The sequence below is a fragment of the Cetorhinus maximus genome, chromosome 3, assembly GCF_964194155.1.
Source record: "Cetorhinus maximus chromosome 3, sCetMax3.hap1.1, whole genome shotgun sequence".
NCBI lineage: Eukaryota > Metazoa > Chordata > Chondrichthyes > Lamniformes > Cetorhinidae > Cetorhinus > Cetorhinus maximus.
Genome location: NC_135881.1, coordinates 31,671,897 through 32,248,612, shown reverse-complemented (window position 1 = coordinate 32,248,612; position 576,716 = coordinate 31,671,897). Strand labels below are relative to the sequence as shown.

At 44.5% G+C, this 576,716-nt stretch overlaps 1 protein-coding gene across 1 annotated transcript; it reads left to right on the top strand.

The window, feature by feature from the left end:
* The first annotated feature begins 166,829 nt into the window (after positions 1-166,829).
* adarb2 (adenosine deaminase RNA specific B2 (inactive)) lies at positions 166,830-553,824 on the top strand. The gene is made up of 12 exons (XM_078535348.1): positions 166,830-166,929; positions 167,798-167,884; positions 206,482-207,434; positions 356,823-356,937; positions 392,362-392,530; positions 436,889-437,040; positions 445,070-445,238; positions 511,779-511,960; positions 519,120-519,298; positions 536,381-536,572; positions 536,830-536,846; positions 553,635-553,824. The coding sequence occupies exons 1-12, from the start codon at positions 166,830-166,832 to the stop codon at positions 553,822-553,824; spliced, it is 2,505 nt and encodes an 834-aa protein (XP_078391474.1).
* The last annotated feature ends 22,892 nt before the right edge of the window (positions 553,825-576,716 follow it).

Genomic DNA, 576,716 nt, shown 5'->3' with positions numbered 1-576,716 from the left:
GGCCGAATGGCCTCTTTCTGTGCTGTAACTTTTCTATGGTTCTAAGGGAATAGATAGTTCTGGTGATAAATTTAGATGAGAAAAGATTGGAAGAGGCTTGAGTGGAGCATTTACACTGGCATGGACTGGTTGGGCCAAATGGCCTGTTTCTGTGCTGAGTACCCTATGAAATGCTATGGAAGCATTGAGAAGATGCTGCACTGTTGAAGGTGCTATCTTTCAGATGAGGCATTAAACCAAAGCTCCACCTGCCCTCTCAGATGCTCATTAAAGATCCCGTGGCACTATTTTGAAGGGGAATACGGGAGTTATCCGTGGTGTCTTGGTCAATAGTTACACCTCAGTCAACATCACTAAAAACAGATTACCTAGTCTTTATCATATTGCTGTTTATGAGATCTTGCAGTGTACAAATTAGCTGCTGTGTTTCCTGTATTTACAACAATGATCACACTTCAAAGTGACTACATTAGCGGTAATGCCCTTGGGGCCACCATGTGCAGACCCTACCTCTAAACTATGCTCCAAAGTTTGTACAGTGTCAGTATCTGAGCTGCGGGCTGTGAGTGGAAGACCAAGTAACAATGCCTCTGCCCCTCCACTGTAGTTCCGCTCTTCCAACACTTTATCCTGAACCACTACCTGGCCAGGTTTCAGTTCTTGTGTTTCTGGAAGGAAGAAACTACAAGGGTAGCGCTGTAATGAGGGGAAGGTGGAAACCACAAAAGGTACAAGTTTACACCATCTGAATCTTGCAATTCAGAAGTGGTTGTGAGATGAGGGGAATGCAGGATGTGAGAAGGAGGATGAGGTCTGAGCACACTGTCAACTTCAATGGTTTTAGCCATGCCAGTGGCCACAGCCTTAGTCATGGCTGCTCCAATAATGGTGAGAACCATCTCCCCCATTAGGATAAGGACATGCAGTGTGTTAGGTGCACATGTCTCTGGTTGTACACCACCTTGTCCTGCAGGACAGAGGGAGGGAAGTATGTCAGTGAGTGTGGTGCAATCTGTTTAGGTAATGTGGTTGTTGTGATTGAATAGCTGACAGTGAGTAGAAGCTGAGGGATGTGGATGTGAGACTTGCAGCAATGCTAAGTGTGTGAGGGTTAAGCTATGAAGTTAGGTGTGAGCCTTGATTAATAGATATAAAAACAAAAAGCTACTGCGGATGCTTGAAATCCAAAACAAAAACAGAATTACCTGGAAAAACTAAGCAGGTCTGGCAGCATCGGTGGAGAAGAAAAGAGTTGACGTTTCGAGTCCAACATGACCCTTCAACAGAACTGAAGTATAGTTAGGAGAGGGGTGAAATATAAACTGGTTTAAGGTGGGGGGAGAGAAGTTGAGGGTTGGGTGGTTGTAGGGACAAGCAAGCAGTGATAGGAGCAGATAATCAAAAGATATCACAGACAAAAGGATCAAAGATGTGTTGAAGGTGGTGATATTATCTAAGAAAAGTGCTAATTCATTCATTAAATTGATGGCATTGAATGCCATCCATTCTTAATTAGCACTTTTCTTAGATAATATCACCACCTTCAACATCTCTTTGATCCTTTTGTCTGTGACATCTTTTGATTATCTGCTCCTATCACTACTTGCTTGTCCCTACAACCACCCAACCCTCAACTTCTCTCCCCCCGCCCCCCACCTTAAACCAGCTTATATTTCACCCCTCTCCTAACTATACTTCAGTTCTGTTGAAGGGTCATGTTGGACTCGAAACATCAACTCTTTTCTTCTCCACCGATGCTGCCAGACCTGCTGAGTTTTTCTTGATTAATAGAGATTGTTTGTCGGTGAGTAGCAGGGTTGTGGTGCAATGAGCAATGTGTGAGGCTAGTGGTTCAGTTGGGAGGATCTGGCATTTGAAGATGTATTCACTGACCTTGGCCACTCAGACATCACTCCATCCATATCCTCAGGATTTGACCTCTGGCATTGACCATTTGACCATGACAGCTATCTGCTCTCATTGCCTTTGCAGTGTCTGTCTGGGGTCCTCCTGGCCGCCTGTAGATGGAGGACATATCTCCTCCCCTCTACCTCCTGCAGCAAGGCCTCCACTGCTGTGTATGAGAACCTTGGAGCACACTCTTTCCCCTGTTGTGTCATTATCTTGCAGGTCAGACACTCTTTCTCAGCCATTCCCAGGGCCTATCCCAGCCAAGATGCTCCTCCCCTTCAAGAGGCTGGCTTTAAGTAGTGCAGACTAGCTTTAAATGACACTAGAGTCACACAAACCTGGGCCCCCTGCTGAGGCATGCACTCAACAGCGCATTTAGAGCTGTGCTCCAAACTACAATTGTTTGCATACTGTCTGCACTGGAAGCTACAGGCTTTGTGTATCCCAATCCCTGGGCCCATTTTCAGCAGAGGAGGTGGGAGGGGGCCTATCCAATATTGCTCCTTTGTCCTTTTCAAGGTAGAAGCTGCATCCCTTTCCTGACATTACAATATCTTTTCACCCGTTAGGACTCACACAGTCCTAGATTGCCAGTACCTGTTGCATTTTATTCCTCAATAAGCTACTCAAGAAGGTATGCTACACTGAAGCCAGACTAAGATACCAAATTTATTAATCAAATTAATTCAGATTTTTACTTGCAGATTAAATAATAGCACAATATTTAGTGTAATGAATGTAGAGACAATCAATATTAAACCTACTATCTACCCCATGTAGAGTAAATGGCATAGTGGTATTGTCGCTGGACTTGTAATTCAGAGACTCGGTAATGCTGCAGAGATAAAAGCAAAATACTGTGGATGCTGGAAATCTAGAACAAAAACAAAACTACCTGGAAAAACTCAGGTCTGACAGCATCTGCGGAGAGGGATACAGTTGACGTTTCGAGTCCGCATGACCCCTCATCAGAACTAAGACATATAGAAATGAGATGAAATATAAGCTGGTAGAGGGGGATGGTGGGACAGGTAGAGCTCAATAGGGGGCCAATGATAGGTGGAGGCCAAGAAGAGACTGCCAAAGATGTCATAGACAAAAGGACAAAGGGGTGTTGATGGTGGTGATATTATCTAAAGGATGTGCTAATCGGGACATTAAGGGTAGAAAGCAGGACGGGCAAGTGGCAGATGGCCCTAGTGCGGGCGGGGTAGGGGGGAAGGGATTGAAATGGGCTAAAAGGTGGAGATGAAACAATAGATCGAAATAAATTTAAAAATAGGAGGGAAAAGAAAAATATATTTGTAAAAAATGTTTTTAAATTATTGGAAAAGGGGGGATCGGCAAGGGGGTGGGGACGGAGGAGAGAGTTCATGATCTGAAATTGTTGAACTCAATATTAAGTCCGGACGGCTGTAAAGTGCCTGGTCGGAAGATGAGGTGCTGTTCCTCCAGTTTGTGTTCAAAGGATCATCCTCCGCCATTTCCGCCAACTCCAGCATGATGCCACCACCAAACACATCTTCTCTTCACCCCCCCTGGCAGCTTTCCACAGGGATCGTTCCCTCTGGTACACCCTGGTTCAATGCTCCATCACCCCCTACACCTCAACCCCTTCCCATGGCACATTCGGATGCAACTGCAGAAGGTGCAACACCTGCCCCTTTACTTCCCCCTTCATCACCGTCCAAGGGCACAAACATTCCTTTCAAGTGAAGCAGCGCTTCACTTGCACTTCCCTCAATTTAGTCTACTGCATTAGCTGTTCCCAATGCGGTTTCCTCTACACTGGAGAGACCAAACGCAGACTGGGTGACTGCTTTGCGAAACACCTTCGGTCTGTCCGCGGTCATGACCCAGACCTCCCTGTCGCTTGCCATTTCAACACACCATCCTGCTCTCATGCCCACATGTCCATCCTTGGCCTGCTGCAATGTTCCAGTGAAGCTCAACGCAAACTGGAGGAACAGCACCTCATCTTCCGACTAGGCACTTTACAGCCTTCCGGACTTAATATTGAGTTCAACAATTTCAGATCATGAACTCTCTCCTCCGTCCCCACCCCCTTTCCAATCCCCCTTTTTCCAATAATTTTAAAAATGTTTTACAAATATTTTTCTTTTCCCTCCTATTTTTTAATTTATTTCGATCTGTTGTTTCATCTCCACCTTTTAGCCCATTTCGATCCCTTCCCCCCCGCCCCACCCCCACTAGGGCCATCTGCCACTTGCTCGTCCTGCTTTCTACCCTTAATGTCCCAATTAGCACATCCGTTAGATAATATCACCACCTTCAACACCCCTTTGTCCTTTTGTCTATGACATTTTTGGCAGTCTCTTCTTGGCCTCCACCTATCACTGGCCCCCTATTGAGGTCTACCTGTCCCACCCACCCCCCTCTACCAGCTTATATTTCACCTCATTTGTATATGTCTTAGTTCTGATGAAGGGTCATGCGGACTCGAAACGTCAACTGTATCCCTCTCCACAGATGCTGTCAGACCTGCTGAGTTTTTCCAGGTAATTTTGTTTTGTTCTAATGCTCCAGAGACCCAGGTTTGAATCCTGCCAAGGCAGGTGGTGGAACTTGAATTCAATGAAAGCCTGGAATTAAGAGTCTGATAGTGACCATGAAACCATTGTTGACTGCAGTTTAAAAACCCATCTGGCTCACGAAGGGGAAGGGCTACAAGTGACTCAAGACTCACAGCAATGTGGTTGACTCAATGCGGTAGCCACTCAGTTGTAACAAAACCTTCACAAAAAAGAAATGAAATCAGATAGACCACCTGGCATCGACCTAGGCACTGGAAACGACAATGGCAATCACCCTGCAGACCCTACAAAGTCCTCCTCATTAATATATGGGGGCTAGTGCCAAAATTGGGAGAGCTGTCGTCAAGCAACACCTTACAGAATCAAGACCTTACAGATCATGTCCCTGACACCACCGTCCACCATATGTGGGTATGTGGTGGACCCACTGGCAGGACAGGCCCAGCAGAGGGGGCAGCACAGTGATATATAGTTGGGAGGGAGTTGCCCTGGGAGTCCTCAACATCGGCTCTGGACCCCATGAGACTGGGCAAGGAAACCTCCTGCTGATTACCACGTACCACCCTCCCTCAGCTGATGAACATCATTTGGAGGAAGCACTGAGGGTGCAGAATGTACTCTGGGTGGGGGACTTCAATGTCCATCGCCAAGAGAGGCTCGGTGACCGAGCTGGCCGAGTCCTAAATGACATAGCTGCTAGACTGGGTCTGTGGCAGGTGTTGAGGGAACCAACAACAGGGAAAAACATACTTGACTTCATCCTCACCAACCTGCCTGCCGCAGATGCATCTGTCCATGACAGTATCAGTAGGTGTGACCGCCACAGTCATTGTGGAGATGAAGTCCTGCCTTCGCATTGGGGATGCCCTCCATCGTGATGTGTGGCACTACCACTGTGCTAAATGGGATAGATTTTGAACAGATCTAGCAACTCAAGGCTGGACATGAGGCACATCATGAGGGCCATCAGCAGCAGCAGAATTGTACTCGAACACAATCTGTAACCTCATGGCCCAGAATATCCCCCACTCTACCATTACCATCAAGCCAGGGGATCGTGATTCAATGAAGAGTGCAGGAGGGCATGCCAGAAAAAGCACCAGGCATACCGAAAAATGAGGTGTAAACCTGGTGAAGCTATAACACAGGACTACTTGCGTGCCAAACAGCATAAGCAGCAAGTGATAGACAGAGCTAAGCGATCCCACAACCAACGGATCAGATCTAAGCTCTGCAGTCCTGCCACATCTAGTCATGAATGGTGGTGGACAATTAAACAACTCATTGGAGGCACAGGCTCCACAAATAACCCCATCCTCAATGATGGAGTAGCTCAGCACATCAGTGCAAAAAATAAGGCTGAAGCATTTGCTACAATCTTCGGCCAGAAGTGCCGAGTGGATGATCCATTTCAGCCTCCTCCAGAGGTCCCCAGCATCACAGATGCCAGTCTTCAGCCAATTCGATTCACTCCACGTGAAGCTGAAGGTACTGGATACTGAAAAGGTTATCGGTCCTGACAATATTCTGGCAATAGTACTGAAGACTTGTGCTCCAGAACTTGCTGCGCTCCTAGTCAAGCTGTTCCAGTACAGCCACAACACTGGCATCTACCCAGCTGTGTGGAAAATTGCCCAGGTATGTCCTGTACACAAAAAGCAGGACAAATCCAACCCGGCCAATTACTGCCCCATCAGTCTACTTTCGATCAGCAGTAAAGTAATGGAAGGGGTCATCAACAGTGCTACCAAGTGGTGGTACTTGCTTAGCAATAACCTGCCCACTGATGCCCAGTTTGGGTTCTGCCAGGGCCACTCAGCTCCTGACCTCATTACAGCCTTGGTTCAAACATGGACAAAAGAGCTAACTCCCGAGGTGAGGTGATAGTGAGTGCCCTTGACATCAAGGCAACATTTGACCAAGTGTGGCATAAAGGAGCCCTAGCAATACTGGAGTAAATGAGAATCGGGGGAAAACTCTCCGCTGGTTGGAGTCATACCGAGCACAAAGGAAGATAGTTGTGGTTTTTGGAGGTCGGTCACCTCAGGTCCAGGACATCACTGCAGGAGTTCTTCAGGGTCGAGTCCGAGGCCCCACCATCTTCAGCTGCTTCATCAGTGACCTCCCTTCCATCATAAGGTCAGAAGTGGGGATGTTCACTGCTGACTGCACAATGTTCAGCACCATTTGCGAAAACTCAGATACTGAAGCAGTCCATGTCTAAATGCAGAAAGATGTGGACAATATCCAGGCTTGGACTGACAAGTGGCAGGTAACATTCATGCCACACAAGTGCCAGGCAATGATCATCGCGAACAACAGGGAATCCAACCATCGCCCCTTGATGTTCAGTGGCATTAACATCATTGAATCCCCCACTTTCAACATCCTAGGGGTTACCATTGACCGAAAACTGAACTGGACTAGCCATATAAATACTGTGGCTACAAGAGCAGGTCAGAGGCTAGGAATCGTGCAACGAGTAACCCACTTCCGGACTCCCCAAAGCCTGTCCACCATCTACAAGGCACAAGTCAGGAGTGTGATGGACTACTTCCCACTTGCCTGGATGAGCGCAGCTCCCACAGCACTCAAGAAGCTTGTCATTGTCCAGGAGAAAGCAGCCCATTTGATTGGTACCACATCCACAAACATTCACTCTCTCCACCACCAACGCACAGTAGCAGCAGTGTATACCATCTACAAGATGCACTGCAGAAATTCACCAAGACTCCTTCAACAGCACCTTCCAAACCCAAGATCACTAACATCTAGAAGAACAAGGACAACAAGAACAAGTTCCCCTCCAAGTCACTCACCACCCTGACTTGGAAATATATCGCCGTTCCTTCACTGTCGCTGGGTCAAAATCCTGGAACTCCCTCCCTAACAGCACTTTGTGTGTACCTACACCACATGAACTGCAGCGGTTCAAGAAGGCAGCTCACGGCCACCTTATCAAGGGCAATTAAGGATGGGCAACAAATGCTGGCCCAGTCAGCGAAGCCCACATCCCATGAAACGAATTAAAAAATAAATAAGGAATGTCCCCTACCGAGGCTTTCTGGGGCTACACGTGGTGCAGGGCTAAGCATGGAACCAGAGAGCTATAGCAAAGCTCTAGTCATTGTTTATTAAAGCATTATTATTTTCCCTGCATTGCTGCCAGATCCTCATCACATTTCTCTATGCACACTCACCTGCTCAGTCCATGCATTGGCCCCTTTGCCCATCAGTCAGAAGTAGGACTTCCTTCATTTTTCCTCTTTCTAACCTCCTCCAGAAAGTCCTTCATGACACCTTCTGAAAATGTATGGGCCCTCGCAGTACTCGCTGTGACTGTATTCTCCAAGTTCAAACTTGCAAACATACAGCCCCGTTAAAGAGTTGAGGCTTGCCTTTAAATGGCATCACTCCCTGTTGAATTCCCTCCCCAGTAGGTGAGTTGCCAATAACTACGCCATGTTGGCAGGTCACCCATCGTATTGAAATGAGACACAAACCATCATTGGAAATTTGCCACAGCTGCCCCATTCACTTTGCGTTCATTTTGTGCAAGAGTTGAAAATCACCCCTGATGTGTCTTTCTTATGATTTGAGAGCAATGCAGGAAATATAATGGTGAATTGGACAGTTTAGTGCTGACCAATGCAGTGACGGTGTTCGATGTATGAGTGCAGTGTGTTATAAGGAGATGGATTCATCATTCCAGTTTTGCCCATTGCTGGGGTCAGTTTGACTTTGCCTTCAATAGAAATAAAAATCAGCAAAGATGTTAAACAGGCTGCAGATAGATGTGTCATCTTCCTTATCATAAATTAGGTTTGACCCATCTTATACTATTGCACAGGATGAAAAGGACCCCATGTGAGTCTAAAGCATTAGTTGGGCTACTTGGAAATTGTGCCAGGTACAAGTAAGTGAGTCAGGATTTTGTGGGTTCCGGTCCCAGTTCAGAGACTCGAACACAGGCTGACAATTCCGCACAGTGCTAAGGGAGTGCTACACTGTTGGCAGTGCTGTCTTTCTGAGGTGACAACAAACTGAGGTCGCATCTCAGCCGAAAGGAAAAGATATCATGGCACTATTTCTTAAGTGAGTAGGGGAATTCTCACCAGTGTTTTGGCCATCATTTACCCATTTCAAAATCGCTTGGATCTGACTGATACTTACAACTCCCCACACGGTTGGTTGTTCCGGTGCGAGCTGTAGGTCCGTGAATCAGGTTGACCGTTCCTCATCCTCCTTGGCGACTGCAGTGCCAGGCCCTACGGCCTTGGCCTTTTATCACAAACTTTATCGACAATATCAAAGCGTAATTCCAGGAGACATCCTGTTTGGATGGTCGGTGCTTAGCATCCTTTTAATCTCTTTAGTCCGGTTCCTGCCTTGGTCCAGACAAACCCATTCATCACGATGTTGTTTCCACGAAACAATGGACCCCATCCAGGTGTGATATCTCTGGCTCCCAAGTTTATATGCGTGTGATAAAGTCCAAGTTGACATGCATGTGATAAAGCTGTTGTTGGTGTTTGTTTGTGTGATGGCTGTTGTCTGGGACCATCTGCTGTGATGTCTCCCAGTTTCTTTAATTGGATTGTCTGATGGCACCTGCTTTGTCTCTTTGAGATGATAATGTCCCAGTGTCTTTACATAGTATCGACTTGGTTTCAGTATTGACACACTTTGAAGATTAACCCCAGGCAGTACAGTCTGTCTCTGTGTGTTGAGGTTTGGCCTGTTTGTTTTGCAGTATTTATGTCCATGAAGCAAAGTTTTTTTGGGGGGTTGGGGGTGTTTATATATAATCAAAAAGTCCAGTTGGAGGGGATTCTGATCCTCCACCATCAATAAAGATCATTTAAACAGATTATCCGGTCATTATGACGTTATGGTTTGTGAGAGCTTACTATGTGGAAACTGGCTGTCACCTTCCTACATTACAACAATGACTACACTTCAAAAGTACTCCATTGACTGTAAAGCATTTTGGGGCATCCCAAAATCGTGAAAGGTGTGACATAAAAGTAAGTCTTTCTTTTTGCCTCTGAGGGTTGGACCTAAATAAAGAGAAAAAACTGCAATTCCTGCTGAATTGCAAAGAAAACTCAACTGTAGTCTCAAACAGAGGGGAAAAATTGAAATGTCTTACATCAAAACAAAAATTTGGATTTGCTTTCACGATCATCGGCGAAGCAATGGCCCCCAATGCTCACCTCAAAGAAAACTACCACAAAAATCCAGCGATCTCTGTGGCATGGATATCCATTTTCTTGACATCAGTTTGAATCTGATGCCAAGTCAAGGGGATCTCCAGGCATCCAGCAACACTGATGTCATCAAGCAGGGTAAGCAACCAATCACATTGAAGTATTCTCACAGCGAGCAAACCAGGGTTTAAAAATCACTGAATCCTTTCAATTTTAATTTCAAATTTTCCAGATAGTGAAACGAATGATTGGGATCAAGGTATGAGCTAAAATATAATTAAAAACACTTAAAAATATATTTTAAAATATGTGGAATTTTTTTATCATGGAGAAATTTGACATTCAACAAATATAAAGTTACTCTTTTCAGACAAGTGAGGTTGTTCAGCAGTAATTATGAACTGAGTACACTGTTAAAACCCAGTTACACCTCATTTAACAATGTGTAATTTCTTCAAGGGCTTTATCACTGAGACAGAGCACAAAAGTAAAACTTCTCAGTTCAATTATTTCGAATTGATTGTAGTCTGGGAGGACCACAATAGCACACCTTCTGGAGAAGCAAAGAATCACTGACAGCAACTTCTAAATTTCCTCGTTTAACAGCACATAAGTGGTCTCCAGAAGTTGTCAGTCAGAGGATTAACAACGATGCATGCTGACAGTTTTGCCATTGCTACCACACAATCCAGGCCAATCTCATAAGATAATAGTAACAATGGAGTTGAGGAAAATCTCCCCTTTCAACAGGTTCAAATATTTCTTTTCTAAATACTTGTTTGATTACAGCACCATTCCCAATATAACAATGTAACGAGCACTGTTATGATTAAAAATTGAAGTACCTACAGAAAGGCCTCAACACCCGTAATAATAATGATAGTCTAGGCTGTGCTCAGCTGCATTAAAAATCTTAGCTTAGATTTGCTCTGGGCACTACTGAGCTGAGGACTGCCTGCTGTACAAATGCTGATCGTCGGTTTTACTGTAAATAATGGAGAACTGACACAAGAGGAACAGAATGGGATTCATCTGGTGTGGAGGAGTGGGGGAGGATCATAAGCAGTTTGCAGTAAAAAAAAAAGACACCATTAAATGTTATGTGCAGTTCACAAAAAAGCGATGTAATTTACTGAGGAAACATTAATCAGCTGTACAATGAAGCTGGCTGAGTTGTTTCAATCTCCACAGTGTTCCGTTACCATCAACTCCTTCTGTGAGCGTCAGATAGTGAGGGATGGATTGCATTTAACATTTTCATGATGTTGGGAAAAGAGATCTATAAGGTGCATTGCATATGTCGGCCAATCAAATGCAAATTGCAAGGGCCCTTCCATGTTTGAAACATTTTGCAAAAGGTCACCTTATCGCTTTCCCAGAAACAGCATTCCTTCAAATGAGACCATCCTTCATTTTATAGGCATTTTCTTCAGCCAATATTTGAATTGCAGGTGCCTGAGCATTGCAAGTGACAATGCTCTGGCAATGAAGTATTTCTTTTCTGCACACAAGTGGCAGCACTCCCCGGTTGGCATAACACAAGCTGAGTGCAGCATGAAGGTCTCATTGCATTATCCTGGCAAAGGACCTAAATCCCAACCTCAGAACAGAATTCCCAGCTTGTGTTACACATTCACTGGCCAATTAGCAACAGCTGCAGGCAACTTTTTAATGGTGGACTGTCTTTGCTGGGAGCTATTTCGAGACTGCCCCAATGCTGCTCAAGGTACAATGACTGATTATATTACTGGTCCAGTAGGCCAAAGGCCTGGATAAAAAGCATGGCTCGGATTTTCGTGCAGGTTCTGGAAAATGTGACTTGCACACATACGGCTTCCGAACTGCACACCTGAACCCATGTGTGACTTTGCCCAAGGCTTTTTTTCTCTCGCACACGGTTCGGGTTGGCAGTGCAGTTTATGAGCTGCGATGGAGCAGGAGGAGTGTGGGCGTAGAGGCAGTCTGGTTCGAAGGCCTGCCTCAGCTTTGGACCCAGCAGCCCCACTCTCAACATATTTTCCACTGCTGCTGCTGCTTCTAGTTACTCCAGCCAAGAGATCTACTGTCATGTTATGTCACACTCGTCTGTCATGCGCCATCCTCACATACCTCGTAGCTCATCTGCAATTGCTGAGTGATGTCTGTCATCCAACTACGGCTAGGTCAACCCCTTTTTCTGCTACCCAGCCTTCTTTATGCTACCCAGTTCTTTACCCTCTAAAAGAGATCTCTAGCTTTTCAGCTCTGATCAAATGGCCAAACTGCTGACATTTTATTTTCTGGATGTCACTTTTAAGAGTTCTTTTCATTTTTTGCTATTTCAAGTATCTCCTCATTTGTCTTATGTCTATGGAATTTTTAGCATACACCTTAGCATCAACATTTCACAGGCTCTATTTTCTTCCACAGATCTTTACTAATTGTCTATTGTCCAGGTTTCTGAGGCATACAGGCAAGTGGATAGAATGTAGCATCTTGTGAGATTTTTCCCTTGTTACAAGCTTGAGTTTTGTTTTTGTTAACACGTCTTTCATCTTCACAAAATTACTTCTGGTTATTTCTATTCTTCTAACTTCTGCATCACATCTGCCATCTTCTGTTATCATTTATCCTAAAGAGATAAACTTATCTACTTCTTCCAGTGTGACACCATCCACTTGACTCTTCACTCTAGTTTCTTCTAATGTATTCCTTTTAACTACCATTGTTTTATCTTTTTAATGTTCATACTCAATCCATATTCTAAACTTCTAGATATTACTTGATCAATGCTATCTAAGGCCCCTAAATCCCACCCCTACTCCCTCATTCTCAACCCACCCCCCTCTACCATTCCCCCTCAGATCCTGCATGCCACCTCATACCCTCTCAGATTGGCCATGCCACCTCCATGCCCACTTGTGTCCCCCCCTAGCCACACACGCAGTATGTACAGTTCCGAGGACCCATGCTTAGAATTAACTTACCTTTCAAAAGCAGGGGATTTTTTTTTCAGTCAGACCTGTCTGTGCATTTAAATCTCAGTGCCAAACGTAACAAGGAGAGTTTACCATCACGTTTTCTTTATATTTTAGAATTCATTGTGGCATTTTCTCCAATGGAAGAAGGACTGTAATGCATGTTAACATTTACACAATGGTGGTCAATATAATGGTTAATGTACCTTTTCAGGACAGAGCCCTATGATCAGTCACCGCATTAAAAACACATCCACATTACAACATCCAATAGCGACACTTGAAGGTGTCAAAACGTTTTACACTTACCTTTCAGAATGTTCTCGACTGCTCAGTAGGCTTCTCCCAATAGTCAGAAATTCTCCAAGGAAGTGAAATTTTTTTTTGGGCTTTCAACATGTGCACCAGCAAAGGAAAATGGTGTGCGGGAGGAAATACAATTTTCTTGTGGTCCTCACAATGGGGACCCCCCTCCAGCCTCGGAAGAGGTGCATGTGTGTTTTGCACCCAAGGCCTTTCCAAACCCACAACATAGGCCACATAAAAATGGCGTGGCATCAGTTAGGCACAGGGAAATTGTTTCTCCAACAAAAAAAATGAAGTTTAGCATTTTGCAACGCAAATCCCATTTGCAGTGGGAGATGAAAATTCGGCCCCATGAGTTCAACACCCAGCATGGCAACAGGGGAACTTAAATTAGTCAATTAAATAAATTTGGAATTTTTAAAAAATGCTAGTATGAATAATGGTGACCATGAAGCTACCAGGTTGTAGTAAAAACCCACCGGCATCACCAATGTCCTTTAGGGAAGAAAATCTGCTACCTTCCTCATTCTGGATTTTATATGACTCCTGATGTTTGTTGACTCTTAACTCCCCTTTGAAGCGGCCTAGCAATTTGTATTCGAGAAGGTGTCTCACCACCACCCTCTCGGGGTAATTAGAGATGGGCAATAAATGCTGGCCTTGCCAGCGATGCCCACACCCTATGACTGAATTAAATAAGGCTTGTCACAGACAAGGAACCCTCATATTACCAGTCCAGACTGGACCTATACTAAGGACTCAAGAGGCCTGATAAAATTCAGAGGGACAACCCAAACACCTTTTAAATTATTATTAGTTTACGCGTTTGGACAAATTCTCTTTGGCTGACCGGAAACAGAACATTTGGTTTGTGAGCTTCAATAGGTCTCAAAACAATAACATATTCTGTACAGCATTTCAGTAATTCCGTGTAATGCAAACGCTGAAGGTCATACACTCATACAGCCATAATTAAGGTTGTTCGCCTGCAGAAGGTGTATCAGGAGTAATATATCACACTTTAGTTGGCCAGATACAGATCATTGGATGCCCTGATCTTGTCATGTGCTTTCAGTAAAGCATTAGCTTTTTGACTGCACCGTTTTAATTGCAGGACCTTCAATTCTACTTCTGTTACTTTCTTACGAGTCAATAGACTTTTTTACTTTAATCTTATTTATTTCTGACAAATATTAAGAGAATGCATTTTGATAGTAAATTACTGTTCAGGTCTTCACCTGATTATTTTGCCCATTTTTCAGCCAATTCACCTGGTTGCATTTCCTATCATATTCTTGCCATTCTCACAATAGACTAGGAGTGATCCAGTACCTCAAACAGATGACTAATTGGATTCTAGTCAGACAATGATGGTGTTCCATTGCTGCACCTTAACTGGATGAGTCATATTAGCTAGCAGCGTCTGATAGGAATACGTAGCCAACATGCATACAAACCTGTCAACCCTGGCAATTCATGGGCAATCCTAGTCAACCCCCACCATTCGCAACCCCCTCTGTTCGTGGTCCAGAACTTTGTTCATCCATGATTGAGAATGTTAAATGTCTCATCGTTCCCACGTATGAAGCGTGAACTGCACATGTTCCTTCTCTACGCATGAGCATGTTCGCCATTCGCAATTTCCCCCTTTCGCAAGATTTCACGGGAACCGAATCCCCACGAACGGCGTGCCCTCTGGGGATAATGCCATCAGCCTGGCACAGTGGGAGGATATCGCATTTACATAGGGCTGGGAGGTTCCCACATGACAATGGGCACATCTTTGGGACCAGCCCACGATTGAAAACTCCAGCACCGTTTGACCACCATTAGGGGAGAGTCCAGGTGTCCACTTCCCCAAAGCCATGCAGTACTCTCCACATCCTGAGATATAGTGTTTGGGGGCAATACAATGGCCCAAATCTTGCAGTCACTGTCGAAGCCCATGAATCCAATATTGATCAGACAGAAAACTTCCCACTTACCTGCATGTGACTTGTTTGTCCAAACATCCAATGAAGGATCCTGCAGAATTCCCTCAGTGCAGGAATCCAGAGAGAGAGCAGCAAAGAGAATCTGTGCAGAAGCCATACCCCCATTTTACTGCATAAACTGCCATATTCTGGTAAGCGTTTAAAGATTCCCTAGCTTCTCAGTGTGTTAGTGAGTGAATGTGTGAGTGAATGGATGAGTGTGTAGGTGTGTGAGTGAGTAGGTGGGTGAGGTAAGTTTGTAAGTGGGTAAGGTGGCAGGTATGTAGGGTGATAGGTGTGTAGGGTGGCAGATGGGTAGGTGGGTCAGTGGAGATGGGGTCAAAGGGGGTAGTAGGGAGGTTGAGGGGGTAGTCAGGGAGGTCAGTGTGAGTGATTGGGGAGGGGGTGGTCAGTGGTATAGTTATCCAGGAGTTAGACCAGGAATTTCCTAACGTTCCGTTGGTAACTATGCAGGTAAGTAAGTCAGAACTGTCCGAAGCCTCTCACTCTAACTCAGAGTCAGAGACTTTTTCAGAGAATCCCGGGGAGTAGGGAAATTTTCCCATCAGAAGTACTACCTCCCAGGCATTCCCAGAGAGTCAGATGATCCATAGACTGGAAGATCTGGGCCTATGTTTTTTAAATGTACCTGTTTTTCAGAGATCCAGACTGTTTCCACAGTTCACCCCCCACCCCTCCACCCCCCCGCCCCGGCAATCTCCTACTTCTTCACAAACCCTGGTAGGACCCATTTCTACCCATTCAACATTTTGGGGGCCAATGCGTTTTTGCAATCAGCATGTCATCACTAGAAGAGAAATGTGTCATGTGATCCAGTCTTAGTTTCACTTTTGCTTTGAGCAGAGCACACACGCACAGCTCTGATCCCTCTGATAACTGTTGTCATGTGCCTAGTCTTAATAAATGAACCCTCAATTTTTTTACCAAATCCCTTATGAGCAATTGCTGCCTTTTGTCTTATACAGTAAATAAGCACAAATTGTCCTGTTATTATAATGATATAATACCTTTGGCTCCCAAAGTGATTCGCCATCATCTATTTTGTGTTACCCAAAATCATTTTAACCCCCAGGTATGTTTTTGTATTTCGTTGGGGCTTACTAGGCCACAAATACAACAATGTTGGGTCTGTGCATTGGCATTGGTTAAAATGGTTTGATGTTAGCATGAATTTGGGATGGTGGGTAAAAATGCACTATCGCCCCATTACTGCGAAAGTAGCAAAATATTGGCAATAATTTTTAAAGCGCAAGGCAATTTCACTCCTGAGTTGTTGAGGAGACTGGTTTCTGGTGATTGAATGCTGTTTTTACTGCAATGAATTAAGAAATAATAGAGGTGGATGAGAGGGAATCATTGGAAAATCCATTGATGATTTGACCGTGCATATTATAAGACTAATACCTATCACAAAGAAAGAAGGTTGTGGTTGTTGTAGATTAATCATCTCAGCCCCAGTACATCACTACAGGAGTTCCTCAGATTAGTATTCTCAACCCAACTGTTAGTATCTAATAGGCTAATAGCTTCTGTTGATGGATGTGAAATACCTAGTAGTTTAAGGTAATAAGGTTAACAGGTGTTGGGGATTGATTAATTAATCATACTCAAATGTGTATTAAAATAGAAGTCAGCCAGCACTGGGGGTGAGGGTGTTGGAGTAGAGAGGTAAGCTCCACAATAAACAGTCTCTACCAAAAGCATCCTAGACTCAGTGTCTTCTTCACAACCAGCTTGGGTCTTTCTCTAACATCAACCAACTTCAGCTGCTTCAATGACTGTCCCTCCGTCATAAGGTCATGGGTTGTGGTCGTAGAATGTTCAGTACCATTTGTGACTCCTCAGATAATGAACCAGTCCATATCTACATGTACCAAGACCTGGACAACATTCGGGTTTGGGCTGATAAGTGGCAAGTGACATTTGTAGCACACAAGTTTCAGCAATGACTGTCTCCAACAAGAGAGTGTCTAACCTCCTTTCTTTGGCATTCAATGGCATTAACATCATCAAATTCTTCACCATCAACATCAGGGAGGTCACTATTGACCAGAACCTTAACTTAGCCAACCACATAGGGCTGAATCTTACGGGGTGCAGTGGTCCCTGCCTAAAATGTTGGGGGTGGGGAGGAGCCAACCCACGGTCCCGATGGTTGCCAGGCTGAAATTTAATGCTGAGAACAGCATTAATTGCTTTAAGACAAGACTTCCATCCGTATCTCAGGATGATAGACCCAGAAGTGCCAAATGGGCATAGTGGGCACTGCTAGGACTTGCCAATGATGGCAAGGTATTCCCAAAATGCCAAAGAGTTCAAGTGAACCCAGGCCAGGGGTTTCAGTGAGGGAGGTGGAGGGCCAGGCTCAAGAGGCCAGTGGGTAGGGTTAAAGGGGGGAGGGGGAGGGGGAAGTCCATGCAGTTAAACCTATCGAGCTTCTCACATAGCTTGGGCCTCCCCTCACAGTGAGTAAAACACCATTAGGTGATAGGGAGGGTGGACCGTCCGATGCTTCCCTGACCTCATAAAATTTCAGGCAGGTAGGAAGCGGCAGGCTCCCTGTCGGATTTTATGAGCTCCTCTGTCTTCAAATGCACCAGCAGGGGAGTGTAAAATCCAGCTCATAAATACTGTATGGCTGTTAAGAGACTGTGTATTCTCCGGCAAGTGATGCCTCTGCAAAGACATTCCACCATCCACAAAGCACAAGTAAAGAGTGTGATAGAATACTGTGTACTTGGCTGGAAGATTACAGCTCTAACAATCAAGAAGCTTGACACCATCCAGTACAAAGCAGTATGCTTGATTTTTGTTTTAATTCATTCTTGGGATGTGGGCATCATTGGCAAGGCAAGCATTTGTTGCCCATTCCTATTTACCCTTCAGAAGGTGGTGGTGAGCCTCCTTCTTGAACTGCTGCAGTTCAACTGGCACAGGTATGTCCATAGTGCCGTTAGGAAGGGAGTTCCAGGATTTTGACCCAGTGGCAGTGAAGGAACGGTGACATAGTTCCAAAGTCAGGATGGTGAGTGGCTTGATGGAGAATGTGCAGGTGGTGGTGTTCCCATGCATCTGCTGCCCTTGTCCTTCTAGGTGACTGAGGTCACGGGTTCCGAAGGTGCTGCTCACAAAGCCTTGGTGAATTTTTGCAGTCCTGATGAAGTAAGGTGGGAGGTGACTTGTGTGGAACAACAGTGGATACCCTGCAAAGTATAATTTAGGCTGGAACAGTGTTTTGGGACATTCTGAGGTTGTGAAATTAAGTATATAAATGCGAGTCTTTCTTTCCTATAAACAGCAGCACAGATTTGCTGGACTAAATGGCCTGCTGCTATGCTGTCAATACTGTGTAATACTTTATAATTTAACCTAAACCCAGAGTGAAGCAAAGTAAGACTCTGTCTAGCTGGATGCCACTTCACACCAACACCACACTTGTAACATAAACCTGCCGCCTTTCTGGTCTGTATGACTGCTGCTGCTTATTAAGGAATACAAGGTACCATCCAGGGAGCAGCATGGAGCACCGCTGAGCAGTAGCGAATAGATTTCAGCACACTCAGATGATATGCACTAACTGAGCTAAACTTTTAAAAGAAACTGAAATAGATTCCCCAAATGGACCAAGTTTTCAGGCAGTTTCGTAATAAATAATTCATTATCTATAATGCAAAAAAATTCTCCTAATTTTCCTGTATCCAAATATTTTAAGAATTAGAGGAGCTTTGAAGAGGAAATAACATTTCCAGGTCTCCCTCAATGCAAACTGCTGTGTTGATAATAAGAAGTGCAACATTGTCTCGACTTGATTTGACAAAACCAAAAGCAAGTTCTCTCTTCTCTGGTCACATGCGAATGAAGACTGAAGATTCCATTGAGCTACACATGCTGTGTGCTTAATATGTAGAGACACATACAACTCTAATCAGATGCTGACAAAGGGACTACTCAAGGGCAAATCTTTTGCGCTTTGCAGTTAAATGAACCGTGTCTACTAACATACCCCCAGAACACATCTTTTAAGGTTATAGCATTATAGAACCATAATGAGATATTAAATGGCATTGAGAAAAATGATGAGCTCAAGAATAATGCTCCGAAGACAGATTTTTTTCATGATTTCTAGCTTACTGAAATTTCAGGAATAAAATGTTAAGAATATCTGAAGGCTTTCTCTTAAGGCTTCTTAGCCTTAAGGTAACACCATTTGACACAATTCTGCTGTTTGTCCTGGTGGTAAAATTAAACAGCAATGTTTTTTTTTTCTTGAATGCAGGCTAAAAGAATGTTGTTCAGGTTGCACATTCCACAGCTTTCAATGTCAACTTTCTCAAATTAATTCAATCTTCCTCCGGGTTTGATGTCCTTGCTTTGGTGGCAACAGCTCCCACAAACAGCAGTGAGATAAATGACCAAATAATTGATTTCAGTAATGTTGGTTGGGGGAGGAATGTTGGCCAGGGCATTAGGAGAACTCCATATTCTTCTTCAAAATAGTTAGCATTGGATTTTTACGTGCAACCCAAGCAGCCATCCAGGGTTTTGCTTTAATATCTCATCTCGAGGCCACACTTCTGGCAATGCAGCACTCCCTCACAATGACATAGAAGGAGCGGTGAAGATTACACATGAAAATCCTGGAGCGAGCAGCTGATTCAAAAATTATTTCACTCCTAGGCAATAGCGAGGCCAACTGAGTAAAAGGACACTGATTACATGACATGTTAGTTGCTTCAGATGCTTTGAAGGATCATTACCGTAGGTGTGTCATGCCGGGCTACTGGCCAGGACATTTCAGGTGGCGGGTTTTCCCATCCCACCAGCTGAAGAGTCAGTGGGGAATACATCCTTGCTGACCTTCAAATAAGCATTAATTAGCTGTAGGCTGGACTTCTGCCCCATCATTCAGGAGGAAGTCCTGCCATAGAGATTGGCCAGCAGCTCTCTAGTCCCTGCAGCGTCATTAGCTGCAGTGGGCAGAAGAGGAACTTCCTGAAGACTGGATGGAAAAGTAAGTTTTTGGAGTCTCGGGGTGGGGAGGATAAGGAAGGCCTTGGGGGCGGGGGGCGGTGGATATTGGGCAATTGGGGTGTCGGGGGAGAGGATGGGGATGGAGGGAGGTCCAGCAGTTACCAGACTTTAAAGGGTGACCAGGGGTGGTGGGGAGGGGGGGAGGTTCCTGAAGTTATAAAGGAGCTTCTGACGGAGGCGCCCTGCCCCACCAACCCACCGCCCCCCACCCCCCCTACCCCTCACCCTTCCCGCCCAAGGCCTGAACCTGATCATTTTCAGGCTTCCCCCACACCCGGGAAATTCTCCCGTCAGCCTAAATATTAAGGCTGGGTGGGAAACAGCCCTCAGGTGGTCAATAATTGGTCACTCAAGAGCCTCAATTGGGGCAAGTGCGGGCGGCCCGTCCAAGGCCTCGTCCCCCCACCCCCACCCCCACCCAGCATAAAATCGCTGAGAGGTTGGGGTGGGTGGGAAACCGACGGGAAACCTATTTGTTCTATTTCATGCTGTTCACCACCCCCCACCACCTAAAAACCCACCTGTAGGGGAGTGTGAAATTCAGGCCGTTGCTTTTTTTTTCATCTTTGCTAATGAAATGATGTTTTCTGACCTTGTGCGCATCAAAAAGATGCAATCCCCTAATTCCATTCGGGTTCTTTAAACTCAAACAGGCAATTTTTAATCAAGAACTTTTCAGCCCCCAACGTAAGATGAACTTACCCAAAATAGCAAGGTCGCAATCTGAGTTCATGGTGAGAAGAAGGGGTTGGACAGAGATAAAGTGTTCCTGCACAGAGAGGCTGAGAACATCAAAGGGTAAGATAGCCAGCTTGCTCAACGCATCTCTTGGAAGCTACATAAGCAACTTCAGATGTTTTCCTACATTAAAGATGCTATATAATTACATGTTCCTGTTGCTGATGTATATCAGAAACTCAGCCTCTATTTTCATTCAGACATCATTCGCCTCACTGAACAAGTTTCGCTGGGCCACAGGGAAACCTTTTCGACAGCAGAAGGCTCCATTTCAGAGATGACAAAGGCAACGGCGTGATCTACCCAAACTGTTGGCGATGGTCGGGTTTTCTTGTCCCGTCATGGCGGGTTCATCCCCGGCGGATTCGGCAAGCCTTTCAGATCCCCGCTGACTTCGGCGGGACTGGAAGATCCCGCCGGCGGGAGGGGCTGGGAAATCCTGCCCAATGCCTCAGATTTTATGAAAGAGAAATCCTGTTTGACAAATATATTAGAGTTCTTTGAGAATAAATCTAACAGGGTAGATAAAGGAGAACTACTATATGTAGTATACTAGGATTTCCAAAAAGCACTCAATAAGATGGCACACAAAAGGTTAATACACAAGATAAGGGTCTTTGGAGTTGAGAGTAATACATTAACATGGATAGAGGATTGGTTAATTTTCAGGAAGCAGAGAGTAGTGATAAATTGAATATTTTCAAGCTGACAGGCTGTGATTAATGGAGTGCCACAAGAATCAGTGCTGGGGCCTCAACTATTTACAGTCTATATTAAATTTATATTAATGACTTAGATGAAGAGTCAGAGAATAATGTATCTAAGTTTGCTGATGATACAAAGCTAGGTGGGAATGCAAGCTATGTGGAGGACACAAAGAGGCGGCAAGAGATATCAACAGGTTAAGTGAGTGAGCAACAAGATAGCTGATGAAGCATAATGTGGGGAAATGTGAGGTTTTTTTCACTTTAGATTGTAAGAATAGAAAAGCAGATTATTTTTTAAAAGGAGTGAAACTTGTAAATGTTGATGTTCAGAGAGGCTTGGGTGTGCTTGTGCAAGGAACACAGAAAGTTAGCATGCAGGTACAGCAAGCAATTAAGAAAGTACATGGCATGTTGGCTTTATTGCAAGGGGATTGGAGTACAAGAATAAAAAGAAGTCTTGCTACAATTGTACTGAGCTTTGGTGAGACAACACCTGGAATACTGTGTGCAGTTTTGGTCTCCATATTTAAGGAAGGACATACTTGCATTGGAGGCAATACAGTGAAGGTTTGCTAGATTGGTCCCTGCGAGAGTTGTCCTATGGCTAGAGACTGAGTAAATTATGCCTGTATTCTCTGGAGTTTAGAAGAGATGAGAATTGATCTCACTGAAACATTCAAGAATACGAAGGAGCTTGACAGCGTAAATATTAAGAGGTTGTTTCCCCTGGCTGGGGAATCAAGAACATGGGGCACAGTCTCAGGATAAGGGGTTGATTATTTAGGACTGAGATGAGGAGAAATTACTTCACTCAAAGGGTTGTGAATGTTTGGAATTCTCTACCCCCAAGGGTTGTGGATGCTCCATCATCGAATACATTTAAGGTTGGGATTTTTGGCCTCTCAGGGAATCAAGGGATATGGGGAACATATGGGAAAGTGAAGTTGAAGCCTAGCACCAGCCATGGTCATATTGAATGATGGAGCAGGCAGTATGGTCTACTCCTGCTCCAATTTCTTACGTTCTTTTGTTCTTATGTTGATTGCCACCCCTTCCCTATCTGCCAAATGTAGGTGTTAGTGTGAGGCAAGGCCTGGATCCCTGGTGGATTTTCTTCCTGTCTGTCTCACTAATTGCTGCCTGCTAGGTTACCAGAGGAAACCACAATAGGTCTTGGGCAGCAAGTTAACGAGCTTCACTTCCCCTCTGGCTGCATTGTAATCTAGTCAACAATAGAATGAGATTTCTGCCACCCGAGTCAATCTTTATCCCTCAACCAACATCACCAAAATACATTATCTAGGCACCTTGTTGCTGACCATAGGATTATTCTGCGCAGATTGGATACTTTATTTCCCCATCATCACACCCCAGCAACACACATACACACACACACACACACGAAGACACAGAAGAATTGAAAAGGAAGAAATACTTTGCATTTATCATTGAATCATCCAGCACAGAGTGGTGGGGGAGGGGAGTGTGTATCCATGCTGGCTCTTTGAAGAGCAGTCCTCATTTCTCTTTGACTGACATAACAATGACAACAACTTAAAAAAGCAATTGGTTGGATGTGGAAGGTTCAAAAACAAGATAGATTTGCTAAACCTTTATGAATCGCTGGTTAGGCCTCAGACAGAGTGATGAGTCCACCACACTTTAGGAAGGATGTCAAGGGGACAGGGGAGATTTACTAGTCGGAGAGCCAGCAACCAGAGGTCGCAATTCCATTAACTAAGGTAAGAATCAAAGGAGGTTGGGGGAAGGAGCAGGTGACTAGCAGGAAAAGCAAAGTGTAGAAAGACTAATATTTTAATAAAGGACAATTGATTACTGCAAACCGGCTTCATAAATCAGACAAGGCTTATTTTTAATAGTAGGTAGATGTATCATGAAATAACTCAGCAGTTTAGCCAGCTAGAACTTAATATTAAACACAAAGTATACTTCATAGTACAGCTCTGAGGAACCTCCTCTGGAAAGGTATGGGAACATATACAACACTGCATGCTTATATAGTTTCACTTTGATTTACAGAGCAGAAGAATTATTGCAATGTGCTGTGGTGTATCAGTGTTACTAGCATGCTGATGCCACGATCAAGGCAGCACAACTTGCCAAAGGAACCATTAAAAAAAAGGTAATTAAGTTTAATCTGAATTTAAGTTGCAGTCAATCTGGCCAGTGTAATGTAATTATATTTTGTGTTATCTTAATCTATAATTAATCTTGAAACAATTTGGCAAATGATCAGAGTTAGGTTACTTCTCGAAGGAATGGTGTCTCTTTATTCAGGATTTTATTTATTGCGTTATACAGAATGTTTTTAAACTTAAAGTATGCAAAATTCAGATCCTTGTTGCACTGGAGACAGTGTGACAAAGGCTAAAATACCTCCTGGGGTGTGCACTGTGCCATCAGCTGCTACTGGCATGGCACATATAGCGTGCCACCTTGAAAAGGGCACCAGTGTGAGCATCCCCTGCATGCACCTGATGCCCATTTTCCAAATTTGGACCATGCATGTCCATTCACCATATTCACAAGCCACTCGCCAAAAAATCAAGCATTCAGCTGGAACAGCTGTGCAGTTGATGTAGTTTATATGGATTTCAGCAAAGCCTTTGACAAGGTCCCACATGGGAGACTTATAAAGAAGGCAAATGCACATGGGATACAGGGTAATTTGATAAGGTGGATTCAAAATTGGCTTAGTTGTAAGAGACAGAGGGTGTTGACAGAAGGATGCTTTAGTGACCGGAAGCCAGTGTCCAGTGGTGTACCACAGGGATCTGTGCTGGGTCCCCTAATATTTGTCGTTTATATAAACGACATAGATGACTATGTGGGGGGTAGGATTAGTATGTTTGTGGATGACACAAAGATTGGCCGGGTGGTTAACAGTGAGGTTGAGTGTCTCGGGCTACAGGAAGATATAGACGGGATGGTCAAATGGGCAGATAAGTGGAAGATGGAATTTAACCCTGAAAAGTGTGAGGTGATACACTTTGGAAGGAGTAATTTGACAAGGAAGTATTCAGTGAACGGCATGACACTAGGAAGTTCTGAGGAACAAAGGGACCTTGGTGTGTGTGTCCATAGATCTCTGAAGGCGGAGGGGCATGTTAGTGGGGTGGTGGACACTGGCCTTTATCAATCGAGGCATAGATTACAAAAGTAGGGAGGTCATGCTGGAGTTGCATAGAACCTTGGTGAGGCCACAGCTGGAGTACTGTGTGCAGTTCTGGTTGCCACATTATAGGAAGGATGTGATTGCACTGGAGGGGGTGCAGAGCAGATTCACCAGGATGTTGCCTGGGATGAAACATTTAAGTCATGAAAAGAGGTTGGATAGACTTGGGTTGTTTTCGTTGGAGCAGAGAAGACTGAGGGGTAACCTGATCGAGGTGTACAAGATTATGAGGGGCATGGACAGTGTGGATAGGGAGCAGCTGTTCCCCTTAGTTGAAGGGTCAGTCACAAGGGGGCATAAGTTCAAGGTGAGGGGCAGGAGGTTTAGGGGGGATGTGAGGAAAAACCTTTTTACCCAGAGGGTGGTGATGGTCTGGAATGCACTGCCTGGGAGGGTGGTGGAGGCGGGTTGCCTCACATCCTTTAAACAGTACCTGGATGAGCACTTGGCACATCACAACATTCATGGCTATGGGCCAAGTGCTGGTAAATGGGATTAGGTAGGTAGGTCAGGTGTTTCTCACATGTCGGTGCAGACTCGATGGGCTGAAGGGCCTCTTCTGCACTGTGATTCTGTGATTCTGATTCTGTGAGGGGCCGAGCACTACTGCTAGTTAAAGGGACAGGTAAGGTGAGGTGATTTTGAATAACTTCTGCTATCGTAAAGTTTCTGGAAGTGATGAGTTCCTGGATTTGGTAGGAAGTGTTGCTGCATCCTCACAGGGAGGGAAGAGGATTTGATGATCTGTTCACACATAGGCTGCAACAAGTATGGAATCTGTAGTTGTAGTGCCTCTGGGCCTGCAGACAACAGCGAGAAAGGCAAAGGCGGCGGCGAGGGGAAGCTGTGCCCTCTGCCGACTCGGAGCCGGACTCCTCCATGCTCCTCAACATTGACAGGAGTCGCTCTGGCAGTGAAGTCATCATCTGAATCCTTTCTAGCAGAACATATCCATGACCTTCCCTCCAGTGAGCTGGAAAATGAATCATCCTTTACTCCTGAGCTGGTTACAGCCCATTCGTATCTGGTGACGTACCACATGCTGATCCCATCCCTATACAAACCTTCAAGTGCAGTGCCAGTATCTGAGCTGGTGCCTGTGAGGGTCAGACCAAGTGACGGGGCCTCTTCATCAGCACTGTGCTGTTGCTCTCTCTCCTCCTCCTGGGTGTTCCTGTGGCCAGCCGGCTGGAAACCTTTGTTTGAAATCAGGAAATCAGCAGGGGCAGGTTTGGGGTGAAGGAAGTGGGAGGTGTGGACGGTGGGATGAGAAGCAAGAGGCCCACGATCACACCATCTGCAGTTTGTTCATCATGCCAGATAGCAGGATGAGCGTCAACTGGGAGTTGAGAAGGGGAATAAAGTAGGAACGTGCCATCATCCTCAATATTCTCAGTGCCACTGGATACCACAGGCTGTGTTGCAGCTGAGCCCATGATACTGAGGGCCATCACCTCTGTAAGGCTCAGGAGATGCAGGCATCCTTATCCCCCACACTGCTGTCTCCTGTTATGGGCCATCTGGTACTGCAAGAGCGAGAGAAGAACGTCAGTGACTGTGTCCCACTGTGTGTGAGTGATGTGCATGCACAGCTATACGTATGCGGAAGCGGCAAGCGGTGGGTGGGAGGCCATCAGCACTGGTCTATATGTGAGGATAAGGTTGAGTATCTGAATGTTAGACATGAGTTCTGGGTGACTAATGGTTGTGTGGTGCATTGAGAGGCTGATGGAGTGATGGATAGGAGATATATCAAGTGAAATGCATTTCTTGATCTTGACCAGCCATGTGACATCATTAAGCCTCTTGTGGCACTTCTGTCAGGTCCTCGGGTTCACACGCCGAGAATTGACCTTCTTGGCCACTTGCTCCTAATTTTTCCTGAGGGGGCACATGAAGGCCTCCTGGCCCTCCCATGGACACTAAAGCCTCCAGTGCCACTTTCTCTGGAGCCCTCTTTCTGCTCTGGTGTTCCATTTCCTTTTTCAGAATTGCAGTAATGGTATTCAGAAGCCTTTTCTAATTCTTTACAGCTTTACTTTGAGAAGGACAGACTCCCTTTAAGAGCAGAAAGCTGGCTAAACCATGTTCTACTAGCATACACAGCTTGGCTCTTTGATAAGCACAGAGGCAGCCAGTTTCACGACAATCGCCCAGACCTACACTACAACTGGGCAAATGAAGTTGGAGCACAGAACTTATGCACTGCCCACATCTACCTCAAAGGGCACAGGCAGGTCATGAATTGTGGCTCCCACATTTAAAAAATGGGTGAACCAAATTTTAGCCCAAATGCTTTTGCATAAGAAAGTCCCCAACAGTTGTTAAAATAAAGAAAGTTTAAAATGCATGAAAGAATCCCACCAGAAATTTTTTTTCACACCGTGGGGTGGGGGAAGAGGTGGCCGATGATCTGCCCTATTTGCCTAAAACAAAAGAAAAGACAAGAGACACTGTGGTCTAGGTTTTCACGGAGTTGTGCAGATCCTACTGCATATCCAAAATGGTGCTAGGAACCTGGATCCGGAAGTCCCACCCCCCCCACCCCCCGCCATTTTCAACAGATCCTATTTTTGCCAACAGGGGAAATGGGACAGGACATGACTTACGCATGTGGGAACCCTGAACTCAGCAGGGCCATTTGAACTCAATGGCGAATTCAAATAGGCTCCATTTTCACTGGAGTAAGTGCCTTATCCCACAGTGTGTGAGTTACGACTTCTTAGAATGAATATAAATGCTCATAAAGGGTGGATAAGGCCTGTGGAACTGTCAAGCTGTCAAGTTATTTCAATCCCCTGCCCTTTAAATTTTGAAAAAAAAACCTGCCTGTGCCTGTGAGCTAAAAAAAACTGTGCCTGCAGCCTCAATAGACATTTGTTAACATAAGCCTAAATGCTATCATTATAGCATTATTACTGCTTGATCTTGATTCCATAACCCCTCACTATCACAGTGGGGCTGTAAGTTCACAGTTTGATTGGCAGCTCCAAGAGGCTGTTAAAGGATTAGCTGTTTTGTTCTGCTGTTATGAATACAAATATACAAATATTTGCTTTTATAAGGGGTTCCATACTTGTTGGATTTAAATGTATTGAGGGGGTTTTATGAATGAGAGGCTTTTTTTGATATAGTGAAGTCTGTAATAGAAAGTTGGAATTTTATTTTGTCTCAGCATGGCTCCTGTGGTTTGAACATGGTGGATACTGGGTGAGTTGGCATGGAGAGTGAATGGAGGGCACAAGTTGGCATTAGGTTGATGCTAAGTTGGCATAGTGGCTAAAAGGGGTGAAGAGGATGAGTGGTGGCCATAGGTTGGCATGGAGAGAACGAGGAGCCATTGCAGGTGGGTGAAGGACATGGGCTGGCATGGGTTGGCATGGATTAGGCAAGGTGAGGATTGAGGGGGTTTGAGGAGGGAGAGCTGTATTATTAGGGTGACCAGGGTTGAAAGCGTTAATGTGAAGGACTGCCGAAACATGATGATGTTACAGACGCATGACCAAGAGCTGAGAGGGAGAATGCTGCTGGCTTAGGCTGAGCAACACTTAGTCGTGCATATTTGTATATAGTTATGTTTATCCAACATACAACATGATGACCGCAGCCATGAAGGACCCCAAAACCTCCAAAAGTCAATTTAAGAGGCGTTTGCAAGTCTGGCCGAAAAAAGGGCGCCTAAAATTGAAGAATTCAGTAAGACATTTGAAGATCTGCAAAAAAGCTCCAGAGAAGACACAGAAGCAGGGAGAGGCAAGGACTTAACTGTTCACTTCAGTAAGGGCTGCACCACAGCACATGGTAGTCCGTGAAGAAAAAATCCCAATCCAGCAATAGCAGAGTTGGAGAACCTTGTGATGATCGAGAAGCCCTCAAAAAAGGGGGAAAATCTTCAATTTAGCAGTGCAATTAGCAGGCAGCACTGGGCAAACTCCATCATGAGTGCAGGTTTCATACACTCCGCAGTCCAGGTCCAAGGTCGGTGCCATTACACGTGCCAACCGTGAGGCATCGATTGAAAAAAAAAATTAGCTGCATATACACCATTCCTCAGCAGAAGGGAAGCAGCGAACAGAGCATAATAGTAACTTCAAGCAAATAGCTTTCAAAAACAACTCTGTGAAATTAAGAAGCAAATCCAAAGAAGGCTCAGGGGCCGCAGCGGGTATCAGTGAAAGGCTGATCTGTGCAGGAAGCTGCATTACAGCAAGAGAAGTTTAAAAATTAAGACGAACCTCCTGGAAGCCTAGAGCAGCTATGGATTCCAAATTCACATTGCCTGAGAGATTTAGATACCTGGAAGGACCAGATAAAACTTAGAACTGGGCACTTTGGGGGAAAAGATTGTAAAGATTCCAAATTGCTTCAGGATTGGACAATAAGTCTGAAGCTGAGAAAGTCAATACATTACTGTACTCTATTGGAACAATTGCAGATGAGACATCAGACAATTTTGAAGAAGCCTTTGATAATTATTGCAACTTAATGACCAACAAGATTCTATTAAGGGCCAAATTCAATAAAAGGGTCCAGAAATCAGGTGAACTAGTAAATGCCTTTATTAATGGCCTTTACGAACAGGCTGCAGGTCACAAATATAAACCTTAAAATATAGACCTTAAAACAGAATTAACATGAGACTGCATTGTAATCAGTGTTACCAATGACAACCTATCAGACCTACAACAATCCAAGGAAGACTTAGCCTTGGAGGAAACAATAGAGCTGGTGAGACAGACAGAGGTCCGTGAACAGAATAGGGTAATACTGAGAGGTGAAGAAAAGCCTTGGCTCAGAAAACCACCAGTGGCCATGCAATTTATTGAACAAAAGAATGCCAAAGAGACTCCAGGGAAGAAGACATCATATGGAACAAAAGTTCAAGACGCCATCAATCTATGCCAGTGCTGTGGGAGGTGGTGGCATAATGGTATTGTCACTGGACTGGTAATCCAGTGACGCAGGGTAATGTTCTGGGGACCTGGGTTTGCATTCAGTCAAAAAAAAATCTGGAATTAAAAGTCTGATGATGACCATGAAACCATTGCTGATTGTTGTAAAAACCCACCTGGTTCACTAATGCCCTTTAGGGAAGGAAATCTGCTGTCCTTACCTGTTCTGGCCTACATGTGAGTCCTGCAATGTAAACAGCCCAATTAGGGATGGGGCAATAAATGCCGGCCTGGTCAACGGCACCCACATCCAATGAATGAATAAAAAAACAAGGTCCACAGGCACAAAGTCCTGCAAGCACTACAGAATGCTTTCACTGCGAAAGGTTTGGACCCTTTGGGAAGAGGTACAGATCAAAAACCTAAATACACAGAAGATAACAAGAAAATCTTCACACACAAGGCGATCAGTGAAATTGAGGAATCTCAACAAGAGGAAGAACAAAAATGTTTCCTGGGTAAGATCAAAGACCCCATTCCAGATATTTGACATATATAAACAATATAACCAAGAGCAAGTAGTCTTATTAGACAATGAGCCATGTCCAGGAATGCAGTTACATGGCCCAGAAGGGATCAAATTACAAGTCAAGGGCACGTTGCAGTACAAGTGACAACAATTACTGGAAACATTATATATTCTTTGCAGTCTCTCTTCTAAGCCAAAATGCCCCATGTCAATCTCAATCTCATCAAAACAGCAGAGGATGTCAATCAACAGACATACAAAGGCCTCATCAAAACTGAGCCCCTTAAATTGTCCAATTACACTGAAGATCTGGATTGAGACTTCAGCGCTGATTTTTTTTGGCACTCTTTACAGATCATCCAGCCCTTTTCCAAGAAGATGCCCAGGAAGAAGGTGTAGTGAATCAATTAGACCAACAAGTACTTGAGTAGAACCATGATCCTTCATCACTTGTGGTTCTGCTGAGAAGGTGGAAGACATAACTCAAGTGATAGACTATGCTGCTGCAATACCACACTCATCCAACAGTGATGACCTCTTTGTAAGTGCATCCACATCTATCCATCCACCAGAAGTAGTAGTCAAGGATGCTAGCATTCAAACAACTCCATAACTAGAGACAGAACCAAACCATGTAATGTCCATCTCTTCCACATTGGAAGACACTGACTTTATTGCTACACCAGGGCTATGGGATTTTGGGGGAAGGCATGCAATAGATCAAGTGGCTTCTTCACAGCTTCACGTCCTACCTAAACAATTATTTCCAGACATAGAAGACCAGGACTATCAAAACATTCACGAATGAGAGGTTACAAGGAGTCATCACTCCAGAAGTAAAGACAGACAGACAAAACAATTAAAAGGAATCAAGGTGAACACAACAGACAAGGATAGGGAACATATGAAACGCAAAGAGAGGGATAAACCCACAAAATCCAATCAAGAGTGAGAGACAAGTGATCGAGAAAAGTATAACAGTGAAGAGAGAAAGAAAAGAATCAAGCCTAGGTCCAGCTAAGAGACCAAGGTAGAGAAGGAGTAATTCCCCAGAGAGTTACAACCAGCAGAGACCTTATTTAGTACATATCTCAATATCTCAGAAGGTACCAGAAGAAGGAACATGAGAAATCTTACTTTCATTCCTCAAAGACAGCATCAATCCTACATTTGGAAGAACCAGATGTTGAGTCACAACCTAATAAAGCACCAGGTATGGCAACTCTCACTGAAGACCGACTAAGTCAAGAAAAAGAAGCTCAAAGAAAGACTGCTGATCTTCCAAGTCCAACAAGAACAAGATCAGGGAGAGCTATGAAACCTCCTGACAGATTGAATCTATGAAGTCAGAGACTGAGGTGGAGATGGGGTAATACGTAAATCTAAATGTAAAAATATATATGGACAAAGGCTTGGGGGGAGATGTAGTATTAGGGTGATCAGGGTTGAAAGGGTTAAGGTGAGGATCTGTGGAAACTGTACCACCCACATGATGATGTAAGAGACACATGACAAAGAGTCAAGAGGAAGAATGCTTCTCGCTTGGACTGAGTAACACCTAGTCATGTGTATCTGTATGTAGTTATGTTTATCCAATAAACCAGTTATAGTTCAGACTTATCTATGTCTCAGCAATCATTCCTTAGCCAGTCACAACCAAGGGCTAGAGGGCTAAATGTTTAACAGCACAACTGGGACAAGGTTCCAGAAAGCCATGGCTGGCTTTTCAACCATCCTGCCTCGGCACTTGGGCACTCAGTAGCCCCTGTGGCTACCTCCAATCAGCATCTGTGGACAGTGGGCCTGACTCTAGCAAGCACCCATCCCTCCCTCCCCCACCGCCCGGAATAAGGATCCTGCCATTCGGAGCACTTTTTAACCAAAATGGGTGCGGTGAGCACTATATAAATACAAGACGCTGTTGTAATGCTAATGGTAAATGCTACCTTTTTATATGCCCTGTCTGTTATTAACTTAGTCAAGTGAGTGGTTGGGGGGAAGGAGGGGGGAAGGAGGGGTGAAGGTGGGAAGAGGGGTGCTGAGAGCAATAGAAATAATTTCAGGATATTTGTGGCATTCATTTTTCCCTGGGGACCTGGGGGAATCACAATCCTCTATGGTGTCACAGCAGAATACGTATCATTGCCCCAGCCAACACTGGCAGGCTGGTTACTCCTGGCCTGCACACATCTTCTGAACAGTGAAATAGGGAAAAGTCCTTCATGCTTAATAGACTTAAGTGCAATGTGTCTTTGTTTTGCATGCTATCTGTCATAGCTGCCCTTAGACAGAATATTCAAACAAGGTCCCTGTGGCAACATGCATCGAGCAGCACAAATGAGCAAACATTGTCTGGATATTCAGTTTAGTTCAATGCAAACCTGACCCAAGGCCTCCAAACTTGGACCTGATCCAGAAGACTAAAATTGTTATCAGAGTCAATAACATGAGTGAAAATATGGCTCGGCTCCAAGTTCTTTTGCCTGTTAAAATAACAGTGGCCAGGATTTTACAACCCCTTCTGCCCGGCGGGATATTACGGTCCCGCCGAACTGAATAGAGATTTAAATGGCTCGCCGCTTCCACTAGGGGGCAGACACGCTGCGGCGGGGGCTGTAAAATCCTGGGCCCGCGGAGAGTACAGGTGTAATGGGGGTGATCTACGGATCGGTTGTGCTCAGAGCGTTTTGCTATTTTATGTATTTGAAACTTTCTTCCTAAAAGATTCTGCGCAGGATCAGTTTGTGGGCCTCATTCCTATACATGCCTATACGATTTATATCTTCATAAAGCGTGTCTTTATTAAAGTAGAATGGGCAAAGCTATTTTTGCCATCATTTTCTTTAAATGTTACTTATCCCCACAGGGTATTTTAAACCCTAACCCGACCTGACTGCAACAACCAGACTTCATAAGGCCATGAATTTGGTCTTATCTAGGTACTCTACCAATCCTGGAGACCCTAAGGGGCAGGAGGCACTTGTAACCTGCTGGATGGGTTCCAGGCTGTTAAATCCAGGTTGGTTAAAATTCAGTTGACTTCCTCCTCTGACAAGCTTGTCTCACAAGTGTCTGTGGGGTGAAGTTGCTTGTGTTCATTGAGATTTGGAACGCGAAGCCATAAATGTATTAGATCACCTCTAACATCCAACCATACAATAGGTTTCCACCCTGTGCTCTTATTAAAGGGACTGTGTTGTATTGAGAAGGAAATTTAAAAGGCCAAACCTTCACCAACCCTAATCAGAGGTATTCAGTGTGGTGTTCAGAAACGCAAGAGGAAGAATAACAATGACCTTTCCTGACACCAGTAAATCCCTGACAACTTAATTCAAATGACACAGCAAAGGTTTGATGTCTCCACCAATGATGGAAAGTTAGTTGTAAGACATGCAAACAAGAGTTGTGATTCATCAAAAAAAAACAAAGTCGTGCCAAATTTATTGGACCAAATTAAATTTGACCAACTTTTTCCAATAGGTGTGAATCTAATGACTTCACTGTTAGTTCAATTTGCCCTTGCATGGTTAAATGTTAACATTTTTTGTGTGGCAAATTGCTAAAGGTGCAATCTGATAATGGAGCAGCGAGAGAAACTGAGCATCTGATACCAAGTGAATGTGTCTCTCCTCAGCCAATCAGATTGTAGGATTGTGAAGTTAACAGCACAAACACTGAGAAGGACGCGTCAATTCAAGTGGGTGAATTCAATGTCAAATCAGGTACAGAAAGAAATATTGGATTAAGAGAGAGAGAAAAGAGACAAAGGGAAGTTTTAATTTAAAATTTTACACGATTGAAATTTTCAACAACAATTTAAAGCCTGAAAGAATGAGACTCCATGCGTGTAATAATTAATGTTCAGCTCCAGACAGGTTGACTGGCAGTGCTTAACAAGTGTCATGTCATTAAAAGGGTACTGGGGGACTAGAATTTAATCAGGAAAAATTTACAGGGCTATGGGGTAGAACAGCACTGTGGGACTAATTGGATAGTTCTTTCAAAGAGCGGACATAGGCACAATGGACTACATAGCATTCTCTGAATGACTAATTCCCAGTAGTTTTAATTGAAGCAGGGATTTAAATACATAGAATGCAGTAATGTATCCATTGTGCTGACAAATCTCTCCAAAAAGGGCCTTAACAGAGGTCATTGATGTTTCATCTTAAGGACCATCCACTGCACATGCTTGGATTTCCTGATTTATTCCTAATACTAAGCACTTCCATGACCTTGCAAAGTGTTTTATTGATACCGTAAATATGAGAACCTCTGCTCCTTTGGTTTGCATATTGCTCGTCGTTAAGACAAAGGTTGTAGATTTTGATTCAGGAGGGCGGAGGAGGGAGGAGGGAGATGCTTGACTTCAGACTATTCAAAATCAAATCTGAACCAAAGTCTGAATTAATATTGGTCTTTCCAGCTGGATTGTGTGACCAGTTTTGCAAATTGTAGCCAGTTTTCCCTCTCCTGAAATACCCGTTAATAGTGATGAATTAAAAAGAATGACAGAGAACCATCAATTTTGATTTCTTCTGTGGGATGGCTATGACAGTTATTGCAGAATGTGTTTACCTGACTCATTTCTATAAAGTTTATGGGGTAGTGTTTCTGTTCGAAGTTCCATTGGCAATCTAGGTGCAAATTGTACTAGGTGAGCTGCTCATTTGGAGAGCTGGTACAGGCAAGATGGGCCAAATGGCCTCCTTTTGCACCATAACAATTCTGTGATTCTGTGAATTGCAGCCAAAGTGATGCCTCTTCCGGAAATGTCTTATTTCTGTCAGGTTTCTTTCTGCTTGAATTAATTTGCAGATCACTAATCACAAAATATGCTACGACCCAGTGCATTCCAGCAGCATTTTTAAAATGCAACTTCTTGAAAAATTGCTTTAAAATTTATTCCTTGATATGTTTAAGGGGCCACCTCGGTAAAGTTTGATTAATATAGCTGAAAATGTTTTTTTATCACACAAAAATAAGCCAATTATGGCAAAAAGACTAACATAACCCAGTGGGAACTCTAGTGCTCTGTATTTTTATTTTTCTAAGAGCTTCAGTAAGCAGACATTTATGTAGCAAAGTGCCTGCTTATTGCAGTTTGCCTCTCTCTTCATTATTTTCACTTAAAAATCCACATTAAGGTGCCCATGGCATCTTCCACAGAGAGTTCAACAGTTCAGACTCCCATGTTACACCAATGACGATTTCCTTTTTTCTTCTCATTTGTGGGGCATTTTCCTTCAGTAAAAGATTTACAAAGTATCACAATCTCCAGCCTGAAATAAAAGCACATGAATAGCAGATAAAAAGAGAGAAGACATTGAAGTGGATCTGTGTGTTGATTTCAATTTAAATTCAAATTGCAATGTTGGTCCAGGAGGCATATTTTAAAGAGTATTGAGCACATGTGAGAGTAGATATAAATCTCAGAGTATTCCTGATCAGAGACGCTTTTGCTATTACATGTCGAGGCTTTCTATCAGTTCTATGGCTGACCTGTGGCATGGAAGGAGATGAATATCCTCCTGCCATTTGGCTCACTAAGTAATGTGGGGGTTGATGAATCACTTCTCCCTATGACAGCAAAATTGGAATCATCAGGTTCAGGGGCCATAACTTAGAAGAACAAAATATGCATGGGCATTGTCTCGTAACTTGCTATTGAACTAGTGATTCTTGCTCCAAACACAGATGAATTTGCCATGAATCTAAATCAAGTCCGATTAGCCTACAGGATTTCTGGCATTTTTGCTGTCTCTGTTATGCACACAGAGAAATGTTTTAATAGCCAGCAACATAAATGATACCAACAAATTCAGTTTAATTCAAAAACAACATTTAAATGTACATTTCGTAAGTAGATATGATTATGCATGTTCAAATTGTTGTTTCATGGATAGACTTTGAGTGTGTAAGCTGGCTGCTTTCCAAACATCCCCTGAAAAATATTCGTAACGAAAAGCTCGAGTATTATTACTTTGATGTTGCAATAATAGGCATTAATAGTTTTTACAACAGTGCTTTAAAGAAAAATACTTATATACCACCTAATACACCAAAATACTTCAAAACACTTTGAATAATGGTGTACTTGAAGCACAGTGACTGGTATAATGTAGGTTTTCAGTATATCTGATATGGCTCCTTATCTAGAAAGCCTGAAGTCCCTCTCAGTGTACAATATCTGAGATTAGGCGTAGAACCTTGTTGAGGCATCAGGGGTCTCGCCTGCCTGTTGGAGAGCAGGTGAGGGGCCCGCACTGCCTCTTTTCTGGAAGGCCTGCCAAGCTGCATGCCAATTGGGTATTGGCAAGGCCAACAGTGGGCCTTCCTCTGGAATCAGGACCCCGGGGGTGGAAGTCTCACCTAGCGAGATCTGTCCGCCAACCAGAGGCTGGCAGCTTTTGTGCTCAACACAGTGGAGGCTGTGGCTTTTGCCAGAAAAACACTGCCTGGAGTCTCAGGACCCTGAAAGACCCAGGACAAAGGTAAGTGATGTGAGAAGGTTTGGGGCTCAAGTGGGGTGGGGTGGGGTGGTGGGGGGGGTCGCAGGGAAAGGGGTGCAGGGGGCTCAGAAGCAAGGGCAGGATGGTGGCTCTCAGCAGGCCCCTACCTTCCTGGTGTCCAGTCCTTCGATCAGGTTAATCCCAGTGACAGCGGGATGAAGCCCATAAGCGGTCATTAATTGTCTACTTAAGGGCCTCAATTGGTGGCGGGGCAGGAAGAACGAACATGGGCCTTCTCGCCCAGAGCTTAATTCAGGCAGAGGCAGGAAAGTGATGGGTTATGCATCCGCCACCACTCTGCCTACATACATGCCCTTCCCGCCTCCAAGCTCGCTACCAGCAAGCGCATGCGATGCTGCCATAATAATTGCAATAAATCAAGAGTTTACTGAAACCAAAAGAATTTTTACAAAACTTGCTCAAAAAACATCTGACAAACTTTCACGTTTTAAAAATTCATTCTCAGGAGGTGGGCATCATTGACAAGGATAACATTTTTTGACCATCTCCAGTTGCCACAACTGGCGATGGCCAAAAGAACCAACATATAGGCTCAACTGGGCAAGGACAGCAGGTCTCCTTTTGTGAAGGGCACTGGTGAAACATTTAGGCTGCTACAACAACGTTTACAGATGCTAGTGTTTATTCCCAGATGCCCATGTTTTTCAAACTGAATTGAAATTTCACGTCTCTTCTATTTTTACTTAGTTCTGTTGAAGAGTCATATGGACTCGAAACGTCAACTGTGTTCCTCTCCGCAGATGCTGCCAGACCTGCTGAGTTTTTCCAGGTATTTTTACTTTTATTTTTGTTTTGAAATTCCCCCAACCTGACATGGAATTCAGATTCCTGTGGATTATTTGCCCAGGCTAGGAGAATTGCTTGTCCAGGAACATAACCACTACACTATTGCTGAAAAAAGAGACATTTTCCATTGAAGCTTTTGGTCTTGCACTCATCAGGACAATTCGCAAGAAAATGCCAATGTCGGGGAAACAACATAGTTATACTGTATGAGAAGAGAGTGCTGATTGGTTGACAAGTGGACTCTGATTGGTAGAGGGGCTGCCATGGAAAATACACCAGCTGATGGTGATTGACAGCATAAATATGTTGTTTCCCCGACATTGGTATTTTCTTGCCTTGATGAGTGCAAGATGAAAGCTTCAACAAAAAATGCCTCCTTTTTCAGCAATACCCAAGCTCTGTACTACCAAATCACTACACTATTATAAAGTACTCATAATCTAGCAAAGTTCAACATATATTAATTATATATAGTAACGTCAGCTGAAAGGCAAGGGTTTTGAAGAATATAAATCAGCCAATGACACTGAGGAAACCCAAATAACATTTCCTTTCTGAGATATGTTTGCAGTGGAAGTACACTTTGAGTGCATTTGCATCTTATTAAATAATCCATTCCATGCTTCAGGATTTTTATAGTTTGCTGGTTCATTGATGCACCTCACTAATTCTTAACATACAATATTGACATTTAGTGCTGCTGTGTAAACAGGTTGATTGAAGGACGACTGGCTAGTGGTTTAAGCTGTGCAACATGTAATTTCACTGCAATGTTTGTCAGTCACATGGATTAACTGCTTGAACAGTATCAGGTAGGGTGAAGATACAAACCAGTCACAACCCAACAGCTAATTAATTATAGGTCATGAAAAATGGAGGTCATAATAAACTGGCCCTTAGTACTCTCAATAAACGCTGAGGATAGAGTTGGAGGTAGGTAATCTGCTACACCTCTGCTACAAAGCACTTGATTTTGCTTTTGATTGAGCGAAACATCCTTACTTCATAAAGTACACATTTGGGGCTAGGCTGCTGGAGTACTGACAGAATGTCACTTCAGTGTTTATTGATCTACATTAATCTTGGCAGTCAACAGTGTTTATCCTCAAATGAAAATAGTAGCACAAAGATGTTATTAAGCAATTTAGTTCCCTTGCTGACTTTCTATGTCTATGGTTCTTCACCCTCCATGAATCTGAAAGTAAATGCTCAGAGTTTCATGTTATATTTACGCTCTCTGCATCTGATGCTTGGCAATAGCACAACTCTTCCTACTCATTGCACCACTAACATCAGTTTCCATGCAAATCTAAAGCTGTATGGTTAAATTATTTAGTGTACTCTTTGTAAGCTGCTTCATTGGGTTCTATATAGTCCACTTTTTTGTTAAATGCACCAAGCCCCTGAACTATTAAGCAAATAAGTTGTACAAAGTCAAGTAAATGTCTAACAGGAGCTAATAAATAGTATGATGCAACCCAAGGGAATGGTCCCTAAAGACAGAAATCAATACAACATTGGAGAAACCACACAGTGCAAAACCATCTACTGCAGTACTAAGAACAGAGAAGACATTGGAGTATCTCAAACTACCAACAAAGCCTGACTTTGTGCAACAAGGCAGATCAATACCATTACAAAAGGGAACCTGCACAGGCAAGCGGCCTTCAGTATAAATCCTGATCTCTGAAGAGCCAAGCAAAAAGAAACATTTGTAAGATGGAAGTCGTGCAAGTAAAAGTCTACTGATCTCTTTTAGCACAGAGGCAACATGTTGTTAATGACAGATCAATAGAATTGACTTGTCAATGGATTTATTCCAATGTCATTCAGGAAGGCAATACAGAATTAGCGACTACAAATTAAAAGACATTTTAATAGGACTGTATAATACAGAACACTAGAATTTCTGAGAAACATGGCATTTTACTCATTGGAGATAAAAAGCTATTAAACCCAAAGCTGGAGCTGGGTGTGTGACATTGTATTACTTGTGATTTTCTGTATTACTGTATTTAATGACAGCAGGACATTTCAAATGCTAGATTTTACTTTGTCCACTAAATAGAGACAAAAGGAAAAATATTAGAGTCGCACACCCTCGTATTGACATTCTTGCAATCATTACAACTTCTCACACCTGACACTGACACTATTACGAGCACTAGGCCAAGATCACACAGCTCACACAGACATCATTACAATTAGGAGAGCAGAGCCACGCTCTGACTCCACTACAGATGGAGCAGCAGCACATCCATCACATCAGCAACTACAAGATCACAGCGATGCGTAGTGAATACCATTTGTACTTCCATCATTATCCTTTAAAATCAACTGTCTGTTGCATATGGAAATCCATCTCTACATTAAGAATCTCTGCCACAAACTACTCATTAATCCATATACTTTTTTTTGTTTAAAAGATAAAAGCAAAACACTGTGATTGCTGGAACTCTGAAATAAAAACAGAAAATGCTGAAACTACTCAGGCAGAATCAGTGGAGAGAAACAAAGTTAATAGCTGGATTTTCACCGAGTCAGGATGACTCAGGAGCCCTTTAAAAATGCCTGGTCCTATTCTCGAGCTTTCTGCTTCTCAGGAGTGCCTTTAAAGAGAGTGGGCTGGTCCCTGTCAAAAGCCCACATCTGGCACTTCCGATCTGGCTGGCTCCATTGCAGCAATAGGCATGTCCTACACCCCTACAATTTTCATGGATTCGGGCTAGGTTTTTAAAGAGTTGTGGTCCAAGGCCCCTCAGAGGAGTTTGAAAGGTCCTCCTCATGCTTGCTATGCCAAACTCTGCCCTTCCACCCACCCCTCACAGCCCCTTGTGCCTATGCCAAGATATGGCACTTCCATGTCCATTGACCCACTATGATAGTAGGATGTGTAAAAAAAGCTTTGAAAAAAGTAATTCATTCATAACTTTGTCCTAGAGAAAAAGTCATTTCACTACAAGGTAACAAGTGTCAGTCACCCAGCCACTTTAAATCATCAATAGCAAAAGCCACAAATCCTTGAAACCACTTAACTTTGTGTAAACAAACATTGTGAAATTAACAGCAGAGATCAGAAAGCCTGAGCTGTCAATCAAACAATGTTTTCCCTGGGGTGCAGGTGTTTCAACAAGAGTAATACTTGTCTGGGCTCTCAACCAAGCATACATAATGAGATTTCTGTTCTTAATTCATTGACCAAACAAACCTAATGTTAATAAGCCTAATAGTAATGAGACTATCTCACCTTCTCCTCACCTCAAATAGACTTTGTCTCACGAAGCTGAGCCTAGCATCCTTAAGGAGGAACCTTAATATTTTACAGATATCAAATGTTTTCAGTTTTAGTCCAATAACATGCATCAAATAAACTGTGGAGATACTTTTGCATTTTTAAATGCGGCACAGTACATCTATTCTGCACTTAATTTTCTTCCATTTTCACAAGTAACCTTATTCAAGTTGGAGTTCAATGTGGGGTGTTTGAGACCAACTCAAGGCTGGTAGATGATGTCAGCTCTCTGAGTCCTCATCATCATTTCTAAATGTCATTTATTACACTTCTATCAAAAAGAGGCACTTGTTTTAAAGGTTAATTTTACTGGGAAATTACCAATAAGAATTAATATGTGCCAGGCAGCATCTTCATCTGAAAGCCCGTTTAGTCTGTATCTCCGTTTCTTTGAGCTCAACACTACTCTTGATTAAGAAACGCTGGTTAATGAACAATGCAGATAGTGTGCAAGAGCTGAAGCAAGGGGGCAGGATGCTGTAGGTGCCAGGTGGTCAGGGGTCAACATCATGCACCAGCTCTGCCACAAAGGATTCAGGGGCTGACTTTAAGGGCCCAGGCTACGAGTAAGGGTGATTCATCAGGAAATGTTAGGTGCATTGGGCAACCTGCCAGCCAGCCTGCTATCCAGCTTCACCTGCTCCACCTCCCTTAAACAGTATAAATTTCATCACATTTTAACTTCTCCTTAGCTCTGAAGCAGAATCATACGGACTCGAAACGTTTACTCTGTTTTTCTATCCACAGATACTGCTAGGCCTACTGAGTTTTTCCAGCATTTTCTGTTTTTGTTTCAGATTTCCAGCATCCGCAGTAGTGAATACCATTTGTAGTTCCATCATTATCCTTTAAAATCAACTGTCTGTTGCATATGGAAATCCATCTCTACATTAAGAATCTCTGCCACAAGCTACTCATTAATCCATGTACTTATTTTGTTTAAAAGATAAAAGCAAAACACTTTCATCTTAGTGTTTAATTCACTGCCACTTCTCTCCCAGGAATGCCTACCTTCAAGAAACACTACTCTTCTCTCCGACCGGATTTCGATTTGTCTCTTCTGCCCTGTTCACCTTCATTGCTTTCCATTTTCCTTCTGGGGTTTGACAAGGTGTTTACCAAAACTCGCTTTCCCAGCCATATTTCCTTCCTCAACGACTGTCCCCATCTTCGACTTAGCCTACCTGGATTCCAACTGAAGTCCCTGCCCTCATGTTTCGAATCCACCCAGGATTATAGTTATCTCCAGGACATACAATGCTCCTCGGACTGCTGTTCTCACCACATCCTGAGGTCCACACTCAGTGCCATACGCCGCCATATGAACACACTCGACCTCTCCCCCCAGCAGCACCGACTCACCCTATCTCAAAGCTGTCCTTGTCCCCGGTTTCATTTTATCCTTCGTCTCATCCGACACCTTAACAAGAAACTTTGTCTCTTCCTTTCAGGTGCTAAGGAACGCAAGCTCCAACAATTCATTTATACCAACGCCCATCCAGGACTCTCCACCCCTTCCCATCCCTCTGACCCCATCCTGTCTTTTAACCCCAGGCCTTGCCGTGAATTCACCATACCCTCTGACCTTTCCCTCTCTAATGCTGAATGTTCTGTACTCAACAAAGGATTCAGTTTCATACCCTTACGCCCTCACTTCAATGAATTTCACGCTTGGCCCGATGCTGAACACTTCTTCCGCTGCCTTCGCCTCCGTGCTCACTTCTTTGGGCATGAGTCCGCTCCCCGTTCAATGGATCCTTTCATCCGCCTCCAGTACTCTCCCTCCACCTGGATCCCTCCCTCTGGCCTCTTACCCGTCCTTGGTCTTATCAACTGTCGGCGTGACATCGGCCATCTCAATTTTTCTGTTCCTCTCACCCACTCTAACCTGTCTCCTTCTGAACTTGCCGCACTCCGTTCCCTCAGGTTCAACCCTGACTTTGTTATCAAACCTACCGACAAGGGTGGTTGCTGTTGTTGTCTGGTGTACTGACCTCTACCTCGCAGAGGCTGAGCGCCTACTGTCAGGCACTTCCTCCTACCTCCCTCTGGGTCATGACCCCACCACCGAACATCAAGCCATTGTTTCCAGGACTGTCACTGACCTCATCTCCTCAGGAGATCTTCCCTCCACAGCTTCCAACCTCATAGTCTCTCAGCCCAAGACAGCCCGCTTCTACTTCCTCCCCAAAATCCACAAACAGGACTGTCCCGGTGGACCGATCGTGTCAGCCTGTTCCTGCCCCACGGAACTCATTTCTTCTTATCTTGACTCCATTCTCTCTCCCATTGTCCAGCCTCTTCCCACCTACATCCACGATTCCCCTGATGCCCTATGTCATATCAACAATTTCTTGTTCCCTGGCCTTAACTGCCTCCTCTTCACCATGGATGTCCAATCCCTACACACCTCCATCCCCCACTGGGATGGTCTGAGGGCTCTCCACTTCTTCCTTGAACAGAGGCCCGAACAATCCCCATCCACCACTACTCTCCTCCGTCTGGCTGAACTTGTTCTCACACTGAACAATTTCTCCTTAAGCTTGTCTCACTTCTCCAAATAAAAGGTGTGGCTATAGGTAACCGCATGGGCCCCAGCTATACCTGTCTCTTTATGGGGTATGTGGAACATTCCTTGTTCCAATCCTACTCAGGCCCCCTCCCACAACTCTTTTTGGTAAATCGATGACTGTTTCGGTGCTGCTTCATGCTCTCGTCTGGACCTGGAAAATGTATCAATTTTGCTTCCAAATTCCACCCCTCCATCACCTTCACATGGTCCATCTCCGACACTTCCCTTCCCTTCCTTGACCCCTCTGCCTCCATTTCTGGTAATAAACTGTCCACCAATATTCATTACAGGGACTCCCACAACTACCTCAACTACAGCTCCTCACACCCTGCTTCCTGTAAGGACTCCATCCCATTCTCTCAGCTCCTTCACCTCTTTTGCATCTGTTCCAATGATGCGCTTTCCAAAACAGTGCTTCTGACATGTCTTCCTTCTTTCTTAACTGAATTTTCCCACCCACAGGGGTTGACAGGGCCCTCAACTGTGTCTGACCCATCTCCTGCGCCTCTGCAACCATACCTTCCTCTCCCTCCCAGAACCATGATAGGGTCCCCCTTGTCCTCACTTTTCACTCCGCCCGCCTCTGCATTCGAAGGATCATCCTCCGCCATTTCCACCAACCCCAGCATGATGCCACCACCAAACACATCTTCCCTTCAACTCCCTGTCAGCAATCCATAGGGACTGTTCCCTCTGTGACACCCTGGTCCACTCCTCCATCACCCCCAACACCTCATCCCCGTCCAACGGTACCTTCCCATTCAACCGCAGAAGGTAAAACACCTGCCCCTTTACCTCCTCCCTTCTCACCATCCAAGGGCCCAAACACTCCTTTCAGGTGAGGCAGCACTCCACTTGCATCTCCATCAATTTAGTCTACTGCATTTTCTGCTTCCAATGCGGTTTCCTCTAAATTGGAGAGACTAAATGCAGACTGGGTGACCGCTTTGCGGAACACCTTCGGTCTGTCCGCAAGCATGACCCAGACCTCCCTGTCGCTTCCCATTTCAACACACCACCCTGCTCTCAAGTCCATATGTCCATCCTTGGCCTGCTGCAATGTTCCAGTGAAGCTCAGCGCAAACTGGAGGAACAGCACCTCACCTTCCGATTAGGCACTTTACAGCCTTCCGGACTTAACATTGAGTTCAACAACTTCAGACCATGAACGCTCTCTTCCATCCCCACCCCTTCTTTGTCTCCTTTTTTCATTATTCATTGTTATTTTTAAATTTCTTTTTCATTCACTTGTTTTTATTTTTACTATTTTTATTTTCATTTTTATTCATTGTCTTACCCTCACCTTTTATCCTATTTTCGATCTTTTTTTCCACCACCGGGCCCTCCCCCCATCCCACCCCCTCAAGAGCCACCTGTCACTTGTTCATGCTGTTCTTTCCAGAGTGCTTACTCTTGTCCTGCTATTATCACATTCTGCTCTCTTAACTTCAAGCCACCATCAGCAACCCCTTTAGCCAGTACCATTACCATTAACACCCCTTTGTCCTTTTGTCCATGACATCTTTGTCAATCTCTCCTTAGCCCCCACCTGTCACTGGCCTTCAATCCAGCTTCACCCGCTCCACCCCACTTAAACAGCATAAATTTCATCACACTTTTACTTCTCTTTAGCTCTGAAGAAGAGTCATACGGACTCGAAATGTTAACTCTGTTTTTCTCTCCACAGATACTGTTAGACCTACTGAGTTTTTCCAGCATTTTCCTTTTTATTTCAGATTTCCAGCATCCGCAGTATTTTGCTTTTATCTTAGCTCTTAGTGTAATGGGGAGGCCAAAAGAGAGATGAGTGGCTGGTGAAAGCAGCTACTGCGTGTCATGCAGTGTGTAGGGTAAGATAGGTAAGAAGAGAAAACATAGATAAAGTGTGAAACCCTGCTTTTGCCCATTTGCCATGGCGTGATGATGCCTCTGCCCAGGTTTGGCTAGAATATTTTCTTCCAGAGTGGAACGAGTGCTCAGCGTGTGAGACCATCTTCCACTGTGGCTTCCCATCACATTACCATGCGTGACCTTCTCCTGCTAGAAGGAAGTGACTCTGTTAGGCACAACCTTGTGATGAGCTTTGAGATTATTCATGTGATGCTCAAGTAGTTTGTATGCTGTGTGGTGAAGGCTATCATTAGTCGTGAGAGTAGAAGGTACAGAGTGTTTGAGTATGAAGAGAAGGAGATAGAGAAAAGTGCAGCGCAGTGATGGTAGGAGAATGAAGGATTGGGGAGGAGAGTATTGTGGATAGTGAGGATGGAGGCAGCAGAGGTGTGAGGAGAGAATAATCAACGTGAGAAGTAACTTTCTCACCTTGACAACTCTGGTCAGGTCGTTGAACTTTGAACTGCATTACAACCATGTCCTACGATCTAAGCACCTTGCATTGGTTTTTTCACTGGAGGTTGTTCTGTTCCAGGCTATTGGCAGAAGGAGAGTGATCCTGCCCTCCTTCTGCCAATAGCCTGGAACAAGGTTGGTTCTGAAAACCTCCTCCTGTGTTGTAAAATTCTGTCACTCTACCTATAAAATATCTGCAGGATAGTTTGTCTTTTTCTAAGTTGGAACATAAGCTTTTAAAGTGGGCAGACAGTGTGCTTTTCATCTATTTCAATTGATTACTCATAATAGACATTCAGGAAAGAAAAGCAAGACAGCAGTAACACAATAAAGGAGTTTTAGTGATGATGGAAACCACACGTAAAGGTTAAGTATGTCACTCTAGTCCAAGTTTTTCCTCCTTCCCTTCTGAAGGCCCTGAACTTTGCTGTTGCCTAGTTCCAAAAATATAAGTAACTCTGCAGTATCCCACCCAAGTACCAAGTCTTTGTCCACATAGTGAGTGTCAGCAGGCATTTCAACTTTGGAAAGCCTCCCCAGCCACGCCTAAACCAACTTTTACTGAATGTCCACACAAATAAGTGGTCAGTGGTAGCAATCACAAACAGTGGTTACTTTTATCCTGAGGCTCTGAGGCTCATTTTAGTTATGAGTGCAGCACAACATTAGAGATTGAACTCAGGACTTGCTCAGTTTGTATGGCTAGTTCTACCCTGGCTGGTTTATTTTACTGCTGAGCCATTGAGAAAGTTCAACTCGCGTGCTCCATCTGCATAACCCAGACTGATCAACGGCTTGAATGAACTCTTAGGCCCAGGTTTTCAACATGACAGAGAGGCTCTCCCTTGCGGCAAAAATAGCAGAAATGCTGAAAAATTAGAAGCCCTGCCCCCCAACATTGGCATTTCCCATTTTTGCGGGTCAGGATTGCGATTGGGACACGTTTCATTCATGCACAGTTTAGGGAGCCACCTGGCCATTTAGATCATCAGCTGCCTCCACTAAAGTGGGATTTTGGTAGGCCAAGAGTGTGAAACCTGAAGTGTGCAGTTTAGACCAGGTAAGAGCAGGTCTGAACTTGGTGGATTCATTTAGATAGCCAGGGTACCCCTTTGGATCTGTCCCAGGGCACCTTTGGGGGAATTAGTCCTGCTTGACTGATTTCATAACCATCCATCATTTCACAATTTGATTGACAATGGTTATAGACTCTTTGATGTGGGACTATGAATTCCGATGTTTGTTGTTACAATAGATTGTGCATTTGAATGAAATGTTTATTGTTATAAGGCTGTATTCAGTTGAAGGAATGTGAATGTAGTAAATGGGTTTTTATGACTTTTTTTTCAATGTAGTGAAGTCTGCAATTGACACTTAGAAATTTATTCCATCTCATATTTGCATTGGTCCTGAGGTCTGCCCATGGTAGATAATAGGTGAGTTTGCCTTGTAGGTGTAGGGCAAAGAGTGGTAAGTGGGGGGCATGGGTTGGCCTGAGTTGGCACTAAGTTGATACTAAGTTGGCATAGGAGGTATAAAGGGCCATGGTGGTGGGTGGAGGGGCATAGGTTGGCATAGGGACAATAAAGAGCCATGAGGGGTTGCCGGGGAGCATACCTTGGCATGGGGGTGTGAGGGGCCATAGGGGTTATTTGGGGGGCATACCTTAGCTTGGGAACATCAGAGGCATAAGGGTTGGGTGGGAGGCTTGAGGCAGCATGTGTTGGCATGGATGGGATATAGGGAGTGTATGGTGGATGAGCAGGGTGAGATATAGGGATGTTTCATGTTTTATTCTTTATTTACTTGTATACACGGTGCCGGGGCCCCAGGCTTTCTGCCCAGCCTGCCTCCACACACGGTAGCCTCCTTATTTCTTCCCAGGTTGCCCACCCCGCCTCCTATTGTAGACCACACCCTCCTCCTCCCCCACCGCAACCAAAAATCCAAATTCAGGCAGCCATTGTTAATGCCTGGGAATTCTCACATCTCTGGCACACCCAACTCGGGAGCGGAAATCAGACCTTACTGTATTTTAGCACAAAACTATAGTTTGTAAAATACGTTGTCCTTCCATTTCATCATGTTTATTCACTTTGTTCATATCTGAGCACTATCCCAGGTGAACTCAGCGAAAGGGTGTTACAAAGCTTTATGATGAAATCAGTTGAAATGTGATGTTATTACGAAGCTGCTGACAAGTTTTAATAAGTTTGTTAGGGGTTGCAGAATATTACTGCCTTGCCTTGCACCTCAGTATAAGATTGTTTTTTGGGGACTTTAAGATCTATACAGTTGTTGTTGGTCAAGACTTTAAATCTGATATCTTTATTTGTGTGTGAGTGCTGTGTTGCATCAAAAATGTTGCCGACTATTTTATTTATCATACCATTAAGTGTAAGCAACATGCTGGAAGTCCACAATTCTCAATTCTTTCTGAGGTACATCTTCGAGGTGTCAGCTGTGGCTCAGTTCATAGCACCCTCGCCTTTGAATCAGAGGGTTGTGGGTTCATGTCCCACTCCCGGAAACCAAGAACTGTGATTGTACTCGAAAGAGTTGCAATCTGTGACTGTTGGTAACTCGAAAGAGTTTCCCTTGTTCAGCAGTCCCTGCAGCTGAATGTATAAAACATTGAGTAATGGAGCTTGCAGTAAAGCAGGGCAAGCAAGATGACAGACCTTGGCACTTCAAAATGTGACTACATGCCTTACCTGACATGTTTCATGAACCATCAAAGGTTCAGATACTTACACTCAAATCACTCTTATGCTCCACAGGGCCTGAAATGTCTGCACTACCATAAAAAAAACATTGCCATCCTCTCCCCCTTGCGCTTTATAACTTCATTTTCTTTCAGAAGTAAGGATCGAGGATCTCTGGATCACAACCAAATCCTTGTCAAATTTGAATGTTTCAAATCATTTCAAATTCCTAAACACGTCAACCCGGAAGCAAACAAAAGCTGACAAAGAGCTTCACAAAAACTAATCGCTCAAAAACATCCCTGATTATAAGCTTTATTGTATGTGAAGAGGTGGAGTTCATGGAAAATGGGCTCTTTATGACTTAAATTGCTTGTATGCCCAATATTCTTTGACTTTTATCGTAAGAAAAAGAAACAAATTTTGTAGCTATGGTGAATTTAGGAATTACTTAGGGGACGAAGCTGAGGGCTGGTGTGCTGAAAGCATGAGATTTATTTTCTAGTTCTGGGGACAGTCCCTCCCCTAAAGCTTTCAATATTTTACCTTTTATTTGGTGCATTTTCCAATATTTTAGAGGTTCCTTTATACTGCCTATTAAACTGCAACGAGTTTGTCCTGAAAGAGTCGCAAATTTTAAAATGTGCCTGGGTGAGTGCAGCTCTAACAGCACTCAAGAAGCTCGACACCATCCTGGACAAAGTCGCCCGCTTGATTGGCACCCCATCCACCACCTTCAACGTCTACTCCCTCCACGACTGGCGCACAAGGTGCACTGCAACACCTCACCAAGGCTCCTTTGACAGTACCTTCTAAACCCATGACCTTTGCCATCTAGAAGGACAAGGGCAGCAGATAGATGGGAATGCCACCATCTGGAAGTTCCCCTCCAAGTCGCTCACCATCCTGATTTGGAAATATATCACTGTTCCATCACTGTCGCTGGGTCAAAATCCTGGAAATCCCTTCCTAACAGCACTGTGGGTGCACCTACAACATATGGACTGCAGTGGTTCAAGGAGGCAGCTCACCACCACCACCTCAAGGGCAATCAGGGATGGGCAATAAATGCTGGCCTAGCCAGTGATGCCCACATCCCATGAAAGAGCTAAAAAAAAATGATAAGAGAGCATTCCAACTCAGGGTGGTGAGTGACTTGGAGGGGAACTTGCAGGTGGTGGTGTTCCCATCTATCAGCTGCTCTTGCCCTTCTAGATGGTAGCAGTTGTGGGTTTGGAAAGTGCTGTGTTTATTTTATTTGAATTTTACTTGACGTGTGCAAAACTGACAAGCCCCCAGTTACTGTCCATCTCTGGTTCCCCTTGGGGAAGGTGGTGGGCGGGAGTATTTTGTTGAACCATTGCTATGCTTATGATGATGGCATTACCATAATGGTTTAGGAAGGGAATTCCAGGATGTCAACTCAGTGACCTGAAAAGAATAGTCCGAGTTGGAATGGTGTACGACTTGGAGGTGATAGTGATCCCACAACATTACTTATCTTGCCCTTCTCAGTGGTAGTGGTCACAGGGAGAGAGAGAGAGACGCTGTTGAAATAACCTTGATGAATTGTTCCATTGCGTGGATCATACAAAGTTCCTCCGTGTGGGGAGGTGGAAGAGGTAGATATTAAATAGTTCCAGGGAGGATAATAAAAGAAAGAATGGCACTTATATAGCACATTTCAAAACCACCAGACATCTCAAAGCGGTTTACAGCCAATGAAGAATTTTTGAAGTGCAATCACTGTTGCAATGAAAATGACAGCCAATTTGTGATATTGGTTGAGGGAGAAATATTGTCCAGGACACCAGGGATAACTCGCCTGCTCTTCTGTGAAATGGCACTTTGGGATCTTTTACGCCCACCTTAGAGGGAAAACAGGGCCTCAGTGTAACATCTCATCCATGAGGCCACACTGTAGTGTCAGCATTGATTTTTATGCTCAAGTCCTAGTTGGGACTGGAACCCGGGATCTGGTGATTTGAAGGTTAGAGTGCCAGCAACTGCACCACGATGACACAAGATGAAGTGCTGTCATCAAAATAGAATCTTTGAGACAAGCTCTGATGAAAGATGAGACTCAAATGTTATCTTGTCTTCCCTTCTTATAGAGACTGATGAACTTGTTGTTCACTTCAGATATTTTCTGTTTTTAAAATGAGGTTAAAAATTACTATTGGCAACGCCAGCAGATGAACACTAATCACATTCATTTGACATACCTTGTTTGTTGTGTAGCAGAAGGCTGAAAATAAATGTGTTGACACCTTTCGTGTTAAAGGAATATCATACAAACACGTTATTCATCAGCTAACTATAGTTCCTAACGTGCTCTTATGATCATTTCCAAAAGGTTTTTAATTTGCTGGAGGTAGGATCATCAAACTCTGCAATTATTCAAAAGATTGAAGTGGAAGAAAAGATGATTAGGAGAAAGAGGCAGATGGGAGCCGAATTTTGTACTGTCGGGTAGATGTGATTGACGGCCTCTATGGTGTGCAATGCAGTTCTATTATTGATTATTAATGTTTCCAATTGGATGTTGACTGGCTTGATTTGGATGGTTCAGCCTCTCTTTATGGTTAATGCAATGTATCAATGCACCTCCAGTTTGTGTGCATAAACAAACTGAAAACAACTTTAAGTTTTAGAACATAGTCGGGCTCTGCAATTTGCTACTTGATGGTCTGCAATACACATCACAACATCGCAATACAGTAAAATCCTTTTTTCTTAATTCACTCATGGGATGTGGGCATCACTGGCAAAGCCCATCTCTTATTGCCCTTGAGAAGATGGCGGTGAGCTGCCTTCTTGAACCACTGCAGTCCATCTGGTGTAGGTACACCCACAGTGCTGTTAGGGAGGGAGTTCCAGGATTTTGACCCAGCGACAGTAAAGGAATGGCGAGACATTTGCAAGTCAGGATGGTGAGTTGATAGTGGGGGATTCAGCAATGGCAATGCCATCAAATGTCAAGGGGCGATAGTTAGATTCTCCCTTGTTGCCTGACACTTGTATGGTGCGAATGTTATTTGCCACTTGTCAGCCCAAGCCTGGATATTGTCCAGGTTTTACTGCATTGGGACTGCTTCAGTATTTGAGGAATGGCGAATGGTGCTAAACGTTGTGCAATCATCAGCGAACATCCCCACTTCTGATCTTATGATGGAAGGAAGGTCATTGATGAAGCACCTGAAGATTGTTGGGCCTAGGACACTACCCTGAGGAACTCCTGGAGTGATGTCCTGGAACTGAGATGATTGACCTCCAACAACCACAACTATCTTCCTTTGTGCTAGGTATGACTCCGGCCAGTGGAGAGTTTTCCCCTTGATTCCCATTGACTCTCATTTTGCTAGGGCTTCTTGATGCCACACTAGGTCAAATGTGGCATTGATGTCAAGGGCAGTCACTCTTACCTCACCTCTGGAATTCAGCTCTTTTATCCATGTTTGAACCAAGGCTGTAATGAGGCCAGGAGCTGAGTGGCCTTGGCGGAACCCAAACTGAGTGTCAGTAAGCAGGTTATTGCTAGGCATGTGCTGCTTGATAGCACTGTTGATGATCCCTTCCATTACTTTACTGATGATCAACAGTAGACTAATGGGGCAGTAATTGGCCAGGTTGGATTTGTCCTGCTTTTTGTGGACGGGACATACCTGGGCAATTTTCTACATAGCTGGGTAGATGCCAGTGTTGTAGCTGTACTGGAACAGTTTGGATAGAGGCACGGCATGTTCTGGAGCACAAGTCTTCAGTACTATTGCCAAAATATTGTCATGGGGCCCATAGCCTTTACAATATCCAGTGCCTTCAGCTGTTTCTTGATATCATGTGGAGTGAATTAAATTGGCTGAAAACTGGCATTTGTGATGCTGGGGATCTCCAGAAGTAGCCAAGATGGATCATCTACTCAGCACTTCTGGCTGAAGATTGTTGCGAATGCTTCAGCCTTATCTTTTGCACTGATGTGCTGGGCTCACCCATCATTGAGGATGGGGATATTTGTTGAGCCTCCTCCTCGAGTGAATTGTTTAATTGTCCACCACCATTCACAACTGGATGTAGCAGGACTGCAGATTAGATCTGATCTGTTGGTTTTGGAATCGCTTAGCTCTGCCTATTGCGTGCTGCTTATGCTGTTTGGCATGCAAGTAGTCCTGAGTTGTAGCTTTAGCAGGTTGACACCTCATTTTTAGGTATGCCTGGTATTGCTCGTGGCATGCCCTCCTGTACTCTTCATTGAATCAGGGTTGATCTCCTAGCTTGGTGGTAATGGTAGAGGGGGGATATGCCGGGCCATGAGGTTACAGATTATGTTCGAGTACTATTCTGTTGCTGCTGATCGCCCACAGTGCCTCATGGATTTCCCGTCTTGAGTTGCTATATCTGTTCAAAATCTATCCCATTTAGCATAGCGGTAGTGACATGATGGTATCCTCAATGTGAAGATGGTACTTCATCTTCACAATGACTGTGTGGTGGTCCTTCCTACCAATACTGTCATGGAAAGATGCCTCTGTGGCAGGCAGATTGGTGAGTATTAGGTCAAGTATGTTTTTCCCCCTTGTTGGTTCCTTCACCACCGACTGCAGACCCAGTCTAGCAGTTGTGTCTTTTAGGACTTGGTCAGCTCGGTCAGTAGTGGTGCTACCAAGCCACTCTTGGTGATGGATATTGAAGACCCCCACCCAGAGTACATTTTGCATCCTTGCCACCCTCAGTGCTTCCTCCAAGTGGTGTTCAGCATGGAGAAGTACTGATTCCTCAGCTATGGGAGTGCAGTATGTGGTAACCAGCAGGAGATTACTATATATATTTCCTATATTTGGAAACATAGACAGGTTCATGGAAATGGCCAATAAGTTCCTTGCACCTGTTCCACCATTCAGTTAGACCATGGTTAATCTGTATCTCAACTCCATCTACCTGTCCTGTTACTGTAACCCTTAATACATCACAGTCTTAAATGGCCTGCCCCTATTTTGATACTCTGTCTCTGTGAGTCTAGAACCAGGGGACACAGTCTCAGAATAAGGGGTTGGCCATTTAGGACTGAGACAAGAAGGAATTTCTTCACTCAGAGGGTGGTGAACCTATGGAATTCTCTACCCCAGAGGGCTGTGGAAGCTCAGTCATTGAGCATGTTTAAGACAGAGATTAATGGATCTCTGGATATTAATGACATCAAGGGATATGGGGATAGTGGTGAGAAATGGGGTAGAGGTAGGTGATCAACCATAAGATGTTTGAATGGCAGAGCAGGCTTGATGGACTCAATGGCCTACTCCTGCTCCTATTCCCTATGTTCCTAGCTTAAGAAAAATCTATTAATCATCTTTTTGGAATTGTTGACCTAGCCTCAACAGTTTTATCAGAGAGAGTTCCTGATTTCCACAAAGTTTAATTTTCCTTAATAAACTAACACTCATTGCCATGCACTTTTTAAAATCTGGCAACTTTGCAAGTGCAGAGTCTCAAATATTGAAATAAAGCAAGTCATTGTATGCAAGCTAAGATGCATCCTCTTAACTCAAAAAAAGACCCACAGCTGATTTTCTAGAAGATATATCAGAATGTTACTTTGGAGAAGATGAGAAGTGCTATTATCTGTATTTTCACAGATTCTTTGTTCTATATGACTTCTTTACACATAAACACAAAATGAACATGCCCATAATAGTAACTCTCAGGAGCCATCAGCTCATTCTAAAATGTCTATGTGCAACCTACATTGGGAAAAAGTGCCGTCGACTTACGTCATATAGATCATACTTTAGGCCAGTGGTTAAGAGCCAGAATTTAGCCATTACCAAACTGCAACCAAATGTGTCAGCTGTGATTCAGTTAATGATGTGGGGTGTTGGTTACATCACAGTAGGCCTAAATAAATCTTCGTAGTCATAGTTAGATTAACTGTAAGTCTTTATTTTGTTATGGCACAGCCAGTGGTAAATGCTGAGCTGTTCAAATCCCAAAGGGAAACTTGAAACAACTGCCACAATTGTTTAACAATATGTATATTAATTAGAGATACGTGCCTTGAATTCAGTGGTAATAAGTCCACCGATTCTTAGAGAGTTTTTACAAAATTAAATTCAACATTTATTAATAAAATAAATAATTTTAAGCGCATACATAGGTCTACAAATTACTGCTACGATAACTCCTAGCTGCTCTGATTAATCTAACTCTCAGTTACACCTCTGTTAAGGCAGCAATAAAAACTCATAGATTTTAAAAGATCCAGGCAAAGTAACACAATACACTGAACAGTCGAATTCAAAGTGAGTTTTCTTAACTTCAGTTCTTGCAGACAGCAGTTTGGGCACAGAGGCTGGAGGCTTTGCACACTTGTTAGATCTTAGAATTCCTTCCCTTGTACACAGCCTTCTCTCCTTTATACATATTTTCCCCTTTGAATGCAAACTCCCATTGTTTCACTATGTCTTTAGGCTTTACCTCTCTAATAATAAAAATTATCATAGCACCAATTTTACCAGTAATCTTTGGGAAAAATAAACACACTGTTTCTTAACTTCTCCTGGCTAGATGAAACATTTCACCCCCTCTTTTGAATTCAAGCTAGTCTGGTTTATTTAAAAATGCAAATGTTCCCTTTACACCTCACATTCTAAAACTTCCCCCATGTTTACCTATTTAGCATTTCAAACCCAGCTTGCCTTCTTACATCAAAGCCTTCAGACCAAGTGCCTTTAAATCAATTAAGTCCCACACACACACACACACACACGCAAACACAGACATACGTTATTCCTATCCTTATAATAAATTCCAATAACATTATGAAATTACTATATTTTCCTGACAATTAACTCTTTGAACTATTTATAAAGATAGAGTAAAGGGTACAAGCTAGGAGCTGTCTCCATGCTTGGGTCTGCCCACGCTCTGTTCAACATTACGGTGACCCTGGGTGCAGGTCATGTGCTCTCTTACATCACTGCATGGACGGTAGTGTTCTCAGTCCCACAGTAACCCTATATGTCAGACCCTTATACTCCAGTTAGTTTCCTTTTCATCTTTAAGTCACAAGTTTCTCGGTTCAAAGCCTACTCCAGTGCTACAGTAGAAAAATCAAGGCTTATTATCCAATGTAATACTGATGAAGTGCTGCACTGTCAAAGGTGCCGTCATTTGGATGAAATGTTAAACCAAGGCCCCATATGCCAGTTTGGAAGAGCGTAAAAGATGCCAAGGCACTATTTCAAAGAAGAGTAGGAGAGATAACCCCAGTATCCTGGCCAATATTTACCCTTCAATCAACATCACAAAAACAGATAATTAGGTCATTGTAATGTTGCTATTTGTGGGTGTTTGCTGTGCATAAATTGGTCGCTGCATTTCCTGCATTATAACAGTGACTACTTTTCAAAAGTACTTCATTGGTTGTAAAGCACTTTGAGACATCCAGTGGTCAAGAATATCATTATATCAATGCACAGCTGCCTTTTCCCTTTTAAATATAATCCAGATTAACTCAAAATACTAAGCAGGGATTTTTTAGACAACATAAACTCTACCCTTTTCTTCATAACTCTATCCTTTTTTTGGCAACCACTTTGGCAGAAACTTATTTTTTCACAAGCACTTCATCAACAATTCATCCCATATATGTTACCAAATTCAGTAATAGAGAAGGTATGAAAGCACGGAATGAGAAAAGGTCGCTCACCCATCAAGCTCATTCTCTCCATAGACTGTGTAGAAATAACATAACTGAGGAATCTATCAAACACAATCTCTGGAAGGAAGCATCCAATTGGGAAGTAAAACCTTTAAGAACATAAAAAACTGAGCAATTTTATTCCCCAGACACTCTGAAGAAATATTACTAAAACCATATAGATTTAAAAGTATGACCTTTTGTACACAAGAAGTGATGCTTACCGCCTCCATACAGAATAAAAAACCGTCACATCCTATAGAATATTTTGACCATATTTTTAAATCTTGCACTTGGCTCAAAAGCATTGTTAATCCAGTTCTGTTTTTGGAATAATTAATCAATAAAACATTGATTGCTTTTGCTGTGTGTCTATTGAATATGCCTAGGCTAAGAAAAAAAAACCTTAATGTTTCCATATGATTTGAGACTTGTTAATATTGTCCCCTCAGCCAGTAAACACAGTCTACGTTAAATAGTCTCCCTACATCCATACTATGCGCACCTCTCATTATTTTAAAGAGCTGAATATGAGCCCTATAATTTTTTTTTCCATATTTCAAAGAACTTTAGTTCTACCATCTATCCATAAGTTGTAAACCTAAATTGTAGAATCATCCTCACCACAGTTCTCTGACACATGCTCTTTTGAAAATCAAGGCCAAAAATTGTTCATAGAACTGTATTCTTACCAGTGAGTTATAGAGGGTTAAAATGATCTGTCTCAATTATTAATCACAGACTCTTGAGAGGCATTGCAGTGGTTGATTATTCCTGTTGCTAACAGCTTCACGTTGATTGGCTACTTTCAGTGAATCACACTCAAAAGTCTTTTCCTTATAGCAATCACACTCCAAACCTTTTCCTTTTGCACTTTTCTTAATGGACGCTCATTCATGGCACTGCTGGCAGATTTTTCTTATATGTTTCCCAATTCATGCGCTAACATGGTTTGTGCAGCAGAATTAGCAAATAAGCTCTTTTCATTTGCACTATTGTGTCATATCTGAACCATCAGCCATGCTACGTCAATCACGCGATAATGGTGCATTCATCACAGCCAACTGCATCATCCCAGGTGCTAAATGGAAACTGATATATAGCTGCTTCAGATTAAAACTTGTTTTTTTTTATATCATAAATTAGAGCCAGGCTTTTCAGAAGTGAAATTAGGGAACACTTCTACACGCGAAAGGTGATAGAAGTTTGAAACTTTAATCCTCAAAAGGCAGTTAATATTAGGTCGATTATTAATTTTAAATCTGAGATTAATGCAATATTGTTAACCAATAAGTGGTATGGCGGGTATATAGAATTGGGTCACAAATAAGCCATGATCTTATTGAATAGCAGAACAGACTCAAATGGCTAACTGGACTGCTCCTTTTGATTTCATCTGGTATGAAACATTATGCACACACAATGTCCACACATAACATTTTTCAAGCACAGAATCCCCATACTATATGAGATTATTTAGTTCTATGGTAGTACAGAACTTGAGTATTGCCGAAAAAGAGACATGCTGCTGAAACTTTTCGTCTTGCACTCATCAGGAAAGATTGCAAGATTACCAACAGTAAAGGGAACAACAATTTATACTGCATGAGAAGAGAGAGCTGATTGGTTAGCAAGTGGACTCTAATTGGTAGAGGCATTGCCAACCAACCCGTGCTTGCAAAAATCAAAAAATAGTGTCCAACATTAGATGTGATTCCGCAAATGGACAGCACTTGCTAAACACTCCTGATTGTACACTGAAAACCAATTTAAGATTATCAGTCAGACTCGCAGCCTGGCTCACTTATGCATGCTAGAAGCTACATATATTCATACACAGGGTCCTGTCATTTGCAGACAGAAGGAGCATGTCCACACATTGCAACTTTTTCAACTAAACAAAAACTTTGGGGACAGCCATTCCCTGGGTCATTCCCCATGGCAATGCACTGACAAATCAGAGTCAACCTGCCTGGTTTGAATTTGAACAATAGCTTGGCAGTTAACTGTTCCATGCTGCATTCTCCATGGCAAAGCCTCTATCAATCAGAGTCCACTTGCCAACCAATCATCACTCCCTCCTCATGCAATATAAATGGTTGTTCCCTTTACTGTTGGTAATATTGTGATCTGTTCTGATGAGTGCAAGATGAAAAGCTCAGGCAGCATGCCTTTTTTTTCAGCAATGCTGAAGAGATGATTTGATATATCATATAGAAAAATATGAAAAACATTATTTTATATCAAAAGAAATGCTGTACAAAGCATTCTCTATTTGAGTTTCTGAAACAAAGACTAACCTTTTGGAAATATCCCTTTAACGCCAGAAAAATACAATTGAGATGATTTGCAAACAGAAAGATTTCTGTACTTAACTGATGCAATTCACTTCTAACCTGGAAAGCGCTGAGATTGATGGGTATTTTAATTCTAAGAAGTAAGAAGGAAGGCTTGTCACAGCCACTGGTTTTGAGACCTTATTTAATACCGATTTCCTCCATAAATTAAACAAATTTATCACATGATATATAGGCATATCTCGTGCTGGACTATTTATTGGACGCACCCAAAAAGTGGTTATGATAAATAATCAAAGCAAATTAATGAGGTGATGTGTTAGTAAAGAACATGTAAAGTTAATAATAATACACGGCATGGCACAGTAGTCTGTCAATGATGAATGACGATAATGAAAGTAGTGCTGTAACAAAACAAGAAAGCAAATGTCATTAATACTCAGAAGTCATCGTAAAATGATCTGACTAGGACCTTCTCAAACTCAAAACAACTTTTCCTCTCGCTCTAAACCTGGCATGGCATGGCATCAATGTCTCCTCCGTGTAAATCCTCACAATTTTCTCACCCTCAACATTAAGACTCTCATTTCCTAATCACAGAACGTGACCATAGAGTCATACAGTATATTCAGCCCATCATACCTATGCCAACTCTTTAACCTGTTCTTTCCCCATAGTTTTGTAATTTTCCCTTTTCATGTATATATCCAATTCTCTCCTGGAAGTTACTATTGAATCTGCTTCCATTACCCTTTCAGATATTGTATTCCTCATCATAACATATCACTGACTAAAAAAATTCTTCTCATGTCCCCTCTTGTTCTTTTTCTGATTATGTTAAATTTATATTCTCTGGTCACCGACATTCCTGCCAGTGGAAATCATTTCTCCTTATGTATTATGACAAAACCCTTCAGTAACTTTCCCCTTATCCTTCTGTCTCTGATCTCTCCAATTAGCTGAAGTTCCTCATCCCTGGCACCATTCTAGTCAATCTACTCTGAACTGTTCACATCCTTCCAAAAAAATGGTTCCCCAGTATTGAAGACAGTGCTCCAGCTGAGGCCTAACCAGTGTTTTATGAAGGAATTGCATAATTTCCTTGCTTTTGCCTAAGACTATTTATAAAGCCAAAGGTCCCATGGCCTGAATCTTCGGGTCGGCGAGCGGGGGCGGGGCCCGCTCGCCGACACGTAAAATGGTATGCGGTGACAATGTGTGTGCGTTCCAACGCCACCGCGTGTCATTTGGATCTTGAGTTCAGCTTTGGAGTCGGCTGCGCACACGCCGAACTGTCAAAGTCCTATTAAGGCCGTTTAAATATCAATTAAACTAATAAATGAGCTGCCCGTCCAACCTTAAGGCATTTATCACGAGATCTCATCCACGGGCGAGGTGAGGTTTCATGAATGTTTTTAAAGTTTAATAAAATTTTTCATAAAATCCATTGACATGTCCCAGCTCATGTGACACTGTCACATGGGGGGACATGTCGTAAAATGTTTTCTTTTTCTTTATTAAAATTTTCAAAAATCAAACAAATCGCCCTGAGGCAGCTCTGTGCCTCAGGGAGATTTCTGTGCTCTTTCGCTCGCACATGCGCAAAAGAGTGCAGGCCCTGACTCAGCCTACTCCCCCTACCCACACAAGGAGTGCTCAGCACTTCTGGGTGCATGTCATGTTGGGTGGGCCTTAACTGGCCCACCCACACAAAATGGCGGCGCGCAGCCGATCGCAGGCGTCATTCGGCTACGCGTTCGCCTGCGCCCGTTCCCATCCAACCTCCCCAATGGGGAGAAAATTCTCCTCCATATGTTTCATTATTCCTGAAGAAATTTAACAATAAGTATACCGCATATAAAAATGATACAGTAATGAACTGAAATTCTATTTGGCATTTTAGTCATAAATATTGATATATATTTAAGTGCTCGATCCCTGGGGCAGGATTTTCCCATCGGCAAGTGGCATAAAATGACGCGCGGTGACGTTGGGTGGAACTCCCGATGTCACTGCGCCCCATTTAAATTTTCCAGTAGGCGGGGGTGCAGCAAAATCAGCTGTGTGCCCGTCAACCTGTCATGACCAATTCAGGCCATTGACCAAGTCATTTAGCTAATTAATGGACCTGCCCATCCAACCTTAAGGTTGGCGGGTCGGCCAGGAGCCCTGGCGGGAATTAGAAAAGGCATGAAACCTCATCCACAGGCGGGATGAGGTTTCATGTAGGTTTTTTAAAATTTTATTAAAGTTTTTGTAAAAATTATGGACATGTCCCAACTCATGTGACAGTGTCACACGAGGGGACATGTCAGGAATCTTTTTTTTTCATTTTTAATATTTGTCACAGAACAGCCGATCCCCCTGAGGCAGCACTTAGCCTCAGGGAGATGAGTGCGCTCTTTCATGCCCATACGCGAAAGAGCGCACTCTCGATTTTGGGATTCCACCCCCCCGCCCGCACAGGGAGCGCTTAGCGCTTCCAAGCCGACATCACGGTGGGCGGACCTTAATTGGCCCACCCACGTAAAATGGCGCCGCACCCCCTGATAGGGGGCGCCAATTGGAAGCGCGCCTGTGCGTGCCCGCCATTCAACTTCACCCCCGACTGGGGGAAAATCCTGCCCCTGATCTTTATGAATATGAGAAAGGCATCAGAGGTATGGCTACAAAAGATAAAATAAAAACAAATACAATTAAATGAAAAGACTAAGAAGATACGTTAATGATCAGAGCTTTTGGCTTATTTTAATTCTTTTAAAGGAGACTTCCCTAATGGCTCAATTGCGAAATCTGCTTCCCAGTGGTAGCGCATTTACTACTGAGTCAGTGGCCCTGTTTTCAAGCCCCTCTCCAGAACCTAGTTCTGGCGGAGAAGTCAGAGCAATGCTGAGGACCTGCTGCTTCGTCAGAGGTCCCACCTTTCAGGCAAAACGTTAAACCAAAGTCCCATCTGCCTTTTCAGGAGGATGCGAAAAATCCCGTGGCACATTTTGAAAATGGAACAGGGAGGTTCTCCCCTGGCGTGTGACTAACCTTTGGTTCATGTTTTGATTGAGGAACAATCATTCACCTCACTGCTGTTTGTGAGACTTAGCTGTTGACAAATTGGCTACATAACAATAATGACCGCATTTCAAAATAATTCATTTGCCGTGAAGCATTTTGAAACCTCTTGAGCAAGTGAAAGTCATACCTTTGACATAATTTATTTTTCCACAGCAAGTTGTTATGACCTGGAATGCACTGCCTGAAAGCTTGTCGGAAGCAGGTTTAATAGCAACTTTCAAAAGGGAATTAGGTAGATATTTGAAAAATAAAAATAAAATGCAGGGTGATAGGGGAAGAGCAGTGGAATGGAGCTAATTAGATGGCTCTTTTAAAGAGGCACAGACACAATGGGCCAAATGGCCTCCTGCTCTGTAAGAGCTTCCAATTAATTTTCTTGAAGTAGACCTGAGGCCCATCCAACCTTTACATGGGGTAAAAACAAAAAACTACTGCGGATGCTGGAAATCCAAAACAAAAACAGAATTACCCGGAAAAACTCAACAGGTCTGGCACCGTCGGCGGAGAAGAAAAGAGTTGACGTTTCGAGTCCTCATGACTCTTCAGTAGAACTGAGTATAGTTAGGAGAGGGGTGAAATATAAGCTGGTTTAAGGTGGGGTGGGGGGGGGGTGGGGGGGAGAGAAGTTGGGGCCGGGGGGGTGGTGGTTGTAGGGACACGCAAGCAGTGATAGGAGCAGATAATCAAAAGATGTCACAGACAAAAGGAACAAAGAGGTGTTGAAGGTGGTGATATTATCTAAGAAAATGTGCTAATTAAGAATGGATGGCAGGACACTCAAGGTACAGCTCTAGTGGGGGTGGGGTGGAAAGACTGACAAGGTATTAGTTGTAGATTTAAAAATAATGGAAATAGGTGGGAAAAGAAAAATCTATATGAATTATTGAAAAAAGCAAAAGGGAGGGGGAAGAAACGGGGTGGGGATGGGGGGAGGGAGTTTAAGATCTAAAGTTGTTGAATTCAATATTCAGCTCGGAAGGCTGTAAAGTGCCTAGTCGGAAGATGAGGTGCTGTTCCTCCAGTTTGTGTTGGGCTTCACTGGAACAATGCAGCAAGCCAAGGACAGACATGTGGGCAAGAAAGCAGGGTGGAGTGTTAAAATGGCAAGCGACAGGGAGGTTTGGGTCTTTCTTGTGGACAGGCCGCAGGTGTTCTGCAAAGCGGTCGCCCAGTTTGCGTTTGGTCTCTCCAATGTAGAGGAGACCACATTGGGAGCAACAAATGCTGTAGACTAAGTTAGGGGAAATGCAAGTGAAATGCTGCTTCACTTGAAAGGAGTGTTTGGGCCCTTGGATGGTGAGGAGAGAGGAAGTGAAGGGGCAGGTGTTGCATCTTCTGCGTGGGCATGGGGAGGTGCCATAGGTGGGGGTTGAGGAGTGGGGGGTGATGGAGGAGTGGGCCAGGGTGTCCCGGAGGGAACAATCCCTACGGAATGCCGCCGGGGGGGTGAAGGGAAGATGTGTTTGGTAGTGGCATCATGCTGGAGTTGGCGGAAATGGCGGAGGATGATCCTTTGAATGCGGAGGCTGGTGGGGTGATAAGTGAGGACAAGGCGGACCCTATCATGTTTCTGGGAGGGAGGAGAAGGCGTGAGGGCGGATGCATGGGAGATGGGCCGGACACGGTTGAAGGCCCTGTCAACGACCGTGGGTGGAAAACCTCGGTTAAGGAAGAAGGAGGACATGTCAGAGGAACTGTTTTTGAAGGTAGCGTCATCAGAACAGATGCGACGGAGGCGAAGGAACTGAGAGAATGGGATGGAGTCCTTACAGGAAGCGGGGTGTGAGGAGCTGTAGTCGAGGTAGCTGTTGGAGTCGGTAGGCTTGTAATGGATATTGGTGGACAGTCTATCATCAGAAATTGAGACAGAGAGGTCAAGGAAGGGAAGGGAAGTGTCAGAGACGGACCATATGAAAATGATGGAGGGGTGGAGATTGGAAGCAAAATTAATAAATTTTTCCAGGTCCAGACGAGAGCATGAAGCCGCACCGAAGTAATCATCGATGTACCGGAGAAAGAGTTGTGGGAGGGGGCCGGAGTAGGACTGGAACAAGGAATGTTCCACATACCCCATAAAGAGACAGGCATAGCTGGGGCCCATGCGGGTACCCACAGCCACACCTTTTATTTGGAGGAAGTGAGAGCAGTTAAAGGAGAAATTGTTCAGTGTGAGAACAAGTTCAGCCAGACGGAGGATAGTAGTGGTGGATGGGGATTGTTGGGGCCTCTGTTCAAGGAAGAAGCTAAGGGCCCTCAGACCATCCTGGTGGGAGATGGAGGTGTAGAGGGATTGGTTGTCCATGGTGAAGAGGAAGCGGTTGGGGCCAGGGAACTGGAAATTGTTGATGTGATGTAAGGTGTCAGAGGAATCACGGATGTAGGTGGGAAGGGACTGGACAAGGGGAGAGAGAAGAGAGTCAAGATAACGAGAAATGAGTTCCGTGGGGCAGGAACAGGCTGACACGATCGGTCTGCCTGGACAGTTCTGTTTGTGGATTTTGGGTAGGAGGTAGAAGCGGGCCGTCCGAGGTTGGGCGACTATCAGGTTGGAAGCTGTGGGAGGAAGATCTCCAGAGGAGATGAGGTCAGTGACAGTCCTGGAAACAATGGCTTGATGTTCAGTGGTGGGGTCATGGTCCAGGGAGAGGTAGGAGGAAGTGTCTGCGAGTTGACGCTCAGCCTCTGTGAGGTAGAGGTCAGTGCACCAGACAACAACAGCACCACCCTTGTCAGCGGGTTTGATGACAATGTTGGGGTTGGACCTGAGAGAACGGAGTGCAGTAAGTTCAGAGAGAGAGACAGGTTAGAATGGGTGAGAGGAGCAGAGAAATTGAGACGACTAATGTCACGCCGACAGTTCTCAATGAAAAGATCAAGAGAAGGTAAGAATCCAGGGGGAGGGGTCCAGGTGGAGGGAGAATATTGGAGGTGGGTAAAAGGATCTGTTGAACGGGGAGAGGACTCCTGCCCAAAGAAGTGAGCACGGAGACGAAGACGGCGGAAGAAAAGTTCAGCATCGTGCCGAGCCCGAAATTCATTGAGATGAGGGCGTAAGGGTATGAAACTAAGTCCTTTGCTGAGCACTGAACGTTCAGCATCGGAGTGGGGAAGGTCAGGGGGTATAGTGAATACGCAGCTGGGGCTGGGATTGGAAGATGGGGTGGGGACGGAGGGACAAGCAGGGTTGGAGGGTCCCAGACGGGTGTTGGTGTCGATGAGTTGTTTGAGCTTGCGTTCCTTAGCACTTGAGAGAAAGAGAAAAAGTTTCTTGTTGAGGCGTCGGATGAGACGAAGAAATAGATGGGGTAGCCTGAAAATCATTTGTTGCACAATCCATGTATGTAAATCCTCCTTTAGTGTGATCTATCCATGAGAGAGATTACAGACATTCTCTTGTGGGAGTACGTGATACGTGAAATTGAATCGCAGGTAAACAGGGGTAGTGCTGAAGCGCTTGCTTCTTATCTCTAAATTCCGTTTGTTTTCGGGCGTTGCTGTCCTAAAAATGTGCCCCGCTTCCCACTTCTTGAAGTCCCACAAGAGCTGAGCAAGTGCTTACACCCTAAAGCATATTCCTAAATGGTACTGTGCCACGTTACACAAACTTATGTTGACGTTGCTTTAAGTATTAAGCTATGCCAATATTTGCTCATTATCGGCAGAGTGTAGCGCCGGAACGACGATAAAGCTGTTGCAAAACATTACCGCAATTTTAACTAAAAGGTTTTTAATGCGCAAAGCCTGAAAGACTCATAAATGGAAAATAGACAGTAAAATCCACTCAACGCGCAAATAGGAATCATGGTGCCCTGAGGGAAAAGGCTACTAAATGCCATTTTAGATTCTACACTGGATTTTTTTTAAGACTATATATTTTCTTTTCTTTGAAGTGGTTCAGTCACTACGGTAACCAGGCGTGCTGTGCAGCTCTGAGGACTGCTCAGTCATTTACTGTATTCCCCTATGATGGAAAGGCACTCTGCCCTAATGCTTAGCAATGCATGTTTCTGACTGTAAAATACATTGTTTTCACTTAACAGAATGCAATAATAGAGCACAACAAGGAGACATAATTGGATATTTAATATTAATGAGCAGTGGCAGTTCCCAGCATAAAATAGAGGAGTTTGTGATGGTGTGGCTGTTGAGTGAGGCCAGTGTTTTAAAAGCAGCTGGTATTCTTCACCCTTTCTCTCACTGGCTTGTGCTTCTCCTGTGCTTTATTGGCAAATATTTAAGAAGTCTTTGTAAACTTCTACATCAGACCAGCTCCATGCCCCTTTATAAATGACAGCATTGCAATAAAGATGTTCAACACGCCAGAACAATAGCACAAATTATTCCATTATACCTTGAGTCAGGGCATGTTTGCAGAAATCTAGAACAAAACATAGAGAGTTCCTCCCCAATAGCACAATACTCAGAAACCCAACACTTTAGGAAGTTGCTGTAATTACTGTTCTTGCTTTAGTCTTTATTTTTCAATACATTTTCATTTTCAACATGAGGATTTGATTTTACATCTAAAAGGATGCATTTTTTCAATGAACATTTTAGACAACCATTCCTTGGGGATTCAGACCCAGTGTATAAACTGCATAGCAGCATGGGAGGGACTGACCCAAGCAAATCCTAGCTGCAGTGCAAACAATGGGTTCTTCATCAGCATGTCCGAGCAAACATATTGGATTTCACTAAACTGAAGATATAGAGGGAACATATTGTGTTTGAAGTATAAAGCACTTATTCACAAGCTCTACTAGTTCCAACTTATGTGGGTATATCACAGATGTACTTTCCAAACAAAACTGGTCAAATCAAAACTTAGGACAAAACATGGCATGTTTTGAGCACATGGGTCTTAATATTTAAAAACCTGATCCTCTATTAATTCATGGTGCACACGTACTGTGTTGGGCTTCTTGGTCAATCTTTCTGAAAAAAAAGTTGACGTTTAATCAAGTTAAACTATCGTGATTGGAAATTCTGACCCAAATCCAAAATTATGCAATTGTTTTGGATATCATGTCATCTTTGGTATTAGACATTAAAGGGAATCTACTCCCTTTGTCTTATTTCCTATCTGCTATAGAAAGATGGAGTTAAGACAAACTGAGGGATGAGGTGGTGGGGTGGGGGGGTGGGAGGTGGGTTCATGTTAACCCTCAAAAATGAGTGGGTTTGGGTCAGGTGGGAAGTTAAAATGTCAAAAATCTAAAACAGGAACACATCCTGTCACAAACTAGCCCAGTTTTGATTTCCATAGAGATGGAGAAAGGGCAGGTGACTATCCCACTCTCGGAAGGTGGCTCAATTGATGAAGCCTTTAAAAGAGGTTGTGTGCTTTCATTTTAAGAGGGTTTCTATTCTTAACCTCTGTTAGGTAAAAAGTGGCGAATAAGCTGGATGTAAAAGGAAGGTGCCTTTACAGCACGGCGTGTAGGCCAAGAAGAGCAAAAGTGTTTCCTCCAGGTACAACAAACATAGCTGTAAACCAACAACTTCACAATCTCCCGCTAAAGCAACCCTTCAACAATGATTACTGTCATGATCACTGACAACACCATCACTGACCAAGAACTCACCATCCAATTTTTGCTCTCCCCCAATAGATCTCTGACTCCCTTCTGATCTCTGTCTGACTCCTACATACTCAACCACCCTGTGGTCTTAAACCCCTACTCTGCAATCACCCCCAAACTTCCCAACCATGCCCTATCCATCCCCTTTACCCCCCTCCCCATCCTGAGAATCACTAACCCCATCAACCTACCTGTGGCTGGGCTACAGCCTTGTGCTGCAGGAATTCTGCCCAATAGGGAGCCAATCCTGTTACTCAGGCTGACTTCTGGGTGGGAAATCTGTTTGTAAAAAGAATGCGCACCAAGGAGTTAAAACTCCACAGTGTTTGGAGAAATTCAGACTTGCGGGTTTCCTGGCTAAAACTGAGGAGAGGTATATAGTGAGTGCTCCTGATGGCTCGATGGAAGTGTATGTGGAGCAATATCTCAGCGACACAAGAAGTTATGAAGTCAGAGAGGCAAAGCAAACCATAAACTACAGTGAAGATACATTTTCCACTGTTTGGAGTGTTGGCAACTTTGTTCTACCATGTTTCCTGACCTCAAAACAGCACCCCATTCCCTCAAAACACCTGAGATAATAGCAGGGCCACAGGGTCTAAACCAGGGAGTAGCAAGTGGAATATTTAATTGATATGTACAGGAACATGTACAGAAAGTGAAATAAATAGAGAAAGGAAGATTGAATTAAAAGCTAGAAAGACAAATTTTAAAAAATAGAAATAATTTCAACTTTTAAAAAATCTGTAACAATAATTAACACCTGAAGGAATGAGGTTCCACACTTATAAATTTGAATTTTCAGTGTTCGGGGGGGGGGGGGTTTTAGGTAGTAATTAAGACTTATTAAGCCATTAAAAATTCACTTACCCCTGAATGCACTAGACCTAATGTTTTCTGCAGTGTTTAGTGGGTAGCTAATAGGTGGAGTGCAGCAAATTCACAGCCTTACATGGATTTAAATGCATTCTCGTGGCAAGGTACCAGCGTAGCAAAGTCTGTTTCGCCGCTAGGTATCCCTAGAGAGGGAGCATGCGGTGTCCGCTGGCATGCTGGATGCCTTCTGTGATTGGTGGGCATGGCAGGGGCTGGGATGCATTGTTGAACCACATTTTGATTTAAAGTTTTGTAAGTTTCACTTGTGAATTTGTTTTTAGTTGCAGTGTCCCTTACAGGGACTACCCCCGTTAATTTGTCCATTTGCTAATTTGTTCCTCTTGTTGATTTGTTAATGGGTGATTTTGGTTTTACTTAAAAGAATATAGCAAAGTTTTGGAAGAGCAGGGCAAATCGGACAGCGCTTCTAGATTTGTATGTTTAACTGTGCGTGCGCAGATTCAGAAAGCTGCTGTCCAATTTACTCTGTAAAAACAGTGAGTAGTGTTGGCCTTGTCATTTTTCTATCACTAAATCCAGCCCAATGTTGCAGATCTCAAGGTTGCTGGTGGAATTTAATGGCCTCTCATTCTTCTAAACTCCAATGAGTACAGGTCCAGCCTACTCAACCTCTCCTCCTAAGAAAATCCCTCCATACCCACAATCAACCTTCTTTGGACTGCATCCAATGCCAATATATCTTTCCTTAGATAATGGGACCAAAACTGTTCACAGTATTCTAGGTGTGGTCTAACTAGTGCCTTGTATGATTTTAGCAAGACTTCACTATTTTTATACTCCATTCCCTTTGAAATAAAGACCAACATTTCATTTGCCTTCCCTATTACCTGCTGAACTTGTATGCTACCTTTCAGGGGTTCATGCACGAGGACTCCCAAATCCCTCTGTGCTGCAGATTTCTGCAGTCTTTCTCCATGTAAATAATATTCAGCTCCTCTATTCTTCCTGCCAAAGTGCATAAACTCACATTTTCCCACATTATATTCCATCTGCTGCATTTTTTGCCCACTCACTTAACCTGTCTATATCCCTCTGTGGACTCTTTGTGACATCCACACCATTTGCCTTCCCACCCATTTTTGTGTCATCTGCAAACTTGGAGATAGTACATTCACTTCCCTCATCTAAGTCATCAATATATATTGTAAATAATTGTGGCCCCAGGACTGATCCCTATGGCACTCCACTAATTGTAGGTTGACATCCTGAAAACGCCCCCTCCTTATCCCAACTCTCTGTCTTCTATTAGTTAGCCAATCCTCTATCCACGCTAATATACTAATGCCTAAACTATGGGCTCTTATCTTATTAAGTAGCCTTATGTGTGGTACCTTATCAAACTCCTTTTGGAAAGCCAAATATATTACATCTGCTGGTTCCCCTTTATCTATCCTGCTTGTCACCTCCTCAAAGAATTCTAATAAATTTGTCAGGCATGATTTCCCCTTCATGAAGCCATGTTGACTCTGTTTGATTATGTTATGTATTTCTAAATGCTCTGCTACTACATCCTTTATAATAGACTCCAACATTTTCCTAATGATGGATGTTAAGCTAACTGGCCTATAGTTACCTGTTTTTTGTCTCCCTCCCTTTTTGAATAAATTGGCAGTTTTCAAATCTCCTGGGACTTTTCCAGAATCTAAGGATTTTTGGAAGATTACTACCAGTGCACCCACTATCTGTGTAACTACTTCCTTTAATATCCTAGGCTGCAACCCATCAGGTCCAGGAGACTTATTGGCCTTTAGCCCCATTAGCTTTGCTAGTACTTTTTCTCTCGTGATAGCTATTGTATTTATTCCCCGCCCCCCACATTTTGCCATTGGTTATTTAGTATTTTTCAATGCTGTTTGTGTTTTCTACAGTGAAGACTGATGCAAAGTATTAATTCAACTCCTCTGCCATTTCCTGGTTCCCCATTATTATTTCCCCAGCCTCGTTCCCTAAGGGGCTTATGTTCGCTTTGGCCCCTCTCTTCCTCTTTATTTACTTAAAGAAGCTCTTACAGTCCATTTTTGTATTACTTTTAGTTTACCCTCAAAGTTTATTTTCTCTCTCTTTATTTTTTTTTAGTCATCATTTGTTGATTTTTAAAACTTTTCCAATCCTTTGGCTTATCACTAATCTTTGCCACATTGTATGTATTTTTCTTTAAATTTGATACTATCCTTAACTTCCTTGGTTAACCGTGGTTGGTTTATCTCCTTCCTAGGACCCTTCTTCCTCACCGGGATATATCTTTGTTGTGAGTCATGAACTATTTTCTTAAACATCTGCCATTGTTCATCGGCCGTCTTTTCTGCTAAACTCCTTTCCCAGTCCACTCCAGCCAACTCTGCCCTCATTCCATTGTAATTACCCTTATTTAAGTTTAGCACAGTTGTTTCTGACCCAAGTTTCTCACTCTCAAACTGAATGCTAAATTCAACCATGTTATGGTCACTGTTCCCTAGGGGGTCTTTTACTCTGAGATAATTTATTAAAGCTGCCTCATTACACATTACCAGATCCAAAATGGCCTGACCCCTGGTTGGACCCACAACATATTGTTCCTGGAAACTGTCCCGAATCCACTTTATGAATTCTTCCTCGTCGCTACTTCTGCCAATTTGTTTTTCCCAAACTACATGAAGATTAAAGTCACCCATGATTAATGTACTGCCTATTCTACATGCCCTCATTATCTGCTGATTTATTCTCTGTCCTACAGCATAGCTACTCACAGAGGGCCTATAGAAGACTCCCACCAGTGTCTTCTTCCCCTTGTTATTTCTGACCTCCATCCATATGGATTCTACATCTTCCAATCCAAGATCATTTCTCATTCCATCTTGTACTAACAAAGCTACTCCACTACCTTTTCCTTCCTGCCTGTCCTTTCGAAAAGTCACATACCCCTGAATATTTAGTTCCCAGCTTTGATCTCCTTGTAACCATGGGCAGAATTTTCTGCCTGCCGGGCGGGCGGGTCCAACCCAATATCTGGCGGACGGGGAGCCGATCCCCGCCGGAGAAGTGGGCCCTGCCGCCATTTTACATGGGCGGGCCAATTAAGGCCCGCCCAGCGTGACGTCCAGCAGGAAGCGCTATGCGCATCCTGTGCAGGAGTGGGGGGGGATTCCCCAAAAGCGAGAGTGCGCTCTTTCGCTCACGCGCAGGAAAGAGCGCACATCTCCCTGAGGCTAAGTGCTGCCTCAGGGAGATCGCTGACAGTTTTAAAAATGTTAAAAATAGAAAAAAAAATCCTTAACATGTCCCCCCTCATGAGATGGGACATGTTCATAAATTACAGTAAAACTTTATTAAACTTTTTCAAACCCTGCATGAAACCTCATCCTGCCAGTGGATGAGGTTTCATGTTTTCTCTATTTGCTGCCAGGGCTCTTGGCCTGCCCATCAACCTTAAGGTTGGACGGGCAGGTCCTTTAATTGTTTAATTAATCCTGTCAATGGCCTCAGTTGGCCATTGACAGGTCAGCAGGCCCACAGCTGATTTTGCTGTGCCCCCGCCTTCCTGAAAATGGAAATGACGTGGGGTGATGTCGGGGCTTCTGCCCCACGTCATCCCGCGTCGGCGAGTGGGCCCCGCCCCCCTGCTCACCTACGGCAAAATTCTGCCCCATGTCTCCGTAATGGCTATAAGATCATACCCATTAACCTCTATTTGTGCCGTTAATTCATTTTGTTCCAAATACTATGTGCATTTAAGTAAAGAGCCATTAATTTTGCCTATTTACCATTTTTCCCCCTTTGACCAATTGCTGCTTTTTTTCCTATCTCTTCCTGTCACATTCTGGGTTTCATTGCCTAAATAGCCGCCCTGCGAGGCTACCATGCCCTTTTGCTTTGTAATCATACGTATCCCCTCTCCAGAAACCTCCCTCCCCTCTATTTAGTTTAAAGCCCCCTGCAACCCTAGTTATTCGATTCGCCAGGACACTGGCCCCAGCACGGTTCAAATGAGGCCCATCCCACTGGAACAACTCCCTTCTACCCCAGTACTGGTGCCAGTGCCCCATGAACTGAAACCCATTCCTCCCAAACCACTCTTTGAGCCAGGCATTTAACTCCTTGACTTTATTTACCCTATGCCAGTTTGCCCATGACTCAGGTAGTAATGCTGAGATTATTATGGAGATGAGCTTCTAATGAGATGGCATTCAATGTAAATAATTCCATGCTGATCCCAGCATTGTGCTTTGCTTGGATTGCTTTATTCATGCACTCAATGATATTTTTTAAATTTTTAATTGAAGGAATCAGTCACAAGGGGACATAAGTTCAAGGTGAGGGGAAGGAGGTTTAGGGGGGATGTGAGGAAAAACTTTTTTACTCAGAGGGTGGTGGTGGTCTGGAATGCACTGCCTGGGAGGGTGGTGGAGGCGGGTTGCCTCACATTCTTTGAAAAGTACCTGGATGAGCACTTGGCACGTCATAACATTCAAGGCTATGGGCCAAGTGCTGGTAAATGGGATTAGGTAGGTAGGTCAGGTGTTTCTCACCTGTCAGTGCAGACTCGATGGGCCGAAGGGCCTCTTCTGCGCTGAGATTCTGTGTGAAGGTTGTGGGTTCAAGTTCTATTCCAAAGACCTGAGCACAAACTTTACAATGAAATTTTTATGCAATACTGAGGGAGTGCTGCGTTGTGGAGGCTACTGTCTTGCAGATGAAATATTAAACTGAGGCCTCTGTCTGCCTTCTCAGGCAGATGTAAAATATCCCATGGCAGTATTTTGAAGAAGACCAGGGGTGGGGGGTGATTTCTCCCCAATGTCCTGGCCAATGTTTATCCCTCAAGGGACATCACTAAAGCAGGTTGTCTGGTTATTAATATGTTGCTGTTTATGGATCCTAGCTGCACATGTCTTGATTATTACATTAGAATGGTGACTACACTTCAAAAGAACTTGATTGGTTGTAAAGAGCTTTGGGATGTCATAAGGTCATGAAATCTTATATAACCACTTTTCTTTCCTTACTGTTTATCAAAGTCTTTTTTAATAGAGTAAAAGCAAAATACTACAGATGCTAGAAACCTGAAATAAAAACAGAAAATGCTGGAGACCTGCTGCTGAGCTTTTCCAGCATTTTCTGTTTTTCCTTTTTAATAGGGAAACTTTTGAAGCAAATTATAGGCCAGAATTTCCGCAGAAATGCTCCCTCACTGCTGCCATACCTCACCAAAGGTGTAGCACAAACTCAATTCAACTGCATAAATTTCTGCGTTTTAAGTAAAAATTAGGGACCTCAATTTTGGTTTGCATGTCTGATTTCCATCCCTAGATCTATGCCAGGTGCTAAATTGCTATTCAGCAACTTGCAAGCCTGGACAAGTAAATGTGAATGAGATTCGGTGAGTTCAGTGTCAAATCTGGTACCGAAAGAAGAAAGAAGAGAGTGAAAGAAGTATTAGATAAAGAGTTCCTCAGGGTAATGTTGTCAGCCCAACCATCAGTGACTTTCCTTCCATCATAAGGTCAGAAGTGGGGATGATTGCACAATGTTCAGCACCATTCACGACTTCTCAGATACTGAAGCAGTCCATGTCCAAATGCAACAAGATCTAGGCAATATCCAGGCTTGGGCTGACAAGTGGCAAATAACATTCGCGCCACACAAGTGTCAGGCAATGACCATCTCCAACAAGAGGGAATCCAACCATCGCCCCTTGATGTTCAATAGCATTACCATCACTGAATCCCCCACTATCAACATCCTGGGGTTACCATTGACCAGAAGCTGAACTGGACTAGCCATATAAGTACTGTGGCTACAAGAGCAGGTCAGAGGCTAGGAATCCTGTGGTGAGTAACTCACCTCCTGATTCCCCAAAGCCTGTCCACCATCTACAAGGCACAAGTCAGGAGTGTGATGGAATACTCCCACTTGCCTGGAAGAGTGCAACTCCCACAACATTGAAGAAGCTTAACACCATCCAGGGCAAAGCAGCCCACTTGATTGGCACCACATCCACAAATGTTCACTCCCTCCGCCACCGACACACAATAGCAGCAGAGTGTACCATCTACAAGATGCACTGCAGGAATTCAACAAGGCTCCTTCGACAGCACCTTCCAAACCCATGACCACTACCATCTAGAAGGACAAGGGCAGCAGATTCATGAGAACACCAACACCTGGAAGTTCCCCTCCAAGTCAGTCACCATCCTGACTTGGAAATATATCGTCGTTCCTTCACTGTCGCTGGGACAAAATCCTGGAACTCCCTCCCTAACAGCACTGTGGGTGTACCTACACCACATGGACTGCAGCGGTTCAAGAAGGCAGCTCACCACCACCTTCTCAAGGGCAACTAGGGATGGGCAATAAATGCTGGCCCAGCCAGTGAAGCCAACATCCTGCAAATGAATAATGAGAAAAAGAGAAGAAAAGAGACAGGAAGAAAAATTACAAACTAATGTTAATTATTTTTTTTTCTAAAATAGCCAACAACAATTAAAACCTAAGGAATGAGACTCCACAGACAGAATTTTACATTTTGCATTTTGGGCACTTGGACCCCGACCTCTGGGTAGAATGGTGGCCCAATCCTCTGCTGTGTGAGCAGCAACCCGACATCGAGTCTGCCTGGATTAGGAAAGGGCACATCTCTATCCGAGTAAGGAGGGGGGGGAGCAGACTCTCAAAGCTGAAGGGCCAATAGGAAACCCTTCAGAATGGAAGGAGCTGCCATGGCAGCTAAGTGAGAGAGAGAGAGAGGTCATCCCCATCTTGAGGCACCCTCTCAGCACTTATAAAATTTTGGATAAGAGAATGGCCACAACTGCAGGACCACTATTGTACATGGGAAACCGCTCCATAGGGTGGCCTGTGGCTGCAGCTGTTGCCAGATAGGCAGGGAGGACCTCAAAATCAGCCAACATGTCCCTGGGAAGCCACCTCCAGGCAGCTGCCCTGCATCTGACACTACAAAAATTCCAGTCAGCGTCTGACCATTGACCTTAATTGGCGTTTTATTTATCTTACCAAGCTATCCGGGCAGGTAGCTATTCCACCCCCAATCCAGCTTGCAGGAAAATGACTCAGGAGCGGGATGGCGCCAGCAGCCCAGCACATTGGCCTATGGCCACCCCCCCATTCCCACCCCTATCAGAGCCTCATGTTTGTAATTAGAACACACATACAATGGAATCAGGATAGGTTTGAAATCAAATAACATGCTGGTATTCTTCAATTTGGTCTTAATGGGAATTGTTCCAAGGGCAAGGGAAGTTTGAATCTTTCCCCGATGAGTTGCATTTCCTCAGACGTGATTCGCTCGTAAGCCATCTTTTCGACCTGTTATGTCATCTCATTTCAACCAGAAAGAATGCATGTGTACAAAAACTAATACTGCCATAGGACACACGTAAACCAAACTTGCAGTTTGATAGCACAGACATAGGATTTAAAAGTATGGTGAGAAATTGCCTGTCTTACATAAAAGCTCTATGCTGTGTGGGAATAAATATTTGTCTTCATTGAAGTCAGTTGTATCAAGTGGAGTGTTTCCATTGTGATTTGGACAGTGACAGTACTGCTACATCATTTATTACATAGATTGAATTCAAACCAAAGTTGCCTTAGCTTTGTCTCAGCAACTTACCTTCACCTCAACTTCAGACAAACACATCCAAGTAGCATTTCCATTTCCCTCGCCACCTATCCTTATGCTTCCTCTGAAAGTGTGTAAGAAATTGGGATCTTTAATGTAATGGTATTTTCTGCATAATATAATACTCCCTAAAATGCAATCTAAAAAGGCACCAATTTTTAAACTGTTTTTGGAAACAAGCAAGTTCACTTAGTTCAGGCTGCCATGTTGACATTCCTAAGCCGTTAGGATGTTTTCCTGTGTACCCCGTTATCTATGTAAGTGTTCAGAAAGGACCAGGATATGACCTTCAGCTGGACTCGAGCAGGGTGATGAACAGGGGAGGTGGCAACTACCCTGACATTTGGAGTACCTGCCCTGTATCCATTAGTCAGAATAGTTAGATGATTGACATTGGGTAAGCTAACAGCCCCCAAAAAAGGGCAGATATATTGGTGTTATATTGGTGGTAGGGGGCTGAGGTACTGGTGAGGTGGCAGTGCTCTTCAGATGGAAGATGGGCCTGTGGATGAGGAGGAAAATTGAGGGAAAAGTTTCCTAACACTTCGACTACAGAGCAGAATGCTGTTATCACAAGCTTCTGAGATTAACACACTCTGTCAACCATCCGTTTGTCCTCCGGGATCAGTAAACTGCTCTCAACTGTTATGGGTCGTATACTTTATGTATCATACCTAAACTGTTGTTTCTTAACAAAATTAATAAACCACCTTAAAATTACTTATGGCTCGTCAACCACCTATTTAGATATCTATTTTGGGCCTGAATCCAAAAATCTCACAAGTATGAATTCAATGTGAGTTACTGGCAGTTTCGTGCTATGGGCTATCCCTATAGAGGCTGCCAGGATTTAATTCACTACATTGTCAGACAACAGATCTGTCAAGATCAGGTTAAAGGTGCCACAAGTAAAACATCGTCCCAATTAACCCAACATAACCAAAGATTTAGGGTGTGAAAAGATTGAGGAACTCCAGTGGAAATCATGGTGGCCACAGGTTAAAGGCTGTTTTCTGTCTACCAGTCGAACCTGGAATGGGCATCTGCCTGACACTGGGGGAAGCTTCACTCGAGGCTATCAGGGATGGGTATAGGCACCGCACCATTTTCTTGCTCATGGGCAATTTGAATAATCCTAGCCATTCTCTTTCTTTTAATATTCTTGTACAAACTCTTAGGGCTGAATTTTCTGGCTGACACGCGGGTGGCGGAGCCCGCACGTCAGCGCTTAAAATGGCGTGCGCTGTCGTCGTGTGAGCGTCCCGATGTCAGCACGCTGCATCGCGATATTTAGGTGGGCGGGCGCGCAATGCAGCACGACGCGCACCCGCCATTAATTAAAGGCCTTGTTAAGGCCCTTAACTCAGCAATCGATGCCGATTTTGAGGAGCCTGTGTGCTCTTCAGCTCAGTGCATGAGCCCGACAGGCAGGCGGGTAGGTGATTTTTTTAACAAACCTCATCCACGGGTTTTCATGTCGGCATTTAAAAAGTTTAATAAAGTTTTTGTGCACTTTATTAACATGTCTCTTCTCATGTGACATTGTCACATGAGGGGGACATGCTAAGAATTTTTTTTTTCTATTTTTACTGTTTTTACGACTGTCAGCGATCTCCCTGAGGCAGCACTTAGCCTCAGGGAGATGTGCGTTCTTTCGTACATATGTGTGAAAGAGCGCACTCTCGCTTTTGGGGAATCCCCCCACCCCCGCCCCCACCACTCGCACAGGAAGCGCATAGCACTTCCCGTCGGGCATCACGCTGGGCAGGCTTTAATTGGCCCGCCCACTTAAAATGGCGACAGGGCCCGTTTCAGTAGCGGCGCTCGGCTGCCTGTCCGCTGCCGAGTCGGTCAGACCCGCCCACCCGTCAAGGGCAAAATTCAGCCCTCAGTGTTTCCTTTGGTATCCCTCACACATTTTTCCTCACATTCCCTTTTTACATCCCTTACCACTTTCTTTGTATGCTTCTAATGGGAAGCTTGATAAGTGCATGAGAAAGGAATAGAAAAAATGCAAATAGGATGAGGTGAAGTAAAATGGCAAGTGGCCTGTGTGAGCAGGAATGGTGATCTGGATAGCCAGTTTCTGTCCTGTGCGTTCAATGTAATTCTATATGTTCAGCACATGCAGTGAAATCGGCAGACAGAAAGGCCTTTAAAAGGCCAAAACATGTTACAGGTAAGCATGGTAGGCCTTTTAAAGACCTTTGCTGCAGCCTATTTTCAGCTAGATGCTGTTCTGCTTTATTTATTTCGCCCCTTGGCTACATTGTAGGCACCAGAGAGTTTGCCAGTAGGAAACATTTGAGCAGACACATTCAGAGGAGAAAAGGACGAGCAGACTGCTGACGGGCAGGTTTTTTTTACCTGAAAGGTTCTCTGTGCCTCCTACCTTCACCTACAACCCAAGATCCACAGAGAAAGATGGGAAAACTCACTCAGTCAGACACAGTTGGTGTAGGTGCATCTTCTCATTCGCAGCAGCACACTCCCATGACATCAACAGTGAGATGTGAATACCGATCTATTCCCTCATGCTGGAAGCTTCCTTAGAAACTTTATGTGGTGATGTGTGAAAGAAAGCTTGTCAGGATGATCAGGGGCCAGTGTTTCCTTCTTGGCCACACCTGTCAAGACTCTGTCATTTGGTTCTGTAGGCCCTGGCAATGCCCGTGGTGAGATGCCCTCTCAGTGTCTGGATTAACATGGTGGTGTAGATTTCAAGCTTGTCCATTCACTTCAAAGGCACTAACAACTACCATGCAGTACAGAGCATGAGAGACAGTGAGGGTCCAGTGTGGCATAAAACCTGAGTTGCATCTTCTTTGCACGTGTGCTGCAGTGTTGACTAATGGGGTGACATTGTAGAATGGCATTTCCTGCCATTGCTCCTGCTGAGCCCACATGACAAACCTGGGTTACTGCAAGTCCATCCAATTCTCCACTCCTCAGAGGATGGGAGTGATACTGGCCTCCCCATTACTGGTTGCAGGAGCAGAAGCAGCAGTGGATGCGGTAGATTTAGAGAGTAACAAGGAGTTCAGGGAGGAGCAGGGGTGCTGGTAGGCAGCCTTACAGGCCCAGTCATGAGCTCCCTGAAGCTCAGCAAGGGGCAGTGTAGAAGGAGTTTGCACTTCTCCTGATGCGCCATCACAGAATTCTGCAGAGTGCCACAACAGGACCTTCTGCTCACTACCACAGCTGGTATTGCATTGCCTGTGGCATTTAAGCCCTGACCTGCTGTGCATCATGGTCATTGCAGCTTGCAGCTTCAGACATACGCAATACCAGTTGGGCTGCATATAACAGCTCACAGATATGTTGCCTGCCTGCGTTAATGAATTCATTGCATTACCCAAAGAACAAGCAGGAGAGAGATATATGGTGTGTAGTCATTTCCATATGTGCAGGGTGCCAACAAACCAATAAAACTCTTGGGGCTAAATTGGAAAGCCCCCAAATGCGGGTGTGCGGATCAGGATGCATGATGATCCCGCACCTGATTGAAGTGAAGCAGGCAGGAAGCAAATGTCATGCTGCCTGTTCATTCCCAAGACTGTGGCATGCAACCCAGTGCTGAATGCGTGGCTGAATAACTGTCCACCTCAGAGGGGGGCCCAGGTTTATGTGAGGCTGGCACCGCTTTAATCCAGTCTACATTTCTTTAAGCCAGACTCCGTTACTTAAAGCCAGACTGCATCTCTTAAAGGCAAGGTGCATTCTGGCTGCAGCAGAGATTGCAAGTGGCTGGGTAACACTGCAAGAGCTTCAGGAAGAACCTGGAATGATGCAACAGGCCAAGGAGTGTACCCCTGGGGTTTCTGATGCTGCGCTAGAGTCGCTGGTGCAGGAGGTGGGCCGAAAGAGAGAGGTTCTCTTCCCTCACAGGGCTAGAAGGCCCTCCAGATAAGTGCTCAGAAAGCAGTGGGATCAAATGGCCACAATGGTCAATAGCTTGGCAGAGAGGACATGGATAAAGAGCCACAAGAAGTTCAATGATCTCACACAAGCAATCAAGGTCATGTTACAATCTCAGAAGATGCCAGTAACTTTTTTTTAAAAGCAGAAATCCAAAATCCCATTTATTTACCAAAAGAATTAAGCCACAAGATTCCATGGTTTAAGAACAGAAGTTTTTTGCTATACAAGAGTCAAACTAAATATTATCTTAGATAACCAATGACACCCTACAACCCCAAATCACCATAAGTCAAACATGAATTGACAGGCAACTTGCAGTTGATTATAAATTACACATTCAATGGCAGATACAACTAACACAGACTCAGCTGCCCTCATAAAACATAGGTCATCAAAGCTCAGTCACAAGGGGTGAAATTCTCCCATCTCGCCCGTGGCGGGTTTTGTGGCAGGCGGGAGCAGAGAATCCAGGAATTGGAAACACGTCATCGTAAAAACAGGTCGCGATTCTCCCGACCGTGTTTTCATGGCGGGTCGGTTATCCCACCGACTAGTGGCACCAGCGTCATTTGCATTCATTAGCATGTCATGAATGCTCATTAAAACAGCTGCTCGTTGGAATATTGACACGCTTTCCAATATCCTGTCACGCCAGCGGGAAATTATACCGGCATCAAACCCGTTTGAAAAGGGATGGCGTGCACAAGTCGGACCTCAGTTTGCTGGTAACTTTGAGGTGAGTGGAATGTACCTGCTGGAGGACTACGCTGGTCTTGTGATGAACGTCACTCTGCTGAGGCTGTAGGGTTGGATTGTTCCTTCTCTTTGTTTTTGTTGTCCCAAGGAACATCACTGTGCTGCAGTATCCATGCAGGCCTCCACTTTCAGAGATTAGCACTTCGTCCAGGGGCGGGCTGCGAGAGGCAAAGGGTCGGGCTGACAAACACAAGGGGGGCAAAGGGGAGGGAAGGCTGTGGAATTGTAGTCAGGGTGAAGTGCAAACATGAGTGGGGGCAACAGGAAAGGAAGGCTGTGTCATGGCAGTCCGGGAGAAGAGCGAACATGAGGGGGGCAATGGGGAGTGAAGGCTGTGGAATGGCAGTGAGGGGGAAGGGTGAACATGAGGGGGCAACATGGAAGGAAGGCTGTGGAATGGCAGTGAGGGGGAAGGGCGAACATGAGGGGGGCAACAGGGAGTGAAGGCTGTGGAATGGCAGTGAGGGGGAAGGGCGAACATGAGGGGAGCCTTTCTGGGGTCGCCCTCAAACCTCTTGTTGCTGCAGGAGTGAGCAGGAATCTGCTTAGAAAGAAAGGACGAAGACCTTCTTGCGATGAAAGCCACTGAAAGCCAATGGCTTCATTAACGCTGTTAAGGAACTGCTCAGAACTCAGTGGCTTCACATCACAGTGGCTGCATCTCAAGGGTAACATGTAGGAGTACAGAATTTGGGAATGCAGGCAGTAGTGAAGGAGACACAGCTGTATCATATATGGCATTCCATCAATGAACGCCTGTCACATGTTCACCAGATTTGACACTCCTGATAGGCCAAAGGGCATCCACTCATTGACCATGAGCAACTGATTGGTCATTAATATGTCACATCAGAGCTTGGAGCACAAACACATGAGTGACGTTTGGTCATTCATCTCACTTAAACATTAGCATCCCACACAGGGCTCAAGATGTTACATACCTGCGATGCCATCTTGGTCACCTCGCTGTGTGTGCTAGTGTCTCAGAGACAAGGCGGCATTAGCCACTATGCAAGTAGGGCAGGAAAACTGTGGATTCTTACAGTCGCCAAGCATGTCATCTTCTGAGCTTCGCTTTCTTTTTTTTTATTCATTCACGGGATGTGGGCTTCGCTGGCTGGGCCAGCATTTGTTCTCCATCCCTAATCGCCCCTTGGGAAGGTGGTGGTGAGCTGCCTTCTTGAAGTGCTGCAGTCCATGTGGTGTAGGTACACCCACAGTGCTGTTAGGGAGGGAGTTCCAGGATTTTGACCCAGCGACAGTGAAGGAACGGCGATATATTTCCAAGTCAGGATGGTGAGTGACTTGGAGGGGAACTTCCAGGTGGTGGTGTTCCCATTTATCTGCTGCTATTGCCCTTCTAGATGGTAGTGGTTGTGGGTTTGGAAGGTGCTGTCTAAGGAGCCTTGGTGAATTCCTGCAGTTCATCTTGTAGATGGTACACACTGCTGTTACTTTGCGTCGGCAGTGGAGGGAGTGAATGTTTGTGGATGTGGCACTAATCAAGTGGGCTGCTTTGTCCTAGACTGTATCAAGCTTCTTGAGTGTTGTGGGAGCTGCACTCATCCTGGCAAGTGGAGAGTATTCCATCCCACTCCTGACTTGTGCCTTGTAGATGGTGGGGAGGCTTTGGGGAGTCAGGAGATGAGTTACTCATCGCACGATTCCTAGCATCTGACCTGCTCTTGTAGCCACAGTATTTATATGGCTAGTCCAGTTCAGTTTCTGGTCAATGGTGACCCCCCAGGATGTTGATAGTGGGGGATTCAGTGATGGTAATGCCATTGAACATCAAGGGGCGATGGTTAAATTCTCCCTTGTTGGAGATGGTCATTGCTTGGCACTTGTGTGGCATGAATGTTACTTGCTCCTTGTCAGCTCAAGCCTGGATATTGTCCAGGTCTTGCTGCATTTGGACATTTGCATTTCTTCCCCTTGAATCATGAATGTCTTCAATGTTTCCTTTCATAGAGAAGGCAAAAGCAGATATGGATCCCGGGCTCAATGCTGCCTTTGTCAGGGTCCTAATGCAATGGAGGAGGTGAAGGAAAGAGAGGCAACTTCATGCGTAGCTCCAGCAGGAGATACATGGTCAAGTGGAGCCGGAGCTTGAACAAGAGTGTCAGGAGGGGAGACCCAGACAACAGGGTGACTCGCCAGACCTAGGGTCTATCATAGAAGAGTCTCCTATTTACAAATGAGTGAGAGGCAATGCCATGCACATCTGCACCTATCCTGTTTCTGGTACATCACATATGCCACATTCTCCATGAAGACCTGACGTCACGTGGAGTTGGAGGGTAGAAGATGCGTTTCAGATGCTTGGACCACTCAGGTGGCTCGCTCCAATACACTCCTGACAGGGTTTCCCATATCATCACAGTGTGTTGCGCCCTTTACCATCTGGCGATGCAAAGAGGTGAACCCCTGCCAGAGGGATGGCCTGAAGGAGGATGAGAACACATCGGGAGGAGGAAGACCTGCAGGCCCAGGAACCTCAGGAGACTGCTGTGGGTCAGTATGAGCGCAATCACACCATGGAGGAAGGAAGACGTGGGAGACGTGCCTGTGACACGTTAATCTCTGACAGGTTCCAGAAAGAGTAAAGTCAAGTGAGGGAATATGGCCACATCTCTCCTAGGCCTCAATGCCATTTTCTTTCAACTCAGGGGATGTCCACCCAATTGCAGCGAGAATGAGTCCCGCATTCAGCCTTGCCTCATGAATCAACAGACCATGATCTTTGCTTTGGTCCGTGGGGCCTGTGAGTGAGCTCACTCTGGGAACAAGAGCAATGCGAGAGAAGACTTGAAGCCTTCACCACCACCTAAAGATGCAAACACTGCTGATACTAAGATGTGGACATGCTTAGGGACCTCCTCCTCCTGTGCATGTCTTGTCTTCTGCCACTACCACTGAGGAGACACAAATGTCGCTAGAATATCAATACTGATGAGCTGCCCTCACTCAATGGTGTTCTTTGAGGAAGAAGGGTGAGAAACACTTACTTCACACACTTCCAATAAAGATTTAAACACATCTCCCTGACATCACACAAGGGTGCGGGAACTAGTTCAAGTGAGGTTGGCATCACAGGAATGTGAATCTCACAGTGGGACATGATCACTGAGTGGGAGGAAGGCTAAACCTCGAAATAAGAGGATTCCAAAGTACAAAATCACAACGCCTTCAGTTGACAGGAACATTCACATAACCATAACAAAAGTGTAATTTATTTACATGTATAGCACGCCCGTGACCCAAAAGTGGCATCAATTTTTCTTAACTTTTCTAACTCTAGCGTTACTGTGTGGGTGCAGCCCCGATATCCTCAGCAGAGGTGGAGGCAGCCTGCTGACAGCTATGTCCTGATGTCTGTGATGACCTTGGCAGAGGGCCTCTTATGTCCCATGGCCTGAATGGCCCCGGCCTGATAAGGGTCACCTGCTCAGGGGCAGAAGCGCCCTCGGCGGCCTGAGAAGTTGGAATGGGTGGGGTTAGAGGCAGAGGGGCCTGTGAGTGGCTGCACACCCTTGGAGGGTCCTGAGAGGAGGCTCCCAGGGTGTCCAGCTAACACTCATCCGCCCCATGTGTGCCTAAGAGCCCCGACTTAACTCCTGCAGTAGATGGCGTACCCAGAGGAAGGTCAAGGTGCCTCATCCCCATGTTGCCTACATACTGATGCCTACATACTGATAGTGCCCACCAGGGTATGTGGCCATGGAGTGCAGGGCTGAGCACAAATCCAGCAAGACCTGCCAAACCCAGATCTCCATGGTGGTCGCCAGCCTTCCCATGGTGACTTCAAGGCGCTCGCATGTTGGAGTCACGGCATCAGACAGAACGTGGACAGACGCCTCCATTGTTCACTCTAGACTATTGAATGACTGTCACATCTCTGCCTGATGTTGCATCTCGAGCATTGAGTTGGAAGCCGCTTCCAGAGGCTCATCCACTGTTTCGGACCGAGCTGGTGCAGCTCTCCGAGTGCCGGAGACCTGGGTTGTCCCTGCCTCCGACTGCTGCGGGTCGTGTCAGTGAGGTGTTCCCCAGAAAGTGAGCCTGAGCCTAATCCACATCCGTGCCCCACCGACGTGTGTCTCTGAGCTGGTGGAGGGTGTGTGTCAGCGCCATGACTGTTCTTCTGGAGCTTCTTTTTCGGATGAGGTCCGGGAGCTCACACTGGTGGTGTCGGAATGACTTTGGGGCTCGATGTACTTGTGCCTAGAAATTAGAAAATAGAGTTTCAGTTAATGAGTATGAGCTAGATAAGGCTGCATGTGACTCATTGTGCTTGTCAGGATTTGATGAGGTAATGGAGCTGTGATCCGTACTAGGTTGGTTGGCGAGGCCGATCTCCCCTTCCCCACAGGAGCGATTCCTGTCTTCCCCAGTCAGCTCAGTTGTGGCCTCCTCGAATTCACTGAGGGCGAGGATGTTGGCCGTCCCTCCCCCAGTCTGTGACCTTTCATGCCTGTTGTGTGCCCGCTTGGCCTGAATGAAAAAGAAAGAAAGGCCTGTGATGAGAAGGAATGGAGCAGAGGTTGGGTGAGATGCATGTCCCCCTGTGTGTGATAAGCCCTCCCCAGAAGGGCCAGAGGATGGAGTGTGAGCAACATGATAGATGGGATGGTGGTGATGTGAACGTCTCGGTGAGAGAATGAGTGTTGATATGTCCCCCCCGCTAATGGTTACATGAAGCCCCTGAAGAGTGCAGCTATTTGAGTGCATGATGCCATGATGAGATTTTGATATCGGAGGGTGTTGAAGGATGACTTACCCTGGCGGAGTGGATGAGATCAGTCATCCTCTTCCTGTACTGAGTGGCACTTCAGGCGCAGGTGTCAGCTGCGCTGATCTGCTCCACCACGGTATCCCAGGCCCGACTGGTGAGGATGCTATGCTTCCTGCAGCCATCTGTGGGGGTAGAGCATGTGCCATTGTTCCTGCACCTCTCTGACTATGGCCTGGAGGACCTGGTGGGTGAAGCGGGCTGCAGACCTCGTCCTGAGGCTCTCTGCCTTTCTCATATGGGTTGCAGACATCTCCGGTGAGCTGGAGAGATTGAGGTTGTGTGTTGCACTGGCATTTAAATATGGTGCCCGAACCTTCGAACCCGCCAGCTGACGGTGGGCAGACGAATCTGCTCCCAGCCTGCCAGGTGAACATGCCCCTGCATAGTTAATAAGGCTCAAGCGCAGAATCGGGTGCGAGTTGCTGCCATTGCGGATGGCGGGCTAGGCACTGCCGAAACTGACCGCCGCCGCACTTAGTTTCATTTTGGGTGAATTTCGCCCAAAGCCCTTCAAAACTCTGTCTTCCATACGAAGACTTTCAGCTCCTCTCTTTCTAGGATGTAGCCTTGATCCCCAGCCGACATCTGTGCACAACAAACCTGAGCTCACAGGCAGAGCCTTCACCAAAAGTATCACATGCATACAGAACCTTCCTCAATTCAGCCTGGGTGGCCTAGATCCACCAATGTTATCTTCAAGCAACAGACACAGCTGCAGCAGCTTATTCTCACTTTCTAGATCTGGCCTCTGTGTTCTTCAGTTTGCCGGTACTGCACCACTGAACACAACTTCAACTACTCAGCTTGGATTGATCTGTGTCCTTTTATATGCTCTCAGCCAGGTTCAGTCTGATTGGAAGTTTTGGTTTCCTGCGTGGGTTAGTTTCCTTTGTCTCCTTTTTCTGTTAGGGCCTACCTCAAAAAATACAAGTTTTGAAACCATGGATTCCACCTGGTTAGTAAATGCATCCTCAAATGTCAAGTCCTACCAACCACACAAGTAGCCTCACACACTGCTGCTGGCTTAGGTGCAGGTAAGAGAAATACCCCCTAAAAACATAGGGTGGGTAAGGGCTCCTGCTCAGAACCCTCCTCCTCATCCGCCTGTGAGAAGCTTGTCTTCTCTGCTGTCTCTGCTCCATCTCCCTCTGGCAATGCAGCCCAAGGGGAAGTGCAACCAATAGCCCCCCATGACTGGGAGCAAGTGGTGTACTCAAGAGGCATTTCAGAATTTCAGAGCACCTTCCCAAGGTACAGTATCATTCGCTGCTCCTCCACCTACCCAGTATTTCCACTAACTCTGTAACAGAAAGTAAATAGTCAATGTAACCCATCTGAAAGTTGGATGGTGATACATTTAAATAGTGTTGGCGGGGGTGGAAAGGGTCCCTTGTGCACCTGAATACACGTTCAGCTGCGTGTATTTAAGAGAAAGCATTAACTGGAGCGGTGAGATCCAAAATGGCAGGTTGGGCATCTAGTTAGCTTTGGAGGCTGACTGACGTCACAATCTGCCCATGCTGCTACTTCTGGCACAGGCATAGGACACCCACACTATCACCCTCTGCAAAATTGTGATCAGCTATGGCCCTGGGAGTGAACCACCGCCATTTATTTTACCTCAACCAATTCGCAGACGGCCAAAACAACTGCCACTATAGAGTGGGATTTTGCAGCCCTTGAGTTTAGCTTTTTCAGTCACCATAAGATATTGATCCAGGTTCTGCCATTTGATTGGGGCGATAGTGGTAATGTCACAAGACTAGTAATCTAGAGGTTAATGCTCTGGGGACATGGTTCTTAATCCCACCATGGCAGCTGGTAAAATTTATGTTCAATTTTTTTAAAAAATTCATTAATGGGACGTGGGCGTCACTGGCTAGACCAACATTTATTGCTGATCCCTAATTGCCCTTGTTCAGAGGGCATTTAAGAGCTAACCACATTGTTGTGGGTCTGGAGTCACATGCAGGCCAGACCAGCTAAGGATGGCAGATGGATTTTTACAACAATCGACTATGGTTTTCAAATTCCACCATCTGCCATGGCAGGATTCAAACCTGGATCCCCAGAACATTACCCTGGATCTCTGGTCCAGCAACAAAACCACTATGCCATCGCCTCCCTAGATGGTCTTAGTAATGCCAATCATTAAACTATCATTGATTGTTGTAAAAGCCTACCTCATTCACTAATGTCCTTTAGGGAAGGAAATCTGCCATCCTTACCTGGTCTGGCCTACATGTGACTCCAGACTCCACAGCAATGTGGTTAACTCTTAACTGCCCCAATAAGCCACTCAGTTCAAGGGCAATTAGGGATGGACATGAAATGCTGGCCTTGTCAGTGATGCCCGCATCCCATGGCCGAAATTTTATGGACAGGAGGGGATTTAATCTAAGCAGTCTTGATTTCTCCACTCACTACCCATCCGTAAACAGAAAGGTAGGTTTTTGATTTTTGATTGCCCCCATTTATAAGTGTTGGCATATGTTCCCCAACCCTTCGGTTTGGAGTGATCCAATCCTCTATTAATAACCCCACAGCAAACACGAGATAAGGTAAAATAAGAGGGTTAATTTATTTTACACACAAACAAAACAGGGAAAGGAATTTTGCAATGTCGACCCATTTTTGCATTCATACAATAAAAGCGGGCTAAGGGAAAGAAAGGGGTACAGGGCAGGGACCATGATAAAAATAAGAATTATGATTTCACGTGAGTCCAGAAGCCAGAATCAAAGTCCCATAAGGAACTCTTTTGCAGAATTTGGCTGGCTGAAAACCGGTGGTGTCAGATTCACTTTCTGGTGGTGTTGATGCCCCAAGATGAATTAGGCATGCAGAAATTGAGTCAGTTCTGTAGACAATAGTACAAAATCTTCCCAGCAGAGTCAGGTTGGATGGGTGCCCAATGTCCAACCTGGCCAGAGCTTGCTTCTGTATGGCTTTCCTGTCAGATGTTAAACAGCAGACTGAAGATGGAATCTGAAAGCTGTATAATTAAAGCAATTCAAACAGCTCAAGTCTCGGTCATGTGACAGGGCAGTTTCAGGTCAAGCTATTCAGTTAACAAGGCTTCTTGTTAAAACCCATTGTAAGTTGAAAAGTAACTGTAGGACCATTAGCCCAATGTTAGAGATGAGGAGCCACAAATAGCTCTGCCTTTGTCCATAGTTGGCTGGTGCAAATGTCACATCTACTATCCTTTGTGTTAGCTTGGCTGGAATGTTTATGCAATGCAAGGAGTGTTACTTTCCAGGGGTTTGATCTGTTAGCCTTTGCCCATTTTTAAATTGTTCAGAAAGCTCCAGAGTTACCATCATGTGCTCAGCAGCAACCATTTCATTAGTCTAGCCATTTGCCCATTTTAAAAGAAAGATAATAATTTATAAAATAGCCAGGGTGACATGGATATATATATATATTTTTTTTCTTTCCTGTCTTCTGATTATGACAGAATAAAGAAAAAAAATTGAGCTGTCAGCTGATTGGGCTGCGGCAGTGTTTATTTTGAAGTTGTTTGTTGGCCTTTTATGTGTTTCTAGGTTGGGAAGTGTGCTTAATACATGAATATTAATAACCAAGGGTTTCACTCACTCAGCAGGGGCAGAATTTTACGTCTCGTGGGCACGAAATCGTGCGAGATGGCGGCAGGCGAGCGTCCCGTCACACGCGCAATCTTCAGGTTGGCAGGTGTTAGAGCCGTGCCCTCCATCAATTAAAAGGCCACTTAAGGCCATTAAAAAGGCTATTGATCCCGATTTTATGCTTCCCATGTGATTTTGCACTCGTCACATGGGCAAACCGGGCAGGCAGCCCGCTTTTTGCAAAACCTCATCCAAGGGAGGGACAAAAAGGGTCAGTAAAATTCCCATTGAGAGTAATGAGGAGTTTGGGAGATAGCTTGCTGCTGGTTTCTTATTTGAACCTAACAGCTTCATCTCTATTCTGAGCTTCAGTCTTCACATTTCTAAGCTTCATTTCAGAACTTATTGGTGTCTCCAAGGCCCCTGGAGAATTTTAACCTCGTGGACCCATCCAGGTATCAGACAGCCTTCCGTAACCCTGGTAATGGGGATTGTGGTCTCCACTGGTGGCACCTGCTCTGAGGAGGAAGAGAGAGACAGAAGGGAGAGGAGGCCAGGTGTCCCAATGCAGCTTCCAGGGGAGGAACCTGTGGGAGGAAAGGTGCAGGCACAGTGGGCGCAGGGCTAGCAGGTAGTCCAAGGTGTAAGGCACCACAGAAGATGCCACTATCCTGTTGCTAAGGTTTACAGGCAGTGATGCAGCTACCTCAATATGTCTGATGTGCAATGCCGAAGGAGGGTCCACCTCTCCAGGGAGACTGTGACCTCCATTTGTCATATGATTGGCCTGAGATCACCTCTAACTGTGTGGGATGAAACCCAATGTCAGTGGCTCTGGAAGTCACAGTGGCCCTCAACTTCTATGCCTCTGGCTCTTTCCGGGGCTCAGTTGTGGAATCTCCCAATCAGCTGACCACAGTTGCGTCAAGCTGGTGTCAGAGGCTCTGTTCAGGTGGGTAATGACATTTATTCATTTCCATATGGCTGAGGCCAGCCAGGCTGAGCGAGCCAGAGGGTTTGCAGTGATTGCTGGGTTCCCCCATATCCAGGGTGCAATCGACTGCACACGTGTGGCCATCAAGACACCAGCGGGTCAGCCGGGTACCTTCGTCAACAGGAAGGGATTCCACTCGATGAACGCCCAGATAGTTTGTGACCACAAGACGCAGATTCCGCAAGTCTGTGTAAGGTACCCTTGCAACTCCAATGACGCTTGTATCCTGAGACACTCACAGGTGCCAAGGCTATTCAGTGCTCCAGCCTGACTGGATAGATGGCTGTCCCGGCATCATTGATTGTTGGCACTCAGACTCTAACATCTCTTAGCTCCATGGGGCGACAGACACACTTCTCCACACTGATCCATGCCAACACAGGTCTTGAACCTTTTGCGGCACTGCGCCCATGTGCGCCTCACAACATCGTGGCTGCTGGCATCGGCTGCCACCTGCTCCCAAGTATTTTTGGTCTGATGTGGTGCCTTCCTCCTGCCATCCTTAGGAACGAGGGCATCCCGCCTGATACCCATTTCCTCCACGAGGACCTCGAGGCACGCGTCCGAAAAATGGGGGGTCGAGCCCCCACCCAACCTGCCCTCCCACCTGACATCTCCAGCCGCTGTTGAGGCCGTTACTCCAGTTTCCAGGCTGCAGAATATGATTGTCCCCTGGTAGCCTTCAGGGAGCTGCCTCTGTCGATTTTAAACTGCCCACCGAGTGGCCTTTGGACCCGGCGCCCGATAGGTCCCCGCCCGGCCCTTCGTGCCCATTGGGATGACGGGTTTCACGCTGGGCAAGCCTTAATTGGCCATCCAGCGTGAAATCGCGGTCATGGGACGACCGTGGTCAGGGGCTTGTTTCCCTACTGCTCCCGGACCTGCCAATCGCCCGCACCTGCCAAGGGTAAAATTCAGGCCCAGGAGCTGTCATTATGACATTCCTTTACACTCAGAGCTGTAATACAGACACCATTAATCTTTGGTCACTTCCTAAGATACGTGGAAATAGCAGAATTGAGACCTAAGTCAGCAGCCCTCGTATGATGTTCTCAGTCATTTGTGCCAACCTTCACCTGGCAAGCTGTACCAAGTGGCACAATAACAGGCCCAGCTGTCACAGATTTGCCTTCAGTAGCTCCTGGCAGATCCTGGAAATTCTCTGTGGCTCAGGGCTTGTTCTAGCCATCCTGCTCCAGCAAAGGATAACAAACCCCACATTTAAGCCCCTGCTTACAATGGGCATCTCTGCATTACATGCGAGAAAAAGAGAGAGAGAGAGAGAGAGAGAAAAGGGGAGAGATGGAGAGAAGGAGCTTCTACGTGTGGGAGAAGGGATACTTGGAAATTCATTATAGAATGTGGAGGCTGCCGACATTGACCAATACAGCTGAGCTTTATTATGGCCCCCAACATTCACGGTGGATTACAGTTATCATCACCATGTGCATGCTTGAAACTAGCTTAAATCTGATTATTACACAAAAAAACGGATATATGGCCCACATTTACTCAGCCACTGGGATGTAATCCCTCCCTAATGGCTGGAGACTCTTTTCTACTGGAACGGGATGGGTAGCTCCCTCCAATGGCAGTAGAGCTTGCAGTAGTGTATGGCTTCCAGGTGCCCAAGATACACCCATAGTGACAGGGGTACCCACCAGGGGAATGCGAAATGAGGTGTCCTCCAATTGATGTGACAGGTATGCAGGAATGAGTGCTGGGATCCTAGCCCAGAGCCTTTCAGGCCCACCGTCTCTCTCTAAGCAGAGCTTTGTGTGGTTCAATAAAAGTGGGTGGATAGTAGCAATTTCATGCTTTCAGTTTCTAAAAGGTAATACAATGCTTGTTTTGCTGCAGGACTTTGAGAATTGCTGACTTTGCTTTGTTCTGGCTGGTGTTGCTGAAGTTGCCACATCTGTGCAGCACTTCAAGCTGCGATCTCAATAGTGTAACACACAACCGAGCATTAATACTATCAGTTAGGAGAAACATACTCAAACCTACATTTATCTAGCACCTGATCATGTTTTTAGAACTCCTCAAACACCTTCACAGGATAACGTTACTTTGGTGCATAGGAATCTAGAAACTGGAAGGTTATCTAGCACTGTTAGCTGAGTGATGGTTACTATGTGATTGTAGATGTCAGTCACTTGTGCCTATAATGCTTCACAAGCAGCAATGGGGCAAATGATTCATGTTGATTAAAGGTGAAACGTAGAGCTTGACACCACATGAGAACTCCCTGCTCGCCTTCAAACAGTGCAGTGCGTTCATTGACACCCAGCTGGATAGGCAAGCAGAATTGCAGTTAAGTATCTCAAGTGAAAGATGGCGCCTCCTGCAATGTAACTCTCCCTTAGTATTTCGCTGGCTGTGTCAACCCACAGGTCTTGTGACCTTGGGGGAGGGGCAGTGGGGTGAGTTGGGGGGACAGACGATGCTGCCAAATGAGCCAAGCTGACACATTCTCCCATTCCTTTCTCTTCCTCCAGTTTGTTCTCCTCCTCCTGTTCTGAAGACAGTGACTCATGCTGGGGTATGGTTCCATTGCAGCGCCAAGCCTCCAGTCCCTCACCGAACTGAATACAACTCTTCATGCGTGAGCCGAGACAGTAAGTGTCAATGAGCTTTTCAACTACTGGGGAGGGCATCACAGTCGAACCCAACATCTATACATACATACATACACTAGCCAAGCTCACTGATAGGAGCCAAACCCTGGCTAGCTTTTTCTTTTCCACCCATTCTTATCCCATCTTTCTATTGCATCCTAGAAATTACAGTTTGTGGAAACACCTTCCCAAACTCTAGCCTCGCCAAGTCCCCCTCTTTTCTTTTAAGACACTCATTAGAATCTAGTTCTTTAGCCAAGATTTTAATCACTTGTCTTAAAGTTTCCTCCTTTACTTTGGTGTCAGTACTTTTTGTCTGATTAGGCTCCTGTGAAGTGGCTTGGGATGTTTTACTATGTTAAGGTGCTAAATGAATGTAATTTGTTGTTGTAGTCATGTATTTCAAACATAATCATATGAAATAAATAACTGTCTGTAATTTAAGGGGCCGCATTGATCTGTTTAAAATAAACAGATTAACATCTACTTTAAAATACTGTAGTGGACAAGAGAGTAAGATGATATCACACAAAGTAATTTCTACACCAATACAGTTGCTTTGTCTCCACATCCACCTGTCTGTACATATCTTGTCTGCTGTTAAATTTCTCTTTTTGACCATCTCTTATCAAATCTACTCTTCACTGATTAACCCATTATCGACCCTCTAAACCTTCATATCACTTATCTTTTGAAAGACTGAGCAGTGATGGAGAGATGTCAAGGTGGAGTTGGTAGTGGTGATGGCAAGGGATGTGAGGGCCTCCTGAGTGCTGGTTGTGACCTAGATTCCTGGACAAAGGTCATCAGCCTAAACCATTTATTTCAATTCTCACATTTGAGTCATTAAAAACTCAACTCTCCATAACTTGTGCTCGGTTGTGTGTTACACTATTGAGATCGCAGCTTGAAGTGCTGCACAGACTTTTAAAGCAGGTCTTTTGAGAAAGAACACTACCGATCAAATATGACAAATTATTATTTTTTGTTTGCTTTTGGGATGTGTGTGTCACTGGTAAGGCCAGCATTTTTTGGACATCCCTACTTGTCTTTGAGAAGGTAGTGATAAGCCACTTCTGCAGTTCATGTGGTGTATGGAGGAATACCCAGAGTGTCGTTCGGGAGGGAGTTCCAGGATCTTTACCCAGCAACCGTGAAGGACCAGTGATATATTAAACGTATTTATATAGTGCTTTTCATGACCACTGGATGTCTTAAAGCACTTTACAGCCAAATAAGCACTTTTGAAGTGTGGCCAATATTGAAATGTAGGAAATCCAGGAAATTTAATGTAATGAAGCAAGGATTTTTTTTTAAAAAAAAATCAGAAAGAAGTTCATGTAACTAAACAGAATTACATTACCTTCTTTGTCATTAATTATAGCAAGCAAATAAATGATGGCTTATAATAATAAATAGTTGCTTGGTAGTATAGAACTTGGGAGTATTGCTGAAAAAAGAGACATGCTATCAAATTTCTTCATCTTGCACTCATCAGGACAGAATTGCAAAAATACCAAATCTCAAAGGAACCATAAATTGTTGTTCCCTTTGAGATTTGGTATTCTTGTGATTCTGTCCTGATGAGTACAAGACAAAAAGCTCCTTTTTTTCAGCAATGCTTATAATAACAATTATACTGCTTGGTGGTAACTGCATCCAAAAAGATTTGGACCAGGCTTTCATCAGGTTAAGCATACAGATTGTTTATAAAAACAAAGCAGCAGTGTTTAACAGCATATAAATAAACGATGTCCCAATGATGTAGCTACTGAAACAAAAACAGAATTACCTGGAAAAACTCAGCAGGTCTGGCAGCATCGGTGGAGAAGAAAACAGTTGACGTTTCGAGTCCTCATGACCCTTCGGCAGAACTGATGTAGCTACTGTGTTAGTTTGCATTATTAATGAATGCCCTAAAGGAAACAATAGCCATAGCAGAGCTTGGTGGTGTAGCGTGTATGGTCTTGTCAGCTGCAGAAATAATGCTGACTCATGCTTTCATCTGCCAGCATCTGCAGTGGCCCAGGAGGTGCTGAGCTTTGGAACAGGTGGCACTTTGCACAACAGAGTCCTAAGGGGGCCAACAACTGAAGCTTGTGACTTGCCATGTCTTCGTGGAGCTTGGGACAACAAAAAACATGACAAGATGACAGATAGTAGTTTCAATGTACAGTGACAAACAAATTAGTGCAAAGATGCTTTCTACTGAATACCAGATGTGTTGAATTCTGTGGAATGGAACAAGCAATGAGAAATTGTCAAACACCCATCTGTGCCTTCTGTGCTCGATCAGGATGTCAAGTGCTGGTGGTTTTGATAGTTGTCGACTGCCCTTAATAAGCATTTGGAAAAGCCGGGCCCATTAATGGGTATGTTTAATGGTCATCCACTAATCTTGTACATGTCTTGCATAGTTCTATGCAGGGCATAGAGTCTCCTTTTTGACCAAGGAACAAATTGCTACTAACTTCCAGCCACAAGAGTCGGTTGTACTTTCTGCTGCTGTCAGAAGTTTTCTCTCAGCTGTTTTTGTTGATATTTCTCATCTAAAACCTTGCTTCCCTTTTTTTTAGGATAACCTTTCTTCCCCCACCGCCCCCACCCCCCCACCCCCCCACACCTACCCTCTCCCCAATAACGCCTATGATTATGGGGGGAATTTTCCCATCCCTCCCACGACGGGTTTCGTGGCAGACGGGAGTGGAGAATCTAGCGGGAGCCAAAAAGTCGGAAACCCGCCGGCGTAAAAGGAGTCTGCAATTCCCCTGATGGCGGGTTCACGGCCGGACGGTTATCCTGTCAGCGCCTGGCGTGAACGCCGTTTGCATTCATTGAGACAGCTCATGAATGCTCATTAAAACAGCTGCCCACCGGCATCTCCTCACCTCTTCCAATCCTGTGTTACGCCTGCGGGGGAAACACGTCAGCCTCAAACCCGTTTGAAAATGAGCTGTGATGCACATATCGGGACTTACGTTTAGGGCCTTGCTCAGCTCAGGGAAATCCAGCGAGAGGAAGATGATGGAGGCCCACGCCCACCAGGCCCTGGGGGGAGCACACGCACCGCACGGTGGGTGGAGCCTCATCCACAGACTCCTCCATGAAGCAGCGTTCGGAGGGTCTCCTGGAGGCCAGGTGGACTGCAGAGAATGAGATGTCTGTGTTCGACCGGCATTCAAATATTGCACCCCGACATTCGACCCTGCCAGCTGACAGCGGGGCGGACGAATCAGCTCCTGACCCGTCAGGTCATTCGGCGCAATACTTGCCTGCGCATAATTAATGAGCTTCCAAGCGCTGACTCGGGCACGAGTTCTGCCCATTCCGAGCAGCGAGATGCGCGCCACCGACACCACCCGATGCCACACTTAGTCTCATAAATGCAAAATTCTGCCCTATGGCTTTCAGTTATAAGTTTGTTTCCCACCAGCCACTCTGTTTACTTTTATTTTCCTCTTGCCTCCGGCCCACAGATGCTCGGACAAATTAGTGGCCGCAGGCTGTTTGCAGTGAAATCACTTAGTAATGGTTAAAGTGAAGTAGCAGATACGGAAATAACAAAGGGCTGGATTTTCAAAAAGCCTCAGGGACCCTGTGCGGACGGAATTTGAAAATCGCAATCCTGGACATCGCCTTGGGATCTCAACGCCTCCGGGAGAGTTTGCAATTTTCAAATGGCCAACGTGGGGGAGGACATGGGAAACCTGCCCATCATCAATTAACAACCCCTTAAGGTCCTTAAGGAGTTTGTTAAGGGGCCTGTCAGGGTCAGAATTGAATTTTTAAACTTCATTTTGGCAAACCTGAACAGCCTGATGCATGTCAACACGTATCTGTCAGGTGCGTCACCTGGCCAGGTAAAGTTGATCTGTTTTGGCTTTTTACCTGATACGCCTACAGGTGACTCCAGACCCACAGCAATGTGGTTGACTCTTAAATGCACTCTGAAATGGCCGAGCAAGCCACTCAGTTGTATCAAATTCCTACAAAATTCCTATAAAAAGGAATGAAACTGGACAGACCACCCAGCATCGACCAGAAACAACAACGGCAAACCCAGCCTAATCAACCATGCAAAGTCCTCCTTACTAACATCTGGGGCCTTGTGCCAAATTTGGGAGAGCTGTCCCACAGACTGGTCAAGCAACAGCCTGGCATAGTCATACTCTCAGAATCATGTCCCAGATAATGTCCCAGAAACCGCCATCACCATCCCTGGATATGTCCTGTCCCACCGGCAGGACAGACCCAGCAGAGGTGGCGGCACAGTGGTATACAGTGGGGAGGGAGTTGCCCTGGGAGCCCTCACAATGACTCTGGTCCCCATGAAGTCTCATGGCATCAGGTCAAACACAGGCAAGGAAACCTCCTGCTGATTACTATGTCCCGTACACCCCCCTACACCCCCAGGTGGTGAATCAGTTCTCCTCCATGTTTGAACACTACTTGAAGGAAGCACTGAGTGTGGCAAGGGCACAGAATGTACTCTGGGTGGGGGACTTCATTGTCCATTACCAAAAGTGGCTCAGTAGCACCATCACAGACCAAGCTGGCTGAATCCTAAAAGACATAGCTGCTAGACTGGGTCTGCGGCAGGTGATGAGGGGAAGAAACATACTTGACCTCATCCTCACCAACCTGCCTGCCACAGATGCATCTGTCCATGACAGCATCGGTAGGGGTGACCACCACACATTCCTTGTGGAGACGAAGTCCCGCCTTCACATTGAGGATACCCTCCATCGTGTTGTGTGGCACTACCACCGTGCTAAATGGGATAGATTTTGAACAGATCTAGCAACTCAAGACTGGGCATCCATGAGGCGCTGTGGGCCATCAGCAGCAGCAGAATTGTACTCGAACACAATACGTAACTTCATGGCCTGGCATATCCCCCGCTCTACCATCATCACCAAGCCCAGGGATCAACCCTGGTTCAATGAAGAGTGCAGGAGGGCAGGCAGGAGCAGCGCCAGGAATACCTAAAAATGAGGTGTCAACCTGGTGAAGCTACAATGCAGGACTACTTGCATGCCAAACAGAATAAGCAGCAACTGATAGACAGAGCTAAGTGATTCCACAACCAACAGATCTGTTCTAAGCTCTGCAGTCCTGTGACATCCAGTCATGAATGGTGGTGGACAATTAAACAACTCACTGGAGGAGGAGGCTCCACAAATACTCCCATCCTCCATAATGGAGGAGGCCAGCATATCAGCGCAAAAGATAGGGCTGAAGCATTTGCAACAATCTTCAGCCAGACGTGCCGAGTGGATGATCCATCTTGGCCTCCCCAGGAGGTCCCCAGCATCACAGATGCCAGTCTTCAGCCAATTGGATTCATTCCATGTGATATCAAGAAACAACTGAAGGTGCTGGGGGAGAATTTTCTCCCCGTCGGGGGGGGGTTGTGCAGGGGCGGGCGAGGATGGGCACAAACCTGATTGGCGCCCCCATTCGGGTCTGCGCCGCCATTTTACGTAGGCGAACCAATTAAGGCCCGCCCAGCGTGACGTGCGTCCGGAAGCGCTGAGCAGTCCCTGTGCGGGCGGGGTGGTGCGGTGGGGTGGGGGGGGGGGGGGGGGGGGCTGGGGGGTCGTTCCCTGAGTCAGGGCCTGCATGCATGCGAAAGAGTGCAGAAATCTCCCTAAGGCACCTCTGTTTAAGGTTTAAAAATTTAAATAAAGGAAAGGAAATATTTTAAGACATGTCCCCTCAGGTGACAGTGTCACATGAGCTGGGACATGTCAAGGAGTATTAATGAAAACATTTATTTAATTTATAAACACTTCATGAAACCTCACCCCGCCCGTGGGAGTTTACCATCTTCAGCTGCTTCAACAATGACCTTCCTTCCATCATAAGTTCAGAAGTGGGGATGTTCACTGATGATTGCACAATGTTCAGCACCATTCACAACCCCTCAGATACTGAAGCAGTCCATGTCCAAATTCAGCAGGACCAGGCTTGGGCTGACAAGTGGCAACTAACATTCGCGCCACACAAGTGTCAGGCAATGACCATCTCCAACAAGAGATAATCTAACCATCGCCCCTTGATGTTCAATGGCATTACCATCACTGAATCCCCCACTATCAACATCCTGGGGGTTACCATTGACCAGAAACTGAACAGGACCAGCCATATAAATACTGTAGCTACAAGAGCAGGTCAGAGGCTGGGAATCCTGTGGTGAGTAACTCACCTCCTGACTCCCCAAAGCCTGTCCACCATCTACAAGGCAGAAGTCAGGAGTGTGATGGAATACTCCCAACTTGCCTGGATGAGTGCAGCTCCCACAACATTCAAGAAGCTTTACACTATCCAGGACAAGGCAGCCCACTTGACTGGCACCCCATCCACAAACATTCAGTCCCCCACCACTGACGGACTTTGGCAGCAGTGTGTACTATCTACAAGATGCACTGCAGAAACTCACCAAGGCTCCTTAGACAACACCTTCCAAAGCCATGACTGCTGCCGTCTAGAAAGACAAGGGCAGCAGATAGAGGGGAACACCACCACCTGGGAGTTCCTCTCCAAGCCACTCATCATCCTGACTTGGAAATATATTGCCGTTCCTTCACTGTCGCTGGGTCAAAATCCTGGAACTCCCTCCCTCAGAGCACTGTAGGTGTGCAGCAGTTTAGGAAGGCAGCTCACCATTGCCATCTCAAGGGCAATTAGGGATGGGCAATAAATGCAGGCCTAGCCAGCGACACCCACATCCTGTAAATGAATAAAAAATAAGAATTTTCCGGGACCTGATTGCATTGGTGCGGGTGCTGGTCCTTCACTTTTCCTTCATGGCCCCCTCCAACCCTGTCTACGCTGCTAGCCCTCTGAGGAACTGCCTGCTCTCTTCCCTAAGACAGTAGCAGAGCCCCAACATGGCTGCCGCCGGCCTTTGCTGCTGGTACCAGGCAGGCAGTTCCCACCTCCTGCAAGCCCCCAACCGCTCTTATTGGGCTCTGAGCTCGCCTCCTGGCCAATTAGACCATTTGAATCATAAAATAGTGTCACGAGAACAATGCTGTTGGGCTGCGGTGTTGGTACCTGGAATTCATCTGGAAGTCAGGTACAGCACCAGCTTTGAAAATCCGGCCCAAGTACATTTGTTTCTACAATAGTATTTAAGCTCAAGTTCTACCCAGCATCTCACATCAAACCCCTTATATTACTGTTAGGTTACATATAACTTTCAGCACAGAAACATTTGGTGCAACGGGTATATGCTCAGGAGCAGCTTCCTCCCATCCTGCTTCATCTAAAATTATCAGCATATTCCTTTCTCCCTCATGTACTGATCTAGCTCCCCCTTAACAGGTTCATAAGTGCATATTACATGAGCAATTGTTGGATTGAACAAACCAATGGATACATTGAGGCAGTGTAACGCTGGTTTCTGTCACTACTGAGAAAGCACTTGAGTCAGTAACTGGTATTACAAAGCAGCAAAGATATTATAATTATAACTGTACACCAATCGATATGGTAGCAGAGGATCTTCACAGAACCAAGATTAGTTTAGTGACATTTAACTACTGGAATCTTTGTAATCCATGTTAAGCTTTAAGGAAGTACAGTGAGCAGTGCAGTGTCATTAGTTTTGGACTACTTTAGCAAAGTGCCAGCATGGAAGAAATGGACTCTTTCTGTGTATTTAAATCTCTGTGGTTCTACTCTTCAGTAGAAAAACAAGATTTGATCATCTACTCTTCCTGTTGCAACTTTAACTAGTAACTGGAGGGGGTGGGGGAGGTGGAGGGGGGGTGCGGTATGTCATGGGAAATGGAAGAGTATCCAAACCCTCACATTATCCTCCACCCTTTAATGAGCATGGCACCTTTTGGTTAAAGCACTTCTGGTGGATCTCATCACAAAGAAGTACTTTGGTCATTTATTATCAGTGTAGGACAAAATGCTAAAGCACAGCTGTACATCATAAGTATTATAAATTGAAGCTGTAATAAGCATCTTTGAAAGAGCAGTGATCGCTCTTCTCCTTGTCATTCATCAATGCATTTTCAACCAAACTAGACACTTACAGATTGTTTGCCAGAAATCTCTCCGTGATAGATAAATGCATCATCTGAAATCTTCCTCTTCCCCAGGAAAAATATCTCAAGAAATTTGCCAGTGGCAACAGGTGATTATTACGTTAAATAGTCACCTGAAATCAGGTAAAAGTAGAAAAAAATGAATACCTGCCAGTAGGTTGCAAGAATCCAATAAGATTGAAGGGATTCAAATACATCAGGGGAGGTACAGAGGGACCTTGCAAAGCTGTAAGTTAGGCTACAGGCTTACACTATCTCTAGTTATCTCTTATTTTAACTGTAGCAGATCTCCTGTGACGTGGCTTGCTATGAGTCAGAGGATGTCCTCTCTTATTGCAAGTAACATTTTCAGTGCCAGTGACTTATGGTGATTGGATCTTAGATTGAGAATCTACAATGCATTCCAATGGGACATTTAACAGAATTTAAGTGTGACATTTGAGCAACTATATTTGTGAGGAAACTGCAAATCAGTGACCTTAATTATTATTAAACCTGTGTTTAAGAATGTCATTCGCATTATATTTGATGAATACTTTACTCAGAGAAAATGGTTCATCTTCAAGGACTAAGATAATTCTGGAAGACTTTGGATTTTAAAAGACACTGTTCCTTAAAGGGTTGATGCAAGAACTCTGAAACAAAAAGAAAAATAGCTGGAAAAACTCAGCAGGTCTGACAGCATTTGTGGAGAGGGACGCTGAAATTTTCGAGTCCGTATGACTCTTCATCAGGACTAAGAAATATAGAAATGAGGTGAAATATAAGCTGGTTGAGGGGGGTGGGACAGGTAGAGCTGGATAGAGGGCCAGTGATAGGTGGAGGCAAAGAAGAGATTGCCAAAGTTGTCATAGACAAAAGGACAAAGGGGTGTTGATGGTGGTGATATTAGGTGATATTAGAGGAATGTGCTAATGATGACATTAAGAGTAGAATGCAGGACGAGCAAGTGACAGATGGCCCTAGTGGGGGTGGGATGGGGGGAAGGGATCAAAATAGACTAAAAGGTAGAGATAGAACAATGGATGGAAATACATTTAAAAATAATGGAAATAGGTGGGAAAAGAAAAATATAAATAAATAAATAAATAAATAAAAAATTATAAATTATTGGAAAAGGGAGGATCGGAAAAGAGGTGGGGATGGAGGAGAGAGTTCATGATCTAAAATTGTTGAACTCAATATTCAGTCCGGAAGGCTGTAAAGTGCCTAGTCGGAAGATGAGGTGCTGTTCCTCCAGTTTGTGTTGAGCTTCACTGGAACAATGCAGCAGGCCTAGGACGGACATGTGGGCATGAGAGCAGGGTGGAGTGTTGAAATGGCAAGCGACAGGGAGGTCTGGGTCATGTTTGCGGACAGACCGAAGGTGTTCCACAAAGCGGTCACCCAGTCTGCGTTTGGTCTCTCCAATGTAGAGGAGACTGCAATGGGAACAGCGAATGCAATAGACTAAATTGAGGGAAGTGCAAGTGAAATGCTGCTTCACTTGAAAGGAGTGTTTGGGCCCTTGGACGGTGAGGAGGAGGGAAGTAAAGGGGCAGGTGTTGCACCTTCTGCGGTTGCATGGGAAGGTGCCGTTGGAGGGGGTTGAGGTGTAGGGGCTGATGGAGGAGTGGACCATGGTGTCCCGGAGGGAACGATCCCTGCGGAATGCCACTGGGGGCGGGTGGGGGGGGTGAAGGGAAGATGTGTTTGGTGGTGGCATCATGCTGGAGTTGGCGGAAATGGCGGGGGATGATCCTTTGAATGCGGAGGCTGGTGGCTGATAAGTGAGGATAAGGGGGACCCTATCATGGTTCTGGGAGGGAGAGGAAGGTGTGAGGGCGGATGCGCCGGAGATGGGCCGGACACAGTTGAAGGCCCTGTCAACCACCCTGGGTGGAAAACCTCGGTTAAGGAAGAAGGAGGACATGTCAGAGGAACTGTTTTGGTAAGTGGCATCATCAGAACAGATGCGACGGAGGTGAAGGAACTGAGAGAATGGGATGGAGTCCTTACAGGAAGCGGGGTGTGAGGAGCTGTAATCGAGGTAGCTGTGGGAGTCGGTAGGCTTGTAATGAATATTGGTAGACAGTCTATCACCAGAAATTGAGACAGACAGGTCAAGGAAGGGAAGGGAAGTGTCAGTGATGGACCATGTGAAAATGATGGAGGGGTGGAGATTGGAAGCAAAATTAATAAATTTTTCCAGGTCCAGACGAGAGCATGAAGCAGCACCGAAGTAATCATCGATGTACCGGAGAAAGAGTTGCGGGAGGGGGCCTGAGCAGGACTGGAACAAGGAATGTTCCACATACCCCATAAAGAGGCAGGCATAACTGGGGCCCATGCGGGTACCCATAGCCACACCTTTTATTTGGAGGAAGTGAGAGGAGTTTAAGGAGAAATTGTTCAGTCAGAGAACAAGTTCAGCCAGGCGGAGGAGAGTAGTGGTGGATGGGGATTGTTCGGGCTTCTGTTCGAGGAAGAAGCGGAGAGCCACCAGACCATCCCGGTGGAGGTGTAGAGGGACTGGACGTCCATGGTGAAGATGAGGCGGTTGGGGCCAGGGAACAGGAAATTATTGATATGATGTAGGGCGTCAGAGGAATCGCGGATGTAGGTGGGAAGGGACTGGACAAGGGGAGAGAGAATGAAGTCAAGATAACAAGAAATGAGTTCCATGGGGCAGGAACAGGCTGACACGGTCGGTCTGCCTGGACAGTCCTGTTTGTGGATTTTGGGTAGGAGGTAGAAGCGGGCCGTCCGAGGTTGGGAGACTATGCGGTTGGAAGCTGTGGAGAGAAGATCTCCAGAGGAGCTGAGGTCAGTGCCAGTCCTGGAAACAATGGCTTGATGTTCAGTTGTGGGGTCATGGCCCAGGGGGAGGTAGGAGGAAGTGTCTGCGAGTTGACGCTCAGCCTCTGTGAGGTAGAGGTCAGTGCGCCAGACAACAACATCACCACCCTTGTCAGCAGGTTTGATGACAAAGTCAGGGTTGGACCTGAGAGAACGGAGTGCAGCAAGTTCAGAAAGAGACAGGTTAGAGTCGGTGAGAGGGGCAGAGAAATTCAGACGACTGATGTTCTCAATGAAAAGATCAAGGGCAGAGTAAGAATCCAGAGGGAGGGGTCCAGGTGGAGGGAGGATATTGGAGGTGGGTAAAAGGATCCGTTGAACGGGGAGAGGACTCCTGCCCAAAGAAGTGAGCACGGAGACGAAGGCGGTGGAAGAAGAGTTCAGCATCGTGCCGAGCCCGAAATTCATTGAGATGAGGGTGTAAGGGTATGAAACTGAGTCCTTTGCTGAGCACTGAACATTCAGCATCAGAGAGGGGAAGGTCAGAGGGTATGGTGAATACACGGCCGGGGCTGGGATAGGAAGACGGGATGCAAGAACTCTGATTGTTTTTCTTGGAGGAGACTTCCATTTACAAGAAAAAGCAATTAAGCAGTTGTAAATAAGCTGGAAACCTCTTGACCCTGGTGGATAGCGTAGAAAAGGGGTCGCATGGTAATTTGTGGCTCTGGAGAAATAACAAGTCTAGAACTGTGCTTAAAAGTTGGTTTGGGTTTTGTTTTGAGAAGAAGGACCAACTGCTTTTGAGAAGGAAGACAGCAGCCTTTATGCCAGTTCAGAGCCAGTCCACCAGCTGGAAGTAAATATAAGCTGCTTCTAAGTTGCTCTATGTGCTGGAATTGAGTACCTGCAGGTGTTCCTCAAGTCTGCCTGAAAAGCAGGGTAAGAGTCATTGATCATTTTGCAACCAATCGCATAACCCATATGCCATTTCAAGGACCCCATTATCTTTCCATTTCCCTTGAACCATTGACTTTTAACCTTTGGCAGCATTCTTCTATTTTTATTCTGTGTGTGTGTGTGTGTGTGTGCGCGTAAATGGTATATCTTCATATTTCATACAGTATGTCAATAAGCTTTGCCTTTCTATTTGACAAGGCTGGTTTTATAACAAACTAATAAGTTTGTTCTTTATTGAAAAAAGCATGGTTAAAGTCTCTTTTCTTCTGACTGACAATAGCGAAGGTAAACAATTGGCCATTTTGGTTAGTGAATAGACTTTTAAATAAATGGTGCGACCTGTGGAATAGCGGGGCTAGTCAAACTGTGCACTCCTCTCATCCCGGCTGTAACATAGATCTTAGCTTTTCAAAGCCCATGAGACATTGGGAAATGATAAGGATGGAATTACAACTGTGCAACTATCATTCGTCTGTTATTGAGAGGTTTTATATAGAATAATCATTGCAATTTCAAAGATGCTTATTTCAGCCTCAATTGACACTACTTATACATTACAAAAGTGTTGACACTTCAAGAGTACTTCATTGATTGTAAAGAGCTTTGGGACAACCTGAAGCCATGAAAGCTGCTATATAAATGCAAGTTTTTTGTTCTTTCTCAAGGATGTTGCTGGTTAGAAAGTAGATTGCAGACCCAGCTTAGGCAAGCCTAGACTCACGAATTCCTTGTGAGCATCACTTCCCACTGAGAGCACTGAATCATGGAATTACACCTACAGATGGATGCTTTGCACAGATACATGGGGCATTATAAGGCCATTATTGGTGAAATGAACTTTCCCAGCGCAGAGTCCTACCCACAGGGAGCACATATCGCAGACTTATTCCTGGTGCTAATGTAAGATACAAACAACTGTGCTAACGCAGGTCCATATGGGTCTCAATCATACAGTGAAGTGAAACCAATTGTATGATGTCCCCCATTTGGTGAGATGGATAACGTGCTATTCGCACTCATTATGCTGCAAACCGTGCTGTGAAATGATTTCTCAAATTATTATAATAATTCTTTAAAATTCTATTTCTGTGAAGTATTTCCCGTTCATGATTGCTTGCTGTTTCAAAAGGTAAATAACTTTTTGACCTTCTTTTGTAATTGATATGATTTAATAGCGTGGGGTTAGGAAAGGTTTGCTGTTTCATTTTATATGAATTCCTGTGCGAGTTTGCATATGGATGAAATAATGAAAGGTGACGGCACACTTTTGCAGAGAAAGGCTCAGAGGCTGCTTGTTCTCTTAATTAACTGTCAGATTTACACTTTTTCACTTTGAATGTAAACTCTTTTTGTTGAATTTGTGCTTATCAAGTTGAGGCATGTCAGTGCTGAGGAATGAAGCATTTCCTATGTTTTCCAGTGTCAGCATTAACCTCTCACAGATGTTGGCTGAAATTGACTCTAATCTGCTCCATCAGAGAGGCAAAGCTTTCTCTGGCTGCGATGTTTAAGTGACATTGTAAGGGGAGTGGGATGATTTTCTTTTCTTTTTCTGGCTAAACCTTTAAAGAACTCAAATAATTTTATTTTATAAATAAGTTTACCACAAACTGGGATCAGAAAATATGTTGTGTGTGCCATGTTGACAACATGTAGTGACCATGTGCACAATGCACTGTGATAGTGTGGCATTCCCATTTTACACATACACCTGCTTATGACCTCTTCAATTTTGCAACAGTGATGGTTACATTCAAGGCAATTTGATTTTGTGGACTCATTAGGAACCTGATACTAAACATTAATGGGGAGGTGGTGGTGTAGTGGTATTGTCACTGGACTGGTAATCCAGAGACCTAGGGTAATGTTCTGGGGACCTGGGTTCAAATCCCACATGGCAAATGGTGGAATTTAAATTTAATATATATCTGGAATTGAAAGTCAAATGATGACTATGAAACCATAACTGGAGGAACAGCACCTTATCTTCCGACTAGGCACTTTACAGCCTTCCGGGCTGAATATTGAATTCAACAACTTTAGATCTTAAACTCCCCCTCCCCCCATCCCCACCCCATTTCCTCCCCCTCCCTTTTGTTTTTTGTTTTTTGTTTGTTTTTTTTGTTTTCAATAATTTATATAGATTTTTCTTTTCCCACCTATTTCCATTATTTTTAAATCTACAACTAATACCTTGTCAATCTTTCCACTCCACCCCCACTAGAGCTGTACCTTGAGTGCCCTGCCATCCATTCTTAATTAGCACTTTTCTTAGATAATATCACCACCTTCAACACCTCTTTGATCCTTTTGTCTGTGACATCTTTTGATTATCTGCTCCTATCACTGCTTGCTTGTCCCTACTACCACCCCACCCTCAACTTCTCTCCCCCCGCCCCCCCATCTTAAACCAGCTTATATTTCACCCCTTTCCTAACTATACTTCAGTTCTGTTGAAGGGTCGTGTGGACCCGAAACGTCAACTCTTTTCTTCTCCACCGATGCTGCCGGACCTGCTGAGTTTTTCCAGGTAATTCTGTTTTTGTTTTGGATTTCCAGCATCCGCAGTAGTTTTTTGTTTTTAACTATGAAACCATTGTTAATTGTCATTAAAAGCCTACACATGAATGCTCTTCAGGACTCACCTGGTCTGTCATGTGACTCCAGACCCACATAAATGTGGTTGACTCAAATTAGGGATGGGCAATAAATGCTGGCCTACCCACATCCCACAAACAAATAAAAAAAACTAAAGGAGTAGTTGTGTAATTAGGCACTCCAACTAAAAACTGGACAATATCTGTGTCAGAACAATACCTGTGTCAGATATTGAGGGAAGAAAAGGGAATAAGACCTCGTCCTAACTGACCACTGCACAATCCTTGTGTAGACAAAGTCCTGCCTTCAGAGTGAGGACATGTAATGTTATAGTAAGGGCAGGCCCAGCAACCCTAAACCCATTTCTGAACCTGTTGTTCTGCCCCAGCTGTCAAGGTTGTTTCTCTGGCGGGTCCACCAATCTCCAGCTGAACTTACAGCAGATCAGGACAAACTACATGGAAATTCAGGGCCTACCGTTGAGGACACAGCCATCCTACAAGATTTGCCACTTCCTGGCATTTTTGGCATGCAGGATGCCAGCTCTAATGGATACTAGGGAATCAGCTATAAGCAGTAGCTTATTTAAATGGCCCCCAGGTAAATATCTTCAATCCATATTTCAGTTATCTTTTGACTGTTATTTTTGTCACTGTTGGCGCCCAGATTCCCAACATCCTGTGAGCCACTTACTCAATTCCCCCTTCCCAAGCAAGGTATTTGGTAAGAAGACACGAGCCCACAAAGGGATGACAGACAGGTGAGACAGCACAGGAGTTGATCACTGCCCAATCACAAGGACCCTCATGCACACATCCACAGTTAGAATTGACCAGGCCCACTTTGGCAGACAACTAGTACGTGCAGAGGCCTTGCTTCCCATGCTTCCAGGCTGTACATGGCAGATCATAACTACTCACTGTGTAAAAGAAAAATGTTTCCTCATGTCGCCTCTGGTTCCTTTGCCAATCACCTTAAATTCATGTTCTTCAATTACCAACCCTTCCGCCACTGGAAGTAGTTTCTCCTTATTTATTCTATCAAAATCATTCATGATTCTGACTCCATTAGATCTTCTCTTAACTTTCTTTATTGTAGGGAGAACAGTGCTCCTTATTCTTCTCACCAAAGTGTATTACTTCATGCTACTCTGCATTAAGTTTTATCTTTCACGTGTCTCCCCATTTCACTGGTCTCTCTGTGTCCCCCTGAAATCTGTTAATATCCCCCTCATTGCTTACTACATATTGGAGTCTCATATCATCAGCAAACTTAGTAAAATTGTCCCTTTTATCCAAGCCCAGGTCACTAATATCAAGAAGAGCAGTAGTATTTTCATTTGCCTGCATTTGGTTTGACAGCTGTTCCTTTAAATTCAGACACAGTACACAAGAAGTTTAAAACCAGCTGCAGTTACCAACTCTGTGTTTTAGCTCTGAAGAAGGGTCATACGGACTCAGAACATTGACTCTGTTTCTCCCTCCACAGGTGCTATCAGACCTGCTGAGTTTTTCCAGCATTTTCTGTTTTTATTGCAGTTAACAGAGTGTTTTCACTGAATTCAATGCATGTGTTACAAGGTCAATTCAAATTGAACACTAAGCTTGAGGGGAGGAACCAAGCTACTTTCGAACAAAGATTGTGCAATTTGCTCTCTTATATGTGTGACAGCCGATAATTTTTGAATTTGAATGTCAGCTACGAAAAGATCCAGACAAGACAGAGCTTGAAAGGGTATTTCAGCAGCTCAATCCGACCATTGTGTTGAGTTAATCGAACCAAGTTGAACCAACTGGAGTCTTCACATGGTAAAAAAAAGTAAACTACCTCCCTCCTGCAATCAGCAAAGAAGGCAAAAGATGTAGGGATCAAGTGCATGTCAAAGTACCTGCAAAAGAATTGTTTAACATTAGAGCGTGACCTTTTATCTCCTGTTGTGAACATCGGGAGTTGGTAGCACTCTTGTCTCTGAGTTTGAAGGTCATGAGTTAAAATCCTACTCCAGGACCTGAGCACAAAATCAAGGCTGTCACTCTATGCTGTACTGACGAAGTGCTGCACTGTTGCAAGTGTCGCCTTTCAATTGAGTCGTTAAACTGAAGCCCTTCTGCCCTCTTAGGCAGATATAAAAGATTCCATGGCGTTATACTGAAGAAGAATAGGGAAGTTACCCACAGTATCCCAGTCAATATTTATCCTTCAATCAACCTCGTAAACAGATTATCTGCTCATTATCACATTTTTGTTTGTGGGAGCTTGCTGTGTGCAAATTGTTTGCAGCATTTCCTACATTACAGCAGTGTCTACACCTGAAAAGTACTTCATTGGGTATAAAGCAATTTGGGTCGTGAAAAGTGCTATATAGACAAAGAAGAAACGTCATACAGACTTGAAACATGAACTCTGTTTCTCTCCCCACAGATGCTGAGTGTTTGCAGCATTTTCTGTTTTTATTATATGTAAATGTAAGTCTTTTTTTACAGGAGGCATTAGATAATAGACTTTCTACTGTGGGCACCTAATTGTGTTATATCAGACTATTCATAATAAAAGCAAAGATGCTGGATAATACTTACCAGGTGAGGCAGCATCTGCAGAGGGGGGTAACAGAGTTAAAGGTTGAATTTTACTAGACCTTTAGGGATAGGCTGTGAGACAGGAAGGGTGGCAAAATGACACAGAAAGGCCATTTCTGGCGTGCCATCACCTTCCTGCAGGCATGCCAAATTTGCCAACGGTGGGAAATCACACTCTGAGCCCAATTGAGACACTTGTGGACAATTAAAGGTCTCTTCTCAGCTCCGCTGGCATTTTATTAGAACAAGGGGAGGGGGTGGCCTCTGCCATGTGGAGAGATGACCAGGTGGACTGTGATGACCTCATTGAAATGAATCAGAACAGAGGCCCTTTTGTTCTTTACTAATGAGCCAGCATAGATATGATGGACTGAATGGTCACTTTCAATGCTGTATCATTCCATGACTCTGTGATACACCTACTATATTCTTAAACTCTTCTCATTGATGGTTAATGAGCTAATGCCCCAACAGTGGCAGGCCTGATCATGCATTGTCATTGCAAAATGAGTACATGTATGTGGATATATATTTTAAGAACTTAGGGCAGGACTAAATACTAAATATTCCTGGATGAAAAGTACTCAGGAAATTTAGGGAAGTAAAGAAAGAAGGAGGGGTGGTAGTATTGCATAAGAAGAAGATTACATTGTTGGAGAGAGAGGATGTCCTCAAGGTGTTAGGATCAGAAGCTAGTTGGCTCGATTCAAGAAACAATAGCGATGCCATTATACTATTGGATGTATTTAATAGGCCACCAACTAGTGGGAAAGATATAAAGAAACAAGTTTGCAGGAAGATTGCAGTGGTGTATTATAATGATAATTTTAATTATCCTGATATGGACTGGGACAATAATAGTGTAAAAGGCAGAGATATAAATAGTAAAAGGGTAAAAGGTGGAGGAATGGGGCTGATTAAGGACTTAAAAGGGGACTTACACATGGAGGCAGCTTTGCATTTTTCTTTACCAAGAAAGAAAATGCTGCCAAAGTGAAAGAGGACGTAGTTGAGATACTGGATGGACTAAAAGTTGACAAAGAGGTGGTATTCTATAGTCTGGTTGTACTTAAAGTTGTTAAGAAACCAATATCAAATGAGATATATCCAAGGATACCGAGGGAAGTAATGGAGAAAATTGCAAGGTTCTGGCCATAATCTTCCAATCGTCCTTAGAAATAGGATGTTTCTTTTTCTTTATTCGCTCTTGGGATGTAAGCATCACCTCCAAAGCCAGCATTTATCACCCATCCCTAACTGCCCTTGAGAATGTGGTGGTGAGCCACCTTCTTGCATCACTGCAGAAACTCACCAAGGCTCCTTAGGCAGCACATTCCAAACCCACGACCGCTACCATTTATAAGGACAAGAGCAGCAGATACAGGAGAACACAACCGCCTGGAAGTTCCCCTCCAAGCCATTCACCATCACTGTCTTGCTGGGTCAAAATCTTGGAACTCCCTTCCTAACAGCACTGTGGGTGTACCTACACCACAGGGACTGCAGCGGTTCAAGAAGGCAGCTCACCACCACCTTCTCAAGGGCAACTAGGGATGGGTGATAAATGCTGGCCTAGCCAGCGACGCCCACATCCTGTAAATGAATTTTTTAGAAGCCCATATGGTGCAAGACAGTTCAAAACATGGGTGGTGCCAGAGGACGGGAGAATTGCAAATGTTACCGCCTTGTTATAATCCAGCAGCTACAGGCCAGTCAGTTTAGCCTCGAAGATGGAAAAGGTTTTAGAAATAACACTCTGGGACAAAATTAAAAGTCACTCAGACAAGTGTAGATTAAATAAGGAAAGCCAACATGGACTTAAGGACAAGTCATGTTCAATTGATTGAGTTTTTTCTTGATCAGTTAACAAAGAGGTAATACGGTTGCTATGGTACATGGATACATGGATTTCTAAAAGGTTTTTGATAAAGTGTGCTATTAAAGGCTGCCAGCAAAGTTGAGGCCATTGGACAAGGGGGAACCATGGCAGCATGGATACAAAGATGGCTGACTGGCAGGAAACAGAGTGGTGGTGAATGGTTGTTTTTCAGACTGGAGGAATGTATACAGTGCGGCTGGCCAGGAATCGGTACTAGGACCACTGCTTTTCTTGATATATGTTAATGAGCTAGACCTTGGCTACAAAGCACAATTTCAAAATTTGCAGATGATATCAAACTTGAATATTGCGAACAGTGAGGAGGATAGTGATAAACATCAAGAGGACATAGATAAGCTGGTGAAATGGATGGACACATGGAAGATGAAATTTAAGTGCGAGGAGTTACATTTTGGTGGAAAATTGAGGAGAGGTTACAAAAAATAAAGGGAGTGCAGGACAGAGAGATCTGAGGGTATATGTGCACAAATCATTGAATGTTGCAAGACAGACTGAGACAGATTGGTTTAAAAAAATGGATGTGGTCATGGTCTTTCTAAATCAAAGTTAGAGTACATAAGCAAGGAAGTTAAGATGAACCTTTCTAAAACACTGGCTCAGCCTAAATGCAGTAATGTGTCCAATTCTGTGCACTGCACTTCAGGAAGGATGCAAAGACTTTAGTGAAGTTTATGTGAATGTTTTAGGAATGAAAAACTTCAAATATGTGGGTCGACTGTTGATGTTGTTCTCCTTGGATAAGAGAAGGTTGAAAGGAGATTTGATAGACGCGTTCAAAATCATGAGGGGTCTAGACAGAGTAGATAGAGAAAATTTGTTCCCATTGGCAGAGGGCCGAGATCCAAAGGACATAGATTTAAAGTGATTGGCAAAAGAACCAAAGGTGTCAAAAGGAAAAACGTTTTTATGCAGCAAGCGGTTTGGATCTGGAATGCACTGCCTCGTACAATGATTGAGGAAGATTTAATCATGCCTTTCAAAAGTAAATTGGATAGGCACCCGAGGAGAAAAAAATATATAGGGTACAGGGAATGGTCGGGAGTGGAACTCTCTTGAAGAGAGCCAGCAACGGACTCGATGAACCGTATATGGTTTTTCTACTTTGTACACCTACAACTGCTCTTAATAATGCAAATTGGGTATTTTACATCCACCTGAGAAAGCAGACAGGGCCTCGGTTTACCTTGGCATCCAAAAGGCAGAATTCTCTCCGCTCTACCCTAAAGTGTCAGGCTGGATTATGTGCTCAGGTTTAGATTTGAGGCTTGAACCCACAATTTTCTGACTCAGAAACAAGAGTGCTACCACATGAACCACTGCTAGATGTGCCAATTTGGCATCAAGCAAGGAAGCAGCAATTGAAGCAGCTCTTGAAGATTTGTCAAACACAATCTGCCCCCTGTAAATCCACATTGACTTGTTTTCAATCGTTCAACGTTTCTTCTACTATTTTACTATTCTCTCTGTCAGGATGCTTGCTATTGCTTCTATAATTTGCCCAACTACCAATAAGGTGCTGACAAGTCAACAGTTTCCCTTGTTAGACTTTTACCCTTTATATAAATCAGCATATAGTTGCATGTTTCCAATTCTTTGGCACAACTCCTTTATTAAACGGTCTCCATCAATCCAAAACCGATTTCATTTGCTACCTCTTGCCAATGCTCAATTTTGAAGTTTACCAACACTGGATGACTTACTCTCTTTTTATGTCCTTCAACTAACACATCTTGATGAGCATTATCTCCATCTACCACATTTTCTTTAAATACCAATTGTGAATGTAGATCATAGTTCTCAGATTCATTTGTAAATACTTACACAGAAATCATGAAAGACATCTGTGATTCTTTGGTTATTAATTATCATATCCCACTGGGATTCTAGTGTTTCTTTTGAGGTAAGGCTCTAGTTATCTTATGTGTACAAAAGCATGTTTGGGACATAATTTCAGCCCAGTTCCTTTTAGATAATGGAATTTACAATTTCCCATGTTAACATTCTTTCAAAGCTGCAGTTGATGTACAAAAGGGGTCCACGAATCATTGGAGATCAGCATCAGTGAAGTCTTTAGCATGTAACAGAGCCAAGAGTTAAGAGCAATAAATGGTATCCTGTTAAAGCACTCTAGCATGAAGTATACTTCAGGGGAAGGAAACCCTGTCTATTATCTGCCAGTTATGCAAAGTGTTTGAATGAATCAGAACAAAGCATATTTCTTTTTCAATTTCATGCTATTTGTTTGACGGCCAGCCACAATGCCTTTTCAACAGACATCAAGGTCAAACTTTTATGAGCTTTGCATAATAAATGGAAGACAGCAAAAATTTCCCAATTTCAGGAAGAGAGGTTACAATAATATGCCTATTACTGAACAGGTAAAAGCAAGCTTTCATTTTAAACCAGGATTCTTTGGTAATTAAAGAAAAATTTCACACTTAACTACAAAACCCATGATGGTTGACGTGCTTAATAGTTCCCTCTCCTCAAATGCTATCACTGGCTCCCCACCCTTTCAAAACAGTTGTCATATGAACATAAGAAATAGGAACAGGAATAGCCCATTCGGCCCCTTGAGCCTGCTCCGCTATTCAATAAGATCATGGCTGATCTTCTTGCGTTTCGATTTCCACATTCCCATCTAACCCTGATAACCTTGCCTAACAAGAATCTATCTCCCCCTGCCTTGAAAATATTCATTGACCCCTCCTCCACCACCTTCTGAGACAGAGAATTCCAAAGTCACATAACCCCCTGAGAGAAAAAAATTCTCCTCATCTCTGTCCTAAAAGGGCGATCCCTAATTTTAAAACAGTGCCCCCTAGTCCTGGACTCACCCACAAGAGGAAACATCCTTTTGACGTCCACTTTGTCAAGGCCGTTCAGGATCTTGTACACTTCAATCAAATCACCCCTCCCTCTTCTAAACTCCAGTGGGAACAAGCCCAGTCTGTCCAACCTTCCCTCATAAGACAACCCACTCATTCCAGGTATCAATCTAGTAAACCTCCTTTGAACCGCCTCTAATGTATTTACATCCTTCCTTAAATAAGGAGACCAAAACTGCACACAGTATGCGAGGTGTGGTCTCACCAATGTCCTGTATAACTGAAGCATAACATTCTTACTTTTATGTTCAATCCCTCTCGTAATTACTTGCTGTACCTGCATACTAACTTTTTGTGACTCATGCACTAAAAAACCTAGATCCCTCTGCACCTCAGAATTATGCAGCCATTCTCCATTTAATTAATACTCTGCTTTTTTGTTCTTCCTGCCAAAGTGAACAACTTCACATTTTCCCACATTAAACTCCATTTGCCAGATAGTTGCCCACTCACTCAGCCTATCTATATCCATCTGCAAACTCCTCATGTCCTCTTCACAACATATTTTCCTACCTATCTTTGTGTCATCAGCAAATTTAGCTACTATGACTTCACTCCCCTCATCTAAGTCATTGATGTAAATCGTTAAAAGTTGAGGCCCCAGTACAGATCCCTGTGAGATGCCACTCATCACATGCTGCCAATCAGAAAAAGACACATTTATGCATACTCTCTGCTTTCTGCCAGTCAGCCAATCCCTTATCCATGCTAATATGCTACCCACTACACCATGTCATCACCCTCTCTATGACAAAAGCACATTCAACCCTCTTGTCCTTGTAAACTATTGCCCTATCTCCAAACTCTCTAGAGTTAGAAATGAGGTGGGCCAAGTAGATCAATTGTCAGTGGGGGAACATTTAGAAGACAGTGATCATTGTATTGTATGTTTTAGAATGATGATAGAAAAGGACGATAGGCAATCCAGAGCAAGAACAATTAATTGGACGAGAGTCAACTTCAATGGGACAAGAAGAGAACTCGGCCAGATAAACTGGAACGAAAGATTGGTGGGAAAACTGTAACTGAACAATAGCTACTTTCAAAAAAGAATTGGTTCAGGCACAGTCAAGGTATATTCCATCAAAAGGGAAAGGTAGGGCAAACAAGTCCAGAGCTCACTGAATGAAAAAGGAGATAAAAATTAAGATAAAAAAGAATAAGTGTGCTTATGACACACAGAAAGTAGAACTGAGAACCAAGAGGAATACAGAAGGTTCAGAGGGGAGGTGAAAAAGCATATTAAAGAAGCGAAGAGGGATTATGAGAAAAGACTAGTAGCCAACATAAAGGGGAAACCCAAAGTCTACTATAGGCATATAAATAGTAAAGGAGTGGTAAAAGTAGGACTGATTAGGGACCTAAAAGGGAATTTATACATGGCTGAGGTATTAAATGAATACTTTGCACCCATCTTTACCAAGGAGGTAGCTGCTACCCAGGCCATGGTGACAAACGGTGAAACTCACTAGAAGTGTTCAAAATTGATAAGGAGGAAGTTTTGAATAGACTTTCGGTACTTAAAGTTGACAAGGCACCAGGACCGAACGAGATGCATCCAAGAACATTGAAGGAAGTGAGAGTAGAAATTGCAGGGGCACTGGCCATAACATTTCAGTCTTCCCTAGACTCAAGGGAGGTGCCAGAGGACTGGAGAATTGCAAACATTACGCCCTTGTTCAAAAAAGGTAAGGATAAGCCCAGCAATTACAGACCAATCAGTTTAACTTCAGTGGTGGGCAGGATTCTAGAAACAATTATTCAGGATAGAATTAGTAGTCACATAGAAAAAGATGGGTTGATAAGGAAGAACCAGCATGGATTTTTAAAAGTTTAACTAACTTGCTGGAGTTTTTTTGAAGAGGTAACAGAAAAGGTCAATGAGGGTAATGCTGTTGATGTGGAGTGTATGGACTTTCAAAAGGCATTTGATACAGTGCCACACAACAGACTTGTGAAAAAAGTTATTGCTCATGGAATAAAATGTGGATACAAAACTGGCTGAAAAATAGGAAGCAGAGAGTAATGGTCAATGGATATTTTTCAGGCTGGAGGAAGGTTTGTAGTAGAGTTCCCCAGGGGTTGGTATTGGGACCCTTGCTTTTCCTGATATATATTAATGATCTAGATCTTGGTGTGCAGGGGGAAATTTCATATTTTGCGGATGATACGAAGCTTGGGAGTGTTGTAAACTGGGAGGAGGGCAGTGTAGAACTTCAAAAGGGCATAGGCTGCTGGAGTGGGCAGATAGGTGGCAAATGAAGTTCAATGTGGAGAAGTGTGAGATGATGCATTTTGGTGGGAAGAACATGGACAGACAATATAAAATAAGGAGTGAAATTTTGAAGTGGGTGCAGGAGCAGATGGACCCAGGTGTATATGTGCATAGATCATTGAAGGTGGCAGGGCAGGTGGAGACAGCAGTTAATAAAGTATACAGTATCCTTGGTTTTATTAATAGGGGCATAGAGTACAAGAGCAGGGAAATTATGCTGAATTTATATAAGACACTCGTTGGACCTCAGCTGGAATATTGTGTACAATTCTGGGTGCTACGTTATAAGAAGGATGTGAACGCATTGGAGAGAGTGCAGAAGAGGTTTACAAGAGTGGTTCCAGGGATGAGAAACTTCAGTTACAAAGATAGATTGGAGAGGTTGGGATTGTTCTGCTTGGAGGGAAGAAGGCTGAAAGGAGTTTTGATAGAGATTTTTTTAAAATTCAAAATCTTTGTTCAAAATTTTCATTCAAAATCATGAGAGGGCTGGACAGAGTAGATAGGGAGAAGCTGTTCCCGTTCGTAAAGGGATCAAGAACGAGAGGGCACAGATTTAAAGTGATTTGCAAAAGAAGCAAATGTGATGTGAAAAAAAACTTTTTTTACACAACGAGTGGTTGGGTCTGGAATGCACTGCCTGGAAGTGTGGAGGAGGCAGGTTCAATCGAGGCATTCAAGAGGGCATTAGATGATTATTTGAATGGAAACAATGAGCAGGGGTATGGGGAAAAGGCAGGGCAGCGGCACAAAGTAATGCTCATTTGGAGAGCTGGGGCAGACAAGATGGGCCGAATGACCTCCTTCTGTGCCTTTAAAATTCTGTGATTCTGTGATTCTACCCTCCATAAACATGAGGTCACCCAAAAATCTATTGTCAGTATCCTAAACTGCACCAAGGGCTATTCACTCATCACCTCTGTGCTTGTTGACCTGCTTTTGGCTCCTGTGAACATATGGACATACGAATTAGGAGCAGGGGTAGGTCACTGAGCCCTTCGAGCCTGCTCCACTATTCAATAAGATCATGGCTGATCTGATTTCAACTTCAAATCCACATTCCTGCCTACCCCCGATAACCTTTCACCTCTTGCTTATCAAGGATCTATCTACCCCTGCCTTAAAAATATCCAAGGACTCTGCTTCCACCGCCTTTTGAGGAAGAGAGTTCCAAAGACTCACAACCTTCTGAGAGAGAAAAAATTTCCTCATCTCTGCCCTAAATGGACGACTCCTTATTTTTAAACAGTTGCCCCTCATTCTAGATTCTTCCACAAGAGGAAACATCCTCCTCACGTTAACCCTGTTAAGACCCCTCAGGATCTTATATGTTTCAGTCAAGTTGCCTCTTACTCTTCTAAACTCCAGCAGATGCAAACCTAGCCAGTCCAACCTTTCCTCATAAGACAACTTGCCTATTCCAGGTATTAGTGTAGCAAACCTTCCCTGAACTGCTTCTAACGCATTTACATCCTTCCTTGAATAAGGAGACCTATACTGTACACAGTAACCCAGATGTGGTCTCAGCAGTGCCCTGAATTACTGAAGCATAAGCTCCCTACTTTTGCATTCAACCCCCCTTACAATAAATCATAACATTCCATTTGTTTTCCTAATTACTTGCTGTGTCTGCATACTAGCTTTTCCGATTCATGCTGTAGGACACCTAGATCCCTCTGCATCTCAAAGCTCTGCAGTCTCTTACCATTTAGATAATACGTTTCTTTTTTATTTTTCCTGCCAAAATGGACAATTTCACACTTTTCCATGTCATACTCCATTTGCCAGGTCTTTGCCCACTCACTTAACCTATCTATATGTGTTCATAGCCTTCTTGTGTCCTCTTCACATCTTACTATGCTACCTATCTTTGTGTCATCAGCAAATTTAGCAACCGTACCGCCAGTCCCTTCAGTCATGTAATGTATATAAATTATAAAAGGTTGGGGCCCCAGCATGGATCCTTGTGGCATACTATTCATTACATACTGCCAACCAGAAAAGGACCCATTTATGCCTACCCTCTGTTTCCTCATAGCTAGTGAATCTTCTATCCATGCCAATATGTTACCCCCTACACCATGAGATTTTATTTTTCACAATAAACTTTGATGTGGCACCTTATCAAATGCCTTCTGGAAAACTAAATACAGTACATCTTCCGGTTCCCCTTTATCTACAGCATATGTTATTTCTTCAAAGAACTTCAATAAATTGCTTAAACATGATTTCCATTTCACAAAACCATGCTGACTGCCTGATTACCCTGATTTTTTTTCCAAGTATCCTGCTATAATATCTTAAATAACAGCTTCTAACATTTTTCCTATGACAGATGTTAGACTAACTGGTCTATAGTTTCCTGCTTTCTGTCTCCCTCCCCTTTTGAATAAAGAAGTTACATTTGCTATTTTCCAATCTAATGGAACCTTCCCCGAATCTAGGGAATTTTGGAAAATTAAAACGCATTAGCTATCTCATTAGCCGTTTCTTTTAAGACCCTAGGATGAAGTCCATCAGGACCTGAGGACTTGTCAGCCCTCAGCTCCAACAATTTGCTCGACACCACTTCTCTGGTGATTGTAACTTTCCCAAGTTCTTCCCTTCCTTTCATTTCCTGATTTACAGATACTTGTACCCTCTATAGTGAAGACCAATGCAAAATACCTGTTCCATTGATCTGCCATCTCCTTATTTTCCATTATTAATTCCCCAGACTCACTTTCATAGGACCAACACTCACTTTGTTAACTCTTTTCTTGTTTTAAATAACTTTAGAATCTCTTGCTATCTGTCTTGATATTGCTAGGTAGATTTCTCTCATACTCTAATTTTTCCTTCTTTATCAACCTTTTGGTCATTCTTTGCTATTTTTTATTTTCTGTCCAATCTTTGACCTGCCACTCATCTTTGCGCAGTTACATGCTTTTTCTTGAAGTTTGATGCTATCTTTAACTCTTTTAGTTAACGACGGATGGTGGGCCCTCCCCTTGGAATGTTTCTTTCTTATTGGAATGTACATATTCTACGTATTCTGAAATTCCCTTTAAATGCCCACCACTGCATTTCTATTGACCTATCCCTTAACTGAATTTGCCAATTCACTTTAGTGGTGACCTTTCACCACAATTAGGGCGCTCCAGGAAACGTGGGTCAGTAAACAGGTGCAAAGCTCCCCCCTCCAACTTACTACCTGTGACCCTGGCCAAGAGGATGGTGTTCCCAAATGCTTTGAAAAAAATTTACATTTACATCTTTAACAACCAAAGGACATCCCAAAGCCAATGAAGTACTTTTGAAGTGTAGTCACTATTGTAACATAAGAAATGAATTTTGCACACGGCAAGTTCCACAAACAGCAATGTATTGCTGCAAGAAGAGACATGCTGTCGAAGCTTTTCATCTTGCACTCATCAGGACAGATGCAAGAATGCCAAATTTCCAAGGGAATAACAATTTATATTGCGTGAGAAATGGGTGGTGATTATTCGGCAAGTCAGCTCTGATTGGTCAAGGTGTTGCCAAGGCGAATGCACCAGGGAACTATTGTCTCCCATGCTTTTGTTTAATCCAGAAAAGGTGTAATGCCTGAACACGTTCCTTTGGCCCACAGAGGACAGATCCCTGCATATGAATATATGTAGCTTCTAGCCGGTATAAGTGAGCCACATTGTGTGTCTGACTGATAATCTTAAATTGATTGTTAGTGTAATTCTTAGCTGAGGATTGTTCAGAATGTGCTGTCCATTTAGACATTATGTTCTGAGATATGCAAGCATGGGCTGTACTTTGCCTATTGCAAACAGCAGAGAGGATGTGCTGTTTGATACAATCCACCAGTTGTTGGGATGTGTGGCCTGTAGCAATGTGATATTGTCCAGATAAGCTGTTTAAATGATATTGACTGAGGGAAAAATATTGGCCAGGACATCAGGGAGAACTCCTCTGATCTTCCTCAAAATAGTATCAAGCTATATTTTACACCCGCCTGAAAGGGCAGACAGGGCTTTGGTTTCACACCTCATCTGAGAAACGGCAACTCCAACAGTGCAGCAATCCCTCGGTACTGCACTGGAGGTTTCAACCTGATTCTTGAGCTCAGGCTTGAACCATAGCAAAATGTGACAACTTATTTATTTCTGAATGTGAAAAATGTTCCAGTCTGATTTATGCTAAATTTTGAGACCTGGGGCTGATTGAGGGACAAGGTGCAGATGTGTCGACGTCTTATTGCAGCATGAAACACATGGGATTCCTCATTATTACCACGATCAAACCAGTGGGCAACCAGAACTCTGCCTGCTGCCAAATAGGAATTGAACCATAGTTGCTTTCTAAATGAGCTATTCAGTCACTTTGGAACAAATTAAATTTACTGTGTGGTTGCAGAGTATTTTCCTGTGGGCTTCACCTCAGCAGTTCAAACCAAACACGCAGCTTGTTATTGTCACTTGGTGATAGTGGAATCTAATCGAGGGAAGCCTCATTTATACTGATACAATGCCAACATCCTGTGTCACTTGTCAAGTAACATTGTGGATACAATTGAATATTGTCTATTTTTAACGAGAATTTGAGCACAAATCTGCCATTGTTTATCCCATGAGGAGATGGGAAATGCACCCCACACCTCACTGGGAACTGCAAAGACATTTGTCTTTGTCTCTGTACTCTCTGGCTCTCCTAACTACTCAATTTTTAAGGTATAATTCTGAATCAGCTATAGAATAGGCCGGTCTTGGATCTGAAGGATTTTCATTTTAAATAGCCACATGAAGTCAGCTTCACAACTAAGAAAGGCAAAGAATAAAGTGCATTGTTGGAATAAGAGAAAAGTCCGTACATTGTTCTTCAAGCCAGTGCTGACATTACAGCAATTTCAAATCAGGTAGTTTGCTGTAACAGTGTTTTGAAGTTGCAGGGTCCTTTTTTTTAATGATGGTACGTTTATGCTACAAGATTAGGATCAAAGGGATCTCGGCTTCCAATGTTAAATTTGTGAGTTGCAATTTGGCTCTCAGTCCAAACTGGTTCTGAGGTGAAGCAGTTAGCACTGTCTTTCTTAATTTGTCTCAGGCAAGCGGTGGTGGTGCAGTGCCTCCAATGCTGGTGTGGCGCAATTACGCTGTGGCAAGTTTACATAGACTGGGCTAAGTTTTCCCAGGCCCACAGAGCAGGAAGCTGCTTTGGATGTGAGGCAGAAGGAAATTTGGAAATGAAAACAGAAAGTGCTGGAGAAACTCAGCAGGTCTGGCAGCATCTGTAGAGAGAGAAAAACAGAGTTTACGTTTCAAAGCCAATGTGACTCTTCTTCGGAATTGAAGAGAGGTAGGAATGCGATGGGTTATATGCTGTTGAAAAGCGAGGAGTGGGGGTGGGAGTGGTGGGGGTGGGGTTAGACCAAGTTTGGAAGTGGTCAGCTGCCCATGTGTTCTCCCTCGAAGTGCTTTTCCTTGAGACAGACTGGCAGATTCGATGGCTACACGCCCGGAAGCAGCAGGTATCATATTATTGATGGTAAGATACTTATCTTCAATATTCCAGGGCATGAGGTGTTCCTGGCAGCATGTGGCTCAGATCCAAAATGCATCAGAGACATCTTTACAGCAGGGGGCCTGAACAGCGACACATTTGAGAATTTAAACTTATTTGCCAGCAGTAATTTACAAAGACGATCTTTCCCCAGGCAGCAGGCCTGCCCTTGCAGCCACTTCATGGATGCTGATGGCTCCGTTAATGCATGCCCTGCTGCAATGGCAGCCACCTCCTCCCATGACCCATTCCCACTCCCGCTGATGGCCATCCACATTGAGAATCTGGCCAGCGGGCCTAACCATGAGCCCCAACCTGGTTAGACTTCCTAAGCCTGGAAACCGGCCATGATTGCTAACTAGACAGAGCTTCTGGATGAGATTAATTAGCTGCCTCTTGAAAGATCGTGTCCATCTTCCTGCCATGGCTACTTCCAGGTTACCAAATCAGAATTCATCCCAATGTCGTGATCACGACCCAACTGAGAAATTCAGCCAGAGTTTCCATTATAAATGAATGATAGAATCAGACTGAACAGTGGAGGGCATTTGCTCTACTCTGCCGGTGCCAACTTTTTAGAGGAGCTACCAATTATGGGTTAAATGTAGGTATAGATATCTAAAACAAAAAAAGTTCACAGTGCAGATGTAAGATATTTTAATATTTGTAATACATATAGTGTATATATATTACAAATATATATACACATTATATAATCATTTGCAATGTATTCAAGATAGTAGACGAGCACAGCCAGCATAAGACTTCACAAACATTACAAATCATATCCCTTGATACCGTGCACCTTCATGTCACATTAATGTTGGGCCTGTGAGGTGGGTGTTACGATCACAGCCGATGTTAATTGCTATGCAAACCAAATCCCAGAGGAAACTTGGCTTACGGGCCTTACCTTTTTTTTGTATTCTGAACACGAGAAGAAATCATACTGATCTCAGCAGCAAGAAACCCATTAACACTTTTGGGATTTAAAAAATTAAAAGTAAATGTTTTATTAACAAGAATAAAAGAAAACTTAAGTACACAAGATTACAGATACACAGTTAAACTTAGTCTTATAAAACATTCTCCTAAAAAGACTCTCTACTTGGTCAGACCCACAAGTAAACCCCTTCCAGGCAACACTCCCTTATAAATGTTTAACTATAAAAATTCAATAATATTACCTAAGGTAAACTCAATAAAGGCATACGGCATAACCTCTAATCCTCTTCCAATCTCTGGTGGAGATCCAAACTTTAGAATAAAACTGCTTTTTGCAGCCCAAGACTCTTCTGGCTTGACTGGATGGTTGATTCAAACCGTATCCTCTCCCAGCCCACAGCTCCAGCTGCTACATCTCACAGCTCCAGCTAAACTGCCCAACAGCTCAAACAGCTCCAGCTACCCTAAGCTCTCCACAGTAAATCTAAAATACTTTGCACCCATTTCATATCAGTTCCATTGTTCTCACACCTCTTTGAAACTCAAATTCATCCAAATATAAGAACTTTCATGTTTCCATCTTGTCTTTGCTTTTGGATCAATAAAATATAATAACCCCACTTCTATTTAACTATGCAACTCCTGACAAACATGTCACCTCTGACTTCCCTTTGATATTCAAACAAACTCTCGCAAAAGTTAGATCTAACCTATTCACGTACACCTCAGACCTGACACCACTATCCGTTTCACATTTTAAATCCCCCAGACAACCTCTGTCCTATTAATCTCTGCCCAGCTTAATTAAATCATATACACACACACAGCCTTTTTCACAGAATAACACAATATTCCCCAAAAACATTTTTAAAAATCCATTTCTCACACCTCCCACCTCCTTGGCAAAAAATGTACCATCATAATTTCAAAAAGATGGTTTTATTTTCTCAACCTAGTTCGTATTCCTTTCTACATTTAACATGCAAACAAAATTCACATACAAACAAAACTATTACACTATAGTGTAGATGTACTAACCATGAAAATGTATACAAGTCTTTTGTAAAAATATAGTTCATTCCAGTCCATTCTCAAATTGTCAACATCCAAGTTCTTTTGAATTTTAAGCTTTTGTAATGCATCTGCAATCAAATGTTCTCAACCAGCCATATGTAAAATTTGTAATTTGAATGGTTGCAATGATAAACTCCACTGAAACAGTCTTGTGTTTTTGTCCCGAAACTTTTCCAGAAAATTCAAAGGATTGTGGTCAGCATGGAAATTGTCTCTGAAGAATTGTTAGCAACATATACTTCAAGATGCTGCAAAGCTAATACCAAACTTAAAGCCTTTTTCTCTATAGTTGAATATTTCTTCTGATGTACATTCAACTTCTGTGAGAAATATCCTGTTGGCTTCTCAATTTCCCAGCTCATCTTCTTGTAGTAACACAGCACCAGCACTTTGAAGCATAAATTCAATTTCTTTCTGCACTTGAACTAGTTTTACTGAATTTAATCTTTATGCTTATGGGTTGCCTTATTGAACCTGAATTCCTCACATCAACATCATGCATAGCTAAATCTGTTTTCCCCAATTTTTTTCCACAAATTGCTTTGTGTGACTGCAATAGCTCTTTTAAATTACTCTGACACTTTTCTGGAAGGTAATCTAACATTACATTCAGATTTTTAAGCATTCCACGTTGTCCAATTTAACAAGAGGAAGGTCAATTTCAGAATCCTCACTTTCTACCCACGTCCCCTTACTTAAAACTACCAGTACCTCATCCTGTTTATCCTCTATATCAAAGCATTTTTTGAGCATATTTACAAGGCACACTCGCTGACTCTGCCCTCTATCTGGGGTATTACTACATAGTGTACTTCACTCAGTCTCTTTTCAATCTGGTAAAATCCACTAAACCTTGCCTTCAACGATTCACCTGACACTGGCAACAATGCTAAGACTTTTTTCCCAGCCACGAAACTATGAACCTTTGCCCTCTTGTCTGCCTTTGCCTTCATCACTTGTTGAGATATCCTTAGATGTTTCCTAGCTAGCTCACATGCCTTACTTAATCTCTCTCTGAATTTTGTCACATAATCCAGGAGAGCCATTTCAGAACTTTGACTCACTAATTTCTCCTGAGTCAGTTTGAGTGGTCCCCTTACTTCATGATCATAAATTAATTTGAAAAGACTGACCCCTGTTGAGTCATTAGGGGCATCCCTAATAGAAACAAGACTGGAATCCCTCGATCCCAATCATGTGGATAGTCTTGACTATACGCTCGAATCACTGTCTTTAAAGTCTGATGCCACCTTTCTAAGGCACCTTGTGATTCAGGGTGATAGACTGATGACTTAAATTGTTTTATTCCTAGGATGTCCATTAATTCTTTAAACAGCTGTGGCATGAAATTTGAACCCTGATCTGACTGTATTTCTCATGGTAATCCATACCTTGTAAAGATTTGGTTAATTCCTCTACAATCACCTTTGCTGTAATTTTCCTTAAAGGTATTGCTTCTGGAAATTTTGTGGACACATCCATGATTGTCAGTAAGAACGGATTTCCACTTTTAGTCTTAGGGAGGGGTCCTGTCAATCAGGAACCTGTTAAAAGATTCCTCAAATGTTGGAATTGGAATTAAAGGTGCATGCCTAATTACTGCCTGAGGTTTTCCTATCACCAGACATGTGTGACATATTTGATAGAATTTGACTACATCTTTATGTAGCCCAGGCCACCAGGTATGTTTTTGCATCTTAGCTTAGTTTTCCTAATTTGCAAATTAGGAATTTATGAGCCTTTAGGATTTCATGAGCCACTCTCAAAATTTCATTCTGGTACCCAGATGGTATTACTGCTTAGTGCACTATCGCCCACTTTTCATCTGCTGGGAAATGAGGCGGTCTCCATTTCCTCATTAACACGTTGTTCTTAATGTACTAATACTCTGGAATGTATTCTGCTTCTGTTTCAGAATAAGCTGTACGGTCTAATTGCTTCAAGTCTGAATCCTCCTGTTGCAACCCCTATATTACATTAGCCAAAGTTCTAAGTCTGCATTTCCATCATCTCTCACAGATGGAAGGATGCCAATCACTCCATCCTGAGAGTTTCCCAGCCAGTTAGGATAATATCTCCCATTGAGCTAAATCCCATATTCCACCACCCAGGTCCCCTTTCCATGTCAGTGGCAAACCATACCCATGCACCCACCTCCAACCCCCCACCCCACACCACTTTCTCACATGACATTGAACCTCGGTGGCCCTCTCTTGTACTCTCAAACTCAAGTGAACCTGTTCGAGCTTTTCCACACCTTAAGGCATTTTCCCTAGTGCTACCAAAGCTCAGAATCACTCCCAGCGCTACCATAGAGCAGATCTGCTTCCATATATTGCTAAACCATATCAGAGTCCTTACATTCTGTCCTTGCTCAGTTGTAACTGTTGGGTAGGAGCAAAAATTGCCAACGGATTTTCCCGCTTGGATTTTCCCTATTATCACCACTCCTCCCCCCACCACACCCACAATCTTGCAGTAAGAGGATGAGCCTGGGGAATTTTCCAGTCTTTCTCAGGTTTACTCTCCCAGTACGACTACTGAATGGAATCTAAGGCTGATGAGAGCAGGCAGTGATGTTCAATGGTTTAATTCTTCTTTATTTGATTGCAGGAGCCTGTTTACTATTGATGCCCACTGTGCTTTTTTTTTATTCGTTCATGGGATGTGGGCATCACTGGCTAGGCCAACATTTATTGTCCATCCCTAATTGCCCTTGTTCAGGGGGCATTTAAGAGTTAATCGCATTGTTGTGGGTCTGGAGTCACATGTAGGCCAGACTAGGTAAGGATGGCAGATTTCCTTCCCTAAAGGACATTAGTGATCCAAATGGGTTTTTACGACAATCGGCAATGTCATCATCAGACTTTTAATTCCAGATTGGTTAAGCCTGGGTGTGGACTCAGAGAAAAGTTAGCCAGCTGTAGCAAGAGCTGGAAGCCAGAGCTGAAGCATGATGTGGATATTTTAAAGCACTAGATTTTTGAAATATCAGGGAGTTGAGGGCTACGGGGAGCTGGCACAAAAGAGGAGTTGTGGCCTGGGGCAGATCAGCCATGGTCTTATTGAATGGCAGGGCAGGCTTGAGGGGCCATATGGCCTAGTCCTGCCCCTATTTCTGATGTTCTTATGTTCTATAAATAAAGTTCCTGCACACATATAAGCTGGTGTGTCATCTCTGCAAGAATCTGAAATATAGAATATACAACAGGCAGAAGTTTCATTATGAGCTTTAGAAATGGCCCTGAATGCCAAAGGAAGCAGGAGATTGATCTTTGAGGTGAATTATTACCTTGCAGGGAGGGTCAGCTCCTTTGGGACCGAAGGGGAAGAGGCCGTTCGGTTTGCAATGAGCTCCCTCCCGGGTTGCATCACTGTAACAGCATGGAGATGATCCCCCATTCCAGGCCTCAGTTGTGCGGGGCAGGGGGTAATGGGGTTAGTGGAGTGGGGAGGTGGTGTGCGTGCCTGACAATTAAACCCCTACAGGTGTAAAGAGCTCTATCCAAACAATCAAATGACCCTGCCCCCACCATTTGGGTATGGGGGTGATGCCTTCATTTGCATGGCTGTGCAGCGGGCTGATTTTGCCCCTGAGGTACCTCGCACCACCTGGCAAATCGTAAACGCCATCTTTCTGTGTCTCCTCAGCTTCAAAAATAGAAATAAAATACATAACTAACGGAGTTAGGGACAGAATCATGGAATTCAATCCCCAGGCACATGAAACAAAAATTCTTTTATTTATTCAGTCATTCTAAGTCAGTGACCCTGATTTTTTTTTTTCCCTACACTCTGTTATACTTTCACTGTTATAAAACAGTGTTGTCCAATAGAAATTGCTGATTAGCCTATGCAAATGACCTTTGGCGTGTTATAATTTGTGGGGACAAATGACCTATATTTGTGCTCATTGTTTCGTATTGAACATTAGCCAGTCACACATTCCGCAGAGCTACGCTGAAAATCACGGAAGAAAAGAAAAATGAAATGAAGCTTTGGCTGCAATAAAATGGGGTGGAGTGGAGGGGAACTTCAAGACATTTGGAAAATTCTTCTTGTTCATTGCAATGAAGGCACACATCACGTAACTTGAGACTTAATAACATTTGTCCTTACCCGTGTTTGGGAGATCAAAGACTCACACCCCATAGATGTTAATGGGTTTTCTAGTTTCATTTTATTGCCTGATTTAATCTACATTAAGCAGCTTTAAAAAAAAAGTACAGTGTGAATAGAATTTGATTCTTATAAGCTCATAATTTTCTTCCTCAGTAACACTTCAATGGACGTGGATGTGGAGCCAATCTGGTGCCGCTGCCTATCACTTCATTAACTGTAAAGTGTAGAAAGCCGTGTAACCTCATAGATATTAAATTATACATCAATCTGGAACCTTCCTACTGTTTTGAATCCACGCATTAATAATACTTCAACTTTTTCCATTTAAAATTGAAGCACACATGCATATCAATTTTTAAACCGTATATACAGGTCTGGTGCTAATACGAATATTGCCCTTTCATGCTCTTTCAAAGGTTGGCCAGCCTGCTGTGCATTTCCAGAGCTTTTGTTATTGTTTAAAATTCGAGCCTTTATGGTTTTAATTTTTGCATCTATGCTATCCACTTTTGCAACAGAAATTTTAAAGATCTTTAAAGATGTTTGAATATGAGCCTGTTAACACTGTCCAACGGCAATTAGAAAGAAAGACTTGTATTTATAAAGCACCTTTCACAGTTTCAGGACGTCCCAAAGCATTTTGTAGTCATTGAAGTACTTGTAGTCACTGTTGTAATGTAGAAAACACAACCGCTAATTGGAACGCAGCAAGCTCACTCAAACAATAATGCAATAATGACCAGATAATCTGTATTTATGATGTAGTTTGAAGGGCAAAAATTGGCCAGGACACCAGTCTTCTTCAAAATAGTGCCATGGGATCTTTTACATCCACCTGAGAGGGCAGGTGAGGCTTCAGTTTAACATCTCATCCAAAAGACAGCATCTCCTACAGGGCAGCGCTCTCTTGTTCTCCTTGGTGGTAAAGCTTGCAGGTTTGGGAGGTGCTGTCGAAGTTGCTGCAGTAGTGCATCTTTTTATGGTACCTACTGCTGCCAATATGCAGGTGCAGGTAGTGAATGTTAAATGCTGTGGATGAGGGGCCGATCAAGCAGGCTGTTTTGTCCTGGATGGTGTCAAGCTCCTTGAGTGTTGTTGGAGCTGCATTCATTCAGTCAAGTGAGAAGTATTCCATCACATTCCTGACTTGTGTCTGATGGTGGAATGCTTTGGGAGGTCAGGAGGTGAGTGACTGCAGAATTCACAGCCTCTGGCTTGCTTTTGTAGCCACAGTATTTGCATGGCTGGTCCAATTAAATTTCTGGTCAATGGTAACCCTCAGAAGGTTGATGATGGAGAATTCAGCAGCAGTAATTCCATTGAACTTTGAGGAGAGATAGAACCATAGAACACTACGGCACAGAAAACAGGCCATTCGGCCCTTCTAGTCTGTGCCGAAATATTATTCCGCTAGTCCCATTGGCCTGCACCTAGTCCATAACCCTCCAGACCTCTCCCATCTATGTATCTATCCAATTTATTCTTAAAACTTAAGAGTGAGCCCGCATTTACCACGTCAGATGGTAGCTCGTTCCACACTCTCACCACTCTCTGAGTGAAGAAGTTCCCCCTAATGTTCCCCCTAAACCTTTCCCCTTTCACCCTAAAGCCATGTCCTCTCGTATTTATTTCTCCTAATCTAAGTGGAAAGAGCCTACTCGCATTTACTCTGCCTATACCCCTCATAATTTTGTAAACTTCTATCAAATCTCCCCTCATTCTTCTACGCTCCAAGGAATAAAGTCCTAACCTGTTTAATCTTTCCCTGTAACTCAACTCCTTAAGACCTGGCAACATCCTAGTAAATCTTCTCTGCACTCTCTCAATCTTACTGATATCCTTCCTGTAGTTAGGCGACCAGAACTGCACACAATACTCCAAAGTTGGCCTCACCAATGTCTTATACAACCTCACCATAACATCCCAACTCCTATACTCAATACTTTGATTTATGAAGGCCAGTATGCCAAAAGCTTTCTTTACAACCCTGTCTACCTGTGATGCCACTTTCAGGGAATTATGTATCTGAACTCCCAAATCCCTTTGTTCCTCCGCACTCCTCAGTGCCCTACCATTTACTGTGTATGTCCTACCTTGGTTTGACCTTCCAAAATGCAACACCCCACACTTTTCCGCATTAAATTCCATCTGCCATTTTCTGGCCCATTTTTCCAGTTGGTCCAGATCTCTCTGCAAGCTTTGAAAGCCTTCCTCCCTGTCCACAACGCCTCCAATCTTAGTGTCATCAGCAAACTTGCTGATCCAATTTACCACATTATCATCCAAATCATTGATATAGACAACAAACAACAATGGTTGGATTGTCTCTTGTTGGAAATGGTCATTGTCTGGCACATGTGTGACACGAATGTTACTTGCCACTTATCAACCTGAATGTTGTCCAGGTCTTGCTGCATATGGGCAAGGATAGTGTCAGTACCTGAGGAGTTGCAAAAGGTGCTGAACATTGTGCAATCATGAGTGATCATCTTCACTTTTGACCTTATGATGGAGGGAATGTCATGGATGAAACAGCTGAATATTGTTGGGCCTACTGAATTCCTGAAACGATGTCTTGGTGCTGATATTGGCTTCCAACAACCACAACCATCTTCCTTGCTACTAGATATGAATTAAACTAAGTGGAGAGTTTTTCCCTTGATTCCCATTGACTTCAATTTTTCTAGGACTCCTTGACACCACACTTGGTCAAATGCTGCTTTGTTGTCCAGGGCTGCCACTCTGACTTCACCTCTGGGATGTTGTTCTTTTGTCCAAGTTTGAACCAAGGTTATAATGAGGTCTGGACAGAGTGGCCCTGGTGGAACCCAAAATGAGCACTGGTGAACAGGTTATTGCTGAGTAGCTTGATACCATGGTCGACAACACTGTCCATCGCTTTTCTGATGATTGAGAATAGAATCAAAGGCTTGTGCCCACTTTGTGTATGCTCCAATTCAACAGGTTTTTTTTGGGTCATCATGGCAACTACCTCTCATGAATGTTGGCTACATTTCAGGACTGAAACTAGGCTTCTGCACCCATTTTATGGACCTATTTGCAAAATTAATTAAAAGTAAATGGAGTTCATATTGCTGCAACCCCCCAATTCCTTTCTCAGGCTCTAAAGTGACCACTATGGAGGCTGTGGAAGAAGCATGTGTGCCTGTTTTATTTCAAACTTACCAAAATATAGATTCAGGATGTGCAGAAATGCATCAGTAGTAAGATTATAGCAGCTGCCTTGCCTGCATTTCCCTCTCCTGGTTGCCTCTCCGTCCTCTGCCCCATTCTGATGTGTGAACCTTGGCTGATGTCCCGGATCAGCCACAATGGGTCAGGCAATTATAGTGATGAGGGTTGATTATCAGTTTAACATGGTCCCAAGGCTCTCTGTTCTGTCATGCCTTGACAGCACAGATTGAGCCAATCCTCCAAGATTGTACCGGAGTCTCCAAGAATTAAAGATTCATCTCCAGGATACTGCTGTGAGGAAAACCACAGGGATAAAAATCTTCATGATTTTTTTTTAATTATTCATTTTTGTTCATTCGCTTTAAAATTATTATTTGAGAAGGGTTAGAAAAACGACTGTTTGACTAGGTGGAATGGTTGAAGGCGGGAAGTTATGCGATAAAGTGTCCAAAAAGATATCCAAGCAATGCTAATCATGGCCAGTGTTGGGCTCTAAGGAATTTAGGCTGCAATGGCTCCAAAATTGCAGCTATGAGGAAAGATCGGATAGGCTGTGGCTGTTCTCCTTAGAACAGAGGAGGCTGAAGGGAGATTTGATTGAGATGTACAAAATTGTGAGCGGAACGCCAAGTCTTAGACATTTCTTCCTACCTGCCCCTGGACCATGACCCCACCACCAAATATCAAGCCATTGTTTCCAGGACTGCCACTGACCTCATCTCCTCTGGAGACCTGCCCTCCACAGCTTCCAACCTCATAGTTTCCCAATCTCAGACAGCCCGCTTCTACCTCCTTCCCAAAATCCACAAACAGGCCTGTCCCGATAGACTGATCATGTCAGCCTGTCCCTGCCCCCATCTTGACTCCATTCACTCTCCCCTTGTCCAATGTTTTCTCACCTACATCTGCGATTCCTCTGATGCCTTCCGTCATATCAACAATTTCCAGTTCCCTGGCCCTAACCGCCTTCTCTTTACCATGGATGTCCAATCCCTCCACACCTCCATCCTCCACCAGGATGGCCTGAGGGCACTCTGCTTCTTCCTTGAACAGAGGCCCAAACAATCCCCATCCACTGCCACTCCCCTCCGCCTTGCTGAACTTGTTCTGTCACTGAGCAATTTCTACTTTAACTTGTCTCACTTCCTCCAAATAAAAGGTGTGGCTATAGGTACGCACATGGGCTCCAGTTACACCTGTCTCTTTGTGGGATATGTGGAACATTCCTTGTTCCAGTCCGACTCAGAATTCCTCCCACAACTCTTTTCTCTGTACATCGATGACTGTTTAGGTGTTGCTTCATGCCCTTGGCTGGACCTGGAAAAATTTATCGATTTTGCTTCCAATTTCCACCCCTCTCTCACCTTCGCATGGTCCATCTCCGATGCTTCCCTTCCCTTCCTTGGCCTTTCTGCTTTCATTTCTGGGAATAGACTGTCTACCAATATTCATTATAAGCTCACCAACTCCCACAACTACAGCTTCTCACAGATAAAAACAAAAAGCTAAAAGCTACTGCGGATGCTGGAAATCCAAAACAAAATAAAAACAGAATTACCTGGAAAAACTCAGCAAGTCTGGCAGCATCGGCGGAGAAGAAATCAGTCAACGTTTCGAGCCCTCATGGCCCTTCGGCAGAACTGAAGCATAGTTTCAACAAGGGAGAAATATAAATTGGTTTAAGGTGGGTGGGAGGGAAGAGACACATTGAGGGTGTGGTGTGAGCAGATAATCAAAAGATGTCAGAGACAAAAGGGTCAAAGAGGTGTTGAAGGTGGTGGTCTTTGTCTGAGAAAAGTGCTAATTAAGAATGGAAGACAGGATATTCAAAGTACAGCTCTAGTGGGGGTGGGGTGGAAAGACTAAAGGTTTTAGTTTTAGATTTAAAAATAATGGAAATAGGTGGGGAAAGAAGAATCTATATAAATTGTTGAAAAAAAAGGCGGGTGGGGGGGGAAAGGAAACGGGGTGGGGATGGGGGGAGGGGGAGTTTAAGATCTAAAGTTGTTGAATTCAATATTCAGCCCAGAAGGCTGTAAAGTGCCTAGTCGGAAGATGAGGTGCTGTTCCTCCAGTTTGCGTTGGGCTTCACTGGAACAATGCAGCAAGCCAAGGACAGACATGCGGGCAAGAGAACAGGGTGGAGTGTTAAAATGGCAAGCGACAGGGAGGTTTGGGTCTTTCTTGCGGACAGACCGCAGGTGTTCCGCAAAACGGTCGCCCAGTTTGCGTTTGGTCTCTCCAATGTAGAGGAGACCGCATTGGGAGCAACGAATGCAGTAGACTAAGTTAGGGGAAATGCAAGTGAAATGCTGCTTCACTTGAAAGGAGTGTTTGGGCCCTTGGACGGTGAGGAGAGAGGAAGTGAAGGGGCAGGTGTTGCATCTTCTGCGTGGGCATGGGGAGGTGCCATAAGTGGGGGTTGAGGAGTAGGGGGTGATGGAGGAGTGGACCAGGGTGTCCCGGAGGGAACGATCCCTACGGAATGCCGTCAAGGGGGGTGAAGGGAAGATGTGTTTGGTGGTGGCATCATGCTGGAGTTGGCGGAAATGGCGGAGGATGATCCTTTGAATGCGGAGGCTGGTGGGGTGATAAGTGAGGACAAGGGGGACCCTATCATGTTTCTGGGAAGGAGGAGAAGGCGTGAGGGAGGATGCGCGGGATATGGGCCGGACACGGTTGAGGGCCCTGTCAACGACCGTGGATGGAAAACCTCGGTTAAGGAAGAAGGAGGACATGTCAGAGGAGCTGTTTTTGAAGGTAGCGTCATCAGAACAGATGCGACGGAGGCGAAGGAACTGAGAGAATGGGATGGAGTCTTTACAGGAAGCGGGGTGTGAGGAGCTGTAGTCGAGGTAGCTGTGGGAGTCGGTAGGCTTGTAATGGATATTGGTGGACAGTCTATCATCAGAAATTGAGACAGAGAGGTCAAGGAAGGGAAGAGAAGTGTCAGAGATGGACCATGTGAAGATGACGGAGGGGTGGAGATTGGAAGCAAAATTAATAAATTTTTCCAGGTCCCGACGAGAGCATGAAGCAGCACCGAAGTAATCATCGATGTACCGGAGAAAGAGTTGTGGGAGGGGGCCGGAGTAGGACTGGAACAAGGAATGTTCCACATACCCCATAAAGAGACAGGCATAGCTGGGGCCCATGCGGGTACCCATAGCCACACCTTTTATTTGGAGGAAGTGAGAGGAGTTAAAGGAGAAATTGTTCAGTGTGAGAACAAGTTCAGCCAGACGGAGGAGAGTAGTGGTGGATGGGGATTGTTGGGGCCTCTGTTCAAGGAAGAAGCTAAGGGCCCTCAGACCATCCTGGTGGGGGATGGAGGTGTAGAGGGATTGGACATCCATGGTGAAGAGGAAGCGGTTGGGGCCAGGGAACTGGAAATTGTTGATGTGACGTAAGGTGTCAGAGGAATCACGGATGTAGGTGGGAAGGGACTGGACAAGGGGAGAGAGAAGGGAGTCAAGATAATGAGAAATGAGTTCCGTGGGGCAGGAACAGGCTGACACGATCGGTCTGCCAGGACAGTTCTGTTTGTGGATTTTGGGTAGGAGGTAGAAGCGGGCCGTCCGAGGTTGGGCGACTATCAAGTTGGAAGCTGTGGGAGGAAGATCTCCAGAGGAGATGAGGTCAGTGACAGTCCTGGAAACAATGGCTTGATGTTCTGTGGTGGGGTCATGGTCCAGGGAGAGGTAGGAGGAAACGTCTGCGAGTTGGCGCTCAGCCTCCGAGGGCCCTTAGCTTCTTCCTTGAACAGAGGCCCCAACAATCCCCATCCACCACTACTCTCCTCCGTCTGGCTGAACTTGTTCTCACACTGAACAATTTCTCCTTTAACTCCTCTCACTTCCTCCAAATAAAAGGTGTGGCTATGGGTACCCGCATGGGCCCCAGCTATGCCTGTCTCTTTATGGGGTATGTGGAACATTCCTTGTTCCAGTCCTACTCCGGCCCCCTCCCACAACTCTTTCTCCGGTACATCGATGATTACTTCGGTGCTGCTTCATGCTCTCGTCGGGACCTGGAAAAATTTATTAATTTTGCTTCCAATCTCCACCCCTCCGTCATCTTCACATGGTCCATCTCTGACACTTCTCTTCCCTTCCTTGACCTCTCTGTCTCAATTTCTGATGATAGACTGTCCACCAATATCCATTACAAGCCTACCGACTCCCACAGCTACCTCGACTACAGCTCCTCACACCCCGCTTCCTGTAAAGACTCCATCCCATTCTCTCAGTTCCTTCGCCTCCGTCGCATCTGTTCTGATGACGCTACCTTCAAAAACAGCTCCTCTGACATGTCCTCCTTCTTCCTTAACCGAGGTTTTCCATCCACGGTCGTTGACAGGGCCCTCAACCGTGTCCGGCCCATATCCCGCGCATCCTCCCTCACGCCTTCTCCTCCTTCCCAGAAACATGATAGGGTCCCCCTTGTCCTCACTTATCACCCCACCAGCCTCCGCATTCAAAGGATCATCCTCCGCCATTTCCGCCAACTCCAGCATGATGCCACCACCAAACACATCTTCCCTTCACCCCCCTTGACGGCATTCCGTAGGGATCGTTCCCTCCGGGACACCCTGGTCCACTCCTCCATCACCCCCTACTCCTCAACCCCCACTTATGGCACCTCCCCATGCCCACGCAGAAGATGCAACACCTGCCCCTTCACTTCCTCTCTCCTCACCGTCCAAGGGCCCAAACACTCCTTTCAAGTGAAGCAGCATTTCACTTGCATTTCCCCTAACTTAGTCTACTGCATTCGTTGCTCCCAATGCGGTCTCCTCTACATTGGAGAGACCAAACGCAAACTGGGCGACCGTTTTGCGGAACACCTGCGGTCTGTCCACAAGAAAGACCCAAACCTCCCTGTCGCTTGCCATTTTAACACTCCACCCTGTTCTCTTGCCCGCATGTCTGTCCTTGGCTTGCTGCATTGTTCCAGTGAAGCCCAACGCAAACTGGAGGAACAGCACCTCATCTTCCGACTAGGCACTTTACAGCCTTCTGGGCTGAATATTGAATTCAACAACTTTAGATCTTAAACTCCCCCTCCCCCCATCCCCACCCCGTTTCTTTTCCCCCCCCACCCGCCTTTTTTTTTCAACAATTTATATAGATTCTTCTTTCCCCACCTATTTCCATTATTTTTAAATCTAAAACTAAAACCTTTAGTCTTTCCACCCCACCCCCACTAGAGCTGTACTTTGAATATCCTGTCTTCCATTCTTAATTAGCACTTTTCTCAGACAAAGACCACCACCTTCAACACCTCTTTGACCCTTTTGTCTCTGACATCTTTTGATTATCTGCTCACACCACACCCTCAATGTGTCTCTTCCCCCCCACCCACCTTAAACCAATTTATATTTCTCCCTTGTTGAAACTATGCTTCAGTTCTGCCGAAGGGCCATGAGGGCTCGAAACGTTGACTGATTTCTTCTCCGCCGATGCTGCCAGACCTGCTGAGTTTTTCCAGCATTTTCTGTTTTTATTTCAGATTTCCAGCATCTGCAATATTTTGCTTTCATAAAATTGTGAGGGGCCTGGCTGGAGTAGATGGGAAGGGCCTATTTATCTTAGCAGAGAGCTCAGTGACCAGGCAATATAGATTTAAAGTGATTGATAGAAGGATTAGAGGGGAGATGAGGAAAAATATTTTCACCCAGAGGGTTGTGGGAGTCTGGAAGACACTGCCTGAAAGGGTAATAGAGGCAGAAACCCTCAACTCATGTAAAAGGTGTCTGGATATGCACCTCAAGTGCCATAACCTGCAGGGCTACGGACCAAATGCTGGAAAGTGGCATTAGGCTGGGTGGCTCATTTTTCAGCCAGTGCAGACACGATGGGCCAAATGGCCTCTGTGTGCCATAACCTTTCTATGATTCTAAGACACTCATTGTGCTAAAGATGTTGGACAGGAGTTGGACTGGTGTCAGCCTGGTGCTTTCTGACCATATGAGCAACTGGCAGGCTGTCACCATTTCCTTATCCATAGCATGGCCTAGCTTCCCATTAGTGTCAGATTCTGGTTGGCATGAATCTCCCTGAAAGAATACAAAGAAGAGTAAACTTTCATCTCATTAATCTCGTTGGAAAATAATAATCGCTAAAAAATGAAAAGTTTTTTTTTTAATAACTGTGAAAAGAATTTTATTTTAAAATTTAATAGACAGTGTAACATTAAAAGAAAATCGACATTTCCACAGTTGTCCCTGCTGGAGCCTTAGGCAGGCAGGAGGAAATCCCAGGTGGCTAAGAAATAAATCAAGCTACATACACAACACTTGGGTTGTGCAATAACTTTATATTATTTGACTGCTGCCGAGGTGGAGGTGCCAGTGGACTGATCATCCCTATGTCAGAGTCAGTGGTTAGACACCGGATGTGGTAGTCATGGGTAAAGCCTGGCTCAGCAACTAAAATTAAATGGCTCAAGATCGCATTTTCTTGGCAAAACGTGGACCTTTTGGTGATTTGTGTGTAATCTGGTGGTCAATAAAAAAGGAACCAATTTATTTCATAGCCCAAAGATCGGAAACTTCAATGTGCTTGTTGCTTATTAATTGACCATTATTAATAGTTGTGTAGCATGCATCAAACTAAATAACGATTAAGCACAGAAAATGCTGGACAAACTCAGCAGGTCTGACAGCATCTGTGGAGAGAGAAACAGAGTTAACGTTTTGAGCCTGTATGACCCTTCTTCAGAGCAGGGAAGTAGAAATGTGATGGAATTTATACCGTTTAAGGGGGATGGAGCAGGTGAAGCCTGGATGGAAGGCCAGCGAGGTGGGGGCTAAGGAGAGATTGACAAAGATGTCATGGACAAAAGGACAAAGGGAGTGTTAATGGTATTGGTAAGGGCCAAAGGAGGTGCTGATAGTGGTATAAACGTAAGAGTAAGCACAATGTGACACTATCTCTCTGCTCTCTGCAGACCCTTTACCCAAACCCTTCCACCTTCCCACCTCCCCCTCTTTCAAAATAAATCCTAAATAAGCCTTTTCTTTCAGTTCCCAAACTTCACTTGCTGTCCCTTTTTCTCCCGTGTAACAATCCATTTTTAACATATCCCACATTCACACATCAGGAACTCTCGGACAATAAGACCTGTTGGACGTCGGGGTTGGGGCTTCGGAGGTGGAGTGGTGGTGGGGTGACTTTTATCTTGATACTGTCCCTTCTAGGCCTCTTAATGGGGCAGTGAGGAGAAGAAAACTTCCAAAGAGAAACACCAATCTCCCACTGGATGTCCGATCAATCTGATTTTGGGGCATACTCGGTTTGGGTGGACAGTACTTCCTGCTGTACATCAGGAAGGGTAAAATAAAGAGATAGGGATCAACTGACACTGTTGGGAACACCCAAAGCCATTTTCATTGCAACTCAAGCTGCCACTGTTACTTTCTCAACCCAAGCAGTACAGGCATTGCCAGCACTATGTAATACTGAACTCGCTGTCTACTAGATTCATAGAATTGATACAGCACAGAAGGAAGCTTTTCAGTCCATCATATCCATTTTGGTTCCAGCAAAAGCTACTCACCTAGAACCATTCCCCTGCCTTTTCCCCATAGCTCTGCAATCTTTTTCTCTTCAGATAATTATCCTGTTCGCTTTTGCAAGTCAAGATTGAACCTGCCTCCACCACACTGTCAGGTAGTACATCCCAGATCCTAACCATTCCCTTTGTAAAGCTTTTCCTCATGTCTCCAATGCTTCCTTTGCCGATCAACATAAATCTGTGCCCTCTGGTCCTCGATCCTTCCGCCAATACGAACAGACTCTCCCTATCTAATCTGTCCGGATCGCTCATGATTTTGAACAACTTTATCAAATCTCCTCTCAACATTCCGTTCCCCAAGGAGAACAGCCCCAGATTCTCCAATCTATCCATGTAACTGAAGTTCCTCATTGCTGGAACCATCCTCGTGAATCTTTTCTATACCCTCTGTAATGCCTTCACATCCTTTCTGAAGTGTGGTGCCCAGGACTGGACATAATACTCAAACCAGTGTTTTGTGCAGGTTTATCATAGCCTCAGAAAATGCTGGAAATACTCAGCAGGTCTGGCAGCATCTGTGACGAGAGAAGCAGAGTTAACATTTCAGGATCTTTTTTCAGAAGAGGCCCTCCCCCAATTAATTATTCTTACTTTTGATCTCTCCTTGTCCTTTTCCATTGCCAACCTGCCCCCTAAATGTTCTCCTGCTGACACTTGATCCACTTGGCCTACCTCAATCACCAGAAGCAATTCTCCCTTTCTCGTTGGACTAGGAACATACTGATGTAGAAAACACTCTGGAAACTCTTCCCCCTTTTTGCTCTTACACTGTTAAAGCCTTTTCTATATTTGGATGGTTAAATTCCCTCATGCTGGATCATCCGGAATCACGCCAAAGTTTTTCACAACTGTAAATAAGTGAGGTGCACCTGGTGAGCTGCACTTCACTCGGGACTTTGAGGTTTGTTTCCCTACCTTGCTTCGGGCAACACTCATGGTCATCAGCACCAGGCTTCGCAGGCAGCACCACATCATTTTTAGGGGGGCCCACCTACCAGACTAGCTGTAAGGCAGGTGGCTTTTCAACAGCTGCAGGGCTAGGGCTTGCTTGGGGAAGGGGGGGAAGTAGCCTCAGGCAAGGGAAGAGACTGTAGGGTGAGGGCTGCACTGGGGAAGGAGGATATTCCAGGGTGTATGTTGGGTTACATGTTGATCTGCGCAAGTGGCCTCAAGATGGTGAGGGCTGAGGAGGCAGTCTCCAGAGGAGATGAAGCCAGATGGAGATGTGAGGGTTTGTGTGAGAGAGTGAGTGGTGATGTCCCTTGAGCTGGGAGTGAGTGAGATGCCAGTGAATGTGTGATGGCCTTGTGAGTGTGTGAGTTTAGAGTGATGAGACGGTTGGCTTACCCTGGCGGCATGGATGAGATCATTCACCCTCTTTCACCGGATAGCTGACCTCTTGTGTGCAGTGTTGGCACTAACCACTGCTGCAATAGCCTCCCAAGCTGGAGTGGTGAGACTGATGGACCTCCTGCGGCCAGAGCGGGTGTAGAGGACATTGCGGCGGGCCTGCATGGAGTCCAGAAGACGTCCCACGGATGCATCACTGAATCGGGGGCTGCACTCTTCTTGGCTTCTGGACAGTCTTGGGCTGTGAGCAGTGAGAAGCGTGCGCGTGGCTGCAGTTTCAATATGGCGCACTGCATGAGGAAGCGGCGTGGTAACAGCATGGCGGGCAAATCGGAGGGCCCCGCCAGTGAGATGGCATGTTTCCTGTGGCTGCATAATTAATGAGGCAGGAATGGGATGATACGGCGTGAAAACCTGCCATTGCAGCTGGCGGGAAAGCAATTTTTTTCCCGCCTGCTATCGCACTTTGTGCAAATCCGAGACGATTCCGCCCATTACCTCTCCTGATAATTTGAATATCATCTCTCGGATTTTAATTTAGATCTAGCCCATGCTACAAAGCGAAACATTTACACATGTCTGGTTATCTAAATCTAACACTGATCACTTTCTGTCATTTAGCTTATGGATTGCCTGCTCATTTTATAGGAAACCTCTTACATCACTCGAGACTTTTTGAAGTCGAGCACAGTGCTAACGGTAAACACTGGGGCAATGCATCCGGCTCAGAGCATAGCTAACGTGTTTGCTCAGTAAGAAGAACAATAAGAAGCCCAAATAGTTTCTTGAAAGGAGAACTGTTACCCACATTAACTTCTCTCTCAAGATTGCGAGGGAAGACTTTGATAATTCGCCAAGAAAGTAAATTGATATGCAACGAGAACAGGAAACACCAATGTGAAAAGGTCAATGCAGGTGGGAAATATTTATTAGTACATTATTATAAAAGTTACTTAGTGTTTGATACTGGAATTTCACTCAAAGGAGGTAACATAAAAGATATTTTAAGTGTACCTCAGGAGCAGTAATGTTTAAGTAGTCCTTTGTAATTCTCCATAATTCCCTAATGTTGTTATGGGAAATATGCACTACTCACTTAAATGACACATTTAACTCTTTAAGTTGCCCCTTGTATCTAGTGTATGAGGAACTGCCAATTAGGGGCTGCCTGAAAGCAGTCGTTGTGAATGGAACCTTCCTTTATATAGCATATTAACGTCTGTTGCATTACACCATGAATGGGGAGCCCGACACTGTTGGATAAAGGGAATTCTACATAAAGTGCCTCCTCCCAGGTGGCCTCTTTCTGACAATGTTAAATAATTCAGGGTAGCAAGGGACGATTTTGTCACAGAGTAGACATTGTTCATTTTTAAAATAATTAGGAATATAGAGAAATTCAGTTGAATATTATTCCCCTTTTAAAAAAAACCTGGCCAATGAATTCAACCAAGTGCAAAAAACATATTTAAATTATTTTCTATTAAGCCTTCAGAGCTCTGCAGACCCTGATTGCAATAAAAGTATGTAGTTTAAATCTATTCTCCAGTGCATTTTGGAGACCACGTGTGACTATGGACCTGTCTGGATAAACTATTGTTCAGGAGTTTGGTATATGCAAAATTCAGTGGGTTTCACTCGCACGTCTGAGTCAGCAGGTTGTTGGTTGAAGTCACATTCAAGACTTCAGCACAAATTCCTCCACTGCGGTCCTGAGGGGGTGCTGCATTGTCGGAGGTGCTGGTTTTGACATGGATGTTAAAGTAATGTCCCACCCGCCTTCTCAATTCGATATACAATCTCCCGTAGCACTAGTTTGAAGAAGAGTAGGGGCGTTTTTCCTGGTATAATATTTACCCCTCGACCAGTATCACTAAAACAGATTAGCTGGTCATGATCATATTGTTGTTTGTGGGATCTCACCAGACACAATTTAGCTGCAGCGTTTACTGCACACTGTAACCTCTCCAGTCCAGAATCTATTGTTCGAAAACACCAGTTGTGCGGGAATTATTTGAGCAAAGCCGAGCAACTCACACCATCATTTCAATACAGTACTTTGGGATCAGAAACATGAAAGATACAGCATTTGGATAAGTAAAAATTTTTGCTACTACTTCATAATGTTTTATGATGTTTTATCACTCGTTTCTGTTTTAGGTAAATATTTATGTCCACGGTGTGTTCCGGTTCACACACTCGTGGTTAGGCGTTCTGTAATACAGAAGATTCCTAAATCCAGAAATGGCCTTGGTCCCAAGCATTCCGGACAGGAGGGGTTACAGTGCATCACACTTACGGTGACTACAGGCAGGATATTACAGGACACCACGGTCCCCACCTCCTCCACCCCCATCCTGCTACATCGTTGGTGGGGACACCGCGCACAATACCAACACTGCCCCACAGCTGTTTAATGCAGGGAACAGCATCCATCGCTTTCAGGCGAGACTTCTGCCGCTTCCTCGGGAGAAAGTCCCGTCTTAGAGGGTTGCTGGCCCAGGGAGCCCACAAAGGTGGCATCCCTCTCCCTTCTCCGACACCAACTTGCACAGTTAATTCTGGGCTTCCTGCTGTGAGTAAAATACCATCAGCGACAGGATGAGGCTCGACAGTGGCCATTAATTGGGTGGGTGGGGGCAAGGGTTGGTGGGCCACTCCGCTGCCCCCTCCCACTTAAAGTTTCAGACAGGTAGTGGGGGCGGGCGGGTAGGTGGAGGGAAGGTCACCTGCTGGATTTACGTGGCCCCCTCCTCCCTTCATGCCCAATGGTAGAAGAGCGTAAAAGCCAGTCACACATCTCAAAAGTACTTAACTGGCTGTGAAACGTGAGGCAGCCAACAGCAGAAGTGCAACATCAGCACTGGGGTGTTGGTCAGGCAGCTCATAAAGAGTGGATGCCTGCTAGCAATAGTGATTTGTTGTCTGACAGGATGCAGAATGTACTCTGGGTGGGGGACTTCAATGACATGAATAGTGGTGGACAATTAAACAACTCACTGGAGGAGGAGGCTCCACAAAAATGCCCATCGTCAATGATGGGGGAGCCCAGCACATCAGTGCAAAAGATTAGGTAGAAGCATTTGCAACAATCCTCAGTCACAAATGCCGAGTGGATGATCTATCACGGCCTCCTCCGGGGGTCCTCAACATCACAGATGCCAGTCTTCAGCCAATTCAATTCACTCCAGGTGATATCAAGAAAAGGCTGAAGGCACTGGATACTGCAAAGGCTATGGGCCTTCACAATATTCCGGAAATAGCACTGAAGATGTGTGCTCCGTAACGTGACGTGCCTCTAGCCAAGCTGTTCCAGCACAGCTACAATACTGGCATCTACCCAGCTATGTGGAAAACTCCCCAGGTATGTCCTGTACACAAAAAGCAGGACAAATCCAACCCAGCCAATCACCCCTCCCATCACTCCCTCCACCACTGATCAACAATGGTAGCAGTGTGTACCATCTACAGGATGCACTGCAGGAACTCACCAAGGCTCCTTAGACAGCACCTTCCAAACCCATGACCACCACCATCTAAAAGGACAAGGGCAGCAGACACATGGGAACACCGCCACCTGGAAGTTCCCCTCCAAGCCACTCACCATCCTGAAATATTGCCGTACCTTTGCTGTCGCTGGGTCAAAATTCTGGAACTCCCTCCCTAACAGCACTGTGGGTGTACCTACACCACATGGACTGCAGGGGATCAAGAAGGCAGCTCACCATCACCTTCTCAAGAGCAATTAATGTTGGGCAATAAATGCTGGTCTTGCCAGCGACGCCCACATTCCATAAATGAATGAAACAAAAAATTTTTCTATCTTTCTGGTTGCTGCTGTTTTAAGGAGGACATCACTATATTTCTAGAACCCTGTCCCTCACTAAAGGACTACCTCCCAAGTGGAGAAGCCAGGCACTTTATTCCAGGTGCAGCTAATATAAACCTTCCTGTAATAAAGTGTACTGACCAGGGCCAGGGAGCAAAGTCATGGCCTCAGTGTTTCTACTGTTTCCAGCCCCTTATTCCTACCCACCCAACTTTAACCCTCCCCCCTCAACCAAGCATGATATTTTTTCCCCTTCAAGATTCACCAATCAATCCACCATACAATCACAGAAAGGTCCTAGTAAAATGATAATGCCTATTGGTGGCATCTGGTTACAACTATCATCTGATACATATGCAGCATGGATAATTAATATTAAGAGTAGCGATGATATAATGCAGTGTTAGTTTGTGTGCACCCTATAGGTGATCTCAAGATGACTATTAAACAAACCGGAAATTAAAATTTTACTTTAATAGCATCATGCAATATTGTTAATTTGACATGAAATTATCCCGTTAGTTATTTATAACACTGTGCATATGATAAGAAAAACAAAAATACCTGGAAAAACTCAGCAGGTCTGACAGCATCTGCGGAGAGGAGCACAGTTAACGTTTCGAGTCCGAATGACCCTTCAACAGAACTAAGTAAAAATAGAAAAGAGGTGAAATATAAGCTGGTTTAAGGGGTGGGGGGTGGTGGTAGAGCTGGATAGAGGGCCAGTGATAGGTGGAGATAACCAACAGATGTCACAGACAAAAGGACAAAGAGATGTTGAAGGTGGTGATATTATCTAAGGAATGTGCTAATTAAGGGTAGAAAGCAGGACAAGCAAGGTACAGATGCTTGTCCTGCTTTCTACCCTGAATTAGCACATTCCTTAGATAACATCACCACCTTCAACACCTCTTTGTCCTTTTGTCTGTGACATCTTTTGATTATCTCCACCTATCACTAGCCCTCTATCCAGCTCTACCACCGCCCCCCCCACTCCCCGCCACCGCCCCCCCCCCCCCCCCCCCTTAAACCAGCTTATCTTACTGTGCATATGATACACTGATTTTGGTGACTGCCTCAGCCCTCATTAACATGTTCTGCACATTGCATCATATGGACATGGTTTTAGTAAATTCATATTTGGGGGGAAGATTCAATACTTGCAACCCAGGTAAACTGCACAAGGTCTTTTCCATTCTGCAGAAGTAGAAGAAGACTTTCTTCTGCCTGGGTGCATGATATTTGTCAATGTGATTACTTCATACAAGGGGTGTAATTAGATTCTATTTTATCAGTAACCTCATGGGGTAGAAAGATCAAATGACTCCTGAGCAACAATGTGGAATGATTGAACAACATAGGTCTTCACTGTCAGTGAGAAGCATTGGAGCCCTCAGATGCCTCTGTGAAATACAACTTTTAAGAGGCCAGAGGACAAAACTGAATAGTTCATACTTGTATCTGTGTTTTCTTGATCAACAAGTCTGAAGACTCTGCTGATTGCTGCTACTCATGACAATATATTTTCATTATCTTCTATGCAACACAACTTTATTACAATATTACAATACCTAAAAAGAACTCATAAAAAGTACCGAGAGAGTGGGATAATAAGTAGACAAAAAGGCAAGATTGAAATCAATGGAAAAGGTTCTTGAGAATCATGTGCCGTGTAAAACAGGTTACAGATTCACGAATAGCCAATTATATATGTTTGTTCTGGCAATGTCACCTCACAAATCCTGCTCACAGTAAACTTTCATCAGCAAAAAAATAAACAGAACTCCAGCCATGATTCTACCCTCTATTCGCAGGATAATTATGGATGACAAAGACCATCTAACCCAGTTCATCTCATCCATCCCAGAATGACAGACAAACATATGCATTTGGAACAGGAGTAGACCATTGGGCCTCTTGAGCCTGCTCCACCATTTGATAACATTGCCTACATTATACCAGTGACCACAACTCAAAAGTACTTAATTGGCTATAAATCGATTTGGGACATCATCAAAGGTGCTGTATAAATGTAGGTTTTGTCTTTCTTTTACTGCATGCAGTAGGCAGAGTAACTGTAGCAATGATGAAATTGGAGGCCAAATGCTGATTCTCTAAGGATAATTAACCACAAAGCAATCAGCTGATGTTAGGAAAGTGGTTACAAAGAAATCACTACATTTACAAAAACAATTCAAATCTGTAGCTAACCCTACCTCCAGTCACCTCGCTCCAACCTCCTGTCTAACACCTCCTCCAAACTCCCCCAACCCCGCTCTAACCTCCCCCAAAAGTGCACTCAAAATCCCCCACAACCACCCCCAAGCACCACTCCAAACTCTGCACAAACCCCCTAACTTTCCCCCCAGGCTGCACCCAAACCTCCCCTCCAACTCACCCTATCTTCCATTCCAACCTCCCCTCAACCCTCCCTCTAACCTCCCCCAACCCACACTCAAACCTCCCCCCAACCTCTCCCCTAACCTCCCCTCTAACCTCCCCTTTAACATCCCCCAATCCCCCCAACCCTCCTACCCTACCCCCAACCTTCCCCCACCCCCCCAACCCTGACTCCAACCTCCCCTCAACCCTCCCTCTAACTACCCCCAACCTCGTCTGTAACTTCCCCTCTAACCTTCTCTCCAACCCTCACTCCAATCTCTCCCAACCGTTCCTCCAACCTCCCCCCAACCTGGACTCCAACCTCCCCCGCAACCTTCCCTCCAACCCCCCCCCCCCCCCACTCCAGACCCCCCTCCAAGCTCCCTCCCCATTGGATCCATAGTATAAAAAGGGCAGCTTTAAATTTATAAATGTCTAAATAAAGAAAAGCTGCAACAGGTCATTTATTAAATTAAATTCAATCAATCTGAATTAATTCCTCTAATCCTCACTTTACTAAACACGAAGAAACTACTGACAAAATATCAGTAGAAGCGGAGATGGTGGAGGCAATGGATAGTGTCAAAATTGAAAGAGAGGAGGTAATTAAGAGGCTGGCCATGCTTAAGGTATAGATAAATCAAATGTTCCAGATGGCTTGCCTCACAGGTAATCTATTTGACTCCGCAATGAGCTTCCTACCACATATCCGCACCATGGGTAAGGTTGCCTATTACCACTTCCTTAACAATGCCTGTCTCTACCTTTGCCTTAGTTTATCCACTGCTGAAACCCTTATCCACACTTTTGTTACCACTTTTGTTTTACTCCTGGCCGGCCTCTCCAGCTCTACCCTCTGCGAATATGAAGTCTTTCAAAACTCTGCTGCCCATGCCCTAGCTCGCAAAAGGTTCTGCTCAGCCACCTCCCCTGTGCTCACCGACCTACATTGGCTCCCGGTTAAGAAACGCCTTGATTTTAAAATTCACACCCTTGTTTGCAAATTGCTACATTGCCACGGGTTTAATAAAGGATTCGTTAACTGGGGCCTATCAGTATAAAATGCTAGCTCAGAGAATATCTCCTTCTTCCATCCTCGTGACTTTTGACCATTTCCAACAAACATGTAGCGTTATTTTCTTTTTTTCCCTTTGGCCTGATTAGCAGGATCTCTTACCCATACATTCACTTACTGTGTAACATGCCTCACCATTTAATTCTGCAGGGAGGAAAACAGCCTGTGCCGTACATAGCTTGTCTTAATAGAATGGATCACTATGTTCAACTGCACACACAATGCTTTTAGCTAAGTCAAGGATGTTAACCACATCACACTAAAATGTTGATGCAGTTGATTTTTTTAATACGGTAGCTAGATCTTCTTATGCATGTAAAGCAGCTTATAATAATCAGTTAGAGTAGGATGGCTGACCTGAATGTGTAAAATGACTTATTCTGCTAGTGTGGATTGTTGGGGGGGCCATCTGGATGATCCTTGATGTGTATTTAGTGCGTGCAGTTTAATAGCAGTTATTAATAGCATTCATTAACTGTCTGGCAAAGGAGCAGACTGCAAACTTCATCCGATGATTGACTTCTGTCCTAGAAAAGGTTCATTGTAAATGACAACCATCTGCATATATCACACTCCGTTCAATCAGTCTTCCAGTTTTGAGGGCTTCACCTAGCAGAATGCACATTATTCAGTCTGTTAATGGGTAGCTTGCAATAAATAGGTTTAAATTGTCCTAGTAGGTCTATTCAAGAGGAGCCTGTCAAGAGTTAAGTGCTATTATCCCTTTACAGATCCTTTTTATTATCATACCAGAAGGCTCTCTGGCTGACCGAGATACACAACAAAACGTGGTCAGGCCAACCCCATGCGTTCTCATAGTTAAAGAGGGTTTACTATCGCCAAGCATAAATAAATCATGCTGGTCCAATTTCAGTCATGTTATATTAATAAGCATTATGGGGCATATTGCAGACTTGCCACCTGGCATAGTAAACTTCTCAAGCTCAGTAGTTTATCAAAGTGGTCTAGGTGCCTTACTTTTATGAAAGTTGACTCACCCTGCCCTACATCTACTTCTAAGATAGTGTAACCTGTATATGTAACAATCGTCCACCCACAGTGACTTGAAGCAGATATTTGTGTCTTTTGTACATCTCTATTCCCCCTGAAGTCAGGCCAAGCTAACACATAAACTGCTTCATTTCACAGTGAGGTGAATTTTTGAATGAATGATCTCCTCTTAGCCTTCTCTGCACTAAAGAAGCCCAGCATCTTGAGTCCATCCATGTAACTGTAATCCCTCATTCCTGGAACTAATCTAGTAAACCTCTCCAACACCCTTTCCAAATTTTTCACATCTTTCCTAAAGTGTGGTGCCTGGAATTGAACACAATACTTCAGCTGGGGCCGAACTAGTGTTTTATATGGATTCAGCATAACTTCCTGGCTTTTGTATCCTATGCCTCTATTTATAAAACTCAAGATCCTTTATGCTTTATTAACTGCTTTGATAATCATCCTACCATCTTCAAAGATTTGTGCATAAGCATACTAAGGTTTCTCTCTTAACATTGTATTTTGTATTTATTGTCTTTCCTCATTCTTCCTATCAAAATGTATCACTTCACATTTTATTGCATTGAAATTCATCTGCTATGTGTCCTCCCATTCCACCAGCCTGTCTGTCCTCTTATTAACTCTATTACTATTTTCATCACTGTTTACTACACTTCCAAATTTTGTCTCAAATTTTGTCCCACTCTCTCTCTTATCCTACACTTCTGCTGCATCTGCGCCTGCTGTCTCCAATGCCCTTCTGCTCTCCCTCTCTCTCTCTCTCTCTATCTCTCTCTTTCTCCTTCTCTCTCTTATCCTCTGCTGCTGTTGCTTTCTCCAATCAGGTCTGCCTGATAGGATAGGATAGAATATGACACAGGGTCAAAGTGATAGAAAGCAATGGTTAGCAGAAGGTTCGAATGTGGCATACAGTTTTGGGCACCAAGGCACAGAAAAGACATTAAAACTCTCAACGGCATCCAGAATGGATTCACCAGGATGATATAAGGGATGATAATCTGTTGTTATGAAGAGAGACTTGAGATTTCAGTGGAGCAGAGAAAGCCAAGAAGTGATTGTACAATTATGTATGTTTTGACAAAATAAGTGAAGAATTATTTCCTCTGATTGGAGTTTCATCGATAAAGAGTTATCCTCACCTATGAGAATCTATACGTTGGTTCTGATGATTAAGAATAGGCCATTCAGTCTCTGGTTTGTCTTGCCAGTCAGTTCATGGCTGCTGTGGAGCCTCAGCTCCATTTACTTGTCTTGGTTCCATATCCCTTATAACCGGACATAACAAAGATCTATCAATCTCATGTTTTGAAATTTTTAATTGATCTAGGGACAGAAGGTTTTTGAAGGCGAAAGTTCCAGATTACAACTACCCTTTGTGTGTTTCCTGATATCACCCCTCAGCAGTCTAGCTCTAATTTTTAGATTATGCCCACTTGCTCTGGACACCCACATGCAAATCCTTTAATCATCATAAACACCTCAGTTAGATCGCCCTTAATATTCCATAATCAAGAAAATACAAACCTGGTCTATACAATCCCTCTCTTCATAATTTAGTGCTTTTAGCTCCAGTATCATTCCGATGAATGTGTGCTGCATTCTCCTTCAAGGCCAATATATCCTTCCTGAGGTGCAGTACCCAGAACTGAAAGCAGTACTGCAGGAGCAGTCCAACCAGAGCTTTATGCAGCTGTAGCATAACTTCCAACCCTTTCTGTTCCCATGCTGAAATTCTCCACCGGTTGAAGAAGCAGCAATTGGAGCTGGCTGCATAGACAATGCATAAGCGCCACAGAGTATAGAAAAGATCGACGTGCATCTGTGATGAACCCTGATGGACCTGCGTCATTGCCAAATGTGGCCTTTGTTGGTGGATTCATTATTTTCTGACACATTTCTTCTAACTTGAGCAGTGTTAGTTAATGAATGTGTCAATCAACACTGCTCTGCTGCTCCATGGACATACATGATCTCCCATTTGCGGATGACTGCAGTGTCGTTGCTCACTCTGCACCAGATTTGCAAGCCACTCTCGATCCCTTCAATCATGTAGACAAGAAACTTGGCCTGACCTTGAATGTTGCTGAAAAAAACTCATATGTCAACCCACACCTGGTCACCTCCCCTCTTTCACCAGTGAAGGAGAGACTCTGGAATATGTTGCAACTTCTCATACCTCGACAGCCACCTCATTCAAAAAGCCACCTTTGAAGAGGAGATCCAACACCAAATCAGTTGTGTCATTTCAGCCTTCTACCAACTACGGCAGCAAGTGTTCAACAACAAAGGCCTCCACAAGTCAACAAAAGTCCTAATGTACCAAGCAGTTGTTGTCACCACACTCTTGCACTGCAGTGAGATCTGGACTGTGTGTCAGCAACAGATAGAAATGCTAGAGAAATCCCATCAGCAATGCTTCTGCTGCATCCCCCGGATTCAATGGGGGGACCATTGAACAAATGCTACTGTTCTTCCTGAAGCCAGTTCCACAAGCATTCAGGCAAAACACCTGCACGATCAACTTTGATAGACTGGACACTGTGTCTAGATGGCTGAAAGGGACTCTCCTGCCAGGTCCTGTTCGCTCAACTCTCAAATGGCCAAAGTTCCAGGGAAGGATAAAGAAAATATTTCAAGGACACTCTAAAGCTCTCCTTGAAGTATGGCAGCATTGACCTTGATGAATGGGAGGAGCTTGCTACCAATCATTCAAAATGGTGTCAATTGTCCATCAAGCTGCATCACACTTTCAGCCCCAAAGTCTTAATGACGATGCAGAGTGGCAGCAGAGAAGGGAAGAAAAGGAAGCATATCCCACTATCTCATAGGACATCGCACCCCATATGCCCAAGTGCAGGTTGAGAATCGGCCTGTTCAGTCACATGAAGACCCATGGCAGAAACTCGTGACCCTGAGTACTCATCTTCAAATTGAGGGACAACCAATGATTGCTGCTCCATTCATACCTCTATATCATTGAATCAAAAAACGGTACAGCACAGAAGGAAGCCATTCAGCCCATTCTGTCTGTGCTGACTCTGGAAGAGATATTCGATTTATCCCACTTTTGTGTTCTTTCCCCACAGTGCAGTAAATTTTTCCAAAACCCTTCTTGATTTTGGACAGCCCAATCAAATCTTCCCTTAAATGTTTTTGCTGCAAGGAGAACAATTCTAGTCTTTCTGTTCTCTTCATGTAACTGAAGAATCTCATCTCTGCTCCCATTCGAGTAAATCCCTCTACGGCATCTCAAGTGCCTTGACATCCTTCCTAATGCGTGATGCCCAGGATTGGCCACAATAATCCAGCTAGGACCTAACCAGCTTTTAATAATGTTTTAGCAGAACTTCCTTGGCTTTGTATCCTATGCCCGTTTGTATAAAGACAAGTATCCAAAATGCCTTTTCAACAGGTTTTGCAACTTGTCCAACCACCTTCAAAGACTAGTACACCCCCCACGTCTCTGAGTTCCTTTATTCCCTGTAAAATTGTACCAATTAGCTTATCCTCCTACCAAAATAAATCACTTCATACCTCTCTACATTAAATTCCATCTGCTATGTATCTTCGCACCTTACCCACTCTATTTGTATGTATAGTCAACACTTATAAGTTCTTTGAGCCTTTCCCTATGGACTATTCCAAGAGGATAAGGGACTATTCTTCTATAGTATTAGCCTCAGTTTTAAAACAGGCTATTAAGTTCTGTACCCTCATGGAACTCATTAGCTGGCAGTGTATGAACCAGCACCGGTGCTAACACTTCATCGGAAGTGTTGTCTGCCTCGCTTTCTAATTCCTCAGCTACACCACTTTGTAATATTTACGAAGCGTCTATATCTGTCCTGAAGCTTAACATAAATGTCAAACTGACGATGGGTGTTCTGGTGAATGTTAGTCTTTAGATTTTAGTGGGCAACTGTTCTTCTTGCTCTGTTACAGGAGCAGATGGTACATTATGAGAAAATGAGCACGCTTATCCATTTTGGTGCTGACATTAATCGCTCCATTATAAGCTTGTGCATAATAGCTGTGTGTGGAAATGCTCAGATAGCATATAGTGCAAATCAGGACATCTGAATAACACAATACATACCATAAATTCTGCACATTGCCCCTATCTTCTGAAATATCAATGGTGGCCTATTCCTAGCAGAGCATTATACGGTCCTGGTCAGTTTAGTCTTTAGACAGAGATGAAGCAAGGATCAAGTCACCCATGGAAACGACTTCCTGCAATACATTTCCTCAACCATCTTAAAATGTGTAAAGCAATTTTCACAGCGTTGCCGTTTTAAAAATATTACTTAATTTTTGTGGGACCCAGGAGTCTAGGAACGGGCTATTCAGCTTTGCAAAAATATTCCGCCATTCAATTAGATCATGGTTGGCCTGTACCTCAACTCCATTTAGCCATCTTTGTTCCATAGCCCTTGAATGCTCTTAACAAAAACCTACTGATTGCAGTCTTGAAAGTTTCAAGTGAGCCTGCATCACCAGCCTCCTGGGAGAGAGAGTGCCACATTTCCACTACCCTTTGGGTGAGAAACCTTTACCTGAATTCACACCTGAGTGGCCTAGTTCTAATTTTAAGAGTATGCCTTCTTGTTCTGGAATTCCCCACTAGAAGTCTTTATTGAATTTGTTATTATTTTAAACATCTCAATTAGGTTACCACTCAAGGGGCTGCAAACATGCCCACATAATTTAACCCTTTAAGAACCGGTATCATGCTGATGAATCTGTGCTGTACCCCATCCAAAGCCAATTTATCCTCCCAGAGATCCAGTGTATGGAACAGGCTGCAGCAGTCTGACCAAGGCTATATAGAACTGAAGCTTAACTTCCTCACCAGTTAAAGACAAGCATTCCATTAGCCTTTCCAACTGCATTTTATACCAGTCCCCTAAATGTAATGACTTGTGTACATGGACAACCGGATTTCTTTACTTTGAAGAAGAGTTATACAGACTCAAAACATCAACCCTGTTTCTCTCTCCACAGATGCTATCAGACCTGCTGAGTTTTTCCAGCATTTTCTGTTTTTGTTCCGGATTTCTTTGCCACTTCACAGTTCCTAGTTTCTCACCATTTAGGAAATACTCCAATTTGGTTGTTTTTTTTAATCCAAAACGTACACTTCCCCATACTGCTCTCCTTTTTCCACAGTTTTGTCAACTCAGTTAATTTTTCTATACCCTTTTATAACTTCCTGCAGTCATTTGTACTATTAACTGTGCCTCCCAACTTAGTGTTATTTAAAAGCTTGGATGCACAAAACTCTCTATATCTGTATTCCAGTCATTGTTAAATATAGACCCAGATTTTCACCACAATGGAAAAGCTTTCTGTTGTGGCGAAAATCCCAGAAATGGCCGGAAATCCTAAATCCCGCCCCCCAAAAATGACATATTACATTTTCGCGAGGGGTGGACTTGGAGGCAGGCCGAGATTCATTCATGTGCGGGTTACAAAGGCAGCTGGCCATTTAAATCACCAGCTGCCTCCACTGAAGCAGGATTTTAGTAGACCTGGAGTGTGAAACCGGGAGGGTGCAGATTAGGCCAGGTAAGAGTAAGTCTGAACTTCTTTTTCCTTCTTCCATGGATGTGGGCATCTCTGGCTAGGCCAGCATTTATTGTCCATTCATAATTGCCCATGAGAAGGTGGTGCTGAGCTGCCGTCTTGAACCACTGCAGTCCATGTGGTGTAGGCACAGCCACTTTGCTGTTAGGAAGGGAATGATGAATTCATTTGGATAGTAAGGACACCCATATGGACAGTAAAGTTAAACCTTTGGATCTGGTCTGAGGACATCCTTTGGGAGAGTTATGGGGTCCTTTGGGAGAAGTAAGGCACCCTTTGGGATTGTTAAAAGTAAACATGGCAGTGTATAAAAAATTCATAAGCTCATTGGACCTGTCAAGCTGTCAAAGAATCGTCAAGCTGTCAATGAACTGGCAAAGAACTGTCAGGCTGTCAACAAACTGTTAAAAGATCGCCAAGCTGTCAATTAACTTTCAGTGAACTGTAAAGGAACTGTCAAGCTGTCAATGAAGTGGCAAAGAAATGTCAAGCTGTCAAAGAATGATCAAACTGTCAAAGCTGAAAAAGCTGTCAAGGAACTGTCAAAACTGTCAAGGGATACTAGGTCAGTTGGTATGGAGGGATAAGGTCAAAGTGTGGTGGGTGAGGGTCATGGGTTGGCATGAGTTGGCATTAAGTTGGCATAGTTTGACATGATGATCTGTGGGGATGATGGGGGTTAGTGTGAGGGCTGGAGAGCTGTTTTTGTTTCATTCTTTTTTAAATTTAATTCAACACAGCATCAGAGCACAGAGACAGGCCTTCTGCCTCGCCTGCCTCCACACTTATTCTGGAGGGGGTGGGTCCGACTTCTAATCCAGCCTGCCCACCTGCTCTCCTGCCAACCTCCCCCCCCCACCCAGGGAGCAAAATCTGCCCTGTGGGCGGCCATTTTTAAGGGTCAGGTGCACAGAGCCTGGAATTCTCCTGTCTCTGCGTCCTTGACCTGGGAGCAAAAATTTGGGCCATAGTGAAAAGCTAAGGCCTCAGTAAAGATTCCTGGGTAACACCACTTGTCACATTCCACCAATCAAAAAAGCATGGCACCTTTACCCTTCTAACTTCATGCCATGGGGTTGTAATTAGTTGGGAGGTAGGGATAAAGGAAATTTTCTCCGATTGGTGGGCATCGGGGTTGCCTACCTTAATAAGAGGCTGTAAAATTCGGCCATGGATTTTCATGCTAAGGAGAATTCCCCCTCCCCCACCACTCCTCCACCCCAGGAACCCCAGGAAATAATCTTTAGATGCCTCCATATTAACACTTAAAAACAAAATATCCTCCCAACCTTCAGGGATCCAGGCGACGACCCTATTCACAAGCCCCGCCCCTCACCCCCCAACCCACCACCACGGCCTTGCCAAATGCTCGTGGTGGGGGAGATAGTCAGAGTGTAGTCGTTGCTTCTCCAGTTATTGTTCAGACTCGGCCACAGACAGGGGTGCACAGCAGGCTGCTGACAGTGACAATGAAACTATAAGAAGTAATGTTTGACAGCCCGTTATTTGAAACATGATTATTTGCTGAGCCCCGGCATTTCCTATCCCACTCAGAGCTTTAATTTGATATCGGTTTAAACCAGTTCAGCAGCTATTCGAATGGCTTGAACCGCAAGAATTTCTAGTTGATGTCTCACACCAATCTGACACAAGGAGAATGATTTCACTGGCACCTTACGAAGCTTTGCTTGCCTTGTGCGTATTTTACATCCACAAGTGGTTTAGGTCTTGCATCAATCTAGCAGGTGTTTGAACAGAAGAACATAAACAATAGGAGCAGGAGTAGGCCAGGCAGCCCATCAAGCCTGCTCCATTGTTCAGTAAGATCATTGCTGATCTTCCACATCAATTCCAATTTCCATCACCCAATCCCCATATCCCTTGATTCCCTTAGTGCCCAAACGCTTACTGTTTGTGGGAGCTTGCTGTGTGCACATGTACTGCCGCATTTCCTTCATTACAGCAGTAACTGGGGGAGGTGGTGGTGTCGGGGTAATGTCACTGGACTAATAATCCGGAGGCCCAGCGTAATGCTTTGAGGATACAGCTTCAAATCCCACCAGGACAGCTCAATTTAAATTCAGTTAATAAATCTGGAATTAAAAAAGTAGTCTTAGTAATAGTGACGGAACCATTGTTTTAACAAAGCCCATCTGGTTCACTCATGCCCTTTAGGGAAGGAAATCTGCTGGCCTACATGTGACTCCAACCCTCTAAAATGGCCTAGCAAGACAACAGTTGTATCAAACAACTAATACAGAAATGTCAATAAGGAATGAAACCAGACAGACCAACTGGCATTGACCTAGGCATGGGAAATGACAATGGCATGCCCAGCCCCATCAATCCTGCAAAGTCCTCCTTATTAACATCTGGGCCTTTGTGCCAAAATTGGGAGAGCTGTCTCACAGACTAGTCAAGCAACAACCTGACCTAGTCATACTCACAGAATCATACCTTACAGATAATGTCCCACACATCACCATCCCTGGGTATGTTCTGTCCCACCGGCACGCCAGACCCAGCAGAGGTAGCGGCACAGTGGTATAAAGGTGGGAGGGAGTTGTCCTGGGAGTCCTCAACATCGACTCTGGACACCTTGAATTCTCATGGCATCAGATGAAACAGGGCAAGGAAGCGACCTGCTGATTATCACCTACGCCACCACTACCCCCACCCTCAGCTGATGAATCAATACTCCTCCATGTTGAACACCACTTGGAAGAAGCATTAACAGTAGGGCAAAGAATGTACTCTGGAGGCTTCAATGTTCATCCCAAGAATGACTCGGTAGCACCACTGCTGACAGAGCTGGCTGAGTCCTAGACATAGCTGCTAGACTGGGTCTGTGGCAGGTAGTGAGTGAACCAAGAAGAGGGAAAAACAAACTTTACCTCATCATCACCAATCTACAAGCCGCAAATGCAGATCCATGACAGTATCGGTAGGAGTGACTACCGCACAGCCATTTTGGAGATAAAATCCCATCTTCGCATTGAGGATACCCTCCATCGTGTTGCATGGCACTATCACCATGCTAAATGGATAGATTGCGAACAGATCTAACAATTCAAGACTGGGAACCCATGAGGTGCTGTGGGTCATCAGCAGCAGCAGAATTGTACTCAACTCCAATCTGTAACCTCATGGCCCGGCATATCCTCCAGTCTACCATTACCACCAAGCCAGGGGATCAACCCTAGTTCAATAAAGAGTGCAGGAGGGCATGCCAGGAGCAGCACCAGGCATACCTAAAAATGAGGTGCCGACTTGGTGAAGCTACAACACAGGACTACTTGCGTGCCAAGCAGTGTAAGCAACATGCAATAGGTAGAGCTAAACAATCCCAAAATCTATGGATCAGATCTAAGCTCTGCAGTCCTGCCACATCCAGATGCGAATGGTGATGGACAATTAAACAATAAGTCAAGGAAGAGGAGGCTCCACATATCCTCATCCTCAATGATGGGGGAGCCCAGCACATCGGTGCAAAAGACAAGGTTGAAGCATTTGCAATCATCTTCAGCCAGAAGTGTCAAATGGATGATCTATCTTAGCCCCTCCTGAGATCTCCAGCATCATAGGTCTTCAGCCAATTCAATTCACTCCACATGATATCAAGGAATAGCTGAAGACATGGAATACTACAAAGGCCCTGTCAAAATTCTGGCAATATTGAAGACTGTGCTCCAGAATTAGCAGCGCCCTTACCTAAGCTGCTTCAGAACAACTACAACACTGGCATCTACTTGGCAATGTGGAAAATGCCACAAAAAACAGGACAAATCCAACCCAACCAATTACTGCCCCATCAGCCTACTCTCAATCATCAGCAAAGTACCAATTGGGCACTTAGTCAGCATTAACCAGCTCACTGACACTCAGTTTGGGTTGCACCAGAGCCACTCAGCTCCTGGCCTCATTACAATCTTGGCCAAACATGGGCAAAAGAGCTGAACTCCAGAGGTGGGGTAAGAGTAACTGCCCTTGACAGCAGGGCAGTATTTGACCAAGTGTGGCATTAAAGAGCCCTTGCAAAACTGAAGCCAATGGGAATAAATGGGAAAGCTCTCCACTGGTTGGTGTCATAGCTAGCCCATAAGAAGGTGGCTGTGGTTGTTGGAGGTCAAGATGTGCTGCAGCAACTCACCAAGGCTCCTTCAACAGCACCTTCCAAAGCCACGACCTCTACCACCTAGGAGGGCAAGGGCAGCAGATGCATGGGAACGCCACCACGTGCAAGTTCCCCTCCAAGCCACCTACCAGACTTGGAAATATGTTTCCGTTCATTCACTGTCGCTGGGTCAAAATCCTGGAATTCCTTCCCTAACAGCACTGTGGGTGTACCTACACCACATGGACTGCAGCGATTCAAGAAGGCAGCTCACCACCACCTTCTCAAGGGCAACTAGGGATGTGCAATAAATGCTGGCCTAGCCAGCAAAGCCCACATCCTGCAAAAAGAACAAAGAAGACTGCACTTCAAATAAACTACTTAATTGGCTGAAAAAGGCTTTGAGACCTCCAGGGGTCATGAAAGGTGCTATACAAATGCCAGTCTTTCTTTATTTCACTTCCGCATTTCCTTTTGGAATAAGATTCTTTTGTTTAAAGTTGGATTTCTTTTTTCATAATGCAATTGGGGAATAGTCAGGTTCACATTTGAATCAATATTACCTATTCCCCTTTATCATCCAATGTCAAAATCACCCCCCACCCCCGGCCGTCTTAAAAAGCACAGGGTCTGGAGCCCTTGGCTGAAAAAGGCAAGAGCTCCCTTGCAATATTAAACTTACGGCTGGGTGAGGTAATTTCAATGTGACCCAATTCCCTGATGATCCAGCCAACATTCCTCTCAGCGACCTTCAAACACATAGACGGTGTAATAGACAGTTTCAAGGATGATCATTTACAAGGAGGAAACAGTATATTGAACTGATAACTAAATAACAGTGCAGCTCAGCGTAGCAGCACCAAGGGATTCAGAGTTAATTGACTGGAGCCAAATTGGTGAGAGTTAGATTTAGCTTCCCTTTAGTATTCGTCATTCTAACCAGCGGGTGAAGAAAAAGGTTTATATGGTCTGCTCCTGTGTTTTGTTTTGGCACTAATAACCATTGTGACTACAAGAACCGGTCAGAGGCTGGGAGTTCTGTGGTGACTAACTCACCTCCTGACTCCCCAAAGCCTGTCCACCACCTACAAGGCATAAGTCAGGAGTGTGACGGAATACTCTCCACTTGCCTGGGTGAGTGCTGCTCCAACAACAGTCAAGAAGCTGGACAAGGCTATCCCCTGGATCAGCATCCCATCCACCAGCTTAAACATTCACTCCATCCACCACCGATTCACAGCAGCAGCAGTGTGTACCATCTACAAGAGGCTCTGCAGCAACTTACCAAAACTCCTTTGACAGCACCTTCTAAATTCATGACCTCAAGCACTTAGAAGAACTTAGGCAGCAAACCTTTGGGAACACCAGCACTTTCACTGTCAATGGTTCAAAATCCTAGGACTCCCTCCCTTCTGTTTGGTGTACCTGCTCCACATGGACTGCAGCGGTTTAAGAAAATGGCTGACTGCCACCTTCTCAAGGGCAATTAAGGATGGGCAATTAATGCTGGCTTAGCCTGTGAGGCCTACATCCTAGAAGTGAATAAATTTTAAAAATTCTTAAATTAAAGTTTCACAACTTTATTGGCAACTGTAAATGTGTGAAGTTTTTCTTTCGATCTAGAAACACGATGGCTCATAGCTTCTGGGGTATCGTAACAGGGGTGAGGAGGAGTGGGGGGCAGGTACCCCAAAGACACGCCAATGCAGAAGGAGGCCATTCAGCCCATTGTATTTTCATTAGCTGAAAAGAGAAACGAGCCGCTCATTTTAATCCCATTTTCCAGCACCTGGTCTGTAGCCTTGCAGGTTACAGCACTTCAGATGCAGATCCAGGCACCTTTTAAATGAATTGAGCATTTCAGCCTCGACCACCAACTTAGGCAGTGAATTCCAGATGCCCACCACTCTCTGGGTGAAAAAGGTTTTCCTCATTTACCCTCTGATCCTTCTACCAATCACCTTCAATCTATGTCCCCATATAATTGACCCCTCAACTAGGGGAAACAAGTCTTTCCTGTCTACCATATCTAGGCCCCTCATAATTTTGTTCACCTCAATTAGGTCACCCTTTAGCCTCCTCTTTCCTAAGGAAAACAACCCCAACCTATCCAATCTCTCCTATTAGCTGCAATTTCAAGCCCTGGGAACATTTTTGCAAATCTCCTCTGCACTCTCTCCAGAGCCCTTCCTGTAAGGTGGTGACCAGAACTGTACACAAAATTCCAGCTGTGGCCTAACCAGCATTTTATACAGTTCCATCATTACATCCCTGCTTTTGTATTCAATACCTCGCCCAATAAAGGAAAGCATTTCATATGGTTTCTTGACCACCTTGTCCACCTTTCTTGCCACCTTCAAGAACCTGTGGACTCCAAGGTCTCTCACTTCCTCAACTCCTTTCAATAACTTAACGTTTATTGAGTATTCCCTTGCTTTGTTTGCCCCCCCCAAATGCATTACCTCACACTTTTCCAGATTGAATTGCATTTGCCATTTCTCCACCTACTCAACCAAACCATGGATATCATTGTGGAGTCGACAGCTATCCTCTTTACTAACAACTACACAGCCAAGTTCTGTGTCATCTGCAAAATTTTTCCCATCTCCCCACTGACCACATGACCCACCTTGACCATCAGACTGCCCCCACACTGACCACCCAACCCTCTCGACTGACAATCTGACCCCCCCCAATTGACCGCCCTGACCAACTGGCCTGCCACTAACAAAAACACCCCCCCCAGTGACCATCCCCTGACCACCCGATCCCACCCATCAACCACCAGAACTACCCGCTGGCCAACCCCTTCCTCCAGTGACCACCTGACCCCCACCTCCACCCGCTGAACAGTCATTTCCCCCCCCCAACTGAACCCCTCCCCACTGACCACTCCCACACTCCTGACCTGACTCCCCCCCAACTGACCCCCCACCATCCCCCACTGACCAACCGCACCAACCACCCGACCCCAGTCCGACCAAACCCCTTGACTGACCAACCCACCACCGCCGACATCCGGACACCCCCCCAACCAACCCACCTCACCATCCACCCAACCCCGCCCGACCCCCCCACAACAAACTCAAACCCCTCCCTCCCACAATCACCCAACCCCTGATGATTCGCAGACAAGGGTTCAAATCCCTCCATGACAGTGAGGGAATTTAAGTTCAGTTAACGAAATAAATCTGGAATATAAAGCTATTTTCAGTAATGGTTACCATGAAACTATCAACACTTGTTGTAAATGCCCATGTGGTTTATTGATGTCCTTTTAGGGAAGGGGATCTGCTGTCCTTACCCAGTCTAACCTACATGTGACTCTAAACCCACAGCAATGTGATTGTCTGTTAACTGCCTGCTGAAATGTCCAAATAGCCACTCAGTTATACCAAACTGCTTCGAAATGCTATAATACAGCACTGTGGGGGTACCTTCACCATACAGACCGCAGCAGCTCAAGAAGGCACCCCACGACTCCTATCTCACAGAAATTAAGGATGGGCAACAAATGCTGGCCTTGCCAGTGATGCCACACCCCATGAAAGAATTAGCAAGAATGACTTAACAACATGAAGAGAAACTGAAGGTGGAAGTAAAATGGATTTGATGGGAGATAAGAGCAAGCTGAGGAAAGAGGAGACGGCCTGAACAAGTTGAAGAAAACAATGAGTGAGTGTGGCAAAGAGTGAGAGTGCCGGAGACAGGAAAGAAACAGAGCTGCATACAACCCGAAGCAAAACATGTACAAGGGCAAAAATACTGGGAACTTAAAAATTGAGCAGGAGTGAAGTGAAAGTTGGGAAAAGACAGTAGCAACGTGGATACCAAATTGGCTGAGTAATAGGAAACAGCCAGTAATGGTCAATGGATATTTTTCGGGCTGGAAGAAGGCTTGCAGTGGAGTTCCCCAGGGGTCAGTATTGGGACCCTTGCTTTTCCTGATACATATTAATGGTCTAGATCTTGGTGTGCAGGGGACAATTTCAAAGTTTGCGAATGACATGAAACTTAGAAGTATTGTAAACTGTGAGGAGGACAGAATAGAACTGCAGAAGGACATAGATAAGTTGGTGGAGTGGGCAGATAGGTGGCAGATGAAGTTCAATGCAGAGAAGTGTGAGGTGATGCATTTTGGTAGGAAGAATATGGACAGACAATATAAAATAAGGAGTACAATTCTCCATGGGGTGCAGAAGCAGAGGGGCCTGGGTGTTTACGCACATAGATCATTGAAAGTGGCAGGACAGGTGGAGAGCAGTTATTAAAGTATACAGTATCCTGGGCTTTATTAATAGGGACATAGAGTACAAGAGCAGGGCTGTTATGCTGAGTTTATATAAGACACTAACTGGACCTCAGATGGAGTATTGTGTACAGTTTTAGGTGCCACACTATAGGAAGGAGGTGAGCACATTGGAAAGGTGCAGAAGAGGTTCACAAGAATGGTTCCAGGGATGAGAAACTTCAATTATGAAGATAAATTGGAGAGGTTGGGGCTGTTCTCTTTAGGGAGGGGACGGCCAAGAGGAGATTTGATAGAGGTGTTCAAAATCATGACAGGGCTGGATAGAGTCGATAGGGAGAAACTGTTCCCGCTCGTCAAGGGATCAGGAATGAGAGGGCACAGATTTAAAGTGATTTGCAAAAGAAGCAGATGTGATGTGAGAAAGAACTTTTACACATAGTGAGTGGTTCGGGTCTGGAATGCACTGCCTGGAAGCGTGGCAGCGGCAGGTTCAACCAAGGCATTCAAGAGAGCCTTAGATGATTATTTGAATAGAAACAATGTGCAAGGTTACGGGGCAAGGGCAGGAGAATAGCACTGAGTCATAATGCTCATTTGGAGAGTCGGTGCAGACATGATGGGCTGAATGGCCTCCTCTTGAACCGTAACAATTCTGTGATTCTGTGATTCTGAAACCAGAAAGAAGATTGTCATTCTGTAATTGAAGTATTTCACCAGTGGACGGTGCCTGGAAGAAACTTCAAGAGGACGGACACTATCATGTGTACGGACAATTAAGGACCTATGTATGTAGGGAGGGGCCTGATATTCCATTTCAGAGTCTCACTTAGATTCAGAGCCATCCTCTGGATATAACAGGAATGAGTGACTGTGACAACTTATGTGTTAAAACAGCAATTTTATTGAATATTGAATAATGATAATAACAACAATAATGACATGACAATTATAATTAATAATATTAATATATATAAAAAAGAAAAATAAGTAAAAAGAAAGAGATTACATTATTGAAAGGAGAAAGCACTTGATATATATCAGAAGAAAGACTGAATTTTCTAAAGCACAAAGAATAACCCCAATTTAATCTGGTCATTGGCAGCTCCCCAAGATGGATAACCCTAATTTAGTCTGTTCCACAGCAGCTGCCTAAATTGGTACATAAGTTAGCATCACCTTGGTACATACATTACCAAGTTACTGAGTAACCATTACGATTAGTCACTCCGTTCCTGGCCCTTCCTCCCGTCCTCACTGGTGACTATTCCACTACGGCTGCAGCAGCAAGTCCTCAAAGCAGTGTCCCTTTAAGAAAAATTTCTGACTCCATTCCAGCCCTGAAGCCTGGTACGGTCCTTTCCCAAAATAAGTCTCAGTTCTTATCAATTCTTCTCGCAGGGCCACGCAGACTTCACAATGTCCAAGTTGTCATCGCATCTTTCGCTGGTGTCTTCCCATCTGCCATCCTTCAAGTGTTATGTCCATCAATTAAACTTCATCTTCTGATGACCATACCAGGTGACCACCATAAGGTGATTCATCGCCCTGGCCTGTAGTCCAAGGGTGACTGAAAGCAGTAGAAAAAGGATAAACAAAAGACAACTTATTTTAGTATTCTAGCTTGAGAAATGGAAAACAAAGATGTAGGTTGGGATTTTCTGCACCCGCCCGCCGCTGGGATCTTCCAGTCCCGCCACAAGTCAATGGAATTCTGGCTGGGGCACAGGCATGCCCGTGGCGGGCCCCACCCACAACAGGGCCGGAAAATCCCAGCCGTAGTCTAAATGCCAGCTGTGCGTGGCCAGTATGAAAAAAACATAAATCTGGGAAAACAGGTCACTACTGATTATTACTGATTAATTAACCAAAGCACAATCATAGTTGGGTTAAGATCAATGTAAGATTTAATATAAAATAACTTTATATATTCACTATTGACTCAAAATCAAGAGTAAAGCAGAAATAAAATGCAAAAATATGAAATTGCAAAAATTAGTGGGTGACGGCCTGCAGGCCTCAGGCCTACAGTAACTTCAACACAACCTATTAAAGGGCCTAAGCTTCCGTGGAGTGGCAATCGGAGTCGGATTGCCACTCTGCTCCTAGTTTCTTACCTGGAAATCCAGCCACTCCTTTCTCGCCCGACCTTCAAACTCAGGCCGGGTAAGAACTGTCTAACGCAGCAGATTCCAGAGGCCCTCAGTCAAGGGCTGGAGAGTCAGAGGTAAGGAAGCCACACACCCCTCTCTCTTTTTACACACTAGCTAGGTTGTTTGGGAGGGTGGGGGGTTGGGTGGTTGGGTGGGGTCGGGTGGTGAGTGGTAGGGATCAGTCGGGGAAGTTCGGTTGGTCGGGGCAGGGTTGGATGGCTGGGCAGGGGTCAGGTGGTCAGGATGGGGTCAGGTGGTCGAGGGTGTCGGGTGGTCGAGGGGTGTGGTCAGATGGTAGGTGTTCAGTTGGTTGGGTGAGGTCTGTTGTTCGGGGGTGTCAGTTGGTCGGGTGAGGTCTGTTTTCCGGGGGGGTTGTTGGTTAGTCAGGGGGAGTTGGTTGGTCAGGAGGGCTGGATGGTTGGGTGGGCTCAGTTTGCCGGTGCAGTCTTCTGGTTGGGTGGTCAGTAGGGGTGTCAGGTGGTCAGTTGGGGGGATGGGGGTCAGGTGGTCCGTGGGGGGGTGTCAGGTGTTCGGGTGGGGTCAGATTGTCAGTGATGGGTTATGTTCAGTGGGGGTCAAGTGGTCACACGGGGGAGGTTGGGAGGGGCGGAGAGAGTCCCTTGGGGGGGTAGATGTGGGGGTCAGTACCATAGATACCAGGAGTTAGAAGTGATTTTAATTCTTCTAACTTTTTCCAGTTAACTATTACTGTAAGACAGTCGGAACTATCTGAAGTTTGCAATTTAAATCGTACTTTCCAATGGTCCGAGCGCAGGGCAATTGCCCAACGGAAGTTTGAACTTCCTGGGCAATTGCTGGGCAGTCCTTAACTGGGGACTTGAAGGTAGAGAGGGGGCGGCTGGTGGTTCCCTAGTGCATCTTTGGCGTACCCCAGTCACAATGCACAGAAGCTCAGAAATTATGCACCGAATTGATTTTAAACAAGCTCTTCTTTAATGTCGTGAAGTAACTCTCTACACCTTTCTAAATTCCTGTTTACTACACTTGCATTTCCTAACTTCACCTGTAAGTGAGTGTAAATATGAGGTTATAAGTGAAGGACAATAAAGCTTCAGGGACTGAATCCTACATGCAGACTCATTATTGTGTGAGCTTGCCTTTTTATAAAACTTGTTCATAGAAAAGTCTTCAGTAACCACTGATATGTGAGGTTGTAGTTTCTTTGTTTGCTAATTTTAGCTGAAAAGTGGGCTTTGGTTTTCCGATTGTACGCCCAACGGGATATTTTATTTTAGATGGGTTACTGTTGATGTTACAATTGAAAAAAAGTAACCGCATTGTATTACGCTGAGCATTCCTATCCCTACAAAATGGATAAGCAAACATTAGTGAATAGCACCTGTTAAAAGCCATTAATGGGGATCTTTGTCCAGCCTTATAGAACTCTGCAGTTAAATTAAATATTGAGATGTTTACCATATCTGAGACCTGGTTTTAGTGAGTTTAATGAAGGGGAAGATTCGAAGTGAGCAGCACAGCCATATCAGAAACGAAAAATATACAGTAACTTCCAGCTGACAGCATAAGTGAAATGGTCATTGACGGTCACAATGCAGCAGGAGAGGGGACACTTCTCCCTGTTGTTACTCCATTTTGCCGAGATAGAAACGCTTTGAGAGCACTAAACAAGGGTAAATAGTTTTCTACCATGAATGCATCGCTGTTTCTGTAGGTCATCTATTTTTCTAAAATCAGCAAACAGCGGAAATGCAGAAGGCACAGGAGGTACATGACTCACTGCAGGCACTACCCCAAGCAATGATGCTGCTTCAAGAGAATCAGCTGCCTTGGGCATGCCAGAAAAGCAGTGAATGTGCAGGCTCAGTGTCAGCAGGGAAGCTGCAACTGAGCTGTACCACCTGTGCCATGAATACCTGTAGGGACAGGCAGCCATCTGCCATGCTCTGGTGGCAATAAAAGTCACCTGGGCCCTCAATATTTGTGCTGTGGGATCTTTCAGCCACTCACACTGAGGAGTTCTCCTTGCCCTTTGGACAACAGACGCATTCTTTTCTGGACAATTGAAGACTGCAAGATACAGTGAAAGCAAAGTCATTTAATGTTGTCATTGCACTTGGTCTGTGAGTTTATTATGTTGAACTGTTGTAGTTTTCCCTTATTTTCTGTGAACTTCTGAGTGTTCGCTGCTCATGTGGACCGGTGCTCAAATGAGAACCATTATCAGGTGGCTGCAAACCCAAGTGGCCCATTTCAGGGGCTGCAGAAAACCTGAATCTGTGGTTAATTCTGATGTATTTGTATCAAAGTTAAGGAGATTCTTTACAGCCTCATTTTTTAGAGGCAGCATCTACTGCCATTTACTCATGGTCATGTGATTGCAAAGAACTGTCACTACATCAATACCAATCAGTTGCTCCTGCCCTTTTCTCTATAATGCCCACGGACTATAAAACAAAAGGTATCTGACACGGTCTCTGAATTAATTCATCTGTACGAGTCAGTGGTGGAGGCTGTTTCTATGAGTGCTGTGATTTTTGGTGCTCTGCTCAATGGTAGTGAGCTTCTGAATCAACTGACAAATATTGGGTTCTTGCTCTGTGGACATAAGAGCATAAGAAGTAGGAGCAGAAGAAGGCCATAACATCCCACCAGCCTGCTCCACCATTCAATTAAATCATGACTGAACATTTACATCAACTCCAATGTCCTGCTCTATCCCCTATATCCCTTGATTCAGTTAGTGCCCAAAATCTATTGATCAGAGATGAAAGAAAGTGGATGGTACATAATGAGTTTATGGGGACATTTATCTATGTCATTATCATTAAAGAAACTAATTTGTATTTGTGTATGATCACTGTGTGTGGAGACACTGATGTGACAAAGTGTGTACATCACAGGTATCATAAGTTCTGTACTTTCCAAAGGTTACAACTTTGCTAACATAGAAGTCCTGTCCTTCTGTTTTACAGTGATATTCTTGCCTTATTGTTTTCCTTTTCTTTCTGGAACTTATTTCAAACTTCTTGCCATAGAGATCAGGCCATCTGTGACATCCTACAACACCAGCTACCTCCTTGGAGGCCATCTTCCTGTGTCAAACTCTGCTCATGTCAGCTCACTACAACAGTGACCACTGCTTTCAGAGCAGAGGCTGGCCTCTAAATTGGGCCTACTAAATTTGGCTTTGATCCATCTGTCATCATTGCCAGCCATCTTTATTATTATTGAGTCGCATGTGAGAAATGTTACAGGATCTGACTGCAGATGCACTGAGATTGGCTGTTTTTAGTCATTCCTGTTTGAAAAAGACACATTGAGACAAATCACACATCTCTAAACCACACATGCCTCTGACATTTTGTTAGCCGGCCATTAATTTCATGAATAACAGGCATTTCTCCCATTTTTCTCCAACAGAGGAAAATATAGACCATAATGAAAGTCCAATAAAACTAATGTTCTATTATATGTTTCTTTTTCCAGATAAATTAAACACACTTTCTTCGTTCATTGGTCCATTCAAGTACTTCAGCCCCGTCTTGGAAAATACTGAGGATGAGGACAATTTGAGTAAGTATCATTCCCCTTTTTGATGAGCAAATCACTGATACCATTCGATGGAATTAAAACAGAAACATATTAGCAGACAAACATGTGACAAAAGTACATGTCTGCAAATTAAATAAATGGGTTAATCCTTGTGTTGAAATAAGACTAAGGAATGTCGCATTAAACGTTAAGCAAACAAGTTTAATTTTTAGCCACACATGTCCACCTTTCCCTTATAAAAATGTGTAAGACGCTCTGTCCAGCATCACAGCCAAGAGTCATGACAGACAGAATCGAATAGGAAAGAGTCCAGTCATACAATAATGAGAACATCTGGCTGTGAAGCCAGCACACTTAGTACCAGTCAACCATATGTTCTAGTTTATGAAAGCCAATATAAACAGCTGCCTTAAGGCAGCCACAGCACATAAAATGGAGAGTTTAGAACTGGATGTACTAAATAAGGAAATTGTTAAAATGCTTCTTACGCAATTACCCGAGTGGCCTAGTGGGTAAATGCATCACTTAGTGCATCACAAACCATCACATGCAAAGATCCCCGTATTTGTTTTCCAGTCTGTACGGAGTTAGTTGGTGTAACAGGTAAGGTCTACAGAGTAGGGGGGGCGGGGGTTCCATCTCTGATCACCATTGCATGAAACCCATTGGAAGGTATGCATGAGCCCTCCACTGCCAATGCTCACAGTCTAGGCAAATAGACAGAGCGACTTTGACAAAGCAAGTAGACTTTGACAAACTGTTGAAGGCTGTTCGCAATTGTTGGACAGTGTCCCAGCAAGAACCAAAGCCATCAGGAGGGGAGAAAATTGGCAACTGTGAAATACATTTGTATAGCATAAAATCCTGCCCTTGGAACCATCCAAAAATGGGACTTAAATCGCAAACTTCGGATGGTTCCAGCAGGAAAAGTAGAGAAAATCCCAAGATATTCTATAAGTATATCAATGGGAAGAGGATAACCAGGGAAAGATTAGGGCCCATTAGGGACCAAGGGGGCAATCTATGGGTGGAGCCAGAGGACATAGGTAGAGTGTTGAATGAATACTTCAAATCCGTCTTCACCCAAGAGAATGAGGATGAAGGTATCGAACTCTGGGAGAGAGACTGCGAAGTTCTTGAGCAAATTAATATAGGGAGTGACAAGGTATTGGAAGTGTTGGCAGGCTTAAAAGTGGACAAATCTCCAGGTCTGGATGATTTGTGTCCCAGTCTGCTGAGGGAGGCAAGGGAGGAGATCGCAGGGGCTCTGACCCAAATTTTTAATTCCTCTCTGGCCACGGGGGAAGTGCCAGAGGACTGGAGAAAGCTAATGTGGTTCTGCTATTTAAGAAGGGCTGTAGAGATAAGCCAGGGAACTACAGACCATTGAGTCTCACCTCAGTAGTACGGAAACTATTGGAGAAAATTCTGAAGGAGAGTATCTATCTCCACTTGGAGAGGCAAGGTTTGATCAGGGATAGTCAGCATGGCTTTGTCAGAGGGAGGTCATGCCTAACAAATTTGATTGAATTTTTTGAGGAGATGACCAGGTGTGTAGATGAGGGTAGTGCAGTTGATGTAGTTTATATGGATTTCAGCAAAGCCTTTGACAAGGTCTCACATGGGAGACTTATAAAGAAGGCAAATGCACATGGGATACAGGATAATTTGATAAGGTGGATTCAAAATTGGCTTAGTTGTAGGAGACAGAGGGTGATGACAGAAGGCTGCTTTAGTGACTGGAAGCCAGTGTCCAGTGGCGTACCACAGGGATCTGTGCTGGGTCCCCTATTATTTGTCATTTATATAAACGACATAGATGACTATGTGGGGGGTAGGATTAATAAGTTTGTGGATGACACAAAGATTGGCAGGGTGGTTAACAGTGAGGTTGAATGTCTTGGGCTACAGGAAGATATAGACGGGATGGTCAAATGGGCAGATAAGTGGCAGATGGAATTTAACCCTGAAAAGTGTGAGGTGATACACTTTGGAAGGAGTAATTTGACAAAGAAGTATTCAGTGAACAGTATGACACTAGAAAGTTCTGAGGAACAAAGGGACCTTGGCGTGTGTGTCCATAGATCTCTGCAGGCAGAGGGGCATGTTAATGGGGTGGTGAAAAAGGCATATGGGACACTTGCCTTTATCAATCGAGGCATAGATTACAAAAGTAGGGAGGTCATGTTGGAGTTGTATAGAACCTTGGTGAGGCCACAGCTGGAGTACTGTGTGCAGTTCTGGTCACCACATTATAGGAAGGATGTGATTGTACTGGAGGGGGTGCAGAGGAGATTCACTGGGATATTGCCTGGGATGAAACATTTAAGTTATGAAAAAAGGTTGGATGGACTTGGATTGTTTTCGTTGGAGCAGAGAAGACTGAGGGGCGACCTGATCGAGGTGTACAAGATTATGAGGGGCATGGACAGGGTGGATAGGGAGCAGCTGTTCCCCTTAGTTGAAGGATCAGTCACAAGGGGACATAAGTTCAAGGTGAGGGGCAGGAGGTTTAGGGGGGATGTGAGGAAAAACTTTTTTACCCAGAGGGTGGTGACAGTATGGGAGGGTGGTGGAGGCGGGTTGCCTCACATCCTTTAAAAAGTACCTGGATGAGCACTTGGCACGTCATAACATCCAAGGCTATGTGCCAAGTGCTGGTAAATGGGATTAGATAGGTAGGTCAGGTGTTCCTCACGTGTCGGTGCAGACTCGATGGGCCGAAGGACCTCTTCTGTACTGTGTGATTCTGTGATTCTGTGTTACACAAATAGTTACTCAAGCTAGAAGAATTAAGACCTCTTCTAGCTTGTGGGTAACTATTGCAAAGACCCAGAGTGACACCCCCACAGGACTCCCCTCACCCCCTGAACCCGCAGGGGACTTCCCTCACATCCCCCACCATCCAGGTGACTCCCTCCACCCGCTCCCCACTAACCACCCCTCCCACAGTATTCCCTACCTCCCTCAACCCCCCTATGGGAATCTCCCCACCGACACAGGACTCGCCACTCTCCACCCACTGACCCAACCCGAATGCCTCCCTCCCCGCCGGCCCAATGCCACCATCCCCAGGGTCCAACACCTCCCCCACTCCCACCTTCCCCGAGGTCCGAACCCCCACTGCCCCAAGGTCTGACTCCCCCCTCCGAACCCCAAACCCTCCGAGGTCCAATCCCTCACCCCACCCAAGGATCTGACCCACCTCGCACACTCCCCTGAGGTCCAACCCCCACCCCCTCCCTCAAATAAGGCACAGGGGTGTGCTCTTCGTCAATCTGACTCTGCTGGACTGCGATGCTGGACCTGGAGGACAACTGCTCCACTTGGATCTCACTCTGCCTGAGTCAGAACGTTGAGCGAGACAGGCCCGGAAGACATTTAGTGTAAGTAATTGGGTATGGAGTGGCAATCCAACACTGATTGCCCATCCAAGGAAATTACAGCCCAATCTATAGGACGTTTATCAAGTACAGGTTGTTCAATATGAGGTTTATTCCACCCATTAGAGGTTCTCCACGATTTGCTTATCCTCACTGACTCAGTCACAGGATGAATTTTGTCTTCTGTAGATTGACCCTCACCAGATCTAGCTGGTCACATTGGATCTCACTTTTCTTCTTTGAAACCATTCCCTGCTCTAGGAGACCAGTTATAAACTCTAGCTTTTTTCCACTGCTCTTCTTAAACCTCTCTCCCTCATCTCCTCTAGCCTCACCTCCAACAACAAATAAAAGAAACTTATGAACTTCTTTGCCACTAAAATTAAGACCTTTCATTCAGCTGCCTCTGCCGCCCTTCTCCCTTCCCCTCATTACCAAGCTGAGCCTCCTTATAAAGCTCCACCCTGCCCTAACCTGGAATCTACATCTCTCACTCTTCTTTCTATGCATCTTCCATCATGTCCTCTCCACCGCATCAATGAGATCCACCTCCTGCTCTCTTGAAGTTAATCCTATTAAGCCAAACTATTTTGCCTTTCCTCTGCTGTCCAGTTTCCTCACTTGAATCCACTCTTAGTTACCTGACCATAGCCAAAGCATTGTCAGCAATGGCTCCTCTCCCTACCCCTCTCTGCATTACCTCTGGAGTCTCTCAAATACCTATCCTTACCTATTGTTCTTCCTTATAACTTCTGGCAGCACCATCTACAGATGGAATCATCTTGCACATGTTTGCTGATGCCCATCAAGCTCTACTTCTTCACCACCTCTTTCAACCCTTCAACTGCTTGCATTGTCAGGTTGCTTGTCCAACATCCAGTCTAAGATAAGCTACTGTAAACATCAAGAGAAGCGAAGCCATCACCTTAGTCTGTGCCACAAATCCCATTTCCTTTCCACCAATTCCAATCTCCTGCCAACCATTTTCTCAGGCTAAACCTTTCCATATTCTTCAAACAGAGCTGAGCTTCTGACCACATATCCTTTCCAGCACAAATACTACCTAGTTCCACATCTGTGACATTGCCCAATTCTTCGGAGAACCCAGGGTGAATTTCAACTGGGATAATTATTACTGACAGAACTCATAGAATTGTTTGGGGAGTTACCAGACAAGGTGGATGGGGGAAATGCAGTTGATGTAGTATACATTGACATTAGGGAAGATTTTGACAAGGTATAAAACTGGAGATTATCAGAGAAGATTAAGGGTAATGAAATTATAGAAAGGATAGCAAACTGGATTAAACTGGGTAAAAGGGGGAGTAGGATTTAAAAGCAGTTTTTCAAACTGGTTGAACGTGTGTAGTGGTGCCTTTCAGGGTATAAGACAGGGGACACTTCTGCTCACTGTGTATATCGTTAATTAGCACATAGATCCAGAAGTATTGAAATTTGCAAATGATACAAAAGTAAGATGTGTAGTTAATTCTATAGAAGACAGTAGAAACCTGGAAAGGGAGCTTTGAAAAGGTAGAAAAATTTGCTGAAAAATGGCAGATGGAATTCAGCAATGGTAAATTTGAGGGGATTAATCTTGGCACAAAAAAACAGTAATTATACCCTGAATAGAATGGTGTTGTGGAAGAACAGAGTGAGTTGGAATATAGGTTCACTGTGGACTTAAAGGAAGCATTTCAGGTTCATAATGCTGTAAAAAGGATTCTAAATTATAACCTAAATATAAAAGCCAATAGGTAATGATGGTCCTATATAAAACCTTAATAAGACCTCAGTTAGAATACAGTGTTGCACTGAACTGGAAGGATATTTGAGTATTGCTGAAAAAAAGAGACATGTTTTGCACTCATCAGGACACTCTCAAGAATGCCAATATAAGGGAAGGATATTTAGGTTTCATAAGATTAAGGGCTCAATTTTACTGCAAGCTTTGGGACCCTAAAGATGAATTGGAAAGTAGGTGCTGAGCCAGCACTTGCTGGCAGTGGGACCAGCTCAGTAATCAGATCGCAGGCAGTCTCCTAACTAGCCACCTCTGGACCGCAACCATTCAGTGAAAAACATCAGGAGGGGTGGGTGCTGTTGAAGAAGCTCGGAGATTGAAAGACTTGGAGAGATAAGTATAAAAATTAAAATCTCAAGGGGCCAGACAAGTAGGCCCGTCCCAGTGGCCCATTGATGCCACAGGGGTGGCCTTACCTGCTCGCAGCCCCTTGGTACATGAAGCTTGAAACTCCAATGGTCACCCCTAGTGTGCAGCCTTTGTGAAACTAGGGGGCCTCCCATCACCCCGGCCCAGGAATTGGTCTGCTCCACCGCTGGCAAAATGCTATCAAACCAGGGAAATCATCCATGAGAGGGCCTTCAATTACTCAAAGAGCTGACAGCCTCCGTTCAGCAGGCAGCAAATCCCGCTGCTGGAAAACTTTCCCGGTGGTGGGACTTTGTCTGAGGGCTGCCCCAACAGGGCCTCCTTCATTTTCCCAGGCCCCCACCCCCACCCTGCCTCCCAGCCTGTCCACCGCGGGCCAGGAAAATCCTGTGGTAAAATGCATATTCAATAGGATGTTGCTTGGTATGAGGAATATAAATAGTTTAAAGGTTATGTCTTTCATCAGTAGTGTAACACAAGTTACTTAAGAGTGGTACACAAGGCCTGAATTTTCGTAAAGGGGGCCAGCCCCTCCATCATTATGAAAATGGCTGCCGAGGCCCGGATCCGGAAGTGGCGCCCCGAACATTCGCAGGGAGGGAGGAGTGGGGCCTGTTTCCAAATTGCACACCCATGGTTCACTGAGGCAGCTGCCCAGCTAAAACATCAGCTGCCTCCAGTCATGTCGGATTTTCGTCAGCTACGAGTAGCGAACATGGTGTGTGCAGATTAGACCTGGTAGGATTGGGTCTAAACTTTTTGGAGCTGCTTGGATAGGTGGGGTGCTCTTTTAGAGAGGTAGAGTACCCTTTTCAATATGGTCCCTGCACACCTTTCAGGGAGGTCTGATGCTCTTGGGAGAAATAAGCTGCCCTTTGGGAGAGGCAAGGTGCCCTTTGGGAGAGATAAGCTACGCTTTGGGATTGTTAAAATTAGAAATGAATGTGCATAAAAAGTGCATGAACTCATTGGAACTGTCAGGCTTATTGAAACTGTCAAAAGGAACTAACAACCTGTCAAGGCATTTAAAACTTTAAATATTTGGGAAAAAACTGCAGTGTTTTTTAAAAAGTGCTTGCTATTTCACTCTGTCTTTGACATAACCCTGAGGATTATCAGTATTGGATTTGTGCTGCATGACTGATTTCATAACTTTCCATTATCACAGTGGGTGCCTCTCAGTTCAAAGTTTGATTCACAACTCCAAGTATTTTTTTTATTCATTCAAGGAATGTGGGCTTCGCTGGCTGGGCCAGAATTTATTGCCCATCCCTAGTTGCCCTTGAGAAGGTGGTGATGAGCTGCCTTCTTGAACCACTGCAGTCCATGTGGTGTAGGTACACCCATAATACTGTTAGGGAGAGAGTTCCAGGATTTTGAACCAGTGGCAGTGAAGGGACAGTGATATATTTCCAAGTCAGGGTGGGGAGTGGTTTGGAGGAGAACTTTCAGGTGGTGGTGTTGCCATCAATCTGCTGCCCTTGTCCTTTTAGATAGTAGTTGTCGTGAGTTTCAAAGGTGCTGTTCAAAGAGCCTTGGTGTGTTTATGCAGCATATCTTGTGATGGTACACACTGCTCCCACTGTGCAATGGTGGTGGAGGAAGTGAATATTTGTGGATGTGGTGCCAATCAAGTGGGCTGCTTTATCCTTGATGGTATCAAGCTTCTTGACTATTGTTGGAGCTGCACTCATCCAGGCAAGTGGGGAGTATTCCATCACACTCCTGACCTGCGCCTTGTAGATGGTGGACAGGCTTTGGGGAGTCAGGAGGTGAGTTACTTGCCGCAGGATTCCTAACCTCTGACCTGCTCTTGTAGCCACAGTATTTATATGGCTAGTCCAGATCAGTTTCTGGTCAATGGTAACCCCCAAGATGTTGATAGTGGTGTATTCAGTGATGGTAATGCCATTGAATGACAAGGGCAATGGTTAGATTCTCTCTTGTTGGAGATGGTCGTTGCCTGGCACTTGTGTGGCGTGAATGTTACTTGCCACCTGTCAGCCCAAGCCTGGATGTTTTCTAGGTCCTGCTGCGTTTGGACATGGACTGCTTCAGTATTTGCAGAGTCACAAATGGTGCCGAACATTATGCAATCATCAGCGAACATCCCCACTTCTGACCTTATGATGGAAGGAAGGTCATTGATGAAGCAGCTGAAGATGGTTGGGCCTTGGACACTACCCTGAGGAACTTTTGCAGTGATGTCTTGCAGCTGGGATGACTGACCCCCAATAACCACAACCATCTTCCTTTATGCTAGGTATGACTCCAACCAGTGGAGGTGTTTCCCCTGATTCCCACTGACTCCAGTTTTGATACGGCTCCTTGATGCCACACTTGGTCAAATGCAGCCTTGATGTCAAGGGCAGTCACTCTCACATTGTAGACTCTTTGAAGAGGGACAATGAATTCCAATGATTGCTTTTATAAGGGATTAAAGGAAGTCAAATTTAGCGAACGGATTTTCATCAATGAGAGTGTTTTTTTGTAAATAGCGAATAGCAAAAGACACGTAAAAACTTTATTTTAATGGGTCCTGAAGTCTGCTCATGCTGAATGAGTTGGCATGATAGGTGTAAGGGTAATGAGTGTTGTTTGCTGCATGGATGGGTTGGCAGGAACTGGCACTAAGTTAGCATAGTGCCTATAAAGGTTCATGGGGAAGGGTAGAGGGTCATGTGTTGGCATGGAGGCTATGTGGGGCTATGGGGGTGGCGGTGGGGAAGCAAGAGGTGGCATGGGATGCCATGAATGGGGCATGGGGGGTGTGTAGGTGTGATGGGTGAGGACTTGAAGGCTGTTTTATATTTTATTTTATTTTTAAAAAACTTCAACACAGTGTCTGAGCTAGACCTTCCACCCAGCCCACCTCCACACCTGGCAGACTCCGCATTTGTCCCGGGGTCACCCACCACAGCTCTCATTTTCACCCGCCCCTTCCAGACCGAAAATCTCACCTTCTGCGGCAATTTCCCCTGGGCAAGCTTTACAGAGCCTGGAATTGTCCCGATTCTGCGCTCCCGACCTGGAAGCGAAAATTCAGGCCACACGGTGGGCAGAAGTTTCTGGCTGACGCACGGGTGGCGGAGCCCGCACGTCGGCACTTAACATATCGCGCGCTGACATCGCATGAGCATCCCAATGTCAGCGCGCAGCATCGCGATATTTAGCTGGGTGGGCGCGTTATGAAACGCGATGCGTGCCCACCATTAATTAAAGGCCTTGTTAAGGCCCTTAACTCAGCAATTGAAGCCGGTTTTGAGGTGCCCGTGCGATCTTCGGCTCAGCACAAGGGCCCAACGGGCAGGTGGGTAGGTGATTTTTTAACAAACCTCATCCACGGGTGGGATATGTGGGCTCAGAGGGGTTGTTAATGTCTTATCTGAAGTATTTAATACAGAAAGTGTTTTAAACTTGCCTGTGTGATTGTTAACAGTTCAGATCGATTTCCAATAGCTTTCTCTGTACTTTGAAGCTTCAGCTCAGCAGTCTGCAGACAGTAATCTTTATCGGGCCTGCAACTTTCCAGAGGCTTCCATTTAGCCTGGGTATCGGTTCTGACATCTCCCCTGGAGGCAGCCCCTCTGGGGAGGAAGGGAGGGATAGAATAAGGAGGAGGACAATCAGCCTCCAAGGGAGCCAACTTTGGGAGGCCAGGCGCAGGCACAAGGGGCGCAGGGCCAAGAGGTTGTCCAAGGTGGAAGGGGCCAAAGAAGATGCCACTATCCTGCTGCCAGGGTATACAGGCGGCGAAGCAGCTACCTCAATATGACTGAGGTGCAGTGCTGAAGGAAGCTCCATCTCTCAAGGGAGACAGTCAACTATATCTGTCAGATGATTGGCCCTGAGATATCTCCTAACTGTGTGGGTTCACACCCCAGGCCAGGGGCTCTGAAGGTCACAGTTGCCCTACACTTCTATGCCTCTGACTCCTTCCAGGGCTCGGTGGGTGATCTTTGCGGTGTCTCCCAATCAGCTGTCCACACTTGTGTCAAGCAGGTTACAGAAGCTCTGTTCAGACGGGCATTGACCTTCATCCACTTCCGCTGTGACAAGTCAGACAGAGCAAGCCAGAGGCTTCGTGGCCATTGCTGGCTTCCCCCGTGTCCAGGGTGCAATAGACTGTACACATGTGGCCATCAAGGCGCCAGCAGGTGAGCCCGGTGCCTTCGTCAACAGGAGGGGCTTCCACTCCATGAACGTGCAGATAGTGTGTGATCACAGGATAATGATTCTACAAATCTGTGCAAGGTACCCAGGCAGCTCCCATGACGCCTACATCCTCAGACACTCCCAGGTGCCGGGGCTCTTCAGTGCTCCGGCTCAGCTGGATGAATGGCTGCTGGGTAACAAGGGCTATCCCCTCAGAAGGTGGCTCATGACGCCTCTCCGCCATCCAAGAACAGAAGCTGAGCAGCGCTACAGTAGGAGCCACGGCTCCACAAGGGCTGTGGTGGAGAGAACCATCGGTCTTCTCAAGATGCGCTTCCATTGCCTGCACCACTCAGGGGGCGCACTCCAGTACCCCCCAGATCGTGTCTCTGTGATAGTGGTAGCATGCTGCGCTCTGCACAACCTTGCGCTGGAAAGGGGGGATGCAGTTGACGATGAAGACCTTGACGCAGTGGATGAGGCTGCACATGATGAATCCAGCAGTGGCTCAGAGGATGAGGAAGCACAGGGCGATGATGAGGGGCAGCACGCCGACCCACTACTACACCAAGGAGGCAGGGACACCCGGGACACTTTAATCCAACGAACCTTCAGCTAGCTCCACACACATGGATCAGCAGGACCAGCATTGCCTGGCACTTCCACACGTGGCACTTAGGTGCTACATCTCCCACCTCATCAGCCGCAACTAAGGGCTTAGTACAGAAACATCAATGTCCACTTAAACACTCATGAGATGTCTGTGAAACATACAAATGCAGCAGAAAGGAAACACCCTCAGCCATGGTCAGAAAAGGGGACTTTATTCCCACCAAAATAAAGCACAAACGTCGCTCTGACGTACAGAATGATATATTCCCTAATCTAGGGCCAACACAAAATCACCAGTGACATACCCATGGAGTGCCTAATGTGCCTTATGCTTTTGTTTGCGGGTGCTACGTCTTGGTGCCGCGCCATCACTTGGAGTGGCTTGTGAGACAGCCTGCTGACTCTACTGTCCTGTTGGCCTCGATGAACTTGGCGGGTGTCCTCTGGCCCATGGAGCCTGTGCTGGCCCCGCCTGGGAGGGAGTTGCCAGTTCCAGAACTGGCACCTCCCCAGTTGTCGCAGCCTCAACGGATGCAACGGTCACTGGCAGTGGAGCTGCTGCCCTCATCCGGAGTGCCCTGAGAGGAGCTCGCAGTGACGATAGGCAGCTGCTGCGCCGATGTGAGGTCACATTGGACCTCCCTGCTCACCGCAGATGGATGGGCACCGAGCTGGGACACTTGGTGCCCAGAACAGCTCCCACATTGCCAATGACCACCTGTGGCCATTAGCGCTGTGAGGGCTTGCAGGTCAGAGCGTAACCCAATCAGAAGATTCTCAATCTGATTGAAGCCCCTCTCCATGAGAGTTACCAATCTCTCAGTGGAGGAAGCCTGAAGCTCTGTCCTGAGGTTCATGCCATCACTGACACTCTGCCTGGATTCCTCCACCACAGAGACCAAGTGAAGCACACCCTCATGCAACCCTGCCAGATGCTTCCGCGCACCCTGCCGCTTGTCCTGCAGCTGCTGCATGGCTGACATCTCCAGAGGCACATCATCATTGCCGGACTCAGCATGTGCCTGGTCCCCAGCTGTCCTCCGGCTACTGGCGCCATCGGCACTCTCTGTCCATGCCATCTCCTCCAGCGATTGTGAAGTGCCCTCTCCACTGTGACCCGGGACACTAGCCAACGTCATAATCCCCATCAAAGTGTTTGTCGCTGCGCTGGTGCCTGGCTGGCTGAAATGATGTGACGCAAGTTGCAAGTCTTGGCCCTCAGGTGTGGAGGGGGGGCTCTGGACGTGTTGGGGGCGGCCATGCGGTGGTGATGCTGAAATTAACAACAAGAACAGTGCATCAGTTAGTGTTCAGTCAGTAACACCTTTCATCCCTTCCCCCCCCAGCCTCATAAGTCGCTCACCCTTCAAGAACCTAAGGAGACGAACATTGGCGGGATGGTAACTAGTCAAGAGGAGGCCCAAACATTACACGTACATACAGACAGGCTGGTCAGATGGCCTAAGGGATGCCACATGGAATGTTATGTGGATAAGTGTTCGGTTAAGCACTTGGGCAAGACAAGCAAGGTATGGGAATACATGAGTAATGGTAGGACCGTAGGAAGTCATGATGATTACAGGGACCTTGCTGGGCAGACCCGTTAAGGTAGCAGAACAGGAACATAAGGCGCTTAACAAGGTCAAAGCCAGACTTGCCTTTATTAGCCTAGGAATAGAATGTAGGAAAAGGGAGGTCATGTTGCAAGTGCAGAAAACGCTGTCGAGGCCACACCTACACTTCTGCGTTCAGTTGTGACCTGAGCTTCATGGGAGGGATGGCATTGGAGTGGGGAGAGTGCAGAGGTTCCTGACCTGGTTGCATGCTGGCCTGGAGAGTTGGAGTGATGAGGAAACATTGCAAACACTTGCGACATTTGCCGTGGAGCACAGGAGATTGACAGGTCACATTATTGAACTTCATACTGTTAGGAGGGGCATAGAACGGGTGGACAGAAGGCAACATTTCCCCTTGGCGCAGAGATGCCTAACGTGGTGGCATTTATCTAAGTTGAGTGCCATGAGGTTGATAGGTGAGGTGCTGAGGACCTTTTGGACAGAGTAATGTGGGACGCACTGGCTGAAAGGGTGGTGGAGGTACCAACCCTCCTAAGATGCAATAAGTCTTTGGATGTGCAGCAGCAATGCCATGGCATGTTAGGCCATGGGGATAGTGGTCACAAATGGGATAAGGCGACTTTGGAAGGTGCTAGCAATGCACACCCTCAAGGGGACGAGGAACCTTTGTGTATGACCCACACGTCTGACTGTATCAGTCTGTGAATGAGCAGTGTTGCTGCATTAACGATTGCAGCAACCATCAGTGCTTTGGATGGTGGCGAGACAGAGTGGATGGGACTGTGGACCTCAAATACCTGGCCGCTGCATCCCAGCCTTGTTGACACCTGCCGACCTGGCCGCCTGCCTCCTCCCTAGCCCCTTGGCCTGTTCCTCATACGCCCGCCTAACAAATGCAAAATTCAGCCCAGTATATCTGAGGGCAGGGTTAGTGATAGTGTATTGTAGGGAGGGTTAGTGATAGTGTATTGTAGGGAGGGTTAGTGATAGTGTATTGGAGGGAGGGTTAGTGATAGTGTATTGGAGGGAGGGTTAGTGATAGTGTATTGGAGGGAGGGTTAGTGATAGTGTGTTGTAGGGAGGGTTAGTAATAGTGTATCGGGAGCGGGGTGGGTGTTAGTGTTACACAGTCTATCGTGGGAGGGGGGCGGTTAGTGAATCACATTATTAGTATCTGAGGCCCAACCATCTTCAGCTGCTTCATCATTGACCTTCCTTCCATCATTAAGGTCAGAAGTGGGGATGTTTGCTGATGATTGCACAATGTTCAGCACCATTTGTGACTCTGCAGATACTATATCAGAGGGAATGTTAATGATATACAGTGTATCTGAGGGAGGGTTAGTGATTGCGTATCAGTGGGAGGGTTAGTGATACACAGTGTATCAAAGGGAGGGTTAGTGATAAACAGTGTATTGGAGGGAGGGCTAGTGATAAACAGTGTATCTGAGGGAGGGTTAGTAATAAACAGTGTATCTGAGAGATGGTTCGTGACAAACAGTGTATCTGAGGGAGGGTTAGTGATAACAGTGTATCTGAGGGTGGGTTAGTCATAAACAGTGTATTGGAGGGAGGATTAGTGATAAACAGTGTATCTGAGGGTGGATTAGTCATGAACAGTGTATTGGAGGGAGGGTTAGTGATATACAGTGTATCAGAGGGTGGGTTAGTGATAGACAGTGTATCTGAGGGAGGGTTAGAGATAAACAGTATATCAGAGGGAGGGTTAGACATAAACAGTGTATCTGAGGGAGGGTTAGTGATAGACAGTGTATCTGAGGGAGGGCTAGTGATACAAATAGCATATACTTACTTCTCCACTGTTCTTTCTACATACACAGCTGAAAAATTAATACATAAATATCTTGAACTTGGCAAAATATAAATGTGATTGTAAGAGATATCTGAGCACAGAAAATATGAGTTATTACAAATACAATGAAGAAAAAGAGCATTTTAAAACTAATTCAGTCAGTTGCCCAGCAACGAGGTTCTTACCTTGGTCGGTAATAAAAACCCTTTCCAAAAAAAAATCTCCTGGCTTCTTCTTACTTTCTGGCAATCCTAGTGCATGCCTTAAAACAAGAAGAAAGATAGTTTCATGGAAAAATAGACAATCACAAATATAATCGCAAAACCGTGAACTAAATGCTGCGGATGCTGGAAATCTGAAATAAAAACAAAAAATGGCAGAAATGCTCAGCAGGTCTGGCAGCAGCTATGGAGAGAGAAAAAGACAGTTAATATTTCAGATTGTGATCTTTCGTCAGAACCGGGAAAAGTTAGAATTTTTTTTATTTCTTTCTTCATTAACAGGAGGAATGAGAATGGAGAGCTCATTCACCGGAGGAGCACTGGTGCAAAGGGTCACACACCTGGATACCATGCTCTGTATTATGACGCTTCAGTGGGGGAGCGTAATAGACTAGACTGAGAACACATGTTTTTAAGACGCAAAAGATCGAAAAAGGAACAGAGCAGTATTGTCATCATGGTATTGTTGTTTCTACATTTAACTTAGAAGCATTTTAAAAGTTTTAAAGATTAGGCTGGAGGGATAGAAGCAGGTTGTTTCCAGTAGTTGAGGGAGGAAGAATGAGGGACTATAGATACAAGATTTTAAGAGATTTTTAAAAAAATTTATTCATTCATGGGATCTGAGCATCGCTGGCAAGGTCAACATCTGTTGCCCATCCCTGAAGACACTTGAGAAGGTGGTGGGGAGTCACCTTCTTGAATCATTGCAGTCCATGTTGGTACAAGCTTATCCATGGTAAAGGGATGGAGTTTCCAGTTTTTGACCCAACAACAGTGAAGGAACGGTGATATACTCTCAAATCAGGATGGTGTGTGGCTTAGAGGGGAACTTGGAAGTGGTGCTGCTCCCGTGCACCTGCTGCCCTTTCTCTTCTAGGTGGTAGAGGTGGTGTGTTTGCAAGGTGCTGTCGAAGGAGGCTTGGCAAGTTGTTGCACTGCATCTTGTATACGGTTATGTACTGCAGCCAAAGTTGGCTGGTGGTGGAGAGAGTGAATATTTAAGGTGGTGGGCGAGGTGACGATCAAATGGGCTGAATAGTGTAGAGGTTCTTGAGTGTTGTTGGAGCTGCACTCACCCAGGCAAGTGGAGAGAATTCCATCACACTCCTGACTTGTGGCTCACATACATATGAACATATGGAATAGGAGCAGAAGTAGGCCATTCTGCCCCTCAAACCTACTCTGCCTTTCAATGAGATCATGGCTGATCTGTTTGTGTTTCAAGTTCTACTTTCCCATCTACCCCCCGATAACCTTTGATTCCCTTGCCTAACAGGAATCTATCTACCTCTGCCTTAAAAATATTCAGTGACCCTGCTTCCACTGCCTTCTGAAGCAGAGAGTTCCAAAGTCGCACATCCCTCTGAGAGAAAAAAAAAATTCTCCTCATCTCTGTCCTATAAGGGTGACCCCTAATTTTAAAACAGTGCCTCCTAGTTCTGGGCTCACCCACAAGAGGAAACATCCATTCCATGTCCACCTTGTCAAGACCATTCAGGGTCTTATTTACTTCAATCAAGTCACCCCTCACTCTTCTAAACTCCAGTGGAAACAAGCCCAGTCTGTCCAACTTTTCCTCATAAGACAACCCACTCATTCCAGGTGTCAATTTAGTAAATCTCCTCTGAACCACTTCCAATGCATTTACATCCTTCCTTAAATAAAGAGACCAAAACCACACACAGCATTCGAGATGCAGTCTCACCAATTCCCTGTAAAACTGAAGCATAACATCCTTACTTTTCTGTTCAATTCCTTATGTAATAAAGGATAGCATTCTGTTAGCCTTCTTGATTGCATGTTGTACCTGCATGCTAATTTGTTGTGACTCATGCACTAAAACACTTAGATCTCTCTGCACCTCTGAATTCTGCAGTCGGTCTCCTTTTCAATAATACTCTGCTTTTTTATTCTTCCTGCCAAAGTGAACAACTTTACATTTTCTCATATTATACTCCATCTGCCAGATTTTTCCCACTCACTCAACATATCAATATTCGTCTGCAAACTCCTTATGTCTTCTTCACAACATACTTTCCTACCTATCTTTGTGTTGTCTACAAATTTAGCTACCATGCCTTTGCTCCCCTCATTTAAGTCATTGATGTAAATTGTAAAAAGTTGAAGCCCCAGCACAGACCCCTGTGGGACCCCACTAGTCATATCCTGTCAATCAGACAAAGACCCTTTTACGCATGCTCTCTGTTTTCTGCCAGCCAGCCAATATTCTATCCAGGCTAATATGTTACCCACTACACCATGAGCTCTTATTTTCTGCAATAACCTTTGATGTGGCACCTTATCAAATGCTTTCTGAAAATCCAAGTACACTATGTCTACAGGCTCCCCTCTATCCACAGCACATATTACTCCTTCAAAGAACTCTAATAAATTGTTAAATCATGATTTCCCTTTCACAGAACCATGCTGACTCTTCCCAATTTCCTTGTGCTTTTCTAAGTGCCCAGCTATAACCTCTTTAATAATTGACTCTAACATCTTCCCCATGACAGACAATAAGCTAAATGGCCTAGAGTTTCCTGTTTTCTGCCTCCCTCCCTTCTTCAACAAAGGGTTATATTTGCTACTTTCCAGTCTAATGGAACCTTTCCAGAATCTGGGGTAATTTGGAAAATTGACACCAACGCACCTACTACCTCATTAGCCACCTCCTTCAAGACCCTAGGATGAAGTCCATTTGTCAGCCCACAGTTCCATCAGTTTGCTCAGTACAGCTTCCCTAGTGATTGCAATTTCACCAAGTTCATCTCTCCCCTCCACCTCCTGATTTACAGCTATTACTGGAATGTTTTTTGTATCCTCTATAGTGAAGACAGAAGCAAAATATTTGTTCATTTCATCCACCATTTCCTTATTATCTATTATTAACTCCCCATTTCCACTCTCTAGATGACCAATACTCACTTTACCTACTCTTTTCCTGTTTAAATTTCTGTAGAAACTCTTGCTATCCGTTTTTACATTTCTAGCTAGCTTCCTCTCATACTCTAATTTCTTTCTCCAGATTAACCTTTTAGTTATTCCCTGCTGTTTTTTATATGCTGACCAATCATCCGACCTGCCACTCATCTTTGCACAGCTATGCCCTTTTTCCTTAAGTTTGATGCTTTCCCTAACTTCTTCAGTTAACTGCGGATGGTGGGCCCTCCCTTTAGAATTTTTCTTTATAGTAGGAATATACTTATTCTGAGTATTCTGAAAATCCCCAAAATGTCTGCCACTACTTTTCTATCAATCTATCCCCTAGCCTAGTATCCCAGTTAACTTCAGCTAGCTCAGCTTTCATGCCCACATAGTTGCTCTTATTTAAGTTTAAAATACCAGTCTTAGACCCACTCTTCTCCTTTCATACTGGATGTAAAATTCAATCATATTGTGGTCACTGCTACCTAGGGGTGTCTTTACTCTGAGGTCATTAATTAATCCTGTCGCATTTCACAATACCAAATCTAATATAACCTGCTCCCTGGTTGATTCAAAGATGTGCTGCTCGAAGAAACTATCTCAAAAGCATTCTATGATCTCCTCATCCAGGCTACTACTGCCAATCTGATTTTTCCAGTTTATATGTAGATTAAATTATATGTGCCTTGCAGAAGGTGGACAGATTTTGGGAGGGCAGGAAGTGAGCTACTTGCCACAAAATTCCCAGCCTCTGACCTGATCTTGTAGCCACAGTATTTATGTGCAGTATTTATATACAGGGGCAGATGGTGGGGGAGTGATAATTTCACTGGGCTAAAAATCCAGAGGCCCAGGCTAATGCTCTGGGGACACAGGTCAAAATCCCACCATGTCAGCTGGTGGAATTTAAGTTCAATTAATAAATCTGGAATATAAAGCTAGCCTCAGTAATTGTAAGCATGACATATATCATCGATAGTTGTAGAAACCCACCTGGCTCATTAATGCCCTTTAGGGAAGGAAATCGGCTGCCCATGCCTGGCCTGGCCTACATGTGACTCCAGACCCAATGGTTGACTCTGAAATGGCCAGCAAGCCACTCAGTTCAAGGGCAATTAGGGATGCTAACAAATGCTGGTCTTGCCAGCTATGCCAACATCCCATCAAAGAATAAATAAATATGGTTGATCCAGTTAATTTTCTGGTCAATGGCCACTCCGAAGATACTGATGGTGGGCGATTAAATGAAGTTGATATCATTGGACATCAAGGGGAGGTGGTTAGATTGTCTCTTGTTGAAGCTGGTCATTCTCTAGCACTTGTGTGGCACAAATGTTACTTGCCAGTTATCAGCCCAAGGATGAATGTTGTCCAAATCTTGCTGCAGTATCTGAACAGTTGCAATCATCAGTGAACCTCCCCACTTCTAACCTTATGATGCAGGGAATGTCATGGATGATGCAGCTGAAGATGGCTGGGCCTAGGTCAGAGGACATGAGAAACTTCTCTACAAAGAGCATTGAGGCTGTGGAATTCACTTCCAGAATTAGTGATAGGTGCACATGTCTAAATTCAAAATGAGATGAAATAAGTGGATGGAGCTTGAAAGTATATGGGAACAGGATGGGTAAATATGACTAGAACTGTAGCTTATTTGTAAGGTAAATTAACATGCATATGTTAGACCTAATGGTTTGTTTCCTTGTAACTTCTATATACTTCCATGCGTGTTTCTGTCCCAAGTTAACCCAGATGCTCTGAAATTCCCTCCATAATTTCTCCCCCTACAAGACTTATCCTTCTCCTATAAGAGACATCCTCCTCCTTAAAAGCAATTTCTTTGATCAGTTTTTTGCAGATTCCCATCTAATATCTTCTTCTTTGATTTGGGATTTTTTAAATAAGCCTTGAGACATGTTCCTACATTAAAATCACTTTATAAACACAAAATCTGGTTGCTGCATGTGGCATTGTTCCAAGACCAATCAACATCTATAGCTGAGTAGGGAAAAAATATAAAGTAATAAAAAGCAACAGTTATTTCACAGAAAAATGGTGAAAATATAATATTAAAATTAGCACATGTACAGGGTTCAATTCATCCTCTTGATAACTGTGCAGAAAATGTCAGGGAGAGTTCAAGCAGAGTATTCCCCCTGTACTCACATGACTTTTATGGTAAAATTAATAGGCAAAATTCCACCCCTAATAGTTCCTTTAATATAAAGTAGTGTATTTATAAATTTATGGAAATCGCAGACTTGGACCTAAACTCAGTTTGATATATAAAGGCCATGAGCCGCAGAGACAAAGTTTGTTCTGTGTCTCTGTGACAAAAATGTACAAGCAAATTCATAAATTTATCAACTCTATTTTATTTAAATAAAAATGTAGTCACATGGAAACAGTGAATCTCTTCCAATTCATTGCTAACAGCGGGCATGTCTCAATGGTTTTGTGGCATTGTTGATGCCTGCATACCTATTATGACTAAGTCGCTGATTGTAGTCATTTAGTAGCTGTAATTTATATCTACCCAGGGTATACTTAAATAACCAGTTTACAGCACAAAGTATTCAATTAGCTTTGGCTGGGGATTTTTAATTTGTAAAAACTCCTGGGCATAACTGCATTGTTCTTATTTTGCCAACTGTCCCCACCCTCAGTCTAGAAGCAGTTCTTCGGAGCATAAGAAAGAGAGAATGATGGAAACATCTGGCCTTCTCTCTTGAGCTCTTTTCAATATCTCCACTTCAAATTCTCTGAATGGTTGCAGATCTGTGTTGCGCTGTTTGTTGTCTGTATCCATCAAATAAGTGTCAAAAGTGTGATTGTGGACCTGACCTGAAACAACCATATCATACACACCTAATAGTTGGGAATGAGACTAAGTTATTAAATCAGCAGACTAGAACCTACAGTTGGTTATATTAGCAGGTGGGCACTTGCTACATTAACATTGCATTACTCTCTGCTCTATGTTGTCAGGTACTGATTAATAAGTGAAGGTCTTGTGTTGCAGTGTTCCCGCCTCTGAGCCGAAAGCTCCAGTTTCATGTCCCGCCCCAGAATTTGATAGCCAAGAAAGATGCATTCATAACACAGCCAAACAACTTTAGTATCAACCTGCCAATTCATCCAATTCATGTCAATGGCAGGCGGTAAGAGTGGAAGAGATTCTTGATCAGCTGTGATGAAAAGGACATTGGAGCCTCTACCATCGCTATCCATTGTTCAACATATAACCACCACTGATCAGTAAATATCCTGACTCAAGCTGATACGAAAGGTTACCACATGTACAAAGTCCCTCCACAATGATTAAGCTCACCTCTAATCAACCAGGGGATAACAGGGACATTATCAATATAAAAGACCACAGATTGAACCACATAAAGTATCAACCCAATAATCAAGATGCTGTCTTAACGGAGTTGCAAGAGGAAACTGTAAAAGATTTCCAGTCATTTATGTTTGAGGTTTAGTTGAATTTTAAATTGAACACACTTTGTCTAATTATAGGCCACAACAGAACATGTGGGATTTTTTTCTCTTAAAACACACTGCAGTGATAAAGTGAGAATCTTCCAATATAATACTTATATTAGACAGCTATAATCAACACATGGGAATTTAAAAATAACCATTTCCTGCATGAAGAGTGATGCCTCAGTTTACCAGAGGAAGCTCAGCTAATGAAATGTCTTTCATTGCGTTTTCTTTTAAATGTTTAATTAAAAGATAAATGAAAGTTCCCTGGTGTCTTAGTGATTTTGTGCGGCCATCAAAAACCACTTGAAAGTTAATTTTTGAAGACCTCTTTAGGGTGTAGATGATCTTCATATTATAATATTGCAGGATGCTCTTTATCACTGCAGTGTGTCTTAAGAGGAAAGGAATTACATGAATCCTGGTGCAGCGCATGGTTTAATAAGGTTCCGTCACAGCACACAATATTAAGTGCCATAGCTGTGTAATAAAAACTCCTGGTTCAAAAGATAATTCACCTTTTATCCCCTCATAAAATTTGACCAAAATCTAGTTCGAAATCTTGCAATCATGCCTGCAAAACGGCATCGGAGAACCTGAGGGCACAGTCCCCACGTCTCTTAGCGTTCCCCCCTGTGCAGTCAGAATACACCGCCCCTTTAAGAGGTGTTGGCTGACTTTGACGTGGCATCAGGGACATCTGATTCCTCGAGCTCCAAGCAGTAACACAGTCAATAAGCAACATTCAATCTGTAGGCATTATAATGAGTTGCCAGCACCAATTTCGCCTCTCCCAAGAACAGGTGTGTGTGGCATCCTCTGTTTGCCACTTTACAGGTGCACTCAGATTTCAAGGACAGTAAAATTCTTATTTTGTAGAGTCAAACAGGGAACAGAAATCTCATTAAATCTGTGTTATGGCTGTGTCTGTTACTGTTGATACAAAAACCAGAAAGAAAATGTATTTATATGTGGCAGACATCGGTTTGAATTGGTATCCTGCACAAAATATTATTCTGCACAGGTTTAAAAGTAATAAAGTTGAGAAGAATGTCTATTTTCTTGTCATACATTGGTTAAAAATTATGCCATCAAACTACCATTTTACAGCTTTCTACAAAACAGTGAGAATTACCAATAAAATCTAAAGAGCATTTTCTAAAAAGCCTTTTGTTCCTTGAGATAGCCAATAATTTATTTGTCAAGTTTCAGTCCTCAGAAAGTGCATGCCGAACAGCATGAAGCTATGTAAAATGGCTTTGAATCCAATTCCTGCAGTGAAGTAGTAGTTTGTAATGAAACCAGAAGTTGGTGGAAATAATCAGCACCTTGGACAGCATCTGTGGAGAGGGAAGTAGAATTAATGGAGAGAATTCTCCCCCTGTCGGGGAGGAGGGGGTTGTGCGGGGGTGGGCGGGAGTGGGCGCCCCCGATCGAGTCCGCGCCGCCATTTTATTTGGGCGGGCCAATTAAGGCCCACCCAGTGTGGCGCGCGCCCAGAAGCGCTGAGCGCTCCCTGTGCGGGCTGGGGGGGGTGGATTTCCTGAGTTGGGGCCCGTGCTCTTTCGCTGTGCCTCAGGGAGATTTGTTTAAGTTTTAAAAAGCTGAATAGAGGAAAGAAAAAAATTTAAGACATGTCCCCTCGTGTGACAGTGTCACAAGAGCTGGGACATGTCAATGAAAATTTTTTTAAATTTTCATTCAATTTATAAACACTTCATGAGATCTCATCCCGCCCGTGGATGAGGTTCCAAGAAAAATGCGAAGGCCGCCTGGGCTCTTTGCCTGCCCGCTAACCTTACGGTTTATTAGTTAAATTTGTTAATTAATGGCCTTAATAGGCTTTTGACGGTTCGGCAGGCGTGCAGCCAAGTCAGCTGCGTGCCAGCCGAACTGAAAATCTACATGACCCACGGTGACATCGAGACGCCCGCCCGAAGTCACAGTGCGTCATTTTACGCACCAGCAAGCGGGCCCTGCCCCTGCTCGCCGACCCGAAAATCCTGCCCAATGTATCAGGTCATCAGAACTGGTGATAATTTGTGTACAGACAAAACCCATGAAAAAAAAGTGATGTTTGTTATCCATGTCCTCACAGTGGATGTGAGAATCGCTTGGTGCATGGATGTTCTTGGCTGGTATCCATCCTGCCTTCTTTGCAACAGTCAAAATGTCACGTCTCTAGCATTAGTGTTAAGGGGACAGAGGAAGATTTTATTATGAGCGAAATAGCTATTTTGTGCTCATCTCAAATGCCAAACATTGGTAGTAACGACAACAATGTGAATTTTTAAGTGGTGCATTTCACTGCATGGAATGTCTTGAGTCCCTTCACAGTGGCATATATCAAAAATAAATTAATACAAAGCCAAAGAAAGACAATTGGGTGAGGTAACCAAAAGCATGATCAAAGAGATAGGTATTAAGGAGAGTCTTAAAAAAAGACAATGTGTTTATTTTCACATGTACGCTGATGACACCCAGCTCTAGCTCACCAACATCTCTCTCAACTCCTCCACTGTTAATAGACATTTGGCAGTACAGAACTTGAGTATTGATGAAAAAAGAAACATGTCAAAGCTTTTCATCTTGCACGCATCAGGACACTTCGCAAAACTACCAACACAAGGGGAAAACAACAATTTACACTTATGGGAAGACGGGAAAGGTCCAGACCGTACCCAACTAGTCTGTGCTTGCAAAACCCAAAACACAGTGTCCAACATTAGATGTGATTCTGCAATTGGACATTTGCTAAATAATCCTCAGTGTGCTATGCATTGTGCTGACAACCAATTTATGATTGTCAGTTGGGCTTGTAGTGTGGTGCATTTGCGTCTACTGGAAGCTACATAAAATACACAGGGCCCTGTTCTTCGCAGACAGAAAGAGCATGTACATATATTGCACCTGTGTCAGCTAAACAAAATAAGTGACAGCCATTCGCTAACTCATTCCTCAGGGCAATGCCTTGACCAATCAGGGTTCAGCTGCCTGGTTTAAATTTCAACCAATGCTTGTCAATTAACTGTCAGTCACCATCAATTGGTGCATTCTCCATGGCAATGCCTCTACCAATCAGAGTCCATTTGCCAACCAATCAGCACTCTTCTTATGCAGTATAAATTGTTGTTTTTCCCTTGTATTGGTATTCTTACAAAATGTCCTGATGAGTGCAAGATGAAAAGCTTCGACATGTCTCTTTTTTCAGCATTCCATAAGACCATAAGACATAGGAGCAGAAATTAGGCCATTCGGCCCATCGAGTCTGCTCCACCATTCAATCATGGCTGATAAGTTTCTCAACCCCATTCTCCCGCCTTCTCCCCGTAACCTTTGATCCCCTTACCAATCAAGAACCTATCTATCCTGGTCTTAAATACACTCAATGACCTGGCCTCCACAGCCTTCTGTGGCAATGAATTCCATAGATTCACCACACTCTGGCTAAAGAAGTTTCTCCTCATCTCTGTTCTAAAAGGTCTTCCCTTTACTCTGAGGCTGTGCCCTCGGGTCCTAGTCTCTCCTACTAATGGAAACATCTTCCCCATGTCCACTCTATCCAGGCCTTTCAGTATTCTGTAAGTTTCAATCAGATCCCCCTCATTCTTCTAAACTCCATCGAGTATAGACCCAGAGTCCTCAAACGTTCCTCATATGTTAAGCCTTTCATTCCTGGGATCATTCTCATGAACCTCCTGTGGACCCTCTCCAGGGCCAGCAAATCCTTCCTGAGATACGGGGCCCAAAATTGCTCACAATATTCTAAATGTGGTCTGACCAGAGCCTTACAAAGCACATCCCTGCTTTTATATTCTAGTCCTCTCAAAATAAATGCCAACATTGCATTTGCCTTCCTAACTACTGACTCAACCTGCAAGTTAACCTTAAGAGAATCCTGGACTAGGACTCCCAAGTTTCTTTGCACTCCAGATTTCTGAATTCTCTCCCCATTTAGAAAATAGTCTATGCCTCTATTCTTCCTACCAAAGTGCATGACCTCACACTTCCCCACGTTGTATTCCATCTGCCACTTCTTTGCCCATTCTCCTAACCTGTCCAAATCCTTCTGCAGCCTCCCCACCTCCTCAATACTACCTGTCCCTCCACCTATCTTTGTATTATCTGCAAACTTAGCCAGAATGCCCTCAGTTACTTCATCTAGATCATTAATGTGTAAAGTGAAAAGTTGTGGTCCCAACACTGACCCCTGCGGAACTCCACTAGTCACCGGCCGCCATCCTGAGAAGGACCCCCTTATCCCCACTCTCTGCCTCCTGCCAGACAGACTATCCATGCTAGTACCTTGCCTCTAACACCATGGGCTCTTATCTTACTGAGCAGCCTCCTGTGCAGCACCTTGTCAAAGGCCTTCTGGAAGTCCAAGTAGATAACATCCATTGGCTCTCCTTCCCCCCCCCCCGCCAAAAAAACAATCATTCTTCAATATACCTCAAATATGGTTCCTAACACATTTGAAACGACAATCCTATTGTAATGGTGGTTTTTAAATCTCTCACAAGGAAAATGTACGTAATTTTGAGCAAAACACTATTGTCAAGTCATAGATATCTTTTGTACTAACTTTTGTCTAACCTACTCATTACCTCCTCAAAGAATTCTAACAGATTTGTCAGGCATGACCTCCCCTTGATGAAACCATGCTGACTTTGCCCTATTTTACCATGCACTTTCAAGTATTCTGAAATCTCATCCTTAATAATGGACTTTAAAATCTTACCAATGACCGAGGTCAGGCTAATCGGCCTGTAATTTCCCGTCTTTTGCCTCACTCCCTTCTTAAACAGGGGGGTTACATTAGCGATTTTCAAGTCCTCTGGGACCCTCCCTGACTCGAGTGATTTCTGAAAGATCACCACTAACGTCTCCACTATCTCTTCAGCTATCTCCTTCAGAACTCTGGGGTGTAATCCATCTGGTCCAGGTGATTTATCCACCTTCAGACCTTTCAGTTTTCCTCGCACCTTCTCCTTGGTAATGGCCACCATACTCACCTCTGCCCCCCGACCCTCTTGAACTTTGGGGATGTTACTCGTATCTTCCACCATGAAGACTGACATAATGATGGAAACTGAATAAAATGCTGATTAGGCCACAGCTGGAATTTTGTGTACAGTTCTGGCCAGCACATTACAGGAAGGACATAATTGCTCTGGAGAGAGTACAGAGAAGGTTTGCAAGAATGCTGCCAGGGCTTGAAAATTGCAGCTATGAGAAAAGATTGGATAGGTTAGGGTTGTTTTCCTTAGAACGGAGGAGGCTGAGGGGTGACCTAATTGAGGTGTACAAAATTATGAGGGGCCTAGATAGGGTAGACAGGAAAGACCTGTTTCCCCTAGCTGAGGGGTCAATTACCAGGGGTCATAGATTTCAGGTGATTGGTAGAAGGATGAGAGGGGACATGAGGAAAAACTTTTTCACCCAGAGGGTGATGGGCATCTGGAATTCACTGCCTGAGTTGGTGGTTGAGGCTGAAACGCTCAACTCATTGAAAAGGTACCTGGATCTGCATCTGAAGTGCTGTAACCTGCAGGGCTGTGGACCAGGTGCTGGAAAGTGGGATTAAAATGAGTGACTAGTTTCTTTTCCATCTTTTTCTAGCCGGCACAGGCACCTGGAGTGTATGGCCTTAACTTTTCTATGGTTCTATTGTTCTAAACACAAGGATGAAAATTGTAAATTGTAGACAGTGTGAACCCCATGAACCAATGTAGGTCAGCAAGGACAGGGCTGATAGGAGAATGAGAGTGGTCTTGGTTATGATACAGGTAGCAGAGCTTTAGGTAAATTGAACTCGTGAAGAATGGAGAACTGGGGTCTGACCAGGAAACCATTGGAATAGTGAAGTCGGGAAGTGACAAAGAATAAGGGTTTCAACACCAGACTTGCTGAAGTGGGAGTGAAGGTGGGCAATGTTACAGAGGTGCAAATAGGCAGTGTTTGTGTTGGGAAAAATATAGCTCAGAATCAACTGGAATGTTGATGTTGATTTGAGGGTGAGGTATGCAGTTTGGGCTTGCCAAGGTTTAACTGGAGGAAATTGTGGCCCATCCACGAATGAATGTTGGACACACAGTCTGATAACATGCAAAGGCAGTGGAAGGTTGAGAGAGCTCGTGGAGAGGTAAAGCTGGGTGTCACCTGTATACATGTGAAAGCTAATGTATGCCTTACTATTATGTCAGCAATGGGCAGCGTTAAAGGAAAGGAAGGGATCAAGGATAAATCCTTGAGAGACTCCAGACGTAACTCCAGCAGGAATAGAAACCGGTTGTGCCATTCTGGATATGATCAGATAGGTAAGAAAGGAACCAAATGAGGCAGTTCCACTGAGCAGGACGATGAAACAGGGATGTTGCAGGAGAGTGATGGGTCAAAGTCTGCACAGAGATCAGGGGAGGTTAATGCACTATGGTCACAGACACAGAGGACTATGACTTTTATTAGAAACACTTTGGTGTTGTGGCAGGTGTAGAGTCCCGATTGGTGAGATTCACACATGGTGTAGCGAGAAGGTCGGGCACTAATTCGAGTGGAGGCAGCACACCAAGGATGTGGAGAGGAGAGACAGTTTCAGGTGAGGCAATAGTTTGCAAGACTAGAGAGGCCATGGGTGTTTTTTGAGGAATGGGTGGTGACGGAAGTTCTGTAAGGGAGGGGTACAGTTCCTGAGGGCATGGAACCATTTACAGGTAGCATGGGGGTCAGGAAGGGAAGCTGGGTGCTGAACAGTTTAGTGGGAATGGGGTGAAGCTGGCAAGGGCATGAGCAAGATTGGATTGAAACTAGAAAAATACAAAGGTTGGCACAGGGTTTAGGAACAGTGATTGGTGATGAACTATTTTAAAATGCTTTTCATGGCAACTGTAGCAACACAGTTTTGTTTCTTTCTGCTAATATTGTCAGTGATATGCACAGTGCAGAACATCTTGTCAAGTTAAGTTAGTTGCGCTATTAGAAATTCAGGTTTGTCATAGATTTGTGACAGGATTACGCAGCCAGCAGCAAAGCAATAGCACTGGCCAATGACCTTAAAGAAAACTTCTCACAAAGATCTAGCGATATGCGTGACATGGACTTCCCTTTTCCCAGTGTCAGTTTGAATCTGGTGCCAAGTCAGGGGAAACTCAGGCATCCAGCAACAGTGATGTTAACTGGCAAGATAAGCAGCCAACCACAATTAGGTATTCTTACAGACAGGAAACCAGGAAGTAAAAACGACTGAAGCCTTCAATTTTCAATGTTTTTAATTTTATAATAGCAGAATATATGATTGCGACATACATAGAAACATAGAAACATAGAAAATAGGAGCAGGAGTAGGCCATTCGGCCCTTCGAGCCTGCTCCGCCATTCATTATGATCATGGCTGATCATCCAACTCAATAGTCTGCTCCTGCTTTCTCCCCATATTCTTTGATCCCTTTCACCCCAAGCGCTATATCTAACTCCTACTTGAAAACATACCATGTTTTGGCCTCAACTACTTTCTGTGGTAGTGAATTCCACAGGCTCACCACTCTCTGGGTGAAGAAATTTCTCCTCATCTCAGTCCTAAATGGTCTACCCCATATCCTCAGACTATGACCCTTGGTTCTGGACTCCCCCACCATCGGGAACATCCTTCCTGCATCCACCCTGTCTAGCCCTGTTAGAATTTTATAGGTTTCTATGAGATCCCCCCTCATTCTTCTGAACTCCAGCGAATATAATCCTAACCAACTCAATCTCTCCTCATAAGTCAGTCCCGCCATCCCAGGAATCAGTCGGGTAAACCTTCGCTGCAGTCCCTCTGTAGCAAGAACATCCTTCCTCAGATAAGAAGACCAAAACTGCACACAATATTCCAGGTGTGGTCTCACCAAGGCCCTGTACAATTGCAGCAAGACATCTCTGCTCCTGTACTCGAATCCTCTCGCTACGAAGGCCAACATACCATTTGCCTTCTTTACCGCCTGCTGCACCTGCATGCTTACCTTCAGCAACTGGTGTACAAGGACACCCAGGTCTCATTGCACATTCCCCTCTCTCAGTTTAAAGCCATTCAGATAATAATCTGCCTTCCTATTTTTGCTACCAAAGTGGATAACCTCACATTTATCCACATTATACTGCATCTGCCATGCATTTGCCCACTCACTCAGCTTGTCCAAATCACCCTGAAGCATCTCTGCATCCTCCTCACAGCTCATCCTCACACCCAGCTTTGTGTCATCTGCAAATTTGGAGATATTACATTTAGTTCCCTCATCTAAAACATGAATATATATTGTGAATAGCTGGGGTCCCAGCACCGATCCCTGCGGTACCCCACTAGTCACTGCCTGCCATTCAGAAAAAGACCAGTTTATTCCTACTCTTTGTTTCCTATCTACAAACCAGTTTTCTATCCATCTCAATACACTACCCTCAATCCCATGCGCTTTAATTTTACACGCTAATCACTTATGTGGGAATTTGTCGAAAGCCTTCTGAAAGTCCAAATAAACCACATCCACTGGCTCCCCCTCATCAACTCTACAAGTTACATTCTCGAAAAACTCCAGTAGATTTGTTAAGCATGATTTCCCTTTCGGACGCTTGCCCGACAGCATCTCGCGCTATTTTACGCCCGATTGGGTTGAGCTCTCCTGCCCGTGAGGCGTAAAATGCAGCCCATAAAAAAGTTAAAAATACTGGGAAATTTTATCATAAAGGAGAAATTTGGCATTCAACAAATATAAAATTACTCTTTCAGGGCCAGTGAGGGTATTTAGCAGTAATTATGAATTTAGAGTTAAAATGTTAATGTTGCACTGTTAAAATGAATGTTGCACCTCATTTGACAATGTGTAACTTTTTCAATGGTGTTTACAGTGAGACTAAGGCCAGATTCCCCCGGAGTTGGGTCAACTCCAGAGCCTTTTAAAAATGGCAGATGGCACCCAATTCCAGGACTCACGCCACCATTCCTGGGTATTTTTAATGGCATGGGATAAGGGTATGGGTAACAAGCACCCCAGAGCATGCTGGTTCCATTGCTGAGTATGCGTCTCATAGGCCTCTGGAATTTTCATGAAGTTAGACCAGCTCTTCCATGATTCGTGGCTCATGAATCATTGGCCTAAATCCTGCATCCCAAGGTCAGACATGCGTCCGATCCAAACGCACATAAAGTTGCACGAAATGATGTCGGGTGTGCGTCCCGATGTCATTGTGCTCGCACGCAACATTACGGTTAGCCCGCCAACAATTAAGTGGGTAATTGAGCCCATTAAGGAGGTTATTGTCAGCGATTTTTCGTGGCCTATCCACTTTTATGGTTGGCAGACGGGCCAAACGGCCAGGCAGACTTCATGTTTTCACGACAAACTACATCCAGGGCGGGATGAAATGTCCGGGGTTAAATAAAATAAGAGAAGACATTTGAGGGATGATCTGCTATGTAGTCTGCTGCCAGGTGCTTGCATTTACAGTATCGTCACAGCTTACAGCAGTTTATTGAGCTCATTTCATTTTTAAATTACTGCAGCTCCCTGAGGCAGCTCCACAGCAGCCGTCAGCCTTTAGGGACTGCAAGCCTACACTCTCCCTTCCCTTGGCGCCCGCCCTCTTCCTGCACCCCGCCCCCCACCCTCCGGCAGCGCTAAGGCTTTCTCAGCGCGCATTTCACGCTGGATAGCTGTTAATTGGACAGCCGGCATGAAATTGCGTTCGGGGGCCGATCGCAGGCAGAAGTGCTTTTTGCGTCTGCTTCCAGGCCCGTCAATCGCATGCGCCCAATGAACGCAAGATTCAGGCCATAGTCTGGATTTGGAAATCTTTTGAAAGGTAAGTTCAAAAGGTTTTACCAATACCCTTTATGCCCCTTCCATGTCCCTGTGCCACTTCCATTCCCCCATGCCACCTTCATGCCCTCCATTCCCCTTCCATGGCCTGCCTGTCGCCTCCATGCCACCCCCATGCCCATTCACCTAGTATGCACTATGTACAGAACCAATAAGCCATATAACAATGGCAAGTGTTGAAATACTGAGAAAAAAAACACCCATTCAGAAGTCTTCTTTGAAATAATCTGCTGTTCCTACAACCCCCTAAAAGCATAAATCCAATAGGGCAATTATAGGATCAGCAGCAAAAGTTTTAACTACTTCAAGCTTTTTAATTTTGTCCAAATAAATGCTCAGACATTCACAAAAGAGATCGCAGAAGAAATAACTTATTACAACCACATAAATATGTCAATCAAGCAAAGTAAACAATCCACTCGGTCGTCAAAACAGAACTCCTGCTGAGCAAATCCATTTGTCTGTCTTGGAGCTCAACCAAGTATTCATAATGTGCACAGGTGGTGAACCCAGATGTCTGGCCATCTGTTTCTACCGAAACAGTTCCTAAATTATCTCAACAGCTCACCCTCTGAAGAAGCATGGAATCTTTGACAGCAACATACTGATTTCCGCATTTAAATGCTCATGTGTGGACTCCAGGAGTTGTTGTCAGCTTCAGGGGAGTAATGACAGGTAATGTGGCCACTCTCTTATGTTCCATGGCACCGGTTGCATAATCAATCTGAACATCAAGCTTTTTTAGACGATGACTCATGGTTCCCTATATCTATTCATGTAGTAATGTAACCCAGAGATGTAACAAGTGAAGCCCCTTGTGATCAGGACTGAACATATCTTTTGCACACATACTTTTTCCATCTCAGCAAGGGCAGAGTTAATATTTGATGAAGAGAGGTTTGTGGTACCTTATATCTTTGTGGTACTTATAATCTTATATTAATATATAATTATATTAATATAATTAATATATAATTAATTATAATACTTATAATCACAGCCAATGAACATATGGACTAGCAATGATAGATAGGTTCTCTTTCTTCAATCAAATTAATTTACTTCCATGGACTGATACAAAATAAAAACAATACCGCACTTTTCCACTTTAGTGCATCATCTTACCAACTTTAGCAAGAGATCTCATTGTGTCCACCAGCATTTCCGTCTTTCTGAACCTCCCTAAAGAATTTGCAACACTCAGTTTGAAAGCTAAGTGCCCCTTCCCTCACAGCCTATTTTTCTACTTCTCTATCACTTCTCCATTTGTTTGTTGACAGACAGGGATCAAAGGACTTCCCAAAACAAATGGGTGTGAGTTGTTTTTCAAATTAACTAGACAAAGTTAACAATTGTTTCATTTCTGGGAGAGATAACATCCATTTAGTGTATTAACTTTTTAAAAGAACTTCTGGGAATCTGCTTTTCTTAAAATAGAAACCAAGATTAAAAGTAGTTCTGCTCTCAAAATCCCTTCTATAGAAAAACGGTCAAAAAATCCTGAAACGTAGCAGAATCTACATGTTGTTTCCTCTCTCTTTGAGCGCATCACCGACAATGCTTCCATGAATGCTTAAATGGTCCATTTTTTCTTTAAATACATTCTTCTGAAGCTTTTTGGTTGAATATTTTCCTTTGTTTTCAATGTTATCACATTACTGTTAGGGAGATAGGCAGTCAGCCTCTTCCTAGAGCACCACCAGTGACCACTGAAGCAAGTAGATACTTCAAGTGAAAGTTATGCTGACACCAACAGTAAAAAGTAATCCAGTTACTCAGATTCTCAGGAACAAATGTCAAAATAGATTAAAATCACTGGGCTGAAGCAGATTTACCAGCTGTTTGTCACGAGTGTGTCCTCTGATAGCGAAGGTGGCAGCACTGCAGTAGGATTTTGGGAGAAAGCTGCACTTGGCTCTTCCAATCAAAATAGCTGGCATCTGCCAGTTGGCTCTAACGCTAAACATAGTTTGCAGACATGTCCACCTTCTTTATCAGTTTTTGGTTAATTTGTATTCAGTCTCAAACACTGAAATGGAATATCTTGACATTTAGGGTCAACATCAGTTTCTTCCCAGTCAGGTACAATATGGGCTAGATGTTGGCTAAAACTCTCTGGATGCTGCCCTAATTATACACCTTCACCTCTAGACTCAGAAATAGCAAGTCTCCTGTTTCGCTGTGAGCTTTTCTGCTTCACATTCCTATTATCCTGAGTGAAATTGTCGATTTAGTACCTATGTATAATGAAATATATGTTGTGACACATAAGAACATAGGGGACAAAATTTTTACCTTGGCGGGCGGGCGTGCGTCCGACCTGCTCGAACGTAAAATGGCGCCTGGTATTTCAGTCCGCGGATGCGCTGCCGACTCTGACACTTAGAAGGCCTCTTAAGACCGTTAAAGGATCAATTAACTTAAATGTTTTGCTGCCCGTCCAACCTTACAGTTGTCGGGCAGGCAAAAAGGCCAAGCGGCCTTTGCACATTTTTGGAAAGCTCGTCCACGGGCGGGATGAGGTTTCCAACATCAAATAAAAATCAAGTAAAATGTTTCAAATTTCACTTATAACATGTCCCTGCTCATGTGACAGAGTCACATGGGGGGACATGTTTTATAACATTTTTCACATCTTTATTATTTTTTTCCAGAAACTGCGCATCTCCCTGAGGCAGCTCTGTGCCTCAGGGAGATTTGCAAGCGCGCATGTGTGAAGTTCCCGCCCGCACCCACCCCCCTCCCCACCCCCCCACCCCCGCACTGAGCGCTGCCGCTTGCACTTCACACTGACGGGCCTTAATTGACCCTCAAGCGTGAAATCGCGGTCTGGCCCTGATCGCGGGCAGCGGTCGGCTTCCCGACCACCCCCGCCGAGCCCGTCCATCAAGGGCAAAATTCTTCCCAGGAAATAGGAGAAGGAGAAGGCCATTCTGTCCCTCAAGCCTGCTCCACCATTCAACCAGATCCCAGCTGATCTACTTCAACACCGTTTTGCCACATTATCCTAATAACCCTTGATGTCTTCAATATCTGGAAATCTGTCGACCTCTGTCTTGAACATACTCAATAACAGCCTCCACAGACTGCTGGGGTAGAGAATTCCAAAGATTGACCACCCACTGAGTGAAGAAATTCCTCCTTATCTCACTCCTAAATGGCTTACCTCTTATTCTGCGACTGTGCCCCTTGGATCCAGACCCCCAGCCAGAGGAAACATCTTTTCTGCATCTACCCTTTTGAGCCCTGTAAGAATTTTGTATACGTCAATGAGATCACCTCTCATTCTTCTAGCCTCACAGTATCAGAGTGTCACAGGATCTTTACAGCACAGAAAGAGACCATTTGGCCCATCAAGTCTGCACTGTCTCTCTGAAACAGCGTTCCACCTAGTCCCACTCCCCTGCCTTATCCCCATAACCTTGCACATTCTCTCTTTTCAGGTATAAATCCAATTCCCTTTTGAATACCTTGATTGAACCTACCCCCAGCACCCTTTCAGAAAGTTTGTTCCAGGCTCCAACCACCCTGTGGGTGAAAATTTTTTTACTCACATCACCTCCTTTTGCCAATTATTTTGAATCTATACCCTCTAGTTCTTAATGTTCTCTTGAGTGGGAAAAGTTTCTCACTATTTGCCTGTCCATACCCCTTAGGATCTTGAATACCTCTATTAAGTCTCCTCTGAGCCTTCTTTTCTCCAAGGAAAACAGTCCCAACCTCTCCAATCTATCCTCATAGCTACAGTTCTTCATCCTGGGAATCAGTCTTGTGAATCTCCTCTGTAATCTCTCCAATGCCTTCACATCCTTCCTCAAGTTTGGTGCCCAGAACTGAATGCAGTACTCTGGATGAGGCCTAACTAGTGTCTTACACAAGTTCAACATGACCTCCTCACTCACATACTCAGTGCTTATATTAATAAAGCCTAAGATACTATATGCTTTATTAACTACTCTTTCAACATGCCCTGCCATCTTCTATAATTTATGTACATATACACGGAGGTCCTTCTGTTCCTGCACCTCCTTTCAAGTTTCTCCCTTTGTTTTATACTGTCTCACCATATCTTTCCTGCCTAAACAAATCACCTCACATTTCTCTGCATTGACTTTATCTGCCACTTGTCTGCCAATCCATCAACATGTCTACGTCCATTTGAAGTTCAAGACTATCCCCATGACAGTTGACAACATTTCCAATCTTCGTATCATCTGCAAATTTTGAAACCATGCCCTGCACACCACAGTCTAAGTCATTAATATATATCAGGAAGAGGAAGGGTCCCAACACTGACCCCTGGGGAACTCCACTACAAACCTTCCTCCAATCTGAAAAACAACCATTTATCACTACTCTCTGTTTCCTGTCACTCAGCCAATTGCTTATCCAAGTGCCTACTTTCCCTTTTATTCCATGAGCTAGAATTTTGCTCACAAGTCTGTTGTGTGACACTGTATCAAATGTCTTTTGAAAATACACATACACCACATCAACACCATTTCTTTTATCAACCTTCTCTGTTACCTCCTCAAAAAACTCCAGCAAGTTTGTTCAACTTGATTGTCCCTTGATGAATCCACTCTGGCTTTCCGTAATTATCCTGCACTTGTCTAAGTGATTATTGATTTTATCCCATACTATAGTTTCCAAAAGTTTCCCTACCACTGAAGTCAAACTGACTGGCCTGTAGTTGCCAGTTTTATCCTTGCATCCCTTTTTGAACAAGGGTGTAACATCCTCAATTTTCCAGTCTCCTGGCATCTATTCTGTGTCTAGGGAAGACTGAAAGATTATCATTAGTGCCTCTGCAATTTCCACTCTCACTTCCCTCAGTACCCTTGGATGCATCTCATCTGGTCCTGGTGCCCTATCCATTTTAAGTAAAGATAGCTTTTCCAACACCACCTTCCTCTCAATTGTAAGTTATTCCAATGTACCAGTTACCTCCTCTTCCACCTCAGCCTGGGTAGGAAGTTCTTTTTACAGACCTCCTCAATCTCTCCTCATAGGACAATCCTGCCATCCCAGGGATCAGACTGATGAATCTTTGTTGCACTGTCTCTATGGGAAGTATATTCTTCCCTAGGTAAGGTGACCAAAACTGTACACAATACTTAGGGTGCTTTCTCACCAAGGCACTATATAATTGCAGCAAGACATCTTTACTCCTGTACTCAAATTCTTTTTCAATATGTTCAGCACCATTTGCGACTCCTCAGCTCCTGAAGCTGGCTATTGTTGCCCATCCCCAATTGCCCTTGAGAAGGTTGTGGGGAGCTACCTTCTTGAACCACTGAAGTCTATGTGGTGTAGGTACACCTCCAGTGCTATTAGGGAGAGAGTTCCAGGATTTTGCCCAGCAACAGTGAAGAAACAGTGATATATTTCCTAGTCAGGATGGTGAGTGCCTTGGAGAGGAACTTTCTGGTGCTGGTGTTCCCATGTATCTGTTGCTCTTGTCCTTCTAGATGGTAGTGGTCGTGGGTTTGGAAGGTGCTGCCGAAGAAGGCTTGGTGAGTTCCTGCAGTGCATCTTGTAGATGGTACATATTGCTGCCACTGTGCATCAGTGTGGAGGGTGTGAATGTTTGTGGAAGGAGTGCCAATCAGGTGGGCTGCTTTGTCCTGGATGGTGTCAAGTTTCTTGAGTGTTGTGGGAGCTGCACTCACCAGTCAAATGGAAAGTATTCCATCACACTCCTGACCTGTGCTTTGTAGATGGTGAACATGCTTTGGGGTGTCAGGAGGTGAGTTACTCGCCACAGGATTCCTGGCCTCTAACCTGTTCTAATAGCCACAGTACTTATATGGCTAGTCCAGTTCAGCTTCTGGTCAATGGTAACCCCCAAGGTGTTCATAGTGGGGGCTTCAGTGATGGTAATGCCATTGAATGTCAAAAAGCGATTGTTAGATTCTCTCTTGTTGGAGAGGCTCATCACCTGGCACTTGAGTGGCATGAATTTTACTTGCCACTTGTCATCCCAAGGATGGATATTGTCCAGGCCTTGCTGCATTTGTACATGGACTGCTTCAGGATCTGAGGAGTTGTGAATTGTGCTGAACATTGTGCAATCACCAGTGAACATCCCCACCTCTGACTTTATGATGGAGGGAAGGTCATTGATGAAGCAGCTGAAGATGGTTGGGCCGAGGACACAACCTGAGGAACTCCTGCAGTGATGTCTTGGAACTTAGATGATTGACCCCCAACAACCACAACCATCTTCCTTTCTGCTAGGTATGACTCCAACCAGTTGAGAGTTTTCACCTTGATTCCCATTGACTCCAGTTTTGCTAGGGCTCCTTGATGCCAGTCTTGGTCATATGCTGCCTTGATGCCAAGGGCAGTCACTCTCACCTCACCTCGGGAGTTCAGCCCTTTTTTCCATCTTTGAATCAAGGCTGTAGTGAGGTCAGGAGCTGAGTGGCCCTGGTAGAACCAAAACTGAGCATCAGTGAGCAGGTTATTCCTAAGCAAGTGCTACTTGAGAGCACTGTTGATGACCCCTTCCATTACTTTACTGAAAATGGAGAGTAGACTGATGGAGCTGTAATTGGCCAGTTTTGATTTGTCCTGCTTTTTGTGTAAAGGACATACCTGTGTAATTTTCCACATTGCCAGGTAGATGCCAGTGTTGTAACTGTAATAGAATGGCTTGGCTAGGGTCACGGCAAGATCTGGAGCACAATTCTTCAGTACTATTGCCGGAATGTTGTCAGGGTCCACTCAGTCAAATGCACAGGGACTACTAAACTGTGAGTGAGTTTAGTCCATCATGTAACTTACTGTGAGTGAATTTAGTCAATTATGTACCTTACCACTTTATATTGTGAGGATTGGCAAGAACTTGATACATATCGCTGAAAACTTCACTTTGCCCATATATCTCACCCTATTTTCTGATTATATCTCATCCTATTTTTCCGATTATATTCCTGTGAAAGGCACTATATAAATGCAATTTTTTTTGTCATATATTTTATTTAAATTAAACTAATTTGTTCACAGGAACTCTCTCCCTAACAGCACTGTTGTTGTAGTTTAACTATACGGACTGCAGCGGTTCAAGAAGGCAGCTTTCCATCACGTTCTCAAGGGCAATTAGGGATGGGCAATAAATGCTGACCTTGCCAGTGACATCTCACGAAGTTTCTTCTTTTCTTCTTCAGTTCTCTGCACGGAGACAGGTCGGACTCTCAGTGCCGCAATCTCCATCGCGTGTAGGGCAAGGACGCAGGTCCACTCCAGCCAGAACGGGGGTCAAACTCTGTGCTGTTGGCACGAATCTGATCCGCACCAGCCAAATGAAGCAACTGGTCCCCCAGGGAGTCCGAGTTGTTGTGGCAACATACATTTCTACATTCATGTTGTAGTCTGGATGGTAGAGGATCCAATTTTCTTTCCATCACATAGCTGACCAAGAACTTCTTCCACTCTTATTGCCCAATATTGGTGTATGTTGGAAGGGTTTGTAAATTGATACTCAACATGTTTGGCTGCATTATGAACACAACCTCCTTGGCCATCAAGTCCTCGAGTGCAACTTGAACACAAAGCTTCTGGCTCAGAGACAGAGACGCTACCCACTCGAGAACTCCCATGTCCCGTGAATTAAGAAAAGAAAGCCTTATCTCAGTAAAAGAGATGTTCAGATTCCTAACAAAGAAATGCATGGGCCCCAGCGTGTGTGAAACCACAACACACGAAACAAGAGGCCTGCTATTATCATCCCCAGGTCAGGTTATCATTCAGCCACATATCAGGTAACAGAAATGTGCAACAGGTTATAGAGGTGTCAAGTCTGACCACAACAATAACCTGTGGCACTGAACCAGTGGGAATATCTACTGGAGATCTGGAAGATGATGGTGAACGGTTACTGTCACTGCACTAGTAATCCAGAGGTCCAGGCTAATACCCTGGGGGCACAGGTTCATATTGCACCACAGCAGCTGGTTGAATTTAAATTCAATTAATAAATCTGGGATATAAAGGTTAGCCTCAGTAATGGTGACCATGACAACTATCATCGATTGTTGTAAAAACCCATCGGGTTCACTAATGCCCTTTAGTGAAGGAAATCTGCCATCCTTACCTGGTCTGGCCTACAAATGACTCCAGACACACAGCAATGTGGTTGGCTCTTAACTACACTATGAAGTGGCCTGAAACCGACTCAGTTCAGGGACAGTTAAGGACGGGTAATAAATGCTGGCCCTGCTGTGAAAGAATAAAGAAAAAAAGACCTATGAGTTGGTACCAGCGAATAAACATCTGAGGGCAGCTGACACTGTGAAACCAAACATCACAAAATTTCACTTCACCAGGAGCGGAATGATTGCGGTCAGGTTAAAAGGAGGTTGAAATGCAGGTGTTGATTGCGCAGTAACTGTATCATCTCCTTGTGTTTTAACAGGCACCAGTAGTGTAGAGGTAAAAGAGAATCGCAATGTGGGTAATTTATCTTTGGAGGATCACACACGAGCATCCAGTGACCGGCAGGTCTTCCGCTGTTCCGATGTGGCTGGAAGCGGAGCATCAGGTCTGAAAAGGAAAAGGCCGCTGGAGGAAGGGAATAACGGACACATGCACCCCAAGGTGCAGCTGAAATGTAAGAAACTGTCATGGTCGGTGACACCAAAGAATGCCCTAGTGCAGCTGAATGAACTAAAGCCAGGATTACAGTACAAGATGGTCTCCCAGACTGGGCCTGTGCACGCACCCGTTTTTGCTATTGCGGTCGAAGTTAATGGTTTGCTATTCGAAGGCACAGGACCCACCAAAAAGAAAGCAAAGATGAGGGCTGCGGAGATGGCCCTGCAGTCTTTTGTGCAGTTTCCAAATGCCTCCCAGGCTCATTTCGCCATGGGCAACTGCGTCAATCCCAGCGCAGATTTCACGTCTGACCAGGCTGACTTCCCCAACACACTGTTCAAAGAGTTTGAGCCGTCGACTCAGAGTGACGGCTTCCCTTGCTGCAGCCCCGCTGAAAACGAATTGCTCTATGGCGGCTGCAGACATGGGCGATTACTCTGCCACACGTTGGATTTAATGGTCCAAGCCAAACAAAACAAGCACAAGATGCCGTTCCCAGCAGCAAGCAGGAAGAATCCAGTCGAGATGTTAAATGAGCTACGTCCGGGACTGAGGTATGTGTGCCTCTCAGAGACTGTGGAAAAGCATGTCAAGAGCTTTGTGATGGCAGTGAGGGTTGATGGGAGAATGTTTGAAGGCTCAGGACGCAGTAAGAAGCTGGCGAAAGCCCAAACGGCGCAGGCTGCTCTTCAGACTCTCTTTAACATCCAGCCAGTACCCAGTGGAAAGCCTTGTCAAATGCCTGGCAGGAATAAATGTCCTCATTTACCACAGGTGAGAATTGCCTGCCAGCTATTGGCAGACCTTGGAAATTTCACACCAAATTGTTGGCCGACCTTAGGTAACCTTCATTTACACAGATTGGTGGGCGGGAAAGAAATGATGTGAAGTAATCGGGAGGTGCTGAGCACGTTTGAACCTATCTTGTATTTGCAGTAGCCTGGTAAATTAATGAAAGTTTAATTCTCTGCAGTAGGATTATATTTTCAATGCAGATTTTGAAGTTTCATTCTCAAAGAAACAATAATATAGGTACACAAATATGTATTAAATTGACATTTTTTGAGATAAAAAATTGTTACTAGTTTCTACCTATGTATAAAATTCATATATATATATATGATCTAATATTTCCCAGTACTTATTTCAGAGATTTGTTTTATAAATAGGAATTGGTATATATCTATATTTACATTTATATATCTATCTCTATCTCTCTTTCTATATATATAATATATGTATATATGCTAATACCTATATATATAAAACAAAATCATTGAAATAAACACAGGATATATTACATCACTGAAGGTTGCTTCATGAAAATGGCCAGTAATAGAAGATCAGTTTACTTTTTTAAACAGAATAAGACATTAAAAGAAGCTTCCGGTACCCCCATTCCCCAGCAGTTGTTTGAGGACAGGCAGTGACATTGAACAGTTCAGTACTGTCTCCTGCCCGAAACTGGTTGAAAATGGCATCAGGGCTGGCAGGCAGGAACCGGAATTAGGGAGGCAACCTGGTGCCGCCCAAGGAACCCAGAAAAACAGCTCTGGTATAAGCTGCAGTGGCCAGAGCTGGGAAGGGATTGCAGAGTCAACACTGGTTGGGGAGGGAGAAGAAAGACCATGGCAGGGTCAGCCCAAGAATTCCGTGCAGGGCCCTGAACAGCACTCCTGCTCCTTTGGGTCACCATGGAATGCTTCTCAAATGTAAACCTGAACATCTCCTGGCCACTCTGCTGCCTCTTGCTCAGTTCCACTGGCAGATTCACCACTCGAGCCTACCCCAAGTTCCATTGCATTATGATGCTGATGACTTCATTGAATTGTGACTTTTACACCTCAATTAGGCCCCTGCCCACCTGTAGTTGGAGTCTCGAGCCACTTGAAAGTCAGCGAAGATAAAATGCCGCCAAGCAGGAATGGAAAGATTATGGCCCAGTAAGTCAACTCGCCTGATTTTAACCGCTCAGTTAAACTCAGGCCTGCTTTCTGTCATTTCCCCTTGGCTCTGTGAATCCAGCTTTGTTTCCAGAAGTGTGAAGGTTTCCTCACACTGATGGTTATAAAGGATAAAAGGAAGTCAAACTGGTAATTAGTCAGATGCTAGAACAGAGAGGGTACAACTCTCAGGCAAGACTGAACAGCTTTGTACTCTTTTCTCTAGAGAAATGAAAGCTGAGAGGTGACCTGGTAAAGAGGTCTTTAAAATTATGAAAGGGTTTGATAGGGTAGATGTAGAGACGATATTTTCACTTGTGAGTAAGTCCAAACTAAGGGCCATAAATATAACATGGTCATTAATAAATGCAATAAGGAATTCAGGAGAAAATTCTTTACTCAGAATGCGGAACTCGCTGCTGCAAAGATTAGTTGAGGTGAATCACATAGAAGCATTTAAGGGGAATCTAAATAAGTACATGAGGAAGAAAGGAATAGAAGAATATATTGATGAGCTAGATGACATACGGTCAGAGGAGGTAAATGTGGAGCATAAACACCAAAATAGACCTTCTGGGCTGAATGGCCTGATGATCCAACGCTGTAATATTCTACGTAACTGTATTCTGAAAAAACTTCAAGTAAAAACTTGTGCAAAAAGTGAGTCTCAATTCCTGGACCTGTGAAGGAAGCTCCAGGATATACAGATATGTGGGGTGGAACTCAATCCCATCCACTATCAAAAAATTGGAAGATGAGAACAGGCGTCAATCAAAAAAGCAGGACAGGTAGTCGGGCCCTTTCTTGTGGTCAACAGAAAGGACACCTAATGAACAAATGTTGAAGTAGAAGGGCCTAATCCAGGTTTCCTAGTGGCGATTAATGACAGAATTCAGGAATACTGACGTACCAGCATTTGAGGCTGTCAGTGTAGTTGGGGGGAGCTCAACCAACAAACCACCCTCCCCCTGGTGAAGTTAGCAGTTTCAAAGTTCTCTGCCCCTGGCCTGACATGGGATAGACACCCAGAAAGTGCCAAAAAGTACACGGCTGTCCAAAGCTGTCCCAGAGATTTGGGATGCCATCACCCCAGGGCAGAATAGCAGCTGCCCCACCCTGTCACAATGCGCTTCCGGCAATGGAGCAGGCATTGAGAATTTTCAGGGCCCTTGAGGTCATTCTGGTGCAGTGAAAAAGATTGTTTATGGGTGTTAAGATTCCAGGACCCGGTATGGGAAGCCCAGCCTTGGAATTGCACCATAATTCACCACAAATTCCTTAAAGTGCCGTAGGTTTACATGAAAAAAGATCAGAATGGTTGCTTAAATTCAAGGATACAATACAAATCATGCCAAAATGCACCATCAATTCACGTGTATATGGTACAATCTGAACGAAAATGGTTTCTTCCAGCTGTTATCCTTCTACGTGCAAAATGCGGGTCTTACCAGCATTTAGGAAGAATCCAATGAAGAAATTAAATGTCAAATACTTCTTTTTACAATGAAGGCCCCTTTCAGTGGTGCCATGTTTACAGTTGTAAGTGACTCAGGTCAAATTACACAAATACCTGGATGCTTCATGGGTTTTATGCAAGTGTTATTGTATGCAATATACTTATTTGTTTAATAACAATTTACGAGACCTGTAAAGAATCATCTTAACAATTTTCTAGACTTGGTGTCCAAACACATCCCGTAACAGTACACAATCCAAACATTCGTTAATGCAGCCCCATTTTTTTCTGCAAAAGAACAATGACTGCATTTCCCATATAATTCATCGGCTGTGAAGGGTTTTTAAAAAACCTGAGATGCAAAAGGTTCCTTTGTCTTTGCGTGAAAGCATTATTGTATTTAAGATCATTCCTGGCGCTGTGACTTCAATCACTGTCTGTCAGCCTCCTGGCACTGAAATAATAGGAAACCTGTGATAGCACGTAGAAAACTACATCACAAATGTGCGCAGCTTTGTTGGTGAAGTTCTGAATAAGGCGCTGAACCACCAACAAAAACACAAAGGTTCCTGAAAGTTGCACCAGCCCATGTCCTCCGCCGCTGACCCCCGTCCCCGCCCCCAACCAAATGTTTGCACGGTCAGGAAGAGCTTCCTTCATTGCTCTCCCATTATCAATCAGTAACACCAGCAAAACAGAAAGCGCAGAATAAACATCTAGATGAAGAGGGCTGCCAGAATGCTGTCAGCCACGAGACATCTGTCTCATAGGGTCCCAACGTATGCTCACCGGATTCAAGGGGCACTTTGACCACCCAGTGATAGCAGCACTGCTGGGGCCACATAGCAGTATAGGAACATTGGGTATCGGAGTAGGCCATTCAACACCCCCCCTCCCCGGCCTGTTCCACCATTCAATTCAATCATTACGCCAAACTGTACCCCAACTCCATTTACCCAGATTTCTTGATACCCTGGCCTAACAAAATTCTATTGATCACAGTCTTGAAAGCTCCAATTGTCCCAGCAACCACAACATTTTGGAGGAGGGACTGTCCAATTTCCACTACCTTTTGTGTAAAAGAAATAACTTCACTCACACCTGAATGACCTAGCTATGTTTTTAAGATCATGTCCTCTTGTTCTCGATTTCTCCACCAGAGGAAATAGTTCCCCTGTATGTATCTTATAAAATTTTTTAAACAGCTAAACACCTCTCAATCTACTACATTCAAGGGAATGTAACCCAAGTATGTAGTAATGGTGGGATCGCAGCGGTGAGTCATTACCCCCCCATTGTTGAGGTGCTAACACATCGTCTCCCATTTCCACTCAGTGATAGGCTGCAAATTTCAATTCCACATGCAAGCAACTCTTTATTTTATGTGATCTTGACAAAATGTATACACTCATGAGTTAACTAAAAAAAATTAAAGGCCTACCAAATAAAAATTGCCATAAGAATAATGTCTTTTGAGCGCGAGTGTTAGGTCTCCCAACTCATGGATTCATTACAGACTTGAACATGTAATTTAAGCTAACATTTCGTTATAGTGCTGAAGAAGAGGTGCTATTCAAAGAAAAGCAGTCCTGGCCACCATTTATCCTTCAATTAACGAAAAAAAAATAGATTGACAGATTATATTCTTTCTAGGTGTTTCTCACAGTGGGTATATATCATATTCTCCAATGATTTTAATGCTAAGAGAGAGGGTATTTGTGAGACTTTGAATCCATGCAGTTTAGCTAGTGAAAAGCATACACATCCATGTTCTCTTGCATTTTATTAATCTTGCCATTTCCGAGATATAGTGAACACAACTGCCTCAACATAAATGCTCATCCTCATGCAGTATTATTAGATGAAATGTTCAAGCTGCTTAACCCTATAACTACTTGAACAAAGAGGACTTAAATCAACAGATGAGTCAATAATGACTAGGGGCAAAGAGCTTGTACATTTTGTGGTCAATTATGTGTGATAAGTAATTCATCTTGTTAAACCCTAGGGCCACTAGCATGAACACAATTGGTATAATGTATTCAGAACACATGCAATTATTTCCCTTACTGCCTGCAGTAAACTAGCCTTAACCATAAAGCTAATAAATCCCAGTGAACAGATCCTCCCTGTATAACATAGTGCTTTATAGTGCACTGAAAATTGTTGTGCAGGGATATCACACTGTATGGGTTATGGTGGGGAGGGGGGAGGGGCGGTGAAATCTGTCAGCAGCTGTAATGCAAGTACCTTTTACACCCTGCCCAGTATTTTCTGGATGGATGAATGAAATGGGCCGATTGGCTTTTCTGATCTTGTGATATTCATGCCAGAAAAATAGCAAAGGGGTAACTGAAATCAAGTAGATAATCTTGTGAGTCAATGCCCCAAACTTAAATGCCAATTTTCTCTGCTAGTAGACTGCATGGTTGCATTTGGTTCAAATTTAGCAGCACTTTTACACAAGACTTAAGGCAAGTGTAGGATCCATAGAATACATGCACATTCCATATTGGAAAAACAGAAATTTTACCCTGAAAAATCTTTATTAGCCCAGGTAGCAATGAGTAACAATTTTTCTTACGTTTCATCCCTTCCCATGAATGTCTTTTGAACAAATTGCTGGTGGCAGAACACAAGCCACATTAAAGAGTGTGAACTGTTGACAATTTATTACTCTTCTGCTGACTTTGACAAAACTGAATAATGGACAGTGGTAGTTCAGTGGTTCTTTCAAATTATACTTCGTAATAGTTTTTTTATATTAATAATCAGTTCATCAAAATGATTTCATCCAATGGTTTGCGTAGCTTCCAGATAAGAGGAAACATTACACTCACTGGCAACAGGAATATCTGGAATCTTGTTTCCTCCCCAGCAGCAGGGGATTGTTTTCCACTAGTCGGGGAATCTAAAACACGGGGGGCACAGCCTCAGGATGAGGGGCCGATCATTTAGGACTGCGATGAGGAGAAATCACTTCACTCAAGGGTTGTGAATCTTTGGAATTCTCTATCCCAGAGGGTTGTGGATGCTCCACCAAGGAATACATTTAAGATTGGGATAGACAGACCTTTGGTCTCTCAGGGAATCAAAGGATATTGGGAGCGGGTGGGAAAATGGAATTGAAGCCCAAGATCAGCCATGAACATATTGATTGGCAGAGCAAGCTCAAAGGGCCGTGTAGTTTACTCCTGCTCCTATTTCCTGTGTTCTTGTGGAAGGGGGGCATTTAATTAGGTGAGAGGGTGACATGTGGGGAGCCCGCCATGCTCCAGCCTCCACCACTATTAAGTCCTTGCCTGAAAGGCCCATGAACAGACATCCCACCCCACTGCCAAGTGAGGTCCTTAACTGGGAATTAATACACATTTAAGGGCCTCAGCCTGCTCCAGCGGCAGACAGGGGACTCGATGCGGTGAGCATGACAAGCAAACCCTGGCATCTTTGCTTGCAGGCTCCTAGTGGAGATCCATTGTTGAAAGGCACCGATTATGGGACCCGACATCGGGAAGGGGAGACCCGTTTAGAGCCACCCGTCTGTCCTGCTGTCTCCCCTCTCCCCCCGTCCCTTGTAATCCCGACTCCACAGCCCCCTCTCAGCCATCACTCACCTCCGCCCGGATCCCTCCTCAACTCAAGGCCTTGGCTGGGTGTAATACTGCCAGCAGCCACTGCTTCCCTAGTGGTGCTGCTGAGTACAGAAGAGCTGCTGGTCTCTGATCAGCTGGCAGCACTTGGCGCTCCTGGGGTTATTGATCCCAGGGGAGGGCACAAAGGCCTGCCGCTAGCCTGCCGAGACCCCCATCACCCGAGTAATATTCATTGAATATAACACAAAAATATTGTACGCTATACTAGTATATGTTAATCCTTGACAATCTGCATTAAAAACTTCAAGGTGTTACATCACACTACCAATCACCTGAGAAGTTAAACTGCCCCCTCAGGAGGACGCAAAAGATCCCACAGCACAATTTCAAAAGGAGTGGGTGTGTTCTCCCTGATAGCCTGACCAATATTTATCACCACTGCTAAGAAAGCAGGCTAGCTGGCTGTTAACAGCCATGGATCAGTTGGCTGATCACTCACCTTTGTGCTATAAGGTTCTGAATTCAAAACCCACTCTTGGACTTGAGCTGACACTCCAGTGGAGTACTGAGGAAGTGCTGTCTTTCAGGTGAAAAATTAAATTGAGGCCCTGTCCACCCTCTGAGGTGAACATAAAAGATCCCTTGGCACTATTTCATGGAAGAGCAGTGGAGCCAACCCTGATGCCAATATTTATCCCTCAATCAACATCACAAAAACTGATGATCTGGTCATTATCACACTTTATGTGTAGAATCTTGTTGTGCACAAATTGGCTGACACGTTACCTACATTATAAAAGTGACTACATTTCAAAAGTACTTCATTGGCTATAAGGTGCTTTGAGGCATCATGAAAGGTACTATTTAAATGCCAAGTCTTTCTTTCTTTATCTCAATGCTGTTTGTCGGAGTTGGCAGTGTCCAAATTGGCTGCCACATTTCCTGCTTTAGAATAGTGACTACACATCAAGAAAGTATTTAATTATCTGAGGTGAGTTATCCTGAGATTGTGGTAAGTGCTACATAAATGCAAATCTTTCTTTCTTTTGCTTTTCTTCTATTAGTTAGACATTATCATGCACCATTGACATCTTATCCTTACCTCACTCTATTCAAGGACTTTCTTCCACCGCCACTCTAACCTAATCTCCCACAACAGGCTAATATCCTGTTAGTCCCTAACACTGTATTTAAGAAGCTCAAGGTCTTTAACACTATACTGCACAATCTGCCGAATCCTACACATTACAACCCGCAAAGATCGCTGCTGCCACATCTTGCACCACACAAAGACATGCACTCCCAGTGGTTTGATCTTCTCTGAGTTTTTAAACGTTCTGTACCCTGGCTTAATTGGCTCCAAGATTCCAGTTTTCATGTTCAAAATTGACTTCCATGTCCTTGCCCACATCCCACCTCAGTAACCTCCAACCATATCACCCTTGTGTAACCTCCTGCTTGTTCCCGTGATACCTGCATTCATTGCTCCACCTTTAATGGTCATTGCTTTCAGCTGCCATCTGAAATTCCTTTTGTCATTCCTCCCAACTTGGCATTTCCGTCCCTAATTGTTAAATGTGCCTCAAAATCCTCTTCCCAACCGTGCCCCCCTCCTACTTTAACTTTTATGCGCTTCCTCTTCTTCCTCCTGCTCAGCGTCCACCATCCTCCATATCAGAAAGTGGTTTGAGCTACCTTCCTGCAGCTGTTATATATCCGCATGTTGTTGTTAATCATGTTCTGTGTGCTATGTACAGTTCCTGAATCAATGGTGCTAATGCTAATTACAAATATAATCACAAACACCAAGGCCTGAATTTTCGTAAAGCCGGAAGTATTCCGCCCCTATCCAAAATGGCGCTGGCACCCATAATCTTGAAGCCCCACCCCCGAACCTAACACCTACCATTTTCACTTGGTGGGCGGGGTGGAGGGCAGTGGGAGTGGGGGCAGACCATCTTTCACACATTCACAGTTCATGGAGGCAGTTGCACTGGAGGCAGCTGCACATTTAAAAGTGTAGCTGCCTTCAAAAAGAAACATTTTTGGTCACCCAGTTTTCTGCAACACAACCCATGGGCTTTTGACATTTGGAGGAAAGGTCTGAACCTGCTGGAGTTATTTGGAGAGGTGAGGTACCCTTATGGAGAGGTAAAGTACCCCTTTGGGCCAGGTACCCCTTGGGAGAGGTCAAGTACCCTGTTGAGATTGAGATATGAATCTGCAAAAAAGTGGAAGTGTCAGGCTGTCAAGCTATTTAAATACCCTACCCTTTAAGTTTTGAAAAAAAAGCCAGCCTGCAGTTGAAAAAAAGTGCTCTCAGTTTCACTAGCTGTTTGTTGAAATAAGCCTGAAGGTTATCATTATAGTTTTATTTCTACATGAGTGCTTCCACAACCTTTCATTATCATGTTGGAGGACCTGTAAGTTCACAGTTTTGTTGACAGCTCAGAACAGTTATAAAAGGAATAGCTGTCTTTGATGTGGGACAATGATTACAATGTTTGTTTTTATAAGGAATTAAGTACTTGAAGGAAATTGTTTTATCAGAGATTAAGTACTTGAAAGGGTTTCAGTGTATTGAATGTGCTTTTATCAATGAGAGTGTTTTTTTTTAATATAGTGAAGTCTGTAATAGATACTTAGAACTTTATTTTATTTCATCTCACCATGGCTCCTGAGGTCTGCCTACGGTGGCTACTGGGTGAGTTGGCATGGAGGATGTAAAGGCAAAAGGCTGCGGGTGGGTGGGTTGTGGGTTGACATGAGTTGCCACTAAGTTGACATAGAGGCTATAAAAAGCTATGGGAATGAGTTGGGAGGTCATGAGTTGGCACTAAATTGGCAGGGAGTGTATGGGTAGAGGGGCATGGGTTGGCCTGGATGATATGAGGGGTGGGTGGAGGGCATGAGGTAACATGAGTTGGCATGGATGGAGCATGGCGAGTATGTGGGGGGTGTGAAGGGTGAAGTCTGTTTTTGGTTTGACTGAAGTCCCAGGGCACTGAGGCAGGCCTTTTAAACAGCCCACCTCTGCACACAGCAGTTCCTGTGGCTGCCTCCAAACTCTTTACGGGGGGTGGCGGGCCTGGTTCCAGTTACCGCCTACCCCACCCCCACCCCCCCTCCACCACACCCTCTCCCCTCCAACCCACCCCCACCCCCCCACCCCCCACCCCCCTTACTGCCTTCTTTGAAATGAAAGCATGACCATTCAGGACTTTCTCCCAAGTCAGGTGTCCGGAGTTGGGAATTTGCCTGACTGCATTCCCGAATTGGGAGTGGAAATTCGGCCCCAAGTTCCTTTGGGGTCCTTCAAGTGGCTCACTCCAATGAGCAGTTTGTGTGTAAAAAGATGCCCATCTCCAAATGCAAAAAGCACCCAGTAGCGAGGCTGCAACTCGGGCTCTTTTCTGATCTATTCAATATAATCAGACTTGAGCGTAAATCCATAAATATTTTTTGTTTTTTTTGTTGACAATTACAACTTCCAATTTGTCTTTCAAAACAAGGGCTTCAAAATTCGGTTGGGTAGCACCTGTCATTTCAGGTTCAAACTGGAATGCTGGACACCATTTTGGCAAGGGTGTTAGCGTAGGCAAAGAGGACGTGTGCTGTAAGTATGCAAAGAAGGCTGATTTGAGTGTAGCTATGCCATTTTCGAGCTAAATGCTTGAGTTCTCTCTCAAATTTGCCCAACTGAACATGCGTTCAACAGTAGGAAGCACCTTCCACCAGTAATATTTACAGGGATTATTAACGACTTTCAGATTAATTGCTGAATGATTTCTATTGGCTGTTGTTGAGTTCATTGAGGTGTTTGGTGGCTTGTACTGCGATTTAATGTTGCTGAAATCTATAGCAGATCGCGTGGCATGCGCTGAAGTATTTGATTCTGACCCCGAAGATTCACCTCAAACCGTTTGCTTCAGAAAATGGGTGCAGTCCTGTGCTTCATAGCCCCCTTACCCTGCAGCATGACAGGAAGAATGTCATGCTCAGCCACCTGGCCCTGCCAGAATGCACCTACCCTTTAAGAGGTACATACTGACTTTAAGTAGTTGGAACTGCACTCATCCAGGTAAGTGAAGAGTATTCCATCACATTCTCAATTTGTGCTCTGTAATTGTGTGAAATTGGTCTTATTAACAGCAGCCTGGAGATTTTAATGGGCATAAACAAATATCAGATAGAGTGTAAATCAGGCTGCTGATTCACTATCACCAGTTTGCACTACTGCCTGAGACCAACTTCACCTTCAAATTCTCTTGTGACTTTTCAAATGTTAAATATATTGTTCCATATGATACAGAGACATTTCTCTCTTAAATGCCTCTCTGCATATATCTGCTGAGATTGCTAGCCAGCTGTGTACTGACTCTACATTGCTCTCAGCAGTGCTGACCTAATGGATTTCCACTGAACATTCTCATCAGACACATTGATACACATGGATACCTTCAGGAAACATCTAAACTGTTGTGTACAAAATAAATTCTCACTTTTTTTCCTTCCAATTTTCTTCCATTTCCTAAAGATGCTGACTCTCTCTAGGTACCAGTACCTTGCCTACTGACCATCTCTAGACAGTGAGGACCACATTATTGATGGGGAGGGAATGGTGAGGGGCAATTTCATGGAAACCTGAAAGAACAGGTTTCCCTCAGGTTCTGCTGAATTTAATGGCAGCTGATTGATTATCCATTAGCATTTCCCAGCTATTAGCAGCCAGATTAAGAGGCTGGTTGGATGTTAGGCTGCTGGCCTGTGACACCAGGGCCCAGCCAGCGACTGGAGAGGATGATGGGGAGGGGGGGTGCAGGGGTTTCAGGGGACATTCATTGGGAGGTGAGCAGTCAGGAGACACTGGGCAGAGGTGGAGAAGATGACGGAGTGGGTGCTAAAGAGATTGTGTGAGAAGGAGGTGAAAGTGGCAGGGCTCAGAGATGAGGTTGAGGGAAGAACGCTGAAGGGTGGGGAGATCAGGGAGGAGAGGCCTGATCACTGGGAAGGTCAAGTTTCCCTTGGTGAATCGAAGGAAGCACTCCCGATCCTTCTTGCCCAAAAGCAGTGCTGGAAAAGCACTTATGTGTACCATCCAGCACGTCTCGCCTCCCTTCAGCTGTCGGGTTTCCTCAGGCCCAGGAAACCCATCTGGCCAGCATTGAAACTGGAAGAGGGGAAAATAAAACCCGAGGGGAAAAATAATCTGAGGCAAGCAACCTCATTAAAATAATGAAATGAGGGATTCACCTCCTGAGAATGCATTAGTTTCCATCCCCTGCCCCCCCAACCCAAACTCCCTCATCTCACCTCTATTAAAATTAGATGGTTTTAGGTTTAAGATGCTCGTGTTTGAGTTTGAGATTTCCCCACACAGTTCAAATCCACATGTTTTTGGAGGTTAAATATCCCCCAGATGTATTGGAAAGATATAATAATCACAGAGGGTATTAAAAGTGAGCCTGGTCCTGCCAACACCCAATTTCCATACACCTTACAGGGGTAGATTTCGACTTTGTGCAATAGACTCACATCCAAAGTAGGACTGAATTAGAGAAGGTCCTGTAGCACTGGAGGGTTGCCAGCACTCGTGGTGCTTTAGCCTGTCCAGAATCGGCCCGCTTCCGAAGCAATGAAGGGAAAAGCTGGAAAAATGTTGGAGGACTCCTGAAAGCTGACAATGTGAGGGATGGAATTAATCTACTCAGCTGAGATCGCACTGTCACTGGAAGGCTCTGAGTTAATGAGTGTGTTTGTTTGTATTCATTCTGAGCTTTCAGTGTGTTTAATTCAGTCATTTCTTTCATTTTGGACCCTGGGCAATATCACAAATATTCACTCTTCAAACAGAAATATTGTGGAAAAGAAAATCAGCAGGCATGGATCGAGAAAAGACAGAGGGGCGTTAAAGAAAGTATTTGTGTCAATGTAATTCCTGATCAAGCCCCAAAACACTTTGTTAGCCAATAGAGTACATCTGTTGCGTAGAGAAATATGGGAGCATATTGTGCGGTAGATCCATAACCAGCCGATGAATTCATGACTGGATTGGCTGTTTGTGGATCTATTTGAGGGACGATGTTAGCTAGAAAAGCTCCTTGTTCCTCCACAGTGAGTGCCATTCCATCTTTTGCATCAACCTAACAAGTACAAAAACAAAATACTGCCGATGCTGAAATGAAAACAGAAAATGCTGGAAACACACAGCAGGTCAAACAGCACTTGTGAAGAGAGAAACAGAACTAACATTTCAGAACACTGACCTTTAATCAGAAGGTACAGTTGGTTTAAACATTGATCCAAAGGGCAGTATTTTGTCAGTGCTTCAGTAACTTATCAGTCTAAATTCTGAACTCAAGTCTGTAGTGGGACTCAACTCCACAACATTCTGACTCAGAGCCAAGAGCGCTAATACTGAGCCACAGCTGACACCTCAGTCTAGATTATGAACTCAAGTCTATGGTCAGCCTTGAGCTCAAGGGGTGAGTACTAGCTCTGAGCCGGCTAATAGTTAAGAGTAACTTTCTGGGAAATCTTTCTTTGTTTAGAAACATACTACATGATGATACAATCTACTCCAAATACTTTGGCCTCCAAATTCTGTAGACCACTACCTGAGGCCAAAGTGCAGTGAGTCAACACTTTCACTCATTGCTTTGACAGACTGGTTAACCGCCCCACCAAGCCCACGCACCCCCCCTGCCAAACTGCACCCCCCCAACCCCTTTACAAGTTCTGAGGATAGGGTTGTTGTGCAATATAGAATGTAGTAGGGACAACAGCTACAGATCCCCATCAGATCAAAAACAAGATGCTGAAAAATAGCCAAGCCTCCCGTTAGGAGGCAAGAGGGTCCTTGTAAATGGCACTAGTTGTCATGTCATCTTCTCTTAAGGCCTACATTGGAAGCCACACCCTAGATCTGTAGGCATGGGATTTTCAGAGCCTTTGAGAACACAACAGGATGGAACTGCCCAGAATGACCAAGGAACACCTTTCCCCCCACCCCCTGCACTCCAATGCCAGTGCAAACCACACCCCCACACCCCCCCGCCCCACCCAAGGCACAGCCCCACAAAATGCTGCATTGAACAGAAGCAAAATAACCCCAATGGTCAAGATATCCAACACAGGCTGGATTTGCCATCCCTGGTAGAATTGTGGAGAATTTCCACCCTCCTCGACCGCTGGAATTTCGGCCTTATTATCTTTTCACTTGCTTGCGATATCATCAAGAGAAAAAAATTACATCCTTCTGTATCTGCTTTCTCTTCCAAATTAAAAAAAGGTTTAATAAGTTGGTGAAAGCAATGTTCCTTCCAAATAAGTACATGTTTTTAAACAAGACGCAGCACTGAAAGGCCATTATAGATGGTTAGCCCCCGCTTTTAATTTCACAGTCTTCTCAACCAGCGTTTTAAAACAGCTGTTAAGATTGGTGATGGGAAAGTGTTTGAACTAAACCTTAAAGCAGCCAATAATCAGTACGATGCTTGTGGAGCCAAATTGCTTTCCTCTTATCCACATTGTGTATTAAATGGGCACAAGTGTCACACAGCATAAATAGAGCTTTGGCATATTGTGCGATAGAGTGATGGGGGCCACACATATCCCATTAGATGAGTTTTCGATCTCAACTGCGTGAACATGGGCAGCTACAAGGAGTAGCTAGAATTCCCTTGTAGGTAGGATGGGAGAGTCACTGCTTCCCACCTTGTCTCTTGTCAAGTGTAGTGTGGTACTGCAAGAGAGCTACATAGAAGCTGTTGAGCTGTTAGCCAGGGACGGTATGAGCATTGGAGGTACTAAAGTGAGGGGGAGAGGAGAAAATAATAAAAAAAAACTCTCATAAAAGAATAAGACACAAGGACAGCAGAGCTGACTTTCCAATGCTGAACTTTCTCTATATAAATCTAATCGGCAGAATTCAAATTCACATTCGCACATATGAACAAGGAGGAGTAAGCATTCGGCCCGTCGAGCATGCTCCACCATTTAATAAGATTATGGCTGATCTGAGTAACCTCAAATCTGCATCCCACCTGCCCTCGATAACCTATCACCCCCTTGCTTACCAAGAATCTATCCGCCCCTACCTTAAAAATATTCAAAGACTCTGCTTCCGCCGCCTTTTCAGGAAGAGAGTTCCAAAGACTCACAACCTTCCGAGATACATAATTTCACCTCATCTCTGTTTTAAATGGATGACCCCTTATTTTTTAGCAGTTCTAGATTCTCCCACAAGAGGAAACATCTTCTCCACATCCATCTTGTCAAGGCCCCTCAGGATCTTATATGATTCAATCAAATCACCTCTTATTCTTCTAAATTGCAGCAGATACAAGCCTAGCCTGTCCAACCTTTCCTATAAGACAACCCACCCATTCCTGGTATTAGTCTGATAAACCTTCTCTGAACTGCTTCCAATGCATTTACATCCTTCCTTAAATAAGGTGACCAATATTGTACACAGTGCTCTAAATGTGGTCCCACTAATGCTCAGTATAATAGTTATACTATACTGAAGCATAGCCTCCCTACTTTTGTATTCAATTTACCTCGCAATAAATGATAACATGCTATTAGCTTTCCTAATTACTTGCTATACCTGCATACTAACCTTTTGTGATTCATGCACTAAGACATGCAGATCCTTTTGCATTTCAGAGGTCTGCAATCTTTCACCATTTAGATAATATGCTTCTCTTTTATTCTTCCTTCCAAAATGGACAATTTCACATTTTCCCATATTAAACTCCATTTGCCAGATCTTTGCCCACCCACTTAACCTATCTATATCTTTTTGTAGCTTCCTTATGCCCTTTTCAGAACTTACTTTCCTACCTATTTTTGTGTCATCAGCAAATTTGGCAACCATCCCACCCATCCCTTCATCCAAGTCATCTACATAAATTGTAAACAGTTGAGATCCCAACACTGATCCCTGTGGCACATCACTCGTTCCATCTTGCCAACAAAAAAAGACCCATTTATGCCTGCTCTCTGCTTCATGTTAGCCAGCCAATCTTCTATCCATGCCAATATGCAACCCCTATACCGTGAGCTTTTATTTTCCACGGTAACCTTTGATGTGGCACTTTATCAAATGCCTTCTGGAAATCTAAGTGCAGTACATCCACCAGTTCCCCTTTATCCATAGCACATGTTACTTCCTCAAAGACTCCAATAAGTTGGTTAAACATGATTTCCAACAAAACCATGTTGCCTCTGCCTGATGACCTTGAACTTATCCAAGTGCCCTGCTGTAACTTCTTTTATAATAGCTTCCAACGTTTTCCCTACGACAGACACTAAGCTAACTGGCCAATAGTTTCCCACTTCCTGTCTCCCTCCCTTTTTGAATAATGGAGTTACATTTGCTATCTTCCAATCTAAAGGGATCTTCCCCGAATCTAGGGAGTTTCGGAAAATTAAAACTAATGCATCAACTATCTCATTAGACACTTCTTTTAAGACCCTAGGATGAAGTCCAACAGGACCCGGGCACTTGTCAGCCCACAGCTCTAACAATTTACTCAGTACCATTTCTGTGGTGATAGTAATTTTCCTGAGTTCCTCCCTCCCTTCCATTTCCTGATTTATAGCTGCTTCTGGGATGTTACTTGTATCCTATTTAGTGAAGACTGATGCAAAATATCTATTCAAATCATCTGATATTTCCTTGTTCTCCATTATCAATTCACCAGACTCACTTTCTATAGGGCCAATGCTCACTTTATCAACTTAAATATTTATGGAAACTCTTACTATCTATTTTTATATTTCTGGCTAGCTTTCTCTTGTACTCTAATTTTTCCTTCCTTATGAATCTTTTAGTCTCCCCTTGCTGTTGCTTATATTTTGTCCAATCTTCTGGCCTTCCACCTATCTTTGCATAATTATATACTTTTTCTTTAACTTTGATACTATCTTTAACCTTCCTAGTTAACCATAGATGGTGTGCCTATCACTTGGAATTTTTCTTACTCTTTGGGATCTATTCCATGTATTCTGAAATATCCCCTTAAATGTTTGCCACTGCATCTCTATTGACCTATCTTTTAACCTAATTTGCCAATTCACTTTTGCCAGCTCTGCTCTCATGCCCTCATAATTGCCCTTATTTAAGTTTAAAAACATAGTCTCAGACCCACTCCTCTCTCCCTCAAACTTAATGTAAAATTCAATCATATTATGGTCCCTGCGACCTTGCAGTGCCTTCACTATGCAATCATTAATTAATCCCATCTCATTGCACAATACCAGGTCAAGTATAGCCTGCTCTCTGGTTGGCTCCAGAACATGCTGTTCTAAGAAACTATCCCAGAAACTTTCTATGAACTCTTCATCTAAGCTACCTTTGCCCATCTGACTTTTCCAGTCCATTTGTAGATTAAAATCTCCCATAATTATTGGCATGCCTTTCTGACAAGCTCCCATTATTTCTTCCTTTATGCTCCAACCTACCATATGGTTACCATTAGGGGGCCTGTACACAACTCCCACAAGTGAGTTCTTGCCTTTACCGTTCTGCATCTCTACCCAAAATGTTTCCACATCCTGGTTACCTGAATTTAAGTCATCACTCACTATTGTGCCAATACCATCATTAACTAACAGAGCCACCCCTCCACCTTTTCCTCACTTCCTGTCCTTCCTAAATGTCCTATTTCCTCCAATATTCAGGTCCCAATCCATGTCCCCCTGCAGCCATGCCTCTGTAATGACTATCAAATTGTAATTATTTATTTCCTTGTTCACATTTATGGTCCATCTGTTTTGTTTTGAAGGCTTCATGCATTCAGATACAGAGCTCTTAGTTTTCTCCTTTTATTATTTTTGTAATCTCTGTTCTCATCTGTTGATTTACTGTTAGATTTGTACTCGCTATCCCTTCCGGTCACGGTCTGTTTTTCATTTTCCGTAATAATACCTTTCTCTTTTGCCTTGCCTTGAAGGTGTTACGCCTTCTGCGGTTGCATGGGAAGGTGCCGTGGGAGGGGGTTGAGGTGTAGGGGGTGATGGAGGAGTGGACCAGGGTGTCCTGGAGGGAACGATCCCTGTGGAATGCCGCCAGGAGGGTGAAGGGAAGATGTGTTTGGTGGTGGCATCATGCTGGAGTTGGCGGAAATGGCAGAGGATGATCCTTTGAATGCGGAGGCTGGTGGGATGATAAGTGAGGACAAGGGGGACCCTATCATGTTTCTGGGAGGGAGAAGAAGGTGTGAGGGCGGATGCACGGGAGATGGGCCGGACACGGTTGAGGGCTCTGTCAACCACCGTGGGTGGAAAACCTCAGTTAAGGAAGAAGGAGGACATGTCAGAGGAACTGTTTTTGAAACTGGCATCATCAGAACAGATGCAATGGAGGCGAAGAACTGAGAGAATGGGATGGAGTTCTTACAGGAAGCGGGGTGTGAGGAGCTGTAGTCGAGGTAGCTGTGGGAGTCGGTAGGCTTGTAATGGATATTGGTGGACAGTCTATCACCAGAAATTGAGACAGAGAGGTCAAGGAAGGGAAGGGAAGTGTCAGAGATGGACCATGTGAAAATGATGGAGGGGTGGAAATTGGAAGCAAAATTAATAAATTTTTCCAGGTCCTTACGAGAGCATGAAGCAGCACCAAAGTAATCATCGATGTACGGGAGAAAGAGTTGTTGGAGGTGGCCGGAGTAGGACTGGAACGAGGAATGTTCCACATACCCCATAATGAGACAGGCATAGCTGGGGCCCATGCGGGTACCCATAGCCACACCTTTTATTTGGAGGAAGTGAGAGGAGTTTAAGGAGAAATTGTTCAGTGAGAGAACAAGTTCAGCCAGACGGAAGAGAGTAGTGGTGGATGGGGATTGTTCGGGCCTCTGTTCGAGGAAGAAGCGGAGAGCCCTCAGACCATCCCGGTGGGGGATGGAGGTGTAGAGGAATTGGATGTCCATTGTGAAGAGGAGGCAGTTAGGGCCAGGGAACTGGAAATTGTTGATATGATGTAGGGTGTCAGAGGAATCACGGATGTAGGTGGGAAGGGACTGGACAAGGGGAGAGAGAATGGAGTCAAGATAGCAAGAAATGAGTTCCGTGGGGCAGGAACAGGCTGACATGATCAGTATGCCAGGACAGTCCTGTTTGTGGATTTTGGGTAGGAGGTAGAAGCGGGCCGTCCGAGGTTGGGAGACTATCAGGTTGGAAGCTGTGGAAGGAAGATCTCCAGAGGTGATGAGGTCAGTAACAGTCCTGGAAACAATGGCTTGACGTTCAGTGGTGGGGTCATGGTCCAGGGGGAGGTAGGAGAAAGTGTCTGCGAGTTGATGCTCAGCCTCTGCGAGGTAGAGGTCAGTGCGCCAGACAACAACAGCACCACCCTTGTCAGCGGGTTTGATGACAATGTCAGGGTTGGACCTGAGAGAACGGAGTGCGGCAAGTTCAGAGAGAGACAGGTTAGAGTGGGTGAGAAGAGCAGAGAAATTGAGACGTCTAATGTCACGCCGACAGTTCTCAATGAAAAAGATCAAGAAAAGGCTACTATACTGTCCGCTACTACCACTACATTCCTTGTACCTACCCCCACTTGAATGGCTTCCTGTACCACGGTGCCATGGTCAGTTTGCTCATCCACCCTGTAGGCCCCACTCTCATCCAAATGAGCATAAAAAACCTCAAACCTGTTGGACAATTGCAAGGGCCAAGGCTCCTGCACTCCTACCCTCCTGGCCCTGACCACCGACCAAATCAGAAGACTCTACCCTAAGGGGTGTGACCCCCTCCTGGAATAAAGTGTCCTGGTAACTTTCCCCCTCCCTGATATGCCACAGTGTCAGCAGCTCGGCCTCCAGCTAAATAACTCGGAGTCAAAATTGCTGCAGCCGCAAACACATTGTAGATGTGTTTGCCCCGGATCACGCCGGTATCTAGAAGCTCCCCCATCCTGCAATTGCAGCACGTCACCTGCCTTGCCATCTCCAATGTATATTAATTAACTAATAATTGCTGATTAATTAATAATTAATAAAGCCTACACCTCCCAATGGGTTTTGGCACTGCCAGTAAATTTCACAATTCTGATAAAACATTACAGTGCTTACAATACTGATAAAACTAATAACACCAGTCACTGATTCACCTGCTCCTCCTGCTGCACCAAAGTACAAATCAAATACTGGAGGCTGAAAAAGAGTACAAGAAAGAAAACGTCTCCTCATCCACCCTTCACCGACCTCCCCACTCAGAACCTCCTTCCCTCGATTCACCGAACTCCCCACTCAGCACCTCCTCCCCGCTCTTCACCGAACTCCTCGCTCAACACACTTTACTTGGCGCAGTAAACCTTACCTAAAGCAACTCATTTCCCCCTATGCACCTAACTCCCACTTTGAACCAAGTTCCCAAATATGCTTACTCAGTCTCTATCTCACTTAGGCCGAAGTCTCCCCTCACTGTCCGTGCACCTCTTACTCAATTTGAATGATCTCTTTGGATTCTATTCATAACAAAAATATAAAATGTACATTTTGGGCTAAGATCAGAAAATGATTGAAATTCTCAGCAGGTCTGACAGTAACTGTGGAGAGAGAAACAGGGTTGTATTTCAGGTCTGTGACTTTTCATCAGAAGTGCAGAATTCATCGGAATTTTGGACTCTTTCATATGAAGGTTTCATCCACTTTATTTCAATTGAGAAACTCTATTTCAATGCCCATTGCAATCTCACATAGAGTTTGGAGAAGGTATTTGTGGCATCAGTCAGGATGAAAAACAAAGTAAGACTTGTATTTATATAGCACCTTTCACAACCTCAAGACATCCAAAAGTGCTCTACAGCCAATGAGGTACAGTCGCAGTTGGATTGGTAGAAATGTGGCAGGCAACATGAGCACAGCCAGGTCGTGTAAATAGCAATAAAAAACAGAAAATGCTGGAAAACCTCAGCAGGTCTGGTAGCATCTGCGGAGAGAGAAACAGAGTTAACATTTCAAGTCCGTATGACTCGTCCTCAGAGCTAAAGAGAAGTAGAAATGTGATGGTATTGTTTAAGAGGGGGTGGAGCAGGTGGAGCAAAATGCTGCCAGACCTGCTAAAGTTTTTCCAGCATTTTCTATTTTTATTTCAGATTTCCAACATCCGCAGTATTTTGCTTTTACCTATAAACATCAGTGTGATAATGCCCAGAGAATCTGTTCTATTGATGTTGGCCGAGGGATAAGTCTTGGCCAGGACTCTGGTACGAGCTCCTCCGCTCTTGAAGGTAGTGCCATGGGATCTTTTACATCCACCTGAGAGGGTAGATGGGGCCTTGATTGAAAGTCTCATCTGAAAGACGGCACCTCCAATAGAGCAGCCCTGCCTCAGCGCCGCACTGGAGTGTCAATCAGAGAGGCAGGAAATAAGGTTCTAAGGATTTAAAAACAATCAACTCAGAAGACTGTTGATTTTATGTATTAGCAGTAACACTGGCAGATTAATTATTGCAGCAAAGCTCCATCAAGTGTAAATGGTTAAGTGCTGTTCAGCAAAAACAAAAAGAACAACACCACGGCTGCATGTGAGCAAAGAATATTTTACAGCACACCCATAAAACCTCAAGCTGTCTTTGGCCCATACATCTCAGCATATTGAGGATTGGGACTGCCTAGTACTCAACTATCAGTCACTGCTGAGGCTCCAGCTCGCAAGGCTGATGGCCTTCTGTTGTCACTGTTTGTCTGCCATCAGGCACAAATTAGGGCCCCTGCAGAGCATTGGCACTTGCACTAGCTGAGACATTTGTTTGTTTGTCATTTTGTTCTGCCATGCCACGTGTTAGCTTGGCAGAGAGAAAAGTGTAAAAAATGTTGCCGTATCGTGGTGATGAAACATTCTACTTGTTTAATGCCGCTCTCATATTCATGATCTGCGAGATGGAGTGGTGTGCAATGCAGTTTGAGGGTCTGGCTGTGTTGGAATCTGGCTCCTTTATACTGGAACACCAAAAACAACTTATATTTATATAGTGCATTTAACAGAATAAAACAGCCCAAGGCGCTTCACGGGAGCATTATAAAACAAAATATGGTGCCAAGCCACATAAGGAGATATTAGGTCAGATGACCAAAAGCTCAGTCAAAGACGTAGGATTTAAGGAGTGTCTTAAAGGAGGAAAGCAAGGTGGAGAGACAGGGAGATGCAGGGAGGGAATTCCAGAGCTTAGGGCCTAGGCAACTGAAGGCAATGGTCGCCAATGAGTGATTAAAATCGGGGATGCGCACGAGGCCAGAATTAAAGGAGTGCAGATACCTTGGGGGGTTGATGGGTTGAAGGAGATTACAGAGATAGGAAGGAACAAGGCCATTGAGGGATCAAAAATGACGGATGAGCATTTTAAAATCTAGATGTTACTTGACCAATGTAGGCCTGTGAGCACAGAGGCGATAGGCGAAGAGGATTTGGTGTGAGTGAAGATACAGGCAGCAGAGTTTTGAATGACCCCAAGCTTATGAAAACTAGAAAGTGGGAGACCAGCCAGAAGTGTGTTGGAGTACAGCAGTGAAGTCTGGAGATAATGAAGGCATGAATGAGGGGAGAAGAATGATGATATATTCCATAGCATTTGAATAACACAGGGACATCTGCACAAGGTCAAATTCCTCTGGTGACTTTGTGTAGCAACATTTTAAATGCATTGGCAAAGATTCCTTCTGCACATTTTTTCCTGGCAAATTTGTAACCTCGTTCTAATAAGGCAGATGAAGAGGGCAGAAGGTGATCACACATCATGCAGGAATTGTATAAATGGAGACAGTGCATGAGAGTGAGAGCAGTCCAGGGCCAGCAAATGCAGCAGATATCCAATTATGTTGAACTCTGAGTTTAAGACCTTCTCAATTTGGATGCAGTCTATGATTCAACATTTGAGTAGCTCCGTTCAAAAGAAATGCAGTTCGGATTACTCCAGAAATATTCAATCAAGGATTCCTGAAGGCATTTGCATTGTTACTAGGCATAACCCCACAAGGAATTTTTACTTTGATATGTATAGATTCTTAACAATTTACAGCTTTCCTTTCTAGCCACCTGTCACCATTGTGGGGTGCTGTGAATGGGGGAAGAATTAGGACTTGCTCCCAATAACTAATTCTAAACTAAATAATAAACTAATAACTAAAGATTTCCAACATCAGTTTTAGTTTGGCACCATCTAGAGGAATCTGCACCTAGCATCAGAAAATGTCATCAAGCATGCTGACCAACCAATCAGATTGAAGAATTCTCATGGACAGCAAGCCAGAAAGTAAAAAACAGGTTTATGATACACATTTTAATAATTTTATAGAGGCAAAATAAAGATTAGGACATGCACATGTGATTAAAGTAGAATCTGAAATATCACAAACACACTTTAAAAGATTATCATTTTAAAAATCTGTGGCATTTTTACCCTCGAACGTAGGGACTTAGACACTACACACTTGTAAAATTAGTTTTTCAGGGCCGAAGAGGTTGTTCAACAGTGATAATGACTTAGAATGTAATTGAAAACTGAGTCACACCTCATTCAACAAGCTTTAATATTTTCTCAATGGTTTTTACATCGAGTAGTGCATAAAATGTTGAAGTTCACATCAAATCTCTGATTCTGTGATAATTGCATCTATGAAGACTGCAACAGTGCACCCTGTGGAAGTGCAGGACACCACTGACAGCAACTTCCAGATTTCCACGTTTAACTGCATGTGCAGACACCAGGAGTTGCTGTCGGTTTTACACAGTAACAACAGTGAATGCTGACGGTTTTGTCAGCATTACAACTGCATAATCCAGGCCCCATGAGTCCCAGAAGGCATGATTTGTAACAGACTAAACTATTAAACAAGTTTATTAATAAATATCATTATTTCCATAAACAAACATTACTGATGAGATATTAAACAATATGAATGTCCAGAGATAGGTTCCACTGGGTGAATCAACTCCAATCAGTCGGACAAGCCCATTTGAATTCTTCTGACAGAATTTCAGGCACTCCCAGTCAAAAATGTATAAACTTATCCTTCAGTGACAGTAATAAATAATTCATCATAACGTAAGGAATAAGAGCAGGAGCAGACCATATAGCCGTCGAGCCTGCTCCACCATTCAATATGATCTTGGTTGATCTAGGCCTACAGCTCCACTTCTCCCCCCTCTCGCCATATCCCTCAATTCCCTGAGAGATCAATAATCCGTCTATGTCAACCTTAAATCAATTCAATGATGGAGCATCCAAAACCCTCTGGCGTAGAGAATTCCAAAGTCTCACAGCCCTTTCAGTGAAGAAATTTCTCCTCATCTCAGTCCTAAACGATCATCCCCTTATCCTGAGATTGTGCCCTGCCGTGTAGCAATTAAAACTTTATGAGTATTCGTCTTCATATTTTTGGCAAGACAAATCTAGTTACTAAAGCACAAAATGTGCTTTTTTTTAACATATATATATATATATCTATGTACATATATATATATAGTTGCAAGTCCTGTACAGAGCAGTTATTTGCTTTCAAAGCTGATCTGTCAGATAAGGTTGAGTAGTTTTCCAACCCTCCAGGATTGTCAAAATAGCATCCAGGAATTAAAGTTTAATCTCCTGAATGCTGTTTTGAGCAACCGGGGAGAAAAATCATAGCAACATCAAAACATTTTTCATTTTCTTTGAACATATTTCTTTATCAGTTATAGACATATTGAAGATGGAAAGCAAATGGTTGTTTGACTGGGCAGGATGGTTGAAGGTCATGTGATGGGGCTCCATGAATACGTCCCACCGGAATTGGCATCCTGAAAGCTGCCTGGACAAATAATAGCAAAAATATTTTCAACATGTAAACAAAAAGGAATGAGAACAGTCACATGGGGTGTTTTGAGTATTAATATAATCCTCTTGACATGAGATCAACCCATAAGGGTGTATTTGCACATAAGGAAAGCACCATTAGCCACGATTCTCCTGACCCTTCACCACCTAAAAAAAAACTTGCTAAAAGCACAGAGAAATGTGTCAGGTCTCCACACCTGCCGTCTAGGACTTGGTATCATTCCCTTTCCTACAAAAGCCTTCTTCCTGCATTCCGTCTTGTGCAATGAGCTGATGTTATTAAACTGTGTGCTATTGATATTCTGTTATTGGCAGCTCCCTTGTCACTCAGCAAATTTGCTACCCTTTAATAAATGCAAGATAGTGTTTAAACCTTTTGTTTGAGGCAAAGCTATAATAAGGAGCAGCATAACCAAATTATACTCTGTTAAATAGAAGATTGCACTATTGCCCTGCAAGATTAGGCGCAGCCATAAGCCATAAATGTTTTCTGCATAACAGCAAAGGCCACACTTCAAAAGTACTTCATTGACAGGAAAGCACTTTGGGACATCCTGAGGTCCCATGCACTATGTAAACTTTCTTTTTTTTACGACAATCACAAAGGATAATGGGGTTAAAATTCCACAGGTTCTCCCAATTGCAATATGCAGTAAATTCAATAATTGGGAGAACCCCAGCAGGAATTCAACCCTGTGCCCTTATTCTGCAGTAATGGGCAACAGCAGCACTCCATTCGCTAGTGGTGGCCAATTCTACCTCTGTAAATGACTGTCATCCGAGACAGATGCATTTATATCGTAGCAGATGTCAGTGAAGTCAGAGCTGTCTTGGGCAGCAATCTAATGCAAATGCCATTTTATTTTAAATTTAATAAAGATATGAGGGAAGAATTTGGAGAATGGGCTAAATAGTTGTTCAGGGAGGTAGCGCAGACATACTGGGCTGAAAAGTCACCTTCTCTACTGTAAAATTCTATGATGATAAAAGAAATCCAGAATGTTAAATTCAGGGCAATCACATTGGCATGACTATGAAGCCATTGGAGACCGCAATTCCCACAGATTGAGAACAGGTTCTCAATCATGCTACTATGGGAAGATGCCATTAGTAGGCAGGCGATTCCTCACATGATAAATTTATTTTATCAGTCTACACTGCTGCAAACACCACGTAAGCAAACTCAATAGAATCTATCACATGTAAGTGTAATAGCACCCTCTTGTGGCTAATTATGTATATTTGTATACAAGCAAACCGGAATAAACAAGTTTCAGTTGGGTACTCAAGCTCCATGACTTGAACTCCATGGGCAGAATTTTACGCTGGTCGGGTGGGCGCACGCCAACCTAATTGGACGTGAAATCTCACGAGATGACATCGGGCAAGTGTCCCGACGTCATCCCCGCGCTCACGCGATATTTCGGTCGGCGGACATGCACAAAAGTCGGAAGCGCACCCACTGACAATTAAGAGGGCAATTAAGCCCATTAACGGAGCAATTGACTCTGATTTTTCGTGATCCATCCAACCTTACGATTGGCGGGCAGGCGAATCGGCCAGGCGGCCTTTACATTTTTCATGAAACCTCCTCCAAGAGCGGGATAAGGTTCCAGTTATGAAATAAAATAAAAATAAAAACCTGTGGGCGGCATTTTTATCATCTGTATTTTCAGGTGCCTGATTCTGAAGCTTGGAGATTTTTTTCCAGCTTTTTGAAACTTTATTTGATGGTTTTCGGGTCTGCAGCTCCCTGAGGCAGCTTTCTGCCTTCAGGGAGCTTTCTCTCAGCGCCCGCCCGTGCCCACATTAAGGTCATCGCCTGCCCTCTTCCCCCCTCCACCCCAGCAGCACTGAGCTTCTCAGCATGCGCTTCACTCTGACTGGCCGTTAATTGGCCAACCAGCGTGAATGCGTGGTTGGGGGCCGATCATGGTCAGCAGTCCGTTTCCCAGCAGAGGAGCTATGAGTTTGTTTTTGCTAAGAAATAAAATCTGGTTTTGGAAGAAAGGCTGTTTGCACATAAGGATCTTCATGATGGCTGCATCAACACGTATTATTGGGCAATTGGGAGAGGATAACCACAGCTGAGAGCCTTTTAGTGCATAGGTGAAGTGGCTAAAGATGTTTTTCACTGTTAAGAATATCCTCGAAGATCCTGATAATCCAGCTGTTTACCCGATAGTGGGGGAAGGAAAATGGGATATTTTTGACTGAAGCTGGCCCAGGGGTGTGTGAAACATTCAGGATTTTGCTCGCTCCTGCTAAGCCAAAAGACACACCGCTGTCAGACATTTTGTGTAAACTTGAGCAGCACTACAATCCCAAGCCATTGGAAATAACAGAAAGCTATTGGTGTGGAATAAGGAATCAGTTGCTCAATCAGGACATTGGAGACTTTATCGTGGCTTTGACAAAGCTGACCATTCTTTGTAATTTTGGAGAATTTTAAGATAGACTTTTGTGGGACAGTTTGTGTGCAGTTTAAAAAAGTGAATGCACTTGCATTAAGTTGCTGACATTGCGAAGTTCAACTTCCGACATAGCTTGCCAAACAGCATTTTCCATGGACATGCGGAATGCGACTCGAGAGAAATCAGAGTTAACAACCACCAATCATCTGCTGAAGTAAATAAGCTGCAGCTGAGTAAGCTGACGACAGACTGGCAGTGGTACTACAAAGTACTCTTACCAATGTTTAGGCCAATGTTGGGCACAGAATTGTCCATTCCTGAAGGCAGAGTGCTACAGTGGCAAGAAGAAGGGTCATCTTACCAAGCCAGGAATTCAGGGAGTGGAGTGCTATTTGGATGGCATTCTTATTTCAGCTCCAAACAAGCAGACCCATGACGACAGACTGGAAAAGGTACTCCAACCTTTGGAAAGGCACACAAATCTGAAATGTTTCAAAACTCTATTGAGTATTTTGTCACAGGGTAGACAAAGATGGGTTACATCCTACCAAGAGTAAGGTTCAAGCAATAAGAAATATATCACACCCTTAGAATATCTCTGAGTTCAGATCTTTGTTGGGCTTAGTGAATTACTATGATGAATTCATACGAAATTTGGCAACTTATTACATCCACTGAATAAACTCTTGAGGAAAGGTATTTCGTGGAATTGGACAAAGGAGTGTGGGAAGACAATTCAGTTGTGTAAATGTAAATTATTTGATGGTATAATGCTTGTTATTACAATGTGCCCAAAAAGATTACGCTAGCGTGTGATGCCTCTCCATACAGAGTAGGTGCTGTCATCTCTCATGTATTAGATAATGGTGGGAAGAGACCTTGTGACAGGGACACAAAACAGGTGGTAGTGCATCGACCTCCCCTTATAAAGCTCACCTGCTTTTCCTTCACACTTTGTTTAATGTACCAAGAGTTCCTATGTTAGTGGGCCTGTGCATTTGCCTTACTCATCCTCAGTGCCAGTGAGCAAAATTATGCGTCGATGGAATATGAAGCATCGTCTTTGATTTATGGCTTGTATGGCCATTGTTTCATGGTTGAAGTCACTGATGGCTATTTTGAATCCAAAGTCTCCAATACCCACTTTAGCTGCAGCCTGAATGCAGATATGGGCTTTTATTTTGTCTGCTTATCAGTATGACAATAAGCATACATGATCAGAAGATCATTGTAATGCTGATGCGATGTCGAAATTACCACCTTCATCAGAGGTTGAGCCCAACAGGGAAGATGCATTTTTCTTTTCATACATAGATGAGTCCATGTCACAGCAGATGACAATGGTACCACAACTCACAGAGACCCTGTACTGGAAAGGGTATATGACCATATTGCAAATGGTTGATCGACACAGATACTGGACTTATAAATCAGGCCATTTTTTTATGCATAGGAATAAGTGGTCAGTTGATACAGGTTGTGTTATGTGGGAAGCCAGAGTTTCAATTCCTGAAAAGTACAGGTCGCAGTTGTTATATGATCTTCATGACCAACACTTAGGGATGAGCTTGACAAAGAGTCTAGCGAGAAGCCAGCTTTGGTGGCCAGGGTTAGATATGGACAAAGAAGACACAGTGAGACAGTGTGGAGTATGTCAGGCTATAGAAAAAAAGCCGCCATTGGTACCTTTGTAACCATGGAAATGGCCAGCTAGAGTGTGGCATGGGCTACACTTAGATTTTGCAGAATTTGGAGGGCAACCGCTGTTCATTGTGATAGCTAGCCATTCAAAGTGGTGTGAGGGATTTCCGATGAATCGAACAACAACTAGCAAAACTCTTAATATTTTGCATAGTTTGTTTACTGCCTGGAGTCCCAGAGGAAATTATGTGCAACAACGGATCTCAGTTTTGTTCAGAAGAATTTGTAAAATTCATGAGCATGAACAGGGTAAAATACACTAGAGTTTCACCATGCCATCCTGCTTCAAATGGAGCAGCAAAGTCCACAGTGCAAATTGTTAACTATGCTCTTATTAAGAAAATGCTACATATAGATTGGAAGAAATGTCAGTTGTCATTGAATCACAAATTGGTGAACCTTTTGTTTATTTTTCTTAACACAGCTCATATTACTACCAGCTGACTTGTTTCTTAGAAGACAACCTAAAATGAGGTTTTCATTACTGAAGCAGAAGAGAAACAATCCAGGCAGAAAGGGAGTCATGTTAGGGGTAGAATGAAAGAAGTCTGAAGTTGAATCAGAAGGTTAAGGTGAAAGAGCATCATCATAAGTGGTTGAAGTGGCTACAAGGAAAATATGTGGTATTTGCATAGATTTGGTCAAGATGCTTGGTAGTGGAAAGGTTAGGTTTGTACATATAGATCATGTTTTATCTTCAGAGAGTTACGAAGAAGACAGAAATTGGGAAGAATCAATTGAGTCTGATGAATTGGGTATAAGAATAGTTACTCCAACACAAGTTGTGCCTGAAACCAGTTCAGATCTGAGTCAGAGTTAGATGGACATGTCTGATGAAGTGGAAGGTTCAATTGAAGGTCAAGGGCAAAATCAATCTTTGTTGAAGAAAAATTCCCCTCAGACTCAGGCCCAGATGAGTCAAGTGTCTTCCCCAAGTTCTGAAAGTTTGGGCCAAGAAAGGAAGTATCCTGTGAGGAATAGGAAACCAGTGGTTAAGTTGGATTTGTAAACAAATGAAAAACATGAAGTGTATATATATTGTAAGGAATTTGAACTTTCGTGTAACTTTTTTATTAAGGAGGGAGTAGTGTAATAGCACCCTCCTGTGGTCATTTGTGTATGTATGTATATAAGCCAATCGGAATAAACCACTTTCAGTTGGGTATTGGAGGTCCATGTGCATGCGTTGGTCTCCTTTGTCCTGTGTTACAACTGGTCCTTGGGCGAGGTTCCCCCAAGTTGTTATGATCCCGGACGAAGTTCCTCCAAATTGTTATGCTCCCGGGTGAGGTGGATGAACTGGCTCCCCTTCTTTATTTAACTCTCTCAGTTGGTTGCAACAAAGTTAATTTAAAAAGGATCTCTTCCCTCATGGATACCTTTTCCCAGTCCAAATGTATTTATGTTCTAAAAAGAGCCAATTTAAACAGGCTTTCTTGAGTCAAAGAAAGAGTGAGTTTATTAGTTACTAAAACACGAGAAAAAAATAATAAAACCGCAACATGCATACACACAGATTAGAAATAAGAAGCGTATCCAGAAATATAAGTTAAAAAAGATATAATCTTTGGCTTGTCCGTGAGGAGTAGATGATGAAACGTTGCGGCTGTTAAGCTGGATGATTCCGGTAGAGCTGACTTCGGCAGTTGAGTAGTTAGTTTTGAGATTCTTGGTTCTTCAGGTTAGTTGATAGGAGTTGTCCGGTTTCCTTTTTGACTGTGACTTTGCTGACTTGTGACTTGCGTCCAGCAATCAGAGAGAGACTTTTTATCTACAAGCACAGGAATGCCTGGTTGATGTTCTTCAGCCATGACCTTCACAGCACACACTAGCACCAGAACAGAACACCAAGACTAGCACACAGAGACTAGGATTGCAGTTGGCTTTTCCACACCTTTTCTTGTGTATTCCTGGAAGGGAAAAAACAAACATGTATTTTGCCCAGAAACTGCTTTCTTTCAACTCAGATCATGTCCACATTCTGGGATATAACTCAGCAGGAGATGGTTTCTGCTGAGATGGTAATCAGTTTTTTTTTTTACATTGCATCTCTTCCTTTCAAGTGTCTGTCTGAAGGAGGCCTTGACACCTTTTTAGGTTCGCTATTCTGTTCTCGCTGGACTAGTTAGTCAAGTGTAATCCACATAGGAATTTTCCAGCAGATTACTTTACAGTCTCAGCCAGCTCTGCTTTTATGTGCCTTTTTTAAAAAACACGTCTTACTTAAACAGTTCAATATGTCCGTAAGTAATTCGGGGATAGGATCCGTGGTCATGACACTTGCAAGTTATCATAGTAAAGCCATTGTAAAACTCTGAATATTAAGTTTTAGAGATTCAGTGCAAATACCAGAAATGGCGAGGAATTGACTAAGGGGTGGAATGCAATGTTAGAGAGTTATATCAGCATGGGAGAAGGTGCAAATTAGACTGCCTCTTGATTTAGTGTTGAGACCACTACTGTTTCTAATTTGTGTAAATCATCTTGCTTCTGAAACTCAGTGCAAAATAGCTAAACTTACAATTTTAAAAATTCATTTATGGGATGTAGGCATTGCTGGCTGGGCCAGCATTTATTGACCATCCCTAGTTACTCTTGAGAAGGTGGTGGTGAACTGCCTTCTTGAACCGCTGCAGTCCATGTGGTGTAGGTACACCCAAAGGGAGTTCCAGGATTTTGACAGTGACAGTGAAGGAACGGCGATATATTTCCAAGTCAGTATGGTGGGTGACTTGAAGGGGAACTTCCAGATGGTGGTGTTCCCATGTATCTGCTGCCCTTGTCCTTCTAGATGGTAGCGGCCATAGGTTTGGAAGGTGCTGCCTAAGGAGCCGTGGTGATTTGCTGCAATGCAACTTGTAGATAGTACACACTGCTGCTACTGTGGGTCGGTGGTGGAGGGAGTGAATGTTTGTGGAATGGGTGCCAATCAAGCGGGATGCTTTGTCCTGAATGATGTCAAGCTCCTTGAGTGCTGCTAGAGCTGCACTCATCCAGACAAGTGGAGAGTATTCCATCACACTCTTGACTTGTGCCTTGTGATACCAAATGATACCAAACTAGGATTGGCAGTGTAATCAGAGGAGTCAGTTCAGAAATTACCCAGTGAGTTGGGATATAGTGTGTAAGTGGACAGAACAACGGCAGAAGAAATCTAATGCAAAGTGCTACATTTAAGGGAAACAAACATAACTGACACACACAGGGTGAAAATGCAACAGGGACACAAAGCAAGTGCTGCTGGATCAACCTCCTCTCATATAGCCCGCCCACTTTTCCTTTACACTCTGTTTAATGTGCTAATAGTCCCTATGCTGGTGGGCCTATACAGAGCAGGAAGTTAGGGAGAGAGGGTTGTTGCTTGTGCAGGTTAGCCTTATTATGGGAATGGTTGAATACTCCAGTGTTTAATAAGTGGTAAGGTGGCTGGTACAGATGGTAATTGTGTCAATCTTCATTCTTGTCTCTTATCTAGAAGGCAGTAACTCATGCTGGGATTTGTTAAACACTGTGAGTCTTCCGACACCTCAGCCGTATAGTGACTCCTCACATGTCATTCTGGGCAGTGAATACTAGTGGGCTATTGACTTGTGTGGGGCAGCTGAGCTGGACCAAAGCCTATCCTCAACCGGCATCCAAAAATATTGGTGCATCAGACATTATCGAACAATGAATGGTGGGTGGTGCAGATTTGATCAGTTTTTCCTTTCCCAAGCTAAGGGTAACTAAGGTCTGGCTAAGAACAACACAGGCCAGAGTTAAAGCAGGGAAGCAAGCAACTTCCTGTCCTGTACGGTTGATGATAAAATTGGAAGCCTATTACAAGAAACTGGTATATTTACCCAATGAACCATCAGGATAAATCAGGATTTTCTCTTTCCTTAAAGCAGAAAAGAAACAAGGTAGAAGTCAAAATATGCAAATTCGCCATCACATCTGGGTTACGCTGGAGAAAGCAGCACATATTTAATGAGAGCATATTCTATGTTAATAGCTCACGCTGACGGCATCAACTTGAAGTGTGTAATCATTGTCACAGAAGCACCAGAGTGTTTATACGTTCCTATTTTCCTGTGTTTAATGGAGGTGAATGGAAGTGATATAAAGTCCTGCTGCTGAAAATATCACACTCTGCCAACCTGTGAAAAATCAGAACTTCTGTCACGCTGGTGTTGTGACTTTTAGACTAGGTTCCTCCTACTTAGACTTATGAGTGTGCAATACACAGGTGATAGTGAGGCAACAACTCGTTCTTACATCTTACTTCTATTGGCTTCAATTTAACAGAAAAACGGGGCGAGGCATAAAACAAGATGCTGACGTGTCACCTGCTTTACACTATCACGCAAAGTCAGGACCTATACCCCTCATAATCCAACTGGCAGCACTTTATAGCAGCGCTGCTTTAGAAGTTGATTGCAGAGGTCAGCAAACAGGTTGGATTGAGCTACAAGTACTAACATGTCAAGTGATTCCAATGAGCTGCAACAGTTGAAGGGTTGGCCAGTTTGTTGTAAGAGCTGAACCCCAAGGTGTCTCTCACCTATGCAGCTCACAAGGGATGGTTTTGTCTTATTTTCATTGCGATTTATTTTTGCCAACTGCTATGTACAGTGAAGATTGATGGATTGCAAGCTCCAACAATAGCACAGATTGATATTGGGGATAAGAATGTCATTGGTCACTATGTATAGCAACAGAATAAGAATATTGACAAAGGTTTTCCCAGTTTGCTGTCAGAAGAGTTTACCATCTCAAGAAAATTGAATAACACAGTTGTATTTGTATTTGTGATATGTGCTGTCTGCTGGCAAAGCCTCATTTATCGCCCATTCCTATTTTCCCCAAGAAGATGGCGATGGGCCTTCAGCTTCAAGCGCTGCAGTATTTATAGTGATGGTGATCCACAATGACGTTAGATGGAGAATTTAAGCATTAAACCGGCAAAGGACCTGTGATATATGTCCAAGTCAGGATAGTGTAGTTTGGAGTGGAACTTGGTAGCGGTGGTCATGTTCCCATTAAATTGCTGCTCTTGTCTTTATCAGTGGGAGAGTTAACAGGGGAGTAGGCACAGTCAAAGTAACCTCGGTGAGTTCTGCTGTACACATTTTGCAGCTGCACTGCATCAGTGATGGAGCAGATAAATATTGTGTTAAATGGCGAGGGCAATAAGCATGCAAAGTTACTCCGTCCTGTCAAGAAGCTTGGGCTTCTTGAGTGTTGTTGTGGCTGCACCCACCCAGGTGAATGGAAGGTATTCCATCACACTTCTGACTCCACTTGAGCCTTGCAGATGTTTGAGAGGTTTCAATGGCTCCTAAATTTTGTGGAGAGGACATACCTGGACAATCACCTACATCGCTGGGTAGACGCCAGTGTTATAGCTGTAGTGGAACAAACATACTTACAATGTCACCTCACAAAATAGATAGAGGTATTCTTACCCCAATGCGGCTCTTTTCTTCTTTCTGGAAGGGTAGCATAAATAGCAGGGCATTACCATCATTGAATCCCCCCAACAACATCCAGAGAAGTCACCATGGACCAGAAGATTAAGTGGATCAGCCGCATAAATACTGTGGCTACTAGAACAGCTCAGAGGCTGGGAATTCTGCCATGAGTGACTCACATCTTGACTTCCAGAAAGCTTTCCACCACCTACAAGGCACTCGCCAAGGCTTCTTCAACAGCATCTTCCAAACCCATGACCTCAAACACTTAGAAGGACAAGGGCAGCAAGTGCAACACCACCTGCAAATTCCCCTCCAAGTCAAACACCATCCTGACTTGGAACTATATTGCCATTCCTTCACTGTCACTGGGTCAAAATCCTCAGGCTCCCTTCCCAACAGAACTTTGGGTGTGCCTACACCAGATGAACTGCAGCAGTTCAGGAAGGTAGCACACCACCAACTTCTCAAGGACAATTAGAGGTGGGCAATCAATGCTGGGCTAGACGGTGATTCTCACAAACTTGGAATGAATAAAATATATTTTGGATTAATGGGTATGTTGCTGAATTATTGTTACCTTATTTCTGTTTAAAAGCGAGTGCACAGCTAGCATCATTAATGCAGCAAGTTACTTTCTACAGTGCTCCGTATGTACAGGAAGACATCTCAAAACAGTTTATATTATGTAGAACCATGGATCCCAAGCAAGAGGGCAAGGGGAACCTGAGAAGATGCTGGTGGGGTGGGGTGGGTGGGGAGGAAAGACACAATTGAAGAGAAGGGTTTTGGGGAGGTTTTTGAAAAGAAAAGAATGGCGATAAGATGTAGGGATCTATGGACTGAGTTCAAGGGGGCAGAAACATGGGCTGGGATTTAGTTTTAGCAATGGGCTTCAAACCCTCCCCCCCCACCCCACTCCAAGCACAAGTTAGAGAGCAGCTAGAGCTTGCATTGTTTTCGTGGGGGAGTCCCAATGCTATTTAATTGCCCTCAGGGCCTTAACTGATCAGTGTCAAGCCTTCTGCACAATCAAGCCTCCATTTGGATGGAACTCCCTCCTCTGAGCCAGCGCCACTGGGAGCGGTGGCTGCTCCTGGTAATGCTCCAAGGCTCAGTTCGAAAATCGCCGCTGGATCCCCAGACACAGGGAAGTGGGCAGGATTGGGGTTGTGGGGAGGAGGTCACCGATGAGGCGAGGAGAGGGGACGGGTGTTAGATGCAAGGACAGAGGGGTGGGTTTCAGCAGCCCTCCCCTTCCCAATGTCAAGACCCTCAATCAGGCACTGCATGCTTGTCAACAAGGAACCCCTCCACTCCCACCCCCAAAAGCCCCCGAGAGGGTTTGCTGGCCAGTCCTCTGGAGGCATGAGAGAGCTGTGCGAATTCCTTTAAATCCCTGAACCACCACTAAATTCCAGTGGGCTCATGAATAATTGGTGTCAAGTGTCTCATTAACGAGTTTAGTTGGCATCCCGCTACTAGCAGTCAGGTTTCCTGCACCGGCCTTTCCCACCCCCGACTGTTTTCCTGATGCTGGGAATCTGACCTGATTCTCCCGATTCCTCCCCCCCCGGCCCCGCCATTATGCCCACTCCGGCGGGCTCAATTAAATTACGTCCATTGTGGCTGAAATTTTAAGAAGAGTTGCAAAGTAATATTGTCGACCTAAACTTCCTTCCGTCATAGAAACCGAAAATGCTGGAAACACTCAGCAGGACGGTCAACATCTGTGGAGAGAGAAACCAAGTTTATCGTTTCAGTTAGGTGGCCATTCAATTTCCAGCATCCAGGTTATCTTGCTTTCATCCTTAATTAATATTCTTTTTGTAATTAAACAGTGAGTAATGATAATATCATTGGGAATAACAACTTCCAGCATTCCTGAATGACCTAGACTGGCGGCAGAGTTAATAAAATACAGCAAAGAACAACGTAAATTGTGACTTAGGTATTGATTAAGTGATAAATTAAGCTGCATAGATGCTTTGGAACAGATCCAGATTGATACAGGGGTCAGTGATAATGCCAATGATTTGGGTGTAAACTCTCATCACGTGCAAGGCTTCGAAAAGTGTAGAGAATTGCAGAGCGCAAGCCTCACCAGGTGCTTGAAATAAGAGCTCTGTTGGAAAGAAAATAGCAGATTCGGATAGAATACTACAGGAGATCATCAGTGTTTCAAATGATGGCTGCAGAAAAGCTTTTGTGAGGCGCTGATTACTTTAATTATATCAGTGTCATATTTTGCTAGACAACCTGTTGGGAACACGAGCATTTGCATTCTAACAGCATGTTAACCCTATCCTAAATAATTTTGCACACACAATTAACCAGCTAATACAAATGGCATCTAGGGACGGGCACGGATGGTTTGTTACTAATGAAAGAGCAACTGAAGGATATGACATCTTTTACCAAGTATGGGGAATGTGCAGTTAGAACCCAGCTTGTAATCCTGGCATCCCCTCTCTCTGCTAGACGTAAGGCTCTTGTTCCGGATGGGTGATGCTAAGAATTCTGTAAAAGAGTGGTCTCAAATTCATCTGGGCGGAGAAGGCTTTCCTGGGTCCACTATTTGTGGAGAAGTGATGAAAACTTGTACTCAATGCACTTGTTTACTGTTTCTCTGCAAATGGCACACAGAGGAAATCATGTCCCAAGGTACTTCAATTCGACAGTTCATCACAGAGAAAAAGGCCATTCAGTCCAATTGGTTTATATTGATGGGTATACTCGACACAAGCTTCCTTGAAGGAGAGATAGGGGAATCGGGGTGGTAAGAGATAGTTTGAGAGAGAGGCCCTCCTATCCATGCAGCAAGCCTCCCCTTAAATGTTTGACTACTACCTACTTCAACTATTTCATGCGGCAGCATTTTTCACATTCTCACCATGCTCTGAATAAAGTGATTCCTCCTAAATTCTCTTTTTGATCTTGATAAAGGCTATCATACCTTTATGCTCTTTTGTTCTGGGCTCAACCACAGGTCCTCCAGGTCCACCCTATCGAACCTCTTCATAATTTTACAGACCTCTCTCAGGTTTCCTCTTAGTCTTCTCTTTTCCAATTAGTCTTTCTTGGACAGTCACATCCTTTCGACTATAGTTCAGGTCAAATGTGTTAGTGTTTAAATATACTATTCCTTTTGATTGACTTCAACCCACACCTGCCTTTTTTTGGCCACTTGCAATACTTTTGTCTAAAACAACCCCTCCCCAAACTGTAAATGCTGGCCCCAGTGCGGTTGGTATGCATATGGACTTCTAAAAAACTTTGGTCAAGCGCTACAAAAGAAAGTGCCAGAAAAGTTGAAGCCCATGGAATAAAAGGGAAAATGGTAGCATGGATACAAAGTTGGCTGAGTGACAGGGAACAGAGGGTAGTGATGAACAGTTATTTTTTGGATTGGAGGAAAAGAATGAGAACATAAGAACATAGGACACAGGAGATGGAGTAGGCTATTCAGCTCCTCTATCCTGCTCCGCCATTCAAGCAGATCATGGTTGAATCTTTTGCCTCAGTGCCATTTTCCCCACACTATCCCCATCTCCCTTGATAACTTTAAAATCTAGAAATTTATCAATATCTGAATATTGAACATACTCAATGACCGAGCCTCCTCAGCCCTCTGGAATAGAGAATTCCAAAGATTCACCACCCTATGAGTGAAGAAATCCTCCTTATCTCAGTCCCGAATGGCCTACTTCTTATCCTGAGACTATATACCCTGGTTCTACGCCACCCCCCCCCACCCAGGGGAAACATCCTGCACCTACCCTATCAAGCCCTGTAAGAATTTTGTACACTTCAGTGAGATTACCTCTCATTCATCTCAACTCTAAATGTAGGCCCAGTCTCCTCACTCACTCTTCTGAGTTAATCCCGCCATCCAAGGGATCAGTCTGGTGAACCTTTGTTGCACTCCCTTTATGGCATACATATCCTTCCTTAGGTAAGGAGACCAAAACTGTACACAACACTCCAGAGGTACTGGGGTTCTGCAGGGGATGGCACTAGCAGCCCAGCTTTTTCTGATTTTTATTAAGGACCTAGACTTGGGTGTGCAGGACACAATTTCAAAATTTGCAGATTACACAAAACTTGGAGGTATGATGAATTGAGAGGAGAAGTGATAGGCTTCCAGAGGACAAAAACAAGCTGGTAGAGTGGGCCGACACATGGCAGATGAATTTATTGCGGAGAAGCGTAAAATGGTACATTTCTGCAGGAAGAATGAGGAGAGGCAATAAAAAAATCAAGGGCATAATTCTGAAGGGGATGCGGGAACAGAGGGATCTGGGGCTATGTGTGCACGAATTGTTGAAGGTGGCAGGGCAGGCTGTGAAAGTGGTTAAAAAGGCATATGGGATCCTGGTCTTTATACATAGGGTACAAAAGCAAAGAAGCTATGGTGAACTTTTATGAAATATTGGTTCAGCCTCAACTGGAGTATTGTACGCAATTCTGGGCACCACACTTTAGGAAGGGTTTAGAGAAAGTGCAAAGAAGTTTTATGAGAATGGTTCTAGGGATGGGGATCTTCATTGGTTTGAATAGATTGGGGAAACTGGAGTTGTTCTCCTTAGCGAAGAGAACATTGAGAAGAGATTTGATAGAATTGTTCAAAATCATGAAGTGTATGGTTAGAGTAGGTAGAGTGAAATTGTCCCAATTGGCAGAAGATCGAGAACCAGAGGACACATGGTGATTGGCAAAAGAACCAACAACGACATGACGAAAAACCTTTTTGTGCATCGAGTTGTTAGGATCGAGAGTGCACTTCCTGAGAGTGTGGTAGAGCCAGATAGAATCAGAGCTTTGAAAAGGGAATTCAATAAACACCTGAAGAGTATAGATTAGCGGGACTATGGGGAAAGGACAGGGAATGGGACAAACTTGCAGAGAGCTAGCATGGACATGATGGGCCTAATGACCTCCTTCTGTTTTGTAACCGTTCTATGATTCTAACGCTGTGCACTTATGATATCAGTTAACCTATGCCATAGTTTCTGCAATTCATTGGCTGTGAAGTACTTTGAGATGCGCTGCAGCCATGTTGAGGCATTATATAGATGCAAGTTTCTTTTTTCTTTAATGACACAATTTTCCTTCAGTTACTGGTTTTCTAAAGGTGCAACTTTGAAGGCAAGACAATCAGGGGGGTGGCTCCATATCTTTCTCAAATTGGAAAAAATACAGCTCTGTTCTTAAAAACTTCTGCTTTCTGGCACCTGAATGCCAGTGACATATTTTAATATTTGTAACAACTCTATTCTAATAGGTTTTGAACCTTCTGATGAAGAGCAATATGTATTTAAGTAATTGCAGGTTCAGCCATCAGTTAATCTGTGCAGAACCAGCCTGCTTTCCACTTCTGCAAGACAGGTGTCAGATAGCCCTCGAGCAGTGACTTGACCGCAGTGTACAAGAAGTGGCCGCACGGCCATTCTGATCACATTTACTGGACAGGCTTGGGTACCATTCAATCAATGCCTGGTAAGTTCCAGCCAAAATAAACCCATTCAGCAACAGCTCAAGGTTTACGGTTCAGCTGAGGCCCGGTCAAAGATCATTTTAATCTTCACCTTGGAACCCACTATCACCCTCACACTGCCACCCCAGCCACCCAATCCCACCATGAGGGCTCCTGTCACCCTTTTCAACTATTTGTGACTCAGTGAGGATCTGGGTGTTTGTGCATTTCAAAAACACACAGATTCCTTGGATCTTTTTAAGCTTGAGAAGTAAAGCTTTGAAGGCAGCAGGGTGGTAGTTACCTTTGTACAGCAACCTACGTGCGGTACAAGTTGAGTGGGAAATCCCTCCTGCGTGTAGTCCCACAATGCTTTCCAAAATCTGGGTCTCACTTGGTTTGGTGACCTCACACTGGAGTTGTAGTGCATTTTTCACATTGCTACAAACTAGCTTATTAGGTTTTTCTTTAAATCATTCACGGGATGTGGGCTTCGCTGGCTGGGCCAGCATTTTTTGCCCATCCCTAGTTGCCCTAGAGAAGGTGGCGGTGAGCTGCCTTCTTGAAGCGCTGCAGTCCCTGTGGTGTAGGTACACCCACAGTGCTGTTAGGAAGGGAGTTCCAGGATTTTGACCCAGCGACAGTGAAGGAACGGCGATATATTTCCAAGTCAGGATGGCAAGTGGCTTGGAGGGGAACTTCCAGGTGGTGGTGTTCCCATGTACCTGCTGTCCTTGTCCTTCTAGATGGTAGTGGTTGTGGGTTTGGAAGGTGCTGTCTAAGGAGCCTTGGTAAGTTTCTGTAGTGCATCTTGTAGATGGTATACACTGCTGCTACTGTGCATCGGAAGAGGGAGTAAATGTTTGTGAATGGGTTGCCAATCAAGAGGACTGCTTTGTCCCGGATGGTGTCAAGCTTCTTCAGTCTTGTTGGAGTTGCACTCATCCAGGCAAGTGGACAGTATTCCATCACACTCCTAACTTGTGTCTTGTAGATGGTGGGCAGGCTGTGGTAGTCAGGAGGTGAGCTACTCACTGCAGGATTCATTCCTAGCCTTGACCTGCTCTTGTAGCCACAGTACTTATATGGCTAGTCCAGTTCAGTTTCTGGTCAATGGGAAGCCCCCAGGATGGGGATTCAGTGATTGAAATGCCATTGAATGTCAAGGATTGATTCAGTGATGGTAACACCACTGAATGTCAAGGGGCAATGGTTAGATTCTCTCTTGTTGGAGATGGTCATTTTCTGGCGCTTGTGAATGTTATTTGCCATTTGTCAGCCCAAGCCTGAATATTGTACAGGTCTTGCTGCATTTGAACATGGACTGCTTCAGTTTCTGAGGAGCCGTAAATGGTGCTAACCATTGTGCAATGAGGAATCAGCAAACATCACTCCCGATAAAAGCAAAATACTGCAGATGCTGGAAATCTGAAATACAGACTCGAAACATTAACTCGGTTTTTCTCTGCACAGATGCTGTCAGACCTGCTGAGTTTTTTCCAGCATTTTCTGTTTTTATCCCCACCCCGGACCTTATGATGGAAGAAAGGTCATTGATGAAGCACCTGAAGATGGTTGAGCCTGAGGAATTCCTGCAGTGATGCCCTGGAGATGAGATGACTGACCTCCAATAACCACAACCATCTTCCTTTGTGCTAGGTATGACTCCAACCAGTGGAGAGTTTTCCCCCTGATTCCCATTGACTCCAGTTTTGCTAGGGCTCCTTGATGCCACACTCGGTCAAATGCTGCCTTGATGTCAAGGGCAGTCACTCTCACCTCAGGAGTTCAGCTCTTTTATCCATGTTTGAACCAAGGCTGAAATGAGGTCAGGAGCTGCGTGATCCTGGTAAAACCCCAACTGAGCATTAGTGAGCAGGTTATTGCTAAGCAAGTGCTGCTCGATAACACTGCTGATGACCCCTTCTGTCACTTTACTGATGATGGAGGGTAAGCTGATGGGGTGTTAATGGCATGGTTGGATTCGTCCTGCTTGTTTTGTGTACAGGGCATACCTGGGCAATTTTCCACGTTGCTAGATAGATGCCTGTATTGTAGCAGTACTGGAAGAACTTGGCTTCACTTTCAAAGATCTAGCCTTGGAATACACTCCAAATATTGCTCTGACTCAGACTGCCTCAATGACAGCTTATCTCGCAGGGTTTCAATCTTATCTCTCAAAACACTATTCCCCTGTATTCCCAAGTCTGCGCTTCAGCACTAACTCACAAGCACAACTTCAGCTCTTTGGCTGCACCAGCAGAATTCTACTGCTCCAGAGGGTTACCTTCACCCCAAGGCCCACAGCACGGAGTCACTAACCTTCTCTGCCTCCTCCAATCAGCAGGACCTCTTTCTAGCCCTGTTCGATTTGCCAGGGCTTTTCCTGAGCCCTCTCCAATTAAAGTCTGTCAACCGCAGCCTTTCTTCTGTTTGGAGTATCTTTCTCTGCTCCTCTTTCTTCTTAACTGGGACCTCTCCCTGTCCCCCTAGCCCTGCGCCCTGCCTGGGACTCTTTGGGACCTCTCCCTGTCTCCTCTGCCTTTCCCAATCCTCTGCCTGGGACTCTTCTCACTTATGGCACTCTGCTCCCGGGTCACAAGACATCGTTTTCATGCCATTTTTTTTTAACCTCTTCACGTAGGGGCTCTGAGAACTCCAAAACACTGTACTTTGCATGCACAGTCCGCTCCCAGTCTGCACAAGCAGGGAAACTCCAGAGAAATGCTGGGAGTTATAGTTCCCAGCTTCCTGTCAATGAGGTTAGTCTGGATCTTACAACAAAATAAACATGAGTAATGCATACTCAATTCTATTATACACCCGTTACTTTTTAAACTGGAAGAGTGAGTTGCAAGCGATACGAGTTTAAATCTGTTATTAAAAGTGATTTTCAGTTTCCTATTCTGTATTTGAGGAATACACTAAATGTTGGTGGTTCCTATGGTAACGATGCTACCAAATCCATTTGCAGCTGGTTCTTCTTTGTTCTTGGGAGGAGAAATGTTCTGCTTTGTAAGGAATATGTTCAGCTCATGGAGGAGATATCGATGTCATATGATTATTATCCTGACTGTTGGAGACTGTGAAAAATAATAGTAATAAATAAATGTACAATAAGAATTTGAACCAGTCAGAACTACCATGTCTGTATGCCATGTACCCTACAATTATTGCAGCTGACTTTTCTAGGTTGGTAGTCTCACCTCTGGGTCAGGAGGTTTGTGCTACACAATGGAATTTGAGCGTATAATCTAGGCTGACGTTTTCATGCAGTATTCAATAGCACTGCATGAACAAAATTGGGAGAACAAGGAGTCTAAGTTGGCTAGTATTTCTGTATTGGTTAGCCGGGTGGTAGGGGATTCAATGTGGGCCTCACCCATGTCTCCCTCCAATTCATCCCCACGGATACCCTCCTCCTCCAAGTCGGTGGCAATGGGACAGATTGTCACCTGTTTGTCCATTTTTCAGCTGTGATATCGGGTACATCTGGAGTGTGACCTTGTATCAAGGCCAGTGACTGTGGGACTCGTCCCCAGTTTGCCTGTGGACAGGGTTGACCTGCTCCTTGGCAATGACCTGACGGGGTCAAAAGTAATAGCATCTCCAGTGGTCTCAGAGATGCCCAAGGAGGTCAAGGAGACTGAACAGCTGCAGGAGAAAGTGCCTGGCATTTTCCCTGACTGTATGGTAACCCGTCCTTTGGCCCGACGAGCTCCAATAGAGGAAGCTGAAGTGGCACTACAGGCAGATGACCCTGCGGTCTGGTTACCTAAAACCTTTTGCAGGAGTCTAGAAAACCCAAAGGAGGTGATAAATAGATCTTCCTTGGTAGCGGCCCAGCAAGCTGACCCACAATTAAAAACATTAGCTCAGACTGCTCACAATGGCCCACGTTGCTCCCTGCACCTCTAGATGTTTTCTTATTGAAAAGGGTAGGGAGTTTTTAAACTCCTCAAGGAGAATTATTTTACGTAGGTTTTCTTAAGTGGCTTCTAGTTTGAGTGCTCGCACCCGCTGGTCAAAAGCAAGTAGCTTAAGCCTTTCAAATTCCAGGTACGTCTAGTCAGGCCGTTTCCTGAGGGTACAGAATTTCTGACGGTACGCCTCCGGCACTAACTGGTGCGCACTTAATATAGACCTTTTTACTGCCTCACAGTCAGTGACACTTTCCTCAGGCAGGAGAGAGTAAACCTCGTGAGCCTTCCCTGAAAGCTTACTCTGCAGTAACTGTTGGACTGGCCACTTTAACTGCTGTGCTAACCGCTCGAAAGATATAAAGAAGGCTTCCACCTCTGCTTTATCAAACACAGGGATTAGATGACTAAACCAGTTGCCTCAAACCTTAAGTCCGAGCGAGCGAGAGGGACCCAGCGAGATGCCTGTTCCTCAGTTCAAGCTATTTTATTTGAAACGCCCTTTCCTTTCTCTTTTCTCTCTCCCGAAATTCTCTCTCTTCCCATGGTGCCCTTTCCTGAAATTCCCTTTCCTTTGCTCTCTCCTGGAATTCTAATTTTCACTTCTCCATTTTTAATCTCTCCACTGCTATTCTATCCATTTCATCATCCTCAATTTCCATCAGTAGGCGATTGGCCACCCCGTCTAAAATTTCAGCTTTTCTGGCTTTCGGCGAAAATTCTAATCCTAAACGCCTCGCTAAGTCTTTTAACTGTTCGAGGGACAGAACTTTTAGATCCTCAGAAGTAACTGCTTTGGGTTCTACTAGAAAGGTACTGGCATCAAAGTGGACATTTTAACACTTCAGGAGGATAGACTCAAGAAAATCGTTCTGCAGTTTCTAAAAAAATTGGTTTCAAAAGGACAATTTACTTTCCCCACTTTAGTTTGTTTGTTTCGTCTGTGGGAAAAAATATTCCAGGCTCCGAGCCCCTAATTTGTTCAAATCCCGGACGAGCGCTCCAATTTGTCACTACCCACCCCCAGGTGAGGTTCCCCAAAGTCTTTGATCCAGGCGAGACCCCTCAATTTGTCACTGTCTGGCTGGGACACCCCCAAATTTTCTTTTTATTCATTCACGGGATGTGGGCTTCGCTGGCTGGGCCAGCATTTATTGCCCACCCCTAATTGCCCTTGGGAAGGTGATGGTAAGCTACCTTCTTGAACTGCTGCAGTCCTTGTGGTGTAGGTATACCCACGGTGCTGTGAGGGCATGTTATGCCCCGGGTGAGGAGGGATATGCTGGCTCCCTGTCTTTATTCAGCACCACCCGCCCACGCCATTGGTGGCAACAAGATTTAATCTAAAAAGGTTCCCTTTCGCGGACATTTTCCCAGACCCAATCCTTCTGGTTTTGAAGGAGCCAATTTGATCAGACTTTCTTGGGTTAAAGGTAAGAGTAAGTTTATTAACTACTAGAGGCAAGAAAGGATAAAACACACACATATACGGTCATACAGGTTGAAAGTAAGAATTTAGCTTGAAGTAAGTGAATATATATATGTATGTAAAAATATGGTATACGGGTCATTCCTTGACTCATAGGGAATAGGTGATGGAATGTAGCGGCCATTGCGATTCGAGATTCCAGTAGAACTGACTCTGGTAGACGAATAGTTGGTTTTGAGGTTCCAGTAGAGTTGACTCCAGTAGACAAATAGTCAGTTTCAAAGTTCCAGTAGTGTTGAATTCGGTAGAGAGGGAGAGAGATAAGGATTCCTGCAAAATGGCAATTTGCAGGGGCACTGTGTGTGGTTGTTACTTCTGTGTCAAACTCCCAGCATTTGCTCTCTCTCAGAACACCCACCAACAGACAGACACTGGGGCAGCTTCTCAGCTCACTTTTAACCCCTTCTTTGTAGATTCCAAGTAAGAATTAAATTCACAAATCTGTCTGGGCATTGCTCACAGGATTTCTTGATGAGATGATACTCATCTCCCGTTATGTCCCATTGTCTCTACTGGAGGGAGCAATTAGTTTCTGGATGTCTCGAGAAGTACCTTGTCTGGCAACAGGGTGGGGTTCCATTAGCTCTTATGGAGTCACCCTGCAACATTCCAACTGGTAGCTTGTGCGCATTTTTAAAAGCTCAGGTTCTTATATTTACAGTCCAATATTTCCAGACGCAATTTTGCCTTTTTCCTTCATTATCATGACGATATTAACCCATTGGCAAGTGAGGGGCTCATCTTGCAGAGAGCATCACAAGAAAATGCATACAGGGGTGCTTGCAGACTGCCCAGAGGGAGTAGGGAGGGGCTCTTTCAAAGGCACTCAGTGCTTGATCGAGGGACCCAGCATTGAGAAGGTGGGCTTGTTGAGAACCACCCCCTTGCCCTTGCTGCTGATCCCATCTCCATCCCACACGACACCAACCCTGAAACTATCATCCTGTGACCCCTCCCCTCCCACCATCACTCACCTGTTGCTAGGGATCCAGTGACGATACTAGGCTTCAGATGGGTGTCATAACTGCAAGCAATAACCGCCTCCCCAGTGGTGCTGTTGTTCAATACAGCCCTTGCCTCTGATTGGTCAGCAGCTCTTAGTGGACAGGACTTCCACCCGCATAGTCCTTGATCCCAGGGAAGGCTTGCTGCTGGCCAGTCAAGTGCCTGATAGGAACAAGATATGGCAGGTCTACCCTAAAAGAGGTGACACAGGGCTCTGGTGAATTCTCCAATGACAGCTGAGACCCCCGCTGCTTCCACAAGATTCTGGATCTTATCATCACCATCAAAAAATGATGACTTCCATACACCTAAACATTGCCTGTTTCCACCTTGTGTCAGTCCATCTGCCACTGGTACCCTCATCCATGCCCTGTAGCACCTCTGGACATGACTACTTTAATGCTGTAGAGATAAAAACAAACACTTTACTTTGCTTTACTCAGTTCTGCTGAAGGGTCATGAGGACTCGAAACGTCAACTCTTTTCTTCTCCGCCGATGCTGCCAGACCTGCTGAGTTTTTCCAGGTAATTCTGTTTTTACTTTAATGCTGTTCTGGCTGAGCTCCTATTGCCTACATTCTGTAAAGTTTAGCTCATCCAAATCTCTGCTTCTTACATCTTAACAGCTTACCCAAAACCTACGTTGATTCTCAGTCCATGTTGGCTTAAATTTGAAGTTCTGATGGTCATGTTTAACTCCATTCATGGTCCCTGTCCTCTTCTATAACTTCCTCCAGCCTTACAATCCCCCTAATTCCTTCCCAGCAACAATCTATTCCTCTGTCATTGGCTTTTTGTGCATTTCTCCATCCATTTTGCTTATCATTGTTGATCATGCCATCAATCCTTTCCCTTCCTAAAGCCCAATGGCTCTCTACCTCCCTCTCTGTCGTGTTCAACTGTTCTGTGTTTGATTATATGAGTCTGTTTACTATTGATGGTCACTGGGTAACCATTAAGCCTGGGTGTGGACTCCAAGACAAGTAGACAGCTGTAGAAATTGCTGGATACTAGAGCTGTAAGCATGGAGCAGACAATGTTAAGCACTGTGAACAAAGCCTGTTACACAGTTTGTAGTGCCATCCCTACAACACTCACATTGTTTAAGACCCTTCCTAAACATTTCTTTAACCCAGTTTTTGGTCACGCCTCTTAATATGCCATCTTTGGTTTTGCGTTCTTTTATGTTGACTACACTTTTGAAGTGTTTTGCTATGTTAAATGCTAGATAGCAATGTTGCTAGTACAGAATTGCTGGGGTTTTTTATTTGCACATGGGATGTGGGCATCACTGGCTAGGCCAGCATTTATTGCTGTTCACAGGGCTAGAGTCAACCACAGTCTGGAGTCACATGTAGGCCAGACCCATAGCAATGTGGTTGACTTCCTCAAGGTGAGCCAAATGGGTTTTGACTATAATCAGCAATGTTTATCATCAGTGGTCATCATCAGACTTTCAATTCCAGGTTTTTATTGGATTCAAATTTCACCATCTGCCATGGTGGGATTTGAACCCGGTCCCCAGAGCATTACCCTGGGTCTCTGGAATACTAGCCCAGTGACAATACCACTATGCCACCACCTCCCCTTATTGCTGTTACATCTTCCTACATTGCAACAGCCACTGTCCTTTAAACATAATTCATTGTGTAAGGCAATTTGGAATGTTTTGAAGTGATAAAATACTATTAAACGCATTATTGATATTCACAGAATCTGATAGTGCTAATTAATGAGGGAAAATAATTGAAATTCAATTTTCATCCTAGTTTTCTTCCCTTTCTCACATTCCATCCTGCAAGTCTGCAATCAAGTAAGGGAAGGGTTCCTGAGCCTTCAGTTCTCACTCCTGTGGCTGATCTTCCCCCGTGAGTCCAGACGTCTGCTGCTCTAGCCAAAATTGAACAAAGTCAGAACAAAGAATGATGGAAATACATGGGCAGTGAGACCTACCACCACATAACCCCACTGATTTGGATTTCCTTACCTGTAACTAGCCCTCGCCAGCCCATCACCCGCCTCCACCAGGTATTCCATTGGTTGCTCCTTCCACACCAGTGGTAAGGGAAAGGGAAAGGGAAAGGGAAATACATGAGAGTGAGGGACCATGGTACCATTCCCTGACTCACTGTTAGGCAGTCTGCAGGTAGGTGTCATTTGATAGTACTCAGAAGCATGAGCTAGAATATTAATTAACAGGTTTGAAGCAATGTAAAAACATTTACAGCTCAAGAATGACATTAATCTTTAGCAGTTGCTCCACCCATTTGATGAAAACCTTAACTGCTTGCAGTGCACACCTTCTATAAAAAGCAACTTGCATATATACAGCGCCCTTAACCTCAGGGAATTCTGAAGAACCTTACAGCAAGTTAGGTACTTTAGGTTTATTCATGATTTTAATGTAAGAAACGTAGCGGCCAATTTGCACACAGTAAGCACCCAAAAGCAGCAATGAAGAAAATGGCGCATTATTCTGTTTTAGCTGCTGATTGAGGGATAAATGTTGGCTTGTAGCCCTTAAACACTTGGAAAGACACAAGAGGTTTAAAATTACACCAGCATTAGCAATGAACATGTCAGCACATGTGTATGCTGTTTTAACAGGTTAACTTCTTCACTGGAATAGCAGGCAAAGGAATTCATAAGAATGTATTGGTAAGAGTTGTGCAGGTTTGAGTCGTGGCAGTTCAATTTGGATTCAGATGATTAAAACGAGTAACATTCCCCTAAATGTATTGAATTGCACAACTCAGTGGGGCATCTTGTGAGTTAAATGACTCCACGGTGCTGGGCACAAGAGCTAATACCTCTCAATCACCCACTCCCTCATCTATCGATCCAGCCTCCATTAAATGTTGCCGCTCTACCTGCCTTGCTGGGTAATCCATTCCTCCACAATCCACTGCTTAAAGTGATTAAATCTAAACTCTCCATGCACTTTCCTTCTTCCAAACTTAAGCCTGTTCTAGATTTTCTGCCGATCCTGAACATACTATAAGGTTTCAGCTAATTAACCCGCTTAAGAGTTTGCAATGAAATAAAAAGCAAAATACTGCTCTGCTGGAAATGTGAAATAAATATAGCTTACAACGTGATCTGTTGTCTTTACTGCTGCCACCTACTTTGCTGTTGCTTTCAGTGAGCTGTAGCCCTAGAGCCTTTTCCTCCATTATTCCAGTGGCCTGGAGCCACTTAGTTTATATTCCCTCTGTTTATTTCTGTTCTCTCATCCTGTAAACTTGTAGATATATTTCCACTTGCTACTCACTGGTCCACCTTGCCAACCTATCAAATCCCAGAGCATTTTCATTACTAATATGTCGTATGGTGCATTTTCTACTCAATGCAGAAGCAGATCTATCAGGGATGCAGAATAAGGATGTCCTTAAGGTTGCTTCTCTAAAATCATGAACAACTGTGGAAATTGGTTTTGTGGTGGCTGCAGTAACATAAAACAATATTCCTGTCACTCAAGTGCCTCAAACAACTCCCCTTCCCCAACATGGCCAAGCGTGAAAGCTTAGCCTTTAGTGCCAAAACCCATTTATAATAAACCTCTTCCAGTGACAGCTCTGAAATGCATTTGTGCCCAGTACTGTGGAGTCATTTAACCCACAAGGTGCCCCACTAGGTTGCAGGATTCGATACATTTAGCGGAACTTTACTCGTTTTAATCATCCGAATCCAAATTGAACTGCCATCACTCAAACCTAACCCTATTCACTCCCTGTCATGTCCCACCAACTCCCAAAATGATAATAAATGACTCCCATCAGTCACTCCATGTGTTTTTCTCCAACTGCAATACACTGTTGCAAATGGCAGCTTCTTCAGCATTAAGATATAGGCCTGAATATTCGCTCCTGAGTCAGGAGCGCAGAGTTGGGGAAATTCCCAACTCCACAAACCGGAATCAGGAGAAAGCGCCCCAGGTGGTCTAATTGTGGTTCGGTGGGGGGTGTGGGTGTTAACAGGAGTCAGGCGTGCCAATGCTAGGAAGTGTTTGGAGGCCGCCATGGTGGCTGCCGGGTGTGGAGGTGGGCTGTGCAACAGGACAGCCTCAGTGATCCAGGACTTTGCCCCAGCTGTAAAATAAAAACAATAAAACAAAAAAACAGCCCTCCAGCCCTCACCCCTCATACCCCTTCACCCCATCACACACTCCCCATACTCTATCCATGACAACCTATGGCTCCTCATGCACCCCCAAGGCTCCTCATAACCTCCATGCCAACCTAAGCCCTTCTACCCCCTCCTCCATGGTTCTTTATAGCCCCTATGCCAGCTTAGTGCCAACTCATACCAACCTATGCCCCCCACAACCCTTTGCCCTTACATCCATGCCAACTCACCCAATACCATGGGCAGGTCTCAGGACCCATGCTGAAATGAAATAAAATAAAGTTCTAAGTGTTTCTTGCAGACTTTAAAAAAAACACTCATTCAAAAAAACCCATTCGCCACATTTACATTCCTTCAATAACATAATTCCCTTGTATAAACAAATATTTCATTCAAGTGTTCAATCCCTTATAAAAAGAAACATTTAATTCAAGTGTTTAATCCCTTATTAAAACAAGCATTTGTGTTCATAGTCCCACATCAAAGATCACCTGGAACTATCAATTAAACTGTGAACTGACATGCGCCCCACTGTGATAATGATAGGTTGTGAAATCAAGCATGCAGCACAAATTCAATAATGATAACCCTCAGGCTTATGTCAACAGAGAGTGAAATAGCAAGCACTGATTTCTTCTTAAACTGCAGAATGCTTTATTAAACTTTTAAAAGCCAGGAGGTTTAAATGCCTTGACAGCTTGACAGTTCCAATAAGTTTGACAGTTCCAATGAGATTTAAATGCCTTGACAGCTTGTCAGTTCCAATCAGCTTGACAGTTCCAATGAGTTTATCCACTTTTTACGCATATTCTTGACCTCTCCCAAAGGACACTTGAACTCTCCCAAAGGGCACCTAACCTCTCCCAAATGTGTCCTTGGACCAATCAGAAAGGGTACTCTGCCTCTCCAAGGAACTCCAATAGCTTTAGACCTTCCACTGAAAAGTATAAAGCCCACAAGTCATGGTTTGGAAATCCCGCTAGTGAAACCTTTCCATGTGCAGCTGCCTCTATGAACCACGGATCTGTAAATTACAACCCACACTCCCCCATCCCCACCAAAATAATGGGTGCCAGGTTCGGGGTGGGACTGCTGGAATTGGGTCTCCAGCATCATTTTGGCTACGCCAGAGACCCTCTCTGTCTTCATGAAAATTCAGGCCATAATTGCACTTTAAAACTGAGCTAAAAAATGATTATTCTGTTTAGATTTGATATGGGAATAGCAGTGCTGAACTCAGGCTCTGGGAAGTAGGAGGCTGTTGGGCAGTGGAATAAACTGCCCATTATTTTGAAGTCTGACATTAACATTTGTAAAGTCAGTCCTGGAATGCTAATGTTTATTTGATTTTTGTTGCCTATGTGTAGAAAGGACTAAAGCCCTAAACAACCCTGGGATTGAATGCAATTATTTTAATATGAAACACTCTTCAGTTTTGATTACTTTACTATCTATTGCATCCCTTGAGGCATTTACTAGCAACGCAGGTTCTCCTGTAAAAATTCTAAACTGTTAAGTGCTTCAGGTCAGAATGTTTAATTGGGGTGGCTTTGAAGCTTCCTCCCCATTTTACACAATTAACAATTTTTTTTTTTGGTTGCTTATTATGGCTCTTGCATTCGCAATGGGCGGGATTTTCCATGCCCGCTGGCATTGCGCGTCATGGTGGGCGTGAGCAGGCAATATGGCGGGAAGGCCAAAAGTCTGTTTCACGACATCACGAAACCCGTTTGTAATCGTCGGCTCTGCCCGTCAATGGTGGGCCGCATTTCCCACTGGCACACACCGGGAACTTCATTGGAATATATTTGCATATCATTATAAGCCCAGCTTGCCAGAATCATCCCCTCCACGCTGGATCATCTGAGCTACACCGACGTGCATCACAACTGAATGTAAGTGACGTGTACCTGGGGAGCTGCACTTCACTCGGGACTTTGAGGCTTGTTGTCTACCTTGCTTCAGGCAGCAAGCACGGTCATCAGTGCCAGGCTCCACAGGCAGCACCACTTGACTTTTAGGGGGGCTCACGGGCAGGTCTCTACCTACCAGACCAGTCATAAGGTGGGGGTGGCTTTTCTATGGCTGCAGGTCTAGGGCTTGTATGGGGAAGGGGGAGAAGTGGCCTCAGGCAAGAGGCTGCAGGATGAGGGCTGTACTGGGGAAGGGGGGGTGTCCCAGGGTGTGTGTGGGGGCACATGTTAATCTGTGCAAGTGGCCTCAAGAGGGTGAGGGCTGAGGAGGTAGTTCCCAGAGGAGATGAGGCCAGATGGAGATGAGAGGGTGTGTGTGAGAGAGAGAGTGGTGATGTCCCTTGAGCTGGCAGTGAGTGAGATGTCAGTAAATGTGTGATGGGCTGATGCATGTGTGAGTTTAGTTTGATGAGATGGTTGCTTTATCCTGGCTGCATGGATGAAATCATTCATCCTCTTTCTGCACTAGATGGTGAACCTCTTCTGTGCAGTGCCAGCACTGACCACCACTGCCACCGCCTCCCAAACCAGCACGGTGACACTGATGGGCCTCATGCAGCCAAAGTGGGCATAGAGGACATCGCGGCAGGCTTTAACAGTGTCCAGAAGGCATCCCAGGGATGTGCCACTGAATCGGGGGGCTGCACTCCTCTTGTCTTTTGGGGCCATGTCTTCTATGCAGCAGTCCCAGGCTGGAAACACTGAGAGGTGTGTGTGCAGCTGCACTTTAAATATGACGCCCATCGAGAGGAAACGGTGAGGTGAAAGCATGGCGGGTGAATCGAAGGCTGCGCGCCAGTGAAACAGCATGATTCCCGGAAATGCATGATTAATGAGACGGGATTGGGTCAATATGGTGTGAAAACCTGCCATAGCGGCCAGCAGCAAAATGTCGGTTCTCCTGCTTGCTACCGCACTTAGTGCAAATCTGGGATGATTTCATCCAACGTTTAGAATGAGTAGTCTTGAGAATGGACACAAATGAACATTGGTGTTCTTTTTGTTCAAAACATGTTGATAGGTAGGCCAAAAGCTTTCCAAACTTTCATCCTTGGGCAATGTTGAGTCAAATGATCGCAACAGAAAGACAGCTACTGGACTCAGTACTTCTAGGCTAGAAGGGAGAAGAAAGCAGCCTGGGCCTCTACTCTTGCTCATTGAGTTAATAAGGCATTCTCACCTGGACATTCAGTGAGGACAGAGTTAGGCGTGAATGGTTCATGAGTGAAAATGTGGGTGAATCAATGATGTCTTGTGCTCAGGAATGCCACTATTATCCTTGTTGTATGACAATACGTGGAGGATGAGGGCACCTGGTACCTTAATGCTGCAATAAGATGCCTACTGGTTGATCTGAGTGATGTTTCTCATTGAAAGTACCCAATGGTGTAGAAGTTGAATATGGCAGTCACTTTTACTTCCAATTCCATTAACAATACCTGATGCTCTCTAGGCCTAAATCGAGAAAGTGACACAGATCTGAATGATCATCGCTTTTAGGTAGCAGCCTCCTTACACTTATTCCTTGCAAAGACCAAGGAAGGTGATATTGTTGTTGTGTATTTTATATCTTTCAGAGCTATGCAGAGATGACACTAGCACAGGAACTTTAGTTGCAATGTTTTGTACAAGGCTTTAAAACAGACTTGTCCAACTGGTAGCACACGGGTCAGATTCCAGCCCGCCAACCCCTCTGGACTTGACCTGCCAAACGTGTTGGACCTACAACTGATTTAGACTTGAAAAATGCTGTAAAGCTGGTCACTAGTGAGCCTGTCAGCAGCAAATGCAGGGAGAAACCAGCCTCTGATTGGAAGAGCAGCAAACAGTGAGAAGATAGGTTTTCAAGGTAAACTCCAGGGCTTGAAGCAAGAGCAAAAGCAAGGCCGCAGGGGAACGCAGGGCCTGGGAGGGCTGGGGCAAGAGCTGGGACCACTGGACTGTGAGGTCGTGTGTGTGTGTGAGAGAGAGAGAGAGAGAGTGAGAGAGAAAGAGAGAGCGAGAGAGCGAGAGATTGCATAAGCCTGGGTTACTCCTAGTCTCAGGGCATTCATTCATCCTCACCCCCCCACACTCTCACCCACTCTCACAGTGGGAGGGGGGTGAGTGAGTGAGCACTCTGAGACTGGGAGTGAGCCAGACACACATACTCTCACCCTCTCACACTCAAATGGTCATCTTTAGTTATTACTCATTTTTTAAATTATCAATTTATTGCTTTAAAATTGTTTTCTTTTTTGCTTAGCAACTTGTTTCTTTTCATACCTCAGCTTTTTTTTTTGAAATTCATGTTTTATGTTGTACCAAACCTTATTTTTCTGAAATTTGCTCATCAGCCCTTAGATTAAGAAAAAAATTGAAATGTGCCCCCACTGCCCCCTCCCCAACGCAGAAAGTTTGGACAAAATGTCCACTTAATCCTTCAGCTCTGGCATGGAGCTCTTTCCACAGCTTTGTTTAGTTTTCTCTGAGTCCACACCCAGGCTCAACTAATCAAGCACAGTGATTGTAAACAGATGCAAATAAGCAAACACAGAATAATTGAACACCATAATTGTCAACAGTACCTAGCTGCATCTTCCTCTCGTATCAACACACCTCTTCACCTCGCTATAGACTTCTTCTCAATCAAACGTATTCTGTGACAGATTTGATAAGAAACACATGCTGCCTAAAGGCTCCTCCTCTAGGCAATATTCCCTGCTAACTCCCCCAAGAGCTTAAAAGTCAGCTTTGTGTAGCAATAATGAATGTATTTTAAGGATGAAGTAAATGCTGAGGAAATATGCAGGGTCCATCCATATTAATTGCTGCTTAACAACCAGTTAATGGGCAATAAGAAAACTTTAACCCCAGAGCTATTTGTTAATGCGCATTAGAAATATTCACTCCCAACAGTAAATTTAGGAGCATCAGCAAACATTACCTCCTGCTCAATTAATGACAAATCACAAACATCCTGTCTTTAATACACAATTAACATGTGCACTAGCTTGAAAGCACAGGGCAATGTAACTGTCCTGACATAGGCATGTCTGTTACTTCCATAGTATAGCACATCAGCAAGGTCACCGATTGATGGTTTTCACCAGAAACCTGTATGAAATTACAATATCCAACCCCAAAGCACTGGAGTAAACATCCAAGAGTCCCTTGTAATAAAAACAACATTTCATTTATTCAACCTAATGCACATGTTAATTGTGTATTGTTCAGGAAGTGGTTGAAAAAACAGATGAACAAATGGATTTATTAATTCAGGTACATATAAAGTTTGTTAGAAATCCAGGCTGGAATTTTTCCATCCCAAATTGAATGGGAACAGAGTGGGTGGGTGGCAAAAAAAAGCCATCAAGTGGCACAGCCAGAAGTCCCATCCACCGTTTCTGCCCTCTGCCAGGTTCCCGAGGGTGGGAGAGGGAGCAGGACCCAACTTATCCTATACCTATTAACAACCTCACCTACATCGTGGCAGGTTTACAGGCACTTGGCAGAAATCCAGCTTTTATGACAGGGCTTGTGATTTCATTTATTTGTAAAGTGGATGAAGGGTGGGGGAGGGGCTGCTTGGGGGGATGGGAAGAATGAGGGAAATGTGGGAGATGGGTGGGGAAATACATTAAAATTTTAACATTTTTGAGATACTTTTGAAATTCTTTTAGGCCTGTCAAAGGGCTGGAGGGGAGGTGGGCCTTTTAACCTGCCTGCTCCGGAGTCTGCCCATGTCCACTCTTGCCTCAGGTCTGCCAAAGTGCGGCCAATTAAGGCTCCAGGGAGCTCAAAATTACAGTCCAAAGCAGCCTGAAGACGGAGTCAGGAACACAGCTCGGGTTCAGTCCCGACTCCCGATTCCTGCCTCCACAGGAACATTGGGCTCCCTGTGTTTGTGTGATCTTCCTGTCTACAAAACCTTGCTTCCTGTGCTTACATTTGTATCACACTTTGTGTCAAAAATGTCTGCTATTAAATCTTTAAACACATAATAGAAACTGCCTATGTAAACATCTCACATTATAATTACTTTCTTCCACAAGTGATGGCAGTGTAGAACCTCAGTTTTAGCCCTTCCAGCTGCTTGGTATTTAATAACCTAACTGCTAAGCTCTGACAAACTCTAAATACCTCTCACATTGTGGTAAGTTTTACTATTTATCTATAAATGGAGCCTAAGAAAGTTACATCAATATCTCTTAAAGGTCTTCTCTTATGTTCAGCTATAGCTTAGCAATATTAATAAGAACAGCAACAACAACTTATATTTATCTAGCACCTTTTACATAATAAAATATCCCAAGGCACTTCACAGGGGCATAATCATTCTCCTCCCGGAGGTTGAAAGTTGTTGGTTCAAGCCCCACATCAGAATTGTATCATATAATCTAGGCTGGCACTTTAGTGATGGAGCGCTACACTGGAAGGTGTATTTTTTGGGTGAAGTGTTAAACCCAGGCCTCATCTGTTTCTTCTCTTTATCAATTACATCCAGGATAGAATATCAAGTCAGATCAGACTCTTTGTAGCCTGGTCTGCAGAGCTATTACTGAAGCAGCAGGTGAGGTTAGCATCCAGGAAGATCTAAATAATCTCGTCAAATGGGCCAATATATGGGGAATGAAATTCAACGTAGAGAAATGTAACGTCATGCGAGTCAGCAATACTCAGTATCTATCTAAACAATGCATGATTCCCTCCTTGAAATTACTAAAGAGTGCCGTCACTTAAAAATCTGCATCCAAAATAATTGAAAGTGGAGTGTACAAAGTCAACAAGAGGCTTCCAAGGTGCTTGGGTTCATGAAATGGAACTTCCATCACTCTTCAACTACAGTAAAGGAAATGCTGTACCATACATTGGTTTGACCGCATTGGAGTAGCCGCTTGGGACCAATGTGCTGCTAAAAACACTACCCACCTTGAGAAAGTTCAACACCAGGCAGTTTGTTTTGTTACGAACAATTACTCGCGGTGCCTCCCAGTTTGTCACGTCGCTAGGCTGGCACAGTCGCCAGGACAGAAGAAATGCCCACAGTTTGATGTGCCGCTATAAAATATTTCTAAATAGTGCATCAAGCTCAAAATTGACTGAGCTTGAAGAGTCCACAACCAACAGCTCCAACTGTATACGCCCCAACGTGAAAAAAGTAATAATAAAAAAGTCACCTCCAACCCTTTTAAATGAAATTATTTCCAGCAAAATAGTAGATGTGAAAACCTTAAAAGCAGTCATAAAGCAGAAGGTAGTCTTGGAAACCATCAACACTAACTGGAATGCATCTTGCATTTTTGAAGAAGGAGCAGATCCAATGATGAAATTAGCTAATCGGAAATCTATATTTCACTAAAATAATACACTAGAATGTGTAGAATGGTCTGTGTTAAAACTGCTTGAGGTCTTTTGCAATATTCTGCCAAATATGTGATTCATTCATGAGATGTGAGCATCGCTGGCTAGGCCAGCATTTATTGCCCATCCCTAATTTCCCTCGAGAAGGTGGTGGTGAGCTGCCTTCTTGAACTGCTGCAGTCCATATGGTGTAGGTACACCCATGGTGCTGTTAGGGAGGGAGTTCCAGGATTTTGACCCAGCGACAGTGAAGGAGCGGCGATATATTTCCAAGTCAGGATGGTGAGTGACTTGGAGGGAAACTTTTGGTGTTCGCATGTGTCCTTTTAGATCGTAGTGGTCGTGGGTTTGGAAGGTGCTGTCTAAGGAGCCTTGGTGAGTTCCTGCAGTGCATCTTGTAGATGGTACACACTGCTGCTACTGTGCGTTGGTGGTGGAGGGAGTGAATGTTTGTGGTAGGGGTGCCATTCAAGCGGGCTGCTTTGTTCTGGTTGGTGTCAAGCTTCTTGAATGTTGTGGGAGCTGCACTCAACCAGGCAAGTGGGGAGTATTCCATCACACTCCTGACTTTTGCCTCGTAGATGGTGGACAGGCTTTGGGGAATCAGGGGTAAGTTACTCGCTGCAGGATTCCAAGCCTCTGACCTACTCTTGTAGCCACAGTATTTATGTGGCTAGTCCAGTTCAGTTTCTGGTCAATGGTAACCCCCAGATGTTGATTGAGGTAGGGGATGGGGAGGATCAATCCTGGGGGTGTAAGGGGGGGTTGACAGGGTTGGGGGGTGGTGGGGGAGAAGTGAGGGTAGATGGGGTGGAGCAAGCAATCAGGAGGCTGATCCCAGATTCCGGGAGGGGGTAAGTCGGAGGCCTTGAAACATTAGGGATATTTTGAGGAGGGGATCAGAGGCCTGATTATTGAGGTGGGAAGCCTAGGGAAGGGGCGGTGGTCAAAGGCCTGGAGTGGGACTGGTGGCCTTGCAGGGAGGTCGGAGCCCCAGAGGTCAGGAGGGAAGATCGGACCTCGGGGAAGGCGGAAGTGGGGGCCAGATGGGAAGGTTGGTGGGGGAGGAATACCCAGTCACAGGGGTTGTGCATGCAGGCACACTTGCTCCAGGGGCTGGGTGTAAATCACTGACCTCAAGAATCCAGAAACTCCTTGCCTCAATGTCGATGCAGGACTGTCTGAGGGTTAGGCAACCTGGCTGACAATAATAGTTGTTCCGAGATGGGTCCTTCTGCCTTGGACTCTAGGCGTGGGTCTTGGTCCTTGGACAGACTGCAGACTTACTCTGGTATCTGCTCAATGCCTATTTATTAGTAATACCCCTAAACAGGTTACAGAGTAGCCAGCTCTGAAGAAGGGTCTCGAAACGTTAACTTTGTTTCTCTCTCCACAGATGCTGTCAAATCTGCTGAGTTTTTCCAGCATTTTCTGTTTTTGTTTCAGATTCCTAGCATCCGCAGTATTTTACTTTTATTTATACAGAGGAGGCATATTACTCCTAGGCAAGATTCCAACCTCCCTCTTAAGAGAGAGTTTAACACATGGCTGACTGATATCACTGGTACATCATTATGTACATCATACATTAGCATATCCCATCTGTTAACCCTTTACACTACAATAACGAGACTTGCAGCCACGTTATCAGATTTAAAGTGCCAACTTACCTCCATGGAGTGGGCTGGTTACCTCCCCACCTCTAACCTCAGTTAGACCAGGAAGTGGAGTAGCTGGAGGAGGGGTTGGGTTGGGATTCTGATTTTTTGGACACTAACTTGCCATCCAATCATTTTTTTTTGGTTACAATTCCCCATGCCCTTTCAGTTTAATGACATCTAATAGCCTTCAATTTGAAAAAAGATTCTTCAATGCCCCAATTATTTTCCCCCTGGATTGTTTGCAAAAGCATCCAGGAGATCAATCTTTAATTCTTAGAGACTTCAGGATAATCCTGGAAGATTTACAAACCTGAGACAAAAATAGTGCTAAATTTGGGATAGTTTTGTGCTGTAGGCCTAGGTGAAAGGTCAGGTGAGACAGCTAGATGTTGCGAGGCAACTATTTTCGGGACTCAACCTAAGATCAGTAACCACTTGACAACAGCTTTTCTCTTAACAGCCAAAACTTTAAATGTTTTTATAAAATATTTTTTCAACTATTGAGATTGAGACATCTCCAAACCCAAGTGATATTTTACTCCAGGATCTGTATTCTTGTAGAGCAGAAATTGTCCCTGAGATGCTAAAAAAGAAAAGCAATGTCCCTGAGATGCTGCATAGTTCTAGGGGAGCAGGATATAATTATTCAGTGCTTCATTATTAGAAAGGAATGATTTATTACAAGGGAAATACCTGCTTTATATGGTGAAACAGATCTGTCACTGATACATATTTGTAGCACTAATCATAGCTCACACAGGGATTGTATACGAGGTAGAAGTAGCTCATTATGAAAATCAGTTCGGAAGCTGCCCTTTGAAAAGAAACAACAGGGCCAATTTTAATGTGGCTCCTTTCATTGAAAAGGCTGACAATGTGGGCCACTGTCTGCCTGATGGAAGCTGTCAGAGCGCTGTATTATTGGGCATTAGTTGCCCAGACGCAGCTCGACTAACAGGGGACAGGAAGTCTGGCAGCTTCTCTAGCAAGTCAAAATGGTCAAATTGAGTTGTGTGGGGGGGGGGCATGCATGACGTGGGCAATTCTGGGAGAAGCCATAATGGGCCTCCCATTGCTGCAAGAATACGGTTTGGAGTAAAATCTACCTGCTCGTTTTTGAAGTGGCCTGCAACATCCAGTAATAATAGTACCTAAAAATCGCATCAAGCATTATATATTCGCATTATAGGACTCCTGTTCTGATAGGAGCCTCGGCCACTTATCTGGAGGCACCCAATTAAAATGACACCGGGCAAGAACATGGCAGAAGGTAGACTGGGAAAATCAGGTTGGTAGTGGATCCCAAGAAAAGGAATTTGTAGAATGTCTACGAGATGGCTTTTTGGAGCAGCTTGTGTTGGAGCCCACTAGGGAACAGGCAATTCTAGATTTAGTGATGTGTAATGAGGCAGATTTGATAAGGGAGTTTAAGGTGAAGGAACCCTTAGGAGGAAGTGACCATAATATGATAGAATCCACCCTGCAATTTGAGAGGAAAAAGCTGGAATCAGATGTAACGGTATTACAGTTGAATAAAGGCAACTACAGAGGCATGAGGGAGGAGCTGGCCAGAATTGACTGGGAGATGAGCCTAGCAGGAAAGACAGTGGAACAGCAATGGCAGGAATTTCTGGGAGTAATTTGGGAGACACAGCAAAAATTCATCCCTAGGAAGAAGAAGCATACTAAAGGGAGGACGAGGCAACCATGGCTGACAAGGGAAGTCAGGGACAGCATAAAAGCTAAAGAGAAAGCATACAATGCGGCAAAGAGCAGTGGGAAACCAGGGGATTGGGAAGCCTATAAAGACCAACAGAGGACAACTAAAAAAGAAATAAGGAGGGAGAAGATTAAATATGAGGGTAAACTAGCCAGTAATATAAAAGAAGATTGCAAGAGTTTTTTGAGATATATAAAGAGTAAGAGAGAGGCAAAAGTGGACATTGGGCTGCTGGAAAATGACGCTGGAGAAGTAGTAGTGGGGAACAAAGAAATGGCAGAGGAACTGAATAGGTAATTTGCGTCAGTCTTCACGGTGGAAGACATGAGTAACATCCCCAAAGTTCAAGAGAGTCGGGGGGCAGAGGTGAGTATGGTGGCCATTACCAAGGAGAAGGTGCGAGGAAAACTGAAAGGTCTGAAGGTGGATAAATCACCTGGACCAGATGGATTACACCCCAGAGTTCTGAAGGAGATAGCTGAGGAGATAGTGGAGGCGTTAGTGGTGATCTTTCAGGAATCACTCGAGTCAGGGAGGGTCCCAGAGGACTGGAAAATCGCTAATGTAACCCCCCTGTTTAAGAAGGGAGTGAGGAAAAAGACGGGAAATTACAGGCCGATTAGCCTGATCTCGGTCGTTGGTAAGATGTTAGAGTCCATTATTAAGAATGATATTTCAGAATACTTGGAAGTGCATGGTAAAATAGGGCAAAGTCAGCATGGTTTCATCAAGGGGAGGTCATGCCTTACAAACCTGTTAGAATTCTTTGAGGAGGTAACGAGTAGGTTAGACAAAGGAGAGCCAATGGATGTTATCTACTTGGACTTCCAGAAGGCCTTTAACACGGTGCCGCACAGGAGGCTGCTTAGTAAGATAAGAGCCCATGGTGTTAGAGGCAAGGTTTTAGCATGGAAAGAAGATTGGCTGTCTGACAGGAGGCAGAGAGTGGGGATAAGGGGTTCCTTCTCAGGATGGCGGCTGGTGACTAGTGGAGTTCCACAGGGGTCAGTGTTGGGACCACAACTTTTCACTTTATACATTAATGATCTAGATGAAGGAACTGAGGGCAACCTGGCTAAGTTTGCAGATGATACAAAGATATGTGGAGGGACAGGTAGTATTGAGGAGGCGGGGAGGCTGCAGAAGGATTTGGACAGGTTAGGAAAATGGGCAAAGAAGTGGCAGATGGAATACAATGTGGGGAAATGTGAGATCATGCACTTTGGTAGGAAGAATAGAGGCATAGACTATTTTCTAATTGGGGAGAGAATTCAGAAATCTGGAGTGCAAAGGGACTTGGGAGTCCTAGTCCAGGATTCTCTTAAGGTTAACTTGCAGGTTGAGTCAGTAGTTAGGAAGGCAAATGCAATGTTGGCATTTATTTCGAGAGGGCTAGAATATAAAAGCAGGGATGTGCTGCTGAGGCTTTATAAGGCTCTGGTCAGACCACATTTAGAATATTGTGAGCAATTTTGGGCCCCGGATCTCAGGAAGGATGTTCTGGCCCTGGAGAGGGTCCAGAGGAGGTTCACGAGAACGATCCCAGGAATGAAAGGATTAACATATGAGGAATGTTTGAGGACTCTGGGTCTATACTCGATGAAGTTATGAAGGATGAGGGGGGGGATCTGATTGAAACTTACAGAATACTGAAAGGCCTGGATAGAGTAGACGTGGGGAAGATGTTTCCATTAGTAGTAGAGACTAGGACCTGAGGGCACAACCTCAGAGTAAAGGGAAGACCTTTTAGAACAGAGATGAGGAGAAACTTCTTTAGCCAGAGAGTGGTGAATCTATGGAATTCATTGCCACAGAAGGCTGTGGAGGCCAGGTCATTGAGTGTATTTAAGACCGAGATAGATAGGTTCTGATTGGTAAGGGGATCAAAGGTTATGGGGTTGAGAAACTTATCAGCCATGATTGAATGGTGGAGCAGACTCGATGGGCCGAATGGCCTAATTTCTGCTCCTATGTCTTATGGTCTTCTGGTAACTTCTGCACCATAATTTCGAATATGCTGCAGTGCCATTCCCGCCTGAAATTGGGAATGAAAATTGTGGACAATATTTGCAGGCACTGGGAGGGAATTCCCTTCCCACCCCTCACTCCAAGCCTCGACTTTAGGATCAATATCAGGATGTTCTTCTTCATGTAAGTCATTTAAGAAACACAGATGCAGCAATGTGGGAGCATCAGGGTGAGAGAGTGCAGGATTTTTCAGGGTGGATTAAGATGGGCTGAGTGGCCGTCATCTTGCGATCTGGTGAGCACAGAAATATATAGGACCAGGAAAGGTCCTTGTGATCCACCTGGCTAAATGGCTTAAGCAACAAAATGACTGTTCGTCTAGCTGTTTAGACTTAAGTTGGCAACTACAGAACCAGAAAACTGATAAACCAACAGTCATAATGTTGCACCACATATAATAGTTATTCACTGGGAGCTGTATAAAATGTGCAATATACCAGGGGGCCAATTATATATTATTTTATGCGGTCTTGCTGTTAGTCAAGGAGCTATAAAAATTAATGTAGTTCGATTTCAGTTTATTCTGGGAATCACAGTTTACATTTTAAATTTGCAGTAAATGTTTCAGCTACAGTTAAAAGTGAGGATTATTGCAGTGAATGAAAAAGCAAAGCACATAAAGAAGATAAAATGCAAGAGCAGCACAGCAGAAATATCATTTGAAAAGTACAAAAATTATGGCATGAAATTTAACCCCCAAAAATGGATGGGAATTGGGTCGGGTGACATGTGAAAAACTTTAAAAAGTCTCAAGCCAGCCTCCAACCTACCCACTTTTGGGTTTAATGGAGATGGGAGAGGGGAGAAGGCAGCCAACTCACTCCCTAGGAGGTAGCCTGGCCATTTAAATATGATAATGAGTATGAGATTTAAGTTGCTTTGCAGGTTTACCCTTAGCTAGCCGATTTCCCACACCTCAGGAAACCAAAAAACTCAAGGGTAGTGAGGACAGCTTTGTGGAGAAAGTAAGTACCCTTACAGCACTGCTTGTGGACCAAGAGCACTTCCTCCCAACCCAACCCAACCCACCCTGTTGTGCTATTGCTAGTGCATGTAGTTTAACATACTTATTAACATACTGCTGAATATGCAAATAGTTTGGCATACATCATCACAGGAAGTGATGCAAGTTAACATGTGACATAGTAGTTGGAGCAGGTAATACATAAGAACATAAGAAATAGGAGCAGGAGAAGGCCATTCAGCCCTTCAAACCTGCTCCACCGTTCAATGAGATCATAGTTGATCTTCTACTTCAACATGATTTTCCTGCACTATCCCCGTATCCCTTGATGTTTTTAATATGCAGAAATCTATCGATCTCAGTCTTGAACATACTCAATGACAGCCTCCACTGCCCTCTGGGGCAGAGAATTCCAGAGTTTCACCACCCTCTGAGTGAAGAAATTTTGCCTCAGCTCAGTGGCCTGCCCTTTATTCTGAGACTGTAATCCCCTGGTTCTAGACCCCCACCCCCACCCAAGGGAAACATCCTTCCTGCATCTACCCTGTTGAGCCCTGTAAGAATTTTGCATGTTTGAATGAGATCACCTTTTGTTCTTCTAAATGCCAGAGAATAAAAGCCCAGTCTATTTAATCTTCCCTCACAGAACAATCCCTCCATCCTAGGAATTAATTTAGTGAAACTTCATTGCAGTCCCTCTGTGGCAAGAATATCTTTCCTTAGCTCAGGGGACCAAAGCTGCACACAAAGCTCTAGGTGCAGTCTCACCAATGCTCTATATAATTGCATCTTTACTCCTATACTCAAATCCTCTTGTAATAAAGGAGACCTTAACCTACAGTATTTTGTGCCTATACAACACTGAGGAATACGTGTATGAAGAGCTCTCCTGGAATCCTGTTATTCAAAGAACCTTTCATTTACATTACCAATCATTATCATAGTGTTTGGTAGATTTGTGTTAAGAGTTAATAACACAACACACCCAAAGAATTCCTTCTTCTCTTGAGTCAGATCCTCACCCCACAACCCCCCCAGACCTACCCTAATCCAAGGACATGCCCCCACCCCACAACCTCTGCTCCCAGTGTCAGCTGCGGTCCCCCGCAGCTCCCTGCCTGCGGCTGCTCCCTGCCCGACTGGAAGCCAAGCCTGCCAATCAAGCTGACTTCCAGGCATCCTGTTCAGGAGAATGGATGCACACTGTGGATTTCTGGTTGTCCTGTCTGAAACTCCAGCCAGCTGCCTCCATAACCTGCCCATATTAATATCAGGCCTATGATTTTATGAAGACTGCTGGATATCACCCAACCAGCTATTATTAAAGCATAAAAGTAAAATTGAATGCTTGCTCTGAAGAAGCAAGATTTCAGAAGAATATATTTTCGGGGTAATACTAAATTTGCTATTGTAGTTTCAACGTACTTGCAACATACAGATAAGAACTCATCGTTGTACTCAGCACAGTATTTTTTTTTGTTCATGGGATGTAAGCAGCACTGGTATTTATTGCCCTTCTCTAATTGTCCTTGAGAAGGTGGTGATGAGCAGCCTTCTTGAACCGCTGCAGTCCACCCACAATGCTGTTAGGGAGGGAGTTCCAAGGCTTTGACCCAGCGACAGTGAAGGAATGGCGATATAATTCCAAGTCAGGATGGTGTGTAACTTCAAAAGGAACTTTCATGTGTGGTGTTCCCATGCATTTGCTGCCATTGTTCTATAGCAGTAGTTGTGGATTTCGAAGGTGCTGTCAAAGGAGCCTTGGTGATTTCCTGCAGTGCATCTTGTAGATGGTACATGCTGCTGCCACTGTGCGTCGGTGTTGGCGGGGGTGAATGTTTGTGGATGGGGTGCCATTAAAGCAGGGTGCTTTGTCCTGGATAGTATTAAGCTCCTTGAGTGTTGTTGGAGATGCACCCCTCCAGGCAAGAAGAGATTATTCCATCACACTCCTGGCTTATGCCTTGTCGGTGGTGGACAGGCTTTGAGAAGTCAGGAGGTGAGTTATTTACCAGAGAATTCCCAACTCTGAGCTGCTCTTGCAACCACAGTATTTATTTGGCTGGACCAGTTAAATTTCTGATCAATGGTAACCCCTCCAGGATGTTGATGGATTCAGCAATGGGAATGCCATTGAATGTCAAGGGGAAATAGTTAGATTCTCTTTGTTGGAACTGGTCATTGCCTGGTACTTGTGTGGCACGAATGTTACTTGTTGTGTGGCTGGAAGCAGAAAGCTACGCAGGATTCAATTGTGAGGACAGGTTGCATAAAGTTGGCTTTTGTTCCGGTGAATTTAGAAGACTGCCAAGGCATTACAAATAATAAAGGAAATCATTGGGGTAGATGCAGAGAATCTATTCACTCTATTCCAGAGGGCTTGAACTTAAAATTAAAGCTAGGATATTTAGGAGTGAACTCAAGAAGGAAATTTTGACACAAAGGGTAGTGAAAATTCACAACCTGTTTCCCTAAAAAGCGGAGCCATTTGAAATTTTCAGGACTGAAATGGGTGGAATTTTGTTCACTAAGAGAATCAAGGAACATGAAGCTGAGGTACACATCTTTATAGTGTAAATGAATTGTTGGAACAGGCTCAAGGGGCTGTTTGGCTCCTGTTCATATTTTATTCATTCTCATTGATTTTTCTCCCCTGTTTAAGTCCCTTATCCCCATTTTTCTCATTTCCTGAAAGCAGAAAAATATGACCCATTTCCAAGCTCTTGCAATGCAACTCCACTGGTTGATTCATCTTTCCCCCCAGGTAGAAAGTGAGCACCTTGTGCAACCTTCTCAATCGAACGAGATTGCCTACATCCCCCATTCCTAACAAAAATCATAAAATATTCTGAAAGGTGATAATGGTTTTGCTGGACCTAATGGTACCCACTGTTTTGTTTGTGATGTTATTAACACACTGCAGAAACTAAAAGAATTCTCCATGTATTGGGAATTGTTTCAGTTCAACTGCATCGCCTGACCCACGGCTCAAGATTAATTGTTTCTCTCTTGCCAGACTGCCATTTCATGTTAACCTGTACAACCCACTGGTTTCACTGTGGGAGATTGTCAGAGAGTACGCAAAGCATGGAGAATAGTGCCTAATGTAGCTGGGACCAACAGTGGTTTGTTAATGTTGTGTACACTCCACTGCTATATGGGTGATCATCGGTTGCAACTTGTTTTATAAAACTACATCAAAGACAGACATGACTGACAGAAGAGGGATGGCTAAGAAAGATGGCGGGCGGAATTGCCCCAGGTTTCCACTAAGTGTGGTAGCAGGCGGGGAAAAGGACATTTTACGGGTTTTCATGACGTATTGTCCCGATTCCCCCTCATTAATCATGCATTCCCGGGAAACATGCCGGGTCGCTGGCGGGGCAGCCACTCATTTTCCCACCCTTCCGCCACGTCAGGCCTTCACTAAACCGGGCGCCATATTTAAAGGCCGGCCCTGCAAATAGCTAGCACACTTCAAGGGATAGGAAGCTGCTGGAAAGTCATGGCTGCCAAAGGAAACATGCTGCCCCCAGATTTACCGATGCCTCCCTCAAGTGCCTACTGGATGCAGTGGAGGCCTGCCGTGATGTCCTCTACCACCAGTCTGGGTGAAGGCCAGCAAGCAAGGTGTCAAATCCAGCATGGGAGGCAGTGGCAGCGATGGTCAGCGCCAACGCCCTGCAAAAGAGGACAGCCATCCAGTGCAGAAAGAGGATGAATGATCTCCTCTGTTCTGCCAGGGTAAGTCACTCTTCTCATCGCTCACAACTCACACACTCACAAACCCATCACACATTCCCAGGGATCTCACTCACTGCCAATTCAAGGGACATTACCATTCACACTCTCACACACACCTTCATTGTCCTCATCCCATCCATGGCTCCACTCACCGCCCACACATGCCAGGCATACTTATCATCTGGCCCGGCAGGCATCTTGCTTACACTCTCTCCACCTGTATTCATGCAGGACAAGCTGGCACACAACAAAAGGGTGAGGTTGGAGACTGGTGGAGGAATGCCTGAAATCAGGGTCCTCACAGACATTGAAAACACACTCATCCAACTGGCCAGTGAAGATCTGGACCATTCATGTGCTAATGGTGAGGTCGGTGGTGCTTTACCAAGCGAGGATCCAGCAGTGCAACATCCCTCAGGCAACCATGCTCTGAGTGATGTGTCCTGTTTCACAGGCTACTGCCATGCACTAATTATCTCTCTTTACTTTCACAGGCACATCTGAGAAACAGATGAGGGAGTCCCTGACCCAGGTCCTTGACTCAAGCCCTGAAGTCATCAGAAGAGGAATCTGCTGAAACCTTCCCTGAAGACCCGTCACAGCGCTCACCCACACCCTCCGCCAGCGCACAGACACACACCTTGGTGGGGCCAACCTTTAGAGTAGCCACGGGATCACAGTCTGGTGAACACGTTGCACTTTCTGATCCACAGCAGGTGGCGGCAGGGACTTCCCAGGTTTCGGATGACTGCTGGAGGCCAGAAAGCTGCTGAGTCCAAGTCAGATGACGAGCGGAAATGAAAACATAAAATCCTGGAAAAACTCAGCAGGTCTGACCGCATCTGTGGAGAGAGAAACAAATATAATGTTTCGAGTCCGTATGACTCTTCTTCAGATGACGAGCTTCTGGACTTGGTCATGCTTCAGTTGCTGGAGCTGCAAAGGCAAGCTCGGGAACAACAGGAAGGGATGACAGCTGCACTCCTCAGATTATAATGCACGATGGAGGAGTCCGTCCGCCTTCAGGCTGAGGCGATAGCGCCGGCATGCCAATGCACTGAGGTCAACACTGGTAGGATAGTGGCTGCCATGGGGACTTTGGTCCTGGATATCGGTCCTGCACTGCTACACGGGCTGAACTCCATCGCTGACACCGTAGATGGCCTCCAAAATAGTGTCAATGTGAGAGAGGTGAAGGGCAGCTCAATCTCAATCCAGCTTCCCTTTCTCTTCAAGCAGTCAGCCAGGGGTCCTCGGGGACCCATAGGGTGGAGGAACAGCAGTTCAATACCCTGGGGCCACCACACAGGTGACTCCGGGAGTGTCCAGCCCATCCAAATCCTCTCTTCCTGTGGCCACAGCAAATCCAGCTCCACCGGCCAAGGAGAGTGCCACTGCCAAACAGCAGGACCCCGAAAGCAGGCCGGGGCCCTCCAGGTCTTGTCCTTCCAGAGGACCCCTGCCAAGGTCATCACAGACAGGGCGTATCAGTCAGCAGGCTGCCTCCACCTCCGCTGTGGATGTCGAGGGAGCACCAAGACATAGTGGCAGGGTTAGGAAGGTTAAGAAGATATGGTTGCACAGCCTGGGCATGGGTGTAAATCACTTGTACATAATGTTTACTATTGTAACTGAACTCCCAAGAATGCCTCTTTGCCTGTGGCTCCTTGTTCTGATGGTCAGTGTTCGTGTCACTCAGATGTGAAACTTTGGTCCCTGCACAAGATAAAGGCAGGTGTCTCAGTCCAGGGCCTCCTCCCTGTGCTTTGTGCAAACTTCCCAGCACACTGATGGTGTGCCTTCACAGTCACTGGTCACATCAGTCGTACCTGCACCTCGATGGGGCTTATCATTGCTGCCAGGTCCTGGGCCGGTGGCACAGAGTTCCGTCATTCTCTCTGTGTACTCTCAGCACCTTTGAGGTATGGCTGCCCATCTCATCAGTATCTGTGTCCGGTGACAGTGTGGTCCTGAAGGGTTCAGCACACGAAGGATGCTCTAAGATCAGGAGAAGTTAAAGATTCCCCGCTGAATCTCCATGTTGTGTCCCTGATCACAGAGCACAAGTGACCTGCCATCAGCCAGACAGGAGTCAGACATTCACATAATCTATGTGAGGATCTATGGAGTGTCCCCATTGCATGTCGTCATCATCCTCCTGGAATGTAGGGGCTATGGGCATCTGCTGCGTCCCCATGACAGGAGTCTTATCACAGAGGGTATGTGCACTGCCATCAGCCAGACAGAAGCTAAACGTTCACAGATGCAATGTGAGGTAGCCCTTGTCCCCGAAGAGCCAAACCTTCAGCCTCTCTGGACCCTGGAAGATGTCAGAGATCTGAGATCTACTGGATCATGGACACTCTCTGGGAAGCGTGCACAGACCTGCAGGATGTGTTTGTGGTGGTTGAACATTCAGCGAGTAGAAGCCCTTGCAGTTGACAAAGTTGCCACAGAGATCTGAGTGCCACATGAGTCAGTCAATGGCACCCTGTACCTGTGGGAAACCTGAGGTATGGGCAGGTATGCTTCCTGGCTGTCCTGATCCCAGGCGAAATGCACAAAGTTGTGTGCCTTGACGAAGGTGGCGTCCATGACCACATGGATGCATTTGTGGGTGGAGGCTTGTGATATCCCACAGAGGTCACCTGTGGAGCCCTGAAAGGAGCCACAGGCATAAAAATTGAGCGCCGCAGTTACTTTCACGGCCACTGGCCGTGGATGCTCTCCACATCTCCGAGGTGCCAAATCCTGCAACAGCTACAGATGTGACCGACCAGTTCCCTGGTCATGTGCGGTCTTCAGTAACACTGGTTCTCGGTCATCTGCAGGAATGACAAGCGCCATCTATAGACCCTGGGTTTAGCTAGATGCCGACCAGCGACAGCTCGCTGTGGCTTTTCAGCGACATGCGTGGGAGTCCCAGCTGGCCCTTATTCTTGAGGGTGCTGCTCCTCCCTCTGCCCATCCAGGCGCCTCTGTCACACTCTTCTCCTTCCTCTATGCTCTCTGTACGCTGTGAGGTATACAGCTAGGTCACCAGGCTCCATGCTCCTGATGTACTCCTCCTACAGGATGAAAGGGAGAGATGCGTGGGTTAGCATGGGCATCCTAAGAACCTCTCTTGGTTAAGTGTGAAGGCCCCTTAATGCATCCCGGAGAGTGCTGGTCACCACTTGGACGGCCAGAGTTTAGTGCGCTGCATGGCTGCCCGAAACCCAAGCCACCTCCACCCCACTCCACCTGACCGATTGGCAGTAGCTTCGCCCACTGGTCCAAAATGATAATGACATTGCAAGAGGCTGTGAGTGCCTCCACCAGTGACTGCTCCATGGCCAGGTTTTGCAAGGAGATTATACAACGTGCTCAGTCGTCCAATTGTTCTGCAGTCCACTAAAACGCTCATTAGTTTGCAGTCTGCACCTAAGGGGTGAAAAGTTCTGGAGCACTTGGTAGCACTTTCATGCCTCTTCATTGCTTGAGGGGGCAGGTAAGCTAGAGGCCTGACTCCAAGCATGTCAATGTGGCTGCACCTGAACAGTCTCAGCTGTGGAGGAATGGTCACTTTATACAAGGTTTCCCTAATACAAGGCCACTTCCCTACCTCCCAACCCTCACACATGCTTGTGCACCACCATCAACCCCAGTGCAGCTCTTGCCCACCCCACACTCACCCCAACCGCAATGCAGCCCTTTCCCTCCCCCAACTTGCCCCAACCACAGTGCAGCCCTTGCCCCCCTTTGCTTGCCCCAACGGCAGTGCAGCCATTGCCCCAGCACCTCAATGTCAGCCAGCTGTGAAAAAGCGACTTGCCTGTGCCCTCAACCGAATGCACAGTGCCTCAACATTGAAGTCCAACAGGCGACCCTCACAAGCGCTGTGCAATGTTAGTGTGTTCCGAGTTCCCCTCGAAGTGCAGCCCGCCACGTGCATGCCTTGTAAATGCTGTTATGAAACACGTCGGCGTGACTGATGAGCCAGAATGGGGGGATGATTCCAGCAAGCTGGATTTATAATGATACGCAGATGTATTGAAATGAAGTTCCCGACATGCGTCGGTGGGAAACGCGGCCCTCCATTGACTGCAAACCGGTTTCACGACGGCGTGAAACCGATTTTTGGCCTTCCCATCAAATTGTCCACTCACACCCACCATGATGCCTGACGCCAACAGGCGCGGAAAATTCCCTGGCGATATGTAGCGATGTTTAGCGGAATAATATTTCGGCACAGACTAGAAGGGCCGAATGGCCTGTTTTCTGTGCTGTAATGTTCTATGGTTCTATGGTTTGAGAATGATTTTAACTCTAAGCATGTGCAAATTCTAAGGAATGGGGAATGCTGCCTGTTGGAGTTACCTTCTCCTCCGATCTTGAATCTCGTGTGTTTTTCATTCTGTGAACAGATTGCAGAGTTGAATCATTGTACCTCCAACTTCCGTTGGAGACAAAATAAATTACTTGCCTCAGGGTGAAATTTGAAATAGAAAAGAGCAGCTGATCTTAGTTGGATCAACTAGCTACATTCTGTACAGTACAGTCCACATATGGAGCACTGGATTGTACAAAGACTCTGAACTAGCTGCATATTTTATAGTGTTCCTTTCCTAGTACAGATATAACTATTAACTCATCTCTATAAGCTTTCCACGGTAGGTTTATGGAACCTGGGGAACGTATTACTTACTAACGAGTGAAATGTTTACTTCAATGTAACCACATAACAGCTTGGAAAACCCACTTGATTTTTATGCTCTGATCTTCCCCATGCAGCAGGACAGTTGAAAATTCATCTGATCATGTAGGCTGGGCTGGAGAGATTATGCTGGTCCCGTCTTCAAAACCAGGAGCAAATGAAAAGGAAGGTTCTGACATAGTGCATGACTGATGCCTATTGTTTGAGCAGAGAAAATTGGGCAGACCGGATGTAATTTGTGGTTCCAATCTATAAAAATGGGGATAAGGCAGATCTTTGTCACTAAAGATCCATTAGTTTGACATCAGTAAAAGGAAAGAAGCTTTAGGGATTTTTTTTTTCCGATATATTCATTCATGGGATGTGGGTGTTACTGGCCGAGCCAGCTTTTATCACCCATCCCTGATTGCCCTTGAGCAGGTGGTGGTGAGCTGCCTTCCTTGAACTGCTGCAGTCCATGTGGTGTAGGCACACCCACAGTGCTTGTTAGGAAGGGAGTTCCAGGAGTTACTTGCCAATTGTCAGCCCAAGCCTGGATATTGTCCGGTCTTGTGCATTTGGACTGCTTCAGTAGTTGAGGTGTTGAACATGGTGCTGAACGCTTCTGACCTGTTGGAAGGAAGGTCATTGACTCGCAGCTGAAGGTGGTTGGGCCGAGGACGCTACCCTCAGCAACTCCTGCAGTGATGCCCTGGAACTGAGATGATTGTCCTCCAACAACCACAGCCATCTTCCTTTGTGCTAGGTATGACTTCTAGGTGGTATGTGGTAATCAGCAGGAGGTTACCTTGCCCATGTTTGATCTGATGCCATGAAACTTCATGGGGGCCAGAGTCCACAGAATCACAGAATCTTAAGGGCACAGAAAGAAGCCATTTGGCCCATCGTGTCTGCACCAGCTTTCCAATGAGCATTATGAACTACTGCCATTGCCCTGCCTTTTCCCCATACGCTTACACCCTGTTTCTATTCAAATAATCATCTAATGTCCTCTTGAATACCTCGATTGAACCTGCCTCCACCACACTTCCAGGCAGTGCATTCCAGACCTGAACTACTCATTGTGTGAAAAAGTTTTTTCTCACGTCACATTTGCTTCTTTTGCAAATCACTTTAAATCTGTGCCCTCTCATCCTTGATCCTTTTATGAATGGGAACAGCTTCTCCCTATCTACTCTGTCCAGCCCCCTCATGATTTTGAAAACTTCTATCAAGTCCCCTCTCAGCTTTCTCCTCTCCAAGGAAAACAGTCCCAACTTCTCCAATCTATCCTCATAGCTGAAGTTTCTCATCCATGGGACCATTCTTGTAAACCTCTTTTGCACTCTCTCCAATGTGTTCACATCCTTCCTATAAAATGGTGCCCAGAACTGTACATAATATTCCAGCTGAGGTCCAACAAGGTTCTTATATAAATTCAGCATAACCTCCCTGCTCTAATACTCTATGCCCCTATTAATAAAGCCCAGGATATTATATGTTTTATTAACTGCTCTCTCCACCCGTCCTGCCACATTCAATGATCTATGCACATATACACCCAAGTCTTTCTGCTCCTGCACCCCCTTCAAAATTCCACCCCTTATTTTATATTGTCTGTCCATGTTCTTCCTACCAAAATGCATCACCCCACACTTCTCCCCATTGAACTTCATCTGCCATCTAGCTACCCACTCCACCAGCTTGTCTATGTCCTCTTGAAGTTCCACACCATCCTCCTCACAGTTCACAACACTCCCAAGCTTTGTATCATCTGCAAACTTTGAAATTGTCCCCTGCAAACCAAGATCTAGGTCATTAATATATATCAGGAAAAGCAAGGGTCTCAATACTAACCTCTGGGGAACTCCACTACAAACCTTGCTCCAGCCCGAAAAATATCCATTGACCATTACGCTCTGCTTCCTATTTTTCAGCCAATTTTGTATCCACGTTGCTACTGTCCCTTTTATTCCACGAGCAATAACTTTTCTCACAAGCCTGTCGTGTGGCACTGTGTCAAATGCATTTTCAAAGTCCATGTACACCACATCAACAGCATTACCCTCATTGGCCTTTCCTGTTACCTCTTCAAAAAACTTCAGCAAGTTAGTTGAACACTATTTCTCCTTTAGAAATCCATGCTGGCTCTTCCTTATCAACCCAAATTTTTCCATGTGACTACTAATTCTATCCCGAAGTTGATGTTGAAGACTCTCAGGGCAACTCCTTCCTGACTGTATACCACTGTGCTGCCACCTCCAGTGGGTCTGTCCTGCCGATGGGACAGGACATACCCCGGGATAGTGATTGAGGTGTCTGGGACATTATCTGTAAGACAAGATTCTGTTGCTTGACTAGTCTGTGAGACAGTTCTCACACTTTTGGGAGATATTAGTAAGGAGGACTTTGCAGGGTCGATATGGTTGAGTTTGCCTTTGTCGTTTCCGGGGTCAAAGTTAATGCCAGGTGGTTTCATTCCTTATCCAATTTTCTATAGCAGTTTGATACAACTGAGTGACTAGGCCATTTCAGAGGGCAATTAAAAGCCATACATTGTTGTGGATCTGGAGTCATATGTAAGCCAGACCAGGTAAGGAAGGCAGACTTCCTCCCCTAAAGGGCATTAGTGAACCAGATGGGTTTTAACGACAATCAACACGGATTAGAGTTTTTACTTCCAGATTTTTATTGAATTGAATTCAAATTCCACCATCTGCTGTGGTGGGATTCCAACTCAGGTCCCTGGATTACTAGTCAAGTGACAATACCACTACTCCTCTGCATCCCCCATTCATTAGGAATGCACTACTGTACTGAGATTGGAGACACACATAGCTTCCTAAAAAGAAGTTCCTGCCTTACCTATTTGGTTGTGTTTTTGAGGGATTTAACAGGATAGGAGGCTTCTCTACATGGTTGAAGTTTCTGGAATTAGTGGTAATCCGCTAAGAACTGAATGAAAGCCAGTGGTGTCCCACTGGGATTGATGTTGAGAAAATTTGCTATTTACTATTTCATAAATGACCAACATGTAGATATTGAGGGGTACGTTGCAAGTTTATAGATGATGCCATGATATACGTGAGTGTCAGTAACTGTATAGGATGCTCACTACAGTGAGCAGATCTAGACACATGGGGGATTGGATCCATGACTGGCAAATGATGTTTAACACAAAAAAAATGCAGTGCCATGCATGTGGGCAAGACAAATGCTCAACATCCATATCCTAGTCAAGAAAAGAATGAAAGCAAGCGGTGAATGAAAGGGACTTGGTTGCTCTAGTGCATCTATCTCTGAAGATTCATGAACAATGCAAGTTAAGGTGAACAAGGTGCTAGGGGACAAAATACTACAACACAAACTATACTATTTTGTCCTTCCACAGTCCTTGGTTCGACCCCAATTAAAATACCATATCCAATTTGGTCTCTTCAAATGGTGGATAATATTGAAACTTTACAAAAAGCACAGAGAGTCACAAGGTTAATTCCCAACTTAAAGCATCTTAGTTATTCATATAGGCTCAAAGGACTGGGTTTCTTCACTTTGAAGAAGCAAAGACTTGGGGATAGTTTGATTGAGGTTCATAAGAAGATGAAGGAATTTGATAGCGTTTTATGTTGACAAATTGTTTCAACTAAATAGATTAGAGAGGATCAGATGTCAAGTTCTCAAGACATGTAAAGGCAGAGCTGGATTAGTCATTAGGAGATTCTTCTTTTCCCAGAGAATGATTGACCTGGGGCATAGGCTGCTGTCTCGTTCGGTGATCACTGATTCACTGAAATCCTTCAGGCAGGAGCTAGATTTGTTTTTGACTGGGGTGAGGATCACCTCTTACTCCTTGTGACGTTAATCAGGGCAAGAGTAGTCACCTTGACTAGTATCAGTCACTTAAGGTAGTCGAAGAGAAATGTTCCAGATGTTTTCTGCCCTAATCATCTGTGATTTTAAATTTGTTTCTCCTGCCGCTCTCCTGTGATCATACGGCTTTCAAGTAGGATGAGCGGTGTGTGTATTGTGATGTGTATTATGAAAATGTTGTGTTTATAGGACAGGCTGGCTTACCAGTGAGGCTTTTTCAATGCGTACTTTATTGTGACCTAAACTGTATGCGGGCTCGATTGCACTGCTTCTTTCAGCTCAGAATAACTGGAACAAAGGATCAGGAACTTCTAAGCACAACTCAAGTTTCCACAATCTTTTGTTCTAGATTGCACAGAATCAGGCTGTGCCCATAAACTGACCACACCCCCAGAGTGAAAGAATCATCATTGGAAGTTTCCACTAATTGGATTTGTTTGTGAGCCTTAAAGGAGGGCTCCAAATATTAAACTGGAACTTTTAGGTGCAAAGACACCAATAGGGATGTTTTATAATAAGGCCTTAAATTCCTTATTTTCTGATTTGTAAGGAACTGATGACTGTACCCCAATCTAATCAGAAAATAGATTGGATATTTTTTAAAAGTCATTTTCAGTCATTTAAAGTCAAGTTACTCACAGGTGGTGGATTAACACCATGATTTAAAATGCATTTTTTTTTGTGAAATCGCATTTTCAGCTGTCAAACCTTACCAAGTTATCACTTTTAAATATATCGAGAAATATATTTAAAGCAATTTTTTAAAAATTGTTTTAACATTGCCCAACTGAGTTGATAAATGGCAGATTTTGAGTTTGAAATAAAACTCAGGAAAATAATACCCTTTCAAAACAGCCGCAATTTTGAATGCAATTGGTGCCTGAACGGCGAATGCACCCAAGGCGCAAACTCGATCACTTTCATGTTCTTAAGTTAACTGAATTTGTCTGCCTCCTTTAATTTTTCCCTTTAAGGATTTGATTTGTGCCAGTGTTGGTGGTTGAAGATCAGGGTGCAAGAATCTCCTTCCCCTCCTGCAGTTCCCGTTTGTTAGCTCAGCAGAGGGCAGCCGATCCACCTCTCAAACCCACTCCGACATTCAGCAAGGTCATGGCTGACCTAATTATGGCCTCAACTGCACTTTCCTGCCTGTCCCCCATAACCCTTGACTCCCTTATCAATCAAAAATCTGCCTAACTCGGCCTTGAATACATTCAATGACCCAGCCTCCACTGCTCTGTGGGGAAGAGAATTCTACAGACTGACGACCCTCAGAGAAAAAATGTCTCCTTATCTCAGTCTTAAATGGGAGATATTATTTTTAAACTGAGCCCCCTGGTTCTAGATTCCCCCAAATGGGGAAGCATTCTCTCAGCATGAACCCGGTCAAGCCCCTTCAGAATCTTACATGTCTCAATGAGATCACCCTTCATTCTTCTAAACTCCTGAGTATAGGCCGAACCTTTCTTCATAAGACAACCCTTTCATCCCAGGATTCAGCATAGTGAACCTTCTCTGAAGTGCTCCAATGCAAGTATATCCCTATTTAGGTAAGGAGACCAAAACTGTACACAGTACTCCAGTACTCTCACTAATGCCCTGTACTGTTTTAACAAGACTTCCCTACTTATATACTCCATGTGCCTTACAAAATGAAGGCCAAGATGCCATTTGCCTTCCTAACCACTTGCTGTACCTGCATGTTAACTTTTTGAGATTCATGTACAAGGACACCCAGATCCCTCTGTACTACAGTCTCTCTCCATTTAAAAAAATACTCTGCTTTTCAATTCTTCCTGCCAAGGTGGACAACCTCACCTTTTCCCACATTATACTCCATCTGAAAAATTTTTGCCCACTCACTTAACCTATCCATATTCCTTTGAAGACTTTTGTCCTCCTCTGGCAAACACATTGTTGACTGGCCGGTTACAATTCCCAATCACAGTGCTGTCATGACTCACATCCCTGAACACAGATACAGCGCATGCTACAGCATTTCATGATAAACTGTAAAGAAAGCAGAATATTCTACTTACCTTTTAAATTCTTCCCACCTCCTGTCCATGGTTCATGCCTCCATGCAGCTGGTGTAGAGCCTGACAGCTGCTAAAGTCCAGCTGCCTCTATGAAAATTACAAAGCTTATCTGGGGTGGGCTCTCAATGAGTCCACAAAGCTGTCCCTGGCTTCCTTAAAAGGAGTGGGCGGGTTCTGGGTCCCGCTCCCTCCTCCATCCTTGCGAAAATGACTAAGGGTGGAAAGGGAGGTGGGAATTCCTAGCTCATCGCTCGGTGGCCATTTTCTTTCCCACCTCTGTTTGCTCCTAATTGGGACCCATGCAAATCCAGCCCAAGGTCTTTAAAATAATGAAAGAAGACTCAGTCCTGTTCTATTCAATAGGTTGTGATAAAGAAAGTGTATTAAAGTTACATAGCGTCGAGTAGGTTAGATGCCATGAAGTACTTTCTTTCACAGAGAGTTGTTCACCAATGGAAGAAGTTGCCAGCTTTTGCAGTGAGTATAAATTTGCAGCTAAAAGAGAGCTGCACGAGCTTGAGTGTTGACAACTTGGCTGCTTACAGAAGGTGGATGGGTACTGGGGGATATGTCTCCCTGTCACTGTGGATTCCTGGAACTTGTTTGATTGCCTTTAGAATCAGTGAGGAATTTCCTAGAGATTGTTTCTAAACATTAGGCTGCAGGTTTTTCTCTTCTTTTGTCTCTGTCTAGAAATTTCATACCTAACGGGTGAGTGGATGGGAGGATTGTGGTCATAATGTACACAAATTGCACCATGACAGAATGGGACGAGCATGATACCAGCTGCTTTTTCCCTGTTCTTTTGTTTACATATGTTGGTATGAGCTGGGTTCTCATACCTGATGGCAATAGGGGAACATACATCTGCTGCTCTTTTTGTAACTAAATGTTATAAATAGGGAGAAGAGGGTGCGGGGTGAACATGGGTCTCATTCACAATACCCCACGCTGGTGTTTCCATTCAGTGTTGGACTGTGAGCAGAGGGGTTACACATAAGAGAAAGCAAACTAGACTCAAAGCCATTCGAGGCTATGATTAGTAGAGTAGGCTGTATTTCCCATTTCTTCTGATTGTGCAGCTCCTGGTCTTCGACTCAAAGCATTTTCAGTGAAGACCAAGGAGTTAACACTTTATTAAAAACGTTCACACATTGAAGAGGGCTGCTTCTTCATCTCTGGAACTTGAATTAGAATGCAGCTCAGAATCTCCCGTCACTGCTTGGTCCTAAAATGGGATCAGCCATCCTCATCTTAGTTCTTCGCAGCTGAAGAATCACAACACACATTCATATATAACTCAGCACTATTTTATAGTCTGATAGAGAGAGGTCTCAGAATGGTTGATTTGCCAAACAGACAATTCCTAATCCTTTGGTGAGGTGCTCATTTTGAGATTCTGCATTTCTTGTTGGTACAGTAGATAGCAATTTAATCCACATCTCACCCCGATGAAAGTCATTAATGCTGGGGAATTGATTTCTTCCCAATTTAGTCCCATAATCCACAATACCCACCCAGTTTCTGCCACCCATACTATACAAGAGCAAGAAGTGTCAGCTGTGGCTCTGTTGGTAGCCATCTTGCCTCTGAGTCTCCAGGTTCAGTTCCCACTCCAGGGCTTCAGCACAAAAACAAGGCTGGCACTTTTCAGCGCAGTACAGAGTGGGTGCTGCACTGTCAGAGGAGCTGTCTTTGGGAGATGTTAAATCGAGGTCCTATATGCCTGCTCAATTCTTGGAAAAGATCCCAGGGCACTATTTTGAAGAGGAGCAGGGGAGTTCTCCCCAGTGTCCTGGCAAATCTTTATCCCTCAATCACATCACAAAAGACAGATTATCTGGTGGTTATCAAATTGCTGCTGGTGGGAGTTTGCTGAGTGCAAATTTGTTGCCACGTTTCTTACATTCCAAAAATGACTACACTTCAAAAGTACATTATTCGCTTTAAGATACTTTGAGAAATCTGCTGGCTGTGAAAAGCATTATATAAATGCAAGTCTTTATTTAAATCTGGGATTGGTTAATGCTGATACTGGATTGGTTAATGCTGATTCCAAACAGGAACAATGTCCCATTGCTCCCACAGCCCTGACTTTGGTGATAACAAAAAATTACTCAATCATCTCAAAAAACTATTTAGGATTAAAATCTGGAAGCACTTTTTCTCTCAAAGGATGTTAGAAACCTGGAACCCTGTCCCTCATAAAACTCCACATATGCTCGGACAATTGGAACTTCCAAGATGAAGATAAGTAAACTTTTGTTTGGTCAGGATATTGAGGGTGGTCTGAGTAAAGACAGGTAAATGGAGCTGAGATGCAGATCAGCTATGATCTAAATGAATGGCGTAGCCTGCTGAAGGGACTAAATAGCCTACTTCTGTTCCTAACAACCCTAAAAACCAACAAGGAGGATCTATAAAAACAAAAAGCTAAAAGCTACTGCGGATGCTGGAAATCCAAAACAAAAACAGAATTACCTGGAAAAACTCAGCAGGTCTGGCAGCATTGGCGGAGAAGAAATGAGTTAACGTTTCGAGCCTTCACGGCCCTTCGGCAGAACTGAAGCATAGTTAGAAGAAGGGTGAAATATAAATTGGTTTAAGGTGGGTGGGGGTGGGGGGGGAGGTGGGGGGGGGGTGGTGGTGGTGGGGGTAGAGAGAGACATTGAGGGTGTGGTGATTGTGGAGATGAGCAGATAATCAAAAGATGTCACAGACAAAAGGGTCAAAGAGGTGTTTTGTCTGAGAAAAGTGCTAATTAAGAATGGAAGACAGGATATTCAAAGTACAGCTCTAGTGGGGGTGGGGTGGAAAGGCTAACAAGGTTTTAGTTTTAGTTTTAGATTTAAAAATAATGGAAATAGGTGGGGAAAGAAGAATCTATATAAATTATTGAAAAAAAGCGGGGGTGGGGGGTGGAGGGGGGGGGAGAAACGGGGTGGGGATGGGGGGAGGGGGAGTTTAAGATCTAAAGTTGTTGAATTCAATATTCAGCCTGGAAGGCTGTAAAGTGCCTAGTCGGAAGATGAGGTGCTGTTCCTCCAGTTTGCGTTGGGCTTCACTGGAACAATGCAGCAAGCCAAGGACAGACATGTGGGCAAGAGAGCAGGGTGGAGTGTTAAAATGGCAAGCGACAGGGAGGTTTGGGTCTTTCTTGCGGACAGACCGCAGGTGTTCCGCAAAACGGTCGCCCAGTTTGCGTTTGGTCTCTCCAATGTAGAGGAGACCGCATTGGGAGCAACGAATGCAGTAGACTAAGTTAGGGGAAATGCAAGTGAAATGCTGCTTCACTTGAAAGGAGTGTTTGGGCCCTTGGACGGTGAGGAGAGAGGAAGTGAAGGGGCAGGTGTTGCATCTTCTGCGTGGGCATGGGGAGGTGCCATAAGTGGGGGTTGAGGAGTAGGGGGTGATGGACGAGTGGACCAGGGTGTCCCGGAGGGAATGATCCCTACGGAATGCCGTCAGGGGGGGTGAAGGGAAGATGTGTTTGGTGGTGGCATCATGCTGGAGTTGGCGGAAATGGCGGAGGATGATCCTTTGAATGCGGAGGCTGGTGGGGTGATAAGTGAGGACAAGGGGGACCCTATCATGTTTCTGGGAAGGAGGAGAAGGCGTGAGGGAGGATGCGCGGGATATGGGCCGGACACGGTTGAGGGCCCTGTCAACGACCGTGGATGGAAAACCTCGGTTAAGGAAGAAGGAGGACATGTCAGAGGAGCTGTTTTTGAAGGTAGCGTCATCAGAACAGATGCGACAGAGGCGAAGGAACTGAGAGAATGGGATGGAGTCTTTACAAGAAGCGGAGTGTGAGGAGCTGTAGTCGAGGTAGCTGTGGGAGTCGGTAGGCTTGTAATGGATATTGGTGGACAGTCTATCATCAGAAATTGAGACAGAGAGGTCAAGGAAGGGAAGAGAAGTGTCAGAGATGGACCATGTGAAGATGACGGAGGGGTGGAGATTGGAAGCAAAATTAATAAATTTTTCCAGGTCCCAACGAGAGCATGAAGCAGCACGGAAGTAATCATCGATGTACCGGAGAAAGAGTTGTGGGAGGGGGCCGGAGTAGGACTGGAACAAGGAATGTTCCACATACCCCATAAAGAGACAGGCATAGCTGGGGCCCATGCGGGTACATGGCCCATGCATATCCACACCTTTTATTTGGAGGAAGTGAGAGGAGTTAAAGGAGAAATTGTTCAGTGTGAGAACAAGTTCAGCCAGACGGAGGAGAGTAGTGGTGGATGGGGATTGTTGGGGCCTCTGTTCAAGGAAGAAGCTAAGGGCCCTCAGACCATCCTGGTGGGGGATGGAGGTGTAGAGGGATTGGACATCCATGGTGAAGAGGAAGCGGTTGGGGCCAGGGAACTGGAAATTGTTGATGTGACGTAAGGTGTCAGAGGAATCACGGATGTAGGTGGGAAGGGACTGGACAAGGGGAGAGAGAAGGGAGTCAAGATAATGAGAAATGAGTTCCGTGGGGCAGGAACAGGCTGACACGATCGGTCTGCCAGGACAGTTCTGTTTGTGGATTTTGGGTAGGAGGTAGAAGCGGGCCGTCCGAGGTTGGGCGACTATCAAGTTGGAAGCTGTGGGAGGAAGATCTCCAGAGGAGATGAGGTCAGTGACAGTCCTGGAAACAATGGCTTGATGTTCTGTGGTGGGGTCATAGTCCAGGGAGAGGTAGGAGGAAATGTCTGCAAGTTGACGCTCAGCCTCCGCGAGGTAGAGGTCAATGCGCCAGTAGCTCAAAATCTGAAGTTCACATTGTGATTGTTAATTCCTACCTTTGCATGTCAAGGCACTTCTAAAACAAACATGCAACCTCTCACTGGTAACGTAAGCAAACATAATAACAAGCAATTGCAGATAAATTCAAGGTCCGGTGATTCAGCAGGTTTGGGAATAGCTCAGGGCAGATCCTTGGGCTGGCCATGGAACTATGGCCTCAGGCTCTGCTACTGAGTAGTAGTTCACTTCATGACCTAGATAACTGTAGAACTTTTAAGCAGCAGCAATATTGAAGCCATATTACTAGGACTATCATTTGGTTATTGCAGTTACATGAGTTGATGAGGTCAGAAAAGCTGAGTAATATGCTTTTTCTGTGGCCTGTATTTCACAGTGTGTTATCCAGTATGCACAGAAGAACTGATTCAACAGATACTCCCTGCTGGGAGCTAAATTAGTGCAGAGATGCATTTGCTTACTCGATTATAGATTAGTCTGCTAATTTTCTCAATGAATGGTGATGGTTTTACAGATGGTGATTTGTGTTTAAATGATTTGCCACCACTTTAATGAACAGGTGTGACCACTGATCTCTTTCATGTCCTTGTGATGCCGTCAATGCAATGGATGATATGGGTTGTCAAAATAATCACACCCATTATGTTAGTTCATCAAATCCATGACTTTTCCGAGATTCTTCATTATTTTGATGAGTTCCAGAATGGTGATTTTGTGGATAGTCTATGTAATGGGCTGTGATACACTGCCACAGTCTTTTTCAAGTTACTTAGTTTGAGGAGGTACATTTTGGGGAAACAGCAGTGAGAGAAAGCCTGCCTTAAATTGTGAGATTCTTGATGGAGCAGAGGAATAAAGGAATCTATAGATCATTGTTACAATCCCAGCTGATGTTAATACTGGACAAGTCACGTCCCAGAGTGCAACCTGGCTTGATGATCCTAACTTTAATTTTTTTAAACCGTGGAGGGAAGTTACTGAACAAATTCACAGGAGTCTGCTGATGAACTTACAACACAAAAAAAAAACATTTATTAAACAAGAAAAATGAATTATGTTACATCAGGCAGAAAGATCTCAATACAAACACAAGAATATGATTGAAATCGCACAATTCCTTTTACCCCCAGAAATACTTTACAGACACAAACAAATCCAAAAAGATAAAACAATTTACAATATCTATCTTATACTCTAATATTCCAGGTAAGTATGCGGTACATGTGAATCAACTGGTGAACTGTGGTCAGACACACCACACTCCAAAATAAAAGACCGATGCAATCAAACCAGATTCCATGGATTTCTCTTCGACCCACCCAGACGCTCATGACAGTGTGAGCCAAACAATCTTACTAAAGCTTTGTCTTTTCCACAAGGGATTTCAATCTCCACATTCGAAGAACTCACTCCCACTCGGACAACTTCAACAAGAATCCACCTCCTGGGTTTCAATCTTGCCTTCCGAGATTCCTTTCCCCTGGATCTCCGAAAACACTCAAGCTTCACCTTCACAGAGTCACAGAATTTTAACGGCACAGAAGGAGGCCATTGGGCCCATCGTGTCTGCACCAGCTCTCCAAATGAACATTATGGCCTCGTGCCATTGCCCTGAACTTTTCCTCGTATCCCTGCACATTGTTTCTATTCAAATAATCACCTAATTCCCTCTTGAATGCCTCTATTGAACCTGCCTCCACTACACTTCCAAGCAGTACATTCTAGCCCCAAGCCACCCTGTGTGAAAAAAAATTTTTTCACGTCACATTTGCTTCTATTGCAAATCACATTAAATCTATGCCCTCTTGATCTTGACCCTTTTATGAGCAGGAACAGCTTCTCCCTATCTACTCTGTCCAGCCCCCTCATGATTTTGAACATCTCTATCAAATCTCCTCTTAGCCTTCTTCTCTCCAAGGAGAACAGTCCCGACCTCTCCAATCTATCTTCGTAACTGAAGTTTCTCATCCCTGAAATCATTCTTGTAAACCTCTTCTGCACTCTCTCCAATGCGTTCACATCCTTCCTATAAAGTGGCCCCCAGAACTATACAAGCACAATTTCAGATCTTTGGCCATGCCAAGCAGAACACCAATGCTCCAAAGGCTCGCAGTAAAGAGTCACCACCCTTCAGCTGCCTCCTTGGATCTTCAGGGCTTCTTTCATATGAACATATGAATTAGGAGCAGGAGTAGGCCATTCAGCCCCTCAAGCCTGCTCCCCCATTCAATAAAATCATGGCTGATCTGAATGTAACCTTAACCCCACATTCCTGCCTGCCCTCGATAACCTTTCACGCCGTTGTTAATCAAGAATCTATCTATCTCTGCCTTAAAAATATTCAAAGACTCTTCTTCCACCACCTTTTGAAGAATAGAGTTCCAAAGACTCACAACCCTCTGAGAGAAAAATATTCTCCTCATCTCTGTCTTAAATGAGCGACCCCTTATTTTTAAACGGTGACCCACTCGGCTTCAAGTCTGCACCCTGCAACTCTGTCTTTAATTTGGAGCCTATTTCTCTGCTCCTTCCCTTCAACTTTACTTAACAGTGTCGGTCTCTGATTCCTGTCCCCGTGCGCTACCTGGGACTCCCTTCTGGGACCTGTTTCTGATCCCTGTCTTTGTTTCTGCCTGGGACTTTCCTCTGGGACCTCTTTCTGTCCCACACCCTGGTTTAGGATCTTCTCCCTGTCCCCTCCTGTGTCTGCTTCCTGGGACATACTCAGCACAATGGCGCTCCAGTTCCGGTCATCTGACCTGCCATTTCACGCAGTTTCGCTTCTTTGCTTTCTTTTCCTCCTGCGCAGGCACACAGTGCCAGTTCCTAGGCTAGAGACGGTAAAAGACGTCAACTGCGCTGGTGCAAAAGGCCTGAACTATGTTTTAAAAAACCCTAACTGCTGATTTAAGAATCAAGGTAAGCTATCGCATTTTGTCACAATCATAAATACAAGATAGTGACATCGAATTTGTATGGTTATTGGTTAGGCTACGTGTTGCATGGAGTTCTAGATATCCCAGATGGGAAAGGTATCAGAGTCATGGAAAGGATGCAGTAAAGATGCAGCAGAACTTGACCAGGAATCAGAGTTATATGGGTGAAGAAAGACTCTGATTGGAAGATAAAAGGTTAAGGAGAAATGTCATAGAGCATTCCAAAATTAGCAAAGGTGTTTGGAAGGGTGAACAGTGAATGCTTATCTCCATAGAATAATCAACCGTCACAAGAGCACGTGGACTGAGGAATACCGCTAGAGTTAAGAAGACGGGAGTTTGAAGAAATCATTTCACAGAGTGCATTATTAGAATTGAATGTTTTCTATTCAAACTGCAATTGAAACTATAACATTTAAAAAGGAATTAGACAAATATTTTAAACAGGAGAATACAAAGGTTATGAGAAAAGGTCAGGGAAATGTCATTAGGCTAGAGGTTTCAGTCGATAAGTTAGTACTGGCACGGGTATAATAGGCCAAATGGCTGCTTCTGTGCTATAATTTGTATGATCTTATGATTCTAACATCACCGGCAACATATTTATTAATGTTTGTGAAATTGTTGACAGAAATACCAACTTTTATTCTGTTAATCAAGTATATGGTGTAATGTGGCCTTGATTATATTTGTCAATGTCCTCCTTTTACTCTGAAATCTGTATATCATAATCATTTTCACTTCATTCACTTACTCTTTCCCAAATGTTTCTAGGCTGTATTGCGATAGGATCTCTGAGCCATCCATCATTAGTATAAACTTTTTTCATTTGTTAATAAGATTTATTTTGCTGTTGAGGCTTGAATTTTCTGTAGTAACCTTTCCTGGCATATCAATTAAATATAGCCTTTTTTTTTCATTCATGGGATATGTGCATTGCTGGCAAAGGCAGCATATATTGTCCATCCAAAGTTGCCCTTGAGAAGGTGGTGGTGCGCTGCTTTCTTGAACCGCTGCAGTCCGTGTAGGGTAGGCAAACCCACAGTGCTGTCAGGAAGGGAGTTCCATAATTTTGACCCAGTGACAGTGATGGAACAGTGATATATTTCCAAGTCAGGATGGTGAGTGACTTGAAGGGGAACTTCCAGATGGTGGTGTTCCCTTGCATCTGCTGCTCTTTCTTTCCCTTCTAGGTGGTAGAAGGCTTGGGTTTTGAAGGTGGTCTCGAAGGAGGGTTGGCAAGTCGTTGCAGTTCATCTTGTATATGGTACAGACTGCAGCCGCTATGTGTCAGTGGTGGAGGGAGTGAATGTTTAAGATGGTGGATGGAGTGCCGATTAAGTGGGTTGCTTTGTCCTGGAAGGTGCTGAAGTTGTTAAGTGTTGTTGGACTCGCACTCATTCAGGCAAGTGGAAGATATTCCATCACACTCCTGACTTATGCTATGTTGATGGTTCACAGACTTTGGAGAGACAGGGGGCGAGTTGCTTGTGAAATTCCCAGTCTCTGACCTGCCCTTGTAACCACAGTATTCATATTGTCAGTTCAGTTACTTTTCTGGTCAATGGTAACCTCCAGGATGTTGATGGTGGAGGATTCAGCAATGGCTAGCTGTTGGATGTCAAGGGCAGATGGTTAGACTCTCCCTTGTTCAAGATATTCAGTGTTTGGCACTTGCGTGGTGTGAATATTACTTGTTACTTATCAACCCAAGCTTGAATGCTGTCCAGGCATTGCTGCATGCAGGCACAGACTACATCATTAATCTGAGGAATTGTGAATGGTATTGCACACTGAACAGTTATCAGCAAGCATCCCAACCTTTGACCTTATGATGGGGCGAAGGTCATTGATGAACCAGTTGCAGGTGTTTGGGCCTAGGACACCACCCTGAGGAACTCCTGCAATGATGTCTTGGGGCAGAAATGATTGGCCTCCTACACAACCATCTTCTTTTGTGCTAGATATGACTCCAAGCATTGCAAAGTTTTCCTCCTGATTGTTAGGGTTCCTTGATGCCACTTTCAGTGAAATGCTGCCTTTTTTGACAAAGGCAGTCACTCTCACTTCACATCTGGAATTCAGTTCCTTTGTCCATGTTTAGAGCAAGGCTGTGATATGAGGTCTGGAGCCAAGTGATCCTGGCGAAACCCAAACTGAGTGTCAGTGAGCAGCATATTGCTGAATAAGGCTTAATTGCTGGCACTGTTGATGACACCTTCCATCCCCTTGCATACATTGATGGGTCAGAAATTTGTCGGGTTGGATTTGTCCTGCTTTTTGTGCACAGCACGTTGTTTGGTGGATGCCAGTGTTGTAGCTGCACTGGAACAGCTTGACTAGTGGCATGGCTAGTTCTGGAGCATAAGACATCAGTACTTCAGCCAGGATATTGTCAGGGACCATGTTTGCAGTATCCACTGCCTTCAGCCATTTCTTGATATCAAGTGGAATGAATCAATTCGGCCGAAGGCTGGCATCTGTGATACTGAGGACCTTAGGAGGAGGTCAAGATGGATCACCCATTGGGCGCTTCTGGTTGAAGATACAAATGCTTCAACCTTGTCTTTTGCACTGAAGTGCTGGACTCCCCCATCATTGAGGGTGGAGATGTATTTGGAGACAACTCCTCTTCGCCGGAATGGTAAATGTCACCAACACAGTTTCTGACAAGTTGTTCTGTCCAATTACTAAGACAATTACTAAGTCAGACATACCAACAGAGTGAGTTGATAGACTTTAACTTGGTATCTACAAATTATTTTATTGTTTTGAAATTGACAGCATGATGATTCTTCGTGGTGGGATCACTGTGAAACCTCTGGACTGTCATAGGATTGTGCCATGTTTGGAGTGTGCTTATCATAGAATCAATCGTAAAATTATTTCAACACAGAAGGAGGCCATTCAGCCTATCATGCCTGTGCCAGGTCTCTGCAAGAGCAACCCAGCTAGTCCCATTCCCCCACCCTTTCATTGTGACCCCGAATATTTTTTTCTCTTCAGGTGCCTATCCAGTTTCCTCTTGAAAACCTCAAATTTTTCTGCCTCCACCACACTCTCAGGTAGTACATCCCAGATCCAAACCACTCGCTGCGTAAAAAAAAAAGCTTTCCCTCATATCGCCATTGAGTCTTTTGCTAACCCCCATAAATTGGTGTCCTCTGTTTCTACACCCTTCTGTTCATGAGAACAGTCTCTCCCTATCTACTCTGCCCAGATCCCTCATGATTTTGAACATCTCTATCATATCTACAGCCCAACTTTCCCTTGAATAAGGAGGACAACCCCAGCTTCTCCAATCTATCCTCGTAACTGAAGCCCCTCGTCACTGGAACCATTCTTGTCGATCTTTTCTGCACCCCCTCTAAAGCCTTCATATCCTTCCTAAAGTGAGGAGACCAGAATTGGACACCGTATTTCAGTTGAGGCCTAACCCAATGCACCTTGTCACAGCCTGGTGGGCAGAGCAAATACACAACATCCAACAACTTGCATTTATATCATTCCTTAACATAGAAAAATGTCTGAAGAAGCCTCTGAGAAATTTGAAGAATATGGACACTGAACCAAGGAGAAAGAGATTCAGAGGGGTGAAAAAGAAGATTTATTAAGAGCTAGGTTTCTAGGAGGCGAAGGAGAGAGGCTGTGTGTATAAAAAAAAGATGCAGCTGGTCGGGGTTAATTAACAAATCCCCAACACTTCAAAAAGTACATCCTTGCCTGATTGGGACATCTTGAGGTTATGAAAGGCGCTATATAAATGTAAATTATTTATTTTGCACTTTCCATATCAGTATTTGTGTCAAGTTAAAGATCACTGTTCGGGAACTCTTAATTTATTTGTATCTTACTCTGCTGCTCTCTAATTTAATGGAGGCATAAACACATTTAAAATAGATGGGTTAATGTCTACATTGAAGCAGTGAATAGTGGAATGTCATATGAGGTACAATATCAATTCAAGCGTTGCACTAATAATAGATTAAATGACATTGGGCCGCTCTCTAGTTAAGTCAGTGATGGTTTACCTGTACAGACTCCAAATTTCAGACAAGAGATGTGACATTTTTAAGTTGTAGAGGAATTTTTATTTTCCAATTTACATATGTTAATGTAGACAATTTGCATAATTAATTTAGATATTATACTAATTGTCTAACTATGATATTTGAGATTCATAAAGGTAGGAAATTTAGTCCTTGAATTAATGAGGCAGCCTGGTTTTCTAGTTAACCAGATTTTTAAAATTTGCTTATGTAAATTGGTGCAATTAATATAATATATTAATATATTGTGTCTAATATATTTATAGTTGTCCTTGCCAAGCTTCATAGAGATAGGGGTTGTAGGTTTTGACTGGCTAGTGAGATATGCCTTTCCTAATTGAAGGCACACAGGGTCTAATTAGCATTATCACAAATTGTGGAATTTGTGCTGTTTTAATTTTTTTGTGAGACAGTGGATATATAAAACACCAGTGTCTAAAGAGGGGTTACATTTTTTAACTCATTCGTGGGATGGTCAGCATTTATAGGTCATCCCTAATTGCCCTCACGAAAGTAGTGTTTAGCCACCTTTTTGGATGCAACACAGCTACTTCAGAGAGCAGTGGAGAGTCAATTACATTCCTGTAGATGTGGAGTCACATTTAGAGCCGACCAGGTAAGATTGGCAGATTTCCTTCCCTAAGGCACATTGGTGAACGAGCTGAGTTTTTACAACAAACTGATAATTGTTAGTGATGCTCATATTTATTCCAGTTTTAAATAATTAATTGAATTTAAATTCTCCAGCATCCGTGGTGCTGAACTCATATCTCTGAATCATGGGTTCTGAATCTCTGAATCATATGATCTGAACTCATATCTCTGAATCATGGGTTGTAGTCCAGTAAATAACCATTATACATCCGTATGCATCTGTTTTTCAGCTATTGCAGTGACCCAGAGTTTAATTAACATGGTTGGTAAATTCACCAGTATGAAATAGTGGGAGTGAAATTCAACTTGAACAGTGACGCAAAATGGGTGATAGCAAATCAGCGGCTCATTTTACAACCTGCACAACTTTGTTTTCCACTGAAGTCTGTAGTAGAAGGATCTAGTGCCTAATAGGTTAACATAAGACTGAATACAGTACCGCCCACACAGTGATGCAAGAAGACATGTGACCTAGAGCTTGGGGCAATCTAGAGATGAGTAGCAATGTGTAAGGGCCTAGTATGGAGTCCTCTCCATACCTATTGTAAATATGTACATAATTAAGTATTATTGATAAAGACTTCCTTGTAATATATGCCGATGCTGCCAGACCTGCTGAGTTTTTCCAGGTAATTTTGTTTTTGTTTTGGATTTCCAGCATCCGCAGTAGTTTTTTGTTTTTAACTTATACAAGACTGCTTCATGGTGTCCAAGCAATATTCTTCAAAGGTAGCGACAACAAAATATATCATGGTACCAGCGGTAGGATCAACAAAGTCCACACCCCTCAGTTTAATTATTTCACCATTGTGCTTTGGCTTCTTAAACTTAAAGTAGGCTGAAAGTAGCTGTCAGTACTGGGCAAATCCTAAATCCTAAACTTTCAATCATGAACCACGCACCTGAAAAATCAATCCATGCCAGAAATATCTGAGCAGGAGAAATACAGCCGCCCAGATTGTGACATAGGTCACAAGAGACAAGGAAGTGGCATTGTATTTCTCTCTCCTCAGTCTTCTCTCTTTGCCTGTGGATTTTTAGGTTTGCATTTCTCTATCTCCTGTTAGAGCATAGCAGGCGTTGTGATCTGCAAATTTCATCTTTTGCTTTCTCTCGCTGGAGGACAAGTGCTCTCCTAAGATTCATATGGGCAGATTTTAAGAATGTACACTCCCACTTGAGAATCTTGCCCACCAGAGTTGAAAGGTGGGGTGCTTATCAAATTCGCGCGGTCCATGCCAGCAAGGAGGTAACTCCCCACCAAGAAAGAAGGAATAAAGAAAGGCTTTTGTTTGCTGGACGTCTCAAAGCACTTTACAGCCAATGAAGTGGAATCACTGTTACAATGTAAGAGATGCAGCAGCTAATTTGCGGTCAGCAAACTCCCATGAATAGCAATGCAATAATGAGCAGATCATTTTTCTTTTTGGTAATGTTTATTGAGGGATAAATATTGGCTAAGGCACGGGGATAAAGCCCCCTGCCCACCTGAGCAGGCAGAAGAGGTTTTGGTTTAATGTCTCATCTGAAAGACAGCACCTTCAACAGTGCAAGACCCCCTCAAGATTGCACTGGAGTGTCAGCCTTGATTTTTGTGCTCCAGCCCCAGAGTGGGTCTTGAACACAGTAAAGTGGACTCAGGAAGTCTGCCATGTGCACGCCTTTTGTTTTAAGCTTATTTTGAGTTGAAAATCAGCGGGTGCACCCTTGCTTTTTCCATCATGCCTCCCAGTGGGAAATATGGGCTGCCAGAAGAGGTCATTTACATAATCCACGCCTTTAGTGTTGGTAAGAGCTATAAAACTAAAGGCTCTAAAGCTTTTGTCCAAGGCTTTTCCTTTCGCTGTCGATTCTGATATAACCCCTGCCCTCACAAAAATCTGATAACATAAAATGTTGGAAATTCTACATATGTCTGACAGCATCTGCTGAGAATGAGACAGCGTTCAGGTTTCAGGTCAATGACCTATCATCAGAGCATTATTTCTAAGCATTCTCAGTTCTGATGAAGCGTCATTGACATGAAACATTAATTCTGTTTCCCTCCCCACAGATGCTGCCTAACCTGTTGAGTATTTCCAACATGTTTTTTTTCCCCAATTTTTGCATTCACTGTACTGTACTCTCACAGAAATTTTTTGGTTTTTCTCTCACTTACCAGTCAAGATAGAAGGAACAGAAATGCCAGGAATTAGTAGTGTACTAGGTGGTGCAAGATCAGAATCTTCAGCTGGGCGGATATGTTATCTTTATTTGCTCCTGGGATGTGGGTGTTGCTGACAAGGCTAACACTTGTTGCCCATCCCTAATTGTCCTTGAGTAGGTGGTGGTGAACCACCTTCTTGAACCTCTGCAGTCCATGTGGGTTCAGTACATCCACAATGCTGTTAAGGAGGGACCATGACCACCTTTGTGAAACTCCCACCAAACACAGATTGGTGAGCCTGGCCTTCTTGGGACAGGGTAGAAAAATGAAATCTCCTTGTGTTTGGAGGCTGGCTTCTAACAGCAGGAAGTACAGAAGTGAGCTTATTTCTGTCTCTTGACAGGGCAGTCCCAAGTGCTGGAGATTTCATTTTGCATATGATGAAACATGTCCTGAGGAGACGAATTTACAAATGAAGCGGCTGTGATTCAGTAAGTACAACACAGCGCTTTGAATATCACGCAACCATAGTCATAAAATCCAACATGAGTGTAACCTTCGCATACAGTTGCTTCGCCAGTTGCGTACAAGCAACTAACCTTTTTGTTAATGTAAATTTCAATCTCATATCCATAAACCATACTCCAGTGGATGTCATCACCTTCAGGGGAAAGGAGAGAGTGAAATTTGTTTTTTCAACAAAGTCACCTAAGTTGGATATGCCACTCTTAAAATTAAACATGCAGTCAAATGGATTTGTAATCTGGCTCACTCTTTTTGATAATAAATTTTGCTCCCAAGATTTCCCCAAACCCAACATGAACAATACAAAATCACACCTGAAGTATGACCTGTCTCAGAGGTGTTTACTTGGTTTTCCTTGGGATAGATTGATCCGTTCGAGTGTGTTTATGGGTCATATGCGAAACCATTCTGCATTGCAGGCTGCTGCCAATCAGAGAGCCACATTCAAACAGAAGGGATGTTACATGCTTGATGATAGCAAATGTGGACGATACAAGAGCAAACCTTACCCAGAAAGAAACACAGAAAATGCTGGAAATACACGAATAGTCAGCATCAGGAAGAGGAAAAATAAGTTAAACTGGGTCCTTTATCAGAGCAGGATAAGCATGTATTGTCAAGTTAGCAACTTCAAAGGTCATCAATTCTTGTTTCCTAACAGGAATATCTACTTCAGCAATTACGCACTTCAGAATAAAGTAATTATGGCCATAACAACATTTATAGTGCATTAATAACCCACATAGATTTCTTATTCTCCTGAGTAATGGGTAACTTTACTTTGTCAATTTAAAAGAGGTGATACACTGTATGCTAACTCATGTAACTATACAGAGTTTGCGATCTCTACTTTTCAGGCTCTGCAGTAGCTCACTTAATAAATATGAATCATTATGTCTGATTAAGTGACAAGTTTTGAAGTCAGCAGTTCATGAAGAGTTATCACTGTGAGTTAATGCGGCCAGAATGCAGAAATAACACCTCCTGGATTCACAGTAATAATTTTGCTCTCTGTCTCAAATACCTGTCAGCACTTTAGAATTTATGAGCTGTCCAAAGTGGATACTACTTCCACGCCACTGCAGTTCAAGTAGACATTCATGTGATTTTGCTGGCCGCATGTGCAATGAGTGCTCTGGATAATGCCATTGATTATCACGGGTCCAATGAACGTTACAGGAATGTTATAGGAAGCAATTTATGGATATAAGAGGCAGAGTATAGTATATTATGAATTGTGGTACTGGCCACTGTGATCTTTCCAAAGATGTGCATTTTTTTTTGGTTCATAAGTTGAGGGGGGCAATGCTGGCATGGCTTCATTTATTGTATAGCGCCTCATTGCATAGAGGCAACTGGGTGATTTGCTAGGTAATTCCAGAGTGACAGTGTCAACCATAGTATGGACTGGAGTTATGAGTAACCAGACTGAGGTCTGTGTTTTCGCTCCCGGGTCAAGAGTGCAGAGTCGGAACACTTTCTTGCCCTGCAAACCCTGTCCGGGGAAAGTGCCCTGGTGGATTTATGGTCCAGTGTTGGGGGGGGGGCAGTGGGCCAGCATTGAAATGCGAGTCATGGCGTACGAGGACAACCTCGGAAACAGTACAGAGGCTGGCTGGGCACAGGGCCTGCCCCAGTGCACAAGGAGTGTCAAAGTTTAAAAAAAAACAATAAAACATGAAACAGCCTTCAAGCATCACCCCTCACACCCCCTCATCACCCCACATACTCCCTATACCCCATCCATGCCAACTCATGCCACTTCATGCACCCCCACCCCCCCCCCCCCCGCCCCCATTCCCCATGGCCCCTCATACACTCCATATCAACCTATGTACCTCTACCCACCGCCATGGCCCTTCATTCCCTCCATGCCAACTTATGGCCGCCTCCCACTTCCCATGGCCCTTTCTAACTCCTATGGCAACTTATCGCCAAACCATGTCTCCCATCCACCCTTTGCCCTTACACCTGCCATGCCAACTCATCCAGTATCTAACCATGGGCAGACCTCAAGACCCATTCTGAGATGAGATAAAGTTCTTAAGTGTCTATTGAAGAAGTTACTAATTTAAAGAATCACTTTCATTGGTAAAAATCCATTCACTGCATTTAACTTCCTTTAGTCCATTACAAAAACAAGCATTGGGATTCATAGGCCAGGAGTTTCCCACCAACGATTTGGGGGCGGGGCCCGCTCGCCGACGGGAAAATAACGCGGGATGACGTCGGGAGGAACCCCCAATGTCATCCTGGTCCCTTTAAATTTTTAGAAAGGCGGGCGGACAGCAAAATCAGCTGTCCGCCCACCGACCTGTCAATGGCCAATTGAGGCCATTGACAGGCTAATTAAAATTGTTAAAGACCCTGCCCATCCAACCTTAAGGCTGGCGGGCAGGCCAGGAGCCCCAGCAGGCACCTGATAATACATGAAACCTCATCCACTGGCGGGATGCAGTTTCATGTCCATTTTTAAAAATTTTCATAAAGTTTATGTGTTTCTTATTAACATGTCCCATCTCGTGTGACATTGTCACATGAGGGGGACATGTTAATAATTTTAATATTTTTCTATTTTTGGAGTTTTTTTACCTGTCAGTGATCTCCCTGAGACAGCACTTAGTCTCAGGGAACAGTGCGCTCTTTCGTGCATAGCGCTTCCTGTCGGGCAGGCTGCTGGGCAGGCCTTAATTGGCTCGCCCACTCAAAATGGCGGCGGGGCTTGTTTCGGCGGCGGAGTTTGGCTGCCCGCCCGCCGCCGAGCCGGTGGGGCCTGCCCACCCACCAAGGGCAAAATTCTGCCCATAGTCCTACTTCAAAGAGTTTACAACTATTTGGAGCTGTCAATGAAATTGTGAAATGTCAGGCACTCCATTGTGATAATGAAAGATTGCAAGCTCAGGCATGCAGCATTAATCCTGTAATGATAACCCCCAGGCTTATTTCAACAGTCAGAGCGAAAAAGCAAAGAATTTTTTTTTTAAACACAGCAGTTTTTGTTTCAAATCTTTGAAGGGCAGGAGTTTTAGATGCCCTGATAGCTCCTTTTGAAAGCTCTTTTTGACAGTTCCAATGAGCTTAAGCACTTATTAAGCACTTAATGCATATTCATGTCTACTTTTAACAATCCCAAAGGGTACCTTGCCTCTCACAAAGGGCATCTGACTTCCCCCAAAGGTGTCTTGGGACCAAATCCAAAAGGGTACCTTAACTTTCCAAAGAGCTCCGGCAGCATCAGACTTTCTTCTATCAAATCTAAAGTATATAAGTCGTGTTTTGGAAATCCCACCAGCAAAAATTACATCAGCCTGAGGCAGCTACAGTTTAACATGTATAGCTGCCACTGTGAACCAGAGATGTGCACGTTAGAGCTCTTCCCCATGTCTCCCATCCCACCCCATCCACGAAAATGGTAGGTGCCGTGTTCGGGGCAGCACTTCCAGATTCGTGGCTATCTGTCATTATGAAAATTCAGGCCTGGGTAAATGAAGCAGGCCCCTTCCTGTAGGACATTGGTGAATACGTTGGGCTTTGCACAGCAATTGATCATGGCATTCCTCCCAGTGCTGGCTGGAAAATTACCAAGTGCATCAGTAAATCAATCACAGTCTAGGTACCAGGTAAGATCCACCTGAACCAAACACATCCAACTCCAAATTCATCTAGAAATCACAGTTATCCTGGTAAGGGGTGGTTTAAATAAATCAATTACAATTGAAAGCTTAGCTACACTTTATTCCCATAAAAATTAAGTAAGTTTACAAATTCTAAATTTGAGTATTGCTGAAAAAAGAGACATTTTTGTCAAAGCTTTTCATCTTGCACTCATCAGGACAATTCGCAATAAAACACAAATGTCGGGGAAACTGTATAAGGAGAGTGCTGATTGGTTGGCAAGTGGACTCTGATTGGTAGGGGTGTTGCCATGGAGAATGCACCAGTGGATGGTGACTGACAGAATCCATTGGCGCATTCCCCATGGTAACACCCCTACCAATCAGAGTCCACTTGCCAACCAATCAGCACTCTCTTCTCATAAATTGCCCTGATGAATGCAAGACCAAAAGCTTCAACAAAAAAAAATTATTTTTCAGCAACACTCAAGATCAGTACAACCAAACAACTATTTAAATTCTAAATTATTTTCCTGTAACGCGACATTGCTCCTCTCAAAAACATACTTATTACAACTAGTACAGCTTATTAAACTAACTAAAGGATATATAAATAAAAGTAGTTATGTTACGTTAGTTTAATTTGATTAAATTGACTATCCACAAATCTCTTTAGATTTACCGTTGAGCTTTGTTTTCAATAACATCAAACTCTGACCCTGCATCAGACCACCTGCTGCTGAAACCTTCATCCATCTGATTGCCATCTCCAGATGCAACTATTGCAATGCTTTCCTGGCCAACTTCTCATCCTCCATGCTGTGCAAATTTAAACTCATCCAAAGCTGCGCTGACCATACCCTGCCCCTTACAAAACCCCATCCACCCATCTCTGCTGTGCTCACTCACCTATATCAACTGCCGGTTCCCGAACTTTGCAAATCTAAAATTCCCACCCTTACTTTTCAATCCTCATCTCTCCCTACCTCTGTATTCTCTTGCTAACCCCCAAAACTTCCCGTTCCTCTGGCTCTCCCCTTGAATATCTCCCCACAAACCCATCCCTTCCTATACCTTTCACCTGACCATTGGTAACCTGCAGAACAGGTAGTGAATCTGACCAGGTTTGGGAAGTTGTCTGATAAAATTTAGGAAATGAAATATTAAAACCAGCCAGGCCATGACATCTCTGTTGTTTCTGGATGCAACCATCTGTTTCACTGCTCAGATGCACTGACCTGCATTTACTCGAAAACCCTTTACAAATGGCGGGCGGGTCCCAATTCCAGGATTCCCAACCCCATTCCTGGGTTGTCTGAATTTCAGGAGTGCCCTTAAAGGCTTATTCCTGTCTAAAGCCTGCATCCAGCGCTCCCGACCTGCCTCACTACATTACAGAGATAGGCATCTCCTACTCCTCCGCAATTTTCATGGAGTCGGGCCAAGTGTTTAAAGAGTTGTGGTTCATGAAGTTGTGAACCCTTGTGAGGACCTTTTAAAAAGTAGGTTCAAAAGGGCATCCTCATGCCCCCTATGCCAAGTTATGACCCTCTATCCACCCCCATGGCCTCTCATGCCCTTTATGCTAAGCACTGTCCTTTCACCTCCCCCGACCCCACCTGGCCCCTCATTCCTCACCCATGCTACCTCATGAGCCATACCCACCCCTTTCATGGCCCTTCATGCCCCATGCCAAGCTCTGCCCTTACACCTACCCCCAATGGCCTCTCATGCCCTTTATGCTAAGCACTGTCCTTTCCCCTCCCCCCACCCCACATGGCCCTTCATTCCTCACCCATGCTACCTCATGAGCCATACCCACCCCTTCCATGGCCTTTCATGCCCCCATGCCAAGCTCTGCCCTTACACCTACCCCCAATGGCCTCTCATGGCCCCTAAGCCAAGCTATGGCACTTCCATGCCCATTTGTTCTAGACAGTGTATAATGAGTCAATGAACCCTGTAGTGTACAGTGGGATGTGTATAAAAATAAACTTTTTAAAAAATAATTCATTCATAACTTTCTCCTAATTTGGGAAAAGTCTTCACTGCGAGCTAATAAAAGTATCCAGACCCTTTAACATATCAATGTTAAAGCTACAAACCTTTGAAACTACATAGGTTGTATAAACAAAATTTGTTTGATTGACAGCAGAGATCAGAAAGCCTGAGCTGTCAATAAAATTATGTTTTCTCCAGGGTGTAGGTGTTTTTGTACTTTAATGGTTGTCTGGGCTCTTAGACAAATCTCTTTATGCATGCTTGGTTTCTGCCATTTTGGTACAGGAATTAATCTGTTTAAAATTAATAGGTTAATGCCCATGTTAACATTGCAGAGAGTAGAATTTCATATAAGTCTTAAGTGTTTTGTATGGTAATGTCCCACAATGTAATTTTAGCATGATTAATACTTGAATAAAACTAGCCATTGGCCCTTTAGAAATCATGAACATTTACTCAATGGTCTTCCATTGAATTGATCAGAAAACCACAGGTGTGTACTGACAGTTTCCCAATTTGCCCCCACTGGGGAGGACTGAAAAGACCGATGATGAAATTGCCCCCATTGGCACATAATGGAACATCTCCAAAGTGCTTTACAACAAACAAAGTATAATCATTATTGTTTCATAGACAAATTTAGCACTCAATCCATCAGCTGTGGTCCAGTGATAGTGCTTCCAGCTCTGAATCGTAAGACCATAAGACCATAAGACATAGGAGCAGAAATAAGGCCATTCGGCCCATCAAGTCTGCTCCGCCATTCAATCATGGTTGATAAGTTTCTCAACCCCATTCTCCCTCCTTCTCCCCGTAACCTTTGAGCCCCTTACCAATCAAAAACCTATCTATCTCGGTCTTAAATACACTCAATCACCTGGCCTCCACAGCCTTCTGTGGCAATGAATTCCATAGATTCACCACTCTCTGGCTAAAGAAGTTTCTCCTCATCTCTGTTCTAAAAGGTCTTCCCTTAACTCTGAGGCTGTGCCCTTGGGTCCTAGTCTCTCCTACTAATGGAAACATCTTCCCCACGTCCACTCTATCCAGGCCTTTCAGTATTCTGTAAGTTTCAATCAGAACCCCCTCATCCTTCTAAACTCCATCGAGTATAGACCCAGAGTCCTCAAATGTTCCTCATATGTTAAGCCTTTCATTCCTGGGATTGTTCTTGTGAACCTCCTCTGGACCCTCTCCAGGGCCAGCACATCCTTCCTGAGATACGGGGCCCAAAATTGCTCACAATATCCTAAATGCGGTCTGACCAGAGCCTTATAAAGCCTCAGCAGCACATCCCTGCTTTTATATTCTAGTCCTCTCGAAATAAATGCCAACATTGCATTTGCCTTCCTAACTACCGACTCAACCTGCAAGTTAACCTTAAGGGAATCGGGTTATGGGTTCAAAGTCCCACTCCAGAGGCTTGAGCGCATAATTTAGGTTGTTTTTCATCATCTATTTCCTCTGGTCTGGAATCCAGAAGAAGAGGGAATATTATTAAAATTAAAACTAAGCCATTTAGAAGTCAAATCAGGAAGCACTTTTTCCAAATGAAGTGTAATGCAAATCTGGAACTCGCTCCCCAGGAAGACTGTGGATGTTGGATCAATAGAAATTTTCAACACTAGGATCGATAGAGTTTTGTTAGGTGAGAGTATCAAAGGATATGTGACAAAGGCAGGTAAATGGAGTTGAATTACAGAACTCAAATCAGACTGAGGAGTGCTGCACTGTCAGAGATACCAACCTTTGGACGAGACATTACGCCAAGGTCTTGTCTGGTCTCTCAGGCGGACATCAGAAATCCCATGGCACTATTTCAAAGAAGAGCAGTGGAGTTTGCCTGTTGTCCTTGTCAATATTTATCTATCCCTCAACCGGAACCATTCAATACAGATTCACTGGTCATTATCATGTTTAGGTTTGAAGGACAGTGCTATACCCGTACTAGTTGCTGCATTTACAACAATACAACAGTGAACACACTTCAGAAGTACACAATTGGCTGCAAAGCACTGTGGGACATCCTGAGGTAAGGAAAGGGCCTATATAAATGTGAGTCCTTCTTGCTTCCCTCATGGGCACATTAGGGAACATACTGTAATTTTCTGCTCAAACGGATATATTAGTACAGTAGTAATAACAAAACACAAATGAAAAACTTACATTGACATCGTGTGTTTCATTGTCTCAGGAAATCATGAAGTACAACCACCATTGTTTCGCACTGCAAGATTCCGCCAACTGCAATGAGATTTATGACTACTTTATCTGTTTTGGTAATGTTAGTTGAGAGATAGATGTTGACCAGGAATTTGAGAAAACTTCCCTGCCCTTCAAAATAATATGATGGAATTGTTTACATCCACTTGAATAGCACAGACAAAAATCTATGCTCTCTCATTAAAGAGAGAAGGCTGGTGGTGAGCATAACCTGAGGGTCATCACACCTCAGTGAGGGGCAAGGTTGACCTCAGCTGCTTTGGCAATTGAACTCACACTGTTGGAGTCACTCTGCATCAAAAACCAACCATTGAGCCAACTGTGCTCACCGATCCCCAACTAAACTCTATTGATTCTAATGTTGAAAATTTCAATTGACCCAACATCCACAGTCTTCTTGGGGAGCGATTTCCATTATGCATTGGGGAGAATTTTCTCCCCGTCGGGTGGGCAGTTCGGGGGCAGGCGGTTCGGGATCAGGCACGGGGCCACCTGCGATCGCTGCACGCCGCCATTTTGCCAATTAAGGCCCACCCAGCATGGTGCGCACCTGGAAGTGCTCACCCATTTGAAAAGCATAGATAAGAATCTATTTCCTCTGGTCTGGAATCCAGAAGAAGAGGGAACATTATTAAAATCGGAACTAGTCCAATCAGGAAGCATTTCTTCAACACAATGGCCAGAATCTTCCATTCAGCATGCAGGGGCGGGCCCCGCACACCGACATGTAAAATGACGTGCAGTGACGTCGGGCATGCGCCTGACATCATCGCGCGTCACTCCAATCTTCAGTTCGGTGGGTGCGCACCAGAGTCGGCTGTGCGCCTGCCGAACTGTCAAAGGCCTGTCAAGGCCACTAATTAACCTAATTGAACTGATTGTCTGAGCTGCCCATCCAACCTTCAGGTTGTCGGGCAGGCAAAGAGCCCAGGCAGCCTTCTCATTTCTCATGAAACCTCATCCACGGGCGGGTTGAGGTTTCATGAAGGGCTTATAAATTAAATAAAAATTTTTATTATAATACATAAACATGTCTCAGCTCATGTGACACTGTCACATGAGGGGATATGTCTGAGTAATTTTTTTTCATTTTTGCAATGTTTTATTATTAAATTAATCTCCCTGAAGCAGCTCCGTGCCTCAGGGTGATTTCTGCACTCTTTCGCTTGCATGCACGCAAGAGCTCAGGCCCCGACTCTCTCTCCACCCCCGCCCCCCGCACCCCCCACCCCCCCCTGCCTGCACAGGTAGCGCTGAGCGCTTCCGGGTGAGTGTCTCGCTGGGCGGGCCTTAATTGGCTCACCCACGCAAAATGGCGGCGCGCAGCCAATCGTGGGCGGCAATCGGCTCTGTGCCTGCTCCCGATTGGCCCACCCAATGGGGAGAAAAGTCTCCCCTATGTGTAATGGAAGCCGCTCCCCAAGAAGACGGTGGACGTTGGGTCAATTGAAATTTTCAACACTAGAATCAATCGAGTTTAGTTGGGGATCGGTTAGCACAGTTGGCTCGATGGCTGGTTTCTGATGCACAGTGACTCCAACAGTGTGAGTTCAATTGCCGTACCGGCTGAGATCAACCTTGCCCCTTACCTGAGGTGTGACGACCCTCAGGTTAAACTCATCACCAATCTTCTCTCTCTAATGAGAGGGCAGCCTCTAGGACTATGGCGACTTTCATTTTGTTAGGTAAGAGTATCAAAGAATATGTAACAAAGGCAGGTGAATGGAGTTGAGTTACAGAGCAGCCATGATCTGACTAAAAGGGAGAGGAAGTTTGAGGGCCTGAATGGTCCACTCCCATTCCTTTATCCCAATGTTTTTCTGCTGTAAAATATAGATGAGCTGAAAAGCTTAAAATCTCACATTAACTGACAGTGGCTCTATCCAGTTCAACTTTTCTATTTGCATTGTTTCTTTCTCTGCTGAGGAAGTGGCATTTATGTTGAAAATTTACTGTCCCTAAAGTAATGTGAAAAGTATTCAAGTATTACAGAATGTTTTTAATTCTGCCTGAGTCCAATTATTGATTGTTACATGCTTTCTTCATTTTGTGTAAGAAATTCCCCCTTTTTTTTTTTCTCTCCGGAAATAATAAAAAATCATAAAAGCGTGAAGGGCGGAATGAATTCAACATACAAATAGTTGGTATCTTAAGGTGATAAATATTTTAGGTGCAGGAAAAGTGGAGCAGATTGACTAATAACAGGCCTTCCAGCCATAGTTGGGGACAAGATAAGGACCAACCAATCAAAAAGAGGTGACCTAGGGCATTCCTCCGACCAATCTGCCCATGCCACTCTGCTCTCGTAGTGCAAAATTGACATTTTGCTTTTGATCCCTGCTTGACTGTTTAGAATTAAAAAGGAACACCTGAAGCTATAAATCAAATGTCAGGTGCAGCAGCCTAGTGGAACCATATCAATATTTCATGATGTATGGTTAGCTGCAAAGCTGAGAAAGAGCAACACTTCCAAATATGACACCCAGTATGCTTTGCACTTATCCGACCGTAGCATGCTCATTCCTGCAGTAAATGAATGTAAGAGTCATGTACAAACTGGGAGTGTTTGAAGTACTGAACTCAGCAGCATTACTAACTCTAATTATAAAGCTGTAGCATTGATCGAATGGATTTTTTTTTAACTTTTTTTTCTGTTTATCATTAAAACATAGACCAGTCATCTCAAGGCTAGTATTTTGCTGAGAATATAATGGCCGTCCCCATTATTTGTAATACTATTGTTTGAATCATGTTTGAATTATGTTTAGAAGAATATTACTACCAAATGTTCTGGGCAAAGTAGAAGCAGGCAGTGCTAGCTATTGTCTTTCTTAAACCTTTTTGGGAGCTTCTTTTTTATTCATTCACCGGATATGGGCATCGCTGGCTAGGCCAGCATTTATTGCCCATCCCTAGTTCCCCTTGAGAAGGTGGTGGTGAGCTGCCTTCTTGAACTGCTGCAGTCCATGTGGTGTAGGTACATCCACAGTGCTGTTAGGGAGGGAGCTCCAGGATTTTGACCCAGCAACAGTGAAGGAACGGCGATATATTTCCAAGTCAGGATGTTGAATGACTTGGAGGGGAACTTCCAGGTGGTGGTGTTCCCATCTATCTGCCTCCCTTGTCCTTCTAGATGGTAGTGGTCGTGGGTTTGGAAGGTGCTGTCAAAGGAGCCGAGGTGAATTCCTGCAGTGCATCCTTTGATGGTACACACTGCTGCTACTGTACATGAGTGGTGGAGGGAGTGAATGTTTGTGGATGTGGTGCCAATCAAGCGGGCTGCTTTGTCCTGGATGGTGTCAAGCTTCTTGAGTATTGTCAGAGCTTCAATCATCCAGGCAAGTGGGGAGTATTCCATCACACTCCTGACTTGTGCCTTGTAGATGGTGGACAGGCTTTGGGGAGTCAGGAGGTGAGTTATTTGTTGCACAATTCCTAGCCTCTAACCTGCACTTGTAGCCACAATATTTATATGGCTCGTCCAGTTCAGCTTCTGATCAATGGTAACCCCCAGGATGTTGATAGTGGGGATTCAGTGATGGTAATGCCATTGAACATCAAGGGGCGATGGTTAGACTCTCTCTTGTTGGAGGTGGTCATTGCCTGACACTTGTGTGGCGCAAATGTTACTTGCCACTTGTCAGCCCAAGCCTGGATATTGTCCAGGTCTTGCTGCATTTGGACATGGATTGCTTCAGTATCTGAGGAGTCACAAATGGTTCTGAGCATTGTGCATCAGTGAACAACCCCACTTCTGACCTTATGATGTAAGGAAGGTAATTGATGAAGCAGCTGAAGATGGTTGGGCCGAGGACACTACCCTGAGGAACTCCTGCAGTGATGTCCTGGAGCTGAGATGACTGACCTCCAACAACCACAACCGTCTTCCTTTGTGCTAGGTATGACTCCAACCAGTGGAGAGTTCTCCCCTGGATTCCCATTGACTCCAGTTTTGCTAGGGCTCCTCGATGCCACACTCGGTCAAATGCAGCCTTGATATCAAGGGCAGTCACTCTAACCCTACCTCAGGAGATCTTTTCTTTTGTCCATGTTTGAACCAAGGCTGTAATGAGGTCAGGAGCTGAGTGGCCCTGGCAGAACCTAAACTGGGCATCATTGAGAAGATTATTGCTAAGCAAGTGCCGCTTGATAGCACTGTTGATGACCCCTTCCATTATTTTATTGATGATCGAGAGTAGACTGATGGGACAGTAATTGGCCGGACTGGATTTGTTCTGCTTTTTTGTGTACAAAACCTACCTGGGCAATTTTCCACATAGTCTGGCAGATGCCAGTGTTGTAGCTGTACTGTAACAGCTTGGCTAGGGGTGCAGCAAGTTCTGGAGCACAAGTCTTTAGTACTATTGCCAGAAAGTTGTCAGAGCCCATAGCCTTTGCACTTTCCATTGCCTTCAGCTGCTTCTTGATAAAACATGGAGCGAATTGAATTGAATTGGCTGAAGACTGGCATCTGTGATGCTGGGGACCTCCGGAGGAGGAGGTTCATTGGATCATCCGCTCGGCACTTCTGACTTAAGATTGTAGCAAATGCCTCAGCCTTATCTTTGCTTTGATATGTTGGGCTCCTCCATCATTGAAGATGGGGATATTTGTGGAGCCTCCTCCTCCTCCAGTGAGGTGTTTAATCGTCCACCACCATTCACGACTGAATGTGGCAGGACTACAGAGCTTAGATCTGATCCATTTCTTGTGGGATCACTCAGCCCTGCCTATCACTTGCTGCTTATGCTGTTTGCTGTGCAAGTAGTCCTGTGTTATAGCTTCACCAGGTTGACACCTTATTTTTAGGTATGCCTGGTTCTGCTCCTGGCATACCCTCCTGCACTCTCCATTGAACCAGTGTTGATCCCCTGGCTTGAGGGTAATAGTGGAGTGGGGGTGCACTAGTGGTAAACAGCAGGAGGTTTTCTTGCCCATGTTTGACCTGATGCCATGAGACTTCATTGGTGAGGACTCCCAGAGCAACTCCATCCCGACTGTAAAACTACTGTGCCACCATCTCTTCTGGGTCTGTCCTGCTGGTGGGACAGGACGTACCCAGGGATGGTGATGGTAGTGGCTGCACATGATCTGTAAGGTATGATTCTGTGAGTATGACTATGTCAGGCTGTTGCTTGATTAGTCTGTGAGACAGCTCTCCCAATTTTGGCACAAGCCCCCAGATTTTAGTAAGGAGGACTTTGCAGGCTGAGTTTTCTGTTGCTGTTTCCAGTGCCTAGGTTGATGCCAGGTGGTCCATCTAGTTTCATTCCTTTTTATTGACTTTTTAGCGGTTTGATACAAGTAGGCATAAATGTGTGTTAGAAGTGCATGAACTCATTACTGTCAAGCTTATTGGAACTTTCAACAAATCTGTCAAAATCAACTGTCAAAACTGTCAGAAAGAATTTTCAAAAGTGTCGAGAGGACCTGACAAAGGGAGCTGTCAAAAGTGTCAAGAGAAACTGTCAAAAGCGCTTGTCAAAGGGAACTGTCAAGCTGTCAAGGCTTTTAAAAGTCCTGGCCTTTAAACCTTTGGGAAAAAAAAGGTCTGGTTTGTTAAGAAAAAATATTGCTAGCTTTTCACTCTGTTCATATGAGCCTGAAGGCTTACATTACTGGATTACTGCTGCATGGCTGATTTCACAACCATCCATTAACACAGCAGGGTGCCTGTGGTGCCTTAGTTTTATTGACAGCTACAGGTGGTTATAGAGTCTTTGAAGTCGGACTATGATATCCAATGCTTATTGTTAAAAGGGATTGTGCACTTGAATGAAACGTCTGTTATTATATGGCTTTATGTAGTTGAAGGAATGTAAATATAGTAAGTGGGTTTTTATGAATGAGAGATTTTCTCAATATAGTGGTCTGCAATAGACACTTTGAACTTTATTTTATAGAACTTCATTTTATATCATCTCTGTATGGGTCCCAAGGTGTGCCCATAGTGGGTACTGGGTAAGTTGGCATGGTAGGTGTAAGGGCAAAGGGTGGTGGGTGGAAGGACATGGGTTGGCATGGAGGGTATGGGGGCCATGGGATGTTGGGTGGAGGGGAGTAGGTTGGCATGAGTTGACATAGATTGGGCATGGGTAGTCTGTGTGGGCGATGAGGGTGATGTGGATTGGAGGATTGTTTCATGTTTTATTCTTCATTTTTAAAATTTTGGACACAGTGCCGGAGCCCAGAGGCAGGCCTTCTCTGCACCAGGCAACCTCCTCAGCTCTTCTGGAGTTGCCCTGCCCCAATTTCTAGTCCAGCTGGCCCCACCCGGACCGAACATCTGACGTCCGGCAACCATTTTTAAAGGTCGGGTTTACGGATCGGGGAATCCTCCCGTCTCCGCGCACCAGACACAGGAGCAAAAGTCCAGTCCTTTATCTCTGCGTTTTTTTAGGGAGAAGATGCTGCCAAGACCATGCTGAAAGAGGACGTAGTTCAGATATTTGAATGGTTTAAAATTGATAAGGAGGAGGTATTAGATATGCTGTCTATACTTAAAGTTGATAAGGCACCAGCACTGGATGAGATGCATCCAAGGACACCAAGGGAATGAAAGTGGAAATTTCAGAGGCACTGATCATAATTTTCCAATCTTCCTTAGACTCAGGGGTGATGCCAGGGGATTGGACAATTGCAAATGTTACACCCTTGCTCAAAAAAGGATGTAAAGATAAACCTAACAACTAACAACTACAGGCCAATAAGTTTAACTTGGTGGGGAAGCTTTTAGAAGCGGTAATTTGGGACAAATTTAACAGTCACTTGTGCAAATGTAGGCTAATTGAGGAAAGTAAATGGAAATTTGTTAAGGGAATTCATGTTTCACTAACTTGCTAGTGTTTTCTGATGAGGTAGCAGAGAGGGTTGATGAGGGAAATGTTGTTGATGTGGTGTACATGGACTTCCAAAAGGCATTTGATAAAGTGCTGCACAACAGACTTGTGCGCAAAGTTAGACCTCATGGAATAAACAGGACAGTAGCAACACGGACATGAAATTGGCTGAGTGATAGGAAACAGAGAGTAGTAGTGAACAGTTATAAAATAAAAAACAGAAAGTGCTGGAAGAACTCAGCAGGTATGGGAGGATCTTTGGAGAGAGAAACAGAGTTAACATTTTGAGTCCATATGACTCTTCATCTGACGGTGAGGACTCAAAATGTTAACTCTGTTTCTCTCTCCACAGATGCTGTCAGACTTGCTGAGTTCTCCCAGCACTCTCTGTTGTTATTTCAGATCTCCAGCATCTGCAGTATTTTGCTCATATAGTAATGAGCGGTTGTTTTCAGACTGGAGGAAGGTTTATAATGGATTTCCCCAGGGATCGGTACAAGTTCAGCAGGTAATAGGGAAGACAAATGGAATGTTTGGCCTTTATTTCAAAGGGAATGGAGTATAAAAATAGTCTTGCTAAAACTATACAATTAGTTGGGTCACACCTAGGGCTGAATTTTTAGCTCAGCGGGCGGGAACGCGCCCAACCCGACCAAGTGTAAAATGATGCGTGATGACATCGGATGAGCGTCCCAACGTCACTGTGCACTCGCGTGATATTTCAGTCGGCGGGTGCGCGCCAGAGTCGGCAACGCGCCTGCCGACAATTAAAAGGCCTATTAAGGCATTTATAAAGGTAATTAAAAGACATTTTTCACTGCCCGTCGAACCTCACGGTTGTCGGGCAGGCGAAAAGGCCAAGCAGCCTTTGCATTTTTTGGAAACCTCATCCACGGGCGGGATGAGGTTTCCAACATCAAATAAAAATCAAATAAAATTTTTTAAATTTACTTAACAACATGTCCCTGCTATTGTGACAGAGTCACATGAAGGGACATTTTTTAGGACATTTTTAAGACCGTTATTTTTTATTTTGAAAACTGTTCATCTCCCTGAGGCACAGAGATTTTCAAGCGGGCATCCAGGCGCATGCGTAAAGTTCACGCTCTCCCTCCTCCCACCCCCTCACACCTTAATTGGCCCGCCAGCGTGCAATCGCGGTCCGGCCCTGATCGCATGCGGGGGTCAGCTTCCCAACCACTCCTGCCGAGCCCACCGAACAAGGGCAAAATTCCGCCCCTAGGACACTGTGAACAGTTTTGGCCCCCTTATCTAAGGAAAGATATACTGGCATTAGAAGCAGTCCAGAGAAGTTTCACTCGGTTGATCCCGGGTATGGGGGGATTTTCTTATGAGGAGAGGTTGAGTAGGTTGGGCCTGTACTCATTGGAGTTTAAAAGAATGAGAGGCGACCTTATTGAAACATATAAGATTCTGAGGGGGCTTGACAGGGTAGATGCTGAGAGGTTGTTTCCCCTTGTGGGAGAGTCTAGGACCAGAGGGCATAATCTCAGAGTAAGGGGTCGCCCATTTAACACAGGGATGAGGAGGAATTTCTTCTCTCAGAGGGTAGTGAATCTGTGGAATTCTTTGCTGCAGAGGGCTGTAGAGGCTGGGTCATTAAGTACATTCAAGGCTGAGATAGACAGGTTTTTAATCAGTAAGGGAATCAAGGGTTATAGGGAAAAGGCAGGAAAGTGGAGTTGAGGATTTTCAGATCAGGCATGATCTCATTGAATGGGGGAGCAGAATCGATGGGCCAAATGGCCTACTCCTGCTCCTATGTCTTATGGTCCCATCAGTTGGGCAGGGCAATTGGCCAGGCAGAGGGGCTTGGTTTGCCAGCGTGTTCACTCGAGCAGGGCGCTCAGTCGGGCACAGGGTTCAATCATGAAGCCGACAAGTTGCATGTGAATAAGGCTGGGTAATTAAAATAGTTTGCTCACAACTATTGGGAGCACTGCCCACTTTGTGCTTTCCCCACACAACAACCCCACCTTGCATTAAAATCTGCCCCGGACACTCACAAAATTTGCCCTACAAGGTTGTAAGCAGAATATGCACAAAAACAAGACCCCACAAACAAACTCATTTACACATCACTCACCCACCCCTCCCCATGCACACTAAAGGAAATCAGACTGGATCTACAGATCTTTTCTTAAAGAAATGAAATGTCAGGAAATTAGATGACGATTAAAGCCTAATTCCTGAATACAGGTTATAAACAAATTGAACTGGCCTATTACCGTTCTAAGGCTGTATTTGAATTTGTGGGTTAGATTACAGCTTTGTAATTCATTCCAAGAGGCTATTCAATAAATTATTTACTTGGAATAAAATAGCATTTTTTTTTTTTAAAAGCAAACACCATTGAAAAGTAAATCATACAGTTTTAATTATCAGTGTATTAACTTCATCACCCACCACCCACTGGTACTGACTGCTACACAAAGAATACAGCCTCATATTTAAAATGAAAACAGCATCTTGCTGGCAGGGTTGAGCTCATCCCCCATCCTCTCAGTGAGCCTGGGCAACATCTGTGAATGTGACATGTTGACTGCTTTCCACAAAGGCAACCTAAGAAATGGTCTTAACACAAAATGAGATTATGTGTATAATTATGTCTTCAAGAATGGTTTAAATGGTACACTTACGATAAATATGCAGTAGGAGTTACAATGTGTGCAGCTGACTACAATAGATCCAATTTAGTTGTGAAATTGTAGATGTTTCACTGAGCATTTACATACTCTCGGTCTGTTATTCACTTGTTTACCAGACTCTGGTGGAGTCAAAGTCTCCGATATACTTTTAGAGTTTCGCAGGGTATTTGTATGCTTTCATGTGCAAATTTAACTTATCGTTGGAGCCCCTTTGCATCCAGCAGGTATGTAATATTTGCCTTGTATCCATTTTAAGATTTGAATCAGAGGGAATGAGGTGAGAGGGAAAGCAAATTTTTGAACTTAATCCATCTGGGGCACACTGGAAACAAGGGCAACCAAAAACCTACGTTGTTTTCAATGTTGAAGCGTGCTTATGGGCACAACACAAGTTGTCTGGGCTGGACTTTTGGCTAGGCCCATTTCTGACAGGTTGATGTCCCAAGTTGCTCCGACGGAAACCTCCTGTCCGAGTGGAAGGGGTATGTTATAGAGTTGATTTTCCAGGCAATTTTTCCTGCTGGAAACATTGAACTTTATTTACAAGGTAGCAACAGCAGCTACCCATAAGACCATAAGACATAGGAGCAGAAATTAGGCCAATCGGCCCATCGAGTCTGCTCCGCCATTCAATCATGGCTGATTAGTTTCTCAACTCCATTCTCCCGCCTTCTCCCCGTAACCTTTGAGCCCCTTACCAATCAAGAACCTATCTATCTCGGTCTTAAATACACTCAATGACCTGGCCGCCACAGCCTTCTGTGGCAATGAATTCCATAGATTCACCACTCTCTGGCTAAAGAAGTTTCTCCTCATCTCTGTTCTAAAAGGTCTTCCCTTTACTCTGAGGCTGTGCCCTCAGGTCCTTGTCTCTCCTACTAAAGGAAACCTCTTCCCCACGTCCACTCTATCCAGGCCTTTCAGTATTCTGTAAGTTTCAATCAGATCCCCCCTCATCCTTCTAAACTTCATCGAGTATAGACCCAGAGTCCTCAAACATTCCTCATATGTTAAGCCTTTCATTCCTGGGATCATTCTCGTGAGCCTCTTCTGGACACTCTCCAGGGCCAGCACATTCTTCCTGAGATACAGGGCCCAAAATTGCTCACAATATTCTAAATGTGGTCTGACCAGAGTCTTATAAAGCCTCAGCAGCACATCCCTGCTTTTATATTCTAGTCCTCTCGAAATAAATGCCAACATTGCATTTGCCTTCCTAACTACCAACTCAACCTGCAAGTTAACCTTAAGAGAATCCTGGACTAGGACTCCCAAGTCCCTTTGCACTCCAGATTTCTGAATTCTCTCCCCATTTAGAAAATAGTCTATGCCTCATTTCTTCCTACCAAAGTGCATGACCTCACACTTCCCCACGTTGTATTCCATCTGCCACTTCTTTGCCCATTCTCCTAACCTGTCCAAATCCTTCTGCAGCATCCCTGCCTCCTCAATACTACCTGTCCCTCCACCTATCTTTGTATCATCTGCAAACTTAGCGAGGATGCCCTCAGTTCCTTCATCTAGATCATTAATGTATAAAGTGAAAAGTTGTGGTCCCAACACTGACCCCTGCAGAACTAAACTAGTCACCAGCCGCCATCCTGAGAAGGACACCCTTATCCCCACTCTCTGCCTCCTGCCAGACAGCCAATCTTCTATCCATGCTAATATCTTGCCTTTAACACCATGGGCTGTTATCTTACTGAGCAGCCTCCTGTGTGGCACCTTGTCAAAGGCCTTCTGGAAGTCCAAGTAGATAACATCCATTGGCTCTCCTTTGTCTAACCTACTCGTTACCTCCTCAAAGAATTCTAACAGATTTGTCAGGCATGACCTCCCCTTGATGAAACCATGCTGACTTTGCCCGATTTTACCATGCACTTCCAAGTATTTGCACTTCCAATACCCGCGTGCATCTAACTCTATAACTAAAGAAAAACTCCCTCCTAGAGGTTCCCTGTGCTGCAAACTGATTGGTTTACACAGATCATGTGATTGTACAACACCAGGATTATTCTTAAAGCTGCAGTCCCATGTTTATCAAAAGTATATTTACTATATCCCTTCCCCTTTAACTTTTCTGTATATTTTGTATTTACAAGGATATTTATCTCATGACATTACAACATTTACACAAGTCATGAAATTACAAGTTGAGTCTTTCAGGTAGTTTCCTGACTCATGTGGAACATCGCAGCTCCATGACTTCAGATTCTTTGGCAGGAATCACAGCCTCTGGAACCACAATAACATCAAGTACCTCATTAGGCGCAGGCAGTTCAGTATCATCCATCCCGACAGAGACTTTGGGCATGTCTATCCTTAGCTGAACAACTTCAACAGGAACCACAGGTTCAGCAGTGGTTACATCATTTTGTTGGGGTATCTCCCTTCTTCTTAAATGACCCATGTGCTTACGGGTCACCGGGCCCTCCATTTCTACGTGGCATGACAATGGTCCAATCACAGAGCTTATCACTTCCTTTTAACGACTTCGGTCCTCCACCGAAATTCTTTACATATGCTGCTTCACCAAGAGTAAATTGTCGCTCATGACTATGCAAATCATGAGTCATTTTTTGGTTCCCTTGACTTTTCTCCACCTTCCCCTCCAAATTGGGAAGTATCAGGTTTAGTCTTGTTCGAAGACGACGCCTCATCAGTAACTCTGCAGGTGCACCTGTAGTAGTGTGGGGGGGTTGTTCTGTAGTGAAATAGGAAACGAGCAAGTTTAGTTTCCAATGATTCACCTGTTAACTTTTTCATTCTCGCCTTAAAAGTTTGTACTGCTCTTTCTGCCAGTCCATTAGGTGACGGATGGTACGGTGCAGTCTTCACGTGGTTGTTACCATTTAGGCTGACAAATCTTTGAAATTCAGTGCTAGTAAACACAGTGCCATGATCTGAGACAGTTACTTCTAGCAATCCACAGTTAGAAAAGCTATGACATAATTTTTCTATAGCAGCGCCTTACGTTGGTGACTTGACCTCATATATGTTTAACCACTTGGCATGAGCATCTATAATCAGTAGAATCATGGTTCCAAGAGAAAGACCGACATAATCTATGTGCAATCTTACCCAGGGCCTACCAGGCCACTCCCATGGGTGCAATGGGGCTGCCACCGGCAACTTCTGTAGCTTTTGGCTTTGCACACAGTGTTTAACCACCTTCTCAATATCGCCATCCATTCCCAGCCATCAAAGATAACTTTGCACGATCATCCTCATTCTTGAGATTTCCGGATGAGCACTGTGTAACTCTACTAAGAGCAGTTCTCTTCCTTCTGAAGGAACTACTACTCGCACACCCAATAATCGAATACCATCTTGACTGCTCATTTCGTGTCCTTGGTTGAAAAATGGCTTCAATTCATCAGGGACTGATTCCTGGGACCATCCATTTAACACCTGGTCTCTCACTCGAGACAGAGCTGGATCATGATTCGTTCAGTTTCTTATCTGCCTGGCACAGGCTGGTGAGGAATCCAGGAAATTCATTGCTAATACAATCTCTTGGGGAATTGGGACATGTTCATTGTTCTCTTACAAAGGAAGGCGACTTAGGGCATCAGCATTGGCTATATGAATCTCTGGTCTATGCCGCTAAAATTAGGGCCCATCTTTGTATTCGAGCAGAAGCTATGGGAGGGATAGCCTTTTCTTCTCTAAACAGACCCAAGAGTGGTTTGTGGTCTGTTACTGTCATGGAGTGTCGCCCATGCATGTATTGGTGGAGTTTCTTTACACCAAAAATAATCGACAAACCTTCCTTTTCAATCTGAGAATAATGTTTTTTGGCTGTGGTAAGTGTCCTGGATACATAGCCTATCGGCCTCTCTGCACTGACATTCATCTTGTGAGATAGTACCGCTCCCACTCCACAGGGGGACGCATCACAGGTTAGCACCAATTCTTTTGTCGGGTTGTAGTGCACTAACAAATTTGAAGAGTGCAAGAGCCATTTGACTATCATGAAGGCTTCTTCTTGGGGTGACTTCCAAACCCAACACTGGTTTTTCTTTAGCAATGAAGTTAGAGGTGCTGGAACCATTGATAAATTTGGTAGAAATCAGCCATAATAATTTACCATCTCTAAAAATGATTTAAGTTCAGAGACGTTCTTAGGTGTAGGTGCCTCTCTGATTGCTTTAACCTTCTCTTCAACTTGTGTAACCCTTGGGCATCTACCCAGTGGGCAAAATAAATTACTTCATTTGCCTGAAAAGTACATTCTTCCTTCTTTAGGTGCACTCCTACTTCTAAAAATCATTTCAGAACTTCCTCCAGATTAGCAAAGTGTTCCGTTTCCGTGAATCCAGTTATCAGTACATCATCCAGGTAGACCACAACTCGAGGTAGTCCTTGTAACAAGCTCTCCATCGTCCTCTGGAAAATGGCACAGGCCGAAGAAACACCAAAAGGCAGGCATGTGTATTGATATTACCCTTTGTGAGTGTTTATGGTCACAAATTCTCTGAAGGCACCATCCAGTTCCAGTTTCTGAAACGCGTGAATCATATCTAGCTTTGTGTACTTCGTTCTTCGCGCTAGTTTGGCATAGAGGTCTTCAATCTTGGGTATAGAGTACCTGTCCAGTTTGGCTGCTTTGTTGACCATTAGCTTATAGTCCCCACAGATCCCGACAGTCTGATCCGGTTTTAGGATAGGGACTATAGGTGCTGCCCACTCTGAGAACTGAACTGCTTTTATGACACCCAGCCTCTCTAACCGGTTCAACTCAGCGTCAACCTTCTCTCTCGGAACATATGGCACCAGTCCTGCTCTCAAGAAGCGAGGGGTTGCTTCTGAGTCCACGTAAACCTTGGCCTGTAGGCCTTTGATTTTCCCCAGTTCATCCTGGAAGACGGTATCATATTTTTTCTTTTTGCAGCTCTGGCAGTCCTACTCGCAACTGGAAGATTTTGGACCAGTTTAATTTAATCTCGTTCAACCAATCATGACCTAGAAGGCTTGGTCCTTCACCTTCTACCACCATCACTGCTAGTTGTGCTGTTTGGTGTCTATAATAAACAGGTACACTGGTAATACCACCTTTTACCTGGATTTCTTCGCCTGTATACGCTTTCAACTTGTCAGAAGTCTGTTCCAAATTTAATTGTTGAGTACCTTAATTTAAATATCTGAAAGTATGCTCTTCTACTACAGTGGAAGAAGCACCAGTGTCTATTTCTATTTTTAAGGGTTTTCCATTCACCTGTAAAGTGATAGTGATTGGCTCTGTCTCCCCAACTTTCATGTTGAATAAGGAATAAATGTCAGAATTGGTTGTTTCTGGTTCTTCCACATTATATACTTCATTGGACTTTGTTGCCTGGAAGCCTGTTTTAATCTTGCTTTGCAATGTTTCAATATGTGCCCTCTTTTGTGACAAGAATAGCACTGCACCTCTTTAAATCGGCAATCGTTAGGAGTATGATTGTTTCCACGTCAATAACAATTCGATTTGCTGCTAAGTTGTTTCCTCTAAATTTTCGGGTAGCAGAGGCTGTTTCCCGCTTCGCGTCAGGGTCCCAGCTTCTCGTGCCACTTTCGGCTGACCATTCCCGCCCAACCAGGAAAACAGCACCATTTTGTGCACCTTGAATCGTTTGTGAATCCCTTGCTTCCCATCACAAATGCTTTTTCTAATGCTTTCTTAAAATCAAGATCCACTTCAGCCAACAATCTTCGCGGAATAGCACTATCTTGCAAGCCACAGACCAAACGATCCCTGAACATATCATTCAGGATTTCGCTGAAATCACAATACTCCATTAGTTGTTTTAATTTTGCCATATAGTTAGCAATGGTCTCCCCGGGGCTCTAAGCCATGAGTTGAACCTGAACCTCTGTATTGTGATTGAGGGTTAGGTTGAAAATGTCCCTTAATGAGATCTACTAATTCACTGAAGGTCTTCAAGTCAGGGGCACTGGGGACCGTCAAGCTTCGAATTAAACTGTAGGTCTTGGTCCCACAAATACTTAGGAGAATCGCTCTCCTCTTTTCCTCCCCCGTGATTACATTAGCTTGAAAGTAGAACCCAAGATCTTCTATATATTGAGACCAGTCATTTGTGGTTGGCTCAAAGGGATCAATTCTGCCAAACTGTGGCATCTCAGATGAGAATATCTTTCTTTCTTTTCAATTAACTTATATCCTCATAATCACTGGGCGAGGGACAGCACTGGATCTGATTTATGCTCATCGCCAGTTTGTTATAGAGTTGATTGTCCAGGCAACTTTTCTTGGCAGAAACACTGGACTTTATTTACAAGATAGCAGCAGCATCTACCCGTGTGCATCTAACTCTATAACTAAAAATGTACTCCCTCCTTTAGGTTCCCCACACTGCAAACTGACTGGTTTACACAGATTATGTGATTTTACAACACAGGATTATTCTTTAAGCTACAGTACTACATTTATCAAAACTATAATTATTACAGGCTGGATTCCTCCATTCACTACCTCCACATTGTGGACAGGCAAATAAAATGAATATCATAGGAGGCAGGCTTCCAATGCACTCAATGTAGCTTAGGGATCCGATGGAGGAAGCATTGCCTTGTCATGAGCAGATCCACCTGTCCAAAAATGATCCACTTAAAGGTTCCTACAACTTTAATAGCTGAATGGTTATGAGGGATTGTTCCCCCATCCCACCCCAAATATGGTTTACTGGGCAATGTACAGGAGGCAGGGGAAAGCCATGTGGCTCCCATTAGATCCCTGAGCGACCACTAAATTGCGATGGGCTCAAGGATAATGGGTGTCAATTGGCTCATTAATGAGTCTGATTGACATTCCGCCACTGGCAGCCGGGAATCCACATCAGCCCCTTCCACTCTTTGGATTAATCGGAGGAGGTTTGGCTGTTGCCAGGAGGCTGGTGTGGGGCCTCTCCCACAATAAAGCGGGTCTAGCTGCCATGTTTCCTGTTCCAATGGTATGCGTTTAATCCAGCCAGGTAACTTTTCAATACTAGAGTAATTTTAGACGTTAAGTTCAAAATTGACCTCACATGAGTGTCAGAGTAAAGGACCTTAGAATTGTTTTAACATTTGATAGAGTATATATGACAGATGCAACTGAGGTAACATTGTGCACATCAAAGCAATATTCTCTTTGTGATGATTTAATTACATTCTAGTTTTCATCAAAGGCGGACACCAATGTGTGACATTTAAAAATTAACTTCAGTGCAATTAAGACAATTCATTAGAAGGCAGTTCAAACAAACAACCTGATAGGAAAAAAATGTGGTCAGAGTCTAGCCAATAATCCTGAAAAAGGATATGGATATGTCATATATGACTGGCAAGATACAAGAGTATAATTATAGAATAATAATAATAGTAATAATTATATTTATACAAGATATCATTTGCATTTGAAGCAGTTTAGAGAAGGTTCACTCGACTCACTCCTCGGATAAGGAGCTTATCTTATGAAGAAAGGTTGGACAGTTTGATAAAAAGGAGATTAGGAGAAATTTTTCTCTCAAAGGTTTGCTGAATGTGGAATTCTCCTCCCCAGAAAGCAGTGGAAGGTGGGTCATTGAATCTATTCAAGGCAGAACAAAAACAGAAATACCTGGAAAAACTCAGCAGGTCTGGCAGCATCGGCGGAGAAGAACAAAGTTGACGTTTTGAGTCCTCATGACCCTTCAACAGAACTAAGTAAAAATAGGAGAGGGGTGAAATATAAGCTGGTTTATGGTGCCAGCTTATATTTACCCCTCTCCTATTTTTACTTAGTTCTGTTGAAGGGTCATGAGGACTCAAAACGTCAACTTTGTTCTTCTCCGCCGATGCTGCCAGACCTGCTGAGTTTTTCCAGGTATTTCTGTTTTTGTTTTGGATTTCCAGCATCCACAGTTTTTTGTTTTTATTTCTATTCAAGGCAGAGTTAGACAGATTTTTGATACTCAAGGGAGCTAAGGGTTAAGGGGGCAGATGGAAAAATGGAGTTGAGACACAACCAGATGAGCCATGATCTTACTGAAGGGTGGAGCAGGCTCGAAGGGCTGAATGGCCTATTCCTTCTCCTAAGTCCTACGTTCCTATGTTTTACTAGCAAAACCATGGTAACGGTTATCTTGGCTGCTGCCCTAGAGTGTGACAACTGTTATCAGGATTGGCTAGAAGTCAAAGTGAATTCCCAACTGTTCTTGTTTATTTCCCTTATGAAGTAGAGTCTGGTCACTCTTTTGATAACATTTTCACTCAGATGGTTGCAATGGGATATGATTAAAATTCAGTAATTTCATTTTTTTTTTTGCACAGTATCCTGAACGTCACAAACATTTCTGCTGCATAAATTCTAACATTTTCTTTGCAATTATGGGAATTTTTTTATAAATGGAAACTCCAGCAGTGTTCTCTCTCAGGCTCTCTCTCCCTATCTCTCACTGTTCTTATGAGGTTGTTGAAGAATTCAATAAAGCTTTTGCTTGTTAGTTTTAATTTAATTTGAATTTTGATCTTTGTCACGTGATTGTATACCAGTATTGTGAAAGTACTCATATGGAATACAATGGTTCATGGGCAGCTGCCTTTATGTGCCACCAATAGAATGAAATTTGTTTCAGTTGAATTATGTAGAATGTACAGTTGGATTGACAACTTGGAGATTTGCTCAATTGCCTTTGGCATTTGGGGATTTATATTAAAGGTTAACTTGTGCTACATGAGACTGAATGGTTAAAAATACAGGATAACTTTGGATGAAGAAGGTCTCTCAACCTTTGATTTTATCCTTTCGGATACCAGCTCTACTGCCATTCCATTACAGCCTATGGTTGTTTCTTAATTGAGTCCAGTGTCCTGGTCTCAGTTATCCTTCCTGGCAACACATTGCAGCAGTTGATTATTCTGTCCTCTTCATAGTTATGGATCCTTCCATTCATTTCCTGTTCTGTTAGTCTGTCTGAAGACAGCGTTTCAGCTTAACTTTCTCTGTTTCATTAAACACCTCATACGCTAGAAAGGTCACCTCTGAGAGATCACTATTTGCAGCGGAGGAACTCTACCATACAAATCCTCCTTTACAGTTCTTCATTCTTCTCCTTCGCACTGCATCTCAGACCTAGTTGGCATCTATACACCATTGGGGCCAGAACTGTGTAATGTACTCCAGGTGCAAGGTTCTGACAACGTACTGTGGCTTCAGCATGATTTCTGGTGATTTTTCGGATTTGGTATTATAACCTAGCATCCAGTAAGGTTGTTCATTGCCACCCCGTATTGCTTAGCCATGGTGGCCAATGCATCAATTAACACACCTAGATCTCTTTAAGGCATCACTTCAGTGAGTTTTATCTTGTCTATAGAGTACATGCACCTCCCATTTCCAATTCCAGTAAGCTGTATCACAGAATCACAGAATCACACAGTGCAGAAGAGGCCCTTTGGCCCATCGAGTCTGCACCAACACCTGAGAAACACCTGACCTACCTACCTAATCCCATTTACCAGCACTTGGTCCATATCCTGGAATGTTGTGATGTGCCAAGTGCTCATTCAGGTACTTTTTAAATGATGTGAGGCAACCCGCCTCCACCACCCTCCCAGGCAGTGCATTCCAGACCGTCACCACCCTCTGGGGAGAAAGGTTTTCCTCACATCCCCCCTAAACCTCCTGCCCCTCACCTTGAACTTGTGTCCCCTCGCAACTGACACTTCAACGAAGGGGAACAGCTGCTTCCTATCCATCCTGTCCAGGCCCCTCATAATCTTGTACACCTCGATCAGGTCGCCCCTCAGTCTTCTCTGCTCCAATGTAAACAACCCAAGTCTATCCAACCTCTCTTCATAACTTTAATATTTCATCCCAGGCAACATCCTGGTGAATCTCCTCTGCACCCACTCCAGTGCAATCACATCCTTCCTATAATGTGGCGACCAGAACTGCACACAGTACTCCAGCTGTGGCCTCACCAAGGTTCTACACAACTCCAACATGACCTCCCTACTTTTGTAATCTATGCCTTGATTGATAAAGGCAAGTGTCCCATATGCCTTTTTCACCACCCCACTAACCTGCCCCTCCGCCTTCAGAGATCTACGGACACACACCAAGGTCCCTTTGTTCCTCAGAACTTCCTAGTGTCATGCCGTTCATTGAATACTTTCTTGTCAAATTACTCCTTCCAAAGTGTATCACCTCACACTTTTCAGGGTTAAATTCCATCTGCCACTTATCTGCCCATTTGACCATCCTGTCTAAATCTTCCTGTAGCTCAAGACACTCAACCTCACTGTTAACCACTCGGCCAATCTTTGTGTCATCCGCAAACCTACTAATCCTACCCCCCACATAGTCATCTATGTTGTTTATATAAATGACGAATAATAGGGGACACAGCACAGATCCCTGTGGTACGCCACTGGACACTGGCTTCCAGTCACTAAAGCAGCCTTCTGTCATCACCCTCTGTCTCCTACAACTAAGCCAATTTTGAATCCACCTTATCAAATTACCCTGTATCTCATTTATAAGTTTCCCAAATGGGACCTTGTCAAATGCTTTGCTGAAGTCCATACAAACTACATTAACTGCACTACCCTCATCTACACACCTGGTCACCTCCTCAAAAAATTCAATCAAATTTGTTAGGCATGATCTCCCTCTGACAAAGCCATGCTGACTATCCCTGATTAAACCTTGCCTCTCCAAGTGGAGATAGATTGTCTCCTTCAGAATTTTCTCCAATAGTTTCCCTACCACTGACGTGAGACTCACTGGTCTATAGTTCCCTGGCTTATCTCTACAACCCTTCTTAAATAGCGGAACCACATTAGCTGTTCTGCAGTCCTCTGGCACCTCCCCCATGGCCAGAGAGGAATAGAAAATTCAAGTCAGAGCCCCTGCAATCTCCTCCCTTGCCTCCCTCAGCAGTCTGGGACACAAATCATCTGGACCTGGATATTTGTCCACTTTTAAGCCTGCCAACACCTCCAATACCTTGTCACTCCCTATATCAACTTGCTTAAGAACCTCGCAGTCTCTCTCCCTGAGTTCCATACCTTCATCCTCATTCTCTTGGGTGAAGACGGATGTGAAGTATTCGTTCAACACTCTACTAATGTCCTGTGGCTCCACCCATAGATTGCCCCCTTGGTTCCTAATGGGTCCTACTCTTTCCCTGGTTATCCTCTTCCCATTGATATACTTATAGAATATCTTGGAATTTTCCCTACTTTTACCAGCCACAGCTTTCTCATATCCCCTCTTTGCTCTCCGAATTGCTTTCTTAAGCTCCACCCTGCACTTTCTGTACTCCACTAATGCCTCTGCTGATTTGCCTCCCTTGTACCTGCTAAAAGCCTCTCTTTTCCTTCCCATCATATCCTGAATATCTCTGGTCATCCACGGTTCTCTGAGCTTGTTACTCTTTCCTATCACCCTAGATGGAACATGTTGAGCCTGTACCCTCCCCATTTCCTTTATGAACGCCCTCCACTGTTCTTCTGTAGATTTCCCCACAAGTAGCTGTTCCCAGTCTACCTTGGCCAGATCCTGCCTTATTTTACTAAAATCCGCTCTCCCCCAAGCCAAAACATTTTTTTGCAACTTGTCTATTTCTTTGTCCATAACAAGCTTAAACTGTACCATGTTGTGGTCGCTATCACTAAAATGTTCCCCCAGCATCACCTAAGCCACCTGTCCTGCTTCATTCACAAAAAGTTGGTACCTTCACTTGTTTGTACTGAACTTCATTTGTAACTGATTAGCCTAGGTCCAAACCTCGTCAAGATCTCTTTGAACATCTTTGACCATTTTTATGAATCCACGGTCCCTTTGCACCTTGACGTCTCCATTACAGCCAAACTGTAATGGTGGAAGAGATTGAACAGTGCTTTGACCCAGGCCTTCTCTGACCAGTGTTAACCCTTGATGTGCATAGTGTTACAGAAATCCTAGCATCTCATTCTCAATGGAAAGGGCCGTTGCGTTAAAACAGATCCTGTGGAAGGATTAGGTTCGGTGAACTAAATGGACCTTTTTACACGTTTACATGTTCTTTCAAGCCCAGCCGGACTTCTATGAAAAATATCAGATTCTCTCTTTTAAATATTTCCATCCAGTCCTGGGCTTACCCTGATTTCTCCTTGGCGCCCTGGGTTACAGTGCTGTTGGCAACAAACAACCCTCCTCAGTTGGTTGCAGTAGGATAGCTTGTCTCCATTGACATTACCCCAGTCAGCACTCTTGGAAAAGCTGAACATTTGTACTGCATTGCAAAATATCACAAAAAGAAATCCTGGCACAAGAGGGAACAATTTGCTAATATGTCAAGTTGAATGTAGCAGGCATCTGTGACAGCATGAAGCCCAACAGCCTTGAAAGACCTCTCTTTGTCCTCTGTTCATAGTTGGCCTAATCAATACGCTACAGCTGGGCTGGCAGAAAATGCTTACTATTCCTGTTCTTACTCTGTTCCTGCTCACTGGCTAGTTTCCATTTCATTCAGGAATTTTTACTGACTTCAGTAAGCTCTCGCCTGGCTGAGTAGCAACTTTTCCATGAGGTCAGCTGTAATATTTAAGATTGGCTTTGGGTGGATGGGGGACAGAAATCAGGGAAAGAGTATGGGAGAGATTTTCAATAGCTCCATCGGGGCTGGGGGTGTAGGAATTTGCAGGGGGTTCATTACCACCCCATTCCTATTCCAGATACAGCTGACGCAGTTCTGAAAAGGGGCCTGTTTCAGGCTGTAGGACCTTTTATTATGAAAATTAAGGTGCTAGGCCATACAGAGGATGCCAATTGCCATTTTGGAAATATAATTCGGTGGTTCGTTAACCATGCACAATTCACCCAGTTTTGGTAATTTAAGGCCAGGGTCTTACAGCCCATGCCACAATGTGTCTCTCCCCCCACCCCCCCCCCACCCCCCCCCCACCCCAGCGGATGCGATGAGCCATTTAAACCTCCATTCAGTTCGGCAGGATCATAATATCCTGCCGGGTGGGAGGGGCCGTAAAATCCTGACCTAAAAATATCTTTTATGCTCCTACAGGTCATTCAGTCACTGCAGTCTGATACATCTCTTCCCCGCAAGCATTCATTCTCCATCCCTCCCCTCCCAATCTTCTTCCTGGTCTAACCTTGCTGCTGGCCAGGTGAGCCCCCAGGACACCCCCATCCCCAATATTGCATCAGCTCAGAGGAGGCATCCTGCAGCATGGCACCTATTCGGTGCCTGCAGCCCTCCGATGGCATGGTGAGGAGGTCCAACTCTCATACTAGACTGAGCCTTCCACTGGCAATACCAGGCTTCGCCAGTCACCTACTTGATATTTAAACTCTAGCTCCAACAAACGTTTACTGTTGGGAAGTAGTTTTCTTTCAGGGGCAGTGGACAGCCTGACTGTAGAACAGTCAGCCCAGTGATTTGAAAATAATTGTATTCTGGCTTGACGAGAACATGAAATATGACTGTTCCTCAAACAACTAAGTAATAAAGATGGATTTCCTTCAGTATTACTGGAATCGCTTGAATGATAGTTGTGAGAATCAGACTAATAACCCAGGAGAGAATAAAAGATAATTGTAGATGTTCAATTTTTCATTATTGTTCTGTTTTGTTTCCCTTTAACATGTGGAAGTTACTCTGAGTAATATTTTGTCAACTTTGTTGATGGTCTTGCCTATGTTTTTTGCCTCCACAAATTGTTGGCCACAATGACAGTCTTACCGCCCCTTCTTCTACCTATCCTCATAATTGGGAAGGACAGAAGATTTTTTTTACATGACACAGAGGTCACTTCCCTTTAGATGGCCACTTTCCCTTAAAAGGTTACTATAGGCAACAACAACTTGCATTTATGTGGCAGCTCTAACATAGTAAAACATGCTATTGACTTCCCACAACAGCATCATCTGTCAAAAATTGATGCCAAAACAAAGGAGGAGACATTAGGACAGGTAACCCAAAGCTTTGCCAAAGCGATAAGTTTTTAGAGGGGGCCTTAAAGGAGGAGAGAGAATGGGAGAAGCAGAGACTTTAAGGGGGGAATTTCCAGAGCTGAGGGCCTAGCTGGTTGAGAGCATAGTCACCATTGGTGGAATGAAGGGAATGAATAACACAAAGTTCTTGGATAGTTATAAGGTTGGAGGAGGTTACAGAAATGGGGAGGAACTTGAACACAGGGATGTAAATTTTTCGTGCACCAGGGGTCCATGTAGGCCAGCAAGCACAGGGGAGAGGTAGCACTTGGTAAGGGACTCCCAGAACTTGGATACAATCCACTCTAAGACTTTGCGCTAAAGTTTGTCAGGATCGTCTGCCCTGAATGAGCCTCGCTGAAATCCCATAAATTACTGGCGTTGGAGCCAGAGCACCTGAATCAAATAGCCTGAATAGTAAATATTCTTCCCTTGGGTTTGCTCCCTGCCTTTCCTGTCGGCACCATACTGCCAGTCACTGCCAGCACATTGCCCTGGTAACTTTTATTCACATGTGAGCCTATTCAATAAGACCATTGAACTGGTGTGGCGGGGGAAGCGTGGTGATATTCCCAAACCCAGGGGTAACAAGGCCATTGGTAGCATTCCTGTTGCCCAGATTGAGATCAGCTACAATGTCTTCCCAGTCTACACAGCACCATATCATTAGCAGACCACACCTTCACTCATTGCTAATGACATTTGCATTTTTGACAAACCTTTTTTGTTCAAAACTCATCACCAGGAGCTGCCTAGATATGAAAAGCAGAAGATGACGTTATGCTCAGGAAGATTGATGAACTCCCTGTGGGTGAATCAATCTACCTTCTTCTTGCTGATAGACAGCACTGTCCTAAGGCAGTTACAAATTGCTGCCAGTTACTTCTCTGTTCTGAGAACAGCCACGTTAAAATCAAATGGGATTGCGTTATTGGCAGTGAGGTTTTTTTTCTGATGTTTTTAATAATAAAGCACCTCTTTTTCTGTATGCTTAAGCAATGCTGAAAGACAAATCCCCCATTAACATGGTGCAAAAAGTCCAATGCACTGAGTAGCCTTCCGCACATTGGAAATGTGGAATTGAGGTTTTAAGTGCCGACACTCATTGAAATCTGCCTCTTGAGCCCAAACCACGACGACAACGCAAATGCTGGAATTTTATCAGCCGCCAGGCAATGACTTTGAGATAAACAAAAAGCTCTCAGACAGAAATAGCAATCTCTTCAGGAGCTCTTGTCAGGGTTGGAATGGAACAAAAATAAAAGAAGCCTTCCCAATATTAGGCAGTGCTGATTGAAAGACGTGTTGCCGAATGCAAGGACTTGGTCTTTGAGGAGCTGGTGAGAATAAGGCTTTCACAAAACTTCTGTATATCAATCACCTTGTCAAGCAATCATTTTCACCGTATTTACAACATCAACCGCAACCTTCTTGCAAGTCAACAGCAGTGTTCCCTTTTTTTTGTTTAAACCCTTTTGATCTACAGTCATCAATGTTCGATGAGGATCAGTTGGTTTGACGCGCTATATTCTGCTGCTCAGCTGTCCTTGGCAAGCTTTAAGCGGATAAGACCTCACAGTTGAACAGAAAGACTGCGTTTGACAACACAGTACGCCTGAGATAGGTCACCGAAATCGCAGGAAATCTGAATTGGGAGCGTGAGAAACAGTTGGGTTTTGGAAACCAATCAATCGCAGCACTTGAGAGTATTGCTGAATGCAATTTTGTGTTCAACATTTAAAACAAAATCTAATCACAAGGTGAGAGTGAGCTAAAGTTTTGCAATTACTGGTCGAAATATTAAAAATGTTTAATAAGCAACTTTACTTGTACAAAAGCCAAATGCTGTGGATGCAGGGCATTTGAAATAAAAACAGAAAATGGTGGAAATCCCCAGCAGATCTGACAGCATCTGTAGAGAGAGGAGCAGAGGGCTGGATTTTGAACTGGACCAGAGTTAGGCAGGCGCTAAAATGAGCGCGGATTGGCCGGCTCCATCAGGCTGCCGGGCCATTGTCCAGGAGATGGAATGGGAGGGATCAGTTGTTCTACAAGCCCGCACACAGCGGGTAGCTGATTAAACTGGTTGACTGCCACTTAAGGCCAGCTGAACGAGGCCTACTGGGACTCTCCAATGGGTATCCAGGTTCCCGGAGGCAGTGATGAACAACTTAGACTGGAAGCAACCTCCTGGCAGCAGACCAGTAGGGTCAGGAATCCAAGCAGGCTGAGAGGCCCTCCCTGCCCACCTTGATTGGCCATTGAGTGGCTACCTTGATGGAAATCACAATGAGTGACTGTTCTCCTCAAAGTGCAGCTTCTGACCCCTGAGCCTACTGGCAGGGTTCAGGAATCGGCGGCAATAATCCAGCCCTAGAGTTAACGCTTCACGTCGGTGACCTTTCAACAGAACTGCTGCTAAATATTATTTTTAATTTGTTTCTCGAATTTAGATAAAAACATTTCTAAGTATTACATTCTCGGCAATGTAAAGTTTTTTTTTAAAATGTTCTCAGGGTGTAATTGGCACTGGCAAGGTAATAATCTTGGGATTGCTACCTGAGCCACGGGCAAACTGGCACAGGGTAAATAAAGTCAAGGAGTTAAATGCGTGGCTCAAAGATTGGTGTGGGAGCAATGGGTTTTAGTTCATGGGGCACTGGCACCAATACTGGGGTAGAAAGGAGCTGTTCCAGTGGGACGGGCTTCACTTGAACCGTGCTAGGACCAGTGTCCTGGTGAATCAAATAACTGGGCTGCAGCGAGGGCTTGAAACTAAATAGAGGGGGGAGAGGGTTCTGGAGAGGGGATACGTAGGCTTACAAAGCTAAAGGATATGGCAGCCTTGCAGGGTAGCTGCTTAGGTATTGATACCCAGAGCGTGACAGGAAGGGACAGAGTGTACAAACATAAAAAAAAACAGCAATTAGGGTCAAAGGGGGGAAAAATTGTTAAAAGGCAAAATTAATGGCTCTTTACTTAAATGCACGTAATATTCAGAACAAAATGAATTAACCGCACAGATATAGGTTAATGGGTATGATCTTATACCATTACAGAGGCATAGTTACAAGGAGAACAAAGCTGGGAACCAAATATTCAGGAGTATGTGACTTTTCAACAGGACAGGCGGGAAATAAAGGGTGGTGGGGTAGCTTTGTTAGTATGAGATGGAATAAGATTGATAACAAGAAATGATCTTAGATAGGAAGATGTAGAATCCATATGGGGGGAGGTAAGGAATAACAAGAGGAAGAAGACACTGGTGGGAATATGCTATAGGCCCCCTAACAGTAGCTATGCTGTAGGACAGAGAATAAATCAGGAGATAATGAGGGCATGTATAAAAAAGGCAGTACATTAATCATGGGTGACTTTAATCTTCATGTAAATTGGGAAAATCAAATTGGCAGAGGTAACCACGAGCAAGAATTCATAAAGTGTATTCGGGACAGTTTCATAGAAAATATGTTGTGCATCCAACCAGGGATCAGGCTCTTTTGGATCTGGAAATGTGTAATGGGGCATGTTTAATAAATGATCTCAGAGTACAAGATCCCCGAGGAAACAGTGACCATTATATGGCTGAATTTAGCATTCAGCTCGAGAGTGAGAAACTCGGGTCAGAAACGAAACTGTGCTAACCTTAAATACAAAGGAATGAGGGCAGAGTTGGCTGGAGTGGACTGGGAAAGGAGTTTAGCAGAAAAGCAGAAAGGTTGATGAACAATGGCAGACATTTAAGGAAATAGTTCATGACTCACAGCAAAGATATATCCCAGTAAGAAAGAAGGATTCAAGAAAGGGGATAAACCAACCATGGTTACCAAGGAAGTTAAGGATAGTATCAAATTGAAAGAAAAAAGCATACAATGTGGCAAAGGTTCATGGTAAGCCAGACGATTGGGAAAGTTTTAAAAACCAACAAGAGCTGACCAAAAAAAAATAAAGAGGGAGAAAATAAACTTTGAGGGTCATTGTGCACTTGCGCGATATTTCAGTTGGAGGGCGCACACGAGAGTCAGCAGCGCACTGCTGACAATTAACAGGCCTATTAAGGCCATTAAAGTACCGATTGAATTAAATTTGTCGCTGCCTGTCCAACCATACTGTTGGCGGGCAGGCGAAAAGGCCAAGCGGCCTTTGGATACTTTCGGAAACCTCATCAACAGGTGGGATGAGGTTTCCAACAGCAATTAAAAATGAAATTAAAATGTTAACATTTCATTCATAACATGTCCCTGCTCATGTGACAGAGTCACATGAGCGGGAACATGTTTTTTAACATTTCGAAATTCTTTATTTTTCAATTTTTAAACCTTCAGCACCCTGCGGCAGCTCTGTGCCTCAGGGAGCTATCATTGCGTGCGCCCACGCGCAACTGCGAACTTGCGCGCTCGCCCCCCCCCCCCGCCCCAACCCAGGCAGCGCGTGTTTCACACTGGGTGGGCTTTAATTGGCCCGCCAGCATGAAATCGCAGTCGGGGGCCCGAGCACAGTCAGTGGTCGCCTTTGCAGCTGCATCCGCTAGCCCCCACCGAGGCCGACCAACGAGAGCAAAATCCTGGCCGGAGAGTTGGGATAAGGGGGGCATTTTCAGGATGGCAACCTGTAACTAGTGGAGTGCCACAGGTGCTGGAGCCTCAATTATTTACAATATATATTAACGACTTGGATGAGGGAAGTGAATGTACTATCGCCAAGTTTGCAGATGACACAAAAATAGACGGGAAGGCAAATAGTGAGGATGACACAAGGAGTCTACTGAGGGATATAGACAGGTTAAGTAAGTGGGCAAAAACTTGGCAGATGGAATATAATGTGGGAAAATGTGAGGTTATGCACTTTGGCAGGAAGAATAGAGGAGCTGAATATTATTTAAATGAAGAAAGGCTGAAGAAAGCTACAGCACAGAAGGATTTGGGGGTCCTTGTGCATGAATCCCAAAAAGCTAACATACAAGTTCAACAGGTAATAGGGAAGGCAAATGGAATGTTGGCCTTTGTTTCAAAGGGAATGGAGTATGAAAATAGGGAAATCTTGCTAAAACTATACAGGGCACCAGTTAGACCACATCTAGAATACTGCACAGAATTTTGGTCCCCTTATCTAAGGAAAGATATACTGGCATTGGATGCAGCCCAGAGAAGGTTCACTAGGTTGATCCCGGAGGGATATTCTTCTGAGGAGAGGTTGAGTATGTTGGGCCTGTATTCATTGGAATATAGAAGAATGAGAGGTGACTTTATTGAAATATATAAGATTCTAAGGGGGCTTGACAGGGTAGATGCTGGGAGGTTGTTTCCCCTTGTGGGAGAGTCTAGGACCAGTGGACATAATCTCAGAGTAAGGGATCGCTCATTTAAGGCAGAGATGAGGAGGAATTTCTTCTCTCAGAGGGTACTGAATCTGTGGTATTCTTTACCGCAAAGGTCTGTAGAGGATAGGTCGTTAAATATATTCAAGGCTGAGATAGACAGATTTTTAATCAGGAAGGGAATCAAGGGTTATGGGGAAAAGGCAGGAAAATGGAGTTGAGGATTATCAGATCAGCCATGATCTCATTGAATGGTGGAGCAGACTCGATGGGCCGAATGGCCTACTTCTTCTACTCCTGCGTCTTATGACCTAAAGTTACATTTAAAACTCATCCCTAGTTAGCCTAGGAGGATGGTGGTGGCAGGGCTTCTCCTTGAACTGCTGTAGACCATGTAATGATCGTGCTCCACAGCGGCGTCAGATAGGGAATTCCAGCAATAATATCCCAGTAACATTGAAGGGATGATAATATAATCAGGATAGTGTGTGACATGTAGAGAAAGTCAGAGTGTCTGGTGTTCCTATAGCTCACTGCTCTTTAAGTTCCTCACAGCCTTCATTATTGTCATGGCAATGAATGTAAAACACCAAATTGCATCTGGAAATATTGGACTTTAAAAAATAGACCTGAGTTTTAAAATGCACACAAACCACTGGCTGGAATACTGCAGGGTGACTCCATAAGAGGTAATAGAACCCACCCTGTTGCCAGACAATGTACTTCTAAAGACATCCAGAAACTAATTTCTCCCTCTGGTAGAGACAATGGGATATAATGGGAGATGAGTATCATCTCATCAAGAAATCCTGTGAACAATGCCCAGACAGATTTATAAATTCGCTTCGCAATTGGAATATACAAATAAGGGGTTGAAAGTGAGCCGAAAGGCTTCCCTGGTGTCTGTCTGTTGTTGGATGTTCTGAGCGAGTGCTCAAGTGCTAGAAGTTTGACTCACAAGTGACAGCCACACACAGTACCCCTGCAAATCACCTTTTTGCAGGTATCCTGATCTCTCTACCGAATTCAGTACTACTGGAACCTCAAAACCAACTGTCCATCTACCGGAGTTAGCTCTACTGGAATCTCGAATCACAACAGCTGCAAGGCTAAATCACCTATTCCCCACGAATCAAGGGACGTTCTGTGTGTTATAAATGTGTATATATACATATATATATATATATATGTGTATACTTCAAGCTAAATTCTTACTTTTAACCTGTATGGCAGTATATGCATGTGTTTTATCCTTTCTTACCTTTAGTAGTTAATAAGCTTACTCTTATCATTTACTCAAGAAAGTCTGATCAAATTGGTTCCTTGAAAACCAGAATGATTGGGTCTGGGTAAAACGTATCGGTAAAAGGCTTTTTTTTAGATTAAATCTTTTTGCGACCAACGTGGGGTGGGGGGGTGATGGGGGCTGAATAAAGACAGGGAGCCAGTTCATCCCTCCTCACTCGGGGCATAATAACAGCCAGATAGAGACAAATTGAGGGATCTCACCTGGATCAACAGGTTCGGGGAACCTCACCTGGGGGTGGATCGATTACAAAACCGAGTCTCCACAAATTGAGTTTTTGTTTTATCCATTTACGGGATGTGGGTGTTACTGGCTAGGCCAACATTTATTGCCCATCCCTAGTTCCCCTTGAGAAGGTGATGGTGAGCTGCCTTCTTGAACTGCTACAGTCCATGTGGTGTAGGTACACCCACAGTACTGTTAGGGAGGGAGTTCCAGGATTTTGACCCAGCAACAGTGAAGGAATGGTGATATAGTTCCAAGTCAGGATGGTGAGTGACTTGGAGGGGAACCTCCAAGTGGTGATGTTCCCATCTATCTGCCGCCCTTGTCCTTCTAGATGGTAGTGGTCGTGAGTTTGGAAAGTGCTGTCGAAGGAGCCTTGGTGAGTTTCTGCAGTGCACCTTGTAGATGGTACACACTGCTGCCACTGTGCGTCGGTGGTGGAGGGAGTGAATGTTTGTGGATGTGGTGCCACTCAAGCGGGCTGCTTTCTGCTGGACAGTGTCAAGCTTCTTGAGTGTTGTGGGAGCTGCACTCATCCAGGCAAGTAGGGAATATTCCATCACATTCCTGACTTGTGCCTTGTAGATGGTGGACAGGCTTTGGGGAGTCAGGAGATGAGTTACTTGTCACATGATTCCTCGCTTCTGACCCGCTTTTGTAGCCACAGTGTTTACATGGTTAGTCCAATTCAGTTTCTGATCAATGATAACCCCAAGGTTATTGATAGTGGGGTATTCAGTGATGGTAATGCCATTGAATGACAAGGGTCGATGGTTAGATTCCCTCTTGTTGGAGGTGGTCATAGCCTGGTACTTGTGTGGCATGAATGTTATTTGCCACTTGTCAGCCCAAGCCTGGATATTGTCCAGTTCTTGCTGCATTTGGACAATGACTGCTTCAGTATCTGAGGAACCATGAATAGTCCCGAACATTATGCAATCATCAGTGAACATCCCCACTTCTGACCTTATGATAGAAGGAAGGTTATTGATGAAGCAGCTGAAGATGGTTGGGCTGAGGACACTACCCTGAGGAACTCCTGCAGTGATGTCCTGGAACTGAGATGATTGACCCCCAACAACCACAACCATCTTCCTTTGTGATCGGTATGACTCCAACCAGCGGAGAGTTTTCCCCCTGATTCCCATTGACTCCAGTTTTGCTAGGGCTCCTTGATGCTACATTCGGTCAAATGCTCTTTTGATGTCAAAGACTGTCACTCTCACCCCATTTCTGGAGGTCAGCTCTTTTGTCCATGCTTGAACCAAGGCTGTAATGAGATCAGAAGCTGAGTGACCCTGGTGGAACCCAAACTCAGCGTCACCAAGCAGGTTATTGCTAAACAAGTGCTGCTTGATAGCACTGTTATATACAAGATCAGATTTACTTAATTGGTTCTTTAGCTGGTTATTTTAGAGCTGATTTTAGTACCCTGCCATGCAAGGATGTGAATACAAGTGAAGGGTGCCAATTAACAAATATGAATCAATTAGCATATTAGTTATGCCAGACTGACTATCAGTCAGTTAAAATAGCAAAATTCACCTTAACTCCTTTTGTGGTCTTAGACGGAACTTCATCGTTCCTGGCAAAGCTGACAGTGAAAATGAGGGAAATACTAATACATGATTTGCATACAAATAACTCAGTTAATCACTAGAGCAGAATACATTTGGAAAATAATGCAAATTTATGGACAAAATTACCTGAGTACTACATATTATAGGCTGCAACATGTACTAGAACCCTTCTCCAATGTACAACAACTAGCAAGGTCTTGGCTGTCATTTTTGAGCACCCAAAAGAGGCCACTTTACATAGACATAGTACCTTTTTCTAATGACTATAACTATTTCTATTGACTTTGATTTACTTCTCATCAAGCAGCAAACTAATCACCCTATTCAGTCTTGGTCTGCATCTTGGGAATCAAACTCTGGACCTTCCCTGATACTGTTTCCCAATGGACTGGTTTGTAAAGTGAATGGATGTTTGTTGATAAAAGCAAAATACTGCAGATGCTGTAAATCTGAAATAAAAACAGAAAATACTAGAAAAACTCAGCAGGTCTGGCAGCATCTGTGGAAAAACTCAGCAGGTCTGTATGTTTGTTGAACCTTCTTCTGGTTTCTGGTTGATTTTCAAAGTACCTCTGGCTCCTCTATCATGGTAGCCTTCAAATCTTGCTGCCCCACTTGTTCCTGGGCTGGCAAAACTCTCCAGAGAAGATGGTAGCATTGTGGTAATGTCACTGAACAAAGATTACTGGGGTCATGGGTTCAAATCCCAAAATGGCAGCCGATGGAATTTATATCCGATTAATAAATCTGGAAGTGAAAGCTTGTCTCAGTAATGGTGACCATGAAATTACTATCGATTGTCATAAAAACCCATCTGGTTCACTAATACCTTTTAGGGAAGGAAATTTGCCATCCTCACCTATGGGCACGATCTTCTGGTCAGTGAGCGGGGCCGGGGCCCGCTTGCCAATGCGGGTTGACGGTGGGCGGAATTCCCAACGTCACCCCGCGTCATATCCATTTTCAGGTCGGCGGGGGGGCAGCCAAGTCAGCTGTGCACCTGCCGACCTGTCAACGACCTATTAAGGCCATTTAACAAGTACTTAACATGATTAATGGACGTGCCCGTCCAACCTTAGCATTGGCGGGCAGGCTGGGAGCCCTGGCGGGCTTAAGAAAAAGCGTGAAACCTCATCCACGGACGGGATGAGGTTTCATGAGGGTTTTAAAATATTTAATAAAGGTTTGAGTAAAAGTGATGGACATGTCCCAACTCATGTGACAGTGTCACATGAGGGGACATGCCAGGGAAATTTTTTAAACATTTGTCTTAAAAGTTTTAATTCTAAGGTGATCTCCCTGAGGCAGCACTTAGCCTCAGGGAGATCAGTGCGCTCTTTCGTGCGCATGCGTGAAAGAGCGCACTCCCGGCTGAGGGAATCCACCCCCCACCCCCACCTCCATCCCCCCCCACCGCGCTCACAGGGAGCGCGTAGCTCCCTTAATTGGCCCGCCCACTTAAAGTGGCAGCGCACCCCCAATAGGGGGCACTGATCGGAGGTGCGCCTGCCCGCATCTGTGCCTGCACTTCCCCCCCAATTGGGGGGGGGAACAATTTTTCCCTATATGTGACTCCAAACCATGGCAATTTTGTTGACAATTTGCTCAATGAAATAGCCTGGCAAGCCATTCAATTCAAGGGTAATTAGGGATGAGCAACAGTAGTGGCTTTCCAACAATGCTGACATCCCATAAAAGAATGAACTTTAAAAGAACATATCAGTCTATCTTATTGCAGACGTTTGCAAAGCTGGGTTTTTGCGCTGCTTCATCCACAGATTCCTCAACAATGAAAAGCACAACAGTGTACAATTTAACATCAAGTTTAATTCAGTTCATTGGCAAATGGAAGGACTATAAATGGTCTTCTTTTGCTGGGCTATCTGCTACTCTTTTTCTAAAGAGCATCACGTGGTAACTTATCTGAAACTCATACCCACAAATATGTAGTTAAGTATTCATTGATTTACATTTTCCAGTTTCCAAAAACTGCTTCCTTTTCCCTCGCCCCGCATCTGCCAGCTCCAAGTCAGGAATACAATTGGAAAGTCGCCCTATTCCTGCTTCCTCTCCTCTCCACCAGATCCTCCCCAGCAAAAGTTGACCCATTTCACATCTCATGAGATGTTGGGATAGCCCCTCCTCCCAATAGCATCCTGACTGTCAGTGAGAGCAAAAAGAGTGAGGAATCTGTCATACTTAATATGGAGCCACATCGGCGCCAGCAAGAGAAGTGCAATAGATATCGATGGGAAAAGGCTTGCAGTCACATGAGAAACCAGCACAACATAACGTATGGAAAGGGGGGTGGGGGAGGATGGGGGCATCACAGAGCTCAAATTACTCATGGGTAGTGTATTTTTATAAACCCGTTATGAATACCCAGATAATCACAGCACACAACGTTGTCTCTTTGTTTTCTTTAGCTGGTGAGTGAGCGCAGTTTGGATAAGCTACAGTTTGCAAGATGGCAGGCATAGACCTGCATCCCACCACTCCATGCTACAGTACACCTTATGTGTATGAACATGAGCAAGATGCTGCTTGAAGTTTTTGGTCTCACCAGAGAACTAGTGAAGTTCACTTCCTTTTCATGTGCCCAATCTAGCAAAACTCATGCTGCTAAATAGTTTCTGATGAGGGTTGGCACTTCACTTGAGAGTAGACATTTTGACCCATGATATTTTATATTGGGCTGAATCTTCCAGTCGGCGTGCGGGGGCGAGCCCGACATGCCAACGCGTAAAATGACGCGCAATGACATCGGGCGTGCGTGGCATCTTGATATTTCATTCGGCAGGCACGCACCGGAGACGGCTGTGTGCCCACCGAAATGTCACCGGCCTATTAAGGCCATTAAGAAAGTAATTAAAGTATTTGAAATGCTGCCCGTCCAACCTTAAGGTTGGCGAGCAGGTTTAAAACCCAAGCAGCCTTCGCGTTTTTCAGGAAACCTCACCCACGGGCAGAATGAGGTTTCTTGAAGCTTTTATAAAACATCTAAATAAATTTTCCTTACTTCATAATCATGTCCCAACTCATGCGACACTGTCATTCATTAAAATGTTTTATTATCTATTCAATCTCTCCGAGGCAGCTCCATGCCTCAGGGGGATTGCTATGCTCTTTCGCGCACATGCACAGGCCCCGACTCTTCCTCCTCCCCCCGCCCACACAGGCAGCGCTGAGCCTTAATTGGCCCGCCCATGTAAAATGGCGGCGCACAGCTGATCGCGGGCGCCAATCAGCTCCGCCCCCGCCCGCCATAGGAAAAATTCTCCCCATTGTTTTAAAGCAAAAGCTGACAATGTAATTTATACTATCTTGTATAATTGATGTGACAGTTATATCCCACTGTAATGCCTCGCTCAATGGAACCCCAGAATGGGGATTTGGCCACAGATATCACAGTGTCTTCTGAGTCACAGTGCTCCCAATCATCTATCATTACAATGAATGACCTCTGTGTCTGCTTCTCAGATCCATACTGCTTTCAGCTGAGCCGCCACACTAAGTACACAGCCTCAATCAATTTATCTTTTATATTATATCTAATTAGCGAGGTTTAATGTTTTCGTATACATAGCTACAATCTTAGTATATCACAGTTTTTTCCTTCAGGAAGATCATTAGGTAGAAAGCACAAGTGCTGCAAGGAATTATCGAAAGGTGGCATGCTTTGCCACAAACAATGATGAATGCTAAAATAACTACAGCATTCAAAAGGGTGCAGGGTATTTACTTAAAGAGAGACAATGTAACTGAATATTGGACAACGGTGAAAAAATGAGGCTATTGAAATTCAACATTCCAAGAGTGGCCCAAATTCAGTGTGCACAAGGCAAGCTGAATAGCTCCCTTCTACCTGCAAATTTGTATTTCATGAAGGCCTCAATTTTAACTACCTCCCACCTGGTTGCCATGGATTGGAGGAAGGGTTACAGGGAGAAGGCTGGGGAGTGGCATTAGGTGCATTGCTCATTTGGAGAGCCAACACAAACACGAACAGTCAAATGGCCTCCTTCTGTGCTGTAACAATCCTACCTGTGTATCCTTCTATTCCTTACTCCCTCATGCACTTAGCTAGTTCCCCCTCAAATACATTTGCCTTAACGACCCCATCTGGTAGAGAGTTCCTGATTCTAGCCACTCTCTGAGTAAAGAACTGAAGATAATGAATGAGGCTGAGAACTAAGAGGCAATAGACAGAAAAGATCAGGATGCATCCAACCAATCGGAAGCCTCTGGTCTACCAGGTGGATGTCCCTTGACCCCTACCTAACTTGCTGACCTCAACCCAGTCGGGGCTTCAAAATTAGAACTCAAAAGTGTTCTGGTGAAACGTCATCAGCCTGAAACATCACCTCTGCTTCTCCCTCCACATATTCCAGAATTGTCAACAACAACAGCACCCTACACCCACTGTCACAGTCTCTCCTCAGCATCGTACCAAACTAAAGCCTTTGTGTTTGATCAGAAGAAAATCTTTGATATCCTGTTTTGGAAACAATCCCTTTGTCGGAAACCTGCTGCATGTTTTAAATTATTCAACACCTGTAGACAACCTCAGACAGCTCCCTGTAAGAAAAGGTGCTTGGGTTAAAAAGCACCTGTTGACATTTGTTAGCACACACAATATTGACTCTGAGAAGAGTTCTGCAAAATTGGCATTGGCATTGGCATTGTGCGTTGCCTTAGCAATAAATTCCAGGAATGAATCCTGAGGGGTCATAAAACCAAATCATTTTTTTCCTTTAGGAACAATGGGCAAGAGCCATGGTAAATGCAGCAGCAGATGTGTTAGAATTTTGTATGTGGGCTTTTTAATACTCAGTTCGTTAAAATGTTATTTCTGTCAACTGAGGTTATACTTGAGATTCATTCTTTGCAAACTCTTGAGTGGGACTGAGAACTATTTACATTCAAATGGAAACAATGAGCTGATCTTCGAAGAACTGAGTGGGAGGAAATCCCATCAGCATTCACACACCATAGTTGTGAAGATTATCATTCTTGTGTCTATTCTCTCCCCAGCATAAAGTTCGGAATCAAATGCACTACTGTATCACTGCCAACTGCAGTAGACTGATGGAATTAGACTACATTTAATTCATAACACTACCCAGCTGAAACAGAAGGAAATAATCATCAGTCCATAAAGGAGCAATGGTCATTATTTTGTAATCAAATCCATGTTGCTATACAATAATCATTTGCATTTATGTAGCGTCTTTAACGTAGAAAAAAACAGCAGATGGCTAATCAGATAAAACTTGACACCATGTGAGATATTAAGAGAAGTGACCGAAGACTTGGTCAAATGGTTGGGTTTTAATCAGGGTCTTAAAGATGGAGGTGGAGAGGTAGTGAGATTGAGGGAGGGAATTCCACAATGCAGGGGCTGAAGGCATGGCAGCTAATGATGGGGCAAAGGGAGAAAGGATTCCCAAGAGGCCAGAGTCAGAGGAACACAGGCTTCTCAGAGAGTTGTAGAGCTGGAAAAGATACAGAGGTAGAGAGGGCATGAAGTGATTTAAACATGAGGACATTTGCTGGCATTGTAAATGTTTCCCTCTCCTTAGATATTGACTGCCTCACTTTCAAAACTGCCATATTCTCACACCCTCTTCTCAAAAAGCCACCTTTGAGCCCTCTGCAAACTGATACCCCATCTCCCCTATGCTACTTTTCCCCTTTGCACTTGCCCATCAAGCAAACTCCTCCCCATCTGTTGGAAAATCATACGCACAGTCACCTGATACTTTCATTGCTTGTTTCCAACAGACAAGGCTTCTAGTCAGATGCACACAGTTAGAAAATTACTTCTAACTTGTTAAGCCCAGTCAAGTACTCATAACAGTAAAATTTCATAATGATACATCTAAGCCATATTCTCTAGCCTTTGGAAATTCAAGGCATTAGTTGAGCAGTCCAGTGGATCATACAGAGGCAAGAGAAGGCTTTCTTCATAGTTCCCTATGCTTCTACATTTATGACATTTTCATCAGTTATGCCTCATAATTTTTGAGAGGTGTTTATTAATGAATTATGCGCTTGAGAAAATTTTTACCAATTTCGAAAAGTTTGCTTTTTGCTGAAATTCCTTGGTGGCCTTAACAGTGTGGACAGACTGAAATATATGGAGTGTGCAATGCATTTGATCAGATTGGCATTGAAAGCAAACATAACATGAGCCTCTCCATCTCCACTATAACCTCCAGTGGACAGTGCAAGGCACTTTTAACATGATGAGCTTTTGGTTCAGGCTATTCCTCACAGCAGCGGGAGTTTAGTTTGCCTAAAAATATGCCAATGCAGCAATAATCCCTTTAAGCTTTAACCCTTCCTTGTCAAAGGCCAGTCAAAGGTTGAGATGTATATCTTTTAAAATCAAATTAAGCACTCTCAATAGCACAGTTACAAGGTTCATCGTCCAGAACCTTTTAGCTCAATAGAAAAAATTTTGCAGGGCGCTACCTTTTGAACTTCAATGTGTCCATGACCAACTAAATATCAAAAAGTAAGTGTCTTCCCTGCTGCTTCCTCCTGTTGTGGTACTCTCGGCCACCATGTTCCCGGATACACTCTGCTCCTCACTCCCAAACAGATCCCTGGTGGTTCCTTGCTGGTGAACCCAGCTCTTACCTGACACGAAGCTGTCCGTTTGCTCTTGAGAGTAGACTTCCCAGGTCCCAGTGTTGGCAGCGATCCCAATGCCGCGGCCTCCTGCTGCATTCCACCAGTGAGCCGAACATCTGAGTTGGGGAAGAAAGTGGTGGCTGGTCAGTGGACAGGAGCAGATGTTCTGGCAGTAGGAGGTCGTCGGCTGGCACCAAGTGAAGCTTCATCAGCAAGAAGCTAAGTGCAGACAGAGGGAAGGAGGGGAAGCTCTGGGATGGAGAAGGCCTAAACTTTCCTTGTGGAGTCCAGAAGAGTACTCCCATTCCTCCTGGCCTGACAAGGAAAGCAAAAAAAGCTTACCTTTGGTGGCCTCTTCTGCTCCCGAAACCTCCTCTTGCTCTCTTCACCTAGCAGTTTCCCTATTTAGGCCATAATGTTATTAGAGCCTGACTGGCTCTGACAACTAAAGGACTATATCAGAGACGGGTCTTTGCCACCTGCTGAGTTGAGCACATTAACATTAGGATTGGCACAAAGCAGGCAGGAAATTGGTGGATAAGTCATTTTAACTGCACACAGTCCAGTTTTTGTCAGGCATGTGGGGTTATTATCACCCTGATGAATTTCATCCAATATAACTGTTTATTGAAGACAATTTATAGGCCATATTTATCATTAGTGAGCTTGCACATGAGCAAGGGAGAGACCTCATCCTGACTGAAACACAGTCAGAGTGAGTGTGGGTATTGGCAATTTGGTGCACAGTAGGAACTTGGTGCAGAGGGGAAGAGGTGCTCTTTGCATTTTTTCTTTGCTATCCAACTTCTTAAATCTTCAGAGGGTGGTCTTGCCCCACTGTAGCAGTAGAGGCTACAGGGGAGAGAAATGACTGGTAAGTAGTGGGTAAGATTGGGTAAGTATTTACTACTTTTATCGCTTATAGTTTAAGGCCTTTTTGTGGTTTATAGTTTGTATATTCTAAAGTAACGAGGATCAGGAAAGAAGGGCCCTAGAGTAATTGATTTAATAGGTTTAATTTAAAGGGATAAGTCATGGCAGGAGAGCTCAAAGCAGTGGCATGCTCCTCGTGCTCCATGTGGGAAGCCAGGAAAATTTCCAGTGCCCGGGACCAGCATGTGTGCAGGAAGTGTATCCAGCTGCAGCTCCTGGAAGCTCGGGTTTCAGAGCTGGAATAGCGGCTGGAGACACTGTGGAGCATCCGCGAGTCTGAGAGCATCGTGGATAGCACGTTTAGAGAGGTGGTCACACCACAGGTGAAGGGACTTGAGGAAGGAAGGGACTGGGTGACCACCAGGCAGTCCAAGAGAAACAGGCAGGTAGTTCAGGAGTCTCCTGGGGTCCCGCTCGCAAATCGGTATTCCATTTTGGAGGCTATGAGGGCACTGGTTCCTCCAGGGAGTGCAGACAGAGCCAAGCTTCTGGCACCACAAGCAGCCTGTCTGTACAGGAGGGGAGGAAGAGAGGAAGGGCAATAGTAATAGGGGATTCTATAGTCAGAGGAACAGATAGGCGCTACTGTAGCCGTCAACATGACTCCAGGATGGTGTGTTGCCTCCCTGGTGCCAGGGTCCGGGACGTCACTGAATGGCTGCAGGGCATTCTGAAGGGGGAGGGTGATAAGACAGAGGTCATGGTACATGTTGGTACCAATGACATAGGTAGAAAGAGGGATGAGGTCATGCATTCAGGGAGTTAGGCAGTAAACTAAAAAGCAGGACCTCTCGGGTTGTAATCTCTGGATTACTCCCAGTGCCACATGCTAGTGAGCTCAGAAATAGGAGAATAGCACAGATGAATACATGGCTTAAGAGTTGGTGCAGGAGGGAGGGTTTTAGATTCCTGGATCACTGGGACCGTTTCTGGGGAAGGTGGGACCTGTACAAACGGGACAGTCTACATCTGAACCAGAGCGAGACTAACATCCTTGCGGGCGGGTTTGCTCCTGCTGTTGGGAGGAGTTTAAACTAATTCGGCACGGGGAGGGAACACAGAATAGGGACACATCATAATACAGTAAAACAATCAAGTCAGAGGTAGTACAGCTGCATTAAGTTTCAAGGGAGTAAGGCAAGGCTGGATGGCCTCTACTTTAATGCCAGGAGTATTACAGCTAAAATGGATGACTTAATGGTGAGGATTGACACGTGGAATTGTGATATAGTAGCCATCACTGAGACGTGGTTGAGGGAAGGGCAGGACTGGCAGCTCAAAATTCTGGGATATAGAATCTTCAGGCGAGACTGGGGAGGGGGTAAAAGAGGAGGAGGCATTGCATTATTAGTTAAGGAGTCAGTTACTGCAGTAAGGAGAGATGATATATTGGAGGGGGCATCGAATGAAGCTTTGTGGGTAGAGCTTAGGAATAAAAAAGGGGCAGCCACATTGTTAGGTGTTTATTATAAACCCCCAGATAGTCAGCGGGAAATTGAGGAGCAAATATGTGCACAATTCGCGGAGGTGTGTAAAAACAATAACAATAGGGTAATTATATTAGGAGATTTCAACGTTTTCAACATTAATTGGGATAGACATAGTGTTAAGGGCTTGGATGGAGCAGATTTCTTAAAATGTGAACAGGAGAACTTTTTAGGTCAATATGTAGAGGGTCCAACAAGGGACGGCGCAGTGCTAGACCTAATTCTGGGGAATGAAGCCAGACAGGTGGCTGAGGTGGTGGTGGGGGAGCATTTTAGTGATAGCGACAACAACATGGTACAATTTAAGCTTGTTATGGACAAAGAAATAGACAAGTTGCAAAAAAAATGTTTTGGATTGGGAGAGAGTGGATTTTAGTAAAATAAGGCAGAATCTGGCCAAGGTAGACTGGGAACAGCTACTTGTGGGGAAATCTACAGAAGGGCAGTGGGGGGCGTTCAAAAAGGAAATGGGGAGGGTACAGGCTCAACATGTTCCCTCTAGAGTGATAGGAAGGAGTAACAAGCCCAAAGGACCATGGATGACCAAAGATATTCAGGATACGATGAGAAGGAAAAGAGAGGCTTTTAGCAGGTACAAGGGAAGCAAATCAGCGGAGGCATTAGTGAATTACAGAAAGTGCAGGGTGGAGCTTAAGAAAGCAATTCGGAGAGCAAATAGGGGATATGAGAAAGCTCTGGCTGGTAAAAGTAGGGAAAATCCCAAGATATTCTATAAGTATATCAATGGGAGGAGGATAACCAGGGAAAGAGTAGGGCCCATAAGGGACCAAGGGGCAATCTATGGGTGGAGCCAGAGGACACCGGTAGAGTGTTGAACGAATACTTCACATCCATCTTCATCCAAGAGAATGAGGATGACGGTACTGAACTCGGGGAGAGAGACTGAGAGGTTATTGAGCAAATTGAGAAAGGGAGTGACAAGGTACTGGAGGTGTTGACAGGCTTAAAAGTGGACAAATCTCCAGGTCCAGATGATTTGTGTCCCAGACTGCTGAGGGTGGCAAGGGAGGATATCTCAGGGGCTCTGACCCGAATTTTTAATTCCTCTCTGGCCACGGGGGAGATGCCAGAGGACTGGAGAACAGCTAATGTGGTTCCGCTATTTAAGAAGGGTTGTAGAGATAAGCCAGGGAACTACAGGCCAGTGAGTCTCATGTCAGTGGTAGGGGAGCTATTGGAGAAAATTCTGAAGGAGAGAATCTATCTCCACTTGGAGAGGCAAGGTTTGATCGGGGATAGTCAGCATGGCTTTGTCAGAGGGAGGCCATGCCCAACAAATTTGATTGAATTTTTTGAGGTGGTGACCAGGTGTGTAGATGAGGGTAGCGCAGTTGATGTAGTTTATATGGATTTCAAGAAAGCCTTTGACAAGGTCTCACACTTAGACAGCATCTTCCAAACTCACGACCACTACCATCTAGAAGGACAAGGGCAGCAGATAGATGGGAACACCACCTGGAAATTCCCCTCCAAGCCACTCAACATCCTGGCTTGGAAAGATATCATTGTTTCTTCACTGTTGCTGGGTCAAAATCCTGGAACTCCCTTCCTAACAGCACTGTGGGTGTACCTACACCACATGGACTGCAGCGGTTCAAGAAGGCAGCTCACCACCACCTTCTGAAGGGAAACTAGGATGGGCAATAAATGCTGGCCCAGCCAGCGAAGCTCACATCCCGTGAATGAATTTTTTAAAAATTAGGTTAGTTGGTTTTGTAACAATGTTAGAAATGAAGGTCCCTTTAAGAGTAAAGAGGGACAAGCTTCAGAATGAATTGAGAGCAGGTGATGCTCATTGAAGCCTGTACTTAAGAGCTGGGTTTTTCCCTGGTAGGGGGTGGGGTTTTTGCTTTTGGACAGGGAAAGGATTCAGAAGGGAAGAGTGGAAAGTGGTATTAATACTGAGCTATAGTTTAACAATAAAACAGTAGTGATTCACAGAATGTCTTCTGCTGCCTTATTTGGTAAGTGGATATCTTGGATGCAATCAGATGTATAAGATGTTGCAATTATTATGAGATTTTGGTTTGCTGGTAGATTTTTGGTAGCATTAGCTTCTCGAACCAGGCAACTCACTTATTTCAGGAGGGGGAGAGAGCAGCCTTCAGGCTGTTCCTCTGTTGAAGACTTTCTTGACACTGCCTGTGTCACTTGCAATCTCTCTCAAGTGGCTGGGCAGCCCTGTCTTGAAATACTTCACCTATTGTGTATTTCCGAGAGGTTTTGAGTGTGTCTGTCTGTGGCAGCCATTATTTCAATGTCTGATACTTTGCATTTTTAGTGTTTCTTCCTTAGACAGTTATGAGTTTCAATGGGTGCCTGGTTTGTAGCAAATGTCTCTCTTCACACTTCCCTAAGGGTGATTTATTTGGTGCTCACCTTCACTTTGGAATGTGGCCTTGCGTTTTTAAGCCATTTGCTCTGTATCAGTTCAAATTGCAAAATTTCCAGTCAGTTGAAAGTTGAAAATTGATATTTTCACAAATAAAGGGGCATACCCTCATGACAAGTGTCATATCTGCAATCTTCATATCTCACTTGCAGATGTCCTTGTAGCAGAAGTATGGACACCCAGGAGGACATGACCCAGTGGGCAATTCACTGTACAGAAGGTCTTTGGTTATACAGTTGTCATCCATCCAATGAGTATGGCTGAGCCAGTGCTGATGATGTTGGCTTAGCAATGAGTTTATGCTGATGGAATTAGCATGCTCCATGACCGCTTGAGTTGGTGACCTTGTCCTGCAAAGAGATGCTGAGGGTAGGTCTGAGATAGCAAAGGTGGAAACTGTTCAGCTTTTTCCTCTACCTAGCATATATTGTCTAGGGCTCTCCATTGTAGAGGAGTGCACTGAGGATGCAGGCTTGGTTGAATCACAATTTGTTACTCTGTCAGGTTGCTGGTGTTCCACACTCTCTTACTCAGCTTGGAAATAACAGCTGCAGCTTTTGTGATGCATGTGTTGATTTCAGCATCAAGTGACACATTGCTGGTGATTGTGGAGCCTAGAAATGTGAAGCTATCAACAACGTCCAGCATCACATTGTTCATTCTGATCGATGGTGGTATGGCAACATTCTGGACCATGACATTTGTTTGCTGATGATGGTCAAACCAAACTCTTTCCAGGAGTGAGAGAGTCTTTCCATTTGTCGCTGAAGGTTATCCTCTGTATGAAATGCTAGTGTAGCATTGTAAGCGTACAGCAACTGAATACTTGATGCATCTTTGTCTTGGATCTCAGGCGAGCAAGATTGAACAGCTTTCTGTCAGTTCTGGTATGTAAGTAGACACCAACTGTAGATGACCTAAGATATATGACAGCAGCAAAGAGAAGAATATGCCAGGGTTTGCCGATGCCAGAACATAACCCTGTTTCACCCCACTGCGGATCTCAAAGGGTTGATGTTTCCCAGTTATAGGGGGGGAAAAAAAGCTGACCTTACCCATCATGTTGACTTGGAAAGAGAAGATCACATTGAGCAGGTTCAGCAGGTATGTGCTAGTATCACAAACCATAATATAATGAACAATGATTTCTAGGTTTATAAAATTCCCATCCAAAATTGACGGCCTTGGAAATTGTCAGTGTATAAGTGGTAGTAGCAAAATTGGTTAGCAATCAGGTACCAAATACTGCATCAACCTAAAAGACAATCGAAGCAGACAATTAGTGTTATAAGGTAGGTGTTCAAATGATGATTATGTAGATAAATGCGATTATTCATGTTTGAGTTTCCAAACAAAAACAACTAAGTCTTATAGACAGCTGATATTTCTCTCTTCCTTCAGTCAGATGACTGTAAAATACTTCCAAGTGACTCCTTGTTATCAACTGCATCTCCTGGGTGATACACTCATCAGTTAAATCTCTGCCTGACTCTATTCTCGCTGCCAGCACATAGCACAGACTACAGCCCTCCAAAGTAATGTGGAAAACTATTAAAACCTGCACAAAGTAACCCGCATTAAGAAAATCCCAATAAAATCACATCACAGAGACTACATTTGCTGCAATGTGCCATTGTTAGGAATCTGGAGATGTGTTCTTAATTTATATTTCGGGCAACTTTCAAAGCTTTAGAAGACAGCAGAACTTGAAGCTGTCACTTCCATCAGGATGTGCAGGGGAAATTAAGTTGATTTGAAAAAAAATAGAGGTGCAAGATTTGTATGTAAACACTCTGGAGTTTTGTTTGCATATAATTTTGTTACACGGTTTGAAACATAATGGCTTGCAAGGCTGTAATACAATGCAAATCCAAAGATGCCGCAGAAGTGTATTTCTATAGTGACAAGTGTTTTGAAATGCTGTCACATCTGAGTGACAGAGATGTGGTCAAACAAAGCTAGGTGGGGGAGAAAGATGTCCAAATTCCATCACAGCTATGTTGAAGCAGACAGTCCAAGGAAGAAGTCCTTAAAATGTGATTATGAAGAGAATCCTGTTCTGTAAAGAAGTCGTGTCAAAGCAGGGCAATTCAAAGTAGATCAACTCTCCGAACATCTTCAAAATAAAATTAAGATGTTCTGCTTTATCTGCTTTAATGCATGGCTGGGAATATTTTGAGAAAAGTTCAAAAATAGCCAAGGCAGATGATAGAATTGCCTCATTATACTTGGGAAAGAATCTGCATCAAGGGTCAAATTATTCTGTGCCATCTAACTCACATAAATGCTCTATTTCAGCAAAGGAGGCAATCTTACCCAGACTCTAATTTATCACCAAGTCAATTCTTATACCTTGAATTAAGCTCCTTGAATATTAGTGTAGGAGTGCTTAAACAAATTCATTCAAAATTCTTTTACTTGCCATTTAATAGAGAGGCTAACTGATTATTTCAAATAGATCAGCAGCTTCCTTGAAATAGCAGTCAAAGGAATTTCATGCAAGCAATCATATGCTAATACCAACTGAGCCTAATTTCAAGGTATTAATGTGGTAAATCATAAACTAGCTTGGGAAGAGGCTGGAAGAGACCTGGGAGTCATAGTAGACCCAACATTTACCATGCCTGAGCCAATTCAACATCATTCATTAATTAAATATGTCCTATTTTTTTTTGTGCCAATGTGTAGGAACTTGTACTTAACTGTACTGAATGTCCTTTTCCATAGTTCTGCTCACTTCATATAAGGCTTCCATTAGCTACTTAACTGATCCATTAGGCTGCATTGGCCCTCTCACCTAATCTGATCAGTTTGCATTCCAGGACATTTATTTACAACAGCCACCACAAAGCGCATTTAAGTAATATCTTTAATGTAGTAAAACATCTCATGGTGAATCACAGGAACTTTATCAAACAAATTTGACACCAAGCCGCATAAGTACATATTTGGACAAATGATCAGAAAGTTGGTCAAAGAGGTGGTTTTATGTAGCATATCAAAAGAGGAGAGAGAAGTCAAGAGGCAGAGAGGTTTAGGGAAGGAATTCCAGGTCTTGGGGCCGAGCCAGTTGATAGCACCAGCACCAGTGATGGAACAACTAGGATTGGGATATGCAGGAAGCCAGGATTGAAGGAGTACAGAAATCTCGGAGGATCCTAGGGCTGGAGATGGGTACAGAGATAAGGTGGTGCAAGGCCATGGTGGGATTTGAATGCAAAGATGAGATTAGAAACTGTAGGGACCTCAATATCAGTCCCTGGGTTATTGCACTCAGTACAGCTCCCTGGTTTACTCCTTGAACTAATAGCTGCTGACTGGTTCTCTTCCATCCAGCTCCTTATTCACCTTTAGATTTTACCTGGTATATGCACAGCTGTAAGCCTCTGTCGTAGTATTAGTGAAGGCTTTCCAGAGGACTGACACCGTGTGATAAGACTTTCCGGCATTCACTTAGGATGTAAATTTGTCAAAAAGTGTGGGCTGGCAGGCAGATCTGCCTCTTCTGAAACCAAGTGAACTGAGTTATCAAAGTGAGACTAATGGGCCTCTGGTGAGTTAGGTTTATTTACTTTAATTTTTGAAACCAGTTGGCACATTTCCAATCGAATGGGACATTCTCTGTGGCATTAACTCTCAGAATTGCCATCAGCATTTTGTAGATTTTATTTCTACTGCTATTTAACGCCCTCTGATACATAACATCCATAATTTCGAGCATTGTAAGTCTGTCTAGACCTGCCATGAAAATGGTGCCAAAATTTTTACATTTGGTTATAAAACCTTTTATTAAGGTTTTCATATTAGTAGTATCTTATCTTGTAATTATTTAAAATTTGCGTTGCCCTTTTTGACAAAATTACTTCAGAAGGAAACATCAGAAAGTTTGTGTTTTACAAACTCATCTCGTTTTGAGGCTTAATACAAAAAATATTCAGTTTGGCTCCTAAAAATGGTTTTGTTTCCATTAATTCTCCAGGAATGCAGAAAGGGGGCCTGGGCCAGAATTGGCAAATCCTGGCATATTCTGTCAATCATGAAATTGTGTCAAATTAGTGTTTACATTAAAAAGTGACTTGCAGGTATAATCTCTGACATGTTATTGGCTATCTCTTGCTAACAAGGATGATTGTCTTCCGCAAGTCCAAAGATGCCCTGGCAATGTGACAAACAAAACAGAGGACTTTAATAAAGATATAGATTGCTGTGTTCCATTAAATCACGTGCATTGTATAGTGTAATTAGCCTTTTTAAAGTTCAAATATTAATCCAATCACTCAAAATAGATCAAGTTTTGCATATCATTATGAATGATAGTCAAATGACTCACCGATGAATGATACTTGTATATAAACATAGATGAATCATTAATATGAGAAGGTAGGAGGGATTAAATCTGATTTTGGCAGCATTTGTTCAATGGCTCCAATAAAACAGGTAATGCCTCTCTGACATTCAGATGAGATCTGCTCTAAATAACTGCCTTAATTGGTTTTTAGGCAACATGTGATGATCCATTAGAGAACATTTAAAGATGATGTTGAAAGTACAGAGCAGCAGTTAGTGGTCCGTATCACCGCATGCAAGATGTTCCAGGAAAACAGAAAACTATTTCCTTTTTCAAATTGGTTTATTGGAAGAAATTGAGAAATTCTCCTCTTTATATTGGTTTTGTTCTGAAAGATATTGAACGCATTTTGAAGGCATCGAGACAACCTTTCGTTTTCATTTATTTGCTGGAATTAATAACCCAAGGATTTTTTTAAATATCCACAAACACATGCACATACTCATGATTAATAATTATTCACAAAAATCTAGATTTGTCACATAAATCTGACAAAATTACTTGACTTCTATTAGTTATCAATACGATTAAAAGCCATCGCAGAGATGATGTAACGAGAATTGCAAAACGCACCTATATTATGAACTCCAGGTAACCATGGGCTAAGAACAGTAACACTCATCACATCTTACTCTCAAAAACAAAGAAAAATACAAAGTGTTACCCAAGGATATGCAAAACCTGCTCTGCATTTGCTAGATTCAACTACATGTATTTGTATTTTAACCTGAAGAAATGAATCATTAAAAAGAGTCAAAACTTGCATGTAGTACAAAAAATGAATAAGAAAGATGAAGGCAAGATTAATAACAGATCATAGCACCTAACTGGAGATGGCAGTGAAGATAGAGAAATAACAAATAGGGAGGATATGTGGGTTGGTATTGCACACTGAATGGACCAGTCTCATTGCCTTGCTGTTCAAGGTAGAAAACAACTCACCTGGTAAGTGAAATTATCCAGCATTCAGCATAGAAACAAAAGTGTACTGGTTATATTTTTATCTCAACAATTGCTCAGGAAGAGAGAGAACCATGGAACAGGTAGCCTTCAGTATTTGTACCAGAGTGGACAACATAAGATCATGTACAAAAAAAAACAGCCTCGCAGCAATAAAATGTACCTGTGTCTTTCAGGAGTTTGCTGATGCAGTATTCCAGATGGTCACAGAGAAATTCAAAGAGCTGACAGACAATTTGACCTCCTCACATGCGCGGCATAAGGTGCTGGCAGGAATCGTAATGACAAGAGGTAAGGAAAGTCTAAACCCTGCGGATTATGTTTCCTTAATACAAAATGTGGTATCCTGGAGAATTCTTCCTTTTTTTTCCTTTTAGTATAAACTGCTTAATGTGTTTTTATTGTCTAGTCTATTTTCTGAAAACCTGTTTAGACTTGAAGAATATACTACTCCTTTTCAGCTAGCTGTGGAGCCTTGAAGAATTATTTTAACATTTCATAGCTGTGGCATGCTCTAAACAATTGTAGTTGTCTGAATTATCAAACGCTGCTCAAATATTTTATGTAAGTTATCTTTTAGCTGAACCGAGTTATGGTTTTAGGTTCCTTTAGATTATCTCTGGCAAACATCTAAATTCACAAGCAACAAATACAGTTCCTCGAGATTAGCCCAGAATTTGCTGGAAAAATAATGATGCGTGTATTAATGCACATGCCATTATTAGTGTGCAAATCGTCCAGCAATTTGTGGCAAGGAGTTGCCAATTTAGCTACCCCTGAGTGAGACAAGAGATAAACAGATTTTCTTTCATTGTCCATAGTCAATTGTAAGGTTGCCAACCCTTCAGAATTGGCTTAGAGTCTCCAGGAATTGGAGATCAATCTCCAGGTCACTGCACTGTGCAACCCTGGAGAAAAATCATCGGGACATTAAAAAAGGTTTTTTTTTGTCATTTTCTTTGAACAATTTTCTTTACCAGATATAAAAATATTGCAAATGGGGTTGAAGAAAGAATGTTTGGCTGACTGTCAAGTATCACCCAATTGGGTAATGAGTCTTTGTTTTCCAATTGGCTTAGGAAGGCAGTGTGTCACAAGGATGGATATGTTGGATGACTAATGGCTGGAGCGGTGCAAGGGGTGGGGGAGGGGCAAGTCATGTGATCAAACCTCCAGGATACATTTAATCACAGTTGGCAACCCTATCAGTCAGTCACCTATAAATTCAAGCAAGTGATATAAATTTGCATTGCTGAGCACATATCCCATAATTTCCAAGACATGGAATCAACCTCTAGATCCTCGGATGATGATTTCTCTACTGTATTAATACTGAGTCCCTGAGTTCTGGTAAATCCTTGCCTTGATAAGGGATTTACATAAATCAAAAAGTTGAATGAGAATGTGGAAGTTTGATCTGATTTGCTTGTTTATTTTTAGCTTTCAGTACTTTATCTGTAATATTTAATGATATGCTACCAGTTTGCTTTTCACTGCAAATTTCTTATGTTAATACAATCAGTGTCATTCTTGATCAGTCTGGAAATGAAGAAACAGATACCAAAGTTGGATGGCATATAGTGCCACAACACTCTAGTCTAGTCAGAGACCAGTGAAGTTCATAGAAAGACATAAATAGGTTTGAAATTGCGGATGATCCCAAAATAGTAAATATTCTGAATGAATTCTTCCTCCAAATATTCACAAGGAAGACATGAGCAAGATGCTTCTAAACAAAGCCACCCTAAGGAAAATCAATGTGTTTTTTTAAATATATAAATGAGGTGGCTAATATTGTGCCCTTCTTCAAAAAGGGTGACAAAACAGACACAGGCAACACAAACCCATTAACCTACCTTTCTAGTATAGCATAATGGAATCAATTATCAGATCTAAACCTGTACAGGATCACATGTACACCAATAACCTAATTAACAGCAGTCAGCCTGGAATCAGAAGGAGAAAATGCTGCCTGCCTAATCTGTGACTAGTCCTGTCAAACAGTGTGCCTTGACTTCCACAAGTTCCACATGAAAGTACACTAAACTCAAAGATCTGAAGATTCAAGGCAAGCCTTAGAAATGGCTAAGGATACCTGAAGATTGGAAAACAGTGGGTGTTCATTGGAGGAATTTTGTTGGAGTGGGGATTTAATACTGTATGGGCTACCTCAAGGCAGAGTCCTGGGGCCACTGTTGTATCTAACTTGCATAAAAGACTTGGATTCAGAAGCTTAATGCAAAATGGCCAAATTTTCAAATGATACCAATACTGAGGGGCAGCGGAATCAGAGGAGGCAGCTCAGAAATTACAAAATGAGTTGGCGAATGTATGCAGGTGGGAAGCATAATTGCAGACGAAAGTGCTACACACATAAAGGATGTACCTCATGAATTGAAAGATAGATGCAGAGAAGATGCTTCCACTTGAGAAGGAGACCAAAGTTAGAGGCCACACAGAAGATAATCACCATGAAATTAAATAAAGAATTCAGGAGAAATTTCTTTACAGAGTGATTAGAATGTGGAACTAGCTACCGCAAGGAAAAGCTGAGGAGAAAAACAGAGATGCATTTAATAGGAGTCTAGATAAGCATAAGGAGGAGGAAAGAAATAGAAGGTTATACTGATAGGGTTAGAGGAAGTGAGGTAGAAAGAGGCTCATATGGAGCAACTGTGACATATATAAGATTATTAACAGTTTAGAAAAATGTTAACCCAGAATCATTACTTTCAGTTAAAAGGTGGGAGTAAAATTAGGGGGCAGAGAATGTGACAAAGAATTTCCTGATGCCAGTCTGAAAATTACCTTTCACTAATTGGAACTTCTGCTCCCTCATTACACTCCCACACTTTCATCTAAAGTAATGATTCCTGGGTTTTTGCCTCTGCTCTCCTACCTGGAAGTTTATGCTGTAAGGAAATTTGTCAATCTGAGGTAGGCAGATGAATTACATTTCACGTGGGAGTCAAATAAAAGAGGCATGGAGTATGCATTTTATATGCCGTGTCTATTGACATAAGAAAAATCTGTGACCATGTTAGAAGTCAAAATGTACTATCGAATGATACTGAGAACTAAAGAGTGAGTTAAAGTTCCTTTAGATGAAGCATAAATCAACAGATTCTATCCCGGAGGCTATAAATGAGAAAACAATGTCTTTGTTTTTGTAGACTCGTAGGCTCTTTGACAGAAGATGAATTTTATTTCCCTCAGCGCTGAATTACTCGATGGATTTTGAACCTGCATGCTTGCATTTTCCCTTTGACGCAAACAACAGAAGACTACAATCGCAAGATACTCATTGTCATTGTTCAAAATTATAGTCGACTGAATTGCACTTCACAAATATTCTGTGTCCCTCCATCCAATAATCCAGCTGGAATCCAGGAATACCACAGTGACAAGCGTGTCTCTCCTGTCTCTGTTGTTAGTAATTAATCAGCATTGTTTACCTAGCTGTTTGCACAATTCCACAGCTTGGCAACCAGAAGACAGCTCTAGTCCATTGAGTTCCAGTTAAATGTATCTGGTATTCAGTGTTCTCCCAGGCTGACAACAATAGTTGTGACATTAACTGATGAATGTTGCTGTTTGTATACCACTATCAAAAGTCATTGTTAAAAATTGTAAATAGACAAACCCACAACCAACGGAAGAGATCTAAGCTCTGCAGTCCTGCCACATCCAGTCGCAAATGGGCAATTAAACAACTAAACAGAGGAGAAGGCTCCATAAACATCCCCATTCTCAATTATGGCAGAAACAATGCTAAAGCATTGGCAACCATCTTCAGCCAGAAGTGCGGAGTGGATGATCCACCTCACCCTGTTCCTGAGGTCCCCAAGATCACAGCTGCCAATTTTCAGTCAATTCGATGCATTACACTTGATATTTAAAAATGGCTGAAGGCACTGGATACTGCAAAGGCTTTGGGGTCTGACAACATCTGGGCAATAGAACTAAAGATGTGTGCCCAAAAACAAGCCGCATCCTTAGCCAAGCTGTTCCAGTACACAGTACAGCCACTAGCATCTACCCAACAGCATGTTAAATTACCCAGGTATGTCCTGTCCATGAAAAGCAAGACAAATCCAATGCAGCCAATTATCACGTGATTGGCCTACTCTCGACCATCAGCAAAGCTATGGAAGGTGTCATTGACAATGCTATCGAGTGGCACTTAGTTAAAACCTAATCACCGATGTTCAGTTTGGGTTCCGCCAGGGCCACTCCGCTCCATGGTCCAAACATGGAGAAACAGTTGAATTCCAGAGGTGGGATGAAAGTGACTTTCCGTGACATCAAGGCAGCATTTGGCCAAACGTGGCATCAAAGAGCCCTAGCAAGATTAAAGACAATAGGAATCGGGGGAAAACTGTCCACTGATTGGAGTCATAACTAGCACAAAGAAAGATGGTTGTAGTTGTTGGAGGCCAATCATCTCAGTCCTAGGACATCGCTGCAGGAGTTCCTCAGGGTAGTGTCCAGGTCCAACTGTCTTCAGTTGCTTCACTTAATGACCTTCCTTTCATCATAAGGTCAGAAGTGAGAATATTCACTGATAATTGTACAATGTTCACCATTTGTGACTCCTCAGATATTGAAGCAGTATGTGCCTGCACTCATCAAGACCTAGACAACAATCCAGCTTCTCCTGATAAGTGGCAAGTAACAATCAGCACAACTACTGACAAGACCATCTCCAGCAAGAGGAAACCTAAACATCTCCCTTTGGCATTCAATGGCGCTACAATTGCTGAATCCCCCACTATCAACATTTTGGGGGTTACCAGTTATAGCCATGTAAATACTGTGGCTGCAAGAGCAGGTCAGAGGCTGGGAATTCTGCAGTGAGTGGCTCACCTCCTGACTCCCCATACCCTGACCACCATTTACAAGTCATGAGTGTAATGGATACTCTCCACTTGCCTGGATGAGTGCAGCTCCATCAACACTCAAGAAGCTCAACATGCCATCCAGGAGAAAGCATCCCATTTGATTAGCACCCAATCCCCTGCCTTAAACATTCACTCCCTCCACCACCGATGCACAGTGGCAATAGTGTGTACCATCTACAAGGTGCAGTGAAGCTACTCACCAAGCCTTCTTTGACAGCACCTTCGAAACACACGACCTCTACCGCCTAGGAGGATAGGGGCAACACATGCATGGGAACACTGTCACCTGCAATTTCCCTTCAAGTCACACACCACCATGACTTGAAAATATATCACCATTCCTTCACTGTCGCTGGGTCAAATCTTGGAAATCCCTTCCTAACAGCACATTATCTGAAGCTGTTCAAGAAGGCAGCTCACCACCACCTTCTCAAGAGCAACTGGGGCTGGGCAACAAATGCTGGCCTTGTAAAGCTTACATCCCATGAACAAATTTTTTAAAATGCACTTTGGAATATGTAGGATAAACATGTTGGATGACTCATACCTGGACTTTCATAGTGTATGATTTTATAATAAACAAAACTAGATAAAATCAACATAATTTTCCTCTCACTTTTAATAATATCACGGGCAGTGATTTACAGTAAGTTAGTTTTAAAATGGAAGTAGTGAGAGGTGCTTTGCATCTAAAACTATTTTCTAATCCTCCAAGAATTCCTCACATCTACACAATTATCTTCAGTTAAGACCTTGGGACAATTTATCAAAGTCCCAGTGAAAAATGCAAGTTTTATTTACAGCTAGTAATTCCTTAAATTCAGTCACAATCCAAAAGAGGCAAAAGCTAGAGGGCTAGACAGATAAAATCAGCCAGCTGGTGACCTACCTATAGATCAGGAAAAATTCAGTCTTAACCAGTCCTTCTGAGCAGGCAGCAAGGACACCCACCTGAAGCACTCAGGTCCTTCTTTAGATATGCAGATTGGGCTACAAGTGGAAAACCAGGCCCCACTGCAATGTTAAAGGTCCTTCACTGGATTCTTGGCTATTTACCCAGGAAGAATTTTTGCATATGTTAATTCAAATATTGTCATTAAGATAAATTTATCTGGCAAGGGATTAAATCCTCAGAGTGCAGGGTAAATGCTGAGAGGATGTGTCCCTTTGTGGGGAAATCTAGAACTAAGGGGCACAGATTCAAAATTTAAGACAGATGAGGAGGAATTTCTTCTTTTAGAGGGCTGTTAGTGTTCGGAATTTTCACCCCCAATGAGCAGGGAAGCCTGGGTCATTGAACATATTCAAAGCTGAGTTTGACAGATTTTTGATTGACAAGTGAATTAAGGGTTATGAGGAAACTGGAGTTAAGGCCACATCTGATCAGCCATGACCTTATTGACTGGCGGAGCAGGCTTGAGGGGACAAATGGCCTTCTCCTGTTCCTATATCTAATGATCTTATGTTCTTATAGTGCTGCCACATGCAGAAACAATGTATTGCAGGTTCACATTTCTGGCGTACCACATCAGTTTTGGACAATGATGTTCTTGCTGAAAAAAGGGACATGTCAAAGTTTTTCATCTTGCACTCATCAGGACACCACAAGAAAACCAATATAAGGGGAAAACAATTTATACTGTAAGAGAAGAGAGTGCTGATTGGTTGGCAAGTGGACTCTGATTGGTAGAGGCGTTACTATGAAGAATGCATCAGTGATGGTGACTGACAGTTAACTGCCAAGCATTGTTTGAAATTTAAACCAGGCAGCTTGAGTCTGATTTGGTCAAGGCATTGCCCTGAGGAATGAATTAGCAAATGGCTTTCATTGATTTTGTTTAGCTGAAACAGGCGTAATGTGTGTACATGCATGATATTTCTGTCTGCAAAGGACAGGGTCCTGTATATTAATAAATAAATAAAGCTACATATCTTAATATACAGAGCCCTGTTCTTTGAAGAATTTACAGTTGAGAAGGAGGAGGTTTTAGAAAGTCTATCTTTGCTTAAAATTGACAAGGTACCAGGACCAGATGAGATGCATCCAAGGGTACTGAGGGAAGTGAGAGCATTAAAAGCAAAGGTTCTGGTGATAATTTTCCAGTCTTCCTTAAACACAGGGGTGATGCCAGAAGACTGCAGAATTGTGACTGTTACACTCTTATTCAAAAAAGGGGTGCAAGGATAAAGCTGGCAATTAAAGACCAGTCAGTTTGATTTCAGTGGTAGGGAAACTTCTGGAAACTATAGTTCAGGACAAAATAGTCACTTAGACAAGTGCAGGATAATTAAGGAAAGCCAGCATGGATTCATTAAGGGAAAATCATGTTTAACTAACTTGCTGGAGTTTTTTGAGGAGCTAACAGAGAAGGTTAATATGCGCAATGCTTCTGATGTGATGGATATGAATTTTCAAAAGGCATTTGATAGTGTCACACAACAGACTTGTGAGTAAAATTCTTGGGTCATGGAATAAAATGAAAAGTAGGCACTTGGATAAGAAATTGGCTGAGTGACAGGAAACAGAGTAGTGGTTAATGGATTTTTTTTAGATTGGAGGAAGGTTTGTAGTGGAGTTCCCCAGGGGTCAGTTTTTGGAACCCTTGCTCTTCCTGACATATTAGTGACCTAGACTGTGATGTTCAGGGCATGGTTTCAAAATTTGCAAGTGACATGAAGATCGGAAACGTCAACCATGATGAGGATGCTCTTGTACGTCAAAAAAGAACATAGACATGTTGGTGGATTGGGCAGGCAAGTGGCAGATGAAGTGCAATGCAGAGAAGTGTGAAGTGATTCATTTTGGTAGGAAGAATATGGTGAGACAGTACAAAATAAACCGAGAAACTCCAAAGGAGATGCAGGATCAGAGGGACCTCGGTGTATATGTACATAAATCATTGAAGATGGCAGGGCATGTTCAGAGAGCAGTTAATGAAATATATAGTATCCTAGGCTTTATTAATAGGAGCACTGAGTTCATGAGTAAGGAGGTCATGTTGAACTTGTATAATGCACTCGTTAGACCTCAGCTAGAGTACTGCATCCTGTTCTGGGCACCATACTTGAGGAAGGATTTGAAGCATTGGAGAGAGTCACAGAGGAGATTCAGAAGAACGTTTCCAGGGATGAAGAAGTGTAGCTATGAGGATAGATTGGAGAGGTTGGGACTGTTTACCTTGGAGAAAAGAAGGCTGAAAGGAGACTTGATAGAGGTGTTCAAGATCCTGAGGAATATGGACAGGGTAAATAATGAGGAACAGTTCCCACACAAGAGAGCATCAAGAACTAGAGGGCACAGATTCAAAATAATTGACAAAAGAGGTAAAACTGATGTGAGGGAAATTTTATTTCACCCAGAGGGTGGTTGGAGTCTGGAATGAACTTCCTGAGAGGGTGGTGGAGTCAGGTTCGATCAAGGTATTCAAAAGGGAATTGGATGGCTACCTGAGGAGAAAGAATGTGCAAGGTTACGGGGAAAGGCAGGGGAGTAGGGCTTGGTAGAAAACTCTTTCAAAGAGCCGATGTAGATTCAATGGGCGGAATCTGTAAAGGTTCTGTGATTCTTTAACACTCTATTCCCTTCTGTTATGACCACAGCTGACGTTATTTGCCGAGCAAGCCAGATCCCAGAGGGAAATCTGTCTTACTGATCATAACCTTTTTTTGCATTCTGAAAACAAGGGGAAAACTATTGATTCCAGAAGCATAGAATCTCCGTAACACTCCCAGGATTTTAAAATAAAAAGATTTATTAACAAGAAGGAAAAAAAATCTATGCACACAAGATTAAAGTTTCACAGTTAAAACAGTTTTACAAAACATCCCCCAAAAAACCCATTTGGGCAGAAAACACAAGTAAGCTACTTGACAGCAGCTCCCTTATAGAATTTTAACCATAAAAATCCAGTAATATTATCCAAGGCATAAGCTGCTGTTACTTTAGTAATGGTATACCACACAACTTCTCACTCTCTTCCACTCTGCTGTGGAAACCCAAAAGAAAGGTTCAGAAATAGACTGCTTTTTGAAACCAAAGACTTCTCTGGCTTAAAAACTCGACGGCTGCTTCAACTTCACAACTTTCACACCTTCTCCCAGGATAGATCTGGTTTCAGGACAACTCCCCCACACAGTCAACACCCTCAGCTTAACATCTTTCCTTAAATATTCTTTTCTCCTTTCATCTTAGATTCCATTGTCCGAAGTACCTCTTTGAACTCAACTTTTCCAAAATGTAAATATTTTTCATGTTTTCCTACTGCCACCACTTTTGGGTCAAATAAAATTTAATAACCTTCCCTGGTTTACTTATGAGTCCTTTGTAAGTCATAAAACTCCCTCAAACTCCCATTGAAATTCAACAGCTGAAAAGTCAAGTCCCTACCTATCGCCTAATGCAAATTTTAAAACCCAACCTACTTACTTGTGCTTTCAACTTCACCATAGGCTTTCATTACAAATGCATAGATCTAGCATCTTTACCTTTCACTTCTCAGTTCCCACAGGCAAGCTGTCTTTACTAACGTTAGCCCAGTTTAATTAATCATGCACGCACACACACACACACACACACACACACACACACACAGCCTTCTTTACATAATACCACCATATTCCCAAAATATTAAAATAATAACATCAAGGGTTAAAATTCTATAAGGGAGCTTCACACCTACCTCAATGGAAAAAATGAAATATATTTCAAAAAGATGTTTTCACCTCCTCAACCCACTTCATATTACTTATCTATAAAACAAACTATTACACTATGGTGTACATGCACCAACCATGAAAATATATACAATTCTTTTGTCAGAATAAAGTTCATTCCAATCCATTCACAATTTCCTTATATCCAAGTCCTTTTGAATTTAAGCTATTGACAACACATCTGCAATTAAATTCTCTTGTCCAGTCACATCAATTTTTAAATTGAACAGTTGCAATAACAAGCTCCACTGGAACAGTCTGACGTTGTTATCTCAAAACTTTTCAAGAAACTTCAAAAGATTGTGATCAGCATATACAACTGTCTCTGAAAAGATGTTTGCAACATACACTTCAAAATGCTGCAAAGCTAAAACCAAACTTAAATTTTGTTTTTTGATAGTTGAATATTTCTTCTGATGTACAATCAGCTCCCATGGGAAATACCTCACTGGTTTCTCAAGTCCCAATTCATCTTCCTGTAGTAACACAGCGCCAACAACCACATCACTGCTTTCAACAGGCATTTTAAACTGCATTGTACAATCAGATGCTGCTGGAACAGGTGTAATGGTGAGTACATCTTTCAAGCTGCCAAATGCAGTCGGACACTCTTGTGTCCATTGGGATCTCCTGTTCTTTTTCAATAACTCAGTCACTGGAGCAACTACACTGTTGAAATTTGGCATGAATTTCCAATAAACTCCACTCATGCCCAGAAATCTCAAAACATCCCATTTCATTGTAGGCACTGGGAACTCTACAATAGCTTTTACTTTTGCATCTCGTGGGGCTCTTGCCCATGTCCAACAGTGTGGCCTAAATAAGTAAATGATTCTTTCCCAAATTCACTTTTAACCAAATTTACAACCAAATTGGCTCCTGAAGTCTGTCGAACAGTTCCTTTAAATGTTGTAGATGTTCCTCCCTGGTTTGACTGAATAACACTAAGTCATCAATATAGGCAGCACAATTGCTTAGTCCTTCAATCACTTTGTTAGTCTCTGAAATGTTGCTGCTGCATTTTTCATAGCAAAGGGCACTCCTTTGCATTGACATAGACCATCGTGAGTTGCAAAAGCTGATATCTCTTTTGCCCTTTTGGATAAGGATGCATGCCAGTATTCTCACAGTAAGCCAATTTTTATGATAAATCCCACTCTCTTGATACAATCCTCCAACCATGGAATAGGATATGGATCCGCACTTGATTTGCGGTAATCAATACATAGGGCAGAATTTTGCCCTTGATGGGTGGGCGGGCCCCACCAGCTCGGCGACGGGCGGGCAGCCAATCGCCGCCACCGAAACGGGCCCCACCGCCATTTTAAGTGGGCAGGCCACCCAACGGGGGGTTGGGGGGGGAAGGGATTCCCCAACTGTCAGAGTGCGCTCTTTCACGCATGCACGTGAAAGAGCGCACATCTCCCTGAGACTAAGCGCTGCCTCAGGGAGATTACTGACAGTGTTTCAAACTTCAAAAATAGAATAATAAAAAAATTATTAACGTGTCCCCCTCATGTGACAATGTCACACGAGATGGGACATGTTAATAAATATCACAAAAACTTTATTAAACTTTTTTAAAACCGACATGAAACCTCATCCCGCCAGTGGATGAGGTTTCATGTTTTTTTAGAAGCCTGCTGGGGCTCCTGGCCTGCCCACCAGCCTTTAATTGGCTTAATGATCGTGTCAATGGCCTCAATTGGCCATTGACAGGTCAGCGGGTGGACAGCTGATCGCGCTGTCCCCCCGCCTTCCTGAATATTTAAATGGGGAGGGATGACATCGGGGGTTCTCCCCGATGTCATCCCGTGTCATTTTCGCATCGGTGAGTGGGCCCTGCCCCCAGCTCGCCAACAGAAAAATTCTGCCCATAGTCTTTGTGATCCATCCAGTTTTGGCACCATTACAATGGGTGAGCTCCCATTACTGTGACTGGGCTCTATGATTTCATTTTGAAGCATAAATTCAATTCCTTTCTGCACTTGAGCCAATTTTACTGGATTTAATCTATATGGGTGTTGCCGTATTGAAACTGAATCTCCCACATCAACATCATGCAAAGCCAAATTTGTCTTCTCTGGTCTATTTCTGCAAATTGCTGTATGTGACTGCAACAGCTCTTATAAATCACTTCGACAGTTTTCTGGAAGGTAACTTACTATCATATTTAGATTCTTAGGTTCTCATTGTCTAACTTAATCAAAGGAAGGTCAATTTCAGAGTCTTTAATTTCTGTTTCTTCCTCCTTACTTACCACTACCAGTATATCCTTCTATTTATCCTCTCTGACAAAGTATAATGGTTTTAAGTCTGGATCCTGCTGCTGTAGCTCCGCTAACTTTAAGGAACTAAACTTCTCAATTAACATCTCTAATCTTCTCTTCCTGAGTAATCTTTTCAAAGATATATCCAGCCAACTGAAGTTCAGCATCCTCCCCCTGTCTTTTAGATTCTTCCTCTTCCAGTTTAAGTTTGTGTCCCTGTGACCTTATCACCACATGATCTGAAAACAATCCAGGATGGCCTTTCTGTAAAACCTCCGTTAATTGCATCTCAACGGGTTCCTCTACTACAATAGGCATAGTCAATATTTGCGATCCAGCTATATCATTCCCTAGAATAAATTGAACCCTGTAATAGGCAATTTCTCCACCACTCCAATAATCACCTCTCCTGTTTTCAAATCACTCTTTAAATGTATTTTATATAATGAAATAGACCTAAACCCTCCATGAATTCCACCAACTAACACTTTCTCCTGCAACACCTCTTTTGGACAGTAGATACCACTATCCCATAACATTAATGACTGGCTAGCCCCTGTATCTCTTAAAATCTTAATAGCTTTTCCTGCTATTCCCAGTAAACATGGATATACTTTCTCTTCACATATAAAACCTTTAAACGGCTCTGTAACTTGCCCTTCAGAACTTCCTTGGGTAAGCTGTGAACACATTCCTACCTCTCCAGTTAATGCTGACTCTTCGTTTTTCATCTGTACAAAGGCCACTGGTCTGTCTTGCACCTGGGTCTCAGACCCCACAGAACTCTCCTGAGTTCCAAGCAGTGCAATCACTGTCCCATTTAACTCACAACAATTTGATCTTGTATGTCTAGCCTTGTTACAATGGTAACATACTACTTTTCTTCCTTCGTCTTTGCCTTCTACCTTTCCTTTAATATCTTTAATAGACTGGCAACCTCCAACTGGCTCCTTGGTACTGACACTTTTACCATCACTAGGTTTTCTATACCTCTAATTCCCTTGCTGACTCCCATATGATCTTTTTCCCGCACTCATCTGCTTGTGTGAAATACCATATCAGCTAAAACAGCAGCTTCCCTGATCTTTTTACTTAGTCTTTCATCTAAATATGTCTTGATAGTTACTGGAAGACTACTTTTAAATTCTTCCATAAGCATAATTTCTCTTACATTTTCAAAAGTCTTGTCTAACTCCAATGCTCTAAACCACTGATCCCAGAGAGCATCTTTTTTCTCTTGCAAACTCTACGAATGTCTGATTAGGTCTCTTTCTTATAGTCTAAACTTCAACTAGTAAGCTTCAGGTTCGAGCTCTTAAACATTTAGCATTGCTCTTTTAACCACCTCATAGTCTGCAGAATGCTCCTCTGATAAGCTAGCATATACATTCATTGCTGTACCTGACAAAACACTCTGCAACATTATAGTCCAAGCATCTCTTGGCCAATTCAATTCATAGCTATCTTTTCAAATGAGATGAAATATCTTTCAATTCCATCCTCTGTAACTTAACCAAACAATTTTAGTTATATCAAATTCTTCAAAGGAATCAAAGTCATTATCTGAATCACTATCTCCCCTTGCCTCCTTTATTCTAAGCTTCACTTTAGACAATTCATACTGTCTGGCATCTGAAGCTCTCTATCTCTTTCCTTCTCTATTTCCACAAGTACTAACTTCTCTCCCTGAAGTTGATGTTCAAACTTTCACATTTCTATTTTGTGCTATCTTTTCCTTTCCTTTCTCCTCTTTTTCCCACACAAACCTTTTCATTTCTATTTCTTTTAATTTGTCCTTTTCTTTTTTTCAAGATTTTTTCATTTCTCTCTCTTTTTCTTCAGATTCAAGTCTTTTCAATTCCATTTCTTGTTCAGGTTCAAACTTATTCATTTGCAACTGCGGTCTTACTACTTCTAGCTGACACAAGTTTTAGATATCTCCTTCTCTAACTTTAAATGCTGAGTAAGGACTTTAACCATACAGCCTTACAAAATTCTGCTTTTATTTCCACCTGCATTTTAAATGCTAAGTCTCTCAGCTGAGCTTTAGTCAGAGACAAATACAGCACAATCACATTTTCCACTCCCAGAAAAGTCTTAGCAACTGCCAAAGCCATTTTGAATTCCAAACACTTTAAAATCCTTCAACACAAAAGTCCTGAGTTCAGTACTTGTATCCATTAAATTCACAAATCCCAATTCAATCAAGGAATTTTAAATCCTGGACGAGCCCTCAAATTTGTTATGACCACAGCCGATTTCATTTGTCGAGCAAGCCAGGTCCAGAGGGAAACCTGTCTTACTGAACAAAAACGTTTTTTTTTGTATTTTGAAGATGAGGGGAAAACTACTGATCCCAGAAGCATAGAATCCCAATAGCACTTTGGCCAGCATCTTCCGGTCGGCGAGCGGGGGCGGGGCCCGCTTGCCGACAAGTAAAATGATGCTGGGTGATGTCAGTCGTGCGTCCCGATGTCACCCCGCCTCATTTAGATTGTCAGTTCGGCGGGTGTGCATCTGACTCGAATGCGTGCCCGCCGACCTGTCAACAGCCTATTTAAGGCCATTCAAAAAACAATTGAACTCATTAATGGGCCTGCCTGTCCAACCTTAAGGTTGGCAGGCAGGCCGGGAACCCAGGCAGGCTTGTGAAAAAACATGAAACCTCATCCACTGGCAGGATGAGGTTTCATGAGTGATTTTAAAAATGCAGAATATTTTACAATAAAAGTTATGGACATGTCCCAGCTCATGTGACAGTGTCACATGAGAGGACATGGCAGGGAAATTTTTTACTAATCTTTATTGAAAGTTTTAAATCGATGCCGATCTCCCTGAGGCAGCACTTTGCCTCAGGGAGATGTGTGCGCTCTTTTGTGCACATGCGCGAAAGAGTGCGCTCCCGGCTGAGGGAATCCCCACCTCCACCCACACAGGGGGCGCATAGCGCTTCCTGGCGCATGTCAAGCTGGGTAAGCCTTAACTGGCCCGCCCATGTAAAATGGTGGCGCACCCCCAATCAGAAGCCCGCCCGCTGCCACACTTTCTCCCCAACGGGGGGAGAATGTTGCCCAAATTAAAAGAGTTATTAACAAGAAAAAAAACTTAAGCATACAAGATTAAAGTTGCACAGTTAAAAGTTTTACAAAACATTCGCCCCCCCACAAAAAAACCCAACTTGGGCAGAACACACAAGTAAACTACTTGGCAACAGCTCCCTCATAGATTTTTGACCATAAAAATCCAGTAATATTGCCCAAGGCATAAAATGCTGTTAGTTTAGTAAAGGTATACCACACAACTTCTCACTCCCTTCCACTCTGCTGTGGAAATTCAAAATTAAGGTTCAGAAACAGACTGCTTTCTGAAAACAAAGACTTCTCTGGCTTAAAAACTCGACAGCTGCTTCAAATTCACAACTTTCACACTTCTTCCAGCACAGATCTGGTTTCAGGGCATCTCCCCCACACAGCCAACACTCTCAGCTTAACATCTTTCCTTAAATATCCTTTTCTCCTTTCATCTTACCTTCCATTGTCCTAAGCATCTCTTTGAGCTCAACCTTTCCAAAATATAAAAGTCTTTCATGTTTTCCTATTGTCACCACTTTCGGATCAAATAAAATTTAATAACCTTCCCTTGTTTACTTACGAAACCTTTGTAAGTCATAAAACTCCCTTTGAAATTCAACAGCTGAAAAGTCAAATCCCTACCGATCACCTAATGCAGATTTTAAAACCCAACCTATTTACTTGTGCATTCAACTTCACCACAGCCTCTCATTACAAATGCATGCATCTAGAACCTTTACCTTTCATCTCTCAGTCCCCAGAGACAAGCTGTCTTTGCTAACCTTCGCCCAGTTTAATTAATCATGGACACACACACAAATACACAGCCTTCTTTACATAATATCACCATATTCCCAAACTCTTAAAATAATAACATCCATCTTCACACTTTCCCTCTCATTTCCTTGTCTGATTTCACCTTAAATACACCTATACTATTTGCTTCAGCCATTCCCTGTGGTAGCAAGTTCGACATTCTCACCATTCCTTGAGTGAAGGAGTCTCTTCTGAATTCACTTTTGGATTTCTTGTTTACTATCTTATATTTATGGCCTCTAGTTGTACTCTTCCCACCAAGGGGAAGCATTCGCTCTGTATCCACTCTATCAAAACCTTTCAGAAATTTAAAGACCTCCATTAGGTCACTCCTCTACCTTATTTTTTTCAAGAGAAAGGAGACCCACCCTGTCAATTCTTTCTTAAATATATACCCATATATTTCTGGTAGCATCCTTGTAAATATTCTATGCACCCTCTCCAGTGCCTCTATATTAATTTTATAATATGGCAACCAGAACTGCATGCAGTACTCCAACTGTGGTCTAACCAAGGTTTGATATATCATCCTATATCCTAACGTCCTTATTTTTCAATTCTGTTCATCTAAAAATAAAGCCAAGTGCTTGGTTTCCCTTATTGCAGCCTTGCTAACCTGTGGTGCAAGTTTTAGTGATGGTGTATTTGTACTCTGAGATTCCTTTATTCCTCTACCCCACCTTGACTTTCACCCTTGAAGTATAAGTGGTCTCCCTACCAAAATGAACTACCTCACGTTTATCTATGTCGAAATTCTTTTGCCAATTTGTAGTAATTGTAAGTAAAACCTTTCATACTGTTATGGGGATCATGTGACTATACAGATGAATCAGCCCTAAGCGGGGGTAATCTTAGGAGCGGAGTTTTCTAGCCTTGGTCTTGGAACAAGCATATAGCTTCAGCAGGAGCTCTATAAATAAAGTTTACTGTTTCTTACAAGAAACCTGTTCAGCACCCCAAGTTTATTACAATTGGCAGCAAGCATAAATAGCGTCAATGCTGCACCTTGCCTCTTGAATGTGAGTATTTCAATTTTAAGGGAAGAAAGAAACGTATACTCACCAGTCATGCCACTCTTCGGCAGAATTGACCTATATGACTCATCCATTGAGGACTGAGATCAGTACATAGAGCCCCTAGGTTTCAACTTTTTGACGAACAAAGTAATGGCGGAGGAGAAACAGAACAGAAGTCAATTCTTCTAATTGTCTGTGGGAGCAAGACATATAATCTAATCCTTCGTCAAATGGCCCCGAAAGCACTAAATTCCAGGTCCTTCAATGAGCTAGTAGCTCTCATGAAGGCACATTTTCAGCCTATACTATCAGTGATTATGCAAAGATTTAAGTTCAACTCTAGAGTAAAAGCCACCGGTGAGTCGATTGTAATGTACATCGTGAAGTTAAAACAGGTAACGAAGCACTGTTGACGTCAGAGAAACTATAAATGACGTGTTGCGAGATTGTTTTGTGGCGTACACGATAACCCCATTCAGCACCATTTGTTTGCAGCAGTTAATATAGACATGAAGCGCGCCATGGAGTTAGCGCTGGCAATGGAGAATGCTGAGAGGGACTCGCAGGCTTTGCAGAGTGTGCAACATGGCACCGTTCTGCAGCTAGGGCAGGAACCTGCCGCCGGGCGTGGCGCAAAGACCAGGGGGATAACCATGAAGTTGGATACGGTCCCTACCGCTCGAAACAAAAAAATACTGGAAGAAGCTCCCCAGTAATTCAGAAATTAGAGTGTTCCCAATGTGGGGGTAATCATGTACCTAAAACCTGCAGATTTAAAGAGGCAGAATCCCACTACTGTCACAAAAAAGGGCATGTTGTAAAACAGTGCAGGGTGAGATCAAGACAGCCAATCAGACAGGAGGCCAAGATGGATGAAGTACACAATATAGATGAACCAGAAGCTGCTAATACTGATATCTATTCCATATACAATCTTAAGGCCAGGAAAACTGAACCAATCACCGTTACCCTTCAAGTAAATGGGAAGCCTCTAGTCATGGAGATTGACACAGGAGCATCGACCACAGTGGTAGGGGAATACATCTTTAAATACCTCAGAGAAGGTACCCAGCCCAGCCATTGAGTTTGGAGCAAACCACAGCTCAGCTGAAAACGTATACTAGAGAGGCAGTACAGGTGAAAGGCATTGCCTCTATACCTGTATCCTACAGGCAACAGACAGCCCAACTGCTAGTGATTGTTGCAACAGGTGAAGGACCTAGCCTTCTGGGTCGTGATTGGATAAAAGAAATTAAGCTTAACTGGTCAGAAATTTTTCAAGTTGGAACAGGAAGAAATCTTGAGTTGATAAAGGAATATGATGATGTCTTTTGGAATGAGATAGAAGAACTGAAGGACCTTCACAGGATGCAAGGATCCCTCCGGTCAGTTGGTTCCACTGGAAGATCAGGAAAAGAAGTTTAAACGGATACAGTGCCACTCTGAACAAACTGATGGAACAGTTGACAGAAAAAAACTCGACAATGTTCCAAGAGGAAGCCAAAAAATACAAAGGAGAGATAGAAGAACTGAGGAATCATTTTATTGAGACAAAGGGGGCATTAGAAGGAAAAGCCATGGAACTTTCCAAGATGCGAATGGGTAGCTCAATCCCCGAACCGAACCAAGTTAAGATTTCACCAGAGAGAAATTTGGCCGAGTGTGAAATCAGAATGAAGGAAAAGACAAAACCCTGTGGTAAACACAAGAAAGAAAGACAGGAATCACACCGGAAAGGCTAATAGGATATTTCTCCCGAACCCCCTCTGCAGCCGAGAATGATTACTCACAACTTAAAAAGAAGGCTTACCTGTCATATTTGGAGTAAAGTTCCATCAATATTTGCATGGTTGACATTTCACCATAGTATCAGATCACAAGCCACTGTTGGGTTTGTTTAGTGAAGATAAAGCAATCCCACCGATAGTCTCTGCTAGAATTCAAAGATGGGTTTTGCTTTTGTCAGCATACGAGTACACTTTTATGCACCATCCGGGTGTGCATATAGAAAATGCAGATGCCTTCAGTCATCTTCCTTTGCCAGATACTATTACACATGCTCCAGTGCCTCAAGAAGCTGTACTTGTTTTGAATCCCCTGGACTCCTCACTGGCCTGTGCGAAGCAGATAAAGAATTGGACAAACCAGGATCCAATTTTATCAAGAGTCCGAGAACAGACATTGCAGGGATGGGCAAATGCACAAGTCCCTGAAGAATTAAAACCATTCTATGCCTGCAAATCTGAACTAAGTTGTCAAGATGGTATCTTGCCGTGGGGAGCAAGAGTCATCGTCCCTTCGCAAGGAAGAGAACCACTATTGACAGAGCTTCATAGGCATTTCGAAAATGAAGATGCTCACACGAAGTTATATCTAGTGGCCAGGTATAGACAGTGATATAGAAAAAATGGCTAAACACTGTCTCCAGTGTCAACAACAGCAGAAGTTGACTGTTTCGGCCCCACTGCATCAGTGGGAGTGGCCTGGTCGACCCTGGGTTAGACTACTTATAGACTACGTAGGTCCATTTTTAGGTACCATGTTTTTAGTGATCATTGACACACATTCAAAGTAGATGGATGTGTATGAAGTGAGATCACCTACATCGTGTGCAACTATTGAAAAGCTGCACCAATATTTTAGTGTACATGGCCAACCAGAAGTGGTTTTCTCTGATAATGGTACTGCCTTCACTAGTACAGAATTCCAGAGATTCATGAACCTAAATGGGATTAAACATGTCAAAACAGCACCATATCATCCCTCATCCAATGGGTTAGCAGAAAGTGCAATACAAACCTTTAAAGCAAGAATGAAGAAATTATCCCAAGGAACGTTAGAAACACGAGTTTCAAGGTTTCTTTTCAACTATCGCACGACTCCTCATGCAACTATGGGTTCAATGCCTTCTGAATTGCTAATGAAACGCCACCTTCATACAAGGTTGAGCCTAGTATTCCCTAACTTAGAGGGGAAGGTGGAGCTGGTAAAGAACCAGAGTAGTCAGAAAGTGAATCGTGATGTTCACAGTAAAGATCGGAAATTTACAGTGGGGGAGACGGTTTTGTGGGAAATTTTGCAACTGGACCAAAATGGTTTCCTGGCACAATCGTCTCTGAAACAGGACCTTTGTCATATCGAGTGTAAGTGCAAAACAGGATTCTTAGGAAACACGTGGATCATCTAAGAAGTAGCAAGACAATCAAACAAACAGCTAATCCACCTGAATTTGAAGCCGAACCTTTGATCCCTGAGGTGCCAGATCGACAAAGAATAGACGTACCTGATGTCTCTGTTGGAGAAAACAATTCTGAGCTGCCATTGTCTGAGGATGCTCCTGAAGCTGCCATTCCCGCTCAAGTCGATCCAATGGAAGAATCTCAAGTTATAGAGCTGCAGCGCTCTACCCGAATCCGGAAACCACCTCAAAGACTATGGGTGGAATCGTCCCAGGTTTGCAGTAAGTGCAGTAGTGGGCGGGTGAACGACGTTTCACCTGCTAGCCACTATGATAGCTTTTCACGCCGTGTCATCCCAAACCTGCCGCATTACTTATGCGCCATTTCCATGGTGGGCGGGCTCTCATTCACACGCCACGCCATCACCTCGCCGCTTCATCACACCGGGCGCCATATCTAAAGTGCAGCCACACGCACACCCCTCAGTTCTTCCAGCCCAGGATTGCTGCACAAAAGACAGGATGGCCCCGAAAAGCAAGAAGACTGCAGCTCCCGAGCACCTTTTGGATGCTGCGGAAGCTCACTGTGATGTCCCCTACCCCCGCTTGGCTGGAGGAGGGGCAACAACATTATCACTCCGGCTTGGTCGGCAATGACAGTGGTGATCAGTGCCAATGCTGCACAGAAGAGGTTGGCCGTCCAGTGCAGATAGAGGATGAATGATCTCATCCATGCAGCCAGGGTATGGCAACTATCTTATCACTCTAAACTCTCAAACTCAAGCCCATCACACGTTCACTGGCATCTCACTCACTACTCGAGGGACATCACCACCCAGTCTCTCACACATTCCCTCACATGTCCCTCTGGCCTCATTTCCTCTGGAGACTGCCTCCTCAGCCTTCACCATCTTGATGCCTCTTGCACAGATCAACATTTGCCCCCCCCCCACCAACACACACCCTGGGTTACCCTCCTTCCCAAGTACAGCCCTCGTCCTGCAGCCCCTTCCCTTGCCTGAGGCCACTTCTCCCCCTTCGCCAAGCCAGCCGTAGCCCTGCAGCCATTGAAAAGCCACCCACATATAGCTGACCTGGTTGGTAGAGATCTGCATGAGCCCCCCCCTAAAAGTGATGTGGTGCTGTCTGTGATGCCTGGTGCTGATGACTGCGAGTGCTGGCCGAAGCAAAGTAGGCAAACAAACCTTGAAGTCCCAAGCGCTGTGCAGCCTGCCAAGTGCACGTCTCTTATGTGCTGTTGCGAAACACGTCAGTGTGCTTTCCCACCAACATGTGCGGACGATCCAGCAGGGAGGGTTGAGTCCGGCAGGCTGGCCTTATACTGATATGCTGATGTATTACAATGAGGTTCCTGACGTCTGATGGCAGGGAACGCGGCCTGCTATTGACGGCTGAATGGACGATCGCAAACTGGTTTCATGCTGCCATGAAACCGATCGCGCCATATTGTCCGCTCACTCCACCAAACACACCCGACGCTGGCAGGCATGGAAAATCCCAGCCTAAAGCTATAATTGCATGAACTGTGTATATTTGTACATGATATGGGTTAAAATATTTTTGTAAATAAGAGAGGTGAAACAAAATTAAAAGGAGAGGAATTTAGTAATTGTAGGTAAAACCTTTCATACTGTTATGGGGATCATGTGACTGTTCGGATGAATCAGCCCTAAGCGTGGGTAAACTTAGGGGCAGAGCTTTCTAGCCTTGGTCTTGGGACAAGCATGAATCTGCATCAGGAGCCCTGTAAATAAAGTTTACTGTTTCTTATAAGAAACCTGCCCAGTACCCCAAGTTTATTATTTCTCTATTCTGCAAATTTACTAATGGCTTCTTGTAATTTGTTCCAGTCCTCCTCAGTATTGATAGCCCCCACCCCACCCCACCCCAATTTGGCATCATCCACAAACTTAGAAATTTTGATTTTGATTCCAAAGTCCTTCTTTATATCTCCCATCTCTGGAGCTGGCCATCGCTTGACTAGTTTTGTGGCTCTTATGCCTCTAGAGAGGCACAAAATGAGCATCTTTCAGGCAGATCCTTATTGTCCAAGATTCTGTCAGTTAGGCTATTGAAATCCTTTAGAATATAATCACCCACTGGAAACCAAAGCCATTAGCAGTTCTATTCTATACCATTAAAATTAACAATGTACAGCACCATTAATATCCTGGTTTCTAAAAGTGGAAAACATCCCATGAATGTTTAACAAATCCCTTAACTTAACATTATGCACACTCGTTTTGATATTAACTGCATTATTAATATTATCAGTACCCTCAGGCCATCTAATAGCTCAACTACCTCATTACCAATTGTCATGGTAATGGATAATATGTGAATCGGCACTGATCAGGTTAGCAATGAAAACATTAAAAATTGGTGAAACTACATTGTATCGTAAATTAATAATGAGTCTGTGTTTAATTGTCCCAATAATCCTGAAAGTTTGTTTACATTGGATCCCTATGTAAAAGCGATCACAACACTTAAAATAATGCCAGCCATGAGAGCCATGTGGAGCGCAGATCAACATTGCAGAGCATTTAACCTCTACTATTGGGACCAGCTGTTCAGTAGACCTTAATTTTATCTTATAAACTGTTAAATTTGTGATTTGAATGGCCAAAACTTACATTCACAGCTCAGATCAGAGTATGGTAGCAAAGTTACTAAGTTACTGGACTAGTCGGTTAGGGAAGGAAACCTGCCATTCTCCTATGTCCTGTGCCACGAGACTCCACACAATGTGGTTGGCTCCTAACTGTCTTTTGAAATAACCTAGCAATGACTGCTCTGTTTCACCAAACTGCTATGACAAAGGAGTGCAGTGGTTCAAGAATGTGGCTCAACAAATCCTTCTCAAAGGTCCACATCTCAAGAATGAATTTTTTTAAATGATGGCCAGCCTCGATGGCGTGCCAAGGAGCAGACTGCTTCTTGTTGAGGAGTCAAGAATGAAGGTTAACAGGTGCAAGATTAAATGTAAGAAATTTAGAAATGAGAGCAGGAGAATATGCTTCACAAAGAGAATTGTGAAGCTGTGGAATTCATTTCCAGTGTTAGTGGCTGAGACAGAAACTAAGTCGACATTCAAGAGTAGATAGGGTAGGAGGATGAAGAAAATACGTGATTAGAATTGTTTGCTTGTTTGAAAGGTAAACTCCAACATGGATTTGATGAATTGATTTGCCTGTTTCTCTGCTTTAACTTCTATGTATCACCAACTGCAGAATTAGACTCAGGACCACGACAACACTGAAAGGGAATCAAAGCAGTGTGAGCAATTAAAAATAATTAGCCTTATGCTAGCCCCAGCACTAAAGCAGTATCATCATGGTAAGGTACAGGTATCCCTTCCATGCCGCCAATTGATTGTTCATTAATGACTTAGTATTAAGGCATTCTCCCAATCCAATATAGAAAAGTGCATGACAAGTAACCAAATACATTATACATGTTAACCACTAACCATACTCCCCTTGTAACTTACTAACTGCCATCCTTTCCTTCTCCAAAGCCAAACAAGCAATGTGGCCAAGTTCTGGAGCGACCCTGAGACATAAAAGCCGAGGGCAGAAGTGACCTTCCATGCTACTGTTAATTCCTGTCAGATGGTTGATTGGCCCTTTTAAGTCTTCTTGGATGAAGCTTGGGCAACTCAGCCATAACTACTAGGTCAGCCTGGGCCTGCTCAGGCATTGGTCCTCCTCCATGACCATGTCACTGACTCTTTGGGAGTACACCTGCTGTGAGTCATGTGCCTCTGTACTGTCTCTGATTCTGAGATGCTCTCCCTTCCTCATGCTCTACAGGTACAGGCCTGCCAATGGGCACTATAGCACGACTTTGAACAGAAAAATGCTCTGCACTATTCATTTCTGTCACTGTGTGTTGTTACTATGAAATCTTCGCCAGGTGAAGCTGATATATGCCATCGGTGACAAGTGGGGTGGCCATGAATTAATGCTTAGACCTTTCCTTTTCATGTTAGAGAACAATAATGTGGAAATGGGGCTGGAGACAGAACTGTCAATAATTGCTTATGACAACAAGGTTCATCAAGAGCAGGCTAATCAGGTGCAGAGGGATCCAGATAGCATGGGAACTTGGCTGAAAATGCAATTCATTGTAAGTGCATGTAAAGTGATGAAGGTCAGGAAGGAGAATAAACCAGCGAAACTGTAAACCACATGACGTTAGCCTGCAGAATACAGTACAGGAAAAGATCAGAATGGGACAGATCAGATAATTATCTGACACAAAGGGTGGTTAATGTTTGGAATGAAATGCCCAGGAAGCCATCAAGGCTGAAAACATCAATAATTTTTAGAGGAAGTTGGACAGGCATTTGGTATAAAATCAGTTGAGGAATATCGGTAGTGAGCTGTATTTTGTCTTTGAACTCTGAGGCTGCCCAGCTGAACTGAAAAGTGGTCTTTTCTGGTTTTGCATATGCTTATCTTCTTTTTTTTTATACATTCATGGTATGTGGGCTTCGCTGGCTGGGCCAGCATTTATTGCCCATCACTAATTGCCCTTGGGAAGGTGGTGGTGAGCTGCCTCCTTGAACCGCTGCAGTCCATGTGGTGTAGGTGCACCCACAGTGCTGTTAGGGAGGGAGTTCCAGGATTTTGATCCAGTGACAGTGAAGGAACGGCGATATATTTCCAAGTCAGGATGGTGAGTGACTTGGAGGGGAACTTCCAGGTGGTGGTGTTCCCATCTATCTGCTGCCCTTGTCCTTCTAGATGGTAGTGGTCGTGGGTTTGGAAGGTGCTGACTAAGGAGCTTCAAAGAATTCCTGCAGTGCATCTTGTAGATGGTACACACTGCTGTTACTGTACGTCGGTGGTGGAGGGAGTGAATGTTTGCAGATGTGGTGCCAATCAAGCAGGCTGCTTTCTCCTGAACTGTGTCAAGCTTCTTGAACTGCACTCATCCAGGCAAGTATGGGGTATTCCATCACACTCCTGACTTGTGCCTTGTAAATGGTGGGCAGGCTTTGAGGAATCAGGAGGTGAGTTTCTCGTCACATGATTCCTAGCCCCTGACCTGCTCTTGTATCTATAGTATTTATATGGCTAATCCAGTTCAGTTTCTGGTTAATGGTAATCCCCATGATGTTGATAGTGGGGTATTCAGTGATGGTAATGCCATTGAACATCAAGGGGCAATGGTTGGAATCTCTCTCGTTAGAGATGGTCATTGCCTGACACTTGTGTGGCTCGAATGTTACTTACCACTTGTCAGCCCAAGTCTGGATATTGTTCAGGTCTTGTATTTGGACAGGGACTGCTTCAGTATCTGAGGAGTTGCAAATGGTGCTGAACATTGTGCAATCATCAGAGAACATTCGCACTTCTGACCTTATGATGGAAGGAAGGTCATTGATGAAGCAGCTGAAGATGGTGGGGCCTAGGACACTACCCTGAGGAACTCCTGCAGTGATGTCCTGGGGCTGAGATGACTGACCTCCAACAGCCACAGCCACCTTCCTTTGTGCTAGGTTTGACTCCAATCAGCGGAGAGTTTTCCCCCTGATTCCCATTGACTCCAGTTTTGCTAGGGCTCCTTGATGTCACACTGGGTTAAATGCTACCTTGATGTCTAGGGCAGTCACTACCACCTCACCTCGGGGATTCAGCTCTTTTGTTCATGTTTGAACCAAGGCTGTAATGAAGTCAGGAGCTGAGTGGCCCTCGCAGAACCCAAACTAGGCGTAAGTGAGCAGGTTATTGATAAGCAAGTGCTGCTTGATAGCACTGTTGATGAGCCCTTCCATTACTGAAGAAGGAGAGTAGACTGATAGGGTGGTAATTGGCTGGGTTGGATTTGTCCTGTTTTTTGTGTACAGGACATACCTGGGCAATTTTCCACATAGCCGGGTAGATGCCAGTGTTGTAGTTGTACTGGAACAGTTTGGCTGGTTCTGGAGCACAAGTCTTCAGTACTATTGTCGGAATATTGTCAGGGCCCATAGCCTTTGCAGTATCCAGTGCCTTCAGCCATTTCTTGATATCACGTGGAGTGAATCAAATTGGCTGAAGACTGGCATCTGTGATGCTGGGGACTTCCAGAGGAGGCCGAGATGAATCATCCACTCGGCACTTCTGGCTGAAGATTATAGCAAATGCTTCAGCCTTATCTTTTGCACTGATGTGCTGGGCTCCTCCATCATTGAGTATGGGGATATTTGTGGAGCATCCTCCTCCAGTGAGTTGTTTAATTGTCCATCACCATTCACGACTGTGTGAGGCAGGACTGCAGAGCTTAGATCTGATCCGTCAGTTGTGGGATTGCTTAGCACTGTCTATCACTTTCTGCTTATGCTGTTTGGCACGCAAGTAGTCCTGAGTTGTAGCTTCACCAGATTGACACCTCATTTTTAGGTATGCCTGTGCTATTCCTGGTATGCCCTCCTGCACTCTTCATTGAACCAGGGTTGAACCCCTGGCTTGATGGTAATGGTAGAGTGGGGGATATACCGGGCCATGAGGTTACAGATTGTGTTTGAGTGCAATTCTGCTGCTGCGGATGGCCCATAGTGTCTCATGGATGCCCAGTCTTGAGTTGCTAGATCTCTTCGACATCCATTCCATTTAGTACAGTGGTAGTGCCACACAACACGATGGAGGGTATCCTCAATGTGAAGACGGGACTTCGTCTCCACAAGGACTGTGCGGTGGTCACTCCTACTGATACTGTCATGGACAGATACATCTGCGGCAGACAGGTTGGTGAGGCAATGGCATTTTGGTATTGTCGCTGGACTAGTAATCCAGAAACCCAGGGTAATGCTTGGTGACCCGCATTCGAGTCTCACCATGGCAGATATCTTCCAATATCTTCCTATTTTCGCCCACCTACACATTCACCCATTCACTCATACACTAATACACTGAAAAGCTGCTTAAATGTCCCAACTTTTCAGTGCGTTAGTGAACACTTACCGGAATACAACAGCAAGTACCTTAGGAAAGGACCGTGGCTTGTCTTTCCCTGATGATCCAGCAATACGAGGAAGCAGTTGGATCCCAGGTACGCCCCGCATTCCTGGAGAAGCCGGGATCAGAAGTCCTGGCCAGAAATGCGGAGCTCCGGCAATGTACTTAAAAGCAGGAACGGAGCGGTAATCCGGTGGTGATTGCCTCTGCTTGGAAGATTCAGGCCCTTGTCACCACAGCTTAAGTGGCTGGATTAGCTATTTTGGAGAGATAGCTGCCAGCAGATATTGGCCATTCAGCAATAAATCTTTGTCACTTTATGTCCAAATGATAAAAACAGCACAGGCTCACTTTCATCCCTTCTGCCAACGAGCGGTAATGAGCATCAGCGCAAGCTTGAAAACTTTCTTTCGCTCACATTAGCTTTGAAATGAATTGGGACAGGTATACTTTGCATCTCTCTGATCATGAAGCCAGACTAAACCCATGTCATCAGTGTTAGTTCAAGATCACAGAATGAAATACCAGGTTGCTGCAACTGCAAGTAAACCATTGGATCTGCCACCATGCACATGGTATAATAATTAGGATGACTGATCATTTAAAATGTATGTTGGAAATGATTTCACATGGCATCAGCAGACTGGAGCCTTCCTTCCGCATTCTATTTCAGAAGCACAAGTCCTTGACCTCCACCCTGAGACAGCCAAAGTTGCATCACATAAATAATCATCTTCAGCACTTTGCTGCAAACAGACATGCAATCATTTATTTTGTCCCCTTTCTGGGTTTGTTTGATAATTCTTGACAGGTTTAATTGCGCGTGAGTTATTTTTAAAATCTCATTTAAAAAGGAAGGTTTTTGAAAGTCCATCTTCCTCTCGCGTGTTGCCATTTAGCTCCATGTGAATCTGTCACAGTTCAGCTCTATTTCTTCCCGTCTCTTTGTTGGAAGTGACAATCACTCTCGCTGTGAAAGTGAATAGGCAGACTGGACCTGCTTTGCTGCAAAGCAGGCGGGACAAAAGAGCTGTCCTTTTTTATGATTGTCGAAGTCAACACAGCAATTTCCCCACTTCTGTGGAAAGAGAAATGAGAGGAGTGAATTACTTTGACAATTCCCACATAAATGAAGATGCGTGAAGTATTGATGCGAAACTTACTGTCACAGGTAGAACAGTATGATATGACTGACTTTTTATTTTCGAATGACAAACATGCGGCTATGACTTAATTATGGACTGTAACTTTACTCACATAATTAAGACAGGTCAAACATGTACAGTACTGTAATAAAAACAGAAAATGCTGGAAAATCTCAGCAGGTCTGACATCATCTGTGGAGAAGGAAACAGAGTTAATGTTTCTAGTCGTATGACTCTTCTTCAGAGCTGGTCTGAAGTTATTGAACTCAATGTTAAGCCCGGAAGGCTGTAAAGTGCCTAATCAGAAGATGAGGCGCTGTTCCTCCAGTTTGCGTTGGGCTTCACTGGAACATTGCAGCAGGCCAAGGATGGACATGTGGACAAGAGAGAAGGATGGTGTGTTGAAATGGCAAGCAACAGGAAGGTCTGGGTCATGCTTGCAGACAGACCCAAAGGTGTTCCGCAAAGTGGTCACCCAGTCTGCGTTTGGTCTCTCCAATGTAGAGGAGACCGCATTGGGAGCAGCAAATGCAGTAGACCAAACTGAAGGAGGCGCAAGTGAAGCGCTACTTCACCTAAAAGGAGTGTTGGGCCCTTGGACGGTGAGGAGGGAGGAGGTAAAGAGGCAGGTGTTGCACCTTCAGCGATTGCATGGAAAGGTGCCGTGGGAAGGGGATGAGGTGTTGGGAGTGATGGAAGAGTGGACCAGGGTGCCTCAGAGGGGTATTCTGTCCCTACAGAATGCTGACAGGGACGGGGTGAGGGGTAGTTGTGTTTGGTGGCGGCATCATGCTGGAGTTGGCGGAAATGGCGGAGGATGATCCTTTGAATGTGGAGGCTGGTGGGGTGAAAAGTGAGGAGAAGGGGGACCCTGTCATGTTTCTGGGAGGGAGAGGAAGGTGTGAGGGCAGAGGCGCGGGAGATGGGTCGGACATGGTTGAGGGCCCTGTCAACCACTGCGGGTGGGAAACCTCGATTAAGGAAGAAGGAAGACAGGTCAGAAGTGCTATTTTGGAAAGTGGCATCATCGGAACAGGTGTGACGAAGGCGAATGAACTGAGAGAATGGGATGGAGTCCTTGCAGGAAGCAGGGTGTGAGGAGCTGTAGTCAAGGTAGCTGTGGGAGTCAGTGGGCTTGTAATGAATATTGGTGGACAGTCTATCACCAGGAATGGAGACAGAGGCCAAGGAAGGGAAGTGTCGGAGATGGACCATGTGAAAGTGATGGAGGGGTACAAATTGGAAGCAAATTTGATAAATCTTTCCAGGTCCAGACGAGAGCATGAAGCGGCACCAAAACAGTCATCGATGTACCGAGAAAAAAGTTGTGGGAGAGGGCCTGAGTAGAACTGGAACAAGGAATGTTCTCTCATACCCCATAAAGAGACAGGCATAACTGGGACCCATGCAGGTACCCATAGCCACACCTTTCATTTGGAGGAAGTGAGACAAGTTAAAGGAGAAATTGTTCAGTGAGAGAACAAGTTCAGCCAGACGGAGGAGAGTAGTGGTGGATGGGGATTGTTCGGGCCTCTGTTCAAGGAAGAAGCGGAGAGCCATCATACCATCCTGGTGGAGGATGGAGGTGTAGAGGGATTGGACGTCCATGGTGAAGAGGAGGCAGTTAGGGCCAGGAAACTGGAAATTATTGAAATGACGTAAGGCATCAGAGGAATCGTGGATATAGGTGGGAAGAGACTGGACAAGGGGAGAGAGAACGGAGTCAGGATAGGAAGAAATTAGTTCTGAGGGGCAGGAACATGCTGACACAATGGGTCTACCAGGACAGTCCTGTTTGTGGATTTTGGGGAGGAAGTAGAAGCGGGCTGTGCTGGGTTGGGAGACTGAGGTTGGAAGCTGTGGAGGGAAGATCTCCAGAGGAGATGAGGTCAGTGACAGTCCTGGAAACAATGGCTTGATGGTGGTGGGGTCATGGTCCAGGGGAGGTAGCAGGAAGTGTCTGAGAGTTGGCGCTCAGCCTCTGTGAGGTAGAGGTCAGTACGCCAGACAACAACAGCAACCACCCTTGTCGGTAGGTTTGATAACAAAGTCAGGGTTGAACCTGAGAGAACGGAGTGCAGCGAGTTCAGAAGGAGACAGGTTAGAGTGGGTGAGAGGGGCAGAGAAATTGAGACGGCCGATGTCACGCTGACAGTTCTCAATGAAAATATCAAGAGGAGGTAAGGGGCCAGAGGGAGGGGTGCAGGTGGAGGGAAAATACTGCAGTCAGATGAAAGGACCTGTTGAACAGGGGGAGGACTCCTGCCCAAAGAAGTGAGCACGGAAATGAAGGCGGCGGAAGAAGAATTCAGCATCGTGCCGAGCCCAGAATTCCTTGAGGTGAGGACATAAGAATATGAAATTGAGTCCTTTGCTGAGCACTGAACATTCAACATCAGAGAGGGGAAGGTCAGAGGGTATGGTGAATACATGGCAAGGGCTGGGATTAGAAGAAGGGTTGGGGTCAGAGGGATGGGAAGGGATGGGCGTTGGTATCAATAAGTTGTTGGAGCTTGTGTTCCTTAACATCTGAAAGGTAGAGGAAAAGTTTCTTGTTAAGCCGTCGGGTGAGATGAAGAATAAAATGAAACTGGGGGGAAAGGGGGTTGAGAAACTTATCAGCCATGATTGAATGGCGGAGCAGACTCGATGGGCCGAAGGGCCTAATTTCTGCTCCTATGTCTTACGGTCTTAAGGTCTTAAGATAGGGTGAGTCGCTGCTAGAGAGAGAGGTCGAGTACGTTCATATGGCGGCGCATGGCACTGAGTGTGGGTCTCAGGATGCGGCGAGAACAGCAGTCCAAGGAGCGTTGTATGTCCTGGAGATACCTGTAATCCAGGTGGATTCAAAACTTGAGGGTTGGAATCCACGTGGGGTAAGTCAGAGACGGAGACAGACGCTGAGGAAGGAAATATGGCTGTGAAAGCGAGTTTTGGTAAACACCTTGTCAAACACCAGGAGGGAAATGGAAAGCAATGAAGGTGAACAGGGCAGAAGAGACACCGAAATCCTGTCGGAGAGAAGAGCAGTACTTCTTCAAGATAGACATTCCTGGGAGAGAAGTGGCAGTGAATTAAACACTAAAATAAAAGCAAAACAATGCGGATGCTGGAAATCTGAAATAAGAACAGAAAATGCTGGAGAATCTCAGCAGGTCTGACAGCATCTGTGAAGAGAGAAACAGAGTTAATGTTTTGAGTTGTATGACCCTTCTTCAGAGCTGTACAGTACTATATTGTTTTCATTACTCATATGCTGTGAAATGCTGTCAGCAACAATCCCAAGGTTTGCTCAGTGTAATTCGCATTCCATTTGTATGAAAAGCTCTTATTTTTAGCTTTATTTTCTTCACTGCTATTGATTGCATGGATACATAGTGAGTGAAGTGGGCAGGACCATGTTAATATAATCCCATGAAGCCCATGGGATGATAGCGGCAGTGACAACACGGATACGAAAATAGAGACAGGAAGCAGAGAATAGTGGTGAATGGTGTTTTCCGTTTGCAATGGTATCCTCCAGGGCTCGGTATTAGGGCCGCTGCTATTTTTGAAATGACTTGCACTTGAGCATTAAGGGGCATAATTTCAAAGTTGCAGATAGCACATAACTTCAAGATATAGTAAATGGTAGGGAGGATTGTAGCACACTTCAGCAAGACAGAGGCAGATTGGTGAGCAGGGGAGTGGGATTAATTAGACAGCTCTTTCAAAGAGCTGGCACATGCATGATGGGCTGAACGGCCTTCTTCTGTGCTGTAAGTCTGAGATTTCTATACCTTTGCATCCTATTGGGCTAAAGGTGTTGTCCTTTCTTCCACATGTTGAAATGAGATCCTCCTCTACCATGGCATGTTGGCCTTCATAGCCAGAGGATTCGAGTACAGGAACAGGGATGTCTTGCTGCAATTGTACAGGGCCTTGGTGAGACCACACCTGGAATATTGTGTGCAGTTTTGGTCTCCTTATCTGAGGAAGGATGTACTTGCTATAGAGGGAGTGCAGCGAAGGTTTACCTGACTGATTCCTGGGGTGGCGGGACTGACATGTGAGGAGAGATTGAGTCGATTAGGATTATATTCGCTGCAGTTCAGAAGAATGAGGAGGGGATCTCATAGAAACCTATAAAATTCTAACAGGACTAGACAGGGTAGATGCAGGAAGGATGTTCCCGATGGTGGGGGAGTCCAGAACCAGGGGTCACAGTCTGAGGATATGAGGTAGACTATTTAGGACTGAGATGAGGAGAAATTTCTTCACCCAGAGAGTGGTGAGCATGTGGAATTCGCTACCACAGAAAGTAGTTGAGACCAAAGCATTGTATGTTTTCAAGAAGGAGTTAGATATAGCTCTTGGGGCGAAAGGGATCAAAGGGTATGGGGAGAAAGCGGGAGCAGGCTATTGAGTTGGATGATCAGCCATGATCATAATGAATGGCGGAGCAGACTCGAAGGGCCGAATGGCCTACTCCTGCTCCTACTTTCTATGTTTCTATGTTTAACTCACTTAACAACCCAGCAGAGAATCTGCAATACTCAGCACAGCTGGCAGATCATGAGTTGGTCATTATCAGGACGAAAAGCTCTGATATGACCTCTGGTTTGAAACATGAATGTCATTACTCCCCCCAGTGCTGGACTGCTTTTTAATCCTGAGATATAAAGCAAGCCTACGCTCAGTTTCCACTGCACCAATCTCCTGGAGCGAAGGAGGGGAAATAAGCTCAATGTACATTGTGCTTTCAGTTGTGCTTGCGAATAGTCCTGATCAGGTAACAAAAAATGAACAGACTGCCATCTACAGGACTCAATCCTCAGCTGTAATTCAAATTCACTATCTTCGTCAGCCTGGCAAATCAGCATAATAGAGCATTCTTCAAGTGGAAGCAAGACAAGAGGAAGGGATTGGCAACACAAATCCTTTTTTGCCTAGTACAGAATGCCTCAGGCACCTTGCTAAAAGAGGAATTATAACAATAAGGGATTTTCCACTCCTGACCCTCACGTTAGTCGATATTGTAAACAATTCTCTTCAGACGTTGTCCCTCTTTCCTTTAAACTTGCCATCATCACCTCTCTCCTCAAAAAACCAACCCTTGACCCCCACTATCTTTGCAAACTAATGCCCCAACTCCAACTGCCCCTGCCTCTCCAAAGCCCTTGAATGTGCTGTCACCTTCCAAATCCACTCCCATCTTTCCAGGAACTCCATGTTTGAATCCCTCCAATCATGTTTCTGCCCCTGTCACAGCACCAAAACAGCTTTTATCTAAGTCTCAAATGACACCCTATGTGACTACGATCAAAAGGTAAACTTTCCCTCCTCGTCCTTCTCGACCTGTCTGCAGCCTTTGACAAGGTTGACCACACCATCCTCCTCCAACACTAATACACTAAAAACGTACACTAATACACTGTCGTCCAGCTGGGTGGGACTGCATTCACATGGTTCCATTCTCACCTAATCACCTAATTGTAGTCAGACAATCACTTGCAATGGCTTCTCTTCCTGATCTTGCACTATTACTTCCGGTGATCACCAAGGATCTATCATTAGCCCTCCTATCTACATGCTACTCCTTGGTGACAATATCTTAAGGCACAACATTAGCTGGCATATACGTTGACAACACCCAGCTCCACCTCACCACCACCTCTCTCGACTTCTCCACTGTTGCTAAATTATCAGACTGCTTATCCGAAATCCAGTACTGGATTAACAGAAATTTCCTCCAGTAAAATAGTAGGAATACTAAAGTCATTGTTTTCAGTCCCTGTTCAAACTTGGTTTCCTAGCTGCTGCTTCATCCTTTTCCCTCTCTACAGTCTGAGGTTAAACCAGTCTGTTTGCAACTTTGGTATCACATATGTTCCTGAGATGAGATTCTAGCATCACATTCATGGCATCCCTAAGAACAGGTATTTCCATCTTCGTAATATTGCCCGACATCACCCCTTTCTCAGCTCCTCTGCTACAAGAGCCCTCATTCATGCCTTCATTACCTTGACACTCGAATATTCCAACGCACTCCTGGCTGGTCTCCCATATTCTACCCTCCATAAACTTGAGATCATCCAAAAATCTGTTACCCGTGTCTTAACTCACAGTAAGTCCCGTTCCGCTGTCACCCCTGTGTTCACTGACCTACACAGGCCCTAAGTTCTGGAATATCCTCCCGACAGCTCTCCATCTCTCTACCTCATTTCCCTCCTTCAGGATACTCCTTAAAACCTACCACTTTGACCTAAAATCACCTTACTTTTGCTCCTGTGAAGCACCTTAGGACGCTTCATAACGTTAAAGGTGCTATATAAGCATAATTTGTTGTTGTTAAGCTTTCAGATCAAATTACTTGACCTATCTTGAAAGAGTTTCGGTGATTGAGCGCTGAGTCTCTCGTAGGATAAACTGACTTGGAGTCGCAGGATTCTCTGTAGATGTGATTGTTCTGGTTGCTCTGATGCTGGAGATTTGAACATGCTTTGATTCGTGACTGCAATGGTGCAAATTAAGACCAGGGCAAAGCAAGGAATTGGAATCGGAAGCTTAGGAGTGCAAATCCTAAAATCTTTGCAATCTCAGCAGAGAATGTTGCAGATAGTTCACGTATCTCAGAACAGACCTTCAGATTGTCCCTCTGGTAATGTCTGAGGCAAGAAATTTGTGCGATTTTCATGGATTTAGAAATTATCCATAAGAAGTTACCCCCACTCAGGCGAGATGCACTGTCAAGGTACAGAAACTGGTATTCCATTGCTACTTGGAATCTAATCTCATTGAAAGGCTTTGCAACACAGAAACTGCAAGCCTTTAACCCCCTTTGGTGAAGCTCCTCTTGCTGATAATTTTGATGAAGAATTCAGCATGAGCACAAAGCGGCTTTTTTTTTTGCTCAAATTATTGAAGAGTCAGCGTTCATTTTCTAAATTCTATGAGCAGAGAAGAGCCACGAGCTTGATCCCTAGCGTTAGAGGTCTGAGTTCTGAGGGCAGACTGAAAAAACTTAGGCTGCTTAGTCTTGCAAGGTGGCCTTCAAGCAATGATCTTATGGAAGAACATAAGATAGTTAACGGGGTGAAAAAACATTTACTTTGAAGTAACTTGAATGAGGGGAAACGTGTTTAATCTAGGAGAGGGGAATCTGATATCAGGAAGTTCTTCACACAACAAGTGGCCAATACATGAAGTGGCCCTCTGGACGGAGCAGCGGAGAGCAAAGGCATGTAATCATTTAATAACCAATTGGATACTGCAGTGGGGGACTTTACGCATTTCTGGATGGGTGAACTTAGAATGGCCTCCCTTATCTGTAATTGTCTTGTGATTAGAAGCTAGAGTACACAGAGGAAAGGACTCCAGCTGCAATGTGTAGTGATATCTTAAATGCATTCAGGAAGAACATTCAGTTTTTGCTAGGAATACCAAACAGAGAGAAACCTTCACCAATGCACTTACCAAATTGCTCCATATAGTGGCCGATAGGAAACTCCACAGACGGCGTCCTTAGCTCTGAAACGAAAGGAAGCAATTTTATCTATTGCTAACTTTTGGCAGCCAGCTCGGTCGAGATTAAGAACAATCCAATCTACTTATATTGGTTTATAAAAAGATTTTTTTTTTGCTGTTTCCTCTTGCAGGTCTAAACATGAAGGAGGCCCAGGTTGTTGCACTATCAACAGGGACAAAATGTATAAACGGAGAATACATTAGTAACTGGGGTCTAACACTAAACGATTGCCATGCTGAAATTGTGGCACGGAGATCTTTTCTTCGTTTCCTTTACTCTCAGCTGGAACTACATTTAAGGTAAACAAAAAAAATAATCCTGATTGTTGTTCATCTTAACTCTTTGCTCTACCACGAAGTCCAGATGAGTAGACTGTCTTCTTAAAGACCCAGCATTATTGACTTCTCCAGATTGCCTCTGCCTTGATGTTAAAATCCTCATCCTCATTTTCAAATCCCTCCGTGGCCTTGCCCTCCCCTACCTCTGCATCTCCTCCAGCCCCGCAACCCCCCCCAGGTTATCGGCATTCAGCTAATTCTGGCCTCTTGAGCATCTCTGATTTTAACTGTTCCATCATCGGCAGCCGGGTCTTCAGCTTCCTAGGCCCTAAGCTCTGAAATTGCCTCCATAAACTTCTCTGCCTCTGTATCTCACTTTCTTCCTTAAGACGTTCCTTAAAACCTACCTATCGCTTTTGAACAAGCTTTTGACCTTCTGCCCTATTATTGCTTTATGCAGTTTGGTGTCAAATTTTGCTTTGTCATGCTCCTGTGAAGGACCATGGGATGTTTTGTTATGCCAAAGGTGCTATATAAATACAAGTTGTTGTTATTGTTGCCTGCTACACAAACAAGACTGTTTATTGTGTGGGCGAGATTACGTTGATTCCAGAGATGCGGGGTTTGTCTTATGAGAAGAGATTGAGCAGATTAGGCCTACACTCACTAGAGTTTAGATGGATGAGAGGAGATCTAATTGAGGTATATAAGATGCTAAAGGGGATAGACAAAGTAGATGTGGAGCGGTTGTTTCCCCTTCTGGGGCATTCTAGAACAAGAGGCCATAGTTTTAGGCTAAGGGGTAGATTTAAATCAGAGATGAGGAAGAGTTTCTTTTCTCAAAGGGAAGTGAATCTGTGGAAATCACTACCTCAGAGCGCAGTGGATGCCAGGAAGCTGAATAAATGTAAGGAGGAGATGGGCAGATTTTTAATTAGTAACGAGTTGAAGGTTTATGGGGAGAGGGCGGGAAGTTGGAGTTGAGGCCGAAATGAGATCAGCCATGATCGTATTGAATGGCAGGGCAGGCTCGAGGAGCTGAATTGCCTACTCCTGCTCCTGGTTCTTATGTTCTTATGTTTTTATGTGAGCCTTAAACAGCTCAGGGTGGTTTTTAATATTTGCCTAATTTAGAGTAATGCCCTGAATTTTTCCCTCGTCAGGCATGCGCGATCAGCCAGCCAGTGTGAAACGCACCCTGAAAAGCTCAGAGCTGCCAGGATGGGGTAGGAAGAGGGCGGGCGACAACATCACCGTGGGCATGGGTGAGCGCTTCCAGGGAGCTCCCTGAAGGTAGACAGCCGCCTCAGGGAGCTGCAGACGTGCAAATAATAAAATAAAGCATAAAGAAGCCGCAAAAAATGTCTATGCAGCACAATCAAGCGCCTGAAAGCATACCTCGTAAAAATGCTGTCCCCAGATATTTCTTTTTATTTTATTTCCGAACGGAGATTTTATCCTGCTTTTGGATGAGGTTTTGAGGAAAAATGTAAAGGCCGCCTGGCCGTTTAGCCCATCTGCCAACCATAAGGTTGGGCCACGAAAAATTGGGTTCAATGCACCGTTAACGGGCTTAATTGCCTCCTTCATCATCGGCGGGCTCAGTTCCAACTGCCCACAACTTTACGCCCGATCGGGTCTGGCCTGCACCCGCCCGCGAAACGTAAAATCCTGCTTCATATCGGGAAGCAATTCAAAATTGTGACTTAATTTAAATGACCTGTATTCAGGTGGCCTGTCCCCTTAACGAAACAACCTCACTCCCCATCCACCCCACTCCATCCATCCCACTGAGGTATGTTCCCATGGGTTCACCCTCCCACCCCCACCCTTCCTCCAGTGGTGAAACCAGCACCAGCTGTCTGCTGTTTGAGGTGCTTACAATATAGCTTTTCAATAATCTTTTTACTTGCCTTATTATGGAAGCGGGAGGAGGACCAAATCCGGTCCTCTCGGCTCCACATTAAATTGTAACCAGCAGTCACTCACCCCCACGTCTCACTCAATTGCACTTCTACTGACCCACCCTTTCCCCAAGCTGACTCTGCTAAAACAATCCTAAACTAATCTTACTGCCTTCTTCATTTCTTTCTTCTCAAAATCAGTACTGGCCTCAACCACTCCTTTTGGGAAATTATTCAATGTTAACTCTCTATGTAAAGAAATTTAGCTCAACCTCTCTCCTTGCTCTCTCCTTGACATTTTTAAACCGAAGACTGCCCTTCTCTGACTCCATTCCAACATTATAAACGTTCTTTATCATTCAAAAACCCCCTAACCCTCTTTTTAGCCTTCTCTGCATGCTCAGTGGAAATAGTCCAGGTATCTCATCTTCCCTCATGATTGTGAAAATGAGCTACAGGCACAGAGAGAAAGAAGCTCAAGCACACAAGGGCTGAATTTTAACTCCCAAGAAACGCGTGTGCTGGGCTCCTGTCAGAGCTGAAATGCAGGAGATCGGAAATGGGATCCCAAACCAGCTCAAATCCAACTCAGAGGCAAGGGTGCGGGGCAAACAGCTAATCTGCACAGGGACGCAAGTTGGTCATTTAAATATTATAATGAGGCTGCGTACCTTCACTTTAATAGTCATTTTATTTTTAACCCCAGGCAGCTGGACTTTGCCAGCCTCAGGAAAATTGATAGATTAAAGGAGACAAGCAAGGTTGGGCCCATGAGGTAAGTAGCTTTACAGCACTCCTTGTGGGCCAGGAGGAGCAGGAGTGCTTTCTCCAGTCCTGATAAGCTACCCACCCCCCCACTACAATTCCCACAATCTAGCGGCTCTTCCCACCCCTGATTACCATCAGAATACCACTGGATGCTCAACCACCAAATGCTCCAATACTTCCACCGACCACCATTGGAACCCACACCACCCCCCTACCCCACCGCATCCCGACCATCATCCGACCCTCCCACCCGGACCCCCCATTGGACCCCACCCCACCACACCGCCCCGCAACAACCCCCACACCACCACTCCCTGGCCACGATCTGGAGTCCCTTACGTATCCCAACCCACACCGCAGTCTGAACCACACTCCCATGCGAGCACCCTCACTCCCGCACCTAGCTGCTCTCATAGGCTTCAGCCCTGTGGAACAGGCCTCCTATCTGAAAACTCTCTAGCCTGTCAATCAGGCGGCCTGCGACCAGGAACCTCACTTAAAAGCCAACAGTTAAATTCAGGAACATAAACAAAAATACCTGGAAAAACCCAGCAGGTCTGACAGCATCTGCGGAGAGGAACACAGTTGACGTTTCGAGTCCGTATGACCCTTCATCAGAAGTTCTGATGAAGGGTCATACGGACTTGAAACGTCAACTGTGTTCCTCTCCGCAGATGCTGTCAGACCTGCTGGGTTTTTCCAGGTATTTTTGTTTTTGTTCTAGATTTCCAGCATCCGCAGTATTTTGCTTGTATCTTAGAGTTAAATTCAGGATGTTCAGGAAACTTGTTCTTCTGAGTTTCCTAACCCCACAGCAACCACAGGCTACTCCCCACCCCACCAAGCCCTGCAACAGAACTGACCTCCAGGTTAAAATCCAAAAAAAGGCCAAAAAGGAGGAGGGAGACTTATAAAAGAAAAAAATTGAGGCACACAGTGGAAGTGAGAAAACCTTGTTCAAGCATACGAGGAATCATGAACACCAAGGAATTTACAACATATGAAGTAAAACTCCAATACTTCAATATTGCCTTCCGACAAAATGCTCACTTGCAGGGAGGCCCCGAGCATCTTCTGTTGCGCAACTCAATAGCCTGGGCTCAGGTTTCCCGCCTGTTCTAGTGGAATGGAAAATGGTGTATGAGTTTGGGTGCACAATTGGGAGGGGGGAGGGAATGGAAGTCACAAAACGGCACAATTTACTTTTTTTTTGGTGCTTGTGTGAGCAACATGAAATGCTCCCTGGATAAGCAGGTTGCCATGGTAACCTTTCCAAGGCTCAGCACAGCAATTTCCCAGCTTCCTCTTTCTCAGAAATGTATATCTAATTTCATAATCAGGAACATACTTGTTTGCACATTAACACTTTATCCTTCAAATATTTACAGCGACAGTTTGTGTTCTGCTTGCTTCAGTTTGGAGAGAACAGAAACTTTAACCAAAATAAGATGCATTTATTTTTAGAGAACTGAGATTAATGTATGAAATCGCAGTATTGAATAGTCTGTAAATGCAGCATTCCCTCCTTAACTGGTCTGTCGATAGCAAATGCTCTTTTCAATAGATTGCTCCTTAATCGGATGATCTGCAACAGAAGAATGAAAACACATTTTTATTATGATAAACAAATATTAGGAGGGTAAATAATTTACAAACTCTTTTACTTTCTCTTGCATCCAATCAATTAAGGCACATTTCACAGTAAAAAGATTTGCAAGTAATTTTGGGTTATGACTAATTGATGAGTTGCCTGAGAGGTTAAAGCCTGGGTTTGAAGAGGCACTTCAATTCTACTGGGAAGAGCAAGAAGAAACCTGTTTATACCACCAACTTTGAATAGCTATAATTAAAAGTACAAATCTTTTCCCCTCCCAACCCAGGTATGTCATCCATGTCCACGTTTGGGAACACTTCTGTATCAATACAAATTTACACATTACCAAAAATTACAGACTAGGATAACCATACTTATCAATGTCAAAGCTGTTCCTCAAACCACCCAAAAGCTGTCATATAATTTGAAAACGGAAAGTGCTGGAAAAACTCAGCAGGTCAGGCAGCATCTGTGGAGAGAGAAACAGGGCTAATGTTTCGAGTCCAATATGACTCTTCTTCAAAACCCCCACAGATGCTGCCTGACCTGCTGACTTTTTCCAGCACTTTTCTGTTTTTATTTCCGATCCCCAGCATCCACAGTATTTTGCTTTTACAAAAGTTGTCATAGGCAGTTTGATCACAGACCTTTTTCATTTGTGCAGCTTTTCGCTCCATCACACACGTGGCCTAGCAACATGGACAAACAACTTTCCTAGGAGACATCTCCAGTCCAAATGCCAGGCTTCAAGCTTTATTTTTCCACTTGGGAGCAGAGTGTTCTAGAACAAGAGTGCACAAACTATGGGCCACTTGCAGTCCCCAAGTCCTAGCAATCCAACTCTTGAAGCCAAGGCAGCTCAGTCCTATTTGTTCTCCTGTATCACCCTACTTCAAATGAAGCAGCAGAGCGCACAGTAAAAATTGTTAAGCGAATTGTTAAACAATTGCCAGATACAAATTTGGAGGAAACATCAGCTGTCATTCGATCACAAACTGATGATTTTTTTGTTCATTTATTGTAACACACCTCACACCAGTAGAACACCAGCTGAATTGTTTCTTGGAAGACAGCCTAGAATGACGTTTTCATTACTGAATCCACATTTAGCACAGTCAGTAGAAGAAAAATAACCCAGACAGAAATAGAGTCATGATCAGGGTAGAATAAGAGAAAGAAGTCTGAAGCTGAGTCTGAAGATTAAGGTTAAAGGTCATCATCATAAGTGGCTACCAGGAAGACTCGTGAAAGTATGTGGTCCTGGCATAGATTTGGTCACATTGTTTGGTAAAGGAAAGGCTACATTTGTACAAATAGATCATAATTTATATTCAGAGGTCTATGAAGAAGAAAGCATTGGGAAGAAGTACATGAGTCTGATGAATTAGATGGTTGCAATACTAGAGTACCAATACTTACCCCAACACAAGTGCCTGAAACCAGTTCAGATCTGAGTCAGTCAGACAGACTTGCCTGATGAAGTGGAAAATTCAGCTGAACGCCTGAGGGCAAAATCAGTCTTTGTAGGAGGAAACATCTCTCGGACTCAGGTCCTGCTGTGTCAAGGTCCGTCCCCAAGTTCTGAAAGTTTATGTCAAGAAGGAGGTATTCTCTTAGGTTAAGTTGGATTTGTAAATAAATGAAAAACAAGAAACGTATATAAGTTGTATGGAATTTGAACATTACGTTATTTTTCATTAAGGAGGGAGGAGTGTAATAGCACCCTCCTGTGGCCTTTTACCTATATATGTATGTAAATTAAAACCGGAATAAACCAGTTCATTTGGGTACTTTACTTCCACGTGGCACACAGTCTCTTTTGTAATGCAAACTTGTCACACCTCTCATTGGTGGACAAATCTTGAATTCAACAGCAAGATTTACAAGTGTTTACAACCGTGCACAAATTAGTGGTAACATCAATTTAAATTTAATAGTAGGCTGCTGAGGATTCTTGGTACATCCCGAAACAGCCCAGAAATGTGAACAGCTTAAAAATTCTATGTTTTAGGTTGTGATGCTAAGCCACTTAGAACAGTCTAACTGCCAGAGTAATGGTGGTTATGCTTGATTCTGTTACAATCTCCAAAGTGATCAATAACTTTTAGAAAGAGATTTGTATTTCCAGCTACTAACTGAAAGAATAACATGACAAGATTCCATGTTTTAAAACTTTTACTATAACAAATGACCAAAATCACTTTAGATTAAACGTTACTTTTTTATAGGCAACTTATACTTGAAACTACAGTGAGGAACATTCCCCTTTTAAACTTACCACATATTGCACTCTTCACGGAATTAGTCCCTATGGCAAACAGTCCACGGTTGTTCTCAGTTTCTAATGAGTTCCCGAATCCCTGTTTCACCAAGTAGTAACTTGGAGTGACCATCTCCAGGCACTTTCCTCAGTTTTCAGAGTTTCTTAAATCCAGCACCAGCAGTAAAATATATTCTGATGATGATTCTTCTTGTCTCTGCTGATTATGCAGAACCGCTCTGTCTGTGATATTCATTGATTTGTAGGGAATCCAGCTCCCAGGGTCTACTCATTGTAAACTCAGAGACTGCTGCCATTGTAGTGCCAATTAATGGCCACTTATAGGCATCATTCTGTCCCAGCCGCTATTTTACCCTGGTGGGGGAGACACATTCCATGCAGGAAGGAGGTTGGTGTCAGGCAAGCAGAGGTAACGTCCTGTGGGGCACCCCCTCCAATGTCACATCCCCCTCTTAACCTTCCTCTTGTACCTGCCCACCTCTCTCCCCCCCCCCCTCCCCCCCCCCCCCCCTGCCCAGCCACCTACTTACTCCCTTGCCCCAACTCACCCCTCTCACTGTGACCCTCCATCCATGGACTTCCTGTTCAGTCCAGGCTTCTCAGCAGTGGGGACTACCCTTGGTGCTGCTGAGATTACAGAGCTGCTGGCAAGCCAATTCGACTGACCGGCAGCTCTCTAAGGCAGGACGTCCTCCTGAGAAAGGGGCACAAGTCTTGCCTTAAATCAATTAACACCCCTCCCAGCATTAAGTTGCTGTGGAGCAGCCAGCAGGATCGTGGGGATGATGTCACCCTGTAAAATCCAGCCCCTTATTTGCCTCAGTGTCAAACTTTGTTCCTGTGAAACACCTTGGGATGTTTTACCAAGTTAAAGGCCGTATATAAATGCAATTTGTTGTTGTAGAATAATACTAGTAAAAGTGGCCAGTGGATAAACCTTACATGCCTGAGAAACCAGAATATTATTGCTAGTGACGTGGTGAGACACCAGACCAGGATGTTGATACAAAATTTGTCATCAGCTGAAAGAGTCCAAGGTAGATGGATTGGGAACTCTTCTACAACAGCTGTCAGTTTAGTGTTGTTGCTAAATCAAGAACTGTCCCGATGACTAGGGAAAAGCAAGGCACAACACTAGTCCATTGGCAGTCGTGTCTGCAGCTTCCTTGGTCCTAAGCTCTGGAATTCCTCCCTAAACCTCTCTGCCTTTCTACCTCTTTCTCTCCTCCTTTAAGACGACCCTTAAAGCCTACCTCCTTGCCCAAGCTTTTGGTCACCTATGAGTGGCATTGATTGATCACTCAAAAGGGTAGATATCTACTGTGGACAACAGCTCGCAACAGGCCACAGCTGTTTGTGGAGCTTTACTCCGTCAAATTGGCTGCTGCATTTCCTGTAATAGAACATTGCAAAAGTACTTGAGTGGGTGGAAAGTGCTTTGGGACATCCTGAGTAAATGTGAGTTCTTCCTTTCTTTATCTAGAGGCAGAAGGAGTGCTACTTATATTTAAAACCCTTTTATCAGATCAAGAGTTTTTTTAGGACATTTTTTCAATTCTACCTTTCAAGCCCAATGATTACCATATGCCTGACCGTTTTTGAGGTTTGGGTAGACATCCAGCTGGGAAGCAGTCAAATGGTAATGACATTTGTGCCGAACATCCCCCCGCACCTTTGTCTCATGTCAGGAGCATCCTGCAGCTACCTGGGTTCTGAGGTTGCACAGTAGTGCAGTCAATTTGTTTATGGATTTGTAGGGACCATTATGTTGTGGTTTCTGAATTTCTCGTAAACTGAAAACAGAAAATACTAGAAATGCTCAGCAGGTCAGGCAGCATCTGTGGAGGCAGAAAGAGTACATCTTTCAGGTCAATGACCTTCTCTCAGACAAAATAAGGTAAACTAGAGCTAGAGTCGGCGAATTGGGCTAGATACCCAGGGCTTGATACTTACCCTGGAAATGTTAGACAGTTTTAAAACCTGGTCTAACTCCTGGGTAACACCACAACCGACGCCCCACAATCACCCCTGCCAACCACTCGACTATCATCCCCCAGACAACCCAACTTCCCCCGACCACTCGGTAACCTCCTCCACCTGACCCAACTAGCCTTGAACACCTGATTACGCCCAACAACCTGAATCTTCCCCACCCAGACCGCCCAACTTCCACCCAACTAGATCCAACTATGCTCAACCATCTGATTACACTCCCGCCCAGACTGAAATATTCACTTCATCCACCTACCTACCTTAGTCACTCACCCACCTACCTATTCACCCACCTACCCACTCACCCACCTACCAACTCACCCACCCACCCATCCACCTCACCAACCTACCCACTCACCCACCTAACCACTCACCCATCCATCCACTCACCCACCTTACTCACCTGCCTACTCACTCATCTACCCACTCACCCACCTACCAACTCACTAACCTATCTACTCACCCACCTCACCACTCGCCCACCTACCAACTCGCCCACCTACCCACCTCACCAACCAAACCACTTACCCACTTCAACCATCTACCTACCTCGCCCACTTACCCACCTACCCATTCACGCATTCACCCATTCACTAACCCACACTCATTCAGTAGAAGACTGGACCTTTAAATACTTACCAGAATACACAGCCGGTGCCGGGGGTGGTCGGGGGCGGGGGGGGATTGGTGGGGTTGGGGGTGGGTTGAAGTGGGGTCGGGGGGTGGTGGTGTGGGGAGGTGTCCTGTCCTTCCCCAGCTCGAACTGCTACATTTCCCCAGGAGACGCTGTGCTGCCCATTTCTCCTTCAGCCGGGATCAGAAGATCCCAAAAGAAATGGGCAGTAGCATCGGGTCAGGAAAATCTTTGCGCACAACACCAATGTGCGCAGCATTGCCACTGACCAGAAGATTCGGGCCAATGACTCTGTTTCTCTCTCCACGGACGCTGCCAGACCTGCTGAGTATTTCCAGCAACTGAATCAGATCAGGAAATCCTGGTGTCGGGCAACTTTCGTTTGCATTAGGAATGATGTAAGGTAACAGGGATGGGATCAATTCAGGAGTAATTCCTGGATGGCAATGGGGGACAGTGGATTCCAGCAGGAGGAGGAAGCAATGTTACATCAAACTTCTTATTCAAGCTCAGAGTTAGTACGGCGATTCTCAAAAAATGAAACTGGCCGAATTAAATCCATTTCTGAATGGACCACTCCTTCTATGTAACAACACAAATTATGAAGTGTTTATATTAATGCATATCTCAGGCTATACAGTCCAGAGGCAATTCCTCAGTAAAATGACTCATTGACCTCGATCCTTGGAGATTTTCCTGATGTTTGCATAGTTACCAGTGCACAAACCACGACCTCGGCAACCAAGTCACTGGGAGGTTAGCTACCAGTGACAGGGCCACCTGAACCTCTAAGTGGATGATGCCGCCTCTCGCACTCGGTGCGTGACAATGTCAGCCGTGGAGCTGGCCAGCGGCAAAGTGATATGCTGAGGGCAGTTCCAGAACCAGTAACCATGATGCTGGCCAGCCAAAGCATCATTTTCCACTCGTACACTGGTGCTTTTAAATAGCCACCGGCAGCCATGGATTGCATTTTGATAGCACCTTGGATAACATGGGCACCCTTTTCAGAATCACATTACTCGCTCTTTAAAGGGGAAGGGTGGAAATAAAAAAGGGCCTAAGCATTGGCTGCTTCCCTTAGCTGGACATCATTCACAATTATGGCTGAGAGCATCAGGATTGCCAAGTCTTCAGGTTCCCTAAGCAAAAGCTACGGCTGATTGTCAGAGAATTAAGCTGAGCCTGAGTGCAGGATTTTATGCCACATTGTCTGTCGGGATGTAGCAGATTGTTAATGGGCCTGCATGGCCCAAACTTGGACAATGGGGCCACATCAGCCAGTCAGGCTGTGGGACTTCAGGTCCCACCGTTTGTGGGGGATGCCTAGGCAGGTGCACTCCTCAAGATGGCACCTCACTCGAGCCATGACAGAAGTGACTGCTGGCACAGTGCGTACCTGACAGCACTTTGGCTAAAGAAGTTTCCCTTGAATTTCCTAATTTTTTTTTGGTAACTATCTTCTGCTGATGGTTTCTAGTTTTTGAAGACTTTCCCTGGGCACAAATTTAATCTCCAAAGTGTGGTGAGAACTTACCACCACAGGGACTAATTGAGGTGAATAGTATAAAGGGGAGGCTAAGTAAGCATATGATGGAGAAAGGAATAAAGTTATGCTGATACAGTTAAATCAAGAAGGATGGAAGAAGACTCAAGTGGAGCATAAATGACAGCATTGGGTAGTTGGGCTGAATGGCCTGTTTCTGGGCTGCATATAAGTCTTTGTAAAACAGAAATAACCAGCTTCTTTGTGGTGTAGAGATAGATATTGAACCCAAGGGCAGTGGTCAAGTGGACTGCTTTGCACTGGATGGCATTGAGCTCTAAGTTTTGTTGTAGCTGCACTCATCCAGGTAAGTCATGCTTACTCCATCATTCACCGAACTTGATTCTTGTAGTGGTCGGGGAGGCTTTGAAGGATCAGGCGGGTGAAACACTCGTCACAGAGTCACCAGTCTCTGCCCTGTTCTTATATTCATGGTGCTGTAAAAGCTAAGACAGCAGCTAAGAGGAGGAAAGCTGCTTCAGGTGGAATACCACCACCTCAATGTAGTCTCCTAGGCCCATCCATCTTCAGCTTCTTTATCAATGATCTTCCTTCCATCATAAGGTCAGAAGTGGAGATATTTGCTGATGATTGCACAATGTTCAGCACCATTTGCAACTCCTCAGATACTGAAATAATTCATGTCCAAATGCAGCAAGACCTAGACAATATCCAGGCTCAGGCTGACAAGTAGCAAGTAACATTTGAAACACACAAGTGCCAGGCAATGGTTATCTCCAACAAGACAGAATCTAACCATCGCCCCTTGACATTCAATGGCATTACCATCGCTGAATCCCCCACTATCAATATCTTTAGGGTAACCATTGACCAGGAACTGATCTGGACTAGCCATATAAATACTATATACTACAAGAGCTGGTCAGAGGCTAGGAATCCTGCGATGAGTAACTCACCTCCTGACTCCCCAAAGCCTGTCCACCACCTACAAGGCACAAGTCAAGAGTGTGATGGAATAATCTCCTCTTGTCTGGATGAGTGCAGCTCCAACAACACTCAAGAAGCTTGTCACCATCCAGGACAAAGCAGCCCACTTGATTGGCACCCCATCCACAAATATTCACTCCCTCTACCACCATTGCACAGTGTGTACCGTCTACAAGAAGCACTGCAGGAATTCACCAAGGCTGATTAGACAGCACCTTGCAAACGCACAACCACTACTATCTAGAAGGACAGGGGCAGCCGACACATAAGAACACCACCAACTACAAGTTCCCCTCCAAGCCACTCACCATCCTGACCTGGAAATATATCACTGTTCCTTCACTGTCACTGGGTCAAAATCCTGGAATTCCCTCCCTAACAGCACCGTGGGTGTACCTACACCACATGGACTGCAGTGGTTCAATAAGCCAGCTCACTATCACCTTCTCAAGGACAATTAGGGATGGGCAATAAATGCTGGTCTAGCCAAAGATGCCCACATCCCATCAATAAATTAAAAAAACAGAGCTCTACAAGTGTAGGAGGCAAGCCCCATCCATGCTCGTGTTTCACGCTGGGCGGGCCTTAATTGATCCACCAGCGTGAAATCGCCTTCCGACCCCGAACGCCCCCGCCGAGCCCACCCGACATGGGTGAAATTCTGCCCAATGTTGCTGATACAACTCGAGTCATCTTCCAAACCTCTCTTATTACAAATTACAAAAAGAGTGCTCACTTAAGCAAGACTGCACATTTTACCAACCAAATGTTCATCTACATTGTGCAGTGAATGGGATGTAGCACGTTCTTCTATACCTGGCTAAGATCAGATATAGTGCAGATTGTCGGCTGGATGCTCCTGGGAGCAAGTATTCACCTTTCGCGCTCTTAGCACAGGCACTTCTGTATCTGGAGCGCTAAAGGTGAAAATTTATCCTGGTTTCTCTGACAATTAGAACTCTTAACTTTGATGTTTTCTTACATTGGAACCTGCCTTTTAGCTCTTTTCATGCTGTCATGACCTAGAAGTGTGGTTTATCCAAGTGAATTATATCAAAGATGAGCAGCAATTTGAAGCCTTTTAGGCCAAAAGAAACCTTTCTTGTCATGGGTACAGAAATTGATGCACCACCAACATCCTAATAGGATATCCTCCCTCCCCCACTGCTCCACATAGGACAATCTTTACAGATATTGGGCCAGCTAGTGCTGGGATTATATTGACACACTAGCGGCACTTGTCATTAATTAACTCTTATGATACATTTTGTGTGAAGTAAGTCTGCAAGTTGCTCCATCATTATTATCCCCAAAAGCTGATAAAACTCCCTTATAGCTGTGAGGCTGCCCATAGAACTGAATGACGATCATGACATTGCTAGATTTATAACACTAGTATGATTTTTTCTCACCGCAGCCATTTAGCACTGGTAATTAATGTCGGAGAGGACCTTGTTAATGATGTATTTTATAATACTGACATGACACTCAATCATGGCACTCAATAAAGCCAATAATGAAGCTTTGGAGGCTCACTCCAGCAGGTAGTGAATTATTCCTAACAGTTTTGAAACTTTTCATCTGTCTTGGCAGTATTTTTGGGCCAATCTTGCCACCCACACTCCTGTTAGCATCAGAAGGCAACCATTTTCAGGGCACGTCTTTTCAGAGACTCAGGGCTGGATTTTCATCTTAGAGGAGGTAGCGGGAGTCGTGAAATTTCCCAGCTGCGAATGCCCACCTCAAGAAAAAGTGCCTTAACAGCATGATTTTCATTCTGGGGTGATGGGTGCATGCTGGAGTCAAGCCTGCCATCCCCGGATGCAGATCAGAGGCAGCCATATGAGCTGCCGAGTGCCAAGGCAGGGTGGTTAAAATGCCTGTCTCGGTTCTGTCCCTGTTGTGTTGTTCGATATTAGGTCCTCTAGCCCTCACTGCTCACACGCCCTCACCCCTCACCCACTCCTTTGCCCCATTCGTGCCAACCCATGCTCCTCACCCACCCCCAATAGCCCCGCGGTGTTGACTACACAGACATCCATTATGTTTATAGGAACCGGTGCACACAAGGGGAAACATTGCTGGTGTGATTGCTTCTTTTCTAAATATATTTCTCAGTGGCTCAATGTTTGCTTGCACAAGTTAAAGAGGTATCAAGTGAACATAGTTTTTGCTATTTATGCTTTAAAGGTCTGGTTGATTGGTACTTTCACAGGGTTGTAATAACAGTGGGTTTTTAAAGAAAGTTACGAATGACTGTTTTTTAAGCTTTCTCACACATGCCACTGTTACTATAGGGTTCATTGGTTCTGTACAGAGGGTAGACTGGGCTAATGGGCATGGAAGTGCCATGAGTTGATACGGAGGGTTTTAGGGAGCCATAGGGGGTGGGTGAGGGTGGCATGAGTTGGCATGGGGGCATGGGTAAGACCTTTTGAAGTTATCTTTCAAACGTTTCCTGAATCCAGACTATGGGATTCACAACTCCTCTCGGGGGCCATGAACCATAAGTCCTTAAACAGCCCGACTCATCAAAAATCCTGGGAGGCTAGGATATGTCTACGCCAACAATGGATGTGTTTAGATCAGAATACAGGGTGCTGACTCACTGCCTGCGCCCTTTTCCCATGTTAGCAAAAATTGGGGCATCAGGAATGCGGGCGGGAATCCCGGAATTGGGTCCTATCTGCTATTTTAAAAGTTCACAGAGTCTCCCTGACTCCACAAAAATCGAGCCCTCAGAAGCAGGTCATTTATTCAAAAGCAGGTTAAATTTCTTCCCATTGGGAATAGAGTATGTGAGTAACTTGAGATATGATTTCAGTAAGGAGCGCACGAGGAGGCAGGAGAATACGCCTGAGTGAGACAGAGACTGAGTGAGTAGTGAATTAGGTTCACGTGATAAATTCTGGTGAGTCTTTTTCAGGCTTAAATATAGATTAAGAGTCAAGCTCTGACATAGAACTAACAGCCTTCAAGTAAGTTAGACTACCTTGTTAAACAGGGAACTGACAGGTAGCAGTAGTTACCTGTCAACCCGCTGAAAGTAATTGGTTCAGTTGGTGTTGATTGCTATAGCAGAAAGCTAAACTAGCTGGAGACTCATCAGGGGGCCTATATAAGAGTCAGGCTTTTCAAACCCCACGATCAATAAGGGGTGCACAGGGAGATGGGAGACTACACCTGAGTGAGATGGAGACCGAGTGAGTAGCGAATTAGGTTCACTTGGGCATTTGGTGCACGGGGGAAAGAAGTGTTTTAAGTTAGATTTATTGCAATTTGTAACATGTGTTAAGTATTAGTCAGATTTATCAGTACTAATAAGGTTTACCGAGTTAAGGCCAAGTAAAATTAATATAAGTAAACCAAAATAAAATAAAGTTAACGTAAGTGAAGTAAAGTTAAGACAGGGCAGCTCAATCTTGTGGAATGTGTGTCCTGTTGTATGGAGGAGGAGTTGTGGACGCTACCAGTGACCTAGACGACCACATGTGCAGGAAGTGTCACCAGCTGCAGAAACTTGAGCTCCAGGTTTCAGAGCTCGAGTGGCGGCTGGAGTCACTGTGGCACACCCATAAAGCTGAGAGATGTGTGGATAGCACATTCAGAGAGGTGGTCACACCACAGGCTAGGAGCATGGAGGCAGAAAGGGAAAAGGTGACCACAGTCTAGGAGAAACAGGTAGGGTAGTGCGAGAGTCCCCTGTGGTCCCGTTCGCTAATCAGCGTTCTGTTTTGGATGCTGGAGAGGGTGTTGGTTCCTCAGAGAAGTGTAGTCAGGGCCAGGTTCATGGCACCATGGGTGGCTCACTTGTACAGGAGGGAAGGGAGAAGAGGGGAAGAGCAGTAGTGATAGGGGATTCATTAGTTAGAGAAACAGACAGGCACTTCTGTAGTCGCAGATGTGATTCCAGGATGGTTTGTTGCCTCCCTGGTGCCAGGGTCATGGATATCACCAAATGGCTACAGAGCATTCCGGAGGGTGAGGGCACACAACCAGAAGTAATTTAAGCGTAAGTCAGCCTTGAGTAATTTAATGTTAAGTCATGCCAGGGCAGCTTAGCCAAGTGGAATGCTCCTCCTGTGTGATGTGGGAAGTCAGGAACACTTCCAGTGTCCAGGGTAACCACATGTGCAGGAACTGTCTCCAGCTGCAGCTATTCAAAATCTGCATTTCTGAGCTGGAGCTGATGTTGGAGTCACTGTGGAGCATCTGCAAGGATGAAATCTTCGTGGATAGCACATACAGTGAGGTGGTCGCACCGCAGGCAGAAAGGGAATGTGTGACCACCAGACAGAGTAAAAGTACTAGGCAGGTACTGCAGGAGTCCCCTGGGTCCATCTCCCTCTCTTACATTTTTGGATACTGCTCGGGGAGATGGCTTCTCAGGGCAATGCAGCAAGAGCCAAGTCCGTGGCACCACGAGTGGCTCAGCTGCACAGGGGGGAGAAAAAAGAGTGCGGAAGCAATAGCGATAGGATATTCTATCGTAAGGGGAACAGATAGACGTTTCTGCAGTCACAGACACTGGGATGGTATGTTGCCTCCTTAGTGCCAGGGTCAAGGATGTCCCTGAGCAGCTGCAGGGCGTCCTGAAGGGAGAGAGTGAACAGCCAGAGGTCATGGTCCATATCGGTACCAACAACACAGATAGAAAGAGGGATGAGGTCCTGAAAGCAAAATATAGGGAGCTAGCAAATAAATTGAAAAGCTGGACCTCAAAGGTAGTAATCTCAGGATTACTCCCAGTGCCACATGCTAGCAAGATTAGGAATAGGAGAATAGACCAGATGAATGTTGGCTGGAGAGCTGATATGGGAGGGAGGGATTTAGATTTCTGAGACATTGGGACTGATCCTGGGGAAAATGGACCTGTACAAGCTGGATGAGTTGCATCCCAGCAGGACCAGGACCAATATCCGCGCTGGGGTATTTGCTAGTAATTGGGGGAGGACGCTAGACTGGTGCGGGACGGGAACTTGAGCGGTGAGACACAAGAGAGGGAAACAAAGATAGGAATGAAAGAAAGAAAGATAGAAAGCAAAAGTGGAAGGCAGATGAAACAAGGGCTCGCAGCAATAGGGCCATAGCACAAAAAAATGAGTTAAAAAGACCAGTCTAAAGGCACTGTATCTGAATGCACAGAACATTCACAATAAGGTAGCCTAATTAACCATGCAAATAGATGTAAATGGGTACGATTTGTTTGTGATTACTGAGACGTGACTGCAGGGTGACCAACGCTGGGAACTGAATATCCAAGGGTACTCGATATTTAGGCAGGGCAGGCAAAAAGGAAAAGGAAGTGGCATGGCGTTGTTAGTTAAGGATGAAATCAGTGCAATAAGAAGAGAGGATAATGTTGATGTAGTCTAGACAAAGCTAAAAAGCAACAAGGGGAGGAAAACATTAGTGAGTGTTGTCTATAGGCCTCCAAACAGTAGTGGTAAGGTAGGGGACAGCAGTAAACAGGAAATAAGAGATGCATGCAACAAGGGTGTTACAATCATCATGGGTGACTTTAATCTACATCTATATGTAGATTAAAGTCTATAATGGGCAAAACCAAATTAGCAATAATACTGTGGCGGATGAATTCTTGGCGTGTAAGAAATAGTTTTGTATGTCGAGGAACCAATTAGGGAACAGACTATATTTGGTATTGTGCAATAAGAAGGGGCTAATTAATAATCTTGTTGTGCAGGGTCCTTTAGGGAACAGTGACCATAACATGATAGAATTCTTCATTAGGATAGAAAGTGAAGCAGTCCGATCTGAAACCAGGGTCCTAAATCTCAACAAAGGAAACTACAAAGGTATGAGGCATGAGTTGGTCAAGATAGATTGGGAAATTTCATTAAAAGGCATAACATTGGATAGGCAATGCCCAATATTTAAGGAACGAATGTATGCATTGCAACAGTTATGCATTCCTTTCTGGCACAAAAAACACAAACAGGAAAAGCGGCCCAACAACGGCCTAACAAAAGAAATGAAGGATAGTATTACATCCAAAGAGGAACCATATTAAGTTGCTAGAGAAAGTAGCAAGCTTGAGGATTGGGAGCGGTTTAGAATTCAACAAAGGAGAACCAAGAGATTGATTAAGAGGGGGAAAATAGAGCTTAATAGTAAAGTTGCAATAAACATAAAAATGGACTGTAAAAGCTTCTACAAGGTTGTTAAAAAGCAAAAGATTAGTGAAGACAAATGTAGATCCCTTACAGTCCAAAACGGGAGTATTCATAATAGAGAACAAGGAAATGACAGAGCAATTAAACAACTACTTTGGAGGAAGACACAAATAACATCAGAAATGCTCGGGAACGAAGGGTCCAGTGAGAAGGAAGAATTGAAGGAAATTAATATTACTAAAACAATAATGCTGGAGAATTTAATGGGAGTGAAAGCCAATAAATTCCCAGGGCCTGATAATGTACATCCCAGGAGACTAAAGGAGGTGGCCATGGAAATAGCGGATGTGTTGGTTGTCATCTTCCAAAATCCTGTAGGTTTTGGAACAGTCCCAGCAGATTGGAGGGTGGCACATGTAACCCCACTGTTAAAAAAGGAGAGAGAAAACAGGGAATTACAGACCGGTTAGCCTAACATCGGTAGTGAGGAAAATGCTAGAGTCTGTGATAACAGGACACTTAGAAAATATCAGTGGGATTAGACAAAGTCAACATAGATTTATGAAAGGGGAATCATGTTTGACAAAGCTACTGGAGTTTTTTGAGGACGTAACCAGCAGAATAGATAAGGGAGAACTAGTGCATGTGGTATATTTGGATTTTCAGAAAGCTTTTGATAAAGCCCCACATAAGAGGTTAGTATGTAAAATTAAAGTATATGGAATGGGGATAATATACTGGCATGGATTGAGAATTGGTTAGCAGACAGGAAACAGAGAGTAGGAATAAATGGATCTTTTTAGGAGTGGCAGGCAGTTACTAGAAGGCAATGACTTTGCAGGGATCAGTGCTTGGCCCCAGCTATTCACAACATATGTCAATGATTTGGATGAGGGAACCAAATGTAATATTTCCAAGTTTGCTGACTTCACAAAACTTGGGAATGTGAGCAGTGAGGAGAATGTCAAGAGGCTTCAAGGCTATTTAGATTGGTTGAATAAGTGGGCAAATACCTAGCAAATGCAGTATAACTTAGATAAGTGCGAAGTTATCTATTTCGGTAGGAAAGACAGAATGGCAGAATATTATTTAAATGGCGATAGATTGGGAAATGTTGATGTATAAAGGGACCTGGGTGACCTTGTACACCAATCACTGAAAGCAAGCATGCAGGTGAGGCAAGTAGTTAAGAAGGCAAATGGTATGTTGCCCTTCATTGCAAGAGGACTTGAATATGGGAGCAAGGATGTCTTACTGCATCTGTACAGGGCCTTGGTGAGACCAAGAATGGAGTATTATGTGCAATTTTGGTCTCCTTATCTCAAAAAGGATCTGCATGCCATAGAGGGAGTGCAGCAAAGTTTCACCAGACTGATTCCTGGAATGGCAGGATTGTATTATGAGGAGAGTTTGGGCCGACTAGACATGTATTCACTGGAGTTTAGAAGAATGAGAGGGTATCTCACTGAAACATATAAAACTCTGACAGGCTGGAGAGACTGAATGAAGGGATGATGTTTGCTGTGCCTGGGGGATCTAGAACAAGGGGGTCTCAGTTTCAGGATATGGGATAGGCCATTTAGGACTGAGATGAGGAGAAACTTCTTCACTCAGAGGGTGGTGAACCTGTGGAATTGTCTACCACAGAAGACTGCAGGCCAAGTCACTGAATATATTTAAGAAGGAAATAGATAGATTCCTGGACTCTGAAGGCATCAAGGGGTATGGAGCGAGAACGGGAGTATGGTGTTGTGATGGAGGATCCGCCATGATCATATTGAATGGCAGAATAGGCTCGAAGGGCCGATTGACCTACTCCTGCTCCTATTTTCTATGTTTCTATGAACGTGTGGCTGGAGAGATGGTGCAGGATGGAGGGCTTCAGATTTCTGCGGCATTGGGACAGGCTCTGGAGAAGGTGGGATCTGTACAAGCCGGATGGTCTGCACCTGAATGGGACCAGGACAAATGTCCTTGCAGGGATATTTGCTCATGTTGCTGGGGAGGGTTTAAACTAGATTGGCAAGGGGATGGGAACCTGAGGGTAGATACAGTTAGGACAAATTCAGAGCGGGGAACGTAAAACCAAAAATAAGCGAATGACTCTGCAAGACAGAAGAAGCAAAGGTTAAAAAGTGTACAGCACAGGAATTGGACAGTGTTAAATGGTGTATATTTAAATGCAAGGAGTATAGCAAAGAAAGCTGATAAGCTGAGGGAACGGATAGATACACGGCAGCATGGTGTCATCGCTATAACAGAAACTTGGCTTAAAGAGGGGCAAAAATGGCAGCTCAACGTCCCTGGATATAGGGTGTTTAGACAAGATAGAGAGATGGCTAAAGAGGTGAGGGTGCATCATTATTCGTTAAAGAATCAATTACAAATGTGAGGAGGGATGATTTACTAAATGAATCATCAACTTAGGTTGAGCTCAGAAATAAAAAAGGGGCAGCGACACTACAAGGAGTGTACTATAGACCCCTAAATAGTAAGAGGGAGATAGAAGAACAAATCTGTAGGCAACTTTCTGAGTGCAGAAACAATAGGGTAGTAATAGTTGGGGGCTTCAACCACCCGAATATCAACTGGGATTTGAATAGTGTGAAGGGCACAGAGGGCACAAAATTCTTAAACTGCATTCAAAAGAACTTTTTTAGCCAGCATGTAACAAGCCCAATGAGAGGGGTGTAATTCTAGATTTAGCTATAGAAAATGAAGCTGGGTAAGTAGATGAAGTAACAGTGGGTGACCATTTTGGAGGTGGTGACCATAATATAGTTAGATTTAGCATAATTATGGAAAAGGACAAAGATAGAACAGGAGTGAAAGTTCTAAATTGGGGAAAGACAAATTTTACAAAGCTGAGAGGTGATCTGGCGAAAGTGGACTGGTTACAGCTACTTGAAGGGAAATCAGTGACAGACCAGTGGGAGGCATTCAAAAGCAGTTTCTATGGGTTCAGTGCAAGCATGCCCCCACAAAGAAAAAGGGTGGTACTGCCAAATCTAGAGCCCCTTGGTTATCTAGAAGCCAACAGGGTAACGTAAAGCAGAAAAAGAAAGCTTAAGACAGTCACAAAAAATTTAATACGTTAGAAGCCTAAAGAAATATAGAAAATACAGGGGTGAAGTAAAAATATAATCAGGAAAGCAAAGAGGATTTGAAAGAATATTGGCAGGTAAAATCAAGGAAAACCCAAAGATGTTTAATCAGTACATTAAGAGCAAGAGGATAACTAAGGAAAGGGTAGGGCTTATCAGGGATGTGCAAGGTAACTTATGCATTGATGCAGAAGATGTGGGCAGGGTTCTTAATGAGTACTTTGTCTCTGTCTTCACAAAGAAGAGGGATGATGCAGATATTCTCGTTAAAGAGGAGGAGTGTGAAATATTAGCTACAATAAGCATAATGAGAGAGAAAGCACTGGAGGGACTGACACCCTTAAAAGTGGACAAGTCGCCAGGGAAGGATGGATTGTATCCCAGGCTATTAAAGGAAATCAGGGAGGAAATAGCAGATACCCTGAGGATCATTTTTCAATCCTCACTGGATACAGGTAAGGCACCAGAGGATTGGAGGCCTGTGAACGTTGTACCATTGTTTTAAAAGGGTGTGAAGGATAGGCCATACAATTATAGACTGGTCAGTGTGACTTTTGTGGTGGGCAAATTATTAGAATCAATTTTGAGAACTAGGATAAACTGTCACTTAGAAAGGCATGGGTAGTCAGCATGGTTTTGTTAAGGGAAAGTCATGCCTTACTAACTTAATTGAATATTTTGAGTAAGAAACAAGGAGGATTGATGAGGGTAGTGCAGTGGATGTGGCCTACATGGATCTTAGTAAGGCATTTGACAAGGTCCCATATGGCAGGCAGTTCAAAAAAATAAAATCCCATGGGATACAGGGGAATGTAGTGAGTTGGATGCAAAATTGGCTCAGTGACAGGAAACAAAGGATAATGATTGACAAATGTTTTAGCGAATGGAAAGCGGTTTCCAGTGATGTTCCACAGGGCTCAGTGTTGGGTCCCTTGCTATTTGTGATATTTGTTATTGATTTGGACTTAAATGTGGGAAAGATGATTGGGAAATTTGCAGATGACATAAAAATCAGCCATGTAGTTGATAGTGAAGAAGATAGCTGTGGATTCAAGAATGATATCAATGGTTTGGTTGAGTGAACAGAAAAGTGGCAAATGAAATTAAATCCAGAGAAGTGTGAGGTTATGCATTTTGGGAGGGGAAACAAAGCACAGGAATACTCAATAAATGGGAGGATATTGAGAAGGGTAGAGGAAGTGAGAGACCTTAGAGTGCATGTCCACATGTCCCTGAAGGTGGCAGGACAGGTAGATAAGGTAGTAGAGAAGGGATATAGAATGCTTCCCTTTCTTGCACAAGTTGTAGAATACAAAAGCTGAGATGTAATGATGGATAAAAGCAAAATGTTGCAGATGCTGGAAACCTGAAACAAAAAACAGAAAATGCTGAAAAAACTCAGCAGGTCTGACAGCATCTGTGGAGAGAGAAACAGAGATAATGTTTCAAGTCCATATGACCGTCCTTCAGAGCTGAGCAGAGAAGAAGGGTCATACGGACTTGAAACATTAACCCTGTTTCTCTCTCCACAGATGCTGTCAGACCATGTAATGATGGAACTGTATAAAATGCTTGTCGGGCCACAGCTGGAATTTTGCGTACAGTTCTGGTCACCACATTACAGACAGGACACAATTGCCCTGGAGAGAGTACAGAAAGAATTTACAAGAAAGTTGCCGGGGCTGGGAAATTGCAGCTATGAGGAAAGATTAGGTAGGCTAGGATTGTTTTCCTTCGAACAGAGGATGCTGAGGGCTGACTTGATTGAGGTGTACAAAATTATGAGGGGCCTAGATAGAGTAGTCAAAGAAAGGGAAGTCTTGTTTCCCCTAGCAGAGAGGTCAATTTCCAGGAGGCACAGATTTAAGGTTATTGGTAGAAGGATTAGAGGGGATATTAGGAAAATCTTTTTCACCCAGTTGGTGTCTGGAATGTGCTGCCCTGGATTGATGGTTGAGGCAGAAACCCCCAACTCATTTAAAAGGTACCTGGATCGACACCTGAAGTGCTGTAACCTGCAAGGTTATGGATCGGATGCTGGAAGGTGGGATTAGAATGGGTGGCTAGTTTTTTCAGCCGGCACAGACACGATGGGCTGAATGGCTTCTTCATGTGCCGTAACTTTTCTGTGGTTCTATGGTTCTTTCCTTTAGGGATAGAGCATATGAGTAACTTGAGACATGACAAGTTGTAAGTGTAGCATGTTGAAGAGAAAAAGGGTGATTTCTGACCTATGGGTACCAATGTTTAGTGGGAAGGTGCAGGGATTCGTGGTAACATGGGGCAAACCCAGAAATGCCACGGACATGGAGCTGCTGCCAAATTTACTTGGTGGGGGAGGGGAATTCTCATTATAATATTTCTCTTCTGTTTCCCACCTTTGAACCATCCACGCTGAAGGCTTGCCGAGTGGGGAAACCAACAGCAGGAGGCCACAGCTGAGGAACCTTGGGGATGTTCTTCAGAAATTGGCTCATGGGGCGGGCCGTAAATCATGGATTAGAATCACACCAATCACGACCCGGGGAGACAAACGCTGTGATGGGCAGAGGGCAGGCTGAAGGTTTCCATGAGGGGATGGGTGAGGGAGTCGGGGGGTGGAAATCGCTCCTCCATCTCTTGGACCACAAGGAGCACTATACAAAATGCTTACTTTCTGAAGCTAGCAACTTCTGGCTCCCCTTCGCTGCTGGGTTTCCCAAGACCTGGGAAACCTGACTGGCAGCAGATAAATTTAAATTTACTTTATGCCACCGTTGCTGGATCAAAACCCTGGGACTCCTTCCTCTACAGGTCTGAGGATGCAATGGTTCAAGAAGGCAGTGCACCACCACCTTCTCAAAGGCAATTGTAGATTGACAATGAGTGCTGACACAACCAGCGACGCCACACCTTATGAAAGAGTAACAAACAAAATCAGGGTCCCAGTTGTACTACAACAGGATCCTTATTTAAATATATTAGTGAAGTATCCTCCCTCTACAAACAGGAACATGCTTAAGTTGCTACCTAATGCTGTAAGAATGGCAAGGAGCCCTTACGTGGCAGGTTGGCGGTGGATTCCCCATTTTTTATGGTTTAACCTCCCCGCACACCCTGAGCTCCTCTTGCCTATCGTGGGGGATGGTGGGGGGTGTTGGTTAGTATCAAGGCCACAGTTTTCCAGAGCTCTGTATCACTGGAGTTTTCCTCATGTCTGGGTCTGCTGTACACTAATTGATATAATTATTGCTCTAGTTAGTCAATAACGCCATTATGATCGAATCCGCTAACTATCGGGTGGACAAAGTCGAGCTAGATGGGTTTTGGTCTTTTATGATCCAGAAGTCCCTGTGTTCCTATGAAAGCAGTACAGCAGACTGGGTGTTCCACTGCTCATGATCGTTATGGACAGGGTGGCTGGCCCTATGCTTCATGGGTCAAAAATGTTTGTACGTTTCACACACCTACCCTTCTATTCATTCATTAACTTCTCAAATGAAAATATTGCCTGAGTAATTAATCAAGCCAGTTTTGCCTTGATAGCGTAGGGCCTTCGAGTGATTTGTATGAACTGAGGTTTCCCAATTTTGAAAAGAGCATCTGTACTATGATCAGCTTCCATTTCTCTCACCCCATAAATATACAGAAAATTCCTTCCGCAAAGCAATCAAAGTTAATCAGTTTAAATCTTCCCTCAAATATAATATTTCCAGATAAATTGGTATATATTTAACGCCTCATCTTTTGGATGAGATGTTAAACTAATTCCCCATCTGCCTGTTCAAGTGGATGTAAAAGATCCTAGAGCACAATTTGAATAAAAACACTAGCAGAGCAGGGTCTGAGGTTTCTGCTCATTTGTGCAGGTTTCTGTCAGTGGAATTCCTCCAATATCGGCATATCCACCTCAAATGACTGTGAAATCTCAAGCGCAGATGTGTTCAGCACACGTCAAGTTTCTGCGATCCTTTACACCAGTTATAAAGTATTGCACCAGAAACAGGCCCTGCCCACAAAACCTGCCACTCAACCAGTGTGAATTAATCCATTGAGAGTACTCTATGTATTCTACTCATTTCCTGGCCTCCAGGGACCAAAATTAAGCTGAAACATATGATCCCAAGAACACTAATAGACACGGAGTCATAAATCATTACAGCACAAAGGAGACCATTCAGTCCATTGAGTCAGTCTCTGTAGAGCAATGCAATCAGCCCCATGTTCCTGCTCTATCCCTGTATCTGTAGTAAAGTGGAATGCTATGTACCTTTAAGAAAATTTAGTTACTTGACCATGTGACTGTATTGACCAATCGCTACACAGCATGGCCTTCTTGGGTAACTGCAAGTCTAGAGCTGGTGCTGAATTTTGCCGTCGGCGAGTAGGGGGCGGGGCCTGCTCGCCGACGCATAAAATGACGCGGGATGATGTTGGGGGGAACCCCCGACGTCATCCCGCCCCATTTAAATCTTCAGGAAGGCGGGGAGGCAGCAAAATCAGCTACGGGCCCGCCGACCTGTCAATGGCCCATTGAGGCCATTGACAGGATCATTAAAACAATAGAAGGACCTGCCCGTCCAACCTTAAGGCTGGCGAGCAGGCCAAGAGCCCTGGTGGGCAATAGAAAAAACATTAAACCTCATCCACCGGCGGGATGAGGTTTCAGGTAGGGATTTTAAAAGTTTAATAAAGTTTTAGTGTAATTTATGAACATGTCCCATCTCATGTGACATTGTCACATGAGGGGAACATGTTAAGGATTTTTTTTTTCTATTTTTAATATTTTTAGAACTGTCAGCGATCTCCCTGAGGCAGCACTTAGCCTCAGGGAGATGTGCACTCTTTCGTGCGCATGTGCGAAAGAGCGCACTCTCGCCTTTAGGGAATCCCACCCCCCCGAAAGAGCGCACTCTCGCCTTTAGGGAATCCCACCCCTCCCCACCCACACAGGAAGGGCATAGCGCTTCCCGCCGGACGTCACGCTGGGCGGGCCTTAATTGGCCCACCCACGTAAAATGGCGGTGGGGCCCCCTTGTCCAGCGGGGATTGGCTCCCCGCCCACCAGAAATTGGGTTGGGCCCACCCGCCTAGAAGGCAGAAAAATCTGCCCATGGTGTTAGTGCTCCGTTCTTAGTTCCAATTAGTTCAGTTAATCGGTCTCTCTGCCTACATTGTTTCAAGCACTACCTAATGTGTTATCAAGGGCACAGCTACCATTCGCCGGACAAAGCAAACCTGATAACCAAAAACATAAAACTGGCAATGAAGATAAACCGAATCAACTGATATCAGTCAAGAAAGCCACGGTAAGCTTCGCCACTACCCTGAAGCTGTTTGAAAGCGTAGTCTCCTTAGTCAACAAATATGCCGCAGTTTGGACATCTTGAACCATTCAACCCTGTTTCCGATGACTGGTCTCATTATGTCAAACGCCCAGCATTTTTCTTTACCGCTAATGATATTGCTTGGGAGGACAAGAAGAGGGTGATTCCTTTATCCTCTTGCAGGAGCAAAACATATAGGCTGATCTGCAGCCTCACGTCACCTAACACCCCCGATACGAACACTTTCAACGAGTTAGTAAACATTGTAAAAAACCACCTGAAGCCAAAACCGTCAGTCACTATCCAGCGTTTTAAATTCAATTTGAGGAATAGGCTTCCAGGAGAGACAATCGCTGGCTATGTTGCTGCTTTAAAGGAATTAACAGAATATTGTGAGTTCAGAATTTCAATTAATTACATGTTGAGAGACCGTTTGATATGTGGAATTGGAGACAATGATATTCTAAAGCGATTGCTGTCTGAAACTAACCTAGACTTCAGTAAGATATTAGAATTGGCAACAGTCATGGAGAGCGCTGTTAGAGACTCGGGGGCAATAAAAGAAACACAAAATGGCGCTGTCCATCTTGTAGAGCGAAAAGGACCGGGAACAAAAGGCCCGAAAATGTCAGACTCCGCAGAAAGGCGGGAAACGCCCACTATGTACAGACCATTGAAGAACAACAGTACTACACTGAAAACCCACAACATTAATGAGAGAAATTCATCCAGGCGATCAACAGATCAGAAATATCGAATGCTTTATCTGTCACTTCAGCGGTCACATAATGCGGCACTGTCAAGATAGGTTGAGACAGCATTTTAAAAACAAAGGTAGAAATCACGAAATCAGTCTTGTTGAAGAACCAGAGGAAGCAGAATCTGACATCTATTCATTATACAACCTGAAAGTGGGTAGAACCGAGCCATTCCAGGTAGTCATTAGAGTCAATGAACAACCCATCAAGATGGAGGTGGATATTGGGGCATCAGTGTCTGTCAGAGGAGAACATACATTCAGACATTTGAATAAAGGAGTCAATCCTTTAAGTTTGGAAGAATCAGATTCTAAATTAAAAACATATACGGGTGAAGAAATAAGAGTGAAAGGGATATGTTAAGTCCTGGTGCAGGATGGGTATCAGTCCGCAAATTTACCCCTTATAGTAGTAGGTGAGGTGGCCCCAGTTTAGTTGGTCACAACTGGCTCAAAAAGTAAATTTCAACAGGCTGAGATTTTTCAAATCAGAATGAGAAACTTACAGGAATTGTTACAAAAGTACGCTTCCATTTTCAGTAACAAGCTAGGAAGGATTCATGGGCTACAAGCCAAAATTCACATAGACCATAACACAACCCCCATATTGATCAGAGCCAGACCAGTCTCTTATTCTCTACGGGACAAAGCCAACACTGACATAAACAGCCTGGAAAAGTTGGGTATCTTACAACCGGTGCAATTTTCCGAGTACCCGTACTAAAGCCAGACCAAAGTGTTTGCTATTATGACACAGCCGGTGGTAAATGCTGAGTTGTTCAAATCCCAGAAAGAAACTTGAAACAACTGTCATAACCAATTTTTGCAATTTGTATGTTTCGAGATGCAGGCTTTGAATTCAGTTATAATAAGATCACCGAGTCCCAAGAGGTTTTTATAAAGCTAAATTAAACATTTATTAATTAAAAGATTGTAAGCACACACATATGTCTACATATTACTACGATAATAACTTCTAAAAAAAAAAGTCCCCTAATTAATGTGACTCTCAGTTACACCTCCATTAAAGCAACAGTAAAACACAGATTTAAACAGGCCCCTGGCAAAGCACACACTGGACAAAATTAGTTTCTTTCAGCTCTGGGTCCTTGCGGACAGCGGCTTAAAGCTTACAGGCTAGAGGCTTTCGATCTTACAATCCTCTCCCCCCGCCCTTTTTTACCAACAGCCTTCTCTTCCTTTATACATATTTTCCTCTTTGAATGCAAATTTTCATTGTATTGCTATGTCTTTTGAACTTTACCTCTCCTAACAATAAAACCCTTTCATAACACCTATTTTATTAGTAAGCTTTGGAAAAAATAAACACATTGTTTGGCTTCTTGTAGCTAGGTGTAATATTTCACCCATTCTTTTGAATGGTTTATTTAAAAATGCAAATTGCCCCCTTTACACTTCACCTTGTAATTTACCTAATTACCATTTCAAACCTACTTCTCTTCTATACATCAAAGCCTCTAGACCAGCAGGCTTTAATCCAGTTAAGACACAGACACACGCACACAAACACACATAGACACAGACACCACTAGAACTCTATTTTAAAATAACTTCCAATAACAGTATAGACATTCTTATATCTTCTTGACATCGCTTATGCAGTGACTAAGTTAACTATAAACAGAGTGGCGAAACTTGTTAGAAACCCGATACCGAAGATTGATGAATTATATTCGAAATTGGCAGGGGACATCACATATTTAAAACTCAACATGAGCCACCCCTACCAGCAGGTAGAGTTGGAAGAAGGCTCTAGGGAATTTGTGACCATCAATACACACCAAGGATTGTATCAATATACTCGACTACCCTTTGGGGTCTCCTCAGTGAGTGCTATTTTCCAGCGTATCATGGAAAATCCACTTCAGGAACTGACCCATGTCGTTGTTTATCTGGATGATGTCTTAGTCACTGGACAAACTGATGAAGGACACTTAGCTAATTTGGAGAAGGTGCTGAAACACTTCTCACAAGCCAGGGTGTGCTTGAAGGGGGAAAAATGTATTTTCCAAGCCAAAGAGGTAGTTCACTTGGGCCATAAGGTCAACGTGCAGGGCCTGCATCCCATGGAAGAAAAGGCCAATGCTTTTCGCAAGGCACCTGCCCCGAGAAACACTACAGGTCTTCTTAGGCATGATAAACTACTATGGGCGAATTATCCCAAATCGATCAACCATACTGGCTCCATTATACACATGCTTAAGAAAAACCATAAATGGATTTGGCAAGCTCCTCACCAGGATGCTGAAGGTAAAGTAATTATTAAGATTATTAGCCCTGCTGGTCCACTTTTACCCAAAGAAATAATTGATTTTAAGTTGTGACACAACCCCTTATGGAGTAGGGACTGTACCTTTCACATCGGATGGTGGATGGCTCCAAACGAATCATTGGTTATACACTTCGCACGCTCAGTGCTGCAGAGCGATGATATTCTCAAATTGAGAAGGAGGGCTTGTCTGTTATGTATGGTGTTCGGAAATTCCATCAATACCTCCACAGTCGCCATTTTCACATTATATCCAACCACAAGCCTCTGTTGGGATTATTTGGAGAGGATAAGGCGATACTCCCCCATCGCATCTGCTCGCATCCAGAGGTGGGCACTGATATTGGCTGCTTACGAATACACTTTTATTCACTGACGGAGAAGCCAGATCACACATGCTGACGTGCTGAGCCGCCTCCCCCTGTCAGATAACAACGTGAAGGTTCCAATTCCCCAGGACCTTGTCTTAGTAAAAATTTTTTTGGATTCCTCCCCTGAGTAAAAATTTTTTTGGATTCCTCCCCTGTCCAGGCCAAACAAATCCGTAAGTGGACAAGCCGAGATCCACTTTTATCTCATGTCTGGGAGCAGGTCTTGAATGGACGGTCAGGCGAGCCAAAGTCTGATGACATGAAGCCCTATTTCAATCGCAGATATGAACTCACCTGCCAAGATGGCCGAATTACATAGCGCTCACCCTGGCATTAGTAGGATGAAGATGCTCACATGCAGCTACTTGTGGTGGCCAAGGATGGAAGCAGACATCGAAACCCTGGTCAAAATTGTCTTCAATGCCAGCAGGTACAAAAGCTACCCCCCTTAGCTCCATTGCAGCTCTGGGAATGGCCAGGTCGGCGATGGGTACACCTCCATGTCGACTACATGGGGCCCTTCTTGGGCACGATGTTCCTTTTACTAATAGACACCCACTCCAAGTGGGTAAATGTCTATGAAGTCTGGTCACCCATGTCCGCTGCCACCATAGACCATTTGCGACAGAGTTTTGCCATGCACTGGTTACCACAGGTGCTCCTGTCAGACAACGGAACTGCATTTACCAGTAGGGAGTTCCCCAGGTTTACAATCCTCAATGGATTAACTCATATCAAAACCTTGCCTTACCACCCCGCTTCTAACAGTTTGGCTGAGCGGGCAGTCTAAACTTTTAAGTCCAGGATGAAAAAGCTGGACGGGGATTCCATCAGCACCAGATTGTCACAGTTCCTGTTCGCATACTGAACGATGCCACACACGGCCACTGGTATTGCCCCCGCTGAATTACTAATGAAGAGACGTCTCCACATCTGACTAACTCTTATCAGGCCTAATTTAAGAAGGAGGGTGGAGAGAAACTAAGAGGCCCAGAAGACTAGATATGAAGGCCATAAGCATGAAAGAAATTTCACATGGGAGACACAGTTCTCACGAAGAACTTTGGAGGTGGGCCCAATTGGCTATTAGGCGAAATGTGTGCCGTGACAGGACCTCTCTCCTATAATGTGTCGGTAAACGGCCGAATGATTATATGACGTGGATCATCTCTGGAGAAGAGAGACAGTCCCACAAGAAGGAATGCCATCATCATTTGCATTTGAATCTGCACTGCACGTGGAGAAAATCTCATGCGATTTGGAAGTACTGGTGGGGCCTGTTGGATCCGATAGGGTCGAAGAGACAAACTTGCCCACTTTCACCAAAGAGCCTGGTGGACAGTTGGCCCCTGAGAAGGAGGTCTCGGAAAAACCAGCTGAGGTCGTTGAGCTACAACACTCGACACAACTGAGGAAGCTTCCTGAGAGACTTGACTTGTAACTAGTTATTCACGTAAATAATTGGGATGTTGTGATGCTTGTTAATAGTATTTTCAAGTAAAGGGGGAGGGATGTGGTAGAGTGGAGTACTATGTAGAGAGAATGTAGTTAGTTGACCATGTGACTGTATTGACCAATCACTACACAGCACGGACTTCTAAGTCTAGAGCTGGAGGTGATTGAAGAAGCACACATAGTGTTAGTGCTCTGTTCTTAGTTCCAATAAACAACCAGTGTTTGTTCAGTTAACCGGTCCCTCTGCCTATATTGTTTCAAGCACCAACTAATGTGTTAATATCAAGGGCACAGCTAACATTCGCCAGACAAAGCGAACCTGATAACCAAAAACATTAAAGTATCTCTGCAAGTTTCTTTCCCTTAAGTGCCCATCCAATTTCCTTTTGAAATCATTGATCATCTCTGATTCTACCACACTCATAGGCAGTGAGTTCTAGATCATTACCACAGCGTAAAGTTGTTCCTCACATCGCCCCCCGCCACTGCCTCCCCCCACCCCACATCTTTTGACCTTAAACCTTAAACTTGCGGCTGCCTAGCCCTTATATAATTAGCTAATGGGATCAATTTTTCTTCGTCTACCTCCTCTATACCTGTCATAATCTTGTACACCCCTGTCAAATTTCCCATCAATCTCCTTTGCTCCAAGGAGGACAACCCCAGATTCTCTTAACCTTGTAACTAAAATCCCGCATCCCTGGAACCATTCTGGTAAATCTGCATTGTATGCTTTCGAGGACCCTCACATATCCTTGCTAAACTGTGGTGACCAGAACTAAATGCAATGCCCTAGTTGTGCCCTAAGCAGAGCTTTATGAAGTTCCAGCATAACTACCTTGTTTTGAATGTTGTCTATTTTATTTTACAAAGGAACTCAACTTTTACCCAAATATAACTAGAAAATAGTTTTGTATGTTTTTTTTATAAGACACTTTCAGGAATTTAAAATCAGGTTACTCGCAGGTACTGGATTGATACCAATGTGTATTTTTGTGATTAAATGCTTTTTCAGCTGTATTATCAAGCTTTACCAAGTTACCATCCTTAAATCTATTAAGTAATTCTTTTTTCAAATAATGTTTTAAAACACTGCCCAATTGCATGGGTTCATGGCAGATATTGCATTCGGAGATGTGCAAATGAGCTTGAGTGGAAACTTAGGGGGAAAAAAAACACTTTTCAAAATGAGCACAATTTTGGGGGCAATTTCCACTGGAAATGCATCGAAAGTGCAAACTCTTACCATTTGATCTTTTAGTTATTCATTATATTTGTTGCCTGTAGAAATAAATTGGTTGCAAAACAACAATGATTACATTTCAAACAAATCATTGGCCGTGAAGTGTTTCAGGATGCCCTGAGGAAGTGAAAAGATACAATATCAATGTAAGTTCTTTCTTTAAAACAAGCACACACAGCCACATGAAGACAGAAGACTCCTCTCCCAGACAACACACAGCACAAACTAGTTTAAATTTTCACATTTTCATCCAGTTTAAATTTGAAGTTATGCATGAAACTTAATTCCTAGAAAGAGTACAACTGAATTTATGTTCATGTTCAGAAACCTCGTGGAGAAATGTGAAAACAAACAGGAAGCTCAGCTTTGACTCATGTTCATAGACTATGCTGAAGCTTCTGACACCAGTGCTGTATGGAAGACACTTATAGACGTTGGTGTACCCAAACATCTCGTGTGGCTGATACAAGAACCATAAAAGAAATGGTTCAGGAGTAAACAGAGTTGGTGATGGGCATACAAACCAATTCCAGTTTGAGAAGGGAGTCAAGCAGGGGTGCCTTCTGTCACCCATGCTGTTTAATGCTGTGGGAGAGAAGATAATGAGGATGGTGAGGGAAGAATTACCAGAGAGATATGGCTTGTATATTGAATCTCAGGTATGCAGGCAACACCACACACGCAGCCAGAACAAAGGAAGAGCTAGAGACTATGGCAGGCCCAGCCAAAAAGGCACAGTGAGTCTTCTAAACTGAACATAAATGAGGCAAAGACCACATTGTGGTTTTAAATTGCAATGGAAAAGTAAAGATCAGAAGTACTGAGATAGAGGCCGTCAACAAATTCAAATATCTAGGCTCAATGGTAAACAGAAAAGTTACATCCAAGTATGAAATCCAGGCTAGATTAGCTACAGCAAGAGGTGTGACCAGTCACTTAAGTAGCTTCTGGATGTCTGAAAGCATTAGCATGAAGCTAGAAAAAACACCCAGTACAGTTACTTGTAGGGAGTGTTGCATTCTATATATCTGACAATTGTACTCTGAAGAAAGGATGAGAGGAGGATAACAGCCTTTGAAATGTGGATATGGTGGAGGATGCTCAGAATCAACTAGATGGGCGGAAATACAAATGAGTGGGTTAGATTAAGCACCAAGGCTATGGTGGCAATGAATGAACGAACGATACATTAAACTATAATGATTTGAAACAGGATTACTTTCTGTTCTGCCACAGTGGGCATATACAAACAGAACACATTTGACTGTCAGGGAAGTTCCCATTTGTCTGTTAGCAGTAAGATTCCGGCCAAGGTACTCTTCAATTGCCTTCTCACCAGTATTGTAGACAATGTTTTTCAGGAGATGTAGGAAAAAAGCAGCACAAAGATGCACAACCAACATGATTTTTGTTGCATATCATGAGAAAGAAATGAAAATACTTCCACAAAAATGATTCATGGCGCCTCATTCTCCTTTCCTCGCCTAGTCACAGTTTCTGCTGATTTTACACTGTGAGTTACAAGAGAACAGGAGAATCCCTGTGGAAATTTATTGAGGATTGTTCCATTTTTTTGGTTGCTGTAAAGCACTTAGGCAGGGGTCAGAATCTAACCTCATCAGTAAGTGTCTAATTGATAAGCAGGAGATCCATCTTGGAGCATAAGGGTGAATTTTATGAGGAAAAGCTCCCAGCCTGGAGCCTCACTCCACAGGAGAATGAATCAGAAACTGGGGCCAGGTTCTTCAAGTGGGGCCCATTGCGGGCGGGACAGAAAATTTGGCAAACCCAAAATGTCCATCGCCCTCTCGGCGGGAATTTCCAGCCAGGGTGTTGCAATCAATATGTCACCATTTGTGGTGCTTCCAATTTTATGTTGGGTAGTTTTAAAGCCTTGAGATTCAAGAGCTATGTGAATTGGACCCACTGACTGCCCCAGATGATTTTTCAATCCCAGCAAGCAAGGCTCCATGTCAAAAGATTTGTCTTACAACATTTGCCCTTTGGTGTAATCTATTTGAAGTGCTGACAGGAAACCAAAGTCACTGAATTGATTGCCACACTCAAACCTTTGACTTTTCATTGTTCTAATGCTTCTCTTAAGCAAACTTAAACCTGACTTGCACAGCGGGTTAGATGATGGTCTTTCTTTTCTGGAAGTTGGATTCCAAACCAATCCAGACTGATGAAAGATTCCTCTGCCTGATAGCCAGAGATGGTTTGTGTGGAGTGAGCCTCAAGCCAGCACAAAACTGCCATTGAGTGATTACTCGAAGGGGCATAAATTTAGCTTGAGCAACAGAGAAATGACAGAAACCAATACGGAAAATGATGGCCTGGCAAGCATCTGTGAAAAGAGCAACAGAGTTAATGGGCCGAACTGTCCCATGGGCTTTGGGAAGCTCAGGGGTCTCGAGTCTGCGGCACGGCTCAGCAATCTTCTGGATTTCAGCCTCCTATTTGGCCGCTTCTGAGTTCATGGTCCAGTTAAGGAGCAGCGGGTTATCAATGCTGCAGGGGAGCGACAGCCCTGGAGCTTTGGCAACCACACTGGGAGATGTGGGCACTGCTGAGGCAGGTCAGGAATCAAGAGGGCACCTCAACATGGAAGCACCATTGCTGGCCTGTACAGTAGTGAAGAAATTCACATGGAAGCCAACAGATCCACCAGGAACTCCCCCCACCCTATGGGTCAGGATTGGCCGCCATTGCTGCCTTTCATGTTTGAGCGCCTGTCAATGGACATGGAGCCCTATTTACAATCTACATCAGTGATTTGGATGAAGGGACCGAGTGTATGGTAGTGAAATTTGCCGATGACACCAAGATAGGTAGGAAAGTAAATTGCCAAGAGGAGGTAAAGAGTCTGCAAAGGAATATAGACAGGTTAAGTGAGCGGCCAAAAATTTCATGGGAGTATAATGTGGGAAAATGTGAACGTGTCCACTTTGGCATTAAGAATATAAAACAGCATACTATTTAAATGGAGAGAGGTTGAAAATCTTGGTGGTACAGACCGATCTGGGTATCCTGGTACCTGAATCAAAAATGTTACTATGCAAGTACAGCAAGTTATTAGGAAGGCAAATGGAATGTTGGCATTTATTGCAAGGGGAATGGAATATAAAAGTAGAGATGTTTTACTGCAGCTTTACAGGACATTGGTGAAACCACATCTGGAATACTGTGTAAGATATAATTACGTTAGAAGCAGTTGAGAGAAGGTTCACTCGAGTCATTCCTGGGATGAGGGGCTTATCCAATGAAGAAAGGTTGAACAGGTTGGGTCTATGCCCATTAGAGTTTCGAAGAATGAGAGGTGATCATTCTGAAACACACAAGATCCTGAGGGGACTGAATAGGGTACCGAGAGGATGTTTCCACTTGTGGGAGAGACTAGAGCTAGGGGACCAAGTTTAAGAATAAGAGGTCTCCCATTTAAGACGGAGATGAAGAGAATTTTTTTCTCTCAGATGGTCGTTAGTCAGTGGATTTCTCTTCCCAGAAAGCAGAGTTTTTGATAGGCAATGGCATCAAGTGTTACGGCGGGCAGAGGGGAAAGTGGAGTTGAGACCACACAAAATCTTATTGAATGGAGGAGCAGGCTCGAAGGGCTGATTGACATGCTGTTCCTAAGTCCTAAGTTCCTATGAACCTAAGGCTCCAGTGACTCCCCAGCCGGCTGCAGAGGCCAACTCCAGTGAGCGAGGGCCTGAGTACGAGATGGAGGATGAGGGGCGGCCACTCCACTGGGAAAGCAGCAAAATTGCCCCTAATTAGGATCTCAATCGTCTTAATTGGCTACCTGCCTCCATTGTGCAGATCTGCTCCAGGCGATTTCCCCAGTGGCGGGAATGTATTGGGGAGCCATAGCTTTTCCAGTACCCTCAACATTCCACCCCCCCTCCCCCCCCCCCCCATCACCTTCCACCTCCAGCCTCGTCTCCACAGGGCTGGGTACATCTAGCCCAATGTTTCAGACCCATGACTTTCCGTTAGAGCTCATTTTACACCCTGCCCATATTACCTGCGAATGAATTCAGCAGGAAAATAAATTAAGCAGGGTGCAAAGCGAATTGCTAATTTCCTGTTACCCATTTTTCATGGCTGCCGAACTCAAGAGAAGTCTACTTTGCACCTGGTCGAAAAATAAAGCTTACATCAGAATGTTGTTCAGCTTTCTTTCCTTTAACAAGTGAGTGCAACTAAAATGGAAACAAGCAAATTAGACATTGCAGGAATAAAAGACATGGTAACTCAGCATGTTTGTTCTTTTAAGTACTCCAACATCAGAACAAAATAGTCCCAGAACTTGCAATTTAACCTGTCTGCTCGGAGTCAAATTGAATATGTAGCTGTAAAAGCCAATTAAATCCTTCCGCCAAACTGGAGGGTTAGCTTTGATTTTAAATAGATTTGGTACTTTTCTAAGCATACAGATTGGAACTGCCAAAATGGAAGCCTACGAAAGGCGATAAATAGAAAATGCTTAATGGGTTAACATGCAAGTGGTATTTTTTGACTGAGTAATTCAGAATAGATGGAGATTCATTGCTCTCCTTAGGTTTCGCCTACTGCCGAGTTCAGCTCCAAAGAAATTACATTAACCATGAACTGATTTTGCTATTCACATCAACAGGATTTATGAGTAGCTGAGAAATCAGCTCTTTAATGGTTCCTTCACAGCAGCAATGGAAACAAAAGCCTCTACTGGATCTTTTAAACTGTGAAAAAGTTGTAATGACAAGAGTCTGGCGAGTTTTTCAGCTTCTGTTGGCACCTATGCCATTTTGTCATGTCTGAGGGTTGCTTTTTCAAATATCCAGATAGATGTCTCATAGAATTATAGAACGATACAGCACTGAATGAAGCCATTTTGTCCATCCTAGCTGTGCCATTTCTTTGAAAGAATTATCCAAATAATCCCAATCCCCTGCCTTTTCCCTGTAGCCTTGCAGAATGGTTCAATGTACGACACCAGGCAGCATACACACAGGCTTCCTTTTAAACCACGATCATTATAACCAGCCTTTTAAGGCTTTAAATAAACAAAACAGCAAGAACATGCTTGGAACAGCAGCAACAAAGGTTAAATACCTGGAAAGGAAAATGAGTGACAAGCCTGATATTTTTAAAACATTTTGATTAAGTAAGATTTTTTTCTTTCTGTGATGCTGTTCAGAGAAGGTGCTATATTTCATTAATCTCGCCAAAGAAAGCAGATAGAAGTGTGATCTAACACTGTGCACTCTTAAGAAGTGCTGAAAAGGTTTGAATTTTCTGCACTGATAGTCAGTCCATCTCATCAATGTGACATTGTCCCCTTTGTGTCAGCACCCCTTTCAATAGAACCTATAAGGGATAATACCTATCTCTGTCTGGCTCCCGTGTTGCAGCGAGAAATGTAATACCATCCTTAATCTAGATAAAAACTTATGAAGGGTTAGATAATAATCAACATTAAAAGAAACCTAAATTAAGTTTTCAGAGAATTCAGATTTCAGAAAGCATCTCATGCTGCAGTTATATCACACATTATATGAAAGCTGCAAAAGGGACTTTTGCTGATCTATGTATTAACATTAAACCAACTACGCTCAAGAAGCTCAACACCATCCAGGACAAAGCATCCCGCTTGATTGGCACCCAATCCACCACCTTAACCATTCACTCCCTCCACCACTGACACATAAGCAGCAGTGTGTACCATCTCTACAAGATCCACTGCAGCAACTCACCATGGATCTTTTGACTTCACCTTCCAAAGCCACGACCTCTGCTGCCTAGAAGGACAAAAGCAGCAGATGCATGGGAACACCACCACCTTCAAGTACCCCTCCAAGCCACATACCAACGTGACTTGGAACTAAACCACTGTTCCTTCACAAAAACAGAAACACCTGGAAAAACTCAGCAGGTCTGGCAGCATCTGCGGAGAGGAGCACAGTTAACGTTTCGAGTCCGAATGACCCTTCAACAGAACTAAGTAAAAATAGAAGAGAGGTGAAATGTAAGCTGGTTTAAGGGGGAGTGGGACAAGTAGAGCTGGATAGAGGGCCAATGATAGGTGGAGATAACCAAAAGATGTCACAGACAAAAGGTCAAAGAGGTGTTGAAGGTGGTGATATTATCTAAGGAATGTGCTAATTAAGGGTAGAAAGCAGGACAAGCAAGGTACAGATAGCCCTAGTGGGGGTGGGGTGGGGTGAAGGAATCAAAAAAGGCTAAAAGATAGAGATAAAACAATGGATGGAAATACATTTAAAAATAATGGAAGTAGGTGGGAAAAGAAAAATCTATATAAATTATTGGAAAAAAAGGAGGGGAAGCGGAAAGTGGGTGGGGGGATGAAGGAGAGAGTTCATGATCTAAAATTGTTGAACTCAGTATTTAGTCCGGAAGGCTGTAAAGTGCCTAGTCGGAAGATGAGGTGCTGTTCCTCCAGTTTGCGTTGAGCTTCACTGGAACACTGCAGTAAGCCAAGGGGCATGTGGGCATGAGAGCAGGGTGGAGTGTTGAAATGGCAAGCGACAGGAGGTCTGGGTAATGCTTGCGTACAGACCGAAGGTGTTCTGCAAAGCAGTCACCCAGTCTGCGTTTGGTCTCTCCAATGTAGAGGAAACTGCATTGGGAGCAACAAATGCAGTAGACTAAATTGAGGGAAGTGCAAGTGAAATGCTGCTTCACTTGAAAGGAGTGTTTGGGCCCTTGGACGGTGAGGAGAGGGGAAGTAAAGGGGCAGGTGTTACACCTTCTGCGGTTGCATGGGAAGGTGCCGTGGGAGGGGGTTGAGGTGTAGGAGGTGATGGACGAGTGGACCAGGGTGTCCCGGAGCGAACGATCCCTGCAGAATGCTGCCGGGGGGGTGAAGGGAAGATGTGTTTGGTGGTGGCATCATGCTGGAGTTGGCGGAAATGGCGGAGGATGATCCTTTGAATGCGGAGGCTGGTGGGGTGATAAGTGAGGACAAGGGGGATTCTATCATGTTTCTGGGAGGGAGAGGAAGGTGTGAGGGCGGATGCGCGGGAGATGGGCCGGACACGGTTGAGGGCCCTGTCAACCACTGTGGGTGGAAAACCTCGGTTAAGGAAGAAGGAGGACATGTCAAGGGAACTGTTTTTGAAAGTGGCATCATCAGAACAGATACGACGGAGGCGAAGGAACTGAGCGAATGGGATGGAGTCCTTACAGGAAGCAGGGTGTGAGGAGCTGTAGTCGAGGTAGCTGTGGGAGTCAGTAGGCTTGTAATGGATATTGGTGGACAGTCTATCACCAGAAATTGAGACAGAAAGGTCAAGGAAGGGAAGGGAAGTGTCAGAGATGGACCATGTGAAAATGATGGAGGGGTGGAAATTGGAAGCAAAATTAATAAATTTTTCCAGGTCCAGACGAGAGCATGAAGCAACACCGAAGTAATCATCAATGTACCGGAGAAAGAGTTGTAGGAGGGGGCCGGAGTAGGACTGGAAGAAGGAATGTTCCACATACCCCATAAAGAGACAGGCATAGCTGGGGCCCATGCGGGTACCCATAGCCACACCTTTTATTTGGAGGAAGTGAGAGGGGTTTAAGGAGAAATTGTTCAGAGTGAGAACAAGTTCAGCCAGTCGGAGGAGAGTAGTGGTGGATGGGGATTGTTTGGGCCTCTGTTCGAGGAATAAGCGGAGAGCCATCATACCATCCCGGTGGGGGATGGAGGTGTAGAGGTATTGGACGTCCATGGTGAAGAGGAGGCGGTTAGGGCCAGGGAACTGGAAATTGTTGATATGATGTAGGGTGTCAGAGAAATCACGGATGTAGGTGAGAAGGGACTGGACAAGGGGAGAGAGAAGGGAGTCAAGATAGCGAGAAATGAGTTCCGTGGGGCAGGAACAGGCTGACATGATCGGTCTGCCGGGACAGTCCTGTTTGTGGATTTTGGGTAGGAGGTAGAAGCGGGCCGTCTGATGTTGGGAGACTATCAGGTTGGAAGCTGTGGAAGGAAGATCTGCAGAGGAGATGAGGTCAGTAACAGTCCTGGAAACAATGGCTTGATGTTCAGTGGTGGGGTCATGGTCCAGGGGGAGGTAGGAGGAAGTGTCTGCGAGTTGACGCTCAGCCTCTGCGAGGTAGATGTCAGTGCGCCAGACAACAACAGCACCACCCTTGTCAGCGGGTTTGATGACAATGTCAGGGTTGGACCTGAGAGAACGGAATGCAGTGAGTTCAGAGAGAGACAGGTTAGAGTGGGTGAGAGGAGCAGAGAAATTGAGACGACTAATGTCACGCCAACAGTTCTCAATGAAAAGATCAAGAGAAGGTAAGAATCCAGGGGGAGGGGTCCAGGTGGAGGAAGAATATTGAAGGTGGGTAAAAGGATCCGTTGAACGGGGAGAGGACTCCTGCCCAAAGAAGTGAGCACGGAGACGAAGGCGGCAGAAGAAGAGTTCAGCATCGTGCCGAGCCCGAAATTCATTGAGATTCATTGAAACAGTTCCTCTGACATGTCCTCCTTCTTCCTTAACCGAGGTTTTCCACCCACAGTGGTTGACAGGGCCCTCAACCATGTCCGGCCCATCTCCCGCGCATCCGCCCTCACACCTTCCTCTCCCTCCCAGAAACATGCTAGGGTCCCCCTTGACCTCACTTATCACCCCACCAGCGTCCACACTCAAAGGATCATCCTCCGCCATTTCCGCCAACTCCAGCATGATGTCACCACCAAACACATCTTCCCTTCACCCCCCCTGGCAGCATTCCGCAGGGATCGTTCCCTCCGGGACACCCTGGTCCACTCCTCCATCACCCCCTGCACCTCAACCCCCTCCCACGGCACTTTCCCATGCAACCGCAGAAGGTGTAACACCTGCCCCTTTACTTCCCCTCTCCTCACCGTCCAAGGGCCCAAACACTCCTTTCAAGTGAAGCAGCATTTCACTTGCACTTCCCTCAATTTAGTCTACTGCATTTGTTGCTCCCAATGCAGTTTCCTCTACATTGGAGAGACCAAACGCAGACTGGGTGACCACTTTGCAGAACACCTTCAGTCTGTCCGCAAGCATTACCCAGACCTCCCTGTCGCTTGCCATTTCAACACTCCACCCTGCTCTCATGCCCACATGTCCGTCCTTGGCTTGCTGCATTGTTCCAGTGAAGCTCAACGCAAACTGGAGGAACAGCACCTCATCTTCCGACTAGGCACTTTACAGCCTTCCGGGCTGAATATTGAGTTCAACAATTTTAGGTCATGAACTCTCTCCTCCATCCCCCCACCCCCTTTCCGATTCCCCCGCACTTTTTTTTCCAATAATTTATATAGATTTTCTTTTCCCACCTACTTCCATTATTTTTAAATGTATTTCCATCCATTGTTTTATCTCTACCTTTTAGCCTTTTTTGATTCCTTCACCCACCCCCACTAGGGCTATCTGTACCTTGCTTGTCCTGCTTTCTACCCTTAATTAGCACATTCCTTAGATAATATCACCACCTTCAACACCTATTTGACCTTTTGTCTGTGACATCTTTTGGTTATCTCCACCTATCACTGGCCCTCTATCCAGCTCTACTTGTCCCACCCCCCTTAAACCAGCTTACATTTCACCTCTCTTTTTTTATTTAGTTCTGTTGAAGGGTCATTCAGACTCGAAACATTAACTGTGCTCCTCTCTCCAGATGCTGCCAGACCTGCTGAGTTTTTCCAGGTATTTCTGTTTTTGCTTTGGATATCCAGCATCCGCAGTTTTTTGCTTTTATCGCCGTTCCTTTGCTGTTGCTGATCAAAATCCTGGAACTCCCTCCCTAACAGCACTGTGGGTGTACCTACATCACAGGGTCTGCAGTGGTTCAAGAAGGCAGCTCACCACCACCTTCTCAAGGGCAATTACGGATGGGCAATAAATGCTGGCCCAGCCAGCAATGCTCACACCCCATTAACAAATTTTTTATAAAATTAAAAGATAAAGATGGTTCAGCAGACTACCACGAAAAACTAATTAAAATTTAGTTTTAAAATTCAAAAGGGCCACTTTATAGTAGTTAAAGTTACACTAAGGTCAGTGTGCAGCTGTGTCTTGTGGTCTCATTCCCAAAGCTGTATCATATACCTATGCCAGTTTGACTCCAGTTATATGCCACATTTTCCATTGCTGTGAAGCCAATGACTGCTTCATAATAATGCTAAGTATGTGACTTACCTGCTCCAAAAGTAGGACTGCATTACTTTTACTCTTGGTTTCCACTGGAATCCTGTCCATTCTGTGTGCAGAGATGTCACTTGGTTGAATTGAGAGTTTCCTTTCATCTGCAGAGAGAGGTGGTGGTATAGTGGTGTTGCCACTGGACTAATAATGCCCGGGTTTGAATCCCACCACGGCAGATGGTGAAATTTGAATTTAATAAAAATCTGGAATTAGAAGTCAAATGATGACCACGAAATGATTGTTGTAAAAACCCATCTGCTTCGCTAATGCCCTTTAGGGGAAGGAAACCTGCTGTCCTTCCCTGGTCTGGCCTACATGTGAGTCCAGACCCACAGCAATGTGGATGACTCTTAAATGCCCTCTGAACAAGGGCAGTTAGGAATGGGCAATAAATGCTGCCTAAGCCTGTGACAGCCATGTCCCATGAATTCTAAAAACTTCTGCCCCAGAAAATGTTAAAGCTTGAGTTTATACCGTGTCTTATGTGACTTCAGGATGCCCCAAAGCACCTTACAGCTAATGATAGTTGATGTTGTAAAGTAAGATATATGGCTACCCATTTGCGCACAGCAGGCTGTCTCAAATAGCAATGTGATAATGACCAGATAATCTGACTTTTGTGATGTTGATTGGGTGATAACTATTGGCCCAGACAACTCCCCCTATTCTTCTGATAAAAACAAAAAACTGTGGATGCTGGAAATCCAAAACAAAAACAGAAACAGTAATACCTGGAAAAACTCAGCAGGTCTGATGCTGCCAGACCTGCTGAGTTTTTACAGGTATTTCTGTTTCTGTTTTTGTCCCCTCCTCTTCTTCTGGTTATATCATGACCTCAGGGTGCCCCAAAGTGCTTTACAGCCAATATAGTGCTTTTGAAGCCTAGTCACTGTTGTAATGTAGAGAGTAGTCAGTGCCTGATAAACTGCACACCATCTTTGAGTGAGAACCTTCAGTGGAGGAGGGGAGAAAACAACAAAGAAAATACATCTTTTGAAAAAAAATGTCTTTATTGACCTCAGTAAACCTCAGTTCTGCAATAGAGATTTTTCCTGGACACAAGTGGCTGTTAAATGGAGCAGAGAAAAGCTATAGTTATTTGCAAAGGATTAAATCAGCAAGAGGCAGAGAAAGAATTAACCAAAGATTGGAGAAACTGGATTATGTTTCTTGTAAACTAGCAACTTGCTGTTCTTCAGGCAAGCTAATACAAAACATAATTAGACACCGGTTGGAATTTTCCTGTGCCAGTTTGTGTATAATCAATGCAGCAAATTCAAAGATGGCATATGTTATCACTGCAGCTTAGTTCCATGAAGTATCGCACTAATACTTCAACTTAGCAACCATCTAGGCTTTAAAATGAACTTGGCCTGGACCAACCTTATCCATGTAATTTAGTTGAACTGGTGTGAATTGCTTCGTGAAAATACATTAAAATTTGGAAACAAAATTAATTTTGGTTTTCAAGGGGAAAGAGAAAAATTACAGTGTGGGCCATCATCCATTTTGAAAATCAGGTGCAGGAAATCCAGTCCTTGGCTCTCACTTTCCATAACATTTTGGCTAATGCCTTTTAAGCAGCGTAAGCTGGAGAAGCGATTTGTGAAAATTAAAGGGTTAAAAAGAAAATACTAAGTAGGATTATTTTTAAATTAATAACAGGCTGCAGATAAACGCAGTTACAACTACTCTGCAAGCCACACATTACGCATACAAAGGCATTATTTCCAAAACTCGGCAAAGATTATTACACAAACTGTAAGTGAAACAATTTAGATAACCCCTGCTTGCTGAGAACTGAATGCAGTTTGCTAATGGGGAATTCATTAAATGAATGTACTGATCTAATCTCTTTCTGTTTTCAAAAGTAAACAGCCAGATGACTGGGAACGATCAATTTTCGTTCATCAGAAGGAGGGAGGCTACAAGCTGAAAGAGAGCATCTTTTTCCATCTATACATCAGTACACCTCCATGTGGAGACGCACGCCTGAACTCTCACCGAGAAGCAAGGGCTGAATGTAAGTGTAATTATGGCTTATCAGTGCAGGATGTCCACAGTCATTGTGCATTTCGGAAACAAGCATAAGTCTTCTACTAAACATGCACGGTTCTAGAGTTTTACAATATTCCAATTACATAGTCACCAACTGCAGGCTTTTGGAGCAAGCAGTCAGGTTTTCGGCCCTGTGTCTTGGGCAGAAGCTCAAATGCATACAAATATATGATATTTTAAAATCCCCACACAGGTTCACTCCTGCTCATATGCCGAAACATCTTGCATGCAGAGAAGTAACTCACGTTGTATTGAAGGAAGATTTAGGGAGCGCTTCAGAATCTGTCGGCTCCAACACCGAAATGCTGACTATGAAAAGAATACCAGCAATAACAACTTGCATTTATATATAAAGCAAGCAGTTCTATAGAACATCCATATCCTCAAGGCAAAGCAGTGCACAGCCAATGAAGTATTTTTGAATACAGTCAAGAAAGAAACTCCTCCATTTATATACCTCCTTTCATAATATCAGGGCGTTCCAAAGCACTTTCAAAACAAATGAAGTACTTTTAAAATATAGTTACTGTTGTAAAGTAGGATGCATGGTAACCAAATTGCACACAACCTGCTCCCAGAAACAGTAATGTGATAATGACCAGATAATCTGTTTTGGTTTTTGTGATGTTGATTGAGAAATAAATATTGGCCAGGTGAACTCCATTACTCTTCTTCCAAGGGAAAAAGAAAGACTGCTGGTTAAATAAGTATGTTTCACAACCTCAGGATGTCCCAAAGCGCTTTACAACAGCCAGTATAGTGCTTTTGAAGTGTAGTCACTGTTGTAATGTGGAGAATAGTCAGTGCCTGATTGTATGCCAGCTTTGAGTAAGCACCTTCAGTGGAAGAGGAGAGAAAACAAGACAAAAATGATGCACCCTTTGAAAATAGATCATTATTGACCTCTGTAAACTCATGATTTTGTTCTGCAAAAGAGACTTTTCTTGGATACAGGTGGCTGTTAAGCGAGCAGAGAAAGGATTAAATGCAGCAAAAAGTACAACCAATGAGTATTTTTTGAAGTGTAGTCACTGTTGTAATGTAGGAAATGTGGCAGTCAATTTACACACAGCAAGATTCCACAAACAGCAATGAGATAATGATGAGATAATCTGTTTTAGTGATTTTGGTTATGGGATGAATATTGGCCTGGACACTGGGAACAATTCCCACTGCTCTTCCTCAAATAGCGCCATAGAACCTTAAATGTCCGCCTGACAGACTGTGCTTTGGTTTAACATCTCTGAAATACGACACTTCCAAAAGTGCAATGCTCCATCAGTGCTGCACTGGAACATGTGGGTGGATGTGATGAGTGCAATTTGAGGGCTGGCTTGAGTATTTTAATGCAATAGGCTTGGTTTTATGCTGTTATTTCTAACTAGTGAGCTAAAAACTATGGAGGAAAATCTTTGTGAAATTCAGGAGAATTTAAATTCTATTCAGGAGAAACTTTCAAAGTTGGAAAAACATTTGGAAAAAAAAGACGGAGTGATATTTCTGAAGGTGAGGGATTATAGTTACATGAGTGCACAGTCACATGATCCACACGAGCCTCCTCCAATCCTACTTCGTTCCCCCGTCAATAATCCTTATGTTCCTTTCTCAGTATGTGCTCATGTCCCTAGAGTGGGATGTTGCAAAGTATTTGACTCAAATATGGGGAATGATAGTTCGTGATGTGTTGAAAGGGTATTCTTTACATTTGCTGGTTCAAGGGATATCACTATTCACTCTCTCACACTTACCTTCATTGTACTCATTCCATCCATGGGACCACTCAACACCCACACATGCCAGGCATACTTACCATCTGGCCTGGCAGGCATCCCACTTACACTCTCTCCATCTCTATTCATGCAGGACAAGCTGGCACACAACAACAGAGAGAGGTCACTTATCGGTGGAGGGATGCCTGAAATCAAGGCTCTTCATGGACTTTGAAAACAGGGCCATCCAGCTGGCTGGTGAGGATCTGGACCATTCCTGTGCTGACAGTGTGGCCAGCGGTGCTCAATCAAGTGAAGATCCAGCAGTGCAACATCCATCAGACAACCATGCTATGAGTGATGTGTCCTCTTTCACAGGCCACTGCTATGCACTAAATATCTCTCTTTGCTTTCACAGGCACATCTGGGAAACTGCCAAGAGAGTCCATGACCTAGGTCCCACAGTCAAGCCCCAAGGGAAGTTCAGAAGAGGAATCCACTGAAACCCTCCCTGAAGACTATTCACAGCGCTCACTCACACCCTCCACCAGCGCAGAGACACACGCCTCGGTGGGACCTAGCTTTGGAATAGCCTTGGGATCGGAATCTGGTGGACACGTTGCACTTTCTGATCCACAGGCGGCAGCAGGGACTTCCCAATCCCCGGCACTCGGAGGACTGCTGGAGGCCAGAAATTTGCTGAGCCTGAGTCAGATGACGAGCCTCTGGACTCGGTCATGTCACAGTTCCTGGAACTGCAAAGGCAAGCTCGGGAACATCAGGAGGTGATATCCGCTGCATTCCTCAGATTGCAAGGCACGATGGAGGAGACTGTCTGCCTTAAGGCTGAGGTAATAGCGCTGGCATGCCAATGCACCGAGGTCAACATTGGTAGGATGGCGGCCTCCATGGAGACCTTGGTCCGGAACATTTGTCCTGCACTGCTGCATGGGCTGAGCTCCATCGCCAACACCATAGTTGGCCTCTAAAGGTGTGTACGTGACAAGGCTGTGAGGCAGCCCAATTTCACTCCAGCTACCCCTTCTTCTCAATGAGGGGCCCTCGGGAACCAAAAAAAGGAGGAGGATCAGCAGGTGTACCCCCGGGGCCATCCATCCAGGTGACTCCGGGAGTGTCCAGCCCATCCGAATCCTCTCTTCCTGTGACCCCAGCAGCTCGAGCTCCACAGGCTGAGCAGGGAGTCACTGCCACACAACCGGACCCGAAAAGCAGGTCAGAGCCATCCAAGCCTTGGCGCCCCAGAGAACGTCTGCCAAAGTCATCGTAGACAGTGTGTCACAGTCAGCAGGCTGCCTCCATCTCCACTGTGGATGTCGGGGGAGCACCAAGACGTAGCGAGAGGGTTAGGAAGGTTAAGTAGTTGCACAGCCTGGGCACAAGTGTTAATCACTTATACATAATGTTCACTATTGTAAATAAACTCTCAACAATGTCTTCCCGCCCATGGCTCCTTGTTCTGATGAGCAGTGTTGGTGTCACTCAGATGTGGACTGTCTCAGTCCAGGGTCTCTTCCCTGTGCTCTGTGCAACCTTCTGACCACAGTGATGGCCCAGCCTCACACTCCCTGGAAACATTAGTGATGCCTGCACCTCGATGGTGCTTGTCATTGCTGCCAGAATGTCGTGGGCAGGCATCACTGAGTTCTGTCATTCTTTCTGTGTGCTCTTCAGTATCTGTGCTCCTGAACGGGTCAGGTGCTGAAGGCAGACAAAGAATCAGATGCTTTTAAAGTTTCATGGCTGCATCTCTATGATATGACCCTGATCACAGAGCGCAAGTGAGCTACCCTTAGCCAGACCGGAGTCAGACATTCTCAGAGGCTATGTGAAGATCTATGGAGTGTCCTCACTGCATGTTGTCATCATCCTCCTGCAATCGAGTGACTATTAGGGCCTCCACTGCATCTGCATGACAGGAGCATTATCACAGGGGGTATGTGTGCTGCTATAAGCTAGATGGAGTCAAACATTCACAGATGTAATGTGAGGAACTATGGTGACTCCTCACTGCATGTCGTCATCATCCTCCACAAATCTAGCAGCCTCCCAAGCATGCCTGCCTCATCTGGCCAGTGTGAGGGCCTCATCCCCGTCATCATTGCCTTCGAGGACCTCCTCACCCTCATCACCGTCAATGTTCTCCTCATCAGTAGAGAGCTCCAGCTCCTGCATCTCCTCCTCAGCCAGCTCCTCTCCCTGTTATAGCGCCAGGTTGTAAAGGGCGCAGCAGGTGATGACGATGTGTGACACCCTCTGTGGACGGTATTGCAGGGCTCCACCAGACCGGCCCAGGCACTGGAACCTCATTTTCACCATTTCGATAGTTTTCTACAAGTTGCAAGTTGCGAGTTGCAGCATGACCCTCGTTATACCTTCACTCTTCTGCAGTCTGAGGCCGCCACACGGGTATCATCAGCCGCATCCTCTGTGGGTATCCTTTGTCCTCGAGGAGTCATCCCTGCAGCTTCTGTGGACCCTGGGGGAGTTCAGGGATCTGTGACCGACTGAGAATGTAGTAGTCGTAGACACTCACTGGAGCAGAGCTACAGGATGCATTTGTGGTGGTTGCGCACCAGCTACACATTGAGTGAATGGAAGCCCTTGCGGTTGATGTAGTTGACCGCTTGTTGCCACAGAGATCTGAGCGCCACATGAGTGCAGTCGATTGCTTCCTGCACCTGTGGGAAACCCGGGATCTGGGCAAAACCAATTGCTCTTGCATCCTGGCTGAGCTGGCCCCGGCCAAAATGCACAAAGTTGTGTGCCCTCGAGAAGATGGCATCCATGACCTCATGGATGCATTTATGGGTGGAGGCTTGTGATATCCCACAGAGGTCACCTGTGGGGCCCTGAAAGGAGCCACTGGTGTAAAAACTGAGCGCCGCAGTCACTTTCACAGCCACAGGCAGTGGATGCCCTCCATGTCCATGTGGTGCCAAATCCTGCAGCAGCTGGCAGATGTGACTGATCGGTTCCCTAGACATGCACAGTCTTCAGCAACACTGGTTGTCGGTCATCTGCAGGAATGAAAGGTGACATTTCTCGACCCTCTTGTTCTAGCTAGGCGCCAACCAACAACGGCTCACTGGCTCTTCAGGGGCTTGTGCGGGCGCCCCAGTTGCCCCTTCTCCCTAAGGGTGCTGCTCCTCCTTCTGCACAACCAGGCACCTCCATCGCTCTCTTCTCTGTTGTCTTTGATCTCTGCTCACCACAAGGTGTCCAACCAGTTCACCAGGCTCCATGTTCCTGTTGTACTGCTCCTGCAAGATGAAAAGAAAGATGTGCGGGTTATCTTGGGTATACTATGAACTTTCCTTGGTTAAGTCTGAAGGCTCCTTAACTAATCCCAGAGAGTGCTGGCCACCACTTGGATGGCCAGAGGTAAGTGCACTGCAAGGCTGCCCGAGACTCCACCCACCTCTGCCCCACTCCATCTGACTGACTTGCGGCAGCTTTGTCCACTGGACTGCATACTGTGCTCTCAGCTCAGGCGCAGGCATTCTCCTAACCCGCGCTGCAAGACTGCACTGTTAGCTTGAACCATGGTGGAGACTGGTCCAATCCGAGATGATGACAGTACAAGGGGCTGTGAGCACCTCCACCGGTGACTGCTCCAAGACAGCTTTAGCAAGGAGATTGTACAATGTGCCCAGACGTCCAATTGTCCTGCAGTCCACTAAAACGCTCATTAGTGTGCAGTCTGTTCCCGAGGGGCAAAAAGCTCTGGAGCACTTGGTGGCACTTTCAGGCCTCTGCGTTGCTTGAGTGGGCAGATAAGCCAGAAGCCCGGCTCCGAGCATGTCAATGTGGCTGCGTCTGTACTGTCTCAACTGCGGAGGAATAATCACTTTATACGAGGTTTCCCTAATGCGTGGCCACTTCCCCACCCCCCAACCCGCACGTGCTTGTGCACTACCTTCAACTGTAGGGCAGCCCTTGCCCCACCCTTAAATTGCCTCAACTGCAGGGCAGCCCTTGCCACCTTCCCCCCCCGCCACAATGCGCCTCAACCTTGAAGTCCAACAGGCGACCCTCGCGAGTGCTGCGCAATGTTACTATGCACTCAGCTCCGAGTTCCCCTCAAAGTGCAGCCCGCCAAGTGCATGCCATATGTATGCTGTTGTGAAACACGTCGGTGTTGAATCATGCCGACATGGGCGGATGATCCAGCGGGGGTGGGGTGGGAGGAGGGATGATTCAGGCAGGCTGGCCTTATGATGATATGCAGATATATTACAATGAGATTCCTGACATCCGATGGCAGCCCGCCATCGATGGGCTGATCGGACGATCACAAACTGGTTTCGCGACTTCGTGAAACCGATTTCTGGCATTCTCGCCATATTGTACACTCACGCTGCCGAGCACGCCCAATGCTAGCGGGCACGGAAAATTCCACCCCAAGCGTTTTGTGTCGTGTTGAGGATTTGTCGGTCATGAAATGGCCGTTTAACCTTTTATTGCCAAAATACCCCAATGTTATCTCAACAACTGATAGATGCTTCTGTGATTATAAATGGAAACACTTTATAGGGAATAAATGATGAAAGTAAGTGCAATTCAATATCCCCAATTTGTAATCTACAAGCGTTTAATATGAGAAAATTAAAATAGGAGGCAATATAACATTGCACACTGCATGCATATTAACAAATAATGAGTGAGATGAAAATGTGTTTATGCATATGCAAATGGATGCAAATATTAATAACTTGGGCTGAATTTCTGTTTAATGGATTTTGCAGCTGAGTCGAAAGGGTTACTATAGTTAGATGGTCTGCTTAAACTTTTCAAAATGACTAATTTGGCTAGTTTAAACAGACCATCTAACTGCACTAAAAGCAGAAAGTGCTGGAAATACCCAGCAGGTCTGGCAGCATCTGAAGAACTGAAGAAGAGTCACATTCACCTCAAAACGTTAACTCTGTTTCTCTCTCCACGGATGCTGCCAGACCCGCTGAATATTTCCTGTGCTCTCCGTTTTTATTTCAGATCTCCAGCGTTTGCAGTATTTTGCTTTTATCTAACTGCGCTCGACTGGTTTGAAATGGACAATAACTTCTGTCAATGGCATTGTGGCATATTACGTAGAAATCACAACATGGAACCAGGCTGTTTGGCTCAAACGGTCTATGCTAACATTTATCCTCCACTCTTGCAGTGCTCCTAATCAGCACTTGCTGTGGTCCCCGAGATTACAGAGCAGGCTTGGTCCTTGGTCTGTATTGAATTGATGGAGCTCAGCCAAGGCAGCAGTTGGAATTCCAAAATTTGCCTCATGGACCCCGGTTAGGGGATTAAAAGAATAATCGACCAGGGCCCCTGTTCCTGACCACCTGTTAGAAAGCGCATAGGTGCACAAATGGGACTGAGCGTCCTATTGTGGTCTGCTGACACTCAGCGTCTAGATTCACACACGAGCTCTGTCCATTTGGTCAAGTACGACAAGACAGCTTTCCCAGTCGAATCCAGTACACTTGGAAGCCGAGCGCATAAAATGAAGGGGCAAAAATGATGGGGGTGCGTTAAATGACAGGTGGTCCGCGCTGAAGCATTTGGCCCCAAAAATTCCAGGGCCTGAGTTGGGAATACAGGGACATATTCAGAGCAGGAAAGCAGAACTTGGGGTAGGATCCACTTCCGCTAATCTTCCTCGCATTTATATTTAACCATACAAGAAATTCCGACCAGAAGTCTTTTCTCAGTGCCCCATTCTCCCATGTTGAAAGGAGTGTTGGGGGAGTGGGGGTCATTGCAAAGATGTCACCTGCTAAAAGTCCCACCAGTTCCACTTCCTTTGCCTGATATGCCAAGAACACCTACTTGTGCTCTACTCTCAGAGGTGGGGCTCACAATGTTGACTTCCTAAAGGCACAGACCGATCACTTGCCATTAGGAATCCAGTTGCTGCATGGCACATCTTGTTTTTAATTTAAAGTCATACAATCTTCAGCCTCATGGGAAACAGCAGTGCTGTGTTGCTCCAAAATTCCTGACACTCCATTCCCCCTCCCTCCCTCCCTCAATAAAGGCGGATGCCCACCAAATGCTTTAAGTAATGTGGCCACATATCTCCCTTGTGCAAATAGCCTCATCCCCAGGATTTGGAACATTTAAGTGGAGGGCGAATTGTCGGACCTCTGGGAAATAGAGCTTCCGACCCTCAGTTTCCATCAGCACCTTATTAACTGAGGTAAGTACTTCACCGTTCTTTCTACTGAGTCTTTTAAGCACAGGCTGAAGGCAGCATTCTCTGTTTTCTAGTGCACCACAGTCGACCGTTGAACAGGAAAGTCCGGGGACACCTAAGAACCAAGATTGAATCCGGAGAAGGCACCATTCCAATCCGATCCTGCCACTCCATCCAGACGTGGGATGGCGTATTACAGGGAGAGCAGCTGCTCACAATGTCCTGCACTGACAAGATTAACAGGTAGGAGCAGAAAGGCTTACACATGGGGCAGAAACTGCAGGCGCCACGCAATTGCTAGTACATTGACCTCTGCTCTGATATCTGGTTCATTGCACTAATTCATTTCATCATTTCATCTACACAGCGCACAAAAAAAAAATGCCCCGTGGATTTGCAGTAAAAGTTCTTTCACTTAGAGAGGTCGTAAGGTGCAGTGCAGGAACTAGGAGTCTTTTACCATCAGGTGATGGTTTTCAGTTGAAGGCTATCAAGATCAATATTTGAGGGGCAGTTTTACACATGAGAACATAATTCCGATTAGGAAAACACTTTGTTTGCAAATGCACACCACAGATTAAATGAGCAAATGGCAAACACAGCGCTGATACCATGAAAATCTTCACCTTCACAACTTAGGTGGTAACTGCTGATTGCTCCCGCCATCATTGAAAGCACCTAATTTTCATTTTCACCCAAGTGGCAAAGGTGTAAATCATCCTCAAAGAGTGACAACCTGGAATGGACTTCCCAGCATAGGACTGGAGGCAGAATTCCAGAATCATTTCAATAACAGTGGGATTCCATAAGGAGGAGAAGAATCATAAACACATTCCTCCGTGGATAGGCTGAATTGCCTTCCTCATCCATATCCGTATTGTAATCTTGTGAATTTAAAGAGGGAAATTTCATTTCCATTCCCTGTTGCTGTCATTCTGATCTCAGTCGTTCATTATTACTGTCTGTCAATTACCATGATTCTTGATGCGTGACCATTAAGCCTGAATTTTCGCTCCCGGGCCGGGTGCGCAGAGTCAGGAGAATTCCTGGCTCCGCAAACCCGACCAGGGAATTTCTGATTTTTTGGTCTGGGCAGGTGGGGTGCAAGGGGATTCATGCCAGGCAAACCTGGACACAGTGTAGAGGCTGTCGGGTGCAGAGGCAGCTGTCGGGTGCAGGGGCAGCTGTCGGGTGCAGAGGCAGCTGTCGGGTGCAGAGGCAGCTGTCGGGTGCAGAGGCAGCTGTCGGGTGCAGAGGCAGCTGTCGGGTGCAGAGGCAGCTGTCGGGTGCAGAGGCAGCTGTCGGGTGCAGGGGCAGCTGTCGGGTGCAGAGGCTGTCAGGTGCAGAGGCATCTGTCGGGTGCAGAGGCAGCTGTCGGGTGCAGAGGCAGCTGTCGAGTGCAGGGGCAGCTGTCGGGTGCAGAGGCATCTGTCGGGTGCAGAGGCAGCTGTCGGGTGCAGAGGCAGCTGTCGGGTGCAGGGGCAGCTGTCGGGTGCAGGGTCAGCTGTCGGGTGCAGGGGCATCTGTCGGGTGCAGAGGCATCTGTCGGGTGCAGGGGCAGCTGTCGGGTGCAGGGGCAGCTGTCGGGTGCAGGGTCAGCTGTCGGGTGCAGGGGCATCTGTCGGGTGCAGAGGCATCTGTCGGGTGCAGAGGCAGCTGTCGGGTACAGGGGCAGCTGTCGGGTGCAGAGGCAGCTGTCGGGTGCAGAGGCTGTCGGGTGCAGAGGCAGCTGTCGGGTGCAGGGGCAGCTGTCGGGTGCAGAGGCAGCTGTCGGGTGCAGAGGCAGCTGTCGGGTGCAGAGGCTGTCGGGTGCAGAGGCAGCTGTCGGGTGCAGAGGCTGTCGGATGCAGAGGCAGCTGTCGGGTGCAGAGGCAGCTGTCGGGTGCAGAGGCAGCTGTCGGGTGCAGAGGCAGCTGTCGGGTGCAGGGGCAGCTGTCGGGTGCAGGGGCAGCTGTCGGGTGCAGGGGCAGCTGTCGGGTGCAGAGGCAGCTGTCGGGTGCAGAGGCAGCTGTCGGGTGCAGGGGCAGCTGTCGGGTGCAGGGGCAGCTGTCGGGTGCAGGGGCAGCTGTCGGGTGCAGAGGCAGCTGTCGGGTGCAGGGGCAGCTGTCGGGTGCAGGGGCGGCTGTCGGGTGCAGGGGCGGCTGTCGGGTGCAGGGGCGGCTGTCGGGTGCAGGGGCGGCTGTCGGGTGCAGAGGCGGCTGTCGGGTGCAGAGGCTGTCGGGTGCAGGGGCAGCTGTCGGGTGCAAGGGCAGCTGTCGGGTGCAGGGGCAGCTGTCGGGTGCAGAGGCAGCTGTCGGGTGCAGAGGCAGCTGTCGACTGCAGAGGCAGCTGTCGGGTGCATAGGCAGCTGTCGGGTGCAGGGGCAGCTGTCGGGTGCACGGTCAGCTGTCGGGTGCAGGGGCATCTGTCGGGTGCAGAGGCATCTGTCGGGTGCAGAGGCAGCTGTCGGGTGCAGGGGCAGCTGTCGGGTGCAGGGTCAGCTGTCGGGTGCAGGGGCATCTGTCGGGTGCAGAGGCATCTGTCGGGTGCAGAGGCAGCTGTCGGGTACAGGGGCAGCTGTCGGGTGCAGAGGCAGCTGTCGGGTGCAGAGGCTGTCGGGTGCAGAGGCAGCTGTCGGATGCAGGGGCAGCTGTCGGGTGCAGGGGCAGCTGTCGGGTGCAGAGGCAGCTGTCGGGTGCAGAGGCTTTCGGGTGCAGAGGCAGCTGTCGGGTGCAGGGGCAGCTGTCGGGTGCAGGGGCAGCTGTCGGGTGCAGGGGCAGCTGTCGGGTGCAGAGGCAGCTGTCGGGTGCAGGGGCAGCTGTCGGGTGCAGGGGCAGCTGTCGGGTGCAGAGGCAGCTGTCGGGTACAAGGGCAGCTGTCGGGTGCAGAGGCTGTCGGGTGCAGAGGCAGCTGTCGGGTGCAGGGGCAGCTGTCGGGTGCACGGTCAGCTGTCGGGTGCAGGGGCATCTGTCGGGTGCAGAGGCATCTGTCGGGTGCAGAGGCAGCTGTCGGGTGCAGGGGCAGCTGTCAGGTGCAGGGTCAGCTGTCGGGTGCAGGGGCATCTGTCGGGTGCAGAGGCATCTGTCGGGTGCAGAGGCAGCTGTCGGGTACAGGGGCAGCTGTCGGGTGCAGAGGCTGTCGGGTGCAGAGGCAGCTGTCGGATGCAGGGGCAGCTGTCGGGTGCAGGGGCAGCTGTCGGGTGCAGAGGCTTTCGGGTGCAGAGGCAGCTGTCGGGTGCAGGGGCAGCTGTCGGGTGCAGGGGCAGCTGTCGGGTGCAGGGGCAGCTGTCGGGTGCAGGGGCAGCTGTCGGGTGCAGGGGCAGCTGTCGGGTGCAGGGGCAGCTGTCGGGTGCAGGGGCAGCTGTCGGGTGCAGGGGCAGCTGTCGGGTGCAGGGGCAGCTGTCGGGTGCAGGGGCAGCTGTCGGGTGCAGGGGCAGCTGTCGGGTGCAGAGGCTGTCGGGTGCAGAGGCAGCTGTCGGGTGCAGAGGCAGCTGTCGGGTGCAGGGGCAGCTGTCGGGTGCAGGGGCAGCTGTCGGGTGCAGGGGCAGCTGTCGGGTGCAGGGGCAGCTGTCGGGTGCAGGGGCAGCTGTCGGGTGCAGGGGCAGCTGTCGGGTGCAGGGGCAGCTGTCGGGTGCAGGGGCAGCTGTCGGTTGCAGAGGCAGCTGTCGGGTGCAGAGGCAGCTGTCGGGTGCAGAGGCAGCTGTCGGGTGCAGAGGCAGCTGTCGGGTGCAGAGGCTGTCGGGTGCAGAGGCAGCTGTCGGGTGCAGGGGCAGCTGTCGGGTGCAGGGGCAGCTGTCGGGTGCAGGGGCAGCTGTCGGGTGCAGGGGCAGCTGTCGGGTGCAGGGGCAGCTGTCGGGTGCAGGGGCATCTGTCGGGTGCAGAGGCATCTGTCGGGTGCAGAGGCAGCTGTCGGGTGCAGAGGCAGCTGTCGGGTGCAGAGGCAGCTGTCGGGTGCAGAGGCAGCTGTCGGGTGCTGAGGCAGCTGTCGGGTGCAGAGGCAGCTGTCGGGTGCAGGGGCAGCTGTCGGGTGCAGAGGCAGCTGTCGGGTGCAGAGGCAGCTGTCGGGTGCATAGGCTGTCGGGTGCAGAGGCAGCTGTCAGGTGCTGAGGCTGTCGGGTGCAGAGGCTGTCGGGTGCAGAGGCAGCTGTCAGGTGCAGAGGCTGTCGGGTGCAGAGGCAGCTGTCAGGTGCAGAGGCTGTCGGGTGCAGAGGCAGCAGTCGGGTGCAGGGGCTGTCAGGTGCAGAGGCTGTCGGGTGCAGAGGCAGCAGTCGGGTGCAGGGGCTGTCGGGTGCAGAGGCTGTCGGGTGCAGGGGCAGCTGTCGGGTGCAGAGGCTGTCGGTTGCAGAGGCTGTCGGTTGCAGAGGCTGTCGGGTGCAGAGGCTGTCGGGTGCAGGGGCAGCTGTTGGGTGCAGAGGCTGTCGGGTGCAGGGGCAGCGGTCGGGTGCAAAGGCTGTACAGGCAGAAAGGCCTGCCGTAGCGTTGTGGGACTTTGTCGCAGATTTGAAAAAAACACAATAAAAGGCCTTCCAGCCCTTACCCCTCACACCCCCTCTCCCAGCACAAACACTCATTCCGACGCATGCCCCTCCACCCACCCCCATACCCCTTTGTAGCCCCTATGCCAACCCAGTGCCAACCCATGCCCACAACCACCACCTTTTGCTCTTACACCCTTTATGCCAAATCACCCTGTATCCACCATGGGCAGTTCTCAGGACCCATGCTTAGACTAAATAAAGCTTTTAAGTGCCTATTGATGAATTTACTCTTTCAAAAAAGCACACTTATTGATAAAAAAACCTTTTCACTACATTTAACTTCCTTTCATGCCATATAAATAACAAGCATTTGTGTTCATAGAGCACATACTTGGAGCCGTCAATCAAACTGTGAACTGACAGGCACCCCACTGTGATAATAATAGGTTATGAAATCAGTCTTATTTCCTTGTTGATAGACAGCGAGAAGCAAAGAGAGTCGCCAAGATAAGTTAACAACTTTCCTTTGAAGGTCTAAGTAGTGCAAGGAGTATCACAACCTCCCCTACCCAGGATATCCATCCTTCTCTCCCATCAGACCTTTCCAAAATCACTCCCCCAATCCCCCTCACCCCTTCCACACAAGATGGGAGCTAGTGAACCTTCTTTTGGGGACCTTCAGCTGCCAGAACTTCCACACTCACAAACCACCAGCTGATACTTTCCGCCCATCAGAGCAAGAGGACTAGGAATACTGGGACTTCAGATACTGTACAACTACTGATTGCAGCCTCAATTCAAATAGCCTTGCCAAAATCCAGGAGTAGGCTAGGCTACACCATTAGCAATCAAATCTTTAACACAGGAATGGCTGAATTCCAGACGAATTCTCTTGCTAGCTTTTACTCAAAGCTGTGTTTATTTGGCAGCTTAACCCATTGTCCAGCCACAAAATAATAGCAATCTCTTTAGGTATGAATAAATCAGAGGTATTTAGAGCAATAAAGTAATAGGATAATGCATAATATTGATGTGGCTCAGGTTTGGAGAGGACTGAGAATATATTGGCCTGCATGGGATTAAGGTAGAAAGTGGAATATTATAACCAAACTTTACAAAGCATGCATTGTATTATTTTAAAAACCATGGAATTGTTAAGCATTATTCTGGAAGGAATTAGACTCCACACATGTAAAATCACCTTTTCAGGGAAAGCAAGGTTGTTCAGCAGCACTATGATTTACTATGATTTATGATTTACTATACTATACCACGATATACTATGATTTAGTGTGCCCTTAAAAACTCAGTTCCACCTCATTCAACAAAGCTTAACATTTTCAATGATAATTATGGTGAGAATAGTGCATAAAAAGTAAACATTCACGTCAAATCAGTGACTCTTAGTTGCATTTGCGAAGCCTGGAACAGCAACCCTGTGGAGAAGCAGGGTATCACTGACAGCAACCTCCAGATCTCCATGCTTAACTGTGCATGTGGGGCCTCCAAAGGTTGCTATCAGTTTTGCACAGTACTGATGGCGAACACTTGAGTTTCACCACCACTGCAACTGCAAATTTCAGGCCATTATTTTTGCTTATAATATAACAAGTGGGCAAAACGGGATGGTTTGGAATATTAATAAAGTATTCTACAGCAGCGCCATCATAAAGAGAATGGTTCAGAATTATAGAGCAGAACAGGGAGTCATTCGGCCCATTGTGCCTGTGTGGGATTTTTGAAAGAGCTATACAGTTAGTCCAACTTTCCTCTTTCCCCATATCCATGGAAAAGTTTTCTTTTCACACCTACACCCCTTTTGACTATTATTTACTATTGAATCTGCTTCCACCAGACTTTCAGGTAGTGCACTCCAGATCACAACAACTCCATCCGTTTAAAAAAAAAATCCTCATCTCCTCTCTAGGTCTTTTGCCAGTTATCTTAAAACTGTGCCCTGGTTGAAAAACTTGTCCACCTCTCTCTTCCCCTTTCGGATACTTAATCAAATGTGTTGTGAGCAAACCTTTGGTCCCAAAATCTCCTCCTTTCACGTGGTGTTAACTTTGGCTGGATTACTCTGACATGAGATGTGTTTTACTGCATTAAAACTGCTTTATTAATGCAAGTTGGTGTTTTTCTTTTTTACTGTCATGCTAGTGGAAGTAGTTTCTCCTTATTTACTCTCTCGAAACTCTTTAAACTTTGAGCACTGCTAGTAAATCTCCCCTTAACCTAATCTGCCCTAAGGATGCCTACATTAAAACACTGCTACTTGTCAAGCATACTTCATTGGTGATAAAGCACTTTGGGACATCCTGTGATTATGAAAAGCACTATATATAATTAGAAGTCTGTCTTTTACCTATAACGGCTACAGCAATAGTCTCTGACAAAAACCTTCTCTGCAGTGTTCTTTTCTGCTATTGCTATTCAAAATGTAATCAATTTTTCCAATGTCTGGCCTGAATTGCATATAAAATATTTACTTTTCAATTTGACTGTGCAACTACAGAATGTTATATGAGTTCCTCATCAATAATATTTATTGCGGTCTGAGCAAGAGTCCTTTGGTTGCAGGCTTCACTACTGTTCTTTAATCCAAATTTGGAGAGTTATGAATCCTTAGACTTTTGCTAAACTTGGACAAATAATCCATCAGTGTTTCCTACTCACATTTGTCATTTTAATAAAATTGCCAGAGGAAAATAGGACCATATAACAGTAAAACTACACTTATTTTATTTTGATTTCCTAACTATTTTTTGCTTTGGTTAAAAAATGTTTGAACTTACCCTCAAACATTTTTAAGGGGAAGTTAGATAAGGAGATGAGGGCCAAAGGAATAAAAGGGTATGCATATCGGGGGAAATTAAATAAATAGAGTGGGAGGAGGCTTGTGTGGAGCATAAACGTTTTTTGAGTGAGTGAGGAGTATAGAATTATATAGAATCTACTGCACAAAAACATCATTCAGCCCACAGATTTGAGCACTTGGCCTAAACTGGTCCTTTAGTACATTACTGAGCAAGGGCAGCACTGTTAAAGGTGCCGTTTTATGGATGAGATGTTAAACCACGACATGACCTACCCTCTCAGGTGGACATAAAAGATCTGATGGTGGCATTTGAAGAAGAGCAGTTGAGTCCTCCCGGTCTCCCCAGCCAACATTTATCCCTCAGCCAGCATCATTAAAAGAGATTATGTGGTGATTATCTCACTGGTGTTTGAGGGATCTTTCTGCACACAGATCGGCTGCCTTGTCCCTTTACATTACAGTGGTGAATAAACTTCAAAACAACGTCATTGTTTGCAAAGAGAGTTGGGACATCTCGAAGTTGTGAAAGGCACTGTCAGTACTTCTTAATTGTTAAATATGTTTTAAAAGGTGAAGAACACACAGCCTCAGATGTGCAATGCAATGTGACATGACTCGGGGGAATTGTGGCAAAGGTGAGATCATAGCTAAGTCTGATTTTGTTCCCCACAACCGCCCCCAACGCCCACATTTCCCCAACAGCCCTTGGCCTTTCTGGCATTCACACATGAAGTGTTTTAAACTAGGGGTCACTGGATAGCAATCAGGAACAGAATTCTCAGCCAATGCCCTCCAGTATAAGCACACTGAAGCTAACGATAGTGACCCTACAATGGCCAATAGAAGCTAATTCAATAGTACCTGAACTCGCAACCTTGCTGATCTTGTGGCTTTGTACCACGGAAGGTGGCGCGTCTACTCAGTGAATCATAGGGGAGCTTCAATTTTTTTTTAAAGAGAAACGATTAGCATTCATGGCATATTCAGGAAAACAATTTCAACGCCTCAGAACACAAGGGAGCTGAATTGACGCAACTTCATTGCAGTGACAAGATTAATGAGTGTGCCCTGCCAGTATTAATTCAGCTCCCTAGTTTCCTTGGGTTCAGTAACCCCACTCAGATGGCTTCAGAAGCATGCATTTTTTTTTTTTTGCAAACAAACTAACATCACAGGAAACAGAAACAAACAAATCGACCATTGGGAACAGTTCTACTTAAACTCGTTTTCAAGATTGATGTATTCTTGAAGAATTATTAGTGAGCATATAACAAGGCCCAATCTACAAGCTCGAACAATTGACAGACAGTCCTATAGGCTGGCCGCACAGAAACCCAGAAACTCTGTCTTGCACTGTTCTCAGTTTTCCAACTCCCTCGTCCCATGGGAGAATGATAGTACTTGCCTTATAACGAGATTTCATATCTTCACAATATTCCCAAGTGCTTCACAGCCATGGAAATGTTTGCAAACTGTAATCATGGTTATTATGTAGACAAATAGGGCACGAAATATGCACGCAACAAGATCCCACCAATAACAATGAGCTAACTGACCAATTAAAACTGGTTGTTGGATAAATTTTGGCCCGGGCACCTCCCCCATTCATCTTTACCACAGGATTGATTCCATCTACTAGAGTAGACAGGCAGGGCCTCAGTCTAACATCTCACCTGAATGGCAGCACCCTTAAGCATGCAGCTCTCCGTTAGTAACTGCATTGAAATGTCAGCGTGGATCATGCTCTGGCATTCTGGAGTGGGTCTTGAACCTGTAACCTGTTGACCCAGAGGTGAGAGTGTTACCAATAAAGGGTGGGAAAACTATGGCAACCATCTCAACCCACGCCTCTTCACAGTCATTCAGCTGGGTGGGATTGTATACGCCTGGTTCCATGCTTATTTATCTAATCATAGCCAGAATAATTTATCCTTGTCTGAGGAAGGAGAGAATAAAATGAAGCTAGTTCTTTTCTTGAACAGAGAGGCTCAGTGACCTCCCTTATGCAACAATGGACAGTAAATTGTGAGATGTTGCAAATATCTCTAGCTTCAGCCTGGAAGGATTCAGGTGTACAGCCACTGGCAATGCAGTCCTTGTCCTATTTTGAGGTTGGAGTTGTGGCTATAGCAGGTGGCAGATTTCAGTGAGAACATGCTTAGTGAAGCAGGGTTGTCTCACACATTGTGCCTCACTGAGGTTCAAATAGGAGAATTGCCCTCTGAAGACTCAGGGCAGTTACGATCTCCTGCTGAGAGCTCTGCTTCCCCTCCTCCTCCTTGATCCTCTAGCAACTTGTCCTGCTCTGTGTGGCCTCTGCTCATTCACACCATCATGCTCTATTCCATGGGGAAAATCTACTAGGTTACCTGTGGCTAGGAGCAGCTGGTTTGTGCAGAAGGCTTGAAGTAAAAAAAAAAAGTCCTTTAGCATCTGACGCACTGCACCCTGTAGATTTAAACAACTTGAAACAGCTATGGAAAGCACCAAACACTTGCAGAACTGTAGCAACAGCCAGAAGAAATCAACTAACAACTAATTTATAAGTAGTTGATGATCCCTTTAAATAGTGCTGGAGTGGAGGAGGTCCTTCCTGCTGCCTCACATGCGTTCAGTTGTGGGAGCTTAGAGAGGGCATTGACTGCAGTGTTGATCTCCAAACAATAGCACTGGTGTCAAATCAGCGTTATACGTCATGATCTGTCTGTTCTGCGTACTTCTGGCAGACATTAACTGCATGAGTGTGAATGCATTCACCAAGATGTAGCCTGGTGCATTTTACTTCAGAACCTTTGCTTTGCTGACATCATTATAGATCCCTAATGGCATTTGTAGCATGCAACAAAGGGGTACTACTGAACTCAATTGCTTACCCTCCATCTTCAGCACTTACTCATTTCAGAAATAAATTAGAAATATCCTGGTTAATATACGCTAAGTATCTCAGTTTTCACGTTTAAACTCTGAAGAGATTAATTATTACTAAATCTGTCATTTCTCTCATGTTCTCATTTAATTAAGAATCCCATTTTTTTGCACAGAACTTGGTTGCTCACTGGGCTGCTTCAGTAATTAACAGTCAAAAATATTTGAATAAAATTTGCAGATTGTCACACCTCTGCAGCCTGCCTTTCACAGTCTGACAAAAGCAAAACTGTTTAAAATTCATGTTTGACAGTAATTCAAATCAACTGTAAATAATAGAGTGGATGCTGGTTATTAAGGGCTTCCTTTTTTTCATCTTAGTTGGGTTCACTTAACCTTGGTTAAAGAAACAGTTAATAAACACAGGACACAGGCGTCATACAAAATAGCAGCTGCAACTTCATAGAGCAGCTCTTAGAGGTTACCACTCCCAAACGACACCAAACTCAGCTGCTTTATCAAGACGACACTAAACCTATCTGCTTCATTCAGGTGACATTGATTCTGTCTGCTTTTTCCAAGCCACTTCTTTGTTTTGTACAGTTAACTTGTCTGCTGCTTGCAGACAATCATAAACATGTCTACACAGTCCAGATAATATTGAGTTTTAGCTCTTTTATTCCAATGGCATCGATTATCCCTCCATTATATAAAAGACACTGAACTTGCTTGCTTTCTCTAGATAACACTGAAGCAGCGTCCTTGGCACAAATGCTATTGACAACCCTCATTGTCCTTAGAGCGCTAGAAGTCAACCACATAATGTGGGGCTGGAGTCATGTATAAGCCAGACCATGTAGAGGTGGCAGGCTCCACCCCTGAAGGACATTAGTGAACAGATGCCACCATTTACCAGAATATTTCTTAATTCCGTTTCATAATTTGCCATGGTGGGATTTTAAGTGGAGTACTGATCTAGTTTGATTTTACATGCTAATTTTTCCCTCTCTCCTCTCTCCAAGCTCATTTTATCCACAGTTTCCACTTGCCGCTCACTTGACCTCTGCCACTCCTCTCCACATTTCCATCATACTGCTGACCAGTCAATGATCAGTGGAAGGAATCAACAGTTGTGTCATTAAGTGGCACCATTCCCCAGTGATTTGCTTATTGGGCACTCATTTTGGGTTCTGCCAGACCCATTTATCACCAAACCTTAGCAAAAACTTGGTTCAGACATGGATGCAAGAGCTGCATGTCAGAGGTAGGAGCAACTACCTTCACATAAGAATGGTGCCAAAGGACTCTAACAAAACTAAAGTCAAAGATCAAAGGGAACACCTTACAATGGCTGGAGTCATACCTAACACAAAGAAAGATGGTGGTGGTTGTCGGAGTCCAAACACTAATGCCAAAGGGCATCACTGTAGGGGTTAGAAACATAACAATATTTACAGCACAGAAGGAGACCATTTGGTTTATCATGCATATTCTGGTTAATCTAATCAATCTAATCCCATCATCAGCTCTTGGTCCGTAGTCCTGTAGATTAGGGCACATCCAAAGACTTTATAAATGCATTGAGGATTTCTGCCTCTACCACCTCTTCAGGCAGTGAGTTCCAGACCCCCACCATCCTCTGGATAAAAAACTTACTCCTCAACTCTCTTTAATCCTTCTATCAATTATTTTAAATTTATGCCCCGGCTATTGATCTCCCTATTAACAGAAATAAGTTATTCTTCTCTGCTTTATCTGCCTCATAGTTTTATACACCTCAATTAAATTTGGCCTCAGCTTTCTCTGTTCCAAAGAAAACAACTCCAGTCTATTCAATCTTTCCTCAAAGCCAAAAGACTCTATCCCCTGGTGACATGCTCGTAAATCTCCTTCATACCCTCTTTAGTTTGATCACATCCTTCCAAAAATGTGTACACAGTATTCTGGCTGTAGTCTAACTAGTAATTTATACATTCTACCATAAATGCCCTTCTCTTATACTCTAGGCCTCAGCCTATAAAGGTAAGTATCACATATACCTTCTTATCCGCCTTATTTCTCTTATCCACCTTATCTATCTGTTATGCTACTTTAAGGGATCTGTGGACATGCATAAATCTCTGTTCCTCTACACTACCATGTATTGGCCTTGCCTTGTTTGCCCTTCTGAAATATATTACCTCACTCTTCTAAGCATTGAATTCCATTTGCCACTTTTCGGTCCACCTGATAAGTCCATTGATGTCTTCCTGGAGTCTAAAGCTTTTTTACTCACTACTAACTTGAAATGTTCTGGTTAGGGACCAGTAACTTGCTGTTTAACATAGACAAAGTTTGAAATCCCAGTTATCCACTCAGAGAATAAAGACACAAGATTCCACAGTTTTAAACAAACAGAATAAAGTCAAAAAAGTAGGACAATCTACGATACAAAAACAGAAACAGAAATACCTGGAAAAACTCAGCAGATCTGGCAGCATCGGCGGAGAAGAGCACAGTTGATGTTTCGAGTCCTCATGACCCTTCAACAGAACTAAGTAAAAATAGGAAAGGGGTGAAATATAAGCTATACAATCTACAATACCTGTCTTATACTCTAACATTCAGAATTAACACGAGGTAAATATGTATTAACAAACAAACTATGGTCAAATACATCACACCACACATTAAATGGTAGATGCAACAAAGACAGATCTCACAGACTTCTCAGCAACCTACCCAGTCATCCGTGACCACTGTGAGTCACAAGATCTTGGCATGACTCTGTATCCCTCAGGAGGGATTTCAACTCTTCACTTTCAAAGATCTAGTCTCTGCTGCTCTGACTCAGATTGCCTCAACGACTGCTCATAGCCTGATTGTTCAATCTCTTCTCCTGAGACTGTGTTCCACGGCATTCACAAAGCTGCACTCCCGCCTCTAATTACTGGTACACTTCTAACTCTTTTGCCAGTCACTAGCTTCGCTAAGCTGGCACTATCCCTGGGTTTCTCAGAACTCCAGTCTTCCAGCTGCCCCAGCTATAAATAGGTTCCAGGGCTTTTTCTGAGCCCTAACTCTCTCCAATGCAGAATCAGTGACCTTCCACCACCTTCCCAGCTACCCAGGACTTCTCCTGAGCCCTAACTGCACCTAACAGCTACCAGGGCTTTTCTGAGCCCTAATTGCCTGAAACCTGCTAACAGTAGAACCTTTTCGGAATTGCCCTAGAACAACACAGATAACTTGAAAGGGGAGAACTTTCTTAAACTCCATCCATCTCCATGATGATGTAGCCTTTCAAGGTTCACTAAATGCTTTTAAACTAATTTAGTTCTAATTCCCAAAACAAAATATCTCTCTGGACTGCACTTCTTGCAAACAGTGTGGACACCAGCGCTCCAACTAAGTAAGCCCACCTGCAGTTTTAGGATCTAACCTTTCTATCTAGGGCACCTTAAGTCAATATGGCCCCAACCTTTTAAGTGTAATAGACTCCAAGCTGGCTTGAGCTGCATTTATCCCATTTTATACGGTTAAACTTTATAACGTTCGAGAACTAAACATTACCTCTAAAATATTAACATGAACTATGAACTAGATATTCATCACAAACTACATGCTAATTTACATTTGAGCATATGAAATAGGAGCAGAAGTAGGCCATTCGGACCCTTGAACCTGCTCCGCCATTGAATAAGATCATGGCTGATCTGCTTGTGTTTCAAATTCCACATTCCCACCTACCCCCAATAACCTTTGATTCCCTTGCCTAACAAGAATCTATCTACCTCTCTTAAAAATATTCAGTGACCCCGCCTCCACTGCCTTCTGAGGCAGGGAGTTCCAAAGTCACACAACTCTCTGAGAGAAAAAATGAATCCTCATCTCTGTCCTATAAGGGTGACTCCTAATTTTAAAACTGCCCCCTGGTTCTAGACTCACCCACAAGAGGAAACATCCTTTCCACATCCACCTTGTCAGGAACGTTCAGGACCATATATACTTCAATCAAGTCACCCCTCACTCTTCTAAACCCCAGCCTGTCCAACCTATCCTCATAAGACCTATCGCAATCTAGACCTAGTCCAATTTATCCTCAAAAGCCTGCTCATTCCAGGTATCAATCTAATAAACCTCGTCTGAACCGCCTCAAATGCATTTACATCCTTCTTTAAATAAGGAGACCAAAATTACGCACGGTATTCAAGATGCGGTCTCACCAATGCCCTGTATACTGAAGCATAACATCCTTACTTTTATGTTCAATTCCTCTCATAATAAAGGATAGCATTCCATGACCGTTCTTGATTACATGCTGCACCTGAATACTAACTTTTTGTGACTCATGCATGAGAACACCTGGATCCCTCTGCACCTTGGAATTCTGCAGTTGTTCTCTTTTAGGAATACTCTACTTTTTTATTCTTCCTGCCAAAGTGAGCAACCTTACATTTTCCCACATTATACTCTATCTGCCAGATATTTTACCACTCACTCAACTTATCTATATCCATCTGCAGGCTCTTTCTGTCTTCTTCACAGCATACTTTCCCACCTATCTTTGTGTCATCTGCAAATTTATCTACCATGCCTTCACTTCCCTCATCTAAGCCATTGATTTAAATTGTAAAAAGTTGTGGCCACAGCACAGGCCCCTGCAGGACTCCACTAGTTACATCCTGCCAATCAGACAAAGACCCATTTATGCATACTCTCTGTTTTCTGCCAGCCAGCCAATCCTCTATACAGGCTAATATGTTACCCCCTACATCATGAGCTTTTATTTTCTGCAATAACCTTTGATGCGGCACCTTATCAAATGTCTTCTGGAAATCCAAGTACAGTACATCTACAGGCTCCCCTTTGTCCACAGTACACGTTACTTCTTCAAAGAACTCTAATAAATTGGTTACTCTTCCCAGTGCCCAGCTATAACCACTTTAATGATTGACTCTAACACCTTCCCCACAACAGACGTCAAGCTAACTTTTTTTTATTTATTGGATGTGGGCATCCCTGGCTAGACCGGCATTAATTGCCCATCCCGAATTGTCCTTGTTCAGAGGGCATTTAGGAGTCAACCACTTTGCTGTGGGTCTGGAGTCACATGTGGGCCAGACCAGGTAAGGACAGCAGATTTCCTTCCGTAAAGGGCATTAGTGAACCAGGTGGGTTTATACGACAATCAACCATGGTCATCATCAAACTTTCAGTTCCAGATTTTTATTGAATTCAAATTTCACCATCTGCCAAGATGGGATTCATACCCCAGAACATTACCCAGGGTCTCTGGAATATTAGTCCAGTGTGCCACTGCCTCCCTGTGGCCTACAGTTTCCTGCCTCCCTCCCTTCTTCAATACAGGGGTTATATTTGCTACTTTCCAGCCTGATGGAACCTTTCCAGAATCTAGGAAATTTTGGAAAATTAACACCACTACTACCACATTAGCCACCTCTTTTAAGAACCTAGGATGAAGTCCATCTGGACCTGGAGACTTTCAGCTTGCAGTTCCATCAGTTTGCTCAGTACAGTTTCCATTGGTATTGTAATTTCACCAAGTTCCTCTCTCCCCTTCACCTCCAGATTTACAGCTATTACTGGAATGTTTTTCATATCCTCTATAGTGAAGACAGAAGCAAAACATTTGTTCATTTCATCTACTATTTCCTTATTAACTACTATTAGCCCCCATTCTCACTCTCTAGATGACCAACATTCACTTTATCTACTCTTTTCCTGTTTAAATAACTGTAGAAACTCTTGCTATTAGTTTTTACAATTCTAGCTAGCTTCCTCTCATACTCTAAATTCTTTCTCCTGATTAACCTTTTAATCATTCTCTGCCATCCTTTATATTCTGACCAATCATCTGGCTTGCCACTCCTCTTTGCGCAGTTATATTCTTTTTCCTTAAGTTTGATGCTTTCCCTAACTTCTTCAGTTAACCGTGGATGGTGGGTGCTTCCTTTAGAATTTTTCTTTATAATAGGAATATACTTATTCTGAGTATCCTGAAAAATCCCCTAAAATATCTGCCACTGTTTCTCTATTGATCTACCCCCTAGCCTAACAACCCAGTTAACTTCAGCTAGCTCAACTTTCATACCCACATAGCTGCCCTTATTTAAGTTTAAAATATGAGTCTTATACCCACTATTCTCTCTTTCATACTGGTTGTAAAATTCAATAATTTTGTGGTCATTGCTCCCTAAGGGTGCCTTTACCCTGAGGTCATTAATTAATCCTGTCACATTTCACAATACCAAGTCTAATATATCCTGCTATTATAAAAACAGAAAATGCTGGAAAGATTCAGCAAGTCTGGCAGCATCTGTGGAGAGAGAAATAGAGTTAACATTACGAGTCGATTTGACTCTTCTTCATAGGAATTTGAAACATTAACCCTGTTTCTCTCTACACAGATGCTGCCAGACCTGCTGAGTTTTTCCAGCATTTTCTGTTTTTATTTCAGATTTCCAGCAGCTGCAGTATTTTATCTTTAATATAACCTGCTGTCTGGTTGGTTCCAGAATGTGTTGCTCTAAGAAACTATCTCAAAAGCATTCTATGAACTCCTCATCCAGGCTTCTACAGCCAATCTGATTTTTCCAGTTCATATGTAGATTAAAATGACCCATGATTATTGCCATACAAGCACCCAATATTTCTTCTTGTATACTTTGTCCTACATTGTGGTTACTGTTAGGGGGCCTGTAGACCACTCCCACAATGACTTCTTTCCCCTACTATTCTTCATCTCCACCTAAACCGATTCTACATCCTGACCTCCTGAACCAAGATCATCTCTAACTATTGCACAAATGCGTCCCTTGATTAACAGTGCTACCCCTCCACCTTTACCTAGCTTCCTATTCTTCTTGAAGGTCATATACCCCTCAATATTCAGGACTCAATCCTTGTCATCCTGCAGCCATGTCTCCATGGTGGATATCAGGTTATATTTATTTACTTCAATGTGTGCTATCAATTCATTTACTTTGTTATGAATGCTACACGCATTCAGATACAGAGCCTTTAGTTTAGCCTTTTTGTTATCTTTGTGACGCCTAGTCTTGATCCTTGGTGCATTCTTAGGTTTCTTCCTTTCTGTCCCTTCCTGTCATTCTCCGACCCTCATTTCCCATTTTACTATTTTCCTCTCTTACCTTGTCTCTACTCTTTGATATGCCACATCTTCCCACATTTGATCCTTTGCCTCCACTGTTTAGTTTACAACCCTCTCCACTTCCCAAGTTATGCAGTTCGCTAGAACACTTGTCCAAGCATGGTTCAGGTGTAGACCATCCCAACAGTACAGCCCCCACTTTCCCCAGTACTGGTGCCAGTGTCCCAAAAACCAGAACCCACTTCTTCCACACCAGTCTTTGAGCCATGAGCTCACCTCTCTAATTTTATGTACCCTATGCCAATTTGCACACAGCTCTGGTAATAATCCAGAGATTATTACCTTTGATGTTCTGCTTTTCAATTTAGTGCCTAGCTTGTCATACTGACTATGCAGAAACTCTTTCCTAGTTCTACCTATGTCATTGGTACCTACATGGACCATGACAACCGGATTCTCCCCCGTCCACTGCAAGTTCCTCTCCAGCCCTGAGCAGATGTCCCTAACCCTGGCGCCAGGCAGGCAACAAAGCCGTCTGGACTCTCACTCTTTGCTGCAGAGAACAGTGTCAATCCTCCTCACTATACTGTCCCCTACCACCACTGCATTCCCTTTTGCTCCCCCCCACTTGAACAGCTTCCCATACCATAGGCCATGGCCAGTTTGCTCATCCATCCTGCAGCCCCTGCTCCCATCCAAACAAGTTGAGAGAACCTCAAACCTATTGGACAAATGCAGAGGCTCACACTCCTGCACTCCTGCCCTCTCGGTTCCCTTACCTGCACCACTCGCAGTCACACTCTCCTGTCCCTGACTACTGAACAAATCAGAAGACCCTATCCTAAGCGGTGTGACTGCATCCTGGTGCAAAGCATCCAGGTAACTTTCCCTGTCCCTGATGTGTTCCAGAGTGGAGGCGGTGGCATAGTGGTATTTGTCACTGGACTAGTATTCCAGAGACCCAGGGTGATGCTTTGGGGACCTGGGTTTGAATCAAACCATGGTAGATGGTGAACTTTGAATTCAATAAAAATCTGGAATTAAGAATCTGATGATGACCATGAAACCATTGCGGATTGTTGTTAAAAACCCATCTAGTTCACTAATGTCCTTTAATGAAGGAAATCTTCCCTCTGTACCAGGTCTGGCCTACATGTTACTCCAGACCACAACAATGTGGTTGGCTCTTAAATACCCTGTGAACGAAAACAATTAGGGATGGACAATAAATGCTGGCCAAGCCAGACACGCCCACATCCCATGAACGAATAAAAATAATTCTGCAGCTCAGTCTCCAGCTCAATGACTGAGCTAAAGTTCCTTGAGCCACAACTCTTACTGCAGATGTGTTTGCCCTGGATCACAATGTTACCTAGGAGCTCCCACATACTGCAGCCTTGACACATCACTTGTCCTGCCATCCTTAATGTGTTTTAAACAATTACTTAATTATATTATCACTTATTTATGTTGCTTTTTTATATATTTGATTAACTTTACCACCAATTTGTATACTAGTTTAAACCTTAGGAATAGAATAGACCTAGCCACTTACCAGATATTCACCAAACAGCCAGCTCCTTTCCCTCTAGTAGAGGAGTAACCAATGCCTACAGGGTGAGAAAGTAAGAAAAAGGAAACAAACACCTCCTGCCCCCTTCACCGAACTCTCCCACTCACCAAACTCCAAATCTGCACTCAGTTTCCTCAGCTGCACTCCATTTGCCTTATAATTTGCAAATCATCTGCAAAGCTCTTAATCATGCCCCCTACATTTAAGTCTAAATCATTGATATATATATTACAAAAAGTAAGGAGCCTAGTACTGAGCCTTGCGGAACTCCACTGGATATAGCCTTCCACTCACAAAGATACTCATTAACTATTGTCCTTTGCTTCCTGCCACTGAAACTCTTCTGGACCCCACTTGCCACTTTTACTTGGATCGTAAGATCTTTTATTTTCTGACCAGTTTGCCATGTAGGACCTTGCCAAGACCCTTGCTAAAATCCATGTAGACTATATAAAATATCTTCTTCGGCCCCCATTACTTCCTCAAAACCTCTCACAAGGGTCATAAGACAGCACCTTCCAAACCCACAACCACTACCATCTAGAAGGACAAGGGCAGCAGACACATGGGAACACCACTTACCGTCCTGACTTGGAAATATATTACCGTTCCTTCACTGTCACTGGGTCAAAATCCTGGAACTCCCTTCCTAACATCGCATGGGTGTACCTACACCACATGGGCTGCAGCAGTTCAAGAAGGCAGCTCACCACCACCTTCTCAAGGGCAGTTAGGGATGGACTCTAAATGCTGGCGTAGCCAGCGAAGCCCACGTACCATAAAATAAATTTTTGTATAAGCACCAGATAATTGACAGCTAATGACCATCTGCTACAAGAGAAAAACCAGGCACCATTCCTTGACATACAACGGCCAAGAGCCCCTCACCCTTAACAATATGGGGGTCAGTTCCAGGCATACTGTGGCTACAAAAACATGGCAGAGGCTGGGCACTGAGAAGTGGTTTACCCCCAGACCCATCAAAACCTTTCTAACGTCTACAAGACTCAAGTCAGTAATGAATTAGAATACTCTGCACCCTCCTGGATGGGAACAGCCACGACCACAGTCAAGATATTCAACAGTATTGAGGATGGAAGAGTTCACATGGTTGTTGACTGCCACTGAATTCACGAGCTGTACCACCATCGTACTGTAGTTGCCTTGTATATATTTTACAGAATACACAACTGCAATTCAACAAGGTTATTTCAACAACAGCTCCCCTTCCTGTGACCTGCATGAAACAGAAAGGACAAGAGCAGTAACATCATGGGAACATCATTACCTACAAATTCCCCTCTAAGCCATACATCAGCCATGGAAATAAATCGCCATTCCTTCATCGTCACCAGGTTAATACCCTGGAATTCCATGATCAAGACTATATTGGGAACATCATCATCATAAGTATAGTAACAATTCGAAGAGAAGGCCCACACCTGCTCTGAGCAACTAAGGAAGGACCACAAATACATTATTGCCAGTGGCGCCTGCATCCCAAGAAACAAATAAAAAATCTGTCCAATGGCCAATTTTTTCTAAGTTTATAGCAACAGCAATCAATCAAACAAGCAGTCCAAAACCCACAGTACATCCATCACAGTCAAAAACCTGCAGTGTACAAGTGCAGTGGCTTCACAAAAAAAAATGTATCAGTTTGTTTTGCAGGATGATGAGGGAGGACGAGCTGACATCTTTAATTTACAGCTATCAACATCATAACAAGCACCAAAAGAGATAGACATGAGACTACATTGTAACAAAAAAGTCCCCTTTAATTGAATTAAGAAACTAAATTATTTAATAACTACAATAAAATAAAGCTGAAGTTGTATATTAAAAAAACTATTACCATCCTTGTTCCAATTTAATGGAGCTAAAATCAGAGTGGTGTGAATTCAAGAGTAAGCACAGAATAATGGAAATGATTGCAAGGCAGGAATCTCATCAAGATGTTCAGATGATGGCTGAAGTTCAAATAGCTTCTAACAGTCACCTGAACACAGAGATTAGATTACTGCATGAAATCACTCCAAGGCATCTCTTATTTTTGGGGGAAAAAAATTGCTGTTAATGTTAAGAATGTTCTCGATTTTATTCCAGGACTCTCTTTAGGTGCAGGTTCCATGCTGTTGATGATGTTCAGACTGAAAGGCTAAATAGCTGTGCTATCTATCATTTCTGTACATTGAATGAGAAATGAAATGCAGTTGATCAGCAGGGAATTCTACAGCTGAATCTATTATGGAATGTATAGAGTTCTGAGTTTGTCAGATCCTTGTGGAATATTTCCTGGAGAATTCCAGTTGTGTCTAGTCCAGTCTCTGACTTTGTCAGATGCTTCTACATGAACTCTTCCAAAGTTAAATCTAGAGAGAAACATAATATACACTTCACTCCCTTCTTCAACACCCTCCCCCCCGCCCCACCCCGCACACCATGCTGCTCCACTCCAATCCCTCCCCAAGCCAAATGGCACACTTGTACAAAGTCAAATTTGACTGATTTGCTGTGAATATTCACCAATTAATCAGTGCATTACCTATAGGTGCCAAATTAAATTTACAGAACTTCATAATATGGCTAATAACTTCAAAACTAACTGGTAAGCTAACAACTGAGTGTATGTGCATGTCTGAGAAATTTGGAGATGTGGGTCTGGATTTTCAGTGAGTTGGGATGACTCGAGAACTGTGGGTCCCAATTCCGGGATTCCTGACCCCATTCCCAGGGTTTCCGATTTTTGGGAATGCCTTTAAAGGGTGCGGCCTGGTTCCTGTCAAAAGCCCATATCTGGCACTCCCAACCTGGCTGACTCCATTGTGGGAATAGGCATGTCCTACTCCTCCACAATTTTCGTCAGGTCAGGCCAGGGTTTTAAAGAGTCATGGTTCACAACCCCTCAGAGGAGTCGTGAACCCTAGTTTGCATGAGGAGACCTTTTAAAAATTAAGTTCAAAAGGTCCTCTTCATACCCCCTATTCCAAGTTACGCTCCCCCTCCACCCCCTCCCTTGCCCCCCCTTGGCCCATCATGCCCCCAATGCCAAGCTTTGGCACTTCCATGCCCATTGACCCATGATACAGAGTATATAACCAATGAGCCCTATAGTGACAGTGGGATGTATTTTAAAAAGCTTTAAAAATGTAAATCATTCATTACATTCTACTAAGTTAATAAAGTAACTTAGAAGTAACTAGAAAAGTAATTAGAAGGCATCAAAAGTATCAATCACAACAAAAACAAAAATAGCTGGAAAAACTCAGCAGGTCTGACAGCATCTGCGGAGAGGAACGCAGTTAACGTTTCGAGTCCGTATGAGTCTTCATATGCTTTTATCAAAAGTATCAATCATCCAGACTCTTTAAAGTATCAATAACAAAAGCAGCAAGCCCTTGAAACCACTTAACCTTGTGTAAATAAACATTGTGAAATTGATAGCAGAGATCAGACAGCCTGAGCTGTCAATCAAGCAATGTTTTCTCTGAGGCACAGGTGTTTCAACAGGAGTAATGGTTGCCTGGGCTATCAGCCAAGCATACATAATGAGGCAGCCCTTGTGGCTACCTCCGAACATTTTCCTGGGTCAGCTGGCCTGACTCCAGCCTGCACCCATCCCCCTCAACCACCCTCCCCGGCAACGAAGATCCTTTGCGGGCACTTTCTCCCGAGGTGGGCAGGCCGAGCTGAGAATTTTCCCAACTCCCACTACCCACTTAAAATCCAGGCCATGATTCTGAAAGAGAAACTGAGGAGCGTAATTGTAATTTTAACCCAATTCACTCATAAGAAACTATGGGATTAAAATCTGAAATGTAAACTTTGGAAGATTGAGTCTAGTTGCTCATACTGCTTTGAAATATTGTGGCTGATCTCCTGTTAACAGCAACACAGCGGATATTAAAACTAGCCCAGAAACCTTCTCAATAATGGATATGCCATATCAGTTCTGTTAATTCAATGTCAATGATATTCCCCAGGCCTGGATTATGTAATTTTTACAAGATACAAACATTTTACACCGACTAGTTTGTAGTGTATGGAAGGAGTCCACTTTCTAGGTTGAATAGGCCTCTCCTGATTCTGACTGGTAGGGCAAATGGCCTGTTTCTATGATGTATTACCTATGGGAAGAATTTTCTCCCCGTCGGGAGGGGTGTTGGGCGGGACCGGGCGTGGGCAGGACCGGGCATGGGCAGGCGCCTGCGATCGGCTGCGCACCACCATTTTATGTGGGTGGGCCAATTAAGGTTGGCCCAGCATGATGCTCACCCAGAAGCGCTGGGCGCTCCCTGTATGGGCGGGGGGGAGTAGGCTGTGTCGGGCCCTGCGATCTTTCACGTGCATATTTTCCTTATTTTCCTCAGCAATCTGCTAGTATGTCCAGCTCGAGAGAGTCTTAAACTGCTTCCTCTGCCTTAGAGCATAATTACCAACGGAACTTCAACTGCTTTCAGTTCCCCTGTGTCTGTGGGTCCTACCTATACACCTGTTGCTAGACAACAGCAGTTTTTCTACCTTGTGTTTGTTTTAACTTCCCTTCAAGTGTCATAAAATCTCATTAGAATGCAGGCATTTTTTAAAGTGACACCAAACCACAAGCCCCCCCTGCCTTAACACACAAATATAGAAATACAAATTAAACTTAAACCTAAAGCTATGGTTTATTCCTAACACCCACAAATACAAATACAACTTATTAAACTATCTCTAGTTCCTAACACCAGACACTCATTGTTTCCCTTTGGTGTCAGTGACCAAAACTTGACACAGTGCTCAAAGTACAATCTGGTCAGAGCAATGCACAATTTCAGCCTTAGTGTCATGTTATTATAATTATATAATACCTTGGCCTTATTTACTTCACAAGACACATGGCACCAATCGCTCATATGGGATTGGGTAAACACGTAGGTTGATTTCTTAAGACTAGGCACATGAGAACAGTCCTGAAGCTTGGAGGGATCAGAGCTGAGTATGTGTGCTCTGCTCGAAGCAAAAGTAAAAGAAGGACTAGATCACCTGACACACTTCCCTTCTAGTGATGTCATGCTGATATCCCTTAAAGGCATATTACAACAAATAGATGCTCTAATTTATATTCCACTGACTTAGAAACGAGCTCAGTACTCTGTTTAGTTTTATGATGTAATGATGTATGTTGAGTACTAAATCTAGAAACACCCTCAGCTGTCTTCCAATACACCTTTAGTTAGTTCAACACCATTAATAGGCTATGGGCGGGATTTTCCACACCCGACCGCCGCCAGGATCGTCCAGTCCCACCGCACGTCAATGGACTTCTGGCTGGGGCGCCGCCTCGCCTGTGGTGGGCCCCACCCATGACGGGGCTGAAAAATCCCGGCCTATGTATGCACCCATTCTTTCTCCTCCAATGTGCCATACCTTATACTTACATCTGTATTGAATTTCCTCTGCTATTGTTACGTCGTTTTACAGATTTTAGCTTAATTGTCTCTGATCTGAAGTTCATTCTTCCAATTTGATACCTTCCCGATTAGTGAAATCCATGAACGTGACCAGTTTTGACTGAGTTTCTGAATCTGAGCCATAAGGATAGATTTTAGGCAAAATAAGGGGGCCAACATTGGCTGCCAATGGAGAAGCTACAATCTTATATTTTTACCTACATTAAGAAATATTCAGACAAGTAAATGCTAATACTATTACCCAGCTGAGATTGAAATAATTTTCTGATTTTTCATATTGTCTATTCCTTTAACATTTCAGTGGTGCAGACAGCAATGCACTTAGAGAATTGTCATCTGAACACAGGCCTAACCAGGTGACAACAAATCAATTTACATCTCCAGCATTGGATGGCAGGGCATAGAACTACAATGGGGTAGGGGGAGGGAGGCCGAGGGAAAGAGAAGTGAGATTTTCCACCTTCTTAATCAATAACTGTACAATAATAACCATTCCATACTTGCGAGGGCAGTTAGGGATGGCTTAAGTTGTGGAGAACCATTTATTGGAATTTAATTGTTTGGAATTTTAATGTCATACAACCAACAAGGAGTGTCACATGAATGCTGCACATCCAGCGATCTTCAGCAAGTGGGAGCATCATTCAGGTGCATCATTCAAGTGAGAGGCTGGGTGCAAGATTATATGACACTGAGGCTGATGTTGACATGACCTCGAACCAGAATACTGATAACCATACCACCACTGTTTATTAAATACTTGGATCACAATTCAGTGAAAGTCTTGTTTCAATTATTCTGATCCCCACATGCAAATTAGCTCTTGTTAACACAAGCGTTAAAACGATATTCTTTACAGTGTTTCAAACAGCAATAGAAAGTCACTGTTCGTGACGTATTGAAAAATAATTAATTTGAATATTTGCAACTTAGACTTGCAAATCAGGTGTACATTAACATAATGATTAATTTGTCACCAGAAAGGGGAAGTTTATTAGTTAAGGAATGGTAGCATAGTGGTGATGTTATGGTAATCTAGAGGCCTGAACTGATCCAGAGGTCTGAGCCAGCTCCTGGGAGGCAGAGTGAGAGGCACTGGGGCTGGTAAGATCACAGGACTGATTGACTCCCTGACGTGGTCCTACTGTTGGGGCATTTTACCGACAGCAGGACTCGATGCAGAGTGGCTACCTGCTCCAACAAGGCAGGCAACCAGTTTACATAATTAAAGACCCAATTAGGAGCCATTTTATGGGGAGGCTCCCAGCTAAATGGAGCTGGCCTCCAAGTGGCTGTCCGGATCGGATGGTTTTTTTTGAACAAGGAAGGGGCCACGGGCAGGAAAGGCAGCCCTTGTAGCCCTGACGATGTCCCCAGAGGAATTTGCCCTCATGCCCCGTGAGTTTTAATTTTTTTTTTTGAAGCTTACCTCTCGGAGGGTCATGGCCTCCTACATCAGGAGACTACCCGCCATCCTTAATTAGATGGCAGGCCCACAGGCAACCAAGGCCGCTAGTGGTAAAATTGCCAAGCACATCACACTGCTGGAAAGTGCGGGCTTTGGACCCACTTACTAACCTGCATCAGGATCGCCATGCTGCTCGTACATTCAGCTCGAGTTCAGTTCCAACCATGGGAATGAGGAAATTTAAATATAGTTAAATAAATGCATCTGGAATAAAAACCCATCCAGTTCACTATTGTCCTTCAGGGAAAGAAATCTGATGCCCTTACCCAGTTGGGCCTGTCTGTGCTTCCTGACTCACAGCAATGTGGTTGTCTGCCCTTTGAAATGACCAAGCAAACCCTTCAAGAAGGTGGCTCACTACCACCTTCCCAATGACAACTGCATCTACTCGTGAAAGGATCGAGAAGGAGAGGGCACAGGTTTAAAGCAGTTCGCAAAAGGAGCAATAGTGATATGAGGAAAACCTTTTTCACCCAGTGTATGGTTAGGGTCTGGAATGCTCTGCCTGAGAGTGTGGTGGAGGCAGGTTCAATTGAAGCATTCAGTAGGGAAATAGACTATTATCTGAAAAGGAAGAATGTGCAGGGTTACAGGAAGGAGGAGGGGGAATGGAACTGGGTGAGTTGCTCATTTGGAGAGCTGGGCACGACGGGCAAAGTGGCCTCCTCTGCACTGTAACCATTCTGTAATTCTGTGAATTAGGGATGGGCAATAAAAAATGGCCTTGTCAGTGATGCCCACTTCTTGTGAATTAATTTTTTTAAAGATCTATAAGCAGAGGTGGTGTTTTGTACCGACTGCGCCTTTGCTTATGCCATGGGTTTAAGGTGGCAACAACTAAACCGGCCAATAAAACACTGAGTTAGTATTTAACTCCAGCTTCACTGGAGTTTGGTGTAGGGGGAATCTATTTTCTAATTGGGCTGATTAACAAGTGTAAAGTAGATCTAATTAGCATAATTCAGTCATCTCTTTCTCTTGATAGCATAATGAATATATCCTTCAACTTTCATAAGGATAAGGTTTGTGAATACAGAGTTGTAAAGGACTTTTTTAAACTAACTTAATCAGCCTGTGCAACATAAATTGAATTGCTGTAATTGACGGGTTTTTTTTTAATGTTTATAACACAAATTGTGCACAGAGTTAAAAATAGAGTTCCAATCGGCTTGATCTAGTATCTTGTTGTGGAATTTGTGCTTAATCATGTTGAGTTGGCATCATCTAAGCCAGTCGAAGGCTGTTTGAAACATGGGATGGAATCCACCATTCTGGAGACCAAGTTCAATGGCGGGAAGGGAAAGTCGGCATGATTCTCTCTGAGCAGCAGGATGACTGAACACACGCATTAATTATGCCTCACCGAGGAGCTCGGCAACTCTCGTGAGGGAGCGGGCAGGAAGTCGCCTGACCCAGGGTTACCTCATGAGGTCGAAGGTACCACATTCAAACAGCACCCAAACAGACATTCACTAAACTGCAGGAGCTGCAGAGAAGAAGCGCATGATGACTCTGAGACAAAAGAAACCCACGGTTCAGTGAAGCCTCCCTAGGGATTCTCCTTCAGGCCATCCAGGAAAGGCGGGAGGTCCTCTTTCCTCAGGATGGGAGCAGGAGATCCTCCCAACTGACCTGGGGGGAGGTCACAGGGGAGGTTAGCACCAGTGGAGCCCAGTAAAGGACCACCCAGCAGTGCAGGAAATGATCTGCTGCACTCCGCCAGGGTAAGTGAAACTTCTGCTCACTGCAAACTCACACTCTCATAAGGGCATCAGGTAATCGAAGGGTTAGAGCCCACAGAGATGTCAGACACGACCAGCAGATGGGACATCAGCACTGAATGTCTGCCAGCCACTTTAAGCTCACCAGCTCATGTAAGATCCTGCACAAATGGCATCTTACTGGGGAGGGGTCAGCAGACACAGCAGGCATGCATGCTTCTGAACTGCACTTCCATCCATAGCGCTCACAGTCAATCCATCTGTCTTAATGCAGGACAAGATCACCCATAACAGAGAGCGAGCCATGGCTGGAAGAGCACCCCTGAGATCCGGACCCTATCCAGTTTTGAAGAGTAGCCTCAGAGCTCACTGGAGAGGATAGAGATTGCTCCTGCACGGAAGACGAGATTGGCCTCCCCTGTCATGTTAATAGTTGATTGTGGTAGTGGACTCCAGTATTAGATACTATACGGTATTCTGTACTAGAAATGGGGGGCACCTGACCTGGGAGTTGAAGGTCAGATAGCACATGTTAGAGCCTGTCTAGATAGAATTCAGTTACTGCAGAGATATGTGTTTATGTTAGGAAAATGTGTTATCAATAAAGTTAGCTCAGCCACAATGTCCTGGCACCAGCTGGCCTGTGTGCATCATTGAAACCAAAAACAATACATCCCCAACAAGCCAGTGAGGGTCCATCCAGTATACATCCGACAAAATGTGGACAATGACTGTGAGTGAGCTTTAATGTGTGAGCCTGCTTAGTCAATCGCTAATTCTCTTTTCTCCCTATTCCAGGTACCAGTGAGAAAAACGCAGATCGTCCTCCTGCATACGACTCAGCCCTAGCCCCCAGACCATCTCTGAGGAGGAAGCGCAAATATCCTCAGAGGAAGAGCCATCACTTTGTTCACCCGCACCCTGCACCAGCGCAGATACACACACCTCAGTGGGACCTAGCTCTAGAGTAGGCTCAGGTTCACAGTCTGGTGTGTACCTCAAAGGCAGGGGTCCACAGCAGGTGAAGGCAGGGGCAGCCGAGGTCTCTGACACTCGGAGGACTGCTGGAGACAGGGCGCCTGCTGAGACCAAGTCCGATGATGACCTTCTGGGCTCGGCAACAACAGGCCACTTGGAGATGCAGAGACAGGCAGGGGAACATCAGGCAGAGTTGTCAGAGGCCATCAGTGAACTGGACTGAAGGTTGGAGGAGTCCGTCCACGCTCTCTCTGATGTTGTGGCTCCAGCATGCGAGTGCATTGAAGTCTCCATTGGAAGGATGGTGGCCGCCTTGGAGATCCAGGTCCAGCAGTTTCTGCCAGATTTGTACTCGGGCCCGCACACCATCGCTCCAGCCAAGGGTACATTTCAGCTAGGTGAGAGGGTCCATCCATTCAGGACACTCCAAGGGTGCCTTGCCACTCCACCTCCCTTCTGCCAGTGACCCTATCAACTCCAGTTCAGGCACATGAGTAAGAGATGCTTAGCAGGCCGGAGCCCACAAGGCCTCAGGTCACCTGCTTAAGTCATCTCAGACAACAGGGCATAGCAATCAGCAGGCTGCCTTCACCTCAGCTGTAGATGTCGGGGCTGCACCTAGATGTAGCAGCATGGTTAGAAAGATTAAATGCACACTGGTGACACGTGTTTACTCATTGCATAGAAGACTTTTCATGGTTGTAAATGTATGTTGCATCTCTCCTTCCCCAAGTCTCCAGGATCCCATTTATCTTCAGTTCGCTTCAAAGTCTCGTGGTCATTCAAGGGTCCAAAATGTCACCGCCAATGAAACCCCACCTGGATCTCCAGTGGCATAAAGTCTCACACACTTTCACCACAGCGAGCAGCTTTTAATTTCACATCCACAACATCAGGAAATGCACATCATTTGTGACACTGATGCCTGGCCAATGCACCTGTCAGCCTTAAACTCTCCTTACCTAAGGAAGGATATACTTACCATCTAGGGAGTGCAACCAAGGTTCACCAAACTGATTCCTGGGATGGCAGGATTGTCCTTTGAGGAAAGATTGAGGAGTCCAGACCTATATTTTCCAGAGTTCAGAAGAATGAGGGATGATCTCAGTGAAGTGTATAAAATTCTTACAGGGCTTGACAGGATAGATGCAGGAAGGCTGGGAGAGGAGGGGTCTAGAATCAGGGGACACAGTCTCGGAATAAGAGGTAGGCCACTTAGGACTGGGATGAGGAGGAATTTCTTCAGTCAAAGGGTGGTAAATCTTTGGAATTCTCTACCCCAGAGGGCAGCGGAGGCTTAGTCATTGAGTGCGTTCAAAGTAAAGGTCGATAGATTTCTAGATACCAATGATGTTAATGGATACAGGGATAGTGCAGCAAGATGGCATTGAGGTAGAAGATCGGCCATGATCTAGTTAAATGGTGGACAGTCTCAGGGGGCAGAATGGCCTATTCCTGCTTCTGTGTTCCTGTCACAGGCCCACAGCCCCGATTTCCCATCCGTTTGAACTATATTTAAAAATATTAAACCATAATTTAAGTAGAGAAGCTGTGGCTCAGTTCACAGCACTCTGAGTCAGAAAGTTGTAGAATCAGGTCCCAGTCCAGAGACTTTAGCACAAAAAAATCAAAACTGACACCACAGCGCATTACTGAGGGAGTCCTGCACTGTCCGAGATGTTGAACTGAGTCTCCATCTGATCTCTCAGGTGGACATAAAAGATCTCATGGCTCTATTTTGAAGGAGAGTAGGGGAGTTAATCCGGGGGTTCTGGCCAATATTTATTATTCAATCAGCATCTCAAAAGCAGATTATCTACTCATTGCCATTTTGCTGTTTTTGGGAGCTTGCTGTGTGGAAATTGGCTGCTGTGTTCCTTGTGCTACAACAGTGACTGCACTTAAACAGTATTCCATTGGCTATAATGCATTGTGGGATGTCCTGAGATAGTGAAAGGTGCTATATAATTGCAAGCTTTTCTTTTTGTAAATGAAAAATCAACAGCTGGAGGCCCAGGACTCCACAATCTGAGAGTGCTTGGTTAGGGAACCACCTGTGTGGTTCAGGAATCAGGGGTTAGCATTCAGTTGACACTAAGCACAGATTTTGCAACCTTTTAGAGTTTGAGAAGGTGGAAGGGCCAAAGGAGGCAGGGAAGGAATTCCATAGTTTCCACAGAAAACCTTCACGCCTTGCACGACCATCATGGAAGACCCCAGGTTATATTGCACAACTCTCATTTCATTGACTGTTACAGAGATCCAAGGTGATACAAGGTGGGGATGAAGTCAATGGTCTGCGCCTGATGATCCAAGGCCACCATCGAGAGGCTCGAACCTGATATCGGTTTTACCTGTGAGCTGCTGAAGCAAAGTGGATGGCCCGCAAAGCTCGCCGGAGTCAGATGGAGAAAATAGTCCATCTTCTGCATGAGACAGATGGTCAGCACAGCCTGTTAGGGTTGGAAGGGATGCCCGGGGAGCACAGACAAGAACAGGTTAGCAGTGGGCCATGAAAGTTTTGTGGGACCAGAAGCAGCATGAATGCCAACAAAAGTTTTGCCTGTTTCTGAGGAGGCTGTAGCAGTCCCTTTACTGACCACTGGTCAGGCTATATGGAGATTTGCAGTTGCAAAGGACTGGGATTCCGGTCATTCCAAACACAGGGAATGTAAATATTTCATTGGATTTAATACTGAAAAAAATTGATTTGGGAAAGGAAATGGAAAATCCTGCTAAACTGCAGATTCAATTCTGCCATTCCTTTTACAATTTCAAGGCGGCCATGCTGAAATCCCTGATACACATAATAGTTATGGAGATGTTCCACACATTTTGAAGAACCTTGTGACTCTTTTCTTCACTCTTGCTCAAAACCATCCTGACCTCGACTTTTTCCTTATTCCTTTTGTCCAGGCCAGTTACTTCCTGTGGCCAAGATTTAGTGTGAACCATTGCTTTCAGGCATACGGGCAGCCTGCTGACAGCTCCTTTTCAATGATCCATCGTGCTGTCAGGAGGCACTTACCTAAATTCCAGGCCCATTCCCATTCCCAGGCTGAGATCAGGAACTCAACAAATCGGATCTGTCATTAAAAGAGAGCAATGGTAATAAAAATGACAGAGAGCCCTCACTGAAACCCCCACTATCAACATCCTGGGGGTTACCATTGACCAGAAACTGAACTGGACTAGCCATATAATTACTGTGGCTACGAGAGCAGGTCAGAGGCTAGGAATCCTGCGATGAGTAAGTCACCTCCTGACTCCCCAAAGCCTGTCCACCATCTACAAGGCACAAGTCAGGAATGTGATGGAATTCTCCCCACTTGCCTGGATGAGCGCAGCTCCAACAACACTCAAGAAGCTTGACACCATCCAGGACAAAGCAACCAGCTTGATTGGCACCCAATCCACAAACATTCACTCCCTCCACCACCGATGCACAGTAGCAGCAGTGTGTACCATCTACAAGATGCACTGCAGGAATTCACCGAGGCTCCTTCGACAGCACCTTCCAAACGCACGGGCACTATCATCTAGAAGGACAAGGGCAGCAGATAAATGGGAACACCACCACCTGAAAGTTCCCCTCCAAGTCACTCACCATCCTGACTTGGAAATATATTGCCATTCCTTCACTGTTGCTGGGTCAAAACCCTGGAATTCCCTCCCGAACAGCACCGTGGGTGTACCCACACCACATGGACTGCAGCAGTTCAAGAAGGCAGCTCACCACCATCTTCTCAAGGGCGATTAGGGATGGTCAATAAATGCTGGCCCAGCCAGCGAAGCCCACATGCCATGAATTAATTTTAAAAGAGATAGAAATGATTAAAGGCTCAATGAAAAGCAAGGAAAAGAACAAAGAACAAAGAAAAGTACAGCACAGGAACAGGCCCTTCGGCCCTCCAAGCCTGCGCCAATCATATTGCCCATCACCTAAAACATTTTGCACTTCCGGGGTCCGTTTCCCTCTATTCCCATCCTATTCATGTATTTGTCAAGCTGCCTCTTAAACACCACTATCGTACCTGCTTCCACCACCTCCTCTGGCAGCAAATTCCAGACACTCACTACCCTCTGCGTAAAAAACTTGCCCCGCACATCTCCTCTATAGTTTTCTCCTCTCACCTTAAATCTATGTCCCCTAGTAATTGACTCTTACACCCTGGGAAAAAGCTTCTGACTATCTATTCTGTCCATGCCACTCATAATTTTATAAACTTCTATCAAGTCGCCCCTCAATCTCCGTCGCTCTAGTGAGAACAATCTAAGTTTCTCCAACCTCTCCTCATAGCTAATAACCTCCAGACCAGGCAGCATCCTGGTAAACCTCCTCTGCACCCTCTCCAATGCCTCCATATCCTTCTGGTAATGTGGCAACCAGAATTGCACGCAATATTCCAAGTGTGGCCTAACCAAGGTTCTATACAGCTGCAGCATGACTTCCCAGCTATATTACTCAATACCCCTGCCAATGAAGGCAAGCATGCCATATGCCTTCCTGACTACCTTATCCACCTGCGTTGCCACTTTCAGTGACCTGTAGACCTGTACACCCAGATCCCTCTGCCCGTCGATGCACTTAAGGGTTCTGCCATTTACTGTATAATTCCGGCCTGTATTAGACCTTCCAAAATGCATTACCTCGCATTTGTCCGGATTAAACTCCATCTGCCATTTCTCCACCCAAATCTCCAACCGACCTATATCCCGTTGTATCCTTTGACAATCCTCTTCACTATCTGCAACTCCTCTAACCATAGTGTCATCTGCAAACTTGCTAATTAGCCCAGTTACATTTTCCTCCAAATCATTTATGTATACTACAAACAGCAAAGGTCCCAGCACTGATCCCTGCGGAACTCCACTAGTCACAGCTCTCCATTCAGAAAAGCACCCTTCCACTGCTACCCTCTGTCTTCTATGACCAAGCCAATTCTGTATCCATCTTGCCAGCTCACCTCTGATCCCGTGCGACTTTACCTTCTGTACCAGTCTGCCATGAGGGACCTTGTCAAAAGCCTTACTGAAATCCATGTAGATAACATCCACTGCCCTTCCATCATCGATCATCTTTGTTACTTCCTCGAAAACCTCGATCAAGTTATTGAGACACGACCTCCCCTTCACAAAACCATGCTGCCTCTCACTAATACGCTCATTTGCTTCCAAATGGTAGTAAATACTGTCACAAAGAATCTTCTCCAATAATTTCCCTACCACTGACGTAAGGCTCACCGGTCTATAATTTCCTGGATTATCCCTGCTACCCTTCTTAAACAATGGAACAACATTGGCCATTCTCCAGTCCTCTGGGACCTCACCCGTAGCCAGTGAGGATACAAAGATTTCTGTCAAGGCCCCAGCAATCTCCTCCCTTGCCTCCCTCAGTACTCTGGGGTAGATCCCATCCGATCCTGGGGACTTATCCACCTTAATATTCTTCAAGATGCCTAACACCTCTTTTTTGATCTCAACATGATCCAGGCTATCTACACACACTTCCCTAAACAAATCGACCACTAAGTCCTTCTCTTTGGTGAATACTGATGAGAAGTATTCATTTAGTATCTCTCCTATTTCTTCTGGCTCCGCACACAGATTCCCACCTCTGTCCCTGAGTGGGCCTACCCTTTCCCTGGCTACCCTCTTGCTTTTTACATATGTATAAAAGGCCTTGGGATTTTCCTTAATCCTGATTGCTAGTGACTTTTCATGACCCCTTTTAGTCCTCCTAACTCCTTGCTTAAGTTTCTTCATACTTTCTTTATATTCTCCACGGGCTTCATCTGTTCTCAGCCTTCTAGCCCTTATGAATGCTTCCCTTTTCTTTTTGACTAATCTCACAATATCCTTCGTTATCCAAGGTTCCTGAAACTTGCCATGCTTATCCTTCATCCTAGCAGGAACATGCCAGTCCTGAATTCTTATCAACTGACGTTTGTCCACATGTCAGTTGTTGATTTGCCCTCAAACATCCGCCTCCAGTCTAGATTCCTCAGTTCCTGCCTCATATTGTTATAATTAGCCTTCCCCCAATTAAGCACCTTAACCCGAGGACTCCTGTTATCCTTATCCACCAGTACCTTGAAACTTACTGAATTATGGTCACTTTTCCCGAAATGCTCCTCTACTGAAACTTCAACCACCTGGCCGGGTTCAATCCCTAATACCAGGTCCAGTATTGCCCCTTCCCTAGGTGGACTATCTACATGTTGTCTCAGGAAGCCCTCCTGGATGCACCTTACAAATTCTGCACCACCCAAACCCCTAGCACTAAGTGATTCCCAGTCAATATAGGGAAAGTTAAAATCACCCACCACAACAACCCTATTGCTTTTACATCTTTCCAAAATCTGCCTATATAAATGTTCCTCAATCTCCCGCCGGCAATTGAGAGGCCTATAGTAAACCCCCAACATTGTGACTGCACAGGGAGAAAAAGAAAGCTAAAAAGTGTTCCAGATATTTTTGGAACTGGAGAGGAAGGAAATCCATATTTCTGCACGGAGCCATGGGGGTTGGGGGGAGGAGGTGCACATGCAGGAATTTGGGACAGAACCATGTTATACTATGAATCTGCCCCATTTGCACTGGTCCTTTAAACTCTGATAGGAATATTCATGGGTGCATCTTCCCCTAAGCTTTCCCCATAACCCCCCTCACTTGTCAAGCTGGTGTGGGCGGGGTGGGCTTCCCAAGCTTCCCCAGGTAATTCATTCCAGCACGGTTCCTGATAGGCCCAATTCAACCTCCATCTTCTGAATCCAGGTGTAACACATTTGCATCTACTCTACATATCTTCTCAGATTCAGTGGTCACTCCGGTAAGCGGTTTGACTGTCTTACTCAGTGGGAGTTGACTGACAGTATCTTACATGTACTCCTACAATACCATAACCTAGGGACGTGATGATGGCATCCTCTTGTGATTTGGATTGGACCTTTGTGTCTTTTGCATATGTATTTCTTCAATTTCCTCATAGGTAAACCAAGCTAATATTAGGTGAAGCAAGCCTTGCTGTACACTGTTCAGCAACTTTAGGGCAAATGGAATGATCAGGTTCATTTGTAGCTTTGTCAATACAACTTCTATTCACATAGTAACTAAAAATAATAGATATGCAGTGGTACTCCACTTCAGTTTAAGTCTGCTTGGCTTAAACAGACTAATTCCTCTCACACTGACCTCATGAGTTTACTTTCTCTGAGGCCCTTCTGTCTCAATTTTAAAGTTAGACTTTTTTAAGTGCCTATGGCTTTAGTTTATTGCTGACAGTCAGGGAAGCAAGCCTTGGACAGCAGGAAAGAGATCAAAAGCTTTCCAATACAATTGATGTAAGATTTTGAATGATCAAAGAGACAAGATACACAGTTAATCGTAGATGAATAAAGCTATTTGAGTAAATGCCATCTTTGAAATATGCCAATGGAAAAGAAAACTGAAATCAAATTCCATGACAAACCAATTCCGCCAAAAGATTGTGGGCTTAAGGATATGTACTAGCTGAAAAATTTAAGCTGAGAACCAAGTAACTCACATTCATCTCTCGGGTATTCTTTCTCATTTCTTTCCCGGTGGCTCAATAGGGAACTGAATAGCCCAATGTAGGAGTCAGCCATATAGACTGGGGAAAACCCAATACCTATGATCTGTGGCCTTGTGTTGAATTAATTCAACCGAGTGGGAATAGTGCTAATGTTTCCAATTTTGGAATTAGAAGGAAGGGAGTTTGACCCAGCGACAGTGAAGGAACGGAGATATATTTCCAGGATGGTAAGCGACTTGGAGGGAAACTTCCAGGTGATGGTGTTCCCATGTATCTGCTGCCCTTGTCCTTCTAAGTATTAGTGGTCGTGGGTTTGGAAGGTGCTGTCCAAGGAGCCTCGGTGAATTCCTGCAGTGCATCTTGTAGGTGGTACACACTGCTGCTACGGTGTGTCAGTGGTGGATGCAGTAAATGTTTGTGGATGTGGTGCCAATCAAGCGGACTGCTTTGTCCTGGACGGTGTCCAGCTTCTTCAGTGTTGTAGGAGCTGCACTCATCCAGACAAGTGGGGAGTATTCCATCGCATTCCTGACTTGTGCCTTGTAGATGGTGGACAGGCTTTGGGGAGTCAGGAGGTGAGTTACTCATCGCAGGATTCCTAGCCTCTGACCTGCTCTTGTAGCCACAGTATTTATATGGCTAGTCCAGTTCAGTTTCTGGTCAATGGTAACCCTCAGGATGTTGATAGTGGGCGATTCAGTGATGGCATTGCCATTGAACATCAAGGGGCGATGGTTGGATTCTCTCTTGTTGGAGATGGTCATTGCCTGACACTTGTGTGGCTCAAATGTTACTTGCTATTTGTCAGCCCAAGCCTGGATATTGTCCAGGTCTTGCTGCACTTGGACATGGGCTGCTTCAGTATCCGAAGAGTCGCAAATGGTGCTGAACATTGTGCAATCATCAGTGAACATCCCCACTTCTGACATTATGATGGAAGGAAGGTCATTGATAGAGCAGCTGAAGATGGTGGGGCCTAGGACACCACCCTGAGGAACTCCTGCAGTGATGGTCCTGGGGCTGAGATGACTGACCTCCAACAACCACAATCATCTTCCTTTATGCTAGGTATGACTCCAACCAAAGGAAAGTTTTCCCCCTGATTCCCATTGACTCCAGTTTTGCTAGGGCTCCTTGATGCCACACTTGGTCAAATGCTGCCTTGATGTCAAGGGCAGTCACTCTGACCTCACCTCGGGAGTTCAGCTCTTTTGTCCATGTTTGAACTAAGGCTGTAATGAGGTCAGCAGCTGAGTGGCCCTGGCCCTAACTGGGCATCAGTGAGCAGGTTAATGCTGAGTAAGTGCCACTTGATAGCACTGTTGATGACCCCTTCCATTACTTTACTGATGATAGACAGTAGACCGATGGGGCTGTATTTGGCCGGGTTGGATTTGTCCTGTCTTTTGTGTACAGGACATATCTGGGCAATTTTCCATATAGCCGGGTTGATGCCAGTGTTGTAGCTGTACTGGAACAGCTTGGCTAGGGGCGCGGCAAGTTCTGAAGCACAAGCCTTCAATGCTATTGCTGGAATATTGTCAGGACCCATAGCCTGTGCAGTAACCAGTGCCTTCAACTATTTCTTAACATCACGTGGAGTGAATCAAATTGTCTGAAGAGTAGCACCTGTGATGCCGGGGACCTCCGGAGGAGGCCGAGATGGATCATCCACTTGGCACTTCTGGCTAAAGATTGTAGCAAATGCTTCAGCCTTTTCTTTTGCACTGATGTGCTGGGCTCCTCCATCGTTGAGGATGGGGATATTTATGGAGTCTCCTCCTCCAGTGAGTTGTTTAATTGTCCACCACCATTCACGACTGGATATGGCAGGACTGCAGAGCTTAGATCTGATCCATTGATTGTGGGATCACTTAGCTCTGTCTATTATTGCTGCTTATGCCATTTGGCACCCAAATGGTCATGTTTTATAGCTTCACCAGGTTGACACCTCATTTTAGGTATGCCTGGTGCTGCTCTGGGCATGCCCTCCTGCACTCTTCATTGAACCAGGGTTGATTCGCTGGCTTGATGGTAACGGTAGATATGCCAGGCCATGAGGTTACAGGCTGTGTTCGAGTACAATTCTGCTGCTGCCGATGGCCCGCAGCGCCTCATGGATGCCCAGTCTTGAGTTGCTAGATCTGTTCGAAATCTATCCCATTTAGCACGGTGGTAGTGCCACACAACATGATGGAGGGTATCCTCAATGTGAAGGCGGGATTTCGTCTCCACAATGACTGTGCGGCGGTCACTCCTACCGATACCTCCTACCTGTCATGGGCAGATGCATTTTCAGCAGGCAGGTTGGTGAGGATGAGGTCAAGTATGTTTTTTTTCCCTCTTGTTGGTTCCCTCACTACCTGCCACAGACTCAGTCTAGCAGCTATGTCCTTTAGGACTCAGCCAGCTTAGTCAGTAGTGGTGATACCAAGCCACCCTCGGTGATGGACATTGAAGTAAAAAAGATGAACCCATCTCCAGTCCGGGTATTAAAATAAGTAAGGGAGGAAATTGTAGATGCTCCAGTCGTGATAAGAACATAACAAATAGAAGTAGGAGTAGACCACCCTGTCCAACAGGCCTGCTCCACCATTCAATGTGATCATGGCTGATCTTCAGCTTCACCTCCACTTTCCTGCCCATTCCCCATATTCTTCGATTCCCCGAGAGACCAAATATCTGCATCGCAATCTTGAATACATACAACAAAATGATCTTCCAAAGCTCTCTCAATTCAGGAATTGTCCCCTTGGATTGAAAAAATGCCAGTGTCACTTCACTATTTGTGAAGGGTAAGAGAGATAAATTAGAAAATTATATGCCTATTAGTCTAACGTCTGCTCTGCAGAAGTTACTGGAATAAATTATTTGGGGCAGAGTGGAGAGCATTTGGGCAAAGAAGAACTAATCAGAAAGTGCCAGCATTGATCTGTAAAAGGTAAGTTATGTCTTATGAATGTGGTTGACCGTTTTCAGGAGTTAACCAGCATGGTAGTTAAGGGAGTGTGTATTACATTTATATGGAACTCCAGAAAACTTTCAATAAGGTTCCACACAAGAGACTGTAAACAAAAATGAGAGCACATGGAATTGGTGGTAACATGTTAACATTAATAGGTCAGCTGTGGTTCAGTTGGTAGCACTCTTGTCCCTGAATCAGAATTTATGGGTTCAAGTCCCACTCCAGGACTTGAGCACAAAAATTTAGGCTGCCACTGCAGTGTAGTGCTGAGGGAGTGCTGCGCTGCCGGAAGTGCTGTATTTCAGATGAGATGTTAAACCTGAACTTCGTTCTCAGGTGGATATAAAAGATCCTTGGCACTGTTTCAAACAAGATTAAGGGAGCTATCCCCGGTGTTCTGACAAATATTTAACACTCAATCAGCATCATTTAAAAAACAGATTATCTGGTCATTATCACATTGCTGTCTGTGTGGACTTGGTGTATGCAAATTGGTTGCTGCGTTTTCTGTATTACAACAGTGACTACACTTCAAAAGTAATCGGCTGTAAAGCACTTTAAGACATTCTGAGGTCAAGAAAGGCACTATACAAATGCAAGTCATTTTTTTTCTTTTATAACAGGAAATTTAAAAGGAGGTAGGAGAGAAGGGAGAATGGGATATGTGTTCCAATTGGCAGGGTGTGACTAGGGATGTCCCTCAGGATTCTGTACTGGGACCTAAGCTTTGCACTATATTTATAAATGATGTAGAAGAAGTAATAGAGGCCCATGTATCTAAGGTTGCTGATGACAAGTTGAATGATGACAGCAGGATAGGTTAATGTATTTTCCAGATGGTATGTAACTAGGAATAATGGACGAGCACAGAGATTTATTGACGGACAGAATTGTACTCCAGTGGGTGTTAAACCATACTCCAATGTATGTAAAAATGTACCCCATTACACGTAGAACTGCATCCCAGTTGACATAAAACTGTAATGAAGTGCACATCGAACTATACCCTGTAGTAGAAGGACCTGGTACAATAAGGGTTAACCTGGGACCAAGTACAGTACCACCCACTGGTGATGTAAGAAGGCACCTGACCTAGAGCTTAGGTCAGCAGCATAGTGCTAGGTAGCAGCATGTAAGGATGCGAGGGAGTCCTCTGCATACCTGTACCCTCTACTGTAAATATGTACATAGTTCTGTGATGTTAATAAAGTCTATTTGATAACTTCTACAGCACTGCTGTGTCTAAGCAGTGCACACCATGGGTAGTGACAACACAACAAAACATGCCCCAGTATATGTAGAACAGCACCTCATTGTACGTAGATCTGTAGCCCAGTGCTAATTCAAACCATGCCGCAGTGAGTAAAGAACTGTACCCCAGTGTACATAGAATTATACCCTAGTGAGTGTATAACTGTATCCAAGTGTGTGTAGAACTGTACACCAGTACACCAAGCCTCATTAGGCAGCACTTTCCAAACCTACGACCACTACCATCTAGAAGGACAAGGGCAGCAGATACATGGGAACACCACCACCTGGACGTTCCCCTCCAGGTCACTCACCATCCTGACTTGGAAATGTATCACCATTCCTTCACTGTCGCTGAGTCAAAATCCTGGAACTCCCTCCCTAACAGCACTGTGGGTGTATCTACACCACATGGACTGCAGTGGTTCAAAAAGGCAGCTCACCACCATCTTCTCAAGGGCAACTAGGGATGGACAACAAACGTTAGCCCAGCCAGCGATGCCCAAACCCCCTGAATGAATAAAAATAAAGAACTGCATTCTAATGTGTATAGAACTGTAGCCCAGGGTAAGGGGGAGAAAAGGAAAAATAAGTTGTAGCTATTGTCCTTTCTTGGTCAGATTTTTACATCTCAGACCAGTGTTGATTCTTGCTGGAGTATCACCAACATTGTGCCATTGTTGACAACAATCACTGCACCTCAAAGTAATCACATTGAATGTGAAACACTTTTTTAGATGTTTCAAAAAGACATAATAAGGCAGCGCATCAATGCAATCCTTACTAACTTTTTATCTTTCTTTTTAATTCAAGCTGATGTAAACACAGCAATGGGTAGGACTATTAACTGGGTAGCAATATAATATTGGTGTTATTCAGCATGCAAATTGTTTGAATATTCACCTAAAAAAAAATCATAGAGTTGATTTTTGCTGCCATATGGCCTGGCATGAACTGGAGGTGGGGAGAGGGTTAGAGGATGCAGTAAAAACCTCCAGGTGTGGTTGGTTGGCTTACTGCCCCATTAACACAGCAGCCGGCATCCAAAAGGCCCACCTCTGTCAGGGAATAAGTCCTTATTAATACTGATACTGGGGTCCTCTGACATAAATTGGACCCAATTGCTATTTTGGTTTGTAATGATCTGTATATAAATGAAAAGGACTGAAAAGGGATAGCCAAGTGCAGAGAAAATTTAAAAATTGGACACTTTTTAAAGCACATTTTATTAATTAATGTTGTTGACTACAAGCACAATAAGGGACTGGCACTAAGCAAAAGGTTTCACAAGACACAGATGGCAGAATTGTCCTGTGTGTCATCAGTACAATTTCTCCTGTCAGTAACTGTTTGACCTGGGCCATAAGATGTGAAACACTATTGAGTTCACAGAGAACAGAATTTTCTGTAATGCTTTCATCTGATCAAAAAAATACTTTACAGATATTCTCGTACATTCTGATTTTAAGGAATAAAAAGGATTGGTATTTATATAGCGCCTGTCATGGCCTCCGGTCTTGAAATTAAAGTTTATAATCCTAACATAAAACATTACTTCTCTCTTGTAGTACTGATTTTTTTTTTTATTCATTCACGGGATGTGGGCTTCCCTGGCTAGGCCAGCATTTATTGCCCATCCCTTGTTGCCCTTGAGAAGGTGGTGGTGAGCTGCCTTCTTGAACCGCTGCAGTCCATGTTAGCCGTGGGAGCTAACAGCTCGACAGTGCTGTTAGAGAGGGAGTTCCAGGATTTTGACCCAGTGACAGTGAAGGAACCGAGATATATTTCCAAGTCAGGATGGTGAGTGACTTGGAGGGGAACTTCCAAGTGGTGGTGTTCCCATCTATCTGCTGCCCTACTCCTTCTAGGTGGTAATTGTCGTGGGTGTGGAAGGTGCTGTTGAAGGAGCCTTGGTGAATTCCTGCAGTGCATCTTATAGGTGGTACACACGGCTGCTACTGTGCGTCGGTGGTGGAGGGTGTGAATGTTTGTGGATGTGGTGCCAATCAAGTGGACAGCTTTGTCCTGGACGGTGTCCAGTTTCTTCAGTGTTGTAGGAGCTTCACTCATCCAGACAATTGTGGATTATTCCATCACACTCCTGACTTGTGCCTTGTAGACAGGCTTTGAGGAGTCAGGAGGTGAGTTACTCATCACAGGATTCCTAGTCTCTGAACTGCTCTTGTAGCCACAGTAATTATATGACTCATCCAGATCAGTTTCTGGTCAATGGTAACCCGCAGGATGCTGATTGTGGGGGTTTCAGCAATGGTAATGCCATTGAACATCAAGGGGCGATGGTTTGATTTTCTCCTGTTGGAGATGGTCATTGATGAAGCAGCTGAAGATGGTGGGGCATAGGACACTTTCTTGAGGAACTCCTGCAGTGATGTCCTGGGGCTGAGATGACTGACCTCCAACAACCACAACCATCTTCCTTTGTGCTAGGTATGACTCCAACCAGCGGAGAGTTTCACCCTGATTCCCATTGACTCCAGTTTTGCTAGGGCTCCTTGATGCCACACTCAGTCAAATGCTGCCTTGATGTCAAGGGCAGTAACTCTGACCTCACCTCGGGAGTTCAGCTCTTTTGTCCATGATTGAACCAAGGCTGTAATGAGGTCAGGAGCTGAATGGGCCTGGCGGAACCGAAACTGGGCATCAGTGAGCAGGTTATTGCAAAGTAAGTGCCGCTTGATAGCACTGTTGATGACTCCTTCCATTACTTTACAGTGTTGTAGCTGTACTGGAACAGCTTGGCTAGGTGCACGGAAAGTTCTGGAGCACAAGTCTTCAGTACTATTGCCGGAATATTGTCAGGGCCCATAGTCTGGGCTCCTCCATCGTTGAAGATGGGGATATTTGTGGAGCCTCCTCCTCCAGTGAGTTGTTTAATTGTCCACTCACGACTGGATGTGGCAGGACTGCAGAGCTTAGATCTGATCCATTGGTTGTGGGTTCAAATAGCTCTGTCTATCACTTGCTGCTTATGTTGTTTGGCATGCAAGTAGTCCTGTTGACACCTCATTTTTAGGTATGCCTGGTGCTGCTCTTGGCATGCCCTTCTGCACTCTTCATTGAACCAAGGTTGATCCCCTGGCTTAATGGTAATGATAGAGTGGGGGATATGCCAGGCCATGAGGTTACATATTGTGTTCGAGTACAATTCAGCTGCTGCTGATGGCCCACAGCGCCTCATGGATGCCCAGTCTTGAGTTGCTAGATCTGTTCGAAATATATCCCATTTAGCACAGTGGTAGTGCCACACAACATGATGGAGGGCATCGTCAATGTGAAGGTGGGATTTTGTCTCCACATCGACTGAGCGGTGGTCACTCCTACCTACACTGTCATGGACAGATGCATCTGCTGCAGGCAGGTTGGTGAGGATGATGTCAAGTATGTTTTTCCCTGTTGTTGGTTCCCTCACCACCTGCCGCAGACCCAGTCTAGCCACTATGTCATTTAGGACCAGCCAGCTCAGTCAGTAGTGGCGCTACCAAGCCACTCTTGGTGATGAACGTTGACGTCTGGACATCCTGCACCCTTGCCACCCTCAGTGCTTCCTCTAAGTGATGTTCAACATGGAAGATTCATCAGCTGAGGGAGGGCGGTAGATGGTAATCAGCAGGAGGTTTCCTTGCCCATGTGTGACCTGATGGGATCCAGAGTTGATGTTGAGGACTCCCAGAGCAACTCCCTCCCGACTGTATACCACTGTGCCGCTACCTCTGCTGGGTCTGTTTTGCCGGTGGGACAGGACATACCCAGGGATGGTGATGGTGGGACATTATCTGTAAGGTATGATTCCGTGAGGATGACTATGTCAGGCTGTTGCTTGACTAGTCTGTGAGACAGCTCTCCCGATTTTGGCACTAGCCCCCAGATGTTAGTAAGGAGGACTTTGCAGGGTCAACAGGGCTGAGTTTGCCGTTGTCATTTCCGGTGCCTAGGTCGATGCCTGGTGGTCCGTCCAGTTTCATTCCTTTTTTATGTCTTTATAACTGTTTGTTACAACTGAGTTGCTTTCTAGGCCACTGAAGAGGGCACTTAAGAGTCACATGTAGGCCAGACCTACATGTCTAGATGACAATTGACAAATGTCATATTCCAAGTGTTGTCCACTTCTATCATGCTGGCCTAACGGTAGTTGTGAGCCACTGGAGCCTGTGTCACCTTGCACTGTCACAAATACCTTTATTCCTGTCACATCTGAGCATCTTCTACTGTGTTACGTATTTTGTGAGTGAACCTTCAAATCAAACTCTCAATCAGAAGACAAACACAAATGCTATTATCTGCACTTGAACTATTTTTACCCTCTGCCAATAGGTTGGGCCAGTCCTGGATACATGACAGCCTGGTGGTTCATATTTTCTTAATGGAGTGCAAACATGGAGTTAATTTTATTATTGTATGGCTCCATATCCTAGAAATTGTGCAACGGCCTTCACACAAAGAGAGTGAGATGCCAGCAGAGCGGTGGGGAGCACAGGGAATGCTAGTTTGCAGGTAACATATTTCCCTGCCACTTAATCTAACTCATTCATTGCTCTAATAACATTGAAATTACTCTGCACCAGGAGAGCTTCTAACCTTGAAGCGAAAGCACAAAATACTGCAGCTGCTGGAAATCTGAAATACAAACAGATATTGCTGTTTTATTACAACTGAAAGAGAACCTCAGCAAGCAGTATTGAAGATGCTCAGGACATTGAGATGTGATAGGAGAAGTATCCGTGTGTGGGAGGCTGTTTGCAGGAAGCTCCAAAAGGCCTTGCTACACACATAACACTTCTCCCCCCAGAATCACTCGTGGGCCAGCTATGTGCAGCTGAATTGCTAATGGCTGGGGTGGGGCAGGGGTTGATGGTGTGGAGGAGATGCAGAGGGCTGACTCGCAAAGCCTGTAAATGAAGCTGAAACACACCATTACACATTATTCAGTGAACGTGAATATATTTAATGATTGTAAAGTGACAAAATGCGTTAACCTGCGCAACCAACTGTGATCAGAATTTCTTAACTTTTCTATGCCTTAGACTTCTAGGTGCTGCCTTGACATCCACAGCAGGGGTGGAGCCAGCCAATGCAATGTTTGGCCCTGTTGCCTCTGATGACTTTGGCTTGGGTCCTCTAGCGAGCCAAGGCCTTGGGGGCTTCCAACAGATCTGCGTGACGTTCCCCTGTCTTTTACCGACTCTCCACGATGAGTTGGAAGGCCAAATCCAGAGGCTTGTCATCTGACTCAGACCTCGCAGATGCCTCTTCCCCAGCAGTCCTCCAAGTGCTGGGGAGCTCGGCTGAACCTGCCTCCTCCTGCTGAGGACACATGTCTGTGCGGTGACCACCAGATTGTGAACCCGAGCCTGCTATAAACCAATTCCCACCGAGGTGTGTGTCTCTGCGCCGGTGCAGGGTGTGGGTAAGCACTGTGATGGGCCTTGCAGGCTGCTTATTTCCAGCTCTTCAATGGAGGAGGTGTCCTCTTGGCTGGAGGTGAGGACCTGGATGGAGCTGAGGGACTGGCTGGCTGAGCATGTTGGTCACTTGACAAAGCTCCCTGTGAACCAAAATAGAGATAATTAGTGCATGACAGCAGAGTTAAAAGCGGGAGAGATAAGCACTCATAGTTGTGTTGAGAGAGGGATGATGTGGTGCAGGATCCTCACGACCTCACCATTGCCGCAGGCACGGTTCACATCCTCACCAGGCAGCACGGTGGCACGCTCCTCAAACTGAGTGAGGGGCCTAATGTGGGCCACTCCACCCCTGCTCTGGGACCTCTCCCTGCTGATGTGAGCAAGCTTCTCCTGCATGGGAACAGAGGGACAGAGTGTGAGCAGGACACATGGCACTGTGTGGAGTGTTTGTGTGGTGAGCGGAGCCATGGACGGGATGAGGACATGAGCTCCAGAGGATATGAGCCTGATGGTGATGTGAGGGTGTGTGTGGGAGTTAGTGATGTTGTCCCTTGAGGTGTGAGATCCCTGTGGATGATGGGCTTGTGAGTGTGTGGGCAGAATTTTTCCGTTGGCGAGTTGGGGGCGGGGCCCGCTCACCGACATGAAAATGACGCGGGATGATGTGGAGGGGAGCTCCCGACGTCATCTCGCCCCATTTAAATGTTCAGGAAGGCGGGCGGACAGCGAAATCAGCTGTCTGCCCGCCGACCTGTCAATGGCCAGTTGAGGCCATTGAATGGATAATTAAGCTAATTAAAGGCCCTGTTCGTCCAACCTTAAGGCTGGCGGGCAGGCCAGGAGCCCCAGCGGGCTTCTGATAAAACATGAAACCTCATCCACTGGTGGGATGGGGTTTCATGTCAGTTTTTAAAAAGTTTAATAAAGTTTTTCTGATATTTATTAACATGTCCCATCTCGTGTGACATTGTCACATGAGGGGGACACGTTAATGATTTTTTTATTTTTCTATTTTTGATGTTTAAAACACTGTCAGTAATCTCCCTGAGGGAGCAGTGCGCTCTTTCGTGCGCATGTGCGAAGGAGCGCACTTTGACAGATGGGGAATCCCTATCCCTCCCCACCCCCCACCTTCCCCTGCCCCCGCACAGAAAGCACATAGCACTTCTCGTCGGGCGGCCCGCTGGTGGGGCTTAATTGGCCCACCCACTTAAAATGGCAGCGGGGCCCATTTTGGCAGCGGCGATCGGCTGCCTGCCCGCTGCTGAGTCGGTGGGGCCCGCCCGCCCTTCAAGGGCAAAATTCTGCCCTGTGAGTTGAGAGTGATGAGAAGAGTGACTTATCCTGGCAGAACGGATGAGACCATCCATCCTCTTGAGGCACTGGGTAGCTGTGCTCTTTTGCAGGGCATTAGCTGCCACTACCTCCCATGCTGGATTGGTGACCTTGTTTTTGGGAGTAGAGGACATCACGGTGGCCCTCCACGGCATCCCAAAGGTGCTCGAGGGTCACATTATTAAACTGGGGGGCTGCAGTCCCCTTGCCTTTCGGGACCATGTCTTCTTTGCAGCAGTCCTGGTCTGGAAGCATTGACAGGTGTGCACGTGGCAGCCCTTTAAATATGGCGCCCGGCAGGTGGAAGCGGCGAGGTGATGGCATGGCGGGCAAAGGAGAGTCCATCCGCCATCGAAACAGCGTGTTTCCCGGGAATGCCTGATTAATGAGGCGGGGTTGAGATGACACGGCGTGAAAAGCCGCCATTGTGGCCGGTAGATAAAACGTCCTTTTTCCTGCCCATTACCAAACTTAGTGCAAAGCTGGGACGATTCCACCCACTGCCTATGACTGTTTAAAGTGAGAGATGCTTTTAAGTGCAGCTCTGCTTTCTGGTGCTGAATTATGCATTTGTTTGCAAGTTCATGTCTTAAAACTCTCCTTACAACAAAATCAGTTAATGGAAAAAAGTTGCAACTCCTCAGAGAGTAGCCATTTTAACAGTCAGTTTCTTGTAATGGAAAGTATAATTATAATTATTGTTTAATGGTTTGTTTCAACATTGCTTCACCTTGAAATTCTATCATTTTCAGATTTTTTAAACGGTTGGAGCTTAAAAGAATGAGAGGTGATTTTATTGAAACTTAAAATCCTGAGGGCACTTGACCTCCATAGGTGCATATATACGCCTAAAATCTCTTGACAGGGTGGATGCTGAAAGGATGTTTTCACTTGTAGGGGAATTTAAAACTAGGGGACACAGTTTAAATATTAGGGGTCACTCGCTTAAGACTGCGATTAGGATAATTTCTTTCTCCCAGAGAGTCGTTAGTCTGTGAAATTCTCTTCCCCCGAGAGCACTAGAGGCTGGGTCAGTGAATAATTTCAATGCCAAGTTAGATGGATTTTTGATCGACAGAGGAGTCAAGGGTTATGGGGGGCAGTCAGATAGATGGAATTAAGGCCACAATCAGGTCAGCCATGGTCTCATTGAATGGCAGAGCTGCCTCAAGTGGCCGAATGGCCTACTCCTGCTCCTAATTCTTGAGTTCATGTGTTCCCATAGCTAGCCAAAGTTGGGGACATCTCTCCACTTAATTGTTGAAAATAAGAGTTTACCTTTAGTGGAAGAACTTGAATATGTTTCCTTCGTAACTGTATGTTCTGCTAATGTCTTCAGTGTTGACCATTTAACCGATTACGATGGACCTTATTTTGGAGCTTTATTTATGATGGAGAGTTTTATTTAAGGTAAAGCCCAGAAGGAAAAAACAGTTCAGACCAGTACTCTTATACTCCAGTTTTACTGGTGTTCCATTGTAAGGTATGCAAGACCAGTTCGGACCAGTACTCTTATACCCCAGCTTTTACTGTTTTTTTCCTTCTGGGAGGCTTGCAAATTATTAAAGAAAGCAATACTGTTTTTCGAACAGTTATTCCAGTCGTCAATGTATATGCCTGAGAGTAACAGGCAAATACTGTCCGTCCACCAGCAGCCTGTTAAAAATTTAAGAAAAATTAAAATTTCTTGGAATATTTAAGAATAAAATCATAATCCAAAGTGGGGCTTGAAACCGTGACCCTGGGATTAAGAGTCCCTTTAACTACCAATTGAGTTTATCAGGCTGTATAGGAATCTCTGCACTTGTCCAATTTGTTCAAATAAACGCAGCCTTTTAATAAGGACAACTTCATGAGTGACCCCCCCTTGAATATTTCAAGATCACCATAATTCCTACTGCCCACCGACCAGAAAGACATCAGCAACTATTCTCAAAGCCTTTCTGGTCACTGATCAGAGTTACAATGAACAATTTAAGTCAGGGGCTCCCATCTGCACAATGGCAGCCTAATTTAAGTATGATAATGAGATGTTCTGCCATTCTCCAAGATGTGACACAAGCAAACCCTGCAACTTGCCAGTAAAAATGGCAGCAGGTGCCTCACGATGCCAACATTTCAGGCCAATAACCTAACTTTGTTGCTACAGCGTACTCTGGATAGACTGGTTGTACTGTGTCTTTAATTGATCAATTCTGGAGATTTTGCTCTGGAAGTTTCTGCAGAATTTCCCACTTTCAGAGGGGAAAAAAATGGCTTATGTTTCCTCTTTGGAGTTGCATAGGTCATTACTGAACATGAAGCATAAATAGCGCATTCCCCTCACAACTCAAATTTACCATTGACTGTAACATTATACAACAGTACCCTCTACTGAGAAGAAGCAGTAACGGCCAGATAAACCATACATCAATAAATGTCTGTGGTAATATGTGCTGACTAGAGAAATATCCTCAAGCTATAAATCATAAGAATGAAGCACAAGAAACAGAAGAACACGTGACAATGAAGATCCTCTAGTGAAAAACTAATCTGTGTGGCACTATCATTACATCGCTATGGTTTTACTTGCGCAGTGAGGCTTTTAGTTCAGACCAAGTTGATGGGATGGAAGCCGCCTCTCCCTGCTGGTTTTAAGGGTACTAAGTGTAGTGAATCTGGAAGGCCAGTTCTTATTGTAAACAACATAAAACTGCCCATAACAAGAAGAGTAAATCAGCAACTGCAAGGGAAGACAACGTGAGTTACTTAAATATCCAGTTGAAACAGTAAATAATCTTCTTCCGAGACCCAGGAGGTACTGACAGGCATATTTGAAGTGGACTAGAGAATCCATAAGCTGCATTCTGTTCACATTATGCCAGAAGTATTTGCTGGTGACGTCAGCTGGCAAAATCAGAAATGTATTCCCTTCTCCAGAACCAGCATCCCTCATCCCAATGACTATATCAGTTTTCTTTATCCTTTCCTAGGATGTGGGCATGACTGGCAAGGCCAACATTTGTTGCCCATCCCTAATTGTCCTTGAACTGAGAGGCTTGCTTGGTCATTTCCCAGGGCAGTTAAGAGTCAATCACATTGTTATGAGTCTGGAGTCACGTGTGGGCCAGATTGGGTAAGGACGGCAGATTTCCTTCCGTAAAGGACATTAGCGAACCAGATGGGTTTTTACAATAGTCAACAATAGTTGTCATGATCACCATCACTGAGACTAGCTTTATTTTCCTGATTTTTTTTTTTTGATTAATTCAATTTAAATTCCACCAGCTACTATGATGGGATTTGAATCCAGAACATTGGTCTGGGCCTCAGGATTACTAGTCCAGTGACATTACCATTGTTCTCCCCTCACAAACACACAGAAAAGGGGGATTAATCAGTTTATTTTACGAAGAAGTCTGCCAAATGGAGGTGTCAAATAAGACACCAATGATAAAAAGGGGGGGCATTCTATAAATCAGTATACACTGTAGAGTAAAGGGTTAACATCAGGAGCACCTGACACTGATGTAACTATGATGCAATGTGACATGACTAAGAGACTGAAATCTGATGGGAAGCGTGTAGAGTACTAAGCTGTACATAGATCTATACATAAAAATAATGTTTTTAATGAATAACAGTCTATGGTAGCATTCTTAAGGTAACAGGCAAACCCTAAAGAAACTCCACCTAGACCCGAAACTCAAGGTAAAACATGGTGGCAGCGGACAGAGCATTAAGACCCATAAAAACTCCAGGAGAGGACAGCAGAAGCAAGGAGTCTACATTGCCATTCCCAGAACTGTTCCAAAGCACTGAAGGCTCCCAACAAGCTCAACACTGGGACAATTGGAAGAAGAGTTTTTCCAGGTGCAGAACAGCTTCAGGTTTGGATGAGAAGGAACAGAAGGATTAGTCAGTACTTTATTCTATGGAGTAGGGGCCATAACAAATGATGTTATTGCCAGAAAGGGCAGCGATGAGACTTCAAACTCATCTAAGGAAGTCCAGGCATTCATTTCACACTTCAGTGTTCAAAAAAATGTGATCATTGAGCGAGCAAAATTTAATAAGAGGAGGCAAAAACTGGGCGAATCCATGGACTCATTTATAAATGACCTGTGCAGACTCACAGAGAATTGTGATAATGGCATCCACAGAGATGAATAAATATGCGATTGTATAGTAATTGGGGTCTTCAATGAAACCCTATCAGACCTCATGCAAATGAGGGAAGATTTGACTCTCACAAAGGCAGTGCAAATACAGTGACTGACAAGGTGCGGAAGCAAAGCAGAGGGGCTATTTGTGGGGTAAGTGATGTCCCTTGGGGAAAAATGTGTGAAGCCATGTGAGGCAGGTTGATTCACACCCTTTACAAAGTACCTGGTTGAGCACTTGGCACATCATAACTTTCAAGACTATGGGCCAAGTGCTGGTAAATGGGATTAGGTAGGTAGGTCAGGTAGGTAGGTCACGTGTCGGTGCAGACTCGATGGGTCAAAGGGCCTCTTCTGCACTGTGATTCTGTGATATGTCAAACAAAAAAAAAAAAGAGCACAGTGAAACAAAAGCCCACGAAATCGGGAAAAAGTGCAACAACCACCATCTTGAGGTGCTGTCAGTGTGGCAGGAAACCCCTATACAAGCGGGAAGAATGCCCAGCAGGAGAACTGAGTGCCTCAACCATGGGAAGTTAGGGCATTTTAAAATAGTCTGCAGATCCAAAGTTCCTTTAGCCCTTAGGAAGAAAGAGATAACAATGAAACAAAATAAAATCCAAGAAATGGAAGAACCGCATAAAAAAACAAATAACCTCCTTAGGAGAAGTTAATGAAACAGAAAATAATTATTGGAGCATTAGAAGCTGATGGTCACCCACAGAATTCAAGCTAAATACTGGCACAGGTGTTTCGGTATTATCTGATGAAGTTAAATGGCTTAAAAGTATCACATTACAGCCACTCTTCATCCAGTTGTAAAGTCCAGGAGGGACAACAGTAATAGTAAAAGGCCAACAATTGTCAAGTTTAAGATAAAAGGTTAAAGAAATTGTGGAACCCGTGTACATTATACAAAGCTAGGATTCATCATTATTAAGCAGAAAAGCATGCTTGCAGCTGAGGCCCATTTACAAGAGTGATGAAATTGCTGACTAGCAGTCTAGTGAGGTATTCAGGACCGAATTTTCATCCATTTTTTCAGAATCAGGAAAGCTGAAAGCAGGATATTACATCACCCTAAGGGCAGACGTTAAGCCTGTAGTCTCTTCACAATGAGGAAGGTCCTTCACCCACTCTTAGACAAAGACAAGAGCGAGGCTGAACACATGCTACAACATGGGATCATCTCTCCAGTGACCATACCGACAAAGTGGTGTTCTAGAATGGTCACAGCACCAAAGCCCAATGGTTCCACTAGAATCTGTGTGGATTTGACTCAATTAAACAAGTCAGTAGAGCACAAGATCCATCGATGGCATCAATGGGTGAAAGTCAGGCCAAATTAGCAAAAAAGCACTCTCTTCACAAAATTGGATGCCAACAGCAGCTTTTGGCAGTTGCCTCTGGACAAAGAAACCAGGTTGCTAACTATTTTTATCACCCCCAATTTGGTCATTATTATTTTACCAGGTTACCATTTGAAATTGATTCTGCACCTGAAATATTGCAAAGAACAACATCTCAGACCCTGGAAGGCATGGAAGGAGTAATATTCCATATGGACAACATTCTCATGCATGGTTCACCAAGGGAAGAACATAACCGTTGTGTAAGAGCCCTTCTCAAAATCCTCCTACAAGAAGCAGTTTGACATTAAATAACAAACGTAAATTTACAAAGTCTAAAATTCATTGGCCACATTGTGCAAGCTTCGGGAATTATGGCCAACCCGCAGAAAACCAAGGTCTTAAAGAGTTCCCACAGCCTAAAAACATTGCAAAATTACAAAGAATACTTGGAATGGTCAATCAAATAGACAGATTTGTACCAAACTTGGCGGAAATCAATGAGCTGTTATGACAACTGTTGCGTCAAGGTCAACGGTGGTGCTGGAATGTGGACCAGGAAAATGCTTTGCACAAGGTCAAAAACCTTCTAATTTCACCAAAAACTCTAGCACATTATGATACAGAATTGTGAACAATTGTAACAGCAGGTACATCATCTGCAGACTTGGGGTGCAGTGTAGTCCAAAAAGATGGACAAAGAAGACCAGTTTATTGCACCTCAAGATCTCTCATGGACACAGAGAAGAGGTATGCGAACCATTGAGAGAGAAGCATTAGTAGCCACATGGGCCTGCGGGAAGTTCTCTGATTATGTCCTGGGATTAAGGTTTAAAATTGAAACCGACCACAAACCTTTGGTTACTCGTTTTAACCCTAAAGGAAATTGCAAAAATGCCACCTAGAATTCAATGTCTCAGATTGCAGCTCGTGAGATACGATTCGGTTGCTGAGTACATTCAAAGGAAGTACCAGACAACAGTGGATGCATTATCAAGAGTCCAGTGGAAGGAGTTAAGCTGCAAGATTTAAATTTTATTGAGGAAGTAGAAGTATATATTTTGCTCAATACCAAACACTTACCAGCCACTGAAAAGAGATTACAAGAAATTAAGCAAGCACAACAGCAGGATGGTGAGTGCATGAAAATAAAAGAGCATTGCCAGAATGGATGGCCGGAGTATACTCCTAACAACCCAGTACTACACCAATACCTTGAACAGAGAAAACATCTCTCAATCATCAATGATTTCTTAGTTTTTAATGACAGACTAGTCACCCCTAAAAGACTTTGACTCAACATTCTCCAGAAAATACATGAAGGTCGTTTGGGAAAAGCAAAATGCTGAGCAAGAGCCCAGCAATCAGCCTGGCGGCCAGGTATTGGTCACTCCATTGAAGAGTTAATCATGAATTGCTTTACGTGTGCAGTGAATAGCCCACAGCAGAGCGACACCCTCCACTTTTCCTTCAAGGCCATGGCACCTCCTGGGAATGGGTTTACTTGAGGTCAAAAGCAAAGTTTTCATCATTGTCATTGATTACTACTCCATGCCGGGCTAGGTGAATCACATTGCATTACCTTTGTGCAAATGCCACACCAACTTCAATCAAGGGCAGATAGGAGATCAAATGCAGAAGTTGTAAAGTTGCAGTGGGAGATGCACTGTTTCACTGTTAGCTTCACAAAAATGGCATCATGCCATCCAGCTCTCCACTCAAATGCATTGACCTGTGTGAAGATCCTATTCTTCCACCGTAGATAGGAAGTACCACAGATAGTTAGGTCAATTCATTTCAAATTCAAATACCCTTTTAAGCGATGAGTTAATTACTGTCAATCACCCCATCTGACACTGAAAATCAACCATTGCGAGTGTGGAATCTCAATCCTTCTGATTTTAATAATTGTTGGAGATTTCATTTTAATTGCATTTTTTAAAAGACTTTTCCTTTCCATCTCTTTTTTCACTTGTGTAATCAATCTTCCTTTCCCTCTCTTTATTCCTCTTTCTGTACCTGCTTTGACATTCCTTTCACCCACTCGAATTTACACTTCCTTTTCAGTCCTTTCACTGGTAATTTCACAATCCTTCAATCTGATTGGTTGAGGAAAAGCACTTACTTTCCCTCTTCCCAGATGCCCTAGAGAGAGTTCCCGCCTCACACATCAGCAACTTGCTGCGCAAAGTATCATCGAGATTAAAAAGGCAAGGACAAGCCTCACTAACAGCAGATTCCATTCATTGCCCTGCTATAAGACATTTAGACCATTGTGTCTAAAACTGAAAGATTGCAGATTAAATACTGAATAAGTGCATCAGCAATGTAAAACAGTCCATATAAACTGAATGACAACCTCTCTGCCACTAAAGTTTTTTTTTTGTGCCTTGACCATGTTACATTTACTTGGGATTAAATAGAACTAGATCATGGATTAAGTGCAATTATGCAAATTATGTTGACAGAATGCAGCAAATGTTTCCTGGAGGCAGCAAAGATGGACTAATTGTTTATGTATGAATATCATCTTCAATTTGATGTAAGCTTTCAGACTGGAATTTAAGTAGATGAATATGTTACCTTAATGACCCACACCGACAGAGATCTTCCTCCCTCAATCACTAATGCCAGATGGCTGCTTTCTCTTGCATGATATTAAAAGATGTTTTTAATTCACAGTATTGATTCTGCTGTTGTGTTAATACAGAGAGAATTGTTTTTGTTTTAGAAAATTATTGAAGGAATTTTTTTATATGGCGACCTGTGTCGCCGGTTCCAAAAAAACAGATTGCTCTCCAGGTACAGAACATTGCCTTTAACAGTCTGTAATTATCACGAAGTATTCTCTGTTAATTGACTGATTTGGGAAGCTAAATATAATGACTACTTATTAATCATGAAAGGCGATGTACAGCAGCAAGGCAACTGCAATAATTGCACTAACGATGGAGAAACGTTAATTAATGAAAAGAACAATGATGTAAAAAATTAGATACATAATGTTTAGCCACTGATTTAATATGCTTTGGGAACTCATTAGTGTGCATGGCAGCAATGGAGTGCTGGAGATTTACAGCACCCATACTGTGAACCTCTTGCTAAGAGACAGACGCCAGTCTTTGTTGTTGGATCTCACACTGTTGAAAGTGCGATAATGGTGAGATTTCCATTATGATTTTATGGGTGGAGCTGTCAGCTTGGACTGGAACATTTTTTACATATTGCATTTCCCAACATAATTCCTAGTAAACCAAGACCTCATTAGTAAAAGGAAGAAAGAATGACTTGCCGTTATATTGCGCCATTCACGGCCTTAGCACGTTCCAAAGTCCTTCACATCTAATGAAGTACATTTGAGTAGTCACTGTTGTAATGCAAGAGACGTAGCAGCCAACCTGTGTACAGCAAGCTCCCACACACCACAATGTGACAATGGTCAGATAACCCATTTTCAGTTTGTTGGTTGAGGGATAAATATTGGCCAGGACACTCTTTGAAACAATGCAATGAGATCTTTTACGTCCACCTGAGAGAGCATTTGATCTCAGTTCAAAATGTCTCATTCAAAGGGTGGCCTCTGATAGTGCAGTGTTTAGTACTGTTTGAGCTTGGCACCTACAGCCTTATAACAACAACTTGCATTTACATAGGACCTTTATCATAGAAACACATCTCAAAGCACTTCATGAAGGCATAGCCAAAGAAGTTACATTAGACAGAAATCCCTATGGAAATAATTGAATGCGGTTATATTCCTCCAGATTGAATAATTACATGATTTAGATTTAAATTTATGGCAGAATATTAGAATATCTGTAAAGACTAAAGAAACTTAAATGGTGATGACGTGATGGAAAGTTCAGCATCCACTTTGATGTTAAAGGCAGACATTCATTAAAAGGTAAAATAATCTAGATAAAAAACACACTGTCACTGCACGGCCGAGTTTTCAGGCAGGCATTCCTGCATCATTCGGAAACAATTTGCTTTCAACTGTTTACTGAAACCTTAACTTTTACAGGCCTTTGTTTCCTCTGTCTCTGAGTTTTCAGAGGCAGGCTGTACAACAGTTTTTTTTATCACCCCATGTTGCTGAGCCCTGGCCTTTGGTGTTGCCAGGTGCACTCTCAACAGGGAGGAAGATCAGAGCAAGAACTATACTGGGCCACTGACATGCAACTGGCAGCAGGCAGATTATAGAGATATTTGTGAAGGCCTGGGAAAAGGCCACCTGCTCACCCTGGTGGACACAGAATCACCACAAGCGACAGAGACTGGCAAAAGAAGGACACATTTTCCTCCTTGCACCCCCACTCGCTTCATAAAGCTGGAAAGATCTTTCAAAATACTTTACAGGTCATTTCTGCTCCATGTGCTCAGTAACTAATGTGCTTGTGTGTACTGGAATATCCATCCAAATCAACGTCAACCCTTTCCTGTAAGTGCTGTTGTAAACTAGAATATAATACAGCTTCATGCTCCCTCTGTAATAGAGTATATGTGGTATCAGCAATGTAAAAATAATGTAGGAACATGTTTGGTTACACTAAGAAGATCCTCATACTTCCTATAAAATTTCAATCCTGATGTAAATATGGAACTGTTTACATCATTCGTAATGTTTGTCATTTAAAATAAACTCTAGTTACAGAAAGTAAGAACATCCTAGTCCTAGTATATTTCATTCCAATATATAAAATTCAGTTCCCCGCACTAAACTCATTTAGGTGGTGACAAAGGTTAAAGATCTGATGAATTGATTAAGGATATATATAAACTGGCTCTTCACTCCAAACTAGCTCAGAGTAACAGTTCATTTTGGGATACCATCAAACTGCTCAAGATAAATCCAGAGTTTCATTCATCTCTCAACTTCTGTTCCTTTTTTTACCCCTCTCTCAACTGCTTTCCCATCCCCTGGGCCCCATTGTAAAATACCATGGTATGCTGATGTCAACCATGACTCAACTGGTAATACTCTCACCTCTGAGTCAAAGGTTGTGGGTTCCAATCCAGAAGTTCAGCACAAAAACCTAAAATAATGCTCCAGTGTAGTACTGAAGGAGTGCTGCACTGTTGGAGGTGCTGCTTCAGGGGAGGCACTAAACTGAAGCCCCTTCTGCTCTCTAAGGTGGATGCTAAAGATCTTATGGGGTTATTTCTTTTTTGTGGCCAATATTTATCCCTCAATCAACAAAACAAAAACAGATTATCTGATCATTATCACATTGCTGTCTGTAGGATCTTGCTGTGCACCAATTGCCTGCTATATCTCTTACCTTACAACAGTGCCTACATTTCAAAAATACTTCATTGGCTGTAAAGTGTTTTGGGATGTCATGAAAGGCACTATATAAATGCAAGTTTTCCTCTAAGGGACCTTGAGTAATGTGAAAGACTCTCCAAAAGTGTAGCTTGTTTTTGCTGTTGCAAGGGCTTGGGTTAATGTGTGTCATGTTATTTTTCTCACAAGGGACATTAAAGCTATATTTAAACAAAATGTAAGAACTATTAGGGGAGCACTAGAATTAAATGTAATTTAACAGCAATTGATAGCAGTACATTTGTAAATGTTTCATAGCAAATGTTTATTATAAATTAATAACCCATGTTACTCAATGTTACTAAACGTACAAACTGATTGCATTTGGTAGCTTAACTGAAATATTGCAAATTATTCCAGTGAATTAACATTGGTTTCATCAAAAGATGTTAATGATTTATCATCTTAGTTTATCTGCATTCTTAACAATAATGATATTACCACTCTATTAAATAGAAAATGAAGAACATATGCATGCACATCTAGACTACTGTATGAATTTTAATGTTTACAATGTTGGCCTCTTTTACCAGCCTGATTCACTGCCATTAGGTTGAGGTGTGTGTAAAGACATGGAAATAGAATTGTACAGCTAGACTTAAAAGACAAGTAATAACTGTAAGGCTCTCTGTAGTGAGTATGTAGTGTAGTGTGTTAATTGTATATCAACTGTGGGTTAATTGTATTGAGGTGGTGGACATTAATTGGGGACTCACCTGTGCTCCTATATATGTATAATATATATAGGACCATGCTGAAAGTCTGGTGTTGGCTGAAGGTACATAATATGCAGTATGTGTTGCTATAACTAAAAGTTTGTATGTGTGTTCTATCCTTCACCATCTGGCTATTTAAACGGTAACATGATGGACTAATACTCCAGAGGCCAGGAACAATAATCTAGAGAATGCGAGTTTGGCAGTTTGAGAATTTGAGCTCAGTTTACAATAAAATTTGCAAAATAAAAGGTGGTATTAGCAAAAGCGATCATGAAAAGCTGTCAGATTGCCACATAAGCCCAATTGGTTTGCTAATGCCCTTCAGAGAAGGGCTGCAGACCTGAACCTGACCCGGTCTGGCCTGCACGTAACTCCAGTCCCACAGAAATCATTCAGTTGTGCCAGACCACTACACTGCAGCTGATCAAGAAGAAGGCTCAGCACCGCTTGCTAAGGACAACCAAAGATGGGCAATAAAGGCTGGCCTTCCAGTGACGCCCACATTCTGAATGATTAAGAAAGATTCTTCAAACTTCGGATAAATGAAGAAGCAGAGTAACACTGTACAGTTTACTCAGGTTAACTTTTCAAAAATCTAAAAACCAAGCCCAGCATGTCACTGGATGCCCTTGTCTGGTCAGGGAACTGATAACTAATCTGTTCTCGAGAGGCAGATCAGGCATTTAATATGCCAATGAGGCTGCCTGCCTCAAAGTATTAACAGATTTTTAGGCGCGAAGGCTCCAGGCCAGCTTTCCCAGGGTTCAAGGACGCCAGTAGCAGGAGGGAGGCAAAAAGGGCCAGATCCGAAAGGTGAGAGCCTTTCCGGCACGTCTTTTTGACAGGGGAAGCGGGAGTGCTTCCCCTCAAACCTCCAAGCTAACCCGCTGATTCTATAAACCACGATCCATTCAAGCCCCAAAACCCACTGAAACAAGTCCAGGGGATGGAGCCAGCCATCCAGAGACAAACCAGGGTAGGGGCGGGAGAGGGCACCAGCGCTCCACGCCACTAGGGTCCTGCCTGCATCAACATCGTTGCTGCAGCTGCCCCTCCACCATGACGGTCTGATAGCTATGGTCTTTTTAAATAGAAAATCAAACTTCAGAGGATGCCTCAAGCATTAGGCACCGCCGCCGCACCCCCCCCCCCCAACCCCCACACACCTTACATGCATCCATAGCTCCCACCTTAGACAGTGGGGCTGTTGCTTTGTCATTACTGCAGGGCTTCCTATTGGCCCTCCAGCCTAGGATGCCAACCCACCACCCTTAAGTGGACAACAAGTGTATTGCCTGGCCATTAATTGGCCATCCCTGTTCGGGACCGCTGGGGTCCCAACCCAAAACAAAAATCCTGCCCAGTGAATGGAAATGAGGCCTTTGCATACATCTGGGGTGCCCACCAGCCTCAAGTTGCCAGGAAACCTGGCCAGAACTGCTAGGTAAGGATGGTTCAAAGCCCCCTTCATAAACACACATCAGCCCCAAGTGGTCCATAGTGTGACCCATCCCTGGCCTTCTCCAGCATGGTACTTCTCATTCTGGTTAACCAGTCTCCAAATTTATGCTGGGCTCCTGTGAGGCTGGGACTTAAGGAGGCCATGACCTCAGCCTTACCATCACCCCCATCCCTTCACTCATTAGCCTTGTAAATATTGGAGTTGGGTGGGGTTTTGGGGACTGGATAGTCTCACTAACACAAAACGATAGCGGAACTTTGTCCTGTTTCTGGATCCCTGTGAAGTTTGTTGTAGCTATTCCATTCGCCTCTCATTGAAGTTACAGGAGAAATTGCTGGAACAGCCAAGGAATCTCAGCTTGAATTACCTTGGGTACAAATTCAAATGATCAGGCAAAGCATTGCCACCAATTATGAAGAAGTAATGATTGCTAATATTCTTCATTTCAATAACAGTTGTGCTATAAGAAAGTAAATCAAAGAGAAGGGCAGTGACTGTGTATCTAAAATGGATGTCCTGTAATAGCAAAAATATTGCCTATGGCAGCTTAACTGGAACTTGATTTTCCATGGGGCCATGCAGTTGGTGCTGTATACCTGTCTCTCTCTCCCTCTCACGTTGTTTTCGGTCCTCAGTGGAGTAGATTACAGTACATACAGATATGAATATTTATAAGGTTTGACAAATATGACAAAGGTGCTTTTCATTTGCTTTGGTTTCATTAGGTTTATGTTGTAAAGTTGAGTTTACAGAATACGAGCTCTTATTTATGTTTGGCAGCATAAAAGGTTTGGAGTAATGTTAATTTTTCATGTGTAAATCCTTTTCAATAGTTTTGTTATTTTTGTCCCTTTGGGGTATCAGGCCTTCAGCCCCCAGTATCCCCGCAAACGTCAACCCCTCCCCCGCCCAACCAACCGACAAGACAAAGGTCATATAACCTTAACCAGAGCAAACCCAGAAAGGGATACATAATATAAACAACAACAACCCTCATTTGGACATTTTCTTCACCCTCTCCACTCCCCAGCTACCCTTCTCTCAGTGCAGAAGTACTGAGCTCTTGAAGTGTTTCCCTGCAGCACACTGGTACTTGACTTCTACTAGTGTTCCCCTGCGGCTCAGGGGTGTCATCAAAGCCTGGTTTGTGTCAAAAAATGTTTTTTGATTCTACCAGCTAGAATCCCTGAGTTGATTTTTTTTTAAAGCTGCAATTCAGTGACTTGAGCTCCCAGCCAAAGTATTACCATAGCTTTCACATTCCAACACCATTAAGATAGAATCTACCTGTCCACAAAAACCAAAGAAAGTGACCTCAGGGCAATGTAAATGGACCACATCCTCTATCCCATTAGCATAGCATCCAGGTATTCACCATTACCTTCTCGAGGGCAATTAGGGATGAGCAATAAATGCTAGCCTAGCCAACAATGACTACTTCGCATGATCGAATAAAAAAAAAATCAACTGGGTGGAGATAGACCATTAGTCTTAATCACTTGGACACTAGGACTTAGGCTGAGAGAAGGATTCCCAGACATGCTCTAATTAAGTACAATTGGAATACAATGGCCATGATTGTCCATGAGGAGATTGAGAGAGGAGGACCCTGGGACAGGCAGTCAGCAGCGCCTAGAGGAGAATGTGAGAGGAGGATCTAGCACCTAGTGTATACTCAAGTAGGAGTAAGGGTAAAATAAAAGGAAAGGCCCATATTCTATTTAGTTAAGATATGTCTGGGGAGCTCAGTCCCAAGATTTGCACATCCTGCGCTATGTGGAAAATCCTAGACACTCCTGGCGGTCTGGATGACCATGTGTGCAGGAGGTGCCTCCGACTGGAGCAACTCGAGCTCTGGGTTTTGGAGCTTGAGCGGCAGCTGGGGGCACTATGGTGCATTCATGAGGCTGAGAGGTTCATGGATAGCATGTTTCAGGACGTGGTCACCCCGCAGCTTAATGTAAGCAGAGAGGGAATAGGTGACCACCAGACAGAAGAAGGTGTCTAGGCAAGTAGTGAGGGAATCCCCCTGAGTACATCATGCTCGCAAACCATTTTTTGGCCTTGGAAAATGGTGAGAGTGAGTGGAGGCCAACCAGAGCCAAGGCCATGGCACTGTGGGTGGTCCAGCTGCTCAGGGCAGGAGGAGGAAGGGCAATAGTGGTCAGGGATTCATTAGTGAGGGGGGTAGACAGGTGCTTCTGCGGCTGTAGACGTGACTCCAGGATGGTATGGTGCCTCCTAGGTTCCAGGGTCAAGGATGTTACGGAATTTGCTTAATCAACATTTTCCCATTCTGCAATCTATTTGCACATGTGCAAACTTTGAGTGCATTTGTTTGCGAAAGTCAGAGTGTATTTTTTTATTTTACTTAGAGCGGGTTAAGTACAATATAAGCTATCCTCTTTTCTTTATTAAAACTCAAATAAACCCATCGGCTAATGTCTTTTATGATCACAGCACTGATATGGCAGGCGGATGCCAAGCTGCCCAAATCCCAGAGGGAAACTTGAAGCAGCTGCCACAGCTATTTGCAATTTGTACTTATTTTGAGATGCAGACATTGAATTCAGTAAAAAGAAAACCACCAAGTCTTATAGGTTTCTTACAAAACTAAATTAAACCTTTATTAATATAAGAAATGATTTTAAGCACATGCATAGATCTACGAATTATTACTATGATAACTTCTAAATCCCCTAATTAATCGAAACGCCAGTTACACTAAGGCAACAGTAAGACATATAGGGCAGAATTTTTGGCTCAGTGGGTGGGCACGCGCCTGACCCGCTCGAGTGTGAAATAACACGCGATGTTGGCCAAGCGTCCCGACGTCAATGCACACTCTCACGATATTTTGCTCAACGGGTACATGTGGGAGATGGAGGCGCACCCACCATTAATTAAGAGGCCAATTAAGGCCCTTGACACACCAATTGCCACCAACTTTATGTAACCTGTGCAATTTTTCGGCCATCACACGGGCAAAACAGGCAGGCCCCAATTTACAAAAGCTCATCCATAGGTGGGATAAGAAGGATCAGCAGCATTGTCAATGTGAGCAGTGAGCAGTTTTGGAGATCATGTGCTGTTGGTTGCTTATGTGAACTGGACAGCTCCATTTCACTTCAGGGCTTCATTCTGAGCATTTCCAGGCTTCATTTCAGGACTCATCGTTGTCTTCCGGGCCCCCAGAGGATTCGGACTGTGTTGACCTTTCCAGGTATCAGACAGCCTTCCATAACCCTGGTATTGGGGATTGTGGTCTCTGCTGGAGGCACCTCCTCTGAGGAGGAGGAGGTGGGCAGAAGGGAGAGGAGGCCAGGTGTCTCTATGCAGCTTCCAGGGGAGCGACCTGTGGGAGGAGAAGCGCAGGCACAGCGGGGGCAGGGCGAGCAGGAAATTCAAGGTGGAAGGAGCCACAGAAAATGCCACTATCCTGCTGCCAGGGTTTACAGGCGGCGATGCAGCTACCTCAATATGTCCGAGGTGGAATGCCAAAGGAGGCTCCGCCTCTGCAGGGAGACCGTCAACTCCATTTGTCAAGGGATTGGCCCTGAGATCAGCTCTGACTGTGTGGGTGGACACCTCATGCCAGTGGCTCTGAAGGTCACAGTGGCCCTCAACATCAATGCTTCCGGCTCTTTCCAGGGATCAGTGGGGGATCTGTGTGGAGTCTCCCATTCAGCTGTCCGCAGTTGCATCAAACCGATGACAGAAGCTCCATTCAGGCGTGCATTGACTTTCATTCATTTCCACATGGATGAGGCCAGCCAGGCTGAGTGAGCCAGAGGCTTCACAGAAATTGCTGGGTTCCCCCATGCCCAGGGTGAATCAACTGCACACATATGGCCATCATGGTGCCAGCTGGTGAGCCTGGTGCCTTTGGCTCCATGAACATGCAGATAGTGTGTGATCACAAAATGCAGATTCTGCAAGTCTGTGCAAGGTACCCAGGCAGCTCCCATGATGCTTACATCCTGAGACACTCCCAGGTGCTGAGGCTCTTCAGTGCTCCAGCCTGACTGGATGGATGGCTGTTGGGTGCCAAGGGCTATCCCCTGAAAAGGTGGCTCATGACGCCTCTCCGTCATCCAAGAACAGAGGCAGAGAAGCGTTACGAGTCATGGCTGTACAAGGGCAGTGGTAGAGGACCATTGGTCTTCTCAAGATGCGCTTCCATTATTTGGACCGGTCAGGGGGCGCAGTATAATACACCTCAAAGCGGGTGTCACAGATAGTGGTGGCATGCTGCGCTCTCCACAATCTGGCACTGGCAAAGGGGAGGCAGTGGAGGAAGAGGGTGTGGACGCAATGGCAAGGCAACAGATGATAAGTCCAGTAGTCAGTCCCAAGATGAGCACAGTGAGAAGAACGCACAGGATGTGGACGCAGACCTGGGTAACCTCCAGAGAGGCAGGGACATCCAGGACGCTTTGATCGAACGCTTCTTCAGCTAGGCTACCAAATAAGAGCCACCACCACAGGGCTGCAGGCTCCATACTCGATCCCAGAGAGGACCATTTCCTTGGCCACTAACATACACTCTGTGCCTTTGCAATAAAGTTTCAGGAGACACACGTCCATCATTACATAATGGCCTACCCTGCATCTACAGAACAAATGAAGCATACTGAGGCCAATAGCACAAAATAAAATCTCATTTAATGTTGCATGTGACACATTGCTGAACTAAACATTAACATTGATCTCCTGGCTAGGTGAAATATTTCAACCCCTCTTTTGAATTCAAGCTAGTCTGGTTTATTTAAAAATGCAAAGGTTCCCTTTACACCTATGTTTACCTACTTAACATTTCAAACCTCGCTTATCTTCTGTTACACCAAAGCCTTCAGACCAGCTGCCTTTAATCCAATTAAGTCACACACACACACACACACACACCTCCATTACTCTGCTTTACAATAAATTCCAATAACATTATGAAAATTATTATATCTTCCTGACAGCACATGAACATTAACCGGGCACTGAATTGGCAAGTATATCCATTTTAACACAACCCTGCTGCAGTCAAATGGGGGGGCAGAGGGGGTGGAGAAGAGGGGAGCCAATTGACCCCCTCCTCACCTGATCGTAACAGGGGTGTGAAGAAGTTAGGGGTGGACTCCCATCTCAGTGCACCATGGTGCAGCAGGTTCGTGTTCCACTTCATTCCATTGCCTGCTCAAGTTGCCCCTAGGTGTGCATTAAACAGTCCAGTTTGCCCACAATAAAGCTGATTACCTCCAACGTGAACTTGAGCAGAGCCAAGTCAGCAGCTTCTGATCAATTCGTACTAGTTCATTGTCAGTGCAACAGCATGCAGCTTCTCCAGCACTCTAGCCACCCTTACGCAGCATTTTTTAATATTTTACACAAGGATGTTAAACTATTGGATTTGATTTGTTGCTTCTTGATCAAATTGTGTGACTGAGAATTTCCTCAGAGTCTCTGAGCTTCGATGGCTTTTTGGTGTAAACACCTTGAACCCAGTCTCCGCCGCCCCTCCAGTGATGTTATGGCAAAGGAACGTCAGCGACTCTGAGGATATCCCCAGCACATATTCAACTTCATAACAGAAAAATTCTCCACCCATCTTCACTCTCACCTAAAGCCATGTTTACTGCTGGTGTTCAGCTCCACAGTTGTCAGTCACCCTCCATTACCTCATCCACGTGACCATTGTTCTTGTTCACGAGTGTCAGAATTCTCTTTGGATCATACTCAGTGCGACACTGAGGGAGTGCAACACTGTCAGAGGAGTTGTCTTTCAAATGAGATATTAAACCTAAGGCTGGTTGCCCTCTCCAGTAGACATCAAAGATCCAGCGATATTATTTGAATGAAGAGCAGGAGAGTTATCATGAGAGGTGCAATAAACACAATTGATTTATTTGCCTTTCTTCAGTCAATCGCAAACCTCTCCTAATTTGGCATCGACGCACAAAAACTTTCAGTCGAGGGCATTGGGTAGCAAGGAATGTTGGGTCAGGCTCCATCCTGCACCCAGCTTCCCGCAACAAAGATCCCACCATTCAGGGGAGTTTCTCCCTGGGAGAATTTCTCGACTCACGTTACCCGCCTTGAGGACGGAAATCCAGGCATTAGTCTCAGGATGAGGGATCGGCTATGTAGGGCTGAGATGAGGAGAAATCGCTTCACTCAAAAGGCTGTGAATCTTTGGAATTTTAACACTCAGTAGTTGAGAGTATTAAGGACAGAGACCGATAGCTTTTTGTTCACTAAGGAAATCGAGGGATGTGGGAATAGGCTAGGAAAGTGGAGTTCAGGTAGATCAACCATTGAATGATGGAGCAGGCTCAAGGAGCCTTATGGCCTACTCCTGCTCCAATTTCTTCTGCTTTTATATTCTCATGACTGAAAATATTTCAAGGAGGGAAAGAGTAGCCGATAGCAAAAAGTCTGGCTGTATTTCTCAATTTCTGATTTGTGAACCTACTATATTAACATCAATATATCCTGTGTTTAATCTGTTACCCAAATAAAAATGCAGGTCACAAATATATCAGACACATGTGTACAAGTGTCTGTACTAAATTGTCATTAGCCCAACTGCCCATTCAACACTTAATTGCAGTGTAGCGCAATTAGCAGATGAGGAGCTGGTTACGCCAAATTAACTACAGGTTCAAATGAAAAGTGCTCAGCTGGGAGCAATCTGGTTGAGGCCCCTGTTTAGAACAAACACATCCTGACACAGTGAAATGATTCAAAAATGAAATTTAAACGAGAAAAAAGTGCATTTTTTGTTTTTGGTTGACTCGCTAAACCTCTCCTGTATTTCAGGTGGAACATTCTGGGTGCTCAAGGATCTCTCCTGAGTCATTTCATTGAACCGATCTACCTGCAGAGCATCGTGCTGGGAAGCACTCACCACGTTGGTCACCTTTTCCGCGCATTGTGCCAACGGCTGGAGGATGTCGCTCAGCTGCCACCACCCTACCGATGCAACCAGCCTCTTCTCAGTGGTATGTTACCAGTCTTCTAAACAGCTGGCCTGCACTCCCTGGCCTCATCGTGGCCTGTCACGTGTGGCCTATATAATCTCAGGCAGAGCTTAACCTTTCGCCCTCCTAAATAAACAATAGGCCAGGCAGTCGGTAGAATAAACATTAAGGGGTTGCCTTTCTGCCAGTCATACGTCAGTTCAGTCCGGGCTCAATCAGTTGAACCAGTGCAAAAGATAGGGGAACTTTAACCCAAATGAATCACGGCTAAAACCACTGAATTTGTGGTTTATATAATCTTTTGTGATACGTCGAGAATTCAGTTCACCTGAATCCTCAACGCCACTACTATCCCAGCAGCAGGCTGCCCTTCCTGCTCCTGACTTGCAGCCTCTCCTGGCACGTTCTTGCCCAACAGGGAGCCAGGCCTGTCAATCAGACTGGCTTCAGGGCAGGGATGCTGTTGGAGAAAAAAAGACACACACTGTAACATTAAAACTGCACAACTTGCATAGACCAGGACTTCCAGGTTTTCCGTCCTCCACTCCACTCCTCTGCTCCACTCAAGGGACCAGTCCTGATAAATAACAGGGCCGTCTAGTCGATCAAAAGCTGTTAGACCCGTATTCTGTAAGCTTCAAAATCTTTATCCGCATGCATTGATTCTATTTAGCTGCACAGACTATTCTTTCTATTTCCCACAACAATAAAAAAGTTGACCTTTAGATTAATCTTCACACACTTCTATTTCACATATTTCATCAAAAACTGCTTCCTCTCAGAGATGATACTTATTTGTAAATGTCCCTTATTCTTTAATTTAATAACATGTTTGATTGTCTATAAGTTCCCAGGTTTTGCAATAAGCACTGAACAAAAATACTTTTGTTTATTGCTCAATTTCTCCTAATTCAAGCTGCTCTTAAAGTGCATTACCTTGGCCATAAACTTCATGTCCCACTCAGTCTGCTCTGAAGATGCACAACTCTAGTGCGTCTATATCCGAACAGTGTAAATTCTGCCTATGTTCTTACATTTACACAGATTTCTGTCTAGCAATTGAACTAAAATAAGCCATCGAACGGTGGCAAGTTCAAGCTAAACTCCAATTCAGGGTTGAGAACTAAGAACTCAGTTGTAGGAACTGCACAGTCACCATACTCTCTACTCACTTTTCCATTTCTGCTATCTAACACTTTGCCAAATTTCATCCACCTAATTAGATATCACTGTAATTTACACATAATGCATATAGGTAGATAATGACCATTATAATAATGAATCTTTAGAGACCCCATGTTAAAAGTAAAATAAAAACAACGCTGGGGTTTAGAATTTCACTTTTATGCTTTTAGTTTCTAACCCATGCACACTTTTGCTGAATGGCATAATTTTTCCTATTATCTTTAAAATGTCAGTCATTAAGTTCTTAATTTAAGTTTAATTTGCATTTTAGAGATAATTGCTTACTTGGACAGAAGCCAATTTAATGAAGCATTAGCACTTGGGCAAAGCACACAATTTGGAAATATTAAGCACCGTGCCTTCCTAATGTTGCAGCGTAACAATGAAAAGACAGCATTATTGAATGATTACTGAGTACAATAACTTCATAAAATGAGCTTTCATTTTAATCTGATTTTTTGTGCTTTATTAGCAGCAAATTTTGACAAACTTCTTTGGAATATTTTATTCTAACAAATCTTGACATTGAATTTCCCAGCAATCAGCAGCGAATTACGTCATGATAGTCTATGAATGTTGTCATACACAGGTGACTTGTTGTTGCAGAGTAGACGTGTTAGCAGTCACTGTTGCTGCAAAAAGTAGGACAAGTTGACACTTAAAGGAAAGCAACCTACTACATAGGGGGATGGTGGCATAGTCACTGGAGTAGTAATCCTGAGGGACAGACTAATTCTGTGCAGGGGGGTGGGGGCATGGGTTCAAATCCCATGGCAGCTGGTGGAAACTCTTTTGAGTTACCAACAGTCACAGATTGCAACTTCTTTCGAGTACAATCACAGTTCTTGGTTTTCCGGGAGTGGGACATGAACCCACAACCCTCTGATTCAAAGGCGAGGGTGCTATGAACTGAGCCACAGCTGGCACCTCCATGGCAGCTGGTGGAATTTGAATTCAATTAAGAAAACCTGGAATTAAAAAGCTGCTCTAATTGTTGTTTTAAAAACCCATCTGGTTGGCTAATGAGGAAATTTGCCATCTTTACCTGGCCTTACCTACATGTGACACCAGGCCCACAGCAATGTGGTTTCCTTAACTGCCCCTCATTCATTTCAAGAGCAATTCGGGATGGGCAATGAATGCTGGCCTTGCCAGTGATGCCCACGTCCCATGAAAGAGGAAATAAAGTATTAGCAGCATCATAATATGTAATAGGAAGTTCATCTGACTTTTCAAATGTGCCATGTAATCTTGTCAGCATTTGTTCCCAAGCCCTACCTTGCCCTTAATACAACTGAATAGCATACTAGCCCAGTTAAGGGTCAACCATTTTGGTAGTGGAACTTGAGTCAGGGAGGCCAAACCAGATAAGGAAGGCAGGCTTCCTTCCATCAGTGAGGCAGTCAGGTTTTTATGAGAATGGTCACTTTTACTGATGCCAGCATGTTAAAACCAGAAGCGGGTGGGTTCTGGGTGGGTTTCAGATTATTCAGTTTTTACTTCCCACCAGACCCAAACCCATCCAGGCTTGAGGATTAAAATTCACCGCATAGGGCTGGATTCTTGTTTAATTTAAAGAAAATAGAGTTGAAAGAGTGATTTTTTCTTTAATGGTTAAATCTTAGCTCTTTTTAACTGACTTCCTTTTGATTTGTTTTCTGTCTCTGATTTTAAAGAGTGCACTTTGATACCATCAGGGGCCAGGCTGGAAGGAATAAATGATTCTGACAATTTGACAGTCTGAAGGAGCTGAATTAACATCACTCATTACCCCAGGCTTTTATTAAAACTTACAGTCATGTTAATTCAGCTTAGTCTCACTGTCGGCCTCAGTAACTCCTCAAAGTCAGTCCTCACCGAAGCCATTCACTGGTGGCGAGAAGCCACTTCCCTGGAGTTTTCAGTTTCTACAAGTTAATGGGTATTTTACATTTAAAACGAGCACCTGGATCCCCCCCCATCAGCTGCGGTTAACAATATAAGCTTGCTGATTGACTTTGTTCTGACAGCAGGAAAGATTTGACAGCTCCTCTCCTGTCCCGTGCCTGGTGCAGTGCAGCACTGGGTGGACTATAAATATGAACATACGAATCATGATAGACAGGCAAGGATCCCCAGGTCCACCCAGCATATGTCCCAAACAACTGTGATTCCTTATGTGTGACAACGCGTGCACTCTCCACTGCACCTTAAGCCATATCATCTCCTGGGAGAGGTGGGAAAATGGATTTTTAAAATCTGGGAAATTCCTCTCCTAACCACCTAGGCAATCAAGGCTGGCCTTGACATCAAGGCAGAATTTGACCGAGCATGGCATCAAGGAGCCATGAGTTTCCTGCAGTGTCTACCTTTTGCAAGGGCTGATGTGTGCAACAGCCAGCAGCAGATCCAGCTTGAAGGAATTCGATTGCACAAGCCTTTCCCAGAGGCCCACTCTGGGGAGAGAAGTAGAGGAGAGCAACAACAGATTGAGAATCGTGCCTTTTGTAGTTGATTGAATTACAAGAAAGCATCAGAAAACACCATTTCCGTTTATCTGGCTGATCACAGGGTTCAAGAAAGGCCATAATATATCCCTTTACCTTCCAATCCACTCTTCCATCAAAAAGCTACAAACTCCCTTTTCAGTTTGCAACGATGTCCATCTCCACTATTGCCTTGGACAATTCATTTGTCCAAATGCATTCAGTGTTTTTTTTAATTCATTCATGGGATGTGGACGTCACTGGCTAGGCCAACATTTATTGCCTGTCTCTTAATTACCCTTGTGAAGGTGATGGTGAGCTGCCTTCTAGAACCGCTGCAGTCCATGTGCTGTTAGGGAGGGAGTTCCAGGATTTTGACCCAGCGACAGTGAAGGAACCGCAATATATTTCCAAGTCAGGGTGATGAGTAGCTTGGAGCGGAACTTCCAGGTGGCGGTGTTCCCATGTGGTTGCTGCTCTTGTCCTTCTAGATGGTATTGGCCATGGGTTTGGAAGGAGCTGTCTGAGGAGGTTTGCTGAGTTGCTGCAGTGCATCTTGTAGATGGTATACACTGCTGCCACTGTGTGTCGGTGGTGGAGGGAATGAATGTTTGTGGATGGGGTGCCAATCAAGCAGGCTACTTTGTCCTGGATGGTGTCAAGCTTCTTGAGTGTTGTTGGAGCTGCACTCATCCAGGCAAGTGAGGAGTATTCCATCACACTCCTGACTTATGCCTTGTAGATGGTGGACAGGCTTTTGGGAGTCAGGAGGTGAGTTACTCGCCGCAGGATCCTAGCCCTGCTCTTGTAGCCACAGTATTTATATGGCTAGCCCAGCCAATTTCTGGTCAATGGTAACCCCTAGGATGTTGATGGTGGGGATTCCCCAAAAACCACAACTGTCGTCCTTTGTGCTAGGTATGATTCCAACCAGTGGAAAGCTTTTCCCTGATTCCCACTGATTCCAATTTTGCTAGGGCCCCTTGATGCCACACTTGGTCAAATGCAGCCTTGATGTCAAGGGCAGTCGCTCTCACCTCACCTTGGGAGTTCAGCTCTTTTGTCCATGTTTGAACCAAGGCTGTAATGAAGTCAGGAGCTGAGTGACCCTGGCGAAACCCAAACTGAGCATCAGTGAGCAGGTTATTGCTAAACAAGTGCTGCTTGATAGCACTGTTGATGACACCTTCCATTACTTTACTGATGATGGAGAGTAGACTGATGGGCAGTAATTGGTCAGGTTGGATTTGTCCTGCTTTTTGTGTACAGGACATACCTGGGCAATTTTCCACATTGCTGGGTAGACGCCAGTGTTGTAACTGTAGGAACAACTTGGCTAGGGGCGCGGCAAGATCTGAAGCACAAATCTTTAGTGCTATTGCCGGAATATTGTCAGGGCCCATAAACTTTGCAGTATCCAGTGCCTTCAGCCATTTCTTGATATCTCATGGAGTAAATCAAATTGGCTGAAGACTGGCATCTGTGATGCTGGGGAGATCCGGAGGAGGCCGAGATGGATCATCCACTTGGCACTTCTGGCTGAAGATTGTAGCAAATGCTTCAGCCTTATCTTTTTCACTGATGTGCTGGGCTCCTCCATCATTGAGGATGGGGATATTTGTGGAGCCTCGTCCTCCAGTGAGTTGTTTAATTGTCCACCACCATTCGCGACTGGATGTGGCAGGACTGCAGAGCTTAGATCTGATCCGTTGGCTGTGGGATCTATTAGCCCTGTCTATCACTTGCTGCTTACACTGTTTGGCATGCAAGTAGTCCTGAGTTGTAGCTTCACCAGTTTGACACCTCATTTATAGGTATGCCTGGGGCTGCTCCTGGCATGCCCTCCTGCACCCTTCATTGGACCATTTATATATTGAAAAATGTCAAGAGAGACCAGACACAGAACATCATTTTTCTGCTTTTTAACCTCAGAAATTATAGAAAACACTGATGTCCTGAGGGAGGCAAATGTGGTAGAGGAAACAGAAAGAGAAAAAGAGAAGGACATGAACACAGAAAAATCAGGAATTAGTAATAAGGTAAATGGAATATAGCCATCCACCATCAGATCTAGTTGGACCCTACATCAAGCATTGTATGGGCTTCATTCTCCTCTTCCCAAACTGTCCACTGCTACAGAATCAACCTAGAGAGCAAAGATGCCCACCACCTTTATTCATAATCAACATCTCCTTAAACCCATCTTCCCATCACCATCTTTCCATCAACATGCATAAGGAGCTCATGGACTTTGTGTCTACTGTTTGCCCCTTCCCCTGTCCCACCAAGTTAAACTTCTCCCCTAGTGCTTCCCTCCCTTAGTCCTGAATAAAGGGAGGGAATCGAAGCTTAGGACAAAACATAAGTGGGATCAGAAACTTAACCCAAAGAAGGGTGGGGATTGGGGCAGCACACACCTAATGGTAAATACTGAGTTCAGTTCTCCACCCCCCACCCACTTCCCCATCCTTTGACACCCATAGGGTTCAACCCCCTAAATACGATTTGAGTGCATTTTTTGTTAAGAAACCAAATTTTACTTTAAACCTTATTTTTCTCCAGTAACAGCAGAAGAGCTGAAAAGGTGTGTCAGAGCTCTTTTTAGAGGATGAGAACTTTGAAGGTTTAATCCTTTCTGCCAGTTTAACTTTTCATATTCATATCACTTTAACAGAGTTTGCATTCAAAAGAGGCAGAGCCATCGTGATGGGGATCCACAAGTGGGGGAAGCTGCAGATCAGGAAATTATGGAGAGGCAGCTAGGTAACAGGTTAGAAGCCTTCAGAGATAAAGGCAGCCGATCAGGCGCATGCAGTCTGAAAGAGAGCAACATTTGGAATGGCAGCTCCAATTGGAGGACTAGGGTGGCATTTTTGAGGTCAGGAACGGGCCAGGAAAGTGGCTTCTGGATTTCCTGATTCAAAACCACACAGGTGTCAACCCTAGTCTGCTTTTCTCTTTCCATATTTAAACACTTAGTCACATTGACTTTAATTACAAATTAAATCAAGCAGCAGTCACAAGTGAGATGTCATGATCACAAATTGACTGGGGAAACCTGTATGTTCAAGCCACACAAGTGAAAGGAATACTTAAGAGGTACCAAGAGCTCTTCTCTCCTACCTCGAACCCTTTGAAAGTGATATTTTCCTCTCGTGAGTCCTTAAAGGCAAACTGGATTCTCTCAAGATACACTCACTCCATTAAAATGTTTCCAAACACGTTGCAACATGAGTGAGTTTCATGGGAAACTGGCTTGGGTTCCACACTCCAGCAGCACTGTGATTCCAAGGTTGCTCAGATTCCCCTCTGATAGCTAAGGCTTCACACGAGGCCCATAATGAAAAGGGAAAATATGAGTCCAGTGGGAGGCACGTATCTCACAATTATCCACCTGTGTGTGGTTAAGTGTACAAAAGTTCTCAACATTTTCCTTACCAGGAGAAATGATTTGTGCCCATTTTCTATCTCTGTTCACCATGCTGGCCTTTGCTCCTGTTCTGATTTCACTCACTTTGATATCTCTGCAGGCATCAGTAGCACTGGATTTCGTCAGCAGGGAAAGTCTCCTAGTTTCAGTGTAAACTGGACAGTGGGTGACCATGACCTGGAGGTCATTAATGCCACAACTGGAAAGGGTGACCTGGGAAGTCCGTCCAGACTCTGCAAACGTGCACTTTATACCCAGTGGGCCAAGCTTTATAGCAAGGTAAATATTTAGCGATCCAGTGATGCATGTTCTTGCACTACGGTTTACAGCAGCAGTCAATACTCATTTGTTAGCTCACTGTAAATGGGAGAACAATGCTAGTAAAGTCTACATTAGAAACTCAACATCCACTGAAGCCCTGATGTGATCCAAGTGCACTGATTTTGAAGTATTTTTCTACCTTCTCCACAACCTGGAGATCATCCTGGCACTCCCCACCCCCAACCCCAGTCACACCAGCATTTCTTCCCCCTTCCTCCACACTGGCATATCTGTCTGTTGCTCTCTCCTCCTTTGAGACACTTTTTAAAACCTAACTCTTTGTCCAAGCTTTCGGTCATCAGTTCTAATAGGTCTTTATGTCAGTGCTAAATTTTATTTGCTCATGCTCCTGCAAAGTGCCTTGGGTATTTTTTTTTGCTATGTTGAAGTCGCTATATGAATGCAAGTTTTTGTTGTTATTTCTCCTCCAATTCATAGAAACATTGAATGGTTACAGCACAGAAGGAAGCCATTCAGTTGTGTCCATGCCAGTTCTCTGCAGTAACTCAGCTAGTTGCTTTTCCCCACTTTATCACCCTAGCCCTGCAGATTTTTTCTCATCCAGTGCCTATCCAATTCCCTCTTGGAAGCCTTGATTGAACCTGCCTCCACTACGCTCTCAGGAGGCGCATTCCACATCCTGACCACTCGCTGTGTAAAAAGGATTTTCCTCATGTCACTGTTGCTTCTTTTGCCAATCATCTTAAATCTGTGTCCTCTGGTTCTCAATCCTTCCACCAATGGGAATCTTTTCCTACCACCTGCTCAATTCAAGGCTATACTCAACCCACCATCTCTCACTTCATAAGGGCACTCTTCTCCCCGTACCTCCCAGTTCATGTTGACAGTGTTCTCCCCTCATCCCAGTCCCAGATAATGCTGCACCAGAGGTTTGTACTTTGCTGTGCTACATTATGCAAGATCAGGAACTCGATCCTTCCCACAATGTACGGCACGCAGCATTGGTAGGAGCCAGAGTATCAGTTGGAGGGGTTGGAGCTGGGACCAGTGCTGATTTTCATCTCAAACATGGATAGACAAGCACAGATTTCAAAACCCCTACTCTCCCTGTAAGTATATTCATCGCATTCCACAGCAAGCTTGCCTCCCATTGCACCCCCATCCCCAAGCTCGAAGCACAATTGACATTCACAAGTTAATTGAGTGTACTGCAGCTTAACAAGGACACAAAACCAGAAACAACCCTAATGGAGGGAGAGAACCTTGTTGTAGTGGTGGATGTTCATTGTCATATTGACATCTTCAATTACTTCGGTTGTGTTGCATTTAACAGAAACAGTTTGGAGTGAATTAAATTTGGCAGAGGATAACTCAAATTAGTTGCACTAAGTGAGAGAGCAGATTCACAGCTCAATACCGCAATGTACAATGTGTTTTAATACATCTCTGTATTTTCCACTAGCCATTGGCAACATGATATAAGCTTAGGAATTTCTGTTTGCTGTATAATTGGACAAAGACATAGGATGGAATTTTACTGGCCACGGGGTGGTGGGCTAGGAGGAGGGGGTGGGGGGTATGGGATGGTAAATTGCCCGGAAGCCACATTGGGATCGGTCTCTAATGCAATCCCACCACCGGGAAAGTTTCCCAGTGGCAGGAATGGCAGCAGTTCGGCTGTCAGGCGACCGGAGGCAGGAGGCTAATTTAGACAATTAAAGGCCCAATTAAGGACTGTTTCCCTAGGCTGCTGGCATCCTCCCTGTGGCTCCCCAGGAGACGGGAGGGGCGGTGGTTGGAGGAGTCATTGGAGCCAGATGCTCAATGGCCCAAGGAGCGGCCCTCCAGCTGCTAAGCCGCTGCTGAAAGCATTTTTCCTCTGATCGTCAAAGCCTGCCTGCTTGGTCCTGACAAAAATAAAGAACTCTGCCGCCACTGCCAGGACACCTCAAAATGGATGTGGCCCCATGTTTCACTTGCTGCCTCTCTCAGTGGCACTGTTGAGACTGCACAGCCGATGGTTCTCTGATTGGACCGGCAGTGAGGAAGGCCCGCCTTTCTTCCTTAATTAACCACCTCATTCCGTCTGCCAGTTTTTTTTAAATGTATTCGTTCAAGGGATATGGACATTGCTACCTAGGCCAACATTTATTGCCCATTCCTAATTGCCCTTGGGAAGGTGGTGGTGAGCTGCCTTCTTGAACTGCTGCAGCCCATGTGGTGTAGGTACACCCACAGTGCTGTTAGGAAGGGAGTTCCAGGTTTTTGACCCAGTGACAGTGAAGGAACGGTGATATATTTCCAAATCAGGATGGTGTGTAACTTGGAAGGGGACTTGCAGATGATGGTGTTCCCATGCCCTTGTCCTTCTAGGTGGTAGAGGTGACGGGTTTGGAAAGTGCTGTCGAAGGAGCCTTGACAAGTTTGATTGCCTCATCCTGGCAATATTACAGGGGAAATCCTGCCTTCAGTCTGAGAGTGCAGGCCATCCTAGAAATTTCCCAACTCCAGGATCTCCCCGCTCCTGGGAAGATCCCATCTTTAAATCCTGAAAGTTGACATGGGATTTACTGGAATCTCACTGTAACTTTACTGGGAGACCAAAGAAGCCCCCAAGGAAACAGCATCAATGGCTAGAAGCAGGCATTGGCACTGCATCTCTGGGAATTCTGTCAGTATCCCAATGGAATTACAGCAGGACAATGTATTTAAATCGCACTCCTCTTCCCACTAATTTAAAGGTGGTGTTAATCTATTTAACATAAATGCCATCATTAATTAACAGCCGCAGCACTGTCTTATTAACAGATGATGTGTTCATCTGTTGCAGTCGGTTACCTTCATTCCTGTAGGAGTTATGGGAAAAGGGTGTTCTTCCATTTGTCCGGGGTAGACTTGAGAGAAAAGCCGGGGAAACCGCTGAAAACCGTATCTATGCTGTTTTTCCATGTTTCCCCAGAGATTACACTGACATTATAGCAAATAAATGGGAGAACCATGCAGAAATTCACCAGGTGCTCTTCTATTCACCCCCATGATCTTATATTCACTCAAGACAGCATGTTGAAAATCTGTCCCAATTCAATGTATTTCTGGAGTGATTCATTCAGCTGCAAATAAGGTAGATCCCTTTTTAGAAAAGTCATTTTGGGATGCGGTATATGAGCAGATTAAGATGTGGCATTTGGAAAGTGAGACGGAACAAGATGACTTTGGACCAATGGTTCCCAATGCTCTCCACTATTGGGGGCTTCCTTGCATCATATCTCAGTCTGTTGTAGATTGCTATGATAGTCAACATCTTCATTATCATTGTATTATGTGACTCGCGATAGTAGAAGGTGAATTGATGAACCTTGGTCTTTTATGTTATGGAATAAGCTGTGCGTTGTGATTTTCCTGAACACCTACCCTCTATAAAGAAAGAAAGACTTGTATTAATAAAGCCCCTTTCATGACATTACATCCTGTGGGTTACCATTGACCAGAAACTGAACTGGACTAGCCACATAAATATTGTGGCTACAAGAGCAGGTCAGAGGATAGGAATCCTGTGGCGAGTAACTCACCTCCTGACTCCCCAAAGCCTGTCCACCACCTACAAGGCACAAGTCAGGAGTGCGATGGAATACTCTCCACTTGGCTGGATGAGTGCAGCTCCAAGAACACACAAGAAGCTTGACATCATTCAGGACAAAGCAGCCCACTTGATTGGCACCCCTTCCACAAACATTCACTCCCTTCACCACTGACAAACATTGGCAGTAGCGTGTATCATCTACAAGGTGCAGTGCAGGAACTCACCAAAGCTCCTTAGACAGCACCTTCCAAACCATCTAGAAGGACAAGGGCAGCGGCCAGATCAGAACACAACCACCTGGAAGTTCTTCTCCGAGCCACTCACCATCCTAATTTGGAAATATATCACCGTTCCTTCACTGTCAGTGGGTCAAAGGCCTGGAACTCCCTCCCAACAGCACTGTGGATATACCTACACCACATAGACTGTTGCGGTTCAAGAAGGCAGCTCACCACCACCTTCTCAAGGGCACTTAGGGATAGGCAATAAATGCTGGCCTAGCCAGCAACGCCCACTTCCCATTAATGAATTAAAGAACGAGTATTTTACAACCATTGAAGCACTATTGAAATGTAGTCACTGTTGTAGTCAAGCTAGATGAGTACTTCAATGGAGACACATCTACCCAACAATGTGGAAAATTTCCCAGGTATGTTCTGTCCACAAAAAGCAGGACAAATCCAATCCAGCTAATTACTGTCCCATCAGTCTACACCCGATCATCAGGAAAGCGATGGAAGGTGTGGTCGACAGTGTTATCAAGCGGCACTTAGATAGCAATAAGCTGTTCACTGATGCACAATTTGGGTTCTGCCAGGGCCATTCAGCTGCTGACCTTATTACAGCTTTGGTCCAATCATGGACAAAAGAGCTGAACCCAAAAGGTGCGGGGAGAGTGACTGCCCTTGACATCAAGGCAGCATTTGTATGAGTGTGGCATCAAGGAACCCTAGCAAAATTAAAGTAAGTGGAAATCAGGTGGAAAACACTCACTGGCTGGAGTCATAGCTAGCACAAAGGAAAATGGTTGTGGTTGTTGGAGGCCAATTATCTCAGTCCCAGAACATCACTGCAGTGGAGTTCCTCAGGGTAGTGCCCTAGGTCCTGTAGCATAAGGGTCTGGCACATAAGGGGTTAATGTAGGACTGAGTATAGTACCACCCACACAGTGATGTAAGATAGCACATGACCCACACCCAGGGTCAGTCTAGTGTTGGACAGAGCCTTGTGTACCAACAAGCATGGAGCTCCTAGCTTGTATCCTTTGCTGTATATTTATGAATAATTCTAAGAGTCAATAAAGACTTACAGTTAACATACTTATGAGTACAAACACTTCTTTAGATCAGCTAAACCATAAACAACGCCCTACAGCAGGCCTAACCGTCTTCCATTGCTTCCTCAATGAACTTCCCTCCATCGTAAAGTCAGAAGTGGGGATGTTCATCAATGATTGAACATTGTTCAGTTCCATTTGCAACTCCTCAGATACTGAAACAGTTCACGCCCATATGGAGCAAGACCTGAACAACATTCAGACTGGGGCTGATAAGTGGCAATTAACATTCGTGCCACACAAGTGCCAGGCAATGACCATCTCCAACAAGAGAGAATCTAACCATCAGGAGAGTGTGAGAGGAGGACCCTAAACCAGGCAGTCAGCAGTACCCAGAGGAGAGTGTGAGAGGAGGACCCTGGGACAGGCAGTCAGCAGCACCTAGAGGAGAGTGTGAGTGGAGGACCCTGGGACAGACAATTAGCAGCACCTAGAGGAGTGAAAGAGGAGGGCCCTGGGATGGGCAGTCAAGACCTGCGCTGTGCCAGGCAGGAAGATCTCTGACAGCCTGGCGCTGCTCAGGGATACGATTGCCTATGTACAGGACAGGGGTGTGGATACCTGCCTCATCAGCTTGGATCAGGAGAAGGCCTTTGACAGAATATCGCACACCTACATGGTGGATGTGCTCTCCAAAATGGGGTTTGGGGAGGGAATTCGAAATTGGATCCAACTGCTCTACACTAACATCAGTAGCGCAGTCTCAATCAATGGGTGGGAATTAGATAGCTTTCCTATTAAATCTGGAGTCAGGCAGGGCTGTCCTCTCTCGCCTGTTCTTTTCGTGTGTTGCATAGAACCCTTTGCCGAGTCCATCAGGAAGGATCCGGGCATAAGAGGAGTGACGATCCCAGGCAGTGGAGGCACTGAGGTCAAAGCCTCCCTGTACATGGATGATGTCGCCGTCTTCTGCTCGGATCCGCTGTCGGTGCGCAGACTGATCCACATCTGCGACCAGTTCGAACAGGCTTCGGGAGCCAAGGTAAATCGTGGGAAGAGCGAGGCCATGTTCTTTGAGAACTGGGCTGACCGATCCTTTGTCCCCTTCACTGTCAGGGCTGACGGCCTGAAGGTGCTGGGGATATGGTTCGGAGGGACCAGGGCATGCGTTAGAAACTGGAAGGAGCGAGTATCTATGGTGAAAAGGAAACTGGGCATGTGGGAGCGACGCTCCCTCTCCATTGCGGGTAAGAACCTGGTCATCAGGTGTGAGGCACTCTCGCTGTTGCTGTACGTAGCGCAGGACTGGCCCATTCCACACTCCTGCGTGGTGGCGATCACTCGAGACATCTTCCGCTTTATCTGGAGGTCAAAAATGGATCGTGTCTGCAGGGATGCGATGTACAAGCCTCTAGATAAAGGGGGAAAAAACGTGCCCAACATCGCCCTCATACTGATGGCCACCTTTGTGTGTGGCTGCATCAAGCGGTGCGTAGACCCTCAGTACGCAAACACCAAGTGTCACTATGTGCTGAGGTTCTACCTGTCCCCGGTGTTGCGAAGGATGGGTCTGGCCACGCTGCCGCGGAACGCTCCAAGTAGTTGGACCGTGCCGTACCACCTGTCCCTGGTGGAAAAATTTATGCAGAAAAACACCTTTGACCACAAGTCCATCAGGCAGTGGTCAGCACGTAACGTCTTAGAGGCCCTGAGGGAAAAGGAGAGGGTGGATCCTGTGGGATGGTTCCCCGAGCAGACTGTCAAAGTCATTTGGCAGAATGCCTCATCGCCAGAACTTTCTAACAAGCACCAAGACGTGGCTTGGCTGGTGGTGAGAAAGGCCCTCCCCGTCAGATCCTTCCTACACGCCAGGAGTCTCACCCCCTCTGCACGTTGCCCTCGAGGTGGCTGTGGTGGGGAAGAGACCGTTGTTCACCTCCTTGTGGATTGTGCCTTTGCAAAGAAGGTCTGGAGAGAGATGCAGTGGTTGCTGTCGAGGTTCATCCCGAGCAGTTCTGTGACACAGGACTCTGTGCTCTACGGGCTGTTCCCAGGGACACACACCGAGACAAACATCAACTGCAGCTGGAGGATCATCAACTCGGTGAAAGACGCGCTTTGGTCTGCCCGAAACTTGTTGGTCTTCCAGCACAAAGAGTAGTCCTCGACCGAGTGTTGCGGACTGGCACAATCCAAAGTCCAGAACTACGTGCTGAGGGACGCACTAAAGCTTGGGGCAGCTGCCGCAAAGGCGCAATGGGGAAGGGTCGCTGTCTAAGACCTTTCTGCCACAGCGCACCGAGGGGCTGGGAACTGTTTAAACCCCCTCGGGCTGTACAGCTCAAAATGAAAGGCTGTAAATGACTGTAATATTGTTTGTACTGATGCACCTGGTGATACATTTTGTAAAAGTTGAACCGGATTGTACCCCTTGTAATGGTGTTTTTGAAATGGTTTGGAATGTGGTTGAAGATATTTTATGAATAAAGTATATTTTTTGCAAAAAACAAAAAGTCAACAGCACTTAGAGGAGAGTGCGAGAGAAGATGAGTGGGGCTTAGAGAAGAGCAGAAGAGCTATAAATACAGGAAGGGACAGATAGCACTAGTATAGAGAATAGTAAGTTAATAGATGAAGTCGAGGTGAGGGAGAAAGTAACAAAATCTAAATCAGGGTTAGTGTGCATGTATGTGAATGCACGGAGCATGGTAAATAAGATTGGGGAGTTAGAGGCACAGATTGCAATGTGGGAATATGATGTTGTGGTGATAACAGAGACCTGGTTCGAGGAAGGGCAGAACTGGGTGTTAAATATTCCCGGGTACAAGGTGTTCAGAAAAGATAGGAAAGGAAGGAAAGTAGGAGGGATGGTGGTATTGGTTAAGGAGAGAATTGCAGTGCTGGAGAAAGAAGATGTCCCAGAGGGTTCAAGGACAGAATCAATTTGGCTAGAGCTAAGGAACAAAAAGGGTGCGATTACATTGTTCAGTGTAGTCTATAGACCGCCAACTAGTGAGAAGGACGTAGAAGAACAAATCTGCAGGGAAATTCGAGAGATGCAAGCATTATAAAGTAGTTATAATGAGTGATTTTACTTACCCCAAATGTAGACTGGGACAGTGGTAGTATAAAGGGTGGAGAGGGGCAAAAGTTCCCAGATTGTGTTCAGGAAAATTTTCTACAGCAGTATGTGCCCAATCTAACAAGAAAAGACGCGCTATTGAACCTGGTTCTTGGAAATGGGGTGGGTTAAGTAGATTAAGTGGGGGGACGTTTAGGAGACAGTGATCATTGTATTGTACGTTTTAGGATGATGACAGAAAAGAACAATAGGCAACCCAGAGTAAGAGTAATTAACTGGACGAGAGCCGACTTCAATGGGCAAGAACGGAGCTGGGCCAGATAGACTGAAATGAAAGATTGGCAGGAAAGACTGTAGCTGAACAATCGGCAGTCTTCAAAAAGGAACTGATTCAGGCACAGTCAAGGTATATTCCATCAAAAGGGAAGAGTAGGGCAAACAAATCCCGAGCTCCCTGGATAAAAAAGGATATAGAAATTAAGATAAGAAAGAAAAAGTGCGCTTATGACAGGTGTCAGGTAGAAAATACAATTGAGAACCAAGAAGAATACAGAAGGTTCAGAGGGTAGGTGAAAAAGCATTTTAGAGAAGTGAAGAGGGATTATGAGAAAAGACTGGCAGCCAACATAAAAGGGAATCCCAAAGTCTTCCATAGGCATATAAATAATAAAAGGGTGGTAAAAGGAGGAGTAGGGCCGATTAGGGATCTAAAAGGGAATTTACACATAGACGAAGGGGCTGAGCTATTAAATGGATACTTTACATCTGTCTTTACCAAGGAGGTAGATGCTACCCAGGCCATGATGACAGATTAGGAAACTCTGTCATTGGAAGGATTCAAAACTGATAAGGAGAAAATGTTGAATAGACTATTGGTACTTAAAGTTGACAAGGCACCGGGACCGGATGAGATGCATCCAAGGATATTGAAGGAAGTGAGAGTAGAAATTACAGGGGCACTGGACTTAATCTTTCAGTCTTCCCTAGACTCAGGGGTGGTTGCAGAGGGTTGTCGAATTCCAAATGTTATGCCCTTGTTCAAAAAAGGGTATAAGGATAAACCCAGCAATTAGCGACCAGTCAGTTTAACTTCAGTGGTGGGCAGGATTCTAGAAACAATTATTCGGGATAGAGTTAATAGTCACATGGAAAAATATGGGTTGATAAGGAAGAGCCAGCATGGATTTGTAAAGGGAAAGTCATGTTTAACTAACTTGCTGAAGTTTTTTGAAGAGGTAACAGAAAAGGTCGATGAGGGTAATGCTGTTGATGTGGTGTACATGGACTTTCAAAAGGCATTTTATACAGCGCCACACAACAGACTTGTGAGAAAAGTTGTTACTCATGGAATAAAAGGGACAGTAGCAACGTGGATACAAACTTGGCTGAAAAATAGAAAGCAGAGAGTAATGGTCAATGGATATTTTTCGGGCTGGAGGAAGGTTTGTAGTGGTGTTCCCCAGGGGTCGGTATTGGGACCTTTGCTTTTCCTGATATATATTAATGATCTAGATCTTGGGGTTCAGGGGACAATTTCAAAGTTTGCGGATGATACGAAGTTTGGGAGTGTTGTGAACTGTGAGGAGGACAGTGTAAGACTTCAAAAGGACATGGACAAGTTGGTGGAGTAGGCAGATAGGTGGCAGATGAAGTTCAATGTGGAGAAGTGTGAGTGGTGCATTTTGGTAGGAAGAACGTGGACAGACAATATAAAATAAGGGGTGAAATTTTGAAGGGGGTTCAGGAGCAGAAAGACCTGGGTGTACGTGTTCATAGATCATTGAAAGTGGCAGGACAGATGGAGAGAGCAGTTAGTAAAATATATAGTACCTGGGCTTTATTAATAGGGGCATAGAGTACAAGAGCAGGGAGGTTATGCTGAATTTATATAAAACACTTCTTAGACCTCAGCTGGAATATTGCGTACAATTCTGGGCACCACATTATAGGAAGGATGTGAATACATAGGAGAGAGTGCAGAAGAGGTTTACAAGAATGGTTCCAGGGATGAGAAACTTCAGTTACGAGGATACGAGGGTGTACCTACGCCACATGGTCTGTGGCAGTTCAAGAAGGCGGCTCACCACCACCTTCTCAAGTGCAATTAGGGATGGGCAACAAATGCTGGCCTTGCCAGCAATGCCCACATCCCGTGAACAAATAAAAAGAAACGCTATATGCAGTGACACACTCAAAGCCTGTTGATACAATTGAGTCAAACACAGAACTCTCAAGCCTTATAGACTACTCGTTTGAAATTTCCCATTCAAAATTACATCCACCTCAATAAAATATGGGTTATTGGATTTACACATTATCAGCTGCAAATATACATCCCAGAGGGGATCTACCAGTATTTTAATAAATGTCACGGATGAGGTTTCCTTCTGCTAAGAATTTCTTCTGTGTAGTCAGGTTTAGTGAAAAATATATCTGGCAGCTTATAAGTGATACATATCCAGTAAACTCAATGTGATGGAATCAATATTCTCCACACAAAGTCTAGTTAATATCAGGAAGCCTCAAAACTAGGAGCCTGAAGCTTTTCAACACAATTTAAATCCTTTTCAATTTCTTATCATGTCTTCCTTAGTTAAACACTTTACTAATTCTCCATTAATTAAGTTTCGTTATAATTTCAATGATAATGTTTATTGTTTAAGCTATATAACTACATTTTTCAGTCTTTTGTTGGTGGAACATAAATTATTTCACTGTTTAATTTATGCTCCATGCTAAAGTCACAGGTTTCGGTGAAAAGTCTAAAATTCCCTTAAACTTTGACTTTGTTTTTACCCAGTAGAATTAATTGCGAGGACAATATTTTTTGTTCATAAATTATTGATCCGACATTTTGGAAGATTCCCCTGCACATCATGCCGTTTCCCTCAAACAAGCTTCTCCTATTTTTTGGAGGGAAATGAAAGGATTGCAGATTTTTAACATTGCTGTGCCACTGTATCTGGAATGATAATGGGGCATCAAGCTTTCAACGCAACAATAAAACTGTTCAGCCTTCAATTAAATCTGCATCACCACATCAGCTGAAAGGCTCCTACCCGTAAATAGTGAGACCCAGTGGTACAGTCAGTGGGCACTGTGTCAATGCTCCTAGGATCTAGGTTTGAATTCAACACACACTGATTGGAGGAAGATATTTAGGGGTTAACTTCCTTAACTTCTAATTTAATTACTGTTTAATTTAATTAATTTTAGTACTGTGTGGGAGTTTACCCACGCAACAATGCTTCAGAGCAATTCACTGAGACATTGGAAGAGGCCTTCTCTACTTTCATCAAGCGCCTTTGGGACAAACAAGTAGGAATGGTTCGAGAGTTGAGGCTGAATAGAGTGACTATAGCAATGGGTGGTACAGGAATTGGTCGTTCAAAGGTGAGGGGGTAAGGGGCACGATGGGCTGGAGAGAAGGACAAGAATTTGAGAGTCGGTGACATTTACTGCACAACATCAGTTCCAACCTGAAAGCAGAGTTGAAAAAAAATAGAGACGCAGGAGCTAACAGGAAAAGAAGCAAAAATAAGAGTGAAAGAGAGAAAAGCATCAGAGAAGAGACAGGAGCAGAAAATGAGAAACAAAGAAACTGCAACACAGCTGGAGTTAAGACTGTGACCCTCTTCGCTGATTTACTGTGTGCAACTCCATGGGAAATTGGCTTGTTCTGTCAAAGTAAGACCTGGATATATGAGTTTAAACTGGGGAATCAAGTACACCTGTGCATTCTGATCCAATTGCCCTTCAGCCCTGTAACCCCAAATCATTTGAGGACTGCATTCAACCTTGGCTACTTGTTGGCAGCACCATGCGAGGTCGATTCGGTGAATGATAAAACAAGGTGCCGGATAATCGGTGCTCAGTGACACAGGGGCACCATAAGGCACACTGGTCAGTGAAAGAGGGATGAAAATGTGGCTCCATAGCTCGGATCGCATGACCTCAGTCTAAGCTTCCGCAGCAGCTTTGAGATGTTACATGATAGGTGGGCCCGCAATTGCTGTCATGGTGCTGACCACCACTGCCATGCTGGGAAGGATGGGCTCCAAGCATTGCATGAAGTCCTGTGCCATGTTGGAGCAGGGCACCCTCATGTCGCTTGACATTGGGGCAACACGCCATCTGACAGGCCTGCAAATGCACCAAGCAACTCAGTGTGCATGCTCAACTAGTGTTCTTGTGTAGGCCGCTCCATCAAAGTCTTAATCTGAAGCCCCTGTAGGGGAACCCGTCTGCGACCTTGCCCTCCAGCGAGCTGACAAATTGAGTTTCCTATCCCCCTGGCCTGGCGGCAGCCCACTCGTGCCGGTGATTCACCATGTGCCAATCCCAACTCTAGACTACCCTCTAAGGTATGTAATTTGCCAGTATTTGAGCTGGCGGCTGCGAGTGTCAAATCAAGTGATGGCTGGCTTCCTCAGGTCAGGTCACTCAGATGTAGTTCTTGCCCTGCCTCATGAGGCTTCAGTGGCTGGCCAGATGTCAGTTTCGGGGAATCTGAAAGCAGAAATGTAGAAAGGGTGGGTTGGAGGTGAAGGAAGGGAGATGGGGGAGATAGAAAGAGGTCTGTGGTCCACCATCTGCAACTCGCTCTTCATGCCAGATAGCAAGATGAGGGTGAGGTAGGATTTGAAACAGGCCATAAGGTATGAAAATAGCATCATCCTGAACAGTCTCAGCAATGCCAGATACAACAGCCTATGTCACAGTTGGCCTCACAATGTTGAGCACAGTCTCCTCCAGCGACCTTAGGTGTTTATGGAGTGCCTGTCCCGCTCCGGTTCTGCTTTGCTCCCTGCAGTCACAAGCTGCCATGTCCTGCAAGGAAGAGTGTTACTGACCCTGTTGCGCTGTGCCTGCCATAGCTGAATAGCTAGAGGTATGTGGAGGTTGCAAGAGGTAGGTGTGAGGCTGGCATCATTGGTGGGTGTGTGAAAGTGTGGTGGAGAAAGTTTGACCTGATTCCTGAATACTAGGGTGTGCTGATGGATGAGTGATGAAAGTGTAGCACATTGAGCAGCGTGACAGACTAGAAGTGTGGTGGGTAGGAGACGACATTTGAAAATGTATTCACTGATCTTCACCACTCTCTTGAGGTCATTGATCTTTCTGCAGCACTGCAGCCAGGTCCTTGGCGTTGGACTCTGGGAATTGACTTTGCTGGCCACCTACTCCCATTCCCTTTGAGGGCCTGTCAGGGAAACATGGCCTCTCTCCTCCTGTCAACCTACTGGAGCCCTCCAGTGCCACATCCAAGAACGTAGGAACCCTCTCTCTTGGCTGTTGATCTTTGTGGTCTTTTACCTTACAGCCACTTAAAACTGCAGGTAGCCTGTGTAATGAGCACAGCTCCCCTTTAAGAGGGGTAGACTGCCTTTAACACTGCTAGATGAAATATGTGATGGCCATGCACACTGTTGAGCATTGAGCTGATTCCTGGGATGAAGGGGTTGACTTATCAAGAACGGCTAAACAGGTTTGGTCTTTATTCATTAGAGTTTAGAAGAATGAGGTGTGATCTTATTGAAACGTACAAGATTCTGAGGGGGCTTGACAGGGTAGATATTGAGAAGATGTTTCCACTAGTGGGGGATTCTTGAACTAGGGGACATAGTTACAGAATAAGGGGACACTCATTTACAACTGAGATGCGGAGGAATTTCTTCCCTCAGAGGATAGTGAATGTCTGGAATTCTCTACCCCAGAGAGTTGCGGAGGCTAGATCACTGAAAGTGTTTAAAGAGGAGTCATAGAGTCACAGAGGTCTACAGCACAGAAAAAGGCCCTTCGGCCCATCGAGTCTGCGCCAGTCAAACAAGTACCTAACTATTCCAATCCCATTTTCCAGCTCTAGGCCCATAGCCTTGTATGCCATGGCATCGCAAGTGCACATCCAAATACTTCTTAGATGTTATGAGGGTATCTGCCTCTACCACCCTTTCAGGCAGGGAGGTAGATAGATTTTTGAAATATCGGGAATTTGAGGGCTATGAGGAGCTGGCAAGTAAGAGGAGTTGAGGCCTGGGCTGATCAGCCATGATCTTATTGAATGGCAGGGCAGGCTTGAGGGGTTGAAAGTCCTACTCCTGCTCTTATTTCTAATGTCCTTATGTTCATTCAGCCAGCCACCAGGGTGCGTCGTGCACAGCTGAACGCTACAATCCATCAAATAAGGAGGCAACACCAAGTTTGCCTGCTGCTTGCCTCAGAGGGATTGGACATAGGCTGATTATGAATCGCAGCCCTTGCGCTCAAAAACAGGAGCAAACCAATTTTTAGCCCTACAATTCTTGTTAAGAATATTGCATTTATGACTTAAAAAGGACAGGTTGTTTATGATATAAAATCAATAGAACTTCAATGGAAAAATCAATAAAAATTCTGATAGAAAATCATTAAAATTTCATAGAAAAGTACAGAGTGTAATGCTATATCAAGTATACATTCAGCTATGCAATGCTGCGGCAGCACCTCGAACACTACCTTCCGAAGGAAATGGGGGCAGGTGGCCAGGGAGGTCAGTTCCATGGACCTGGCTACAGTGTCGCAAGAAGTTCAAGACCTAATACAAGAGGTCAAGATCAGTGACTGCATCTTCCTATGACATCTCCTACCCATCAAACCACCAATCTCCAGTAATGCGGTACTGATAACCTGCGCAGCGTGTGCGCGCACACACACACACACAATTGCGTCAAACTGAATCATTTATTAATGGTAATTCAGTGTTTGTAAAGAAAAGCACGAAAGACTAGCATATGTAGCACTTTCCACAACCTCAGGACATCCCAACGTGCTTTACAGCTAATGAAGTACTAAGCTTAGTCACTGTTGTAATGCAGGACAAGCAGCAGACAATTTGCATACAGCACATTCCCAGGAGCAGCAATGTGATGACAGTTAAGCTGTTGTTTTAAGTGTTGGTTGAGGGATAAATATTGACTTGGACATCAGAGAGAACTCCACTGCTCTCCTTCACCATGGGATTATTTACATCTACCTGATAGGGCATCGGTTTAATATTCCATCTGAAACACAGCAACTTCAACAGTGCAGCACTTCCTTAGAACAATACTGAAGCATCAGCCTAGATTTTATGCTCCAGTCTTAAGTGGTACTCAAACTGACAACCTTTGTCAGAGGGGAAAGTGCTACCCCTGACTTCCAGTTGACACATAACTTTATGGACGTTAAATGGCACATATGGATGCTGGAAGGATGTTTCCCCTTGTGGGAGAGATGAGAACTAGGGGACACAGTTCAAAAATAATACAGAGATGAGAGGATTTTTTCTTCTCTCGCGTAGTGTAGTGAATCTTTAGAACTCTGTTCCCCAGAGAGCAGTGGGAATAGGATCATTGAATATTTTTAAAGCAGAAGTAGATAGATTCTTAACTAACAAGGAAGTCAAAGTTTATCAGGGGTAGGCAAATGTGGAGTTGAGGCCACAGTCAGATCAGCCATGATCTTATAAAATGGTGTGGCAGGCCCGAGGGGCCGAAAGACCTACTCTTGCTCCTAATTCATATGTTCGTATGTGCATATGTATGTTCATATTAAAGGGCAATAAAAAAGGTTCTAGAGCTCAGGGAAGAGCCATGTTGATCTTGTTACTGAAGTATATAAGAACATTAGAAAAAGGAGCAGGAGAAGGCCATTCGGCCCCTTAAGCCTACTCCACCATTCAGTCAGACCATGGCTGATCTGATTGTGGCCTTAACTCCACTTTCCTGTCTGCCCCTCATAACCCTTATCTCCTTGGTCAATCAAAATTCTGTACCACTCAGCTTTGAATATAATCAATGACTGCTCGCAGAGGGAAGCGAATTCCAAAGACGAACGACCCTCTGAGAGAAGAAATTCCTCCTCATCTCGGTCTTAAATGGGACACCTCTCATTCTGAAACTGTGCTCCCTAGTTCTAGGTTCCTCTCAAGCCCCCTCAGGATCTTATATGTTTCAATCAGAGATCACCTTTCATCCTCCAATGAGTTTGGCCCCAACCTGCATCTCCACATACAATGAACAGTAGCAATTCAATTCTGTTAAATTGTCACCTAGACCAGGGCAGTGCAGACTTGTAATCAGTTTTGTGATATCATTTTCATAAAAAGAGAAAAGTGAAATCATTCTGGGATTCGGTTTAGCTGTTCATAGTCTTCACAAACATTATTATAAATACATTTACATGTACAATTGAGTAGCTTATAATTCAGCTGAGTTGCTGGCGACTTTCCAGAGGGTAAGTAAACTGGGGGATTTTAACTACCCACCCGTTCAGCTTCTGGCAGAGGAGTAGAGTAAAAATCACTCGCTATATGTAAAATTGCAGAGCTCCTGCCAGACAGCCTGAGAATGACAGGTTCACAGGAAAAGAAATGTAGTACCCGCTGTGGTGTGGAATATTTTTCACACTTGAGTACAATACCCCAGTTGGAGGTTTGCTCATTGCTCTGTCCTACCCTCATTTTCAGCTGCTCCCGGGCACAAAGGTGCCACATCAATGGCACAAAGTGACTCGGGAGGTAGATGAAGAAGGAGGTCCAGAGATCTAGGACTAGCCTAGGACTGCATGCTGATCAGTAAGTAGCCAAGCCAGGGATCATGGAGGATTCAACTGCTAGTCTTTCCCAGCTCACCTGTTTCTCACCCAGTCTCCAGTTGGTCTTGGACACCAAACTGCAGCATTGCCAGACTCTGGCAAGTCAGCTTATACCAGTGACTAACGCCCTACCACAGGGGAGGATGAAGTAATTATAAATCGTCAACGGAAACCAGACCAATCGGGAAGTAAATATTGAAGCGATAAGGAGCATTTTTGGAAATGTTTTAGCCCACGCTGTGCTTCCTTTGAAACCATTTCAATTAGAGCACAGATGGAGTTTTAGACTTTATATCCACCTGCCACTATAACATTTCACTGCACCAGCAGCAGCTGTGGCCAGTCTCACGTCGTTATTTTTAATGTTCTTCTCGAAATTTTGATGGGAAGTAAACAAGCCCACAAGGTGTGTGTGTGTGTGCGAGAGCCGGGGAACTGCTTGTGAAAATTAAATGTGGAAATTACACAGCTGTTGGGGAGCCTCCTGCCTGCACCGACTCACTCGTTTTGTTCTGCTCTCCTCCACAGCTGAGTACACGAGGCTCAAACCTTCAGGGAGTGCCATCCATGTACTGCGAAGCCAAGCTGGCAGCCCAGCCCTACCAGGCCGCCAAGCAGCAGCTGTTTAAAGCCTTGCGGAAAGCCGACCTGGGCACGTGGGTGAAGAAACCACCGGAGCAAGATCAGTTTCTGCCGGCTGCAGAGGGGCAGCAGACACAGGCAAAGGCGTGCGGTGTTTAATATGAACTTCAGTGAAAGGACAGGAAAAGCTAACCTCAAAATCCGCACCCCCCACCCCACCCCACTCCCCGATTCTTTGGAAGACAGCTTCATGCCATCAGCCCACTGCGACCCTCTCCCCTCCCTCCCTCCGCCCCATTACGACGAGACTCGAAAGATGTTCACAGTAATGTGGAGGTCCATAGCCCCATCGATAACGAATTGCCTGACGGAACCCTCCATTTCTTATATTTCAGCTGCAAGTCAACAAGAGGTAATAATTCAATAACATGTTGCCCGAAACGCAAACAGTCGGCCCGACAAATGGCGTGACAAGCGCTTTAGGGGTAAAAATTACATTGTAAAATCCTTCTTTCATCGATTTCTCTGAAAAGGTGCTTTCTTCCAATCACTCATTTACATTTGTGGGTGGCCATTAAATACAATTTAACAAAGAATTTCTGATTAATCTGGTATTTATATTCAGTCTCCTGCTACTGGACTTCCCAAATCTTTTCCAATTACTGTCCAAATATTGATTGATTTGAAGTGATTCTTAAATTTTCGATTTAAAACAAAGTCAAATTGAGCTAGCACAACAAAAACTGTCTCTATCTACCTGGATCAGTCCAGTTTATCGCTGAGATGTACATTTTTGAGTCACAAACTAATCTGGATATGGGTGAAATGTAACAAAGTACTGAAATGTCCACCAAAGCACAACAATCCTTTTTTGAGTTGAGGTAGCCTGCATTCTGGGACCTTGGGTAGATCACAGGAGAAACAGTAGCTAAGGAGACTGAAGGTTGCCGAGGCCCTGTCTGAGAATTGCACTGCTACAACTGGGGTTTGAATTTGAATGGTCGCTCAAATGCTTTACAGAAAACAGCCCAAGAAACACCCATGAAATCAAAAGAAGGGAGAAATTCAACTCACAAGCTATTGGTTTTTCACCTGAAGACAAGCAGCCAGATGTTATAAAGTGGGGGGAGGGAGAACTGCCCCACTGACACTCGAGGCCCACCTGCAACTCCAAGGTGGGCTTGTAAGTGGCTAGCAGTCCGCCCTCCCACCCCAAAGCAGGCCTGAGGCTGTTTAACTATGCAAATCGAGGTCCTACAGCAATTGTAGAATGATGCAAAATCTGGGTGCAGATGTTGGTGAATTAGGTCTTGAGCGGCCTAACCGCAGCCTTTACAGGGTCATTCAACAAACATTACCCTTATACTTTTGTAGAACTAGAAGGAACAGGAGTGCTCCACAAAAATATTACAGCCTCCTGGCAACCCAGACTCACTCCCCGCCACGCCCTCTCAGCTTCTATCTACCTTTGGGTCAGCTTGGCAAGACCACCCTGAAGTTACATTTGAACTCTCCCCGCCCTCCCCCCGCATCTTGTTACAATGGAGTAGTGGTGTTACCACCCATGTCAATAGAACTTCATAGCTAAGACTTTTTAAAAAGATGCAGGCTTTATTTTCCAATTCAAATTCAAAATAGATTGGATTACGTGCTTAGCTGAGGCACCATGTTCTAAAATATGAATGTGCCAATAAGGGAAGTAGAGCTGAATTCGAATCAACTTTGCAAAGAAATGAATGCTTCTACACACTGAAAGCTGTGAATAAGAAAAAGTCCCCCCCCACCCACCAAGAAAAATTCCCAGGCTGTTTTTTTCGGAGCGGCCTCCAACAGTCCCTTTAAGAACTGCTGGATGTCCTTTAACTGAAGCCTAGTGTGCATGGTGCATGCTCCCCCGTGCTCCCACTCTCCACAGCCCCTGCCCCCGTTTGTACATGAAAGTTGCTGTCAGAGTTCTATAACACATAGGACATTATTTGCCTGTTTAAGCAGCCTATTTAGGGCAGGCGTGCTGGGTTTCCATTTGGAAACCTGCCTGTTAGATTGGATCAGGCAGGCCTTGGGCTTAATAGGGGTGTCCAAGATGCCCTATCCACTATGCCCCTGCCAGTCCCCTGATTGTGGGTTCCCAGGAGATTATTGAGCTGCATGCTAATTATGTGCCAACCCACTGACCTTACAAAATCTCTGCCTGAGTCAGCACTATAGGACACCAATGAGCAGGAACCTGGCAAAGCCCTCGTGATCTCGGCCTGTGGATTTTCAGCACCCCCACCCCCCACAACCTCCCCACCACCCCCGAGCCCTTCAGCTTCTGCTTGGGACAACATTACATTTCAGTGCTGTGTATCCACCATTGATTTCCCTTTTAAGTGAAGGCTCACACAGCAGATTATTTTTGAACAGACACCGAGAAATTCTTCTGTCGGTTACACCATAAATCTGAGATATGCAGAACTATCAGCTGTTCATCATATCTCGCACTCAAGAGTGTTGGGACACTTTCCCTTCAATGAGTTGGTCGTATTTTCGAATGATGGGATGAACACGGTTTTGGTGATGGAGAGAGACTCTAGAGAGCTCAGGTAATACAGAAATTAAAAAGGCAGCTTTTCCTTTCCGAATTTCTGTTATAATGAATCCATGTGGCACCGAGAACATTTTGCTTTCAACTCTGTACCAATTCAAATAACAGGAACGCATTTCCACCTGTTTTGTGGTCTTTCAGTCACAGTCATAAGAAAATGTTACCATCGCGAGTTTACTGTACATTTCCTGATATTTTTGCTGTCTTAATTTTTAAATTTCATATTTAACAAATGTAAAAAGGTTAATATTCCGTGTCACGCGACACGACATGTAACAGATTGGGTACTTTTGCTCGGCTCGATAAGCATCTGAGAATATACGAGCTTTTTTTGAGGATGTAAAAAGTGTGTAATGCAATTGGTGCCATGTATATACAATAAAATATTGAACATGGAACTTAAACCATAGCCATTCTGCTGAAATTTGCATCAAACAGTGACAATGAGGGTATCTTCTCCACATAAAGTCAAATCCGTAGAATATATGTCAGAGAAAGTCATGATCAAACTGTACAGTTCTCTGCATGGTTAGACCACACCTTGTGCACCCCATCCAGGTCTAGGAACATAAGAGCGGGAGAAGGCAATTCAGCCCGTCAAGCCTGCTCAGCCATTCAGTACGATCATGACTGATCAAGCACTTCAATGCCTTTTACCCACATTATCCCCATAACCCTTTACGTTATTGTTAACCAGAAACCATCAATCTCTACCTTAAACAAACTCAATGACTGAGCTTCCATGGCCCTCTGGGGTAGAGAATTCCAAAGATTCACAACCCTCTGAGTAAAGAAATTTCTCCTCATCTCGGTCCTAAGTGGCTTCCTCCTTATTTTGAAATTGTGTCTCCTGCTTCTAGGCTCCCCAACTAGGGGAACCATCTGACCTGCATCTACCCTGCCTATTGCTTTAAGTACTTTATAGGTTTTAATGAGATCACCTCTCATTTTTTGAAACTCTAGAGAAAGTCTGTGTAATTCAACCTTCTACTGGCTTCACCGAGATCTGATCACTTCAGGCTATAAGAGTGTGGTTGACTCTTCACTCCCCTGTGACATGGCCTAGCAAGCCATTTAGTTGTATCAAACTGGGAATGGACAATAAGTGCTAACCTTGTCATATCCACATTCTGAAAAGAAATAGATCATTTGATGATAGCAGAGTTACCTTCCTCTTTAAGAGAGTGACACAAAAGGTCTTAAAACTTCAACTAAAGACGTAACATTGTTGGGTTCATGCTTACCAGTTTCTGTAGGTCAATGAACTAAATACTAAGCTGACACTTTCAACAAGTATGGCTGAGCAATAATACTTGAGGTATATTAGCAAATGAGTGCAGCGTATAGTAGATGCACAGGCAGCAACAGTGCATTATCAAACTTAGGTCAAAAGTGGGAAGACTTTAAAACTGATGAGTGACAAAAGTCACTGCATTGAGGGGAGTGGGGTGGGAAGGGCGCGTTGGAAAAGAAAGAATAGAAGAAAGTGCAGGAGGAAAACATACCCGTCAGTGGAATCAAGCTCATCCCCTTTCTTCAGTAATGCTCCTGTTCTAACAGCTAATTGTATTTTTAATAGCCAGTTTGTACTGCGGAAGGCGATGAGATAGTGGTATTGTTGCTGGATTAGTAATCCGGAGACCCAAGGTAATGTCCTGAGGATCCAGGTTCAAATCCCATAAAAATCTGGAATTAAAAGTCTGATGATGACTAAGAAACCATTGTTGATTATTGTAAAAACCCATCTGGTTCACTAATATCCTTTAGGGGAGGAAATCTGCCATCCTTACCTGGTCTGACCTACATGTGACTCTAGTCCCACAGCAATGTGGTTGACTCTTAAATGCCCTCTAAACAAGGGCAATTAGGGATGGGCAATAAATGACTAGCCAGTGGTGCCCACATCTAATGAATAAAACTTAAGAAGAAACAGCACATATTTCTCTCTCACTGCATTCTCTTTGGGACGTGTGTAACTGCTAACCTTTGTACTGCCAACAATTTTACTGAGGTAATCATTCAGTACCTGATATCTTCCCAAAAGGGACAGCGTTAGTGTGAGTAAACTTGCCCTGTGTAAATAGGTAACAGATAAAAACCGCAAGATGTCTTTTGGGAATAGGGAATGCTGAGTCATTTATAGGCTCAGTGTTAAATAGAGTATTCATGGCGGTCCACTTCCATCTTTTGAAGTGATAAAAATCCTTTCAAAGTGGTGCCACATTTCATTTCCTAGTGTTCCTTTAAAATTAAAAGCAGATGTTGGAGGATAAACTAAGCCTGTTGACAATGCTGGTCATCAGAGAAGAAGGAAACATAAGAAAAATGTGATGGAATACAGTGTTCTGCTTCATAAGCAGCAGTATTGTCCAACGGACTCACCCCACCTCAAGGAGAACCAAGCAGTGTCAAGCACACTGACCGCACAGCTCAAGGTTTTCCTCTTCCCATCCCATCTATGCAGCTATTTTCATTACATGGAATATCCAGTACAGAAACAGACCATTCATCCCAACCAGCCCATGCCCATTCAAGCCTCCTTCCTTTCTTCCTCATCTACTCCCTTCTCCCTCTTAAATACATTTATACTATTGATGGCCTCAACTACTTGCTGGGGTAGCGAGTTTCACATTTTCACCACCTTCACAGTAAAGACGTTTCTTCTGAATTCCCTATTGAATTGCTTGGTGATTACCTTATCTTGGATAGCCTCTAGTTTTGCTCTTTCCCATAAGTGGGAATATACTTTCTCAGTATTTATCCAATCTTTTATAATCTTAAAGATTTCCATTGGGTCACCCCTCATTCTTCTCTTTTCAGCCTGCCATCCTGAGAATGATCCGTTTATACCCTACTCTTTGCTTTCTGCCTGTTAACCAATTCCCAAGCCATCCTAGTGTATTTCCCCCAACCCCATGCACTCTAATTTTATTTACTAATATGTGTGGGACCTTATGAATAGCCTTCTGAAAATCCAAATAAATCACATCCACTGGTTCTCCTTTATCTATGCTACAAAAAACTCCATCCTCAAAAAACTCCAACAAGTTTGTCAAACATGATTTCCCTTTCATAAATTCAAACACAACTGTGGCAGTATTATGAAACATCTTCCTTGGCCCTCAGGTCCTGGGTTGAGACTTGAACACTGAGCTTCTGGCTTAGAGGCAGGAATGCCCATTGCACCACAAGACCTCCCCATGTAATGGTATGACCTCTTTCCTTTTCTCTTTCCTGTACATCAAATTCCCTTCCTGTATTAACTAACAATGCCAACAAAATAACCAAGATGAATATATGCTACTCGGTCCTCTATTGATGATGGCTGGTGCATTATTTGCAAGTTCATCAGTTCCCAGCTACATAGCAAACTTATCATGTCAAAAGATCAGATTTTTTTTTTTATTCGTTCATGGGATGTGGGCGTCACTGGCTCAGCCAGCATTTATTACCCATCCCTACCCATTGTAGATCTTCTGCCAATGTGAATCACTGCATTCTGGACAGGAAATAATAAAACACGACAATATTTGAAAAAAGATTTTGAAAAAATGATCGGCACTTACTAACATAACAAGATAACCTAGAAACTGGACCTCCTGTCAGTGTTGTTTTGGGAGCAGTTAGGGCATTTAAGAATCAACCACATTGCTGTGGGTCTGGAGTCACATGTAGGCCAGACCAGGTAATGACAGCAGATTTCCTTCCCTAAAGGACATGAGCGAACCAGATGGGTTTTTACAATGATCGACAATGGTTTTCATTGTCATCATTAGACTTTAATTCCAGATTTTTATTGGATTCAAATTCCACCATCTGCTGTGGCGGGATGCAAACCTGGATTCCCAGAGCATTACCCTGGGGTCTCTGGATTACTAGTCCAGCGACAATACCACTACGCCATCACCTCCCCAGCATGAATACTAAAAGGCCCCTTTCTTCTGTCCTGGCTTTGCGATCTGCTTCATTTCCAATTATAGTTCTACCAGCCATGGTGAATGCTGCCATCGGCCTGTTCCTGCAAATACTAACATACCTGCTGAGCTGTCTATGCCTTCCACAGCTCCAGTGTTGTCAACTATGGGCTCAGCCACACAAACTCCACAGCCTACATTGGGTCACCCGATCCTGTCCCAATTACTGACCTCCAGACAGACCCACGAGATACCCCCTCAATATGGCAACACCTGTATCACATGGGAGTGGGCTCCTAGCCACCTGTGGGTGATAACGTCTAATGGCATAGCATCTTTAACATAGTAAAATGTCACAGGAGTGATTACTCAACACATAATTGACAACTACCTTATATCCACTCTAAGGATCACGGTCTTCAGGTTTCCATTAAAAAAAAAGAAGGAAATAGTTAAATGAAATTAAAGCAGCAAAGTAAAACCTATTAGAAGCTCCAACTAGTCCCTGGGAGCAAGGCTCATGCTAACCACAAAAAGCATTATAAATTGCCTGATCATATGATGATCCTCAGAGTCATTTACCTTCCCTGTGGCTATCATTATTAGCAACCATATACTGGCCAGGAACTAGATGGTGATAATGTTACAAGCAATATATTTATTAATAGATCTTGATTGCCTTCCTGCATATAAAAATGAAAGAAAAATCTTGCATTTATATAGTATCTTTCATATTCTTATGATGTTCCAAAGCATCTCACAGCCAATAAATTGCTTTTGAAATGTGTTGTTATTTAGGCAAACAGGTCTCCAATTTGTGCACAGCAAGTTGTCATGAGCAGTAAATGTGAACAAGGAATCTGTTTTGCTAATGTTTGCTGAGGGATGAACATTAGTTAGGACTTCCTCCCGATATTCCCAATTCAGATGTATTTCATACCATACCTTATCTTTTTATCCAACAAACACTTTTTTCACCAAAAACCGATCAAACTACTTCTAGAACCTGCTTTCACCATTCCCCTTTACTGTTGTTCTAGGCAGTCTGTTTGCACCTTCACTGTTTCCTGTGTTAGGCAGTTGAATCTAAACTGCTTATCTACCTTCCTTCTGAGCTTAAGTCTGTGTCTCCTATTTGTGTCAAACCATTTATTTGTGTTCAATGTATATTTAAAATCTTAAAATTTGAAAACCTCAATGAGACCTTGAATCAGCTACCTATTCCCTCCTTTCCACTAGCCCACTTAGCCAAACGTACTCCAAAGCCCCCCCACTGCCTTAGCCCTGAACTTTCTCTGGTTTCTCTCCTATCTCTCCTCATGCTCTTTCTGAGCTCAACTTGTCCATGAAACCCACCTCCTGTTCCCTCCACCCTTTTTCCACTAAATTTCTAATCACCCAAGTTCCCCTTCTGGTCCCTCGTGTTAGCCGATATTGTAAACAGTCCCTCTATTCAGGTATTGTCCCTCTCTCCTTTAAATCTGCTGACCTCATCCCTCTCCTCAAAGAAATGACCCTTGACCCCGTCATCCTGGCCAACCTCCCTTTCCTATCCAAAGCTCTTGAATGTGTTGTCAGCTCAAAAACCCATTGCCATCTTTCCTGGAGCACCATATTCGAGTCCCTTCAATCAGGTTTCTGCTCCTGCCACATTTCGAAATAGCTCTTAAAGTCAAAAATGACATCCTTTGTGACTGTGACAAAGATAAACTTTCCCTCCTCATCCTTCTCGTCCTGCCTGCAGCCTTTGACACTGTTGACAAACCACCTTCCCCAATGCCTCTCCATTATCATCCAACTGGGTGGGCCTACTCTCACCTTGTTGCATATCTATCCAATCATAACAAGAGTATCACTTGCAATGACTTCACTTCCTGGTCTCACACCCATTACCTTTGTGTCCCCTAAAGATCTATCCTTGAGCCACTCCTATTTCTCATCTACATGCTGTAATCATGTAAAATCATCTAGAAAATCATGTTTGACAAATTTATTAGAGTTCATTGAGGGTGTAACAAGCAGGGTGGATAAAGGTGAACCAGTAGATGTAGTGTATTTGGATTTCCAAAAGGCATTCAATAAGTCAATAAGGTGTCACATAAAAGTTACTGCACAAGATAAAAGCTTACAGTGTTGAGGGTGCTATATTAGCATGGATAGAGGATTAGCTGATAACAGGAAAAATAGGCCCAAATTTTCACAAAGCCAGAAGTGTTCTACACCTTAGCCAAAATGGTACTGGAGCCCCAATTTCATAAGTCCTGCCCCTGAACCTGCCTCCACCATTTTTGCTGGGGGTGAGAGGGAATGGGGACGGTTTGTACTTTGCACGTCTATGGTTTACTGAGGCAGCAGTACAATGAAAAGTGTAGCTACCTTCACACAGTTGCAATTTTCGTAAGTGGGATGTCCAGAACATGACTTGTGGGACTTAGACATTTGTGGGAAAGATCTAAAGCAGCTGGAGTCATTTTGAGAGGTAGGATATCCTTTTGGAGAGGTCCAGGTGCCCCTTTGGAAGAGGTAAGCTGCCCTTGGAGATTGTTAAGAGAAGACATGGATATGCCTAAAAAGTGGATACACTCAGTAGAATTGTCAAGCTATCAAGTCATTTAAATCCCAAAGCCCTTTAAAGTTTTGAAAGAAAATGCCTGATGTGGCTGCACTGGCTGTGTGCTGACATAAACCCGAGGGCTATCATTATCACAGTGGAGGGCCTGTAAGTTCACAGTGTGAATGACTGCTCCAAATGGTTATAAAGTCTTTGATGTGAGGCTATGAACACAAATGTTTTCATTAGGGGTTACGTACTTGAAAGAATTTAAATGTATTGACTGGGTTTTTTTGAATGCGAGTGTTTTTTAAAATAAAAACAATGAAATCTGTAATAGACACTTAGAACTTTATTTTATTTCATCTCACCTTCGTTCCTGAGGTCTTCCTAGAGTGGATAGTGGGTGAGTTAGCATGGAAGGTGCAAGGAAAAAGTGGTATGTGGGGAAGTCATGGGTTGGCATGAATTGGCACTAAAGAGCCATGGTAGTGGGCAGAGGGACAAAAGTTGGTATGGAGGGAAATAGGGGCCATGGCGATTGGTAGAGGGGAAATTGTTGGCATGGAGGGTATGAGGAGCCATAGGAGGTGAGGGAGGGGCATGAGATGCCATGAGTTGGCATAGATGGGGCATGGGAGTGAGTGGGAAGGTAAGGAGTTGTGAGGGGTGAGGACTAGAGGGCTATTTTCTTTTTTTATTGTAAGTGGGACAAAGACCCAGAGCACCAAGGTGGGCCTTTTAACCAGCCCACTTTGGCACCTGGCAGCCCTTGTAGCTGCCTCTGCACTGTCTTTGGGGTCAGCGGGCCTGACTCCCATCAACACTCACATCCTCTCCTAAATGAAAATCCAAAGATTCAGAGCAGTTTCTCCCGAGTTGGGTTTGCAGAGTCAGGAATTTTCCCAACTCTGCGCTCCCAACTTGGGAGCGAAATTTCAGTCCAGGGAGTCAGGATAAATGGGTAATTTTCAGGTTGGCAAATTATAACTAGTGGAGATCCTCAGGGATCAGTGCTGGGGCCTCAACTATTTACAATCTATACAAATGAATTGGATAAAGGGACGGACTGTACTGTAGCCAAATTTGCTGATGATGTAAAGATAGGTAGGAAAGCAAGTTGTGAGGAGGATGCAAACAGTCTGCAAAGGGATATAGATAGGTTAAAGTGAGTGGACAAAAGTTTGGCAGGTGAAATATAATATGGGAAAATTTGAGGTTGTCCGCTTTGGCAGGAAGAATAGAAAAGCAGAATTTTTTTTAAATGGAGAGAGACGAAAGAATACTCCAATACAGAGTGAGCTAGGTGTCCCTCTACATGAATCACAAAAATTAGCATGTAGCTACATCAAGTAATTAGGAAGGCAAATGGAATTTTGGCCTTTATTACAAGGGGGATAGAGTATAAAAGTAGGAAAGTCTTGCTACAACTGTACAGGACATTGGTAAATCTGCACTTGGAGTGCTGTGTAAATTACTGGTCTCCTTACTTAAGTGGGGAAATACTTGCATTGGTAGCAGTTCAGAGAGGGTTTGCTAGGCTGATTCCTGTGATGAAGGGGTTGTCTAATGAACAGTTGAGCAGGTTGGGCCTTTACTCAATGGAGTTTAGAAGAATGAGGTGTAATTTTATTGAAACAAATAAGGTTCTGAGGAGGCTTAACAGGATAAATGTTGGGAGGATTAGAATGACCTTTGACTGACAAGGGAGTCGACAGTTATGGGGAGGCAGGCAGGAAAGTGGAGTTAAGGCCACAGTCAGATCAGCCATGATCTTATCGAATGGTGGAGCAGGTTCAAAGGGCTGAATGGCCTACCTCTGCTCCTATTTCTCACATTCTTATGATCTGTATCAATCCATTCAAAATCCATGCTGCCTGTTTTTCTTAAGTTAAATTATTGCTATATAGGGAGTCGTACAGTTAAATTATTACTACATAGGTAGTTGTCCAGCCCTGCTCTTTAGAATAAATTCTATTAGTTTTGCTGTTATGAATGTTAAACTAAAAGTTGCATGCATCAATTTTGTTTCCTTTTGTTTTGTTTTTCATTCAGTTCTGCAGAACCTCTCCAGTACTTAGCAATAAACCCTGACAAATGTCTTCTCTTACCTCTTAGGGTGCATACCATCTGGCCCAGTGTTTTGGTAATTTAACTTATAAAGCACCTATGACAGGCTGGTTCCAAATTTCTCTGGGATACTACATGTACATACCACAGAAATTGGTTGACAAGCTAGTATCAGTCTCTCCAGTGAAAATGTCAGTTTAAAACTCAAAACAAAGTGCCCAACATTGGATGTGATTCTGCAATTGGACAACACTTGCTAAACAATCCTGATTTTTTTTTCATTCATTCATGGAATGTGGGCTTCGCTGGCTGGGCCAGCATTTATTGCCCATCCCTAGTTGCCCTTGAGCAGGTGGTGGTGAGCTGCCTTCTTGAACCGCTGCAGTCCATGTAGTGTAGGCACATCTACAGTGCTGTTAGGAAGGGAGTTCCAGGATTTTGACCCAGCGACAGTGAAGGAACGGTGATATATTTCCAAGTCAGGATGGTGAGTGGCTTGGAGGGGAACTTCCAGGTGGTGGTGTTCCCATGTGTCTGCTTTCCTTGTCCTTCTAGATGGTAGTGGTCATGGGTTTGGAAGGTGCTGTCAAAGGAGCCTTGATGAATACCTGTAGTGCATCTTGTAGATGGTACGCACTGCTGCTACTGTGCGTCGGTGGAGGAGGGAGTGAATGTTTGTGGATGTGGTGCCAATCAAGCGAGCTGCTTTGTCCTGGAGGTGTCAAGCTTCTTGAGTTTTGTGGGAGCTGCACTCATCCAGGCAAGTGAAGAGTATTCCATCACACTCCTGACCTGTGCCTTGTAGATGGTGGACAGGCTTTGGGGAATCAGGAGGTGAATTACTCATTGCACGATTCCTAGCCTCTGACTGGTTTCTGGTCAATGGTCACCAGCTTGTTGATAGTGGGGGATTCAGTGATGGCAATGCCATTGAACATCAAGGGATGATGGTTGGATTCTCTCTTGTTGGAGATGGTCATTGCCTGATACATGTGTGGTACAAATGTTACTTGTGACTTGTCAGTCCAAGCCTGGATATTGCCCAGGTCCTGCATTTGGACATGGGCTGCTTCAGTATCTGAGGAGTCATGAATGGTGCTGAACATTGTGCAATCATCAGTGAACATCCCCACTTTTGACCTTATGATGGAAGGAAGGTCATTGATGAAGCAGCTGAAGCTGGTTGGGCTGAGGACACTACCCTGAGGAACTCCTGCAGTGATGTCCTGGAGCTGAGATGACTGATCTCCAACAATCACAGCCATCTTCCTTTGTGCTAGGTATGACTCCAACCAGTGGAGAGTTTTCCCCCTGATTTCCATTGACTCCAGTTTTGCTAGGGCTCCTTGATGCCACACTCGGTCAAATGCAGCCTTGATGTCAAGGGCAGTCACTCTCACCTCTAAGAATTACTAAGGATTACACTGAAAACCAATTTAAGATGGTCAGTCCAGCGTGCAGTGTGGCTCACTTATACAAGCTAGAAGCCACACATATTCACACACAGGACCCTGTCCTGAGCAGACAGAAGGAATATGTCCACTTATTGCACCTTTTTCAACTAAACAAAAGTTTGAGGGACAGGCATTCCCTGATTCATTCCCCAGGGCAATGCCTTCAGAGTCAATCTGCCTGGTTTGAATTTAAACAAAAGCTTGGTAGTTAACTGTTTCCTGGTGCATTCTCCATGGCGATGCCTCAACCAATCAGAGTCCACTTGCCAACCAATCAGCACTTCATTCTCTTTCAGTGTAAATTGGTGTTCCATTTACCATTGGTATTCTTGCAAATCTGTCCTGAGGAGTGCAAGGCAAAAATCTTCAACAGCATTTCTCTTTTTTCGGCTATATATTCTGTGATTCTGTGATAAAGCTGGGGTGGGGTGGAGTGAGCGGGGAGGTGACAAGCAGAGCCCATGGTATGGGCCTTCATTTTTTGCTTTTCTTTTATCCAGTAGATTCACGGTCTTTCCCTTTAATCTTCTGTTTTACTTTCAGACTTGCTGCTTGTGTTATTTCCTCTCTTTATCTATTTTTCCTTATTTTCTTATGCTTTTGTTTGTGCATCTTCATGCATCCATCCAATATATCCATTCAAACTATTCACTTACTCTTAAACTATCTTTATACTACCACCTCATCTCCCTTTTGTATCACCTAATAATTTTCTGTTAGTAGTTTGGTTAACTTATTAGCTTCACATCTGTGATAAGTGTGTTTTTTGGTTCTCTCCTCTTCCCTGTATTCTGTCTATTTTTCCAAATCAATATAGCCAATCAACTTTTAATCTTCAGTTCTAATGAAGGGTGGAGATATAAAATGTTATAACCTGTCTCTTTTCTTCAGAGATACTGACTGGCCTGCTGTGTATTCCCAGTATGTTCTGCTTTTATTTCAGAGATCCAGCCAGATGTGTGTTCTTTCCATTTTATTGTACTAGAATATTAAAGTTTGTTTTCAGCTCAGCCACCTGTGAACAGGCAAGGCTGGCTGTATATATTGGAAAGCAAATAGATCAAAATGGTTACCTCATGAGGTCTGAATTTATGTATTCATGCGGGCAGTCAAATTAATTATTGCTATTCACAGATTTAATGGCTGCGCTCAGTGGCTCTTCAAATATCTGTTAATATGATAATGTAATTAGATGTCCATTAAATGGCCTGGCTAAGTGTGAAAATAATGAGACAAGTTTGCGGTTGCGAACAGATTGAGAGCCTTAATCTAGATAGGCTGACAAAAATATCTTGAAAGATATAGGCTTGAGTATTTCACAATTCCATGCTGGTGGCTTTGTTTGTGTATGTGTTTACAAGGGGGAGAGAGCCTTGCAAATCGCTGGTCTGGCCCTAGGAATTCCTTGTAAGTACTGCTATTGTCCTGGGAATTACTAGAGCGCTCCAAAGCACCCACTGTTTAAACATCTGAATGGCTGTGTCAGCTACATAATGGGAAACGTGACAGAAAACAACTTTTATTGATAGAAAAATAACGTGACAGCAAGTCAACAATTCAGACGAACCATTGAGAGCACACCGATTCTAATGGCAAAGTGCTTACAGCTCACAATCAGCCCAGCCTCAGAAGGGCAGAAAACTGATGATCTCACAGATCCTTACTGCTAAAAGGAGGGAGGGACAAACTGCAGGTCAGTGAGTTTAACATCAATGTTTAACAAGTGTTAAAACCCACCATTAGAGGCAAAGCAAACATCTTAAGCTGTGTTTCTGCTTCATTTTCACAGCCAACATATCAGAAGTGCAACCAGTACTCCTTTGTCTGGGACGGTTGTGTAACTTCAGTCAGCTGTTGATGCCAAACATTGGCCTCCAACAGTGGAGAAATGGAAGTGATGCTCTTAGAGTTCAGAGCAGGCACACAGCTAAATATATATTTTTTTTTTAAAACTGAAGGTCATAGGAGAGAGGATAGACAGTGAGGTGTCAGTGGAATGAATATAGCATTTAAAATTTGCTACACACATGAACAGGACAATGATGTAACTCTTTCAAGTTATCAACAGATTGCTTGTAACTCCTTCGAGTACATTCACAGTTCTTGGTTTCCAGGAGTGGGACATGAACCCACAACCTTCTGACTCAAAGGCGAGGGTGCTATGAACTGAGCCACAGCTGACACCTCGGACAATGATGTAGCCATCAATTACAAACTGGTAAGTTGATCAGAGGTTGAGCACTGCCTTGCCCATTCCCATTGGTTCGCTGCATATTTTCTGACAATCAGAAGCAGCAGCAAAAGCTACAGCAGATTCTGCAGCTGTTTGAGCCTCGGTTAAGCGCAATCTTTAAATCAGTTTCATGTATTTACAGCTTTCAGGTTGAAAAAAAACACCGAAGTAGCTGCAGTCTGGTGCCCCATACCTCGTCACCAGTCGATGACATAACAAAAGAGAAAGTAGCAGATCTATGTTGCTCTCCTGCCCATAGTTTTAACTGAGGCATTATCCTGCTTAAAGTAAAGGAGTTGATGTGGATGGAAGAATGTCGTAATGAACTTTTTAGGGATCCCACTAACTTTGGGCAGTGCTGTAACACAGGCACGTCCAGAGTTGGTCATCCATTATGCATCACGTTACACTGAAATCAGTAGAAGGAGTAACTGAGCAAGGCAGGTAACAGACGGCCAACCTGACATCTATTTGATTGTCCTTTACATCGTCCTCCAAAATGACGCGCCCCCCCCACCTCCCCCGCTGCCCACCACCCCTAAATATTTATCCATCAGTAGCGGCTGTAAAAAATCCTGGTTAAAATCAAATCAGCCCAAATTTGACCTGGATGGGAGATCAGAACTCCACTTCACCACAATGTGTCCCCTGTTTCATAACTCATTCTATAAATACATTAATTTGGAGCTAGGAGCGTGTTACCATAAATGTTGGGAATCTGAAACAAAAATCAGAGAATATTAAAAATGCTCAGCATGTTCACCAGCATCTGGAGAAAAGACCACAATAAATTTTGACTATAAATCCATTGTCAGGATTCAGAATAAATCCAACATTTCCTGTTTTACTTTGAGCCATCAGCGAACAGTTAATGACTTCCTGACCTGGCTTTCCAGTTCTGTTTATATTCCTCTAATTTTGTGCCCCTTCTTCTTCTTTACACTAAATCTGACTCAACAGTTTCATCTTCCAGTTAGAAAGAGAGAAAGGCTGTACGACAAACCGTGCTCTTCCACTGGTACCATTACCCCCCCTCATTTCCCTGTGGGTGGGGTGCTTTTGTGAAGCAGGGTTGGTTCCTGTTCAGTTTTCCTCTCTCCTCTCCCCACAAAAAGATGAATATACAACAATGTCATGAAACGTGCAGTAACCTGAGCAGGAATTCAATTCTATTCAAATAACAGACGACAGCTCCTGAAGTGGGGCAACAAACACTCCCAACCCTACAGCTGCAGATCCTTTTCATCTGACCTCCTTGTTTTCAATCTATTTGCATTATTCTGTTACTTGTACATTTGTGGATCTGGCTAGGGAACTGCGTTACAGTTCTTAAGGTCACAAGATAACTATAGATGAAGAGGACCCCATCTGGCCCTTTTTAATACATCTGCCCAGGGAAAAACTTAACTTACTGTTAGAAACGGACAAATGATAGGAACAGGAATAGGCTGTTCAATCATTCAATTAAATCATGGCTGTTCTGCACCTCAACTCCTTAACTCCATATCCCTTGATATCCTTAGCTAACAAAAATCTATCCATCTCAGTCATGAAAGCACTAATTGACCCAGCATTCAAAGAAGAGAGTGTTTCAGAGTTCTATCACGTTTTGTATGAAAAAAAAAATGTTCCCTGTCTGGTCTAGTTCTAATTTCCAGCTCATGCCCCTTGTCCTTGACAAAGAGGAGATAATCTGTACCCACCCTCAAATCCTTTTAACATTTTAACATTTCAATCAGATTGCGCCTCAACCTTCTATACTCAATGAAATACAAACTAAACTTATGCAACTTGCCCTTGTGATTTGACCCTTTAAACTCCGGTTTCATTTGGGTGAATCTGCACTGCATCCCCTCCACAGTCAATACATCTTTCCTAAGGTGAGGTGCCCAAAACTAAATGCAGTTCCCCTGACCACCCAGCCCCAGCCCACCATCACATCGTGTCAATTAGTTGTGTCTTGAATGAATGCAACGTTCATGTAATGCCCCAGCGCCTGCACTCGATGACCATTCCATGTCTCACCTTTTGCTGAATGTTCTGCTTACCACACATCCTAAAGTTTTAGCCTGTGTTCTTCTACATCTTGCTCCACCTCTAAGCTTCAAGTTGCAGAAAGAAATTTGTCAGTTACTAAGCAAAATTGGCTAAGTTCCTGCCTAACCCCGCTGCCACAAAATCATGGCCTCAGATTAATGGCTATGCGTTTTACTGGAATACTTGCAGTGAAAGTACCCTTTTATTTACTATGCGATCTACTTGTGTGCAAATTGGCAGCCACATTTCCTTCAACATAACACTTCATTGGATGTAATGTGCTTCTGGAGGCCCTGAGGTCACGAAAGGTGCCATAGAAATGCAAGCCTTTCTTTCCTTTTCCTATCAATGAAGCTTGGAAGATGGAATCATCTATGAAGCAGCAGAAGCATCATTTAGTAAAGGCGGGACCCGCAGTAAGGACTGGTTTGAGAACAATGCAGCTGAGATGACATCTGTCATTGGTGCAAAAAACAAAGCTTACAACATAAACCCAGCAGCTAATACACTGGACAACCTGAAAGTAGCCAAGACAGCCATATAAAAGACAGGGAGTCACTGGCTCAAGGAATCTAAACTGCCTGTGACAATAGAAATCTACGAGCTACGTATAAGCGATCAGGAGACCTCTTGGTCCTACCATCACCAAAGTTGCCCCCAACCCCTGAAGTCGGCAGATGATGATGTACTCACCAACAAAAGTAAACAGATGGTGCACAGGGCTGAACAATACTGTACACTGTACTCCTGTGAGACAAAAATCTCCCGCTCTGTGCTTGGCACTCTCCTGATGCTTCCTGTCATGAATGATTTAGATGCAGAACTCTCATCACTTGGTGCAAGAAGGCCATTGATTGCTTCACAAACAGAAAGGTAACCAGCAACAACGGAATCCCAGCCAAACTGCTCAAGCACAGAAAGTCCCATCTATTGCCACACCTTTATGACCTTCTCCTTCTATACTGGAAACTAGGCTCCATCCCACAGGAGATATGTGACACCAAAATCATCACACTATATAAAAACAAAGGCGACAGAGGAGGCTGCAACAACTACATGGACATCTCACCCCTTAGCATCACAGGGAAGGCCTTTGCGAGGGTTATACTTAAAAGACTCCTTCTACTTCCAGACCGAGAGTACCCAGAGGCACAGTATGGTTTCCATGCTGGCAGATGGAAATGGTCTTTTCAATACACCAGGTACAAGAGAAGTGTAGGGAACAGGGAATACCTCTTTACCTTCCTTTCGTAGATCTCACAAAGGCATTCAACACCATCAGTTGAGGAGGACTCAACAAGATTTTGGGGACAATTGGCTGTCCACTGAAGATCCTCAGTCTTATCCACTCCTTCCATGACAACACGCACTGCACTGTATAGTTTGATGGCTCCACTTCTGACAGTTTCTGAGTGAAGAATGGAGTGAAACAGGGCTGTGTCCTAGCCTCCACTCTCTTTGGCATCTTCTTCTCCGTGCTCCTGACCTTTGCCTTCCCTGCAGATATGAAAAGAGTCGACTTGCACACTAGGTCAATCTCTCGAGACTGAAAGCGAAGACAAAAACACATTATGTCCTGATCAGAGAGCTCCTCTACACTGATGATGTTGTGCTGGTTGCTCACTTGAAACTCAGCTACAAAGTCTCAAGGACTGTCTCTGCTCTGACTGTAACTTGTTCTGCCTGACTCTAAGTGTCAAGAAAATGGCCTTGCATCTCAGCCCCTGATCACAGTAAATAACCCCCACCCCCGTTGGAAGTATCCGTAATTCATTTAAAATTATATGTCGGGTGTATATTTTTACTTCCTTCTGGTGCAGGATGTCAGCACACTTTACTGCATCAAGCACTCCCAGGTTAGGTACAGCACAGGCTTAACGCAGAATAAAGTTCCTCTACTTTGTCCCACAAAGTGACTTAACCATCAACACTTCCTGCTTCACCGTTATGATTGTTCAAATCTTCATTCCGGTGACCCATGTGAGTGAGATTGGCGATTTAAATTGAATTGTAGCACTTCCATTCTGTGGACTACTCGGAGCACATTGTTCAGTCTCAAGTCACTGAGGGCTCTCACAACCAGGAGATGGAGAACGCAGAAGTTGAGAGAGTAGCAGAGAAAGGAAACAATTTTATCCCTTTCTTCCAGCCTGGTTTTCAACCCAGAAAACACGCTGGTACAGACACGTCCGGACAAGTGTGAGGTGCAGAGTTCTAGGCTTGCTCAGAATCACTGACATCCAAGGAGAAGACAATGCTGGAGGCCTACAGGTACTGGACCCTGGAGCAACACGTGCATCGCACGCTGGGTGGATCCCCCTGCACATGGCTCAGCTATGAAGCAGCTCTCGGGAGGTGGGAATTCTCCATGCAGCAGCTTCAACTTTGCTGAGGCTTTGGATCTTCATGGACATCACCAGGGCTCGCACCATCTCCCAGGGACTTCACCATGGGCTCACACCATCACCCAATGACTTCGCCATAGGCTCCCACCATCACCCAATGAATTCGCCATGGGCGCCCACCATCACCCAGAGATTTCACCATGGGTTCACAGCATTTCCCAGAGACTTCACCATGGGCTCACACCATCACCCAGCGACGTCACCATGGGCTCCCACCATCTCTCGGAGAATTCACCATGGGGTCCCACCATCACCCAGAGATTTCACCATGGGCTCACACCATCTCCCAGGGACTTCAGCATGGGCTCCCACCATCACCCAGCGATGTCACCATGGGCTCGCACCATCTCCCAGAGACTTCACCATGGGCTCCCACCATCTCCTAGAGACTTCACCATGGGCTTCCACCATCACCCAGGGACTTCACCATGGGCTCCCACTATCTCCCAGAGACTTCACCATGGGCTCCGACCATCTCCCAGAGACTTCACCATGGGCTCACACCATCACCCAGAGAATTCACCATGGGCTCACACCATCGCTCAGAGACTTCACCATGGACTAGCACCATCTCCCTGAGGCTTCACCATGGGCTCGCACCATCACCCAGAGACTTCACTATGGGCTCACACCATCACCCAACGTCCTCATCATGGGCTCCCACCATCACTCAGAGACTTCACCATGGGCTCCCACCATCTCCCAGAGACTTCACCATGGGCTCACACCATCACCCAGAGAATTCACCATGGGCTCCCACCATCGCTCAGAGACTTCACCATGGACTAGCACCATCTCCCTGAGGCTTCACCATGGGCTCACACCATCACCCAGAGACTTCACCATGGGCTCACACCATCACCCAACGTCTTCATCATGGGCTCCCACCATCACTCAGAGACTTCACCATGGACTCACACCATCTCCCTGATGCTTCACCATGGGCTCACACCATCTCCCAGAGACTTCACCATGGGCTTGCACCATCAGCCAGAGACTTCACCATGGGCTCACACCATCAGCCAGAGACTTCACCATGGGCTCCCACCATCTCCCAGAGACTTCACCATGGGCTCACACCATCACCCAGAGACTTCGCCATGGACTCGCACCATCTCCTAGAGTCTTCACCATGGACAGGTACAAAAGCGTGGTGAAGGCTGGTGAGGAGAGGAAGGTCTAGGTGTGAGTGGGAGAGGAAGGTGTTAATGGCCAGCCAGCATGAAAGGTGTGCTGAGGAGCTCAGCGTTGCTGGGGTGCAGGTGGGAGGGATGTGAGAGCTAAAGTCTGGGCATGCGTGGGGGACTGCGCACTGAAAGCTCCCTGAAGGCACAGAGCTGCCTCAGGGAGCTGAAGGATTGTAGAAACAAAAATAAAGATTTCAAAAATGAGACAAGTATGTCCCCACATGTGACTCAGTCACATGAACAGGGACATATTAAAAATGATGTCCAAAATTTTTATTTTTTTTAATTACGGTTGGAAACCCCATCCCGCCCGGGGCTGAGATTTCACAAAAAATCTAAAGGCCGCCTGGATGATTTGCCCGCCCGCCAACCATACGGTTGGACGGGCAGTGAAAGATCCCAGTTAATTGATACTTTAACGGCCTTAGCAGCCCTCTTAATTGTTGGCAGACATGCTGCCGACTCTCGTGCGCACCTGCCGACCGATATATCGCGTGAGTGCGCGATGAAGTCAGGACGCTGGCCCGGTATCATAGCATGCTTACTTCACGCTCGAACATGTCGGGCACGCGCCCACACGCCAAGCGGAAAATTCTACCCATAAAGTGACAAAATGTGTTCGCCCAAGAAACCATTTATGATTAAAATTTCATTACTTTTCTAGGCCTAGCACTTCTTCTAGGTGCTGCCCTGACATCCACAGCAGGGGTGGAGACAGCCTGTGCAATGGTTGGCCCTGTTGCCCCTGATGACTTCAGCGTCCATGCTCCGGAGAGCCGAGGCCTTGGGGACCCCGCCTTGCTTTGGCTGTCCTCCTGTGGGCAGCTGCTCCCTCTGCGGTGACAGAGGATGAGGTCTAGGGGTTGGTCACATGCAAAGGGGACTCAAAGGGAGAGAACAACCTCTGAGGTTCCTGAATGGAGGACCCAGGGGTATCCAACTGCCGCTCCTCCTCCCGTCGGGTTCCCGGGGGGCCCCGGCCTGACTCGTTGAGGGGAAGGAGCACCTGGAGAGACGTCGAGGTGCCCCATTTCCCTCCCGTGTTGCCACTGCAGGAACTCACCCATGGCTCCCGCTGTGGGTGCAGGTCTGTGCACTTCATCAGAGAGCAGGCGGACGCACTTCTCCAACACACGTGCCATGCTGTTGAGGGCTTCCAACAGCTCTCTGCATGATGTTCCCCCACCTTCTGCTGACTCTCCACGATGAGCTGGAAGGCTGAATCCAGAGGCTCGACATCTGACTCGGACCTCACAGATACCTCTTCCCCAATAGTCCTCCGGGTGCCGGGGAGCTCGGCTGAACCTGCCTCCTCCTGCTGTGGACACATGTCTGTGCGGTGACCACCAGATTTTGAACCTGACCCTGCTCCAGATCTAGGTCCCTGCGCTGGTGGAGGGTGTGGGTAAGCGCTGTGACGGGTCTTCCAGGCTGCTTATTTCCAGTTCTTCAATGGAGGAGGGTGTTCTTTTGGCTGGAGGTGAGGGACTAGCTGGCTGAGGGTGTCAGTCGCTTGTCAGAGCTCCCTGTGGACCAAAGTAGAGATAATTAGTGCATAGCAGCAGAGTCAAAAGCAGGAGAGAGAGCACTCACAGTCGCATTGAGAGAGGGATGATATGGTGCATGATCCTCTCATGAGTGTTCGCTGCCGTCCTCACCGTCACCGTAGGAACGGTCCACATCCTTACCAGTCAGCGCGATGGCACACTGCTCAAAGTGAGTGAGGGGCCTAATGTGGGCCACTCCACCCCCCGGTCTGGGACCTCTTCCTGCTGTTGTGAGCAAGTTTCTCCTGCATGAAAACAGATGAAGAGAGTGTGAGCAGGGCACTTGCCACGGCAGATGATAAAGATGCGCGGAATGTTTGTGTGGTGAGCAGAGCCATGGACGCAATGAGGACATGAACTCCAGAGGATATGAGTGATGAGGCGGTCAACTTACCATGACAGAACGGATGAGATCATTCATCCTCTCCCTGCACTGGGTGGCTGACCTCCTCTGTGCCCTGTTGGCATTGACCACCACTGCCACCACCTGCCAGGCCAGATTCTGGTGGACTTCCTGCAGCCAGAGCAGGAGTAGAGGACATCATGGCTGGCCTCATCGGTGTCCAAAAAGTGCTCCAGTGAGGCGTCACTAAATTTGGGAGCCGCTGACTTCCTGGCTTTCAGGGCGGACTGTCGCCTGGAGCAGCCCTGGTCTGAAGACGTGAAGTAGGCAGTCGGCACGCGCTCTGGTGCACTTTAAATATGGCACCCGGAGCGAGGAAGCACTAAGGTCACAGTGCGGCGGGTAAATCCAAGCCCGCCCACCAGCAATCCCGCGTGTTTTCCATGAAAGCATTATTAATGAGGCGGGATGCACCGGGGAGTATACGATAGGGCGCAAAAACCCGCCATTGCATCACACCCACTACCGCACTTAGCGCAAATCTGGGACAATTCCGCCCATAGACATTTTAAATGAAATCTGAGGGAGGAATCTAACGTCACAGGAATTACACCAATGAAAATAAGCATTGTTTTGCACAGATGCTATTTTCTGATTGCGATAGCAAAAGTGTGTTTTGAATATTTTCTGAATATCACCAAATAATTCAGTATTTGACTGGACAAAAACATTATGGTGCCTTTATACGGCATGTTTAATGTGATAAAATATCCTAAGGTGTTTCACTAGATGTTACCAAGCAAAATTTGATACTGAAGAGCATAAGGGGATAGATATTTGGACAGGTGACAGACAGACAGCTTGTCCAGAGAGGTAGGCCTTAAGCAGTGCGTTTAAAGAGAAGAGAGAGTTAGAGAGGTGGAGAGGTTTAGGAGGGAAGCTCTTGAGTTTAAGCCCTAGTCAACCGAAAACACAGCCACCAACAGTGGAGCGATTAAACTCAGTGGTGTGCAAGAGGCCAGGATTGGAGGAAGGCAGATATCTTGGAGGCTTGTAAGGTCGGAGGAGATAGGGAGGGGCAAGGCCATGGAAAGATTTGAAAATAAGGCTGAAAAATAAGGTTAACAGAAAAGGAAGAACAGAAATCCAACTCAACAGTGAAATACTGGCTGGTCGAGAGCATTAAGACCATCTGAATGCCAACTAAGTCAGTGGTTGAGGTGATAAATTCAATGTGATACTATTGGACATCCTACACCTAGATGTTCACAGGTATGTGCTTACCTGGGGATGGGATGGGGGTGAGAAACTGCAGGAGATCTAAAATTGGGCTCAACATCACTAGGACACTGAGGGAGAAAATAAAAATCTCCTGACTGCTGTCCAATGACCACCGGTAGAGAGTGCACCTGAAGGCAGAATCAGTGATGGGTGTGATTACCCTGGTTGAATAGCACTGTGGCACTCACTATCTGGCTGGCAAAGGAATGTCCACTTCTATAAAGCACAAGAGCCCAGCTGAGAACGGTATCACTTCCTCAGCCAGCATCTTCTGAAGAGGGGAGACAACTAGGTAGGGGTTAACTTGCAGGTTGAGTCGGTAGTTAGGAAGGCAAATGCAATGTTGGCATTTATTTCGAGAGAACTAGAATATAAAAGCAGGGATGTGCTGCTGAGGCTTTATAAGGCTCTGGTCAGACCACATTTAGAATATTGTGAGCAATTTTTGGCCCCATACCTCAGGAAGGATGTTCTGGCCCTGGAGAGGGTCCAGAGGAGGTTCACGAGAACGATCCCAGGAATGAAAGGCTTAACATATGAGGAACATTTGAGGACTCTGGGTTTAGAAGGATGAGAGTGGATCCGATTGAAACTTACAGAATACTGAAAGGCCTGGATAGAGTGGATGTGAAGAAGATGTTTCCATTAGTAGGAGAGACCAGGGCCCGAGGGCACAGCCTCAGAGTAAAGGGAAGACCTTTTAGAACAGAGTTGAGGAGAAACTTCTTTAGCCAGAGAGTGGTGAATCTATGGAATTCATTGCCACAGAGGGCTGTGGAGGCCAGGTCATTGAGTGTATTTAAGACCGAGATAGATAGGTTCTTGATTGGTAAGGGGATCAAAGGTTACGGGGAGAAGGCGGGAGAATGGGGTTGAGAAACTTATCAGCCATGATTGAATGGCGGAGCAGACTCGATAGGCCGAATGGCCTAATTTCTGCTCCTATGTCTTATTGGTCTTATGGCCTTATGGGATAAATAAGATTGCCAGGAAAACACTCAGCTGGAATCCTGCCTTGCAGAGGACATCAGGCCGAAGGAGAAACTGTTTTCATAAAAACCCGACTGTTGATATGATTCCATCATTTGCATTTGCTGAGTTTTTAAACCCTGCAGCAGCTTTTAAAATATTAATCAATATGGCAATTAGCAGTGACCCAGTAAACTAGGGAACATCTCGAGAGTTCTATGATAAAATTATGTATAATAAAACTCATTAAAAGAATCTGAGGCTTGACATACCTAGAAGCTTATTAACTTTTAATGCCACCTTCTTAATTCAGTCATGTATCCACTTCCAGAAAGCCTCAGTGGAGTTATAGCTTAATAACCACACTTCCACAATCAAGCTGAGATGTGAATGGCTGCTGAGAATCTAATTCATCAAAGAGCCACTGTCTGGACAAAGGCTACCGAAGAAACAACATCGTCTCCTCAGTTATATAAGGATAACAGTGGCAAGAGTTGCACAGCGCCCTGGTCAAATGGGGGATGCAAGTCAGTAACTAGGTGTGATGATCAACAGGCTTTGAAGCATTTTATGTGGGAGTGACTGAATGAATTTTCCATGAAATATAATTTGACGTTTGTTGAAGTATATTGTATATATCTGGGCCACTCAGGGGTGATACCTTCACACAAAGTGCAGTGGAAATCTATAACCCGCTCCCTCAAAAACTGTTGATGCCAGGTCAATTGAAAATTTCAGAACTGTGATCAACAGATTTCTGCTAGGTAACAACTTATATTTGTATAGCATCATTACCATGAAGAAACCTTCTCTGGTGCTTCAGAGGAGCATTATACAACAAAATGTGGTGCCAAGCCAATTGGGAGATATTAGGTCAGATGACCAAACGCTTGGTCAGAGAGGTAAGATTTAAGGAGTGGCTTAAAGGAGGAAAGTGAGGTAGAAAGGGAAAGAGGTGTAAGGAGGGTAACCCAGAGTTTAGGGCCTAGAAACTGAAAACACAGCCGCCAGTGATGAAGCACTTAAAATCATGGATATTCAAGAGTCCAGAATTAGAGGAGCACAGATATCCCAGAGGATTGTGGGGCTGGAGGAGATTATAAATTAGGGAGGGGCAAGGCGTTGTTTCACCAGTAGCAAATGTAGGTAAATGAACATAGGAGTGATTGGTAAACAGGAAATGGTTAAGACAAAGGCCACAGAGCTTTGGATGATGTCAAGTTTATAGAGGATAGAACACGGAGACCGGCCGGGAGTATATTGGAATAGTCAAGTCTAGAGGTAACAAAGGCACAAATTAGCAGATGAGCTGAGACAGGGGAGAGGCCGGGCAACATTATGATGGTGGAAACATAGATGGTCTTAACGTTGGCACAAATATGTGTTTGGAAGCTCATTTCATGGTCAAATATCGCACCAAGATTACAAACAGACTGGTTTAATCTCAGACTGTTGCCAGGGAGAGGGGTGGAGTTGGTAGCTAGGGAACAGAGTTTGGAGTGGGGACCAAAAGCATTGGCTTCAGTCTTCCCAATAATTAATTAGAGGAAACTTCCATTCATCCAGTACTAGATGTTGTATAAGCAGTCTGATAATTTGGCTACAGTAAAGGAACCAAGAGAGGTGGAGGTGAGGTAGAGCTGGGCGTCATTAATGTACATGTGAAAACTAAAGGTACCCTTTTGGATAATGTTGCTGAGGGCCAGCATGAGAAATAGGATAGATCCTTGGGAGACACCAGAGATAATGGCGCAGAGTGAAAGGAGAAGCCTTGCAAGTGATACTCTAGCTACAATTAGATAAATAAGAATGGAAGCCAGTGAGAACTGTCCCACACAGCTGGACGACAATGGAGAGGCATTGGAGGAGGATGGTGTGGTCAACCATGTCGAGAAGGATGAGAAGGGACAGTTTACATTAATCACCTCACATTACATGTAGTTCCTGACTTTGGTAAGAGTTGTTCTGGTGTTGTGGCAGGAGCGGAAAGCTGATTGGGGGGAGTCAAACGTGAAGCTGTGGGAATGATGGGAATGGATTTGGGAGGTGACAAACACATCAAGAACTTTGGAGAGGCAAGGGAGGTTGGAGATGGGACGGTAGTTTGCAGGTACGCTGGGGTCAAGGGTTGTTGTTTATGAGGAGAGGACTGCTGATGGAAGAATTAAAAAGAGAGAGGAACCACACCTGAAGAGAGCAAGGGTATTAATGGTTACGGAATAAAGGCAGGCTGTGGTTAACAACAAATTTTGAAGCACACCAGGTGGGAGTGACTGAATGAGCTTTTGCTGAAATATATCATAACGTCCATGATGGAAGAGTGGAGGAGAATGAGGTCTGGCCTCATGATGTGTGAGCAAGAAGCTTCTGATTAAAGATCCTGGCTTGTCCCACACATTACAAGGAAAAATAACTTGATGATGATGATGTTGTCTACGTGCAAGCCATTTCGGGACAATAAAAGGATCATGCATACATAACAAGTCAGCAGAAATACTTCAAATAGAAAACAAATATTGAGAAGTACAAAGTATTCTTTAGTTAAAACTTCTTTAACCTTCTCAATGCACAGTTGGAGGGGGCAGAAGCACATGGATCAACACTGACTCTTATCTGTTCTTACATTATCAGTCAGCTCTATTATTGTTTTGCTAATTGCTGAAAGTTGCTAATCTTGTGACTCAGTGGTGCCCTCTCACCTCTGAGTCAGAAGGCTGCAGGTTCAAGTCTCGCTCCAGAGACATCAGCACAAAATGAAGGCTGGCATTTCCAGTGCAATACTGAGGGAGTGCTGCACTGTCAGAGGTGTTGACTTTCGGGTGAGATATTAAATTAAGACCCTATCAGCACTCACAGGTGAACACAAAAGACCCATGGGTATTATTACGAAATAGAGCAGCAGAGTTATCTCTCGTATCCTGGCCAATAATTATCCCTCAAGCGCATCATTAAAACAGATTATTTGGCTATTAACACATTGGTATTTGAGGGAGCTTGCTGTGCACAAATTAGCTGTCATGTTTCCAACATGACAACTGTTACAACACTTCAAAACTATTCAATTGGCTGTAAAGTGCTTTGAGATGTCCTGAGGTTGTGAACAGCACTATATAAGTCTGTCTTATTGTGGAAGTTTCTATGTGTTTCTCTCATGATATTTCACATAGATGTAAAACGATATTGTGCATTCTGATCAACTTGTGTGCTCTCCTTCCCTGGAAGTGCTAATTCTTATTTGCATTGAGTTCTATGATTGCCAGCATTCTCCTCATCCTGACTTTTGCCCAAAGCAAAATAGCTTTGCATTAAATACCATGTCCCAGCAACAGACTGAATTGACCTGTATGTCAGCAAGTACCATGGCTAGTCTTCATCTGTGAGGTTAAATAGTGATTGTCTATGGGCTCTTCAACTGCAAGGGGCCTCACAGTGAAGGCCAACCCTGCCCTTAACTGGCAAATATACATGAGCACTTTCTAGCAGCACAGCGGCCAGGAGAAGGGACCGAAATTCAGTGACCTGAAACATTAACCATGTTTCTCTCTCCGCAGCTGCTGCCAGATCTGCTGAGTATTTCCAACATATTCTGTTTTTATTTCAGGTCTCCAGCATCTGCGGTATTTTGCAGTTGTACCATAATTGATTTTTTTTTTTCCCCCTCTGATTGAGGTGTATGTAACTGAGGGGGAGCTGGATAAACACACAAAGGAGAAATGAACAGAAGGTAATGCTGATAGCGTTAGATGAGGGGTGGGGGGAGGCTTGTGTGGAGGACAAACACTGACATGGACCAGTTGGACTGAATGTCCTATTTCTGTGCTGCAAACTCTATGTACTTGTAGTATCCATAATTGGTATCCCTAGTTGTGCTTTCTCAGCACAGACTGGAGAATTAAAGCTTGGAGCTTCTAGTTGGCATGGATCAGTTGAACATCAAGTAATGCACTTGTCCACTCAGTAACTGGCAAAGAGAAACATGGTTATTTAAGTTACAGAATAAAGTTAAAGATTAAACAGAAATGATGGCTTATATCCATCTGGAGAGGAATTCATTTGAATCTAAATATAGGTTTGTACAGCTTAAGGGGTTAATGAGGGGTGAAATCAGTGATACATCACAGTCAGAAATTCAAGGGACTTATCAATGATAAATTAATATGAAAAAGAATTTCACTTCATTATATCAGCACCCTGTAACTAATTTGAGGAAATCACCTTCAACTCAATGTACGACGCTAAAGCAACATTATGGACAAAAATGTGTGAGAAGGTAGGTTAGAGCTGGGGAAATGAATCATATAAAATCCAAAGGCATTGGTGTGAGCTGCTGTACTTCACATTGATGAGGCGAGAGCCAACAGCCAAGTGTCACCCTGGGATGTGCACATCAGTAATGAAAATAAACAGAGCTGGAACCACTCAGCAGGTCAGGAAGCATGTGTGGAGAGAAAAACATGATGCTCCCCCCAGCCACCTCTCATAGTTCCCCATACTCTCCAGGCCAACTCAATGCCAACTCATGACCCCAGCCACTCTTCATGGCCCCTCATATTCTCCATGCCAACTCAATGCCAACTCATGCCTCTTCCGTGTCCATTGACCCAGTATGCTCTATGCACATAACTAATAAGCCATACAATAACTATGGCAAGTGTGGAACTGCTGAGAGAAAACACCCATTCAGAAATGTTCTTTGAACAAAAAACTGCTGTTCCTACAACCTTACAAAAGTGTCAATCAAACAGACCAAGAAAGTATCAATAATAGAGGCTTCAAACTCAGGGCTTGAATCTGGGTTTCCACCTGTCCTCATTATGCTTGCTTGGCTGTGAGCCCAGATCTATAAAAACAAGAGTTTAACAGTGATTCTGTTTTGACTAGTGAGGTGAATTGTCAGCTTGATTGACATCTTTAAGTTGTTCTTTCTGTGATCTCTTTTGTCAATGTCTCAATGTTTATTTAGACAACATTAAGAGATGTGAAGTTTTTGAGTCTCTGTTACCAAATCCAGACTGTGGTTCACAACTCCTTTGAGGGGCCACAAATCACATGTCATGGAGGAGCTGGCCTGACTCGACAAACACCGCGGGGTGCTAGGAGATGGTCACCCTTGCAATGGAGACAGCCAAGTCAGGAGTGCAGGGTGCGGGCTTGCCCTTATCTCGCACCAGCAAGAATTGCAGGTGACAGGAATGGGGATGGAATCCTGGAATTGGGTCATACCAGCCATTTTTAATGGCTCCATAGTCACCCTGACTCCATGAAAATCCTGCCCACAGTGTCACTGCCTCTGTGGAAAATAGTACAAGCATTAAAGAAATGTCTTCTTGGCACACGGCAACTGAAATAATGGGCTCGCCAGTCAACAATCACAGAAAAAGTGGTGCATTCTTCTCCATTCACAACTCATGCTGGACTTACTCTCAGATGAACATCAGTCTGATGAACTAACAGACCCCAGGATTCTCTCACATGCAGTAAAATAGATTAGTAGAGGCATATCAGGGGAGATTTGATAGAGGTGTACAGGATTATGAAAGGATTGGATACGGTAGAAAAGGAAAAACTATTCCCATTAGCTGATGGCCTCAGGTCCTGGAGGCACAGATTTAAGGTTTTTGGGAAAGAGCTGCGGAAGGATGTGAGGGAGAACTTTTTATGCAACAATTGGGAATGACCTGGATCTCACTGCCCACCAGGTTGGTGGAAGCAGAAACCATCAATGATTTCAAAAGAAAATTGGATAGACATTTGAAGGAAATGATCTTGCAGAGTTAGAAGGATGAATGGGATTGACTGGATTCATCTACTAAGAGCCAGCATGGTCTTGATGGGCCAAATGACTACCTTTTGCGCCGTAACTGACTGTATGACATATGTGCTTTAATTCTGATTGGAAATCTCCACCACATACAGTGGGGGGAATTTTGCCAGCATCTTCTAGTAAGGCTCCTGCACTCTTTCTTGGGAATCTTGTACAACACAGGATTTATGAAAGTGCCAGTGACAGCTCATGAACATTAACACTGCAGCAACCATTATTTATCATTATGTTGACGTGCTTTCCAATTTAGAGATCCTTGATCCGTTTTACAGTGTCACCTTGGCCAGTCAACCATCTATTGGATACACTGCTCCCTATAGAGGATCTAACACTACTTTGACAGCAGTCAATGGGACCACGGTGTGTAAAAACAATCAAAGAAACAGTCACTTACGCCGAGTGAGAATGAATAAGCCTCTGCACCAGAAATCATGTAGGACTGTTTGTCAAGTCTCCAAGAATCTTGGAAAAGTTGGAGAGTGAAGAGAAATTAAGAGGCCAGAATATAAAGTGAGAAATGATGCAATTATGGCACTGATTTTTCTCACCAAACATTGGCGCAAATGTTCCAGTCTCCAGATTGTCAGAGACTCGACATATGACAGAAGATGAACGTCAGGACACTGTGGAAGTCCTGACATGCAGACATACGTGGTAATTGCCTGGGAAGTTTAAATATCCTCGGGGCTGATTCCCTACTGCCTGGGTCACTCCACAAATGTTTCTGACCCTGAGCTCAAGGAAGAGACTTGGGCCAGATACCCAGGACTTAGCTGGACCTGCCCAGGAAATGTTAGATGGTTTAAAATTTGGTCTACCAACAGCTGGGTAACTCCACAATGAACGGTTCAAGAAGGCAGCTCACCGCCACCTTCTCAAGGGCAATTAGGGATGGGCAATAAATGCTGGCCTAGCCACCAAAGCCCACAGCCCATGAATGATTTTTTTTAAAATGGCGCGATCGGTTTTGCAATGGCTGGAAACTATTTCACGATCATCCGTTCAGCCCGCCATTGGCGGGCTGTGTTTCCCGCCATAAGACATTGGAAACCTCATTGTAATACATCAGCATACCATTATCAGGCCAGCCTGCTGGAATCATTCCCTCCCCCCGCCACCGACCCCGCTGGATCGTCCGTCCACGTTGGCGGGAAAGCACACCGATGTGTTTCACAACAGCACATAAAAGGCGTGCACTTGGCAGCCTGCACTTTGAGGGGAACTTGGAGGTGAGTACACAGTAATGTTATGCAGTGCTCGCCAGGGTCGCCTGTTGGACTTCAAGCTTCAGAGGCGTCGGGGAGTCGGGGGTTAAGGGCAGCCCTGCCATTGAATATAGTGTACAAGCATTCGTGGTTGGGAGGGTGGGGTGGGCGAGGGAAGCGGCCACGCATTGGGGAAACCTGTATAAAGTGACCATTCTTCTGCAGCTGAGACAGTTCAGGCACAGCCACATTGATATTATTGGGATCAGGCTTCTAGCTTATCTGCCCACTCAAACAACGCGGAGGCATCAAAGTGCCACCAGGTTCTCCAGAGATTCCCGCTGGCACAGACTGCAAATTCATAAGCCTTTTAGTGGACTGCAGAGCAGTTGGACTGCACATGTTGTACCATCTCCTTGCTAAAGCTGCCATGGAGAGTCACTGCTGGAGGTGCTCAAAGCCCCTTGCAATGTCTGCATCCCGGTTTGGACCAGTCTCTCCCATGTTTCAAGCTAACAGGGCAGCCTTGCAGTGCACTAATCTCTGGCCATCCAAGTGGTGGCCAGCAGTGTTCAGGGAGCGTTAAGGGGCCGTCATACTTAACCAGGACAGGTTCTTAGTACACCCAGGCTAACCTCGTGTCTCTCTCTCTTTCATCCTGCAGGAGGAGTACATCAGGATCATGGAGCCTGGTGAACTAGCTGTTTGCCTGATGGCCTACAGAGCGTGAAGAAGACGGAGGAGAGAGCGAGTAAGGCTCCTGGCTGTGCAGAGGCAGAAGCAGCACCCTGAGGAAGAAGGGGCAACTGGGGCTCCCGCACATGCTGCCCAAGAGCCACAGCGAGCCATCGCTGGTCGATGCTTAGCAACACTCAGGGTCTATATTCACTGCCATTCATTCCCGCAGATGACCGAGAACCAGTGTCGCCAGAGACTGCAAATGTCTAGGGAAATGGTCACTCACATCTGCCAGTTACTGCAGGATTTGGTGCCACGGGAACATGGAGGGCATCCACTGCCAGTGGCCGTGAAAGTGACCGAGGGGCTCAATTTTTATGCCAGTGGCTCCTTTCAGGGCTCCACAGGTGACCTCTGTGGGATAACACAAGCCTCCACCCACAAATGTGTCCATGAGATCACGGATGCCATCTTCTCAAGGGCACACACATTTGTGCATTCCACCTGGCACCAGGACAGACAGGGTGCAAGAGCGATTGGATTCACCCAGATCTCGGGTTTCCCACAGGTGCAGGGTGTGATTGACTGCACTCATGTGGCGCTCAGATCTCCATCACAACACACAGTGGACTACATCAACTGCAAAAGTTTCCATTCGCTGAGTGTGCAGCTGGTATGCAACCAACAGAAACACATCCTACAGGTATGTGCATGGTTTCCAGGGAGTGTGCATGACACCTACATCCTGAGTCACTCACAGATCCCTGGAGTCTTCCAGGGTCCACAGAAGCTGCAGGGATGGCTCCTCGGGGACAAGGACTACACACGAAGGCCATGTCTGGAGACACCCCTGCGGCGGCCTCAGACTGCAGCAGAGCGACGCTATAACGAGGCTCATGCTGCAACTCACAACTTGATGGAGCAAACCATCGGGATGCTGAAGATGAGGTTCCAGTGCCTGGATCAGTCTGGATTACAGTCCACAGAGAGTGTCACACATCATTGTCGTCTGCTGCACCCTTTATAACCTGGTGCTCCAAAGGAGCTGGCTGAGGAGGAGATGGAGGAGCTGCTCATCTCCTCTGATGAGGAGGATGCCAACGGGGATGAGGCTGAGGAGGTACTCGGAGTCGACGATGACGGGGATGAGGCCCTTGCATTAGCCAGATGAGGCAGGCACTCGAGAGGCCCTCATAGCTGCTAGATTTGTGGAGGATGATGACGACATGCAGTGAGGTGACCCCATAGTTTCTCACATCACACCCGTGAATGTTTGACTCCAGTCTGGCTTATGGCAGCATGAATACCCTCTGTGATAATGCTCCTGTCATGGAGATGCATACAGTATTAAAAGCTAGGCAATTTCTGGGTGCATGTATGAGACTGCACCTTCCACCACCAACCCCGCCCCCCCCACCTCCACCCGCCCCCCCGGCATTGCTTACTAGGCTTGCATGCATTGGCTATCATGCCAGTGGTGGACGGGTTATGCATAGACTGTAGACTCTGTCTACCCATTAGTATGGCTTCATGCATGTGTCCGCTTTGAAGTTTGCTTCCATGGTGTAACCTTTGGGTTGACCCAAGAGGCTTTTTTGGAATGCTTCCATTGGAGTAGATGCTATCACGAGCTCGATTATTCTGTTCCCTAGCTCTGCTGCCAAGGAGTTGCAATCATGCCCCTTATCTTTGCATCTACATATGAATTTGTCAATGGTCTCTTTCATTAGTTGCCTAAAGGGCATGAATTTCAGATGGTGTACTCTGAAGTTGAGCTTCACTCGTAAATGATCTTTGAGAGTTAACCATGTTTTTTCTGTATTCCAGACAATGTTTCAGTCTATATCACAGAATCACACAGTGCAGAAGAGGCCCTTCAGCCCATCGAATCTGCACTGACACGTGAGAAACACCTGACCTACCTACCTAATCCCATTTACCAGCACTTGGCACATAGCCTTGAATGTTATGATGTGCCAAGTTCTCATCCAGGTACTTTTTAAAGGATGTGAGGCAACCCACCTCCACCACCCTCCCAGGCAGCGCATTCCAGACCATCACCACCCTCTGGGTAATAAAGGTTTTCCTCACATCCCCCTTAAACATCCTGCCCCTCACCTTGAACTTATGCCCCCTTGTGACTGACCCTTCAACTAAGGGGAACAGCTGCTCCCTATCCACCCTGTCCATGCCCCTCATAACCTTGTACACCTCGATCAGGTCGCCCCTCAGTCTTCTCTGCTCCAACAAAAACAACTCAAGTCTATCCAACCTCTCTTCATAACTTAAATGTTTCATCCCAGGCAACATCCTGGTGAATCTCCTCTGCACCCCCTCCAGTGCAATCACACCCTTCCTACAATGTGGTGACCAGACTGCACACAGTCCTCCAGCTGTGGCCTCACCAAGGTTCTATATAACTCCAACATGACCTCCCTACTTTTGTAATCTATGCCTCGATTGAAAAAGGCCAGTGTCCCATATGCCTTTTTCACCACCCCACTAACATGCCCCTCCGCCTTCAGACCTATGGTGGTCTTCATTGCCTGGAGCATATCTCATTTTTATGGCTTGTTTATCTGGTTCAGAAGTATTGAAGTCCAGAAAACACAGTTTGAAATGCTGTCAGAACAAAGTAAATTCGGGTAGGAGATCCATTGTCTTCCAATTGAGTATTGGAAATTTTGTGGTCGTCTTCTAGCTTTTTTCAAGACCTTTAATGCTACCTGGGGCTTTTGACAGCTATGCAAGTTTCATCCAGTTCTTTTAGAGTTAATTTAGCTCTGAGTTGCAGTACCTTTATTAGCTGCTGCCTTAGCTGGTCACGGGTTACTGCTTGGCTGCAATGGTGGTGCTGTTGAACTCTTTTTTGATTTTTCCTGGTTGTAGTCCTAAGCTCAGCAGTAATTAGGGTGGGAAAAGGCTAAAGGCATCAAAAATGAAAGCGAACAGTAAAAAACGCTTTTTTTTACAGGCTTCTTCTAGCTATTAGGAACTGTTGCTAGATAGATTCTTATTCCCAGCCCAGTTTGCAAAATTTAGCTTCAGCAGCAACGAATTATTTTGTCTGTGGAGTTCTACTTAAAGAGAACATACCTGCAATCTGCTATTTAATTTCTGTTCCTACTTAAACATTGCAGCAGGTAGACTTTTATTAACTAAGCTCTCCCATATTTGAACAATATTACTGGAACCTGATACCTGCTGGCTGGAGTGAGGTGTGATCCCAGAATAAAGGTACAATGTGTGTAGAATCCCTACAACGCTGCAGAACCTTACACACGGTGAATCTTGATAGTTGCTTCACTTGCACGCCAGCTCTTTCCTTGTGTTGGGTGTGAAGGGGTTGAGGCTTGTATTCCGCTCAGTCAAATCTTCAAAAACCATGCGGCCACCCTGCCAACATGTTACATTCTTCTTTTCTTCAGCATAAATGTACCAATCTTACACAAGGATTGATGGAATAATAATGTGGGTTCTTTATTTGAATACAAGACTATATACAGATAATGTTTACTCGGAGGCTATGAGGCACATGTCTGATCTTGACCACTGCTGTTTACAGACTGACCACAATTCATGGGACTAATACATCACATCCTGTTTCAATGGTAGGTGTGATGGACAGCAGTTTAAGGCATGTGCCCTTAAAGTTATATGCACATCAAATCACAACACCAACTACCACCACTCCCCCCACCACCGACAGGACCCAGCTACCCCCTAACCAACTGGACTACCCATCTAACTACCTGGCTACCCCTTTGACTACCCAACTAGCCCCGTCACCAGACTACCCAACTGACCAGACTATCCACTCAACCAGCTACCCATTCACCCACCTCACCAACCTACCCACTCACCCAACTACCCACCTCAACCACCTGGGCATTCGCTCACTCACCCATTCACCCACTCCCCATTCACTCGCTCACTCAGTCACCCATTCAGTCATCCGTTCACTAACCCATACTCATTTACTAAAAGACTGGATCTTTAAATACTTATCTGAATACAGCAGCTAATGCTGTAAGAAGGGGGCTCACCTGCCCATTTCTGTGTCAGCCTGATCAATGTGCCCAGCATTGCCACTGACCGGAATATCTAGGCCATTGTGATCTTGTACCGCGAATGGGAATGTCGCCAGATGTTCAACAGCAAAATTAGTGGCTTTCACAATAGTCATGAAATGTTATAAAACTGTTCTTTTTTGCTGCTTGATTTATATAAGCCACAATAGTCACCTCTTGAGCTGATCAATTGGTTCCTTCAAGTCAATTGAAGCAGGAATCACATATCGTTTCTACAAATCACACGGCTGAGACAAAAGACCTAAAGCCCTCAAATAACACGACTCAAAAGTTGCCGCAGCATTGTGACTGCTTTGACTGCATTTCTTGTGAACCCAGCAATATCTCTGCCTCGTTGTTTCTGTCATCTTGTCTGAATAGTCCATTCAACGCATGAATTCTTAACACTGCTCCTCGGGTCAGGAGTGCATCTACCTCACCTGGAGATTTATTCTTTTCTCCGTCGTGTTTATCTGGCTTCCCGTTAAATTCATCTGTGATAGTCCCCTCAAATACTCTTTGTAGTCGTGAGATCCACATTCTAACCATTTTCAGGGCAAAGAACGTTTCTCCTAAATTTCCTATTGGATTCATTAGTGACATTCTCATATTTATGGCCCCTCATTCTGGATTTCCCCCACATCTTCTCCAGTCTGACCAATTAAATCTTATCAGAATTTTAAAGACCTGTAATAGGTCACCCTTTGATCTGCTCTTCTCTTGGAAAAAGAGCCCCAGCCTATTTAATCTTTTGAGTAGGTAGAAATGCTCAATTCTGACATCAGTCCAGTGGAGTTTTTTTTTTGTGCACCTTCTCCAGTGTCTCTATGTCCTTTTTTAAATATGGAGACCGGAACCGTTCACAATACTCGATGTCGTACAAATTGAACATAATTTCATCCCTTTTACATTTTATCCCTCTAACAATGAACCCAAGCTTTTTGTTTGCTTTTATAATGGCTTTGTTAATTTGTGTCAACACGGTGCCTGTACCACCAGAACACTCAGACACATTTTTCAAGAAGCACGTGGCCTTCTTATGCTTCCTACCAAGGTGAAGGAATCATTAAAAGCAGAATCGCAGGTCAGCAAAGCGATTAAAAATGTTAGCAAGGCACTGGGATTTATTCTGGGTGCATAGAATTCAAAACTACTGAAGTTATTTTAAACTTGTATAGGTGACTCTACCAGGCCTCACTTGAAGTACTGTGCACAGTTCTTGTCTTCACACTGTCGCAAGAAGCTATGGAGAAAGGGTAAAAATGGTTTACAATGATGGTATCAGAACTGAAGGATTACAGCTATTGAGAAAGATTAAATAGGGTGTTCCACACCCTCCCCTCCACCCCCATCCCCCCACTTCAAAAAGAGAAGGCTTAGAGGAGATCTGATAGATCCAAATTATAAATGGGTCGAACAGGATAAATGTGGAGCGAATGTTTCCTGGTGTGGAAGAATCCAAAACCAGGGCCATAAGCACAGGATGGCTACAAATAAATTCAAGAAGGAGACTTTTCTTTACTCAGGCACTGATTCAGATCTGGAAGTCACTACCACAGGAAGCGGGTCAGGCAAATAGCTTAGATCCTTTCAAAATAAAACTAGATGAGCACATGAGAGAAAAGGGAGCAAAAAGATAAGCTAAATTGCTGAGATAAATAGAATGGGAGAAGGCTGGCATGGAGTATGAACAAGTTGGGCCAAATGGCCTGTTTCTGTTCTGTATATTCTATGTAATTCTATATAAAATGTAACACTTCACAGTATATTGAAGTTCATTTGCTAATTATACACACATTCTGCAAATATATTCATTTCTTACTGTATTTTACTACAGTCCTCCTCTACATTAATTATAATCCCCAATTTGGTGTCCTTCACAAATTTTGAAGTTATACATCAGTGCCTAAGTCCAAATCGTTTATGTAAATTGTGAATAACTGTGGCTCCAGCAATGATCCTTTTAGGAAAACAATTTCCCCTCTTTTGCTAACCTGAGTAACTTCCTTTAACCCCACTCCCTGATTTCAGTTTTGTAGGCAGCTTGCTATCCCACCAACTGGGGGCCCAATTGCCCAGCTGTAAAAGAGAACATTCCTCCCCTTGGATTTCCTGGTCACTTTTTAAACCACCATTCTCACAGTGAGGACACCGGCACTCACACGTTCTAAACATTTAGGCCGAGGTTTTCAGAGAGGTGAGAGTTCCCAGTTCCGCAAACCCAACCATTAAAAATCGCTGCCCAGACGTCAGGTTTTTAGTCCAGGGCAAGGGGTGGGGTGAGGGGGGTGGTGGTGGGAGGCAGCAGGCTGGATTAGAAGTTAGGGCCGGGAGACTCTGGAGGATGCTGGGTGTGAAGGGGGGCTGGGCAGAAGGCCTGCCTCGGGGCTCTGGCACTGTGACAAAAATATATTTTTAAAAACATTAAACATCCCTCCAGCCCTCACCCCACACCCCCTCACCTCCCGCATACTCCACAGGCCCCATCCATGCCAACCTTTGCCACCTCATGACCTCAGCACCCCCCAATGCCTCTCATACCCTCCATGCCAAGTTATGCCCCCTCAAAAAAACCCTATGGCCCCTCATGCTCCCATGCCAGGCTGTGCCCCCTACCCAGCCCTGATGTCCCTTTATAGGCCCTATGCCAACTTATGCCCCTCCACCTAACTCCCATGGCCCTTTAAAACCCCTTTGAAACTTAGTGCCAACTCATGCCCCTCCAACCCACCACCCTTTGCCCTTACACCTACCATGCCAACTCGGTGCCAGGTTGAGGGACATCTCTGACCAGCTTGAAAGGATATTGGAGAGGGAGGGGGAGGATCCAGTTGTTGTGACCCATGTCGGGACAAATAACATAGGTAAGACTAGGAAAGAGGACCTGTTTGGGGATTATCAGGAACTAGGAACTAAATTAAAGAACAGGTCCTCAAGGGTTATAATCTCCGGATTACTACCCGAGCCACGTGCAAATTGGCATAGGGACGCGAGAATAAGGGAAGTAAACACGTGGCTAAAGGAGTGGTGCGGGAAAGAGGGGCATTTCATGGGGCACTGGCATCAGTTTTGGAACAGAAGGGATCTGTACCGTTGGGACGGTCTCCACCTGAACCGATCTGGGACCAATGTTCTAGTGAAAAGGGTAAATAGGGTGGTCAACAGGACTTTAAACTAGAAAGTGGGGAGGGAGGGAAGGGTAAAACTCCAAGAAGTATGACTAATGGGAAACAAAGCAGCAGGTTAGCATGTGGGTGGGTGGATTCAACTGCATGGAAAATTATGAAAAAACTGAAAAGAAAGGAGAGCCCAGGAGAGGCTATTAAAGTCTCCAGAACACAAAATAGGACAGAGCGTTTGGAAAGAGCTAGGAATCTAATTTCAAGCACATTAGATAAAGGGACGACAATGAGAAAGGGGACAGGAAATACAGGACTGAAGGTGTTGTATCTGAATGCACACAGTATACGAAATAAGGTAAATTAGCTTGTGGCGCAGATTGAAATTGGCAGGTATGATGTGGTGGGCATCACGGAGACATGGCTGCAAGGGGATCAGGACTGGGAGCTAAATATCCAAGGCTTTACATCCTATCGAAAAGATAGGCAGGTTGGCAGAGGGAGTGAGGTTGCTTTGTTAGTAAGAAATGAAATTAAATCGATAGAAAGAAACGATGTAGGGTCAGATGATGTAGAATCTGTGTGGGTAGAGTTGAGGAACCGCAAAAAACCATAATGGGAGTTATGTACAGGCCTCCGAACAGTAGTCAGGATGTGGGGCACAAGATACACCAGGAGATAGAAAAGGCGTGTAAGACAGGCAAGGTTACAGTGATCATGGGGGATTTCAATATGCAGGTAGACTGGGAAAATCAGGTTGGTAGTGGATCCCAAGAAAAGGAATTTGTGGAATGTCTACGAGATGGCT

Excerpts from the sequence above, each read along its gene's own strand:
- adarb2 (XM_078535348.1), top strand. The coding sequence starts at position 166,830 with ATGAGTGCTGTGATTTTTGGTGCTCTGCTCAATGGTAGTGAGCTTCTG. Across the intron at positions 166,930-167,797 it reads TGGACATAAGAGCATAAGAA|ATAAATTAAACACACTTTCT; the intron begins GTAGGAGCAGAA and ends TTCTTTTTCCAG. Across the intron at positions 445,239-511,778 it reads TGCACTGACAAGATTAACAG|GTGGAACATTCTGGGTGCTC; the intron begins GTAGGAGCAGAA and ends CCTGTATTTCAG.